Raw genomic sequence first — 496,426 nt, 5'->3', positions numbered from 1 at the left:
CATCTGGGTTCTCAAGGGACACTTCGTACTGGAAAAACTCGGCTGAGGCCATTTTAGCTCCCTTGCTGGGCACAGGTGTTGGAGTGCAAGGGCAAACACACTGACTGCAGCGCTAGGACAGCTTCAGACAGTGAGACTACCTACAGCCTGGCTAGGAGTAAGGGCAGGAAACAAAGTCTTTTCACCAAGGTGACGTGTACTCAGAGGGCAAGGTCTGAGACTCTCTTTGCCCATGGCCAGGGCAGTGGTCCTCTCAAACAGAACTGTAGAGCTTCCAAGGGATGTTACTTGCAGGAGACCTGCCAGTCAAATTGTGTTAACACAGAGAGAAGATGGTCATCAATATATCCGTCACCGACTGACCTGGAACAGATGTGATGCCAATGCTCAAGAAGTAAAGTAGCTGCTGTTTTATTTAGAAAGGAGCAAAAGTAAGTGATGGCGCCTCCTGAGTGCCTTCCTAAACTCTGTCTGGTTTCAGAATTGAGTGTTTTCAGTCCATCTTTTCTCTAATTAAAAGTAAAGACATACAAATGGTTTACTGCAAAGGTCAGAGGGGAAGGGGTGTGAATGTACAGAGCAGCTCTCACCCTGCAGAAATGCCAGTGAAATTCTCAGGGGGAAGAGGACTCGCCTGGTGTATGTCTTACAGGTGTGCTGTGGGTTCACAGTGTGTACTTGAGCGGTTCCCAAGAAGTTGCTGATGCAGTAAGCTGCTACCTCTGAGTAATGCATGCAACCTCACGTATCTTTACAGTTAACAGGAGCAAACCAAAATTACTGCAGTGGGTTTCCTCTAGTGTCAACACAGCCACTTTTTACTTCCTGCTTATCATCACTCCCAGCTGGCCCCCAGTTGCAAGCAAAGACAGATTTAGGCTGGCACTGCAAAACTGCTTGTGCCAAGTGCTTTTTCTTTAATGGGCATGTGAAACGTCATCCGTTTTAATTCAGCATTGCAGTATGGGCAAGTAAACTGATCTTATACATATACTGATAAGTTTTCATCATGGTTTTGCAAGACCAATCGAAAACCTTAGTAAAATGACAACTATATAACTGTATGTTTTGCTCAATTGTGTTGTTACACACCTTCTAGCTTTTTAAATACCAGAAGGGACCTTAACTCTGTACTCTACCCTGAATGTTAAAATGGTTTCAGCCTCGGGCTCCCCAGGGAAGTGGTCATGGCACCAAGCCTGTCAGACGGAGTTCAAGGAAGATCTGGACAATGCTCTTAGTCACATGGCTCAATTTTAGGTAGTCCTGAGAGGAGCAGGGAGTTGGACTCAACGACCCTTATGGGTCCCTTCCAGCTTGAGATATTCTATGATTGTTGTAACAGTTCCGTATTCTTTTATATTAGGTAAGCTTCCACTTCCAGTCCTACCTAGGGGAGGAGTAATTTCCCACATACCTGTTGGAGTGGTGACAGTACATTCTGTGTATGGCAGTTGATTCAGTCCCTCTTCAACCACAAGTCTGATCTGTAGAACCAAAGAGATCAGTCAGCTTAAAGAGATTTGTTATCTATGGAGATAAGATACCAAATGCTAGTTTCTACAAGTAACATTTAACAGCCTGAAGGGTCTAAAAGGGTCTCTTTAATAGCAGTTAGGGATTTAATTTAGACACTTTTTGGGGGCGATGCCTACATATTGTCCACAAATCAAATGAAGGCATTACAAAACAAAATTGGGGGAAGGGGGAGGAGGGTGTGTCATCGGCAATCATAAAACTGACTTCATTTATATCTGGCAGGCACAGGCATCCCACATCCCAGACCAATTTTTCTCAACAAATGAGTGAAGTACCAATGCAACTTCACTTTGCTGACAGAAAATACTAGTGAGAAAAAGGGAAAATTCACCCTCTCTCAGTTCCCCACCAGCTAGGCTCTGAGGTCTATTTTCACATCTGTATTTCTATGACTCAACTGCAGTGGGGCTGCCAGAATGGCCACAGAAGCTGCAGCAATGTAAACACACCACCAAGTGCCCAAAGACAAGTCAGGAGATCCAGAAATCTCTTTATCACTTTCTTCTTCTGGCACTTGCCAGCTGTGGTTACTACGGGATGGTCTGCCAAGCGCCTGTGCTTTCACACGGTACAGACAGCCCAGTTCAGCAGGCACATCTCTACTGGAGGTGCAGCTAGTAAGCCACACACCCCTCCAGCCTCAAGTGGCCAGAAAACCTCCAGCTCTCCCCTGGTGCTGGCCCTGCAGCTGTACCACAGGCAAAGTTACCAAAATGTATTCATCTCAACCCAGAATGATTGTCCATAAAAAAAATGCTCTGGGTATTAAAGATGTAGAAATTCTCTCTGCTAGTGAGCCAAAGATTCAGAGGCCAGGGCGGCTCAAGGAAAGCTACTGCCAAGCCAAAGATGAAACCTGTTAAGTAAAAGTCACTGTAGGATGGCAGAAATGAGGTGATTGCTCCTGGGACCGAGCAAGTATACTGCTCACTTCAGACGTTTCTTATTTCAGAAACAAGCCAGAGCAGACTGGAAGATTTTTTTCTGTTCTTCCATTCTGCCCTAGTTCCTAACATACAGGCAGCCTCTACTAGAAATTAGAAACAGTCCCCTAGATTTACAATCCCTCTTTGAAGATATTTTTAGTACAACAATTTTTTCCTAGAGTTGGGTTTGTGGCGGCCATATTCAGAGGTGGTGGTCAGACTAAATCAGTGAAGGGGTCAAATGGTGCAACTGACATATAACAGGAGCAAAAGACAGAAAAAGCAATTCACAGGGTAGTATTTCCACTGCAGCAAAACTGCATATGGGAAGCAGGTCCTTCTGTTGACTCATTGCATGTTTGGTGGCTCTAGGAAGCATACACAGAGAAGCCACCTCTACTACCTTCCTCCTCTTCTTCTTCCTGTCTCTCTGCAAGTGGGTTTTTGACTCAGTCACTTTAATCCTGAGACTGAAGGCACCAGTGTTCTACTGAAAGACACATCTTCTCACATAAACAAACCAAGAAATCCTTGATTTAATTTTAGGTTTCTGGGACATTTGTAGACAATTTTATTTTTTAAAGTTATTTCACCAAAGAAAGCCAACGTATGAGCCAGGTTTGGAAGAAACGCATTTTTTCTTACTGCTGTCACGTTGACAGAGTTAGCATCGCTCTACATTATCTGCCAAAAGTTTAGAGTAAACCAGTGAAGGTCTATAGTCAAATAATCTCCTTAGTTTACTAAATGTATCAATGTTTTATGCAAAGGCTGGGAAGGATTCTTCTGTAAACTTGTCAGTGTTGATAAAACATTTATTTTTGCACTATGCTTTCTGCCGCTCCCACGCTCAAGGACTATCATTTCCACCGCTTTACTTTCTGGCCCCGAGAACCAGCAGCTCTGCTTCTCTCCCAGAGAGGTGGTTGTCATTGCTTGGAAGCTAAAACAGGTATCATTATGGCCCCACATGAAGCAGGGAAGTAAAGCTTTGGTCCCAAGGTAGAAGAGTCTGACCAGAAATTAAAACCATGAATTAAAGTTATCAATAAACAAAAATAGAGTCTATTTTTAATTGGGGGGGGGGGGGGAAAGCTAAAAGGGATGTTAAATTCTAGCAGGCCTAATTAAACTGTCAAGGCTTACAGAGTTATGCTGAAGTTTTAGATTAAGCACTTAATGCTGATATACAAAATTATATGTCAACATGCTCATTTATTACAGTTCTACGTTTAAGATTTGCCCCAGAGCCTTTGCAGTAAGCAAAGGGAAATCCTGTTTGCTTCGAACCTTCATTAGTACAAGATCTGTTAGAACTGTTAGCAAAAAAACCCACCAGTTAATAGACGTCCAAGGCATTTTAGCTAACTACCACGTAAACATTTCAAGGAAATGAAAATGTTAGTGAAATCTACCTTTTCTCAGCCAATTAAGCACATTAATAAAGTCTCCTTACCACACTCAAATACCACTGAAGAAATCAGGTTTGACCAGTTCCTCAGAATCCATGAACAGAGAAATTTGGATACAGGCAACTACAGAAAGCAGGCTGACAGTACTCTCATTTAGAAGAGGTGTAATCACTAAGGAAACCAGCCAGGGTGCTGTGAGAGGTAGTGCTGCTCTGACCAGACAAAACTGGAAAAATGGGAGCCCTTTCAGAGCCCCCCCAAGAGGCATCTGTGATCCTCAGCAGTTGCATGTTACAACTCTTCTGCCTGCCTGCAGTTTGGAAAAAGGTGAAGCATTTAAATGCCAAGAAACCAGAATTCAAGTAAATTCTGGAGTGACCATTATTATCTTCCCCTGTTTGTGGGAAGACAGTAGTCTAACCGTATTTTATGTAATAGCCATGCATCACCTAATTTCCAAGATCACAGTAATTCCTAGAGGGATCCTCTAACCCATTATGTTGTAGCTTTTCTTGGAAGCTGAAGGGAAGGCAGAGTAGTGGGGCTGTCAGCCATACTTCATATCTATACAGCTCTCTGCACCTCAGGATTTCAAACCACTTTTGAAGTATGTGTTATCACCCCCCTGAAACAGAGGTAGGTGGGCAGAAAGGTGAAGTGACCTGTTCAGTGTTATGCACGGAGTTGCTGTTAGGGCTGAGAAACTAATTAATTCCTCAACATCAGACCTCCAGTCAAAGCACAAAATCTACCTTCTGCTGAAAAGCACCGCTGTACTTGTGGACTGAGGCTGTAGGTCAGTGCTGTAAATGACAAACACCTGCCTGAATCCAGGCTGGAAGTCAGTTTTGCTTGGTCCCTGCCAAAACTCTAGACGTGCAATGACCTCGACGCCCCTGGGAGATGGCTCCTCTTCCTGTTACTCGCCTGGTCTCTCAGCCCACAACACACTGGTCAGCTGGTGTGCAGCACCAGCTTAACTTCACAGAGCTGGACCTAGCTTACTGTGTACCTCCTACTGAGCAGGCCTTGGAAAAAAAAATCTCAGGTGGTCTCAGTAAAAATGCTGTGGGCTTTGTGAGCATCTCACAAGTTCTACAGCAGTCCTGCAAGGTGACATCAATTAAATGCTTCCACAGTGCCTGGGTGCTGGGCAGCACACATACAAGGGTTCAGTGTGAGCCTCTTGCACTGACAGGAGTTGCCTGCCGGTGTTTCTCAAATTGGTCTCACTACCACTTTGAGGTCTACCTGTCCAGATGTCTACTACCACAAATCATAATGATTGATCATCTCCTGTGTTACAGGCTGACTTCCCACAGCTGCTTCTCCTCCTTCACAAACACAAGACAGGTTGTCTTCATCCTCATGACTTTAACCCCACATCTTTCAGCTTCAGGATCACAGCACTGGCAGTGGCTTTCAGAAACTCCCTGCTAACCTTTACTGCCTCTATCTTCAAGCATTTCTTTTGTGTGGAACAAACCGACAGAAGTAAAAACTGTACCACCAGAAATTCATCAGCTTTAGAATCCCTCCTTAAGACCCCTTCCTATGGTGACCTTATGATATACTGCCACTAACGACTGCCAAGCTAGTAGCAAACTTAGCTTCATTCTCATTTTTAATCTGCAACAAGATGTATTTTGTTACCCTACAATCTCACGCATATGTTTCTTCTCTTCATGTATTGTATCATGCCATTAAGCTCTGTTTGCTAACTGGCTGGAAAACATAGCAAGTCTTAACTATGTTTGCACCCCACCAAGTTTAGTAGAGACCGCCTCCCACATGAAACTGTAACTGTTCTTCACCACACATAGGAATAGCATACAGAAAATGAGATAGTCCTATACATTATTTTGCATAAAATTCCTCCTACAAAATGGAAAACAGACTAGCAGGTTCCGTAGCAAACATCTGCACACCAGCAAACAGAGGCATTTCTGTGAAGAGCAGCTCCCTATCTGTACAAGTGCTGGCCAGCCAATAGAAGATGCTGCTGGTACAAGGGCCTGAATTTAAGTCACTGCCTGGAAGCTGCAGTTTTCAGCAATGAGGGGGAAAAAATCAGTGCTTCCCTCAGAATGGCACAGGACCTCCAAGTAAAGTGAGAAGGTAAGTGGGTGAGGTCCTTTGCACTAATTAATGACTATAAGGTACAGTCAAGACCATTAAGGGTTTTCCTGTCAGTATTAGAATAGCCATTGTTTATCTCTTTTTTAAAATACAGATTCGGAACACAGTGCTTCTCTTTAATTCAAAGAAGTTGGCAGGAATGAATGCTCCTTAAAGGGTGCAGCATGACGGGAACCTAATACAAGGTGAAATGAGAATGTTAACCAGAAACCCTTCCTGTGAAAGGAGTACTGGTGAGGAAGGGGCCTGACCCCAGCACTGGAGCCCTGTACCCTGCAAATGTGTGGGATTGCTGGTTTTGACCTTTGTTGGCTTCCTGAATCTTACTTGCAAATTTAAGCACGTGACGAACCTGAAACTACAAACTGCAGGAAGAACAGCACATAGCTGAGCTAATCTGTCACAGATGGTGGATGTGTCCTGGGCTGTTCCTACCCGTCCACTGAACTATAAAGGACATGTATCTATTTAAACGGTATCTGCTGAGAACTGCTCCATGGAATGAAGTTGGGGCTGTGACTTTCTGCCTGTCCGTTATAAAGTACTATTGGCAAAGGTGGCACTCCAGTCAGTCACTTGATCTACGAGTTATGAGTGATAGGATTTGTTGGCTTGGGCCTTTACTGTTCTTGGTGAATGGGAATGCAAGAAACATCCTCAAGAAGGGAAAAGCAAGGGGGAAAGTGGAAAAGCTGCAAAGATAAGAAGCACTGCAGTCACAATCTTAGGTTGTGGTCATATCTAAGCCCTGAGCAAGCCTGGATCAGGCATGGATTAAGATTGGGCTCATCACAGGAAACCTGCCTGCTTTAGCAAATGGTGCTGGTAATTGAATGATCGTGGGACTCATCTTTGCTAGAGGGGGAAAGAAAGACTTTCCTTGTTAATCAGTGTGGCTTTGCAAACAGCAAACACCCTCATGAATACAAGGAAGCGTATGTGTGGGCATGAGTGGTGTGGTTTTCTTTAAGCATGTAATTTAAATGAGATAAAGGTTGCTTTCCCAACAGTCTTTGTTCTGACTTACTAAAACGTGTGAAAACTTCAAATTGCTTTGTCCTTGCTAGTAACTACCATATGGCTAAAAACATATTCCCAGTGTGGGTGCACTGAGAGCTACTAATCTAATACATAATAAGTGCCAGGAGGCACTTCTGCATGCAAGCAATTGTTAAGATCTAGACTGTAAGAAATTGTACAGCTCTGTTCACAAGATCAAAAGTACTGTTTCAAAGTAAAACTGAATTATCTCTAGCCTCTGTGCATCTGTTTTTAAACAGTATTCTCTTATTACTATCGTGCTCTGTCCTGAAGTAGTTGTGTTTAATAACAACATGGTTTCTGGAACCCTCTGAGATGAAAGCAGACCGTAACAGAGAACAGAAGGCCCTATACAGAAAGTTGCTGTCAAACAGCAACCTTCTTTGGGCAGAAAAGTTGCTCTCGCACCACCATTACTCTATCATGAAAGACCCATTTTATGGAAGTTACAAAGAAGAATATCAAGAAGAAGAAATTCTTCACCTACCAGACGATCAGCAGAAAATACGAAGTCTCCTCTACTGGATTTCCTGAAAAAGGTAATAATTTATATTTTAAATTGGGGAGTAATTTTAAGAACATTGCTTAATTATACTATTAATTCAAGGACAATATATTCTAAAGGCAGTTCAGAGAAAAGTCTCCTACCATATACAAAATTTATCCCACAGAGATTCTGCTTCATGGGTTTCCTGCTTGGTAGCAAAGATTGAGATGCCTTGAGCTAACACAGAGGTTTGCTTCTTACTACTGGCAACGTTGCTGCGCTGTACCAGTAGCAATTAAGAGCATGAAAACAAAAGGATGATATTCTGTAGGTTTTCCATCGTACTACCATTCCTGCTCAGTTCCAAAACGCCTCACAAGCTTAGAAGTGGACCAAGCTGGTACATTCCCTACAGCTCTGAGCAAGAGACTTTTGCTCCGCCCATTCTTAAGTCAATCAGAAACCATGGGACAATGACAATGCAGTTCCCTAGCCTTGAGACCGAGTTAACACACCTGATAAGCAGGATATATATGTATCTTATCTGCAGTTCATCCATAGTGTGACTAGATTAGTGAACCTGAGACTAAAATGAGCAGGAACTAACAAGTATTCCCATTAAAACACCTCTCTGCCATTTTATTAGCCTGGGTGCAACTTTTTACTCCTGTGACTGCATGGCTTTTGGCCCATTCAGAAGACAGACTAAGCTCACTTCCTCCTACTACATACCGTGTAAATATGCCATGTTAAAAGCCTCAATTTTAAAAGCAGTTTTTAACACCTTGCTTCCCATGTCAAGGCCAACTTTCACTACACAGGAGTAGGACAAATTTCCAATTAAGGAGCCAAAGCATCAACATCGTAAGCAGGTACTTTTTAATGAAATTTTCTATTAATCACAGCAGACATACCCCTCTCTCATTTTCAAACCATGATACTCTGGATGTCTCCTTAAATACCATAAAGAGAGTTTTGCATTTAATCCCCAAGATTCTGCAACATCTTACATTTAAATGAGTGAAAGTCAAGAGGTTTGTCTGCTTATTTCCTGTGCAACTGGTAACTTAGCCACTAAAAAAACCAGTTTTAATCTTCCAGACTATGATGTTTCAGAAAATTTAGCCATATTTCATGAATGGGTGCTAAGACAAACCCAACAATGTCAAGACTGCAGTTTTGACTGCAAAGCATACATGCTTAGAGTGAATACTATGAGTTATTAATACAGATTACTAGGCTTTATATTAACTACTCTGTCCTTACAGAGAGACACAGATGTTTTTATGCACAGTTCACTGAACACCCTTAGTCAGTTATGCCTGTTTTTTTGAGGGGAGGAGGAGAACAGAAAACAACAGTGCATAAAAATGAGAGACAAATAATAGTAATACTGAAAATGACAGACCTCTTGTACACCGGCAGCTGGAAAGCTGTGACCAGATTTCAAGCCCCACACCATGTGAGAATTGCTAGGGGCCAGAAAAAAAAGCTTCTGTGAAAACACTGTAACTGTTCACCTTAAATACCAGATAGAAGCATAGAAAGTAATGATGGATGGCAGACTGGCAACTTTTCCACCTTTTTAATCAAGTAACAAGACAACATCTGAAAAAGTGAGGCATTAAAACCTGACTGTTGCAGCACACAGCTAACAATATGAACATTGTGTTAAACAATATAAATTAGTTTCATTTTGTTTCTGAAGGTATGGAAGCATGGCTGATGTACAATTAAAGTCACGTGCATGTCGTAAGAGGTGAGAAGAAATGTTTTTTGGGAACGTACCATAACACAAGCTAACTGCACGGTTTCTTCCTGCTTTAGCACTTGGTACTAGTTACAACCACTGATACGGCTGTAGGGTCTGTGGGTCATGGTCTGACATTCATTAGTAATTCCTGTTTCTCTAGTTACCTTATAGAAGAACTTCTTGAGAAACACCCAGGGTACTGTGAAGGCAAGACTGAAAAAAAGCCACTTCCCTAAACAAAATTTGTAAAAGCCCTTTATAAGAAAACTTAAGGCGCCACTGTTGCAATTAGGGGGAGATGATGTAGCTGGGAAACAGGACCATGTTCTACCTGCAGCACTTCAGTATTTAATGTACTTCAGTACTTAACTTTTTTCAGTGCCTGGGCTGGGGGGGTGGTATGTGAAAGGGATCCCAGCCTTCTTGCCTGCAGTAGTCATCTTTACTCATCACAGGCGAGTTACACACTCCTGAATCATCCTACTCTGTATAGCAGTCAGGACTTCGTGTGTCCTACTGCTTTACTGTCTTCATTTCCATATTGTTCACTCAGTTCCCTTGGGAATAAGAAGCTTTAGCAGAACACAACAGAATGATCTCGCATAACAGACACAATAACCTTTAAATACCTGTATTTAAATGATGTCTGTTGTTAAATCAGGAGTTAAAATGACACTACCAATCTGAGCTAATGAGTTTGCTTCTACAGAAACCACAGCTCTACATTACAAATTGCTGCACTACTTATTTCAGCTTCCAGATCCCTGGTTCTAATCTGTGCAGGCCAGAAATGACTTTGCGATCACACCCTCCATAGAAAGAGGCTGTAACTGTTTGTTCCCAAACGTTCAATACTTAAATGCATCAGTTAACATCCTATTAGAGGACTCAAAATTCATATCCAACACACGCACTGTAAAAGGCATCTGCCCAGCTGTTAAGGATTCACTAGATGGAAAACTGAACAAGCCTGAGGAAAAAAACAAGCGAACTCATGCACCCTCAAGTTGAGGTGATCTATCCATCTCCCTGATTCTGGCACACAGACCTTGTTCTTGTTAACTTTAATGAAGCAAAAGAAATACATGGCCATTTTAGTCTATCAGATGGCCATTACTGATTCAACCAGCTGTCTCTGAACCCACCACAGGACATGATAACCAGATGTGGTTACCACATGAAGGTAGGTTTTTCTTTTATAAACTGGACAATTATTCCAATTAAAAGGCTGTGATGTCTTTCTCTGAATCCTCTCAGGAACAAGGAAAGAGCATTCCACTTTTCTGAGCAGCTCACACAGAGTCCCCAAGGTCTTCTGCATCTGGCCTGACCATCCTTAGCTCCATGAAAGCATGCCTGATTCTAACTTGTATTGCACTGGGAGGATCTATCCCTTCCTTACTTCACAGTAACAGTTCTAAATTGACTGGTTTTTTCCCTACCTTTGTTCTGTTTCTCCCCGCCCAGTAGCTTGCCTTTTAATTTCTGCACTTTTCAGGTGATTGCTGTACCTGGAACATCCATCTTCTGCAGCATTAAGTAACCCAAATATCCTCCTTGAGTTAAGGCAGCTCTGGTGTTACCTGTTCTTTTTTTAATCCAGAAAGAAAGATTAAGTGATAGGTATCTAATTGCCCTGTAGATGACACAGCTTCTCCCTCTTCCCCAAGCAGTGAACATACCCTTTTGTCAGTTTAAATCAGATTTTTTTGACCAGTAGCTCCTCTTAGCCATATAGCTGCTTATTCACAAATACAATACTTCTAAGGAGGAGGAGTTTCTGTTAGCACTTGGTTTGAATGCTACAGTGGTCATAGAGTTGTCTTAAGGCAGATTATACCTGCCCAGGGAAAGGTTACTGCAACAGTTTCTAACCAGTGCGTTAAAATGGTTGATGGCTGGACTCAATGATCTTAAAGGTCTTTTCTAACCTAAATGATTCTATGAAAAGATCCTCTCACCTTTGCAGCTGAGCATGTTTTAGCATCTTTCTGAATGACAGGCACTAAAACAGGCCAGTCCGAGCTCTCTTATTCACTGAGATGCAGCTGACTTTCTGGGACAGAATGTAAAAATAATGTTTCCCTACTGTCCTTACCTACAAAGCCTACACCTGCCTTTCTGAGCAGGCTGTTCTCCAGTTTTCATCACTGGTTGGGAAGGGAGCTTGGAAATGACAATTACATCTCCACTGCCAGGGCAGTGTCATGCACAGAATAAAGCATGGTTTGCTATCACTGCAGCTGTTATGACTAATTCATTATTTACAAGTCTTACTCTGTACTTCCCCTTACCAAAGTCTTGTGCAATAAAGCTGATGCAACTCTAAAAAAAACCACTCTTCAAAGTTAAAATATCAGCTGCTGGTTTCTGGATAAGCTCACTATAACCAGAAACTTAATAAACATTTGCAAGAGTTCAAAACCTACTTACAACAACATAGTAATAAAAGAGCGTATCTGGGTACAGTAAATACATTGCTAGCATTCACCTAGATATCAAAACTATATGCTATTTCCTTTTCACTAACATCAAAACCTTTTATAGGCCATCACCAAGCCTAGTCTAGATTTCCTCCGTCTCTCTCTCTCTCTGCTTAGCCTACTCACAACTTCCCTTTCTGCTCTGCAGGGAAGCTGCCAGGCAGACATTCTCACCTGCAGAGATCTTTTGTGTGGTCTTGCCACAATTGCCCTCCTTACATCAAGACCGCACCACCTCTGTGTGCTTCTGCCTGCAATGAGATTATGTTTTTCCACAATGCTTTGAAGATTAAAAAAAAAAAACAGTTTAAGGTAACAAGGCTCATGTAAGCTAATAAAATTACTGTAGGTATTATCTTTGAGAGAATATGATTAGTTCTGCATAAAAATGTATTTGTATTACTAGCTACAAAGTTAAGCACTTGAGAACCAGGAAATAGCAAAACATAGACTATGCAGATCAGCAGATACGAAACAAGGGAAAGAACTCTATCTGTGCTATGCGTTAGTTTTTGCAGATGTTAACAAGCCAATGCGTTGCAGGAAGAGGTTTTATTCAGAACCTGATCACTCTGTCGATAAACTTGATTTCACACCTCTGTGCTGCTGGTGGTTCTTCCATCACAGGAGGCAAGTTGTGCTTTTAATAGATGGCGGCTACTTATGTTTGTCATATGTTGCATGCTAAATTTAATACCTTACAATATCACTTCCAAGTGCTGAACAATCAAAGCTACAAATGTGATCAGTGGAAGGTGTGGTTTCAACATCTGAGACGCTATGTAAGGCATAATAAAACATTTGGTCTTAAGTGTCTCACAGTGGATGTTCAGCAGTGGGGCACAATTTTGCATGGATTTCTGCACTTCAGCCTAAGATTTGTAAGACTGGAATAACGCTTTCGTGTCTCACAAGATATGGTGGCAGCAAGGACTCTTGGTGACACAAAGTGACAACAATGGAAAATAATGCCTTCAAAAAAGGCAGTCTCCTTTGCAGGTAATGTGCCCTAAGTAAAAATTGTCTCCTTAATACAGTCTCTCTCCCATTCCTCCCAGCCCACCATGGTCTAGTCTCTATGCTATCCCCGACTTCTTGTTCCAAAACTATTCTTTTTGCCTAATTTGTTCCAGTCCCTGCTCCTCAAACATCTGATTCCAGTTCACTTTCATTTCAGCTCATCCCACTTTTCTCCAATCTTTTTCTTATTTTTAGCTCTCTCAGGCTGCCCTTGTGATCTGTTTTCTTCTGGCCATCCTTGTCCCAAAATCCTTAACACCTGCCCACCACTCGCTAATACCGACTGCAAAGACTTAGCCCTTATGTTTTCCTTACCATGGCAGTCCCCATCTTCAGCAAACTTGTGTGATTTCCCTGCTGTTTATTCCCAAACCTAGCACCTGTCCTTTGCCAACCTTTAAACCTAGGCTGTGCTGCTATACCTGTGTTGTTGTCTTAATCCACTTCCACAAGAACGCTACAGCTCCAGTCGCTATTCCTTCAGTAGCTCACTGAACGTCTGCGAGGGGAGCGGGGCACGGGGTTGTTAACGTACTTTTAAGGCTGGTAAGGCAGCGCAACGGCGACCTCGTCAGCGCTCAACATTGTGGGAAGTTTGCACATGCTTATTTGATGTAGGGTTCAGAAACTGGTACAGGCCGGCCTGCCGCTGCGAGCAGGCGAGTTTCCTGCTAATGCGATGTGGAACATTGTGCTCACAACTACCTACAGACACTGGGAAGGGATCCCTGCCCCATCCTGCCTACCGTGCACCACAGCCAGGCAGCGGTAAGGAGACCCAGCTCCTCCCGGAGCGGTGACAATGAGCTACACCTGCCTTTCTCAAGGGTTTTACCCTCCTTTTTGTACGGGGAGAAGGGTTTTACCCTCCTTTTTGTATGTTGAGGACGATGTGGCCAGCCAGCTCCGAGCCGTCCACCGTGTGGGGGTACGCAACGCGCCCCCCCCCCCAATCAGGGAGCGCAAAAAAAAAAAAAAAAAAAAATCCCGAAGAGGTTTTTAACAGCCGCCGAATTCCCGTCTTTGTCACCGACGGCCCCGGCTACCGATGCCCCCCGTCGCGCCGCCGGCCGCTGAGGCGAGGGGCGGGCCGGGCGCAGCGGCGGCCCACACACCCCCCCCCCCCCTTCCCCTCACGGCCACACGTCAGCAGCAATGGCGGCAGCGCCCCGAACCGCCGGCGTTAAGCCCGGCACGGGGAGCACGCCCCGACGAGACACCCGCCCGCCGCACCCCGCGCTCGGCCACCCCGCTGCCGGGCTCGCCGCGCCGGGAGACCCACGGGCAGCGGTGGTCGCATCCCCTCAGGAGACTGCGCCGAGCGGGATCGGCGAAACGGCGGCTCCCTGAGGGAAAATCAACCCCCCCCCCCCTCCCGCCCCGGCACCTCAGCCGCCGCCCCGCCCCGGCTCCTCCTCAGGCCACGCTTCCCGCCGCCCCGCGGCCTCCCCGGGCCCGCCGGTCGCTCACTTGTCCCTGATGATCGTCTGGAGCTCCCGGAGCTGGTCGTTCATGGGCAGCAGCTTCAGCTGCGGCCCGATCGGCGGCGCGCCGCCCTCCCCCGCAGGGATCGTCGGTCCCACCGCCGCCGCCGCTGAAAGTCCGTTGCTGCTGCTGCTGCTGTCCGGGCTAGGGCAGCCGCTGTCCTCACCGGGCTCCGCGAAGCGGATCAACCGGGAGCCGCCGCCCGTCGCTGTCGCTGTCGCCGCCGGCGGCTGCTCGTCCTGCGGCCGCGGGCCGAGCCGCTGGTTCTGGCAGGGCATCGCCTCCATGCGCCGGGGCGCGCGCCCCCGCCGACCGTTGCCGCCACGCGCCGCGCCGGCTCCGCTTGCGCCGCCGCCGCGGGGGGGGGGGGGGGGGGGGGGGGGTGAAAAGGGGGGAGGGAACGCGCCTGCCCGCCGTCGCTCTATTGGCTGAGGGCCCCGCCGCTCAAAGCCGCGGCGGGAGGGCAGGCAGGGGAGGCGGGGCGCGGCGCGGCGGGCCTATCGGTGCTTCCCGGAGGGGTGACGTCGCGCCGCGGCAGCTTTCCCGCGCTTCGCGCCTCTCTGTCTCTGTGAGGCGATAACGGCCTGTCGGGGTCCGCCGGCGGGCAGCGCTCCGCGGGGGAGCCTCGTCCTCTGCCTCCTCCGGTTTTACGGCGAGTTTTCGGCGAAGACCCGCTGTCGGCTACAGGGCCCGCTCGGCGAGGGGGGGGCACGAAAGGTCTGCTGCAAGGTTTTTATCTCTTTGGTTGGGGTTTGATTGTTTTATGAGGGATACTGTTTTTTCAAGATAGTGGAAAGAGTAATAGGCGTAAGGTTAGTGCAGGTTCAGGGGAGAAGAAGAGGTAGGATGCGAGGAAGTCCGATTACGAAACCGTGAATCTCTCCTGAATACAAATGCCCAGTTGTCAGCTTTGTGTGCGTGTGTGTATGCAGAGACATCCCGGGTAGCTCAGAACAGGCTCTCAGCCGTGTGATACATGTCCAGTATTTCCACCCTGTCAAGCTCTTTGGATGTGCGCTACACGGAATATCCTGCGCGTGGATAAAAGAACCCTGACTTGCAGTAGCGCAGTATATTTGATGCAGCTCTGGTGCCTCTCTAATGGAGGCTTAAAAAAAAAATCACTCGACAAACACATATTGTTAAACCTCACAACACCATTCTGAGACAACTGTATTATTACGGTCTCGTCTTCGTTAAACAGGGAGAAAAGAGCCGGCTCCATATGCCTGTACGCTGTGTCAGTGATAGAAGCCGTTACATACTTCCGATAAGACCCTCAAATTGACGATGGAAAAAACACAGTTGATCATTCCGTTCATACTCTCTTTAGTACAGACCAACGCTAATTTTTTGACTAAGGTAGTTTCAAAGTTCTGAAGCAAGCCCCAACGGCATAAGAAATAAACATATTCCTCTCATGAAATACAAAGAGGAATGTTTAGTGTTCTGATGGAATATCGAAAATGACGTTCTGTCATTCACCTAACACTGCAAAAACACATCAGCAGACTGGTGGAGAGGAGGCGATTAATTCTGAAAAAGGGATTAAAAGCGCAAAATGCTAGCAGCTTAGTTTACAGATAACTAAGGGGTGGCTATAGCCCACACTGTAAACATTTAAGAAGGGTGAGAATTTATTAAAGCTGAGAGAAGGAAGGAGTGCTGGAAGTAATGGGATCCCATTAAATACGGGAAAGCTAAAGATAAATACCTGGCACGTCATTGTCGCAATGGAAATGTGATAGGATAGTTGGTATCCCCTCATTTAGGACATTTAGAATTAAAATGGCTAAGACGTGAGAAAATTACCTGCGCCAAAAAATCTAACATTACATATATGTGTATATACTTACAATATCAAATGGCCACGTGGTATTTGGTGGAAAATTTTATAATTAGTAATTTTAATATTCCATTATCATGAACTGAGCAAAAAATCAGCTTTAGAACTCCCATTTTCTGTGCTAATGCATATCATTTTAATTTTTATACACTTTTAAGGCTAATAAGGTACTTACTTAACTATATTTGATATTAATATTTTCCCTGCAAAGTTTGCCTTTACCTGCTGTTCTTTCTTTAACACCTCTCCAATGCCGCCGGTTTTATTTCCTCCCCCTACTATTTCAGTCTTCTTTCCAGTTCCAATCTTCCCTTCCTCCTTTTGATACCAGTTTATTCACATGGTGCCAGATTATTGATACCTGTACAAGGCACTGCACAAACCCTGAGAGAGACACGGAAAGAAAAAGAGGCCATATACCTACCTATAGTGGTCAGAAACATGACATCCCCTTCTCCCAGAGTGACCTAACCAGGAGAACAAAGCTCACGCTATAGACACAGAAAGCCAACAGACGAGTTTTATAAACTTACACTGTAAAGTAGCTTGCCACAAAAAAAAAAAAGAAAAAAATCCGTGTCTCTGCAGATTTAGCTGTAGAAGCAAAGGATCTCCTTGGAGACAGAAATCAATGCATGCTCCAGAGTTGGCACTCAGAAAAGATGACAGAAGTAGCTCAGTAGAAGAAATGCTGGGAATGAAATAACTTACCACAGAGGAGATTTGTGAATAGAATCCTAAAAGATATCTAAGTTGGGCTTTTTCCACACTGTTTCCCAAAGCAACATAAGATACTCTGCTGCCAATACTAAAATATTAAATGCTGAAATACTGTGGCAAACTAATATTGTACCAACTGGAGGGGTGCCCTTGGGTATATATACTCTGGGGTATGGCCACCACTCCTTCCTAGAGCTGTGCAGTTAGCAAACCAGGGCTTGAGAAGAAGGTCAGTGTACTGAACGATAGCACGTTATACCCTAACATGCTGTACAGCTATGGCGGGGATGTCTCAGCATCCCCAGCACCAAAATGAAGATAAAAAATGAAGACGCCCCTGACATATGGGGTGTTGGCGTGAAGACTAATTTGCTCATGTTGCCTCAACACTTTGAAAGCATCATCTGCCTAATGAAAGATACTGGAATTGGGTACTTAGATAGTTTTTTCATGTAAGAACGGTACATCGGGGTGTAGTGCAGAAGCACAGAAATTCCAGTGTGGAGGTATTTTATACCTCATTAAATCAAGGCATTTCAGTGGCAATAAACTGGAACTAATTTATTCTATTTATTTTAAAATAGATGAATGGGGGAATGTGTAGTCAGAATGGACAAAAAAATGACACTTGCAGCTGGATGTGAACTGTGAAATGTAGGGCAGAATGAACTGCAATAAAACGAGAGGTTTTATAAAAAGCTATAAAAATTGGTTCAAATGATTCCCATAGGTATACTAATTCACGCCTTTTGAAGCATCAGTTTTTATCACAGAATCCTCAAAGCCAAGGTAGATATCGTTCCTTATAAACCCATTCTCATCCTGAATATGTTTGATTATGACTGCATTTAATCCTGATCAAGAAATAGTAACAAGCCACATGCTTATTTATAGTCTGGTAAGAAGTAGAGCTGGCAAATTACATGCTTATATGAAACCCTCCCAAGTGGAGGGAGCATTGCTAATGGGTAAATTGCTAATGGGTTTGTGAATGCTTTCTGTTGAAATACCAGAAGAACTATTAAGAAATCCCATTTATTGTGTGGACAAGATAGTTCCAACTCTCTCCATCCAAGGAAAAAAGCATTTCTAAAGATAGGGTTGGGGTACGCTAAAGCCTTCAAAGGAAATGTTAAAATAAGTTATGAATCCAAAGTTACAAATCCCAGGAAATTCTTGGAAGAGAGAGGTCTGAATAAAAAGTTGGGGACAGCTTGGATATATATGTCCTAACTGAGGATGCCCTTTGATGAAAGCTAAATCCCAGAAAAGAGTTTCACTTCTGGATCTCAGCCACAAAACTACGACACCATCTGTCAGTGGGATAGCTGGAGGAAGAGGAGAAAAATCTCAGAGCTGACCTAAAGCATAGCTAGGTATAAGCATGTCCTTAATATAGCGCTTCATGCCTACCTCTAAATATAGTAACTGTGTTGTTAATATATGGACTTCCATATGTAGTTTCTTCCTTCATTTTTACCTTCTCTCTGTCTTGCGTTAGGAATGATTTCAAGGTATTTGGTGACCACTAAGACAGTTCCGTGGTAGGGGCATGATCTGATGGTCCTCAAGACCATCTTATTGCTCTATTTTACAGTGCCTGGTGTGACATCCAATTTTTACAAGCAGCTAAAAAAGTATGGGCATATCTCTACTAAGCTTCACAAACCACTTTTGGAGCTGGTAATAGGTGTTGATGTGGAAGAGATGTTTTTCTGTGGTTAAATTGGGTGGAAGCTCATTAGAATTCAGCAAGGCAGTGGAGATGGTGACTGCACGCTGAGGGATCGCAAGGTGTTTGTAACTATTGACACCTAGTGAAACCACAGAGGGTGTAACCTTTTACAACTAGACAGTTTCGGTATTTGTATATAAGCAATAATTGCACTAATAATGAGTTTGTCTATGCTATACAGTTAGTCTTTCTGTACTGTACTAAGAAATGACTTTCAGAGATGAAGGGCAATGCTGAAGAAAACGTTTAGAAGCTTTTTTATTGTTGTATTTGCCTGTAGAACAAATGGATTTGTCTTCCTGTCTTTTCTTAACTGTCCCCATCTCTGTCTTATCTTGCTTCCATTCTCTTTAATATATTTTCTTGTCCTCAGGGGACCAGAAGTATTAAATTTAACTATGAAGGAGGGAGTTGAGGTCTGATATACTGACATTTACTACTGGCCATGCAGCGTCAGCTGATTAACAGTTTGAATGCAGAAATTTCAGTACTTGGTTAAAAATAAGCATTCAGAGAACATGACCCCATACTATGGGGCAGCTTCTGTCACTGCCACCGGCTGCTCATCCTGCAGCTGCAGGCCGAGCCCCTAGTTCTGGCAGGGCATCATGCCTACCATTGCCGCCATGTTACAAAGAACATGACCGCCACAAAGAGAAGGAAAAGGACATGAAATTTGGAATGTCCGTTCGTCAGTTCACCCTGGAAAGAAAAGCAACACAGAACAAGTGATAGGAACAAATAAAAGCTGGAAATTCTTTGTTCCTAGAAAGAAAGATATCCTCTAAAACTCCTACTTGGAGTTCTCAAACTTGTACCCACAAAAGTCACACCTTACTATAAAAAGCAAGAAGAGACAAAGAAATGATCTGGTTCATTTCCCCTTCTGTAACCAAAGCAGAAAGAGTAGGGGTTTGCTACTAACTTTTTGTGTGTAACAGAGCCAGTAACATCCCAGCTTCCCACCTGGGCACTAGAAGCATGCCCTGTGCCCACAGGGAAGTAAGCAGGCACAAGCTCTTGAAGCCCTGTTTACGTTCTGCTGAGTTTCCTGTCCGTATATTAAAATTCTGCACCTCTTGCAATATAAGGTGTGCCAAGAAAACCTGGCCTCCATAGCTATAGCAATCAGGGAGTGTTAGAACTGAGCACAGGTGGTTTGGAAAAGTTTCAAAGCCAAGCGGGATCTTACGAGCAGAACAAACACTTATTTCCTTCTACAGCAGAAGAGTCAAATGCCAGAGATCCTCATAAGCGGACATCTACAGATAGGCTGTGGGAACCTCAAAGTAAGAAAATTACTTCTCGGCCTTTGCCCATCCCATATATGCAACCACAGAGCTCAAGGCTCTGTGCCTTTCCTAGCATAAGGAACAGTTCCCGCTAGTGTCCCATGAGCATCTCAGGAGGCATTTTATGTAAGTGATTAGCCATTAAAACAACGGACATTTAATAAATTAATGCACAGCAAAGTTAAGTTACTTAAACACAGTCATACAGAGTTAGCAGCAGAGGGGACGTAAAAAACTAGAGACAAAAGGCCAGCCTCTTACTGGAACTGTCAGTTGGCATTGCTTGCATATGAATGATAATCGATAACTGAATAAGAAGCATACTTTATTTCAGTCAACTTTTGAATTGAGAAAGGAGTCATGTGGGGATTAGAAAATGCACAAGGCTTTTTGACCTTTTTTTTTTTTTTTCTTTTCAGTAGGTATGTACAGATCAATGCCAGGATGTTATACTTTGATACCAGAGGAGAGAAGGGAGCAGATATTCTTCAAGAAATTAAGATTTTGGAAACCATCAGTTACAGTCAACAGTAGGGTAGCCACCCCAGGATCTACACTCTATGCCTTCTCTTATTTGCTCTTTCTCTTAAGTGTAAGGGACCTAATCCTTCAGACACCAATACAGAGAAAGTTGGAAAAAAAAAAAAGTGCCCGGGCAGTTCAGGAAGCAACATAGAAGAAAACTACCCACCCACAATTAATGGTTTCCTGTAATATGACTGAAATACGTAGGCGGTATTCCTGCAACCACTTTAAAAGCATCAAATGTTGACAGGTAAGAATTTCTACTTAGAAGACAATTGTTTCCATAATCAGTAGAAGTTTAGGTTTTGGGTTTTTTAAGTACAGTGATATGGCCAGACCACAGCAGCTCTATTTTGAATTGGGAAGATTAACCACATTTAAATCCAAGAGACTAACCTAACTCAAGCAGTGTTTATCCCTGTGTAACACCTCTAATTTCAGTGGTATGAGTCATGATATACACTGATGTGCACTGAAAAAGCACCAGAACATTTTTGTAAACAGAAATCCTGGGCTGTCTTTCAGTGAAGTGTGTCTTCTTATGAACGACATTTGAGTTTTCCAAACTAGGAAACTTGTGGTAAATTTCCAAAGATTCCGAGATATGTACATGCAAACACAAGAACAGGAAAAGGATATAACTTCATTGCCAGAAGCTAGCTCTACAGTTTGAAATTCCTGAAGTCTGTTAGCTTCTCGCTTTGTGCATTTCAGACATAAAATGGGGGTTAAACTCAAAAAAGGGCACAGGAAAATACCTTAGGGAAGAAATGCAGACCCTCCATTGACTGAAAACAAAAATGTAACAAGAGTGACTAAATCCCACCAGACTCATAGGATATGGAAAAGTAACCAGATTTCATGACTTACTGTCCAATACTTAATGAAATACTTGAAGACTGTTGCAGCAATATACAAGCAATACAACAAAGAATAGGCTAAGAACAGTAGAAAGAATTTGTAGTTAGAAAATCCAATGCAGTTATTCACCCTAGAGAACAAAAGCAAAGTTGAAATCAGGATATGTACAGCACACACTTGTAACACAATGAGTACTACAATTCTTTTTTGGTCTTATTAAGCCTCTTGATTATATGTATATATTTTGTCAATAAATAGCTCCCCTTAGTGGTCAAAATTAAATATAACTAAAGTCTCTTTGCTTTTCACTTGAAGACTTCCTGCTATGCCAAGTAAAAGTAAAGGACAATTCATGTTTTTGGAATCTGTTGTACAGTTGGTACCGGTGGTAATCTGTTCACAGAATTATGCCCTGCTTCTTTAAGCTAGACTCCATTTCAAGTAAAAACGACTACAGATTTTGTCATTCTATTACTATTACTAAATGCAGACAACACAAGTAGGCGTTTGAACTGTAAATACCTTGTAAAGGGTAACATATTGCTTCTCAAAGGCAGCACCTGGTACTCCACTCCTTGAAGATCAATGGAAGAGTTCAAGGCTTTTTTGTTTTCCCAAACACAAAACATGAGAGAAAAGGCATTAAAATTATTCGTACAAGAGTTACTCTGTGCATGCAGTGGCATTAGGAACGCCCTGTTGGTCGGCAGTATCATCTGGGCTGCCAGCACATGCTACTTTTGCCTGCTTGATTAGATTGAGAGAAACAAAGCTCTCTGCTTAGCTGACCTCCATTCCCCATTCTCGTGTACACCGGCAACTTCCTTGTAATTTTGGCAAGAATTTGCCTCTGCACCTCCGGCCTTTCTTCATTTTCATAGCGTTCTTTGTCAGCATAGGACATATGGTACTAGAAGCAGAAGTCATGAGAGGAGCCATTACACACGGGTAGCAGAGATTTCAAGTACAGGCAAGCTTGGAAATGTTTTTACCTCCCACTCCTTCTAATGAGCTTAATCTAACGTGAAAATGTGTTTGTTAAGAAGACAAAGAGAGATAGTAAGTGCTGGACAGCTAGAATACTATATGATACATCAACAAGAAACACAAAAGTGAAAACAACATACTGGAGTTGCTACTACTGCTGCCTTAGATTACTATTTTTCATGAATAACATTGCTAACCATGATGAGGACACTTCAGGCACTTCCCTTGTGAGCCAGAACCTCTCTCCAGCCACAGTTTTATATTTCTAAAACTGGGATTAGTTGTTATTTATAAACTTACATTCTTGTAATTAGGATCAGGTTATGACCATATATATTTGGAGTGCCACACAGACATCATCCTTGTTGTCTACTTTTGTCACAGTGAATCCCCATTTCTCTTTATCATAGTGTGTTGTTACAATTTACTGCTCAGGCATTGATCCTTGGTCCAGCACATGCCTGGAAAAAATCGGACATGCTGTGGATTCAGTATAGATTTGATCTACTCGAGGGGCAGTAAATCTAGTGACCCTGTTGAGGCTGGACACCTCTGCTATGTGCACTAGGCTAAAGAACAGCAGAGATGCGGTAGATGGTTCTGGATGTCCCACAGTCCAAACGTAGCTGCTGCTTTGGCCAAGCTGGCTGGCATCTAAAACTCCTGGATGAAGACGGCAGAGTCAAACGAGCTGGACCCTTTGTTACCAGGTGGAAACTCAAAGGTTGTTTAGCATTACCATCTTCCATGTTACGCTGTTGTCTCTGTTTGGGGCGGTCTGCGTGAAAACAGAAGGAAGTCAAGTCCCGTTTCTTGCTGATGGAGTTGTTATTTATGATTCTCATAAATTATTTCATTTCTTTAGGAAACATTAAGCTCCTTGTGCCCGGAGGCACCTTATGCTTTATGCTCGTGCTTCAAGTACAGAGGATGCTCCAGCAGTGAGCAGAGGTTACAGAGCACAGAGCTGATGAAAATGGTTGTTCTTAAAGCAGACAGGGCAGCAATGTAACACGGCCACATAGGTCTTGCCATCCCAATTGCTGCTTGGCCAATCTTCAAAAATAAATCCAACCTTAGAGAAATACATAAAGGTAAATTCATCTTGCCAGCAAGAGTGTTCTCTAAAATGAATGTTCATGAAAACACTCGCTGCCTTTGAACCTAAACAACCTTAAACTATTTTCCTGAAGCACCGACAGCTTGGTAAGTTCTGTGAGTTAGCTTGCAATTCACCTCTGCGCCAGCCTACAGAATCATTAAAGTTCAGCTCTCACCTCTTTTAAGCCCCATCTAATTATGCAACTTAACTACAGCGAGAACAAGAGTTTTGCTGACTATTGCAACGGTCCCGTCATCATGTTTTGATGTGGGGGGAGAGAAGGAAAAGGCTATTTTGTTTAAAGTTCAAGCATTTCTACGGGGCTTGACTGATGTGGAAAAGATGGAGCCCTCTCCGGTATACCTGAAGCCAAATACCTTTTTCTCGTGTGTCTTGGCTGTGCTCACATCTACCTGAACAGAAAGGTATAAATCTCGGAGTTTTTCCTACCTGTTGTTCTTCAGGACCAGTTCCTGAACTGCAAGAAACGCAGTTTCATTAATGTGCATTAACCAATGACTTTTCCGTTACCGCTGCTGTCTCCAATCAAAGAATCATTTATGGAAAACAAGGGCAGAAGGAGCAGCATGCTTTGGCAGCTTTAAGATTATGCATCCAAAGCTTTATACCCTCTCTTATATTTTTACGCTGAAGTATCATGAGATATTACCATATTTTTCATTATTATTTGTGGCACTAAATACTGCAGCACACAGTGCCAGATGGCTAATATTCAGAATAAAAATAATGCAACGCTGATCTTAGAAAGACTCGATGCGAATGTAACAGCATGTATTCTACAGCCAATACATTACTGGGCAAAAATACAAAGCGCCAGAACAGACTGAGATGAAATAACCAAAATACATGACAGATTATTTAAGAAAAAAGAACAGGAAAAACCTACCAAAATTAATAGCTGGGTTTAATAGGATTAATAATTCATATTTTTCTAGAGTACCTATCTTCAAATCAGTATTGTGCCTTTTGGCACATATTCTACTGGCCAAAATTAATTTTATATCTCTGAGTGAGGGGTTCTATCCCCCCCACCTCCATTGTCCTCTTTTCCCATTTTTAAATTTTTTTGCATTAATATCTTCCCATTAATTTTCCCTCTTTCTTCATATACTTTGGTGAAGCATTCTCCTTGTGTTCATAGCCTTCCAATACTGTTGATTGTAAATGATGATTGAGTATTGTCACTTTTCTTTATCCTCTAGCCTGACTCCTGAATTCATTTTGATTTCCACAGCTCTGGGGACACTTTCATTTATTCTGATGCCTGCCATAACTGGAATTGTCAACGTTACCATACGAAATAGAGGTTTCAGTCTCCCCTTGGCATACTGATTATCTGGCATTCAGTGTTGATTCTTTCCATTTTGTAGGAATGTTTAATAAATATAAATGTTAGTTCTATAAATAGTCTTTATGAAATTGTACTCTGCTTTTTTACAGCTGGAAGAAATAAGTACTTGTTGCTGTAAGTGAACTTCGTTAGAATGTTACAATCATATTAAACACCTTTAATGAGAAAGAACTTAAGAACTTCAATGAACTCTAGGTAAGGTATTATTTTGCCTCCGTGTGCTGGGGCTTACATTTCTTCTGCTGAGCTGCTTCTGTAAACTTTTCTCGCTGACAGCTCTGGAGCATGCATTGATTTCTGTCTCCAAGGAGATCCTTTGCTTCTACAGCTAAATCTGCAGAGACACAGATTTTTTTCTTTTTTTTTTTTGTGGCAAGCTACTTTACAGTGTAAGTTTATAAAACTCGTCTGTTGGCTTTCTGTGTCTATAGCGTGAGCTTTGTTCTCCTGGTTAGGTCACTCTGGGAGAAGGGGATGTCATGTTTCTGACCACTATAGGTAGGTATATGGCCTCTTTTTCTTTCCGTGTCTCTCTCAGGGTTTGTGCAGTGCCTTGTACAGGTATCAATAATCTGGCACCATGTGAATAAACTGGTATCAAAAGGAGGAAGGGAAGATTGGAACTGGAAAGAAGACTGAAATAGTAGGGGGAGGAAATAAAACCGGCGGCATTGGAGAGGTGTTAAAGAAAGAACAGCAGGTAAAGGCAAACTTTGCAGGGAAAATATTAATATCAAATATAGTTAAGTAAGTACCTTATTAGCCTTAAAAGTGTATAAAAATTAAAATGATATGCATTAGCACAGAAAATGGGAGTTCTAAAGCTGATTTTTTGCTCAGTTCATGATAATGGAATATTAAAATTACTAATTATAAAATTTTCCACCAAATACCACGTGGCCATTTGATATTGTAAGTATATACACATATATGTAATGTTAGATTTTTTGGCGCAGGTAATTTTCTCACGTCTTAGCCATTTTAATTCTAAATGTCCTAAATGAGGGGATACCAACTATCCTATCACATTTCCATTGCGACAATGACGTGCCAGGTATTTATCTTTAGCTTTCCCGTATTTAATGGGATCCCATTACTTCCAGCACTCCTTCCTTCTCTCAGCTTTAATAAATTCTCACCCTTCTTAAATGTTTACAGTGTGGGCTATAGCCACCCCTTAGTTATCTGTAAACTAAGCTGCTAGCATTTTGCGCTTTTAATCCCTTTTTCAGAATTAATCGCCTCCTCTCCACCAGTCTGCTGATGTGTTTTTGCAGTGTTAGGTGAATGACAGAACGTCATTTTCGATATTCCATCAGAACACTAAACATTCCTCTTTGTATTTCATGAGAGGAATATGTTTATTTCTTATGCCGTTGGGGCTTGCTTCAGAACTTTGAAACTACCTTAGTCAAAAAATTAGCGTTGGTCTGTACTAAAGAGAGTATGAACGGAATGATCAACTGTGTTTTTTCCATCGTCAATTTGAGGGTCTTATCGGAAGTATGTAACGGCTTCTATCACTGACACAGCGTACAGGCATATGGAGCCGGCTCTTTTCTCCCTGTTTAACGAAGACGAGACCGTAATAATACAGTTGTCTCAGAATGGTGTTGTGAGGTTTAACAATATGTGTTTGTCGAGTGATTTTTTTTTTAAGCCTCCATTAGAGAGGCACCAGAGCTGCATCAAATATACTGCGCTACTGCAAGTCAGGGTTCTTTTATCCACGCGCAGGATATTCCGTGTAGCGCACATCCAAAGAGCTTGACAGGGTGGAAATACTGGACACATAACACACGGCTGAGAGCCTGTGCTGCAGGTTGGATTGATCCAGAATGCACTGTATCTGCATACATACACAGTTATATATATGTAGGCTATCTCGGCAATGTATGTGGAAACATTGCAGAAGCATTTGAAATCACTCAAAAGATGGTGCAGTGTTGGCCAGCCTGTCTGTCCAGGCTATCCCAGACAAAGTGTTGCAATTATCATGTTTTGTCGTGTCAAACTTAGTGCTGAAAAGGGCATACCGAAGGAAGTGGATGTATGGAAGCCATAAGCCTAGTATTTCTGTTTATTCTTCTGAACAATGCCACTGGGCGGCACTGTTCAGACCAGGCTCTGCCAAATGGAATTATGATGAAGAATTAGATTAGTGACAGAGAAATGTCGCCTCTGTCGTTTGAAGTGAATCCTGGTCAGAAGCAAAGTTGTGCATCACAGCGCGGGGTACAGAAAGCCTTCCTCATTAAAAATCAGCTTCAAGCCAGTTGTCCTCTTGCTCTCCGTCTGTCTGTCTGCCTTTCTCCCCCGCAAATGAGCTTACAACTCTCCCCCAAGGCAAGAGCGTCAGTAGTCAAGCTTTGGTAGCTTTGAAGAAATCTTTATGTGATTAGAAATGCCACACAGAGTTATAGCTTCCTCACGGCTATGCATGCCAATCAGATAGGAGTATATAGGCCATTATAAGTGTGGTCCATGGCATACCTCTGTTATCCTAAATTGGTGTTTAATTAGGAACCATACTATTGCTGCATTATTCTGGTCTCAAAGGAACGATGGCCGAGCCGTGAGCTGTGTTAGCTGACGGAGTTCTCTGAGGTAACTCACAGCTTAACCCCGGGAAGGGTGTGGAATACAGAACTCGGTCCGTGTGGAGACGTGCCGTGCCACCAGCCGTCTAGATTACACCTCGCCCTCCGGCCAGCGCTCCCCTCACAGCTCGGCAGGCCGAGGCCTGTCTGCGCCCCAGCCGAGGAAACCGCCGGGGCAGCTGCTCCGCCGCGTCCCCCAAACCTGCCGAGGGGGACGTGCACCAGCTCGGGCCCCCTCTTCGCCTCTGACAGCGGCATGGCTGTCCAGCTGCGTGTGGAGAAAGCGTGAGATCGCTAACCGGCTCTACTGAACAGGAGAGACTTTTTGCAAAGTACCACCGTACTAATGGAGCTGCTGACCAGTACGAGCGATGCTCACCGTTGGCGTGGTTTGGCCTTGAGGAAACCCGTATTTCACCAGTCTGGTTTCTCAAAAAGGACGCCTTTACCTCTGCAGTCGGAACAAAAATCCTCTTGAGGAGGTGACAGCTCGGGAAGGGCTCGGCCGCTCCCCAGCTCGGCGGGGAAGCTCCCGTCCCCCTCAGGCCGCCATGACAGGACTGAGGGCGGGCGGGCGGCGACGGCTCTGCACGGCGGGAGCGCGCTCTCGGCGCTGCCATGGCGACGCGCCCCGCCTTTTTCCGGGGAGGCGGGGCCGGGAGCGGGGCTCCGCCCCCCTCCGCTCCTCCCCAGCGAGTCCGCCGGCGTCCCACAATCCTCTCCTCCCCGGCCTTCCCGTCATGGCGCTGCTCAGCCTGGCGGCTGCCTCCTCCCGCAAGCGGCGGCTGCTCGCCATCGCCCTGCTGCGGCCTCCCGCCGCCGCCGCCTGCGCTCACGGCTGGCTTGCGGGGAGCGGGCGGCAGCGGGCCCGCGCGGCCCCGGGGAGCGGCCAGGTGCGTTGCCGGCGGGGGGGGGGGGGGGGGGTGAGGGGCTGAGGAGGGACGCGGGGCCCCGCCATGCTGCTCCCGTGAGCTCTGAGGGGACGGCCCGGTCCGTCCTTACCTTGCCCGGTTGTCAGCGCTCGCCGGCCGGCGAGGGCCCGGGGGTGCGGGCCGGGGCCGCCGACTCTCTCCCGGAGGCCGCCCCGGCGGGGGGAGCCCCTTGCAGTGGGGCTGGGGGGTGCCGGCGTGGTGGTGGAGGCTCCACAGCGTGAGGGGAGAGCGGTGTGGGCGTGAGGGGTCAAGTCCTGGGCGAGTTTTTGGGCCCCGACAACTTGAGGCTGGAGCTCTGCCTCCGTTTGTGGTGGTGTGCGGGTGAGCGTTCCGCCTGCTCGCCGAGCGTCTTTTTGTGGACAGGCGTTAAAAGCAGTGCGGGTGGACGGGTGCTGAACATTCGTGTAGGGAGTAACTGACGCTGACAGCTAATTTTGCTCTTATGTAGGGAAAGGAAATTGGAATTGGAAACGCTTCTGTCAGCGGAGGAAGGCTGTAACGTGTTCCAGTGAATGGTTTTTTTGGTTACAAGTCAAGAATTGAGTACATATCTCAAATTGAATGAGTCCGGCTTTCAGTAATTCACATGCGTTTTTCAAAGGGCAGTGAAGGAAGTGTATCTCAAACATGGACTGAATGAACTTCCTGTAAACTCTCAGATAGCTGTTATTTCTGTTCAATAATAACCTTTTTTTCTTTCTTCCCTTCCCCCCCCCCCCCCCCCCCCCCCCGGAGTACCGCTGCTTATGACTAGCTTTTCATTGTCACTCACCTTGATTAGTTGCCCCTGACAGGGAGAATTCTGTCATGGACTACAGTCAAGTTCATATTACTTAGTAGTGGAGACAAGCAGGACTCAAGTTGTAAATTGGAGGGGGGAGTTAGTTTTGAAACTTGTGCAAGACAAGAAGCTGAGAGTTGAAGTGGATGCAGACCAAATATTTTTCCCATGTATTTATTTGGATGTGTTAAAACATATCTGGGTACTCAGTATTGTCCAGTGTTCCTGGAGACGTATTTCAGATGTTAGTGAATAAACAACAATGTTATCATGGTAATGTATAGGAGTATTAACTATAATTCTTTTTTCCTTTTGAATGTTCTTATTTTCGTGTGGGAAATGCCAATCCTTGCTGATAAGTTTTAATTGCCACATGTTGCTAAGTGTTGATTTGAGCTAGATTTTCTGAACTAGAAAGCTAAGGCTATGTCTGTAGTGTATATATATATGTATTCCTCTCTGGCCTTTTAGTTTCTAGGCGTGTCTGTGTTAGAAAGTGGTCAATTATGCATTTCTCTTTCAGTCTGGTGATTAATTTTTACTTCACTTCTGCATCAAGCTCTGTTTGGATAAAAATTAGAATTCATTAAATGCACAAGCGAGATCTTGCATTTTGTTAATTAAAAACTTTTTGCTGCGCTGTAACAAACAGGCAACATGTTTTATGTAACTGTGTTGTGCAAATTTACTTGATTATTATCTAGCAGGAGGCTCAAACTTAGTGTTCTGGAGTTTTTTGTTATAATGTCCTTCAAAATTTTGGGACTAATTGACGTGATTTTTTTTTTTAAAACATTTAGTTAAATTTGCTGACAGAGGAAAATGCACTGTCTGGTGATTTCAGTTTCCTTTTTTTTTCCCTTCTCATTTTTCAGCTAGTTCAAGAAATGTTGTGCCTGCACCAACAGAAGTCACTGTTGGAAGTTGGCGAGGCACTGCAGCAGGTTGTATTTCAGAGTGATTAGCCATTGATTTTTATAAATTAGGTAATTCAGCATTTAAAAAATCTTCCAGGAGCAAGTATGTGCATCTTATTTTAGTTTCAGTTATTTAATTGTTTTGCTATGTTTGTAGATAATGAGGACTGTAAATATTTTTAAATTGTTTTGCTATGTTTATAGATAATGAGGACTGTAAATATTTTTAATGGGCGTATTCTGAAAGCTTTTCTAGATATTAAAAAAAATTGAAGAAACACACCTGGTTTTGCATTTAAAACAACTTAAACTTGTTTGCTGTGGTCCTATGCTTCATGCTTCAGTCATCTGGGAATAAGGTTTAATGAAAGTAGTGTTTTATAGCATGTGTTCTTGTGAAAGCCTCTAGGCTACTGTGTGATGACACATCTTAGTATATGTACTTTAGAGTGTGGGAAAGCTCTTACATTTTTATTGTTATATTCTAGGTATCAAATATGGGTTAGATTTTGCACTAGCTTGTTGAATATAACCAAGGGCAGTAAATGTGAAATAAATGCCCGTGATCCTGCCTCTGAATCTCACATGGGATGGGAGACTGGCAGGGCCCAACCACTTGTGAAATCCAGATAGTTGGCTTTAATGGCATGACTTCCCTGAAGTGCTCTTAAATAGTAAGGGCCTTCCCGGGAGGGCATACTGAACGTGACCTGGTTATACCAGCAATGTGGTGCTTCTCACTGCTGTGGTAAAATCACTTTAGTGAGTAAAATCAACTGTACAACCACAGTTCTGCTTTTATTGATATAACTACACAAATAGCAGAGGTAAGTGACAGCATAGCTGTGTCAGTCAAGAGTTGGGCCTTTTACAGGCACAGGCTGGTAAATGGTATAGGCATAGCTTGACTCCTGATTAAAGGAAGGAAAAAGCTCTGGTGAAGCATGACCATAAAAGCAAAGTTACTAACCATTCTTTTCGAAGAAGATGATTTCAAACACTTGCCTGTCATCCATCCTTCTACTCTGCATCCGTGCAGTACTTGATCCCCCATCTTCATTGTTTCATGTCAGTTGTAAGCTTTTTTTAATTGTAATACAATGTCTGTGTTTTCTATGGCACTTAGTACAATGAGAATCAAATATAGTAGATTTGTTTGGGTGCTGTTGCATTACAGATCCATGTCCGTCTTCCCTCACACTTATGTTTTTCAGTAGTTTTGATTAGAGTCTTGCTTTTCTGAGTAATAAGACATGTAACATTTGTATCCTGGAAGGGAAAAACAGGTGTTATAAATATTGCAGAACTGTGATCAGACTCCATTTCTTGATATTGAGATCAGTTTGTATTTCCATTAATGTAGCTCCTTCAGTTCACCCTCCTGCAGTTGGAGTAGGCAGGTGTTCATTGTATCAAAACTTGTGTTTTAAATTTAGGATCTCTGCTGGGTAGTAATGCAGAGAATGGGCATGTTGGTTGTGGCCTGCTTGGTAAACTTTGAAAAGTAACCAAACAAAGACTGTATTTTTTTTCTAGGAAGCTTAGGGTGTTTTTGTAGAACAGTTTGCCTGCATCCAAAATAAAAACAATGACAAATTCTGTTCGATCTAAAACTTTAACAGGAGGAAAATAGCATTTGACTGAAAAGGTCCAACAGCCTTTAACTAAGGATAATTATTTTACTAGGAATCTGTATAAGTCAAGAAATACACTGAGGGGTGTCTTTCAGAGAGGGCTTTGGCAGTTGTAGAAAGCAGGGCTTTGTAAGTTATTGTAAGTGTAACGGTAAAAAAATTGAAGAGAATTTTTTTTTTTCCCTTGCATTATCTTGCCCTTCCAGCTGCCACATGATGTGATAAAGAGTGTGTTCTTCTGCATAATTTAATAACATCTGTTGCTCTAGAAGTGGTTGTAAAAGAAGTTTCAGGTATTTTCATTATTTTTTTTGTATTTTGCCTTTTATTAACCTGAAGCCTGGGTCTGTTCTGTAAAACTATACTGACGTTTGTTGTCCAGATGTCATTTCACATGTCCCTGTGTGTTGCTAAATTCTCTTCTCTAGACTTTGATGGTATAGTTGAACAGCTTGATACATGGGAACTGTTAATCAACAGTCTCTGTTAGTCAACAGTCGTTACTGACAGATACATGCTTTCATGAAGTATTTGAAATTCCTTGAATTTTCAAAATCCCTTTATAGAGGAAGTATTGCTGCTGTGCAGATCAGCAATCCCATATGTCTATAAAAATGGACATGTAATAGTACTGAAAATTGTTGTGAGGAAGGATATACAATGAAGTAGAACAGATGGAAATACGGGAACTTGATCTGAAAATCATTTGGGGAATATGGGGGGACATAGGGTAAGCAGCACTCCTGTAGAAGGGGATGCTGTGGTGTATATTGATGTTCCTGCTGTGATGCTGTGTGGGTTTTCCGTTCTGGCATTGAGACGTGTTTTACCAAAACAAGCCAAATGTGAGGGTGTATTAGTAAGATGTTATGAGGGAAACTCCTTAAGGTATCTTTTTGTTAACCTTCTTGGTTTCATTTGCTCTGGGTATGTGTACAGAGCAATTGCATGTTGGCCATTGTTAAATGTAACTGCAGTTAAGTTTATATTGTTCATATTGGTAACAGCTTAGTCTATATTTATACCAGAATGTTTTCACCTTTTCTCTCATCTTCCCCTGCTCTTTCCTATTCATCTTTTCTTTTCTTGCCTTGCAAACTCAGCAAAATTGACAGTGGGAGTTGTGTACTGCACAGGTACTTGAATCTTACCTTCAGTTATCTTTTCTGTTACAGTTAGTTTAGAAAAAACATCCCCATTAGATTAGTGCAGTACGTCTGGAATAGTACATAACACACTCAAGAGAGAAGCTTCTAAGTGTAGATTTGACCTTGCGCAAATGTGTTTAATCCCTGTTGTTTGCGTTTATAGTATTTAAACTACTACCAACAGTCATGACACTTTAGCAATATGACTTTTATGTGCAATTAGTACTAGACATCTGTTTCATCCTTTAGAGTGTATAGAATCATATCCAAAAATACGTTAAAAGAACATAATGGTGCAGAGTCAGGCATTCAAAAGTTAGGAAATGCCAGAATTAAAGTTCCCTGCATAATTTCTTAAATTCAGAAATAAGCAGGACTTGCTCCTGCTCCTTTAAAGCAATAACCTGCTACTTTTACCTGTTGCAGTAAGGTTCAAGTATGTCTTTCCTTTGTAGTCTTAAATCTATTGGGCAAGAGTTGTAGTGAGGGAGAGTGGAGTCCCAAGTCTGCCTGCAGGATGTGTGGAGAGTGACAGGGTAAGCTTGAGTCCCACTCATTTGGGCAGCTAATAATACTATGATGGCCGGAGGACTTACCAGTGAAGTAAATTGTTCACCTTGTTTAATTCTTTATTTCTTTGCTGAGCCTTGGGTTTTAGCAGGAGATTGGGAGAGGATTGAAACCTCCTGTCTTCCAGGCTCAAGACTGAAAATAAGAACAAGTTTTCCTATGTACCTTGTGCAAATCTTTTCATCTTTTTTCTGTATTCATCTCTTAACCCATGACAGTTTATAACTTCAGTCAAGTATCAGCTGATGCAGTAATTCAGACTAGATCTGCTGGTGTTTCAATAGAAGTTGGTTCTGTAATGTTTGTTTCATAAGTCAATCAGAAGAGAACTTTGCAAACTTTGGTGTCAAAGGGTGTGAATTATTAGTAAAATATTTTTATGATGTCCTATGAGTACCCTCTAGAAGAACAGTAATTAGCTTCATTCCAATAGCTGTTGGAGCATCAGTTGCGGAGTCCCATGTACTAGGAATATACAACAACAACAGAAAAAAAAAATGCATTCAGAGTTAAATACCTGAATTTCAATTCTTACAGTACTCAAGATTTTTTCTTGCAAGGCCAAGCAGGAGAGAATGGTACTGCTCAGGAGAGGTTCCAGCTGTGTTGCCTTAAGAGAAGCCAAAGCATAGTTGTGAGCAGTGGTTCGTCAGCCCCTAAACTTCTCTTTGGCCTGGTGTCTTAACAGTCTTTTATCAGCATCATGTGTTTAAAAAAGTATAAATGCTGGCATAAAGGTACTGAGGTTTTCGGTATCCTGACTGTACTCTAGGCTGTAGGAGACAGGAACTCAGTCTCGGTGGTGTGAATGTAGGACTTGCTGGTATTAAGCCTCTCACCCTGGATCATCTATCGGCTATAAATTCTAAATTGTCATAGTTTAATCCATACTTCTGAATGGCCTCTGACTGGTGAAGCAGGTAGAGTTGTATTGATGTAACTGCCTTTGCTGAATTAGAGAACACTGCTGCCTTTTGTATTGGTTGTACAACTTGATTTGGTGTTGGATTCTAGGTACTTCCTAAATGCTGCGATAGTGGATACTGCTAGGAATGCTTACTCTTCTTCTTGCATGTTGGTGGGAACTTCCATCCAAAATAACCATGCCTTTGTAATTACATTAATTTGCAGTAACTTGGGATTTGCTGAGGCATCTTGAAGTCCTCCTCTTTTTCCATTATATTTTCTGTTTATGAAACTGTCACTGTTCATATGGAGAACATAGTAGTTAAGATGGAATCCTCTGCGCTGACATGAAACTGTGAAGTTATGAGTGTATCTACAATGAAGTGCTTTATAAATGCAGCTCCTTCATTTAACGTAGGTCTTGGAAGCATAAGGGCAGTTCACCCAGGCCAGTTAGCTCTACTAAGTGCAAAATGTATAATTGTAGTGTTTATTCTTTCTCTATATGTCATGTCATATAGTGGAAGTGTTTGAAGTAAGCAGGTCCCATGTGGTGACTTGTGGGGGAATGATCTTCATTTTCTGAAAAATGACTGACTAAATGATAACTTACGGTTCAAGAACAAAGGAATGTTTAGGACAAGAGCAAAAGAATGTTTAAGGCAAGGTATGAAATATATATGACGGTGCTCTGCTTGTCAGGGTTAAAAATACCTTTTTTTATGATCAAGTTCTCCCCCCCCCCCCCCTTTTTTGACATTTGTCTTTTGCCTTGGGCTGATGAGCAGTTCTTCCGCTATTTTGCTCAGTGGTGGTGATTTTTATATACTATGAGGTATATGGTTAATATTGCAACAGAGCAGTAAAAGATTTAATATTGAATGTGTCAAGGATGATATGGCACCATCATTGCTAACCAAAAGAGGGGTCCCTGTTTTGCCACTGGGGAAGCACTGCCAGTTAGTCCATCTAAGGAAAATAAATGGTCCTCTGAAACTCTTAACGGAAAAGTAATTGCTTTCAATGTAATATGTAAAGCATGCTACAGTTGGTGCCTAGTGGTATGTCTATTAAAGATGCATTGACAGATATGTGAATATTGGGTATCTTGTGTGTCCTGCCTACCTAAAACTTCTAGTCAGCCATGCTCTAATTTCTGATAGCCCCAGTGCTTCCCAGTCAAGAGCTGTAGCTTTGATTAGCCTTGTGGTCTATGACACAAGTATGGCATGAGCTGAGCAAAGAGGAATTTAAAATGGCAGAACCTGTAAGAATAACAATTCATAATGAAAAACAGAACAAAAGAATATTTGAAAGAAGTCAGAAGACAACCTGGGAGAAAATTAAAATGAGAGGAAAGGGAAAACTTTGGGCTTTCATGGTGCAAAAGGAACGAAGTCTGATGGGAGTGGAGATTCAGAAAAGTGAAAGTTTCATTGTCCCTTAGCATTTTTAATGGTTGAGTATAATTTATTTTATAGCTGCTCCCCACCAGTTTTCTTTTTCTGTGGTCAGTTGTTAAAAACCAAAGCGATCCGCCATGTTTTCATGTTATGCTTGTTTACATAAACTAGATGAATATTCTCTGAATGTGAAGTGCATGTTCTACATGACTCCATTTTCACTTTATCTTTCCCCCCTTTTTATTCTGTAGGTTCCACCATTCTCCAAGCAAAGATCATGGCACAGTCTGGGGGGAGATTATTCAAGGCCGTTATTAGAGGCTTCAGAGGTATGTATAAATTGTTTTTCTTCCTACTTGCATGTCAGAGGAAACTCAAGCCCTTGGAGCATCTTTCAGTTTAGTCTGCAAGGTTTTTTTAATTTCACTATTTACAGTCTTGAAGTGCAGCAAGTTAAATGGCGAGTTATGTTTCTGCCTCTAGAAACGGAGATTACTTTGCTTAGAAGTTTCATGCTGTTGCACTCTCCTCAAGAAGTCTTTTTGCATCTCTAGAAACTAATGATAATACAGTAACTTACAAAGAAGAGTTCTTAAAAATGTAGGTTTTGTGTGTTGATACTTAGATTCATGTTGTCAGGCATAGAAAACATGAATGCATAGAAAGCTGTGAGTTTTTCTTGAGAGTGTAAGGCTTTATTACTTCAAAATTCTGCTTAGGTTGTGGAATATCAAGAAACTGTGGAAATGTATTCTCATCATTCTGAGTGCCAGGATGTCAGGCTCTTACTCATATGAGCTCTGCTTGACTTAACATTAATGTAAACATAAGGAAGATGCAATTTCTACTGTTCATGGAATAATTATGACACATTTCTAAGTAAGACACTTTGCTTGAATGAAGCTAGGAAATGCATTTGTCTTGTTTTTCAGGTTTTTTTAAACTATAAAAAAAATAACCTCATAGAACTGACTTAAGCAGCTAAAACCTTTTGAGGGTCATTGGGACTTCAAAGCATGAAATCTACTTAGATTGGTTTTTATAATGTTTTTCTTTAAAATAGGAAAAGTGAAATTTTGATTTGGGACACCCTGAGATCTGCTATCAAACCATATATATAAAATGAGTTTCATAGAGGGCTTTTATGTACCTTGAACCTGGAAATTGTCAACATTTTTAAACAAAATTCAGACTCTTCAAAACGCTTTAACACATCCATTGCTCGTGGCAGACACTTTGAAATTGGAGAAATGCCTAGTGGTAATGAGTTACTACTTTTTAGTATATCTACGTGCATTAATAAATTCAGAAGTTTTCTCTGTATTTATTTAGCAGGCAATCTTGGCCATATGCTAAGAGAAGTGAGCATTTGTTTTTAAAAAACAGGTTCTTTTCCTAACTGCACCTGTATATGCTGTGCATGGATTGCAGCAGGGCCTCTGGACCAGGTTAACTTGTACCTGTTGTATGGCACCAGTAGGCTGTTCTCATCCTGATAGGGAAGAGAAGCGTGAAGTGGATTTATCTATTTATTTTGCCCCCAAGTAAAGTTACTCTTTACATACACGGAAAAAGTATTATGCTTAAGTGTGTTCCACTTTATATATAAATGTGCCTGAGTATGGTTATCCTCCAAAACTTCAATTTCTTTTCTATGTTCTTTAGTCCACTTTTCAGTGTTCAGGTGTCCTTTTAACCAAAATATTTAAGGCTCTGTTATCCTTACCTTCTGGCTGCTTGGAACATGCTCTTTACTATAGTGCTAAATTTATAGTCCCTTTCTTATTATTGTTTCCTTAAGCAAGGCAAGGTTTTTAGAGAGAGGTATCATCTTTTATTAAAGCAAGCTGATACAGTTGGAGAATGAGGGAGGGAAAACAGACCAGTAGTTCTTTCTGTTGGCTTTTACATGCATGTTTCCTGAGGTTTTTGCAAATTGACTTTTCATTTTCACACAGATCCTCCCGAGGTGGCGACTGATAGAAAAGAGAATGTGTTGGCATGGTCATGCAGGTGGAGGGCTTCACACAGATCCAAAGGAAGGGGTAAAAAAATTGCTTGATTAGTATTGCTTTTTAAACAAAAAGTGTGATCAGGCTCCCCCCCCCCCCCCCCCCCCCCAAAAAAAAACCCAAACAACCCAAAAAAAACCCCAAACCCTGAAGACCCCAAGCAACAATTTGTGAAAAACTCTATTGGTAGATATGTGAATACTGTAGTGGAGTAAATGCTGTTTCATTGTCGACGAAGGCTTACTGGCCCTTAAATCACCGAAGTTTTACAATAACTGTGTTGAAGTGCTTCAATTGTTTTATTAAAAATACAACTTTAGTGTTATACACTCCTTTGAAATAGGCCGGTGTTATGTTAGATTTTTTTTCATGGAAAGTACGTCACATTGTGATTTATTATGGTTTTTTTATTCTTGTTTGTGAGTGATATTTCTCTGTGACTTGACATTCAGGATAGCAGAAATGAGCTTGTGGATACAAGGTAGTGCATCAGTTGGTAAAACTGCACTTGAAGCGTGGGGGAGGAGAGAAGTAATTAAACTACATGTATTTTTACTGGGATTTAATGTTAATGCATCTGATATATTTTGACTGTATTTATATTCAGGAAGCACGTGTTAAAATAATTATGATAGGTATGTAACGAGAAGCAGTATCTTTTATTAGACCAAATGATTACAGTTAGAAAATTAGGCAAGCTTTTGGTTAAAATGACACGGTATAAACTTTGCATGATTAAAATTGCAAAGTCAAAGCTCTTGAGTTTACGTAACTTTCCTTTTCTCACTTCCTGTGCAAACTTATTTCTGATGCTTTGTGTGTTTGCAGAATGATTCTGCATCATGATTATAACTTGTTCAAACTTGGGTGGGATCTTCTTAAAACAAGTAAAGACCATGTTGATGACAAACTGGAATTTCAGTGCAGAACCCAGGTCTTTCAGGTCCAGTTTGCTCATACTTAACTAACTGTTCTGACAATGTCTTTCCTACAGCCTCATTTGTAAAGAAACTGAAGAGTTAAACCTAGGGTTTCCTCTTAAATTTTGATCTGAGAGTTGTCCCTTCATTGAATCCAAACCTGTTTGTGCTACAGGCAGAAATCAGGAGAGACGCTACCAAAATTTATGCTTTGGTAGTAAGAGGGAATTTCATAACCTAAAGTACAACCAGCTTGTTTTAGCAAACATCTGCGATCTTTTCTGCATAAGGCAAAGGGGGAAACAGAATAATTGGACATCTTCAGTCAGTAGCACTACTGACTCTGCATATAACATTAAATTCAGACTAATTTTAAGACCCTCCTTGCAACAGGTATAGGCTCTTTCAAAGATTTCCTAGGCAAAACAGACTTTAAAGCTAGCAGACTATCATTCTCCATCTTTACCCTAATTATATATGTTATGGAATATAATTATTATGGATAGTATTTCTCCTGTAAGTGGGAGGAGGGTATTATCCCCTCTGTTGTCACTTTAGTGATCACGCATCTGTTGGGCTTAATTATTTGTTCTTGGGGTTTTTGTCCTGCTAGAATTTCTGCTCGCCTGGGTATGTTGATCAGCTGAATGTTTCCTGTTTGCTGTCATGTCATAACTTCATTTTTTCACAAATCTGTGGAAAAGACTTTTTGTATATACATAGAATGAACTCACCCTCATATGATGCAGTTGCAAATCCATTTCACAGATTCAGCTTCACAACTGACCTGTCTTCAAAAATACCACAAACAGCTGTTTATTCTGTCTTTAAAAAGCCGTTTCCTGAAATGCAGACATTTTTCAACTGAACCCGTCCTTCACATGTGATGGGCAGCTTCCAGGACAAATCTTATTTAATCATTATAGGTATTACATGTTTAATCATCATGTATTTTCTTTGGAGGTACTACTTTTCAAAGGTCTACAGTTTGGCATCATTCAAAAAGCTAAATTTCAGTGTTTTCTCTGTTCAGAAAGGAAACAAAGTTCTGTTTACCAAAACACTAGCAATGTTAAGAAATGGTGGATGTTCCTTAACATTAATACTCACTAGGAATATGTTAGCCAGAAATTTTGATGCCAGCTGATACTTTTTTAGTCTGCTAGGCAGTGTAAATATTCCAGTGGCATTCTCCATCCACCCATTACTTGCAGCTATTCCTGTATAAGCCAATCCCCCTGACTTTTTTATTCCAATAAATGGAGCTGTAATGTAGTTAATATAGGATGTTGTCAGTTAAGGCTGTTAGATCTAACTAAACAAATACCAGCTGTTAAGAATTGTCAGGTAGAAAGCAGTGAGAGCTAGCTGTAGGTAAGGTGAAATGTGTGAAGAGTGGAAAAAACAGAGTAACATTGGGTGCAAAAGCCAAGAGGCTCTCAGCAAAAATGAGGGGAAGGAAATCTGATGTTACAAGTACAGTCCTTGCACTGGGGTATACATGCATTTTTATTCAGTGCATTAAAGTACTAGCACCTAATTTACCACATGAGAATTTTTTTCTCCTAGGATTATGCTTTTTTAGGAAAACTGCAGGTGATATACACGTCAGCTATATTAACGCCTTTCTCTCTTCCAAAATTTTTTTGACAAACCAGCCTGTTCATTCTGGAAACTGACTTTGGGACTGATGTTTTAAATTGCTCCTTTTATAGAACCTTCAGGGGATACAGAACTGAATAATAAGGATAAACACAGAGTATGAAGGGCACATAACCTTCATCTCACAAGTAATTAGGAGAGAAGCTTACGCATCTGTTTTTTTACAAAATAATTTTTACTTGCAGCAGTGGCCGATGTGCTGAATACTGAAACTGCAAACAGTACTATTCTTTACCATCTTTGGGGTTTTTTGTGTATTAGTCTTTTGTACACAGAATAGACAGGAATAAAAACTGTAGTGTCTGACTTGTTGCTAAGCAGTCATATATTACTTTCTTATGGAAAGATGATAGTCACGATGGGGCCCTGATAATTAGCCTTCCCCTATCACCAGTTGCTATTTAGTTTGCTAGTCGTTGCTTGCCTTCTGTGGAGGGGTGGATAGTACCAAGACAGAAGACTAAGTACTTTTTTCCCCAAGTTTGGAAGGAAAATTCAGGCCCTAGTTTGACATTTATTTAAGCTGATAAGGCAACTGAAAAAAGAATCCTACCTCCTTCCTCACCTTGGTGTTTTGCTACATAAATCACTGTATGGTCAGATAGTGAGCTAGTGTGAAGTGATCTAGCTGAAAAATAATGTGCCCAAATAGTGGGAACACCCATTCCCTTCCCAAACAACTACTTCTGCTTCACTCACAGTAAGCTGCATATCATGGACTGAAACAATCTAAATGCCTCCTCCTATAAAAAAAAGTAAGTTTTGTTCTCAGCCATGCTTTTTCTCACGCTACTGAATTTGTACATTTATCTGACTCTTTACTGAGACAAAACCCTGCAACAAACACTGAAGAGTTTTCTGCCAGTTTCATAAACTGAATCAGTTCATCAAGGTGTTTCATGAGCTCCAGAGGAGGTGCGAGAAATGGGCTGGGACTGTACAATTGAGTGCTGCAAAGAGCGGAAAAAGCAGGGGAGGAAGCAAGCTGTTAGTGGTTTGGAGAATGACCTCGTGCAGCTGTAAGACAGCTTGTGCTAGTACAATAAAGGGGATGATACAGCTTTCGTGAGTGAGTACACAGGCAGCCAGAACTGGGTCTTTTTTCTTCATCAGCAATGACAGCTTAAATGCAAGTCAAACTACCATTTTCTTCCATTACGCTTCTGATAGCTCATCAATCTGGCATAGGCTTTATCCATAAAGTCACAGGGTCAGCCCAGTGAATGCTTTGCAGTACTCAATAATCTTGGAGATTGTGAAGAGGAATGATGACTTTCTTTTTTCCCCTCTTTAGGTATTTTAAAAGGTCCAGAACCTGGATGGGATCAGGGAGGGGGACGGACAGGAAGATGGTCAATGCTCATTCCTTTGCAGATAGTCCTCAGTATTTTGTAGTGTGTTTTAAAAACACGCTGCATTCAAAAAGAAGAAAAGGCTTTTCTTGTTTGCTCCCTGCTATGTTGGATTTATAATACTTTTCCTTCCATTCCTTCAATTTCTGTAGAAATAGGCCTTGGAAGAAAATACAAAACATTACTGCCACTTAAAAGAAGGTAAAATAAATGCATCTCTTAACCTTTTTATATACCACAGAGAATCAAAAAAGGGTCTGAGTCCATTAAACAGATTGCTCATTTTAATTCTTAATGTTGCCACTTGCATATTTAAACCATTTTCAACTTGTGTTTCTGTACAACGGTAACATTTATTTCATGGTAAACTTTGATGTAATATGTGTGCCTTTTGCATCTCCTTTGATATTTCTTCTTGTTCCTTTGCAAGGCCTTTGGCAAATGACTGACTGCCTTCTGACTTTTTCTGAACGAATTTACTTCTGTCACCGTTCAGAGCCATGAAGAAACGTAAATAGATTCCTTGTTTGGGGCCAATGTAGCTTTTTATTTATTTTTTTAATAGCTTTTCTGTGCAAAGTCTGACTAGCCAATAGCAACATATAATTAGAACTGCTCTGGTTGCACTAGTATCTTTTGCCTTAATGTGATACCGTTTTTTTAACTTCCTTTTAACCTAAAAGTGGTGATCAAAGATATTTTCCAAAAGTTTGAACTGCTATTTATGCATGTCCTTGGCTCAAATGGAAAGATTCATGTATATGCTGCAGCTGATAACCTCCATCTCCTGAATGGGTAGGACACAACAGAAACAGTTTTTCATCCTCTCTTCACTTAATCTTCCATATATCCATTTTTTAAAAGTAATGTGAAATGTGCTTATACTGTGTAATGCACCAGTACATTTGCAATTGTTGACAAAATGCAATATCTCTTACATTTTGCTTTTTTTTGAAGCTATGACTAGAAACACTGAGATTAATTTTCCAGTGCTTTTAAAAGCTTACATTTATAGGATTGGCTTCCCTGGTTGCCTCAGCAATCTTACCTTTTAACAGAACTCTAGAACTGTCCTTTCTTGCTCATTCACACTGGACCTTAACAGAGAATTTCTATTCTAATTTGTGTTATCCTCAAAGTCGAGGAGGGAGCATTTAAAGTACACAATCTAGTGAGGGAAACATTAAAATACATTGTAAAATGCCCCCTTTCTACTGACTTCCATAATGAAAAGTCATCTTTAAAAGGTGTGGGTTAACTTTTTGTTTCCCCCTGCCACACACACACACACAAAATATTGCCTGAAATGGAGAGATTAGCTGCTACTTGTTGCCCTCCCTTCAGCTTTAGATAACCTTCCTGTCTTTCAAGTTAACCCCAGGGTAGCCAACACAGAAAAACAAGTTGTTGATACTTGTGCCACATGTTACTGCATGTGCTTTTACTCTCGATTGGGTAGCATCATTTAGGCTTCTGATAATACATTAACCTTGAGAGTTTAGTGGAATCTATCTCAAGTGTAAGCAATACAGGCATTTATCCATCTGTAAAATAACCTATATTTCTGTAAAAAATAGAACAACCAAAACTACCACCAACAAAATAATTCCAAAACACCCCCCCCCCCCCCCCCCCCAAACCCCAAACTAAAACCCCTAATATTTCTCAAGAAGACTTGTTAACTGAATTTTCGTCTTGTTTAGAGCAAAATTTGAGGTTTGGAGAAGGAGAACCTATTTGAAGATTTCATTAAAAACTGATGCAATTAGCTAAGCTAACATGTGGCCATCTTCTGCCTCCTGAAGCCTGATTGCCCAACTTCAGGGTCCATTCTGTTAAATGAAGTAGTGACAGTGAAAGCTGAATTAAAGCCACTAAAATAGTTTTCTTGTGGTAGTCATAACTTCATTGGGCACCTGCTGAAGGACTACCCTTTGGGTTCCTGAAAACATGCCCTAAAAGACATGGGCAGAATAAAAAGTATTTCTCGTTTCTCTGCAAAGCTTATAAAATGACAACCAAAAAACTGTGAAAGTGATTGTTAGAAATGCTTAATTTTGTATTAATGCAATCAAATCATCTGAGCTGAAATTTATATTCAGTTCAATTTCTATATCAGCACAAGTGTTCAGTTTCAGAGGTTTGAGTTGCTATAATGCTAGTGATTTTTTTTAAATACTGTATTCTATTGTGACTCATTGAGTGTTCTCCAAACTACTTATGTTTATTGTAGACCTTTCAGACTTCCTTCTTGCCTTAGTTTTTTGTTACTTCATTAATTTTTTTATTTTTTGCATTTTCCCTCCCATTGTTTCTATGCTGTGTTAAAACAGCTTCCAAAGAAGAAATATCAAGCCCTTGCGTTTTGTACAGAAATCTTGAAGATAAAAAAGAAGGGTCAGTTTATTTGTTCTGTGAAATATTTCAGCTATGGTGAACTGTGGCTTTCTCTATATTCCATTTACAGCTAGCTATACTTGCACTCTTGAGGACATGTGAATTAAGAACAATTCATCTGTTTTAACAGTGTGTCATGGATATAAACCTAAGAACTTACAACTTGAAATTTTAATATGCAGTCCAGGTCTCAAACATTGTGAAGTGTCTGTTGCCTATCAAATAAAATACAGAAGTGATCCAAATGTATAAAATTCATGCTTATTTATCCTGTTGTTTTGCTTCCTGGGGACTCTTTATAATGCGATGCCTTTGTTTGTTCTTTCCAATAGCTGAAAGAGATAGATGCCAAAAAGATTATCAGAGCAATGTTGTCTTATGTGTGGCCCAAAGACAGACCAGACCTGCGAGCCAGAGTAGCCATATCCCTGGGGTTTTTAGCAAGTGCAAAGGTAAGAACAGATACTTCATTGTACTTTGATTGTACTATTTTTCTGGAGTTCATACAAGGAATAATTTTCTTTTTTATTATTTAAGGGCTTTTACAATCTTAAGATGTCTGTTTCCTGTATGAGGAGCATATAGTACTATAATAGCTTGGATTTTTTAACAGGGTGTGTATGCGTGTGATATGCACATGTGTGGTTGGGGACATGATGATGATGACCAGAATTTTTATTTCCATTGCTCACATTAGTTTAGTCCAGGATTTTCCATTGCCAATCAATCATTTACATCATATGCTATGGGAAATGTGAGTTAAAGGTTGCTTGTGTATCTTCTCTTGTGTGGTACTGTATCTGTCAAACAGGATTTCTTCAAGGCTCTGTGGCCATTCTCAACTCTGAACTTGAGCAGTGTGGTGGTATCTACTCCCAGCTCTTACTGTGCTATGGAAAAGGGGATTTGAGCTCCAGTCTTTTCTTGGTATTTCTCTGTGAGCTGACAGTGGAATTTCTATTGTTTCAGGGACTCCTCTGGTGTCCTAATGAGAAAGTAGTGTCTAACTTATTTTTTTATATTGAACCATGCTTTCATTCAAATTATTTTTCTTGGAGTCTTTTGATTATGAAATGGAGGGTTGCTTTTACCTTTATTTCATCTTGTGAAAGAATCTCTCATACTCCTGCCTGCAACAAAATTAGTGTTTATTCGTTCTTAGAAATAAATAGGCATGCAAAAGCTTTCTGCAGATTAATGGAAGATATAATTCAAATTTTGTGCAAACCTTGTAGAAATAGTTCAGAAGAGCATATGTTAGCTTTGTGCAAAGAATCTTTTGCTTTTGAAAAAAAAATTTGCAAAATATTGGAGTAAATTTCACTTGAGACATATGGCTCAACTGGGTTGCTTCAAAGTATGGCAATTTTACCAAACATAAAGCTAATACTAATATCTTGCTGGGGTAAGCTAAAGTAGGTACTACTTAGCAATGAGTTTTAGCACTTAAGGTAGTTGCACTAGCAACTTATTAGCATTCAGCAACGTTGCCGAGTTAGAAAAAGAGAGAATAAACAAATTTCAGCTATGTAGGTGTTAAGAGTACTTGGAAGAGAAATGTGCTCATTTATTTGAGCTGAAAAGGAAAGGCCAATCTTTTGGTCTACAGCTCTTTCTCATGAGCAATCTATCAGCTGCTAGCTGGTACTGTCTACAATAGATATTTTGGTTTGTGCTGCTGTTCAGGACATTGCTGATAATGCAGGCAATGACATGCAGAATATGGCATGTCTGTACAAGTAAACTTCCACCCTTTTTGTATGCCTGTGTGAAATATAGAGCATTACTTTCAATTACTTGAAAACTATCTGGGAAACTTATCTGCTCAAAATACAGGTGCTAGGAGCATTTTGCCTTGTATACTGTGCAGTTGCCCTCACAATAATATTTAACTGATTATATGCTTGGTTTGTTGAGGTTTTGTGATGTATATTTAAGAATAGCCCATTTATCAGATGGATATGAAAATTAGCTTCTAACTCGCTCTCTTTTTAAAGCCTCTTATTAGTAATGTTAACAGTAATCTGAAGGCAGTTTTGAAATAAGTTTTTGAAGTATTTTTTTTCTTTTTCTCTTTTGCTCTTCCCCCCACTTTCCTAATTTGTAGGGTTATATGAATATGATGGAGAATGTGAATCCAGAATCTAATCCTGCATGTGGCAGCATTGTACCTTGCTTTTAGGAAATCTGTTAATGTTTCAAGCAGCTTTCTGGGGTGGAACGAAAACGAAATTTATGGCCAGGATGCCTGACTCTTGCAAATAGCTCTGTATTTGGTATAATACAGAGCTATTATATTTCTACTGGGAGAGAGAGATGTTTCCCTCTGTCAGAAAATCAGACACTTAATTGCTCTTTGGGGAATTAACTGCATGTTTGGGTCTCTCTCAAGTGTTCTCTTAAATTTCCTGCTTCAGATTCTGTACAAGGCAGCCTGGAAGCCCTGATGTCCAGACCCGATTCCCAGAAGCAGAGCAGAAAACCTATTGAGCTTTGCCCAGGTTTTAGGAGATGCCTGTTAAAGCAGAAGTGTTTTGTGAGAGTGTTTGTTTTGGCAAACAAGGATTTCATTGGGAGAACACACAGCAAGCACTCTACAGAATATATATCGTAACTGGCTGGGGTGAAAAACTTCATGGATGTCTTCTAGCTATCCTTTGCTAACGTTCTGTGTTTTGTTCTGTTTCTGTCATAACAAAGCTGTGTTAGAACTCAAACATTTTCAAATAACTGCAATTTAACAAGCTACCCCTCATTACCTGAGCTGTGCCTGCTCCTCCTTTGTGGTGTAAATTTCCTTAATTTGCTTCATAGTTTACATGTGCTAAGTATGCATGTAGTTTTTGTGGCATAGCTGACATACAGTAGTTTGTTACAGAGCTGTAGTAAGTCTGTCATATCTTTGAGCCCTGAACATCTGCTTTTCTTCCAGAGCAAACTAAAGGTCACTTTGTCCTAGAGAAAATTAAATACAAATTAGTTTACCTGTAGATTGCCTGGACAATGTATAATCCTGTGCAGTTTCCTCATTATCCCATTTGGGAGCCCTTTGTTCTGATTGCTTATGAGGTTAATTACAATGTACTTGATAGACAACACAAGCAGTTTGTTAAAGTTTCTCTGCTATATAGTTGTGTCAGCACAAGAATGCCAGCATATCTTTCTCCTCATTGCAGTCCTAGCCCGATTTCTTTGTTCGCTATGTACTTGTCTGCATCTGAAGGATTTACATCCTTGTTACAGATTTTGTCTAAAGGCTGCTTGTTCTTAGGGATTTTGCATAGATAACTATAGGATCGTGATACCTCTTACTAGTCACCTTCTCCAATAAGAAATACTTTTGTAAGCCTTTTGGCCAGTTTCTTCTGAGTTTGACAAAAGAGTTGGGTGAGGTTTTATACCTCTGTATTTATAAAGTTAAGTTTCCAGTTAGAGGAAAAGATCCAAATGGTGACTCTCTGAGACAGAGGCTGTAGGGTGGCTTCAATTTTACTCCAAGAAGACACCAGAGGAATCACAGTGGAGAGGTAGGTTATGAAATCCTCAGCCACAGGAAAAAAATTAGGAGTTCAAACCCAGTTTGGTTTGGCTGGCTTACCCACAAAACACAAAAAAGCTGGAGATCATACCTCCCTGTCCTGCTGCTTGAGAAATGATTTGTCTCTTTAAATCTTCTGGTTCAGTAAAATTCAATTTCAAAACAAAAGCCAGTTTGTGTGCAGCTACTGAAGAGCCTGCAGTTACAATCTGTCTTGACTCTTTTTGTGGGGCCCAGTTGCCTGTCATTGAACAAATTACTGTGATTTTTGGTTCCTTTTTGTCTACACATAACCGCTAGTAGTATTGTTAGCCTTCAAAGTAAGCTGTTTGTATGGCTTTTTATGACTGGGAGCTGACAGGATGGAGTCTTCTCTAGGGCTAGTAAGGTCTTTTTTTCCTTGGAAGATTTGTTGTATTATGACACGCTTTAAATTTTTACCTTAAATATTTATAGCCTATCTAGATATGTGCGATCTGAAAAATGCAACAGGAAGACAGGTGAGAGGAGTACACAAGGCATTATCTATGTTTTCAGACACATAGATTAGCCAGCTCAGGCTCTACATATCTGGTTTTTCTTTTTCCACATTCCCTCTCCCATTTTTTGTCTTCTCCACTGGGGTATGTATAGTGAATGCTGCTTTATTTTTCTGTTTCTTCTTCTGTGGCACAAGAAGAAAAAGTGCTCCTGCTTCTGAGAAGCTGGATTAAACATATGAATATGACAAAATCACTTGTCACCTCTGCCAGCCTGTAATGGTTTTTGGCCTCTTGGTCGCAGACCAAGCATGTGTTATTCATGAGCCAGAGAAGTCTTTCAGACTATCTGCATTTCTACTGACTGCTAATTCTGTAAGTTTCAGGAGGAGAAATTGTTTGGCTAAGGAGGCAGGACAGAAGTGTTATATTGCAAATTTTGTCTGCATACAAAGATATCATGATTTATCTGATCAGTTAAGTATGTATGATCTTGGTGTTTGAACTCTTTTTGTGAGCTCAGATGGAGTTAGATAATTACAATAAACCTTTAGAAACCGTGAGGTTTTTGAGAAGTTTCAGGTGAGAAGTATTTTTAAATTGTTTTTTTTCTCTTACTGGAAAAAGTACATTTCAGATCATTATTAAATTTGGAAAAGGCATGAAGCCAGATGCTTCTTCCCTCTTTTGGATCACATATTGGAGCTTCTTCAGCAGTCTTACCTCTGCCAGGGATGGAGTTTTCTGTTTATATTTCCACAAATGGAGTTGTTGGATGAGTACATTTATATTGGTCCAGAGATAAATTCAGCCATCTTCATGTCAACATTTCTCATTGAATTATTGGCAAAAGAAGAGTTCACTGTAGACCAGTTTTATCTTGTTGGGGCTCAGCCTGTCACTAATTCATCATCTTTATTAAACAAGAAATACTGGGAAGAGCAAAATGAAAGATAAGACTGTTTGCCTTAAAAGTAGTGTAGTCCCACAAGGGAATAGAGATGATGATGCATTGTCAGCTTAAAACAGTGCAGTCATTTAAAAAAATGTTTAAACTCATTTAAGCATGATGCATTACAGTATAACGTGCTGTTAAATGTGGGCAATTGAGTTGGGATGACTTCATGCATGGGTGCTGTATTTGCTTTCCAATAAATTCAGGCAAGGATAAGCTATTAATTCAAAATTATAAATAGAGAATGTACAAGTTTATATTAAAAGGGTCTTTTTAATGGGAGTTGTTGGCAAGCTTTTGGGCATTAGGAAGAGGAGGGAAAGTTATATAGATATGTTGCATAAGACAATTGTTTTGCATGGTAGCTTTTTGTAGTGTACCTAGGTGTGCTTAAAGCTTTTTGTTCAGTCCCAGCAAATCTAGGCTACTAAAGAGATAGCTCTGAGCTTACGTAGAAGGCTGAAATTTTGTTTCCATTAATGTTAATGTGATCTCAATGACTTAACAAATTGAATACAAAAGGTGTGTTTCTAATAATGGCCTCTCATCTCTCTTGCTATAAACTTTGTAAAATTAACTTTTTTTTTTAAATTACTGGAAAGCAGGCCTGTCTTGATTGCTAATGAAATGCAATACCATGCTGCCTTGTTCTTATTCAGGCTTTACCCTCCAGGAGTCAGAACAACTGTAACCTGAGACCAGGCTTTAAATGTCATTTAAAACTCTGTTGGGTAGAAGTATATTGATGTAAAAGAAGATATTTCTGCAAAATTGTGGGCTGTTACCAGTTAAATTAATTACAAATGAAGAACTACAGTTTAAAAAATACATCTCTGTTCTTTAAATGGACTTTAAAATATATCTGTAGTTCCATTTCTAAACTACCTGTAGTGTAGCGTATTCTGCTGAAGAGTAAAATCCCTGCAGAGGGATTTGTGAGAATCTGCAGCAAATCAAGACAATCTGCATTACAATGCTCTTATTTTCTACTGAGTAATCTGTCCCAGGAAGACCTGCACTTTGTCATGTTGGTCGTCACTGTAACACACATGGTAGTATATTCATCTTTATTAAGAACAAAATGCCACCCCAAAATTGAGTTTCAGTAACTCTGAAGGGAAAGTAGGGTTTTTTGATTATAGTGGGGCGAGGAGATTTGAATTTCTGTATTGTAAAGATTCAAAATCTCTGTTAATGCATCCTCAGTTCTTTGTGGGGCTTTATGCTTAAGGTTTAAGCATGTAATGGCAGTAACCTGTTTGTCTGCTGTGTATAATTGAAGTTATCAGACATTATTGTATACTGCTGCTTTGATGGTATTTGTTGGCTTTCTGCAGATAGTGCTAACCTCGGGTCTTTTTTTTTTTTTTTTTAATGGAGATTTCCACAATTCCAATCTATTAAAAGGAGAGCTGTTGCTGAATGACTCTCAGGCTTGCACTGGATAAATTTCAGAAGAATGTATTTGAAGTAGGACCTGATCTTTCAGCTGTTTTCTTTTTTCAGGCACAAACTAACCAGTAATAATCTCACCTAGATGCTCCTCAGATCTCATGTGTCTCCTCTCAGGAGTTGTCTAGATTATGCTGTACTGAGAATTTGGTAGTCTTCACCCCCCCCCCCAGCTTAGTGTATTTCATAGGGGAGGCACAGGAGGGAAGACTTTGGTATTTTGTTTGAAAGCTCATATTGTTAAAGTAATTTGTAGTGTTTTATAGACTGTATGGAAAGTCTTTTGTGCTGCTGTGCCAAATGCTAGCTTATATGTAGATACTAAGTTAGTGTTTATAGTGATGTTGCAAATGGAAAGCATTAGTTAAATATTAAGGTAGTATTAACAGTCAGAAGAGACTACGAATAGGTTAACTTCTTTTCTTTGACTTCACTAGAGCTTTGTTTTAATACATCTTGACTGACCTGGTGTTAGCAATATGTGGGCGAGTTCTTTCTTTTGTAGTAGTAGTTCTTCATACTGAATATTGCCGGTATCACAAAGAGCAAACAATGTGTAATGATGACATAATTTAGCAGCATTGTGAGTATGCGTCATGCAGTGTCTGCTACTTGATTAGTTTCCTAGTCTTGCCACTGCTGTACTGAATACTCAGCCTCAGTTTCAGTGCCTTTGCAGTGTACAGTTTGTTTAGGATAGAAATTGATACGTAAAAGGAGCACATAAGAGAGACGAACTAACCCTGCAGTCCCAGGAGTAAAGACTTAATAGTATGGAGAATATTGTGTTTGAAATCAAAAGAGCCATCTCACCCGCACTAAGTGGTTAAGAGCTAAATATAACAGTAGAGCAATTTCAGAAAAAAGTCACACTACATAGATACATGTTTTAATGCATATGGACTAATTGGTGTTCTTATGCTTTTAGGCCATGAATATATTGGTTCCCTTCATGTTTAAATATGCAGTAGACAGCCTCAACCAGGTATCTGGAAACATACTCAACCTGGATGCTGCACCAAATACAGTGGCAACTGTGGCGACTGCTGTTCTCATTGGCTGTAAGTGGTAGTCCCAAATCTGTTGACAAGCGTTGATGTCCTTCAGTGAAGGAGTGGGATAGCTGAGCTTCTAACCTTTGCACTGCTAAGCGTCTAGGATGGTTATTTCATAGTTACTTCTGTGTTGATGTCTGTTTCCAATGTTCTGTGACCTTGCTTCTGGTATTCCAATTAAAAAATGAAATGATGCTTATAGAAACGATTCTTGATTATAAATCCTACCCTTTTTTATAACCAGCTGCAAAAGAAACTGATCTAAAATGTGTGCACAATGGTTTATAAATGGAAAAAAGCATAAAGTTTTGGACCAATTAAGTATAAATTACCTTTGAACTAAAAAAGTTGAAAATATAGAAAGGAGGCTAATGTAATTTCATGCATGAAGGGAAGTTGGAAATATAATTATTTTCATTTTGTAAACTTTTTCATCTTTTTTTAGATGGTATCTCAAGAGCTGGGGCAGCGTTATTTAATGAAGCTAGAAATGCAGTATTTGGGAAAGTAGCTCAAAATTCAATCAGAAGGATAGCAAAGAATGTTTTTCTGCACCTTCATAACCTGGATTTGGCGTTCCATCTAAGTAGGCAAACCGGAGCTCTGTCAAAAACCATTGACAGAGGAACAAGAGGCATCAGTTTTGTTCTTAGCGCTTTAGTATTTAATCTGGGACCGACAATGTTTGAAGTGGCACTAGTCAGTGGAATTCTGGTGAGTGTTATTTATTCATGAGTTGGAATTGTCTCATTTAGGAATAATACATTGATTTTTTTTTTTTACCAAAGTCTACTGAGTATTAATAATAGTAATAATTGAATTTACAAGGTGGTTGTGAAAGCAACTACTGTAAAGGAGAGCAATCCATAGTATTCAAATATTTTCACATTTAATGCCTGTCTTCAGCCAGCGGTATTTATGTAGATAGTTTTTAACGTTTTTCTTCTGAATTGTTGAAAAAATGAAATCAGAAGAGTAAACTGTGCACACAGTGTCAAATATGTCTGGGTAAATACTGAGGAAGAAGAATATGTGTGTCCAGGAATGTTGTGTCTTAGTGTGTGGAGGACAGAGGAGGGCGTGATTATTGGCTCTCTTCTGAATACTGGTCTTCTCTTATCCAGAACTTAAAAGTGAAATTTATCTTTTGGAAAATAGGCTGCTTCTTGCAGGTTTTAAGCTTAATAAGCTCAATTTTAAACTTTTTTTTTCTAAATCACGCTTACTGTCTTTGAAATCAGCATCTTTGGATATTTATATGCTAAAATCTAAATCTTGATTATGTAGCTTAGACTAAATTAAAAGCAAGAATCTTTTGTTTATTCCCCTTCTTTTTAGAAGGACTTAATCAAATTTGAATGTAACAATATGAACTAAAACCCCTGTTGATATCAGGTTAAATTTTATAACCTTTGGAAGTTGCAAATTCAAGCTGGCTGTCAGCCAACCTGCCATGATGCTTTAATTTTTCTTCTTACGGCTTTTGTCTCCTGATGTACCCTGAAGTAGAGAAAACGCTTCATAAATTGTTTTGCAAGGCCATTTATTTCTTCTTCTGCAGTCTTCAGTTTTCTTTCAAAATCCACCCAAAAGGCAGGTAAACAAATGCTTATTTGTGCTAACAGCACGAACATCAGCAACTTTTATGTTTTATAATGGCAAAAATAATTTTACAGTATTATGTTATACACTAGCTCTTGGTTATCTCCTCCAGCCTTTTTATCGATACCCTTTTCCTTGCTACTTTCCTTTTGAGTTTATGCCAGTATTTAGTCTTAAGCTGCTCAGAGCAGGGAGTGTGTTGGGAGGGTCCTTCAGAGTTCTTGTCTCGCACTAAGCTGTCATAATTTTGAGACAACAGTGAAGTTTTGAGTACTATAATGACTTTTTTTTTCCTCTTATTTAAAATATTCTAGTATTACAAATGTGGTGCAGAGTTTGCTTTAGTAACTCTGGGGACACTAGGAGCCTATGCAGCATTCACGATAGGAATTACACAGTGGAGGTAAGGCATGCCCTCAGATTCGTCAAGGTACTTAGTGTTGCCTTAGCCTGAACTCTTAACTATATTTAGCCTTCATTTTACAGGACTAAGTTTCGAATAGAAATGAACAAAGCAGATAATGATGCGGGTAATGCTGCAATTGACTCGCTACTAAATTATGAGACTGTGAAGGTAAGACCAATCTTTACTTTATTCATTTGAAGAGTACTACATGATACTGACAGAGTAGAGTGGAAGTTGTTAGTGGGCCTTGAAAAAAATCTATTTGTTAATAAAGAGCGAGAAGTTCCTTTCATGACTGAATCACCTTGACCATCGGCTTCTGCAAAATGTAAACTTAGAGTCTTGAAGAAGCTTCTCTTCACTTGATTGCAGAATTGTCTTCTGAATGTCAGCCTGCAATATATTGTCTTCTCAAATGACCATGTGTGCTGTTTTCATTACGTATTGTGGTTTGTAGCACTCCATTGCAACATTCACATGAAAGAACAGGTCTCTATTGGTTCTTCTACTGCTACTCTTAAAAAGTCCTGTGGACAACTGTGAAATTGTCTAGGCTCATGCTTATTTTATGCTGCTTTTAATAGGAGAGATAGAACTGGAAAGATAAGCAGTGAAGTTATCTGTGAAGAAAGACCTAGAAGTAGACATTGTGTGAGAAGTACTGTTCTAGAGAATTTGCCATCATCACAGTAACAAGGATGTTCTAGTCCATAGAGGACAGTAGCTTTTCATTATTTTTAGTATCTAGTGGCAGCTGGTGTTTGGTTTTGATATTAATCAGGTAGAAGTTCTGCAAGACAGACACCCAGTGTTACTAGTATATGAGTATGGTAGGGATCTCCATGATGTCTCCTTTCCCAGTGCAGAACGTGCTGGGGTTTGCTCATGGTTTTTGTTTTCACACACTAATCTTGTATCTTCTTTTCTCTTTAGTTGTTGGAAGTGTTGAAGAGGGGTTGTGTGTGTATCCGTGCATGTAGTATGTTTATACTGAATTTTATAACTAGTTAAATACACAGTCTAGTATGTTTGAGAATGTAACATTATTTTTTTGTATATCATAGTATTTCAACAATGAAAAATATGAAGCCCAACGGTATGATCAGTTCTTGAAGACCTATGAAAATGCCTCCCTGAAGACTACCTCTACGTTAGCTCTCCTGAACTTTGGACAGAGTGCTATATTTAGCATTGGCTTAACGGCCATCATGGTGCTTGCTAGCCAGGGCATTATTGCAGGTAACTCATCTGTCTTTAAGCTAAAAATGGCTCTCCTTTACCTTAATTCATCTGTAATAGAGGTGTTAATTAAAATTAACTTATGGTTGATGTGATAGTTCATTTGAGAGCTTTTGCTTGAGTTCGGGGTATTTCTGCTTCACTTCTTGGAGTACTGTTAATTCCATGATATATAAATATATATATATTAGTAACTAGTATGATTTTATTAGAAATGTTTTAAAAGTTTAGCAGTTAGAGAAAGATCCTAAGAAAATCTAACTTTGGGAAGTTTCTGTTGAAAGATTGTGAAAGACACTTAGATAAATACAAATACTTTGTGGACCTTCTACAAAGATCCTTTCTTTTTGCCCTTTTTCCTTCCCATGTTGCCAAGATTCAGAACTTTTCCCCAATGTGTATATACCAGTGTGTTTTGTCTCCAGTAGTTTTATTACTAGTGTCCTTCACTTTCCTTCCATTAATAAGGGCACATTATTAAAACAATTTTTTCCATGTTAGAGTTTTTCATCTGTATTTGTTTAATGTACTACATAAAGTAAAGCCTGCTTGTTTAGGAAGACACAGTACAAGCTTCAAATACAGTAGATGAGTGCAGTATTGGGATGAGGCTCAGCTAAAGCAAGGTGGGTTTAGAGTAAAAATAACGATGCTTTTAAACATCGTTAGCATCCAGATGTGTTTGAAGGGTAGACCTTTATATCATGTTGTCTTTCTTGCATCTGCTTTGCTCTTTTTAAGGGATGCCAGGACAGGGTAGAGTTACACTGTGAATAGATAAGTCAGTAGGTGCAGTTTGTGGCTGTCCTTAAGAAAATTTAGAATAGTCTTTAAGCAGGATGATAGAAATATGGCTTTAAATCATCTTTCTGGACCGCTTCAGCTGAACTGACCCAGCACTTACCTTTAGCTAGTATGTCATCCTGAGTTTTCCCTTGATCAGCGTATTTGATATTAAACTGCCCAGAGGTTCTCACTATATGTTTTAGCAGTTCTGTTGTATACAGTATGAAAGTCCTCTCTCTTGATCATGACAAATTCTATCATTTGGATTTGTCTGTAAATGTACTTAAGATTGTCTTTCCTTATTCTTGCTTTCATGTATTAGTTCCTCCCCTTCTAACTTATTTAGGCCCCTTTATATTTCTCTCTGTGGAATTTACAACTTTACAATCTGATGTTTTCCATGAATTTCCTGATATGCTGCTTGTCTTATTTTCCAGGTGCTATTATAATTTAAAAAAAAAAGTGAAATCCACACAAACATTGCCATTTGTTTCAGGCACCTTCCTATATAAAAATCAGATCTTCTGGGAATGCGTTTTGTTTACTATTTAAACATCTGGGTTTAAAAATGGGATAAAAGAAACTAGACTTGATTTTTTTTTTTAAAACCTTTTGGTGCTTCCTAACAAAACAACCCTTCAAGTCTCCTTATTCTCTCACATCCATTTTGTCTTAAGGCAGCCTTTCTGTTGGAGATCTAGTAATGGTGAATGGATTGCTGTTCCAGCTTTCTCTTCCTCTAAACTTCCTGGGAACAGTATACAGAGAGACAAGACAAGCACTTATAGATATGAATACCTTGTTTACACTTCTCAGTGTAGATACCAAAATTAAAGTAAGTAGTAGCTTATTTTCCTAAAGTATCTGGGTATTTAATAGGGCTGTTTTCTGGCAATGCCATCATTTCACCCTGTTTGTTACCTTCCAGGTTTAATTTCTATTCAAGAAAGAGGTGTTGTGTAAGGATGCCGTTCTGCTTCCTCTTTTAAGTGCAGTTAGTGCAATAGCAGCAGCTTTTTTCTTGCAGAACCTTTAAGTGACAGCAAAAGTTGCTTCATGGAAGCTGTGTTTATATTGAGATTTTTTTTTTTTATTTTAAGTATTCATGCCTTGTGCTTGCATTTTTATTTGTAATTAATGATGCAGAATTTATTACTGCAAAAGCAGTTGTGAAGCAGAGTGTTTACAGCAGAAATTTTTACCTCCTTTGGGCAAAAGGAGGAGCAAACCAATTTCACTTGTGTGGCGGATTATAATTATTTTCAACATATCCAAGCCAGAGTGTCTATTTGCCTTTTTCTGAGCTAGGATATGGACTGCTCAGCTTATTGAACTGCTTAAGATACTTTCTGGGCAGCATATAAAGTGGCACTCTTCTTTTAATAGGACAAAGAGCTGGCTCCACCCCTGCAGATCACACCACAGACTGCTGCCATCGCCTTTGATAATGTGCATTTTGAATACCTTGAGGGGCAGAAAGTCCTTGCTGGAGTGTCTTTTGAAGTCCCTGCAGGAAAGAAAGTGGCCATTGTAGGAGGTAGTGGGTCAGGGTGGGTAAATGGACTAAATACGCCAATCAATGATGCAGAAATTTGTTTCTTAAATGCGTTTGTTCTTGTGTTTTGCTTTTTATTATTTCTGTTGGTGACATCAGTTCTGTTTGGAGATTGTAAATGGCAAACCAAGAATGTAGTATTAGCTTCAATTCTTTTCAATTTCAGGAAAAGCACAATTGTGAGATTATTATTTCGTTTCTATGAACCTCAGAAAGGAAATATTTATGTTGCTGGACAGAACATACAAGATGTCAGTTTGGAAAGTCTGAGAAAGGCAATAGGAGTTGTACCTCAGGTATACCATCTTTCATTCTCCCCAAATAGTCCATTGTAATAGTAATTGTCAGTATTCTGGCACTGGTTCAATGAAGGCCAATCCTAGTGCAGTGGTATTGTCTAGTTCCTTTGAAAGTCACTATGCTTGTTTCCCCCCTAACCCCCTGCCAGAAATATTATGTTCTTAGGTACATCATCATATAGATCCAATTTCTGAAATGTTTTAAAGCCTCTTCATGAGAAACTGCCTCCAGCTTTAAGTGATTTAGCTTTATAGTTGATTACCACCCATAATGACTTAGCAAAATGGTAAAAGTATGCATGACATATATGTATTTAGGACACAAAATGTATTAATCCCGTTTTTGGGAAAAGAAGTTTCCCCAAATACTTTTACCTTCAGGCTTTGTAGAAAAATATAAGCTAGTCTGTATTGATTTCTTTCATGGATTGGGGACAGTTTTTAAACTATTTTCATGGTTTCTTGTTTAAAATATTCTTTCCGTCCATGTAGGATGCTGTTCTCTTCCATAACACTATCTATTACAATCTGGTCTACGGCAATATTGGTGCAACACCAGAAGAGGTGTATGCAGTAGCAAAATTGGCAGGAATCCACGATGCCATTCTTCGAATGCCAAATGGTTACAACACTCAGGTTGGTGAACGAGGACTCAAGCTCTCGGGTAGGTTCTTAAGCGCACAAGTTCTTCGTATCTCTTTTGCTACCTTCAAAGTTCAATGCATAGTCTATTCCTCAGTCTGACTTGCTTTTAGCTTATTTACGTTATAACATAATTGTAAGGCTAAATATTAATATGAAGAGCTGTACTTTAAGGCAACTGTGGTCTACAGGATATTTAAAGGAATGTATTTTCAGGGGATAGCATTAAATGAGTTCATGTGTAAGCATGTAGATGCATCTAAGTAAAAGTGGTCTTTCTCATAATCTATTTTGGTAGTGGAATGTGTGTGAATAGAATTGGGAACTTTATGTATGTGTGCTTTGCATGTGTGATGTGATATGCTTATATATATTCATAGGCATTCCAAATTTGAGTTCTTAAATCTGAACTTGTAACAGCTGAAAGTTAGGTGGTGTTTTGGTTTTGCTGTTGATAGTAAGTAAGGCAATGGGATATATTGTTGCAGTCATTTTAGACCCTGCTTGTAATGAAAGGGCCTTCATGTCTTATGTGTTTCTTACCCATGAATTGTGTGAGAAACAACGTGAAAATGGTGTCTGCATATCTGCAAGCTGTGGATTTATATTACACAACCTTGGTGCTGAAACAAAAAAAGCATGAGTTTAGGTTCTCAAAGTCCCTCTGTATTTGGGTATGCACTTTATAAAACAGCATAACTGTTCTAGACTAGAAAGATTGTATCAGGGCATTAGCCAGGCTTTGCTAGTTGTGCTAGCCTTTCAGGGTCACGCTTGCAAGAAATTCACTTTACTCCTTCTCTACACCTGCCTGTAATATTAAGATTATATACAGTTGTTCGTAGGGAAGATGATGCTTGAAAGCAAACATTCTTCCTATAGCAGAGTTATAATGTAAAATGAGGGATCACATGGAAACTGGGAAATATCCAAATAATTTCCCATGTCCTTTTTCTGGTTTTTGGGTTTTTTTTTTATTGAGGGGACATGGGATTTTAAAAATACAGAGTTTAAGTATAACTTTTTAGGTAGTAACTAGATTCCACTGGAATGCTTTCCATCTCAAATCTCTTAGGTTGAAGTTGCGTTGAGACAAAGCTAATAATCACATAAATGTAATGCTTACTAAATGTGCATTGAATGAAACAAAAATGAAATTAGTGGTTTGGTTGAAGGATATATTATTATTAGGTTATTATATTTTAAATAAGTCTTTATCTTCTTTATAGCTCTTACAGGTTTTTATTAATAGGTATTTGATTCAAGATAAAGTGGGATACTCATTTCATGAGGTTTCCCCACTTAATTCACTGATGGGTTTGGTTCCTCTCCTTGTGGATACTACGAGAAGAAGATGCATTTGCAAAGTTTATTAAAACCATTTCGTGTTGTCTTGTTCTGAAAAAGCAAAACAAGCTATAGTTTTGCTTAAAATTGCTAGCCAATACAAGCAGTGATGGGGCACAGTTTTTTGTATTGGTTTGGTATCTTTTTCTAATATAGTCTTAAAGGTGTTTAGGTAAGTGTGAGGTCATTTAAATATTTGGAGGATTTTGACAAGGTAGGTAGAGTTATACTGAATTGCGTGCAGGGACTAGTAGTGGAGAAAGTGCAGCACATGCATAACTATGGCTCTGCCTGAGGAGAGGCCATATCACTGTGGTAACATGTAGGATGTGTCTTGCTAAACAACTTCTGCTGAATACAAGGCGTTACTGTTTGGCAAACTCTAAAAACGTGTGGCAGAGCTTAATTTTCTTCCACTCTGACTCCATGTACAAGACACTATTTATTGGTAGACCGAAGAACAGGTCAGCTGTTTTCGTTCGCATGTAGGGTGGAGTGGTCGAGGGCAGACTGCTCTACTCCCTTGGGAATGAGGCATGGCCCTACAGGAGAGAGAAACTTAACGAGTTTGGAAACTTCAAGGTACTGAGTTTCCTTGAGAACGGTACTGAGATGTAGGGACCTTTGAGGGATGTGGGGCTGGTGGGGGTCCAGAGGCAGGGTCGCAGGAATGCAGCATGTTCTAGCAGAGATGCTGCCTGTTGCAAAGACAGCAAGCTACCTGTGGTATTTCTTACTGTGCAGCTGCTGAAGTCAGGAGTCCTGGTCTCTTTGAAACAGAGGATCAGAGGTTACATTCTGTATCCAGAATGTATGTGCAGGAGAAAGCATGCACATTTGCAAAAGGGGAATACAGAGAAGGTTAGAAGGGAAATAAAATATGTGCAGCACAAATCTGGGTGAGTGAGTAGAAGGTACAGAATAGGTACTGGCAGAACTGTGATAATGATGAAAGATTTCTCTTGTGCTGCCTGTCTCCCCAAACTAGTAATTTCTAGAAAGAGGATTTGACTAACAATAGATTTGAAATGTCTTGGCATTTCTAGAAGCATAAAATGGTTTGGGTTAGAAGGGACCTTCTAAAGATCATGTAGACCAACCCCCCTGCCATGAGCAGGGCATCTTTCACTAGATCAGGTTGCTCAAAGCCTTAGCCTTATGTTGGGGTTTAGATTGGATTTTAGGAAAAATTTGTTCACCAAAAGAGTTGTCAGGCATTGGAACAGGCTGCCCAGGGAGGTGGTTGAGTCACCATCCCTGGAGGTATTTAAAAGATGTGTAGATGTGACACGCAGGGACATGCTTTAGTGGTGGACTTGAATGTTAGGTTTACAGTTGGACTTGATGATCTTAAAGGTCTTTTCCAACCTAAATGATTCTATGATTCTATGTCCCATTCTAAATCTGGAGAAGTGTTTGTGGGTGTGTTGGAGTTTCCTTCTGACCTCGAGACTCCTTTAACAGAGCCTTTCTGAAAATGGGTTATGCCTTTACTCCATCCTTCATTTTGTGCTGCCGCTATGATGGTCATGAGCACCCATCTAACAGTGCTTTAACAAGTGTTTAGAAAGTGAAGGGAAGTGTGACCTTTTCCTGTTTTGTTTGTATTTAAAGGAAAAAAAAAGAGTATGTAAAATACTTCCCAGGAGAAAGACTAGATTTCTGAGTTGATAGAAAAACTGCTCAGAGTGGGCACCTCCCATTGAAGTAGCAGCTTCAGTTTCTTATTTTCAACAAATTAGATGAGTATTGGAAAACAATAGTAATAAACAAGCTCATTAATGTTTACAGTCAAGGTACAGGAGTTTTAGGCTAATGCTGTCAGAAATGTCTGCTCACCTTGGGCTTCCTTAAATTGTGCATTGAATTGATCCTAAATGCAGTTGTGTGCTCAGCTCATAGGGAATTTGATTCTGTGGGCTTTTGCTTGCAGGTGCCAGTTTGTGGGTTTAGGTTGGAATGTGGAGCTAACATGTCTACTGTATCCCATGTGCTTTTGTTAGATCAATATTTTCATTGACAATGAGAGTTGTAATGGCCAGAAATGGTTTGGTTGTTTAATGGATTGGAGATGTCAAATGCATATCTTCGAGTTCTTCAGTAGCTCTGTAAAAGCACAGCATCTGTTACTTTGAATCTCTGTAGTTTTCTGAGTAGTAGAATGGCTCCCTAAATTGTTAAAAAGGTATATATTAGGTTCATTTCTGAATCTGTTTAATATTTTTTTAAGTTGGGTGAGGCTTCTTACACTTCTAGTCTAAGAAAAACACATGGTATGGAATATCCCTTTGGCCAGTTTGGGTCAGCTGTCCTGCCTGTGTCCCCTCCCAGCTTCTTGTGCCCCTCCAGCCTTTATTGCTGGCTGGGCATGAGAAGCTGAAAAATCCTTGACTTAGTCTAGACACTACTTAGCAACAACGGAAAACATCAGTGTGTCATCAAAATTATTCTCATACTATATCCAAAACATAACATTATACCAGCTACTAGAAAGAAAATTAACTCTATCCTAGCTGAAACCAGGACACATTACTAGCAACCTTTTAAATGGTTTATTAAAGCATGTTCTCACCTGACAGGATGGAACATTAACAAGAATATGATGGTATGAAATGGAATGTTTTGAAGTCTTGAATAAAACAAAGGAGGACAGGTGCACAAATGTGAAATGTTTGCACTGCATACCACGTGTTTAGCAGGTTTTAAGTTCTCAAATGCACATGTTTTCCTGTCTGTAGAAGTTGTCCTAAGTTACTCTTGAGTAGATGTTGGCTGTAAGAATTGTGAAAGAAGGAAACTAGTCTGAAACTTGGTTACATCAGAAACCAACAGGCAGTAGGTTGCATAATGAAGGTGGTTTTCAGTACCGTATTAATTGTGTTCTGTAGTGAAATCTGCTGGTTAAAGCTGTTAGGTATGGACTCTTTAAACCTGGGCCATTATGGAGTGGAAAGTTAGATGAATTTCAGGGAGAGACCTGAAAGAAAAAATGCGTGCAAGATGCCTGAAATCAAATACAGCAGGCATGGACAGAGCATTGTTTATTTACAAGAGAAAAACAGGGGGTGTGTATGCAAAGTTATTGTATGGGACATAGCTTAGACCAGGTAAATGAGCTCATACTCCCTGATGTATAGAGTGAGTTGCTGTACATAGTAATTAGTTACCTGTATGAGGCTCTTGCCTTGTAGCATATACAAAGTAGTTCTCTGTCCTTTTCTAAAAGGATAAGCAATCTTGAATCACTTTGGATTTACCAGGGAGCAGGAACTTCTATGATATCTTATGTAACTTGTTCAGACCTTTAACAGTAGCAACTGTGATGTATATTTAAAAAAAACAAAACACCACCAAACCCAAAACAGTTATGTCTGCTGTTGAATTTAGAATATCATGATTGTAACTTCATCTATTTTTTTTTTCCCCCTCCTCTGCCTTCCCCCCACGTTCAGGAGGAGAAAAGCAAAGAGTTGCAATTGCTAGAGCAATGTTAAAGGAGCCACTTGTTTTTCTCTATGATGAAGCCACATCATCTTTAGATTCAATTACAGAAGAGGTAAATTGGGATAAAAAAATAAATAAATAAGAATGATGTAATGATGTCTGATTCTGATGCTTTTTCCTTGTTCTTTTCCTCTCAAAGAATTCTGTTCTCTTTGCCAGTTTCCTATCATATGTTTTCCTAGTGTTATTATTAAGAGATCCTATGTCTAAACCCTTTTCCTAAAGGCCAGAGCAGAGATGCCGAGTCTGTCTACCTTGAGACATAGTGAAGAATAAGAATACCAACTCCGTCTCTGGGTTTATTTTCTGTTTTACACTATTGAGGTCCCATTCACCATTAAAAGTTCATCTCTTGAAACTGTTGCAAATACCTCATGTGTCCATGAAGTGTGAAGCTTTCTGGTCCACTTTAAAAGGTGTTTAGATGATATTTACCATTCATTAAAAATGTCTTATAAATAATTGTGACATAATGCAGAACAGAAAACCTCTTGTTTGTTGTGCAGCATCTTTCTGAGATGCAAATCAGGTAGGTGTAACCTGCAGTGCTGGTATTAATTTGTATTCATTTCACAGGAAGGGCTGTGAAACATAAGAGCATTGTGACATAGCTGTCATGACACTACCACAGTAACTGCATCAGGCTTTGTAACTACATCTTTGCTTAAACACAAAACTCTCAGCACCGGCAGTAATTTCACAAACTAATGTCATCAAAAACTAGAGCTAGAGCTATGTTTGTATTCACTTACGCAGATTATTGAGCAAATTTATTGACCTGTAATCACTAAATTACTTTCATTTTCCAGATACAAAAAAATCCGAGCACAAACTGTACATCTATATAGTACAGCATTCAAATATAGTACAGCTTCCTCATTGGGCCAGAAATGTTCATAACATATACAATTCTACAGAACACTACTTGGATTATTTCTCCCTTTTGTTTTGCTGTATTTATTGCAAGAATCATAAGCAAAGCTGAAAGTTTCACAGCAGAACTGCACTTGAAAGACAGCAAATGAAAACGAGTCCTTTCCACAAAAGTATGTCTGGCAATAGAAATGCTTTCTGACAAAGGGAAGTGTTTTTCAGGAAAATAAAGTGGACACTTCACTTATTGTAGTGAGGGCACAAATTCCCAGTTAGTGCTGCTTGCATCTGAATGCCGTTTGAGAAGGTGGGAGATTGCTCACAAAGGAAGCAGTGGATAGATAGGTAGATAATTCCCAGGATTGCTTTAACTTTATGTTCCACATTGGCATGATATTGAGAGGGATTTTTTCTTTAACTTTCATTGACTGGAAAGTATTATTATTAGTTACTATTTTCACATGCCTTTACTTCTGTTTATGTTGCTTTTGTTGCATGGCTGCATAGGGAATTCTTTCCTGAAATCAAGTAACACTTCCCTTCCTTTGTCCCTTGGGTATCTGCATTTTTCTATGGATACAAGCTTTTTTTGCAGTTTGAGGACTTTATCAGAGCCACGGATATTTTGTGCTTGGGATTCTGTTTCTTCTGTAGATACTCATAGCTGATTCTTACTGTGAAGCTATAGCAGTACTGGAGATGTTTCTCAAAACTTATTTACAGTAATTTGCATATTTCCAGATAGCATTTTATTTCTCTTCATACCACCTAGGAGTGTGTAAGAGTTTGTCTCTCTTTTAATCTTGCAGAATATTCTCAGTGCCATGAGGGACATGGTGAAACACCGAACATCGGTTTTCATTGCCCACAGGTTGTCAACAGTAGTTGATGCAGATGAAATCATTGTACTCGATCAGGTGAGGTGATCGCCCTGTGATGTGTAATTTTCGCATAATGTTAGCGTTTGCTTTAGAGAGTCTGTGTGTCCTTTTGAAATATTGTACTCCCACCAAGCTACTGAAAGTTCTTTCTTTGGAAATGAACTGTGTTAGAAAATTCTAGCCCAAGCTTTGCTTTTTATATATTTCTCTTTGCAACTAACAGTTTATCAGTTGCAGAAATTTGCATGTGTGACTGTCTTGTATGTTGTATTTTTACTTCATTTGCATAGTTAATTTAATTACATGTTCTTTATAGGGATTGTGACAAATTTCACTTGATGCTCTGGGACTGGCTTACTGTTGCATGTTTTTAATCTAATTTAGATTAGGTTTCCTAATGTGTTCCCCCAATTTATGCTTCGTTCTCATTATTCAGTGAGTGTCTATTTTTCACATACATCCATTGTTTTTTTTCTGTCAATGGAAGGAGAGAGGACAGCTTGTTCTGTTTCCATGCAGATAAAACTATTGTAGGATTGTTCAATCTAATTATGTTATAAATCTGAACACCATTCTCTATTGTACCTGTAGAAAAGTGTGATTATTCCCTTTCTGTAAGCTTCTGGGGGGGGAGGGGAGGGGAGTAAAGATTCAACTTTTGATTTACTAATATCGCTATTCAGCTGTTACCTCATATTCAGTCTGTCCTGAGCCCATTTTTTTTCTCTATTACCCATATCTGGCCGTAGATTTAAAATAAACAAGTGTCCTTATAACTTCATAGCTACTCTTTTAACTGATAATGCTGAAAATACAGTGCTCTGATATGCTGATGATGAATGCAGAGATAAATTTAACATGGGTTTTTTTCAGTTGCTATTAATATGCTTGTGATCATAGGTGTTTTTAGTGACTAAAATACGCATATCTAAAAGAAAATAAATTATTCCTGCAGTACGTTACGTGATTTCGTGGGGAGTTAGAACAAAATCTTATGAAATGGTGACATTCATGACTATCTTTGCTATACAAATCTCAGCTTCATATCAATCTCAAAATGAAGTAGTGAAATAAATCACTTTGCTCTGTGGAGTTTTTGTTTGGTTTTGGTCTGCTTGTTTTTTCAGCTTTTGCTGAAAAATCATTTCCTAAGGTGTATCCTTTATGTAACTGCATGTTAAAACATCTTGCAAATGTTTTTTAATATGTTATAAGGCAATCTGTGACTTTTTGTTTTTGATGCAAGTTTTCACAGCTTACTAAGAGTGTGTTTTGTGTTGTAGTGTAACTGTTAAATTAAAAATAAAAGCACAACCTAAAACTGTAAAACAGCTAGGGTGCTCACTTTCATGAATGATGTTAGTGTAATAAAGATCGTGAATGAGTAAGGCAGCGTGGTGCATCACTTTTAGTGCCCGACTGCTTCATGAGGCATCATTGACGTTTGCTCAGCAGAAAGTTGCCTCTTGTCATCCCAGCTTGATTGATGAGCACTATGTTGGCAACCAGATAAATAAGGCTCAGTAGTGGAGATGAGACAAGATGATTGCGACTGGTTTTGCTTAGCAATGGAAATATAGCATCACAATTTCAGCACCTTTGCCTAGGTAAAATCAGAATAATTCTTGAGTGAGTAAACATTGTATTAATGATATTGATCTTAATGCTGTGAAGCTGAACAGAGAAGTTACATTTTTGATGGTTGTTCAAGAGTTATTAAAAAAGGCCATAATTCAAAAGCCTAGTCTCTACTACAATGAACTCTCTAAATTAACCGCTTGAAGTTTTTTAATAAATTCTGCAGTTATGTTGGTCAAGTGTATATTTGTTCAGATTCCACCAGCACGACTAGTAATAGAAGTGACAAGACCCAATTTTTTTCCCAGCATGTTCATCAGCAGCTGTCACAAGGAGGTAGATTTAATTGTAGATCAGAATTTAGAACTAATAAAATCCATGTAGTTGTCCGTATAATTCTGTCTTTTCCCAAAAGAAAGAATAGCTGGAGAATGAATACATTATTTTAATTTGAAGTCAGTGAATGTAAATGTGTATCTCAAAGTAAAAAGATGAGTCTGGTTTTTTGAAGAGTAGTGCTGTTTCACTGTCTGTAGGATTTGAGTTCTCCTCTCCAACTCGTCCTTCCCGTTTCCATAATGATAGTCAATAAATCATCTTTGCTCTTGAGAATAGCACAGATGAACTGAACTGCTCACTTGATTTTCATGACGGCAATTGCAATGACACAAGTTGCTGAGCACCCATCTAAAAGCACAATTTACACTAATTGTTTTTAGGATTTGATGTTTAAATGTGTTTTGCTTATCTAGTACAAATCCCTCTCTGTCTGCTCTTTTCTTCTAGCTTCTTAGTGTAAGTGTGTTTGTTACCAAGCAAAGACAAATACATGTTTGTTTTGGTACATTCATGTGACTTTTGCACAAGTAGTTTAACACCTTGCTCCTCATGTAGAGGTCTACATTTACTTTAAGTAGCTCTTCCAGGTTAGATAGTAAAACTTTCCATGTTGGTGGGTTTTAAATTTTGTCCAGATGGACAAAAGGCATCTGTGTTCCCACTTAGGCAGGTTTGAGAAGAACACAGCTCTTGTTTTCAGCTTGCAGTGTAACACACAATTCAGTGCACCACATGTTCAGTCTTTCCTTGCTGTCTCAAGCTCTTTCTCATTACTAATTGCCGTCATCTATACTGTAAAACTGTGGACCATATGTTGGCAGCATTTATATGCCTAAAGATCTGGTAATACTGATTACTGACTCTACTCTTCTTCTTTTACAGGGTAAAGTTGTGGAACGTGGTAGACATGCAGACCTCCTTGCAAGTCCTAACAATCTCTATTATGAAATGTGGCATACACAGAGCAGCAAAGTACTAAATAATCATAACAATCCAAATTGGGAAGAGAGAAATAATCGGATGTCTAAAGAGGACGAAAGGAAGAAACTAGAAGAAGAAATTATCAATAGTGTGAAAGGCTGTGGAAACTGTTCATGCTAAGTATGATCCTGGATTAATCTTCTGAACAGGTTAAAAATGCACAAGATGACAATGAAGTGCAGCTCTTGTTTTTAAGTCAGCATTCAAAAACTTCCTGGGTTTTGCAGTTTTGGGGTTTTACAGTTTCTCAGAGGGACGTAATTTCAACCAAAGTTCTATTTTTACATCGCTAGAAAACTAATATTCAGTGGCATCTGCAAGAGCTGAGCTTTTTCAAAAACTTTAAACATCTCAACTAAGAGTGTCATTTATGGCAATTTTTAGGCATTGGTAAATTCTGGTAGTCGCTTGAGGTGGATTATTAAACTGTAAACAGATTTGTGATTGATTTACGTTATTTCTCATCATTAATGGTTGATAAATATGTCATGTTTTAATTGTAATTGGGCTAATTTGAACTCATTTGCTAGTGAGGAAGATGCAATTTAAATTCTTCAGTGGTATTCTGGTTTAAAATGTTCTTCCTTCAAAAAAATAAGAAAAGCCTCAACACATTAGAGGCTTCTAGCAGCAAACTAAATATTGGAATTATCCATCTCGCCCTTCAAAAACACCTTTTATACTGGACTATCAGGAAATGTCTTGGTATTACTCTAAAAGAAAGCTAACAGTATTTTTAAAGGCTGACAAAAATCTGGAATTGACAAAATATTGTGTGACTTTACAGAAAACATACAAAATGTTGTATGTAAATATGAAGACTCGGAAGTTTCCCTTAAATGAAAAAATCGGAGTTCAGGATTCTGTATCCTGAACATCTGCTGTAGTAGTGAAAGCAGAATGCAGTCACTTTTTCTATTTCAGTCGTGGTCTTAGGGAGCAATTAAGATTCAATAAAGAGTTCCATAAATTTCTATTATGTCATTAATGTATGAGAAAATGACCTGGATAATGTTGAAAGTGTTGCTATAATAATCTCATTTCAATAGTCAGAACTTCTTCAGTGTCAGGAAACCTCGGTCTTTACAATTTGTGGGACACTGCAGGTGTATCGGGTTTGTGTGGCAAGGTTTTGGTAGCGGGGGGGCTACAGGGGTGGCTTCTGTGAGAAGCTGCCAGAAGCTTCCCCCATGTCCGACAGAGCCAATGCCAGCTGGCTCCGAGACGGACCCAGCGCCAGCCAAGGCTGATCCCATCAGCGATGGTGGTAGCCCCTCTGGGAGAACAGGTTTAAGAACGGGGGAAGAGCTGCTACACACCAGCAACTTCAGCTGGAGAGAGGAGTGAGAAGATGTGAGAGAAACAACTCTGCAGACCCCCAGGTCAGTGCAGAAGGAGGGGAGGAGGCGCTCCAGCCACTGGAGCGGAGATTCCCCTGCAGCCCATGGATGCCTGAAGGAGGCTGTGACCCTGTGGGAAGCCCACGCTGGAGCAGGCTCCTGGCAGGACCTGTGGATCCGTGGAGAGAGGAGCCCACGCTGGAGCAGGTTTGCTGACAGGACTCGTGACCCCGCGCTGGAGCCGTCTGTTCGTGAAGGACTGCAGCCTGGGGAAGGTACCGACGCTGGAGCAGTTTGTGAAGAACAGAGGCCCGTGGGAAGGACCCACGTTGGAGAAGTTCATGGAGGACTGTCTCCCGTGGGAGGGACCCCACGCTGGAGCAGGGGAAGAGTGTGAGGAGGAAGGAACGGCAGAGACAAGGTGTGATGAACTGACCACAACCCTCATTCCCCATCCCCCTGTGCCGCTGGCAGGGAGGAGAGAGGAAGATTGGGAGTGGAGTTGAGCCTGGCAAGAAGGAAGGGGTGGGGTGAAGGTGTTTTTAAGATTGGGTTTTATTTCTCATTATCCTACTCCAATTTGATTGGTAATAAATTAGACTTATTTCCCCAAGTCGAGTCTGTTTTGCCTGTGATGGTAGTTGGTGAGTGATCTCTCCCTGTCCTTATCTCGATCCATGAGCCCTTCATTATATTTCCTCTGCCCTGTCCAGCTGAGGAGGGGAGTGATAGAGCGGCTTTCGGGGGTACCTGGCGTCCAGCCAGGGTCAACCCACCACAACAGGATGGTATTTTTAGGCCTTATCTCTACAGGGAAGTTTGCCATATCTATTTATCACTAGTTATTCTGGTATAATTCTTCATCTTGAATTTAAAAATAAAAATCTTTCTCTTGGATGTTGAAAAATAACTTTTTGTTTCTGGGGAATTATACCAGTATAATTACACTGATATAATTATGTTTGTAAATCAGATGCAAGATTTCTCAGTGTGGGCACTAGGGAAGCACTGAATTTGGTGCTTCTGGAAACTTACTTGCAATAGTGTTTATTTTTTTTGTGTTATATTCTCCCCTGCAACCAAATATAGGAACAGTAACTTAAAGGCAGTGAAACCTTTGCTATCTTTTCTGCTAGTTACTCATTTTCTCTCTATTAAAATGATGGGTGAAAAAAACCCAACCTGGCATCAATCTCCAGTTTAAAATTATTTTAAAAGTATATTGAATGCAAGGACTTTTGTTTTCATCCTTGGAGTGCAGAAGCAAAGTGAAGCCTTGTTAATGTAGTGGCAGTTCAGAATTCTTCTAGCTTACAGTCTTCCTTTTATTTTCACCAATTGTCATCTTTTTTAGTTTCTGACAGCAGTGAGGTTGACTATAAAGGTGCAGTTATCTCTCAACTGCCAGAAACAGTTAGCAAAGGTTTATTAAAAAGTCTTTTTACGAGGCAGCTCCTTTCCTGTATCATGGCTAATAAAAAAACCCAAACCATGTGTCGTCCCTCCCCACTCCACAGCAGCTAGTTTTTGGAATTAAGTAATTTGTTGCATGCAGCAGATAATGTGCAAAGGCTGTAAATAGTAATATTTCAATCCTGAAGATTTTTTTTCCTTTGGCACAAGTATTAGAAATGTCACTGGTCTGAAAGATGGAGGAAAAGTTTTTTCTTGATGAACAATTTTCTGTATTGTAGGGATTAGACATCCTAGTAATTGTCTACAGAAAGCACAGAAGCTAGCATTATCCTTTAAATGTCTGAACCCAAAAGGCATTTTAATGCCAAATTTGATTGTGTTTGTGAAGGGAAGTTTTCAGATGAACAAGTGATTATACAAAGCTGATGCATTTTATCACTGGGGATGGACTTTGCAAGTACTCTTAGAGTCTTGGGTGTTATGAGTTTGGAACGAGGACCATTTTCAGATGGTACATATCAGAAATTATCAACGTTTGTTTAAATCTGTAAAGGGTATGATATAGCTATAAGGCCATTACCTATCTCTGCCATTGTTTTTGATGCCAATCAATGTGCTGCAGCTTTGCCCAACTTTTAGCAAGCTGAATGATGGGAGGTAACTCTTAACAGAGGCATTGCCTGAAAAAGGAGGCCAGTCATACAGTAGAATATTTGTTTTAAAGAATTGCAGTGAGTTTCTGGAGATGACTGAAAACTTCCTGTGTCATGATGTTGCTAGATAAGCATTCCTGACTTGTTTGTGGCTTTATTTGAATGAATGCTGTCTATGCTTGTCAGTCTGCTGCTTAGACAGAGGTTACAAAAATATACTTCACCATTGTAAATTTAGCAGCTATGCACAAGAAATGGAGAAAAGAAGGGAGAAGAAAAAAAGGCATCTGCACTAATGAGAGCAAAAAGGTTTTTCTCCCCCCATTACTTTCCCAAGTTAAATGGGAAAAACTTCCTGTAAAAGCAGAAGTCATTGCATAGCTGAAGAGTTGTAAATGAGCAGGATCCTCTGCTGCCACAGCCTCGTGCAGTTCTGTCAAACAGATGCAAGAACAAAATGCTGAGTGTTATGTTTTGCTTGTGAGCAGGCGTCTCGGAGCAGCAGTAGCAATACTTGGTGACTGCCTTGTCCGCTAGAAAGTAAAGCTGGTGCTCTCTTTGGTTGGTTGGTTTTAGTTTTATTTTAAATTTTTATTCGTATACTGTGACTCCAAAGTGTCGCCATTTCAAGTAGACGTTTAAAATGCTGAATGGGAGAGTCATGGCTTTGGAGAGGCTCTCACCGTAGTGCACTGACTCTTAAGACAGTATATATGGCACCTTTTTAAAAAGTCTTCTAGTTTCTTACAGAAAACAGATTTATTTTGGAGCTCTTTCACAGTCTCTGTGGATCTTGGTAATTCTGCTCTTCTGTAATCTGGAACACTGACTGCTTTTCTAAATAGCAGCTTTTCACATTCTGGACTTTTAGCTGGTTGTTTTTCAAAATTCAAGTCATCTACTACCATTATAAAATCTTTGTCTGCAATTTTAGAGTGGAAAAAGCCATTTAATTTTTCCCCCCCTTCCATTCTCTGTTTTTAAAGGAAATGTGTTTGTGACAAATGGACGTTAAAAAGGGGCTGCTTCTTGCAGTGTATAGTCGTCTATTAACTGTGAACTTACAGAATTTAATTCCCATGTAAAAACTTATTAGGCACAGGATGTGAAGACACAACCCACAGAATTTTGGCTGTTGTAACCTTCAAGTTAAAAAACTTCATTAGTGGTTGGTGGGGAGGTTGTTTTGTTTTTTACAAATGGATATTCATATTTGCCACTTGCAGATGATCCCTCAGTTTACTGTCAGCAGTTCTGTTATATGGGTTAGTAGTTACCTCCATCTCTGAACACTGAGATTTTATATTATGTTCAAGTTTATTTTCAGAATGGAAATGTAAAATTTACATTGTACAGTAAGAAGTTAGGTGTTCAAGAATAACAACAAAAAGCTAGTTTAAGATCATACCGTGTAAACATTCTGCTGGAAGACTTCTTACCCTGACTCCTGTTGTTCATCTGTGTATAGATAATTATAACTAAATAAAGGATTTATCTTTGTGAATAGAAATGGGTGTCCTGTCAAAATGGCTTTTCCAGCTTTGCAGCAATTTCCAGAGGAAACAGTCAGTCACTGGTACGGAATATGAATAGCAGTGATTTTAATAACAGCTATGGGAGTATGGCTCTTCCACTCAGAAGGGGAAGCTTTGAATTGGCCTTTTTAGTAAAAGCAATTGTTTGCAGTGCTTGGTAATGACAGTATGACAGTGAAGCTGATGACAAATTGGGGGGGGGGGGGTGTTAGCATAAGGCAACCAAATTCCAGATGATTGATCAGAAAGGTAAGTTCGTATAGCGTGCCTGAGTTCTGTTCCCACTCAGCTGTTATATCCCATGAATTTTCAGTGTATGGAGCTGCAAAAACTTGTGAAGAGCACTCGCATTAGATGCATCACGCTGATGAGAATGAAAATTCTTCTTAAAAGCTTGACTGTTTCTTACTTTAAAATACTGTATTTTTATAAATGTAAACTCTTAACTTGTGAGCAATAGAAGTAGATCTGGTTTAAGAATTTGCTTGAGCCCTTGATGTGACATTGTGTGTAATTACTGTCTGGATTTCTTTTTTGTGCAGCTGTTACTAGTTTCTTGTTATCAAATGAGAAAGCAGGAATATTTTTTTTTTATTTACATGTAATTTTGATAGTTCTTCTGATGTATTTCCCCCATATTGATCTGAGCTACCATAGCCACTGGCCCTGCTGTCAGTCTGTCTCAGAGCAGTTAGTTGTTGCTGAGCTCTGTGTGGTCCTGCAAAGTGCACTGTCCGCCTGGAATGAGGGAATGTGAGGTCCTGGAGCAGGCTGGGGTTTTTCCAGGTATGACTGGATGAACTTCCAGCTGTTGTTTCTAAAGGTTCATTTGCTGTATCTTTGAATCTTGTAACGATACTGTGCAGGAGTACTCCATAAACGTTGACTGACAAAAAAGTAATTTACTTTTGAGGGGAAAGAGCTGTTAGGAGTATGTGGGGGTTTTTTTTCTTCATGTGTACATATAACTTCTATTAGCGCTAATTTGGGTTGCATGTGTACATCAAGGAAAACAGTAATTACAGATCCAGCATTTTATAATCTTCACATAAATTAGGAATCATTTTGAGGTTACCATGCTCATTTAACATCCCATCTGTGTTCAAACAATGGTTGCAGAAGTGACAATTTAGTATTCTATCGATTATCTGCTGCTTCCCAGTGAAATTTTTCCAATTATGTGTATTTTGGTTAGTTGAGCATCTAAACAGTCTTCCCTACCTTCAGTCCTGACGTCTGCTGGAAATTCACAGTTTTGGCCTGCGCACAGGACGGGAGATTTGATGGCAACTGGGCGCTTTCTTATCTGCACGCTGAAGAGTTTGTCGTGTTTCTTGGAAGGACCCAGGGCATTTTTCTAAAATAATTATAATTGTATTTTTTAAGAAGTGTTGTGTGTGGCAGTACTGTGATGTACAGTTATCTTATTAATGAAATGATGATGTCATTGATGAAATGGTGAGGGTGGTAAATTGTAGATATCTGAGCATCCTGTAGAATGGATATTCAAGAATTCAGCTACTTCTTGACTTTAGTCAAGTGTATATATCTGATTTAGTGTATAAATCTGATTTCTTTTTAAGAAAATCCTCACAGGGTTAGTCCCTGAGAAATATTTTTTACCTTCTTGCGATGTGACTTTTGATCAGTTTCTGCAGATGTTGCAGCTAAACTCAGGGGAAAGACACAAGCTTTATGCAGCCTGGAAAAACAACAGAAGCCTTGAGAGACGGATCCTGCAGAGGAAGGTCTGCAGGATGAGGTTGTTCCAGTCCCCAGCTCCCTCTTGCCTCCCCCGAGGACGCTGCCAGAGCCTGCCGGGGCACCTAAAGTAAGAAACACTCTTCTATAGCTGGGCCTGGGTTGGCTGTAAAGCACCGGCCAAATGCCTTCAAGCATTGCTGTATGTTGCTATATATAGGAGGGGAAGCGTTGCTGTGTATTGTCCTGTGGATGCTTAAGAAAACAGCTTAAAAAAAACGGGTGTATGGTGTGCATCGTGGGAAAGTGCTCGTCTAGATGGACATTTGGTCAGCCCCGTTACGATCCTCTGTACGTGAAGTATTGCTAGTTACGCTGGCAAGCTGCATCATGTCCCATGAGGGTAAATAATGCTTAACTTTCTTTTGAGTCACTGGGCACTTGTGAAAGTAGGGCCGGTGGAATCTGGTTTGTGTGCATAATTAAATCTATGTATTCACAGAGCTGCCGTGCAAGTTTCCTACAGCTGTAATGTAGTCATGACCGTAGTCACCTTAGTGTTTCAGTGCAGGGTCTCTCTCAGATGAGAAGTGTCAGTTGTACTAAGTTGCACAGTGGGTTTATTAATTCAAAAAAAAAAAAAAAAGGAAAAAAAGGCATTTTTACGAGAGTCTAAGGGCAGAATTTAAAATAGCATCCCCAAAGTTGAAAGACTAACGTGACAGCTCCCCCACATTTCATTTCCAGTTTTCAGTGCTTTGTAGCCCTTTATAAAATTGTCAAGTACAGCATTTATGTCACACCAACCTAAAATGTATCTTGTAAAGCTATCAACCTTATCCTGGAGAGGAGAAAAGGAAAAGGAGAGAAGTTTTTCCTCTCCATTATGGAGAAGAAGAAACAGACTGAAACATATCAGCTTGTGTTGTGTCCTTTGAATGCACTGTAAAGGGCTCTGCAAGTGTCACCTGAAGATTTTACTGGCCTTGTCTGTACACCAACAGGCATTTGGAAAAGTGAAGGTTGAAAAGATGAAAAGTTTCCATTTTACGGTGGTTAGAGAAATTGGAATGTGAAGGTCAGTCTGTAATTGGGAGCGAACATTTCAAGTACAGTTGATGCATGAATTACAAAATGGGCTCTGCAGCTTCTAAAAAATGGAAATACATGTTCATGTATTTTCACACAAGGGTGTAAAAATCTTTATTTCTTCAGTCATTTGAAAAAATTCCTGGCTTTTGAAGAACACAGATAAAAGATTGAGCTTATTTACAGTTAAAACCAGGAAACGTTTTCTGGGGGAAATGGTGTTTGTAAAAGGTAATGAGTGACATCACTTGTTGCTGCTGTTACTTGTGAACGTGATTCAGGTAATCTAGGGTATTTGGCAGGATACAAGGGTGGGGGAAGAGCACAAGGCGAAAGTATTTTAGGCTGGAGTTGTTACTTCTGCCTTGTGCAAACTTCACATTGGTTTGTTTATTTCAAAGCCTCTATAAGGATTGTGCTGGTAATGGGGGTTTGCGTATTTGGACCTGGGATCGTAAGATTTCACCAAAAAAAGGTGCACCAGGTCAAGTCTTACGACAGTCCTATAGTCTCTGCCGGAAGGAAGCTCTAAGGAACAGCTTATTAAGTGTTGGCGTGTTAAGTAAAACGACTGAAAGGCGAAGCAGTAATATACTAGCACTAACAGGGGGAAGCTGATGTATGAAGTAGATGGATGTCTAATGTATGTGGCCAGTTCTCCCACCGGTTGTGTAGCAGGCACCACACGTATCTGTAGCATTGACAAGAGAGAGATTTGGGGCAGACTTTAGACTTTGTAATGGTTGAATCCAGACCTCTCTGCATGTATAAAGTGCACGTACGTATCTGAGAATTGTTTAAAGTGGAGACTGGGAGGAATTTGAAAAGATGAGTAACCTGAAAAATTGTGTCATGGAACACCTGAAGTTTGTCTTTGAGGGTGTGGAAGGAATCGATTCATGTCTAGTGGTGTGTGCTGTATATAGACCGTAGAGTGACTATAATGGATGTTACCAAAAATGTAATCTGCCTGAGCAAACAGTGTTTCCTAAGTTTCTCGAATAAAAATAAATTAATGACCTTAAGTTGTACAATGCACTGACTTTTTTTTTAAATCAATATTTTACAGTATTTAAATATAAATGTAAGAGGAAAAGAAATTCAGAGAGGTGAACTTGGGTTAGTGAGGGAAGGAAGATTTTCTAAATTCAATCCCTTAACTGCAAACTTGAAATGCTAATCTTGGCCTTGCATAACAGCGCCTGCTTGTCGGAGTTTTCCTTGCAGCTTTGCGTGCAAGCTGATCACTTCTCCTTAAACATTACCTTACTTTGCTTTCTCTCTGGGCTGTAATTCTCCTGTGATTCTCCCTAAACTATTTCCTGTCTATAAACTCAAAGAAACATTAGCAGCTTCTGTCTTAGGGCTGGGCTTTTCTCCCACACGTGCTGTGGAGGAGCGCTGCCTTTCGAAGGACATTACCGGCCGACCTCGGTGCGACGGGATGCTGCAGAAGGACGGCTCTTGTGCGACCTTTGGACCTCTGATGCAGTGGCCGTCTTGCAGGGAGAGGTTTGCTTTATGAAATGCTGCTTGGGGAGCTCTGCCACAGCATCTGCTTTTTCCAGTTTGGGCAGGCAAGTGGCCTGAAATAGGAGGAAGCTGATAACAACAGCCCACTCACTGCTGTCTTTTGTCCACTGTGTCTTAGGTATTGTTTGAGTTCTGCAGGCAACTAATTTTCAGTAGCATCTCTCTGTGTGATCATGTTATATAGCAGCGCTTCCAAAATGGTCGGTGATAGTTTTGCAGAGAGTGGTATGTGCACACCATTCTCGCAGTGTGGAAAGAATGATTTTGAATGTCGTGTCCACCGAAAATTAGTGTTTACCAGAACCCTTTATTTCTGCTTAGTGCTGCTGCAAAGAACATACCTGTCTGTTGAAATGTGTGCTTGAGTGCTGTATTGGCGTAATACATGGAGGCAATTGAATTCAGTCCCCGTTAGCCTTATGCTTTCTTATCAGTCCCCTGGAATTTTTGATGTTGGAAATCTCCAGCTGATCACAGAAACCTTCCTTCACCAAACATAGAATTCCATGGCTAAAATTTTACCTCCTGAATCTCAGCGTGGGCAAGATTTAGCTGTCACTAAACAAGAGGTCTCCTGTACGTGTTAGCAGCATGCAGAACATTAGGATGGGCTTTTTTTGAAAAGCTGTTGCTGTTGCCGGAGCTACACTCCCAGCAAAATTGGTGGTTGGACTTTCCATAAGGTATTAGATTCTCAAGTCACAAAATACTTTGTACCAAAAAGTGGCTGTAAGTTGCTTAAAGATTTCCAAGACTTCCTTTGTGCATTTTGTGTCCTGGGTTTGTACATTAGTTTCTGTAATTCTGTCAGACTTAGCTGGATACCTCCAGGATGCAACGGCTCTCGGCCACAATCTGGAAAGTATTTAACCATACAACAGCCTGTAACACATGCCTTCTGTACAATATGCACTGGAGCAGTGTGTTTAACACACTTTATACCTTCTCGTAGGAGATGTGTATGTAATACGCAAGTGAGTAATGCTCTCAACTCCTAATTCATACAGAAAAAGCCATCATGCCACACCATCAAGCCCTGAGTACATATATATATGTATATGTACTAAATATAAACACAGAGACCACAGTTAGCAAAAGGAGGAACAGGAGACAACTGAAGGTGGACAGCAGTATTGAAAAGATTGCCTGATATAAATAGCATAGGAGTAATTGACAGCAAGTCAAATGCAAATAACACTTGTGAAAACAAAAGGGAAATACAGAAAACTGCTATTCACTGTATGATCAGCTCCAGAAGCTGACAAAAAGTGTTTTCTGTTGATTATTTTGTGGGTTTTATTTTATTTGTATTTAAGGCCCCAAACTTTCTAGCTGTTATTTCTGGAAAGTAGTCAAGTTCTAGCGACTGAACATGCAAGTGATTCTAATAGGTGTCTATAAAAGCAAATCCTACAATGGCTGTGTTTTTAGACTTGGGTATGAACGTCCCTGTGGAAATTCATTCAGTGGGAATATAAGCTCATGTCTAATGGCAGTCTCTGATTTAGACCAAAGCTGCTTTACTGACATTTGAGCTGTCCTGGGGAGATCCTGTTCCAACCAGAAAACCGTACAGACTTTCACAGACCATAAATTCCACTGAATACATCTCTTAAGTACTTTGCTCAAAGGAACGTTAAGCTCTTTTACTAAATCTGCAAATTATAGCTATTTGACAACTTTGAGTTTACAGTCTGACAGCTCACGTCATCAGTCGGAACGCGATGAGCAGAGTAAGAGGCTGCGTTGCTTGCTGGTGACTTACAGGAATCTTGTAATAACAATCAACTAGAAAATGTTGGAAAGCTGTGACAATCTGGAAACTGTTTGTGACATCTGTTAAACCCACTTGGGTTTACTGCTATTGACTGTAGTGAGATGCGAGTGGTTTTTCATGGAAATGGAGTGGTTGTGTTCCAAAGTGGGAGGGAGCCAGAAGTCCCTCAAGGCCCCATGTTGTCCTTCAGGTGAATTTCTATATAAATGACCACGACACATCTTACCCCTTGAGCCAGATTAAAAAGAAGTTACTCAAAGGATTATTTCTCTCTCACTGCAGGAGATAATGAAGTGAAAATAGTTAGCCTATGAACTTTGCAGGGAGCAGAAGAGGAAATGAGAGGAGTCCTTGCTGTTGAGTGCTTTGACGTGACCAGTGCTGTCTGCATGGGAAGTGAACACAGACTAATGGCTTTATGGTTCAAAGCAACTTGGTAACAATTTAAAATGCAATGGGCAGTGTTAGAAGAGATGTAAACTCACAGGTGCACGAATGTCATCTAAGTGTAGGTGGCCTTGAACATGCAAGATGCGTAAGTGTGACCAATCAAGTAGAAGAGCTGTGTCTTTTGACAAGAGAAGATTCCTTGTTAGATCAGTTTGTTATGCCTTGTGACTGGAGTGTATTGTTCCTCGCAGTGGAACAAAGTTTCCTCTATGATGTATTTTGTAGGCAATATCTACTTGTTTTATTACACACTTGTCCTAAAGTCCTTGTTACTAAACCTGCTTTAAGACCTGTTAGAGTGGCGGCACAGAAACTGAAGAAAACTTTGGTTTACCAGGTAGTGGCAATGTAGCCAATTAATTCAGCCAGAGCTCTTCTTTGAAATAGGTGCAAAAAAAGAACATGGCCATAGAAAATAATGTACTTGCCAAATCGCCCAACTGTTGCCAACACAGTTTTTGAATCACAGGTTGTACGACAGAGGTGGGCAACAGCTACAAGTGTGGTAGCAAATCCGCGAAGGGAAGCCCTTGGCACTGCCGAAGCCACCTCTTGCTATTCACCCAGATGTTTACCTAGAACTGAAGAAAAGCAGTGATCAGCCTGGTTGTGGCTAACTAATATGTTTCTTTACCCATTGACTAACTACCCGCAAACAGAGGAAATTAACGAATTATTTAAAAAAACCCAACCCACCTAGGTGATAAAATTTAACTTTCTATTCTTTCCAAGAGCTTCTCCAGCACTTTGTGGTTCTTTCCTTCCCACCAGCCTTGGGGCAGGTTGGGACAGAGCATCTCTGATCCCATCTTGAATTCTGCTCCCCAGCGCAGGCTGGAATGTGAGCTTTGTGGGTCAGTCTGCAGCATATTACACCGTTGGATGTGGCGGGCTGTTTCTGAAAGTGTCAAAATTCCTATGGCTCGGTAAGGATTAGCTGAAATATCTTAGAGTGGTTCTAGAGTGGAGCCCAATGTGCTGCTAAGGTACAAGAACAGTATAATCTACAAACTAGCTAGGACTAAGTAGGGAAAAGTTTGATGTGAGTGGGGTGGGGTGACCGGAACCCTGGTGTTTTTATCTGCCGAAAACTGAACGTTGTGTGCCCAGGAAGTGCCTAAGTGAATCTTTTCAATGTGACTGAACCTTTCTGTAAGAGTTGCCGTGAGTGCAAAGTCAACATCTGCAGTCCGGCTCTTTTGTCATACGCATCTCGATACCATCTGCTTGAAGAGAAGCTGGAACAATGTAAGAAAATGGTTACACAACTGAGAATATATATTCGTCCTATAAGGAAGATCTCTAAAACCTTCCAAATGTCTAGACTTCAGTCTAGATTAGTGTCTGTGGACCTCAAAATCTTGGGACTGTCATCACAAAAGGCACTATAAAATGGTTGGAAATTGAGACCTTGCTGTAAGCCCTATAGATAATTGCCTGGCTCCTTTATGCCATATGAGGTGAGGTTACTTCACACAGGCAGCACAATTACCTACTGTACAAATGGAAAATGAAATTGCAACTTTGTGTGCGATTGTGAAGAAGGCACCCAAACTACAGGCTAACTAGCAGAACTGCTGCCCTCTTCTTTGGAAGAAAAGCTTGCATTATTCTTTCTGGAAAAAAATAGATTTTGAAGATGTTAATCTTTTTAAATGTGGCCTTTCACAGTGTCCTGTGAAAGATGATGATCTACTAAGTGTTTACACTGGTTTCTGCAGCTTTCAATCTAACAGATATAGAAGTCTCATCACCTGAGACCTCCTAGGGCTTTAGTGGGAAGCTAAAATTCAGACTGAGTTTAAACAGAGACTGAGCTGACAGCAGATACAGGGCTTAAATACAGGTTATATGATTCATTGGAGAATGAATTGAATGGTCCTGTGCTGTTAGGATAGACTAATAACTGAGTAAGTGTTTTTCCTGGTTTTGACTATTCTTATTCAAATTAGGGGCAAGAAGGAAAAAAAGTCAGTATTGCAGTCCGGGGCAGAGTAACAGTATATCTGTCAATATATCTTCTGGAAAGTAAAAAATAAAAAAAATCACTGAGAGATTAATTACAAATTTTAAAAAAAGCCTTGGTTGTAATCACCATTTAAAAAAAAAAAAAAGTCCTTTAATTTTAACTTCAGTCTTAATTTTGGAGAAGATGATGAGGGATGCAGGAAGTACATTTAATCTATGCTTAGTGTAGTGTTTCTTTGTGGTTTTGAAAGTAAACATTTTGCCTTAAGAAAGAAACTAAATTGGTTTGCACAGGTGTAAAGCTTTCCTTTTATTAATATTTAAATAAATGGGGGACTGTCACTGAACTGCAATTTAGTAGTTTTTTAATCAGTCTTTGTTGGGTTGGAAAGCATTTATTCTGTTAGGAGGCTGTAAAAAAAAGATTCATCCTTAAAATAAATTAATAAAAATCTCTTGTGAAAATGCTGAAACTGAGTGGAATGTTTCCAGAAAAATCAAGCATTATTATGATTTTTTTAAAGTGTGTGTAAAATAATCCTGTCTTCCAAAAAGAGGCTTGAAGTTGTGTGGATAGAGTTGGCATCTGCCAGAGTAGAGTCACACATAAGATAACATGATTGACCATTTTTGGCATAGGATGGTCTAAATTGGCTCATCTGTTGGCTGTCAGTCTCTTCTGAATTAGATCCAACTCTTTGTAGGCACGTTTCCATCTGGTTAAGTTTAGGACTCAAGCTGTTTAAATATATAAAAAAATAAAAAAATCTTTTGTACCAATAACACTTTCTGGAAAAAGGTTTTTGCTTATGTTCCTAATGCATTTTGAAACTATTTGGGTTTTTTTACTGGTCAAAATAACCTTCTAAAGAGTCAAAGAACATGTGCCCATGTATTATGTTAAGACCCTTGAAACATGCAAATAAAATGGAAAGAAAGTAAAATTTTTATACATACATATTTAAATTTATGTGTATATATGCATGCCTGTAATTCTATAATATACTATTCTTCTAAATTGGAAAAGTCTGCTAATATTTTAACTATATGCATTAGGAAAGTAGGATGAATGCATGCTGTTACATTCGCATTGAGTCTTTCTAAGATTGGCCTTGCATTATTTTTATTCTGAATATTAGCCATCTGGCACTGTGTGCTGCAGTATTTAGTGCCACAAATAATAATGAAAAATATGGTAATATCTCATGATACTTCAGCGTAAAAATATAAGAGAGGGTATAAAGCTTTGGACGCATAATCTTAAAGCTGCCAAAGCATGCTGCTCCCTCTGCCCTTGTTTTCCATAAATGATTCTTTGATTGGAGACAGCAGTGGTAACGGAAAAGTCATTGGTTAATGCACATTAATGAAACTGCGTTTCTTGCAGTTCAGGAACTGGTCCTGAAGAACAACAGGTAGGAAAAACTCTGAGATTTATACCTTTCTGTTCAGGTAGATGTGAGCACAGCCAAGACACATGAGAAAAAGGTATTTCACTTCAGGTATACCTGAGAGGGCTCCATCTTTTCCACATCAGTCAAGCCCCGTAGAAATGCTTGAACTTTAAACAAAATAGCCTTTTCCTTCTCTCTCCCCGTATCAAAACGTGATGACGAGACCATTGCAATAGTCAGCAAAACTCTTGTTCTCGCTGTAGTTAAGTTGCATAATTAGATGGGGCTTAAAAGAGGTGAGAGCTAAACTTTAACATTATGTAGGCTGGTGCAGAGGTGAATTGCAAGCTAACTCACAGAACTTACCAAGCTGTCGGTGCTTCAGGGAAATACTTTATGGTTGTTTAGGTTCAAAGGCAGCGAGTGTTTTCATGAACATTCATTTTAGAGAACACTCTTGCTGGCAAGATGAATTTACCTTTATGTATTTCTCTAAGGTTGGATTTATTTTTGAAGATTGGCCAAGCAGCAATTGGGATGGCAAGACCTATGTGGCCGTGTTACATTGCTGCCCTGTCTGCTTTAAGAACAACCATTTTCATCAGCTCTGTGCTCTGTAACCTCTGCTCACTGCTGGAGCATCCTCTGTACTTGAAGCACGAGCATAAAGCATAAGGTGCCTCCGGGCACAAGGAGCTTAATGTTTCCTAAAGAAATGAAATAATTTATGAGAATCATAAATAACAACTCCATCAGCAAGAAACGGGACTTGACTTCCTTCTGTTTTCACGCAGACCGCCCCAAACAGAGACAACAGCGTAACATGGAAGATGGTAATGCTAAACAACCTTTGAGTTTCCACCTGGTAACAAAGGGTCCAGCTCGTTTGACTCTGCCGTCTTCATCCAGGAGTTTTAGATGCCAGCCAGCTTGGCCAAAGCAGCAGCTACGTTTGGACTGTGGGACATCCAGAACCATCTACCGTATCTCTGCTGTTCTTTAGCCTAGTGCACGTAGCAGAGGCGTCCAGCCTCAGCTGGGTCACTAGATTTACTGCCCCTCGAGTAGATCAAATCTATACTGAATCCACAGCATGTCCGATTTTTTCCAGGCATGTGCTGGACTAAGGATCGATGCCTGAGCGGTAAATTAGGTGTGCACAGGCTGGGTGGGGCTCACTGCACGCATGCTGAAATTCTGCACAGAAATGCAGGAGCCTTCAACCAAGGGAGTCCACTCCATCTATCCGTTCTATTTCATATTCATCCGTTGGACTGCGTCCCCTCAGTGGGCTGAAGTATGTAGGAGTGCAGAAGGGGCTCTGGGACCCTGGCAGCAATATGGCATTGGGAGTTCCAGTCTGGGGGCTATCAAAAGCCAAATGTCTCAAAAGCTCTGCTGCTGCAGTTGGCCGTGCTGTCTCAGAAGCTGTTCAGCACATTGGTCCCTCTTTCCTTCGTCTCAGCTTTCTACTTGGACATATCCTGATCCTTTTCCCTGCTCCAGGTTTTGTTCTAACCTGTGCCCTGGCTCACTGCCAAATACACCAGACCATTCTTGAGCCTTTTTTGCTGTTGCTGGTTGGTTGGGGTTTTTTGTTTTTTTGGTTTTTTTTTTTTGTCCTGTCCCCCAGCACCTAATACAGTAGCCTCCCCTAAAGTGACCAGGGTTGTTAGTCCTGCCAAGGAAATGAGAGAACACAGAGCCTTCTGTCCGCAGAGCATTCATCTTGGCCAAGGCACAAATGTAAGCTTTTATTTCCTCTGTTCAGAAGCCACCAATAATGAGGGTTTTGGCCATGGAAACATGGTAAGACAAATGCACAGTTTGAACAAAGATTTACAATTTGAAGTTGAAATGTTGGGAGGAAGGTGGGGGGAAATGGAGAAATAGATCTGGACCAATTTGGGGGACCACAGGCTATTAACAGCACAGTCTTAATGTTCTGTTGGGCCATGGGAGCCTCAGAGGCTATTAACCTCCTGGAACTTTCTGACTTGGCTAAGGAGATTTTTTAGCCTCGTGAAGGAGTTGCAAGGGAGGGTTGGGTATTTTGGGGTAGAGGGCGTTGTCCAGTGGAGCAAGGAGCATATCAAGGAATGGAGAAGCCTGGAAAGCTAATCTGGGACCCTCCTCACCTTCCTTCTATAGCTCTGTCAGGCACGTTGGAAATTTGTCTTGCCCAGAGAGGTCACCAACATCTGAAACAACACCCGTCAGGGCAAAGAGAAGGTAAGGGCTAAAGAGCAGCATGGTTCTCCAGCTCTTCTTTGACAGCACACTGGAAGGGGGATGCAAAAAGACAGGAGTCTTGAGGGAGCTTTTCTGCAACCAGTGGGGTTCATAATCAACAGCTGTTTGGGGGAGGGTTGCGATGTTTTTTTGACAAAGCTCTAAGGCTTACCAGGTGTGAAACACAGGAAAGGAGAAATTCCGTATGTGGCAGTTCATGATTCCAGCTTTATTTCTTCTTCAGGAATTGCTTTGGCCTCAGTAAGAATGAATCACTGTTTGCAGGCTCAGCATTATTTCCCGCAGCATACAGTCAGCTTTGAATCGCACATCAGGACCGAGGAAGGAAGGAAGGAAGGAGGAGATAGGGTGACTCCCTCACCCACCTGAATCGCACTCCCCCCTCCCACCATGGAATGCCTCCTGTTCTGCCAGCAGTCTACATTACACTGTTCACTGTTTGTGTGCAGAAGTTGGTCCTGAAAGTCTGACAGAGTGGGGGAAGAAATCCTCTCCAGCTTTTCGCAGTAGGGTGGGATAGGAAGGTGATGTCCCCTGTTATCCTGCTGCCTTTTGCTCTGGGTTTTTAAGGTTTACAACATCTGGGTAGCTTTCTGCTTAAACCATGGTTTTCCAGGCTTGCCCAAGAGCATAGGATTTGAGATCTTTGAAAATCACATCCGTGTTGTACTTGTGCCACAGGCAAACCAGAATCCTCCTGTGAACCTCTGCCTTTCTCTCTGGTACTGTTCAGCAGAGGGGCTGTGTATGGCAGAAATGAATCAGGTCATGCAAAATGAAGGATTTAACCCTTATTGGGTATGCCTCAGTGAGGCTCGCAGGCATCAGGAAAAGAAGGAATAATCAGGAAATAGGTGCTTGGAGAACTGGAAACCACCGTGGCATTGGCCTACTGCTTTAATCCAGGTTCTGCTGTTTTAGGCTCTGACTCCCGCTTCCTAGACAGACAAGCAAGCGTAGGCTCCCAGCATCTATATGTGTCTGGGCACACGGATTTTGTGTGAAGACAGCTGGGAGGATGGGACAGATGTAAATGTCTGATCTGCTCCGTCTTACAGGTTGTAGCGAATGATTACGATGCACGTTGCAGCCGCACTGTATCGGGGAGGTCAGGAGAGCAGCAAGGGTGTGCGGCAGGGCAGAGCGAGGCGCTGGCTGGCATGGCAATCGCTCCTCGCTCGGTGTTTTGTTGATCTTCTCCTGCCAAAAGGAGTTTTCACAGCACCTTGTTCTCGCACCTGTGGGTCTCTTTATTTGACAGTCTGGAAAATTAATACCCAGCCAAGGTGGGTAGCTGCACTTCCATCATGTCAGTGCACTTTTTACATCTGTTTGTGGCAGTACATAAAAAGATCACAGTGCACAGATTGTTAATTTTTAAGATTGCCCAAGATGCTGTGCAGGATTTTATGCTGCTGATCGATTAGTATTGTGGTGGCTCTGTAACTGAAGTACCTTAAATGAGTAGCATGTGGGTAAGTGAAACTAAAGGCATTCTATTGTATCACGGCTACAAGGGTAATCTTTGAGACTTATGTTTGTGTTCTCTCTAAAAGACAGCATTTAAGTAAATACTTGGGTTGTCGTCTTCTAAACTGGATCCAGGTGCAATGCTTATTTAATTGAATGTATCTTTTCATCTCCACAACGGCTCTCCCCACGCTTACGTCTAATCTTATCTCTGTGATTATATTCTGCTGATTGCTGTAGCTGCCAGCCTCCCGGCACACAGCACTGCTGCCGTCTCCTGCCCAGAGGCACCAGGAGGGGTTGGGGAGGTCTGACGAACGTGGTGTCCATGAGCCGGTGCTTCCAGTCCTGTCATTCCTGTCATTCACGAGGTGCTTTAGCAGAGGAGCCCCCAGATTTGCTTGTGTGCCTTTGGTGGCACTTTTGAGGGTAGTAGCTTGTACGTGAGTGTGCTGGGGCAGAGGGACCAAGGGGAAAACCTCCCCCCAAGTTCATGAAATTTTGAAGGCAGTTAATGAACACCGTCCAAATGCATGTATATTTTACTGAGCGCTGTCAGGTGCACTGTCGCTGTCTCACCTGACCCAGATTAATTACTCTCAAATCTTTCAGTTCAGTAAATGATGGGGAGGGGCAAGGGGTGTGAAATAAAACGCAGCATTGTGGCAGAGATTACGACTGTGCAAAGGTATAAGGATTGAACTGTGCAACTTCTGCAGCAACATGGTGATGCTGGAGAGGAAAACTAACACAGGATAGGGCCGGGAGGTGCTGCTGCGGTGACGACTCACTCTGTGGCCTTAGTCAAATCGCTCACTGCTCGCCTCTGTTCCTACAGCAGGGCGGAACACTTCAAGCATGTGCCTTGCTGCAGTGGGAACAAATCATTTATTTGCATAGGATATATAGCATATCCCGGGTACCGCTGTTAACGAAGAACAAATGAGATTAGTTGCTTATTTTGCGGTACTGAAAGTTGATGTATAAACTGCTCCAAATTCAGAGCGCATTACATATGTTGCTATACGCTATTGCTGTTTTATTACTGCATATACACATGGGGCTCTCCAATGCCGTGAGAACAAGGACTAAAGTGCTCGGTATTTTAAAATGTTAGTCACAGTGTTACCTAATCGACTTCTTAGACTGTATGCGTTGTGTTGTCTAGGATGAAAAGGCAGCAGAATTTCGTGTAAGCTCAAGTGGTAACTTAAGACTAGGAACCTCTCTTTTAAATACCACAGTGAATGTAATTAAACCAAAAGGCTAATGCTCATCTTGCTTTTCTTCAACCGCAGTTAAAATACTCGCGTCTGGTTTGCTTTGTATTTGCTAAACAATTCTGTTGCTTCAGAAGGTAGAACAACACAACTTTCCTCCAGTCCCCAGTGGAGTAACTCTGGCCACGGTGCACGTTAGCAGCGCTGCGGGGGTCAGGGAGAAAGAGGGCTGCAATGCTAAAAGCTGTTGCGGGGGTCCTGTGAGGATGGATGTGTTCTTTAAGCTGGCAGGCTCTCTAGCTGTGTTCTTTAAGCTGGCAGGCTCTGTAGCTGCGTTCTGTAAGCTGGCAGGCTCTGTAGCTGCGTTCTGTAAGCTGGCAGGCTCTCTAGATGTAGACTCCTGCCGTGGCTGCTTCTCCTGCCCTCCTGTCCCTGCCTTCCCCTCGGGCTCCTCGGCGAGTCCTGAGCAACCTTGAGGTGAGGCAGCCTCTTCCTTTTAAGGGAGAGCTGGAGGGTGAAGCAGAGTTTCGGAAGCGGTTACGGGTGGATAAGGTGATCATGAAAATGAATCGGAAGAGCCCTCGCGACCCCTGACCCCTTCTGCCCCCCCCCTCTCCCGTTTTACACAATTAAACCGGACTGACAGACTTCAGGCGGGAACGACTCTCCCCTCAGTGCCCGGGGGGGGTGGACAGCCAACACCCCCCCACCCCCCCCGCCGGGGCCGTCTCCATTGTCAGCTCCCCGCCGGTACGGCCTGCCCTTCCCTTCCCTTCCCGGTAAGCCGAGCAGGGAAGCGGTCGAAGCACCGACCTCCCCCCGCTAGCCTTGCCTTCCTCCCGCCGCCCATCTTCCCGCCTCACAACTACCGTGACACCGGCCCCGCCGCTCCCCTCCACCACACACACACACCCCCCCCCCTCCCCTCACACACGACGCCCGCTTCTCCTCCGCGGCCGTTACCGGCACCTGCCCCCGGTCCCAGGCGGCAGGTGAGGCCGCCCCGCCCCGCTCCGCCCCGCCGCGGGGGGGGGGGGGGGGGTTGTCCGGGACCGCGTGTGTGAGGGGCCGCGGTGACGCGCCCTTTATGCCCGGTGGCGGCGCGGTGCGCGCTCCCGCCGAGCGGCGGCGGCGAGGGGGGGGGGGGGTTGTGTGTGGTGTGTGTGTGAGGGGGGGGGGGTGTAACGGGCGCCGGTCCCGCCGCTGAGGGAACAATGGCAGCGGCGGCGGCGGCGCTTCCCGGCACCTCCTGAATGGGCGCAGGCGGCCGGGGTGGGGGAGGCGGCGGCGGAGGGGCGAGGCGGGAGCCGCCCCCCCCCGTCTCTCTCCGTCCCTCCCTCCCTCCCTCCGCAGGGAACGCGGAGGCCGGCGCGGGCTGGCTGCGCGCCGCAGGGGGGGTGGGCTGGGGTGGGGTGGGGGGGGGGAAAGGGGAACGGGGGACCGGGGATCAGCCGGCCGGGAGCCGCCGTAGGCGGCGGAGCGCTGAGGGCCGGGAGCGCTGGCTCCGCCGAGGGCCCGGCGGCGGCGGCGGCGGCGGCGGCGGAGGGAGGGAGGGAGGGGGGAGGGGCGGGGGCCGGCGCGCGAGGGGAGGGAGGGAGAGGGAGGGGAGGGGGGGGAGGGGCGGGGGCCGGCGCGCGCGGGGCGGGCGCGTCCACCTGCGCGCGCCGGGGCCCCGGGCGCATGGAGCAGCGCTGAGCGCCGCAGCCACCGACCGACCGACCGACACCGACCGACCGCCGGCACCGACGACTGGCGGGCAGGGGGGGGGAACCCGCCGGCCCCGCGCGGTCGCCTCCCTCCCTCCCTCGCGGGCCCGGCGCTGAGGTGAGTCCCGCCGCGGCGGCGCTGCTTCTTCTCCCACCCCCCCCCCCCCCCCCGCTCTCCTCACACACACACACACACACACCGCGGGAGCCGCAGGGGGAGGCGGCGTGAGGCGAGCGGAGGAGGAGGAGGAGGAGGAGGAGGAGGGAGGAGGCGGCCGCCGCCGGGGCGGGAGGGGGGGGGGGGGATGCTGATGGCAGTGCCGGCCTGCGCGGCGGTGCGGGGCGCGGAGGCCTGCGGGCAAGTTACGCGGCGGCGGTGGAAGGAGCGGGGCGGCCGGTGTGTGTGTGTGTGGTGTGAGGTGAGGGGGGGGGGGGGCGGCCTGCACCGGGCAAGTTGGCGCCTCCCCCCGCGGGGCGCCGCGTTCCCCCGCCCCGGGCAGGTGCCGCGTTGGGCGGGGGCGCCGCCCCACAGGGCCCCGGGGGGGGGGGCGAGCGTGGCCGTGGCCGTGGCCCGTTCACCCACCCCCCCCGCCAAAGGCCGGCAGCGCTGCCGCCCGTCGGTGCTTCCTCCGCCTCCCCTCACGCCCCGGTGGGGTTTATTTACAGTGGCGGCTGGGGGGGGGGGGGGCTGCACTTACTTCAGCCTCGGCCAGAACAAAAAAAAAAAAAAGGGGGGGGGGGATGGGGATTTTTTTTTTATTTTTTTAACAAAAAGCCCCAACCCTGGAAGTAACTGTCATTCCGCGTATTAAACTAGAAAACTGGCTAATCAAATAAAACTGGCTCATTGTCTGAAACTCTATCCCAGCGAAAAATGCGGCTGTGAATATAATTAACCATCTGTCTAGCGAGCGGCGGAGAATTGGGTTCGTGCGGTTTTTATTCCGGTCTCTTTAATTTCTGAACCGCTTGTGCGGCCGTGCAGCGGTGGCAGCAGTAATGTGTTTTGCTTACTAAGTGTAAGATGTGACCTGTGTGTGTGCGTGGATGATGCTGAAACGGGGGGGGGGGTGCGAGGAATAATGAAATCCTCGTCTCCGAAATGAACTGTGCTGCTCACGAGCGATACGGTTTATGATATATTAACCCAAACAAGCCGTAAGGGGACCGGCGACGAAAGCAAAGGTTACGCGTTTTCTCTTGGTGATGCTATCCGGCGTTTCGCCTCCCGCTCGGAACAAGCGCAGGATGGGTGCGTATTTGGGGAATTCGTGGATGGGTGTCGCGGGTGGATGCGTGCGGCCGGAGGGGAGCCGTGCGCCTGTGCGAGCCAGGGCCTGAATGAGCGTCTTGCGTGAAAACAAAACGGCTCTGTGGTCCTTAAATCATCCCTGAGGTTTTCCCTGGCTTCTGCTCGGCGGTTTGCTCGTCCCTTCTGCCCCGCACCGGCCCCTCCGGCTGGCTTTGCCCGAAACCTCTGTGCAACCGTCAACATCCTGGTATTCAGATGTGCGTTCTTGGTGTTGGAGGTACCTGCTGTTATCGCTGGAGCAGCGTGGTAATGCGGTAACCACTGTGCCCACAGCAAAGAGTCTGCTGGAAAGTGAATCGCGTGTGTGCTTCTACACACGCTTGTGGTTGTTGGTTTTTGGGTTGGGGGTGGGGTGTTTTTTTGGTTTTTTTTTCAGTTTAGGTAAGGGAAGAATACAGAAACTAAAAAAAAACAACAGCAGTGCTCAGGCAGGTAGGATGCAATTTAAAGTCACTTCAGCTAATACCCTATGCAAGACTACATTTGTTGAGGTATGTGAACTGTGCATAAGGCAGCAGTCTTTAGTGAATCACTTTTTAAAAACAAATACTTGACAAAAGAACCAGACCTGCTAAATGGATAACAATTATGTAAGCCCATAGTAGGTTTTGATGTACGTCAAGTCTTTTAAATAAATCAACCTGTTCAGTGAATAAATCTGTTATGCACCAATGCTTTATTTTATATATATATATTTTTTTTAAAGAATAAACCTGGCTGTATATTTAAGATGTTTCTACTGAGCATGTGAATCTTGCGGCCAAGCCCCATAGCTGCCAGTGACACGAGACGAATCCGTAGGGAGGGTGGGGTGCAGGAGCACGGGGAGGAAAGGGGCACGCCGAGTAATACGATGGATATTAAAAATACACAAAGATGTGCATAAGGATTCCTAGTGATAAAATTCTCACTGATCCATGTCTTGATGGAGTATTTGCTTTGCAGTGGCAATGGCCCATACAAAGCTACATTGATTTAGCTTTCTCTGTTCGCGATGGCAGTTCTGGTGAATAATTATTTTCCCAAAAGCCCTAACTAAGGGAAGAAAGAGAGTCCCTGCTTGGCCTACACAGTAGTACAGTATCTTTGAAAGCGCGTATCCGGCTGCAAATAAAGAGAGCCAGTTCAAGTGTTACTACACTCAGCAGAAATAAAAGGGAGGCAGAAAAGGGGAGCAACCGGCCGACTTCCCCGTGCGCCTCGTCCCCCTTTCCCTCTCCGCACCTCACCCCGTGCTTTGCTTTGGGGGCCGGGGAGGGGGGATTTCTGTGGGTTTGTTTTTCCTTTTTTGTGTTTGCTGTTGCCTTTTGGAGGGGAGACTCTGGCAGCCCATTTAAATGTTGAGTTCTGAATCACGAGGAGTCTCTTTTGGATAAAAAACAAGGGGAAAATTGTGGCCAGTGGGTTTTAACTTCTGTAGCTGGTACAGGGACAGGGAGTAGGGCTGCGTGGGGCAGTGCTTTGATGGTGTCCTCTTTTTGAGGTGGTGATCCCTCGTAGATGTGTTTGTGATCGATCACGTGCGTGTCTTTTTCCCGTCTTTGGAAAGAAACATGTGAAAAGGCTCGAATGTGTCTGCAGGACCAAGAAGGACAGGAGCAAGGCTTGGGGAGAAAGTGTTCCCAAACAAAGGGGTCCGACTCAGGTTGGCATCGCGGGTGTAGGACGCAGCCATTGATACAAGGTGCAGCAGCACTTCTCAGATAATGAGCCTTTCCCATCGTAGCCAGAGTAATAACAAACCAACCGTGCTGATTTCCCCAAGCACAACAGCCAGCCGTCCCCTTAAAAGTTTATGCCCTGTCGCAAACAAAAAGCAACGTCAGGAAATAATCCTTTCCTTGGGTAGAATCCAGGGAGGAGAGCCGTGGATTCTCCAGACCTTGCCCTAGCCCTCATGTGGGGGCTGTGCAGATGCTGCCGTAGTTGGGTTTGTGTTTGGCCCTGAGAGAGGTGGGTAGTCTGAATGTTGAACACAGTAAAATTGCTATTGCTTCTCAGTAATGACAATTTTTGGTCTGCGAGGGAATTTAAAAAAAATATTCTGAGAATTGGGAGCAAAATAATTTTTATATAATCCACCTGTTACGTTCAAAGCCCTGTATTTTCACCTGGGAGAGGATTGCACTTTTTTATTTTTATGCTAGATCTTTGTGTACTTTTAGCCCCGCTTGAGTTGGCTTTATAATCATTACCTATGTATACAGTCAGGTGCTTGACGAGCCTGATTTTGTGGAAGCTGCCAGCAGTGAGTAAATGAGCCATGTGGCATAAAACCGAGCGAACCATGTTTTGCTGGTACCTTGCTCTTCCCTCCTTCCTTCCAGTTGCTTGTACGCACCCGTGGTGTCACCTGTGCAGGGGTGCGAGCTGTTCTCCTGTGGGGACCTGCCTGATTTGTTACCTCTGCGTGGTGCGAGAGGCTCGGTGGGATCTCAGCCCTTTGATTTTAGGGCTCCTGGGTGCCGTTATGATGAAACGTTAAATAATTACTGTGTGTTACATTGTTGTGTAGAAAGTGGTGAAGTTACAGATGCTGAAGATGATTAACTGTTTTAAGCATCCAGGCGTTGGGCGTGGGTTTTGCCTGAAGGATGCGCGAATTGAGGATGAGCCTTCCCGCTGTCAGTGCCATAGTGTTGGTACCATCAGTTCCCTGCCTGTGGACATGAGGGAAAATTGGTAGTATTTGGTAAAGCTGAGCTGGGGCAAAGTTTGCGGGAGGAGCTGTCAGTTCTGCAAATCAGCGTTGAACCCGCCATGTGCCTTATCCTTAGCGAAGTCGTCTTATAAACAGCAAGAGAAGGTGGCTTTAGTTCAGTAGTGCTTTGGACGGCGAGGTGGTAGTGCTGGGTAGATTTTGTTTGCAGTTCAGGGGAGTAGCATGTAATCTGTGTAATACTGCTTTTGTGTGCCTCTATTGCAAATTGATGTCTGGGGAATGACATGTAGCAAAGGCTCTAGACCAGCAGGTCTCTGATATTTTTGTAGCAATGTCTTTTTATTCAAAGCAGGTGTCATGGAGATCTTTCATCCCAGGATTTCTTTCATCCCTGGCGTTTGTTAGCTTGTGTTAAAACTTTAAATCTCGAGAATTTCTTCTGTACAGGAGGTGTTCTCATATTGCTTTTGCATGGGCTGAGCTGGATGATTATGCAGTCTCCAAACAGTGATACGTAGGAGCTGGGTCTGTGTCTGCATTGCTACGTCAGCTCTGCAAATAATACAGGGGTGTAACCCAGTGCCCTCTGGTCGCAGGAGAGGTCTGTGCCGGCTGCGTCGGAGGACGCTGCAGGGAGATCTGGGAGCGGGCAGCAATGGGGGGGTGTTGTCCATGGGCAAAGTTTTCGTCTGACCCTTAAGTATTCAGAAGGTGATTTATGCCCAGCGATGTGAGCTCATATGTGCAGTCTCGTTTGGTTTTAACAAAGCTCTGGAAACGCTTTTTACTGTAAGATGCCTGATTTGCTTAATTGATCCAAGTTCTTGTCTCGATGGTCTGCCGCGATAGAAAATTCTGTTGGCTGTTTCCTTTCACTGATCCTGTATTTCTTTTTTTTGTTTGTTTTGTTTTGTTCGTGTCGTATCTTCAGAATATGGGTAGATGTGTCACTAGAAGTTTCTGATCGGATCTTCTTGTCTAGATTTACTGCTGTTGCCCCCTGGGAGGGTAGGACTATAGGATGCTGGACCAAAAGGGCTGGCATTGCTTATGCGTGGACTCCAGTTGATTCAGTTACCAAATCACTTTTAACACTTTTCTGAATTGTCGTTATCATTACTGTGATCGTTGTCTCTGCAAATAGCTGTTGTTATCCCTAGGCATGAGACCAAGAGCATCTCTGTCCTACAAGTCCAGGAGAGCTTAAGGTCAGACTTCTGGACGTCACCTTGGATGGCGTTGCAATGCTAGTCTTCAGCGTGTCATTGAAACTGGCAGGAGTGTCAGAGGTTGCACACTTGACCTAGACACTGGTTAGTTTTTTTGCCAGTTTATCAGCTTTCTCACCTTGCCTATGTAGAGGCTCTGTTATGCGGAATGGCTCCTCGTGCGCAGGTTGCCGGTTCATGTTGTGAAGGTCATCCTTGCTGCTTTGTGGTGTTCACTGCTGTTGTCTGAAGCTGTTACGTGCTTCTCCACTAAGTCAGTTTGAGAGGGGAGTGCAGGATTTCTAAAATAAAACAAAATGGTTGAGGCAATTTCTGCCTCCCCTCTCCCCTGGGGTAAGGAGCTCCTCATGTACTAAATCCTAAGCATTGTCACTGTACCTTTCCTGGCATGCTGAAACTGGTGAGAAGGTGGCTGATGCTATGAGGCTGTTGCATTTTTAGGGCGCTCAGACTTCCAGATGGAGGTTATCAGAAAAATCAGCTCTTGTGAATCTTGCAGGACGTGGCTAGACTTTCAGGAGTGCCAGGACGTGGCTTGGTGGACTGAGACTTTCAGGAGTGCCAGGACGTGGCTTGGTGGACTGCAGGGTACCGCTCGGCGCGGAGCACTCCTGAGAAACTGCCTGGTCGTTTCATTGCCTCCGTGAGACCTGGGCGCTTTGGAGGGCTAGCGCACGAACTACCAGGTCTTTCTCAGTCCCATTCTGGGTAAGGTCTCCGCCCTGCTCAGGGGTTGCCTTTGGAGCTGCGTACTTAGAAAAAAAAAAATCAAATTCCTTTCCTCGTGCTTGGAAGGTTTTGGATTGTGAGGTATAGTGCAGTAGAACCACATGTAGAAAAGACAGGCTCTGTGGATGGATTTTCTTTCCTGTACAGTGTCCCAACGAATGACTTGAGTCTTTGATGGAGAAGAGAAGCTGAAGCCTTATGAAGGGCCTGTTTATTGGCATTAATTATTTTTTATTAGTTACAGCATCTGTAGTCCGTTGGCAGTAGAAGAGCCCAAAGTAAGAATATTAAATCTTCAGAAGTTTTTCAAAGCTTGCATTTTTCATAAGGAGCTTGTGAAGCTTCAAATCTAAAGCTTCCAAAGCTTTTTTTTCATTCTTCAGAAGTGCCACTGAAGCTCTTTTTTTAATTTTTAGTATTTTAGCTGAAACTATAAGTTTTATACATCAAAAAAAAAAAAAAAAGTTCTTTCCCATCCATTGCATTAGCCCCAATTTTCAGGTCTCTCGCTGGGTCAGCTAGATCGTCTGCAGGCATCGACTGTACTCTGTAGACCAGGTGTGTACCCTTTGCTACCAATTTGCTGTCATTTTTCTCCTCTGATTAGGGTTTTACTCTGTGGCTGGTAGCAGGCTGAAGCACATGCCGACATGAAAGGTGCGTTTGTTTGTGACCAGCCAGTTAGGACAATACTTGACCTTCACAGTTGTTGAATAACTTCAGAGAAATACTTAACTGCTTCACGGAAACAAGGGTTGTGGGTGGGAGCTTAACAAGTACAAAGTGAATCTGGTGTCTGTTTGGTTAGTTAGCAGCACTTTTTCCCTGTAGCCTGCAAGGTCATGTTTTAATACTTTGAATATGAATTTAAGGTTCATGCCAGTATTTCAGTGGCAATACAGATGGATGCTTCATCTTATTTCATATTGCTTCAGGGAATGGAGCAATTAGTACTCTTGGCCCTCTGTGAACCTTGAGGGTAAAAATGAAAATTGCCTTTTTTCAGGGTGGTCGCTGATCTCATTTGTGTGAAGACAACTGTTGGGGAGTGGGATTATTTTAGCTACAAACAGTTGTGATGTGGGGTTTTTGGGGTGGTTCTCTTTAAATGTTTTGCTTACGTTACACGAACAGGTTTACTTCATCGATAGCTGTGCCTTTAATGTGGAAGGATGGGTAGAATTTTCGGGAAGATCAAAAGGGAAAGTCTGCTGCTGACCACAATTTTTCATCTCATAATAAAGCAAACAAGCAAACCCCTGTCTTCTTGACACTGCTGGCTCTGTAGGGAGCACCACACAATAATTTCCTATGGTTTGTTTATGTCTGTATCTAAGGAAATCGACTATATCAAAATCACCTGTCCACGTAGTGGCTTGTCTTAGATTCTTTGTGTGTGCGATACGTTAATTTTGAACTTTGTTGAGGAGACATTACCAACTTGTGCAGAAATACAGCAGGTTCTGATGCAAGCAGCATGGCTAATGTATAATACTGGAATTTAGGACCATTACTAGCCCACGGTGCCTATGAGTTTATCTGAAGCAGAGGAGCCACGTGGTATTAGCCCAGCCAAGCATGGCAAATGCAGAGAAACTCATCAGCTGACACCTCCCACAGAAAAAATAATTTGTCCTAACCCAGTAACCTTCACTTACTTAATTGTCTTATTTGTCTGGTTAGCTTATCATTTGATGGAGATTTTGAGCTGCAGTAAAAACAGTTTTGTTTATTGTGCCTGTTTCTTTCTTTAATTTGTGGTAATTCCTTGCCTGCTTCTTTCTGGGTTTGAACTGGGCCTGTCCTCATCTCAGCTGTTAAAAATGCCAGCCTTTCTGAACGTGAATGGGAGGCGAGGCAATCCACTATATTTCCAAGAAGTCTCTGGTTTGAAAGGGTGAATTCTTTGATTGGCTTGATAGCTCAGTCTCAGAATTTATTGCTGTATTAGGCAATGCAAAGTTACGTTTCAGGGTTTACCTTCAGGTTATAGTTTATGTCTGTATGCAGTGTCAAGTTAATGGCTCTTACAGTTCCCCCTTTTTCTGCAGAGGGTTGTTTTAAGACCTGCTGCTTGATGATCAACAGGGTATAGTGCTGATTTTACCCTTCTGAAGCATTTCTGGTTTTGGAGGAAAGATGGCTGTTGGTTATCATGCAGAGCTGAAGGTAGCTGTTACATGGTCACTGGTGTATGGAATTACTGATTCTGATTCATGTGTTAAGCAAACCCTAGTATCCCAGTCCCTTTCTCAGTTTTTTTTTCCTACAACCTCCTTTCCTCCCTTGTTAATGACGTTTACCTTTACACCTACAGTCTGCCAGTGTGTGTGCTGGATTCCTCACTGCAAATACTAGGATGAGTGTAAGACTTCCTAAAGGTTAGTTCACGATGAATTCAGAAGCATCTTGGATTAACTTTTCACCTAGTGCAGGTAGTCTGTCAGTGGTCTGGAGGGGAAGTTCCGCAACGTGAGCAGCTTGAGACTGTGAGCAAAAACCCAAGTGCAGGCTTCACCTTGGGGGGTTCAACCCCAACCCTCTCAACGCCAATAGAAGAGCCAAGAGTAGGAATGGAGGAAGATGGCCCCTTAGGGAGGGATAGGTGTTGACCCTGGAGTAAGTGTGACATTTCAGTGTCATTGTGGGGAAAAGAAAATGCTGCTTAAATTGTGCTTTGAAGCTGTTTGCCCAGCGCGGTATGGAAGAGACTAAATCTGTGTTGCAGTCAATAAGCTTGCATGGTGGAGTCCAAACATATCAGAAATGCTTAATGATTGTGTGGTGCCTTAAACTTCATGTGAAAGCGTAGGGGTTATTTTCCCCATCATAACGTATAATAAACATAAAATATATAAAATCTGCAGCTGACAGTATCATCTATGAGTTCTCACCCTGTGTTTTGCGGGCTGCTGTTGAAACAAAAGGGGGTTTCAGGATATACAATACTGTATTCTGCTGTTTGGTCAGACCTGGGCATTTGCTGAAGGGGCATCTAAATTTGCAGGTGTCAGTAAATGAAGAGTCAAGGTGAGAACTTGATATGTACTTCACTGTTTAGTCAGTATTTCTGTTACTTTGTTAATACCTTCAGTATCCCCGCCATGTGTTTATGGGTAAAGCAATACCCTGTGGTGGTAGCTCCTAAACTTGATCTCTGTGGCTGTTTGAATCATTTCTTTCTGGGGCAATATAGGCTGCTTAAATATCAAGAGGGTAGTGGAGGGGTTGGAATGAGCATTTCCAGATCTGACAGTGGTTATGCAGGGTGCTCGTCATAGTCCTTCGCTATCAAGTGTTTTCACACACTGCTTTCTCTCTCCTTGAACAACTTCTGTGCATTGCATGGTAATGGAAGTCGAAAGAATTTGTTTGATGTTATTTATTCAAATCTGGAAAGGATGGTTGTGCAAAGACCAAAGAAAAATGGTTTTAGTCTGACAAATGCCAAGGGTTTTTGTTTTGTTTTTAAAGCCCAAAAAAACCCTTTGGGATCCTTGGCTCGGTATATAATAGCATGAAATACACCATTTCTTTCATTCTGCTCCCTAAAAATCTAATTCTTTATGCATTTAAAGTGGGAGTTGAGGCAAAAACAGAGTTTAGCTCTGTTGACCTATATTTATGAAAAGAGAAGGCTTGCTAAGTGTTGCAAGAAAATACATAGTGCTGTTTGTATACTCTGATGAAATGTATACACATACTAAAAACACTTTTGGGATTCTTCATCTTCTTACTGAATCTTTAAGCCCTTTCCAGCCAGATTCAATCCGTTTGTGCTGTTCATAGCATGTATATTCAGACTTCCCATTAATAGCCATGAAACCTCCACGAAGAGGTGCAGCGGAACAGGGAGTTTAGAATAAGCAAGGAAGAGAGGTAGTACTGAAAACTGCCCTGATCTCAAGGTTTAAAGGTGAACTTTTTTCGTTGCTTTTTTTTTTTTTTTTAAATTCAGCCTGCTTTTTATAAAAAGTGCAGTTTAATGGTTATCGTGCTGCTTATTGCATAACTGTGGCACAGATGTTATTTTTTGTAATGTTGCCTGACATGTTTAAAAGGGAAAGGGAGGAAGGGAATTTATACTCTTTGGAGATGAATATGTGGAGCCTATTAGTCTTTAAAAAGTGTGAAGAGCTTGTTAGAGCCGAAGCTGGCACATGTCTGAAAGGCTGATCTGTGAAGTGGAGCTCTTCAGATAAAGAATGAGTGTTGTATCTTCTGGAGTTTGTTGTATGTGTTACCAGATAGCCTAAAATCAGAACTCGGCGGAGTACTTGCACACTTAATGTTTAGGCAAATGCTTAAATATTTTGTGGAACTGAGACCAAATCTGAAGGTATATTTAATAAAATAAGGTGTTGTCTAAAGTTAAGTTTCACAGGATAATCAGCAATGGTGCTTAGAGTTAAGGGACGTGAAGATGAGATAAATCACTCAGCCTGGGTAGTGCTGAATGCAGCTAAACCCAAAACCTTTAAAGTTGCTTTCTTATGAAGGTTTGACTGAGGAAGGACAGTTAGAAATACACTGGGTTTCAGCAGAAGGAAAAAATTACGTGCAGGCCTACCATTTCCTGGTGGAATAGGCATGAGAACATAAAGTCACCTCCTTTTGGCATTTCTAACAACATTAGAAGTTTTAAAATAGAAATACAAACAAGTAGAGGTGAAAATGGTAAATGCTATATTTATATTTATTTATGTATAATAACAAAATGCTGGGTGTTTCAGATCAGCACAGCGTGCCTTGATTCACAAAGTATTTGTTTTATAAACGCTGGATAAAGCTGCACAACCCACCTCTCCCTGCTGTATAGAGGAGCTAACCAGCTCACAGAGAAATTAATGACCTGCTAGAAATGCAGTTGTGAAATGAACCCAAGAATCTTGATTTCCCAGCCCTCGTTTCTGTGTGTGCGCGCGGGGTAATAGTATAATTATTTGTGATAAATTGATAAGGGGGAAAGAGGAGGGAAAAGAGGGAAATGACACCTACTGTCATTGACCGTCTTTTTGAACTCTTGGGTTAAAGATGATTCAAATGATTCATTTAAAAGAACTTGCAAAAAGAACAGGTGAACAGTTATAAAAACAAACAGAAGGAAACCTAAGAGTATTTTTAACTCGTTTCTGCCTAGGGCAAAATATTTCGATTTGATTTTTATTTTGCTTTTGTTCTCCCCTTTGCCCTTCCCCCCTGCTGGATTACCTACTACTGGCAATAATGAATTAGGCAAAATAAATCCTAAATTATAGTTGTAGAAGGCAGGAGCTGCTGTGTGAGTGTAGGATTATGCACAGGCTCAGGTGTAAATTTTATGGCAGTCCTTGCGCCGGGGATTTTCTTTAGCAAGAAGCAGGGGGGCTGTGACTTTGTGCCTCAGCTCCCGCAGCCGGGCTTTCAAGGTCTTTTGTCCTTACAGCCGTGTTGGCGCTGGGTGTCGATGTTACCATCCTGGATGGGAGAGAGGGCGTCTCGCCTGCCTGCCTCACTCCATCAGAGGCAAGGCTTCCTTGGCTGGCAGGTGGACAAAGCTTCCCCAGGGTCTGGACATTTTTTCCCTTTCCAGTGTCCAGGGACACCCGTGCAATGTTTAGTGTGTGGCACTCTGAAAACATCCTCTTCTGGCTGAAAAAGAAATGGATGGAAATATTAGTCTAAAATAGAAGGTTCGTGCTGATGCAAGCTGTGTTTACTTTTGAAAATTCAGTTTATTAAACTCAAGGCTGCAGAACTCCAGGGATCAGTGATGCTGTCTGAACATCACCTTACGCACTGCACAAGCAATTTTTCAAAATTACTTTTTTAATTAAAAGTTGTATCCGTTTAATGCGAGTTAAAGGAAAGTTCACAGGCTTAGTGTTTTCTGAAACATGCTGCAGATATGGGAAAAACCTTTTTCTGCCTTTTTAAGTTTATCCAAAATAGTGAATATGCATGTGCAAAGAGAGGGGAATCTCCTTCTGGGCTTTACGTCTGAGGGATTGCAGGGTAAAGGTATTTATTGATTATCAGTCGAGCTCTGCTTCCGTTACCCTTGGAAGGAGCTGCACAGAAGCTGAATCAGAATATGAACATAAGGAAAACAAGGAGGACTTGAGGTACAGCAGAGGAAAGTCAATACAGAGCTTATTTAAATGTCAGCTGCCTGGAAGAGCTCTGCTCAAAAGCTGTAAGGAGAGATTAGGTCTAAGACATAATGCATGAGTGTGTAAGGAAGGGAGGAAAGATTGCTGAGCAAGTCAGGTGCTGTGGGGAATGCGTGCGAAAGGAATACATTAAGGAGGAGGAAGGAAGAAGAAACTGCTGACTGAAAATTACATCTGACAATTAGTTTTGAGCAACTAATTGGAGAAGCACGTGACTTTTGGACATGGGAAGACTGTGATTGTAGTTGGTGGGCGATCTGATCTGTTTTAACAGCGTTATTCATCAGCACAGTTGACAGTGATAAGCGACACTCATTACAAATCTGTTTACTACATCTATATATTGTATTTATTTCCTGAATGTATGTGCAGAGTAGAGTGTCTCTGCAAGCACAGGACTTCCGAAGTTTGAATCACATTGGCTAAATAAAGACAATAGGCCAGAGTTGTAATCATGTGGCATTGTAAATGTAAGTGGATTTACATTTTGGGGAGAACTTGAGCCAAAAAAATCACTGTTTTGTAGATGAATAGCCTTATTCTGAATTTCACAGCCATTTTTATTTTGGAAAGTTAGCCACTAATTATGTGTCGTAATAAGAAGTAGTTGTATTACAGTTGTGCCTGAAATAAAATTAGGTTGAGCACTCTCGTACAAGAAACATTATTAGAGTCAGCTTCTGAAATTCAAACCTAAACCAAGTTACACGTAGGCGTTGTTGGTGGGGTAAGGAAAACATAGAAGGGTGTCAGTTGTGGGGAAGTCTCTAGTGGAAGGCCTCTACCCTTCTGGTTCATTTGGTCCGTAGCTGAGGAGCGCTCCTGCTTCAGGCGGTGATGCTGAGCTCCAGCGTACCAGTACATTTGAGTGATACTTTCTGCTGTCTCTGGGGGGTTAGGAGGCTGTCTAATGGTGGTGAACGATGACCTCATCTGAGTTTTTCAGTCCCCCTTGGCCATATAACAGCAGTGCGGTATACCGGGTCATGAAGTCCTCAGTGTTTAGGCAGGAGTGGGGCGAAAAAGATGGGATGCACCCCACTGTGCTGTAGCCCACTGCAGCCCAGCCAAGTTTTTATTTTTTTGTCAGCCTCTTGCCTAATTTTGAATGGAGTTCAACGTCTTTATCTTCAGGGAAGGGAGTGCCTTGTGCACATGATAGCTAAAAGATCTAACAAGTCTTCAAGATCAAGACTGTAGCTGGCAGCATTGCTTCCTTGGCACAGTGAAACTTTCTAGTCTTAATCCGCTCTGTTGAAAAACCTGTGTCTTGGAACAAGTGCTTGCTCAGGACAGTAGGACCATGAACATTGGAACAAAGGAGAGCTACAAAACAAATGCTCGTTTGGATATTAGAGGTGTTTCTTTGCCATCTAGCATAAACATGTAGCAACATGTATGCTAGTATTTGTGTTATCAGTCATATGTTATGGTCTTGTTGTGCCACACTGACTGCAAACACATATTTATTAAAAAAGATCACAACCGTTGCACTTGCTTGTCTCCTGCAGAGAGGATGAGAGAACAAACAACATATGATGAGCTTTATTTGCATTGTTCAATGCTCTTCTGAGCAGAACTCATTTACACTAGAAGATGCTTTACCGTCTAGAAGGGAAGATGACCAAGCAGGCTGAGCTGGGCAGGCAAGTATTTAACAAGTAGATGGGATCTGAACCTATGCTCTGAAGCAGTGGCTTTAAGTTACTGCCTCCCTCTCTAGCTTTACCTTTTATTTTCCAAAGTGCGTTATGACAGTAGAACATGCACAGGAGGTATCACTTAGTGGTCTGAGCATGTGAGCCAACAAACTGAGTTCCAGCCCTAGCACCAGCATTGAGTTCTCTCTAGGCCATACGACAGTGCCATCATTTTTCTGTCCTGCTCACCCTACTTGATAATGGGTTTATTAATATGGATGTGTTTACTTCCCAGGAGTGTTGTGAAAATTAGTTAAGGTTTGAAAAGTGTGTTGAAGAAGTCTCTTGGTGCTGATCATTATTACAACTACTGCTTTAAAAACACTTTTCTATTTCTTTTAGCAAAAATATTACCTCTTCTGCTGGACTTCACTCTTCACATTTTTTTGCGTTGCTTGTGTGCGGTATCCCTAGGCTCTTTCAGTATACATACTTTTCTGTACAACATTATATTTTATCCCATATTTGAGATTCAGATTTTCAGTGTGTATGTTATTACACAAAATGCGAATAGGAGGCAAAAAGCCTTATGCTGATGAAACCTCATGGTTGCTGCTTTTGCGGCTGAGCAATGTCTGCGGGTCATGTATGCATTGACACATATTTGCAATGATACTCCATCGCATCTATTTAAAGAAGGTGTTTAGACCGGGAGGGATCCCTACAGCTCTTACAATGTTAGCTGCGCCTTTAGAGAGAGCTGAGAAGCAGACAGGCTAACAGGAGTATAGGGGGATGGACCTGGAGATGTGAGATGAGATCTTGAGAGAGAAATACTGCCCTTATCTCCAGTACTGAGACAAGGTGGTGACCGCAGGCGTGTTTGCTGAGGATGAATAGCTCTAATGCAACTGCAGTCGAAGCCTTTCGGACCAGCCAACTGTTAGACTCTCTCGAGTGAAGCAGACCCCGTGTGTTTCAAATTGCATACTCTTAAGTGGTGAAAAAATAAGGCAACCTTTCAAAGTTTGGCCTGTAAAACTTTCTTCCCTTTTATATGACATAGAGGAGCTATCATGCTTAATTAAAAGGTTCATGATATTCTTTAGAAGATTTCTATTCCAGTAAAAGGTGGAGAGATCTTTCTGCAGATTACTGTTGGCCAGGACTGATTTCTTGTCAAAAAATGACCTCTTTTAGCAGTTTCTTCAAAAAGCATCTGGGGAGCCAGTTGAACCTAAACCAAGAAGGGGCAGAGTTAACAACACTTTCTGTAGCGTTTAAACTAGACATTTCTTGGAGGGGATTCTTCCGCATGTTGATCTAGGTTGACTGGAGGTGGTATTGAAATCCTTGGATGTGACTGGAAGTTGGATTGAAGATGAAGGGAGAGAACAAGGAAATAAATATCACAGGGAGTGAAGAATTTACTCTTGCAGGGCAAGAAAACACTGTACCTTCTCCCTTACAACACTCACCTAAAATACCCATGTTACTTTCCCCTTGTGGACTAGTTCTGTTTTCCTTTACTTGCCTTTCTCTTCAGTAGCCAAAGCTGCATCCCCTGAAGGTTATTTGCTTCTGGTATCTGAGTTCACACAGAGAATGAGATGAAACAAGGCAACTTGGTTCTAATAGCTCTCTTCTAAGTCTGCTGCATAATGGAGATGAGCAGTACTTACATAACAATATCCTGGGATGTTAATAGATTTAATAACCCAGAAAGGTGGGAAGAGGTTCTGAATTACCTATAAAATGGCATCTAACTAATGAAGTTTACAGGAAGCTCATCTCTTTGAAGAAGAGTCAGATGGTAGGTGCAAGACTTCTGCATATACTCAGAAGAGAAAACAAAATGAAGCTGCCTGTCCTAATCGGAATAAATCTCCCATTAAAAATAAGTTCTAAGGTGCTGTTGGATTATGCCAGTTTTACGTGGGCTTCTAGTTAAACTCTTGTAAAAATGTAAACAACACAGGCTTCTTTAGATTTAATTTTTTTTTTCCAAGTGTAGATATATACCAGTCTTGGGGATTATAACTCTGTATGTGCCCAATGAAAACAATCAGTTCATTAATGCTGTTTTGTTAGACCTTGCCCCCCTCTTGCCATGGTGATAAGGGACCTTAATTAGATCCCAGAACAAATGCTAGAGAGCTTGACAAAAAAGAGAAACATGGGGAGGGGGTGGAGAAATACTGAGATGTTGTTAGCAGATATATGCAGAGAGCTGTATCCTGCAGAGGAGAGACTGTGTTTTATTGAAAACATCGGTTTTCTTTCCCGAGAATAGAGCATGTGCTGGTAGGCTGTAAGCATCTGCGGACAGTGTGTAGAATTAGTATTGGCAGCTTTATGTATGTCAGATCATGCTCCTAGGTGTGGGCACCTGTCTATCTGCCGAGGAGACCAAACGAGGAAAGCACTGGTGACAGGAGTGGTAATCATGACTTAAAAATATATTCTCAAATCTATTCTGGATGCTGGTGATGTTCCCTGATGGGAAGTGGCCAAATCATTGGGTAGATTCATATGTTCGTCTGTTAAGAAAAAAATGTCTGTGTGGGGAGGGGCGGAAAGGAAGGAGAAGGATAAGAATTCAGAAGATTTTCATGAATGCCATCGGCAGAGAGCGTGTAAATGAAAGGGGGGGAATTACGGTGGAAAGGAAGGTGGGCAAATAATGTTAGCTTAAAAAAGGAAGAGAGAGTTTTCTGCAAGGAGCAAATCTCCATGTGAATTCAAAAAAGCGAGCATGCAGAAACACAGGCATTGAAAACTATGTTGCATTTTTCAGTAAGAAATGTTAGGTTCTTCTGTTTGTTTTCTGATTATTGGGTGCTCGGGTTACACCTTCAAAACTTCCTGTACCATTGTTTGAGGTAGAATATTAACTTCAGGTTAGAATCTCAGCTTTTTATTAACTGCATTTCCAGTTTGAAAATGGATGACTATGGCTATCAGCTGTCATACCTTTGTCTCTTGTCTTAAATCTATGTGCTGCCTGTATAGTTGTACTTCACAGTTATTCCTCACTTAAATTACCTTTCAGTAAACTGAAATAAGATTATCTTCTTGAGTCTCTTATAGCAAGTGCGTTTTCCAGGTCATAAGACAGTTGTTCTCTGAGCAACTAATTTATTAAATTTACTTTTTTAAATTTATTTTTTATTTCCATGTCAGATTTTCTGTATCACAACATACACATCTTGGTGCACAGGTGAAGAAGTTTCAAGTGAAATTTATTGCATTACAAGACAACGCATGAAAGGCAACCCTGTTGTCAAGGTCTACCAGGCAGTTTAAAGTCTGGAATTGGGTATCTGTCTAGCCAAATATTTTAGAAACTTTTAAGGAATAACAAGGTGTAATTCCTGTGTTTTTAAAATATGCCTTTGGAAAGCATGCATCAAAACTGCCAACGTGCTAGTAAATATATCAAAAAGCGAATCCAGATGCCTGTACACCTATGTGTCATTTAAACGCATTATAGTAGGTACTAAAGTAAGAGTGAGAGGGGTGACTGTAGTCTGTGAGTGAGTACAAAAATGTCCATCAGCCTTGATTATGTGAGAGTAGCCTTCATATAATCTTCAGGTGCACTGAACTGAATGCATTTTGTTGAAGCAACGGGAGCAAGACTTTATCTTATTCATGGTCCAAAGAAATCATTTGACTGGTTTGGGTAATGCTGTTTAACAGGCGGTTTTGAATTTATACTCATTAGGGAATATTTTCTGTATTGGTAAATATTTTTTTGTATAAATTTTTATTTGCTGAGGCTAGAATAAGTTGTATGGAACAAAAAGATTCTGGTTCTGCCAGTTTGTGCAGATTCTTTCCAAGCTGGTTGTTTTTGGACAGGGCTTTGGTTATGAAGAATAAGAAAGCTCAAGGTATCGTGGTGTTTGTATGCCCTGCTGTGGCTGGGTGTTGCAGGGATGCAATAAGTTCATTTTAACAAAGATAACTTTGTTTTTCCTGAAATGTGTCCAGGAAGGAGAAACTGTTTGAAGTTCGCCAGGTGCATGATTTCTTATGATTTCTTATTCTTTCATGATTTCTATGTGTTTCCAATACCCCTATTCAGGATTTTCATTCAAGGTTAACAAAATCACCTATACAGTCTTGCTATCCTTTCAAAACCCTGGATTTAATTATTTTTTAATTTACCTAGAGAACATGGTGGCCTTAGATATCCAGGACTATCCAATATTAGTTTCTCTTTTGCAAGAACAGAAAACAGGCTTCTTACTGGAATTGAATGGAAACTGAGGTTGTTCAGTTTGAGTTTTCTGATTTTCCTTTGCAGGCTGAGAATAACTGGTAGAAGCTTAAACAAGTCATAATGAAGACAACACTAGGGTTATAGAGACAATTTCATGGACTCTCAATGGAAAGGAATTTCAGATGAATACATAAAGGATGACTGTAGTTTAAGTAACATTAATAAAATATAAAGGTAAATGAGGGGGCGGAGACCTGAATTTTCAAGTGGATGAGTTGAAGGAGTGAGGATGGGTCAGCAGTCGTACCACTGCCTGTCACTCGGTGGGAGTTCAGTATAAATTGGGTGGCTAGGTTTCCCTGCTCTGTAAACCTGTGGTCCACAAAATTGTTACAGGATAAACTTTACTGCAGAAAAGAAACCCATAAATTCATGCTTTTACAGATAATAGCATTGTTAGTAGTAAATAATACCATTAAAATCAGCACTTTTCAGACAGATGCTTCAGGAACGGTGAATATGAGCATCTGCCCATCTTCAGGAGTCTGGTTCCTACAGAATTTAATGGAAGGTCTCAGTGGGTCTGGAGCTGTTGTAGAAGTGACTGCTGGTGAAGTATGAGCGTGATGAAACCAGAAGAGCATGTTTGGAAGTGGTCTTTATTGTTTTTAAAGCTGCATGGATTGCTTCCATGTAGTATGTGGTTGAACATCTTGTAGTCCTGGGGGAAAAAAAGGCAGGCAGAAGACAAGCCAATTACATAATTTAATATTAAGTTGAACTTGCTTATGCTCTGTAATTTGAAAGGAATAAAATAACTATTTCCATCTTCATTGTTAGTCCATTGTAAATTAGTAAAGTTGGTGTTTTATAATGTAATATTTTTATTTTCTTTGCATTTCAAACCTGCTTTATCAGTACAAAAGGAATGTGCAGTTTTGAAAGAAATGCAGAAATCGAGGATGAGTGCACCTCGGAAATACACATTATTCATGTGATTTGTGTATGGTGTCCACTTACAGGAATGACTTTAACAGTTGGCAGGGAAAGCTTCACTGCACACTAAAACCTTTCTTTGAAAAGATTGCTTCTCTCTTGACTTGTGTTATTTCACAAAATCCATAGTTCAACTCCACTGAAATCATCCAGGCCCCTTAGCTGGGCAGTCAGTGGCAGGACACCCTGTGAGCAGGCTCGCTGCACATGCTGGTGACAGAACGTGTGGGAAGAGGTCAGGAATTCACTGACCAAGTTTGGTTGAAGTTGCTTTTGGACTGCTGGCAGGCTCCTGTCAGAGCAGGAAATGTACGGCAAGGTATTAAGTAGTGTAATTAGATGACCTAGAGGATTTAGTCCTAATGATTTTTTTTAAAAAAATAATCTGTTGTTCCTAATGGTTGTACATGTTTCTTATCTAAGAAGTTTTATGTTTGGCTTTTACTAAGTCAAAGTGTTGTAGGAGAGTTTTAAAATTACTGTTTAAAGGCCAGATTTTGAGTTAAACTCAAACCTTTGCTAATTCCCACCAGTGGATGTTTTGTCTATGTGCAGACAAATACAGAGAATAAACTGGAAGTGCCAAAATGCGAGGTGCTCTCTCTTCCCCATGGCAGCAGCTTTGCAGACAAGGACAGCAGCAGCAGCATGTGGTAGGTGTAATGGCTTACTGAAGACACCTTTGACTGAATCAGCTAAGCTGATGAAACCTCTCTTTAGTCCTTACTCTGGTTTCCACCTGCCTCAATTAATTATGGAGATGAGCTGTTACTGGTAAGTTTTATGAAACGGTGTGTGTAAACAGTATGTATTATGAAAACAGTAAAGACCTCATTTGTAGGTCTGACTGCAAAGCGGGAGAGCCCTGCTTGAGCCAGTTCCCTTCTGCGGTTCCCTGTTAACCTCTCACAACAGTGCTCCAAGAGGTAGGTTGCTCTTGGGTCTCTCCTGCATAAAAATACCAGATTTGCAGGGTAACAATATGAGACATTAAGGAGATATGATTCTTTTTCTAGCTCAAAGCAGGTGTCAATTATCTTCTCGGTAGATAGCTGGCTTCCTGTACAAGTTTCATGGTATGTAAGTATTTTGATGAAGGGTGGCTCCTCCTCCACTGCCTTCTGGTTGCAGTGAATCGTGCAATTTAGTTACAGGGGTACACTGTTATCTGTCGCACAAGAATAGGCTGTATTTGTATAACTGCTGTCAAACTGGTGCAACCGCATCCCCGCTGAGTGGTAGGTAGGGTGATGCGACTGCAAAAGCAGTGTAATAGTAATGGTGTAGCCACACCAGTAAAGATGCATGTGGAAAAAGTCCTTGGTGGCCTGACATCTGCTTTTACATTTTCTCCTGAGCTGATTATTGAAGCCTTACATTAAAAAATGAAACCCTAATTAAGGATTAAGTGGGTTGAACAGTGTATTTGCAACGAGTCTATTGAAGGTCTTGATTCGACAATTCAGGTGCATTCTCTCTCGAGAGTCTCAAAACGTATCTGAAGTATGTCCAGGAACACGACTGTAAGAGAAGGAATCAAGGGCATATGGAAATGATACACAGCTCATTTAATACCGGATCAGCAGTTCTAATCAAGAGTTAAAAGTCGCTTGCCAGATGTGTATGTTTGACCTAGATGGTCGGCGTTTGGGAGCACGTGCTGCATTTCTGGGTGAGGGTACAGCCCTGGGACTCAAAGGCCTGCTGTGAGGCTGCAGCTAACGTTTGTGTCAGGGTGGGAGGCATGACTGCTCATCTTCTGCAGCCGTCCTGCTATTCCTTTCTTCTTTCCATTCCTCCTGGGCAGAAACGTAGTCCAGCAAAGCAATTTTGGATGATAGGCTGTGCCTGAAGGGAGAGCTGGAGATGCAGGGGACATCACACTGCCATCTCAAAGAAATACAGCTCTGGTGTGGCATGATCTTTGGCGATGGTGTCTCTTGAGTATCATGGTATAGGTTTAGGCATCTGGCAAGTCAAGTGCTGCACAGGCAGCAGTGCTACTTTTAAGGAGAAGCAAAGCTAGCGGCTGTGACTATCGAAGGCTCATTGCACAGCTTAGTAAACGCAGGTCCAGCTCAAACGTTTGTCCCATTACTGGAAGAGCGTGGGTATCTCTTCGGGGTTGGGTGATCACACTGGCCTGTAATGGTCCTGGCAGGAAGGCTTGGGCACTGCCTGTCTGTTTGATTTGTCTCCCTGGCTTCCCCTGCCTTGTATCCTTTGCGTTTCTGGCACGGAGGCTGTGTCTCCAACTGCAGATGGTAATAGGGAGCAGGGATGCGTGAGCTGGCGAGGTGCTGGAAGTGACCATGTGCTGGCAGTCACTGGGGCTGAGGAGCCGAGCAAAGTCATTCACACAGAGCTCTTGCAGGACTGTTTTACTGCTTGCAGTACACTTCTACAGAATACAGTAGCCTGTAATGTTGGCGTACCATAAAATTCATTATGGTCTGGCTCTTTCATTATACAACTACCCGGAGTTTGTTGTTAGTTTAAGCAAATAACGCAGTCAAACCAGTAAGTGCACACAAATGTTCAAGAAATTAAATTAGCAAGCCAAAAGTGATGGTATGGAAGGGGGGGAGGAGGGAATAAAAAGATAAAGCTTTGTAAAAAGCTTGATTGTAAGCAATTTATAAGCAGATGTTTGGAGCATAAGTTTTTCTTTGTGTTCTCTGGAAAGTTTCTAGTTTACTCTTGCTTCTCAGTTAATGACAAAATAACAATACAACTTCCAAGTCTGTTACGAACAAACTCCCGTGCACTTTGCTTCATAAAAATTCTTTTTGCATTATGTAGAAATTTAACACAGAAACATCACATGTCTGTGTAATTGTGTACAAGTGCTAAATGCTCTTTGTATCCGTCAATTTTAGCCAGTTTCTCTGCAAAAGCAACGGCTTTGGCCCTCTTACATACTAGTGATGTTCTTTAACAAATCTTTTAATCCTTTTTTCACAGAAGGTAAAACTGAGAGAAGGAAGTTAATGGCCCAGTTGTGTGAAGGTGTTGCAGGCACTCAGCTCCCAAGAATGTCAGTGAGGGTGATGAGAATCAGGCTGCAGAGGTTAGTTAATCTAGCAAAAAAAAAAAAAAGCTCGTGTGCTCATATTGAATCATGCAATTCAACCAGGTTCCCTATATAGCTGCTTGGAGATTAACCTGTTCCTTGGAATAGGACCTGGTGGATGTTCATCCATGAATTAGTGTTGAAGTGATTTTGTTTATTGTACTTTCCATGATCAAGGAAAACCTGAAGCGGTGGTGGCTACAAGAGCCTCTGCAAACTCGTTTGTCCGGTCCACTGAAAATTGCACATACACTTACAACTTCCTTAAAATTTTCTGCAGTTGCATGCCAACTTCTGAGCTCCACTCATCAGTGCAACTAATGTTCGCTGGGGCCTCTGGGCAGCTTTGTAGCTCTCCCATCTGTGATTGCACTTGCTGGGAGTAGGTGACATGGCCAACCTGCTGTACACTGGCGTGTCCACGGAAAGCACCAAGGAAACTTGGCTGGTGCTTGAGCTGAGGTTTGCAGGAGTGCCTTACAGTAAATGAGGTGGTCATTAATCAAGGCTGGGGTTTCCTTTACTTGATGAAAGCTAATTAGGACTTATGAAAATATGCATTTTAAATGATCTAGTTAAACTGCTTAACAGTTTAGTTTAGCTGTAACTAAGGCCTAAAGTTTCGATTATTGTTGCAAGGTGGGAGAAGATGTTTCTGGTATGTAGTGGTCAGTGGTATTTTGGGGAAATGCTTAGTTACATTGCAGCTTGCCCCATGAGCCAGTGGAATGAAAAAGAATGAGGATCCCACTCTTGCCAACTTGGATGCAACAGAGATCAACCTTATCCCCAAACTCACTGGCTAAATTTGACTCAAGCCTTTCCCTTCCTCCTAAACTCCCCATTATTGTTTTAAGTACATGTATTCAGTATTCTTGATGTCTGTCCTAATGCTGCATAGCATTTCTGTAAAATATAAAATACCTTGTGACACTTGCCATTTCTTTCTACGTGTACGACCTCTGGAATAACTCCAAAGCTCTGGAAAAGAATGAGATTTTCAGTAATGGCTACAGGCAGTAAGGGCACAAATACCACTGAGTATCAGTGGGATTTATGCTCCTAAGTTGCTGTAAGTGCTTTTGAAAGTCACGCCCAAAATGTATCATTAAGAACAAGATGTGCTGCTAATGTTTTTTAAAGCAGATGTGTGGTATAAATGAACAATAAAATGTAAGGTGCTTTATAATGTTATTCTTGTGGAAGAATTGTTAAATACATAATTATTACAAACAGCTGAATTTTCGAGAGCTTTCTTGTCAGGATTGCAGTTTGGTATGCTGATATTCCTCCAGCTCTAGAGAGAAACCAAGGGACTGAGATTTCAGGGCAGAACTCCTTTACTCCGTTGTTAATCAAGAAGAAATTTCTATATATTCCTACTGAGACAAGAAAATATCCCCAGTTTCCAAGAAATGTTCTAGTACACTGATTGTTAAATGTAAATGAGACCCTGTCATTAAAATCCATAGATTCACAGTGCTAAATGACAAATTGCAGTTACCACATTGCTAAATACACCATTCTTTTATTTTAATATCTTGAAGGTTTGTTACCGCTCAGCAGTGTCTGTGAAATTTTCTGGTGTTGTCGGCTAGTGGCTTTCTCATGTCTCCAGTGGAAGTTTGTTTTCCACTGACCCTTGAATCTCCTGAACGCAGGAGAGGGGCTGTTACTCTGTGAACAGATTTCTCCTGCTTTTCTTTTCACAGTACCCAAACCATCTTTTTTTGATGTGCCACATGTTCTAAAAAGGCACCATTTTGCCCTCCTTCCTTATTGGTGCCTGACTGCATTTCAGCGTTGTATACCTATTAATGAGATTTTAATTTCTGAATTCTCTTCTGAAGAGGTGCTTATTCCTTTGGGAATTGTCTCTGGCATTTTGCCTGTGCCCGAGCTGCTGGCCCATCGAATTGCTACGTATTTATGGGGCTGTGCGCTTCTATTAGCAATTGTAGTTACATATTTAAACATACTTCACATAAGTAATTATGTTTTATGGCCTGTAGCCAAACTGACTAATTCTGCTTCCTCGAAGCTGTGGAAAAATATACGTATTTAGAGCTTGGCTAAAACTTCCCTTTAGCTACTCAATGACATTTCCCTAAGGTCAGGCTGGTTTACGTGGGCAAATAAAGGTGTTTCAACATAAGAAAATTTTGAACCAGGTTTTCCCATTTGTGTCTCTCCTCCTCTTTTTGAGCCTGTCTTTGGTGGCAGCTGCACCCAGTTACACCAGCCGAGGGGGCTTGTTTTGCGTGGACACGCTGGTTGGGTTCCTTCGCATCCTGAAATGCAAAAGACCTGTCTTAAATAAACTGCTCGGGTCTCTGCTTTTTTTAAAAATCATCACACAGCAAAGGACTGGTCTGGCTGGTTGCAGTATCACTGCAGAGAGGAAAGCTCAACACAGCCTGGCAATGTGCGTTTGCAGACAGAAAGCCAACCGTGTCCTGGGCTGCATCAAAAGAAGTGTGACCAGCAGGTCGAGGGAGGGGATTCTCTGCCTCTACTCCTCTCTGGTGAGACCCCACCTGCAGTCCTGCGTCCAGCTCTGGGACCCCCAGCGTAAGAAGGACATGGACCTGTTGGAGCGGGTCCAGAGGAGGGCCATGAGGATGATCCGAGGGCTGGAGCACCTCTCCTGTGAAGACAGGCTGAGAGAGTTGGGGTTGTTCAGGCTGGAGAAGAGAAGACTCCGGGGAGACCTTATAGCAGCCTGCCAGTACCTAAAGGGGGCTACAGGAAAGCTGGAGAGGGACTTTTTACAAGGGCACGTAGTGATAGGACAAGGGGTAATGGCTTTAAACTGAAAGAGGGTAGATTTAGGTTCAGTGTAAGGAAGTTCTTCACTGTGAGGGTGGCAAGGCACTGGAAGAGGTTTCCCAGAGAGGTTGTGGATGCTGCATCCCTGGAAGTGTTCAAGGCCAGGTCGGATGGGGCTTTGAGCAACCTGGGCTAGTGGAAGGTGTCCCTGCCCGTGGCAGGGAGGTTGGAACTAGGTGATCTTTAAGGTCTCTTCCAACCCAAACCGTTCTGTGAAATACTGACCAACTCTGGGCTCGGTTGCTCTGCTGGAATGGGTGAATTAAAATGAAGTGGTTGGATTTACAAAGGATTTCATTTATAGTTGCTGGTTTTTATTTGTAGTAGAGCCGATTACAGGCAGGCAATTGTCAAAAATAAGGAAGCACTGGGAAGAAATTTTTCCTTGTGTTGAGCTTTGTGTGGCATTGTAATCGTGCTTTGCAAGTTCTGTGTCCCCTCCGAAACATTCATTATTGACCGCTACAGGGTGTGGAAGGCAAAAAGCCCTTGCCTGGCTTATTCACCACAGTTCGGTGGGGCAGCTGAACTGGCCATGGCCCAGCATTTCTGCCCAGTGTGTGTAACTGTAATTCTGGTTTTGAGCCCCAGAATCCCGCCTGACAGCTCGTGTGTCCCTCTGCCATCATGCTAATTGCTTGGCGTTCTCTGGGTTTTAGTGCTTGGTATTCACGTGCAGAGATCTCCCTTTTCACCAGTGGGTTTAAGACATACGCCAGGTTGGAGGGGGAATTTTTTATTTATTTGTTTTTGCTAGCCTAAGTTAGGTTTAAAATGTGAAGCCATTAAACAATAAAAGCAACACACATGCCTGTAGAGGTCAATTTAACGGGTACAGCAGCACAAAAATACACAAAGGACCTATGTAACAAAACCTAATCGGCTTTAGCTTGAGGGTTACCAGAACCCACGTCTTTCAGATTGCTGCTATCAGTTACATTTCTACAGTTCAGCACTATTTATTTATTGCAATTGAAGCACAATATTTGTACCTATTAGCCTTTGAGTTTCTTTTTTAGCTCCCTCCCTATAAAGCAAGATGCAGCATTATTATTAAACTGTTCTCGGGGCTAAACGCTGTGAATGTTATTCACGTCTGTGTTTATTAATAAAGAAGGAAGAGGGAGAAGGTTTAGCTTGTCTGGTTTGCTTGACTTGCATCAAGGATAACTTTGTAAGAGAGAGAGCTTTCAATAAGTATTTGAAATTGCATAATGAAAAGGTTCTGGAAATAATTATAAAAATCAAACTGAAATCACTTTGAGAATTGTTGAGGGTTTTATTTTTTTACATTTAAATTGGCAACGAAGTGTAATGAAGACAGTCAGAAATAACCCCTGACGCCCACGCAGGGTATATATAGAGATTGTATTTACTCTGCTGTGCAAGCATCTACTGCAAGATGGCACATTAAAATGTGAACAAAACAGCACATCCACGCTCCTGGATGCCGCAGTGCTGTTACAATCTGATAAACAGTTCGAGTGTGGAGTGCATGCTGTGTGCATGTATTATCTCTCCGTTACATTCTGCGTTCTGGCATTTAGCGTCCACTATCTTTGTCTCCATGAAACGCTGCAGCCGCTCAGGACCGCAGTTCAGCGTGGGGGGGATATTCTCAGGCTGTCCTCCTTCCCCTTCGAGGGCAATTTTCCAAACGTTAGCCAAAACCAGCTGTTTTGTTCGGGAACGCTCTTAACTTCCAAACTTTCCATGTTTTGCACTTTATGTTGCTGTGTGTGACTCCATAGGTAATAGTTCAAAGGAACCCTTTTGTCACATTGATTTGCAGCTGGGGACGATGATGTTTAGGCTGCCATGGGTATCTGGCAGGGCATGGTATCTAAAATTAACGTAGCTCTTACAGGGCATTGGTTCACTCTTCAGCTGCAATATTGCAGTGGCACATTTTATTTTCTTTTAGGTTTAAGCTTTTTCTTTCCCACTACAAATTTGTTTCCAGTCCTCGTAGATATTTATATGACCTTCAGTGTGTAATCTCTTAATTCATTTTGTAGTGAATATGCAGCATATTGAGACAGGAGCTTTAGAGACTCATCTCAGAGAATATGTTAACTCTAAAAATGAAATGCATCAAATTTGGGAAGAAAAGCCCAATTGTAAGTAACCAACCTCTTCTACCCTCCCACCCCCCCCCGAACCCTCAGCTCTTACACCTCAAAAAAATGTCATATTGCCTATATTTGTATGTGATAATTTAGCATGAAAAGCATTTTGAGCGCCCTGGAATGAACGTTTTGACATTCAAGTGGATGTTTGCTTTCACATTTTCCATATTTCTGTTTACCTCTGCGAGAAATGCATTACAGAATTTTTGTGTCTGAAGTTATCAAAAAATGTTTTAAATGCTGGTAATTAATTCTCAGCTAATGATTTCAGCATGGGTTATTCTGGCTGAGAATTACAGGTAGAGGTTGAATTTGGAGTTGGAGTTTATTATGTTCCTGTCCTCCTTCCCTTTCCCCTTCCCCATTACTTTCTGAATGTTGGAGAAGAGCTGATAGAAGGATATGGGGTTTGGTTTGTTTGGCTGGTTTTGGTTTGGTTTTGGGTGCTATGGTGGGGTTGGTTTGGGGTGGGTTTTTTTGGTTTGGGTTTTGGGTTTTGGGGTTTTTTTGGGTTTGGTTGGTTTGGGTTGGTTGGGTTTTTGGGTTTTTTTTTTTTGACAATGAAAAATCAGCTTTCTGGTCACCAAAAATGCGCCATTTATCTACTGTGCATGTGGTTTTTAGGATGCAATCCTGTGGCCTCCCATTTCATGTGTTCTCGCTCTAATTAAAAGGAATGTTCCTTAAAAATGTAGGTATGGCAAAGAGGAAGAAAAAAAATGTGTGGCTAGTTGTTGGCAGCAGCTACTGTTTGCAAAGGGATGTCATCACCTTCAAAATTTGTTGTTTGTAAGAACGCTTTTTTACCTCCCAGTGTTGCGAGTAGCATTTAAAATAAGCAATACTGAGAAAAGATCATCAGAGTTCTTGTATTTTTCCAGGCTATTTTTGTGAAGATACCGGTACAAGTACATTCAAAGAGTTTTTTTCTATTTTGTATAGATTTTTCACATAGCTGCAGTAGAGAACAAAGGTTTCATATTGGAAAAAAGTATTATTTGTAAAGTCTTAGGGGGAAACTGGGACAGACAAGGTATGTAAATTAAGTTCTGACTCCTGTAAATTGTAATAGATTTTAAAAGGTGATTGGCCTTTTATTTTATAATCTTATCCAGATACTGTCCTGCAATATAAATAATAAAATTAAATTGTTATATTCTGTATGTGTTTTTCATTGATTAATGAATTCCTGATGTGGAAACTCTTGAAGAGATAAGTTCACAATAGCTTAGATGTAGACTGCGATGCCATGATGTGTTATTTACTAATTCTAGTTTGTGCTTTTGTTCTCTTTTTTTTTTTTTCTCCAGGGTATTTTTGTCTGCATTTATTAGTGCAATAGTGAAATGAATGCAGTAGTGAGCTTTCCCTTGCAGAAGAATACAGTGGGCAAGAAGTGATGTTAAGCCTACCGCAAACCTAGAAACTTACTTTGTAGCTGTAAAATAAGTAACTTTTTGGTGACAGTCACGTTCCACAGAGTGGTGCGGGGACTCTGTCCCGTCCCAGCGCTGCAGGAACGCCTGGGTAGAGTTACGTGCTCGCAAGGGTTAGCAAAGGTAAGGAAATCCGAGGGATGGCCAGGCATTGTATCTGTAGCAAGTGAAGGTTTGCAACAATAGAGGTTTCTAGATTTACCTTCGCTTAGGAATGTAATAAAAGTGCCTCTGCCTTGCCTTTGTTGGCATCTAATCTGGGGTCGGTTACAACATGCTAGGCACCACTTGGGGAGGGGAGAACAAACCAGAACAAAAAATCACCAGTGGTATTTGGGTCCAGTCTTGCATCCTCTGAGAGCACTGCAGTTTTTCACACGGACTGAAGTGTTGTGACTGCCTGTTCCCAGTCATTCCTCAAAGTTTTTACAGCTCTATTACTCTTCCCCGCCATGAGATGGAGAAGCTGAGACCAGGGGAGGTGACACCGAGGACGATGCAGCTCTGGCAGTGGGGTGCTGGGGTGGGTGGCAAAGTCTGGGGAGAGCCCTGGGTCCCCCCACCCAGCCCAGCTCACCTCTGCCTTCGCTCCTGATGGGGATTGGGTAAAGCTGGGGCAGGCGACCTGGGACTGCTGCGGTGGGGTGAGGTTTGCTGGATTTACACCAGCTTTGTCCGTTGGACTCCATCGCTTTAGAGAAAGTGAGGAAATTCGGCAGCCAAGGTGGATTTCCATCCGTGGCTCCCCTCTGTGTTGTTGCAAGCGTTTGCAGAACATATGGTATGTAAGAATCACCCGTTTCTCCGTGAGATCCCAGCAAATTCTCAGCATATCAGGGTGAGATACTTTTAGAGCGTCTCTTAACTCTTTAATCGCTGAATTTCCATCCTGGAGCGTTGCATGGAAACATATGGTTCACCCCCCACCCGGTGTTGTGGTTGTTTTTTTATGTTGCAGGTTTTTTTTCCTGTTTTGTTTTCTGTGTGTGTGGTTGGGGTTTTTTGTTTGGATTTTTTGTTGTGGGTTGCTTTTGTTTTGGTTTTTTTTTTCCTAGAGCAAGACAGAGGAAAAATACTTGATACCACCTCTAATTATTGGTCGTGTGGCCTTTTGGGAATGACATTATTTTATCTTTGCTAAGCTTTTGCCCACATTTTGAATGACAAGCCTCTCAAATGATGAATTAAGTGCAGACCAGACTCTGACCTTTCTGCATGCATTGGAGGATTTTTTTACCCCATCACTAGTGCTACCTGTCTGATTTTGAGCAGTATTTTACTCGCTCACCTCTACCTTCCTTGTACCTCTCAAAAAAATGTTTCATTTCTGTTTTTTTATTCTTGGAGACATTGCACTGAGCATAAATATTTCATGTTATATTTGCATGTCTTCCTTACCACTGGACTGCTATACTTAATAAATAAAAAGACAGAAAAATAGTTGCTACAGTTGCTTGTTACACAGAACTCAAATTTTAATGACTGATGTAAATACAGGTCTTTTCAAGTTTAAATCTGTTTTTAAAAAAAACATCACCAAGGTAGTGTTGATTACATGAAAATGGTGAAATTAAAGCGTGTTCTTAAGAGCATAAAATGGCATATAATCTGCACAATAAATGGGGGTTTTTTAAATGTTCCTGTGCCTTGAAAATAGTCAGTAGACATGTTTATGAACACTTGGATTGTTTTTTGTTTGAAGTCACTTCCTAAATTGTCTCCCACCCTACAAAGACATATGAGATCAGTGATCAACAACTGCAAAACATAATCTCATTTTTGTTTTTACAGAAGCATTAAAACCTGTGTATTATTTACACTTTCATTTGTTTTGGAAAGTAAAGTAGATCCTGAAGTAGATCCAGGGCTTTGGTTTTTCGATGCCGTGATTCAGGGTAGAACAGACCTCCAAAACAAGGATAAGCAACTTTGCTGTATTTCCATATGATTACAATGAGTGTCGTTGAGTATCTTGTTGATGGTACATCTGTCACAGCAATTAAATGCTATGGTTTCATTTCATTTTTTGACCTTCCTGCCAAAAAATGCCTTGGTCTAATTTTCAAATATTTGATAACTTCTTGTTGTCTTTTCTAAGTTTTGTTTATTTCTGCAAATGTGCTTTACTCCTTGTTATTCTAAAATAATATTTAAATATTCCAGAACTGTTGGAACCTGTGGGATTTTTCACATCTAAACCTGTGGCAGGTGCATCAAGCTAAACATACTGCTGGTACACACAGGTCCAGACCTTTTCATTGGAAACGGGATGGTGTTGGCTTTTGCCAATGGTGATTTTCACCCTTTTCTGGTGGTTAGAGAACAGGCAGTAGTGCAGCAGGGTGCTCAGGAGCTATTCTTTTCCAGATTGCTGGTTTGACAGGGCTTTTTGAATAAGGCTATGGTGTTTATGTTAACGCAACATATATAAAAATAGTTCTTCTTGCATCCCATTAGTGGTGGTGGTTTGGTGGTGTTTTTTTTTTTTTTTTTTTTTTTTGAACTACTGAAGAAAAAGATAATGCTGCCAACTGTCGTGGAGACGAGCTAGGTAGATAGTTAGTATATTTGTAATGTTCTTTTCCCTCCCCCGGCCTTCCTTTCAAAAGAGCTTTAGCATCGCTGGAGTCTGCAGCTCATTCTTAAGGATAAATTTACCCGAGACTGAAGTGCAGTTCCCTCTGAGGTGAATCAAAGCGGTTGTTACAGCTCAGTTCAGCACCGACGCTGAAGAGCGTAACCTCGGGTTGAAATTACGGGAAGCGCTGCAGATGTGGATGGGGCGATGCGCGTGCAGGACGGGACTCGGCCAGGTCACCCAAGCGTGGCAGGGTGTGTAAGGGGTGTCTGCTCCGCCATCCTCGTGTAATTCCACTTCCAAAACTCTCCCCTTGGCAGACCGACCTCTGCCAGGTTTGTGGCCCTTGACACAGCATCGCCAACTGCATTTTATCAGGCGTGGGAAATGAAAGCTAACTAAATAACTGAAAATTGCCGTAACAAATAGCTCCAGAGCACCTTGCTAATACTTCTGAGGCTGCATGAAGTAGTACTTTTTAAAAGCCTGTTTTGTGGTTTTGATACAGTCTTTGTTTGATGGAGGCACTTCACACTCTGTAACCTTCCTGCGGATGATGGCTGCGCCGCAGACTGCGGCTGTGGCCGGAGGACCTGCGGTTCGGGCAGGTCGAATGCAGACGGTGCCTGCGTGTACCCGCCCTTCCTCCCTTACGCCGCTCCCAGTGTCAGCGTCGGTATTCAAGTGATAATCTTGCCTCATTTTCACTGACTAATAATGGTGATTAACCTTTTCAATTTTGACATTATAGATAATAAATCAAGAGTATTGGTATTGCATCTGCAATGGTAAAAGTTCTTAAAGGATAACAAAACAGGTTAAAAATAGAGCATGGGCAGTATCTGCTGCCCATCTTGTAAATCAGCGCTAATTACTGTGCAGTTGGGAAAATTTTAGAATGTGCACTTCCTTGCACTGCGTGCAGGCCCAGAGTCCATATGCAGAAACAAGAAGTGATTTTGGTAATCTGTTTATAGTGTCGGACCTCTTGCTATTTCTAGATTCTCTTCCCCCCTGCTTTCAGTTTGTCAAAGGAACGAGTCCTCCAAGGATGAGAGCTTCTACAGGGTAAGGCAGCGAGGGTGGCAGTGGTAAAGAGAAGAGAAATCCAGTCTCGTCTCCTCTCCTCCATTGCTGTGCCAGATGGGACTTCCAGACCGGCACATGGTGGCTTTCTATTCCTGTCACTGTTTGGGGATGACGATGCAGCGCCTCTCCCGCAGGACACGCGAGTCTCCGTTTACGCGGTCGTTCTCTGTATCCGAGAGCAAAGGGCTAATGTGCGCAGTTTCCGCTGTTCCTGAAATGTAGATTTGTGAAGATCATCAGCTGGAATCGTGGTTTTTTAAGCATTTTGCTTTCTGGCATCGCCACCGGATCACGGATAGAAATGTGTAGCCATCAAAAGTGGCAGCTAGGAAAACAAGTTGTCACTGCCAGGCTGGATGCAGGCATCTCGCAGTCCCTTTGTATGCTCTCCTGCTTCCCATCACATCCTTGCTCCTCCCCGAGAACTTGCCCAGACAGTAACATGCCGGCTGCTCGATGTGCGACAGGTATCGTTTGCTTAGGTTTAATTTGCCATGGTGCATCAGAGTGCTGGTAGTCACATGATAGCTGGAGACCTAACTGTGGGTTCGTTCTTGGAGATATTGTTAATTAAATTTTTTATGAAGGAGCTGAGGCACACCAGCAGTGATCTCCTTTCAAGCAGAAATGTAGCAGGCAGTTCCCAAAGAGACCTCATCTGCTCTCTTCTCTATGAAAATCAATTAGTGTTATGAATGTGTGATAGCTTCTTAAAAAAATCTGTCATGATGGAGAAGTCTTTACACCTTAGAATAGTAAAGGGAAGGATGTCTCTCTTGCTCCTCCTCCCTTCCCTGCTCCCTCCCCTGCTCTGGCTGCTGAGCATGGCTGTGGGTGTCCACTTGAACTTTCTTTTTGTTCAGAGTCTTCAAGGTTTTTTTTGATTTTTTTTTTTTTTTTTTTTTTTTTTTTTAAGAAAAAACAAGCACAGAGTTGTTCTGCTTGATAAGGACAATTTGCAAATTAGGAAATCCATGCTTTGATATCTATTACTTCATCAGCAGCCCCAGGTATGGGATTGCTGGGGCAAATTCTTGTTGTGTGTTTACTAAGTAGCAGTTTTTATTTAGCGAGTGACCCAAGGTACCTGCCGTAGATGTGGCATTATCATTGATTTTGTAATGGGGCAGCCATTTGTGCTTCTACTTAAATGCTTTTTTAACTCTCTTTCTCTCTCTCTCTCTCTCTGCCGTGTAAACACTGTCTCATTGTTGACTGTGTGTTTGTTTTTTGAACTTCCTATCCAAGCTTAAATGCTGATTTTATTTCTTCCCCACACACCTTATTTCTGCCTAAGCAGAGCTACACACTAAAGAAGAAAAATATCATACTTATATGCTAAAATGCTTAATAGCTATGTAGCAGTTATAGACAAAAGATCATTTTCTCAGCATGACAGTGTTACTAGAGTAAATGACTTCAACCAATCGAAAAAGGTGATGTTTTCAGTCTATATTTTTGCCTAAGCCTTTATTTTCCATTGTTGCCAATACAATATTTGACATCTAGAATATACTTTCAGGAGATTTTTCTAAACAAAGTGTATTAAAAAAGAAAATTAGGTATTAATCTGTGAAAATATAAAAGTTGCTTTTGAAACCACCTTCCCAAAAACATGCAAATCGGAGTAGCAATTTTCCTTTTTACCTGGGATACTGAAATTTTGCCACCACTGTTCTACCTTCTTGTCACTCTTTTGTTCACTCTGTCACAGGAGTGACTTTCACCCATGCAAAATGTATGATTGCACAGGCTTTGACCTTTAAAAAATGCACTGTTGTTTCCTTCCAATCAGTCCTTACAAAATTAGCACAGATATTAGCTGCTTTGACTCTCCTTGTTCAGATCTTAAAAACAAGGCCATTATTGCTGAGGCAGGAGGGTAAACCCACCTTCTCCCTGCCTCCAAAAATAAATAGAGACATCCCAAATAAACCCCAAATATTCTTAGGCCTGCAGTTACCTTGCTGAGACCTCTTGTAGAAAGAGAGGAAGAAGGAAATTAGTTTCAAATTCATCATTTACACAGTTAATCCATCACAAGCATCCAGCCCACGGATCCGTGGAAGACTGTTGCTCTGGGGGTGGACAGCTTCCCAAACGGGAGACCGCGAGCCATGGACGTGCGGGCTCTGACAGCATCCTTCTCTCAACCGTTAGTGAAGTACCGAGGGCACTCTGGGTGCCTTGGGAATTCACGGTTCACACGGATTTGGAAGGAAAAAAAGGGGCGTTCTGGGATGCAGGCAGAAAGTGGGTATTGCTTTGTTCTGGGGCAGCCAGGAGCGGTGATGGGGAGGAGGAAGCTGGGATCACCAGCTATCCCTCTTGCTCTTCTTATCTTCACTCCAGAGCTTTTCTTCTTTTCTTCTGCCTTCTACCTCATTTTCTTCATTTTTTCTTTCCTAGTTCTTTACCTTCCCAGCTATGGCCATCAATAAAATCATATGAATAGATAGTCATTTCTGGCCAGCTTACTGGTGGTGCTGTTTCGGTTTGCTAAACACCTTCTTCTCTCCTCCAAGCTATTTTGACAAGGACTGCAAACTACTTTTTGCATATAACTTTGCACTGTGGGGTCCTGCTACTGTTTGGTCTTTAGGCACTCCCACAGATAGGTGTATAGGAATTCCTGAAATTTAATCCAGTTCAGATTCTTTTTGGTTTTTTTTTTTTTCTTTCTTCCCCCCCTGCCTTAAAGTGTTGGAGGTGCTTGAACAGTCTCAGCACCTTGCTGCAGGTGATTGGGTTCCCAGGGAAGTATTCCTCAGCCTTTCCTTATAGCTTCTTATCTGCAAAAGAGGTAAATAATTCAGGCATAAGTTAAAGGAATATCATGAGGATAAATTGTTATTTGAAAAATGTTCCTGGAAGTGTTTTAGCTGCGTGGGATCTTCCTGTTTCCAAAACTTCGGAGTCAGGATGTATGTATTTTGTGGTTTATTTAGCAAACACTTTTAAGCATGCGCTTACATGCTGCAGTGAGCCCGAGTCTAAGGAGGCAAGCTTGAGATGACTTGTGTTTTATCTCCAGGTGATGGACAAGATTTCTGCTTCCTTTGTGTTTTCTGCGGTTGAGAATGTGTCAGCTCTTAGTGTGAGAGGTGCCATCAGCGCTGCACCAGGCAGAAAAAAGCAAGTATAAGCAGCTGAATTTAAAGGGTAGAAGCTGGTTTCTAAAGGAAGCTTTTGTGGGAAGTAATAATTTTCTGTTCTTACAAAAATCCTTCCCCTCTGAATTTCATTCTGGAGCCCACCCTGGGTCTGGCAGTCTTCTGGGTTCAGCAAAGGCTTTCTGCTGTTTCATTGTTGGTGCATCAACCTCCCTGATGCTGCTAGCAAGGTGGCACTGCACTGCTCTGTATGTAGTTGCCGGTGGCAGTTTGAAGCATTTAAGATGCGACTTCGTACAGTGTGCAAACCAAACTGGTGGAGGCGGATCTAATTTTCAATTCTGGCATAGTTTTTAAACATTTACATTGAAGTAGAGTATTAATGATCCAGTGGCTGTTCCACACCAGGTTATAACGCATTTCAAAGTCCTACAGGCTACTGAATTTTGTATGTGGGCAGGTTGAGTGGATTTTTAATCGAGCTCACAGGAAAAAAAGGAGAGCATGATATGGCTTTCAGAGGGTGAGTTTATTCTGAGCTTTGTGTCCATGGAAAATAGAAACACTGTTAGCACCCTCATCTTTCAGGTGTTGTAGTAACTACAGGGTAGGACTTATACCAAGCAGTAGGCAAAGAAAGGTGTTTGCAAAGCCTGGTGTGATATTTAGTTTTACCTCTTCCTGAGGTTTATCTTTAACTGTATTTATTTGTGTGCGGAGGAAATAGTCAAGTCAAAGTATGCAAGAAGTGTTTGTGCTCTGCAGGCTCCTCTGCAGCAGGAGTGCGTATATGGATATGTTACTGAGTTCCTGTGGTTAGCTGCTTGGATGATGATAAAATATATCCTTTCCCTTATGCACAGTTGCATCATTTGAGATTGCTGGAGTTACTACTTGCCTGCAGGCTTTGAAATGATCTTAGGGAGCAGAAGGCAAGGAAGGTCTTTCGGTGTGCTGTCAACAGCCCTTGCCCTGGAATTCATTTATCACTAGCTCGGACCTGTTGTATTTACCTTGTTCAGGAGATGTTGACATGGGACCTCTGTTGTTCAGTCTGTTATGCATCTTACTGATGCCAGGCATGTTTCAGTAGTTTAGTAATATAACGCTATCTGGATTTCTTTATCCTTAAAAAACAAAACAAAAGCCTTCTTACCCAAAAAGCCCTTCAACACCTACATTAAAAGAATATGTTTTGCAAAGAGGATCTCTCAGAAATCCTTCAGTTGTACAGTGTATATTGTAACGGTTTAAACAACCCGGTATTTTGTTGATTATGTGTGTCCCTTCTGTTTGGATAGCATTTGGTAAACGGTTAGGTGTTTACACCTAGCCACTGAGCTCATCATGAATAATCCAGACCATCATCTGAATGATCCAGATCCTCCTTGTATTTCTGTCTACTCACTGCACGCCAGCCATCTTGTTTACAAAACTCAGGTATTTCAGTAACATGAGTGTAAATCCAAATCTGCCCTGCAACACTGCCGACAGAACTTGTTACCGAATCAGGCAGAGATTGACAAGACTTTTCCCGTTTGTTTTGCATCACTTGCTGCTTCCCATCAAACCAGCAAGCTGAAGGAGGCAGGGGTCCTGCAGGAAAAGAAGTATGTGATCTCTTAAAGACTGAATAGCAGTGTGTGTACACAGGGGACAGCACTGCATTGCACAAGTGGTCTCTGCTTAGATGCTGTCAGATGTGGAGTCTTTAAACTTGGACTTTTTTTTTCATGGAATTCTTCAGGGTTTTAGAAAAGGGGGGAAAAAAACCCGCTATCTTGTGGAGCTCTGTGCTATACAGCAAAAAAGATGCTGTGTTTTAATAAGAAGCTGCTCCCTTTCTTCTTTGCCTCATAGAGTATGCTCATCTCGTGTTGATTGAGCCGTAACTCTCTTGGGCACCTTTGCAAATACAGTCTTGTTTCGCGGGAATTATTCTGTGCTTCCTCTCGTCCCCATCCGCTCACCACCTTCTACATGATGTAGGCATAGGAAATGGTGCCTACCCCAGGGGCCGACCCGCTTGGGCCACAAACTACCTTGCAAGTACAAGGCACAATGTGTCTTCAGAGATACGATCCACACAGCGAGCAAGATATTCATGTTCTGTTATTTTGCAAAATCTCGAAGGTAGGATGTGCTGTTTCATGTTTTGGAAAACCAAGGCTTCCCAGTGTAAAGGTGTTTACTGTGATTTCCAAGATGTAAATGTTCATGAGATAGCTGGCTTTTAAAATGAGCCTGGATCAAAATTTCAGGCTAATGAAACCTTTCCATCCCCCTCCCCACCCCAGGCACTGGGCTTCTTCCAGCCTCCAGAGGAGCTTGGCTGCTCTGGTCTCAGCGTGTCATGCATTCAGGGCACCTTAGGTGATGGGGGGAGCGATTTGGTGAATACTGCACTTGTAAATCCCGTTGCTAGTCCCTTGCCAAGGTTTGTGGATGCATAGGAGAACGGATTAGGGAATAAAAGAGCGCTGGTGAAAATAGCTGCGGCATGATGGAAGCCCCTCATTTTGCTGACACGCAGGATGCTTAAAAACAAAGGGTAGTCCCCCCAAGTTTCAAGCATCACCATGTAATCTTTTCACTGTTGAATTGAATTGCTCCCGTGGTTTCTAATGGGAGTTGTGTGGCTAACTCCCCTGCACTGGGCTTTGATGAACAAGCAGGGGTTAATATTAAAGCAGAGCATGCTGCTTTAGAAATGGGGAAAAGTAGATGCAAATTACTGTGAATGCTAATTGTTTCTATTTGAAAATTCTTGTAGTGTTTTTCTGAAAACACTTCCATTAAGTAAGCATTAGGTGGATAGCTGAACTGTTTGCAGAAAATCTCCTCAGTCATGTGCGGAGGGGCACAGTTGCGTAAGAAGATGAAAAATGCATATGGAGCCTTCTGGTCTATTATATACACTTCTTTGGGAGCTTGTAGCTGTGTGTGTGTCACACAAGGAGAGGTTAGAGTAGACTTCAGGCATTTGTTTAAAAAGAGCAGAGGGAACAGCTTCCTAAAAAGATGGGGGAGGTCCAAAATCCTGGCGTGGGGAGGTAGTGTTGGGGTGTCTGTTATTCTGAGGCAGAGTAGGGTAGGGAAATAAGTCTCCTGTTTATATGAGACACAGGCAGGTATCCCTGCCCGAAGCAGCCTTCCCAGCAGCTGCACTGCTGGTTTTGTAGGCATCACTGAGGCTTTTTTGTGCAACGAGGGCCTGATTCCATCCTATTAAGTAAATGAGGGTCTCTTCACTGATCGCAGCATACAAGGAAAAGAGCACGGTGCTGCCAGCTCTCGGGATCAGTCATCCGGGTAGGTAGGGTCGGCAGCAGTGAAAATAGCTCTGCTGGTCACCGAATGCCGGGTTTTAATTGGATCAGAAGTTGGGTCCCATCAAATTAACTGGGAGCTGCCTTAGCCTCTTCATGCTTCCGGGCCCCCTCTCTTCCCTCCTACGTGTGCTCAGGTGAATCCGGTAATTAGATGGAAAGGGAAGCGGGGTAGATGCTTCTGTGTCATGCTTCAAACCTTTCATCTGGATTGAGCCTTGGCAGCTGTGCTGAACATATGAAAGGTAAGAGGGCAGCTGGCAAGGTTTGCTGTGAAAGAGTGGGAGGAATAAAAACATGCCTGCCTTCCCTCTGTGCTCCACTGCTGCCTGCGAGGGCAGCGCCTGTGCACGCGTGTGCACGCGTGTGTGCCTGTCTCTGCTCGCCTGCCAGCACGTGCAAATGCCCAGGGGTGCTTTTTCTGCCAAACACCACATCCAGCGCTTACCATGTTTAAGAGGCAAAGACGAGTGATGCCGTGCCTTAAAATGCAGACTTCAGGAGAGCGTCAGGCAGCAGAGACGGTTCAAGGATCAGTTCCTCTTTGCTTTAACGCTCCTCTAAAGCAACGGAGGTTGTTGCAGATTGCCGTTTCAGGGCCGTGCTGGCTTCCCAGTCCTGAGGCTCTAAATTGTGTTTCAGCTTTGGCCTTGTTCACACAAGCAAAGCTGGCAAAATGAAAAGGGGGATTTGAATGCAACTGTGTGTTTGCCTTCAGCTACATTGTGATTTAGTGGTGGGTTGGGTTTTTTTCCCTGCTGCTTGAATGTGGCCAGGGGAGAGAAGTTTCCCTCTGGAAGAGGGTGAGGGTGAACGGGAGCTTCAGCGCTGGCGCCTGACTTGTACCCCTGTGGTCGGCTGCTTGATGGGGATGGTGCAGTTCTTCGGCATCTGTGGTTAAATTAGCTGCTGCCATACACTTCGTAGGCTGGTTAGCTTAAACCATAAACAAATACTTTGTTTAAAGGAAGAATTTTGCAATCAATAACTTTTTCTTTGGTCCTCAGGTTCTTTAATCTCCCTGCCATAGTCTGAGATTAAATACATGAGAATTAGGTTTCAGGGACTGATAGTTTTGCTTGTATTTATCCTTTTGTTTGTGTTGACAGATAATCCCATTACTGCTCTTCTTAGTAGTTTATTGACTGTGATTGCTTTTATTACACATGTCTCACTTTAAAACTCCTAAGCCTATCTGAGCGCTTGATTATACCTTTGGTGCTGAACACCTACCCACCCTCCCAAGGAGTGGACAGAATGATGATGAATATTCTTGACTTTAATACTTTTAAAAAAGAAAAAGACAAAAAAAAGGGGGGGGGGGCAAAAACCATGCAGTTATGTGGTTTCAGGAAAATACTTGCTTTGACTTCAGAGGGTTTCAGATCTATTAAAAATTGACTACAAAATGGTCTGAGCTCCTGGCAGTGTGTCCATTTAGTGAACCGTGCCTTGTTCTGGGCATCGAGGGGTGTAACCCAGAGCATAAAATGGTGAAAAAGAGCTCTGGCCTGTTGGGTTGTATCTCCTTACCTCTGCAAGGATGAATTTTGGACAAGTCATGTTAGCTCACTGTCTTAGCTTTGCAGTTTGTAGGGTGGAGCTAATGATGCCATCCTCCCCGGTCCTACCGTGTGTCCGGACTGTCAGATGAAAAGCACCAGCTGAGGAGCCGGACATTATTTTTATCAATGAGCTGTGCATGTGAATATGGCTCATGCCGAGTTCAGTAGATGCTGAGATCTCTTGATCTCTGGAAGCAGACCCTTTAACTGAGCAACCTTCACGTGGTTTTGGGATTTGACATCGTATTAGCCTGAGAAAATAGTAGATCGTATCGTGTGGAGAGGGGTGTATCTCCCAGGTAACTGAGCCGCTCCAGCTTTCCACTTCTGGTTCTTTCTCACCCTGCTCCTCCCTGCCGTTTTGCTCTCCTTGGTATGAATTGTGTGTCATCCCCAGTGAGGTTTTATTTTGGCCGTTGTGGTTTTAATTCTGTACATTGGAAATACACAAATCATGCTAATGCTTTGAATTATTCCTGCAAGGGGACTGGTCACGAAGAAGACCAGCTACTGCAGCTGAACCCAACCCCAGCAGCCCGTGGCTACCACCCTGCAGCGCAGCTTTGCTCCGGGCTGCAAAGCCTTCACCACTTGGAGCTGCCACCCATCCTCCAGGGCAAGGAGGCGGCTGTTCATCCATCCGTCCCTCCAGTGGGGCTGGGACCCAAGTGCTCAGCTTTGGGTCCTTCAGCAGGACGTGAGGCTGCACCAATTTTTTGCTCCGCCGCAGAGGCTGGGGAGAGATGGTGGCTGCTCCTGCATGGCTGGCAAGCTGGATTTGGCTCATGCAGCACTAATGGTAGGGAACCTCTGTAATGTCAGCATGAGTATATAAGTGTGCCCTGCGGGATTGCAGCAGGCACCTGCTTCTCAAATTAAATTAAAATGAGGAAAAAAATGTTTTCGGTGCAAGTTTGCAAATACAGGTCAGTGGAACGTGAGTTACCGGCTTTATGGCTGAATCCTCACATGACTAAATATTGGTGACTATTGAAATGTGTTTCTGAAGAGTTTCTCCCCTTTCCCCCAGCACGAAGCAAACTGGATGGTGTTTGTTTTGTGTGGATGTGCAGGTGGTAAGTGGTGTGCCTATTCTTACAAGCCTTTCGTATGCGTGATTTTGAGCTGTGATACTGTTGTACGCTGTGAGCCTATAAAAATGGAGCTTTATTTAAACAGTATAAAAAATCCAAGATGTTGCCCTTAAATGAGTTGTAAAGCTTCCTATGGTATAAAAGCCAAAACGGTGGTTTGTCTGCAGATGGGTCCGTCGAGTGTGTGTCATCCCAGCTTTAATGCATCTCTTGTGGGAGGGGAATGCGTCCTGGACAAGCGCTCACGGAGCTCATCCTGACCAAGCATCGGCTCTGAGGACACGTGGCTGAGCCAGGTTGGGGCTGTCCTGGAGCACGGGCAGCCCAACCCCAGTGGGCAGAGGTGCCCACTGCCCACGGCACACGTATCTGTGTGGATCTTTATACTTCCCCAGTGTTTTTCCACTGTTTGAAACCGTAGAGGTGCTTGAAAGGGTGGGGTAAGTTTGTGTGAAGTGTTCAAATGCTAAAAATCTTAATTTGGCTGGTGCAGTGGGAGAGCCATGTGGAAAGGTAGGCTGTGTTTCAGTTATCTTCTGCCCTCCTGGGACCTTTCAGAAACACAAACAAGAAAAACCTGAACTTTATGTTGGTAAAACACAAGTCAGTGGAGAAGCTGCTTGCTGCGCCAGAGTTTCACTCTGTGTTAACTGCGGAGAAGTTTCTTCCCTCTGGCTGGGGTTGGTTTTGTTCTGTCAAGCCAAGCTGGAACCATGCTGAAGCTTAATTGCATCTTCTGTGAGTTTTTTTGCTCAAGATTAAACTTTATAATTAAGCATTTGAGGTGCCTTTACACACAAAATGGTGCAAAATTATCTTCCCCCTTCCAGCCTTCTGAAAGGTTAGAAGCAAATGGGTCAGAAGCAAACATCTTACTTTGGTTTTGACACATGATGCTCTGGTGTGCTGCAAACAGATAGTCATATGCTTGTCCTCCATCAGCCTTTTCTTCTTCAAATTCCATCTTTAAATACTGGTTTTTATATTAACTCATAGCCGTTCAGAAACATACTCCATCAGTTTAAACCAGCTAATTTCCTTTCTTCTTCTGTCTCCGTCAACTGATTGTTTTAAAGACATGAAGAGGAGAACTACATTTTTGCCTTAAAGTTATGTACCTGTTGTGGCTTCACCCAAAATCTAGGCTTACTGTGATTTAAAGAAATTAGCAAGTTTTTATAACTAGCCAATGCTTTTGACAGCTTTTTTTTGTATAAAGTTTATTTTCCTGGATAGTCAGTAGGGATTTTTTCAGTTGTAAAGGGCTCTTATAAATATCAAGAGTCATGAAAACCTTTATACAATTTTTTATGGATTCAGGAAAAATAAAAAACCCAGGGTTTTTACTTAAAAGGTAGTCTTGGGAAGTAGTTTTGGTTTTGGTTTTTTTATAGGAGCATTCTCAAAGTAGCCAGATTGAGACACCCAAACCTTACTGAGATGCTCACTGTTTTGCTGACGCAGCCTGAATTAGTCAAACCAGTGTGGCCTGCACCCCCAAAATATACAAATGCATCAAAATCTGTGGTGCTGCAGTGGTGCGTTGCGTAAACTGTGATGGTGCCCAGAAGCCCTTCAGGACCGGCAGTGTCGTGCCGTGCGCCGGTTCCTGCTCCAGCGGGCACTGGGCTCGGGATCTGAGACGCGGAATAAGGAAAAGGAGAAAAGAAGAGAAAAGGGAGTGGAGTTATTTAAATGGCTCTTGGATGACTTGGTTTTCAGCTAGGTTAAATTTTATTTAATTTTTTTTAACATAATAATTTTGCATTCCCTTGCTTTTCATCCCTTTGGATAATTTAATGTAAAGTTTCAGAGATTGGGTTTTCAGGAGGGTTTATAAGAAAGAGAAAGTGATGGCCACAGAGATTGTTGGCAAGAGATGTCACCTGAGGAAATAGAGCTATCACTCCATAACAGAAAGTAAGCGGCGTTTTGTATTGCATCTCTCAACAGAACATTTTTTGTTCTGTCGTTGACACTGCTCCTGAGTTTTTCACAGAAATCTTTTTCATGAGTTTTTCTATGCCACTTTTATTAAGCGTGGAGGGGATGGGATTTTCGTGGAAAGGCTGTGAGTGGACAGATGAAGATGGCATTTTGGGGGGAATGGAGTGCATTGGGATAGATGGGGTGTGACAGGAGGTGATCTTTCTTCTTCCTGAAGAATAACATGTGCGTGCTATGGGATTGGGTTTTTTGGACACACAGAGGAACTTGTATAAATGGATTATCAATCTTGTCAAAAGGTGGCTTGTTAACCATTACCAGTATATTTATTTATCTACCACTGTATTTGTCTAGAGCTTACCTAACAAAAATGTGAAGTTTCAAACACAATTTGGAGTGATTGAGCAAGAAAAAAATCCTGTTCTTATGTTTCATCTTAGCCCCATTTGCAAGTCAGCTGTAGCACAACATTCCTCCATAAAGTAGAAAAAGCATTACTTTTATGATGTGCAGTAAGCTCTGCTTATCATCCACACGATTATAATAAACCAGCAGAAATTGGTATCCTTGTGCAATCTCTGCAGATCTTTCTGTAATGCAGGGATCCCAGACTGGATCGGTGCTGTAGGACAGATGGGTGCTGAGCGCCGGGGCGTCAGCTTGTGCTGGGGGTCCTGCTGGAGGAGAGCCCACGAGCTGTACTGCTTCTGTTTGCACCACTACGGCCAAGTCAAGAGGTCCTTCTGCATAGGAAGAAACGTTTTGCTTTTGTGTTTTGGTTTGGTTTGGGTTTTTTTCCTGGATCTGGTGTTGAAAAGCTCAGCAAAGTATTGCAGTGTAGAGCCTGCTCCTTCGGGTGAAGAAGGTGGATAACGCATCGAGATAATGTCACCGGCTTGTTGAGTGGTGAAGTCTTTGGCAATCGGCATTTATCACGCTCCCTCATGCCTGCGTGCTGCCAGGCGGAGATCGTAAATTTTGTTACGCTCAGGGGCCGCCTTACTTTCAGCCATGTGTTTAAGGGCCTGCTAATGACAGCTAAGCTGGTGAGTGCCACCTGGGGCCATGGTGGGCTCTGCTGGCCTGGAGATTCATTTGCAGCTCATGCCCCTTCGTCTGGTCCCGGGGCTACAGACGTGAGGGGACATGGCCGATCTGTTGGGCTTTGCCACTAGTCAGTGTTTGAATAACCAAAACTGCTTAAACTGAGCCCCCACAGCTGTGAGGTGGCTGGGGTGCCAGTTCTGCTCAGGTCGTTGTGAACACGTAATATCAAAGAAACTCCATTTATTATATCTGTGCTACGTACAGCCCAGGATGGAGATAGCCCAGGGGGGCTGGCTATCCAGCCGTCCTTGTATAGCCTTGAACCCGAGGCACGTATCTTTCCATGGCCTTGCTGTTGTACAGGGCAAGTATACCCTTTGCTAGCAGGCTTTGCATGCTTGCTCGGGTCTCTGTTGACCAAGAATGACTTTGAATGTGCTAAGTAGAGCCTCCAAAATGTACACGTGGTCAGGGCTTTGCTCTTGGGAAGAGGCAGACCGCTCCCCAGCCCGCAGTGGAGGAGCCGGGGGGGCCGTCTCTGGCAGTCAGACCTCGCGCTGCTTTGCAGTTGCGTAAGGTGGTTGAAGAGATGCCTTGGAGAAAGTCTTGGCTTTGGTGACTTTGGCCCAGTATGAGTATCTGAAGTCTGATGATTTGATGTTGGAATTGTTTGTGTTAAAAAGCTTGAAAATGCCAGTCTTTGGCCTGTCTCTGAGTGGGAGGGCACACATCTCAGTCTGTGTCTTGTGGATCAGGAACTGCAGCTGAAAAAAGAAGAAAAAAGCATTTATGTGAATGGGAGGTGAGGACAGGGGAAGAAAGCTGTGTTATCCTTCAGACTTGTCTTATTTAAACAACCATAAACTCACTCAGACATCAAAACCCCTTTCACCTCTCAGGAATATTATCAGGGGTTGAGGGGCTTAGGAAATCATGTAGACAGTAACTCATTTAGATTAAAAAAAAAAAAAAGCCACCAATTAAATATAATTCTGATTTTTTTTTTTTAACCACTGTAACCATTAACTGCTACAGTCTCTTAAGGAAGTGAATGTCTCTACACTGCCAGGTTCCCAGTGCCTTGCCAGGGTAACTAAGTTTTTCCTCTGTTCCTAGAGGACATTCACATGCGATGATGAGGAATGGTGGCGGGGGGGATGTGATTGTGGCAGCACAAAAACTTGGCAGGGAGATTTGGGTCAAATGTAGGATCTGGAAAATTCTTCAAAAAAATTTTTGGTGGGACTTCAGTCGCGGATGTCCCCTTTCCCTACACTTTTCCACAGCCCGTGGTGCTTTGTCTGCGGCGTGGGGTGATGCCCTGCGCTGTGCTTTGGCCACTTCAGGCTGGGCAGAAGTGCTCAGCTGGAAGGAATCGCTCTCCGGGTGCAGTGGCCGGCAGTCCCGCGCTGTCTCCAAAAGCCTTTCTCACGGTGCCTGCCGCCGGGAGCATCCCCAGGAGGAGGGTTGCTCTGGGTGGGACAGTGCAAGCCCCTCTTGGGGCTGTCTGTGGCTGCAGTTCCCCAAATGCAGCCAACCTGTGCCACTGCTCCCCCTCCCCAAAGCACCACATTTTAGCACAGATTTAATTCTCCAGTTCTATGTTGTGCCTTGGCCTGTTTTCCATGTTTCTCATGCTTGACCAGTGTCACATGTTGCTGTGATGATGGTGCAGGTGCTGTAGAGACCACTTCCATGTCTCTTGTTAGAAATGGTTTGGGTTTTTTTTACTTTTTAATGCACTAATGCAGAAGGAATGTATTTTTATATTTTTAGTTGATCATATTGCATGTTGCTTCTTTTAAATTAGGCACACTGAGCATACCCCTACTTTAAAATCGGGAGCAGCAGTCAGTTTTGCATAATTTTGAAATCCTCTGGACACAAGTCACTTCAAAAAAAACCCACAACAAAACCACCAAAAACCCTACTATAAAAGTAAAATGGCAAATTGAGATACTAGACTACAAAAGTATTCTGAATAATTGGGGATTATCCTTTAATTTCTTGAATTGAGGAAGAACTAAATCTTTTCCTTTTTGTGCAAACTCTGTATTTCACCCACGATGATGATTGCTAGGACTGAGGATTAAATGCTGAGAATTTATTTAAAAAACTTTACTATGGTACCTGTGGCATGAGTGTACATGGCGCTGTATGAAATCACAGAAATGCAGGTGGGAGCTGCTTTTGATGCTGATTGGGAAGTCACAAGGAGGGCTTGGACTCCTTTGGCTGGGAGTTATCATAAACTGGCCCTGGGAAATGCTGTGGAGTAGCAGGTTCTCAGAAACGAATTTAAACTTTTTTTTGTTTTTTTTCCTTCTGAAATCTTGTGTAGCCCAGATGTATTGTGCAAGCTCAAGACGGTTTCGAGAAGCAAAGAATGGCCTATTCGGTGAACAGCCATTGATGAAAAGTGAGGTTACTTTTAATTTCTTGTACCATAAGTATTTCGTGTATTTTTCGTCCGTAATGGCATTCTGGCTCGTTATAGGAATTAAGCGCTGTGAGTTAAAATAACAAATCTGCACTATGCTTTGCTGGGTTTTAAATCAAAATGGCATTCTTTTTTCGTGAGCCCATAATCCTTTCTTTTATACAGTTTGATGCTAGCCAGCTCTTGCTTCCTGAGGCAGAACCATTAGATATAAAAAATATAATTGCTCTCTATATGAGTGCTTCTTTGTAGCCCATCCCTTTCATGTTTTGAGGCTGCAGCACTTTTATTTCTTTAAAAATATTCTATTAAGTTCTTCTGAATTGTGTATCCCAGCCTTCACAGGTAAGAGGTCAGCACTTTGTTGGGATACAGCAGAGAAGTGGAGGTTCATGGTTAGGATTTGCTTTCTGGTGTGGCAGTTCAGCTGGAAATAGTGAAATCCAGAGACAGGCGAGTATAATTATCCCATCAATGCCAGTTGGGAGTTAATTAATCTATAGTTCCCCACCTGGCATCCAAAGTGGAAACTGTTTTGGGTGAGGGAGAGAATAGTAATGGCTTATCTTGCACTTGTTTGAGTGTGAGAGGTCTGGAATACACAGATGTTGAAATATATACGTCACATTTGTTAATGTACTACAGGAGTGTTGCTTTGCCTCATTCCACACCTAAATATGTGGAGGTGTCTTATTTGTATGGACAGGTGTTTTAAAACCCCAGGTTGTCTTTTTTTCTTGCTTCTTTTCATTCTGTATCTGTAATTAAAAGCACTGCAGAGACCTGCAAAGTACACCCCCCCGCCCATCCTTCTGTCCTCTGGGGATTGCGGTGTCACTGGATGAGGAGAGGCAGAAGACGGAAAGATGTAGGAAGTTCAGCTGACCTGTTCTGGAGACCAGCAATTGCTTCTCACTTTCTGAAGGTTAGAATTACAAAAGCCCAAATACATAGACATTTCCTTTAATAATACAAACCCGTTTTCTCTAGTCTGCCAGAATTCAGAGCGTCTGGTGGTTTCCATGGAGAAGTATATTTCTTACAAGGCCCAGCTATTTTTGCAGACTATTTTGTAATGTGTTTGAACTTGCAGTCTTGTGCCATTTCTGTTCTCCTGCTCCCTGAGCAGTGCAGGGAAATACTGACAAATTCCTGTTAAGCTCTGGGAAAGGAGCAGGCCAAGGGCCTATATCATTGATGGTTTTGAGGGTCAAGACGCTGGTTTTGTGCTGTCCCCCAGTTTTATCGTATTTTGAAGGAGAGTCCCATGCGAGTGGGAGAGGTGAGGCTTCTCCTGCTTTGCACCACCAAAAGAATGCCACTAAGACCTCATGAAGCATTGCTTTGGAAAAGGTAATTTTGCTGCTGCTGTAAAGTTGAATAGCTTGTTCTGAATTTTACCTGGACTGAGTTTAAGCTGTTTTTTAATTGACAGCTAGACTTTCTCCAATTTTGTAAAAATATATAAAGTTTTGTCTAACAAACGCTATTTCTTCTTCCTTAATTGTCTAATTAGAACTTAAGCTGCGCTACTGGTGCACAGCTCCTTCACTGCTTTCTTCGTGTGGCTGCAAGAAGAGAAACCTCAGAAAGACGTGACTAGACAACATACTCTTTTTGGAGCACGTCTCCTATTGCTTCGGTGTTGTCCACTACAAGTTTAATTACTGTGTGAGAAATACTTTTCTCAAGTGGAGCCAAAATCTAGGATTTAAGCCAAAGTAAATTAACAGTTCTCAGAAAACCTGGAGTCCCAAAGCCAAGAATTTCAAGGCTTTTAGGCATCTCTCTGTTATTGGCAGGCATCTCGTGATGTCATGTGGTAGAACAAATGGACACCAAAAAGCTGAAGTCAACATTGTGCCAGTTTAGTAGGGAAGATTAAAACCAATTTAATTTAGGGAGGCCAAACTGGAAATAATGATTATACACAGAAACGGTGGGGTTATTTCATAAGCCATATCCGTTCTTTTCCATTACTGGCAGTTTTCCAACCATCATTCTTGGTTTCCTAAATTTGCACTCTAGTTTTTCTTTTTTTATATTGGGGGCAGAGGGACTGCTTATTTGTGAAGTTGTATTTGACTAATTGTATTTCCAAATGTGTTAAATGTAGTATTCTCTCTCTCTCTCTCTCTCTCTCTTTTTTTTTTTTTTTCATAAATTGCCATACTACTCAGTCCAAACATTGAATTTTGCATAAAATAACCAGCATTCAAGAACTAAGCAGGAAGGTTCTACTGGTTGATGGAGTAAGGTTGACACACACATTTTCTTCTGAAGAAAATTGATGATGCTTAATTTTACCTTGTGTGTGCAATCAGGAGGACTGTGTATGTCTAATTCAGTGCAGAGCAGGTAATAAGAGTTCCTCTTTGTGTCTGATTCTTGCAACACACAAAGCCCTCAGGAAGGGAGTTCTGGCGTGGCTCAGGCTGTGATGGTTGCTTTCTCTAAGGTTGCCTGATCAGATCCTGCAGAGCTGCTAACTTGGATGTTGTTGGGTGTCAGGGAAGCAGGAGACCTGGTTTCTACATATTTGGGAGAGCTGCTGGGAGCTGCGTGGGTCTTTTTTTGCTGTTACATTGGTAATCTTCCTGAAGGGGCCAAACGCAGCAGTCCTGGAAGCTCCCCTCTGTTGGCCCTGCTCTGGGTTGGCACCCAGACCTCAGCCAGCTCCTCCTTGCCGACCACAGTCTCGCCGACCACAGTCTCGCCGGCAGCGCAGCCCCAAGGGCAGCGAGGGGTGGGGGGCTTCTCTGCTGCCACTGAGCATCCCTTCCTCCTCCCCAGCATCTCCCGTGTCTGATTAGTTGTCACCTGCCACAGCTTTGCTGGTTAATACTTGCATTGTGTTCTGCGCTAAAGGTATACTGTGACTAAAAATGCTTCAGAGGTTATACGCGTCCGCTATGCCTCGTTGTCATCAGGCGGTAGTAGAGATGCCGAGGCTGGTTAGCGTACTTCCCTGCAACGGCCTGGGCACCATCAGAGACACCTGGCTACGTTTGATTTGTATTTCTGTGCAAGGTGTGCGGCCACTGCACGCGTCTGGCTGTGCTTCTCATTCTGTCCTTGGTCTGTGTGGCGATGTGAGCCTGGTGCGTGTGCGCATGCGTGGTCTTCTGGTAATAATAATTTAACAAAAAGGGGAATTCCGTCTCTAAACTTGTTTGTTAAAGTCTCTATCCAGTTTAAGCGCTCAAGGAAGGGAATGCTGAAAGCAAAGCAAGTCCTGCTATATCAGCTTTGTCCCCTGGGGCAGGGAGGGAGTCACCCGGCAGGTGGATGGGACGGTAGCGTGCTGTACCTGCCCTGCCTGGGCTGGCAGATGCTCCAGGTCTCGCCGCGTGGGAGAGGCCGTGGTGCTGTTCGACTTCTCCGCCAGCAGCACCTCTGCTGCCATCCCCGGCGTGTGCACACACATCAGAGCTCCACAGGTTACTGCAGCTGGTGGCCAAATGGTGTAGTGTGCTGAGAGTGAGGAGAGGAGGCACCGTGCGATACTGGAACAAAGAGAGCAGGTAGCTTTGTGTTTGGTCAAGACTAAGAAAGAAAACATTTGCTCTATTTTTTTATTTATTTATTTTTGTACAGATAAATTATTCAGTATGTGTATGTGTGTTGTCACAAAATGCCTTTGCTCATGCGGGAAAGTGAGATGGACTGAGAAGAGTCCCCATAAAGTGGACATGTGTGCCTGTATATATGTATACCTAATAACATAAAAGATGCTGCTGAAGGAGTTTGCTGGGTGTAGCTGTGACAGAATCCACAGAGGAAAGAGAAATTATGTATTACAACCAATGTGAGTGACTGAATTCCTTGTTTTGATGTTTACTGTGGGTGTCAAGGATGTATAAATGCAAACAGCACATTCATGAATTATTTTGGGTTGCTAGTAGGTTTCTGAAGAAAATAATTTGTAATGAGCTTTATTTATGCACTAGGAATAAAGATGGGATTAGGAGAATATTGAACTGTAAATGCACTGGTGATTTTTGGCTTTTGTGCATAGCACAGAGAATCTCATCATCTATCTCCGCTCTGATCTTGAATATGCAGAGCTGGCTGTGCCTTTTATGCAGCAGCTATTTTAGTTTGCAGCAGTCTGGCCCTGAGTCTATAAGGCGTGCTCGTTGCAGAGTAGGCAACGTACCTCCCTGGGCCTCTCCCTGTGGTCCTGCTGCTGGCTCTGAAGCTTTGCCGTGCTTTGTTAGCATACCGTGACCCAGATAGTTCCTTCTCTGCCTTTGTTGGTGCTCAGCTCTCTCACTAATGTTCTGGTCGCATGGCCTGATTTACCTACTTCTGGGCTGTGGATGTGGTCATGCACGTGGTTTTAGTCTCCAGCTTCTTCAAGGCTGGAAGAGATCTTGCAGGTGAGGAGGACAACTGCCGTGTGTGAAGGCTGGGCTGCAGAGGGGATTGAGCCAGAAGCTCCTGAGGCAACTCCAACACGAGGAGTCTGGTTTGGCAGGAGAAGGAGATGCCATACCTGGAGATTTTGCTTTCCAGATCTCCTGCTGGGATTAGAGTGCTGTGAAGATCCAGCAATGACTTGCCAAGGCTACCCAGAGTCTTTCACTTGCCACGTCGTTTTAAGGATGCGGTTTTTAGAGAAACAGAAAGGCTCACGTGCAGTTAGCTAGAGTGTCAAGGACAGTCTTGATGTATGTGAAGAATGTTTCTATCTGAGGTGATTTACCATATGAAAAAACTGAAAATACGTTTTAGCACCTCTAGAATAGTGTGTATCCACACGTTACGTGTGGCCAGTGTTCACACGGGGCATGGGCTAATTTGCTGAAATCTTAGCTTAGCCTGTATATAGGTCCCCATATTGGCGAGCCCTTGTTTTGCTGCGAAGGAAGGCTGAATCGAATAATCTTTGGAGTTGTGTTAGATTAAGAAGTTTGCTCTTCACTGTTTCATTTTAACAGGACTGCTGAACACCCTTCAGTGATTAGTATATTGGTGCCATGGCATGCATAGTGTTGAGAGCACTTAGAGCCGCAATCTCAATTTCACACAGGTGCAGACAGCAAATATTTTTTCTTAGCAATTTCAGGCTCATACACTTAAAAGGAATGTAGATATGTTTTTCATTTGGCTGTTTATATGCGCCATGCATACTGTTTTTGCAAGTGCTGGGGTCAGTGGCAAGCCATGTGTTTTGGGCTGATCCGTTGTATTGCTTGACATGATCTGAACCAGTTGTGTTCATATAAATCAGGTTCACTAAGGAAGCAGCTTCTTAAACTCTACCCATACCCTTGACCATTAAATGTGAGGTGTTTTGAATGAATCTGATTCAGGAGGTTTGATGTTGGTTTCTCCTGGCTGGTGTAATCTTCCCAGTTCTGATATTACCAGTGACATTCTCAGAGCAGCATGGATGTTGTTGTTGGGGTTTTTGTTGTTGCTGGGTTTTTTTTGTTGGTGGTTTGTTGTTTTTGGTTTTGGGTTTTTTTTAATGAGCTAATTCTTTAGCTTGAAGGTCTGCTTCATCTTATTTAGCCTTTTAGATTTTGCAAAACAGCCTTGCCCCCTTGTTGGGCTGCCTGGAACTGTACTTTCACTTTAATTTAGTCACCTTGAAAGGGGACTGCCAAAAACAAAGGCAGGATCCAGTGATACGGATCAGCTTACACCAAATCAGCATTGTTGCCTGAGAATATCTCTTGCAGTGAGAGAAGCTTGAAACCTGCAGGGTGTCTTTTTATGAAAAAAGCAAAATATATACTTATTTGTATGCATAGACCACCTAGGGGAGTTTCTTTTGAATTTTGCACTGTTTTAAACACTCATTGATGTGAGTGCTTATTGCAGAAGCAAGGACAAATAAGATGTACAGTAGCTGAAGGGCCATTTTTGTCTGGAGGTGCACAGGAGCGGAGTAAACAAGATTCATTAGAATAACAGGAAGGAGGAGTAACTGCGGGGACATGTCACCTGCCAGCGCAGTGGTCCAGGACCTCAGAAGTCGGAGCAGCTTTGCCTTACACCTTTTAATACATGACAGATCTGCTTCTGTAAGGTGCTTCCTGAGCTACATAGAATAGAGATTATATGTGGGGGGTAAGTATGAGTTTATAAATATTTGTGTATTTCTTTATTAGAAGATTACTATCTGATGCTCTTTGTCCTCAATCCCCTCATTGAAGTCCAGCTCTAGGATGTTACTTGCCAATCCTTTCGCAGGCAGCTAATAACAATTCCTTCTAGGCTTGGCTAACCTTCTTGATGTTGGACAGGCAGGGCAAGGCACAGTTGTCCAGCCAGTGTCTTGCTGCGTTGACTTTTGGGGTGGGGGGAATTGCTGTTTCTTTGTGATGTTTGCAAAAGCCCCTGAAACATGGTCAGAACCGAGGAAAATATTTAAATCTGGACTCTGATACATGTTATTGTAGAGAAAGTACGTACTTTATAGCTTTCGTGCAGTTTTGTGTCTCCAGTTGCGCAGTGTAAGAGTATAATTGTTTTACTCGAGTCTCGTAGGGAGGTGATGTAGAGTTACAAGAATTTCTGAAGAAGAGGTATTTGGTGTAACTTCTAGAAATGAGATGGGAGATACCTGGGGTCCTTTTAGGACCTACTAGGACCTTGGGCCACTTAATTTTATTTTGTCGGTGCTAGTGCAGTAAAATGTAAAACTTTGGCAGGTTTTTTTTATCTCAAAGGCTCACGGGGCGTTGTAGGGTTTCTGTGCCCAGCACACTGAATTGAAGCCGTCTCTAGGGTGGATTGTAACAAGCTTTTAAGACTTGAGCGGTAGCTCAAAAGTCATTTGATATATTCAAAAGCAGCAGGAGGAAATGTTAGTTCAGCAAATTATGGCCACTAATGTGGTGTGAAAAGGTCACTCTGTAACCCACCCAAATCTAACAGCACTGCTTAACAGCTTGGCAGGGATTCTGCCAAGGTAACCTGAAAGTTTTGGTAAAATTTATGAATAGCCTTTAAAAAAAAAATTGTAAGAGCTGAGAGGTTGCTGTGTGCCTAGATGCCTTCCCTAACCATGCATTTGAGTTTAGAGTTTTATTATCTTTCAGTGCAGATTTCGGCTAATGAGTTTAAGAGCAGCTGTAAGCTTTACCCGCAGGTGGAAGCCTTCCTTCCCTACGCCCTCCCCTCCTCTCTTAGGAAGTCATTCAGAGTCTCAGATTTTAAATACTTGGATTATTCTTAAAGATGGTTGAGAGCAATGCTGCCGTGGTGTGGGATGGTTTTGCTTTTACGCTGAGGGGGAGGCTTGTAGGCTGGATATATCTTTATATCAGCTAGCAGTCAGTGTTGGCATAACTTGCTTCCAGGCATTATTTCAGCCTTTTCTTCTCCCCCTCCGTGCCCTTTCCCAAGGCCCCTGTAGGGAAGATGGCCCTACAGCATTAACTCAGGCTGCTTAGCCGAAGTAGGTCCTGGGTCTGCATTCCTTGCCCTGAAGTTGTCTGGAGGAAAATGTGCTTCCAGGAGTAACGCCAAACCTTGAAGGCAGCAGCTGTTGATTCGGAGTATCCGCGGGCATACAGGGATGGGAAATGCGGCAGTGAGGTGCCAGATGTGCTGCAGCAAGGATGATCTGCTCTTGTGGCTATCAGATGCTTTAGAGGATGGTTCTTTGAATTGTTGTGAAAGGTTTGATTGTTTTTGTTGTTTTTTAAATGGCCTCAATCACCACGGTTTGTAGAATTGATTCCTTGCTGCCTTTTCCCCAGAAGGTACCATTACACGTGAATAGACCTTTCAAATTCAGCTCCATTGAAAATAATGGAATTAGTCTGTGCTGTTGTTCCCATTAAGGAAATCAATCTTGTTTTGAAAACCCCTGTGCTTTTGAGAAGAGCAGAACTTGACAGAAGGATCTACCTTTCTGCTGGGCAGAATCCCCCTGGAGACATCTGCTCTTGGTGGGCATCCCCTGATGTTCACTTTCCTGTTTGGGGGAGATTTGCTGTGATTTTGGAACTGGCATTTCCTTTAGTAGTTTTATGCTGTTGCTTTTGTTAGTTTTTCATGTTGATCTCTTTCCACTCTTCCTTTATCTTTTATGACATTTATGTTAGGTCGTGGACAAATAGTTATGTACTCCACGGTTTTATTTTTGGTAGTGCTATCCTCACTGAGCATAACTAGCAGACTGTATTTCAAAATTGTCTCCTGCTTTTCCTCTGCCAGAACTGTTAACTGCTCCTCTCTGTTCATTCAGAAGAGCTTATTACTGCTGTTGGGTCTTCGATGGCCTCTTTCCAGAGCTTCTTAGGCTTTTTAGAGCCAATTCTTTGCTTTCCCTTGTTGGACACTGAGTCGTTGGGATGTCCTCGATGATTTGTTGACTAGAGGCTGTGGATCCACGGAAGCCATGGATTTCTTCTTGACAATCCTGAGTAGTGCAATATTGTGTTGGCTGCTTTGCTTTTCCCATTTCCCTATCTGTTCTGCTATATTTTTATATATAAAAAATATACATATATAAAATAAACAAGGAAGTTTCTGTAGAAAATAAATCATTGTTGAGAGAGGGTAAAATGACACTGGATTGGCAGCTTTACAGAAGGTATGATGCCTTTGATTGATTAGTTGTCAAAGAAATGTAATGTACTAAACATGATGAAGATTAAGGATGTTAAGATGGTTAAAATTCAAGTTGCATAAGTGTTTGGTGTTAGGTTTACAGCCTCTTCCAGAATTCTAATTTTCAAAATGCAAAGTATTTGTTTTATGCTATTCCTTAGGAGCCCTCTAGATGTTTTTGTAAAATTTGAGTTCTTAAAAAAAAACACCAAAAAAACAACAAACAACAAAACGCAGTCTCAAATTATTTAGTATTCACATTTTATGAATTAGGTAGAGAGACATTATTTTTTTATGATTAATAGTGAGCTTCCGAGATGCGTTAGACACTATTTACAGAAACTAAGCACCAGAAATAATAGTAGCATTATCCTGAACCTCGTAATTACTCTCAGAGTCCGATTTTACATTGTATCTATGTTCAAGAAATAATAGCAGCATATTTTCCAGCAAAAGATTATTTAGGTATTTAGATAGATACATGTACAGCAGGAGAAAATATTGGTTAAACTAAACTGCCTTTTGAGGGGACTAGGAATTTTTTTTTTCCCCCCTTTTTCTCTTTCTTTTGTAACCACACCCTCTTCTCCCAGTGTCTCATTCCTCCGTCTAGGAGGCAGGAGTTCACAGAAACAAATACCTGGGCTTTGTATGGAATCCCTGTTGGAGTCCTCCTCAACGCTCTGCATAAGTAACCTTTCAGAGCCTTTTATTGCTCTTATCTCCCTATGGGGGGGATGCCTGGTTTGGCCTACATCCGCTCCATTTCCCCTCTTTCTAACTGCTAATAAATCCTAGTTTACTTAAGAAAGCAGAACAGAAAGGAGGAGCCTGCGGACAACCCCAGAGGTTGCTCAGTCCCCTCGGAGATCCTGCCACCGTTTGCATACTGCAGGGCGCCATCAGGTCTCCTTCTCCGGGAGAACATTCCTTACGTGGCCCCAGTGATGTGCAGAGCCAACCGTCTCGGCCCCTCTCTTCCCTTACGTGAGGCTTCACTCGCTCGCCCCCACTTTTGTGGCCAGTTCTCATCTTGCCAGTCGTCTTTCTAACAAGAGCCCTCTGTGAGCTTGCGCTGTCGACTTCCATTGCTCCTTTCCCAGGTACTCAAATAAACATCTTGCTTTCTCTTCTGGGGAGACTTCTTTCCATATCTGCACAGATATGGCAGTATCTTTCTTAATCATCTCCTTCGCCGTGATACTGAAGAGGCGAAAAAAATGAAATGCCCCAAACCTGACAACAGTTAAGCTGGTGACAAATGACTGTCATATTGACCAGTGTAGTCTGCTTGTTTCTATTCCCCTTTCCCTTAAGCAGCGATATAAAGTTGGACTGTGAGCTGTTTGAAATTATCTCTCTGTTCTGTGCCTGCATGGCACCGGTAGCTGAGACTTGCAGTCGTCACCGCCACGAGCTGCACTCGTGGGAAGACTGAGGAACACGTTTTCAGATGTGTTGGAAGGTGATGGGGACCCTCAGGCTTGTCTGGCCATGGTAATTTGTCAGCAACTGCAACCTTTGTTGAGACTTTGCTTTTGAAAACTGCCTTGTGTTAACAAAGGTGAGGTGATGAGAGCCCTTGTTTTCCTTGCAAAGACAAACTGAGAAGTTTTAGGCAAGAATTTTGTTGTTAGGCCCTGCTAATGCAACAGGGGTTCGTAACATCCACGGACACTTCTTGATGTGAAAACACACAAGGTGAACTTTAAATCTGCATTTACTGTGGCTGTATTTTGCTGTTCTCCTCTGTGTGTGGAAGGGAACGAGGCTTTTTCTGCAAAACACCCAGCAGCCCCATCTCAGGTACTTCATGTGCTGCAGACTTTATGCGCAGGGACTGACTGCATGGAGAGGGTGACCCTGGAGGAGAAGCTTGGCTGTGGGTGGAGGAGCCTGTCCACGGGTCCTGCTCCCAGCTGTGTCACCGACTGCCAGGAATCCACCTCTTTTTTCTATCTGTTGCCTTTAAAGTTTTTTTGGATGTTGATTGTCTCTTTTGCTTGTGCGGTGGACCCTAGCTGACACCAAAGCCCTTCTGCACTACCCAAGCGTGCTCTGCCCATGCGGTCAGCTGCAGTGATGGCCCTTCACCATCGTGCTGGGGCAGAATGAGCCGACTTCTGCATCTGCTACTGCTTCGGCGTGCAATTCGTAGGCAGTTCTTAGCACTGCCGTGGTGGAAGTGGCATCAGGGCAATGAAGAGCTCATCTTGCGTGTTGGTGTCTAGGCTGAGTTTGTCAAGTCCTCGTGAAGAGGAAAGGGGCTTCGTGACTTGCAAGCAGAGTGGACTTGAGATGAAAGTCACTAATCTACAATAAATGGGAAGCTCCAAGGTATCATTTTTAGAACTGCATTTCAGAGTATGGCAGCTCTGTAAACTGATTTCAGTAATGAATAATTAAAGCATAAAATACAAGAACAGTAAATATTTCATTAAAATACTAAACAGAAACTACAAAATCTGTTGAAGACAAAGGAAGCTTTATTTTTTCTTGTCTTGTGTCCACGCCCCCACCCCCCCCACCCCACCCCCTTTCTCTTTATCGTCCTACATGGAGAACCCTGGTCTGGGCAGAAGGAAGCAGGGGGAGGTGCAGCTGTCAAACCACTGTCGGAGATTAGAAATTCCTCCTTACTTATTCACCACTCTCTTCTGAATCGTCCTTCATAGATTAATTTGTGGGTATAATGATTCAGATAATATCGCATGTATTCCTTGCCTGGAAGTGTTTGTGGACCTTGTAAACACAACAGGCTGGGAAGCTTTATAGCTGTTCTATTGAGGAAAAAAATGTGTTCAAGCTCCAGCAGAAGTTATGTGTTCAATAGTAGTTAATTAGTGGCTAAAACACAGGAATATATGGAGTTGCATTGTGTATTTGCTATTAAAATTAATAAAACCTTCACAGAAAATGGCTGATTAAGAAATTGAATGATACTAGGTAGTAAATAAAAAAAAATAAAGCAAGTCCGTAGAGTAATTTTTCCCAATTCCCTGCCTTACACCCCTCCTTCCCCCCCCACCATGTTATGGACTTCTACAAAATGTAAGATTATTTAGGGTCTCTATAGTTACAAGTCAAATTAGATATTGGTCGAGGCTGTGTTTATTAATCAAGACTAGTAATTACAAAGTGCTGTTCATTTCCAAGAGGTATTCAAGCAATCCTCGCTAAAGCCCAGCAAGAATGAATAAATAATATGTATAACTGGTAGACGGAGAATGAGCATTCAAGGTTGATGAAGATCTAATTTCCATTTAAAAATGAAACCAAATCTAATCTGAGGAATTAGAAGCAATAAGAATGATGCGTTAAAGGGTACTTACAGGCAGTGTCGATCTTTCTTCTGCACTGAAGTCTCCCAGGCCCCCAGGTCAGGGGGACCTGCCTCGTACCTCATCAGATGATGGCAGAAGCAGATCTGAATGTCATTGCTGACATGGGCTCTCTGTCCATGACAACCTTCCCTGTGAGGTACTCTTCCCTAATCACTGGTTTTCTTCGATTCGAACAGAAGACCCTAAGTGATTACATAGCCATCACTCTGCCATCCCTCCCAAGGATCAGCGTGGGTAATGCGCGCTGGGCCAGGTTTCCACAAGACCAAAATCCTGAGGTTGTTTCTGATCTTTTTTTCCCATGATTATACTGAGTGTTGACCAAAGGTGTTCACTGATAATTGCTTGATTAGTCACCGTGGCTCCGATGTCAGAGGTCACTCGGGATTAAATTTAATACAAGACTTGGCTGCTGCAGCATCGTATTTTTTAAGTACTTGGATCCCTGAATGAAGCCCCAAAATCTGAGTTAAATAGAGTGCATAGAAGAGTTTAACACTGAACAAGGTGGTCATTTAAGAAAAAAAAAAAGAAAAAAAAAAAAAAAATACTAGTGAAACCAACAGAGCTGAATGTGAATGTGAAATCCTGTTGGTCTCTGACAGCTTGGGACTGGGAGCCTGTAGGACCTTCCAGAGTTGCCCAGGCAGGAGGGGACCAAGGGGACAATTCTTTTTTTATATCCAGAGGAATGAGGGGCACAGAGTTGGAGAGATGCAGAGGGAAGCTTAGGGCTCAACAGCATAGGGAAGGTGGCTGTGGGCCACTGAGTACCTGCAGATTTAGGGGGCTGCTACACATGTAGGCTTTTTGGATCAGATTTCTTGACTCGTATGCCTGAGGTCTGCCCAAGCCCTCTCCTAGGCACTAAGTCCCACTCTGTGTTCAGCCTCTTAAACTGAGCGCTTAAGTTGCTCCTTCAGAGAAGTCACAAGGGAGCTCTGAATATTGGCTGATGCTTGTCAAGCATTTGAAGATTAAATATGCTGTGTGTGTGAACAAGTTTTTGCTTTTCTTGTATTGAACTTGGATACCAAGGTGATGAGCATGGTATAAATATCTTGAGAGAGAAATGCTGAGCATAATAATTTTTATTGATCTCAAAAGCTAAAAGACCTTTCTGCAACTTTCTGCTTTTTTGGTGTCTGATTTTTTTGTCCGTATAGTAGTGCAATTATCTTTTCAGCAGAAGAATTGGGAAGAGGAGAATATAATTTTAGTAAAACTGTAATTCCTGAAATAATAGTTAATTTCTTCCAGTTGTTTGGTTTAAGGTGAAAACAAATGGTGGATAGCTTTAGGTGGGATTAACACATTGCACATGTTTTGAGCGCTCATTGGCTCTGCAGGAACAGTGGTTTACAGGCTAATGCTTTGTTTTATTTATGATAAACCTCTGCTTAGAAGATCTTTTAGAGCTTGGTTTGTTTTTTTTTTTAAAAGCTGACATTATTAAAAAAAAGCAGTCTAAAAACAATGGACCCTTATCCTTGAGATAAGCTTTTATAAATGTGGGGGTTTTTTCCCCCCCTAAACAAATAAAAAACCCTAATTGTAAAGGATTGCAGCTTTCAGATAGCACTGGTAAGTTTTAATTTGCCACTTGCTATCATTATCTGAGTCACTTCTAGGGAAGAAAATACGGAGAGTACTTCTGTTAGATATGCCACAGGAAGACTGATACTTTTCTGTTGCAGTATGGTAGCAATATCTTGAAGGGTTTATTCCTGATACATTACGAACATGTAAGCCCTTTCAGTTTAAGGTATGTGAACAGTCCTACAGTTATCAGTCCTGTTGCTGATATTTTTATTCTTTTTTTTTTTTTTAAATCTGTCACTATCTCTGAAGTGTGAACCAGTTTTTGAAATGTTTTGAACTGGCTTGACTAAATGGTCTTTTCCTTTATGCAGTCTTTTGATTAGCTGAAATATAATATTACAAAGTTATTCCCACTCTGCCATGAGAAATGGTCAGGGTTGGATTGCCTGTGAACAGTTTGGTGATGTAGCTCCACGTGGGATGGAAATACACACTTACTAAGGAGGTTCCCATTAAGTATCTTACAAATACTGATGGATGGTTTGATGCTACTCATAGAGACACTTCGTCTTGTGCCGGGAGAGCAATCGTTGAGCACCTGTGCTTGAATTCCTTTCAACACAGTTGTGTCTCAGCTCTGCCCGAGGCAAGCAAATGATGCTCCACGGCTTGACAAGGCCCTGTCCCGGAGGGATGGAGCTGGGTGAGTGAACTGACAGAGGTTCTGGTTCACAAAATGGGCTGGAATTATTAATTCTGGTAGTGGGGGTGTGAAATACAGAATTCCTGTTTCCGTGGAGGAGGAGGAGGCCACCATGCTGAGCAAGCACTTGCCCCTTCAGAGCTGGCTCCAGAAGGAACAATGCATTTTCATTTTTTTCTTCTTTTTTTTTGGTATGTGCTCAAAATATTTAAACGTTGCACGTGGGGAAAAAAACCCAAACCCACCAAAAAACACAATTTAAACATTAATTATTAGTGCTGAGAGTATTTTGAGTCATTTTTGTATTCAATCGGCTGTAATTAAATACTCAGTGAACACAAAATTAGGTCATATATTATGTAAATACGATGAGACATTCACTAGCTCTAGCAACAAATGCTTTGGAGTCCTTAAGGGTACAATCCACGATTGGACTCTTGGAGCCTAATTGGTTCTGTCTGACCCTGATTTCCTTCTCTGTCACATGCCCACCTGAATGCAGAGCAAATACGGAGGAGAGCGCAGGGTGAGACCGATGGTAGGTCATCTGCTGCCTCCAGCTGTGGCCGGCGAAGCCTCCCCCTTGCCTGATGTTCTCAGCCAGTTTGAGATGAGTTCTCCGTGGGGGAGGACTTTCTCCTTGCCCCCAGTGGACCTCTCTTCTCTGCTGTGGTCCAGCCATGTGACTTGAGTGCATCCTTTACACATGGGCAGAATGAATTTATGTGTATTAAAAAAAAAAATTAATAGATGCTTAGCCATTACGCTGAGTGAGGCTCGGAGCACTCGGCGCTGCCCAGGATCATGCCCTCCATTCTCTTAACATGTCACTTGATAACTTCTGTTTTAGCATTCATAATTACAAATGCCAAATCTGATTTTGCTCCCTTTGAGGATAGTGGGAGCACTAACAGGTCCATTATTATTAGTCAGAACAATTATGTAGCTCTTAAAGAAAGGGGAAAAAAAAATCAAACTGTTGGATTCTGCTTTCTTGTGACAGGGACTTGCCTGCTGTGGGTCCGTGCTGTGTGAAGCAGTGTTTCATGGCAGTCTGAAGTTGCTTCATCCTCATGTCCTCCACTCATTGCAGTATTTGTTCCCATCTCCAGAAGTGGCTCTCGAGGAGCACCACCATCCTCTCCTATTCCTTTCTCCCCAGCTCTCCGAGTTCTCACTTTTAAATCCAAACAGGAGCCTTTGCACGTATGAGGCACGTGGAGAAGAACAAGAGCGTGTTAGGAGGTGCTGGTGGCTGAGCAGGGAAGCAAGAAGGAAAAATTACAGGTAGCTATCTTCTTAACCTTTCCTGGTTCTCCACCACCCATTCGTTTCCCATTCTGCCCTATTTTGTTTCCTAGTGAAAGAGGCTGCAGTTCAAAGCTGACTAGGGGATGATGCATCAAATATTCTGTTTGAGTCCTTCAAGTATTAGTTTTCTAGAGCATGTGCAGTTCAGTGCTGCTTGTATTCTTCAGGTGATGGAAGAAATAGATTTTAGTCCATTGTATGTTGAGTTTTTAAGAGAGATAATATCTTCTCTAGCCTCCCTCCTTCTTCTGCACCCCTCCCCACCCCAACCAAAGCACATTTATTTTACAGAATTTCTTTCCTTAGCCCACAACTGATTCCTCATAGACCCCTGACAAAAAGCAGGGTAGGTTTAAATCAGTAAGAAGAGATCAGTCTTGTCACTGGGAGGGAGGGTAATCCATGGGTAGGTGTAGTGGGAACTGTGCTGCTCCCGAACCCTAACAATGGGGGATCAGAACTAGTCTGTAAAAGGGAAATCAATGAGCATATTACTGTAAGGGAGTTGGCATGTGATTTTTATACCTAGGTAGCTTTTTTCCTAAGTCACCATGAGATCAGCAGATACTTGCCTGTATGAGAGCTGGTCTGTGCACCTTGAATTAATATGGCTGGAGTCGCAAGGAAAGGACCGCAGCGCTGGGGCTCTCAGCAGCCGAGCACACACTGGGAAGCGGGCTTGCAGCATCAGACACTTCTCTCGCCTTGTAGCTCTGAATGGCAAATTATACAGCTGCCTCCCTTGGTTTGCCTTGCCATTGTTACCTCTGGAATTGGGATATAGTACCTGGCGTGTGCAGTCCAATATTTAGAGGCGGCTCAGCTGTGATAAACCTATGTGGACCTTTAAGGTTGGTTGATGTATTGCAAAGGTGGGCAACTTCTAGGAGCTGGTGGGTGTGATCCTGGGAATGGGATGTTAGTTACTGTTTGCTTTTGGTAATAATAACTGCTGGGAAAAAATGAGTCAGACTGGACATGGTGAAGACCTGATATTTCACTTTCAAACTTCCTTCTAGCTGGGTGGGTCAGGCTTGACTGCTTTCAGCTTCGTTCCGTCAGAAGGCATGGATTTGGCTTATCAAGCAGTGCTGGGCTTGCTAAGTGGTTGGCAGACATTATAGAAAAGCGAGATGCTATTCATGCTGCAGTGGATAAGAAGTTGGAAAGCATTGGTTTAAGATTGCAAGAGGCTGAGAGGAAAATTGAAGTCATGGAGATAACGATCGTTGGACCTAATGCTGCTCTTGCTGAGAATGCCAAAGGCCAGGTTGTAAGGCGTGCAGAAGTCCAGTTGATGATCTGGAAAATAAGTGCAGATTGAGTATGATCATCTTGGTGGGAGAATCTTGTGAATATATTGACGGAGAAGCAAAGAGATTCATGCGCTTGTTGCAGGGTGCTGGTTGAGCTGCATAAATGCTAGGTGAAATTTTTTAAGAAGTGCTTCAGTATGCTGTAAGGGCATCATGTTCATGAAATACCAAGCTACTAAGCAGTGACTTCCCGGGACAATAAATCAGTGAATATTATTAAATGACACAGTGACTTGAAACTGCTCTGTATGTTGCAACTCCAACAAAAAAAAAAATCTATGTTTTTTTCACTAAGTGTTGGGGAATCGTTCAGTCTAAAGTCTCAGGAGGTAATTTTAATGCTCTGTGACTTCTGTGTGTCATTCAGATTTGGCTTTTTCTCATATAGCCTAAAAAAAAAAAAAGTTTAAAATTGCTCTCACTGCCTTCTTATTGCCAACAGGTTATCATTTAATAAAACACTTTATATACAAATTGGTAGAGAGAGAAATCTGGACTACAGTTGGTACCTACATTTTTTTCTTTCTTTCCTTTTTTAAAGAGAAAGAATAAGATTTTAGGTTAAACTGTTTTTACCAACTGCATTATGCGCCAATAGGTAGTGAATAGATAACATCTTCTCAGTTGTACGCACAATCAGATTTTATCCTCCAGCAACAAAGATTTTGTGTGCAGCTGCTGACAGAAGATTTTATTTGCCTGACAAAGGCCTCTGTGGACAGAGAAATTTTTCCCCATCGACAAGAGTGGTCCTTCAGCACATTTTTTGACTGCCCTCCTTCAGAATTATTCCTTCTTGAAGGTCCACTGATTTCCTCCAACCCATTAAACATCCCCTATTAAAAAAAAAAAAATTATATATAATATAAAAATGACCATCCTGACCTTTTCCTCCACGTTTCTGCAGTTGTCTTGACCCGCTTTCCTCTCCCTGGGACACCAGTGATGTGTCCCACTGCCCGAGGCTGGGAGGGAGTTGGGATGGCAGATACAACGCTATTCTGGGTTGTGCCTACTTGTGGTTATACGCTTGCTTGGGGAGGGCTATAAAAAGGGGTAAGTGGATTAACCATTCATTTTTCTGTATTATGCTTTTGTGCCAGATTATGTGCCCTGATATTGGTCATTCCGTGCAAAAGTGCTGCGGGTATCGCTGTCCGGCGTGTTTGCATCAGGTTCCTTTCCTTTGCAAGAGAGCAAGGAATTGCTTCCCCTTCGTTGTTTGCAAAGGCAGTTATGCACAATAAAAGCATGTTGCGTTAATTGGTCCCATCTTCTCAGATTGCTTGGGATTTCAAACTTTGTTTTCCTAATATGAAAATGGATAGATGCTGGAAGTTTTCCTTTGGCCTGGGGCTTTCTGTAGTAGAAGAGAATTTGGAAACCAAGGATTATATTTTAGCCAAAGGATAATTTAACATAATGCAAGGTCTGACCATGTAAAAGATTTAAACCTTTCCTGATCCAGACTTCTCATGTTTTTCTTTTCCCTGAAATCCCCATAAAGTGGATGGAGTTTATTGCTTATGGGGTCTGGTCTCTGTGACACCTCTGCATGCACAACCCAGGGCCAGTTCTCGGGGGGGTGGGATGTGTGTGTCTGTGTCGGAGTAATCCTTCTCTATTTACTCCAGCATTGAAAGCAGTCAGCGGTGTCTCTGTACTGTTATTTATTAATATCTGTATCGTGGTCATGCAGGGAAAGGGGGTGCACGGGCTGTTGGACCGGCTCCTCTCCTGGCCGGGGAGATGCTTTGGGCTGCAGAAGTGTCCCTGGCATTTTCCATGAGCTGGTTGGTGAGACCCTCGCTGTTTTTTGCAGACTCGCGCTCGGCCGTGTGGGGAACTGGACAGCCTGGCAAAACAGCCGGGAGATGGAGAGGAACAGAGGAGGAAAAGGAAACAGGGCAATTATCTCAAAAAGGACAAAACGTTTGTTGTGCTAAAAATACGCAGCCACATTGCTGATACTACATTTCATGGCGGTGGCACTGAGCTATTTCAAGATGATGAATGGGAGGGGCAGCGATACTGCTTGGAGAAATACGGTGGCCAAAAGCGTGCCGAGGGTCCGTGGAGAACAGCGGACGTGGTGAACATCTGCAAGGTGGGGTCTCACTCGGCAGCGTGCTGGGGCTGTGTCACCCCAGGGAAGACAACCGTGTCTGCCTGCGGTGGGATTTCAGCAGTGGTAGTCACCCCAGGTTTTTGAGGGGCTCAGCAGATGTCGTGTCGCCAGGGAAACATGAAGAGAGTTCAAGGACATGCGGTGCACGGAGGTGCGCATCATCCCGCATCCGTGGGATGCTGCTCCTTGGCAGGCATCTGCCGAGAGCCTGTAAATTCAAAACAGAGGCATGTAGCGTGCAAGGGCTGAGCATGTAGGCTGGTGTCCAGCCTTGGAGTACTTTTTGTTTTCGAGCAGCTGTTTGCAGGACCAAAGGGGTGGTGGGGGGAACATGCCGTGTGGCTACCCACCTCCTGGCCTGCGCTTCATTGTCTGCTTCAAAAGCTTTGCTTGCCAGCAAAGTTTGCTATCTTTCTACTACGTGTGACTTGTGGTTTAACTCTTCTGCTTTTCTGTGCTGTACCAACAGGCATAGGAATGCATTTCTATGTGCCGCTTAAAATGTAGATGATCTTTTTGATTACCTGTGAGATCGCTTAGGAAATTTCCGTGCTTTGTTGTATTGCACATGCTCCTAATACATTTACAAGCAAGCCACACACTGGGACAAAACTAGGTCACGGGTAGACTTCTTACTGGACAGATGTTTAATTTTCCTAATTCACCCCCTATATTAAGTAACATAATTGTGATTTTAGGGGTAGCTGAATCTTGGTGACCATAGCTAATTTTTATTGTGGGTCCATCAGAAGGTTGAATTTTGGAGGCACAAAATGAAAGGTTTTTTTGTACATGGGAGAAAGTGGGATATTTTGTCTTTGACTCTCAGTGGGAGGTCACAGCCTTTTGTGCTGGCAGCTCTGAAACCAGCACAAACTGGGGTGATTAGCTCCCTTTTCTAATGAGTACACAAAGCTGATTGTGAATGAGCCAGTGGGTTCATTGTGCAACCTTGGCCTGCATTTAATCCTTTATGTGAGACCCCCTTTTACACAGGGACAGCAATTGGAATCCAATTTACACTGGGCTCGGCATTAAATCTCCTTACGCTGGCGATACTACTAATCAATGAAATTGAAATTCAATTGCCGTTAGGAGTCTCTTCCCTTCAGTTATGCCACTCGCTTTCAGCTACGCTGCGCGTTTTAAGAGAGATGAAGCCCTTAAGTGGGAAACACTTTGTCTTCCTAATACAAGAATAAACAATGTCTCGCTTCTTGGCAAAACACATCCGAAGTACTGTGTAACAAGCAGGAGAGATCTTAAAAGTCCATCAAGAGATGTTATGGTAATTTTGCAAGAACGACCACCTTGCTTTTAGTGAGAATTATCTAAATATGAAGATAAAAGGAAGAAGAAAGGGAGCTTGACGTGTAGAGAGACACATGAAAGGTTTTGGGAGAGGCTTTCTGTGCTGCACAGAGATATTAGCAGTTGAGTTTTCTGGCAAGCACCTTAATAGCAAGAAGAGTTTCTTCCTGTCTGGTTTTCACTTTAACAAGCAGGACTTGTTAAATCAGTTTTGGGGTGCATCAGAGATCAGTAAATGGCGAAGAGGAGACTTCATATGCATCACTTGTTTTCTTTTCAAGGAACATTGTGAATGGTGGTTAATCAGCCCCTCCCAGCAACCTTGGGAACCATGAAATTATAGTCGAAGAAACTTCCCCATGTTGCAGTTGAGGAACTGAGACACAGAGAGATGAAAACAATTTTATAGGAGCATCAGTGTTTGGGCACCCACGTGTGATGGGGAAGAATGATTTCAGAAGCGCTGAGTGCCCACCTCTAGAAACCAAGCAGCTGAAATACCTCACCTGGGGGAGTAATAAATGGGAATGCCACGAATCGTGGCTTGCTCTTGGAAATTTTGGCCGGTTGTGGCCTTTGAAAGCCAGTGCGCTTTGTGCCTTGGAACCACTTGGGTCAGGAGTCGCCCAGTTCTCATCCCCATCTATTACTCTTGCTGCCTGTAACCCCTTGAAATATTCATTCCACCTTTTATTCGTCAATGCTGTTTAATACTCCAGGCATAACGATGATCTGGAACATTTGTATTCTGTTACAGTCATTGTTTCGGGATTATCTAGAAAGCTAACACTAAGATGGAAATTAATGAGTATATATTCCCACTGTAACCAGTATGCCAGGTGTATTTATTTAAAAAACAGTGAAGTAGCCTTCCCAAAATCAGGTGGTACTTTTTACACAATTAACTGAGGTGGGTTTTTTAGTTTTTCACCTAGTTTCTGAGCTGTCGGGATGCATGTTGGCTGCTTGTCCAAGCTTTTATTTGCAGCTACAAGAGTTGGGAATCTAGCTTAGAGGGGGAAAAATGGTATTTTTTTAATACAACCAAAGGAATTTGTGAACAGAAGCATTAAGACGAATACTACAACACTTATGGTAAAAATCAGAGGAACTACCATTGCTGCTAAACTGAACAAGAGTGTAGCATTGCCTGTACTTGCGTAGCATTCTGCCTTGGTTTTGCTGTGAAAATGTGGCACTATAGAACCATGCAGGTGATCTTATGTTTATGGGACTTTTTCTGTCCTGAGGAATCTGAAACTCAAGCTGAGATGACTTCAGGGCCTCCCAGGACAGTCTGAGGGCTGTTGGGTCGGATGGCAGAGCATCACAGAATCATTTAGGTTGGAATAGACCCTTAAGATCATCAGGTCCAAGTGTAAACCTGACGCTGCCAAGTCTACCACTAAACCATGTCCTTAAGCACCACGTTTACAGCACTGGTGGGAAGAGGAGGCATTGGGAAGCAGAGCATTACTGAATTTCAGTTATTTTTTTAAAGTGGCAATTTCAAACGATGGATGGCTCTGAAAATGCAGAAGCTTTTCCTAGTGAGCAACCAAATGTACCGCAGAGAAGACAGCCCATCTTCTGAGCTGACAAATGCACTTTTGGAGGGTGATGCTTTGGGGTTCCCAGGCTGATAGATCGTGTTGGTATGTTTACATACGACCTTAATTGGTTATGTATCGGTGACCTTTCCTCTCTGGTCTGACCCTCTGTGCTGTCCAGATTGAGTTACCGCAGAGTTTTCTGAACAAGGCTAAGCTAAAAGGCCAGTGAGAAGTTACAGCTGGTACAAAACATAGCTGCCTTCCTCTTTGATGGCCACAGCTGCAGGAAATGTGTTTGACTTGATCTTCAGTGGTTCACACTTATTTCCACATACAAATAAAAAAAAAAATTAAAAAACTCCAAACCAAACACCCACGATTATTACTTTAAGCTGCAGCTCTCATTTCAGAGATGCCAGTTATCCTTCCATGAGCCACAGAGGAAGGCAGGGTTTACCTGTAATGATTGCAAGGTAATCATTGCACACGTAATAGCCACAAGCTTTAAACCACTGGGCTTTTTCAGTGGGCAAAGTCTTGACTTTGCAGTTGATTGAGTCAGGAAAAGTCTGGTTGACCTGTCAGGCAAAGCTGATCTGCTAGCCTTTAAGGTGAGGGTATTTTATTTTTATTTTTTATTTTGTACAAATACAGCAGTCTGAATTAAGGACAAATGCCCTAAAGTGTGCAACTGAGCCTGTTTAATAAGTGAAACATTTTGGGGCATTTGATTTTGTGACCTCGTTTTCGGTGAGCAGGTTGAACTCCAGCATTTTGCAGGGAGCATTATTTTGTGGAGAGAGGACATTGATCTTATTTGGCAGAAAATAAATGGATGTTTGTGTTATGACGCCTATTCAAGTACTTTCTTTTATGTATCTGCAGGATGCTCTGCCCTGAAATCAGATCTCGTCTGACTGATACATTTTAAGCAGGATGATTCTGACTCTTTCACAACTTTCAAGTGTAAATGTGTTAATGTTTTGCCCAGCACATTATTTCTAACAGGCTGAACTTTCATTGTGTTTTCGCAGTTTGGGTTTACGTTTAACTTGAGGCTTTCATAGTTATTCAATTCTTCATAATTTTTGACGCCCTGGTAGCCTCACGACTGCCCCAAGATTACAAAGAAAAAGACAAACACCCAGCCTCCCTGGCTTTATTTTCTAAAGATCTTCCTTTCTCTCCCCAACCTCCAAGCCCCCAAATCTGAGCCCCAGGGGAAAATCGGAAGTTGCTTCCTCAGACCTGTCAACTCTTGTGCTTTCAGGATGAGCCTAATGATGTTGAGCCCTATATGATTCTTTCACACTTGTCTACTTCAATCTCACACCGCAAGACAAGTAGTGGCTGTGCAGAGGGAGGGATGAAAGTCCTGCTACGGTAGAAATCTGCAAAACGTACGCGCTGGGTGTGAAGGAAATTCGGGATCAGATGCAAATCCTGTGTGTAGCATAGCTGGTTGTGGTTTTTTTTTTTTTCTTCCCTGCAGTTTAATATCATTTTTGTCTTGATGCATAGGAAATCAAATCAGGTTTTGGAGGGACACGGGGAGGGATAAGAGTGAAGAATTATGCTGTTTCCCATCTGCCTGATGTTATGTAGGTGGGAGTAAATAGCAGGATTTGACCGTGAAGGGAAGAGAATTAGTGCTGAAATTGGAACATAGGTGGCCACTAGCCTAATGTTTCAGAGATTGACCCTCTCTGCCTTTTTTAACCAATTATGAGACTGCTTGTCCTAAGGACATTTTGTGCCTGGAGGCTCCATATAAAAATACTGGGATTGCATCAACAGACTAATATAGTCCTCTCACCACTGCATGCAAACCACCACGTCCCCTGTGCTTTTTCTCATTGAAACGGGTAAGAAATGCTACCCGGGTAAATTTTGGGAGCAACTGGTGTGCAGCATTACTGGACTGCCTGGACTCTGTAGCATGAAGTCATCCCTTTTTTCTCTGTGTTTCCTTTTCAGCTTAATCTGTGAGCCATTTCCTCTACTTCTATTTTCTGGTGAGTCACAGAGGAGCAGAGAAACAGGCTAAACACAGATGGAAATGAAATAGCTGGATCACTGAGCCTGCTGCCTCAGTTTCTCTCCAGAGTGCACTCTTTGCAGAGAGTGTTTGGAAAATCATGTGTAGGTGCTACAAACACACAAAGTCACGTGGAGGCAGGGCTTGCTTGCCCCTTTGCTGTTAGACTGATTTTACACACCAGTGAAATGTAGATCAGATGTATGTTGTGTGTGAACGTGTGGCTGCCGCTTTTCTATTATTGATTGTCTTTTTGCTCCTTGTGGGTATGTACAAGCTGATTTTGTACAGGGCTCTGTTTTTGGTGTACCAGAACAATATCTGAAGCCATGTAGACAAATGCTAAGCATCTGTTCCCCTGCAAGAGTAGCTGTAGGTATGTAAGACATAGCGATGCAGATCCCTCCCATGTGCGGGACACAGATGGAGAATGTACACGTACTGAGTGACAGTCTCCACTCCAGAGGAGCAACTGGTGAATGAAATGGGTGGAAAGAAACAGGATGGGAAGACGGAAGAAAAGAGGTGGGGTATTGCACATTTTATTAAAGGATTTACTGCTTTATCCTTCCTTTTCAGTTCTAAATAGATTTAGGTCTTTTTTTACTTACAACTCATTTGTAATGGGGTCCCCTGTCAAAAACCTGGATCCTTGAGGCTCTGCTGAATTTGAACCTTTCTATGTACACGTGGAGCCTGCAGCACACCAGGTACTCGGGCATTTTTTTGGAGTCTGTTTTGCCAGCAAAGGCTGATGTCAGACCTCTGGGTAGTTAAAAAGCAAATTCAGGCAGCCCATTGTGGGGAACCTGAGAAAGTGCTGTCGCCAGCCAGGTTCTGAGTGAATGCTGGCCCTTGCCCAGCGGTCAGACGGGTGATTTACTATGTGCTTTTCCCCATTGCTATGCAGCAGGCCAGAACTGTTGTGTGGAGTTTTTTTTATTTTTTTTATTTTATTTTTTAAAAACCTCTTTTATTGGATTTGTGAGCTTTCTTTGTGGTTTGCCAAATGACCAGCATTAAAAATGACAGTCTTTGGCTGTAGGTCTAAAGGTTGTGATAGCGAATCAGAATTCCAGCGTTGGAAATTGGGCTTCGTAAGAGGCAGACATATAAATCAAGGCTGAGCTGATTAAATGTGCTCTTTCGTGAGGCTCTGTGGTGGGGCTGACGAAGTTCAGCTTCTCAGCTGAAGTTCCTGAGGGGTCAGGATGCAGCGGCAGTGAAGGAGGAAAGCATGTACTCAGGAACGGTGCTAAAGTGCTATTTGTCATCTGTGGGGGTAAAGCGGTATAATGAAGACCACGGGCAATCCAGGACGGGTGATACCAGTGACCCTGCTGAGCCTCCTGGCCAGACCACCACTCTCCTGGCTGAAAGCAGGACAAGCAAGTCCTCAAGTCAGAGGCCTTTGCGTTCAATACTGGCTTCTTGAGGTATTTTACAGCTGTACTGCAGGTGTGAACCTATGGTATTTCTGACACAGAGCCGCGACCTCGTGGTGGGACACGCGATGATGTGCAGCCCGGTCGGTTCGGGTGGGTTGTGCCAGTGTCTGTGGTCGGAGAAGCCTGGTGGACCGGCTGGCTGTAGATGTGTGTGTGGTCTGGATCCGACTCTGGTTCTCGCCCTCTGGTGTGACCTGGCGTGGCTGTGACCTGCTGTCTGAGGTGGCATCTACTCTCCTCCAGCTGCATTTCTGCCCGGGGGCTGCTCAGCACTACGGGCTTTGCCTTCGGGGCTTCACACTGCCGCCTTGCTGCAGCAGACTCTTCAACTGCAGCTTGGCTGAACGCAAGATGTAGTAGTACTTTCGAGTCAAAATGCATTATCAGTCACTCTTTTTTGTCTCTGTTTCCTCATTTCTTTTAGCAGTCGCTCGTTAGGCATTGAAAACTGCAAACGTTCTCCATTCCAAAATACTCTTTCCAGTTGGACAATGAGAACCAAATGAATTGCTGCTTCCTCTTGTAGCTGAGAGACCTCCTTAAGAGACACATCAGGCACGTATTTATGAAAACAGGGTAGAAGCAGTGAAACATGTTTAAAAATGTTTGCAATAACATGCTGTCTTGAAGACTTCCTAAAAGCTTCACCAAGGGCAGTTCTCCCCAGCCAGGGCTGTGTCATTACCCGGGCGGTGGTGGGGCACCTGAGAGGCATTTAGAGATGCGCGTCAGTCCTCGTCTCCCTATGTGTTAAAACAACATTGTGTTAGCACATACCTACACCGGTGACTGTGCTTTTGATGAATATGCACTATTCCGAACATAAAATCTAGATAAATCCCCTAGGGACGTTTTCTTTTTTGACTGCTCCAAAATCCTGTTCAAGCGCATTCAAGTTAGTCATCCAACATCTGCTTGCTTTTCATTCCTATCAGTATTCATTCAGAGGTAGACTTCTAGGGATAACCTTTGCCAGCACTTCCCTAAATACTCAGTAATATACAGGGAGCACAGGAGAGTGCTCAGATGTTTTTAATACAATCCGATGACAGCAGAATGCAGCTGCCACCTGCAGACCGGCGTTTGCAGGGGGACCCTGACATTTGGGCTGTGCCTAAAAGGTTCTCAGTGAACCCTAAAAAATGGGTTCACTAATTATTTTTTATCATTATTATTATTTTAATTTTTTTTTTCTCTTAATCCTTCATCTGCAACAGCTTGATTTTGGGGTTGGTGGCACTGGAGGAAGGGAAGGTTGGTAAGAAAGGAGGGTGGATGTGGCTAGCGCGGGAGCCGTCAGAAGCTGCGCTGGAGCTGGGTGCGGGGGGGATGCCGTGATGCCAGCCTCGCTCAGGAGCCTCTTTCATGAGTCTCAGTGCAGCAGCCATGAGAAAAAAGCTGGCTCTGTCATTATGATCATTGTTTACTCTTCCTTCTACACCTTCGCTCTTTCGGGTATCTTTTTTGAGAATTCAGCTTAAGCGGCAGACTTCCTTGCTTCATTAAAACAGTTATCCCTGTTTGCCCTGGTTAGTCACTATAAACGCGCTGTTGCATTTGATGCTAACCCGGTGCTAATCCACTACTTCTTTTAATAATATTAGAGTCATAACAAATAAATGCTCTACTTGTATAAATGGTCCTTCCATCCTGCTATGCTTTTTTGAAGATTGATTTGTAGCCTTTTGTTTCTGTCCCAGCGCAGCCCCCCTCTGGGATTCAGACAGACAGGTTTTTGTTGTCAGAAACTTGGCAAGTTTTAGTGTAAAGAACGAGGAGTTGCAGCAGGCTAGGTGGAAAGGAACACATGGGCTCTTTTTTTAGGTGGCCTATTGTTTCCAACTATGGGAAACACCTTTTCTTTAGGTGATGGTAGACATAAATTTAGAAAAAAAAAAAAAGGGAAAAACGTCTCCAAATAGTGGAGACATTTAGAGTCAAATAAAAAAACCCCTTTATTTTGCTTTGTTTGTTGATAAGTTGTTGGTGGTTTTTTTATTTTTAATTTTTTTTTTTTTTTTACCAGTTGGGTTATGTGGTGACAAAGTCAGCATACCGATTGCTGTAGCGGAAGACTGGTGCTGGAGCAATGCTTGCGGTCCTGCAGATTGCTTGTAAAGAAGGCAAAAGATGGCCAGAGCAGTTTCCCCTGTTGCACCCTGACATCTCTGTGTTTGGTGCCTGTTCTCCCTTCGATCCCAGGCTGAGTCTGATAGCAAAGAAGCCAGGTTATAACAATTCAAGCAGCAGCAAAGTGAGCACCTCTGTTTTCAGTTGATGCCCAGTAGCCATTGGCCTAACTTTTAATAGAGGGTGTGGTTTGCCCTGTGTTTCAGTGGTAGTTGTGTTGAAATTAATTCTTATTATGTGTCTTTTGTTCTTGGTCACCACCGTGATTCTTTTTTTTTTTTTTTTTTTTTTTCCACTGCAAATTAAATACAAGACGTTGTGGTGGTTTGCAATCTCAAGGGATTAATTCTGCAATTTCTAGCCTGATGTTCTTTTGTCCTGGAATGAAAATGGTCGTCTTAGGTAATGGCTATTTTTATACAACCATTTGTTCACTGAGAACTGGGTTGAGACCTCCAGTAGCGTATCATTGACTGCTAAGCAGTCATCGTGCAATTCAGATCACTTCTGGACTTGGCTACGCCGTTGTCAGAGATGGAAAAGCTGGTTAAAAAAATGACCTCATATGGTCTTACTACCCCTACTCAAGGCCCCTCTCTTTCAATTCTGTCTCTTTTTTTGTGTGCAACTCAGGAAGTCTTCATTTTAGGTGACAGGTAGAAATACCGACATACAAATAAGAAATTGTACATTGATTTTTGTTGCGAAAAAACAAAAAAAGTAAAATATTGCTGCAGTAACTTGTGGTTAGCTGGAAGGACCACAGTGCTTGGGTGCATACAAATGTCTTAGTTTTTGGAGTGATGGCAGAAGCTGGATGGTTTCCCTCCTCCAGCGGCATATTTTTTCTAGGAGGGCGTAGCATCAGGTGTTCAGGTGCAGCTCTGGGCACTGATGCTTGGATTGCACGCGTGTAGACTTAGGCTTGGACTGAATGCACTTTTGAGCTAGTGCAAACAGCCGAGATGACGAGACCCTACACTGCTCCTGGCTGCAGGTGCCTTGGTCGTGCTGGTCCAGAGTCTTCCTAAGTGATCATTTCCCCCCCCAAAGCCCCTTGAAGAATTTGAAGATGCTTCTGCATCTTATTTTCTTTGAACCCCTCTCTTCCCGACCAGGCGGTTCTGGCCAGGCGTGCCAGTGGGTCAGGAGAATCAGGGGCAAGGTGCCGGTGAGAGCTGCCAGGGCTGTGCCGGCGCTTCGGCTGCGCCGTCTTCCTCTGCCAGCGGCATGCAGGCTCCTGGTGAGGAACGGATACCGTTGTGCTTCCTAACGTAAAGTGAAATTACACATTTTTAAGTGTTCAAAACGCTTCCCAAGTATTTTTGTGGTTAATCCCCAACCCGGGGGTATTGCCTTTACCTTAGAGAAAAGGAAACTGAGGCAAAAAGACTCATTGAGTGTCAGAGGCTCATTTAGAGTCCTGACGGTTAACTGCGCAATCAATTCGGTGGACCAAGCTCCTTCTAAATTAAACTATTAAAAAGCTAATAGTGAAAATACTGAAGCAAGCCGAGAACAAAATGCAGAGTGAAAAGTAGAATACTGTAAACTATCCATATGTTTTTTAGTCCACATACAGGGCAAATGTGTAAAATTATTTCTCAGGAATTATTTTATTTAGTTAACACTATTAAATAAATGCTATCGTCACTTTATCAAGGCTTCTTTTTAATAAACCCAGCCAAACCACTTGGACATTGCCTTAGTGCTGAACTGGCTCATGGATCACTATGCTCTGAAGTTTGTATTAATCAGCGCTCTGCAGTCAGTGTATTGTTGCTTCATTAACCTACTTGTTTTTAAGTATCTCTAAATCACAAAGAGGAGAAGTCATGCTGCTAGCTGAGAAAGCAGCCCAGTTTGTAGCATCTCTCCTCACTGAATCACATTTCTGGTTAGCACTTAGGGTTTTTTTTTTTTCTCCGTTTTTCTTACCTGTGAAATTTGTGGTGTAGCCTAGAAAGACGTTTCAGTGTGTATATCCAAAATTGCAGGTGCTGTTGCTTTTAACATCCAAGCTCCCTGGGGATATTTGGTTCTGGAATACATCTATTCTCCAAGTGTTATTTCACTGCTCACAATGTCACAGCTAAGGTCTTGTTGTTCAGTAGGTAGATTTTATTTGTCAGTATGCTGTATCTTCCTAAAGAGGCAGGGAATTGCAATAAAAATGATTTATTTTATTTTTTAAGTGAATCATTACAGGAGTTGTTAAGGGACACTAATAAATGTTACTAGTAGGGAGATCGTTACAGGGTCTATAGGAGGAGAGGAGGTTGGTGTCAGATTCTACAATCTAACGGTGATTATGTGTTAATATTTCTCTGGCTAATGGTGATGTTGTTCAGTGGTTGTGTCCTGTACTTTTGTAGAAGACTTCAAGGGAGCGGAAAGGAAGAAGAGAGGGTTGTTCTTGCTGTTGATACTGAGGTTCATACATTGACAACTGCAAATCGGTGGACTCCTTTAATGGGAGAATGGACCCAATGCTCATCCTTATCACTTTAATTTTTAATGTGTCTCACTTTTATGTGGTGGCATCCAAGCATCTATTTGGACCATTAGTGTGGAGAGGACATGGGGAATCAGCTGGTGCCACTTGCGCAGACCTGTGTTGCACACCCAGATTTGGAGTTAGGACTAAGCAACTCATGAGCTGCTTTTGGTTTTCCATTATTTCTTGGAATTGCAATGTCAAGATAATAGGGAGAAGGGGATGTTTTCTGTTCCGTAGCCTCTATCAAGTATTCTGTTGGTGTCTGGCTTTTGTTGTTGTTGTCAGTGCAAGTGCTGTTGAAAACTCTATTGTTTAAACTTTGGCAACTCAGATTTAGGGCATAAGGCACCTACGTGCAATCGAACCCAAAACATGACTCATGTTGGTAATTTGTAATTGCAGGCACTGAGTGTGCAACTTGCTTTCCTTTGAAACATGGTCTATTATGCAACATGAGCTGACAAGTACATTTTTGAGCATTTTCTCTGACTACACATAAGCATCAGTTCTGAAATTTGGAGAGCTTTCTAATTGAATGATATTCTCTAGGAGAATCAAATACATATTAACAAAATTTTTTAAACATAACAAAGAATAATTGAACTTCAATAGTATCTGATTACATTTGGTGTGAGTTTCAAAAATAAATTTTTCTAACAGATTCAAATTGCAATTGCATGTCTATATTTGTATTTTTGTGCCTTGTGGAAAGTACCACATGCACTATTGGCACTGCAGTGCCTGACTTCTGGATGAAGGACTTATAAGTATGCAAAGTAAATATGGATGGTTTCAGTAAGGCGCCAGCCAAGTACAGTCATTTTTGTTGCTGCTTACCAGCCTGTCCTACCTGTTGAGAAATGGAACATAATCTGTAAACATACACTTTGGGTTTTAAAGTAATCTTCCCCAAACTCCTAAAGCACGTAAAACTTTCTGTAGATTAATATTTAGACCAAATTTATTAAACGAGTATGATTTTTCTACCATGAAATTTTTAAAATTAATTTATCAGTCTCTTGCCTTGTGCTGCTAAAAGAGACAAAAGGGAATCTGTCTCTCGCGTTTAGTTTTATTTTACAGAAATATTTTTCCATTTGTGTGAATAAATGCTGTTCTGACTTCATCACCATTTTTAGATGTTCTGCAATGCCGAACACAAAATATGAGCTGTCTTTTTTAGAAATAGTCCTCAAAACACTCTGTACTCATAAGCGATTGTCGTAACCCATTTGTACAGCTGGGTGAATGGATGCACCCAAAGCTTTTAGCTTGCCCCGGTTGAGCAGAAGCTGCCGAGCCCTGGCAGTGCCAACATCTTTCGTAGACTCAGAGAGAAGCACAAGCGCTAGATGAGCATCCAGAAGATGGACCTGGCTCCCTGGAGGCTGATACCACCGTCCTGAGCGTAGACTGGACTGTTGCTTCTTCCCTGCCAGTGTTACCCCATGGTAGGCTACGTTAGCGCGGAGATGCTAGCACACATTACTGGACACGATGGGAAACCGAGCCCTGGCTTGTGTCTTCCTCTGCTTGGATGTCCTCCCTGTCCCATTTTGCCAGGTTTTTACCTCCTCGGGTGAGATCTTGTCCCCCTGGGAAACCCATGCACAGGCGTATTGCTCAGCCGTGAGCTGCAGGGAGGAGGGAGAGGTGCTTTGAAAACCTGAATTGAGGCATTTTCTGAGTTCCCGGATGTGTTCTGTGTTTGTTTAGATAAGAACGGGGGAGAGCTTCATTTATGCTTTTTAAAGGGCAGAATGACCCCAATGCAGGAGTCCATTCTGGCTTAATGGCCCCGCTTTCCAAGTGCCCCAGATCAAACCACATGTTGCTGAGCCCCGAAGAAAGCCCTGAAGTAGTTTTGGGGTTTGTGCACTGGCAAAGTGATTGATTCATAAAACGTTCATTAACTTGTGGTTAATGCCTCAGAGGGGTTTTAACAATTTATGTGTTGCCTTTTGTTGTTGCTACTTAAAAATAAACAAGCAGCATCCCCTGCACCCCAAACCTGGTTGAATTCGGGACAGAATGCACTTAACGCTTGGGCTGTTCAGCACGGACTGCTTGCGTGGCGACTCTGTCGACTCCTCTGCTCTGCTGCACCAGCCCTTCTGAGGCAGACTGAAAACCCTGCGCCGTGGATGTGCGTGAAGCTGCAAGACACTGGGGCTTCTTTTGATATATCTGCTTTCAGAAGGCATACGCACTGATTCGTCAAAAAGGTGACAGCTCATCATTAGCCAGTTTGGTCACATATGTTACGGTGGTGAATGATGTTTGATCAAGTGAAGCCCAAGGTAAGACGTGAAGAAACACGTTGTAAAGCATGCTTTGTTAATGCAAAACATAGAGGTGGCTCCCTGGAATCTAATGCAAACATCTAATAGCTCCTATTTTATCCTCATCTTGTGAAATGTGCTAAGCTTAAGTGGAAGCAGCTGCCTCCTGCACTGAGAAAGGGAGGCAGACCCCCCTCTCTGTCCCCCCCCAGCCCCTGCATTCAATTAGCTGCTGTTTTGCCTCGGAGTGCTGCATTATGACCACTCCTACTGTCAGAGACATTAGTAAATATGCAGTACAGTAATGAATTTGTAAATAGAGAGTGGGGCTAACGAGTGTCCTCAGCTCAGGAATGCAGTGGGTATATATTAAGCCAGGTGTACGGGGGGAGCAAAAATTTAAAAAAAGGCATCTTCAGGCTGGATTTTATAATTAGGGCACATGGTGTAACTCTTTTGTTTTGCAGAAGCCAGCTTTATTAATTGATGTAGAAGGTTGCTGTGTGCTATTCATTGTTTGATTAAAATGCCTGTATAAATAATTAGGCCTCTTCTGTTTGTTTTATTTTTGCACCCAATTTACATTTTCATACAGAATAAAAATGAATTAGCAAATACATTTATTTTCCAAATTTTTTTTAACCCGTAGCTGTTCTCCCCTGGTCACCAACCCCTGCAGTAATGACATGACCTTTGTGCCGTGCTATTTCAGACCTCAGGAACTCCGTTTTCTTTGGAGAAGCCGTTGTCCTCCTCCCTCCTTTGTGTGTGTGCTGCGGGGGGCTGCGGGCGCGCGGGCGGGCTTGGAATCCCTCCGGAAAACAAAAATAAACGCGTGTATTCAGTTACTCCTGGAAACATCAGGTCAGCTCTGTATCTGGCGGTATTTTGCTGAAGAGAGGAGGTTTCAGGCAGATGCAAATTTGTGCCTGTCTACTTTCAGGGCTGTATAAGCAGGTGAAAACGCTGCTGTTTTCTGCGGCAACTGGAGAAACCGCTGTACGTCTGGAACTGAGGTTGTAAAGGACCCTTTTGAAAGTGCCAGGAACTGTGTTATTGTTGTATCAGGGACTGCCTTTCTGTGTTAATATATGAAAAATCTGCCTATCTGCAGTACCTGTGGAGCAGTCTGTAAGTCAGCAGGAAATCTTTATCCTAGGATGAAACGGCTTTGAGCTGTGAACCGGTACAGTTAATTTCTGTGCATCATTTGCTTTTTCCTTGAGAAAACTGTTGAGGGGCAATGCAAAACTCGTTCATCGTTATTCCCTCATTGCTCCCTGGACTGTGGTGGGCAGCTGTGGTCTCCCCCTGCCCCTTCGGAGCCAAGCAAAGCCGGAGGCTGCAGAGAGCATGGCAGGGAGATGGCTTACAACGACGCACTGCCACATCTGTGAAAGTGCTCTTCTTTTGGCAATGTTTGCAAAATGGCCTGAGAAGGGGAGTGGTGATGCCTACCAACCAGTGCACCTTAAAAATCTGAAAACCAACATCCTAAACCTTGATCTCCTATATTCTCCTGTTTGTAAAGACAAAAATAAGCAGTAAATTGGTGTAGACTCTTGGTTCGTTAAAAGTGGCCAAGGCATCGCACCCAAAATGCACAAAGAGCAGGCCAGGTAGAAAATGAGAACTTGGTTTTTCACTCATTTCCCCCCCAGCTTCCATCTCTCCCTGGCCCACAGGTCGCGTGAACTGTCCCACGGTGTAGGAAGAGGGTGTCAAAGGAGCTTTTCTTTGGCAGGAGACGAAGGTCCTCCCTCCTGGCAGGGCTCGGCCAGGAGCGCATGCTTCCTGAAGTTTTTTCAGGCGTGGATCGATCGGTGAGCACAGTTTAACAGCAGCTGCAACAACAAGAAGAGAGCGAGCAAGCTCCGTGCGGCTGATCCCTGGGGAGAAGTGGAGAACTGTCACCGTAATAAGAGAGACTCAGTTAGGAGTAAGTATCTCTCCCTGGGAAATGAAGAAGCAGGGACTGTCTGGCTAAGGTAGAGATATAAAGTAGTGCTCTTCATCTCTCAGCTCTCCAGCCAGGCTTTGGTGCATCCTGCATTGTTACCTTCTCGCTTTGTTGGTAATGGTGGTGGCATCTCTGTGATTGCCCCCATACAAAGAACATAACGGAGCCAGAGCCTCCTGCCCGGAGGTCTGCGGTGCCGGCGACACTAGTACGACAGCGAGTCACTTTGCGATCGCGCCGCTGTGATTTACGCCACCGTTTTGTGCCCTGGCTGTGCAGGGGCAGTGGGATGATTTGTGGCTGGAGCGGTCGCTGGCTCAGTACAGCGCATCCTTTGCCGACGTCTTTTTCTCACCTTTCCTCGTCCTTTTCAGTCCTTCTTCTCATCCTCCTTGCCTCATCCGCCCTTCTCTGGTTTGTTTTGTCCTCTGCGCGGTGGGATGTTGTCTGATTTAAACGCGACCGCGGCTGGCAGCCCTGCGACTGCACCTGGGAGAGGTGATAACTCAGTCCTTCTGCCAGGCAGGGTGGATTTCAACTGAAAAAAGAGCTTGTTGCCTTCCAGTTGAGGTTTGCGATCCGCTGCTAGTTTGCTTGCCTATGTTGTAGAATTGTAGGACACACGTGAAAAATAACAGAAACACAGACTCATAGAGCGTTGGCTGAGCTTTGCACATCTCTCCCATGCTCTAGGAGATACCACAGTATTTTCTCCTTTCCTCGTTGCTAAAAACTTGTGTTTCTTTGCTTGACTTTGCTCATTGCATACTGAGAAGTCCTTGGAGGGGTCTGTTAGCGGGACGTTAGTCAGGCTGTGAGCAGCAGAGAGCTGAGGTGCCCGGTGAGGCTCCGAGGGATCGCTGGGTTCAGGCTGCAGCCCCATCCTGCTGGGAGCCATGGTTATGAGCTGACTTCATGCTGGTGGGAAAGACTGGCAAAGTTCAAACAGTTATAACTATTATTTATTTTGGGGTCATTTTAATTTGCAATATTATTCTAGTAAAACTATGATTTGGAACAAAGATAGTATTTTTTCCCCAACCTAAATGCTGCATCCTCTACTTACTCCTTTTGCCTTCACTGCCAAACACAAGAGTAGTCAATGGGTGGAATTTTTTGCAAGAAATTCAGACTTTTCAATTTTAAAAAAAGTTGAGAACACAGCATAAAGACTGTGCATGAGTCAGTGAGCAAGTTGTAATGCTCACAGCCAAATCAAAAAGATCCCACCCTCACTTCTTCCTATCGTTTACATAAAACCAGCCGTAGGGAGTCAAGCCCAGCAGACTGTCTCTAGCAAAGCCTCGCCAAAGTGCTCAGAAAGTGTGTATAATGTCATGCCCAGTGTGATCATTTCAGGGCATATCTACTGACTGGAAGGACTGGAAGCTTGGACATCTGTGTCGAACCCCTTATTCTGCTGTTCTGCCCTGTTTGGTAAATCACTTAATTTTTGGGGTGGAAATTAAGTGAGTCGTACTTGTCTGATTTGGGGGTTGAAGGTTTAAAGTTGTGTATAGTGTATTTTAACATCCTTATGCTCAAACATTTCTATAAATACAACCTATGGTTATGTACCAGGTGCACGTCAGTTGTCATAAATATACATACTTCACATAAAATTGCACATGATGAATAAAGTGTTACAGTTTTACCATGTGTGTCGCTATTTAAAAAAACTTCCCAAATAAATAACTTTGATGGCAAAAACTTTCTTGTTTGGGCTCTCGCTAAGAGGGAGACCACCTAGAAAGTTTGAGTAAAATATTGTCGTTGCAAATTGAATAACAAGAAAACATGTATCTGTTTAAAAGAAAAATTATAATATTTTTTGCAGGGTTTTTAAGAAGTCTGAAGTATAAAACTTGAAACTTCATTATTTTCACTTAAGAATGCCTTTCAGTTTACCTTGTGCTGTAAGCAATGAACAATTTGCTGTAGCACAGTGATGTGGCACTACGTTTCAGGCTACTGGAGTACGTGGGGTAAGTCCCCCTGTTTTTAGACCAAATTACACTTTTCCTGCCTTTATATCTGAAAGTATTATGATTCTGTATTGCAGAAAAATAAGATGATGGAGGCTTGCTGTGTTGGAGATAGGGCATGAGTATTTTTAATCTCAGTGTGAGCTGCAGCACAGCATATCTGTGTAGAGTTTGGCTTGCTTTGTTTTTTAAATAAACAACATCCTTATTGCCTTAAGGAAATTTTAAATGAAAAAGCATACCTTGTCTGTCATTGCCCTCGTGACAGTAACTTGCTCGCGTTGTCCGTGTAAACGATTAGCGAGGATTGCGAGTTGCTGCCTAATGCTTCCACCCTCTTTGTGGCGTGCGTGGCTCCAGTTTGTGCTGGTGGGGTACGTGCCCGCAAACAAATATTTCATGTGGTGTCCTAGGATGATGCAAACAATTGAGGAAGAAGTCCAGGGAATTGAACAACGTGTTTCAATCCTGTTCTGTGTTGCTTTTAGAAGCTTCTGAGGCTGCCACTGTACAGGGCTTTTTTCTCTGCTCTCTAATCCAATCTATTCACATTAGAGAGGACAAACCCCAGAGAAGTTCAAATCCAGAGCTACGCTGTACAGCTTGGAGCCATTTCTAATACATAGAGTATATGTCTAATAGATGGCAGATTTCTGGGCTGGGTGTGTGTGATGCAGCTCAGTGGGAAATTGTAGGGGTAAAGAGTTGAGTTGGTTGGAAAGATGCTTGTTAATTTTATTCCATGTCATTTCAGACACGGTTCTGTGATAGTCTTCATGATCTTTAGCCATGCATTAATCTCGGCTCTGCTGAGTTTCACACCACTGCTCTTCCACCATTATAGTGCAAGGTTTCTGTGCATTCCAATTGGAAATAAATTTCTTTATTACACATTCTTTGACCTTGGCATGTTTGTAACCCTTGCGATTGTTAGAGGGGAAAAAGGAGGACTTCTGGGAATAATTGCCTTGTTTGTTCTTTATCTCTGAAGCATTGATACCTGCAGTTCTGTGCTGAGATAATTAAATCTTAGAATCACAATTGTACCAAGAGAATGTCTCTGTTTCTTCAGGCAACGTTTTATTTTTTCTGTAGGTATAAAAGTGCATTTTCCATTTGCAAACTCTGCAGTGACTTTTGGAAAATGGTTATGCTGAATGTCCAGCTGGAACTGCTTTGCTTTGAGATAGGAATTCTGTGAAATAGATGCTCAAGTCACCTTTAAAAATAATCATACAAAAACATGTGCACAAGAGAGTAGTCAGGAATCAGGTGGTGCTTCTTGGTATCCATAGTGAAAACAATTTTAGAAACCACTTCTCTCATAAATACTGCATTTTTGGGATAGCTCTTCTTGTATTCTCTATTGCCAAGTGCATTGGCATGAAAGCAGCTTTCCTCAAAAATTAATCCGTGCCTGCTGTCTTTTCCCGATGGGGTGACAAGCGCTGTTGTAAGCGGAGCTGGTGAAGCTCCATGAGAAATTTAGGGAAAAAAAATATTAAGAACTCAAAGAGAAAATGTTCAGATATTTTGAAAAAATGTGATCAAACAAAACGGCATCTTCCCATGGCAGCTTGCATTATGTCGGGTGTAAGTGGTTGCGCAACCACAGCCCAGAGCTTCGCGCTCCTCTTGCCACGCATCGGATTGCTCTGTCTGGAGAGCATCCTTGCGCAGCTCTGCTTCAGCTCTGGGCCTGGCTTCTCTTTTGTGGCTTTGCTGGCAGTCCTCTCGAGTAGGAGAGTGGAGCTGCTAGCTGGAGTCACCTTCCTCCTATTTGAACTTGCACAAAGGTTTTTTGGTGGTTTGTTGTTGTTGTTGTTTTTTTTAAATTTGCCCCCAGTGTAAGAGTAGGTTTACATAGGAGCCAGTACATTTTTTTTTATGTGTTTTCTCTCCTCTCTTCTTTCCCTAAGGATGCAGTAGGATATTCTTTCAGTGTAATTGAAGTCATTTCAACATCTTGTTTTCTAGCACCTACAATTTGTACAGAGAAACTTGGTTGTGCTGTGCAGAATATCTAGAAAAATAAAATAAAAGTGGAAAGAGTCTTGTCGGCAGCTGGGGTAGACGTCTTGTACTTGTTGTCAGGATGTAGGCCGTGTTTGCGTGGAGGCACGAGCCTGTCTGTGGGTGAGAAGCCAGCCTCGGGAGACAAAGGCTTGCTGGTGGTGTACGTGGTGTCCTCCACAGCCTGACTGTGAAGAGCGGGTACCCTTCCACAGCGGGACGCAGCCGAGTCGGGGAGAGCATCATCGAGGGATGCCTGTCCGCTTGGTGGGTACCCATGCTGAAGGTGTAGCAGACATCCCAGATCTGGTCACAGAACCCCCCTGCAAAGTCCTCCCTTACATAGGTGAAGGGTCTTGTAGTATCCTGAAATAATGCTGGAAAGAAGCACGTATATAATGTGTAACGGTGAGATGCCTTTTTGAGCTCAGTAACGTCTCAGGTGTAACCGTTGTGACTGGACATCATTCTGCGGAGGTGAAGCATTAGGCAGGGAGGGTGTCCAGAGAGGCTGTGGGACCTTCTGAAGCACGGCCGGACATCACCTCAGAGATGCTTCTGGAGTAAGGAGATGCCACCTCAGTGGCAGGGGAAAGACTGTACCGTAGCAGACGTAGCCCCAGAGTGTGTTGGGAGCTCAGTTTGCGAGCTGTGCATGAGCAAACAGGGGAATAACGCTGCGGGTTCACGTGACCCTCGAACTTCATTCCGGGTGCAACATGGGAGGAAATTAGAGCCTTTGTGGAGAGACTGATTTGACAGGCACGTGGTAGCAGAAAGCATGGTGGGGCAGAATACCTTGCAGAAAAGAGAGCGAGCAAGATATGTTTCTGTTTGCTCTCTTGGAGACAGCTAAAATCCCATCTGCTGAAGATACCTCATTATGAATCTAGAGGTCTGAAGGCGTTGTGCTGAAGGCTCTTCCAAATTAGCTCAGCTGAAAGAACCTGCCTGGACTTCAGGGCTAGAGGAAAAGCCAGGGAGCTAATTGCATTGCTTACCTGCGCAGTGTTGGCTGCAGAGATTGATGCAGTTTAACCAGGCTCATCTAACCCGCGAGCCCCCTTATGCTCAGGACAGCAACCTCTTAAGCGTCATCATCTCATGTGGTGTTACCTTCGCAGCAAAGGTAATACAGATCTATTCTCATCTCAGCATTAAGTTTACATTAGCCGAAGGATTAATGAAGGAATATGCCCTCCAAAGGCTCCCTGGGTTTTCCTGCCAACCACAGCACTTGTTTTTTGCTGGCTTTGTCTTTACGTTGGGCGATGCTTTAGTAGAATTTGAATGTTTTTAGCTGCAAATTAGCACACAGTATCATAACATAGCTACCAAAATCCTGTTCTTTTTCATAGGGACTTTCTTTGTTGTACTGTCCTCTCTCCTGTGTATATTGAGTTTCCAGTGATATTCTGTGCAGGCTGCGTTATGGGCCAGTCCTCCAGACAGGCGTGCTGTAGGGAGCAACGAGGTAGGGTTTTCAGTTGTTCTGTATCGGGTAGTAAATGCTTTGCTCCGGGAAGCTTTCACAGCTTTGCATCCGTGGTGATTGACATATCTGTGTCTGCTTTATTGCAACTTCTGGGCCGCGCTTTCCAGAGGAGAACACTGTTCCCCTTAAATTTGAAGGTGTGAAACAAGCTGCTTGGCTCAGGCTTGCTGTAAATCTGGCCTCTGCAAGCAACAAACATTGGCATTTTCACGTTGCCATCCTGCCTTGTAGTGTTTTTGGGAGGAAGAATTGATTAAAAAGTTCATGCCCTCATTGTGAGCTACCAGAGGGACTGCAGCATTCGAGCTGCTGCAGGTGAACCCAGGACTATTGCAGTGGTGCGAGGCTGAGAGCAATCCTATAGATAAACAGGCAATTCCATGGAAAACTGCAGAAGGACCTAAAATGTATTTGATCCTCTTCCTCTGCCTGAGTAAATAGGATATTGGGAGCTGGAGACGCTCATTGCCAGATTTTCAGTCGGATGCTAGAAGGGAGCCATCATGTTTGCTGAAGGATGTTCAAACCTCCCTTTGTCATGATAATGAGGCAGTGCCTGGGCAGCACACACTGCCAGCCACTGCAGTGGTTTTCTCTTGTTCTCATTCAGACTGTTTGGAGAAGGAGAGAGAGACAGGCCGCTGAACGTGCGGTTGACCCAGTCTGAAGCACATCAATAAGCTATAAACACTGTTTTGTGCAGATAGCCAGGAGGGAGCCATTAGATGACCTGTCTTGCAGATTTTTCTTCTTTTACAGTTTAACCTTTTGTTGAAGTCCCTAGGAATACAAAAAAGGGAAATAGCTTAGAGAGAAATAAGGGGGTGGTTTATGGTGTGGGACTGGGTGTCGGGGACCACAGGCTCCACGTCTGTCTGCAGCTCGGCTCAGTCCAGGAGTCTGGTTCTCAGGTTTGCAGGTTGGATGAGAACGTTGTGTCTGCCATCCTTTAGGAAGGAAAAATATATCTCATGTTATCACTGCTCTTGACTGCAGAAACACAAACCAAGGACAGCCTGGCAGTGCAGTTTGCTGATGGAAAGGTATTGCCTAGATGAGAATTGCTGCTGGAGCAGAGAGGGGAGGATTACAGTAGGCTTTCTGCGTGTGGGTCTTCCTATCAAGTTGGGTGTTTTGTTTCTGTTTTATTTTTTTTCCCTGCTCGCCACTCTGAAAGACTCTTCTTTAAAGAAAATTCCATTGTTATCCTTCAGATAACAACCCACGAGATGGGGCACAGCTACCAAGTGTCAGTCTGACTTTAATGACAGCAGTCATTAAAAGATGCTGTAGGCTTGCATCTGTCTTAATGCAATTCTTTAATTACCTTCTTTCAATATAACGTTGACTTAAGTTAGTTGGTATACTGTGTGGTAAGCAGAAGAGGAGCAATGTGTTGGTATTGAATGTTTCCTGATACGAAGACTTAATCTGACCCAGCATGATCTCTCTGGGCAAAGTCTGATTGACTTGAAGACAGTGTTTGCTTAAGAAAGGTTTGTGGCGCTGGCAGGGAGGTGTAAGAGCAGTTTGGGTTATTTAAAGCAGCATCAGTTAGACACGGTGATAAATGGCTGAAATGCATCAACTTTCATTACCTCTTCATGCACATGGTCTAACACATCTTTTTTTTCCTCTTTTGGCTGCCTTTGCAGTGTCCATTACCATTAGAGACCTGCTGTAGTTTTGGGACAACAAGTAAGGACAGGATTGGGTCCTTTAGTTTTGATCTGGTTTGGGGGAGCCATGCATATGTGCCTCTTATATATATATTTTTTTTTTACTTGGTCCAAATCCTTGTAAGGTACTTATGTGAAAGTCCACAAATGGATTTTTTATCAGTATATAAAATAAGAGGAGAAGCAGACATCAGAGATCAGAAATCGAAGTTCCCAACCCCACTCCTGGTTGGTGTGCGGCTATCTGAGCTGTACATTTATTAAGAATTTGTCCAGTTTAGTCTGGTTCTCTTGCACTGGCACGTTTACCGCATCCCTCGAGATTTAACTGTGCATCCTAATACGGCAAGAAGATTTTCATCTTAAGTTTTCTTTTTTAGGAATTTCATTCCATTTTTCATCCTAAAAGCCCCCCGTGCTGGTTTTGCTGCTTGATGTTTACACCTTTCAAACACACAGAGATATGTATCTTGTCCTACTAAGCTATGCTCTTGCTTAGAGCTGGACGTATTCAAATCTTTTGATCTTTCCTTAGAAATTTTTCCCTTCAAACCCTTAAACATTTTTGTTGTTTTCTTTATATTCTGTTCCATTTGTCAATGTCTTTCTGGTAATGAGGTGTCCAGAAGTGAATACATTATTCCATTTATGGATTAATTACATCTGTAGAGAGAGGAGACTGTAACATCCTGCTATGTGATATGTGTTTCTGTGTTTTCTGTCTCTGAAACTGAACTGTCTTTTTAGCTGCCGCATCCTTCTGCAATTTCATCTCGAGCTGCCTGCCCTCTGCCTTTCCAGGTCCCTGTGCGGATGGATGCATTCCCGACATCTCCTTCCCAGAGCATGGCTGTGTTTTGGTGATAGATCTCTTCAGCATCAGTTTTATTTTTTCCAAAGAGAATAATCTTCATATGATTTTTCCATCTTCTTTCAGATCTGGCAGGTTTGGGAGGGCCTCCTGAAGAGGACGGAGAAATTTCTTCTTTGAGTGATGTTGACAAGGTGGTCCTGAGAGGAGACAGGCACCTTTCTTAATTTAAGATGTCCCAATCAATCAAAGAAATGCTTGCTTTGTTTGTGTTTATTTTTCCTGTCAAGTCCTGCAATGCATTTCAGTGCATAGTAGGTGAAATTTAATAAACCATATTCTTTCCTCTTCCAGATTGTTAACAAATCTGTTCAGATTAAATCTAACACAGATCCATGTGATACCTTGGCAGTTTCCTCCAACTCCTTTGTTTTGTGAGTCTTTGATCAGCTTTTAGATGTATAAATACATTGAGGTTCAAATCGATGTGAATCTGTTTGGGGTCTAATTTGTGTCTCATGGAGTGGAGTGCACGGGCAGGGTCCCATGGCTCTCAGTAAGCTTTGTGTCTGGCCTTGGGAGGAAAAAAGTGTTTTCAGTTGGCCTTGAGTCTTGCAGGTGCTAAATCCTAATCCCTTCTAAAGTAGGAACTGAGGCTGCTCAGATTTTTGCAGGACTGTTGCTTTTAATTTCAGGACTGACTCTTGAAAATGCTACTGTAATCCATGTGGCATTTCCTTTCTTCTTTTCATTAAATAAATAATTTGTGCTAACAAACCAACTGTGCATAACAAGAGGTGTTCTCTGCAAATCTGTACTTCTTGCAGCTTACTGAGCTGCTATCTGCAGCAGATACTTTTTTTTTTTTCCCTTAATGTTTTTTTCCATTCTTTCGCTAGGAATAGAAGTTAATTGCATCCATCCGTTTAAGTAATTTCCAGAATTAGGTATTAGACTTATGTTTTGAAGGAATTTGCTAAATTTCCCTTTTAAAAAATAATTCTTCACAAATAACAACACTTGATTTCTTTGGTTAATTGCACAGATTGAGTGATTTGGCACATGTCTGCATTTTCCAGATACTCCCTTTTTCTCTCCTTCGGTGGTAGCTATTTTTATAAACTCGCCATCACTCTCTGATAGCGCAGGCATCTTTTCTTAATTTACTTTTGAAGACAAATTTAATAAAGGAATTCCCCTTCTTAGCCATATTTGAATCATTCTTTTTATCTTTTATTAATTCCCCTACTTCTTCTTAACCAGGTTTTCATTTGTATGTTTATAAATAAGTCCTCCTCCTTTCCTTAATCCTTTTGTCTAGCATTAACTCATACTGTATTTTATTGTTAACATTTAATTGACTCTGTAGGAATTAAATGTCCATGTGGTACTTCTTGTTTGTTCTCATCCTTTTTCACAGTAATATTCTTCTTGGTACTCCAGCTCTTAGGAAGACATACTGAATGCTTAAATGCTTAGGGGTTGGGGGGGGGGGGGGGCTTTCTCTGCTTCTTGTAGGGTTTTGAGGTTGTTTTTTGTTGTTGTTGTTCTGGCTTTGGCTTAGCACTGTTATGTTAATTGTGGTATTCTTTTGAGGTTGCCAGCTGGCACATTTTCAGCACAGGTGGAATTTATGGAATCCGTTTCATTGTCTTTATGGATGCTGGAAGTGCCTGATCTGGAAAGACACTGAGAAAGTCTTAGAGAAATGGAGCTGAAGTTTCCTCTGTGGCTTCACATTAGGAAGGAAGCAAATAGCCTTATTTACCTGAATTGACATAGTTTGTGGCCACTGGTCCCAAATTTTAGTAAGCCTGTGATGAAAAGATAAGATCCAATTGAACTCTCTAACAGATGTAATGCAAAATTATATCCTAGATAAATTCAGGCTAACTTGAAACTGTCCTTAGTCACTTAAAATGCTCTGGAATGGATTGGTCTGGGAATTTTTTTTTACTTCTCGCTATTTTTCAATCCACCTTTGGATATGCGGCAAAAGGCTACAGCCTCTTTCAGTTGATTTTTCAGTGCTGATAACTCAACACAATAATTTAGTCAACCTGATCTTCCCTGTTGAATTTCAGCTTATTGGCATTATAATTAATTTTGACATGTAACACCACCCCTCCAACTTTCACTCCCAAATCTATTAATGTGTAATGATGAAAAGTATGCTCTATGCATAATATTGTTTGGGAGTTATGGATCTTACATCCTTGTTGTCTGAGAGTAAAAGAGTATTAACGCATTAACTCCTGCTAGCTGAAGCTTGTTGATAACTGAAAACGATCTGAAGTTTCTTATTTTTTGGTGACAACTTATCTTAGTCTAAACCAGGAAGTTAGTGATGTATTTTATTAGAACTTGAGCTCAAGTATTTCAGTTCAGAGTCTTTTCACTGTACTTTCTGATGTGCTAATTATAAAATACTGGACTGCATTACATCACATCCAGCCTCACTGCTTCAATAGTATTTATAGAACTGCAGCTACTTTTGCTCGCTTTTCATCAACTTACAAAATTTGATGAAGGCCATCAGTGGCAAAAAAAGCCCCCTGCTCCCCAAAAAACCCCTTGCATGCATTTGTTACCAAGGCCATTAGCGATTACATCACTGGCATGTAGTTAGATTTCATTTTCCTTCTGTACTTAGTAAAACTCCAGAATGAATGCCCATGAGGAATTAAGCTATAAAGACTCTGGCGGAGGAAGTACGTTAAAAGCAATTAGCAGAAATTTAACAAAGTAGATGAAAATCAAATCTCGGCACTCTCAGAATTTCCGACCCGGCGCTCTGCGGTCCCGCTGGTGGTGTTTCCAGGAGGAAAACGTGGTGCTGGGGAAGGGAGAGCTGCTCTGCCGGCAGCACGCGGGGCTTTATCCTGGCTCCGGCATGTTGGGAGCGGGCAAGATCTGCAGCCCCGGGAGCCGGCGGAAATTCTGGGAAATGCATGTTTTCACAGCCAGGAGTCTTTTTGTCACTTTTGGTTTTTTACGTTACTGTCATGACAGTGTGTTTGATAGAGATGCCAATTCCTGACTGTCTTTGGTTTTGGGGTTGGTTTGTTTGTTTCTTTCCCTCCCCCCCCTCCTCTTTTCTTATTAAAGGCGAAAGAAAATGGGCAGATTGTCCTGCTTGGGGAGCAATACCGAACAGCTGGTGTGGTTTTAGATCAGAAGGGGAGAAAGCAAGAGTAAACGAGTGCTTGGAGAGAGAGCGAGCAAGCAAACATTTAGGGGAAAAACCCGTTTCACTTCATTCTGCAAACAAAATGGAAGCGTTAGCAAAAGTGGAGTGTCTGATCCGCTGAGGATTGGGGTGATGGGCTTAATGCTTTTCAAAATAACCATTTAGAGCGTGCCCTCTTCCTGGTGCGCAAGTGAAGTATCGCTCCAGCTTCAACGGTCCCTGAAAGACAGTGACGTGGAGGAGACTGTCGTTATTTCTTCTAACGGCAATATAATAGAACCCATCTATTGTTATCAGCAGATACTGAACTGGAACACTCTTTGAAAGGAAACTGAGAATGAAAAGGACCAAGATGCAGCAAAATGCTTTGGCTCTGCTAAGTTTGGTGTGTCAGTGCCTGACCGGCCCCAGGGAGGAGGATGGGGAGCTGCGCACCCTCTGCGAACCCAGAGGAGCCCTGCGGAAGGGACGGCCAAAAAACAAAACCTGCCAGCCGGGGTGGGTCCTCTCCCGTCCCCTGCCCTGGAGTGGCCGGGCTGCAGGAGATGGTGGGATTTAGGTCGCTGGGGATTAGGGGACTCGGCTGAGATGAGTGGGGGCCTGCGCCGCTGGGATTGTTCCTGAGCTGGCGTTGCGTCCCCACTCCAATGGGTGCGCTCAGTGTTAGTGGTGGGCTGAGTCCTGTCAATCTGTGACAGCTCTGAGGAAGATTGAGACCCTTGGATGGTTGTAGAGCTCCTACTGCCCAAATATTAGCGGGGAGCTGGGCACCAGGCTGCCCTGGACGTGCACAGCGGTGTGGCACTAAGGTCATTTAAGAAAGAACGGGTAGGAGGAGGGAGTTGTGGAGGCAAGGGGATGTTTTTGCACAACCTTGGAGCTTGAATGGATCGTGGTCATCCTTTGCTGTGACAGCACGTGGCACGGGTGCTGCTGCACAGTGTACGGTGCTGGGAACCTGGTCCAGCTGCAGGATGTCCCAGGAGGGCAGGAGGGGTAGCTGTGACCTGGCACTGCTACCAACGTTGCGTTTGAACTGTGCTGCAAGGCTGGCAGGTCTGGCCAAATCGGGGAGGGCTTCCAGGTGGGGTGAAGGAAGGGGCAAAGCTGGGGTTTTTTTTCCCCAGCACTCAAATGCAAAAGCTGGGAAACAAATTAACGTCTGAAGCAGGTCAGCCACTGTACACCGAGATGCTCAGAAGAGCAAGGTTGAGGCGCGTAGCCTTGTTGACAAAGCACCATCATGCTTCCTCCTAGCCTTAGTGATTGGGATCAGCTAAGGCATGGAAACGCCTCCAGGTACCATCCCTGTTGCCGAAAACAACCTGCGTCCTCTGGCAGGGGCGCAGTGGGGAGGAACCACCTCACCTCCCGCACGGCCTCAGGTTTAAACATTAATGGGGATGCAACTGCTTATCGTCCCAATTTCTGCCATGAATCCTCAAAACTCCTGCCTTCTTCCTCTGGTTTTCCTGGATTGCCAGTGAGGACTGAAGCAGGGAAGCGAATTCTTCACTTTATCTATAGCGGGGCACAAGATCTGGATATAATATGTAATCAAGTTGTCGAGTGTGCTGTCAGGCAACTCTGTGGGTTTTTCACGTTCTGCTAACCTGAAAGGGATAGTCATCTTAAATGGCTTTCTTGCCCCAAAGCTCTTCATCATAGTATCAATTAATTTTAAAGCTTGATTCCTTACATTGATAGCTATTAAAGAGCTCGCCAGCATTAAATAACAAACTCCTCCTTCTTCCTCCTCCCTCCTCCCATCCAGCCTGGCTGTTGAAGCAGCTCAGCAGTTTATTCCCGTTTTATTTGAAAACACATGGGCACAAAGGGAAGGTGAATGTTGCCCGGGATCTCAGTTTATGCAGCATAAGGGTGCTGGAGTTGCAAAGAAACCGGCAGCATCGGCAGGTCCCACACGCTTGCCAGCGCTCCTTGGTCTCTCTACAAACTTTGGAGATGAGAAATCATTTTCAAAATGATGCAAAATTTTCTCTGCAGCTGAGAAATTATTTTCAAAACCGCACCTCCTGGCAGACATCAGGGTTCTCAGCCTGGCTTGGAGCTGCTGCTGTTGAGCAGCATTGCTCCAAAAACTCCTGTATTATGCGTATTGTGAGTTTAATGTAAAGGTGTCAGGTATCTCTGAAGAGAAATTAAGAGAATGTCAAAGGTAAAACTAAACAAAAGGGCAGACACAAAAAAGCTGTAAATGAGGTGGAAATTGCAGGCAAATAGACAATAGAAGAAAGTTTAAGTAGCAATTTGTTCTCCTTTGCACAAGGAAATGCACTTCATTAAAAAAAAAAAATCTTTCAGGAAGCTGCACTTCTAAATACAGAACTAAATATACCCTGGAAAAACCGAAACTGGTTATTGTGCAGCCCCTCCGAATGTGCACACAGGAAAACAAAAGTGAATATTGATTGACAGAGTTAATCCGTTCTTAATAAATGTTTCATTTAAATATTCGTTTTTCTTATTTGCATAACTTTTTTGCTTCAGGCCATCTCTCAGTGCAGTACCTTTTCCCGGGGTCCTCATCCGTGAGCAGCGGTGGGCCAGGATCTCAAGGGTGTCCTGGGTCTGTGGCAACCAGTGGCTCCCAGAAGGGATCCTTCCCGTAAGCAAAGAAGCTGGGAAAAAGCCGTTGAGTTCTCAGTGGAAGATCATTTTCTCCTTGAAATAATAGCCCACCATTTTTCTTAAAACTTCATTTGAGATAAAAGCAACAGGACTAAAAACTCGCCAGGTGAGGGCTGCTGCTGTATGTTGAAGGTTCTTGATGATGATGATGATGATGATGATGATAGAGAGTGAGAGATGGATGCACATTGAGGCAGCATTTCCAAAGCATTTCTCACAGTTTTTCAGGAAAAAAAGGAGAGACCTTTTTTGCTGGCTGTACCAGTATGATTGTGCAAGTTATCTTCCAGTTATTAAATTCTGGAATTGGACTGGAAACCTTAGCTGGAGCCGAGGCAGTTCCTCTCTGTTCCCTGGTGGCATGCCTACCGCCTCGCTGTGGCTGGCTGCTCGAGGCATCGTGAGTTAACTCAGCGCCAACAGACATCCACCTAAATCAGTAATCGTCCAAGTGTGGCTAAGGTGGTTGCTTTTCATGCAAAGAATTGCTTGGTTAGATGAAATGCCCATCAAAACTGCAGCTGGGGGGGATTTGGAGGGTGTTAGTAATTAAGGGATGTTTGCATTTGGTTCACATGCCGGTGGGAGAAGGAGGAACAATTTCTTCCTTCCTTTTCCCCCCTTCTTAATCCCTAGCTGAGCCACACCAGGACAGGTCTCGTACACCCAGGGATGGGCTCTGGTGCCACGTGCCTGCTCACAGGCAGAGCTGGCAAAGCTGCTGGGCTCGGGAGACCTGCGCCTGCGGAGCCCGGTGGTCTCCTTCCCCAGGTGCCTGAGCCAGCAGAGCCAGCGTGGTGCTGGGACACGCTGCTTTGGCCGGCCGAGGAGAACGGAGGATTTTTCCATGTGGGTTAGGAGGATGCAAAGCCGGCAGTGCCTAGCGCCTGCCTCCACAAGCAGGTGGCGGTGGAGACTTCGAGTGCCCGCCGCAATAAAAGAGTTGGTGAGTGAAGAAGAACTTCACCCACTCTGTTTCAGGCATCTCGCAGTCGTCTCGGAGCTGGGCTTGGCCAGGGCCTTTCCAATTTTTGCATCCTGGGGGCACGGCGCGGATCTGACGCTGTCTCCCCACCAATGCCCGCGTGCGCCATTCTCTGTAAGAATTTCTTTAATCTCGCTCTTCTCAATGGGAAATTTGTGACTGCTTGCTCTTCATTGCTCCCAACTCTAAAAAAAATCACTGGGATAATGTCTGTGACATGAGGGCTTCCTCCCTGCCTCCCCTTTCCATGGCTCCAAACGTCCCTAAATGTGTCCCTGGGACAAGTCCTCATCTTTCCATGGGGATTTTGTAGAATACATTTTGTAGAGCTGGGGAATGCAGATAGACGCAAAACATTTCCGTGCAGAGCACAGAGATCTTCTTGATTTAGATGAGAAATAAGTAGCATAAACAAGGCTAACTTTTGCATTAAAAAGCAAGCCAGGGAAAATGCCAATATCCTCCCTCTAAAAGAAAACAAAATTTTAAAAAAAACCAAACTCCACCTCATCTATGTAAATACATGAGCTTGAATATCCACGATTTCTTACATGCCTGTGTAAAGCTTCAGGTGTTCTTTAAAGCTCAGATTGCTTTTTCATATGCGAATTAGTGATATGATTTCTATACTGCTTGTAAGAAATGATGTGAAATTTGTTTAAAAGATCTAATGAGTCCTGGGTTGTCTGCATCACATAACATCTCTGTGCTGCGTGGTATGCATCAGGCCCTGTTAAGTATGTCTGCATTTTTCTTCAAAAGATGCCGTAATCATCAAAGTTACTTACTATAAATGATTCTGAACGTGTGGATTTTTTTTCTTTACAGCTATATCTGCATATCCAGGATATTAAAGGGAATGTGTTTTCCTTGAAGGAGACAGTTTGTATGTTGGAGTTCTTAGGACATCTGCAGAGCCCATTTGTTTTATCTCAATTTATCTTATTTTACCCATTTGTGGTTTGTTGGGTGTTTTCTTTAAATGAAGTTTAATGCTAAAAGCAATTTCTAGAATGGGAATAATGCAAAGCTGAATCCTGAATGATGATAAATACTTCTAGGAGAAAGGGTTTCATGTTGGTTTTGCCATGAATAGCCCTTCCACACTGAGCAGGTCGGCTGGACAATGCTACCTGAGAAGCTGTGGCTAACCCAGATGCTGCCTTTTCTTCTTCTCTAGATTAAAATCCCATCTTGTTATTGATGTGAGGATAAAGAGCAGATGCATACAGTAAAATACAGCTTATTAAATCGTGGTTTTGATTGGTTAATTACTTTCTCCGCGTTAATAGAGGATCAGGGCTGCAACTGTCTTTTTCAGAATTCAGCAGGTTCTTTTCTGCTGCTGTAGAAGTGAGTCAGTACAGTTCCTGCTTTGATTTACAAAATTGGATTTTAATCTCTTTGAAACCATTATGCTAAATCAATTTTTAACATAGCAGAGCATGGAGGTACAAAGCCCCTCTTGTTCTCTAGTTGCTAACTCTTTGGATGAGTGAGCACCATATAAACAAGCCTTAAACGTCATCTATGTGGAAGAGCTTTGCCACTATGGAAATACAGTTTTGCTCTATTACGACAATTAGCTCCTGTGGTGTGGACAAAGAAAATATAGGTAAAGCTGTGTTTGCTAGTGCTACTAAGAAAGCCAGCCTTTGGTAATGCAGCAACCGTGCGGGAAAGGTGCAGCTCGAAGCGATGAGCGTACCTGCGTTAGTGGCTCCTGCTGCAGCAGGATGCAGGAGGACTCCATCGCGGTATTTGTTTTTTTGGGTTGCTCCTTAGCCCAGCTCCAGAGCTGTCAAGGCGTCAGATGAATCACCCCACTGATGTTTTGGATTTCTGGCAACAGTAGCAATTGGGCAATCATCCAAATCCAGCAGAGCACTGATAGTAGTGAATGGGAAGCTCATATGATTTCATATGGAAAGCAGGGCAGGAAGAGTTTTAAGATGACTCTGTACACACACATGACTGCATTTGTCCTTTATTATCCTCTTCCTTTCTGAAATCCATGCTATACCGCTATCTAGCTTGTAAATCAGTCTTACTGAAGGCTGGGGAGGGGACAAAACCCTTAGGAAATACTGTATGTAGATCTGAGCCACAACATTTCAGACTGCTCAAAACCTCTGGAAATTCAAGTTTTTTTAGATCCATCCTTCTTGCCTAGTGCCTGGTTTCAGATGCCAATTGCACGTCCTGTTTGTAACCCTCACCCAGTAGCTCCTGCCCCAAATGCTGCAGGGAAGAAGTTCTGGAATAGATCCTTTGTAGCCTTCATGACTTTAATTAAAAACTTGGAGCATGAGACCTTTTAGAAAACTTCACTGACACTTTTTAACAGTCCTGTTGCTGAGCCTGACCCCATCATTGTTCTACCTCTTTTCTGGAAATAACCTGGAAGATTCTGGTCTGTTTTACTTGCTTCTCAAGTGAAAAAGGGTGTGTGGCATATTATGCTTGGCCAAATTGACTTTTACAAAACCCCAAAATAAGCATAAAAGTTAATTGCAAAATAACTACAGTTATGTAGGAAGATGAAGAGAAGATAAATTTCTTGCTCCCTTAAAATGTCCTTCAGGAAAAAAAAGTCTGTTGTAAGATTTGGGCAATTTGCTACATAATAAGTCTCATTGCCTAAAAGCTGAGGATATTAGTGAAACAATGATCCAGAAATGAAGTAGTTGTGTTATCTGTATGCGATGTGGAAGGCCTACATCAGGGCTCAGTTTTACAATGTCAGTGTGCCATGCCTCTTGAGTTACGGCGTGACAGTCTGTGTTGGCTGAAAGCAGAGAGCACGCAGAAGTAAAGCATCCCTTTGCACTTTCTTTTCTCTGCCTTGCCACTGCAATTAAAAGGGATGTTGCATTAATTTTTCTCCTTGTTAACCCAGGCGGTGCCGTCATCTTGGGGGTGCTTGTGGTGCGTTCAGGGTAGATGAGAAGAAACGGTATGGTTCGAGGGGCTGGGAGAAAGGACAGCGAAGGCTAACGTCAGATGTCAGCATTCAAAACAAGACTAAAGACTTTATTTTTCTGGTGGCGAGGCTGCCAGTCTAAGTTTACAGTGTAGTACAAAGAGTGTAAAACAAGTACAAGAGTATAAAATGGAGAATATAGTCTTGAGTCATGGAAACACAGCGCTTATATTTATTTTCCCATAATGTCATTGAACTATTGAGTAGTTCCTGCAGAAGATGGTCTCTCCCATAATGTTGAGCACCCTCTGTCATGGATTTAGACCAGTTGGAGAAGACAATCCTGGCTTTGGGTCTCCATGGGACGAGACCCCAGGGTCAGAACCGTGCTCCTAATGACCAGGCTGATGACAGGAGAGCTGGTTTAGCCCACCCATGCGTGGTTCAGTGGTCGTGTTCCTAAAATACACGGCTTGCCTCCTGAAACCCTGCTGGAATGCTTTTCCTTTAGCTCAGCCTTAAACTAAGTCCTGCCAAGTCTCCCGTATTTGGCTAAGGATGTATTTGTATATCGGCGTGCGGCAGTGCAGCTGTAACGTGATGTACTGAGCAGCGTGGGGACGTTATCCTGCGAGAGATGCTCAGAGCAGGGTGGTCTCCAGGTCCAGCAGCCAGGGCACCTGGAAGAAAATAGCAGAGGAGTAAATTTAAGAGAGGGAGTCGTCAGAAGAATGGACAGGATTGGGGCAAAGAGTCTGGGAAGGGATTTTGCCTTAACAAGTGAAATTTGGGTCCAGCCAAACCGTGCTGTGGTGGTGCTGATGGTAAGCGGAGAGGGACGGTGGGTCTGTTCGATTGCCCTCCCTGTCTGTAGTATCGCACCACTGTTGCGCAATTCTGGTTTAGTTTTTATTTCTGATCATTGGGCTGTTCCTCCCTCTGCGTACTTGCTTCCTTTTGAATAGCACCGTAATTGAGGTCCTAGGGGCTTTTGCTTTGTTGAAAAAACTTGGTTCTGGTCCCCCTTTTAGGCTAAAATGGTGACTTCCACTCCCTTCCAAACGGCATTGGTTTAACTTGAGGGTGAGCACGTGAATTTGCTAATAATCTGTGATTATTCCATGCTAATCTTGCAGTTGTAGAGGATGGCTTCCGTTGACATTCAGCAGATGAGTTATTAATTATTTTCCTTTATATTGTCTGCTCTTCAGGCCAGATTTCTCAACACCTTTTGGTCTGCGTTTGTTAGCTGTACTGTTCGACACTGATTAGTTCTTTATGCTCTCTTTTCCTGGTGTAGGTAATATTGTTAAGCATCACCCCCAAAATGTCGGTTTCTTTGACTTGGGTAATGGTTTTACCAGATAAATCACCACTGTCTTGTTGTTTTGCAGGCTGTGGGATGTGCGATGCCCTTTTGAGTAGGCAGCCCGGCTCCGACTCCGGAGCAGCCCAAGCTAAATCACAGGGTAAGGCATGGCACAAAAGCTCAGGGTGACAGGCAAACAGGCGAGAAACACTGTAACCTTGCAGTATTGCTGGTGCTGGAATTAAAAAAAATATTTCAAAATGCTGCACTGAACTACTTCGTTATGAGCCAGGATCCCAAAATAACCACCTTTCAGTTGGTAAAATAAATTATAAAAGTCTTTCAGATCCAAATGTAATGGTTGGGCAAATTAATCCATTGTTGTATTGTTATAGTGCTCTAATCATATTTTTATATATCCCAGGAGTTGGAACTAAGAAGCATTTTGCTGTCATTGCAAACACAATAATAAGAATAGTCTTAACAAAGTGACGTGCACTAAGTTGACTTTCTGCAATACATTTCAGCGGAAATTACAGATGCTTTTTACATTTCATTATCATTAAGGTACAAATAACTTTCTTGTATTGAAAACGCGGCCTACTTTACCTGGTTTAATAATTATATTGAGGCTCATTATGGACACCTTGTTTGTAATTCTCGCTTTTCTTATTGAATTCTAAATGTGTTATTACAAAAGTATGTACTTTAACAGATGGAGCATATTATGGCAATGTTTAGTTCCAGTTGATCTTTTCTAAAGAACACACTGAATGATCTCAGGCTAAATAGAACCAAGTCAACATCTAGCTCGATTTTTTACTACTGGCATTTCTCAGGCTGCTTGGAGGGGAGCAGAAACCAAGAAATGCCATTGAATTGCACAGGGCAGCTGGAAGAGGTGGGATGATGAAGAACTTGTGATGAGGAAGAGGTGTGGAAGCTGCATCTCAGGCAGGGTAGACTTTTCCAAGAAAATATCTTAGTTGATGTCAAGGTTGTCTCATTTGCCAGTGGGATATTGCTTTAATGGTGTTCTTTTTTCCTCTCCAGTTTACATAATGAGATCAAGCTAATTAAACCATGTCTAGCTCAGGGAAAAGATCAAAATGTGAGCTCTTTTTATTTCTTTTTATTAAAACCTTCACCCTGTAATGGAAGATTATAGGAAGTACTTTGCTACCAGTGCATCTTGCTCATCTCTGAAAAAAATACAGCTCCTCTTTTTTACTGATACCTCCTTGCTTTTAATTGGTTTTTCTTCTAGTCGGTCATGTTTCAGGAACTTGCAAAAGATGCATGCTTGATATGGTTGGGTAGATTAGGTAGAGGACTAATAGTAAGTAGATGCAGTGAGGTGTTTCATGCAAAAGCCAGCAACAGTAGAACCTACGGAGAAGCGTCTTTTCTTGTGAAGTTGTGGAGTCGTTGCTTAGACCAGTTTATTCAACACGTTTCTTGTTACGTGTAGCTGACTGAGCATTGCCATGTAGAGACTCAGGGGTCTCCTTGGGCCTGAGAACACTTTTTTACAGCCTCCCCAGATCTGAAGATTTTTTTTCCTATCCAATTTTGCTCTCCTCAAAAAAAAAAAAAAGGCGGCAATGAAAATATAGTGATTTTTATTGCAGGTTAAATGCAAATCAGGACACTTCAAGTTGTAACTGCAGTTCCAGGTGATGTAATGTATTGTCGCTAGATGACCATCACACACCAGGGGTTGCTGTCTTGTAGAGATACTGTGATTCAGCATTGGCAATCCAGCTGCTGGTATTGGCCGGGCGGCTTCTCCGCGCTCTAAGGTCATGGGTCCGAGTCCTCCCCTGATGTGAATACCTGCGAGCGTGCGTTGGTGGCATCATCATCTTCTTGCCATTGACTGCAGCGATCGTGTGTCTAGATTATGAGAGGCTTTACAGGCTGATATTAAGGCAAAGAGCTATTGCCAATATTAATATATTACTGTATTAGATCATGCTAATTATATTTTAAGCTGAAGTGATTTCAGAAGGATTGAGAGGCAGTGAGGGCTCTCCCATGCCTTCTCCCCCTTGCAGAGGAGGCAAGGTTCAAGTATTATTTTCTCTTCCATAGGGGAGGAACAGCTGCGTCAGGGCTGGGAAGTAAGTTTATACTGATTGAGTTGAATTGCAGAGTGCCTTTTAGGTTGCATTCAAATCACGGCAATTTTGCTTCCCTCTGTGACAGAGCAAGGAGCTCTCCACTTTGATCGTTGATGTAGACTTGGAGAGAAGGGGCAAAAAAAGAGAAGGAAAGCTTTTGTTTCAGGCATGTCGCTTTTTCCCCACCTGACAGGGTGTCAGTGGTAGCTGTGCTCTGCCAGCGTTGCACACCCTGTGCAGAACCCCCCACGGAGCTGGGGGGGGATCGGGGCGTGCGGGGAGACCAGGTCGTGTCTCTTGTACGATCTTCCCGGTGCCGAGTGCTGCACTGGTAACTGTGCCGTCTCCGGATGAATAAATTGGCTCCGTGTGGAAGCAGAACTTGATCTGAAGCTAGCAGGGTGCAGCACGAGCCTCTCTTCGCCTTGGTGGGTTTTAGATGATGCCCCATAAAGAAACTGGTTGCGGAGGGCGGTGGGGGATGTTTCTGTGTAAGATCTTAAAATATATTAGGGTTAACGAAATCAGTGGAATAGGGAAGCGCTGCCTGTGATGGACAGATGGCCAAAAGCACTTGGAAGTACAAGTGGTTTTGCACCAGAAGGAGCGCCGGGGTCTGGCTGACGGATGGCGTGTGCCAGGGATGGCATGGACCAGGGATGCAGGAGGAGGGAGCGCCCTGAGCTCCCGCCCCGCCGGGACGATGCCGGTTCGCTCCACCTTGAGGTTCCCTTCCTGCTCTCGCCCCACTGTAACGGGTTCAGTCCCTTCCTTGGAGACAGCGTTTGAGCTCCCAAGTAAAATTTCTTCTTTTAAATAAAACAATCCTTGTTGTAATTAAATATATATGCGTGCTTGCTTTTCCTGTACAACTTCAGCAGCTAAAATGCACTTAATATTTTTCGCTGTATTTCAGTGGTATGAATGTACATGAAAATTACAGCAAAGGCATCATTTTTTTAACAGCTGTGTTTAGTTGAATAACAGATTTAGAAAGTGCAGACTTTAATTAATCTGTGTTTTCTGCTGGGATTTCAGCACCATCTGATTTACTTTTCATGGCTGAAAAGTGTAATTGTAGTTTTTCCCTTTAGCTGCAAGTTTATCCTCCCAAGAAATTGATTTGGTTCTTCTTTTTCTTAAAGCAAATTCAATATCAAACTAATGGTACCTGGTATTTAATACAGATAATGCACTCACTTGGACTGCTGTGGGGTGGGGGTGGAGAACAAAAATCTGTCAAACGGCGTGGTTTGCTCGGAAACGCTGCATTTCCTCCTCCCTGCCTTGCCGTATGTCGCAGCAAGCCAAGGCTGCATCAGCCACGCAGCCCCGAAGGCAGGGTTGGAAGGGCTGCATTTGCCAAATCCTGTCCTGTACACTAGGGCTGGGGGGCGGGTAGTTGACGGGAAGGTAAGGACGGGGGTTACGGGAGGAACCTCCGAGCAGGGAGGATTTTCCCTATATTTAGTGTAATTTTTTTAGTTGGAATTATGGTAGGAAGACTCTCCCTCTCTGTGCTTGCTTGTTGTGAAAATGTGTTCGTGTGAGACCGTTGCCATAACTCTTCAGATGTTGTGGCTCAAAAAAACTCTCTGCAGGAGGTGCTGGTGGATACCTGGGGTTTACGCATACAGTGGTGAAAGCGAAGTCACGGGTTGGGGAACCGTGATGATAAATTGCATTTTATCATGTGCTGTTGATCACTCATTACTCCATCTCTGTTGGGATGAAAGCGAGTGTTGCAAACACGTAGAGAGCTTCGGTGGCTCTTATTTGGGAATTTTCTTTAAAAATCAGCCCGCTGTGGAAACGTATCCTTGTCCCACCCCTACTTTTGCCCTCGGATGGAGTTCCCTAAGCTGAGGCTGAGGACTTGTGCCTGGAGCCCAGCACGGGGTGGTCAGAGTCGCTCAGTCAAGTTGCTTCTCTCAGTGTCCGCCTGCGCTGGAGAATTTGCAGGGTGACATCCTTATTGTGCAAACCCTTGTGCGAACCGGCGCTTTCGCTGGCGGCTTTCTCGTGCAAGAAGCAGAGCTGCTTAGACCCTGCGTTAATAGTGGTGTGCTTCCAGAGGTACTTGTTCTCAGCTGGGTTAGGGGGAAGGAAGTTCTTTGCAAAATAAGGGCATTACTTGCGTTCTTTGAGGAAGTCTATGTAATTTTAGTTACTGTCAGACGTACTTTTCCTCCATTTTTATTTTATTAGGTTGGTATGGGTTTTGATGTCTTAAGGGCTTTGTGTGCAAAGCCTGCAACGTCTGAAGAGAAGCAGTACATTTAGATTCAGAGTGTAATCTTAGGATGGCTGCTAATCTGAATAAGATAAAAAAAAAATCTTGATGGGTTTTAAAACTTATTTTAATTAAGGTTTTTCCTTTCATCTCGCCAAAGCCCTGAATTAGCTCCTTCATTCTCCCACAAATATGAATAGTCCCCGCTGTGTATAGACACTCTCGCACGCACAGAGCTTCAGCAGAAGGGCCAAACCCAGATTCAGAAACACATGTGCCCGAAACGCTGGGGGAATTAAAGCAGGGTTTGCGCAAAGTAAAAAAAGGCCAAACTAACCAGCTGCCTGTACGGTAAGCTGGAGGATGCTTGGATTCCCCAGCGGAGTCCTGTGCTCTCTAGCTTTCTCTGTTGAAGAGTGTAGGACCGGGGTAGCTGCTGTTACCAGCCTGTGGAGCTGCAGATTTGACACGGCAGTTTGCCGCCCTGTAGCGGCTTGTCCGTACACTTGTGCCTTTTTCGGCACCGAGCGCCCTTGGAATGGTTTTGCTCCACTGGTTTTGCTCCACGCGGTTTGCCCCCGGAGGGGCGTGGGAGACGATGCTTGGTTGGAGCTGGACACAGCAGGGACTTGGACCCAGGTCTCCCTGGCTGAGAGATGATGCCGTGAGCTGCTCCGGGTGTCTCGGGTTTACAAGACATTCCTGGTGAGATTTCTGCTAAAACTGGCTTATTCCCGCACAACATTTTGGCCTTGATGAATTAGTGTTTTTCAACGGGAATTTTTCAAATAGCTCCGGTCTGAAGCTGTCGTGCGCTTTCGTCACCGTGCGAGGTTTTGGCTCGGGCATCGTCCGATAAACGCCGGTGAGGACCCCTCGCTGGAAAGGCAGTTGGGACTGCGGGTCCCATCCACGGCAGGGCAATCCGGGGCGCAGCCATGCCTCCAGGCGCGGAATCTACGTTCCCTTCCCACAGATGCATGAGCTCCGAGAGACCATTTGGAGAGGCTGTTCGGTGGGGTGACCCGCTTGCTTGCAAAGTTTGGCCTAGGCACGGTGCCAGCCAGAAGGAAGGCTGACAAATAATCAGAAATCAAAGGAGCCACCTGCACGCCACGGGGAGCTGCTCACCGGGTGGTAAGCGAGCTTTGCCAGCGCTCATCGCCGAGCCTTGTTCTGCAGCCCCGCTTCCCAGCGCGCCGGGGGGAGGCGGCGTGGGAGGGGGTCTCTCCCTCCCCGGCCTCGCTGTGCCCTCGTTAGAGATTTTTTTGAGAGGGATGCGAGGTGAGTTCGTGGCTGGATGGATGCGCCAGGACGCTGCTTCGTCCGGGGGAGAACCAGGGGGGAAGCGTTGAGAGTGATGGGGCTGGGCTGGAGCATCTTTGGGGATGCTGATACTGCGGCAGAGGAGAGGGGACAGCCTTGCCGAGCCGAGACTGTCACTGTGAAATTCCCTCTCTGAGCGGGGAGCGCTCCTTTGGCTGCACGAACCCGTGGGCTGCGTCGCCAACAAATAGCCGGGGAGGAAAATTAGGTCTTTTTAAGAGCATTTTTATCCTCTGCTGGTTGGTAAGAATGGACCCGGCGAGCGGGAGGGAGGGAGGCAGAGGGGTGGCGTGATATGCAGATGCCTGTGTCACATGCACACACACCGGCTGCGCTCCTCGATGTGTTTTCACCCAGCTCGGAGGCTGGCAGCTCGCGATTCTTACTTCAGAGGGCAGATAGTATTTATTTTGGAGAGAGAGAGAGCGCAAACGTGAGATGAGCCGGCGCCCGTGTACGTAGTTGCTTTTTTTTTTATGTCTAAGAAAGACGTATTAAACCGCAGCCCCCCCTCCAGCCCCTAGCCGCCCCATGCCTCTAACCCCCGGTAGGATCTAGCCCAACATATCCAATTTTTGGTCCCATCAGCCTTGATAGGATTTCTTTTAAACAGCTGGCAAGGGAAATTCACTCACCAGCCATTCTTCCAAGGGTGTAACAGGGGATTCGGAGGAATCCCTGCCTTCCCCCCGATGTGCCGGCTGGAAGGGGAAGCCAGTCTCCACAAGCAAAACACTGGGAAAGGAAACTCGTGCTTGCAAAGCCAGGCCAAAAATGGAGGATTTTTATAGCATACAAATGTTACCTATAGCTATTTACACACCCTCCTCAAAGGCTATTCATACCTTCTCCCTGTTTTTGTGCTGCTGGCTGGAGAATATTCTTACAGTAGATGTTTTCAGCGGCGCGGGGATGTTCTCCAGCTGTCACCCGATTGCAGGACCGTACGTTTCCAAGGCCGCTCCTGAAAGAAGAGGGCGATTTGTGGACTGCAACCTCTGTGTTGCTTTTCATTTATCGTAGTGTAAAACGAGAAGCTGCCGTTGGAACGTGTTATTTTTCATGCTCACGTAAACAGCGGAGACCGCAGTCGTGAGTGAAGAGGTGAGGCTGAAGCACTGGAGCGCTCCTCTAATTGGGATAGTTAATGCAGTTTGTCACTTCAGTGCCTGATGAGCAGCACGATGGTACCTTTGCTCTTGTTAGAAGAGATGGTGGTGTTCACAGGGTGGATTTCATTTGCTGCTATCAGAGAAATGAGGTTGTGTTCAGCGGCCGTTGTTAACGGGTAGCATCCCTGCCCGTGATGGTGACGATGCCTGGGACGTAGCTGCTGACCGGCACGCTGCCGCCATGCTCCATCTTTGTAACGTGACGACGAGAGGGCTCTTCTTCCCTGCTACTGAACTGGAGGTGATGCTGTTTCATTTCCATCTATCCTGCTCCCGTCGTACCAGTGTCATGGCTATGAAAGCCAGGTTTGCATCTCGGATGCCAGCCGTTGCAATGAAGGGGAGAAGGGGATGAATATGCCTGATAATAAGAGTGTTAATAAAAGCAATCAATTCATATAGCTGAAGGAGGTAGCTCATTGCGTCAAGGGTCAGGAGTAAGTGTTTTCCCCATTTCCTGCATTGTGCAGTTGATCAGGAGCAGCGTCAGGTTGTTTTATTGTTTCCAGGAGCGCTGGACCCAGCCACCCTTCTGGAGGTCGCATGCTTGGCTTACTGCATCATTGATCCAGCCTGCTATAGCAAATTCTTTATTCCTCTTAAATGTGGACTTGCACTTAGAAAGCAAACAATCTTTTAACATTTCTGACACTGAAAGCGGCAAAACTAGCGGCTTTTGTCATCAGGGATGCTGTCTTTGTTGATCGCTCTGGGAATAATGGGTGAATCCAAGGGAATGTGCTATCTGACAAAGAGGGTTTGAGAGCGATTTTTTTTAAAGAAGGGGAAAAACGAAAGGGATTGCAGGTTCCTGTGCACCGGATAATTGGGGCTGGTTCCTCTGCGGTCGCTGCAGTTACATGGCACTCCGGTCACTGGGTTTGGAAGCTGAGTGTGGGTTTCCTTGATTCACACTGTAAAAAGCTTCCAGTTCGGTCTGTACTGGCCAGCATCAGTGTGCTGAGTTTGTCAGCTGCCTCTCATATGGCGGTTTTGCAGTCATGGATATTTGCTTATGACAGATAAACAAAAATAACTGCATTGTCTTTCAAAAAACGTCATGTCCCATTAAAATATCAGCATCGCGTATGAGATTGGTTTTGTTTTTAGAAATGCTGAAGTAATGGCTTTTTGCACGAGGCTTTTCCCCAGAGGAGCCTCCGGGAGCGCAGAGCGCGTTTTAGCTTGGTCTCTTGCATTTGATTTTTGCCTTCCTGCAGTTGTGGTCTCTTCTTTTACTCCCCTTTATTTAAAAGGTGTTTCAGCGATCCTGTGTGGGACATGGTGGGCCGTTACTACGACTCGTGCCGCAGGTCTGCGGTGCGGAGCGAGAGGAGCTCCTGGGTGGCTCCTGAGCGTTTCCAATGCCGACGTGGTGGCGTGGATGGGACAGCTTTGATGCCGCTTTTCGAATAGCATGAAATTGGGCAATAACGCTTGCTCCGAGTTAGCGCTTGGAGTTGTCCACCTCCTGCAGTTCAGCTGCTGAAAATGGAAATAACGACGCTACGCTATCACAGTTGAGACTGAGAGTTTTTCCTGTCCGGAGCTGAACTTTTCCAAAGTTGCCTGCAAGTTTTCTGTGCCTCGGGCTCTCGCTCCCCGTGCCCGCAGAGGCAGAGCCATCGGATGCTGCCGATGGGGGAAGTTCAGGCGCGTGTGCAATGTTTGTAAATCCTCCGCTTTTCTGTTTCCTTTACTATTGTAGTTGTCCCTTTTGCAGCGACTACAATGAGAAGACGACTTTCTTATCATTATATTTTGCAGAAAGAGCCTTCCGACTCCTCCTGAACCTGCGAATGGATTTCTCAACCTCCAGCCATCCGAGGTGTAAATGAGATAGGAGAGGGGGCTTTGCATGAATCCTATCTTCCTGCCGGCAGCCCACTGTCTGCCTGCTTAGTTTTGCATTTTCCTTCCATAGCATGGATTATTTTTCTTTTTTGCAAATGCCCACCAAATCTGTTGCTAATTATTGCCGCCGCCGAGCCGGAGCTGTTGTTTGCGTTGGGAGGTGCAGCCATTGTGCAGCACGAGGGGCAGGGACCCCCAAATTCCAAACAATCATGATTTACTGTGCAGCTTGGGCAAAGTGCATTTGTTGCCTTGGAAACAAATAGCAGCAGTGAACAACTAAATGAAATTTATGGAATCAACTTCAATAAATCTTGATGATAAATGTGCAAAAACATACACAATTTGATGAAGATCTACAGTATGCAGATGTGAAGGATGATAGTAAGTTATAGAACTACTTCGGCTACGATTTTGGACTGCCACAGTCATGTTCCTGTAATATGGGCTTTTTTGTTGTTTCTGAGGAAGCTGTCTGTTTCTTTTCATAGATATGGCATTTAATTTTAATTTCCAGGGTATCTTTTAGTTTAATTGGCATGCTGGATGATTACAGTGTGTTTTGTCTTTTGCAAATCCTGATTCATATCTAACTCAGGATAAAAATAAAATTGAGAACTGTGGCAATCTAAGGGAGCAAAAAGTGCCATGTCGCACGCCTCCAAGAAGGGTGCAAAATTTCACAAATTAATTAAAGCCTTTATGTAGGACATCTCCCTAATTCCTTGTACGAGCCTTTGTGTTTTACATGACAGGGACAGGTTAGTGATTCTGTAGTTACAGTACTGCTCTGTGGCAGATTTTTTCTCTCATGTGGAAAGGTCTCTATATTTACCTGTGCGTAGGGACAGGGTGGGGTTTTTTTGTATCACAACAAGGGATATTTTCTAAAATTGATATTTTTTGTTTCTGGTTTGACCTGTGGATCGATAAAGAGTTCAGGAATATCAGTGGACTTGTCTGGAGCCTATGTTGTAAACCTTTAACACAGCCCTCAACGCAATTTGATGTTTTTCCATTAGTTCCCTTACCTCTTCTTGTTACAGGGTCTTATTGTCACGGTTTTCTGCCGGGTCAGGAAACACGGGGAATCTTTGTTTCTTCCTTTTCTGGGGCGTTGAGCCCCAGCTTCACGCTTCAGCTGCGGTCGAGTGGGTGGCAGCCGGTGGGGGGGTTGCAGGGGGCAATATTGCTCCTTCCCCGCCTGCAGTTTCTGCGGCAGCCGCCCCATCGGTGAACTGGGACGGGGGGGTGTCCCGTCGCTGGGACCCAAACCCGAGCCCGCTCTGATGGGCAGCGGTATGGACGTTATCATCTTTAGGAAATTGCCTCCCTGTGTCTTAAGCCAATTTCTCTGCAGAGGCATCTTTTTCCCACTGTGCCTAATTGGTGCTTTGGTTTTGACGAATATCGGAGGTCTGCCAGGTGGACTGGTCATATCTTAACCTCGGGCCTCCCTTTTCCTTCTCTTCTAACCTTTTCATCTTCTTGGCTTACTCCTGGAATAAGGGATCATTTCTGAGAATAAAGACTTCATGTTAGTGCTGTCCTTGAACTATCGGCAAGTAAAACACAAGCAAGTTGTAACACAGGACCCTGCTCCTGCCTTGGTGTGTGGTTTGCTGCCGTTATTTCAGATGCACCAGTTTTTCTTTGTTCCTTGGATCTACCCAGATTCAGAGCCAAGCCCTTAAGTATCTTCCAGCCCACAAAGTCAGCGCTTCACCATGTCAGCTGTAATATGTTGTATGGATTTAGAAAATCCCTACGCATGTTAAGTAAGTATCTAGCCTGCAAATCATCTCAGGTCCGCACTGGTACTGGAGTTCACAAAGCAGCTCCGCAGAACCCAGCGCTTGCACGGAGATCATCGTGATGTATTTTAATTTATTTTACGCTAGTTGCACTCATAACCTTGGCTGGGATCAAAATTCAAGTTTCCTTTAGATCAAGGTGTGGAAGGCTGTAAACCTGAAGGGCTTCCTCCAGAAGCCCCGTGCACGTGTGATGGTTTCGAAGCTGCGCTCTGATGTTTACAGAGCACTGTAGCTCTTCCCATTAACATACAACTGTATAAGACAGGTTGAACTCCATTAGGAGCTAAATTTAGTGACTCGCTAACTTCTTTTTGATATGTTTTTGTAATTTCATTGTATTATGACACTTGGTTTTAAATTTGCATGAGTAAATGAGCCTCTCACTTAAGTCAGGTAAAAAGATTTTTCACTTATCTCCCATGAAATAAGACATTAAAAAAATAGTGAGAGTAGAAAGCAATGTATCCTTGACATATTTAGTTTACATTTTTTTCAACTGTGCTGACTGAACATTTCTAACTATTAATGATACAATAAAGCTGTTTGTACAGCTTTAACAGGCTTAATAATTTCACGTTATGAAGACATTGTGTAATTAATTTAGTATTTTGTGGGGGAAGTGTATTTTTGGAAAATATAAATTTACGTTTAATTACATTCATAATCCGAATTGTAAGTTGCAGCAAGTGAAAACTGGCCTTTTATGGTTCACCTCAAAATAGTAAAGTCCATGGACACGATAAACACTAGCAAACAACTTTAACTGGGATTTCTGTAACTTGTTTAATAAGCTTCCTGCAGAAGTGCTTAAAAATACCCGTTGGTCAGTGAAGCTTCTGCAGCTGCTTGAAGATCAGACCGCATGCCTTCATCTCTGCCGTCACAGGGAGTTCCACCAGCTTGTGTTTTACTAATGTGGATTTATGGTCTTTTTTTAAAATATATCTGAACTTTCATTCAGGATAACCTTGGCAAGACCTGAGCAACCGTGAGATCTGCACTTTAAAGGTATTTCTCCCCTCTCCTTTCCTATCTGACAAGAGGACAGAGACCACCCAAGTTCCCACCACCGGTGTGATTTGGGGGATGTGTTTGAGGGGAGGCCAGCATGGCGCTGGGGCAAAAGCATCCCTTTGTTTCGGATGAGCAATGAGCAGCAAGGAGATGGCACTGATGCTTGTTCGGTCCTGACCTGGGCTCTGGTGACGAGCTCACGTGGAGGTGAAAGTCCCTCTGTTAATTACCCGGCTTTTTGGCTCTCCCCATCTCTCTTGACGTCAGCATTTTTAATCTGTTTGTGTTATTGATTCCCCCCCCCCCCCCCCATTTCATTAATAGTGACAGATGCTTTTAATTAAAAAGAAAAGACAAAACAAAATCCCGAGTAAAACAAAAAGAGAATATTCTAATTTGGCGTGACATTATGAGGCAGAATGGCTCCTGGCATGCAAGGTACGGAAAAGGTCATCTTCCACGGCTACAGCCTTTTGCAACGGTGGAATTAAGTTCAAACTCAGGCTGGTTTTGAAGTCTTAAGTCTCTCCGGGGATTCCTTTCATAACATCTTCGAACTGGATAACACTACAGTAAATGAAATACACTGCACTGGATTAAAGGGTTATTTCCCCTGTGTGTCAAGCTGACACAGAATACCAAACCTCAGGTTGCCTCCGAGTTGTCTCTATCTGCTCATACCCTCTCTGCTTTACATAACAGCTCTTGGAGTTTTTGCAGGGAAGTTTTGCAATTATTTATTCGGCTTCACTGCTTGCTGAATACAGAACAATTTTATGCAGCAAGGAACCAAAATAAAGAAACTAAATGGGAAGAAATTTAGTGGGCTTAAAAACGTGAAGGAAGCGATGCAGGAAAGAGCGGAGCTGCCTCTTCAGGTCTATTATGCTGCTCTATAATTTATACTGAAATACAAAATATAGATCTCTGCATTGCCACTCATGTTTAGCAGCACAGAGCTTGCAATAACAACAGGGTATGATACATGCTACCGTGCTCTTATCTGACTGTACCAACAGTTAAAATTTGTTAAGGATCATTTGCAATGTGTTTTGTTGTAGAACAAATGTTCATTTTGACTTTGAACTTGGTGTATGCTGTAGCTTGTGCAGATTGCGTTTAGCACCGGGTAACCAAACCACTGCCATCTGCACGGTGCCAGGGACCACCGTGGCTGAGCTCCAGAGCACGTCCCTCTGTCTCCGCGCTGGGGAAAAGATGCGTGGCTTTAAATATTGGAGCATCGGCTCCTCCAGCTCTGTCGTTGCGTGCCACAGCCGGCCGCCCCGTGCCCGGGGTGAAGCGGCAGGGCGATGGCTTGGTCCTGGGGAAGGCACCGTCTCCGAGCTCGGGATGGCAAATTGCGGCGGGCGTGCATTGAACCCACTCCGAAACTGCAGAAATTGTCTTGGGTCTTCCTTTCCCCCACCAAAATCAGTGATTAAAGACCACTCTGAAATTATGGGGAGCCTGTAGAACACTAACTGTGCAATAACTTTTCTGACAGCGAAAAAGAAGAAAACTTATTTCTTCTCCCGCCTTGCCTCCTCCCGTTTTATTTGGTCTGAGGCGGCCCAAGGCTGGCTGGCTCATCTGGAAAACTGGAGTAAAGTGTGTATGTAATGCAAAATGCATTCTCTGTACTCCTGGTACATTTGGGGTTGGTAAAAATAGGGCACTGTGCTCCGTATGTCGGTGCGTACCTCTGGCTTCTGTTCTCTGTGTTGAATCTATCTTCTGCCTCTATCGCTCAGCATCCTCCCACACAGTGGTTTTCTCTGGGCGTACTTACGGACACCACTGGAAGAACCACCACCAACTGCTGCTCCTCTCAACCGGCCCCCCAAACCCTCTCCTGACAGCTTGTGGGATCGGCGAGGGCTGCTGCCCGCGCTGCCTGCTCTTCACGAGGATGGGGAGAGGCTGCCTTCCCTCTCCTCGGTCATGCTCTTGCTCCGCCAGGCGCATTAAAAGTTGCAGACGCGGTTTGGCTCGGTTAGCTTTCGGGATAAGGTGCGGTCTGGCTGGGACGCGCGCTGACCTTGGGCTCCGTGGAAGTTGTTCCAGGAGGAGCTGTGTGTGCTGGCAGGGGTTTCTGCTGGCGTGCTCCTCGAGGAGGTGTCTCTACAGGCATCGGGTTCCTCTGTTTCCAAGTGTTATTCACATATAAACACCCACACACATTAAAAACATGTGGGAAATGATAGTTTCGGGTTTCTGCTGTCCATGAGTAATTCAAATCAGTGGCATTTTTAGCTTTACCTCTTACTGAACAATCTGGGAGGAGAAGCAAGGGCAGGGAATTTGCATGTGCTGCTTTTCTGGGTTGGTTGGAGGTATCTGCGTGCTCCCGCGCTGCAGCCTCTAAGCCAGTCTGTGTCTTTCCAGGAGGTCTGAAATCTCTCTGGAAAAGCTGGGACATATTGAAAATATGCTCAGAGCTTTAGCACTTCCTCCAGATTATTTCTTCAAGTATTTAAAAATATATTTTATAACACTAAAATAAATGTTAATGAGTCTGCATTGCTTATGGCTAACAATAGTATTTCTATTTAAATACAGCAGCCTAGCAGGACGTTCAGCGGTGGAGGAGCTGGATGAGGAGACCTGGCTTTTTGGTTCTGACTTGGTCCTTGATGTCTTGAGCACTTTTATTCTCTTGTGCTTTACTTTCCCCATTCTGTTAAATAGCAATGAAAAGCTTCCTTGCTCTGTTAAAGCGCCGAGGATTTATCAAAGGCCACTAGGCAAGTGTTAAATACTGAGCTGGTTATAAAAAGTGTTATTTAGTATTACATTTATACCTCTTCAATGTTGGCATGTATTTTTACATACTGCTTGCGGTGACCTTTGTGCTTTTCCAACCAAATAAGGACAGTCTCCTTGACTCAGGAATTTTTTTATTTTTTTTTTTTTTCCCACTAGCAGGTGTGGCATCTTCTAAGTAATTTTGTACATATGCTTTTTTGGGGGTGCTTTCGGTGTGTGGGCTGGGTCTTACGGTGCTGGAGCTGCCAGTTGCATACAGAAGATGGAGGAGTTGTCATGAGAAAAATAATAGCGCGGAAGTCCGTTCCTTTCATCTTCGTTCTTTTTTTTCCAGTTAGTTACAATGAAATTATGTTTTAAGGATCTCAACCTGCCATGCTAAACGGACAGTGATTTGGGGAGGCGAGCGGAGGGGAAGTAGCCCAAGGCGCTTCACCTGATGAGTCGGCAGCCTTAAAGAGTCCGCACGGGAGCGGGGCACGGAGTCGGCGGGGGGAGAGGTGTAGGAGTAAATGGGATGGCAGGAATTCAACCTTGGCATTGTGTCAAAGGCACCGAGCCCTTCTCCGAGCAGCTGCGTACCCCGTGACTGCGGGAAGCCAAATGGTTTGTTTGTGTGTTTACATGGATATGTGGGTCTGTGTAGGGGAAAACCACTTAGCAGAAATTCTGCTATTAAAGCAGATGGTGGGAGATTAATCGGGTTTTTAGGGGGGTACTTGCTGGTATGGTGACCAAATTATTAATTCCTTCCTGTGCTAAGAGTCCTTTCGTCGTTACAGGGTATGGGTGAATTGTGTTTCCCGAAGCTCTCGGCTCCTTCCTTGCTTTCTCAAAAGCAGTTGAGCTGATGGAGTATTTGGGGAAGCAAAAGAGTGTTTGTCAGGTTTGCTGCTGCGGTTTTGCTACCCTTGCTCCTTCCACACCGTCCTCTGCTCAAGTCCTTTCCAGGTGCTCCCACGTAGTCTCGACCCATTTTGGTTTCACTGGCAGCCCGGTTTGGGCAGCTGCCTCGCAGCCTGCCTGCCCTCCTGCAAACCAGTGGAAGCCCTTTACTGCTGTTCAGATGCTGGTTGTTATGCTAGATTTATTTTTTTTTTCCTTCCATTTTAGAAATTGCTCTTTTTTCCCCCCCGCCGTATCATTGACAGCTGCATTCTCCTTGACGGTTGTGATATTTGTATGTGTGCATAAAAACAGTAGGAAGCATTTATGTAGGTGTCACTAATTTAATTTAATTTAATCTGATATGTATGTATAGAGAGGACTGTTCTGCACTAAAGTGCTTCTCTTTATTTTACAGTCTCCATCGTCATCAAATACAACTCCTTTCATTCTCCTCTTCCATTCACCTACCCAAAGACCAAATCTGGAAATAGTAACCAAAAGAGAAGCCCACGTCATACACAAAGCAGGGAAAGGTTGAAATAATTTAAGGGTAAGTAATTTTTTTCACCCTTATTCTAACTTGAAGCTTCATGTGTAAAGCTACAATAGTAAGTGCAAGGCTGTATAAAAAAGTAGTTAAGCATAGACACAGGTGCTTTATGTGCAAAGTGGAAAAAATGACTGAAATGCTGATTTGGTGATGAAAGGAAGGTATAGCAGCACTTTTTGTAGGTGAGAAAGTGCCCAGAAGGGCAGCGTGCTGGGAGCTTTGAATGTTGGTACTATTTCTTCTCACCCTGGTTTGATCTGCACCCATGCCTGGGTGGAAGCGGTGGTTCTGCACAGGCGCGCGGCCGTGGGCTTTGCATGGGTTTGGCTGGTCTGAAAGAGCTTTCCAGTTGAGAAGGAGCTGGGAGTTTGGTGTCTTCTGCTATTGAAGAGCTCTTTTGTCATTTCCTTCTCTTTTTTCCACTTAAAACATTACTCAGCTATGGTAGCAAGCTACGGTTGATCTGTTTGCGTGGTGCAGGATGTTTTGGCTTGCTGTTGCTTTCTGCAGTCCCCTGGGTTTTGTGGGCTCCGTGAGCTTTTCCTGGAGAGCAACCTGACGGTGCCTGCGCCAGGATTTTCCAAAGGAAAGCGTTGATGGGGGCTGGAGGAGGGACAAACCCGAACGGCAGAGCGAGGAGGGCCTCTCGGTGGAAATGTTTGCCTTAAGGCTTTTCTCTTGCTGCGAGGGTGGCAAATAAGATAGGAGACATAAAATCAGCTTTTGTGAAATTCAGAACCCTAGCTGAAGCATTAGTAATCTCCAAATGTTAGGGAATGCGTTTTCCCACCCTAGTCCCAGATCTGTGCCTGCATATATTGCATTTCCACACATGTTCTTTCATAGATGGACAGGATATGCATTCGCTTACATTTGAGAACTTAGCTTTAAACATCTGGGTTTTCTGGTTTATTGCTGCTTTTTTTTTTTTTTACCCCTGCAATGTTTGTTCATGCAAAATTCATATCTGGGAAGGGCATCTTAAATCCCTGCTTCTGAGTCAAAAAGGGAAAGTATGGAAGTGAAAAGAGAGATTGTATCATTTAAGAAATATGATTCATGAATTAATCCTCGTCTGCTACACCATCTGTGGCATGTGTTTCAATACAAAAATCCTGTTTTTATATCTCTTTAAAAAGCTTTCTTCTTGCTGGCTGCCTGAGTTTTCTGCAAAGCTAATGGGGAATTATCTTCCCTTTGGGGAGAGCGTGGTGATTTTTATTGGCAGCCTGGACAGGGGGCCCCAACCTCTGTCCGAGCTGTAGGTCGTCGAGGGGGACGCAGAGCCCCGTTTTTTCAGAGGGGTGCCAGCTCTCTGCGTAATGCCGTGAGCCTGACTTGCAGGCAAAGCCCCTACGCGACTGCTTTTTGCACTGGAAGCGTGGCTGGGTCTCCCGCCGCCGTGGCGGGGATGCCGCGAGGGATGGGCAGCGACGGGCAGGAGTTGCAGGCAGCTGTCTAGATCGTTCTGCACAGGAGTGAAAAATAAGTGGTTGTTTCTAAAAGTGGACTGGCAGGTTATTTTGTACTTGGTGCTCTGGAAAATAACGCATTGAGGTAGTCCCCGTCCTCCGTTTCCTAGTAGTGTTTTTATAATATCTTTGTAGATATAGAGAAAGGGAGGTTGCCCATCGTTACCCCAGACAGGAGCGGCTACGCTTTGTGCCTTCATGAGAAATGGCAAATGAAGGGGCACTGGTGTTTTTTGGGGGTGACTGGAAAAGGCTCTCCTTTTCCTGAGTTGATTCCTTGAATTGTTCTCCAGCTTTTTACAGGGAACAATTTTCCTTTTTAAACGTATTTCTCAGGTTTCTATTCCTTAAGCAGTACACCTGGTTTGCTGCTGGAGTTAGACCCAAGATGTCTGAGCCTTTTTCCTCCGTCACAGTCAGGGTCCCCGAGCAGGACGGCATTTTAGCACGTGCATCCACCATCAATCCCTTTCCTGGACCGGGGCACCTTGCTGCCTGGGATTGCTCCATCAGTTTTCTCCTCTGCTTCACGTGGGACACTGGTAAAAGCTCGAGTGCTCTTCTCTTTGTTCTGGAGGAGGATCCCGAGGTGCTGGAGATGGTGGATTGCCATTGCCCTTGCCACACATCTCGTGGTGGCCCCAGCCCGTGGCACGGTGATGCACCTGCGTGGCCACAGCCTCTTCTCTGCCAGTGTCACTAATGTACTGTAAGTACAGCTCCGGTGAGCTCCCAAGCACTGATAACGCTGATAGATGGAGGTTATCCAGGAACTCAGTACTGATGGTGAAATATTGCGGGTTTATTGCCTTTCCATTCATTTTGTTTTCACGCCTTTCTGCCTTCCTGACTCATTGCCGTTCGGCCTCTGCTTGCAATTTCTATTTGCTGTGGCAACACCCACTGGACAAGACGAGAGTGTTGCAAAGCACTGATGCTTGCAACTGCTCTTGGAGCTTTTTCTTTTTTTAATTGAGCATCTAAAGCCGGGATGGATGGCAGAAACGAAAACGTTAGTGATGCCTTTTGTCGGAAGCGTGAATAAAGTATTAAAATGAAGGAGAGCAGAAGAAATCCCTCTTGCGTTGCATGTGGCAGGCTGGCGTGAGGAGTTGGGCTGAAAAGGCCTGCTGCCATCCCCGTGTCCAACGTGGGCTCTGTCCCCAAAGGGCTCCCAGCTGAGACTGCCTGCCGGGACGGGGCAGCGGTGGGAGATGCTCTGCCCCATACCCAGGTGCCGAGCCTGTTTAGGCTCTTGCGTGGTCCCTAAGAAACGTTTCCTCTTTCCCCTCCATTATCACAAATCCCCTTCTGCCCGCTCATCGGGGAACCCTTGCACATGCGGGCGCTTCACGACATGAAAAGTAAACTCCACAAGCACCGAGTACCGCAATGTTGCCGTAAATAGCTGCGAGTTAAGGGAAAATAATGTTAGCAGTGGTTCAGCGAATGTTTAATCCAAACTAGAATTAGGCTGAATTACCTACTTCTGCACGGAAAATACTCGAGGGAATGCAGACCAGAATCGGCACCCAGCTTTCTGTCCATCTCACGCACACAGATATACAGACACACCTTGTCTTTCGCAACTGTTGCTAGTAACTCTGGGTAGTTTCTGGTATGCCTTTACAATATTTTGCGATTTTGTGTATTCCTTAATTGCTTCAGTTGTTTTTTTGGGTTTTTTTTAATCTGTCTTTCTAAGCTTGTTTGCCATTCTTTGTCCTGTGCTATAGTCTGGGAAGCAGAGATTGTTTCCTGGGGTCTGTTCTGCAAACCTCCACCTCGGTCAGTTGTGCCTCCTGTGCCGGCTGACGCCAGCCACTGCACAGGCAGTCACATTGCCAAGGTCTCCATAAAATGAGGGTTACAGACTTTGTACCTTGAGAAGGTCCTACGCTTACTTGTGTGGCCAGTGGTAGCATTTTGCAAAAAACTTTCAGACCCCACAAAAGCTCTGCTGGTAAAAAAGAAAGCCAACAAAACCAACAAGCAATAAAACGAACAAATTCTACCAGAAATGGGAAAAGAGAAGCAGTCCAAGCATTTTGATAAGCATATTCCATTAGCCATGGTTTTTACTTTTTATTTTAAGCTCTGATTAAAATTCAGCAGCTTTTATTTAAAGAAAAAAAAAGAAATGTTTATGCTCAGCGTAGGCCCTTATTTCCACCGCAGCGTGAGTTTGTAAACGAGGGGCTCCGGTGGATCTCCTCTGGCTTCTCCTCCCTCCCTCTGCAAGGTCCCCCCGATCAGCGAGGGTCCCTGCTCGTTAGCGGCCACGGTGGGGAGGGTGACGATGCTCGGCGGCAGGGGACACGCGATGGCATCCGGTTTCTTGCGGGAAGCTAATGAAGAGATGAGAAGCATCGATTCACCATCTATTTGTTGGGACCCCAGTTAAACAGCTGTTTGTTTCTCATAAACAATTATGCCAAGACGGAAATTGGCTTGTGTCTGTACATACTTTTTGGATGGGGAAAATTAAGCAGTAATAGCTGGAAAAATAATATGGGCTATGAGATAATAGATGCCTAAGGGATAAAATTAAACAGTGCTTTACAATGAAGGAAGAGGTTTTGGCAATAAATAGTTTGCATTTGACTTCTTTTTGTTTGCTGGAGGACTGATGTTGTTTTGGAGAGGTTGTCCTGGGATGTATTTTCTAAACAGACACAGGAAAATAGTGAAGGTCGTTTTTTTTTTTTTTTTTTAATTCCTCCCAAGTAGGTTGGTGCCAAGGCTGGGGTGCAGCTCACACCGTCTGCGCCGCCAGTGCGTTGGCTGTGATGGGGACGTGGACCCCGAAGCTTGCTTTGAGAAATGCTGCTGGTGCAGGACGATGTTTAAAAGAAAACAGCAAGGTTTACCAAAGAAAGCAGGTACAGGAGTTGTTTTAAGTGCCATAGGGAGTCCAAAAAGCTCAGGAAAGGGAGGTGGCAAGTTTGGCACCCCAAGAGGGTCCAAGCAGAGTTTATTCAGAATCTGCACGTGTGCTGCTGTTGCGGCTTGGCTGGCTTTGGTCTGCTGCAGAAGCCCCTTTGAATAATGGAGCGACAGCGGGATTTGGGTTTGTTCTGCTGTCCCCCCACTCCATGCTTTTCCAGAAGCGCTCCGTGAGCACCTTGCTAAGGGGCTGGTTTGGAAATGCCGTTTTCTCCGTTTCAGGTGGCTCGTACCGCCATCCCCTTCGACTTGTGCATAGGGGATATGCAGAGTTGGGCCAGGCAAACGCCGCGGTTGCCTCTTGGCGCCGACGGCAAACAGCCCTGCGAGCGCAGGGCTTGCTCTCGGCTGCAGATCACCGGGGCTGCCTGGGCACCATCGCGGGCAGCGCTTGGTTCCTCCTCATTATGCGGGAAATAAAAGCACAGTTCAAACAGAGCTGCAAACCCTAATCCCACCTTCCCTAGGACAGATCCGGGTACAGCAGGTCGAGATCTGAGGTCTTTGGCCCAGGCTCATCCCTGCTATCAGCTTTTAATTTCACAAACCTCGGGGAAAGCCTCCTTGCCGGGTGGGAGAATTTCCGAGGTGCGTACGGGGCTCAGGGGAGAGTCCCGAGGCGCAAAGTGCCTGCCGTCCCCATTAGCTGAAGTGGGACTCAGGGGTGCTCAGCACCTCTGCAAATGAGGCCAAACTGTCTAGTGCATTGAAAATGAAATCATTAAGTCGCTGTTGCATTAAGACTGTTTTTATTCATGGAGTGTAATGTGATTCATTTGCCCTTTTGCTCTCATGTTGAGAAGGCAGTCATCTAGTATGCATCGCTGGCTGCAGGGAGAGTTGTATTTATTTATTTTTTTTTTAAATTTTTTCGTGTGTGTGTGAGGGAGCAGACATTTTCATCAAGCACAGAGCAGCCACGGAGTTGAGACTCGCCTGTTTTCTTGGTGGTCTCAGAGACCAGTGCCTGCCGTGCTCTCGCAGCCCTGGTTGTGGGAGCGTTTAGCTCAGCCCATCTCTCCTTCTCTAAGCTTCACAGCGACCATCCTTTCTCCTGCTCCAGCCCCGCTGTGCTGGGGCAGCGCTGGAGCATCGCAGGTGCGTTACGAGAGCCCCTGCACCTCGCCCAGGGCCTGGGCTGGAGGCACGAGGGACACGCTGGCGCTGGGATAATATTGCCAAACTCCGGGGGCAACAGCATCCTTTGGTGTCCCAGTGACACCGAGCCCCCACCAGTCCCTTGCAGACAGGGAGGGTTAAGCTACTTACCAGGGAATTATAGGTGCCTCGGCACCCACAACCCTGGGCTTATGGACACGGCATGGGATCTTGCTGATACGTGGTGGGATGTGGGACGGGACCGGGCTCCGCTTGATGAACTGATTAAAAACAGGTGAAGATGATTGTGGGTCCTTGCTGCTGCGGGTCGCTCTTTGCAGTTGACTGCAGCCAAGGGAAATCATTCCTTCTTGGAGTTAAAAGAAGAAATGCCCCAAGCAAGGGAAGAGTATAGAATACAAAAGAAGAGGAAAAAAATGCCATTTTTTAAATGTTAGCATGGGGAGCATTAACTAAGTCACCAATTCCTAAAGAATGAGAATGAGTAAGCCAGTTTAGTCACTACTACTTGTTGTAGGACAGGATCGGAGCAGTTCAGCTCCACATGTCGGGTCTCCACCTGCAAAACAAGAAGTAAGAAATTCCTTTTTAGCCCTGACAATCACGGCCAGCCCTTGTCTTCCTGTCAAATTCCAAGCAGTCATGACACATGGCACGGTGACCGTCTCAAAGTCCTCAGGTGACCCTAGATTTCTAACGCTACAGGGTCATAATACATATAAAAATCAATACGGCATATTTTAGAAGCAAAAGGCAGCAGGAGGAGAGTTAACTCAATATGTTTCTTTTCTTCTTTGCCTTGTCCTCTTCTTCCCTTTTTTTTTTTTTTTTTTTTTTTTTTATCCCTCCCCCCCTACAGTCTGTAGACCAAATCCATGCTAGGAAGGACCAGCTAACCAGAGCACAGCTCAGCAGCAGAAAACAAGGTCTGAGATGCAGGCAAGGGAGAAGACTGTTCCACAGGAGGGCACGAGCTGGGCGCTTAATTTGGTGATTTTCCTACACTTTGTCGATGGGGAGGCATAAAAAGAGGGGGTCAGGTGTGGATAAAGATAAGGAGAAAGGGTTTTCAAAAGAGCTTGGAGCAGGGAGCTTTTTGGGAAGGGGAGGATTTTTGCCTCCAACGCTTTCGGTAGACAAAAGAGGAGAGGCGACTTGGAAGCGGGGAGGTAATAATGCCGACCTTCTCCGCTCTTTGTTTTCAACCAAGAAATGCACAAATCGCTGCTGATATTGCTGAGTGGTTTCCTGCTGCTTTGTGGCTTGATTTGGAGCTGCAGCCGTTCCTAGCCTGGTTCCTGACTTTGCGGTGCGGTAGCACAAAAAAAGCAAGCAAATCCTCGCTGGCGGAATCGTAATTGTTCCCTACACGGTGCCCGCCGGGAAGACTGCTTCGCCAACACCTTCACCTTGCGTCGCGCTTTAGATCCTGGATGGGTTTTGAACAGATTAATGCCTTTCGGAGAGTTCTAGAAAGGTCAAAAACAGAAAAGAGGCTCTAATAGCAGTATAGCAACCAGCTGGTTGCATTGGGTTTCATTTTACTGCCATAGTAACACCATGAGCCACAGTGTTAATACTGTGCCCACTGAATGCCATTTCCCCCCCTCTTTTTGTCAAGAGACAAGCCCATAAGAAGATGTTTTCTTCCTGAAGAATTTCTACAAGGCAGTAATAGGCTTTTTGGAGGGGACAGTCCTCGTACCCAGAGATGTAAGGTGGGTAATTTACAAGGCAATGTGCAAATGCCAAATTGTTAGGCAGAACTGCTGCTGATTTAGAAGGCAGTTAATGCTATAAATGTGCCAAGTGCCAGTAGAGTGTTTCTACAGATGGAATAACTGGAAATATTGGAGAGTTTCCAAAGGTTTAATCAAATTCAACCAGGTTTTTTTCTTTCTCTTTTTTTTTTTTTTAAAACTGCAGAATTCTCTAAGGGATGCAAGTTGAAATAGTAGATTATTCCATTGCTTTTAGTACCATGGGGGAGATTTTCGTAGATGAACATAAAGCACATACTTTCAAGCAAATGCGTAAGTGGGTATACAAATGAGGGCTGGAGCACCAATGCTCTGAAAGCCTGTGCTGGTCGAATTTAGAGGGAGCATCATCTTTAGATGCCCTGGCAAGAGGCTCCTTGGAAGCCGACTGATGGGTTTTCAGTCATGCAGCACAAAGGAAGCGAGGGGAAGGGTTTGTGAAAGTGGCAGCAGCAGTGTCACTGGTCCTGCACCGCAGTTCTGCTGGATTCGGTGGGATTCTGGGCATGAGCATCCTTTTTGTGGCTCACTGTGCGGTGCTGGGGCATGCATATGTTTCTGCACAGATGCACACCTTCCTCTAGTCTTGTTGACAGCCTTTCCAAGGCTTCTTATTTAGCCAGACCATATGTGCTTGGGCATGGAGATAGCGTGATGTGGAAAGAGCATCGCATTATCCTTGGGCTGCAAACACCAGCAGGAGCAACTCGGAGCAAATTTTGTCTGCGAGGAGATCCAGAGCTCTTGAGCTTGCATCACAGGACACGCATAATGATCGAATGCAATTTTTTTTCTCGTTTGTCAAAACCAGGTTCCATAAAGCCATTTCCCTTTGTTCTATCCCAAAATTAGCTCTCCCTGTCCATTTCTTAAATATTCATCCGAAGCATGGATGAAGGCCACCAGGGAGAGGGGACATTGTGGCATGTCTCCAGGTAAAGCTTTGCTGCTGAAGAGGTGATGTGGGACCAAGATGGGGAAGGGGTTGGAAATTATTCCATGGGGTTTCCCTTGCCATCGGTGCACAAGATGAAGAGCCCGTCCCCATTGCTGGCAACAGGATTTTGTTTCGGGATGAGGTGGCAGGGCCACGATCCCCCGAGGGTGCAGACTGCAAGGAAGGACTGTACCAGGAGCAATGCTGTGACAGTGCTGAAGCTTTTATCTTGCTGGGGGTTTTTTGTGTGATGTTTCTTCAACGCCATTTTTTTTTTTTGCAGATGGCCTGATTGGATCCGTTAATTGTCATTTATTTATTTTTTGTAAGGGAAGAAGAGTTTCCTGCTTTTCATGGAGTGTTTGGTATCGATCCTCTCGGCCTCTCTGGCGTCGGGGACCGTCTCCCTCCCAGGCATTGCCATACTCTCTGCCTACTTTCTACACAGACCCCCATGTCGCTCTATGCAGTATTTCTCACTGAATAAATTGCTACAAAGCTATTAGCCTCAATGCCACAGTCTGCTGCTCCTGCTTTCCTGCACCCACCTCCACCCTGCAATTGATCCAGCCTGCTGTCTGTTTGCTGCAGTCAAGACTGCCTACTGCTGCTGTGCACAAATTGCTTTAAAATTGAATTGTTTAAAAACGTTTTATAAACATTCCCTCCCCTTCATGATACTGTCCCTTGCGCCAGCCAGAGCTAGGAGGCTTTGCGGGATTTTAACTGGCCGAAGGATGGGGGAATACTCTTTTGTGTGGTTTGGTTTTTTGTTTTGTTTTTTTTTTTTTTAATTCAAGTCAATGTGGAAATTAAAAACTACATGATTATGGGAATCGGGTCCTTGAAGAAGCTGTTGTCTATGGATCCGTGTCCTAGATGGTGTATCCTGCTCAAACGATGCAGCGGTGTGCCTCAGCTCCTCGCCAGCTCTTGGCTTTGTGGGGACTGGGTTTCGCTCCGGGCTGCGCGCCGCCAGCCCTTTGCAGCGCTTTGTCTCGAGAGGCGTCAGGTTGATTGTTTTTCTGTTGACGTGGTTGTGGTCTAACTAGAGGCATTTCGGAGATGTAGCCCGTTGTGGTCTTCCTGGAGGCGTTTAACCGTCGTAACGTCCCGGGGTACTGACAGGTCGGCAGCAGCGTGAGGTTTGTGATGCCCTGGGTTTCAGAGCACATCCCTCCGGAGCACCCGGGGCTCGCGGGAAGGAGGCGAGCGCGGCGCTGAGCTCCACGGGGCTGAGGGAGGTGTGCTCGCCTCCGTGGGCACGGAGACGAAAGCTGCGGTGGATGCCTCTTACCCGGGGCTGCCTGGCCGCAGGAACGCATTTGAGCAAATTACACGGGAACTCTCTTTGTATCTTCTCCGTAGCTGTTTCCTGTGCAGATGCAAAAAAGCTTTTGCAAGTGCGCCAGGAAGAAGGTTTGGAAATGGGAAATAATTTTGAAGGTAGTTTTAAGTATCACCCTGGGAAAGGTGTGTTTGCACAAAAGGTGGTACAGTGCTTCCAACAGCTGGTGATGTTTCTTTGTTTCTCGTTCGTCATCCGTCCCTCCCAAACTCCTCTTCACTCCAAATACTCACACAAGAGCCCTTCTGAAGCGACATTTATCTCGAGTGCTGCTATATCAGGATTCATCAATCTTGTCATAAGATCATCCTCCCCGAATTGAGCTCTAAGGGTGGAAGAGCGACACAAGCACTCTGTTCCTCTAGGCCTGTTCTTTGGTGTTGCCAGGAGGCTGACTCTGGGGTAGGACTTGGCTGGATCTCACTTTGCAAGATGACCCACCTCAGAACCTCCCCACCGCGAAGTGGCCCAGTTCAATGTGACGATCTGTCTCCGGGAGACGCCGAGGACCCACCTAAGCAACTAGAGCAGATTTGTCCTCAGTCCCCTGAGACCCTCTTAGCCAGTTTTCAAATCCTTGTGGAAATCTGCCTGAATTCACTCTTCTTCTAGGGTTCTTCCTTCCTGCCCTTGGCCAACGGTCCTTGGTCCTGCAGTCTCTGCCTCTCTACCACCCGTTGCATCTCCTGGGGAATATCCTGGCTGTGTCTTTCTGACACTTGCAAGCCTAATCCTGTGTTACGCTGAGAGTGGTTTGAACAGGGTCCTGCAGGAGTATCTTCAGTGCCTACAGATCCTCCTTAAACTCTTCTCTAAGATCTTGTCAGCAAGAAGTGATGGTATAAAAGGGCAGTAGACATATCTGGTGTTATGAAGGCTTATTGAGTAAGCCTGTGACTTCACCCTTGTAACCTTTCTGCCCACTCTGACCTGCTCCCCCGTTGTCTGCTGATGGTAAACACAATGATGCTGCATCAAACTGAATTTAGGATTATATCATTGTGATGTCTGTATGTGTTTCTTCTTTGGGAATACATATATACATTATTGACATATAATAACGATAATATGAAGTTAGTGTGGTTGATGGGTCTTACATTGACAACCCTGAAGCTCACCCAGAGAACTTAACCCAGGTGGTGCAAATTTATTTACCAATTTTTGTTGAGACAGGACCACCTTTAAATGCAGACAGCAATTTCAGTCTCTGCTTAGGTGTTGTCATTTCTGTTGTACTGTCAAGTGGGAGGCTATCATGCTGCTGATGTCTACGGCAGGCTCAAAAACAGGCTTAGCAATAAACCATCTATCAGGAAATTCTTGGCTCGCTACTGATCTGGGTCCAGATCTGAGCTAGAAGTGAGGTGCTCCTGTCATCATGTTGTGGTCCCAGCCCTACTTCTCACCCTCAAACTCTTTCTCTGCATCTGTTTTTAAATGGTTTTACCCCAGAAGTTTTATTTCCTCTCTTCTCCCAAGAGCAAGAGTAGTAAATTTGCAGAGACAATATTGTGTATCTGTATTTTACAGTGCTGACCTTGTGTGCCACAGCTACATACCATCCCAAATCTACTTAAGTTTACGTGGTTGTGTCATCGTCCCCTTGTTGGAGAGGACATGACAGGGAATGATACAAGGTGCAAGCTGAATCCTGCTCGCCTGAGGGGCCATCTGAACTTGGGCAAATTGAGCACTCCTTGTTGAGGTTTTGGAAGACAGCATCAACAGGGGAGAGCTGGAATCCCACGATCACCCAAAATAAGATTATAAACCCAAATCTCCTCTTTTGGGGGAAGTGCCCCAAAGAACAAGGTTTTGAGGCTCTCCATCAGGTTTTCCTGTTAGAACTTACTCATTTTTCTCTGAATGCTGAAACGATCTTTGGTCCAGAGAGCAAAGACAACGTTGCAGTCTGTGTTTGCTTTTGCCAAGTACAACAACTTCAGAATATCCTGTTCTCTTGGTGCTTGTGGCCCTCTTCTGAAAGGGTGAAAGGTGGGTCTAGGTCCCTTGGTTCACATAAAGGAGTCCCTGACCATTGCTATCACCTCTTACTCCCCCAAGAACGGCACTGCAGGTCTGGTCCTTCACACGTCCATTGAGGGTCCGTAAATGATGGGTATTCTTCAGACTGAACAGAACATTTCTTTCCAGAGTAATACAGAAAATATGTAGGAGAATTACTATCTCTTCCAGTCTGTACTGCTTTTCTTTTTTTCAACTCATGGTGGTTGTTCCCCCTGCCTTACAGCTGACGGGGGGTTGGGGGGCATTGGGATGCCCCTGGGGCCAAGTTGCCCTCCTGGGATCTGCTTCTGCTCTTTGCTCCTCTCCTTCCCTTTTGCACGCCACGTGGTGCTTGTCCTGTGGCTCTTGGCCAAAGATTTTAGTATTCAGGAAGTTGGGAAGTTTGGCTGTCCTTGGTCTAATTAGTTCGTTAAGCACAGGGGAGCTCAGATCACAGTTCAAATGGCTGTAATTTGAGTGAGCTCGCGACAATGTGAGAGGATTAAGTAGCAAAATTGTGTCTATTACTTTGGCCAAAAAATAACTATTCAATTTGACTTGAATATTTAATTTTCAGAACGTAAGGGTTAGATATTAATATGGGCTTGGCAGAGAGTTCATCACTTGTAAGACTGCGCTGAGAGTTCTTCATGTGCTGAGATCAATGCTTGAAGTCAAGCACGTCTTTCTGGAAATTCTCCTCTGAACAACTAATCATAGAATGGTTTGGGTTGGAGGGACCTTAAAGATCACCTAGTTCCAACCTCCCTGCCACGGGCAGGGGCACCTTCCACTAGCCCAGGGTGCTCAAAGCCCCATCCGACCTGGCCTTGAACACTGCCAGGGATGGGGCAGCCACAGCCTCTCTGGGAAACCTCTTCCAGTGCCTCACCACCCTCACAGTGAAGAATTTCTTCCTTATATCTAATAATTGGCCTCAACAAAGAGGTGAGTGGGTAAGATTTAATTGCTTATTATTGTATGAGGTCCTTTTAAATGGCCTTCTGGTTTTAAATCCTGTGAATATCTATGAAATTTTGGAGGTGGCTTTTCTCAGAGAGGGGAACTGCAAGTGTCTGCCTCCCGTTACCCAGACTAACACCTTTGCACGAGCTGGAGGAGATCCATCTCCATGGGTGGCTTCTGCTGGCGGGGGCGGCCATGGGAAGCCCTCCCCAAATGAGCGTGGTAGAAATACAAATACCCAAATACCCAGGGGATTCAAAATAATGCAGTCTGGAGCAAAAGCCTTTGCTTTTCTCTCTCTCTCAGCCACACATGTTGGAGTCCAGGTTATAGCATGGAGTGGACTGAAATGGCCACAGCCCAGCGCGTGTGCTGCGTCCCTGCCAGCCCCGGCAAGGAAGCCCTAAGTGGCATTTACTTGCTTTTAGTGGTATTGTGCAAGGCATGGCTGAGGGAGAAAAATAATTCTTTGCCTGCCTGAGATGGGTAAATGGAGTATTTTATCTTTTTTCCTTTTTAATATTGTGTATTTACATCTATTCCAATAAGGAAAAACAATGCTAATTGGAACGTTTTAAGGGGGTTGTAGTAAATGAGAACAAACGTTACCAGGCTGAGAAATGTAAAGGGAATTTGGTCAAAATACTAGTGACAGTTTTAGTCAAAATACCTGAGTTTAGTGACTTCCAGGAGTGTTTTTAGTTAGCTTAAACTTGTTGAGTGTGGCAAGAATAAAAGGCGGTTGGTGGCTGATTTCTGCATTAGCTGAGATTGCAGAGCAGTGTGAGAGCATGGGTTGAAGGCACGGCTTTCCTGCTAGTGTCTTTTATTTTTCCGGTGAAAGAAGTCAGGTTTGAGCATCGCATAGGTAATGGATCAAAAAGACATAGTTTTGACCTTTCTCGCTCGCTGTTGCATCAATGTCTACAACCTGCGTGGGTGCGATAAGGTGTTGTATTAGCAGATCCTTGCTGGAACCAGGTCCTTCCCGTGAGAACCAGCTGGCTGCTTTCAGGGAACACCAAACTGAGCTTTTTCTGCTGCAAGTAGTCATGTTGCACTGGTGGACATGCCAAGGTACCATGCAGCTGTGGCTGCATTTTCTGGATGGATAAAGTGGTTCCTGTACAGGCACATTTAGGGCTTATAAAGCTTTTGGCTGAGAGCATGCTGTACAGAGCAAAGGGACACAGAAGCACCATAACGCTGACTCCAAACTTTGAAGTCTGGGCAGAGGTCATGTTTACTGGTATTTTTTTCATTCTGGGCTATTTCTTCAGGTCTGCCCTTTCTCTCTTCTAGCCTGAAGGCTTGTGCTCGCTTGGTTCTTGTACTGGCCACCTTTAAATCAAGCAGAGGACGATGTGTTGGCTTCTCTGGCATTTCATTTATTTCTTCTGTGTTTTCTTCTTTGCTTGAAGACCCTCAGTAGGCAAGGGGTTAACAGCATCCTCGTGGTTCTTCCAGTTACCCCATCAGGACTGTTTAAAAATTAGCTTCTCCCCACTTACAGCACTATAATTAGGATACAGGAGTTGTGGGGAATGATTTCACAAAGTGACTCGGTGTACTCGCCCATGCACCCCAGGGAGCCAGGCAATTATGCATACATAATTCTACTCTTTGAATATTTTCTCTTTCTCTGCATAATTTCTCTCTATTCATCTTTCCAGTGTCCTTCTGAGATAAACTTAGAAGTCTCAGCTTTCAGAATTTAAAAAAAGATCCTGTGCCTGCATGTGCACTATTTGCATTTAAACCAGCAGCCGTTCTCTGGGATGGAGCGGAGGGGTGAGGCCGGGGAGGAGGGCGAAGGAGCCTCCGAGAGGAAGCAGGAGAAACCCTTCGAGACAATAGTACAACCACCCTGGCTGGCGAATGATCAGAAAGAGGCAGTGAAGAGTTATTTCATTCCTGAGCTCCTAACTCATTCGGCATTTAGGCTTTGCTAGGGCAAAGCTGCTGTTTTGCCGGGGCAGATGCTTTGTAACGGTTTCTCTGGTCCCCACGGACATGGTCTTAAACCCCGTGCGACCCACTTCTCACGCACGGCGGTGAAGCAGGTCTTGGTTTCCCACCACCATCCTTGAGCCAACAAATGCGACGCGGCTCTCAGTCGCCCGTACGCAGTCAATATTTTAGCCGTGAGCTCACAGCGTTATTGCGCTTTGTATTGGGAGACTTCGGTCTTTGCTGCAAAGAGACGTCTCCGTGTTTTGTAATAGCTGCTGTAAGGAGCTGCTCTGTTTTAGGCAAGAGCCTGAATTTGAGTCCCCTCAGCTTTGCTCATCGGGGATTGCAGTTCGGGAGCCGGGATCCCGGGGTGACCCGGAGGAGCAGGCTGGGTGCTGGGCTGCGCGCTCTCCTGGCGCACACGGATGCTCAGCAGCGTTGATGCAGGAGCACCAGTGATGCTCGGCGGTTGATGCACGCCGAGGCTGCGCCCCAGAATATTACGGAGCTGACCCTTTTAGGTGCGAGTGTATTTTTGTTTCCAATATCCTGTTTATGCTGTTCTCGGTGAATTTATTGCAGCGTGATAAGCAAAACACAAAGTAACTGCCAGCATATTTCCACTGTCTTCAGAGTCAGTTTATCTTTATAAACTTGCTGTTGACGTGATGCAATTTCTCCCTGTTGCAGTGTAGCTGTATAGCAGCAAAGTTGCGATAAAAGACAACTTGTTGAAGGGATTCTTTGTCATACTCCTGAATCATCTACAATTCCCTTTTTTCCCTGGTGCCAGAAGTGTGCTGGTGCTTTGCAATTATACCTACATTTGATGGCTTTTTCTTCTTTTTTTTCCCCTCCTTTTCTCTCAGTGATTCAAGTTCCCTATTATACCCTTATTCATTCTCTCTCTCTTTTAGTTTCTTCTCCTTCTCCTTTTTTTTATTTTATCCACCACCTTCTCAAGGCACTGAAGCTGTAACTGCTTTACTGTGGTCTAAGGAAAAGCTACTGTTCTACTTCCCGAAGAAAGCTCATTGTGTGGTGCCATGAAAAAAGGTTTAAACAACACAAGGGAATAAAGGCACCACATTTCTCTGAAAGTTTTTCTTTTCTTTTCCTTTCTTTTATTTTTTATTTTTTAAGGAATAATACATAAGCTGCTAGGAAAGGGCAGAAATGTCTCCTGCTTCTCTCTAGTCATGCCTGTGAGGCTGTGAAATTCTAAGGAAACCTGCTTTTTACATAGGAGCTTGAAAGCTAGACCACCCCACCTCCAAACCTTTGCTGTTCTCTGCATTACCCCCATAAGCCTAACAAAAAATCCTAAGATTCTTCCCAAACAGCACAGAATCAAAGCTTACAAGGCAGTAGCGTAATTACTTGCTTTCTTTTCTGGTACCAGTTTATAGCAATCTTATGTAAGACACTCAAATACTTTCAAAGAGGCCTTTTTAGCAGCAAGAGCTCAGTTATTCTGCGATCAGCAGAGTTACTGGAGGCTGGCATCAGTACAAATGAGGGATGGGTTTGGATCGTGGCTGCAGTTCTACAGCAGGGACAGGCCCCAGATGTGCTGGACCCATCGCTGCTGGACTCTTCCCAGCTGCCAAGCCCCTGGTACATGCTGCACCCATCCGTACCACGTCGCTCCTGCGTACCTCCATCCCTTCCTGGTCAAAAAGGCTCTGAGACAGCATTATTATTATTATTATTATTATTATTATTATTATTATACCACCTCACTCCTGCGTACCTCCATCCCTTCCTGGTCAAAAAGACTCTGAGACAGCATTATTATTAGTAGTATTAGTATTATTATCATCATCATCATCATCATGGGAGACCTTATCATTCCCTACAACTACCCGAAAGGACGTTGTAGCGAGGTGGGGGTCGGTCTCTTCTCCCAAGGAACAAGTGATAGGATGAGAGGAAACGGCCTCAAGTTGTGCCAGGGGAGGTTTAGATTGGATATTAGGAAAAATTTCTTCACCAAAAGGGTTGTCAGGCACTGGAACAGGCTGCCCAGGGAAGCGGTGGAGTCACCATCCCTGGAGGTGTTCAAAAAACATGTAGACGTGGCACTTCAGGACATGGTTTAGTGGGCATGGTGGTGTTGGGTTGACGGTTGGACTCGATGATCTTAAAGGTCTTTTCCAACCTAAATGATTCTATTATTATCATTATTATTATTATTGTTATTGTTATTATTATTATTTTCCTTGTTGGCAGAATCTCATCCAGCTGCGTTGCTGCTACCTGGGGTGATAAGTAGCAACCCGCGTGTGTCTAGGGGTCAGTGAGTGAAGTGCAGCGCTGCCGCCTGGTTTGGCAGGTGACAATTTTTCGGCACCAGATTTTCTCCTGCGTCGGGCATCTTTATCCACAGCAGTTCCCTCCAGCGGGACTGTGCAAAAGTGTGAGCCTTGTCCTCTGCTGAACACAAAGCGCTGGGAGGGAAGAAAGGGGGAAAGAGGGAATTTTGTCAGCTCTTCCCATCAATGCTCAGCATAGCCATAATGGCATCACGCTGTTTAAATAAAAGGCATTTAAAAATGCAGTTCTCTTTTCACTACTGATGGGGTCTGATTACTGCTGGCTCTTTGCTGGACGTGGACAATGAATATCCACTGGTTCCACTTCTGGGTTTCCTTGCTTTTCCAGTGGTGTCTTTCCCACTTTTACGACTTCATACAATGCTGAGGATTTGGTGCAACTTAATTGCAGAGGAGGGAAGTTCAAACAGAACAGCTATTTTAATTGAAGCTAATAAAGAGGAAACATTTGTTTTGATCATAGCTATGTAAAACACTGTTTTTCTTAAGCCTGAAGTTGCACCTAAACCTACTTGCATTCCCCTGTGGACATTTATTCTTATTTGTATTTGTGCTTTGCTTCCCCAACAAATAGGCATGATGCAAGGGTAAGAATGTTTCTGTCTAGCAAAGACACTTTCTTGGAGTGAAATGAAAATGTTCTTGTTTTGTTTCCAGTAATACTGCAGCTAGTGATCTTTAGTTATTTTGGTAATAACACACGGAAGGAAAGTCACCTTATGTATTGGTATCCTTGGTAAATACAGTGAAATAAGCGTCAACTTTAAAGACAGTAGTAGTCTGGTTTGCAAATTAGGAAATGACGGAGAGTTTTGTGGTTTGATAATGTTAGGGAGGAAAGCTAAAGCAGATTTACAGATGTAACTGCAATCTCTCAGCCACCTCTGTTAGCTGCCCATGAATACTTCTCTTCCTTTCTCTGCACAGGAGCTACAGAACTGTTGTTAGCATCTAAACCACAGTAATTAATCTGTGCTTAGACATACTATGAAGTGAGCTGAATTTCTGTAATTTCTCCTCCTTTTCATAGCGGATTCTCCAGCAGGACACTAGAAATGCCCTCACGGAGCTGAAACACCTTCACAATGCTTTGGCTCTTCGCAGTGAAAAATAATTTTACGAAAACAGGCCCAAGCAGCCAGATGGGATGCGCGATACTAACAGGCAGAGCGCATCCTTCCGGCCACGGCATCCGTCGTACTGGTCGCCCTCTGTCCTCCTGGGGGGTTTGGAGACCTTCCCCTGCTGCCCCGAGGGCAAGCTGCGGGGTGCCCTTTGGCGGAGGAGATGCCGGCGTGTTTGGGACACAGGGACGGTGTCCGGGCTGGTGACACGCGTGCAGGTCACGTAACTGTGCCGCTCTGGCCAGGCTTGCCCAGAATTGCCGGTCTGGACTCGCAGAAGTACTTTGGATGCTGCATCTTGGCAAGCGAGGGGTGGCGACAGATGCTAACTCTTTGTTTTTCAGTTTTCACCGGTATAAATACGTTTGGGCTTTTAGAGGTTGTTATTATTAGCATCATCGTTCAAGTCTTTTCAGGGCAAAGTGCCCTCTGCCCAGGAGGGACCGTGGACCGCAGCTTCGCTCTCTGGCTTCTCGGTTGGCTCAACCCAGGATACCAGACCGCCGGCATTTTTGCTGCCTCCAAAACAGTTCTCCTCCTGCTTTTTCCTGGCAGTGCAGATTCCCAGGAGGTCGTAAGGTTGGATACAGGCAGATGCGTCCCAAGCGCACGACGCTTTTCAAATGTTTTGCGTTGCAGCGCTGGCCCACGCGTGACCCGCACGAGACAGGACTTGCTGGTTGCAGACGGAGCTCTTCCCCTGCAGCCTGCCTCGCGGAGGGAAAACCTCTTAGCACAGTTCCCGACGTGCCCACAGACACAGCCCGCCCGCTACAGCTGCCTGTATCTAGCAGATACGCAGCCGTGTGGGGTTGTAAGTGGCATAAATAGTATTTCACGATACGCTTTCATTATCTGAACTTACACGACCTATTTCTGCCGTGGTATCTCTCGGTGGGAGGTAGGAGTGTGTTATTTGTTTCATCGACTTGTTTGCTTAACTTTTAACTGGCATAGTATTTAAATAGAGCATCTCCCTGTGCATGTCTTGTCTATCTAGGCACTTGTTCCCGTTGGTGTTACTCTCCTCCTCCTCACGTTCCCCCGCCTGTGTTGTAGCACCTGTTGCATTTTGCCACAAATTAGACCGTAAAATTTTCACAGCGGGGATAATTTGCTCCTGTGTGGCTCCGAGCATTGCAGGGCTGGATCCTTCCCGGGGTCCGTGGGTACCACACGCGGCAGCAGGGATCCGGTGAGGGGAGATGGTCGCGGGCAGCTGTTCTTTTAAGCTCAGACAACGTTGTGAAATACCGTCGTCATTGGAAAAGTTGTTGCTTCGGTTCCTCAACCACCTTTTAGCCGGGGTCCGCGGCTTTAGCCTTCACGCTGGCTTTTTGCTTGGATGCTCTGGCCTGTGATGATGGTGAAACCACCGGTGCTCAGCTGCACGCGTGCGTCTGCCTCCAAACACGCGCTTGTGTTTGGTATAACGCGGCGTGGAAATCCCACTCTGTCACCCAGCGGCAGCATTCGGGTTTTGAAAAACGTGAGGTCAGTGCTTGTTAATAGACTTTTAACATCACCCGGTGCAGTCTCTCCTCCTAACAGCAGGCAGCGGTTCTGCTGCAGGGATGGCAAGACGGGAAGGACCAAGAGGCAGCGTTTCTCCCCTTGGCTTCCCACTGATTTTGGGGTGTAGAGGGATAACCTGGAGTTTGGAGAATATTGACACTGCCGCACACGTACCCTTTTACTAGAGAATGGATCAGGGAGCGATTCGTCGTAGAGGGAAGTTCGCTTCTCCGACTGCATCGTGTGAAATCTGGACACTTGATATCTAGGATATGCCAAAGGCATTCAAACCAGAGTCCTTTTTTTATCACAATACTCTTTGATTAAGATCATTATAGCAACTGGTAGCAGCACTACTGTTAAGATTGAGTTGGTATTTCTGTCTCACGGGCTGCGACTCAGTGTTCAAGCTGTCAGCCCAGATGCAATTGGGAAAAAAAAAATCAAAAATGGTTTTCGTCCATTGAGCCATTTTAGAGCTATGTTTTTAAAGGATAGATTTTTAACTTGCTGCGGAGTATTTTTATGGATGATACATGTCTACATGTCATAAGGTTCTCAAGAACATGTGACTTCCAAAAAATCTCCTGTACTTCTTCAGTTTTTCTTTAGCTTGTAGTGTGAGAAAATGCTCATGCATGTAAAAGGGACCTTTGCATAGTGAATTGATACCAAACAGAACTATTACTTGCATACTATTTTAAGTCCAATTTCATTTGCCATCCAAAACCTTCTTTTGTTTAGTTTGAACCTCTGTAAAAAGGGGGAAATAATACAATGTTTTATAGCTTTGCATTTCCAGGCAAATCAGCATCATTTAATGCAACGATGACATCACGTAGGTAAACCAGAACAGGAGCCGTAGCAACTGTGAAAGCGTGAGGATGAGCTCAGGGTAAAATACGAACAGACTGGATAAATGGTAGAAGGTAAGGAACATGGCTAATCCTTACATGCTCAGAAATCGTAAGATGCTTAAATCACGCGATTTAAAAAAAAAAAATCTTTATTTCTTTTATGTGCGTGTTGTTTTTTGAGCCTCTAGGTCGTACTTGGTTCGTATTTTCAAGTATTTCTTTGCAATCTGGTGGGCTAGATACATACTTTCGGTTTAGGTGAGATTGTCGTGTCATCGCTTGACTCCAGGAGCTCAAGCATTCGGAAAAACACCAAACAGTCAGAGCTGATCACATTGGGTGAGCTAGAAGCACTAAATTTAGATAATTTAAAATCCTTTACTTCTACAGTGCCGCTAGATTGTTAACTGAGGTGAAAAAAAAATTGAAGTACTTTGTGAGTTTCAAATTGATAGCATCCTTTTAAATCTTAGCATAAATTCAGTGGCACTTCACCTCCCTCCCACAATCAGATCTAAAGAGCGAGAGTAACGATGTCATTTTTTTTCCCAAGCCATACAAAGAACACATATCAGGGATCTATTAATGAAATATTAGCAAATCAATGCCAGGAAAAGCAACAGTAAGCTGCAAGAGAAATCTGTGCTGGTAGGCAGGGGAGTTACAGCCGTGACCTGACACGACTGAGCCAATTCAACCCAGAGATCTGGTTGCTATTGAGAGAAAATATTACTCGCTCAAAGAAAGGAGGACGAAAGCCCTTCACTACGATGGAGTTGCACCATCTGTGACACCTGCATTCAGTAATGGGCACAGTGGATAATAGGCAAAGAGATTGTACAGCAAAACATGCGTCATTTACCTTGGAATAAAGAGGTTTAATTTCTGAAAGGCTCTCGGCACATCTTGAAGTAAACGGGAGCCGAGGGCATTTGTCACCTGGCAGACTGAGACACCTAACCGGACTACTCATCCCGGCATAAATAAATCTTACCAGGGCTCGGGTTTGCTCATGGAAATTTCCTACTTGTCCGTGGGCTAACGGAGCACGGCGGATTCCTGCAGGAAACTGGCTGGACCTGGAGCATCAGTGCAGAGGCGAAAGATGGATGGGTCGCCAAAATCACGACTGTGAGCCTTTTTTTTGTCCAAGGGGATGCTGAAAAAATCCGGGTTCCTCCCAGCCCCGGTTTGCAGTGCTGTTGTTGGTGTCGTTGAGCAGCAGGTCGTCGTCATTCCCTACTAGAGATGCAGATTGAGCCCTGGGGCTCACAATCATCCTCTGCACCACCACCCTTACCCCAGTAGTTATGGCACCCAGTTCTGTGGGTCGCTTCGGGTAAGAGAGCGGTTTTGTTATCATAGGTTATTTCCTTGATGCAAACCTCTCTATTAAAGAAAAAGACCAGGAAATGTTTCGAAGATGTCTTCAGTCAACATGAACTTTGGAGATCTTCGCCCTGAGCTGTGGTTTTCAGTTACTTCCTTGCTTCTTTGGGTTTGGCTTTTTTTGCTGCGATACTTGGCAAAACCCCCCTGTAACTACATGCGTGGTGATCTGAGCTGTTCCCCTTGTTTCAGACCTCTCTCCTGTGCAAAAGTGCTTTGCTCTTTCCCATCGGACAGGCTTTGCCTCCCAGTTCAGCTTTGCAGCCAAGACGTCAGTGCAACCTTTACAGGGCTCTGGGCTGCGTTTGATTGCAGAATCATAGCGCTGCAGGATGCCTGGACGCCTGGCATCTCGTCCCATGGGATTTCTACAGCTTCCTAAACCTATTACACATAAGTGGGGTCTGTCATTTCTAGCAAGTTATTCCCAGACAAATAGCAGTGAAAATGTTTTATGGAATTAATCACTGTGAGTGGTTTAATTGCTTCTTTTCCACAGCGCTTAGTTTTTGCTGTGATAAGCCACTCCTCTGTCAAGACCTTTGTGTTTTTCAGGTGGGGGTGAACCCGAAGCAGAAGCCCTAAAACTGTCATCCATCCCATAAATCATTTTAAACCAAGGGTGAGCCAGGCTATAGCTCTCGGGGTGCTACGTCCCGCTCTGCTAGCTGCTGAAAGAGCTCTGTTTTCCCACCTGGTGTTTTGAAATATCGACAAACTTGCAAATAAACCTTTTATAAGGTAACCCAAGCCCTTCGACGCTCTGCATCCAGGCACGTGCAAGGGGCTGGCCGGTCCTGACAGCTTCTGTTCTCATTTAGGCAGTGACAGCTTCCACCTCGCCGTGCCCAGGGTAAATTGGCTCTTTTTGAAACAACTCACATTTCTTTGGGTCTAGTTTCAGCTTTGCAGCCCTAAGCTCACCACAGCCCATTTATCAGTTCCTGCTCAGAGATTTTTAGCATGCACCGGGATATCATGTCACTTTAACAAACAGGCTGAGAGACACGCCGTCCAATACCTTCTCCATTAACCTCTCCGACGTGGCAAGCCAAAAGCCATCACTTTAAATTGCTGCAGGCCTTGTCCTGCTGTGAAAGCAGCCTGTCCCCTGTGCTTTAGATATACTTCGACATGCCAATCCCCATTTTTAAGATCCAGGGTGAAAAACCAGGCTGTGCCTGCTGCATCATTCACGACGTCACCTCTTCATGGAAATGGTCAGGAACCCTCTAAGTGACTTTAAGGTGTTGCGCTGATATCTTTTCCTTAAACAAGAGCCATGGACACAGCCAGAGGACTAGTGTAAGACTTAATTTATGCATTGCTCTTAAGTTTCTTCAGTGGGTCGTCGTTCTCGTCTTTCTCGCGAAGACGTAGGCTGGCTTTTTCACAGTGCCGACTTATGTCGGTGTCTGCTAGACCACGAGGGAGATCCTCTCCCATTCTTCAATCTGGAAAAAACCTCCATTTCATCAGCAGAAAGCCTGCAGTGACAGCGGCTTGTTGTACTTGACGGCGCGGTGCTGCGGCAGCACAAGAGCAGGCGCCCGGTGCCTCTGCCCGCTCGCCTTCACTCTTCGTCCCCGCCGCGGTTTTCTTCCACGCTGGCATCCTGGGCCACGGCAAAGGTTTCGGTTGCTTCCCATCCCACCCGCGGCAGGGGCTCAGCCTGTCCCCCGCTTTCCGTGCAGCCTCCATCCCCACCAGCTCCTGCTCCCGCTGCTGCTCCCGGAGGCAGAATCGCTTATTTGCTGCAAATCAAATGCCCGCACATCATTTGCTTTAACCGAGATACCTTTGAAAGAATTTCTACAGACTGAATTTGTAATGCACGTTTGGGAGCATGTTTTTTTTCCACAGTTATTAGCCCTAATGAAATCCCAGGTCATTTTTAGGTAGCCTGTTATCTTTGTGATCCGGAGCTCTGCACTGATTTCCAGGAGTCTAAATCTTCACAATTAAATTCCTCGTTTTGGGGTGGATGAGGCGTTTCCGTGATCCCCGGGGCTCATTTCCCCTGCGCCACAGGAATAGTTTGGGTCTAAACCCCAGGCTCTTCTCCCAGACTTCCCAGCCAGCATTTACTCAATACGCTTTTTACCTCTGTCTTTGGTTTGAAAAACTTGCTGCATGGTTTGAATGCATCTTGGCTTTCGGCTCCATTTCCATGTTGGCTTTATGGTAGTAGGGATTTTGTTGTTATTTCTTTTTTTTATGCACATGTGTCTACCTGCAGCTCTCGCAGTGCTACCAAACCTCTTTCCATCAGCAAATACGTGCGTGGTCTGGAGCTTCGAATGGAGGCTGCTGTCATTGCAGGTTTCTGGTTTTGTGTAAGATCTTAGTGGCATCGCGGAGCTGTCTGAAATGGTGACGCCTTGCACTGCGTCCCTTGCTGCCTGTTCCTCATGACATGAAAATGCATGTCGAATTGAAGCTGCACCATGGAGCCGCTCAGGTCCTTATTATTACAGGCAAGTTCTAAAGAGATAAGGGCAGCCTAGGTGAATGATTCGGTGTAGATATTCTTAACTCAAAAGATAAAGATACGCTTTGGTGCATATATGCATAGGACACTGCTTTCTTCCTAGGCACCATCCCTGTCTGTTAATTTGATTTAAATGAGGTTAAATAAAACCTGCATAACGCGTTTTACTGGACTTCCATCAAATTGCTCCACAATAGCACCACTTAGGGTGCCTACAAATATGTCTTTCCACTCTCCAAGTGAAAGTAATTTATCAACAAGTGGTCCTTGTCCCTGTACCATGGAAAGTCTTTGTGAAATATACTTTTTACAGCAGGCTATGATTTGTACAACATGTTTCTCCGTTACAAATATGCCGTATTTCTTTTGTAAATGTTAAGATGCAGAAGAATGAAAAGGAAGCATGCAGTTTTGAATAATTTTTGAAGGGGAAAGCTATCCATTGTACAGGCCCTCCTTGAAATGAATAGATCTGCATTAAACGTGTTCTTGAACTTGATGATGGACTTTGATTTAATCCATTGTAGAGGATATTTCACCAGTGTAAGTGAAATGCATGGAAGGGGAGAACTGGATGATTTATCCTTCCGTATCGACCTTTGTGTTTGTCAGCCAGTGGTGAGGGTATTGTTCCCCTTCCCTTTTTAGCTGTTGTTCAGGACAGTCAGTAATTGGGACGCCCTTCAGCATATGGGAGGCAGATTCTTCTGCCTGAAGGTTTTAATCCACATCTACTGAAGAGCCATTTCCCCATCCCTCGCTGGTGAGCATCCTGCCCCTTTGCCCGAGCTCGGAGAGCACCATGCGCTGAACCCAAACAACCACGGCGTGGTTGACCCATGGCAGAGACCAGGACCAGCCTTGGGCGTGTGTCCCAGCTTGGAGTCGGAAGGACGACGTTTGGTTTATCCGAATGAAACTTTTAATTATTTTTTTTTTAAATCCTAACTGATGAGCTGGAAAATAACACACACAGAATGCACTTTTCAAAGCATGCTGCACAGCGTTGGCGTGTCTCCACGACAGAAGAGCTCTTACCTTGGAGTGGGAGTTGGTGCCCCAAGTTCTCCAGACCCTGGTAGGAGATGCTGGGATCTCACCCTGCCCGTGCAGAAGGGAGGGAGTCGGCTGTCTTCACCGCAGGGGATGGAAACCCAATCTTTCCTCACAGGCTGTTAGGAAACAGAGGAGAAGATGATGTTCCCTAAGGCTCTTTTGGTTTAGAGCTGGGGGAAGGCAGAGCTGCACAGGGCTCGAGGGCAGACGCAGGCACCCACGTGCTCGGAGCAGACTGCCAGCTTCCCCATCTTGTTGACAAGCCCCGTCTCTCCCTATCTCCGGTAAAAGGATTTAGAGGCAACTTGGCATAAGAGGAATTTTAAATCTTCTCCTTATTCTGCGTCTGTCAATGTTTTCCTTGGAGGGATACATTATTTTTCAGCTGTATGAGTGGCCTTTTCTAGGCACTGTTGACACTCGTATTTTAAAAATACAGGGCTGCGGCTCTGCACCAGTGAGTGATATGTGCCGGCAGGCGGGTGGCATCGGGCAGAAGCCTGCAGGCTGGGAAAGTCAATACCCACCGCTCGAGCACGGCTGCCGCAGAAACACTCACTTTTCTGAAAACGCGCCCCGGTGCTTAGGAAACATAAAGCAGCGTTGAAATACTAAGTGTTATTATTGTTGAATTGGTGCGAGCAGCCATCTGGAAGCTGGAACCAAATCGCTGTGGAGGGGGAAAAAATAGGGAGGCTGCAGCATCCCGATACAAGTGGGCAAGACGAAGGATCCAGAGCAGGCAACCTCAACACAGCATTCCTGGCTGTTCTCAGTTTTCTCCCTCAGCACTGATGTTATTTTTATATAGTTACATGGCTGGAGTTGCTGTGATTAGCAGAGCACTTTGCAGCGCGTTCTTCAAAATTGCCAATAAATTTGAGCTCAAAATAGACAAAAGCCCCCATGTAATCGACGGCTGCTGCCCAAAAAAAGCGCTAAATAGTTTGGAAAGTCCGAATGGGATTTGAGATACCCATATGATGTGCGGGATCCCCAAGCTCCTACCTCGCGCACCTTTTAATTGCAGATCAGAGAGTAAGGTTGTTAAGGCTAAATGAGAATAAGGCGTTGTATGGATTTTGTTAAATCCCTCAAAGATGGCCATGTCTCCTTGAGATGTGCTGCCCCTTGGGCAGCCTTTTAGCCAGGCACTGCCACGAGGGTGGTCCTCCCTTAAAGCTTTGCATGCCTTTGAGAGATGGGACGGCACGGGCAGGCGACGGAAGGGTGGGCGACAGTGGGGACACGAGGAAAACGCACCCAAGAGGAAAGCCTCGAGGTGCAGCTTTTACAAAATGCTGTGTTTGTAGCGGTTGCCTGCGTCTCTGCAGCGATGGCAGATATCCTCACGCTCACAGCGTTCCTGTAAGAGCCGGATTCCTCCTTCCAAGCCCGTTTTATTCAAGGTGAGGTTGTCGGTGGCCCCGGCACGCGCGCTGCCGGAAGGCTGTAACGCTGGGTCGCTGGGCAGAATGTGCCTTATTGGATCGCATGTCATGACTGCTTGTCTTTGAAGAGCAAGCCCTGTTGCCAGCCATGTCAGGATCTGCAGGAATTCCAACAGATTCATTTTTATCGCAGATGACGAGTTATTTGCAATCTCTTGGTTTTCCAGGGGAATTGGTATGAAACCATGAATTCATCCTTCGGTTTGCATTTCATGGGCTGCTTTTGGTTTGGTTTTGACTTTGTCACAGTCTCCTTCGTTAAGGTGTGAGGCTCAGAAATTTATCCAGAAATGAGATGGGATTTTGACCAGTTTAAAATGTTTTTTTAGCTTTACTGAAGAGAAGGGGGTTTTAAATTATTTTTAGCAGTTCCTGTGGTTTCCATCATTGCTACCAATTTAGCCAGGATACTTTGGAAACGACAATAAAGTGTCCTTGGGAGGCCGGGAGCACATCGCTGCTGACTTCTGAGAAAGTTTAAAAACAACAGATTGTTTACTTTTGAGGAAAAATGACAAAAATCATGTTTTGTGGAAAACAAAGTACTTAGCGAGGCTTTGCATTAGGCGAAGACAAATCAGCAGATTTAAAACATACAGCAAAGACAAGGTTTCCCTCCCCATTACATCGTTCCTTGCCTCACTCATATTGTGAGCACAGATTTGGATACAAATTTTTTATTTTTACTGAAGAATTGATTTCATGGCTGCCCTAAGTGAATAAAGCTGTGATGTATTAACTAATGTCAGGCTTAGGATGTTTACCTATTTATCTTTGCTGCGGCATTGCCCATAGTATTTTTTTTCCTCTGTTCTCCAAGACTCGTTAACGTTGCAAACATAACCGAGGTCCTCCTAATGAAACAATTGCAGCCGTGCAGCTCAATATGCAGAGTAACACCTCCAGCAAAAGCTGATAAATGCCTTTGTTTACGATTTTTTTTGTCCCCGCTCTGTTCGCATGGAGAAAGAATGGGGAAACATATTGACTTCCTCTTAGTTTAAAAAAAAGTTTAACAAAAAGGAAGATAATTGACGGTGGATGCTGGGTAGGGAGATGGTTGCGGGACCGGCGGAGCATCGCCGGGACAGCGGCCCGTGCGTGGCCAGGCGATGCACGGCCCCTGCAGTTGCAAGGGGACTGTGCTGAGGCTGGTGCTGAGCTGATGAAGGGTCCCCAGTCCCCAGCAGCTCCCCAGTGAGGATGCTGTGCTGGCGGGGCTGCACATCGGGCAGCTCAGCGTCCTCTGCCAGGCACCGCGTTGGATGGGGAGCGGCACTCGCTGTACCTGGAGCCCAAAGTGTCAAACGCCTTTTCCTTCCGTTCCTAAACTGCAGGAATTTACATCCCAGGAAAGAGCACTGGGCCTGGAAAAAAATGACTCCAGTCTCCGACTTGGTGGCGAGCTGGCTCTCCTGGTGCCCCCCGTAAACCAGCGCCGGGAGCGTTGGGGTCCTCTGACGTGGCGGTGAGCCGCGCGGTTATTAATGCAGGGGGAGCGTTTCGGGAGTCCCGGGCTGGTTGATTGGTGTAGCGGGGTTTGAATTCTGCAGTGAATATGACTAATAATCCATGACCTGGCTGTGATTATAGATGAAAGAAGGCTGATGAAGAGACCCTGCAGTGGCACAGAAAGGAATTAGACATTGTCTAAAGCCAGGGCAGTACCGGAGCATTTGGATTTCACATCCGAGATTCATGGGTGAATAATTCAGCACTTGAAAAAATGCTTCAGCCGCAGTGTGACATCTCCACATCTTCTTTCAGTGATATCCAAGACTTTAACTAAACATCGCTTCCCAGGGAGCTGGGGCAGCTGTCCAGATATTTTCCTCTTAAATATCAGCATTCCAGATTGTTACCTGGATACAGATGGAGATTTGGACCGATATCTTAGGAGCTGCAATCTCTCTTAATGCGGGATTTTGCCTTCAGAAATCGCCTTCAGCATTTGGCGGAACCCAAAATCTTTCCAAGCGAAAATTAAGAGACGTAGCTTTATATTTAATTGACACTTTTGTCTAATCGGGTGAACTGCTAAGGCATGCAGAGTCATGGATGGGGTTGTTTGGGAATTTTAAATAAATGAACTAGTTCTCAAAGGCAAACGTTGGCAGATTTATTAAATGTGAATAGGAAACTGGAGGAAAAGTAGAATGCGTATAAAACGGCCTTGTAAAATGGCTTGTTGTTTTATAAATGCAGGAGCCCTATAAACTAAACCAGCCGCTGTATTTTAAAACTAACTACAGTGCTATTAAATCTCTGCATTTGAATGGTAAGGTATAAGCGTCTGGAAACGTAAGCGTTAAAGTGTTCATACAACTTTAACTCTGCTTCCTCCAGCGTATACATTATAATAAGTCTTTAAATAAATGATCACATATTATTCCTCAAATAATTCATCCGTTTTCTGAATTATTAGCTAAAAATGGATGGTATCTCATAATTGTCATCAATTCAGACTCCTTATCAGGTCTTCTTTTCCCAGTGTGATAAGTGTTTTGATCATTTGCTTTTCCTACCTACCCTTATTCCCTTTTTAGTCCGAAGCATTCGCTCCTTCAGATGCACATCACGGGATGAGACTCTGAAGCTATTTTACCCGTAAAATTTGGTGGTCCAACCGTGTCAGCTATAGGAAACTACTCACTCTGTTATGAAAATATGCGTAAGTCGGTAGGTACTGTATAGTTTCTATAAGTGTAAGTCACTTTTAGATTCTTCTTGCCTGGCAGACCCAATACACCGAGGTGGTCTCTGGGAAAAAATTACGATGATGATGTATTTAAGAGCTGCTACCCGGTTGTGTAATTGAATGTTCTGAAAGCAAAAGCAAATGAACAGAAGTAACCCCAGCTTTGTACTCTGGAGCTAAAAGCAGAGACTTTCCTTTCCCAGCACAAGGAATATGCAGGAATTGCGTAAAGTTGAAAGTTTAAAAAGGAAATCATATGGAAGAGCCCATCTGCTATCAATATAGTCATCTATATGTATATAAAAAGGAAAAATCCTTATAAAACTTCAAGTAGTTCATGAATATTCAAAGGATCTGGCTAGAAACTTGGATTTAATGGCTAAGGGATTTTTGTCTTCCACATCCATGAGGAATGTCACCCATTTAGGGGGGGTTCTCTCACCTTTGCCTCTATTCTAGCAATCTGCTTTCCTTAGTTTCTCAAAGCCGATGATGGCCCACATTTTAGCATTTTATCATCGATGCAGTGAAAATATGGGAGGAACAAGCCCTTCCTCCCATTGCTCTAGCTTAATTTCTTCCTGTGCCTAAGCCAAGCACTCAGTTTGTTTGGTCTTCCTATCTGTGCTTTTATGAAAATTATGTATACTTTAGAAATTAACACTTTTTATCCTGAGTCCATGTCAGCTAATTGCTAATAAGAGACGAACGAGTTTTGCTAAGATTTCTTTTTTCCTATAAAATTTCTAATTTGAAGATATTAGAAAAGAGAAATGTTTACCCCACTAGGGTTACTGCAAACATCCTGATAAGCTTTCATATCCTCCTCTAGCACCAGCCAGCTTAATTGCCCTCTTTGGTCCAAACTTTAGTATATTACAAGTTTGTACAGAAAAAAAAATCCTCTTTTCTTTCTTCTTTTTTTAAACCTGGTGGTTAAGAGGGAGGAGAAGAGAATATTTCTGATAGGGAACCTTAAGAAGTCAAAAAAAGAGGTAATTGTAAAGTTTAGGACTGAGTCTTTTCTTCAGCATACCTCTGTGAAATCCATTTCCTCGTGCTGTTCTGGCTCCATATTAATCCAAGTCTTTACACAAAATTTTACACACCATTCTTCAGCTGAGTTATTTGATAGTACCCAGTGTGCAAGGGACTGTGAAACATCCCCTTTCTTAGTAAGCTTCTGTAATATTAATGCACTTGACCTCGGTCTCTCATATTTCCTGATTAGGTTCACAGGAGGAGTTTGCTAAGCTTTTAAGATACTGTCTTGTAGACCTATCTGTAAATACTGCGGCAGAAAGAGAATTTTGGTAATAAGTTCATTTAAATGAAGCAATTCTGCCCATCAAGAAATCTCCATCCCAAACTATTCTTTAATGGCTTTTGTTATTTTAGACTAGACTGATACATAATTAGCTTTGGAGAGGTCCTCGTGTTTTTGTAAGGTTAATACCCCAGTATCGCACTGAATTTTCAACCTTTGCAGATTTATGAGAGTTGGGGGTTTTAATCATTCCAGCCTAATTTTCTCAGAAATGCAGGCCCTTAACATTTCTGATTTATCTTAACTTTATATCCAGAGATTGAGTGAAAACTACATGTTTGGAATACAGTTGCTTTTAAGGAGAAAAGGCAAAAAGCAACGTTATGGACTGTCTTTGGCATCTTTTCTTCTCCTACCCGTAATGGCTGGCGGGTCGGCAGGCAGAGCATGGGGCAGTAGCAGCAGCAGGGACTCTGCGGGCTAACGTTAACCCCATCGAGGCAATCCCACATGCTGGCACAGCAATGCTTCCTGACAAAGCAAAAATATAAATTCTCGACTCATCTCTAAAGAAAAATGCTTTTACTGCTCTTTTCCCATTCAGTTTGGCCCGAGACTTTGCCATGGTATCTTGAACATTATTTTTGTAACTATCACGTAATGCATTAAGTGCCCTCTTAATTTTATCTGCAGTTTGTCTGCCTGCAATGAATCCTGAGTGATCTGGAGTCACACACCCAACTCGGACACAACGTGGCTGTCTGCCAGCATGACGGCCAATGCTCAGCATTGACATCTATTGATGAAGAGAGTCTATAGGACAGAAAGTTGGTGCAATCTGTCACCTACATGCTTACTGCAGCTCTCTTCGGTCCCTTCCAGTGGGAGGGAGTATCTCCTCCATGCATAATCTAATTAATCAGAGCCATTAAAACATTTCAGAGCCCTTAAAATTCAGCTGTAAACCAGTGTGGATCTCCTTGCTTATCAGTCTTTGGATAAGTGGCAGTATCTGCTTCCCCCTCCCTTGGGGGCTCGTTTAAGGACTTTCTCTCCTGGTTCTGGCTGAGGCAGGATTTTACCTCTCACACAAGCTAAAATAGACAATTGAGAGAGGAGATCCTTTGTAAAGTTGTCCAAAAGAGTCTGTTTTCTCTCCAAAGTGAAATATCTGTTTTCTTTAGTATCTCTTCTGAACAGGATTGACAACCTTTTTTAGCTTCTCTTTGGCTCGCCTGGTATTTGTTTTGGAGAATAAGTTTATTTGCTTTATGAATTTGCCCAACAGTCAATTTACCTCTAATTTCCAGTATTGGGTGATGTTTTGGGACCACTCTGCCAGGTTTTGAACCCCAGTGTTGGAAGGGCCTCAATCCTGGGCTACTCTGGTTTGGCTCTTGTTTTGCTTTTTGATATATTGCTGATGGTGGTGGTTTGTGTTCTTATGATTTGTTAATACACCTTGTTAATGAGCTACTCACTCTCTTCATGGCCTTGCCAGCCTCCCATAACAATTTATTGATTTGCTCTTAGATACTCCTGAAAATCTTTCTATATATCTTCTGCTGAGAGGCAGCATGGGGTAGCTGTGTGCTATCCCCAACTATTGGTTATATTTGAATTCCCGTCTACTGAAGTCAGGTCTGCTAGAAAATAATGAGACCAGCTGATTTATGACCTTCATGGAGCTATATAGAGTGTATCAAGTCCTAAAGTATGTGCCTGTGCCGTGGAGATGTGAGATCAGGGTTCTTCCTCTTTCAGATAAATTCAGGTCTTGCTCTTCCAAGAAATACCCCCTTTTCCTCTGTTCTTTACAGTCTTGATGTATCAAAAGCTAAGTTTAGGAAATCCTTAAAATCCTCTCTTGCCTTCCCCTCATCCCATCCCAGACAAAGATAACTTCTGCTTCTCTAAATATATTAGTAATCCTAATAAGCTGTGAAAAGAAGGAGCTAACCCTGGCTGGGTAGCTGCTGCTGTTAATTTTCTTCTGAGGTGACCTTTGGTCAGGTGGACCAGAAGTCCTCATCCAGCAGCCTGCTTGCTAAGACAGAAAGGATGTATTTAGCTCATAAAATTACAAGCCTGTCCTGGGGAGCAAGGTGGCAGCTGTACCTGTGACAGTTTTCATCACTGATATTTTTTTAATAGGCTTGTACCAATGGCTTAATACTAGGTCTGTCTGTCGTCAATTGTAAAACCGTCTTTCTTTGGATAAGGCTATTCATCTTTTTTAATAATTATAGAGATGGTTTTACTTTAGGTCATCACAGCTAAAACCAAGTTTGTATTCTTTTTCATTTTCAGGAGATGAAAATCTACCGCTCAGCTTGCCAGTGCTTTTCAAAACTATGCAGCTGGTGACACTAATTATTGCTTAATTTCCTTGCCTTTTATAAAATGAGAAAGGATGACCAAAGAGAAACCCGCGACTCTTCTTAATAGTCTTCCCTTGCTCTTGGTAGCCAGGAATCCTCTTCATGGCTCTTGACCCTAAAATCGGGTGTACTCACTGAAACCCTCATGAGTCTACCTGGGCTCCTGCATTTCCACACCCTTGTTATTCCCAGGGGAATAGTTCCCCGGTCCCACGGTGTAAATTCTTCCCACATCTGGTGAAAAGGGATATTTGTTTCTTCCTTACCCAAGTCATCAACTTTCTAACAGGTTCTTGACTGCCGTCTCCGGGGATGTGGCATTGAGCTGTGCTCATCCAAGGCCAGTGTTGCTTTTGGACTCAGACTGTCCTTTTTCCTCCCATTTTTTCAGTCTCTCTGTTCGCCGCTTTACTACTTGGACTTTCTTTTCCCCCCTCTCCCCAGTTACTGCCCCATCTCACACCCGTCCCTTGCACACCCTCAGTGTAATGATTCTCCACTCTTTTTCTTTGCATTTTGGTACTCTCATCTTTGGGGTTTAACAGCTATCCTTTCCCTAATATGGTATGGTATTATGCTGAAAGACACCGTATTTCAGACATTCCCTCATGCGTTTCAGCTTCTCAAGGATTTTAATTGCTGCCTTTTTCCTTTTATGATATACTGCTGTTCTTGATGTGTAAGAATACATTTACAGAGAAAGCTCCTTCTGTATTTTACGTGTGCTTTGTCAGGAAGGCTATAATTTTGTTCACTTCCTTCCTTTTTCCTTAAAGTTGTTTGTGACAGGTCTTGAAACACTTGCACCTTCTGTCCTCCCAGAGTAAGGTCAGAAACTGTCATTTATTTCAGAGTCGGCTCTAAAATACTCTGCTCTTAATATCGTATCTTGGGGTCTGCTGGAGTTGGGGCTCAGGCTCTGCGATAATTGTTGCATCTGCTTTCAGCTGAGGAAAAAGTGGAGGCTTGCTATGAATATTAACAAGCCATCCGTCCTTTACACCTTCTGGGAACACACTAGTTCTTAAATTGTTTCTTCTCTTCATGGTTTTTGTGTTCTTTATTTGTTCTGCAAGCTCTTTTTTTATCAACTTCATTTTTTTCCCCCGAGATTTATTCCTAATTGAAGGCTTTTATCTGTATTTATACCTAGGTTACCGAACCTATTCTCAGCTAACGTTGACTCTATCAAACCTTACCTTCTTGAAGGGTTTTAGATGTCTCACTGCTGGGATTGACCCACAAAGGCCGCCTTTGTTTTCTATTTCTCCTTCACTTGGCGTTTTCTCCCACATGCTTACCATCGTTGATAGGGAAGGTCCAAGGAGCTGCTGGGAGATACGATTTCCTCATGAGGTATTCCTGGGAAAATAATTTTGAAACCAGAACCCTTAAGTCCAACATCCCTTTCATGGACCAGAGAAGCACTTCACGATGGGCAGAGTGGGAGGATGGTTTCACATTGTACCTTTCCTTATGAACTTCACCTTTCCAAACCTCTTGGTTCTGGAAACCTCGTGTGCTCTTTGTATTTTTTTCTTGTCATGGTGCTGGGCAAAATTCAGAGACCCTGGGCCTAAATAAAAATGTAAATTCTTGGAAAAACAGGTTTACTTGGAGAGGTACTTTTAGAGACTTAGTAGTAAAATACATCCCCATCTGCTGGCAAGTGAAAATTTTTATCACTTCACCCACCAGTTACCAAATTATAGTGAAAAACCAAGGATCAAATGGAATCCCTGGAATAAAAGGGATTTGGGAATTTCAGAACCTGGTAGGAAAACAGCATCCTTCAGGTCAGCGAATGCTGAGCCCGGCATCGCTGCAGCAGCTCCTGGCGTGTGACAGCATCGCTGCCCCACCACGCTTTCTCCACGGGCAGCTCTCTATCCTGCATCCTGCCCAGGTTTTGTCAGGGCTAAAAGGCAAAAAAAGGAGGAAAAAAAAAACCAACAATCCTGAACAGAAAACCGCTTGGATATTTTCCTCCGCAGAGGTCTTGCTGCCCACCTCGGTGCGGGAGGAGGCGTGTGATGCGGTGGCCTTGCCGTAGAGAGGAGCTGTGCGCTCGGGGATGCAGCCCGGCGCGGCGAGAGAAGCGGTTCTGGCTCTTCGGGAGAGGGTTTTTTCTCCGTACCACCGATTCCTGGCAGGTGCCCCTGAACTCTGTTTTGTGCTTTTGCAGAGGAGTTAATGAAGTCCTGCAAGGGCAGGAGATGTCGCTGTTAGGAAGAGCACAGCACGTTCGGCCTCCATTTGAACCACGGATAGAGCTGAATTCTTTTCTACTATTACTCCACTGAATGTAAATATCGCAGAGACATTTACATGGTATTTCTTTTTAAGTATATAATGTTTTCATTCAAAAGTATCATAATTCTTAAAAGACCTGTCAGAGGCTCTGACATGTAATTAATTTCTCTAAAGTTCTTTTTTTGAAAGATACAACTGCATATATAGAACACCTGCGCTTATTCACAACTCTGCAGGAAAAAAAGCCACATTTTCTTCTTCACTTTCTTCCCCCACCATAAAAAGGTTTTCCTTCACTTTGGATACTCCCTCTACCCTCATGATCTACAACAAATAAAAGCACTCGGTATGTAAAAGCTGCATGTAAATAGGAACTGGCACGTTGGGTTTTGTCTGGGTGCTAGTGACCTTTTGTTTATTCAGCTTTAAGCTGAAACACTCTTGCAACTTTAATTATGGAACAGCTATCGCTAACCCATAATCTAGTCATCCATCTAATATAATTCCTGTATGTGTAGGTGGGCTTTCAGTCAGTCTACTAGGCTGATTATTTTTACCTGGTAGCTTTTTTTTTTTTTCTCCTCTGCTTGGGAAGCTTCAACAAGTATAATGCTGGTGCCCAGGAAGTATGAACGAGGAGATGTTCAACTAGCTCTGGAGACAGATATATAGATATATAGATATGTAGATATAAGTGGCCAAGCACTGGATTACGTGGCAGTCATAGCTAGCTGCCTGACTTTATCCCCTGTAAGTGCTTGCAGGGCGTCATTGCGACCATCACTGCTTCTGCTGGAAAATGCCGTGAGCCAAATCACTGCTGCTTCCCAAGGAAGAATCTGCGGAGGGTCCTCTCGGGGGGAGGAAATCTCTCCAGCAGATCCCTTGGCACAATTTCTCCTTGGGCCGGCATCTGGGGAACCAGGGCTCTCCTAGCTGGGGAGGCTGAAGGGCATGTCCTCTCCCTGTGGCACCTCTGACAGCAGCAAGGGGATGGAGCCCTTGTAAACATCCATTCGGGACAGCTGCACGCGATACGGGGGGAAACGGACATTTTCTGGCTGAGAAAGAAGCAAAGCAACTTGATGCTTTCTTTCTAGAGGACAGGCATTAGCGGATGCATTTTTCCCTCGTGGTTGCATAAATTGGTGGTGTTTCCCCTTTCGCCTTGGTAAAATTAATGTTAGTAGGAACATGCTTAAATCCAAGCTGTGCAAAAAAGTGCCAGTTTTAAGTGAACATAAGGCCCATCATTTATGTAACTGGAGATGAATGTAGAAACATGTGCAGATGTTTTAGCTTTGTAATTCAGGCGTTTCCTCCTGTGTTCTAGGTAAATAACCTGCAGCCCTCGATTTCATTTCCTATAGGGAGCGTTGCTCACGTTGCTGTTCCTTTATATGCCCTGTTGAATTTATAGGAAAAGAAATAATCTGTTTTTACTCCAGAGAACTGATGAAGGGATGTTCTACCAGGATATTGCCTCTAAATGGGGCTGGGAGCAGAGGGAGCTAGTGGGGCCTCAGCTGGGGCATCGGCTTTTGTTCTCTGACCACGTCTGCCTCCACTCCGGCAATACAAAAACTTCTTGAGTGTCATGTGGGTTTTTAAAACAGAACAAAAAAAGTGCTTTGGGTTACTTGGCCATCTGGACCGGGCTCACAAGGCAACGGGAGGTTTACAGCGGAGGGTCTGTTTGGGGTGCTGCGTTTGTATTCTCCCAGACTTGTGCACGCCATCTAGTCGCTAACAGCTTTTGTACAACCCCATTAGCACAAGCAGTGGGAAAATTGACAGGAACCGTGAGGAATGGAGAATTTTCTCAGCTGTGATGCTGAGGGTTTTTTGAGGCACTTTGCAGTCTTTCACTGACATGAGTCATAGGGCTGAAAGGGATTTCTCCAGGTCACCGAGTCCTGTGTATTGCTATCACGGGCAACTGCATCCCGTCCTTCTGTCCATTAATTTTTCCATCTCATGCTTAAAACCAGTTGGATTATTGTTTAGCTCCACTGCTTGCTTTCTGCGACTCTTCCCTTTGATCTCCTTTCTTAGCCAGTATCTTTCTCTGTCATGCCAGCTGTGATCTTAGCAGACCAATGCCCTAAAGTACGTGGTGCAATCAAGAAAAGTATTTCTGAATTCTTCCCTACGACTGAACCACCTGTGACCGTCCTCGAAGCACAGCCTGCCAAGCTGTGCTCCTGCCCTCCTCCTCCAGAGACCTGGAGTTCATCTGACTCCACGGCTTTGACCATTGACTTCCACCCGCCATCCTCTTCCTCCATCCACTCTAGCGCCAGTCAAGTTCATAAACTTCAAGCTGGTGACTGATTTTCCTCCTGTCAGTTCGTCATAATAGCATCACCCCAGTCGTGTATCTCTTCAATGGCCTGACACTGTCTGAAATCCATATTCTCTCCCTTTTATACTTCTGTCCGCAGATGGCTCTGTGTTCTGTGCTCTCCTGCTACCCGGTGTATTCTCTGTCCATCACCTTTATACCCCAGACCTCTCTCGGTTTCGTTTTTCTTCCCAGGGACCCAGCTGTTCTCCTCCTCTTTGTTATTCCTAGGCTTCTGTTTCTTCTTGTTCTGCATCGCGTCAAGCCCCTTTGTCAGCTTTTCTTTCACAGTCGCCGGTGTTTCTCCCTGTCCCTCTTGGGATCTGACCTTTCATGGTCACACCACTCCCGAAAGGTCCTCTTGTTCAGCAGGTCTCTGCAAACTTCAGATTGTCTGTCTCATTCACACTTCATCTCTCTCCGACCGTATGTGAAGATCCCCCGTCTGAACTCTTCTCAGTTCTTTCCAGTGTGTTTCTAGAGCTCCGCTCTGCTCTCCGAGTCACTGCAATCGAGGCAAATAGTTGTCCGCAGGCACATCCTCCTCGTTCTTGCATTTCATCATCTTCCTCGTCTTCTCCAGCCTTTGGATCGCATCCACTGGAAACGTCCCTTCTGCGCTTCCCTGCCCCTTAAGCGCACCCATCCCAAAATATAACAGTAGTATGTTAAAAGTCCCACCAGTTTCCCCACCTATAAACTCTTTTTCTGCCTCCATTTGCTTGGCTGGCTGCTGGCCCATTGCTTGCCTTCTCAGTCTGTTGCCCAAACGAGCCCTGGTCTCTGCTTAAAGGTTGGCCGTTGAGTGTCTGTCAGAAGTAAGGAAAGGCAGAAACCTCCCTCGCGTACCTGTTTGCAAACCGCAGTCAAACCACCGACTCCACAAACCGAAAGAGCGAGAAGCGAGCAGGCAGAGAGGCACGCAACCCACGCGTAAGACCCTGCTCCTTCCTCCTCCGGTGGAAGTCCCAGCGGTAACAGGATGATGCCTTCTTTAAAATGCTTGGGATCTTTCTTGGTGAGCTTGCTAGTGTTTTATGTCCACGTTGTTATTTTCTCTCCGGAGATGTTTTGTGTGCTGGAAGTGACGAATTTACATTATTGAAGAATTATTGTTTCTGCTTCTGTCCTATGTTTTATTCATTGCAAGCCATTACTTTTAATATGGCTGTGATTATGTTACCGGTTGAAAACAGGCCACCTGTGGCATTTTACACCAAATAGCTATAAACCAACACACCCAGGCAAAAATCAGGTCAGCAAAGCTGTACAGAGAAGATGCTCGTGCTTCTGAGCTTACAACTGTGGGTCTCAGCTTATCGTACTGATAAAACAAAGACTTGACTTGCAGGATGAAGCTTTCTGCAGCAGCGCTGCAGCAGCTCTTACCCCTCGACCTGGTTCCTCTGGGTTAAACATTGAACAGTGAGGAAGAACTCAGTAGTATTCCGATTTGGCTTATGTACTTGGGTAACTTGAAACGTTGCCGCGATTCTCCTGTGAATATAAATACTATTCAATATTTAAATGACGGTCATATTCCAAGTCCTTTCTAGGACTGAGGCTGTGTTTCTGGGCGAAAACATGGCCCGTCCTTCGGAGGACGGCAGGTTCAAACCAAACAAAAGCAGGTCCATTTCACGCAGCACAGAAGCTGCCACACGCAAGGTGCTGTGGAGGGCAGCAGTGTCAACAGGGTGAAAATAATTAGAGAAATTAATAGAATAAATTGTGGATATAATTTCTGAATGCAGAAGCCCCTCAGCTACAGGTAGTCACAAGTGAGGCGTGATGGCAGCGCCTCTCCCCTTTTACTTTGCATCTGCTGGTGACCATGCACAGATAAACCTCTCTCAGAGCATCACCTCTGCACTTCAGAAAGACGGTGGAGGTCAGAGTATGCAGAAACGTTGATGATAAGCTTCTGTACATTGAAGATGATGGTCCCATCATCCACACCGAGTGCGTTGAAGTGAGCAACAGGTTCAGATCTGTAAACGTGCATAGCCAAATGCGCCGTCCTCCAACCCTACCTGCCCACGGCTAATTGAAATGGAAGATCTTTGCACATTTCTCTCCCACCTGGCAAACCATCAGGGTGTGCAAAACACATCTACTGGGTCACAATCTATTGAAGCTCCTTACTCAACTCAGTTTTTCCTTCTCCCAGAGCTTCCTCAGGCAGCAAACAGTCTCCTCCCCAGAAATCATGCTGGCCCATGTGGGGGGCCAGTGGTGGTTCTCTGGCCGCCTAAGAAGCCTCTGGTTCTCCTGAGGCTTAAGATATTTTATTAATATTTTCATTAATTGATATTTTAAACACTTAATTTATTAATATTTATATTAATTAAGATACATTTAATAGGCAGGAGATATTATCAAGGAGGCATGAAGTTGTAGACTTACTGGAAAACGCAGAGCAGCTTTCACACTTAGAAGTTAATCTTCTTCAAGTTGCATGGAAATAACTCCCAACGACGCCTGATCTGGTGCTTTGGCATTTCGAGTCGCTCCTGTTACAAGACGTCAGCGATGCTTCAGCTGGAGCTTTTCTCAACCGCTGTGGGAGCCCGGGGTGGTGGGGAGGGTGGGGGGTGCTGGCGGGAGAGAGGGGTCTTACTGCAGCAAACCGACTCGTGTATCGAGAGCTTTGAAATACGGATTTGCATCAAAGTAAAACTCTCAGGGTTAGTTAAATATTCCTCTAAATATGCAAAGGAATTGAGTTACTGATGCTTGTTATTCTTATCTTACTCTCGGTGTCACAACATCTTTAAGTTCAGTGAAGGTTTCACTTACTAAGACGGTTGTAAAGATTTCACGTTAATTAAGAGGACTCCACTGCAAATCTGAATATGAATGAAGTTTGGCTGCTGAACCCAGGGCAGTGAATACTGTGGGAAGATCAGACATTGACAAATGTTGATTTAAAAAAACCAAACAAAACCAAACAAAAAAAAAACCTAAAACAATGCTTCAATCTAGTACCTGTTCTGTGAGAGAGAAAAAGTTGAGTTCAAGTTGCCCGAAGGAAAAAAAATAGATTCTGACTTGACTTTACAGTCAAAGAGGTGAAATTCTGTCCATCAGGAGCACTGATGGGGGTTATCCTGTGCCCGGGAACTCAGCCACATCTCTCTGTTGCACCGTCTCCCTCTCCCTAGGCAAGCGATCGTTTTAACACGGGGGGATCTTCAGTGGAAGAAGGGAGAAAATCTGGGCTCGATTCTGATCTTGGTTTTGTTGCTTCGGAGAAGTACCTTCAAGTCCAGTCAGCCTCGACTGGTGGTCGTACAACCGAGATGAAACTTCACCCATTGGCGATGGTGTGGGCGGTGGTAGGTGTCAGGGGAACGAGGCTTCCAAGGAAGGAACTCTCGTGATTAAGTGTTTTGAGTGAAGAACGAGACTAGAGATATTTTTTCCCCCAAAACTGCTTTGTTGCTGTTGTTTGAACTGGGGCGAGTCCTCTCCTTTTTATGTCTCTGCTCACCCATCTGGAGATAATAACGCTCCTCTGCCTTTGCAAAGCAGTTTTGGGCGAAGTGAAGGGTGCTGCGGAGGTGCAAAGTATCACTTCACCTTCTAAAGAAGGACTTTGGGGAAGGAAATGGTGATATATAGCATTTTAACCTTGCTGAAATACATTGGACTTGGCTTTTGGAGTGGAAAAGTGAAAATACGATAGCCTTAATAAATAGTATTTGTCCTCTTAAGCAGGGTAAGGACAGCATATGAGGTTGTGCAGGGGTTTTTTATTGTTGTTATTTTTTATTCACGGTTCCTTGAGCTGATTCTGGGAATTGTACTGACTGTGGTTATGTTTCTGGAAATGTGCAGGTTGGCCAGATGCAGTGGGGCATGGAGTGAACAGAAAGAGGTTAAATTGATGGATGACCAACAAGAGCAGGATTGTGCCTCAGAAGACCAAGAAACTATCCTGATTAATGGGGTGAAAGAAAATGGTAAGGAACTTAATTACAGTACATGAGGGAGCAGCGACAACTTGCAAGCCAACTTCTTTTCCTAATTCCTTTTGTGTATTTAATTTTAGCAGTCTGCAGGTATCTCTGCAATGTGGAGCAGTAGGGTAAATGGGTATTTTCTGCACAGATGTCGCTCCAGCTATGAATCTGTACCTTTTCAGGTCTTAACGAGTACTGCTTTTGCCCATGCATATGCATGGTTGGAAATGTTTATGTGCACATGCAGTTTGAATTATGGATTTTAGTCTGGTTTCTTAGGGAAAAAAGTCATACAAGACTACGTAGCCCCTCTGTTGGGAATCTTTCCCTCTCTTTGCAATTACTTATGAACTCACTAGCCAATCTCAGCAAAATTTGACTGAAGGATACTTAGTCCCCACAAACTGGGGAAAAATTATAGAGGAAACAAACCCGGATTGGCACCCACGGAAAGGGAAGGTGAGCTTGTGAGCTCCTTATTGCCTTTTCCGTGTGACCCGTCAGCCAGCACATGGGACCCCCCGGCCCGTAACACTGGTTCTGTGCGCGCCCCGGTGCTGCTGGGAGCCGCTACGTCGTTCCAGCTTCCATCGACATCAGTGGGGAAGGATCAGCCCCTTCCAGCAGCCTGCCCCAAATACCTAACTTTGTATCTATTTAATCGATTCCATACTTGCTTTCAATAGCAATAACTAATTAGGAGTAACAGTGCTCTGCTGCCTGAAAACTTGATTGAAATAAATATGCCTCTGAGCATTTTCTCAAGTCATTTGGCCTTTAGTCGCTAGCCACAGTAAATGCAGTGGCAGTCCAGCATTGCGGCAGAGCTTGGCATTTTCGTTCTTCACCATGGTTTTATGTTTAATTTCTCTGCTTTTTACATTTTGTATTGGCCTATAAGTGTGGAGAGAGAGAGAAAGATTTATTTATATATAAATTTGACCCTATTAGATATCAAGGATTTGGTCCTCTGACATCTTATATGTTCAAATCCTTCTGTCATCTCAAAACAAGGTGTGCAGAGGCAAATGTTGTTCTTGTTCATTACCAAAAACCTGGAGCAACTCCAGACACACAGGTGCCTGTGAGGACCCCGCAACACGTGCTGGTGGCAGGTGAAGTGTACGCTTGCGCTTGCCCCTACGACGTAATTTTGGAGGCATCTGTCAGCCCATCTCCTTCATGACTGCACATGGTAAAGCCACAGCTGCTGGAGCTGCAAGGAGACTTCCTCGCCACGGTCCCCTTGTCTGATCTAATAGGCAGTAAAATCAGTGCTTACCTGCTCAGTAAAGATGGGTGCTTTCTAGAACCTCATACCGCTTCCATGAAATTCAATTAATCAGGCTTAAAAAGCACTTTAATTAAACATTGTTGTGTAGGAGTTGCTGCTGAATCCAAAGCCGTGAGAGCCAGCAAGTAGCTCTGATGCCACCACCTCCCCGTTGATGGCACCGGGGATGGGGCTGATGCTTTTTGCCTCCTCTGACCCAAACCATATAATCCAGAGCAGCTTTGGGCCGCTGCCGTGCCCAGTTAGGGCCTGGCCTCCCTTTGGAGCTGATTGACAGCAGGATGGTTCAGTATTTTTCCGCTCAGGCTGCCCACATGCTTTTGGATGGCTGTTGAGTTAAACCGGAAAGGTGGTTTTGCTTCTCCAGCATTTTCCTTTTTAACTGTAGTCTTTTGGATTATTGTTTACTTTAGAGCATCAATTGAACGTGCACCTGATTTTAGGATGATACAAGCCCTAGAAAATCAAGTTTTGGCATTTGTATTTCACAGGAGTTAAGTTCACTTACACAAGTATAAACCTAAAGAAACACCTAGAGACAGTTTATTTTATATAATAGCATCTCTGCGTATTGAATGCAGCATGTGAGATTGAATTTCAGCTTCCTACCTCCCCCTTTTTTGAGTCTTACAGCATTCACAGACATTATTCTTTTATCCTTAAATTTTCCATGCTTCCTGTCAGCTCCAAGCTGATTTTTATTTTATTTTATATCTGAAGTGGAACTGCACTGGTTAATTTGTTTTGGTGCTTAAGGAAAAAGATACCACCTCTGCATTTCTGATCTAAAAACTGGTGGGAGGGACTCAAAAATCAGCTTTTTTTTTTTTTTTTTTAACCCTTTGTGAGGGAAGGGAAGCAGCACAGATTTCAAGCAAGTCAGTCTGGTCTTTTCCAAGCCACGCATGTTGAAGACGTTTGCAGGCATTGCATTGCACTCCCGGTTTGATTTGTGTAGTGTTTGGAAAGTTGTTTAAAGTCCTTAGAGCACTGCATGGCTCCGACTGCAGCTTGCTTGTACTGGCTTAAGACTTTACCAATCGCTCCATCCCTCAGGCCCCTGTAGCACAAAACTGCCGGGAGCTTTTGGGATGAAATTAGGGGGATTTCGACCTCCTCTAAGTTTTACGCTTGGCACGGGCAGGCAGCACTCCATCGCGTCCCGCTCCTTTTCACGTCACCCACCCGCAGGCGGGAGCCCTGCTCTGCTCGGCAGCACCAACGCGGCGGCACGGCGGGCATCTCGTCGTGCTGGTGGTTGGCATAAGTGCAGGGAGAGGCTTGCTTTTCTTATCAGTTTTGAATAAAAGCACTTGTCGCAGAGGGTCGCGGCAACTGTGTAAGTGCCAAATCGCTTCGTTTTGCGATTGCCCCGTTTCTTGCGACAGCCTGCTGCTCCAGCAGGGTTTTAAAGCGCTCGTCCCTCCTCGGAAAGCCCGCGCTGCTTCTGCTCTCGCTCCCCCCCAGACTTCAGTGGAGCCACCGGAAAGGTAAGATATGAGCCACTACAAAAGCACCGGGCTCGGCTCTGAGTCGGCAGAGGTCTCCGGCTGGTATGAATGCACACATTGGTATATGCTTTTTTAATACAGAGATATCAGAGCGTGTTCGTGGATGAAAAGGCATCGTATTTAAATTTCAAGGGTCGTATCGTCCGTTGAGCCAGAAGTCAGATAAAAGTATATTCATAACTTTATTCTGCCATGAAAGAGTGCAACGAGGTAAAAATAAAAAATCCTTACATTATTAAAAAGTCATTTTTAGAGATTAGGGAAGAATGGCAAACCCCACAATAATTCCGACAATAATTGCTTTAAACTCTGTGTTACCTTCTACTTTCCCTCGGCGTGGACAGTGACAAAAAGACTACTGGGTTTTTAAAAATAGCTGTAACTTTCTGACTCTCGAGCAGTAATGTAGTTCAGGTACATTTAAGCTGCAGACACCGCAGGGGAGATGCTTTGTTTCTTTAAGAATCTTATTTTTCCATTAATTTTTTCAATGTTAATGGGAACATTTTTATTAGGCTTGTTTTGTTTTTTAATAACCTTGTCAGATTTGAAAGGCAGTATCCAGGTAACGGTATGTATATGAGGAGGAATGAACGGATGGGTTTGGTTTTTTAAACGTACTCTGGTACCTCTTCCAGCTGGCTGCAGGGGGGGAAAGCGCTCGCCTTCCCCTTCGTTGCACATCACCACGTTAACGAGATCGAGAAGGGAAGGATCGCGCTCTCGCGGGAAGGGCGTCCGCCGCTTCCCGAAGGGGCGGTTGGGAAAAGTCACCACCAAACCCGAGGGAGAAGGGGAGTGGGGTGGCGAGCCCGAGCAGAACTGCAAGGGTTGTAAACCCTCTCTCTTCTCCTTTCTTTTCTCCCTCCCTTGTCCTTAACCCCCTCCCCAGAATCGCACGCCCTGGACGGCGATGAGAGGCCTTGCACCGCCGCCGAGGCCGCGGTCACGTTCTCAGCCTTGACGACAGCTCCGAAGGAAAACCACCCGTGCCACCGGGCGCTGCCTCCCCTGACTTCAAAGAAGCCCTGCTTGCTGAGCCCCCCGTCGCCCCTGAGGCTCACGGATGTACCCGAGCACGCCTCGGATGACTCCTCCGCCCACGCCATCTCCCTCACGTCCTGCGTGACAAAGGGCATGAGCTCCTGGTCGCTGCCGGGCGACTGCGAGAAGGCTCCCTTCACCATGATGGAGCCCGGAGGCATGTCGGCGTTGACGGGCGACTGCTTGATGCAGCCGAGCCGGACCTGTCTGGGCTGCTTTATTGAATCAAAGGACGGCATTGATGCAGAGCCGGGAATAAGCTTGAAAGTGGGGGATATAAATAGGGATTATGACACCTGTTCGGTCTCTGATATAGGGATTCACTGCATGAGCACAGGAGAAACCATGAGATACGGGGATCAACTGCTTTCAGACCAGCTTTTAAGCTTCCCTATGCATAAATCGAGGGCAGCGGACAAAAGAGATGCAGAAAAATCTGACAGTGATTCAGAGGACCCCACTCAGAAAAATTATTACGAGGGATTACTATTAGACAAATGCAATGGTGAGGAACCTTTACTAACAAATCCCAACCAGGAATGGGGCTATTTTGAATCTTTCATTAGTGAAAGTAAAATTGAGCTGCTTGACCTCTGCTCCAAAAATGAGCTTTCTGTAAATCTGTTTTCCGAGGAAGACGTGGATAATTACATGTTCGATGACGACGATTCCACCTTGGGAAGCGATGTCTGCTCCCTAAAGATTAGGTACGAATCTTTCCAGGACAACGTGCGGGAGAAGACCACCACCCTACAAGAGGATGCCCAGTTCAACTTCTTCCCCAGCGTGTTCAGCAACTGCACCAAAAGGGACAGTAGGAGCACCCTGAAAAGGGGGCCCGGCAGTGCCACCGACCCTTCTCAATTCAAATCTGAGGAAGGCATCATCTGGGGGGAGGAGGAGGAGGATGGCGAGGAAGAGGACGGCGAGGAGGAGGAGAAAGCTGCCTTAAATAAATCTTGCAACAGCACGGAGATGGTGCAGTACGTGGGCTCCAAGAGGAGCCACTTCTTGGACTCAGTGAATTCCACGGAGGACTCCGGGGAGTTCAGCGACGACAGCACTTGCACAGAGTCCTCCTACGACGTGCTGCGGGATATCAAGGACTGCAGCCGGTACCTGTCCCGGGACCACTCTGGCTCCTTCATTCAGCAGAACTATGGGTTGCGGGCGAAGAGGAAAGTGCGATACAGCGACGACTACCTGTACGACGTGGACTCCATCGAGAACGAGAAGATCCTGGACAAGAAGGAGTGGCTCCCAGACGGGCCCAAGGAAGAGGACGATGACGAGTGGTGTCCCAAGAAACGGCGAAAAGTCTCTCGCAAGGAGCCCCCCGTTATCATCAAGTACATCATCATTAACAGGTTTAAAGGGGAGAAGCATATGCTGGTGAAGCTCAGCAAAGTGGATGCCAACGAGACAACTGTTACCCTGAACGAGGAGCTGCTCAGCAAATACAAGAAGCTGGCCCCACTGAAGGGCTTCTGGCAAGAGAGGCAGCAGAGCCGGCTGGATTTGCTCAGATCGTCTCTCTACCACAAGCAGAATTTCTATCTTAACGGCTCAGATGCTTCATTCCTCCCTCACCCACGGAAGCGAAAATGCAAGCTAGCAAACAGGCACCGGATTCAAAGAATTAAAGCCATCGAGCAATCAGTGAACAAGCTGGGCTCTTGCTCCTCTGATCACAAGCAGCCTTGCAGCAGTAAAGAGGACGTGGGCCTGAAAGGGCTGCCGGCGTTAGCCATCGCCACCCCCAGCTGTGCCAACGGATTGCACGTACATGACATCACGGGCATCGCCGCCGTGAAATGCAAATCGCAGGAACGAGAGCACAAGGGGACGGAGAGGAAAGTGCTCCGCAGAATCAAATTCAAAAGTGAAGCCAGGTTGAAGTGCAAGAAGATCAAAGCTGCTACCAGTACGGCGGAGGGCTCCCCGGCGCTGGAAAACGAGGACTCTGCAGCGCGTCTGAAGGACGAAAACGTTCCTTGTGCTTCAGACAGCTCCCATCTCCCGGAGTGCCACGAGGATAAGGTTGCTAAAAATTCTCCTTTCCTACCATCCACCTCCTCTTCAGACAAGCCTCTGCCATCTGCTAATATCACCACCAATGTACCCCTGATCCCCGGAGGGTATCTGCAGACGTTGTTAGATGCTTCTGATTTGTCGAGCAACACCGGTATCTCATACTTCGCCCAGCACCCCTCCGAGCAGCAGCAGCAGCACCCGCTCCCCAGCATCGTCCCGGCGGAAAAGCCCTTCCCGGCTCTGCAGCCGGCGCAGAGCTGCGTGCTCTCCCCTCCCTCCGAGTCGGAGCTGCAGCAGTCACCTGGCCACTTGGAGATGGAGCAGAGCAGCTTTGGCAGTATGTGGCCGGCCGGCAAGGCCGCCGGCAGCAGCCGCCAGGACTTCCCCGGTGACCTGCGGGAGGCAGCCGGGCTGCCGAGCGAGTTCGGCGGCGGTGCCGCGGGCGCAGACGGCCTCCCCGCCTCTGGATACACTCAAGTCAATCTGAATAGCAGCAAATTGCTATACCAAAAAAATTACATGCCGGATAGCCAACAAGTGCAGTCTGATGATTCTTATCAGTCATGTCATTTTAATAATGGAGAGGGGCGCTTTCATTTCCAACGAGGTACACTAAGTACAGATGATGGCAGGCTCATTAGTTTTGATTCAGTGGGTTCATTGTCAGTTAGTTCTAGCAATTACAGTTCTTTAAGTTTAAAGTCTTGTGAAAAGGACGGCGAGGATGATATTAATGATGATTTCTTGGCCCACTGCAGTCCCAAGCTAGTGATCCAGCAGAGCATAGATGAAATCACCCCTTTGAAGGAGTCCACGGACCTTTTAGACATTTCCAACTTCACGCCTGATAAGTTCCGCCAGTCGTCGCTTTCGGAGATGTCCCCTCCGGACACTCCCAACCTGTCCCCACAGATAGCTGGCTCCGACACCAAGCCTCTGGGCACCCTGAAGGGCTTTCAGGAGAGCCCCCAGGCCACCCTCAACAGCTCTGAGAAGGTCAAGTGGAACTGTGGGGTCCTGCAGACCGAGGATCAGGCAGATAATGGGTTTGCTTTAAATAATCACCAGTTCCAGTTCCATATGTTCAACGATGAAGATTCTGTCAGCCTTCTCGAAAAGAGTCCATGCTTGTCAACATTTAATGAGCCATCTGGTCAAATTAGCACCAATAGCAAAGTGTCAAAATCGAAGAGGAAAAGTTCATCCAGCAAGAATGTGGGTACAAACCAAAGCTCTTCCCAGAAAGCCACCCGGAAAAAATCGCCCAAAACCAACAAAGGAACCGATAAGCCGCAAGGGAAAAACTCCAGGCAGGTGCCCAAATCCGCCAGGAAAGGGAAGAACGCGGCGGGCGTCAACGGCGAGAAGGCTCCGGCTGTTGGCGGCAGGGCGGTCAACCAGCTGAGCAACGTGGCCACCGCCACCAAGGGCCTCGCCGAGGGCGCTCAGCACTGCAGCCCGGCCGGGGTGAAATTGGGCAAGCACAACGGGCTCTCCGGAGAGTGGGGGCTGGGAAAAGAGGGGGGCACGGGCTGGTCGGAACCCAGCCTGGGCAACACCACCAGCCTCCTGGACGACGATCAGAGGGAGTTCGAGGAACCTTCCAACATCCTGTCCAACATCGCGTCGGGAATGGCCGATGTCCAGAGGTTTATGATGGCCTCCATCGAGCCCTTGTGGGGGCCCGTTGGCCACAACAGCGTTCCAGACATATTCCGGTCACCGGAGTCCAACAGCCTGAAACTGAAAACTCTAAAAATTTTGGCAGGGACGTCCCAAGAGTCGAAGAAGAAGGCGAACGGCGGCTCGCCGGGCGCGGCGAAGAACCACAAGTCAAACAACAAGGGCTCAAGCAAAAACGGCAAAGCCGCAACCTGCGACCCCGGTCGCCCCAACTGCTCCACCGGGTACACCACGGACATTCACGCTCCCTTTTTTGATAAAAACTATAGTAACCTGAGCACTTTAGGCAATAACGGACCTACCCATAAAAAACTCTACCGTCATAAATCCAGTTCGAAATCGCTGAGGGATGAGAACTGTAAAATAAAGCGGACGGACCGCGAACAGCCCCACAAGGACCCCCCCGTGACAGCTGCTTTTGAGAAACTGAGGTAATGCTGCACCAAACTGGCTGGAATGCCCCTTAACCTCCCTCCCACCTGCTAAGCCCGCTGTTCCTCAGTTTTTCCTTCCTGAAAGCAAAAGTTGCATGAAAAAAAAAGACGTTCCCCTTTTACAGTTTTGGTTGGTTTTGGTTTTGGGGTTGGTTTTTTTGTTTGTTTGGGGTTTTTTTTTAAATGCATGAAAATACTTATTACTTGCAAGCTACCTAAAAGAATGACCAATTTTCTGGCTTGGCTGGGGTTAAAAAAACTAACAAGGCTACTCTTTTCTGCTGTTTGGCTTCTTCAGTTTTTAATTACTTATTTATTGGGGAGGGGGGGGGGAAAACCAAACCATGATTACACGCTCTTTTTAATGATTTTGACGAGGAAAGACTTTTTTTTTTTGGGAACATTTTGTAAAAAATAAACCACAAAAAAAAAAGAGGTTATGCATCCAAAAGCCAAGATCTCGAAACTTAAAGGCTCTTTACTTTGCAAATGAGAACTCGTTCCTAATTGAGCTTCACGTGGCAATTTTGAGTGCTTTCTGGCCCCCTCTGCTGTTTATCTCCTAACCTGCATCATCTAAAGCTGCATCTTCTGTACCTGCCCGCCTTTAGCGCGTACGCTCCGTCGTGGTGACTCCAGACGAGCTAACTAAGATGGCATCAAATGTTTGATTTTTTCCTGCAGGGAATCAGACTCCATTCTTCTTAAAGCAGAAACAACATTTTTGGGTTTTCCTGTATTTGAAGAAGAGACTCCCTTTTCTAGAAAGACGGTTGATGTTTGTTTCTTTTTTTTTCTTTCGGTTGGGGTTTTTTTCCCGTCGGTTCCTTTTCGAAATCTGCCTTGTGGTATGTTGAAATGTAAGTGCTGAAATGAAGTTTGAAATTGTGGGAATTTTATTATTTGAAAGCAAACCTAATCTGGTATTCTCTGTGAAAGACTGTTTTAAAAGTCATACTGTTGTACAGTAGTTTATGCACTATTACCCACAACAACAAAAAATTGTGCCAAACTATGAACAAGTGACTGTATTGTATATATTTTTACTTCTCTATCAACATTGGGTTGTGAGTGTTTTCTGCAGCTATGCCTTTTGGTTTTACTAGAAACATTCCAGTTGTTAAGTACTAACCACCCCCCTTTGAAAGCACCTGTAACTCACGATGAAAATGATATTGTTCACTTATACAACTTACCAAAAGTTTTATGGACATGACTAAAAGTGTGCCAAATTTACTTACCTCATTTCATGGATTCACCCTGTGGTTTAAAGCTCATAAAGGGAAAAAAAAAAAAAAAAGAAAAAAAAAACACCAAAAAAAAAAGGAAAAAAAAAAAAGGAAAAAAAAGGGGAAAAAAAACAAAAAGAAAAAAGGAACTTTGAAACCCATGCTGGGAAATGGTAATGTCCTCTCTTTGAAACCATGAGCAGAAAAACTTAATGGTGAAATGTTGAGTTTCATTATAGGAGAGAGTTGAAACGGTGGAGGAGTTCGGAAAACCACGGACGGTAAGTTTGCCAGGAACTCAAGTGTCTGCATCTAGAGACTACAGAACAGCTGCTTTTCAAGTGTCTGTTTTCTTAAAGCAAAACCTGTAGCTGAAGATCATTTGAAATGCAAAGTTACATTGCTAATTCTTTGTATCTCAGTTTTATATATTTTATAAGAACCTGGGATAAATTCTAAAATAGTTATAAAAACAGAACTAATACGTTTCATACATTTATTGCTATTTACTTTTCCTTTGAGTAGTTTCTTAAACATTTTCGATGCAGAGCCTGTCAAAAGCGCTCTCCTATCATAGCTTTGATGTTTCCTAGATGTCTAACCTTGCGATGCCAATATAGTTTGAACTTTCAAAAGCAAAAAGTCATTAGTTTTAAATACAACTCTGAACCTTTTCTTTGATTCAGTTCGTAAGAAAAAAAAAAAAACGGAGCTATTTGTGATCTCACCGATCAGGGCCGGATCATACATGACTGGACTTTTATTAAGACAGCGTTAAGTATTGAATGCTAAATGTATTCTCAAAAGGCCTTATTTGTAACCCTACTCACCACACCCTCGCCCTCCACGAGAATAACAAACCCAACAAATATCTATTTTCCTTGTGCAACTGAGAGCCTGTGCATTTTGCTGCTGATTTCTTATGAAACCTTGATATGCAAGAGCCCTGCTAACTGGGAGCTGTTGGGAGCAGAGGGGTGCGAGGCTTGGACAAGTTTATGCAATAGAAAACGATGAGGAAGAGGAGCCTTAATAGCAGTCAGACAGATCACGTTCTCGACATGGTCGTGAGCATAGAGGTGGTGTTTCGCAGAGGACAGGACTAGACTCGGTTTTCCTTACAAGCAGGTTTTTTTCCGGCCCGTGCGCAAGGCAAAACAGCAGAATTGTTTTAAGTTAATTTAGCAAAAAAGCAGGCTGAACCCTTAAAATTGAAGTGGAGTTGCAGAGTGTCGATTTAGAATCAGAATGTTTTCAGCATTTGCAGATCTTGAGGTATAGCTCAGGCTCAGCTCTGCAATCCCAGAAAGAACAGCATGGTAACTGCATTGCATTTTATTTAACAGATGAAAGAAGGAACTCTGGAAAAATAGTAATGCTGAAAACCATCTTAGAAGTTCATTTATTCCATGAAAAAATGAAATGCTGGTGTTGCTCGGAGTGAGTCGCTCTGGGTAAGAGCGGTCCCTGGGTACCCCGCGGGTTGCCGTGGATGGGAGCGGGGTGCAGTATCCCACCCTGGCTCTGGCTGCAGGAGGGAGATCCAGAAGATGCTCAGGATTTATTTTGGAGACAAGAGCTGTGCTAGGGCTCCATCCCTGGGCGTTTGGCTTGCCTGCAGCCACCGTGCTCTCCCCTGTTTGCCCAGCAGCTGTCTTTTCTATTCGTAGGGTCATCAGATACTATAAGCTCCGGCCACTGCCGTGGTGTTGGCGTATCCCGTTTTTTCAGCATTCCTCCCGTGTGCTGCAGGATGAGGGGCTGCCGGCTCCCTTCTTTCGGATGTTGAGGCTGCCGCTTCTATGGAGACAGGTCAGGTCCAGGGCTGGGATGCGGCATGGCCCTTCTTTTTGACCCAGAACCATCATTTGAAAGCACATTTTGACTGGCCTGCACTGTGCTCGTTATGCTTAATATTATGAATATGGGACTCGTAATAAAATACCTTGTACTGAACCAGATAGCAATATTTATTGCATTTGAGAAATGTGCAATAGGGCATGAAGATAAAAGGCATAAAACGTATCGACTATTTTATTATATGTTGGAAATCCATGAATACCCAGCTAGGTGTTTCAGGACAGTGTTAATCACAAATACCAGCTGCCTTGTTGCTCTCTCCTTCAGTCCTTCTGTCGCTCCGATTTCGCTGCCGTCTTCAGTTGTCATCCCATGTCCTCCCCAAAAACCTCTGACTGGGGAGATGTTAAAGAGCCCAGATCCCTCACGGTGTGGCAGTGGCCCTTCTCTGCGTCTGAAAAAGTGATCCCTCTGCTGATTGACCCCCAAATTCAGAAATTGCCTTGAGCCAACCATTTGCCCTTCTCCTTTTGATCTTCACAGAATCATAGAAGGGTTTGGGTGGGAAGAGACCTTTAAAGGTCATCTCGTCCAACCCCCCTGCCATGAGCAGGGACAGCTTCAACTCGATCAGGTTGCTCAGAGCCCCGTCCAACCTGACCTTGAATGTTTGCAGGGATGGGGCATCCACCACCTCTCTGGGCAACCTGAGCCGGTGTTTCACCACCCTCACCGTAAAAAATTTCTTTCTTAAGTCCTTCTCTGCAGGGCTGCTCTCAATCCCTTCATCCCTCAGCCTATATTGATACCGGGGGTTGCCCTGACCCAGGTGCAGGACCTTGCACTTGGTCTTGTTGAACCTCATGAGGTTCAGATGGGCCCACTTCTCAAGCTCGTCTAGGTCCCTGTGGATAGCATCCTGTCCCTCAGGTGTGTCAACCACACCACTGAGCTTGATGACATCTGCAAATTTGCTGAGGGTGCGCTCGATCCCACTGTCTATGTCATCGATGAAGTTAGTAGATGGTCGCGGTCCCAATACGGACCCCTGAGGGACATCACTTGTCACCAGTCTCCATCTGGGCATTGAGCCATTGACCACTACTCTCTGGACATAACCGTCCAACCGATTCCTCATCCACTGAACAGTCCATCCATCAAATCCATACGTCTCCAATTTAGAGAGAAGGATGGTGTGGGGAACCATGTCAAAGGCCTTACAGAAGTCCAGATAGATGACATCCATGGCTCTTCTCTTCTCCACTCATGTAGTCACTCCATCATAGAAGGCCACTAGGTTGGTCAAGCAAGACTTGCTGTGGGTGAAGGCATGCTGGCTGTCTCAAATCACCTCCCTGTCCTCCGTGTGCCTTAGCAGAGCTTCTAGGAGGATCTGTTCCATGATCTTCCCAGGCACAGAGTTGAGGCTGATGGGCCAGTAGTTCCCAGGGTCCTCCTCTACCCTTTGTAAAAATGGGCACAACGTTTCTCTTTTTCCAGTCACCGGGGACTTCACTTGACTGCCGTGACTTTTCAAATATCATGGAGAGTGGGTTGGCAACTGCATCAGCCAATTCCCTCAGGACTCTGGGATGCATTTGGTCAAGTCCCGTAAGCTTACCTATGTTCAGGTTCCTCAGGTGGTCACGAACCTGATCTTCTCTTACAGTGGGAGGGACTTTGCTCCCCCAGTCCCTGCCTTGAGGTCCATCCACTCGAGAGGTGTGGGAAGAGAGGTTGCCAGTGAAGACTGAGGCAAAAAAGTTGTTGAGTACCTCAGCCTTCTCCTCGGCCGTTGTTACCAGTTTGCCGGTCATGTTCATCGGTGGGGTACGCTTGCTTTGATCTTCCTTTTCTGACTGACATAACCTATGGAAGCCCTTTTTATTCATTGCATCCCTCGCCAAGTTCAGCTCCAGCTGCACCTTGGCCTTCCTGGCCCCATCCCTACACGACCAGGCAGCGTCCCTGTGCTCTTCCCAGGATCCTTGTCCCTGCTTCCACTGCCTGTGCGTTCCCTTCTGGCCCTTCAGTTTGACCAGCAGGTCTCGACTCAGCTATGCCGGTCTCTTGCCTTCCTTTCCTGACTATTTACACTTGGGGATCGAGAGCTCTTGCGCTCTCTGGAAAGCGTCCTTAAAGATCTGCCAGGTCTGTTTTGCTCCCTTGACCCTGAGGGCAGTTTCTCAGGGGGTCCTATTGACTAACTCCTTAAAGAGCTGGAAGTTTGCTTTCCTAAAATTCATCTCCACCTGCCTATCACTACCTCAAGGTTTTCATCGCTTCCCACCTTCGCCTCGTTCCTTGCCATACAAGCTCACCTTTTCCACTTGCCTGTCTTGTCATTATCATCGAATTTTTATTTTTCAGGGCTCTGCTCCCAGCTGTGAGAGGACCGGGACGTCGGTCCCGTCCATCCCTGCCCACCATCCGTGCACCCCGGGGCTCCCCACGCCTCCCCACGTTGGCTCCCATCTTGGCTCATCCTCTTGCCCAGTCCCTCTGCGCTTCCAGCCTCCTCTCGCATCTTCTAGTTGGGCTCCTGGCTGTTCGGGGCAACTAATCCAAGCCATGCAAAAGACGTTTATTCTGCAGCATCCCTTAAAATGTCTTTTCTGCTCTGTCTCGTTTCACTCCTACTCTAGAGGCGTCCCGTAAGGCGCCGTATGAGAGGACCGGTGTCAGTGATGCTGCTCTCCTAAGCCGCGCTGTGCTGGCACACTGCGGTTTGGGCGACTTACAATCGGCAGTGAAATTAGGGAGCAGAAACTGGCCGCTTGCAAAGGAAGGTCATAAAATCCATCGGAGAGGAGAACAATGCGGGGCAGCTCAGCGTCAGGGAAAGGCGGCACTTGTCGCCCTCCCGCGTGAGCGCAGGTCTCTGGCGGTCCGGGGAAAGCATCACTTTCCCTGCGACGACCGCGCCGTGTGGAGGATGTCCTGCAGAAAAAAACCCTACAGCGACCTAGCGGTAGCCAGCCCACCCCCAATGGCCATAGTTTTGCTGGAGGTACTTGCATATAGAGGTTTTGTAAATAGAAAAAAATATCAGTGATGGGGATTCAAGTAATCATTTTTAAAAAAAAAAAAAAATCTTACCAGGTTTACATCTTGCTTTTCTTTTTTTAAGCATAAGAGGTTTGTTGTTTTCTTTTTTTAAAAACGGCTTGAGACTAATGTCTTGCGGACCAGATTTAGCCAGGTGTTTTGGGAGGAGGAGGAGGTCAGCAGCAGCACGCGGGGCTGTCCCTTGCTGGCGCTGCACCGTCCTGCCGAGGCCAGGTCTGCACGGAGAGAAAAAGCCAAGGCTGGCGTCAGCCCGGTGGTGGTTGCTTTGCGAAACTGTTGCTGCGCGGCTCGCTTTTTTTAAAAAGTCAGGATTGCTGTTATGTTTTTCGGCATTAGGGCTCAAATGAGCCACGAACCAAAATAAAGATGTTTTAAGCATTTTCATCCTTTACCTGCTGGACCACGTTCTTCTTTCCCTGAGGTCCCCATCTAGCAAAGCGCTTGGGTGGGCGCTCGCTCCCAGGGGCTCCTGCTCCCCAAGCGCTTTCCTGGATGGCAGCCGGCCTTTGCTGTTAAGTCACGAGAAAAACTCCCTTGAAGTCAGTGTAAGTGAGAAGAGGATCAGGTGCGTGGACTTCAGTTGGTGCAGGATCAGGCCCTCGGTCTTACTTTCTCAACTCGGTGTGTTGGACTTTGCCTATGCAGCTCCCAGGGGGTCCAGTGGAAGTTGCATGGTTCAAGCCGCTGACATCTATTTGAGAATGTGCCTCTTTATCTCTTCAGCGTGTGAAATAATGCAAAAAAAAAAAAAAAAAGAAAAAATATAAAATAAACAAAGTACAATGTCTGTGGTAGAAGCAAGGCTTTTCAAATCTGTTTCTCAGGTAAACAAGTGACACTAATGACAGTGGAGTAACAGCCATCTAAGGGAATTGGGATCTAAAGCAGGAGGATGCCCTCCATCTCGCAGGATGCTTGGGTTGCCAGACACGTTTACTGAGCCTTTGAACACTTGGTGCAAAAGGAAACAAGAAAAAAAATTGGTATTCACCACTACCCTTCGCTAGATAGACAAACGTCCATTTCGAAAGCACAAAGGGAAGACTTAAACGTAGACTAAACCACACACACACAAAAGAAAGGTACCAGTTAAACTCCTTTTGTCTCTTTACTCCCAGTGGGAAGCAGGGTAGAAATCCAAGGAGCTGCTCTGTTCCGCTGCCCGCGGCGCCGGCCGGGGCATTTCGACTGCTGCCTCCAGAGATGTGAATGTACTGCTCCTTGAGTTCCCTTCCATAGAACTAGAGGCACCTCGTTAGGAAGTTGCTCCTGTTTTATGGTGCTAAAGAAAACTTTTATCCCCCCCTTGAGCATTTAAGAACTATTAAATGGCCCTTTTTATGAATGTAACATATCCATTTCTGTTCCACATTTTACACTGCAATTTTAACATGTTTGGAAATGATTTGCCTTTTTTCTTTTAGAATAAGCTTTATAAATATTCTGTAGAGTCAATTGAAGTATAATTCTTAAGGATCACTCTAAGACGCCTACAAAATCTTGTATATTTTTAAGTGTGCCAATTTGTAAAATATTTTGTAAGTGTATATTTTTCTTAGAAAAGTGCTGTGAAGTGTTTGTATGTGTGAGGTTTCCCTTTTTTTGCACCTTCGGGTGTTAATAAAAGGATGTATACTTAAAAGTTTCTGGTTTTAAAAACCAAAATACAAAGAAAAAAATTAAACTTTTGTTGGGAATTTTGTAATAAAAAGAAATGTTGTGAAAGAGTGTAGTGATATTGTGTAAAGGAAACTGGAAAATTTGTGAGCGCTTTGCTGTTTTATAGATCCTCTTGTAAATTATTCTTGTAATATTTTGGGTTTTGTTGTTCTTGTTGCAAAGGTTTTAAATATTTGTGACTGACTCTGTATGGTGAAAACGTCATATTGTTAACTTGCTGAGTTTTGTTATATTGTTTATGGAATAAATAAAAAAATTAAAAATCTCATTTTAAGATCATGTATGAAGAAGAAATTAAAACTGCCATTTATTGAATATTAGGAATCGTTTCTTTAAACAAATCGCTACTATAGATGAGGATCAGTCTGGCCGCCCTCTCCGTGCACGCTCCTGATCCCAGCCCGTCGCCTTAATTGGGCTGATGCTCGTTACCGTGAAGCGCATTAGAGGCGGAGGCGCGGCTGCGGATGGGAAGAAGTGGGGAAAAAGTGCTGGGATCGCTTCTGCTTTAATTTTTAATTGAGAAATGGAGACTTCCTCAAATCGCCAGAGTTACCGGTTCGCCTTCCGAGGGCGCGGAGATGGGGCAGGGCAGCGCGGCCAGCCTTGCCGAGAGCGGAGGCTCTTCCCAGCCCGCCGTCCCCGGCGGAGCGGGGTCCCCGTCCCCCCAGCATCTCGGCAGTGCCGGGAAGCACATCCCCGGACCGGCCTTTTCCTGGGAAGGAGCAGGTGGGTTGCAGTGAAACGCTCCGCGGTTCTGAGCGCTGCTGGCTTCCTCTTCATTTTCTTGTGGAAAATGCTTTAAAAAATATATTTTTTAAAAAATGACCGTTCCTTTCATTAGCGCTTAATGTTGATAGGAACAATAAGGGGCGGGGGGGTTGTTAATTCCGTCTGGGGTCTTTCCAGGCTCTGCCAGCAGAACGTGGGACACAGGCACCATCTTCAGCAGCCAGATCCCGTGCCAAGGGGGTGGGAAACGATCCCCCAAAAGCAGAGCGGGTACCTCTGTGAGCTGCCAAACTTCAAAGACTGGTTTCGGGAAAGCGCTGCCTTCCCAAAATTGTGCCAGACGGGCACAGAATTTCAGTATTTCCCACCGGTCGTGCAGATCCTGATGCCGGGAGCCCGGAGCGGCGAGCGGGGCGAGCGCCGGAGCGGGTCCACCGGCTGGGGAAGGCTGATGGCAGCTCGGCTTTAGGAAGGACAAAATGCGACCTGGTGGTGGAAGAGTCTGCTCTCTGGTGAGTAAAATGAGTAGAGGGGCTGGGCCAAGCCCAAGGCCACCAGACCCATCCAGTCTGCCCTCCTACGTGGGCTCGGTCCGTGACCCGCAGACTGGAAATAGTTCTAGCTCCTTAGTGCAAGTCTTGGTTAGAAGTTTTGGGGACAGACTTTTTAGTAGGGCCTGTTGCCATAGGACAAGGGGTGATGGTTTTAAACTAAAAGAGGGTAGATTCGGACTGGATAGAAGGAAGACATTTTTTATGATGGGGGTGGTGAAACACCAGCACAGGTTGCCCAGAGAGGTGGTGGATGCCCCATCCCTGGAAACATTCAAGGTCAGGTTGAAGCTGTCCCTGCTCATTGCAGGGGGGTTGGACGAGATGACCTTTAAAGGTCCCTTCCAACCCAAACCCTTCCATGATTCTAGGAAATCGGTGCGCACGCAGTGACACCGCAGCAGCGCAAGGCAAAGGACGGCGACCCGACACAAACGCTTTCCCTGTGCGTCCCCGGCCCCTCAGGGAAGGTGCCAGCAGGAGCGAGCCGCGTTGGGGCGAGGGGCGGGCGCGAAGGCTGGTGTTTCCCTGAGCTATTATCCCCCTCGGCAGCCAGAGGGGAAATTTTTCACCTGGGTTTTCCAGACAAGCCCCAGCTCAGGGAGCTCGTGCGCTGCCGTTCTGCAGGAGAGCATTGCACAACGACTCCTAATTTCCAATAAACCCCCGTCTTCCGACGTTGCTTGCATAAAAAATGCGGCTCTAGAAAAGGTATTGAAAAGAGGGACTCAAGTAATTTCGGTTCCAGCTGTACCTTTGCAGGAAAGCCCATCAATACAGATGTTTTAATATTTGCTTCTCAAATCCCGAGGGAGCTATTTTTGATGTGCAGATTCCTCTGAAGTTTGAGCAGGATAAATGTAGCAGCCCCTGCTACAGCATTCAAGTGGGACCAAAGCTAACCAGAGCGGAGGAGTATAACCTAAATGTCATTGCCTTGGCAAAGCAAAGTACTAAAAAGAAGACAAACAGTCCAGCCGGGAAGGGTAAATTAGAGTTAAAATTACCCTCTACTTGAATTGCACAGTCTTATCTTTGTAGCATTTTAAAGGCAGAGGTTTTATCACGGCAGTGCTCCTTTAAAGGGATAAATTCCCACATTTAAAAAATGTAAAATACAGTGAAAACTACCCTATAAAATAAGGCAGCTGTTAACTGTATAAAGTCTCCATCTTTTACCCCAATAAAAGACATTTAATTAAGCAGCGGAGCCTTCATATACCTGAGAAATGCTACAGAAAGGCCCTATTAAAGTGGCTTTGTGTTTATCTAACACATTTATATTATATGCACACATAATTAAAACGCTCATAACTTCTGGATGAACCATCATCCATCTACGCGTATGGCCCAGTGACTTTTCCTTGTGAATAAAAGCAGAGTCAGATTTTAATTAGGATGTAATTTAATATCACCGGCTTCTCCGTCTTGCCGGCAGGAGCTGCTGTCTCCGGCGGGCGAAGGCAGGCTGGGGACGAACCCGTCCCGGGTAATACCAGCCTTCCCTCCGCGGTTCTTGGTTTGGTCTAACTGAAGCAGTAATCTCATTTTGCAAGTGGTTCCGTAGGACGGCTTCAGACACCTTCACCTGCGCTCAGGAGGATTTTGCCTTCACCTGTGCTCAGGAGGATTTTGCACAGCGGCTTTTCAACCTATTTAATTGCTTCATCTGGTTAATGGAAGGAGCAACAGCGAGGAGGTCAGGAGGCAAATAATGCCGCACCGCCAAGCAGCCCTCCTGCACGTATCCCGGGAAGAATTAGATTTAGAATCTATTTCCTATAGCATTTTCCATTATGAGCTTACCTCTGCTTAAAGGCTACTCCGCTGTACCTTGACTCAAAGCCACCTTAATACCCATCCTAATCACCCCAGCAGCTGTGACGCGAGAAACCGTGCCCCTCCACGCGCTGCTTTCTGCAGAGAATCCAGGCGTTTAAATGCTTGGGAAATGGGCTGCATTAAATTGCTTTTTCCTTGCTTTCTCTGCCGCTCCTGCAGCCAGCAGCGAAGCGATGCGAGGCTGCTCGGAGCGGGGAAAGGAGAGGAACGGAGATGCCGGCAGGGCGCAGGGCTGCCCACGTCCCCGAACGCTCGCAGCAAACCCCCGTGCTTCAGCAGGGCACGCTCACGAAGCGCATCCAAATCCAGGTGGGAATTCACACGCGGCATCCCGGATTGCTGGAGCGGCCCGACCGACGGCACCGAGCCGCTTCGATGGATTGGTAGCCCGGTGGTCCGCCTGTCTTTCTCACCCCCTTTAAAGATGCCGTAGGTCGATCCCGCGGGCTGGGGCGCGAGTTTCCCGGAGCGGCGTCTGGGAAGCGTTCCTGGGGCGAGGGGTCCCTCGGCATCCCCCCGCCGCCGAGGCCGGGCGGCTCAGCTGCGCAGAGACCCTGCGGCTGCCGACCCAGCGAGGGGAGACGTCCAGTTCTGCTTCGGCCAGCTGGGATTGTGGGGGGGTTTGCCTGATCAGAGCACGGAAACGGGAGAAGCTGATCAGTTATCCGAGAAAGTTGGTGGTTTTTTTTTTCTTTTTGTATCGCCAAAGCTTAGAGGCTTTTTTATTTTGAACGGTAGGGTCAGTACGGTTTAATGTATTATTATCCAGGGCGTATACCGAGAGGGGTCGGAGATTCTTTGGGTGCCACTTGCATGGGTTTGGGACTAGAAGGGTGCATTAGATGTGGTTACACACATTTTGGGAACCGCAGCTGTGCCATTTTCCAGTTGCTGGAGTACCTGCCTTGGCTAAGGGTGGACGAGCCCTCGTGCCCATGAGGGACTCATCGGGGTCTCCCTGTTCCCAGGTGGCCACACAGAAAGGGTGAGATGCCACCAGCGGGGATGCGTTGGTTGCTCCCGGGCTCGAGGTGGACCCTGACGCTATGAGCTGCAGTTCAGTATAGGCTGAGCCCTCAGACGGATTAATCTGAGAAACGCCTGACCTGGGAACCTCAGCGATAACGAGATCTCAGATACGGCTGAAATGCTCAGCGCCAAATCGCCTCAGGCACGTCTAGAAATATGGTGCCCACAGGGTTAGGCATGAATTTTCTGACAATGACACATTGGGATGGAGGCAGGTAAATTCTACTGTGGCCCTGCCAAAGTCCTTGGACACTTCAGGACATCTTTGACTTACCTTGAACTGGATGGTGAACGTTGTGATGGAAGGGAGGTTTGCTCCTCCATCTCCTGTGTCTCTAGCCAGTAACTAAACTACTGGATTATTTCTCTGTAAACATGCAAACTGCGTTGAAGCCTGTCAATACCATCAAGACAGCTCTCATGAAAAGCAACGAGTAGCCGTGAGGCTCAGACTGTTTTCACCCCATGCTGTGAAGCCGCACTACAGGCAACGCACCGAATTGTGGCCCGTGGATCTTCACGCACTGGGGAATGGCGTGGGTTGAATTACATGTGGGAGCTGAGCCTTCACTCTACTTTTCTTGCTTGGTTTTTGCTTTATAATCCATCTCTTGCTGCGGAGCATGCCTGGGGACGATTTGTGATACACTAAAACCTAAGAAGCTGGAGTGTGAGAGAAGCAGCGACAGGAAAAATAATCCAACAGCACCTAAACTTGGTTTAACTGCCTAGTGTTCTTTGCAAAAACACTTTACGTAGTGTTTGGGGATGGTGTAGATCCACTCCGAAGGGTCTTGCGCAGAGGGACGGGCACGTAAACGTCAGAGAGAGATGCTGCAGCCCCAGCTCTGCCAAGCATTTCAGTTCGTGTGCCGTGCCAGCACCTTGGTTGGATTTCTTACCTGCCGCTTCCAAAAGAAAAAAGGCTGGGTGGGCTGCGGCACCATTTGTTCTCTCTGCTGAGCCTTTCCCCGAGCTGGTAACGTCGCATCTCGAGGACTTGAAACCTTTTTTTTCCCCAAGCCTGAGCCTATGGGCTGGTGTCTGTCTCGCTAATGAAACCTTCCCTGCTGCGCCGCCAGCCCCGGCACAGCCCGGCCACCAGCCCGGGGCACGCGTGCCGCTGGCCCTCCTGGGTTCATTAGCTGAAACGAGTTAGCACAAGGTGGGAATATTCTCATAAAATTAGCTCATGCTGAAGCGTTTGCAGGCTGGAGGCCTCTAGAGGGTGTCAGGTAATGAGTTTAAATTGTGGATGTATTTTTCTGTCTTCGTGGAAGTAAGTCGATACAAAAAAACCTGGGAATTGCTTTGTGTCGGGTATTTGTAAGCGCTTCTCTTAAATATATTTCAAACTTGGAAATGACAGTGTTTCTGGGAACAAATTAGGAGGCCTGTTGCAGTGCCGTGAGAGCGCCTGCGGGCTTTGCAGCACTCCCTAATCAGCAGCACACAACGCAAACCCAGCCAGCCGTGTGCCGATGCCCGAACCGATGCAGTGCGAGGCTCCCGTTTCACCTCCGCAAAGTCACAGCCAAACTGCAGACAATGCCTTATGCCGTACGCAGGTGGCATTACACCATCCAAAGCGGGAATTGGGGTTAGGATTCATAAACTCAAATTTTACAGATTTATTCTGTGTTAAATGTGTTACACTTCCAAGCTCTGCCCACTGGTGCGATCGTTTCCCATAAGGATTTGGGGTGCTCTGGTGCTAACACCCATACGCTACAGAGTCAGGCTTTTCTGATTTTTATGATGGTTTGCTATTCTATAGTATCGTATGTTTGCAGCAAATGAAATAAAAACAAAGTCTTGGCCATTGCAAATCACAGATCCAAATTGAGAGGTTGTTTCAAATGAGCACAGTTAAGCTCCAAATTTAAAACATGGAAATAATCCTTCCCCCGCCCTTCCATAACGCTAAATTCATTAGTATGTGTGTTGCTCCTGGGTACTGGAGTGATGAAGGCCGGTAGGAAAGTATGTGATGAAACAAATAACCTTGTCTCTGGAGCTGGGTTTGGATAGCAGGCAGTAAATAAAGCCCAAAGTCACACACCGGCCATGAGATTAAAACAAAATACCAAATAGCTGCGCTTCAGCTGGGCACCATCCATTCTGGGCACTAAATAACGCTGGGACCTGAAGCAGGAATAGTGCATGCCATGGTAATTGCAACTCATAATATTCTTTTAATACCGTCTCTGGCAGGAATGAGGGATATTTGCAGAGTCTTGCTGGCGTGTTTGACTGCAGGCCAGGTCTAGCAAAGCCCAGTCTGCAGGGAAAGGACTTGACTGTGGCCTGATGATGTGTCTGTCTCCTTTTTGGCTCAGGACTGAGCTTGCCCAGGCTGCTCGTGTCCGACTGGATGCTGCCAACCCGGAGCTGGGTAAGTGCCAGACCCGCCTGTGGACTGAAGACAGTCGAGGTGAGGAGATTTGGGGGATCCAGCCCCTTTTTCCTTATCCTCTGAAAACCAAACCTGCTCTTCCTCCTTTTGCTTTCTCTTTCTGCTTTCAGCTGCTGCCTAGCCGCTGTGGTGCCAGGAGAAGAGCCAGAGCTGCCTGGCTAGTGTCCCGTGTAGCTCTGGCAGTGCCCCCGGGCCAAATGTCCCATCTCCTTGGACTCCTCTTGGAGCAGACCCAAGCTACTGGCACGGGGGTTATTGGCAGATTTTTCCGGTGGGGAGGAGGAGGTTCAGGGGCAGCAGGTCTCATCCTGGCCCCAGTGACTAAGCAAAGATACTCAACCCTGAACTTATTAAAGCTCAGCTTTAAACCCAACCTAACTTAGCTTTAACAGCAGCCAGCTGACAGACCCCTGCCCTGAAACAAGAGCCATTTCATACCAAAATCAACCATCACCTTCACCCTGTGAGCCTTTGCAGATTCAGCAGTTAACCTCGTCAGCTCGCCCCATTCAGAAACCCTGGCAGAAAGCTCAACCCTTCCCTCCCAGCCCCAGCCCTGAAGTCATCTCCAAAGCCCGTCTCTTCTCCTGTCCCATAAATTCGCCTTTCCACCGCAGCGTGCCAGCTCCAGTGCTTGGTGGAGTGGAGGAGGTCTTCTTTGTGTCTCCCACCCTCACACTCTGGTCCCAAAGTCAACACGGAGACCAAACCTGCCCCAAATCTTGACTCAAAGTGCCACCTCTCCAGCCCAGCAAGTCATGCAAAACCCAGCCAGGCAGCCAAACTGGGACCGTCCTTTCTCCAACCTGCAGCCGAGCCGTGGACGGTGCTGCTTGGGCTGCCACCGTCCCGGCACAGCTCATCGCGTTCCACTGGCCTGGCAACATCACCCCCACATGTGTTTTTTTACACCTCGTAAAATTCCAGGTACAAACAGTCAGAACAGGTGATGTGTGGTTTATGTTGATAAATGCACACAGGCTTCCCCCAACAAATTGCTGTTTTTTTGTGGGATTACACCTATAGCAGCTTTTGCTTCGCAAATACACTTTGTGTTGCAGCGAAAGCACTGGTTCAATAAAGCACTTAAACACACACTTTATCTTGAGCATGTTGGAGATTATATCCCTCTTTAGCAAAGCATTTAAGTATATGCTTAATTTAAGGATTTAATTAAGGATTTTAATTGTAGACTTCAGTATGTGCTTACCTGCTTGGCTGAATATGGGTGAGATTACTACATGCTGAAGATTTCTACATAAAGTAAATGACTAATTCTGTCTGAATGAAGATGCTACATTATTCTCGCACAAAGCAGTTAAAATATAAAGAGGAGAAAGGCAAGAGGCAGTTAACTTGATTCCTCTGGCTGAAAGTAGCATCCATGCCCAAATCTGAGTTGATTAAAATCTAATGTTAGTTATAGCCTGCAAAGTGGCATTACAGATCAACAGCAAGGGGCACCTTAAAAATGAGCCTCTAGGTCACAAGCTTTAACTATGAGAAAGGAAGGATTCGGATATCCTCTCTCTTTCATTGGAGACAGGGACCTTAAAATGTAAATGGCCACCAAATAACAGGCTGTGGGGCCATTTCTCCAATCATTAGGGGTTCTAAGCTGATTTCCTAAGGAAACAGAGCTTCTGCAATTGCATCACCAGCCTGTCTTTTGGACAATTTCCATAATTTTTGAACTCTGTGACAAATTTCACCTAATTGGGGGCGGGGGCGGATTTCAAAGATACCAAGCTCCAACAAATTTAATGCAAACAAGTGACTGGTTTTCTGTTTCTCCAGTAGCATTTGCTGTCACTGGAGACCTTTCTCTGCCCCAGTACTGGGACAGAGGTAGGACTGCTGCTGACATTTGAAGATGGATGGTGCCCACCTTGCCATGGGACTGAACCTTTGCTCCTGCATTTCCTACTCCGCTGATGTCTTACGATGCTCTGAAGCTCACATGTGCTCAGAAGACATCCGGGTCTGCAACCTTATCTGAATTATTTGTTAGGATGTTTATTGCACACCTGGAAAGCATGTATGATTTAAATACACAGTCGTGATACCACTCAGAAGTACAGGAGTCACTGTGCTTTACTGCTAAAGGCAGCAAAATGCTCTTGTCGTTTCTTTGCCTTTTTGTTTGCTGAGGGTTTTTTTGTCATTTTACTGTCCCTAGTTAAAGTTACTTCATCAGCGATGCGAGGGAAGACACGGTAGCTGTCTACAAGTATTTGGAAGGGATAAACAGAGGCAAATGTGAGAGGAGGAGCTGAGACTCAGAAGGGTTGGAGGAAATTAAGAAAAAGGAATGAGCCTAAATCCTAGCAATGTGAGAAAGGCTGTTTATCAGTGTTTCGCGGTACTCCTCACTACGTCTCCCAAAACAGTAAGTGTTGTTACATCTGTATGGTGCCAGGTCCTGGTTGTAAAGAAGTAACTGGGATGGTCAGATTCTTCCTCTTCTTTTTTGGTTTCGTTATCTTTCAAGATGCAAAATTTCCATTTTTCCCATTTCATTGAATTCCCCCACCACCATCCTCAATTCTCACCACCTTTATACCATCTAAAACCTTATTTCTGAAGCACTCCCCTCCTTCTGCCTGGACTTCTGTGTCTGCAGAGCATCTTTCTGATTTCTTCCAAGAGCAAAGGAACAACAACTGTGTATTGGGTCTGGCTGAGATGCAGTTAATTTTCCCCATAGCAGCCTTCGTAGTGCTGTGCAGTGTACTGGTAGCTAGAAAGGTGTTGATAACCCAGCAGTCTTTTGGCTACTGCTGAGCAGTGCTGGCACAGCATCAAGGCTGCCTCTCCAACAGTCCCCCCCTCCATCACCCCCCAAGGCCAGTAGGCTGGGGGGGGCAGGAGCCTGGGAAGGGGACACAGCCAGAAGAGCTGACCCAAACTGGCCAAAAGGATATTCCATACCATATGACATCTGCTCAGCAATAAAAGCTGAGGCGGGGGGGGGAGCATTCGTTATTATGACATTTGTCTGCCAGAGCAACCACTACACGTACTGAAGCCCTACATCCCGGGAGGTGGATGGACATCACCTGCTGATGGGGAGTAGAGAATAAATCTTTTGTTTTCCTTTGCTTCTGTGTGCGGCCTTTGCTTCTGGTTTATCAAACTGCCTTTATCTTGACCCACATGTTTTTTGTCATTGTATTTTCTCCTGCCTGTCCTGCTGAGAAGGGGGGGGGTGATATAGAACAGCTTGGTGGGCACCTGGCACCCAGACAAGGTCAACCCACCACAGGCCTTTTTGGCGCCAAACGCGGGACACGAGACAACAACAGTTTTGTACTAAGTGTGCTATAGCTATCGTAGTTATTAAGGGGCAAAGCTTCTCTGCGGGTCACGGAGTTTGTTGGCTGCACTGCTTATCTCTTTATTTTGCTGAGCTTGGGAACATGCTAATACAAACAATGGCTGTGTGCTTTGCCCTGGCACTGATGGCCTTACTGTGCTGGGGAAGCTATCTTGTGGAGAGGATAAAGAGCCCAGATCCCTCCTGGTGTGACATTGGCCCTTCTCTGTGTCTGAAAAAGTGATTCCTCTGCTGTTTGACCCCAAAATTTAGAAATTGCCTTCAGCCAACTATTTGCCCTCCTGCCTTTGGATCTGTGTCTCCACCTGCCTATCACTACCTCAAGGTTTTCATCGCTTCCCACCTTCGCCTTGTTCCCTGCCATACGAGCTCACCTTTTCCACTTGCCCTTCTTGTCATTATCGTCGAATTTTTATTTTTCAGGGCGCTGCTCCCAGCTGTGAGAGGACCGGGACGTCGGTCCCGTCCATCCCTGCCCACCATCCGTGCACCCCGGGGCTCCCCGCGCCTCCCCACGTTGGCTCCCATCTTGGCTCGTCCTCTTGCCCAGTCCCTCTGCGCTTCCAGCCTCCTCTCGCATCTTCTAGTTGGGCTCCTGGCTGTTCGGGGCAACTAATCCAAGCCATGCAAAAGACATTTATTCTGCAGCATCCCTTAAAATGTCTTTTCTGCTCTATCGCATTTCACTCCTACTCTAGAGGCGTCCCACTGGGCGCCGTATGACAGGACTGGTGTCCATGACGCAGTAACGCTGCTCTCCTAAGCCCCTCTTCTCTGCTCTGCAGCCACCTCTGTGTTTAAGGACATGGAGGGGGTTGTGTGCCATATGGAGTCTTCATATAGCAACAGCGATGTCTTTTTGCTGGCAGCAGTCAACAAACAAGCCAAGAAGATGTATGTTGCCCATAGCTGCTGCTTATGGACAGAGGAAAAGATGGCTCTGGCTGTGCGAAGGTACCTGAGATGGAGAGCGCAGCCTGCCACGGGTTTGCGTGCTGCCTCACAGAAATGATCGTGGTGTGCTCTGGCCAACTGGTCCTGCTGGGATGGGATGGCAGGGCTTCATGGTCAGCCCATAATTAGCTGCAGTGACCACAATTAGCTGCAGCAACACTCAGCGCAGTGGCTGAACGTGACACTTAGAAATAGCTCAAGAATGGGAGATGGGGCACTGGGTAAGAACTAATATCATAAAAACTGGTGGGAAAGAGGAAGGTTCTGCTCCTCTGGGTTGTAATGGTGTTCTTGAGGGGATCCCCACATGTTCGCAAGAAAAGCTTAAATCCAGCTCTTTGTTGGTGCTTTGCCTTCACCCTTGGGCTTTCTGCCCTGCAGCGAGTGAGCCCAGTTCAGAGGAAGAGCCGGTGTGCTGCCGTCCTGCAAGCGGCTCAGGCAGCCCTCGGAGCCCCGGCTTTGGCTTTTACCAACGCTGTGGGCTGCCCTGGAAAGGCAAAGTCTGAGTCACCAAGTGGCACTCAGGTCTGCCCTTGGGCTGCTAAAAGCTGAACAGTGCTAAAATCAAAGTCTTTTTGTGTGATACCACAAAGTATCACAAGCCCTGACCATATTTTTCTTTTAAAGTTCATATATTGAGCCATCTTAAAATGCAGAAGGGGAAGCAATTGTCATCTGCAGTGGGACCAGCCAGCAGACATACCTAGCGGGCACCCACTCAGGAGCCTTTCCTGCAGACATGCCATGCAGAGAGATAACCCAGGCAGCCAAAATGACATCGCAGGCTCTTATTGATCCCTGCCTCTGGGGGACAGAAGGACTTAAACAAACACAAGTGAGTGTCCGTGGAATATTGCATCTTGCATCTCTTTGTTTCCCACATGAAGCATAAGAAAGAGACACTTCTACCTCTTGTCTATACCTGCACCTTTTTTTTCTTTACCATCAGAATTCGTTTAGAGATCTTCTAGACTGCATGATTATGCAAGATTAGGCTTCCAGCCTTTTAATGAAGATAACAATAGGAGTAGGTGGCTCTAAAGGCAACTTCAGACAGAAAATCCACTTGCAAAGAGAAAAGTATGAGGGATGTGTTCTCTGCAGTGCAAGACATTTTATAGCTAAGTTGTGTGGCAGAAGTGTCTCAAGAATGGTGGCTGTAAGCTGGCAAAGTGGGTATGCAGGTATCAAGGAAAATAGGAAACTCAGAGCCACACTGAGTGCTCAGTCTGTCCTGCTGTCTGAAAACACAGCACAAGTTACTGCAGCAGCAAGTAGCGATCGTTTGTGCAAGTCGGTTTTGCCTATCAGAGTATCACCACTTCAGAGAGTCACTCAGCATCACTGAACGTACCTTCAGATGATGATCTAGAGCAAATAACCTGGGTAATGCTTGCCATGCCAACCTGCCTATCAGACGCCATGTGTTTCTTATCTTTCTGCACAATGCACATGTTCTATCATCTTCTTTGAGAGGAGGGGAAAGAGAAATATACAGCATTTAAAAAGTGGAAATGGTAAAGATGTCTTCAGATGTGGTACGAAAGCTGTGATGACCGGGATCCTTCATGCCTTACACTGTGCAATCCAGTGAGATCATGGAAACCTTTATTTGGAGTGCAGGGCTGTGATTGACATGCTCCTGTTTCAGTGCACTACCGGTATAGACAGAAGAAAATCTCTGCCAATTCTAAGCCGTATAAGGTACCTGACCTACAGATGAGTCAATCTAATTTTATCCTGTTGTGAGCATTGGTGCACCTGTATAATGAATAGCACATTATCACATCCTTTGCTTGACTATCTCAATATAATATGTTTAGTCTTCATAGCCTTTGGTGCATCATGTTATTTATTCTTTCATCTAATGTATTTGGAGCAACTTGCTAGCAGGATGCAGCCCTATTTATCCTTCTAAGGACAACAATAGCAGGAATAAATGTTAAACTAAAGGAAGGAATAAAAAAAAAATAGCAGCTTTATTTGTGCTACGCCGAGATGCATTTCTTGGCAGCCCCAGAGATTCAACAGTCTGGTATTTATCACGACGAAATGCAGAAATGTCTGATGATTACAGGAAGGAAAATAAAGAGACTGAGCATAAACTGCAGACTGAGAGATAAGGGCACATTTTTATGGCAGGCAGCTGCTAAAGCGGTGGTATGTCAAGTCAGCCCTGCGCTGCAGCAGAGAAGAGTGCACGGGACAGGGCAGTGAGGGGGGCAGAGCTGAAACCAGTAATAAACAGGACAGTACGCTACCAAGGAGGAGAATCAGGCAGCCTGCTTAATCACATTATTTAACACCATGAGGATTATTTTTAAGGAATTTATCCCTCCTTCATCTCCATTGCTGCAAAATGCTGGCATTGGCTATGGAGATTATTTAAAATCTTTCTTTTTGAAAGGAGCCCCTGGCACAGTGTTCAGTAAGAGGAGTCTGTCCGGCAGTGCCCGGAGCTGCGTCAGGGATTTAGCATCGGCCTGAGTCTCTTGAGGACATGGTCTGTCCCTGGCTACAAGGTGGGGTCTGGATTTGGATTTGGCCCTGGCTTGTTTGTAGGTGGGTGCTTGGCATGACCCCTCTGCAAAGCTCCCTGATGCAACGGGGATGGGTTGCACTGTTATAGACCCTCTCTATGAACAGGCTTAACACCCGCAGGGGCTTTTGGGTGTAGGGTGGAGGACAGTTTCTCTCCTGACGGGTAGGAAATTCCAATCTCAGTTGGGGTTATGATGCCAAGATTATTGAAATCGAGAGTTGAAGAATAAGCTTTATTATCGAATCTGAAAGGCCCAGGGAGCTCAGGGAGCTCCTGGTGCAAGTGAGACAGTCACTGTACAGCTTTGGTCAAGGTTGCTTGAAGTTAGGTTTAGGATTTGAGAACAGAAAGGTACAAATCTCTCAATTATTGCCAAGTCTGTAAAGTCTGCTAACCTACAGGAAACCTGCTGAAATGGAGGCTCATGTTGGTTATGGAGAACAGCTGCCGTGTTGTTGAGCAGGGAGTGATCACCAATTTAACTTCAGGGCTATGGTTATGAACCGGGCTAAGATTTCAGTTCAAAAAAGGAAATGTGCCATTGCCTGGACTGTTCCGGACATTGCACAGGCCACGTTCTTGGTTGAAGATGAAGGATAGCAATGAAATTCATTATTCTGTTACAGAGGGAGAGAAGCTCCTGGTTTTTAGCAGTTGCATCCCAGTGGTGGAAGTCCTCCATTCCCCCAAGACAAGTACAGAGCCGAAGTAACACATGATCCTTCTGTTTTGGCTTCATTTCATCCTTTTGCAGTATGGCACATTTGATGCAAGATTCAAGGGAATGATGAATTGAACTGTAGAGCTGGCATTTCCCAAGGACAATTCAATAAAGACATATGGGCATGCTGCATATGATACAGATCTTACATTCACTGTAGGGTTAACACAAGTAGTAGCATGAGTCTCTGCCCGGCAAACTCTTCTGACAGATGCTTCCCTCATCCTCTCTGCCCCAGACAAAACCACCAGCCTTTTAGGATCAATAATCTCCTCTCGTGCAGGTGAGGAGATTGCCAAATTACCCCGGTAGCCTCCAAGGCTGGAATGTAGACCCTGTCACTCAACAGTGCCAAGGGCATCAGAAGCAATTAAAGAAAAATGAGAATTGATTTGAAGAATGTAATAATCATTCATCTAGCTGGGGGAAAAAAAAGGATTTTATCATTGATATATTAGAAAGAGTAACATTTACTCTCTAATAAGCTTTATGGCACCCACAGAGGTAAGTCTGAAACCTCAAGGACTTGCACCAAAAATGATTTAATTCTAAAGAACAAGAAAACAATAATGTTGCAAATCAATCCAAGAGGCTAAGGCAGCTAGAAGTGGGCAGGGGAAGGGTTTCTGACTCCTGTCTTGGCCCAAAGTTAAGAAGCCAAGTATCTCCCCATGCCTGCCTTTCCACAGCAATTTTGCTTCCCAGCATATCATGCCCAGCTTGTTTTTGTAATCACTCTTGCAGCTACTCTTGGAAATACACAGATGTTCACCCTCTGCACTTCTCATGCGTCCTGTCCTATTGAGGCAGATGTGGTCATTGCAGGTAAACTTAAATGGGGATGGTGATCTCTGAGTACAGAGGATAGAAAACCAAAGATGAGTAACAAAGCAAGGTGGTTTTGAGGGAGAAACTGAAAACTGCCATAGCCTGTAAGTATCTCTGCTTGTGCTTTGGTGGCTGCCCTTGGACAGGCAGTTTTGTCACTCTGTGCTCAGCTTCTCGTTGCTCTAACAAGGGACAAGGAGCTTCATTGATCTTTGTAAAGCATTCAGTAAGCACCACATTTTTCTTTCATGTTCTGGATGTCCCTGCTATAGAACACATACATCAAACCCTGCCCGTAATGGAGTAATTAAACAGCACTGCTAAAGGGATGTCATAGGATAGGACTGATTACAGCTCACCCAGAAATGTCTTTCCAAGTCTCAGCCCCTTTGACGTGATTCTCCCCCCTTTCTCTGAATTTCTTCCTGCATTAATTTCAGCCGGTCCTGGGATTATTTGAAAAAGGGCCTTGGGGGACTTGTTCAAAGGCACTGCCACCACAGACGACTTTGCTTTCTGAACTGAAGCATTTCACTCCTATCTGTCTGGACATATGAGCTGCTCAGCACTGCTTCATTAGGCAAGTTATTTTTAAATTCCCAGAAAGAGCAAAACATTGAGAGACGAATTAGCATTTGCTGTTCAAACAGCTGCAAAAAAGAGTAGGCAGAAACCCACGCCGGGTCCCCCCTGCTAGCCCTGTGATTAACCGGACTGCAGTACCCAAAGTCACTGACATACGCTCAAGCTGTACATGAGATGTTAGAAATCACGCCCGAAGATAAGGATTGGTGAGTGACCATCAAAACTGTGTTTTGGATGTAAATAAGAGGGTGACTATCAACACTGAATCAGAAAATGTCTTTGAAAGATTTCTCTTCCCTCCAACCCCATCCTGTGTTTCCCACTTTCTCTTTCCCCCGTTTTTCTCTTAAGGACTTTGACGCTTAAAAAACCCCTCCATTCTAGTTTCTCAACACAAATGAATGAAAAGATAAAGCCTGCCCAGGGTCCTTGCTTCCCCTGAACAATAACTAAAACCCAGCGGGCACCCAATACTTTAAAATGCCAAGGGACAGCAATAAAGCTGATGTTATTTGGTGTTATTCTCGCCTGCTAACATGTTTAAGTTTCCATGTGGCTAATACTGCTCTTACAGCACAGAGTTAAAGCAAAAGGCATGGCAATAAAACTGTTAGAGGCACGTTTTGGTAGCTGTCTTTTTGCAAACGCTGATTGCCCTGCGGCTTGTGCTGCTCAGGGCAGCTCTGGCTCACACTGATTAAGTTACGCAGGTGAAACTAAGGGTTGGAAAGCTGTAGCTCTTACAGATATGGCCTAAACCTGAAAAGGGAGGAGAGATGACTCAAAATGGCCTTTTCACCTAACTGGGAGCACTTGCGTATTGCAGTTAAGGCTGCCTGTGCCTGCCTGCTTCACCTCTTCCCTTCGCCCCTGCCTGCAGTCATAGTGTTTCTGTATTTACTCAGAAGAAATCTAGCAGGAGCTGTTCTAATAACCTGCTCCCAATTCCAGCCTAATAAAGGCTGACGGATTCCTCTGAATTAATTCTTGTTCAAACCAGAGTGTTTCCTTTGGAAAAAAAAAAAATCTCATTAAGTATTTCCAGTGATTCTTCAGTGACAGGCACTCTGCCATAGTCGGCAAATTGTGGGTGGACTGTTTCAGTGGACAACTTTCCCCACTGCTAAAAACAGACAGCAACCTATTCTGATGGTCAGCTACCAAACACCACTTTGCCAGATAAAGAACCCTTTAGTGTTAAATCTGCCACATGCCTTCCTAGAGACTGCATTTAAAATCTCCCTTAACCTTTTATTTCTTAATAAACTGTGTTCCTTGGGTGTTTTCTAATTGAAGGTGTGTTTTCCAGCCCTCGGGAAAGTCTTCCTGGAGCCCACAACACAGGTAATAAAACCTCCCTTGTCTTCCTTGGTGTCTCCCTTTTTGGTTCTATGGAAGCATTAGCTCCTCTTGGCAGAGCATCTCATTAGGACCTCATGTTCAGCTGATTATTCCTCTTCTGAATCACTGTTTTCTATGACTTTGTCACCCACCCTGTAGTCCAGCTGCTGCTCTACTCTTAGCCTGATGACTTTACATCTGGTGGCACTGAAAAACATGTTGTTTACTTAAGCTCAGCTCATTAAGTGATCCAGATGAGGTTTGGTAGCAGCGACCTGCCCCTAACTTCTGTGCACCTGCAGATCACCAGTAATGATTTTCTACTTTCTTGTGGGTCACTGATCACACATTAAGTGGTGTGGGGTCAAGAACTGGTAGGAAGGGAGCTGTGCCTGGTTCAGTGATGCTTCTGCTTACAATTACACTTGGAGACCTTTCAGTTAGTTTTCAGTCCAATTAATATTTGTCATATTGACTTACATCATTCCTCTTAATCAAAATATTGTGAAAGAGAAGATCAGATGTGTTACTAACTGAAGGTTTATTCTATCAGCGCTACTGCTTTAAACCATGACATTAAGGAAAGTATCTGGTTAACTTGACAAAGCCTACTTTTCATAATGTCACAGTATCTTCTTGAAATGATTTATTAGTGAGGCCTCTTACCTACATTACTCTGCATTATTTTGCTTGGCATTGCTGCCAGCGTGACAGAGATGCACCACGTTTGCTCCAGTAAAGGCCATACTTCCCCCATCCCCAGATGGGCTCAGCCTTTAACTGAGTCTTTTGCAGGGCCCTGCTTCGTTGCAAAATGGGATATCCCTACCATCACTTTTGCAGGCAGGCTTGTGCTTGTTTGTGACCGCTACAACAGGGCACAAGTATGAAGGAGTGAGATTTGAAAAGGGAAACTGCGGAGTCAGCATAATGAGAAGTGGTAGGCAGTTTCTGGTTGTTGAATGAGCATGAATTAAACATTTTGGAAACCTGTAAGCGACTTCCTTTCAAAAATGTGCACCAGCACTTCTCTATGGCAAAGTTTTACCCAAACCTGCCAGCTGTTACTCCTTCTTAGGTATCCTTGATCACAGAATGTCAAGTAATATGTTTCATTAACTTTTTAGGAGACACATAGCTGCAACAGATTTCATCTGGCCTCTTCTCTAGCAGCTGTTAACGGAGAGGGGCCAGGCCAACTGTCCGTCCTTGTTTGTCGCTAACTACTTCTGCTCAGAGGCAGGTCTCCAAATAAACCCTGCTCAGCGGTGGTAGAGTCGCTGTCATTTTGCCCAGTGCTGCAGAAACCTTTGTATCTGTGACGTAAAGTCCTGGGGCTCCATGTTTTGTACCGTGGTGTCTCTGGGCAGAGCTCGAAGATGTTCTCCCAACCCCATACGTTTGTTTTGACGTTTCCAGCTCTCGCCTTCGAGAGATTAGCGCTGGTGTGTGGCAACACTAATACTCAGGAGCTAAGTAACACCAAGTAGACTCGTTTTTCTGTCTAACCAGAGAAAAAAGGAAAATAGCTTCAAGTGTTTTTAACACTTAGAACAGAGAAAAAAAAAATCTTCTTTTTAGAACTCTCCACCAATGCAGTGTTGGGACTGTCTATTTAATTGTAGCATCTTGCAATTGTGCCGTTTCTTAGCATGTAACAATATGTTGTTGGGTTTTTTTGCTGCTCCTTTTGAGGCGAGGCAATGGAACAAGGTTTACGAGACTGCTGTAGATCAATCCGCATAGGAAAAATTCTGATACAGAGCGACGAGGAGACTCAAAGAGCGAAAGTGTACTATGCTAAGTTTCCACCAGACATTTACAGAAGAAAGGTTCTTCTTATGTACCCAATACTTAAGTAAGTGCCTTTCATCATCATGTACAGTTAGACTCATCTGGACAGTGAGTGCACTGAATTGAAAGGAAAATTTCCAGATTTCAGGGGCTTTGATTAGTTTTATTTATCAGCCTGTGCCAGAATACATATTAGTCAGCCTGCACCAGCATGAATGCAGAGCAAATCATTTGGGCGTGCCTGCATTTGTGAAAAAGGTTGAAGCATTAAGACTTTACAAATTCAATTTTTAAAATTTTTCCATGAGAAAATACTCAAACAGTATTTTTTTCATGCTATTAAAAGACATTTTTTGGATTAATATTATAATCCTAGAAGTAAATTACTTCAAATACAGTTAATACTTCCAAAACAACCCGCTATAATCTGGTAAGCATGGTAAGGAATTTGTCAGGATGAAGTAACTTTTCCAGTCTAAGATTTAATTCTGGTTCTAGACATGGAGCTCTTGATTGCCATTTTACTATTTTAGATGAGCTTTTTTGCCTCACGGCTTTAATAAAATCCACCGACTCCAGTGCTTAAAACCTGGCAGAGTTGGCTGTCTCAGAGTGGAGTTGAAGTTCCTTCATCAGGCGACCAGAGTTTTCTACAATTAATCCATGCAGAGATGGTAGTTTTCCAGTGGGAAAGGACAGTCTCATCATTCAGTCACACCCCAGTGTTAACACGGATAGTCTCGGATGGACTAGGGCAAGTTCTTCAACCAGGGGAAAAGAAGAAAAAAAAAATCTCACTTTTTCCCCTTTCAGGTACTGGTAATACTGTCATTGAGGCTGTCAAAGTTCTTGTAGAACATGGCGTACAACCAAGTGTCATTATCCTGCTAAGCCTATTCTCCACACCGCACGGTAAGTTGAAGCCTTTGCCCTCTCTCAAAAGGAGCCAAATCGACCATCCAGGAATTCCCAGAGATCACCATTTTAACTACAGAAGTTCATCCTCCTGTTGCACCAACACACTTTGGACAGAAGTATTTTGGAACAGACTGACACACTTGGAACAAACAGATATGACTATATGAGGGTTTTTTTCTACATTTTATTATTGTTGAGTTGGTTGAGGGCATGTTTAAAAATCTTTTTGGCCAAAGGGGGAAATACTTGACTTAGATTAGATCTGGTCAGTTACTGCCTGAACACCAAATCGGGTACAGTAACAAAGCAGTCTGTCGTTACAAAGTCAAGCATCTCAGTGTTGGGTTGTATAAATTGCTACACTCTGTTTTAACTTATTTATTCTTCTATAGCCTGAATTTTTGGAGTGCAACTGGATTTACAGCACCTAACTGACAATAAACATCATGAGAGAAATCTTTTGGGCCTTTTCCACAATGCATCATAGAGATCTATCCTATAGATTGCACCAGTGAAAGTGGAAACGGATTTTACCCCTTAAAGAGGTATTTGCATGTTAAAAAAAATCTACCACACATTCAGCTGAATACTTCATCTCTTTCGTTACCCGCAGCAGTGACTACAGCCAGCCTGAAGAATTTCTGTTTTCCAGTGCATTTACCTAGTGTGTTTGACAGAACTTTACGCATCCTGCATTTATCATGTTCTTTGTATGCAACTTTCTTTCAGAAGCTAAGGAAAAAAAGTCAACTTAAAAAGTAAATAGCAGCCCAGCTTTAAAACCACAGGTAGCAGTGGGTGCACTCAAACTACTGCTTTTACGCTGCCCAGCTCTCTAGTTAACAGCCTTTTTAAAGGCCAAAAATACTAACTGGAAAAGCTGTATCCTCCTTAGTAGGCCATCTGCAATTACGTTTGTGGCATCAGCTGCAATAACGCACTGAGCAAAAAGGTCTCAGCAGCAGTATTTTGAGAAACACTAAGTTTCCCCACAGGGATCTGACTGTTCATTTACATGCTGCCTTGAAGAACACGGGCACATGAAGTCTTCAGCAAACGCCGCACTGACGCCGTACTCCTGGACACCCACCTTCCACTGCAGCTTTCTGCACTCAGCTTTAATCCTGGGATGCAGAGGAACCTGCCCGACTATTCTGTGGCACTGGAATGCAGCATGAGCGGTACCAATGCAGGCGTAGCGTAAGGATATCTCCCTTAAGTAAGCAGAGGAGAACAAAATGGAGCTTGTTCAGTCACTCAGACACGGGGTTTTTCCACATTGTGTTCCGCCTCATTTTTACACAGCTTTTGTATTTCTTTCACGTTCTGAAGCTTCACATTCTTTCACATTCTGAAGCTTTCAAAAATATGACATGTGAATATTGATTTGAAGTGCTTCTGAAGCTATCAGACTATTTATTGTTTCTACCTGGACAAGAGTTTGTTATAACCAAGTGAGGCTGAGCTGCTTTTAAGGAAAGGGAAAAATCGGCCATACCTAATTACAGGAAAAGTTACTGAATAAGAGCCTTTAAAAGCTGTTTCTAAACCTGAGCTGGATAGCTGCGTTATCGTAAAGATATCCGTTTCAGTAATAATTAGCAGACAATATCTACCTAACGAACAGCGCTGCAGCTAGACAGCAGGCAGGGATCCTGCCTGCAGATCTTGTAGGCAGCTCTTCTGCTGCTGCTGCTGCTGCTTGGCAGAGAAACGACACTGGAAGGATGACATGGCTGGAAACAGAACCAAATCCAGAGAGGATACAAGAACCTGGTCAGAAAACTCCTGTAAATCCACACGGCTTCAGACACAGCTCTGATACTCCTGTCTTAACAGGTATCCTCTCTTCAGCTGTCAGAACGAAACAGAAAGTCACCAAATCATCCTCCTGTTTTTATAGACAAGGAATTTAGAGTTTCAAAAGGCACCAATAGCACCTCTGTTGGTGCTAAATTCCTATACGTTTCCTATTGTGTTTAGCTGCCATCTTCCTCTCAAGATCCCCCTCCAGAACAGATTTTGCCAGAAATGAGGTGATTAATTCTACTGCCATCTTTCATCAAACACAGCTTAAGGCCCACCATGAGATTTACATTAGAAATGCGGGTTTAGATTGATAGGACTGAGGTGCTGGAGCGTGTTCAGGGAAGAGCAACGAAGCTGGTGAAGGGCCTGGAGCACAAGTCCTGTGAGGAGCGGCTGAGGGAACTGGGGTTGTTTAGCCTGGAGAAAAGGCGGCTGAGGGGAGACCTTATCGCTCTCTACAACCACCTGAAAGGAGGCTGTAGTGAGGTGGGGTCGGTCTCTTCTCCCAAGTAACAAATGATAGGACAAGAGGAAACAACCTCAAGTTGTGCCAGGGGTTGTTTAGATTGGATGTTAGGAAAAATTTCTTCACCAAAAGGGTTATCAAGCACTGGAACAGGCTATCTAGGGAAGTGGTGGAGTTACCATCCCTGGAGGTGTTTAAAAGACATGTAGATGTGGCACTTAGGGACAGGTTTAGTGGGACTTGGCAGTGGTAGGTTAATGGTTGGACTGGATCTTAAAGGCCTTTCCCAACCTAAATGATTCTATGATTCTGCCTGCTCCCCAAACAGGCTGGGAATTTAAAAGCTCAGATGCGGAGGGATGGTACCTGAGTACATAAGTACTCCTGAGAGCACAGCCCTGCCAGACAAACCAGACCAAGATCACAATTTAGCAAATTACTGAACACTATTAAAGATGGCTCTTAAAGGTGCAAAATTCTTCTCCAGCTCTTTAAAACTCTAGCATGCCAGACCTGCCAATTTAAAAATAACCAGCTGGGATAACCTCCTGAGGTAATGTTTGAATGGAAAATACTTTGTTGTGTAAGACATAAAGATGGGCTTCTCTCCCCCCCAGAAGAGAAGGGACCCTCCATCCACCTGCCTAACGAAGGAGAGGGACTGTCGCCATTGTGGTACAGCAACATAGGCGGAGTACTCAGATGGAGAAAAGAGCAAACTTACGACTGTTAGGAATCGTTATATTCTTAGGTTTCCTCTCAAGTTTGTTCTGGCCTGGTACATTAGTGTAAATTGGCTTCATTTGCCTGCTCACTACCTGGCTCTGCTGATACTTTGAGTATATAAGGATTTGAGTTTGGCGGGTCCTTTTTTATTTTTTTTCTTCAGGTTTAGAAGCTCCCCAGAGATTCAGATTTTTCTCACCTCACTGCTTTTGGATTATTACTTATCTATATTGTGAATAAATTATTTTAATATCTTTTTAGAAGAAAAAACACCAACATTTTTCTCATCTATCACTGCACACCAAATAACCAGCTTTTAAGACCATGGGGGATTTAAAGCAAATTTATTTACCCTCATTGAAGGAAACGACATTAAACTTACCATGGAAAAGTATTGTAATTCTCCTTCGCTATACATACCTTAGCAAATTGAAAACACTTAAGTATGAATTATGCCATGCTTTTGCTACAGATTTTGGATTTTTTTCCCTATACTGCAAAGTTCTGTATGCAAATATATTTTCCCCTACAAGCTCTTTGAAATACACTGCTACACTGATCCTGATTTTTTCAAAGCTGTTAAGGAGATATGTGTGCACAGACCATTAATTGCTATTAATGTCAAGTGGATACTGAAATCCACTAAGTGGTTCTGAAAAATCAGCGCTTATTCTGCACCTGATCGACCCTGTGAGGGCATTTGCAAATAAACACCAAATCACACCAAGGGAGGTACTTTTCCTTAGCTGTTTGCCCTGGACCTCAGCTACAAGTTTTTACCACTGAAGGCAGGCATGAATCAGCAGAACCCAGCTGCCATCTCTCTACACTGCTGGATGTTCATCTCCCAGCAAACTGGCAAATATCTACCTGAAGAGTCTGAACTCATCCACAGAGGTAAAAAATAACATGTTTTATTCCTCTGTTGCTTGCCATTTGATGATCTTCAAGACTTTCGGTAAGATTAATCAATTAAAAGTATTTTATTGAGGGGGAAAGAAAGAGACAAACAAACAAAATTAATTGTCAGATGCCATAAAATACCGAAAGGCTGCTCCAGGAGCATAAACCATCATCTTATCCCTCTGTTCAAATAGTAGAATATGCTCCACCTCCCATTTGCTCAAAAATTCCTAATATTTTGCTGCTTAGGTTACTGGTGTATAACAAAGCCACTTTTATCCTGCTCTGACCTTGTCTGGAATTCAGAAAAGGTAGGGAGAAAAGACAGGATTCACTCTCATGCATAAATCACTATGTCACAGTCACATTGCCTCCTATTTCTTCAGTTCTTTGAGGTCTGCCATTGGAGCACTCTGATGGACATCCTGCTGATTTACTAATTGCCAATACTCACACTCGGTGGCTTATCAATTGTCAGCATAAGGCTTTCCATGATAAAGTGGATCAATTATGTGCTGATCATCTGCTCCCTGAATTATCGATGTTTGACAAAGGAATGAATTTTTTGCCTGCTTCAGAAATGTCTGCCAAAAATGAAAGTGTACATACATACTCAGCCACAGGATTTCTCTCATCGGAGGATACAGTTTCTCCAACTACCGGAATCTGTCAGAGGTAGGAGCACTGTCTGCATAAAAATCCATTTGTCTGGATCTGGAATAAGGCAACTTTTCCCAATGACAAATATTGTGGTTCATTAGAACTGCAAAATTGCTTTGTGACGTTAAATTTACTCTTCCTAATTTTTCTTTTTTTTTAAATTTTACTCACATAGTCAAACCACAGCAGTTAGGTCATGGTTTGACCCTATTGTTAATCCAGTTGTAATGCAGGATGTATACTGCAGCAATGATGCAAAGGGCTGATCTGATTTAAAGTCACTCTCCCAACTCCAATTTGCTTTTAAAAACGTAACAGGTTAACCTTCTGCAAGAAAGTTTTACGCTGGATTAGGTATCACCTCTCTGTCACTCCAACTATATGCCATATCGTCCGTCCTTCTGCAGCTGGAAAAAATTCTGTGCTTTATGTGCTGGTTATTTAAAAAAAAAATATAGTTGGGAACCTACATCTGCTCCAGTCAAAACTGGGACTGCTTCTGTTCTCCATTACTAATGATTTTAGCATCACAGCCTTCAGTTCAGTGAGTTTCTAACCCACTTCCTTTTCTGGTCCCATGCTGTGGCAACTAACACTGATGAGAAATATGCCCTGTACCTGAGCCCTCCATTCCCTCTAGCATGAACACTGTAGCTGCCTTTGAGTTCTCAAGTCTGAAGGGGGGGAATTTAAACTGTGAATACATAAAACCACTTCATTTACATTAGAGGCTGGCCTTGTATCTTTCTACACATGTAAGTTTCAACAACATTTAAATGCAACTCACCCCTAAACTGGACAGTAATCTCACTATTATTGTAACAAACTGCCTAAAGGAGAAACAAAGGTGTCTTGCGGACTTCCTGAAACCATGTAAATCCTCAGAGATATATTTTTTTTCTCTATGTATGGAATCTTGCTTGAAAATGAAGATGACTTCCTTGCAAGTTAGCCTTTTCTGGCATTAAAATGGGATCTTTCAAAACTTTGTGGGAATCCCTTCCGTTTTCTACAGGAGACAAGTCTGCAGAGGCTTAACCTTTCCCTCTCCTTAAACTAGCACAGATACTCAGTATGGCACAACCCCCCTTGGGTTCAAAACTGAGACTGTAGTTTTTTCTCTCCTAACTATTTCTTTTCAGCCACAGTTTCCTTTCCACTATGTCTTATTGATGCCTGATTTCACCTCTCTGCCAGAATGCCACGAGGGAGATGGACTGACCCTGGAGGTAACGCAGCTGTCATTTATAGCTTCAGTGGTGAGAGGGGAAAACCTGCAGAAAAATATAACCTACAAACAGGCCTCACAGAACATTGCAACGCCAGCGTTCAACTAATTAAGGCTCATACTGAAAAACAGGAATACCTTGGCTTTTATATAGCGTGACAGTTGTCTTTAATACGCAACACCTGGTTAGGCAGCAGAGAAAACCTGGTGTGAGAGGAGAAACCCTGCCAAGGTTGGAGGATGAGGGGAGTGTATGTCCCCACTGCCAGCCACCAGTACTCACTGCCAGTTTTCAACGTGGCTTTTGGAAACGTTGCCCACCGTCGGCCTTGAGCGCTGGCACCTCTGTCCGGCACACACCCTGAGGTGACACCAAGCGGCCCCCACACTGACAGGCCTAGCTCTCACGGGGACACGGGCCCTACTGCCGCTGCACCCTAACGCCACCACAGCCCGGGCACTGCTGAGCCCCGGGACCCTCCGCCTCCCCCCGGGGACAGCGGGAGGCTGAGGGGTGGCCGTGAAAGCCGCCGACAGCCCCCTCGGCTCCATGCCACCCGGCCACAGACCCCCGGCCTTTGCCCCTCTTCAAAATGGCGGCGCCCCCTCGGCGCTGGGGCCGCTCTAGCCGCGCGGTCCTCCACGCTCCTCTCTTCGGGCCGCGCTCCCCCCGTCCCCACCCCGCAGAGGGGGTGGCGGCGCCTGCGCAGAGGCGCCTGCGCCTTCACTTCCGTTTGTCGGCGGCCGCTTCCGGGCCCCCCGTTCCTTGGTAACAATGGAGCAGAAAATGGCCGCCTGAGAGGGGAGGGAGGGAGACGCTGCGGCTGTTTGGGGACGGACGGAGCGAGGCGACCCGGGACCGAGCCCGCTGAGGAGCGGGGAGAGCAGAGGACCGAGAGCTGGGGAGGCGGCGGCGGCGGGCGGTGAGTATCGAGGCGGGAGGCGAACTCTCAAAATGGCCCGAAGAAGGGAGAGGCCCAGGCCCAGGGGAGGCGGCGGCTGCGGCCCTCGCCCGGGGCCGGGGGCGGCCGGGGGACCGCGGGGCCCCTCTGCCCCTGCTCTGGGTCCCCGCCGTGCGGACTGCGGGGTCCCGGGAAGGGCAGGGCGGCTCCTGGCTCCGCGGGGCTCGGGAGGCCGAAGCCGCCCCGCGGCAGAGGCGGAGCGGGGTGCCGTGTTGGAGCTGGGGGCGGTGATGGCGGTCTGCGCGCGGGTGTGCCCGGGGCACTGCCGAGGGATCCTCGGCCCCCGTCTCTCCCCGGATGGGCCAGGCTCTGTCACCCCAGGGACTTTTACTTCTTTCTCCCGGGGCGTGTGGCAGGGCCTCCCGCTGAAGCGGGGCGAACCTGTTCCTCCATTTGGAGCTGGAGGACGGTTTGCGCCCCCCCCCCCTCCCCCCCCCCCCCATCTCAAGGAGGGCTGCAGGGCCTCTCACTCTCTAGATTGGGCTGGAGGAGGAATTAAAACTAGCTCCTTTTTGGAGGGGTGGAGTGTGGGGGTGAATTACAGCCGCTATCTTGGGCCTCGCCATACTGTTTAGTGCCTACTTAGGGAATCGCAGCTCTTCAGGGCCGTGTTTTCAGTCTGTTTGTCCCGTGAGTTGAGACAAGAAGCCCTGTTGTGGGAGACGGGCGAGAGGAACTCTCCCCGTGTCTGTGTAAGGGTCTTGATCAACCTGTGACTTGTTAAAACCTGTGATGTTTGCTGTTCCTATGCTGTTAGTTTCTCTCCAGTTAATCACATCATCTTTGCTCTGTCACCATCGTTTCCTGTGCAAGTTCTTCCTTCCCTTTTTAAGACTGTTTGTTGACGTTTAAGGTTTCTGTTTACTGTGTTTCAAAACCACGGTCAAGTACAGTAGATGTATGTATTACTTTACCTTCAGTGATCTGCTTTAATGGAGGAGCAATATCACATTGTATATAGTAGTATGTATATAGTGTGGCTATTAAGGGTTGTTATGTGTCTTAATTTTAGTTTGTAGTAGAAGGAGCCTGACAAAAGGTTTCACAGCAAAAAATATAGATTTTTTTTCATAATAGTTTTGTTTATTTCATCATTTTTCAGGAGGATAGAGCCTTTATACAGAGACGCTTGTAAACAAGAATTCAGACTCAGTTGTATCCAATAGCACCATCACACATCTGATTTATTTTCCCTGTCCATATTGGCAGCACTGGTTAATTTCAGATTGGAAATCGTTGTCAAAATGCTAAAGAAGCTCTGACACCAATTTGTCCCTGAATTTTAATTGCAGTGACTTGTTGAGTCTTTTTTTAAAAAAATAAACAGTTGGCTGCTTCTTGTGCAGTTAATTATCTTAATTGAGAGTCAGGTGCTTAGTTTTGTTGTAGTGGTCAACTAGCAGTTAAACTGACTGTATACCCTCTACAGGTTTACCATTTTGGAATTAAAAGAATTATAGCTTGGAATTATGTCTTGCCTGCTCCTGACAAGGGAAGAACACACCACACATTATAAAATTAAGGGCTTCTTGTTATGTTAGACCACTAAAGCATAACAACTGCAGTGTTCTCTTCATCAGCAATTCTGACTACATAAATGTTTGTCACTGAAATAACCACACCAGCATTTTTCAAGCATGTAGTGGTTGTCATCTGTATCATATTTATTTTCCATATTACTGAATTCATAGACATGGTGTACTGGAAAACAGTGTTACAAGTGTCTGGTCTCTACTATATTTCTTTTTTTTGTGTGTGTGTAGTGGTATTTTTAGGGGAATGGATAATGTGATCCTTAAATGGAAATGTTTTCAAAGCACCTATATATTAATATACCTGCTTAGCTTGTTCCTCTTTTTCCTCTGGGAATGTGTCAAAATAAATTTCTTGATCTTAGTAGAATGCTTCTAGTTGCAGTGGAGGTGGTGTACTTTTTTTTACAGCCATAACATAATGTTACAACTTCATATACTTAAGTCTAAAGATTGCATTTAAGTCCAGTTTAATATAGCTTAACACATTACTACTGTTCTGAATTTTTTTGTAGAGAACTCAGTTTCCATGTATTAAAACATTTGAATCTAAACAAGAGTATTTGGTATTTATCCAAGTTTTTGTGACTTAATCTCTGTCTTGACGAAAGCTTATCAGCTCTTGCGCTTGCAAAAATTAATCTCGAAGCGATAAAACCAGATGCGAACATCTCCGTCCTCGAGATACTTTTGTGAAGGTCTTGCACATCTCAAAAACCAACAACAATACTTCTAAACAGTCTACTGGTGTAATAACTTAGTCAGGACTTTTGTGTGGTGAGTAGCAATAGCCAGAAGCATAACAGAGACTCTGTTTTGCTTTTGCACAGGTTGCTGGCTGCAGTTAAGATCATAAGAAACACAGAAGCCTGTGCCTCCTTCAAACTGTTCAGGTTTATATTAATGAGGTACTTGTTAGTAACTTTTTGCTGATGTGCAGGGTTGAAGCTCAGCTTTTTACTCAAGGAGGTCTGCAGAGTTGTACGGTGTCATGAAACCATCTAATGATAATTGAATATGTAGGAAAAGTCAGCATATGTTTTCTCTTAATTTAGTAACTTAAAAATATTTTGCTTGGAGCACTCTTAATTTCAATATGTAAGATGTATGTGCATGTAGTCTTGTTAAAATGCTTGAGCTTGCCTGCCTTGGTGTAACATCAGAAAAGGAATTCTAGTCTTACAGATACCTATTTAAATTCAAATGAATTTTACTTAATTTTCCACTTCTGTATTTGTTAGGCACTAGACATCAACAGCAACAAAAATCCATGTATCGAAATTTCTGCGTGGGTTGTGGTTGTAGTGATTGTCATTGTTTTATTGGCCTTTTACTTTCAGTAGTAGCTGTATTAGCAGCAGTTTTGTGGAGACAGTGAGATTTGGTGGTAAATTTAAAGACAAGTTTTTCTTTTTTAATTGAAATTCAGGGAGTTCTGATTGGCTTAGTGCTCTCACTAACCAGAAGTTCTGTTTCTTCAGAAATCAAAACACTACGTGATGGTCATAATGTAGTTTTGTGGGTACAACTTCCTTGGATGTCAATCCTGTTTATACTGCTGTCTTTCAATGTCAACACTGGTGACTTGTGTGCAGCATTACTTCTTCCTTTGAGCTTCAGAGTGGGCCTTCTGCTTGCTGACCTAGCCAGAAGCTCATTTCTGGGGGAAAGGAGCATCCTTTCATGAGACTCCAGTGCTGTAAACTTGTTACACCTTGTATATGCTAAGCTTTCTCTTCTGTGATGTCATCTGAATTTGAGGGTAAAAGGTAGTACTATCTTAATTTCATTTTCAACTTGTACGTGAAAAGTGTTGTTTTAGTAAGTACAGATGATAAAATGTGAAGCCCTGGGTTTTGGCAGTTCGTACTGCATTTTATTTTCAGAGCTCCATCTCCGTTCCACATGCTCTCAGTATCCTGGAATTGCTAAGCTCTACCCTTTCATATGGAAGATAACATTGGAAAACTAGGTCTCTTTGAGTTGGGCATTTTTACAGCAAGATGGCTACGCTGCCTTAGATACTGTAGGACTGTTGGAGACTGCTGGGATTCTGTACCCTGATTTCTTCCTTCACTTTGACTTCTCAGGAGCTGATAATACATCTAAGAGAGTTTCTCTTCATCTCAACAGTTAGTTCTGTTGAAATGGTTTCCTCTCTTTTTTATTCTGTTGAATTATCTGCAACTGTTCTGAAAAAGTATTAATCTGCTTTCTGTTGTTTAAAATGTATGTTCAGAATGACATCTTGTTTTACAGCCTTTGCTTTGAAACATACCGGGGTAGTGAAATAGCTGAATTGATCTTTAACACTCCTTGTTAAGCTGGCATTTAAATTTTACAGCAGTTTAGACAGAACACTTCATAGAAGACAAAATTTTCTTCCAGCTTTCCAAAAGTGGTACATGTTCCATGATATTTTTTGAGGCAAAGAGGACATAGGGAGTTCTTAAGTGTTTAAAATTTGTGGTAAGTTTAGTAGAAATCTAGTAAGAGCGTAGATCTGTTCGTCATCAGAGTGTCAACAGAAAACAAGAATAGCAGGGGGGGAAAAAAGAGTCTGTCCAAAATTCATGATGCAACTTTGAAAACTAGAAAAGGTTGTTACCATTTCTAAGATGTAGATGAGTGAATTGTACCTATGCTATCAAAGCCTTCAATGTGATCACAAGAGGAAACTTATGAACCTGCACAAGAAAAAAGCGACAACAAAACTTGGCATAATGAAGCTCTATGTGTAATGCAAATAGATAGCTGTTTCATTTCACTGTTTTATGGTATCTTTTTCCTTTAATGATAGGATTCACTGACAGGTTTTGCTTATGCTTTTGAGCTTGCAGACTTGAATGATGAAATATTTAAGATGAAAATGCAGTTTCTGTTATGTCTTATTTTCTGCTAGTTTTGAGAAATTGGATACTGACTGGCATGGAAACTATTTTTTCAACTTTTAATTCTTCTAGGAAAATCTAGTCGTTGGGAGGTGTGGTGGGTCAGATGAATACTGCACGTGAATTTGGTTCTGTTTGCACTTAAAGAACCCAGGGTAACAGAACTGCCTGTTCTAGCTGCTGTTCCTGTGTCATTTGAGAAATGGAATTGGAGAGACTGCTGGCTGGGGCTGGTCATGCCAAACGGAATGGTATGTTAGAGCTGCTGAAGTCAGAGTTCATGGAAAGCGCTTTGAACAGACAGCTGTGTTGTACTTCTGCTGTAGAGCTAAAATGTCTTTGAGGTATGTTCAGTGAAAGCAGGGTAGGAAAAAGTAGTTAATCTGTGTAACAACACAAACCAGAAAATAAGTATTTCTGGCTTCCGCTACCAAATGTCTTCTTTTAGTCAAAGGGTTTGATGATTTCTGCAGACTGGAAGTAAGCAAGGTGCTCTACCAGTTGAAGTACCTAATTAAGATGAGGTTATGAATCATAAATGAGAAATTAGCCTTCTGCTGAGCACATCTATGAAACACTTACTCATATTGCCATCATCTTTTTTGTTTATACAGAGGTATTAATTATGTTGCTGGGACATGAGGTAATTCAGGAAACATTCCTAACATACAGGGCACTACAAATTCTCATGTAAAGTTGAAATATGGGTAACACCTAGATGGGGGGGAATTTTAGAGGAAATCTTTGTTGCACAGCTAGCTCCTGAGCATCTGAGTTGTTTCTGCAGTTTATTTCAGTGCCTTTCTCCTGCTAAAATTTGAGACTTGCCCCATAACTTTAAGGTATTGCTTTTTCATTTGACCCTGCAAATGAGTGATTTCTGAGTTTGTCAAATCTTCTAAGTTTTACCTAGTTTAATGAGAGTTCTAATGTTTTATGTATTTTTTTTTTAATTTTAAAAATGGGGAATGCAGGCTAAGGTAGTGTCTTGGTATTCAATACAGATAACTAATGTCAGGAAATATTACACATTTTTGAAAGAGGAAGAGCTAGTGATTTATCACTGTGCCTTATAGTCCCTTAATACTTTTGGGGTAAGAGTTCTGTAGTCCATAAGTGCTAAGCATTATGGGGATACACAGTGTTACTGTTCAAGGTAAATGGACTACACAAGTATTTTATCGCTGCTTGCTGTCCCACTAGATTGTTTTTAAGCAGTAAATTCCTGACTGATGGGATGTAGTTTACATATGACTTGGCATAAAGGAAAATGTAAAATATTTCTTGCACTGTGAGAATGATAACATTGTATTATTGAAAGAACATCTAGTACTCCTAAATTGTTCCTATCCAAAAGAGCATAATATTACTTTCTCTTGAATAAAAGAATGTAACAAACAATACCTTTTGTGGGCTTACTGTTTTTGCTCCTGCAGTCTCTAGCAGCAGTGGAGAGACAGCTAGTCATTTGTGCTCTGAAATCTCTGAGATTGTTGAAGTGTAACTGCAGGGAAGGTACTTTGCTGACTTGTGGAAGGATGGGAACACCAATTAAGAATCCACTGTAGTTAATGTGTCTGGATATTCAGCTGCTGAAGAATATTTTCCTTAATTTCTTTTCTCTTTTTTTTAAAGGAGAAAATAATGTATTCTAGCTATGATTCTGTTGTTTTGTGCAACCTTTAGGTGATTCCCCCCACCCTGTTTTCTCATAAAGAGATTTTCATTGCTGGATATCTCAGCTGAAGTTGGCAATAATCAAGAGATCTGAACTTCATGCTCATAGATGTGACCTTCCCCACCCTTTGTCAACTCAGTGCTGACGAGGGAGGACACTGAAGAAGGAAATTCTGGACCTTTTAACTTGGATAAGAACAGACTCTTTGAGTTGAACTAAACCACTGGAAGAAAGAGAAACAGAGTTGAAGCATACCTGCTTATTAGATAATCAAATGTTGGTTATTTTGTTGTAACTTAATAGTATACCTGTTGGTTTTCCCTTGTCAGGTTTCCCCATGTTATACCTGTTGGTTTTCCCTTGTCAGGTTTCCCCATGTTACTGTAGTCAGCTTCCTTAAGCCATTATTAATCTTCTGCAGTGTATGAGCTGAGAGCAGAATTCTGAATGAGGGACAGGTTTTCAGGTTATTTCTGCAACACTCTACCACCCTGAAATAGGAGTGAGGTAACATAGTAACTGCCACCGTGGTGTGCTGCTTTTGGCTGGGATAGAGTTAATTTTCTTCATAGTAGCTAGTATGGGGCTGTGTTTTGGATTTGTGCTGAAAACAGTGTTGATAATGCAGAGATGTTGTAGTTATTGCTGAGCAGTGCTTACGCAGAGCCAAGGCCTTTTCTGCTCCTCGCCCCACCCCACCAAGTGAGGAGGCTGGGGGGGGCACAAGAAGTTGGGGGGGGGGAACACAGCTGGGACAGCTGACCCTGACTGACCGAGGGGATGTTCCATGCTCAGGGTATAAAGCTGAGGGAAGAAGAAGGAAGGGGCAGACGTTCGGAGAGATAGCGTTTTGTCTTCTCAAGTAACCGTTAGGTGTGATGGAGCCCTGCTTTCCTGGAGATGACTGAAGCCCTGCCTGCCGATGGGAAGTGGTGAATGAATACCTTGTTTTGCTTTGCTCGTGCATGCAGCTTTTGCTTTACTTGTTAACCTGTCTTTATCTCAACCCATGAGTTTTCTCGCTTTTACCCTTCTGGTTCTCTCCCCCATCCCAACCTGGGGGGAGTGAGCGAACAGCTGTGTGGCGCTTAGTTGCTGGCTGGGGTTAAATCTACGCGTGGAAGTCCTGTTGTACAGCCTGGTGGGACCTATGGAGTCGTGCTGAGGCAGTAGTAGCCTAAATATTCTAGTAAGTTCAGTCTGGTAACATAGTGCTCTGCAGTGGTGTGGGAGGTGAAGCTTAAAATGGGTGATGTGGACAATGAGCTGAGTGGACAGTGAAGAGATAGAAAGTAACATAAGCCTTGGGGTAGAAATCCTATTTTCCATTTACTGGTTATGATATCAGAACTCTAGTTTGAAGAGTATTGTCCCATTTGCTGTCAAGAGTAAAGTAGGGAGAATGTGTTGATGTGCATTTATGTGTTTCTTTGCCATCTGTATTTCCATCAATGTAAACATCCCATATAGGTATATAGCATTTCTAGGACATTGAAGCTAAACAGCGTGAAACTGGGGTACAGTGGTCTAGTGTAATCTGTTACAGTAGCTTGCAATTGGAAAATACAGCCAAGTTTGTCACTGGTAGAAATAGCCCTAATGTAAATTAAGTTCTTAATTCAAGATCCCACCTCTGAGGCTTTTTTCTTAGCAATAGCATCTTTTCAGTCTTGACAAATAGCTGATTTTATGGTTTAGGAGGGAAGATATGAGATGACGGAGGAGAAAAGAGGAGCAAAACCTGGAAATAAGTAAAACTGACTTTGACTTATTCCGAGCATTACCTAAAGGATCACCTACTGAAGTGTACATCAACCTGTTGGTAAAGAAGAGATTCTGCTGTCTGTATGTCTCCCCACTCTCCCCGCCCCGTCCCCAACTTGTTCTGACTCTCCCTTTTTCCCTGACCAAGAACAGTGCCCCTTCATCTTCTGAAATGGAATGGGCAAATGTTGAATCAAACAGGCATTTTATAGCTAAGGTGCCTGCAAGCACTGGAATTTGCAGTTAAAAGGGAAATTCCAAAGCATAAGCAGTAAACAGATGTCATGCTTTGTGTGCATAGTGCGGTTTCCTTTTCTAAAAGCTGTTGTACAATTAGTCTAATGCTTACAGATATGTTAATATTGGCATTTTTATGAAGACATTCTATGTGTTTTAAAGTCAGTAAATACCAATCTGGCAGTCATTTGGGGGAAAATATTTTACAAAACTTTGTGCTGCTCCTGTCCCTTAGCATCTTACTACATTCCCTTATTTTCTTAATCTTATTGTCAACTTTGTTCCATTGTTGCCCTAAAAAAGGGAGTGCTAGTTAGAGTTTTGGTGTGTATCCCCAGAGAACTAATGCATCTTTCCAGGTTTTATTTTGGATGCAAGTCTCTCGTTCTACTTGAGGCTTTATTCAGATGTTTCTTTTAAAAGTAGCTGTCTTTGTATTTCTGGTATCTTCTCTAGAATGAATATGTATTTAAGTGAAGTTACTTGGAATCATAATTCTGCTACAGAAAGCTTGTAAAAAAGTTGTTTGAGTTTCAAGCAAGCTATGTTCTCATTAGAAATATGTGTCCAAGATTTGAAGGACATACAGATTTTGTAACTGAGCCCAGTCAGAGTTGAACATACCTGCTGAAACCATTGCGCAACTTTCACTGTGAATGGGTTCATTTATCGGTGTATTTGACAGCACATCACATGCAGGCTTCAGAAGGGCCATGCAGTCTCTAGATTGCACCAGAGATTTAGCAATGCAGAGAATGCTGATAGGCTTGCATTTGAGATGGTAGTAAACTTAGTGATTGCTGGTGCTTACTGATAAATAGGTGAAAAATAAGCCTAATTTCTTTGGTAAAGTGGCAGAAATTCACAGAACCAAATAATACCAGTAGCCTTGCATACTGCATTACTGAATGGCAGCAAGTCATTTGTGCCTTAATATGACTAACTTAAAAACAAGTTCTACTGCGTCAGAATTCAAGACAAAGAGGGTTGGAGTAGCTATTTTATAATTTGCAAGTCTGCAGTAATGGGATGTCCTATCCTGTGGAGTTTTTCTGCTGTTACACACTGAGGTTGTCAGCGCACTTTAATTTTCACAATAGCAGCTGAAATAAACTACCGCTGGAGATCATGCAGTGCTGCTCTTCTGTGGAGAAGCACTAATGTAAACTGTGGGCAGTCTTGACTTGACAGCTGTGCTGACAAACCAAAAAAAGATGCTTTTTGCACTAGACAGATGTCTAAGTGTTGGAAATTTTCCAGTGAGAAGCAGAAAAGCTTTATTCTTCCAGTATTTTCATGTCACATGAAGTATGGTTTAAATGAAAGGAATGTTTTCTGATGGGGAATGTTATTGCAGAGCTTTTTAGCATGCAGAGGATTAGCTTGCTAATCACCTCTGAGTAACTAGATTCTACCAGTTGTACAGGAAAATTCTTGATGTTGTGAATAGCAAGGCGTAGTGATTAAGGAAACTAGTTATTATTTTAACTTCATTTGATATATTTGCATGGCACAACTAGTGCCAGAATGTCTTCTGCATTTGCATGTATTTTATTATAATATTATCAGATATGGACATGGCATTCATCGATAATTTTTTTGATACGCACATTGTCAAGGATAGCATCCAAATGAAAAAATATGAGGAGAAGATTATTTTTAAAAATAAGTGATATAGAAGAAAGCTCTTTATAGCAGAAGTTATACCTGGTATACACAGTGGAGTTTTGTCCTGGAAATTTTAGTCATCAACATCAGTAATTCAGTAAATGCTGAAACTTGCCAGCAAATTCTTCTCTTGACATAAAACTATAAAGTTGATTTTACAAACCCTTTTCCTGTTCTGAGGAAATGAATAGCTGCTTTTTTTTATTTTTTTTGCACACGTAGTGCTCCATAGCGTCTTCAGTCTTCTATATTTGAATTCTTCATAACCCCTTCATTCTGTTAAAATTCACTTGGATGGTGAAGAGGGTGTTTCTTGTAGCAGGCAGGCAGAAGTGATGAACATATAATCCCATGCTCTTTTAGAGTTAGCGAGCATGATCAAGGATGGCTTATGCCTTGTACTACACTGTTGTATGGTACTGTAAGTCATGCTTTGTGAGGCAATGCAGTATTAGGAATATTTTATGCTAAAAACCAGATAGTCATGGGCATCTAGTCAACTATGTGAATGTGAAGATGGGCTAAGGGTTATGGCTGATGATATTCCATGTGTTCATACTTGCTGCTTTATTGAGTATTTGATAATGATGGGCATAGGTTTTGTTTGAACTTCTTGAAGAGGTTTGTGCTTTGAGAATGATTTCACTTTTGATCCCTGTGGTTATGCACCTCATCTTAACTGAAGCTTCGTTAGCAAACTACTTCCGCGCTAGCCCACAAACTCTCCCCTCTTCTCCCCCCACCCCCCCCAAATTTAAGGATAACAATGAAGAATGTAGTACAGGTTAAACATGCCTAAATTTCATGCCATATTTCACTATGCTGGATGAAGGGTTTGTTTTCTCCTTTTTAGGTACTCTCCCACTCATCAAGATGGAAAGCTCAGATTCTAGTGATAAAGGAAATATTGATCAATCAGAAGCACAACGTCAGAGTCAGCTAGATCGATTAGATCGAGAAGAAGCTTTCTACCAGTTTGTAAACAACCTGAGTGAAGAGGACTACAGGCTTATGAGAGATAACAATTTGCTAGGAACACCAGGTAGGTAATGTTTGGGTATGTACATCTTACTAGAATTGCTTGTAGGTGATTTGTGTCATTTTCTGTTCTCCTGAAACTGTTTCATCCATTTAGTTTGTGTGCTGCAGTTGTGTTCCATGGTAGGAAGTAGCTTCTTGCTAAATTGTGCGTACTTAAATTTGACCAGTCCCCTGACTAGTGGAGAGGTAGTTAGGATGAGGTGGATTCATCAGATACCAAAGTCTATACAACTTGGTGGCAACACCCAGAGTTGACCCTGTTCCAGTTATGGACCCTTAGACTTTTTTGATCAAAAAGTAATCTCCCTTAAGCATCTGTGTGAAAATTTTGTGCTGGTGAGGTTAAGAGTTTGTAACTAGGGTAAGTAGTCTGGTGCGAGATTCTGCATGGGCATTTTTATGTCAGTTTTCAATTGACTTATTACTTTAAATTGACACTTTATAGGATGATACCTAATTCAAACCAGTTCTAATTTAAAACATGACTTAAACTAATATAAACCTTTTTTCATGCTTGTGAAGGTGTTACCTTAAATATGTTACTCTAGACAGCCATTTAATTGGTATAGGATGATGAAAATTGCTGATCAGTTGTAGAGGTTACAGAACAAGAAGGCACATCTGCCTTGAATACATTGAAACTGTTGGATCTTTCAGCTTCAGGAAAACTTAGACTGGTGCTGAAGTATCTGAACCTCCCTTTAGCAACCTGTTTGGCGGTCTTGTTATGGCAGGATTTAATTAGAAAAAAAAAGCAGTGGCTTGTACCTTCTTTAGAAGCTTTTGATAATGCTTGCCATACATATGATTTGGAAATATTTTTGGAAAATTTTGCTTATTTTCTAAGGTGAAATTACTGAAGAAGAGTTGCTGAGAAGGCTACACCAAGTTAAAGAAGGTCCGCCACAGCAAAACAGTGATGAGAATAGAGGTATATACAGTATTTGTGAAAACTCTTAACTTTAGCACCCCATACGGACCTTAACTTGAGTGCAGGAGTGGAACAAAGTTAAGCCTAGGCAGGTGCAAGGTGAGCTTTGCTTCAAAACTAAGTGAGCGTTATATCTGCTGCAGAGGTCAGTTTGGGACAGATTTCACTCATAATGCATCTGTTACTTACATCAAGATAAAGTTTCATTTAGGGTTCTTTTTTTTTTTTTTAATTGAAGATTGCCTTCCTGTCTGCTCCCTTCTGGGATGCTTTTTGGCAATCCTTTTTTTATTCACTGTTCTTCCCTTCTGAAGATGCTGTATTGCTTTCATTATCACCCTTCCATAGAGATTGGTGGAGAATGCTTGGAGCTTACCACTAGGGTTAATTCTTTAGTGTGACAGATTTGCTATAAAGCTATTCTTCAAGTGAAGGGTCAGGACAAACTTAGTTCTCTATTTAGCAGTCGATAGATCACTTAATTGTTTGGAAAGGAAAACACAGAATATTGATGTGTTATGACACCTGAAATGTGGCTTTCCATTTACTTACAATAAACAACCTGTGTTATTTTGATGACTTGTTTTCTATGTGATGGCTGCAGCCTATCTGTACATCTTAGAAAAATGTCCACTCCTGCTCCATTAAGAGAGCGCTGGTAGATACGAGTTGTGATGCTACGTGTGAAACCACAATAGCACTTGATAGGATTAAGCACTTCTAAATTGTCACTTGTTAAACTAAGCAATTATGTTCTTGGAAAAGATCACTCCAAAATTAGCTCAGTACTCTAATTTTGGTAGTTCCCTGTCTTTTTCGCAGGTGCAGAGTCCGCAGAAGATGTTTCAAATGGAGATTCTATAATAGACTGGCTTAATTCAGTCCGACAGACTGGAAATACAACACGAAGTGGGCAACGAGGAAACCAGTCTTGGAGAGCAGTGAGCCGGACTAACCCAAATAGTGGTGACTTCAGGTTCAGTTTGGAAATAAATGTCAACCGTAATAATGGGAACACAAATCCAGAAACTGAGAATGAGCCATCTGTAGAGCCTTCCAGTGGGGAGGATTTGGAGAACAGCCAAAGTGACTCTGAAATTCCAAGGTCTGAATCACCATCTGTAAGGCAGCCTGGATCAGAAAGGAGCACTTCGGAGGAGCTAACAGCTGAGGAAGCTTCCCCTCCTAGAGGGCAGAGGAGAGCGAGAAGTAGGAGTCCAGAACAGCGGAGAACACGGGCTAGGACTGATAGAAGTAGGTCACCTATTAATCCAGTGAGTGAGACTCCTCGCAGGTCTCATCTCAATACATCATCTCAAACACTTGACCACTCCTCAGTGAATGAAGCTGAGGGAAGTTCTAGAACTAGGCAGCATGTGACATTAAGGCAGCATACAGTGGGGACTGAGATGCCAAGTGAAAATGCAGTTCTGTTTTCGACCCCTGAAGCAAGACCTGTTCCTCAAGCAGCAGGTTCTTCAGAAACTAACGGCACCAGTGAGTCCGCAACTCCTGGGCAGAGGCCTCCTACCATAGTACTTGATCTTCAGGTGAGAAGAGTTCGTCCAGGGGAATATCGGCAAAGAGACAGCATAGCCAACAGAACTCGGTCCAGGTCCCAGACACCTAACAACACAGTCACTTACGAAAGTGAACGGGGAGGGTTTAGGCGCACGTTTTCACGTTCAGAACGGGCTGGAGTGAGAACTTACGTCAGTACCATTAGGATTCCTATCCGTAGGATCTTAAACACAGGCTTGAGTGAGACTACATCAGTTGCTATTCAGACTATGCTAAGGCAGATAATGACAGGCTTTGGAGAGCTGAGTTACTTTATGTATAGTGATAGTGATGCAGATCCTAGTGGCCCAACTCCAAATCAGAACGTGGATGCTTCTGAGCCACAGAACGGAGGTGGTGGTACTTCAAGCAATGAAAGTACAGATGCTAGCTCAGGGGAGGTGTATGAAGGTGGTAATGAAGGTGGTTCAACATCTGGTGCCAGACGGGAAGGTCGGAATACGAGGGGATCGGTCACATTTGAAGAAAGTGGTTCTCTACCATTCCTTAGCCTAGCACAATTTTTCCTACTAAATGAAGATGATGATGACCAACCAAGAGGACTCACCAAAGAACAAATTGACAACCTAGCGATGAGGAATTTTGGTGAGAGCGATGCTCTGAAAACCTGTAGTGTGTGTATTACAGAGTACACAGAAGGCAACAAGCTCCGTAAATTGCCTTGTTCGCACGAGTATCATGTCCACTGCATTGATCGCTGGTTATCAGAAAATTCCACTTGTCCTATTTGTCGCAGAGCAGTCTTAGCTTCTGGTAACAGAGAGAGTGTTGTCTAAATGAGATCTGAATTTATGGCCAAGCAGCTAGTGTGATAGTGATGGGCAAAGAAGTCACTTCCTTTATGGCCACTTTTTGAGTGGTACCTCAATGTATAGTAATGACTTGGAGTGAATATTCCCTCATGAAAGCATTTTCTCTGAATTCAAGCTTTTAAAATTGGGAAATTTCTTTAATTAGGGCTTTCAAGATGTAGTCAGTTTGGGTGTTAAATTTCACTTGTCCAAAGACATCTACCCACTTAAAAATATTTTTTTCTTTGTGAAGCGTATTAAGTTCTTCCCCCCACCCAGCCCCTGCCATTCCAGTCCAATAACCATTTTGTTCTCAAGATTGTGCTTATGAGGAGTTCTTTGAGAAGTCATCCCAGCTAAATGTACATGAGTCGTAGAGGAATTTTTGCAAGAAATCCAACTATCTGAAAAAATATGAACTTAATTGCACACTTGAACATACTTTTAATTTTCATACTGGGTTAATATTGGACATGTCTCTGTAAATAACACTAATGTTAGCCCTTTCCCCATCACTATGGCACGCTGTAGGATGAGCTGTTAGCTTAATTGGGATATTTATCTTGTTGTGGAAATATAAGAATTGCCTATGCTTGTTTAAATAAAAAAAAAAATCTGTTTTAAAATTGTAAAGCTTTTTTGTAGAAGCTCAGTACTTTTCCAATGCACTGTTGTACTAACGCATTAAGAATTAAAATTGTACCATGCTTAGAAATCAAGAATGCTTTTCATACAAAACCCACCACACAGAGAGCAAACTAAATACGAGAGCTGCTTTTGTAACTGTGTACCTGTCAAGAGCAGTGCATATCTGTACTATTTATGTGAACAGCTACTGTAATATAAAAACAGTTGAATTAGACATCTTAATTGCATTAAAAAAACGGAAATTAAATGTTATAATTGCGGTGTTTTGGCTCAGTAATGCCACCAAAAGAGATGATAAAAATTAGAAACTGTTCTAATGGCTGGTTATTTCTTGGTGTGGTTGCTAATATGTAATAATACAAAGCGGTATGTACCAGTTCATTCAGTGAGGTTTATGCCCAATTTTCTATCAATTTTTACTTTCAATTTTTGAGGCAACTCTGTGAAACTATTACTATTCAGCAGATAAGTATTGACAAGTGTTTTGTTTTTCTTCCCTACCAGCTTCAGCTATATTAGTAACCTCTGGATCTGTTGAGTGAACTTGCTGATATATCCAGTGTTGGTAGCCTGTGACTGAAGTGCCGCAGAAAAATAACTTAAGTATTAACCAAGTAACAGATTATTAGAGTGTTAGGTTAAATTTAAAATTATAATTGATTATACACTTAAATGTGTAGCCAATTCTAAGAATAATGTTAAAAAAAAACTCAACAAACTCTTTGTACTCCTATTGGACAGATTAAAATGAGTTGAATTTACTTCTAAAATTATGTGCGTGGCATATTAAAGTTGAGAATTGGAGAATGTAGCTCAACTCTCATCAGTTTCAGGGGAAGACATCCCTCCCCCTCAATGACCTGTTCTTTGTTTTATTCTCTGATTTTTTTTTTTTTTCTCCTAGCTTACATGTGCAACAGAGAAAGCAATATTTATTTGAACTCCGGGGCAGTAGTTATGAAGGGATATGAACTGCTCTTGCTGGCTATATGGGCAATGTTGCTTGTTCCTCAGATGACAAAACCAAAGCTGGCCTATCTCTTTCTCCTAATTAAAACACATTTTTGGTGTTTTATAGTGGTGGTTGCATAAACTATAGTCTCTGCTCTAAGCCATTTTAACATCTCATCAGCTAGTTAAGGATTCCGCAATGTCCCAAAATTCCAGGTTTTTTTCTACATGTGCATTTTGTGGCATTTGGTTCAGTGGGAAACGCTGACTGGCTATTGAGCTTGCTTTCCTCTTGGTGGGACGCACCATTGTGGCAGAGGGAATACGTGTATTCTTTCTCAACAGAAGAGTAAATAAGCTCATGTTTTTAAATTTTTCCCTCTGACATGCATCACTGTAAAATTGGAAGTTAGCTATTAATTTCAGGTGCTGGACTCTCTATGCCAAAATTTCCTCAACAAAATAACATTTCTGAATTTCTTCCAGTAGCATTCACACAGCAAATACGTACTCTCAGTTGCAGTTTCCAGTAGCTTTACTGACTTACTGGAGCATAGAATTAGAAGGAAAAAACCCCTCTCTATGCGAGTACCATGTTAGATTTCAAAAGTCTGATGTACATCTCTGAGGACTAAAGCTGGTGACCAGAAAGAAAGGAGCCCACTAGTGCTGATTAATGTGAAGCACGGCCATGATACGTGTCATTCAACATAGCTTTCTTTTAATGTTCTGAGTTTCCAGTAACTGTTCATATTGGTAGAATCAACTTTACAGTTTTGTTATAGCTTAATAGTGGCATGCCTTAACATTTTGTCTTTCTGTAACAATAGCAACTAATAAAATGTTGGAGGTTTCCCAAATGGTACCAAGAACAAATAATTTAACATCAGTTCAGGGGACCTTGAATGTTCTCAATGTTTTATATGCCTTTCCTGACGCTGAGCATGCTAAAGGTGCTGGGGGCTTGTTGTCTGACATCTGGAGGAGTTGGCAGAAATTAAATTGCTGATACAGCAAAGACCTCTTTATGTAGCTGAGTCATCTGTCAGCCGCTGTGGTAATTCAATTTCTATTCTTTTGTAGTTAGATCGGGGTTAGGAAAAGCCAATATTAACACTTCAGTTGCTAACAAAATATGAAAGACACTTATTTTAAGAAGGTTCACAGTTAGCCTAATTTACATTTTATGAATCATTTTGGTATTGAGCATTTGTACTTATTGCTTCCCTCAGTTTATGCTTTCTTGGTATTGCAGGATGTATTACACTTGGTATTACACTTAACTCATGCTTGTAGCCATATGAAGGGTTGAAATGGCTAGTTTTGTCCTTTTCCAAGGCCTGATAGTGCAGAAGTGCTGAGTCTGAAGAGGCTGAGACAGCCTTGTTGCATCAGCTGCCTGGTTCACAGTGCCACCGTGTGGGAGCCTCTCTCCGCCTTCCTTCAGAGCCAGGAGAAGTCTGTCTCCTTGCTTGGAGCACTGTGGTTTCTTTTGCATTGAAGCTCTTGCTTTATTTTTGAAGGAGGTTCCTTGTTATCGCCTGCCTCAGTAGTTATCGTGGTGGTTTTTTCAAACTGCAAACCATCCAAGCTCCTGCTGTGAATATCTTAACCTGGTGTGTGAGCTTAATTCCTTTCTGGCAGGACAGACCTGTACCCACAGGACCTCCATACACAGCAATTAAAGCAGTCACAAGGCCAAAACTTAGAAGAACGCACAGTATTTTTTTGTTTAAGAGTGTGTTTGATAGTTGAACTCGGATTGTGAACCTACAGAGAGTTGTGGGTGCTTACCTTTTTTTTTAATTGGGGGCTTTATCCATTAAAAGACTGTGAAGAGTTATTCCTGGGGTTTGTTAGATTTCACTTTCACGTGCACTTTTTTATTTCTTCAAACAAGATGGGTTTTTGCAAAGAACTTGTAGGCAGTTAATTGACTCATTTTAAAAATTATTTGATTAGTGTAGGTACTGCATGCATAGAAATTACTCATTAAAAGTTTAAAGACATTTTGTAAGAGGTATTGATGTGCAGGCGCAGCAGCTGCACTGGCATGGTACCGTACCAGTTTTGAAGGAGCCCTAATTGTCCATTGTGTCAACTTACAAACGAATGGATTTCCCACCAAAGTTGGCACAATGGACCATATAATGACTGTCATTCCAGTTTCCTGTCACTTGTCTGGATTATGCAAATGTAGAGAGTCCAAAGAACACTTTCCCTGGTATATCTGCAGTCGATGTTTATCTTGAAATGGTTGCCTACACAAAGAGGAGGTTCCCAGTAGTCTCGTAATAATGAGTGTCTAATGTGAAGGTGAGAAAAGAAGCGCAGTTAAGGCTGACCATCGGTCTCTGACTTTCAGCAGTGCGATGCGGGGTTTTCTGAATCTCCCAGTGTGATCTTCACTGTCACACTGCAATACAAAGCTTCATCCTGTCGGCTTAGCTGCAGCCTTATTTTTAGTTTGGGATGCTTTTCATTAACATGTACATTCGTGTAACTGTCTGACGTCTCGGTTTTCTCACCGGTCATCCTTGCTCCTACCGCGGGGCTCGCATTGCCTGAGTAAGGGTATGTAAGCAAGTGTGGAGCTGATGAGGTACACGGTCGTTACGGAAATGTCTGCCTGCTCCTCTGCCGTCTTCCAGGAGGAGGTGCTTTGGATGAGGGTTGGCTTGGAGCCACGTTAAGGGAATTTATAACATGCAGAAATATTTCCAACCCTTACGTACACTAGGCTTTTTGTTTGTTTGTCCTACTAGGGAGGGAGGAAGGAGGGTGAAGAGACAGAATCAATGGTAACTTACCCAAAGTACATACCAGTTGTGCTGTGTTAAAAAAGAAGTTTGCATCTGTTATACCAGGGCTTCCCAACCTCTTTTTCATGAGGTATCTCTTTTTTTTTTTTTTTTCTTCTTATGGGGAAACATACCATTGAATTTGCTTTGATTGTTTTATTTGGTTTTGTTCCCTTAAGCTAAAATACCTGAGACTCCTTCCTGAATTTCACTATCTGCTAGTAAGGCTGTTGGTTGGGAAGCCCTGAATTCAACTGAGAATGTAACAGTTTTCTTTTTTTTTTTTTTTTTTTTCCTCTTGTACAGTGCTTTACATCTGTTTATACTGGACTTGTTTAATACAAAATGGTACTCTGAGGTCATTGGACAACAGTTTGACCAGATTTGATAGCTAACATTTAGGAGGAGTTTGTTCCCTATGTAAGATGTCATAATGCAAATTTAAATAGACTCAATAAAATGCATGAAGTGTTCATTTTGTGCTTGATCATCACTCCTTGGGTTTATTCTTTGCACAGTGGGAATGCGCTGGAGTAAATGATGGTGGATGTGGTAGGAATTTATTTCCTCTGTACGCCTTTTCCCTTGAGGCTGGGCAGAAAGGAAAAAGCCGGAATGGTATAGTGTTAACTTCTCGGAAGAATTTATTGCACCTTAGTATGTAAAACTGAAGCAATAAATCTCACTACATCCCAGACTTCTGTAAATCTGTCAGTGGATAATGTGGGATACCAAAGCAGTGTCTGCAAGTTGTCTTTCAGGTAGCAGCCGTGACTTTTACAGGTGCCCATCAGTACCAGGGTCCAGTGGTCGGGGCTGAGTCTCCCTAGAAGTACGCTTTGCAGTGTTCAGCGGCTTTCGTGAGAAGCTCTCACATATGGCTAAAAGCTTCGTCCTAAAATTAGTAGCTGATGTACGTGCAAATAGTTGAGTGGGAAGGAAATTTTTTAGGGCGTGGGAAGCTATCTTTATTATCAGTGCTTCCCCTCACCTCAACTCCGTTCCTCGAGTAGGAAGTGGGAGCCGCTCCCCGAGAGGGGTGTGCTGACGTCGAAACAAAAGAAGGGGTAGGAAGGTGACGTATAGCTCGAAAACACGCAGCACCCAGTGTTTTGAGTGCCACGGCAGTGGGTGGCAGTATCGCAGCTGGGCTGATGCTTGACAGCACTGTGAGTGATGCTCTTGTTGGGTTAGGAGGAAAGTCGTGGGCTTCTCCAGGGATGCGCCGAGTCGGGATTCTGCTCCAACTTCACTCTTCATGGGGAGAGCTCTTGGATAAGGATGGGGTTTTTTTCCCCATTCCCACATGCTTCGTCTTGAACTCCATGGTCTGTCTTGCTCTGCAAGTGTACAGTTCAACCTGAAATTGAGTCTTTAACATAGGCGTTAACTTTTATTTCAGTGACTTCATTTGTGAAGTGGTTCCCACGCTTTCTGTACCAGGAGCTCTTTGTCAGGTTGCCGGCTCCAGCCCCGCATCTCCCCGTAGGAAGTCATTCGGTTTGGGTAGCCGTGTATTTGTTCCTTAAAAACTGTCAATCAACCCCCAAATTGCTTAAATCGTCCAAACCAGCCTTGGAGCACGTGCGTGGCTGACTTCATCCCTATGTTTGTTTTCGTTAATATTTTCAAGGTCTTTGTTCTGGCCTGTAAAACTTTATATAACCTTGTTCCTGCCTCTCGGTGCTTAAACCCCGTAACCTTTTGCATTGTCCTGCTCTTCCCTTCAGGGTCTATTCCTGTGGCAGATCCAGAACTTCACAGGGGAATGTGTTTGGCCGCTTTGCTGGTCCTGCTGCTGGGTGGGAGGAGAAAGGTTGTGTTTGGCAAACCTGGCCATCCCAGAGCGACGGGGGTGCAGGAATAACCATGCATTAGAGGGCTTCTCACCTCCCAAAGGGCTCTGCTGACCACTCCTGAGACTTTGGAAATAGAGAAGTGGGGAGAAAAGCAAAGGCTGGCGGCTGCTCGCTTGCCCTTCCCAGCTGCTTCAAGTGTGATTGAACCTGTTTCGGGGCTTTTAACATAATGAATCTAAACTCAGCTCTGTTGTGGCTCCCTAAACCCTTACAATAAAGTTATATAGGGAAAACTAAACCCACTTTTTAGTCTTAAACTGGAGGGGCATTGTCTCTGACGCTAATGAGATGCTGGTGCTGCATGCTCCAACTGTTCCTCTGAATAAATCCCCTGTTAAGCCAAGCATGTGAAAATCCAGGCATCAAGTCCCCTCAACAATGACTTCATAAAATAGGAGTCATCCCATATTTGCTGAGGGTTTCTTGAGTTTCGGCACCCTATGCCAGCAGGGTCCTGGGTTTTCAAGGAAAAAGCTTCCGAAGCAGCATCCTTGCGATAGCATCCCGGGAACCTGGACGGGGGTTCCCCACGGCTCCGGCAGCCGGCACAGCGCTGCCTTGTGCAGCATTAGGAGAGGAGCCGGCCGGGCTCCTCGTTGCCAGCAGAGATGATTAGTTTTGCACTGGTTTGATTTCTCAGGGTGGATTTGCAGAATGCGATTTCTCCAGGCTGAAAGTTTGAGGCCAGTGGTTTTTTTGCTCTGGAGCAGCAGCTTTGCTCATGGTCATGGGTCCTGTACGAAATGCCATAAAGCACAAAGTGCCTGGCTTGGTTTCTTGGCTGTAATACCCACTCCAGTCTTTCCACCCCAGACCGAAACCCCATGTTTTGCCCTGCGTCTGCAAAGCCAGACCTTGCCTGCAGGCTGGCGGGTGGTTTTGCTGGTACTGGAGGGTGTTATGGGTGTGAAAGCACTTAAAACGAAGCTGTTTCAGGAGCCCAGAGGGTTCATCTCCTGACCCCAGAGCGGGGCTCTGTGCCAAGATACGAACGGAGGTGGGACTGCTGCACGCCTGCCCCGAGCACCGCTCGCTGCCGGCCGAGGGGAAGGCAGCTCCGGGCAGGTGAAAGGCAAGAAAATAAGCAGTGGAGGAAAGAGTTTAATCTCTGTAGGTACTGCTGACTTCTAAATTAAATAAAACCTAAATAAACTTGGAAATTACTCGGTCTTTGCTGCTGGCGCCTTTGGGATGATCTGTCTTTAATTTGTAAAGATGGATCGAAATAAACTGAAATACTTGGGGGAGAGGGGGGAGGCTGGGAAATGCCCCTGAAGGCTGATTGCTGTCGGCTGGCGTCCGGGCAGTGCTGCTCGTCCATCTTCCCTGCACGCACGGTGTGGCCAGGAGGGAAAGGCGAGGGGTGGGAAATGATGGAAAGGGATGAAGGACAGAGGAGGGGAAGGGAAAGCAAGGAAGGGTAAAAAAAGAAAAGGCTTTTGAACTGTGCTCGTCTGAGTGGGACTGGTAAAAACATCAACACAGGTGGAAGAAGAATACGGGTGGGAGCAAAACTGCGGGGATCCTCAGGGTCTGGTTGTGAGGCCGCAGAGCAGGTCCAGAAGAAGAAACCGGGGGACGGGGGTCCTGGGGGGCCGAGCGGGAGGGCGGCAGGCGCCCCTGGGGGTGATGTGGTGTTGGCCACGTACGCTGGGGCCGGTCCAGCCTGAACAACGCTCCAGATGAGACGGCAACAAATTTATAACCGTGAAAATCCCGATCCTGGGCGGAAGAGGTGCATGCCAGAACAATAGCTGGAGCCCGCCAGGGCGGCGGGGGGGGGACACAGAGGGGGCCCCGCTCGCACCCCACCCCGCAGGAGGGGCTGTTTACACAACCCTGCCGAAAAAGCCCCCGAACGCTCCTTGTGTTTCCAATGCGGGATCGAGCAGGGCTGCAGGTGATTGGGAGAGACTTGTTTAGCGCAGCTCTTGTGCCAAAAATTAAAAAAAAAAAAAAAAAAGAGATTAAAAAAAAAAAAGCATACCCCGAAGCCTCGGCCAGGATAAAGCATGCACAAGCGAACGGGTCCAAAAGCAATCAGTGCTTCTTGCAGCCCAACGTCTTTCTCCGTTCCCGCACCGGTGGGGTGGGCTCGGGCTCCCTCCCGCCGCAGGGGTGCTGCGTGTTGGTGTCGGTGGGTCGTTCCCCGCCACCGGGACCACGGGGAACCTCGTCTTTCCCCTCCCTCCCAGCCACACACACCTTCTTGCTCTCTTTTTCCCCTCTTCTCCTTCTTCCCCCCGCCCCGTGCTGTGTATGCTTTAGGTGTAAGCATATATATATTTTTTTTCTCCCTTGCTTTGCCCTGCTGCCAGTATTAAGCGGTTTCCCGTATTGCATTTTAAAAAAAGCCCCTACAACCCAACCCGAAGGAAAGCGAGCGCATCCTGAGCTGACCCCAGTGCTCACCCCCATCCCAGCTGCACTCTCCGTGTTCTCCCTTCCCCTTGGGAGACACATCCTGGTACCCGGGCATGGGTGTTGGGCACCCCGTTCCGGGCACAGGGGGTCCCACGACACCCCGGCTCGATGCCCTCCCGCAGCTGCCGGAACAACAGCGGGAGCCGAGCGTGGGTGCGGCTGAACACCTTGGGAAGGGATCTTTTCCAAATTATTGCTTTAAATAACGACAGCAAAGCAACAGCTCTAGGAAAGATTTGCATTTAGAGGCAGAGATGATTAAAAAAAAAAAAAAAAAAAAAAGGAGCGCTCCTGCCACTCATCGGTGCATCCTTCAAGTCCTTCAAAGGCACTTGCAGATGGGGTTTTTTTTGGGGGGTTGGGTGGGTTTTTTTTGTTGTTTAAGGATTATAATATTTAAGTCCTGCAAAAAGAAAACAGATGGTGAAGAAGACAATGAAAGAAAACAAGCCCGGCACGGAGCCCATGGGGAGAGGAGCGGAGGAGCGGCTGGGCACAGCACGCGCCTGCGGCCTCCAAAGTCCCAGTAACCACTTGCAGGTGGTCAGCCTCACCCAACGGCAGCGTGTGCACATACAGACATATGTGTGTGTGTGTGTATACACGCACAAATTAAAAAAATACACTAAATGTAACTACAGATCTGATATACGCCATTAGCGCATATATAGCTCTAAAACATGTAATTTATAACTATTAAACTAATACAAAACATTGACATGTGGTTCATATTTAATACAGAAAAACGTGTAAATTTTGCATTTTGTAAGTACAAACATAAACTATTATATATAATCAGCTTGTTTCAATCCATGATATTTCAATTTTAATATATGAATAAATAAATACTTAACACCTACTGTGTTATAGTAATGACTACAGGCTTTTCTGTTGTTTGGTCTTTGCTAGTTTGCAGCCTTTCTATTGAAAAACTCAGGGTTTTGCTCTGATCCAAAATACTTTTTCTCCCACTTTTTCAACTTTCCATGTCTCTGGGCCAGATCCGGCAGCCTGGCAGAGCAGGGGGAGGCGGCTGCTGCTCCGTGCCCTGGGCTCAGCCAGCAGCGGGGCTCAGCGGGGATTCCCAGTGGGCACGTGCACAAACACACCTACAGAGATAGAGAGATATATATATATATATGTATTTATTTATTTATATGGAGCTGTGATGAGCTGATGCTCCTGGGGGTGGGCTGGGAGCAGCCGGGCAGGGGCTCTCCCCCCACCTCTCTGGGTGTCCCCATGAGTGTGCAGCCCATTTTTATCAAACACCCCAGTCCCCCCCCCCCAAGATTTGCAGCCACCCCCAAGAAGATCGTTGTAATTTTAGGCTGGCATTGGGGTTTTTGCTACCTGTAAATGAAGCTCCGTGTGTTCACACGGTGCTTTCTGCTCCCAGGAATGGGCTGCGGCGTTTCCTCTCCTTGCTCTGTCCCTGCATGCACGACACGAAGTCCTCCGGAAGAGCTCGTTGCCGTAGTCTCATTCCCTTTGAAGCTCTATTTACCATCACTTATCTCCTGGTGGTGGTTTTTTTTTTTTAAATGCTATTTGCAGTAAATATCCCTGACTTGAAAAAGGGTTGAGATGCACATTAAAAAAAAAAAAAAAAAAAAAAAAAAAAAAGCCTGAGCTATATAAAACTAATGCATATGTCAGCTTTCATCTAATGTCAATTAAAGCACCTAGCATAAACAAGTCATTAATATAAAACCCTTGATAAAAGCCTTGCTTTCAGTGTCTCAGCCACTGTAACCTCACTTATGAATAATCATCTTCAGTCTTTCCCACCCTCAACCTTCCCATAATTGCTCTTATTGACAAAAAAGATTAGCTCTCCCATGACCAGCACTAATATCCGGGAGGCCTCACCGTGCCCCCAAACCACTGCCAAAAGGAAGAAATACTACTACTCATAATAATTTTTAAAAGCGCTGGTGCTCTCCCTGTGCGAGAACCCGCTGAAGATGCTGGCTGATGAAAGCCAGACCCAAAGCTGTGCCCAGAGGAAACCCATGAGGGTCACTGGGGGCTCACCCTGAGCACTGACACCAGCGTGGGCACCAAGATGCTCTCAGGGATTTCTTTCTTTATTATTTTTAGTTTTCGATGCCTCGGGTGGGACAAGGACCATCCTCCACCCGACACCACCTCCAGCTTCTACCCTCCTGCACCGCATCAGGACCCTCTTCTCCCCCATTAGGTACCAAGACCTCAGCACAGTTTTCCTTCCAGGTGTGTGAAAGACTTGACAAAAAATAATTCCCATGTTAAACTGCCACCTCTCCAGCCCCTTTTCTTTTGATATCCTGGGCAGGTGCCGGGCGGACAGTTGGCAGCAGCCGGGAAAGCTGCTGGGGGACCAATGCCCGCGACCGGCCAGGGGGAGAGGAAACCTGGTGAGACACAGGCATGGACCCTTTTTTCTTTTTAAACTGGTTTTATTCTACACAATTTTTTTAAACAACATTCATAAAACATTAATTACAAAAATGTGCTAATATGGAGTAGGTTTGTTGTTTGGGTTTTTTTTGTAGACCAACAATCAGAAATTCACATTTTGAAAGGATAGTCATACTTTTAAGACACACATTCAAATACTTTACTTCCAGATACAAAATTTTAAGGGAATATAAACCGCTTACAAGGAGCAGATGTCAAAAAAAAAAAAAGAATAATTTTAGACTTCAGGTCAGACTTCGGCATCGAATTGAGCGGCTGCTTTCAGGCCACTGGCGCTGCTGGTGTGCCCAGCAGCCCCGGGCACCTCACAGGACCTGGTCCGGAGCCGTGCACGGCTCCTGCTGAGCCAGAGCTGGGAGCACAGTGGAAAAAAAATGGGATTGCAAAGCTACCGACGGTGCTTGCAGCCTTTTACTGAGTCTTTTAGTGGGTACAGACACCACGAGGGCGAGCGTTACCAGCACATTGCGGAGCAAAGCAATGCATCCCACCCCCAAAAAGCCTGGGCAGGATTTTTTTCAACAGTCATGGAATGCCGACTGCCACGGCTCCAGACAGCAGCAGGGCTGGAGAAAGGCACGGCATCGGGATCCACTAACCGGGGGGTGATGGCAGCAGGCTTGGAGGTCCTGCTTTAAAAACAAGCTGTCTCATGAGTTACCCAAAATGGCCCAAATTTTAGCCTCTGCCCCAGTGCTCTTACGTGGAGTCGGCTCCAAAATCCATCCATCTGAAAGCAAATATTTGGCTTCATCCTGCTGGATTTCAGGGCAGGGGAGGGAGAGCGGGATATTTCCTAATTGACCTCAGCCTCCCCCAAAAAGTCCTGTCTCCGGCTTTAATGGGTTCACATGGCTGAAACAGGATATGCTGGGAAAGTTCAGGCCTCGAGAAGTCGTGTTCTTTCCCAAAATGTTTTGATTGAATGCACTCGGCAGCCAAAAACCCAACTGCATTCAGGCAATCTGGCCATCACCAACCAGAAGCAGAGCGTCAACACCACGCAAAAACCTGCTCCAGAAAACAACTCGTCTTACACGCCGTGATTAAAAATGTACAAAAAAAAAAAAGCTTCGTTCCTTAGTAAAATAGACACTAAATCTTGCCTCTAATGCTACAGTTAAGAGCTACGCTTGCCTTGCCGGTCAGAAGTGGATGTAGGGTGAACGTTGGGAAATATGTTACAAAAAAGAGGAGAAACTTTGGAGGTACAAAACCTCCTTCCAAAGCCATGTTTTGCAGAAAACGGGAGGGACTGTGTCTTTCTTCTCCTGCCTTGCCTCTGTCAGGAGTGGGGACCCTCGCCCCACGCCTGCGATCGGCGGTGCCGGCGTTTTGCCGCCACGGTGCCACGGTCGCGGTGGGAAGAGTTGACGCGGGGGCACTCGCAGCCTCCGTCCTTGGTGGGAGCACTAAGGGCGTTGCGACATTTGCAAAACTAAAACAACAAAACAGCGCCTGAAAGGGCTTGTTGTGCAGGATGAGCCCGCCAAAGCCCCGCGATAACCTCGGTGTCACCGGGACTAAAGTCCGCGGCGCCGCTGTGCCAAGCTGATAAAGCTCCCGGAGCGATGCTCGCCCCCCGGCCATGGGGTAGGTCACCCCTGCAGCCGTCCCTGGGGCTCAGCCGCAAAGCCCCCTCGGCAGCTCCATCCATCCCCATGTCTGCTTTCCTTCCGAGGGCTCTCGAAAAGAAGCTAAATATAGCTTTTTTTCGGTTCGTTGCTTGCCGGTGAAGCCCCTCTACGGTGGCAGCTCCATCCCCACCGGTGTTACGTAGAGGATGTTGGAGTATTTAAGGAGCACTTGTCAATCATGTCATTCTCCCCAAAGGTTACGAGGGCGGCTGAGACTTAAACAAGCCTGCAAAAGCTGCCCGAGTGCGGGTTTTTGCGGCAGAAAGGCAGCGGCTCCAGCGGCAGGAGGGGGCTGCTCGGCTTGCCATGGCAAAGGAGCCAGGGCTTTCAAAGTAGTTCTAGTTTTCTGCTTCCAGCTGGAAAAGGAGAAGCAAACTCCGCCAGCATGAAAATTATTGAAGCTAAAATAACCAAGGTAACCCCCAAACAAAACTGTTGGGTACAGAGGCACGTGAAAGCCGGGTAACAGTTTGCAGTGAAGGGTGGAGGGACGGCAAGGCTCTCGGCTGGATCTGTCCTCCTCTGCGTCCAGAGGATTTGGTCCAAGTTCACCTTTATGCAGGTTGTTACTCTGAGGACTGCGTGGCCACATACAGACGCAGATGTCAGCCAGGGTTAAAATTCACCCTAAGCCTCCCGAGATGCTAAACGGGAGTGATCTGAGCAAGCATAGACGAGATCCTCAGCACCGAATCAGACTGCTCAGAGCAAATCGCTCTTAGCACCAACGTACCGACGCCAAAAGAGACCCGCTATCGCCGTGCAAAATGCTCCTGCGGCACAGTCCTGCATGGAAGGGCAGGAATGTCCTTGCCCAGCTGCAGGCTACCTCCCTCTCCCAAATTCTCCGGACCAGGCAGCGCAGCCCGGAGGGTTACGAAACTCCTCGACTGCTGGCGGAGCCAAACTGGAAGCCCCAAAGCACCACGATGGTGGGAGGCAGAGCCAAAATGTCTTGAAACTGGGGGTCTCCCAACCCCACGGTACCGCAGCAGACCTGCAAAAGCCCTCAAGCTTTGATGGCAATTAGGATGTGGCCTTCCCATAGCTCCCACAGCAGGGAAATGTTAGGAAACCTCAACCCCAGCCACCGAGTGGCCAGAATTTGTTAAATTTAAGCTGTGCAACTTAGAAACGTGTATTTCCCTGGCCACAGGACCTCAGGGCAGGGCACGCTGTAACGCAGCAACTCCGGCAGATGGTTCCAGCTTTGTTTCACAACTCGAAAAAGCTCTAAGCCATGAATCATGGCACTTCCCGGGTAGCTCCCGCAGCCGCTGCCCTGCCAGCCTTCCCATCACCAGGGCAGCCCCAAAAGGCTGAAAACACAATCTCCCCTCCGAGCCCTTCCAGCTCGGCTGTCCCGCTCCATCCCTCAGCCAGAGCGAGAGGAGTTAAACCCAGCGCCTCACTCCTCTGCAGCAGCAAAAAAAAAAAAAAAAAAAAAAGAAGAAAAGACAACAACTCCTTTTTGAACACCCTCAAGCTAAAGATTTAGAAAAGCAGCCCCAGCCAGGCCCCGAGCAGGGCGCTGCTGGGACACGTCCCGCGCTTGCTGTACACTTACATAAGGCTACGCGCACGCCTGCAGCTCTCCAAACACCCCGGGCACGGAGCAAAGCTGCTCCCTTCCCGCTCCCTTCCACCCTTTTCCCACCCGAGGGACTTGACCCACTCCCGTGCCTTCACTGGTTCCCAAAAACGCCTGAGCCTGGAGTGTCGGGCTCCACCTTCCCCTCCCGGAGCAAGAGAGCAGGGCAGGAATCACAGCCCGGCACTTGCAGGGGTTTTTTTTAATTAGAAAACTGAGTAAAAGGTAGTTTTTGCTGTGAACGCTGTCTCCCATTAAGCCCTCGCCCACCCAGAGGAGGACATGGATGTGCTGGGCTAGGACGAGCAGATCCTCAGGGGAAGAAACAGGAGGGGTTTTAGGATGAAGCTTTTTGCAACAGGTAGGGACCTATTTGGCATCACAGCACTGGACTACAACAGGTTAAAAGGACGTTTTGGAGACCAGTGCAATTTCTCCTTGTTTATAGATGCTCAGGTCGCCACAATCCCACCTCTCACATGCCGCAAGTCTGCAAAAATTCTTGCAAGCTGCCCGATACTCAAGGGACAGACTCAAGGGACAGACTAGACGCACAGCAGCAGCGTTGAGCTGACAAACAAACCCCCAATACTCCCCTTCATGTTGACAGACTGCTCCAACCTTTGCCCTTCCTGTTCCCATCTGTGTTTGCAGACGAGGCGAACCTCTCCTTGCTGTTGCTCAAACACGCCTTCCCCGCTGCAGAATTTGCCCTCTTCTTGACCAAGGGCAGGATCTTGACCAGACAAAGATGCCGAGAGTGGTTTTGGGAGCCTGGTACCAGACATTGCTCCGGGAGAGGATGAGAGGTGGATTCCTTCGACCAAACTTGGATGGTCCATGAATGCACCTCGTCACTCGAAATCTCCTAGAGGGTCGATAATAAGAGCTGTGGGCAAAGACCAAACTTTAGGGGGGGTGAACGTGGGTACCAGCATCCCTCCTGGGAAGAGCGCTGGCTCCCGGCTGACACAGAGCTGGTCTGATGCCGCCGCAGCGTTAAGCACCCATTGCGCCGAATGCAGGCTCCTCCCGGGGCAAAGACCTTTGCAGGCAGGTGGAGCATTTAAGGCAAGTGGAAATCTGTAGAAGTTTGGGATTTGAAGCATAAATCGCTTTATAAGCCAGAGAGGTTTTACCGCAACAAAGTCTCACGCAAAGCTGCGTGGTCCTCGGTGGGCTCTGCCGTGCAGCCGCTCGCTCAGGCCAGACGTGGGTTGGAGGCAGCTCTGCTTGTCCTCTTGTTGCTCTGAAGAAGCTACTTCTTGAATTTAAATCCCTCGTAAGCTCTCCTTCGGTCACATTAAGGTCAAAAATGCGATTTAAAGAACTTCATCGAACTCCGATGTGAATAAAAACCCCAAAACTCACCAAAGGAGTTACAGAGTTACGAGGCAATGTATTTCGTTCCTTCAGCTGTCAGATGGCTTTGGAGATGCCCCACTGCCAACGCTCCCACCTGGAAAACATCACTTTAATGCCCTGCCCTAGGCTAAGCCTGGCAGATCCCACCGCAGCCGGAGCAAGGTGTTCGGCTCCCACCACGCACGGGTGTACGCGTGCCCTGCCTGCCGACGCGGCTCCTGCTGCCTCCCGTGGCTTCCTAAACCAAGCTTTGGGTCGGCAGAGCCGTAGCAGACGATGCAATACGGGCAAGGAAGGGTAATAACAGTCACAGGAAAGCGTATCGAAGAAAGAGACAAACGGACATCTCGTTTTATAGTCATAAACAGACATGTCACAACACACCAGTTAAATTTTCAGCTCGTACGGGGACAGAAGGGCTACAAGACCACAAGACCTTATAATGCGTTAGCCAACGTGGAATAAAAACAGGGCCAGAGGGGCATGCAGGATCCTGAGCCTATATACAAAGGTCCCGCCGCTGCCCGCGGGAGGGGTCCTCCACTGAAACCAAGTTTCCACAGCAAAGATTTGTCTTGGTGTTACAAACCCCGACACTCGCCCAGGGACCGAGGGATGATTCCCATGGCACACGTCCCTCTTTAGGCTTATCTTTTTTTTTTTTTTAATGGCAAGTGAATAAAATGAAAATCCAACGCAGGATGGTTTTGCAGCCAGGATAAATGCGAGCTTTGTTTCTTGCTCTCTCCTGGGATTATTATTCCCAGGAAAAGGTACCCCGGTCCCAGCCGGTACCTCGTTCATATGGGGACCCACCGGGGCAGGAGGACTTCCCTTGCTCTGTACCACACTCGTTAAGCGATGCCTGGAGATGACGAATTTCTACGCAAGGCTGAGCTCTGCCTTTGCTCTGTGTGGTGGGTACCCAGGGGCTCTACTATTTTCTTGAGCTCTCTCCCTCTCCCCCCGGGGACGGCACTGACCCCGCACCGGCTCTGCACAGCAACACACGGGCTACGAGTTAAATGCTGCCAGGGCTTTTAAACCCTTTGGAAACACCGGGCTTCCCCTGCCAATACTGACTTATGGTTATTGCTGCATAATACACAACCGGCCCCCAAAAAAGAGCGGTGGCACCTTGCGCCCCGAGCCGGCTGCATCCCCGCATCCGCGGGTGCCCCGAGCCGGCCGCATCCCCGCATCCCTGGGCGCAGGGAAGCGACCTGCTGGCACGGAGCGAACCCGTGGCACGTGGGGCTCTGTCCCGACCCTGCGTGCCTCGGCACTTCCGAAGTCCCCGTCTCGGCGGCTTGCCCACGGTTTTTCGCCTTGCAGAGCCAGCCGCCGTGGGCTGCGCTGGGAGCTGCCCCTCTCTTTTGCACCTTAAAAGCCCGATCAGTCTCTGGGTGGGAAAACAGAGGCGGAAAGCGGCCGAGGGACCTGCTGGTCTTGTCCATGCGTCTTTAAGGCATATTTTGCAGGAAGGGGGTGCTCCCGCGCGGCTCTGTTCCGCGAGGGCGGCAGGACCGGAGCTGGCCGAGCTCCCCGTCGTCCCAGCTGCAGCTCCCTGGGTGTGTGGGAGAGCAGCGAAAAAGGAGGAGAGAAGAAGATTAAAGCGGGACTCGCCGACCATTTATTTGGTTTGTGCATCGGACTGAAGCAGCGTTTCCTCCTTCAGATCTGCTGGCTCCAAATCAGCCTCTGGTGCTGGACGGGAAGGGGGCTGTCTCGCTTGGACGTGACACCAGAGGAGAAGGATGGACACCTGCAAGGTTCAACAAGCTCCATCTGTGGCCTGCTTTAAAAAGGCATTTATTCGCTGTAAACCTCTGCCGTGACGTATAGAAAACTGGGGCGAGGAGCGGGAGATCGATCAAGTTTGAATCCTGGTGAGAGTTCTCCTTAGAAAAATGGTTAGAGGGGGGGAAAAAACCAAAGGTGGCTTTGAAATCAAAAAATCAAAACCGTCCCGAAAAAGAGCATTTCTGCTAGTTAAAAGCCTTTAACTAGAAGAACTTTTTGTGGGTTTGGTTTTTTTTTTTTCCTTTACAAACATAGTGCATCTGCGATCATTGAGAATTAACGGTCCGTCTAGAAAAGGGCCTGTGCTTGGGCTATGGAGAGGCTGCTGGTGGCGACAGTGAGTGTCGGCGAGCGGAGGCGTTACATGTGTGCTTCGGAGGCAGGACAGCCCGGCAGCAGCTCCCCGTTCACCACCGCCTCCGAGACCAGCATCTTGTCTTTGCCAGAATCCAGCCGCTGCTTCTTCAGCATCCTCTGATGGACCAGAGGGACGACGGCGAGCACCAAGCCGCCGATGATGGGGGGGACTCCGGCAAAATAAAAGGCTGCATCGTAATTCTCAAAATAGTCATTGAGGTATCCTGAAAGAGAAAGAAGAACAACAGCGGTTATAGCCACGTCAGTCTAATGACTGTCTTGTCTCCTCCCTCGAGTGAGAGCTGCAGCTCGCTTCAACCACCAGATTTGGGGAGATTTGGGTTTATAAACCAATCTTTTTTTCCATTGCATTCCTAGGAGTTATTATGCCCTGGATTAAAGGATGTGCACAGCCAACATTGGGTAGCAAGGAAGCCAAGAAGGAAAGCCTCAGCCATCTAACCAGAACAGGACACAACCCAAACGCAAGCTGAGACAGTGTTAAACAACCAAACTTTTCAGGTGGCTCTTCCTAGCACCTTGCTGGCCAGGAGGTAATAGGAAAAGCAGACAGGAGCTGTTCCTCTGCAGGCTGCCTCCACCTGGAAGCCCTGCTTTGCTTACGGATATTTTATCTACATGGGGATGTCAGCTGAAAAATACACGCTGCCAGTTACAAACAATAACCAACCACTTAAAAACCAATGAGGTTCAGCAAGCTCTGACACAGCCAGGCAGCCTCGGAGGATAACCCATTGCCATTTATTGGCACTGGAAAATCCCTCTGAGTTTTCTTCTACGTAGACACTTGCCTGGGGATCACGTCCATCAAATGAGCCCCTTCACCCAGCCCTGTGCCCAGCCAGCCCGATGCAGGGGTCCTGCAGCAGCACCCTAACAGTGAGACATCTGCAAACCCCACGTTCCTTCACGAGGGCGCTAAACTGAATTTTGCTGCCAGAAGCAGAAAGATCAGAGGCGTTACTACAGCTTTAGCTTAGCGATTGCTGATGCAGATGTTCTGCTGTTCAAGGGCCAGCTTTGACAAAGTGCTCGCTGTTAAAGACGTTGTGGTTATTACTACGCTTAAACACATACCCAAGTCTTGGGAGGACAGAGCTGCGGCTGTCTCCATCTCTAACTTTGATTCAACAGTCCAGGGGCTGTACTTAGCAATTAGCAATCAGTCCCCAGATATCTAAAAGGATTTCTAGAAAACTGACATTTGCCAATTTTTAGCTTCAAACAGAAAGCAGTTAATGTGCTCTTGAGTCACTCTCACTGTTCCCCCGCTGGACACCTTTCATCAGCCCAGAGAAAGGCCCTGAGATGCTACGGGACGTAGCATGGAGTGATGCTACAGCCGTACTTCAACGCCCATGCGACACGCTAAGCCAGAAAATTCAAAACTGTATGTCTGGTCTCACGCCAAAATATCACCACGGGTGAAAGCCGCTACAAGCATCTGCTCCCTCTCGGCAGCTGGGTCCGGGTCCGGCACCGCGGTGCTACCAACCTGCTATCGGCGTACCCGCCGTCATGGGCACAGCCATCAGCCCCATGAGGTACCCTATGGCCTGGGACGCCTGCATGGGCCCCACCAGCTCGAAGGCGATGGGGGCCATGATGGTGGTGAAGAAGCCGTCGCAAAGGCCGAGGAAGAGGCAGATGACGATGACGCCCTCGAACCCTCGGCACTGGGGGATCATCATGCACAGGATGCCCAACAGCACAAAGGACACAACCTGGGGAGACAAAAGCAGACATGGATGCAATGATCTTGAAGGTCTTTTCCAACCTAAATGATTCTACGTCATTGGGGTGCAGCATGAGTGGGGATGGGCAGCAGGAAGTGTCACGAAGGTGACGCTGAACAGGTCAACGACATCGCCTCCTCTGGACCCAGCAGTGCCATCCATCCTCTCAGAGAGGCCCTTAAGAATAACCTTTTAAGAAGCTTTAGGTAGGATTATCTGCTGGATTAGCTGCTAGATTTCAGCGGTTCGTTTTTCAAAAACTACAAGAAGGGGAGAGGGTGTCCAGCAGTTTGGGAAGAGTTGGGACCACAGAGTTTGATTGCTGAACGGACACCAAGACCTCAGGTCAAGTGTGTAACTTCTCTGTATACCTTTCTCTCATAACTTTTCTCCCCTAACAGCAGACAGGGGTGTTAGGTAATGGTCGGTAAAGGATTTGCAATCTGTGGTTGATAGTTACTAAGCAGAGCGTCAATACGGATGTAGAGATGCTATCCCCTGACCCGCAGTGGTTGGCCAGCAGCGATGCGGAGGGTCAGACACAACGTACCTGCAGATAAATCTTCTTCAGCCCGGGAATGCAATCACCAATGCGGCCTGAAACCAAGCGCCCCAGCCCTGACATGGCTCCGAGGCAAACCAGGAGGATCCAGTCCTTTTTGGTTTCTTGAAATCGCTTCTCCACATATTTTACCTAGGATGGAGGGAAGGATACAAAGACGTGAATCCTCAGTAAGTTAATCCTTCTCATATCCCAGAAACGGACGAGACTTCCCGCAGAGGGCTCGTGCCTTTGGGGGTGGTTGTGTGACCCTCGTGTCTGCACCACGCTGACCTGCACACGCCATCTCTGCCCACCCCAAACCCAACAGCCCCCTCCTCTCTCCTGCTACCGATGCTTGTCCTTGGGAGCTGCGGGAAGCGACAGCTCTGCCCACCCTGGCACAGAGGACACACAGGAGCATTAAAAAGCTGTCTTCTCCCATCACTATTCCTATTTACAGGACGCGCCTGCAGCAGTTTCTTAGCTTTGAGGCTTTTGATGGCTCTGTCCTTACTGCCCATCTCCACCTTCCCACCTCCTCCTCGCTTGCACAGAGGAGCCCTTTCACTCCGGGCAATGGGACCTCCCTCCCCTTCCAGTCCCAGCCTAGGCTCTTACCAGGTTCATGTAAGGTACGAGGTATCCCAGGACAGCAGTAGCGATCCCAAAAGCCCAAATCCGATAGGTCTTTCTCCGGAAAACCCTCAAGTTGAAATACTTGCGCGTCTGGGACCAGCACTGCTGCCGCACGCTCCGGCTGCCCAACTTGTCCTGCCCATCTTGCTGAGAGTCACAAGAAGGTGGCAAGATGGGCCGATAGGTCAGGGACAAGAATATCTGGATGAGCATTAAGGCACTGAGTACTTGGAAAGTATGCGCCAGCCCAATAGCCTTCCCAACCATCTTCAGGAAGAAGGGGAGCGGCACGGAGATGAGGCAGCTGCCGCCGGCCACGATGCCGTTGGCCAAGCCGAGGCGGCGCTTGAAGTAGTGACCAAGGATGACCAGCGAGGGCTGGAAGGCGAAGGAGCTGCCGCAGCCGAAGAGGATCCCGTACGTGAAATAACGAACTTCCAGAGACCTAGTGAGAAAAAAATACACATCGAGGTGGTTACGTTACGCAGAGGTAAGGAAGCCTTCTCCCCCGCGGTCCTGCAAAACCTGGAGTCAAAACCCAGGTCTCACATACCACAGGTGCTACACAGACAGTCTGACCTCGAGGAGCTTATTGCTTAGCCAAAGCAAGGATTATCCTCATTTCACAGCTGGCATGTTAAATCTTCGGGAAAATGAAGTCTAGCTGGGGAGTGCTTTCTGCAAAGAGGAGAAGGCAGCAGCCAACCTCTCCTCCTTGGGAAGTTCACCTAACTTGAATGGTTTTTAAATTACAGCAAGCAAGATTTTCTAAGGTAGGCAAGGTGGATTATTTTTAGCTAGAAATCCATTTTTTTTCCACTGCAAGGACTAATTGAAAACATTCTGCACCCAGTGTTTGAAAGCAGAAGGCACCAACCCTGCTGGTTATTAGGCACTTAGGAAGGAAACATTGCATTTCTGCCAGGCTCCAGGCTGGTTAATTAAGTTCTTCTTCTTTAAGCTCCTCTGGGAGCTTCAATTAGACAATTAATAGGTCTCGTTTGTACCTTACATTGGTGGCTGCACTCGAGGAGGAAGCAAAGTGGCTGCTCTACAGAACAGGTGGAAAGTCCTGAGAGCCCTTGGAAGGAGCCGTTCCCCAATTGCCAGCCCCGTTTTCCCAAAAGAAACAGCTGAGAAAGGAGCCTAAAGTTAGGCGGTGCAAATAACCCATTGTGTTTCTCTCCAGATGAAGGATTTTTTTCTTCATCCCCGTGCAATACATTCAGCTGCAAAAGTCTGCCACGAAATACTGCATGGGAGGAGAATGCAATGGAAACATTTGGGCAGCTCACCGGGCAAGCGATGCTGCAAAAACGGGGTCTTTACTCCAACACTCAGAACGACTCATGTGAAATACTGAGTGCTGCTCATGAAGCAAGTGAGAAGACAGCAGCCCAGATCTAACGGAGCAGTTTGAACTTGAGAAAACGTTTACAAGCACATCATTTCTTCCATTACACGCTCCTCTCTTTAGCTAGCCAAGCAGAAAGCAGAACATGTTTGCTGTACCCAACGGCTCAAAGACAAATGACTGTCATGAAAGGCAATTTCCAGCTTCTCCAGAATGAAGCCACATCAGAAATCCCCTCCGTAGGAGCCAGGCAAGCAGCTGGGCTACGCAGGCTGTCTCCGACCTCCCACGCACCAGCCGCGGCCATCTCGGCTGGGTCACACCAGCTTGGGTACTGCAGCTAAGCTGACGTGTTGGATAAGTGGAGACAAATGCCGCGGCTCCCATCTGCTCCCTGTTGACGCTAAGACACCCCCACAAGAGCAGGGGCTCCTTTCGACCATGCTTCTTAGCCAGGATTTCCCACCCCGCTCCCTGGGAATCAGCCAGCTGCTCTCCGGTGGGAAGGGTGGCATCGTCTCCCTTGGATAACGAGGTCTCCCGTGGATAATGACATCTCCTGGGCCAAGGAGGTCTCCCTCCAACGGCCGCCTCTCACTTACAGCTCACGACGGGAACGGCCCTCGTTCAGCCCCGCTGGCAGAGGTTTGGGGGATTTCTCGCTGCAGGAGAAACCGGGCAGAAATTGCGGAGGGGCAGGAGAGGCAGATGAAAAGGGATTCAAACCCCACCACGAAATGCTTAACGGTGCAGAAGGGGAGGGCATTGGGGGGCATATGAAGACAGCCCTGCTGAACTGGCCATCATTTCCCATTCCTCACACTAAAACATCCTCCTTAAAACCGGAGGGAAGGTGAAGTCTTAACACAACTGGGATTTCTCTCTTCTTGAGGGCGCATAAGATCTGTGGTGGCTCGAGGTGATTACGAGTGCAGGAGACACTCCGGTGCAAGGTGGCAAAGCGAGGAAAACCCTCACCTTGGCCCCATCCAAAAATCTTCAGCCTTCCCCAGAGCTCTGCTTTTCAACTTATTTTGTTTATTTACTGGTTTTTGTACAAAGTTCCCAATATTTTGAGAGTGGGAGGCACTGAGCGTGAGCTGGGCGCTGAGGTCCTGCCGTGCAGGCTCGGTGGCTGAGTGGGTTTTTGGATCGGCTCGGTGCAGTGCTGGGAACCGCTGCTCCTCTGTTTGGACAAAGCAAACGCATTTTAGAGAAACCAGGAGATAAAGGGTGGATTAGCCTTGATCCAGCCCTGCTGAGCCCACCAAACCCAGGCTGCGTCTCCCTTTACGGCAGCAGCTCCCTTTGCACCGGTGCATGTAGCCCAGCCGGCGCTGGGTGGGTCATCTCCAGCTGCGGCTGCAAGGAGCTGGCAAGGGGGACCAAAAAAAAAAAAACCAACCAAAAAAAAAAAACCAAAAACCCAACCCCCTTCTCCATTGTTCTGGGTGAGCAGGAGCCACTAGCTCCGAATTTCGGGACCAGCTCTCGCCATCCAGATGGAGCGCTGCCAAATCCCGCAGCCCCGCTGCTCTTCTTCTGGCTCCGGCTCGGCTGTGCCGAAGGCAGATTCCCTCACTGCGGTCCAGCTGCAAAGGGGCTTCTTTCTCCCTTAAAAGGCAGCCAAAGGAATGTGAACCGAGAGTGAGAAGGCAGGAAATGGGGATTTCAGCTCTGGAGCTCTCCTGGAAATAATATTCTTCTCTGCCTGTACTGTTTTGTTGTTTTTTTTTTTAAGCCCAACACAACAAACCACTGGCAGAGATGTGGTCCCAAGAACTCTTTGCACGAACATTTTACAACAGGGGGGAGAAAATAAAAGTCCAAGCTTTGCTGATGAGCAGGAAAGCAAGATTACATGGGAAGTGCCTGCGATCTGCGCTGCCAGGAGCCTGGGCATACCTTCCCTCAGGACCGACCGTGCTTTCTCCGATTACTACTATCTTTTGAAATACAAAGGGGTGGCATCTGCGGAGGAAGTCGCAGAGGGTGGTTCCTTCCACGCCGCTGCCCGTGCTGCTGCCCGAGATGGTTTTAGCATCCCAAGTCCCCCGGCTGCAACTGGCCCCAGTTCCTAGGGCTTTGCTGGGAGGCTCAGAAGCTGCTTCCCCCCTCCCAGCGTTAAGGGGGGGGCTCCTGCAGCTGGGGACCCATCACACGGCACGTATCCACAAGGAACCAGGGTTGGGATGAGCACAAGGGTCTCGTTGCCCAAGGTAAAAAGGAGCTGGTATCCCGCTGCCCCGCACGGGCAGGGTGGGCAGGGAAAAGCACAGCGCAGGCAAGTCGCCCTCTGGGAAACGAGCGTGCGTTTGCTTTAAAAGAAACCCACTTCTTGAAGCATTTTAATTAAAACAATACTGATTTTAACTGAAATCCAACCCCAAGCGATGTTTTTATTCAGAAAAACTGGGGCAAATGATGTTTTGGAGGGTGCTTCCATGGTGCCTTTGAGACTCCATTTAACAAGTGCCGCATAAAGGACCCCAGAGGTGACCTCTTTTTGCTCCCATAAAGATGCAAATGTCTTGGGTTGGAGAGACTCTCACATCGACTCAGGTTTACCTGCCATCCTAACGCCCATGGGCAAGCCCCTGCCAGCAGAAATTCATGGCATGGGATCAGCCGTGGAAAACGAGGAGCAGCCATCGCCCCGTGCTGCCGCAAATGCCCGAGCTGCCGCGGGAACAGCACAAACTGGTCCAAACCCCATCTGCGTCCTCATCCCCGTCTGCCTGGCATGGAAACTCCCTCTTGCCAGGTGTAACCCATCAAATATTATTTTAAGCATTAATTTACTTTCAGTACCAAATGTGAAATCGGTTGCAAAGGAGACGGGTTTTGTCCACGAGCATCTCTTTGGAGCTGCCCGCAAGAGGCACGCCAACTTCTGCCTGCCTGTTTTAAAGATCAAATGAAGGACCTGAGGGCTGAAATCCCATAAAACAAAGTCCCTCACTCAGGTAAAATTCACTCTCTTGTTATATAAGGACAAAAGAGCAACGCGGTTCAATTTGGAGAGAAACAGGCTGTGCGCACTTAGGCTGCATATGGGCTGTAGGGGTGCCAGGAGACCTCTCATCTGGATGGAAATGACCTGCTTTGCCCCAAAAGGCAGCAGCAATGTGTAGGCGGGGGGGGTTGAAGGGAACGGGGAGGAAGAGGAGCTCGTCGAGGAGCTGGACGGCCCCTCCCCAGCCTTACTTCGTGAAGGAGCTGGAGAGGAGTCCGATGAAGGCGATGGCAGCTCCCGAGGCTGCCGTGGTCCTGCAGCCGATCCGGTCGGTGAAGATGCTGACGATGGGAGAGCAGAAAAAAATCATGCCCATGGCCAAGGAGCCGACCCATGCTAGGGAAAGAGAGAAGAAAGGAGATGGTCAGGGTGGGACATCAAACGGGGGCCAGGAGGGGAACAACCAGGGACCGACTCCAGCTTTGAAGGTGGTCTCGGCAGAGACCCATCACACCGTTAATTAACAGTGTGGCTCATAAATAACACGGTTACCACCCGTGCTGCCCGCTGGTGTCACGGCCGGGGCACAACCTGCAGCGTCTCGCTGTTTGCCCATGCAATGGAGGCACGGCCAGGTTTTATGTCCCTCCTAGGGAAGGCACCGAGCTTTTAACGCTTTTTTCTAATGGCCCTTGCTGGGCAGGTAATGACGTCTCCACTGATGTCGCTTCCATAGGGGACATCTCCATGGCCAAAAGCCCCCCGAGCTCCTCAGAGCCCTCTGCTCCCTGGCTTTGGCTAGGAAGAGTTTCATACCCTGAGTTATAGCTCTGTGTCTCCGGGTACCACGCTCATCCCTCACTGCTCCCCACTCCCCAGAGCCAGGACTGCCTCACCTCCCCCTCGCCCCACATCCAGTGGGGATTTCTCGTTGCAGCTGAGCTGATGGGAGACGCGCGGTTTGTGCCAGGTTAGGTTACATCCCTGGCCCTGCCAGGCGATGCCCAAGCGGGACCGTGATCTCACGTCTCCTTCTGACCCACCTCTGGAGAAAACCACTGTCTGGCTGTCTTTTTTCAGAAATTTTTATTATTCGCAGATTATTTCAGCCCACCATCTTCTCCCTGCCCTCTACCTTCTCTCTTTAATGGTTTCTGTGACTATTTTGGGGAGGAAAGGCAGGCTTTCAAGAAAAGCCATGTGGTAAGGAAAGAAATTCTCAGTCTACTAGCTCTGAGGAGAAGCAAGAAGTCCCGTTGGTGGGGCGCAGGGCAGGGCAGGACAGACGGACAAGGAGCCCCCAGCCCTACCCAGCACCCAAGTGGAGGGACCTCCTGGAGCATCTCCCAGCTTCAGGCGCTGGCTCTGGGCTGCTGACCGCGATCTGCCCCGCACAGACCCCAGGACATGTGCTCCTTGCTTTTTTTATTCCTTTTTTTTGTGTTGGGTTTTTTTTGTATCCAAACCAAGCGCTCTGCAAACCCTTTTAGCACAGCCCCGCACAATAACAACCCGTCTTTCAAGAGCCGTGAGATTTTCAGAAAATAGCCAGGTTCCTATTAAAAGCAAATCCCAGCCACATAACAGCCTCTCCAACCTCTGCCTTTCAAAAAGGACCACACAAAGAAGCCCTCGCTAGCCTGGGAAGAACTGACCCTTCCAAATCAATTATAAGTTTGCAAGGACCCAATTTACTCCGAAGTCTTCCTTAATAAATGCAGAGCGGAGCAGTAAAAAGAAAAGCAAGGGCTGCGCGGGAACCTCGTGGGACTCGCCAGGCTCTCGTCTCGACACCAGGCGAAATGCAAAAGGGTGAGGGAGAGGACCCCCCTCTCCGGCTGATTTTCTTGGTTATAAACACAAGGCACAGTGTAATGAAAGTCCTTCTAATAGGATTAGGTGGCACGGCTCCAAAGAGCCGTCCAAAACAACTCCAAGAGGGGGTGAGGGGTGGGAGCAAAGCCAAGATGGGAAAGGCTCGTTAAATTGGATAATATACTTCCAGAAATGTTCCTTCTACTCCAGCCAAGGCAGTAAAACGTTAGATGGCCCCGTCATGTTTGAAGTTTGTTATTTTTGGAAATTACTTTAAGAAACGCGGAAATAAAAGCATAAAGCAAAGTATTAAATTTAAAGGGCCAGATTCTGATCTTAATAACCCGGAGATTTACATGCAAATAAGCAGTATCAATCTCTGGCCCCAAAAATGCACACTCACCTGCAGAGATCAAAGCAAACCCGGGGTGAGAGGCTCAGCAACGGGCGCTTAAAAGCTCCTCCAGCTTTGGGTTTGTAAAAAGGAGATATCGCTCAATTAAAATCGGTAAACACAAAAAAAGAGTCCCGTGGCAAATTGCTCTACCTTAGAGAAAGGGCTTACCACAAGCAATGAATAAAAATAGGCTTGGGGAAGAACATCAAGTTAAAATTAGTAAGAACAATAGCCTCACTTCCAGAGCGGGGTTTTGTCTTCCCAGCGCTTCCCAGCGAAGCCCCGGGAAGCCGGGAGGGCTGGGCGAGCTCCAGCGCTGGAAAGAAACCTCGGCAAAATCTGGGGGCAGGAGAAAGCTGCCTCGGTCCCGGCTCCGGTCCTGGCGTGATTCACACCAAAATAGCCCCCGGAGAGCAGGTTGCACAATTTACCCCCCTGTTTTATCCCCAGCACGATGGTGGTGATCTCCTTTCACCCGGGTCAGGGCAAGGCGAGAGGAAAGCCACGGCAGAAAACCACGGGTTGGGAAAAAAACAGGGTTCAGGTGAAGCGTAGCCCCAAACTTGCCCCTCCGGACACGGAACCAGACTCCCTGGATCCGGTCCAGGGGATGGAGGGTTTATTTTTGGCAATCTGTGTAACGCGGTATTGAAGGTTCTCCTAGCCTTTCCTGGACATGAAGGGCAGAGGCAGCCATTCCTCCGGTGGAAACCAGACAGGGCTTAGCCAGCCTGAGTCAGGGCTTCCCTTCGGCAGCTCCTCCGATGCTGGAGACGTTACGACTTGATTTAAAGCCCACAGGAAAAAAAAAAAAAAAGAGGCGGGGGGGGGGGGGAATCTTTGCTTCTGATTTCCACGGGGTTTGGATGAGATGGTTAATTCCTAGCCCAGCCACACCTCACAACCCTCTGCGGCTGATAACCTGGGCGAGATATCGAAACACACAAAGACAAGCCCCCACAAGAGGCACGAAGCCTTATCAGCGGCGCAGTGCGATCAAGCAGATCCTAAAAGAAACGATGGACCGAATCCAGCTGAGGACAGGGCTGGAAGGAGCTCAAGAGCTGCGCAGAACTTGGACAGGAGTCGGGTTAAGACGTGATTGAGCCTCAAGGTGCCGTGAGTCCAACCACCTCCCGGGAGCACCAGCTGAAGGAGCTGGGTTTGGAGCTGCCCGGCTGGGTGCTGCGAGGGGACCTGGCTGGCGTTGGCCAAGAAAGCCCCTCTCCGAGGGATGCCTTTACAGAAACACCAAATACTTCAGAAACCGCTTATTTAGTTTTTTTTAAAAAAAAAAAAAGGGGGGGGGTGTTAAAGCACTCTCCTTTTGCAAGGGGGAGCGGAGATGACTTCTGATTTGGGGGCCGGCAATATTAGGAGGTGGCTCAATGCATGCTGTCCCCCCCCGATAGCCACCTCTCCGCTGACCCTGCCTGGCACTGCCAGTTACGCCGAGACCAACCACGTCCGTGCCACCCTGCTCCCACCCGCAGCCCCTCCTGAAGGCAATAAAACAGCAGCCGGGGAGCCGTGACCCCCGCGGGGTGCACGTACCCCACTCTTCACCGCTTGCTCCGGCAGGGACGGCAGCGGAGTGGGGGGCAGCAGCAGCCCGAGCTGCCACCCAGCCCAGGCCACCCGCAGCCCCGGCTCCCTCCAAAGCTGACGGGACCTTGCTGGTGGTGGTCCTGGGGATGCTCTGGGGTATGGGAAGAGCCCAGCATGGGGCTGGAGCCCCTTTGCTGGAGCAGAGAGGTTGACCAAGGAGAGCATCCCACCAGCAGCCCACCCGCAACGTGATCACGCAGAGTCAAGCTCCAGCTAAAGCTCCACAAATTGCTCCTCCCCACCTCGATTTAACAAAGACAGCCAAACTGTCGGCCCGTGGTAGGTCCAAAGCGACGTGGCCTTCAACACGACAGGAGAACGCAGTGGCTGAAGATCTCCAGGGAGCGTAGATGTGGGTAACACGGCCAAGCCGAGCTGTCCTCCCCAGCGCCGCTCACTCTGGGCTCGAGACGGAGTAAAAACCGGGGAGGTGACCCATTCGCCCACCAGCCCAACGTCATCAAGCTGTGCCCATGACGGAGGAGCTCCGGGACCACGTATGCCTTTGCCACCAGCTCCTCCTCCTGCCAGCGGGTGACAACGCCAGTGGGGACCCTGCGGCAGCGGAGGACTGGCACGTGGGGGTCAGGACCTGCGCTGGGGCTGGCGATGCCGAGGGGCCAGGGAGGGCTGCGAGCACCACGTCCCCACGTTCACGGCAGCAAGAGGTGGGCAGGGACCCCAGGGTCGGTCCGGGTGGGTGCCACATGCCAGACACCAGAGCAGCTTTCTTTCCAGCAAAGCCATCCCAAAAGGATGAAAAGCTCCTTCCTTGCCGGTATTTTCCCGAGCAGAAAAAGGTTTCTGGGCACGGCGGAGCAGAGCAAGGTGGGCGCAGGAAGGCGAGAAACAACAGGGGAAAACATCACCACGGGGAGACGCAGATCCGAACCCCCCCGGTATTTAGCTATTGTTCCAAAAAACATCATTAAAAAATCGTACTGCGTAGTATTTGTTCCTTTAAAAATGAATCTCCAGGGAGAGAGAAGGAAGGGATGTCGCTCTCAGACGTGCTTCCCCGCTGACCCAAATACCCCGGGCTGGAGGGATCAAGGGCCAGGAGGTGAGCTCAGATCCGCCGCTGGAGGAAGTGTCTTCCCTCGCTTCCCGCGGCTTCTCCCGCTTGCGCCGCGCGGCCGGGACAGGGCGGCCGCCGGCGGGTACGGGGACATGCTGCCGAGGGTCACCTTCCCCGGGCCGGAGAAAAAGTAGTTTCTTGACTGGTGTTTTCTGGGGACGGGGAAGCTGTGCCGGCACGACAAACCTCATCGCACATCTCCGAAGCCTGTCCCGGCCCTACCTGGCTCCCTTTTTGGGTGGCCTGGGAGGCCAAGCAACCTGGTGGCCCTGGCCAGGCAGTCGCCACGGGGGAGCGGACAGCTGTAACCCCCCGCTCTGCGGAGCTGACGCGTGCCGCCCCCAGCACATCTGCAGCGAGAATGAAGCAGCTGTTTTATCCTGTGCCCTTAAAAAGCAATTTGCGTCATCGTCTCGCTCGCTCAAAGCAAAGCCCCATGTGCTCAACACCCCCCGCGGAGCGAGCCCATCCCAGGGAGGGCTGGTCAAGGCTTAAATAAAGGCAGACGCAAAGTCACATCTGAGGAGGCCACCGCGATGCACGGCAGGAAGGGAAACTAAGCGAGAGAGCCCCAAACCGAAGCTGAGGAGCCCCAAACCGAAGCTGAGGAGCAGCCGGGCTCCTCTGGACGGGAGGTGGTGGTGGTGGGGCGGCGCGGTGGCAGCCACCGTGCATCACGTGCAGCTAAAAGCCAGATAAACTCATTAATTGTATAGCAAGCCCTGCTTGGTACCATACCCTAAAGCTTCAGAACAAAGTCCTCCTTTATCAGGTTTGGCTGCCTTCTCCCCGCCTCCCTTCTTTTGAAAACAATTCCATCACAGCCTGAAAATGGGAATAAATGGAATTACTCAGAGGAATTAATCAAGGCCAGGTCGGAGTAAAGACCCTTTCAGTGTCCTGTTCGTGGTGGTATTAGGACAGACTAAGGAAAAATGTGAATATTGTAGGAGAAGTGGCAGCTACCGTCACCAAGGCATGGTCCCGTGACCATGGATAACGCAACAGCTTCTCAGAGACCAGACCCAGCAAGCGTCCATCCAGTCTTTGCCATAGGAGACTTTTAAAAAAATCAATTTTTAACTGGTTCAGGAGCACAGGGCACTGGAGCAGAGCAGGCTGGGAATGTACTTTGCTTTTAAAAACCCACCACATCTCCCCTGATCGGGCCTCTCTGCCTTCCCTCGCTCTCAAGGATGCAGGGAACTTTTAAGAGACGATGTGCAGGCCACCTCCTGTAACCACTAAGTGACAGATATCAGCTTATGTGAGAGAAAAGTCCCAATATTAGCTGCCCTGTGGCCACATTAAGTAGAGATGGAGACAAATCTGTGGTTTCGCTTGGCAAGCAGCAGGCGCAGAGTGTTTGCCTGAGGTTCATGAGCTGAACGTCTTGGACAAACTCAGCCCCAGCCACATTTTGCATCGTTTCATTCCAAAACCATAGAATTCGACCCCGGCTAGAGCAATATGGTGTTTGAGCTCGTGTCTGAGCCGCATCACGTCCTCCCCGTCTGCAGCCTGGCTCCTGCTTGGCCTCGGAGGCTCCAGAGCCGGTCCAGAAATGCAAATTCTAGTGAAATCCATCCAAAAGCAACAAGGCAGCATGTGCTCTGCAGCTGAAACCCACCATGTGCCTAGGCTGGATTTTTCTCTCCAGCCCTTCCCATTCCAGGCCAGGAAGGTTTTTCTTCTCCGTGTTGCCTTCTGGCTTACAATTTTTGGGAGATGATTCACCTACCGCACACTGAAGTTACCCAATAAATAGGAGCTACGGTCGCAGCAACTTCATCTCAACACAGGCTCCCACCCACCACGTCCCATCCCGACGTCTTTCCATGACCTACACCCTTGGGGAGGCGGGGGACCTTGTTACTCCAATCTCTCCTGATGTTGGGTGACTCCAAGGGATGCGGGTTTGGACCAAGTTTACCGGTGTCGCATCTCCCCGGGTGAGAGCCCAGCGCTGCACGCCCGGAGGGCAGCTCTTGGGGTTCAACTGCTGTTGGGCAAAACCAGTGCCCTCACGCAGCTCCTGCCTGCGTGAACTGGCAGAGCCTCTTCAGTACCGGGGGGGGGGAAAAGCAGGTCCCGAGGGCGAGCATCCCCTCCTTCAACTGCGCTGTCAAACACCTCACCAGCCCCTGGCTGCGTTTTAATCCAGCAATTTCATGAAAAACAGAAAAGTTCCATTTTAATTGGTGAAAATTCCCTCCTCCCACCCACGGAGCGCCAATCTGTAATTAGCCTTTCATGTAAAACGATGTTTATTCCTGACAGAGTTTATCTTGGCACAAACACGCGCTCTGAAATGTGCACACATTTGAAGACTCAAACCCTGCATTTAATTCTCTATCTGCTTGTTAATCCTCATTGTTCCCAAGCCCCTTTTCAAAACACACCCACGGGGAGAAGAAAGTATTTTTATATATATATATAAAAAACCCTCTTCCAGTGTCAGGAACACCAGCAGCGAGCGCAGCCCTGCAGGCACCGGCCCGGGGTCCGGCTGCCCCGACAGCTCCCAGCACTCGCCCAAACACACGGTACCAAACCCAGGAGTCCTTCTTCTTGATTTTTTCCATTTTTTTTAAAATATAATTTTTCTTCCCAGCTGTGATGCCCCTTGGATATCCCCCCTGCAATGCAGCGCACTCGCCCGAAGGACGGGAGCCCCTCTTTTTATTTGGCAGCTCTGCAGCAGGAGGGTGGGGAAAACACGGTGGGGAAACCACCAATAGCCCCCAGCCCCATTTTGGAGAACCCACCCTCAGCAAGGCAAGCAGATGCGGACCAGACCCTAAGTTTCATGATTCCTGGGCTTAATCTGGAGTGATCTGGGATTTACACGCACGTGGCACGCAGCGGCCACATCTCCTAGCGTAGCAGCTCGGGGCTGGACCAGCAGCCCCCAGGGACCCCCCAGTTGGGACTGGGTGACCAAAGCAGACCAAGTCCTTCCTCCCCATCCAGCCCCGAGCGCAGACGGCAGCACGGGGCCCATCGGGGCGAGCGGTGAGAGCGGGGGGCTCCCGAGGGGCTGCCAGCAGCCGCTCCAGGTTGCCCCGCTCTGGGTGACCACATTGGTTCCAACGGGGCAATACACACAATATTCACCTTCTAAAATGAAAGGGAGAGCAACAGGTCACGGTCAGAGTTAGGGTTTGGATTAGGGTTAGGGTCAAGGTCAGGGTCAGGATTAGGGTCTGAGTCAGGATTAGGATTTGGGTTAGGGCCAGGGTTAGGGTTTGGATTTGGGTCAGGGTTATGGTCAGGGTCAGGGTTAGGGATTCTGGCTCTCCCCAGCCCAATGCGCCCTGGCAGGTTGGAGTTTCCTCCAGGCCCCATGTGCTGGCTCCTCATCCCCTGTTTTGGGGGAAACAGTTCGTTCTTATTGCCGAAGCCAGGCAGGTCCCAGAGCCGATGGCAATGATTAACTCCGGTGGGATGGTGTGGGTCAGCCGTGGCCCCGGGTGCCAGGTGCTGCACGTCTGAAAAAGCCTTTGGAAAAGCCGTGACCTGACCAAACTTCACTGGGCTTTGACTACGATTAACCTCCTCCAGTCACTTGTACAAGCGCGTGAACAGGTCAGCACTCGTGCCCCGCCACGGCCATCCTCCCGTCCCCAACAGGGCGGTGGTGACACCCTTCCTCCTCCCCCAGCCCCAAAACATGTCATCTCTGAATCCCCACCGTGGCCGCTTCTTGTAACTGGCAGACTCGTACTGGTAACCAGTTCCTGCAGCACACAGACAGCTGGGAGGACACTGCAGCTGGGGGACGGGGGTGGTGGAGCTTCAGGAATTCACCCCACCACCTCACCTCCCTTGGGAGACCCCCAGCACCAGGAGACCGCTCTGCAAGACTTGTTCATCCATCCAAGGCAAAAACATCACGTTCGCAAACAGGGCAGGGAGGATGCAAAGGGGTGGGCGCCTGCGAGGACACGAGCAGCGCGAGGGGCAGCCTGCCAGCCCGTCCCAGCCTGGCACCAGCACCAGGACCGGGCCAGCAGCACCGGGACACACGGCCGGCCAGCGCCGGCCACCGCTTCCCACCTTGGGACCCAGAGGAGCACTGCTGCTTTTGGGGGGACACCTGAAACCCCAAAAGGGCAGGAGGGTGACTCTGGGGGCACCTCATCCCCTGGCCCACGCTTACCTGCACCCCAGCACCCAGCCGGCCGTCCCACACACGTGGCTGTTACGGCATTTCCCTGGCTCGGAGCAGCTCGGCCGGCTTTGTGCTATGCTGCCGGGATGCAGAGGTCGTGGCTCCCGGCCAGCACACGTCAAGAGCAGACGGCAAAGCAGTGCCGTGGCTCACGGACGGGGCCGAGGGGGCGATGCCAACAGGGCTTTTTACGCCAAGGTCAGCGGTTCATCTCCCAGCCCGGCACAGCATCCGCGTGCATCCCTACGGGTGCCTGTGCCCAGCGCAAACCCACCACCGCAGCCGGCATCGCATCTCCAGCTACACGGTGATATCACACCCCAGGCACGGCTGCAGGACCCCCAAAATTCCCGACGTTACTCCGGATTGAAAGTACCTGGGGCACCCCAACCCCCCGATGCCTCAGGGAGAAGACGGGACGGCTCCCTGCCCCTGACGGGAGGCAGGTTGGGTGCTCCTCCCGAAACGCGGCCGGTGGCCCGAGACTGCTCCATCCCTTGTGAAATCACCGGGCGCTTTCTGTCTCCTCTCCTCGCCTCTGGCAAAACCCGCCTGGGCTGTGTTTGGGAACCCTTCGCCTTCTGCGGGGAGGCTGGGGTGAGAAAGGATGCTTTTTTCCAAGCTGGAAGAGACAGAAAAGTTTCCTTCTTTGCCAAATTTCTCCCAAGCCATCTTCTGTTTCCCATTAACGGCGAGAAGAAACCCTCTGGCTGGGGTCCGCGCTCCTCCCACTGCAACTCCCACGGGCACTTGTCAACATCCCAGTAAAAAAAGGAGAATTAAACCCACCCAACCTGGCTGGCCGTGACGCAAGGACCCCCAGAGCGAGGACCGGCGGCGGGTGGAAAACAACCCCCCTGCTCTGCTTTTACATCTCTGCCACGGAAACTTTTCAACTCCAGTTGCTGGCAGGAGCCGGGCTGATCCCAGCTGAATTCCTTCCACTTACCAGCAAATAAATAGCAGTTAAATAGAGGGAAAAACACCCTTTTTTCAAAGGGAAAACAAAGAGGCCGGGGAACATAAATGGAGGCGAAATGTTGGGCTGGTCACAGACTCATGAAGATCTTTTTTCCCTCCTGGTTGGGTACTTGACAGCCTTCCCTTTCAGTTAATTAAGGGATACTCAGAAAGAAAAATATTTCCAGCCCTTTGCCAGCCCTGACCATTAAGGGGACAGTCACAGCGTGCTTGAGACCAAACCCAGGAGCCCTGGCCACAGCTCCTCCACCCAGCCCAGACACTTAAAACCCCATTTTTCAGACAAATAGGTGCCGTTGCAGGACATCTGTGGTCTCCTCCCAGCCCTGGCAGACTTCTGCCCAGCCTCTTCTCCAAATCCTCCGGTGATGGGCATCTCCAACCTTCCCCTAGACAAAGGCTGGTCTTCTTGCACTCCAAGTACTTCTCCCAACCGACACCTTCCTTGCTGCAAAATTTCAAAGCGTCACTTTGCAACCTGTCCTTCACCGGACGGAGGGAACAGCTTATTACCTTTTTTTGCGACTTTTTAAGGAGCTGAAGGCAGCGATGCACCTTCCCTCCTCTAGCAGGAACAACCCCAGCCCGGGCTTCAGCGCCGCACATCGTTCCCCCTCCTCTCCTCCACATCTCCCAGTCGGCCCAAGCCTTTCCCAGCGTGTGGTGCTCAGCAGAGCCCACCAGAGCCCCCTCCAAGCTCCGGGGGGAAAAAAAACCGCTGCGGCAACCTCAGCCTGAGCCCCAGCTGGGACAAGCACCCCGAGACGGAGAGCGCTGGGGCGCAGCGATGCCTCCCCTACGGCACTCGAGCGGAGCCGCCCGCCCGAATATTATCAAAATATTTCAGTTATGTTACTTATTTGCTTACACCCAACAAGGCCCCAGTTTCCCCGAAGACAAAGTCCGCTCAATACCCGACTCTATACGGGGCTAGAAATATGAAAGGGAAAATCAATGCAGCAGCGCTTTTTGAAGGGAGGCCCCTCTCCAGGCTGCACCAGTCGGCTTTTAAGTGGTTTTGCCCTCGAGCTTTGTTCACAAAGGAGATGATAACACCTTCCTACAACGGCCTCTTCCATCGGGGCTCTTCCACCACACCGGCAGTTCCCTGAGCCCAAACCCTCCCGCGGCGTGAGGAACAGCGCAAGGTGATGACTGACCGCACTGAGGGATCCACTGGGGAGTCTCTTCCCTTGAGCAAGTATCTTTAAAAATCAAAATAAAGGAAGAAAAGCTGTTTGGAAGCAGGTTGAGCAGAGCCCTTGAGCGGGCAGACAGCCAGGGCAACATCCCGGGCTGCCCCGGCCGTGGCTGTGCGGCAAAACGGCTCCACGGTGGAAGATCTGGGCTCTTCTCCTGATGGCCATCGGGAAATCATTTCCTTCGCCGGTGCTGGAGAGCTTACCCTGGGTCTCCGGCACGGAGACACTAACGCCTTTGGATAGTGCTCCTGAAGCCTATTGGTGGGGAAAAAAATCCCCAAACTTGTGTATCATCATTAAACCAAACACCCAGAGGCCAGAAAAGGGGTAAAATATCCATGTAATTTTAATCTCTTGGAGTTTCCTTACTTTAAAGCACACATTTGGAACAACTGGATGCCTCAGAAAAATAGACCATGCTGTAATTAAGCAAATCCGGTAGCTAAAGGAAACTGAAGAACAGCAATATTTTTTTTTTTTTTTTTCCCCCAACAAGAAACAGGTTATACCCCTTTGCCAATGGGCTGTTACTTTTGGCTGACCTGCTCTCATTTGAAAGTTTTTCAGACGCCGGGTGGCTTCGGCAGCCGCCCCGCGGTGCGGGGAAGGGCCAGCCCTGCCCTTTGATGCTCCAGGCGGGTGGAGAAAAGCCACGGCCGAGGCGTCGGGGTTTCCTGCGCGGGACGGTACCCAGCCCCGTGTTTCCCATTAGCATCTCAGGAACCCAGCCCCGAGCCCTCCAGCTCCTGCCGACGCACCTTGAACGGGGATCCATAATACATCTACACACACATATACATATATGTGCATACCTATATGCCTGCGTGCATCTATGTATACACACACATATACATATATATTAAAAAAGCAACCTCCGGAGGGCTTTAGCCCACATGACGGCTGCAGGCAAAGCCGCGCCGTGGCTTCCTCGGAGCCACGCAATATTTAACGAGACCGAGGGGAATCGGGGACAGCCCGTACCATTTAAAGTGCCTCGGCAGCAAAGTGCTTCGAAGGCCAGTGAAACATTAATGCGCTTCCCCGGAGAAATGCCTTCGCTTTTTGCTGCATCAAGGGCTTTGAAATTGGAATAAATAACAGGGTGGGTTAATGAAGGTTTCTATCAGTTACTGGGTTAGTTTTGGTCCTCCTGCAATTCAGGTTTAAAAACCATACATCCCACCTCCATGGCCAGGGAGCCTCCTCTTCCTCTCCATGGAAATATTGCATTTTGGGGTAGGAGAGGCATCAAAATTACCCTGTTCCCAGAGGTGCCAGGTGTGGGATTGCCGTAGGCAACACCCGCCGCACTCCCCGGGCTTGTTTTCAAGCACCTGAGCTCCAATTTCTCCCATGAAACCCATCCATGCCCAGAGGCAAAGGGAAGAGCAGGGGCCAAGCAGCTTCAGCAGCGTAGAGCTGAAGCCTCCCGGGATTTGGGGGTAAGGAGGGATGCGAGGTGCCACAGGCAGCCCCGAGACGCAAAGCCCCGAGCGCGGGGTGGATCTAACCCCACCGCTGGTCCCAGGACCGGACCGTGGAGATCCGCCGGAGGACACCAGCCCACCAGCCGCTCCGTGACAGCGCTGGGGACGATCTGTTTACCAAAACACCATCATGTCGCTCAACCTCTGCAACGACCCTGACATGGGGCTCTCCCTTCCCAAGCCCTGCCTGGGAAGCCTGAGCTGGTGCCCGCGCGTGGCGGTGGCATTACGGATGAGCGGAGCGGGGCAGGGGTGCCGAACGTCACCACGGGGCCAAGTGTCTGTGCCGTGGCAAGACAAGGGTAAATCTGCACCCCGGGGTCCGCAGCCAGGCAGCGGAGCGGAGGCAGCCCGCAGATTGTCTTCCCCGGGCGGGAAGGGCTCCCGAATCCCAACCGCGACAGCCGAAGTCGCGGCAAAATGTCAAGCCCTTTCTGCTGGCCCAGGACCAGCTCTGAACTGGGGCTGCCTTGGGACTGGAACGGTAAATGCAGCCGAGCCGCGCTCCCCGGCCGCAGCTGAGCAGCAGCAACCGCAGGCAACCTGAAGCTGAAATTCCACTCCACCCCCCCCAAAAAAAAAAAATCTGTGCTGCAGCACTGACCGAGGGCAAACGCACTAAGGCAGCAGAAAGCACGGGATGCAGATCCCCTTTGACCTGGCCACGAAGCTTCAGTGCGTTGAGGAGCCAGGAGGTGCACGGAGGTGTAAGGGAAAGAGGTGATGGAGATGCTGCCCCCCCCCAAGTCGGGGCTTACGGGGGTCCCGCGCTGCCGCCAGTCCCACCGGGCACCGAGACGGCGGCTGTGGGCTTCGACGTTTGCAGAGCCGGGGAGAGGCTCGCTTCTGTCTCGATTGCTAATGAGACTAATACCAGCTGCTTCTCGCTTAACCAGTCTGACCATCGGGCTGAGCCAAAACTGATTCATTCAGGAGAAAATGGAAAAGGAGATCGACTCGTCACCAGTCCTGACTAATGGGGAAACCAGCCAACAACCTGCCGCTTGCACACCGGCCCCGGCATCCTGCTTTTTCAGCTCTTCATCATCTTCCCAAATTCAAATGCTCGGACAAAGCCTGAGCTTTGCCCCAGCATAGCCGGGTGATAAAAGAAAGGGCTATCCGCTGCAAAAAGTGTCAGCCTGTGGCCACGGGGCCAACAGCCCCCGGCCATGCCTGACATTTTGCAAGAGCTAATTCCTGCTTCGGAAGCAGAGGAAACATTAAACCCCACAAAGACGTTGCTTTTTGTGCTGCCCTGCCTGGCATCATCTTCCCAACAGCTTTTGGGGGGTTTGTTTTTTCCTCCTTCCCTCTTCATCCTGCGATAAAAATCTAAGAAACCGCCTTCACTGAGGAGAAAAACTCTCCGCCACCCTGCCGTAAAGACTGCTTTCTGCTTTTTTCTGCGGTGTGTGGTGTTTTATGAGACCAGCGGGGCACAAACCAAGGCAGGGGGAGGCTGCAGATGGGGTGGCTGGAAAACCTGGGGATGGAGGGATTTTGTCCCAAGGGAGGGAAACAAGCTCGGAAATCCAGATTGGGGCTAATCTTATCTCCAGGTGTAGTTTAGGATGGGCCAGCGAGGGTTAACAGCCAGGCACAGAGGTCAAATCAGGACCTGAAGTACCTCCACTGCTGGGCTGTTTGGTTCACGCTTTGGTTGATGAACTGAAGCAGGGCAGAGTTCAACAGCTTTAAAAAAAAAAAAAAAAAAAATCTGCCATGATTTCTTAGCTTTGGGCAACACATTTGATTTTATATGAAACTCCCTTAATGAAGGCCCTCTCCCAAAATGCAGATCCCAAGGGCCAGGCTCTCCCAGCTAAAAGCCTGTGGCACCATCCCTTGTTCCCAGACGTCCTGAGTTTTTATCACCCTACCCTGCAGACATCAGGACAAAGACGGCAAAACTTCAGCTCTTGGTGAGAAACCCGCCCCGCACCAGTATCGGTCTCGAAAATCCCCATTTTCAAGGCAGAAAATCCCCAGCGAGGCCAGTCTGGGCAGGGAAATGCCCCAAATCCCAACGCCAGGAGCGCACAGCCACCTCGACGGCCGCAGGGTTCCATGGGGACAGTGGAAAACCGGGACCCTGTGGGTCGGGGACAAGCAGAGCTCCGGGTATCGGGGCCGATGCCCCGCTCACTTCCCCCACACCAGCCCCAGCAAGCTGGGAAAAAGTTGCCAAATATGAAATTATCCTTTGCCCATCTCGGCGCAGGGGCACCGGTCGAGCATTTTACACAGGACACCAAGAGCAGAAAAGCCTATTGCCAGGGTTTTCGGATGCACACCCGGCTCTCCCTCCCGAGGGCACCCGGCTACCCAGCGTTAGCCCGCTGCCCGCATGCAGCAGCGAACATGCACCCCGTACCCTGCCAAGCAGGACAGGAAAAACCTGCAAGGGATGGAAACCGCATTCCCAAGGTGCAAGGGAAAAGGCGTCCAGAAAGTGGTCGCCAACACCCCTGTGGGTCCTCACCCTTTCCCCTCCCAGGCTGGTTTCTCACCGACGGCGGGTGAGCTTTCCCTGGCATCGGGGAGGTCGGCACGGCTTTTATTTGATGCTGAATTTCCCCGCCGGCAAGGGACGCGGTGGGGTACAGACAGGAGGAGCCCCGCAAAGACCTCACACCTCCAGCAGCGCCCAGGCCCCGCCGAGTTTATTTTGAAAAAAGAAAAAAAAAAAAAAAACAAACCAACAACCAAAACCCCAACACCGCCAATATTCACCCCTTGGCAACGTCCTATCTCAGTAACGCTCTCGCTATTATTATACTCTGCAATTAAGCGATAAAGCTATAATTGCCTTATCTGATGGAGCCAGGCACGGCAGCGAGGCAGGAGCTGGCCTCTGCAGCCCCGTCCCGCTGGCAGGGACCGGTTGGGTTACGGGGCGGACGGCATCACGCCAAGCATTTGAAAGCCACCCTCCTGTTTGGCAGACAAGACGGACAGACAGGACCCCACTGGGGAAACACCGGGGGGGGCTTCCTCGCCCCGAACCTGGGTCAGCAGCATCACCCCCGTGCCTGCCCGTACCCCGCTTCCATCCCCGCAGACCGCCAGTGGTACCCAGGGAAGGCACCGGTGGCCTCTGCCACCTTCCGACCGGGAGACGGGCAGCTCTGGCCGGGATGGAAGCACGTGGAAAAATAGGGGCAGCTTTTTAATCCACTCTTCCTGGGGGAAGGTAGAAGCAGATGGTTGAGGGACCAAAGTGCAAACCCACGTCACCGGCTGCTCCCCACATCCCTGCGTCAGCATCCCGGGAGCAACCGGCGGCCGGGAGAGCCCGCCAGCGGCCGGAGTGCTTTGAGAGCAGCCCTTCGGTACGAGATTCGGCACGCTCGGCCGTACCGGGGCACTGGTTTTAGAGGAGGGGACCCCAGTTCCCCAGCCCGGCGTCTCGGCGTGCCGAGCAAAGCCGCACCCGGCAGCTCTCGGGCCGTAAGTCCAGCGCGGTATTTTCACCCACACGTTTGTCGCTTCTGAAAGAGCTCTGATGGGCTACGGCATCCTTTCCAACAAGATCAGCCCTGACCTGATTTGGGTTTTTTTAAGTTTGGTGTCCCCTGAATCCTGACTCTTGCCATTTTTGTCAAGTCTTTTGGTATTTGACCACAGCGCCGCTCCCGACCCCGCGAGCTTTCGGACGAGCAGTATTCCGGGGCCTTAGGAAAGAAAAACAAAGCCCTCCAAAATCCAGCCCGCGTGACCGTTCCCAAATACGCCCCAATCCGCCCAGCCAGCGAAGCTGCCCACTCCCCGCACCCCCAGCCCAGCCCAGAGGCCACGGTGAGGGGCGTCGGGGCCGTGCCGTGCCCGCGCCCCCCTCCCAGGGCGAGCGGGCTCCCGCCCGGGTGCAGCCACAAGAAAGGCCGATGCAAATCGCATCGTTAGCATTCTTTCCGTTTTAATAACCCAAGGTGTTACCAGCAACAGTGTTACTGATTTTTATCTCCGCAGTGCCTTTTAAGAGCTCCAATTTGTTTTTCTTGGAGATCTCATTTTGTTTTATTAAAGCTGACACCGAAGAGGGAAAGGAGACATTCTGGGCCCAGAACAAAAATATCCCGTTTAAATACCCCGTATTATTTTCTTGGAAACGCTTCTCCTTTGACTTTAATTAAGCTCTCCCTGGGCTCGCGAGCTTGGCGTGCTTGGCTTTCAGGCGAGTTTAATCCCAGACAAGCTCCCCCCACCCCCAGTGCTCCCCGCTTCCATCGCTTACACAAACCTTAAGAAATAAACGGCGTTTTGCTAAAATACATGGATTAATAGCTGGCCCGCCATCAAGAACGTCTTGACGTTGCCTCTTCGCCACCGCTCGGCCACGGAGCAAGCGCGCGTCCCCGGCTGCCCCGCTCGCTTCGCCGACAGACCCAAAAAGCAGCTTTTCTCTCTTTTTTTTATTCTTCTCTGCCATTGCAATGCTGGGTACGGAATGGGGAGATCCACCTCCAGTGCCTGAGCGTGCCCCAGAGCTGCCCCGGCTCTCAGAGGTGGCAAACTCACCCACCAGCCCGGCTCCAGGGGCCGCGGTGCCGCTGCTGCGCCTTGTGCAATCGCGCCGGGTGCTGCCGTAATATCAATAATTACCCCCCATGGTAGAAACACTTTAGGATGATTGCAAAGTTAAACACTCCAAAAGTTGGGAAATCCCAGGAGGGAGCTTGTCTGGGCATCATCTGGTGCATACCCATTATGTAATTACCGTCAATCTTTAATCACAGATGATTTTTTTTTCCATCGGACCCGATTCAGAGGGTGCACAGGAGGCACAAGCCCCACTTAAGGAGCTGCCATTAGATTTGATTTCCACCTCGGCGGGCTCCAGCTTTATTAAGCGAGCTCCCGCTGCTTCGCGCGGGGCTTGTACAAACCCTCCGGCCGAAACGCCTGACTCCTTGGCAAGCGCCAACACACCCGCTCGCGCAACATCCCCCCGAGAGGGAAGGATTTCATCTCCCTTTTACGCGCGAGATCTGCGGGCGGACAGATTAAGGCCAAGAGCTTGAAACAAAAGCTTTGTTTTGGTGCCTGATGCGAGATGGCCAAGAAAGGGGCTTTTGGGGATGCCGCTGGGTAGGGACGGGGACGGGGACGGGGTTGTGTGGCCCCGGGGGTCCCCGTCCCAGCTGGTCCCCAGGGATGGGGTGATGGGTGGGAGCTCAAAGCAGGTTCCTTCGCTGCAGGCGCTGCGGGAGGGTTGTTTCTCCTCCCCAAGAAGGGCTCCGGTGTTTGCCCGGGGCAAACCCCAACAAGTCAGCCCATGCAGCACGCGGGGCTTCCCCGTCCCGGGAAGGTCGGCTGCCGGTCCTGCTCTCTGCATTAGGGAAAGCAAGCTAAAAACCATCACCGCGCTGCTAAATCCAAACCCAGAGCCAAAAAAAACCCCCAAAGACTGGGAGAAACAGGGGCCGGTGAGCTCGCCTCCTCCACCGTAGGGTTCTGCGGACCAGATGCTCGCAAAGCCACGCCGCCGGCAGCGCCGACCCCAAAATACCGTCTCCATCTCTCGCCGAGGTGCCCGCACGGGGACGCAGCGCCGGGAGCTTCTATTACAACAGCGTGGTGCGACGCTCCTCTGTGCGTGCCCTGCGGGATGCAGGGATGTAGGTACGGGATATCTCCGGGCTGGAGCTCCCCTGGGGCGTGCAAAGCAGAGGTGCAAAGGGCCGATAGGGACAAGCTGCCAGCAAGCCACCGCCATCCTCTCACTGGTCCCATACGAGCCCAGGAGTTGCCGGGAGCACCCCGAATGCTCCTTGCATGGAGGGCAGCGGGCGGCGCGGCACGGCACGGCTGCCAGGCGTGCCCAAGACGAGTCCCAGCGAAGCAACTCGCCACGGGCACAGGGCTGTGACCTGGCAGCCGTTCCCGAGGGCTTTCCCCCCTGCCCCACTCCGGCTCTCCAGGGATGAGCTGGGAGCAGGGGAGAAGCTCTCGCATCAGGTAATATTGTAGGGATCTACAAATAAAAGGGCAAGGGAGGAAAAAAACCAAAATAAAAAAGCCTGAAAATGCGCTAATGGAACCCAGGGCTGTGCCACCCTCCACGGCTGCACCCCTGCCCCGCGGGGATGCGCTTGACGGAGGACGAAGGCAGCGGCAGGAGCGTTGCTGCCCGCGGTGCGCGCCGCGGGCGGGCAGCGGTGCAGGCAGGGTGCTGCGGGCAGCCCCGCACGCTGCCTGCCCCGGCAGCTGGCAGGACCTGTTGTACGAGGTGCCTGGGACGGCTCGCGCCTGCGAGCGAGCGTGTTGCAGCAATTCCCAGCGCGCGTCATGTGGGTTTTGCAACCGCCCCAACAACTGTCTCGGGGTGGATGAACGGAAAAAGAGCCCGGAGTGAACCGAGCTCCCCAGCGCCCACGGCGGGCACGGGCAACGCCCCGGCGCGGGAGCCGGGCAGGGCCCCCGGGTGATGCCCAGCCTGGCGCACGTCCCTCCACCGGGCCTTTTTCCACAGGGATAAATGCCAAAAGGCAGCATCTCCTTCCCTTGCGATAGGGAACAATCTATCCTTCGAGGAAGAGGAAGGGAAAACCCAACAAATCCCAGCTGGAATGGGCGCCGCAGCATTTTTGCACGCGTGTTATATCGGCGTACAGGGGGGGTACCCAGTCCCCTTGCCCCTCATTGCCAGAGCAGGTATGGTGATGCCATGGACACATGGGCTCGTGGTTGCAGAAAGCTGGGGAAAAGCAATTCCCCAGGGAAACCACTGGCTGCAAGACGTGGGTGCATGGTCAGTGTCCCTGTCAGGAAATGCTGGCATCCTCCTCGGTGCCCTGCCTGGCTCGTAGGAAACCCCTGAGGGGTCATCATCCCAAAAAAAAGTGAGCGGGAGAGACCGAGGTATTTGGTGACGTGCCAGAAAATTCCCTATGGCACCCGGACGCCAGCCAAAAGTGGGCAAAACTCCAACTACTGAGCCGGGGTGAAGCCTCAGCTGTTTCCAGCAAGGGGGGATTGCTTTGGGAGCTCACGTGGGGAGCGGCGGGCGAGAGCGAGCGCGCGTGGCACCGACCCAAACGCCGCCGCGGTCCCCGTCAGCCCGCGCATCGCTTCGCCCAGCCGCACTGTCACTCCACGGCTGGCACGCACGCCGCGCTGCTTTGGCAGAGGTCCCAAGGAGTCACCGGGATAAAAAAGCAAAAGGTTACCCAGGCCCTATATCGAGACGGTGCCGACTGATCCAAATCCCCCCGGGTGCAGCGGGTACCGGTGCCCTCATCCCCCCGGGATTAGCTTCCTGTTAGCACGGCAGGAGCAGGGCTTGTTTATGGCCACCCATGCCCCCAGCGGGAATTTCTCCCCACGCACTGCAGGACACAAAACCAGCCTTGGGATGGTGGAAACCCGGGTTATTCCTCCTTCCCCAAACAGCCCTACAAACCCCACGGGGAATCCGGCAGCCCCGGCTCCACGTCCACCCAACCCGGCAGTCTCCCATCACGCCACCGGATTTTTGGGAAGACGACTTCTCCCACCGCTCGCCCAGCACACAGGGGGATGGGGTGCCTGACGGTGCCGCCCCGCAAGCGGGAATGAACCCCGTGAACAGAACGTGCCGTAACACCCGGGATAACGTGTCCGTAACACCCAGGATAACGTGTCCTTAACACCCGGGATAAGGCGGGAGGGAGGCAGAGGAGCTGCCGGGGGGACACGAGGCAGGATGCCGGTGACAACACCCACGCGAGCTATGCGCAGCCGGCCCGACGGGCACCACCAGCGAGGTCAGCGGCGCCTTCTGGCTACGGGGTTTCGCCCAACCTGATGGGTTAGCTCTATTTTAAGGTGCTGGATGTCAACCGCCCCAACTGATGGTCGGCTTCCAGCTGCTGGGGGTTTTTAAGGGGATTAAAGGGTGACTTGTCAAACTCCCAGATTTCTCCCCAAAAGGGGAAACGAAACTGCTGCTTTGCTGCTGACCCCCCCCTCCCCAGCCCCGCGGCGTTGCACCGCATCGTACCCCATCGTCCCTCCCGGCCCCGCACCCTGCAGCATCCGCCCCCCGATCCCTCCTCCTCCTCCTCCGAGCCCAGTCTCGAAACCCGGCGCCTTCAAAGTTTAAACTACGATCAAATCCCCGCAAGGTGGGCCGGTTTGTTTTGTTGTAACTGAAAGGACTAAAAAAAAAAAACAAAAAACCAAACCCCAAACCAACGGCACAACCCCATGTGCTGCTTCTTCATATACCGCAGCAAGGTCACGGGGGCTGCCACCACTCGAGGACGACGGCCGCTGGAAAATACAACCGAGACTGGAGCATCTCCTTGGCTGGCTAGTGGAGGACACTTAAAAACAAATTAAAACCCACTAAAACGGCAAGTGTGCTGGCTGAGAGGACCCCTGCATTCTTTAAAAACTAGAACCTGCCTTAGAAACAGTGCTCTGGCCTCCTAATAACCTTAATTGCTCCCGACAGGCCCCAAGAACCGGGTGTAATGACATGACTGCGTTTTGTTTGCTTTTCAGGCTGCTTTATCTCACACGGCAGCTTGCGCTCAGCTCAAGTGACGAAAATCCAGTTCCTCTGAAATTTGCCCCCATTCCCCCGCGGTCACAAGCTCCAGCTCCCAAAATGGTGGGAGCTGAGGTGGGGAAGAGCCCGGCGCTGGCACACCGGCATCCCACTGCGGGAAACCCCCAGTAAAGCTGGGAAAGCTCCGTGCTGCCCTTTGCACTTCCCAGCTAGCAGGGCTGGGTGATAAAAGGCTTTTTTATGGCTTTTTTTGCCAGATTTACATCCCCATCCAGGCTATGCAAATATTGTTCATGACAGCGCATCCCTCCGTGGGGTTAGGAAATGCGGAGGAGGGCTGGAAACCCCAATGGATGTGGGGAAAACCCCAGGAATGCCGAGGTCCAGAGCGCCCTCGGCCAACGCATCTGTGAAACGAGGCCAGCGCAGCTCCCTGGCAATTAATAAAAGCACCAAATCCTGCGGATTTGGGTAAGACGGTAACAACCACAGTATCACCTTCAGGAGATGGAAGCCTCCCAAGCACCAGCACTGGGCAATAACACCCATCACAGGTCTCGGATCTATCACCAGTTGATAATTTGTATTTAAGAGTGTCGGTAAGAGTGCCCTCACCCTTCCCAAAGCCCAAACCTAACACCTGGGGTAGATGTCTTCCATTCTTGCAGGCTAAATAAAGTGCAGTTTCGTGGCAGCCGCCCCTATTTGGCCTCACCCGGGCCATGGAGTATTGCTGAAATTGAGTTGGGACCATTTCCAAGAATTACCTCTTGCGATTTACACTCTCCTTGGGGTTTCCCTTCTCGGGTCCTAGTGCTCCAGCCACACTCACCTGCCCTGGGACTCTTCCTCAGCCCAGAGAGGGGTCCATGGCTTCTCCTCCCCATCTTTCACTATGACTATTAGCACTGAAATCCTTTATTTTCTCCAAGAAACAAACTCACTCTTCCTTACCAAGCCTCTGTTACGATGCTGGAGTAAAAATAGCCTTTTCCAGCTAAGCTCACCTGTCCTAAGGATGTGAAATCAGTGCTCACGAAGAAATTCCCCACCAAAACAGAAGGGAATTCAGGTATAAATATGACATCATCTCTGCCTCGGCTGACATCATCTCTGCCTTGGCCTCGTGGGCACAATGAGATACGATAAGCCAAGGGCTATGGTCCATGCACCGGCCCGGCTTCCCCGGGCACGGGGCGCTCCGGCAGCCTCTGCTCCGCAGCTGGGGCTGGACTAAAGGGGGGGACACTGCTCCCCAAGTTCCCGCACGCAGACCAGAGGATGCTGCCGGACACACGGACAAACTTGGAGGAGCTGCGGCCAAACCAGACCAGCTCCTCAGGCCATCCCTCTGAGTGCTTGCAACTCCCGTTTCCAGCAACCGAAACATTAAATATTAAGCAAAGGGAGTTAATCTATACCTGGGATATTGACACAAAGCGGAGGAGGGAAGAAGAAAAAGATAAATAAACTTTAAAAAAAAAAAAAATCAATGTGCCTCTCCAGGCTGCCCCAACAGCGCTTGCCAGACCACCAAGCATGGCAGCAAGGATGCGTTCGGAGGAAGAAGACGGACCGAGAAGTGCCACCCTCCCGGCCCTCCCCGGGTAGCCAGAGCACCCCGCCGGGACCCTCGGGTGCCTTGGGTGCAAGCGGGACCTCCTCAGCTGAGGGCAGAGCCCTGGCCGGGGACCGGTTCACCTCTCCGGAGGTTGGGAGAGCATCCAAGCAGCGGAAGAGCAGACATCGATTTAAGAGGGTCAATGCTCAGTTAACGCTTACCAGGACCGTTCTGCCACTCAAATCGGCTTTTGGAGCTGGGGAAGACGAGCGTGCCGAGATGGCTCATCTGTCCCTGGGCTCAGCGTCAGCTTGCACCCGGCAGGGCCGGCACCGGAGCGGCCGTGCCCCGCGGATCCCTTGGCACCAGAGCGAGCCTTGTACAACCGGAGGGAAACGCTACCATTCATCGCCCAGCAAATGCTTTCAAGCATCACTCAACACCTCTCCAGCAGAGGAGACTGATTTTCTTTTTCCTGGCTGAGTGCTCACATGTATATTATTTTTTTTAATTCCAGTCTCAGCGTTCCCCCCCAGCCCTCCGCTCCCCCCGAAAGAAAACAAACCCGAAAGCACAGAGTGTGCCTTGTAAAAGTCCCGGCTCTGGTGTCCCGCCGCGAAGGGGCACGCGGTGGTCCCAGCAGCCAGCCCGCCTCAGCCCGGCGCTGCTTGTTGACATACGCGGCGCAGTATATTTCTTTAAACAAAGGAGCCTATGCATTCAATGCATTGTTGCGAGAGGGTTTGTTTTCAAAGCCTGACCCCAAATCTGAACTCCGCGGATCCTGCGTTTCTCAAGATCAAACGCGAGAAAACGTGACCAATGCAAACAAGAAATAAACCTTGATAATTATAGCCGTGTGCTGGGGCGGCTATTGTTTAGTGCACACTAGTACCCGCTTTAGCATAAACATAACCCTATTTTTAAAGGGATGCCTGACCGGTTTACAACATTTCTCCCCATTTTGCCTCCAAACCCCCTCTTCGACAGAAACCCACCTTCCTGAGAACGGAGAGGAGATTTAAGAGCAGAGCCAAAAGGCCGTGCCGAATGCCGGTGTCGGAGCCGGGAGTGGGTCCTCATCCCCCCGACCTGCTCCCGGTTGGCGGGGGACACGGGGGACCCCACGATCCGGCTATTGCTTGCAGCCGGCAGGAGCAGACCGACGTCAGAGGACAAACAGACAGCACCGGTCTTTTCAGGAAGGCCATATCACTTAGCGCTTGGAAAGGAGCTCCAATATTTTCCTGATTATGTTTGCACGCAAACGAGCGCCGCGGGGAAATTATGCAACCCGGCGCGGGGAGGGGTGGGAGCGAGGGACGAAGGGCTGGAGGGGAGCCCCACGCTGCGCCCCGCCGCCCTCGGCCCCAGACGACGCGGCTGCAGCCCCCGAGGTGCCGCGTTCCCCGCGGCAGAGGGGCTCCATCGCGGCCCCCTCGCCCCTCCGCCGCCGCCGGAGCCCCTGCACCGCGACCTCCCGGCGCGGAGGCAGCACTCAGCCGGCGTGTCGCGCAGCGCAGGGGTTATTAACGGCCTCTTCATTAAGCGCCCGGACCAAAATGCATATATTCGTCAGCCAGGCAATTTAATTACCGAGCCCGGGTTCACCTCGCACACCCACACGCCTTTCTTTTTCGAGGCCTCTGTGCGGTCGTAGCCATAAATAAATAGATCGCAGGAGCAAGAGGCAGATGCTGACTCCTACAACCTCCGTCTTGGGCACGGAGCCTTTAAACCACCAGAACTTGCAGTATTTAATTTCTTTTGTTACCGCTTCTACCTTTAGAGCTCTGCCTTAGGCTTTCTAGATACAATCACAGGGAGCAGGAAACAGAGAGCTACGAGATGAGCTTCCTAGCAATCACACGCAGGCTCATACAGCCCATCAATCACCCTAATTACAACCGGCCACACGTCCACAGCTCTCTGTGGCACTCCGTTACTGCCCGTAATTACACCATCGCATCCTTTCTCCAGCAACAGTATCACGGAGTTAATTTGTGATCTGTAGATGCGGTGTATCTCGTAATGCGTTTCATCCTGGCGCGCTCAGCGCCGTGATCGCCGGTCACGCGTCACCTGAGCGGAGGGAACTCGGGCAACACTTGTCCCCAAAATAAGAGTTTAAGGTCCTCACCCACCCCCCAGCACTGCCTCTCTCCGCAGCACGCTCCCACTTCGGTTTCTGACTGCTGCCCACATCCCATCCGGAGTCAGGACACCACCACCAGCAGGTTCCCTCAACGTCAAGTGCTTGTCCCTATCTGCCAGATAAAAGCAAGGTGGGCCACGGGTGTCCACCGCGGGGATGGATACGGCCTTCTCGGGGAGGATACCAAGACCTGGGACAAGGCTGGGCCTCCCGAAACCAGTGTCCGTCACGGACCCGCCGGGATGTCACCCCGGCAGGCTGGCGTCCCTCTGCCAAGTCTACTTGGAGAGCGGGGTCTTTGCAGCGAGAAACGTCCCTTTTCTCCGTGCTAACGCTACACGGTCTTGATCCCGGCTGAGCCTGTAGGTCCTACCAAAACACACAACCGGGTGCAGATTGCGGGTCTTGCTATTAACGGACGTTACCCGCTGGAGACCCCGCGCCGCCCTCGGTGGGACGGTGCAGGTGGCACTGCCAGACCTGCCCTCCGTAGGGTTCCCACCGCACGGGTACGACCCGGAGGCAGCGTTTCGGCGAGGCAGATGCTCTCCCGCAGCCACCCCCGAGCGCGATCCGGCAGATGAGGCAGAGAGCTTGAAAAACCCGTAACAAACCGAGCATAATAACAAAAAATAAAGGGGGCGGCTCACAGGCACCGGCTGATTCACCAGCGTTGCCCTCCTTACTCCAAAACGCACCGGGCGGGACAAGGCGAGGGCATGCTTTTCAGCTGAATTACTTTTAATTGAGTACACAGGAGCTTAGAAACACATGATGCCGTCGCCGATAAATATAGCCACGGCTACGAGGATGGAGGGGGCAGGGAGCCATCGCGCTTCGACGCATCCGAGCAGGAGCTTCCAGCCCCGCCGCCTCCTCGGGGTGTTCGGGGAGGCTGAGCCGGCCGAGCCGCCCCCCCCGGCTCCGTTCCCCCCCCCCCTCCCCGGTTCGGCGGGGCTGCCAGCTCCGCTTCTGGGAAGCCCCGGGCGGCCACCCGGACCCCCGCTCCCCCCTCGCCCGGGCCGGGAAGGAAGCGGAGAGCCCGTACCTGTTTTAAACTCCAAGGCGGGGTCCTTCTCCCCCTCTCCCAGGTCGCTCTGCAGCATCATGTAGAGGATCCCGAAGGAGTTGTGGATGCCGAAGATGGAGCCGTTGCACCAAGCGGCGGCGAAGACCACCACCCACCCGAAGCCGCCTTCGGGGGGCTGGAAAGGCGCGGCGGCTCCGCTCGCTCCCCGCTCGGCCCCGGTGCCGCTCCCGGTGCCGGTCCCGGTGCCCGGCTCGCCTTCCCCCGCCGCCGCCGGCCCCTTCTCTCCGCGCTGCGCCATCGCGGCCGCGCTCCGGCCGCCGCCCGCCGCCCGACTGCCCCGCAGCCGGTCCCACATGCCCGCCGCCCCCCCCCCCGGCCGGCCCCCCCGCCCGCCCCCTCCTGCCGCAGCCTCACTCCCCGCCTCCCCCCCTCCTCCTCCTCCTCCTCCATCCTCCTCCTCCTCCATCTCGGCCCCCAGCTCCCTACCTGCGGCCCGCACCCCCCCCCACCTCCCTTAACCCCCCCCTTCTCCTCCCCGGCCGCCCACGGGCGGCGTTTCCCCGACGCCCACCCCCTTCGCCGATCGCCCCCGGGGGCTTAAAGGCGGCCCCGGGACCGGCCCCGGCCCCGCATCGCCCGCCGGGCCGCCGCCGCCGCCGCATCCTACGGCGGGCACGGCCCCGGGGCGGGCCGCCGCCGGGACCGCCCCCCGCGGGGCCCGGCCGGGCCGAGGGAGACACCGGCTGCCCCCCCCACCCCCCCCCCGGTCCGGTTCGGGGGAGTCCCGGGTCTCCCCCCCCCCCGCCCCCAGCCCCGTTCCCCGGCTGCGGGAGCATCCCGCGGGGGGACCGCCCGGTGGGGAAGCGCTGAGGATTTGGGGGGGGGGACACGAAGGGGGGTCCTCGATGGCCGCGGTGCCTCCCGTGTGCCCCCGCCGAGGACGATGGAGCAGCGGGAGAGGGCCGAGCGGGTGGCAAACCGCAGCCCCGGCGAGGGGACGAGCTTCATTTCACAGTGGGGGGGGGGGGGAATTTTGGGGGGGCTCGCCGGCATCCCCCACCCCAAAAAGTTTCGGGGGCGTTTTTGGAATACGTCACCCGGGGAGGTTTCTTGGTGCCGGGCGCTCGATCCCCGCTGCGGGCTGTTCCCCGGGTCACCGGGGTGCTGGGGTTCAGCGAGCGGGGCCATCCGAACCCGCGGGGAGCTGCTCTCTCGCCTCCCCCTCGTTTCGCGATGAGCTCTGCCTTTTCTTTCAATAAATAATTACAAACCCACCAATATATTAAAGCCCGTCTTTTCACACGCCGAAGGTATTTACGCTTTAATAGATGCCAAGTCTGAGTTATTATTCTTTCTTTACCCTAATGGCTGTGTCAGTGTCAGATGCCTATCGGAGTAAAATAATACATCCCAACCTCACGCTGCTCTTTCTTTACCTTCAGGGGTATTAATTACAAGCGCCTGGCGAGGCAGCGGGGCAGGGTGCGGAGCCGGCAGGGAGCCGGCAGGCAGGCCGACACCGTCTCCCCGCTTCTCCCCGCCGCCGGAGAACAGCACCCGGCCACGGGCCGGGAACGCGTTTGCCTACGTGCTACGGCTCGCCGGGTTTGGCGAAGACCCTCTGGGACATCGCTCCGGCCAGAAAAACCTCTCCTCGGCCTGCCCGCCCGCTCCGAGGACCTCTCCATCGCCATCCGCTTCCTCTCCCACCCGAGGGACGAGGGGCAGCGGGATTCTCCCCGGCTTCGAGCAGCCTGCCCGCGCGGCGGCCAGACGCGAGCCGGAGGGGCGCGAGGGTGGGCGACGCGGCCTTCTGCCCTCGCCTTTCCGCTTGGCCGCCGCGCCGATCGATGGCCCCAAATCCCCTTTAGCCGGCGGGGTGCCCGGCGGTAACGCCACGCTGGGGTCAGCCTCGCTGCTGGAGGAACTGCATTTTTTATTTCCCTTCCTCTCTGGTAGAGTCTCCTCCCCGGATCCCCGTCTCCGCAGCGAGGCCGGATTAGGCTTGGGAGGTTTGGGAGCATCTTCCACTGCCCTCTGCCGACACGGGGAGCCGCAGCGATGAATTTTAATAACCATTTTTCCATAGGGCCGGCTGAGGTTGCTTGGCCTGCTGAGATTATTTTGTTAAACCCTGGCGGTCTGGTTTGGGCTACCCCGGGGGGGGGTGCGCGGGGGAGCTGCCCCCCCAAAATGCTAATTCCCCGCAGCAGCAGAGCTGGGGCTGGATTAAAAAGAGCAGATGGAGAGGTGGGAGAGCCCTTTGCCGTAGCACACGCCGTCTCACCGAGACTTGTCCCCTCCGGAGCTGCAGAAGGCTCTCGTGGAGTGGGAAGCGGGGGGTTAATATTGCCGTGGACCTTGAGCCAGGCACAAAACCCACTGAGCAGCGTCTCTCCTGATGTTGGCTGCACCGCGTCTTGACGGAGCATTTTCTGGCGCCGGCTGTGCCGGGCGTCACTGTGCCTTTCTGGGCTGGGCTGAACACCACCAGTTGGAACTGGGGGGTAAAATTAGGGGGGGGGGGGGTTAATGGGGGAGGTAAAGGGTTGGTCTGGGTGAGCTAGCGGAGGTTTCAACCAGGAGGGAGCTGCAGCCTGGAAAGTTCTGGCAGCGTCAGGCAGAAACGGCTCTGCCTGCTGGTATAAGATCAGCTTTTATTTAGATTGGAGCATCGGACCCAGAGGGTTTGCAGCTCTGTAACCACAAGCCGAACGAAAGACTGCGAGAAAAAACAGATAAAGCTGCTCTTCCCTGGTTGCACTCGATGATAAAATACCCTTCTGCGGCCGCAGCACGGCTTTCCTCAAACCCCCAGCCTGCCGGCTCGGTGAGGGACACGGGGATGGCTGCGGCCGAGCCGGGCTCTCCGGGAGCCACGGCTGCCATCCCTGGAGAGCTGGCAGGCAGCACCTCGTGTCACGGCCGACGGGCCTCCGGTTGCCCGGGCAAAGCATGGCTGTCAGCAGCTTGTTGCTTGTCTCCGAAACTTGGTGCCAGCGCCTCTGCCAAAGGGATTGGCAGCTACAAAACGTGTGCGTTTGGTTTTGCAGAAGGGGAGGAGTGACCGAATGGAAATATCTTATGCAAACACCTTGGGAAGCGTCGCGGCAGGATGTGGCCTCAGAGGAGAATACGAATTCCTGGCGGCTCTGCAACCTGGCTTTGTTTTGGTGGGCGTTGCGCAGCGGCGTGGGGACACACGAGGCCGTCCTGAGGACAAAAAGTCGCTGACGACGTCTGCTGCTTGGCCGAAAGTGCCGGGAAAACAGCTCCAGTAGCGAGCAGCTCCCGGCAGAGACATTTGCATGCTGGGCACAAGCCTTTCCCGTCATTAGCAACACGTTTCTCTTTAGATTTCAGCCGTAGTTAAGACAGCTGTTACATCTGGCCTGACAGAGGCACCAAATACATCGTCCCAGAGGAATAAACAACTCAGGAGCAGCCTGAAGGGACACGGCAGCGGTCACCCACTGGCAGGGATGCTGGGACACGGGGTCCAGCACCCAAACCTTGTCACGGTGAGGAGACAGCGAGAGTTCCAGGGCTCGCAGTGCTGCCGGCGCTGCCTTCAAAGGAGGGCAACCCCGACGGCAGGCAGCGGGGCCGCGGGCAGCACTACGGGGCTGCCGCCTGTTACACCCGACCAAGGCAAAACGCACGCTGTGGCATCCTTTCTCCGCCTGACCTTCCCAATGTTCGGGATCAAAATCTTAGAGGTGGCATTTTCCGCCTCGTTAGCGAGATTAAAGTCGATTCTGCTTGGTTTGGCTGGAAAATGAGGCAACCCAAAAGTGCTGGTGTGAGCAGAGGGATTTCGGGGCACGATGCGCCGTCCAGCTCCGCGTTTGGCTTCGTTTTGGGGGTGGAAATGGCAGCACCGTGTTCACTCCAGCGGCTGCAGGCTGGGTGGGGAATGTGGTCCGGCTCAGCCATGCTCCTGCCCCACCTGATTTACCACGCGGTTGAGCAAAACCACTATTTCTGGCCCAAACGGAGCAATGGGATGGATCTATGTTGTATTAAAGGGCTTCTGGAGCAGTTTAGCTGCCTGCTCGCCTTCGCCGCCCAGGTGAAGAGGTGTGAAGGCACTTTCTGAGAGCGCTTCACTGGTTTTGAGTCTTTCCTTTAAAATAGAAACTACGAGGGCATGTTCCTGCAGAGAAGTGGAAGCTCCTGGCCGGAGCCACCAACCCCAACCACCGTCCAGCTGCCAGCGGCCGCCCCGGCTCTGCCGTGTAACCCCGCGGGACCTCGGCGAGAGGTGCCAGAGATGCTCTGCTGACGGGAAGAGCTCAAGCCGGCGCACAAAGGAGGCAAGGATCCAGCTGTAAATTAATATTTTATAGAACACCAAGAAAAATCAGAGAGGCTAATTACAGCGATAATCATCGCGGCCTGGAGGCATTTCCATGGAAGTCAGGAATTACCCAGGATTACCTCACCCCTTGCAGCAGCCTGCGCGGGAGGTGAGCGTGTGCGGCGGCGGTGGCGCGGCACCCGGCACCTTTTCCTGCGCCGGCTGGGGGTCTGCGACCCAAACCGAAGAGCAGCCGGGTTTTGGCAGCCTCCCGGCATCCGACTCCAGACGCACGGCGCTTGGTTTGCCGAGTTGAGTGGGATGGAGGTTGGAGTCGCGGGGTTTTTGGCTGGTGCTTACCCCGGCACCGCTGTGCCAGCCCGTGCCTGTTTGTCCCCAGTGCCACTGATGCGGGAGCCGTCGTCGACTCCAAGTAGGTTAAAAGCCCGAGGTGTTCAGGGCATCGCTAGCAGAGAAGTTTGTGGATGTGCCCCCAGGATAAGCTGTTCCCATGGTACGTTAATTAGTGGTGGTAACTGGTAATTGCATAGTTTATCCGGGGACAGAGTAAATTCCCCATCAGCTCCTCAATTTGGAGGCTGGGGGGCACATCCCAGATCCTGCACGGCACGAGGTTGGCCCCACGCTGTTTGCGGCAAGCCGGGAGCATCTCCAAGAGCTGCGTGGCCAGGAGGGCTGCCTGCTCCTGCCCCATGGCCCGGAGCAAAGCCAGGGCAAACATCTCCAGGGTGAGCAGCTCCTGGAGCAGAGGAGCATCAGCGCAGCTGGTTTGTGCAGCTGAGCTGGAGCAGGAGGGCACTGCCGGTCTAAGACCCAACCTGCAAGTGGGAAAGGAAAAAAACTTGGGTAAAAACCCCACGCCTGCTGCGCAGAGCCGGGGAGAGCCTGGGCAGAGGCTGCCTGCACCCTGCCTGAACGCAGTGGCAGCACCCCTGGTACTGGCAGAGACACCAGGCACAAAGCATCCCCTCCCACAGCTCCGGGGTGGGCACAGAAAGAGAAGTTCCTCACCTGTAAAGTCGGTAAAGAGGCAGAGAAGAGCTGCAAGGACCTTCCGTCGACAGACCGTCTGCCAAAATGTCCCCTAGCACGTGGCCTGGCCACCACCTGAGGCTGCGGTGAGACAGCACAGGTCCCCTCCCCGCGCACAGAAGCGGAGCTGATGCTCCCCGGCTCTCCATCCACCTGCGCCAGGAGCACCGTGCTGCCTTTCTCCGCCCGTCCCCGCAGCGTGTGGACCAGATGGCCGAGCTGCATGGGGCACCCCGGGCACGCTGCCCGCTCGCTTGCCTGTCCCCTCCGAGCTCAGGCGTGCACAGGGGCTGTGAGCACCCTCGCCTGGGCGGGTGGGAGGTGGTCCAGGGGCTCCTGGGGCTGAGGCCCGAGGTGGTTGTGACACCCATCGGATTTGCTCCTGGCAGTTTGCGGGTTCGTGACGCGCTCACCCGCTCCTGCCAGCAACAAAGAGCCCCGGAGCTGCTTCTAGCAAGGGCTGGATGTCACCGACGGCTGCGGGCAGGGTCGGGCAGCTCTTGGGCAGAGGGGCTGCTCGCACCTCGCGGCCGAAGGCGAGCCCCCCGAATCCCTGTCCTTGGACGAGGTGGTGCCGACGCAGGCTGCGCCAGTCCTGGGAGGAGCATCAGCATGTCTCGCCCCGACCGGCTGCACTTCTGGCCCTGTTCAGGTCAGGGAAAACTTTTCCTTCTTTTTTTTTTTTTTGAGATGAAAACACCTCCGGTAGCACCAGCTCATGCAGCAGCACAGGGCCAGCACAGCCCACCAAGGAATTCCAGGCTGAAGCCGAAGCAGCCGGCCTGAGCGGCCAAGCTGTCCCGGCCGCTGGAGGAAGGTCCCTGCGGACGCCCGCAGGTGGGGTTGGCACCAGGGTGCAGCAGCTGGGGCTGGCGCAGGCTGCAGACCTGCCCGAGCACCTCCGGGCACATCGAAGCTGCCCTTACGCTGCTGCCTGCAAAAGAGACGGGCACTGGGACGAGACAAAACCTTGTGCCAGACCCCTCCGTCCAGCCTAGTGGGTTAGCAGGAGATAGCGGCTGTCCCTTGTGGGATGCACCGGCCGTGCGTCCGTTCTTGTTTTCTCTTCTCGACGAGGACGGGGAGCGGTCGCAGCAGCGTCAGGGCTGGGGTGCAGCAGCCTGATGTGCTGGGGAACGGGGGAGCTTAGCCCCGCTGCCTCCCCAGTGCTCGCTGCCGTGCCTTCCTTAGAAACAGGGCTTAATCCAGCCCTGGAGCACTCGGTTAAAAAAAAAAAAAAAATCAAAGCGTGAGTCATCCCACTCCAAACCTCAAACCATGTCACAGATCATCCCTCGCTCTGCTGAAGTTCTCCCTCTTTCCCCACATGCCTCAGTGGAAGGGGAAAGGGGAAGCAAACGCGATTTCCCACATCCCAGCTCCTCGCACAGCTAAAAAACCGGTCTCGCCTGGCTCACTCTGCCCTCTAGTAGCAGCTGGATTTACAGCAATGTGTGCATTTTCTGTGCCATGCCTTGCCCTGGTGCACTGCCAGCCTCCAGCCCTCAGCTGCCCCTTGGGTGCCCCGGCTGGGCAGGGACGCGGCCGTGGGGGTGGGAAGGGGTAGAGGGACACCAGAACCTGCCCTGGCTCCGCTGGCATCCCTGGCATGGAGGCGCAGCCGGCACGGGCAGAGCCGTACCATTTTCCCACAGTCCTAACCCCTGAGCGAGTCGTTTATGTCCTTCCTTGGCCGGCCTGGAAAATCCCTGCCGGTCACTGGGGCTGGAGCGGGGACAGAGCCCGGGCAAGGGGTTTGCGTGGGCTGGAGTGGCCCGAGAAGGGCAGAGCCCTGTGGGGGGGTCGTTTCTGGACACCCAGGCTTGGGTTCTGTTAGCTCCAGCTGAAGGCTTTGACCTGGTCTGAGGCCAAGGGGCACCCATGGGCTGTGGGAAGAGGAAGAAGGGGGGTGTTGACCTCCAGCCCCGCTGCCGGAGACCCCCAAACGGTGAGACGAAGCCCTCGCGAGCGTTCGCGCCAAATGGCACCTCAGCGCGGTCCAGCGCCGGCGCTGGGGCACGACCAAGGAGAGGACCGAAAAATCCTGGGGCAATGCCAGTCGGTAGTGGTGGCGAGCTGGGGAGGACGGAGGTTTGCTTGCTCCGGTTCTTGGGCTCAGCTACCGACCGGATCATCGCCCTCGTGCCAGTACCGCGGGGAGACCCAAGGGTATATCACAGGGCGCAGCGAAAACACCGCGGTGCCCAAACCGGAGGAGAAGGCGATGCCCGAACCGTTCCCCTTCGTACCGGAGCATCCTTTCACCTCCTCAATCTTGCCAACCGAAGGATTTCCCTCGCGGTTTGCGGCGAGCCCGGGTTGCGAAAGTATGGAAAATTCGGTGTTTATTGAAAAAAAAAAAAAAAATTGATAAGGGAGGGAGCTGGGGGTCCGCACGGTCGGGCCCCGCGTACCGGGGCTGACCGTGCGGAGCGGGGCGGAGCGGGGCGGAGGCGGTGGCGGGGGGGGCGGGGGGGGGGCACATGCGCCGTGCGCGCACTGCGGAGCGGCGCGGAGCGGCGCGGAGAAGCGCGGAGCGGGGACGGCGGCGGCCGCGGCCCTGCGCAACCCGGGGGGGGCCGCCGCCGAGAAAGAGACACCCCCCCCCCCCGGCCAAAGCCGCCGTCCCGTTCCCCCCCCCCCCAAAAAAAAAAAAAAGCCGGCGGAGGTGAGCGGGGGAGGGATGCGGGAATGACGCGGTACGGGGAAAGGGGGGGGGGGGTGTCTTCCCGCTTTCCCCCCCCCCCAAAATGCAAGCTCACACTTGGGGGGGGTCGCACACCATCGCGGGGGGGCGGGGAGGTGCTTTGCAGCCTTTTTATTGGGGTCCCCCCTAAGGGGGGGAGCATCCTTGCAGGTTGGGGAGCCCCCACCGCTCTGCATCCTTGCATGGAGGGGGGGTCCTGCATGGAGGGGGGGGTCTGCATGGAGGGAGGGTCTTGCATGGAGGGGGGGGGTCCTCCACCACTTTGCTTCCCTGCGTTGGGGGGGGGTCCGGGCTGCTTTGCACCCCTGGATTGCAGGGGTGTCCCCTATAGCTTTGCATTCGTGCATGGGAGGGGGGGGGGGAGTCCGTGTCGCTTTGCATCCTTGGGGGGGTCCTCCTCACTTTGCACCTATTCATCGGGGGGGGGGGTCCTCCACCGTTTTACACCTTTGCGTGTTGAAGGGAGGGAGTCAGGCTGCTTTGCACCTTTTTATCGGGGGGGGGGGGGGTGTCCCCAAAGCACTTTGCACATTTGCATCGCGGTGCTCAGGGCCTCTGCATCCTTGCACGGGGGGGGGGGGGGGGGGGCGTTCTGGTAAGGTGGGATCCTAGCAGCTTTACAACCTTGCAAGGGAGGGGGGGTCAGGCCCCTTTGCATGGCAGGGGGGGTGCTGTCACTTTGCATTCCGGCATGGAGAGGGGGGTACCTGGCTGCTTTGCACCCTTTGCGTTGAGGGGCGGGGGGGCGGGGGGGGGGGAGCATCACTTTACATCCTTGCATCTTGGGGAGGGAGGATCCACCACCGCTTTTCGTTTTTACATCATTGTGGACGACGAGCTGGGGCCGCGGTCGCCTGTGCAGGGAGAGGCACCTATAGCCAGCGTAGGGCAGGGCTCATCACCCCCTGGCTGGGGAATGGGGGGGGCAAGGGGGGGGGGCTGCGACCTGGTGTGAGGCTGGGGAAGCGGAGGGGACAGGAGCCCGGTGGCACCTGCCACGCATGGCCCCCCCCACCCAGCCCAGGGCCCTCCCTGGGGTTTGGACCCCCCCCCCCCAGTAACCCCCCAGTCCAGGGGACCCCCCCAAGCAGGCTGCAGGCAGAGACTCTCCCCCCCACCAAGGGAGCAGAGCCTGGGCCTCCATGCTCGGTGATTCAGCTACTTGCAGGGAGCTTTAATTTTATCGCTTCAAACTCGAGTTCTTGCTGCCTCGTGGTGGTGTCAGCGTGATAAAATACCTATGGATTAAGATGCTTTTTAGCGTAGTTTGTGGCTGCTTTGTCTGCGGCTGCCTGGCATACAGCAGCCAGCTGCCGGATACGCTGCCGGACACGAGCCGGAGGAGGGGAGCGCAGGACCTGGATGGATGGGCAGATTGGCAATGGCAGAATTAATAATTCATCTTCAAAACTTCAGTGTGCCAAGGCACACCCCTCATTTGCTGCATCTCATTGCCTGGATCTTAGAGAGAGGTTGCCGGTTTCATTTTTTTAAAAAAAGGTATTTTGATGGCATTGCTGTATCTCAGTAGCATCCTCTATAACGGTGATTAGGGGAGGCTGAAGACAGCGTCAGTCCGGCAAAACTTCTTCTGGCAGCTAGAAGGTTAATGTGCACCGTGCTCTTCTGTCGCAAACGCAGAGCACGCTAAGGGCTCTTACACATAACGCCTGCGATGCAACTTAGACCCCAAATGTCCGCTCCTTTCCCAAGGAGCTGAAGCCCACAGAGAAAACTCGAGATGAAGCATATTTTGCTTTGAGCTGTCATCTCCCTTGGCCCAGTTCTGAACCAAAGATGCTCATCCTCCATTTTATGGTGGATGACAAATCAGCTGCGGATGCCAAGATCTTGACAAGTTACGAACAACAGCCCTCAAGCCAAAAGTGTTAAAATAAAAAAAAAAAGGCAAGAACGTTTTTTTGCAGAGCTGCTCATCCAAAAAGCCACCCTCCGAGCTGCACCCCAGGAACGAAAGCCGCGGCGTTTCGCACGTCTCGGTGAGCGGAGGGCACGCAACCAGCTCCCAGGCGGGACCTGCCCTCGCTCCCCCAGATCCCACCGGGATTTTTGCAGGGCTGCACGTACAGCGCCGGCAGGCGAAGGAGCGCTGGCGGCCTGGGAAGGGACCACCCGGGGAACACGGCACAGCCCCGGCAGGGAACCGCAGCTGAGCTGGCTGGGAGCGCTCTGTGGCTGGAGATGCTGGTCCTGCGGCTCTTCCCAAAGGCAGCGAGCGCCGGGTTTCCAGAAAGACCCTTGCTGCTCACCGAGGGTTTCCCGGGTTTATCAAAGCGCCTTCTATATCGGGGGAGAATAAGGCTGGTTTGTTCAGCAGCGTCCTGCTCGCACAAACCGCCAGCGAGCGAGAGAGATCCTTCTGTTAATGAGCTGAGCACAAAAGGGAAAAAAATGTCATTGAAGATTTTCCTTTGGTGATAAAGAGTCATTAAAAACAACACATGATTCCCGGGCCAGCGGGGATCTTTTCCAGCCAAAACAGAGCCTGGATCTGTGCTGCCGTTCCCACCGCCCCATCCCGACTCCTCTGAAGATCAAGGCAGGCATCTCCGCTCCCAGGCAGTCCTAGCGCAGGAGCCACGCACGGAGCGGCGTCATTTCATTCACACCTGGGTTTCACCCCTTTCTCCCTTTGGCATTAGAGTATCAGGGCGTTGTGTTTGCATGGATTTAGTTCGTATCCGAAGCAGAGATAAAGCCAAAAGCCGGTGGTGGGTCTGTCCCGGGGCTGGCAGCAGCTTCTGAGATGGGAAGGACCCGACGAAGTGGCCCTCAGCTCCCTGACCAGCGCCGGGGGACAGCGAGGGCTCCCCATTTCTGAGAAATCAAACAACAGAACCAAACCCCACATCAGCTAAAACCCAAGGAAAACAACTGCCTGAAAACCCGCTTGCCCATTTGGTGTTTGCTAGTTGTGTACCTGTAAAGAACCATTTAGATAAAAAACATTAAGGAGCCTGTTAGGACGAGCTTTTTATACTAACCCCAAGGTAGCGAGGCGGTTGCATTTATGGCATCCTCCTAAGCAGGCTGTTTGGTGAAGGTTGGTGTTGCAGAGCCCAGCCTTCAGAGGCGTTTGTGATTTAGAGGCAATTTAGTCAAGTGCTGTTCCTAGAGCTGAAACATTTTGCAGTAGAGGGGGGGGGAGAAAAAAAAATACTGTGGCATTTACTAATAAAACTCTTTAGGAGTATTTTTAGCTGTGATTTAGCGTTATGTTGCACTTTGCTGTGAAGTGTTCGTTCGCTGAAGCCTCCTGGCAGTTGCTAGCCGTGGTAGAGCTGCCTTTGGCTGAGTTAGCAGAGGAGGAGAGCTGCAGATGGACCGGAGGAGAGGTGCGGGCAGCACTCCCAGCCGGAGCGGGCGATGTGCCTTCCCGGTGGGGCACAGGTCACCGATTCAGCCCCAACCCAGGAGGGATGCAGCTCTGCCCCAGGGCCAGCCAGGCGTCCGGCTCCCTCCTCCCTTTGGCCGGAGGGCCTGACCCTTTCCCTGCAGTTGCAGCTCAGCTTCAATCCGTTCTTGGCCGACAGCAAACGTTCCTCCGTGCCACCCAGGATCAGGGCTGAGACCTCTCAACTCATTTCACATGTGCTGTGGGAATAGCGAGTCCACAGCCCTGGCTTCCAGCCTCCCCCGAGGCGATAGCCTGCAGATGGGGGACCAGAAACAGCATCCCACCTCCTGGGGCTTTTCAGTCCCCAAGGCATTTTGCCACCTGATGCTCTGCCATGGGATGTGCTAACCCTTCTCGCTCGGGATGGGGCTGGGGTGCTTTCCGTGGCCCCAGACCCTTTGTAAAGCCAGACTCCTTCTGGATGCAGAGGTCTCAAGGAGGGGGCAGGCGGTGGCATTGCCTCTCCCGTGCCCATCAGCCTCAGTGCAATCATGAGAGTTTACTCTCGCTGAAGATCTGCCTTCTGGTTTATTTTAAGCAAGGGGAATGCTTGAGATCCAGCCGGTTTTAATATATTTAATTAACCTTTGGACAATAGCTCTGGAGTGATTATCAGCTTCACACAAAGCAATGACATTTGTCATGCTGGTAGTGTTCACAGTCATTTGGGCTAGCAACAAATTAAAAAGTGGTTGCAGATGTATTTCGCAAATTAGAGCAACGAGTCCTTGCAGTGCAGATCACGCTCCATTTTGTGGGAAGTAAATCAGCAGATCTGGTCCAGCTCTAGCAAGCGGGTTTCTCCGCATTGCAAAGAGCCACCTGCACAGTTTTTGCTGGTTGATTTTTTTTCTGAGACACCAAAGCTTCAGCCCCTACAGGCTATAGACTCTGCTTTCCCTCCCAAGGCTGTTCATGGCCCACATCGGCCAGACATCTGAGGTTAAGAAGAAGTTTGGGGCCACCGGAGCCAGAGGTTGCCCCTCAACCCTTAGGTAGCTGCTGGTGGCCCTGTCTGTCCTCTGCAGATTTGTCCTGTTGCTCCTTGAACTCTCCCGCACCGATTTCCAGCATGCTCTGTGGCACAGCTCCACAAATCAACAGCTCGAAAGCCTGCTGCTTTTGCAGCTACCACTTATTTCTGTCCGCTCAGAAATATTGCACGCCCCAGGGATCCTTCCCAGCCCTCTCCTGTACCAGGTCTGTCCTGCCAAACTCTACAGGACAAGCTCCTTCAGGCACGTACAAGCCCAGCTGAGTGTCACCTCCGCCTCTTGTCCTTCTCCTGACTCCAGAGTCAGGGTTTTTTCCACTCCTTTCAATATTTGAGGACTGCCTTGTGTCTCCTTCTCCCTCCTGCCCCCACAGCCCTTCCCCACCTCGCCGTTCCCAGGGTGCCTGCACCGAAACACAGGTTGCTGTCCTGAACAGGCATTGCGAGATCTGGCACTTCTTATTCTTTCGATATTCATTGGTAAACTTTTTTGTCTTTTGCTCAAGGATAATAGATTTTCAATATACCACTTTGGTTTTTTGCAGTACTCTGGCTCCTGGCATCCGACCAAAGCTTTTGCTCCCTTGCAAAAGCCTCCGGTTCCTGGCAGCGTCTGCTCCTCGGGGCTCAGCGGGGCCCTGGGGAACCCAATTTGGGTAAGAGCTTTGATTGCAAGAACCGAGCAAACGGGCTGTCCCCGAGGCTTGGCCCAGAACTGAGCTTAGCTGCAGGGGCTGACCCAAACTCCCAGTCTTTAGGTGTTTGGCGTGGCTGTGCTCACTGCACACTTACACCCGTTGTCCCCAAATCCAAGCTCAGGGTTTGTCTGGGCCGTCTGACACGCGGTGAATTAGGTTTCCTTGGCCGCCTTGTACAGGCTCGGCTGCTGCTTCACACGCCGTCCAGCCGACTGGGTGCCGTGCTTCAATACCGTCACACAAGGTAGTGAAGACACCTCGATGGCTGATTTGTTTTTGCAAGCTGGCGGCGTGCGACACGGCCATCCTTCCCAGCCCAGCTCTGCTCACCTCTGCCATGGCTCCATCCCAGTCCGGGTTTCTTCTGCAGGGAGCACCCAGCCATAGAAAATGAACCCCAAATTTGCCTTCTCTCCCACCTTGGCTGGGTGAAGGAGAGTGGCGGCAGAGGGACTTCTTCCTCTCCTCTCTCATGCAATATGAAGCAGGGCACTGGGGCTGAGACTGCAGGTATCCAGCACTTGCCAAACCAAACGTTTTTCTTGGAATTAGCCAGCACGTGAGAAATATGCTGTCACCCAGCCTGTCCCTCCTTGCAGGGCCATCCAGAGCATGCATGATCCTTCAGACCCCTTCGGACCCTGCCGCAGGAATCCAGCTTGGCTTTGCAAGTCGCAGCTCGATGCCCTGCCCAGTGGGAGAGGGCGAGTGGGTTTGGGGGTGCAGTGGAGGAGGTGAGGAGTTACGTACATGAAAAGCGACTGCAAAGAATATAAGGAGCAATGGCTGGACACAAAACTCCATTTTTCCGACCCTCTTACGAAACAAGAGCTGCTTTTCTGCCCCCGACAGACCCCAAGGACTTAAGCTGCCAGATGTGATGGCTGCCAAGCTGAAGGCTGACATCTGGAAGGAGCCAGCTGTAGGCGTCACCTGTGAGCCAGCAGCTGCAAACCACACTGCCAGCCTGGTCTGCAGGGACCAGGGGCTGGCAGTCGTGGTCTGGGACAGCACGTATTCTCCAGCGTCGTCTGGGAAAGCAGGGGCTGCTCTTCAGTAGCACCAGCAGCTCTGGGATTTGGGATGCTGCGGTCAATTTGCTGATTGCTCCTTGGGAGGAATCAGCTTCTTAGGGCAGAAGATAAAGCTTGTTTCTGGTCTCATCGCCTCCCCTGCCTGGGCATCTCAGCCGATCTTTGCTCGGGCAGCAGCGAGCTGGACACGGTTCCCTTCCGAGCTCCTTTGCTTGGTTTGGAAAGCAGGTGGGAGGCTGCATCTCTGCAAGCTGATGCCCAACTTGGGTAGGATCCAGCAGGCATCGGGGTGGATTTGTGGCCGTGGGGAACGCCAACACCAAGGCTCGTTGCAGGCTGGAGAGGGCTGCGAGGCAGCCCGCAGTCCCATGCTCTGGCTGCTCCGAGCCACCCTCCGCCAGACAGAACAACGGCGGGGAACTGGGCTGAGCAGCCCGATGCATCTCCCAGAGCACAGGCAGCTCAGGGGGGTCCGTGCCGCTGCTCCGATGGGGTGTCGAGGAGCTTTGGCAGATGCATTACGGAAACTGCAAAGTGCTACCTGGAAAAGCAGCTACGTGTCGCGGAGAAGTGAGTGCTTTCCAGTTACCATCAGCAGCAGTGAGTCTCTCCTTGGCCTGTCACTGCTGCCTTTTGCCTGCGATGCTTCCCAATACAGCAAGACTTAGAGTTATCGACTCTTTCAGCAGCTGGGGAGAGCAGACGAGTGATGGGAGAGCCCCCGCAGCGTGCCTGTACCGTGGCAGCAGCTCCCGGGAAGCCCCCGGCCAGTCCCACTCCTCCTGCCTTCCACCTCCAGGAAATTCCTGCCGAGTTTGTGGCTCCCATTTTCTTCCTCCTGCAGCCTGACGCCAGCGTTATCCCACCGAGGGCTCCTTGCTTCCACTCGGGAGACAACAAAACCTCATGGATTTTAGTCCATGTAAGCAATACCAGAATCTGGCTGAATTTCCCGGACCCAGCAGAGGAGATGCTCACCCTACAACAACACCCTGTAGAAGTACAGAGAAATGGGAAGGCTCAGGTCATTGTGAGAAGTTTGGCTGGTTGAGGTTGTACCTCTGAGTCCCGCGCCAATGGAGCGGTCAGCACCTAAAGAAACTGGGGCCATTGCATCAGAAAGCGGCGAACCTTGCTGAGGGTGGTTGGAAAAGCCCATATAACCACCTAAACCTGAGTGGAGCTTCGAAGACGAAGCATCACGGGGGCTTGTACCGTTATCCCAAAGCAGCTGAAGGGTGGGATCGGAGGGGCCGTGCTGAGCCGGGCAGGGCAGCGCTGCCGACCGCGGCTGGGGTCTCCCCGCAGCCTCGGAGCCGTCGGCTGCATCTCCTAACGCTCCCTCACCTAGAGAGGAAAGAAAGACCCGAAGCCTCAAGGGCTGGCACATCACCTGAGCCGCAGTCGGAGGGGAGGGCAGGAGCAGGGCAGGAGGAGAAGAGCTCATCCCCACCTACAAGCAGCCATCACCGGTGACGATAGACACGCGTATCCCAAGGGAGGACTCTAGGAACGCCTTTTCACGCCCTCCGTGCCAGAGCAGGCATTTCACAACCCCTGAGCAGGGTCAAACACCTTCCACCAAACCTGGAGCAGCCCAGCAAGGTGGAAAACCCTTCCAGATGTCCGACCTGAGCACGGACACCAAGGCCGGCCGTCCCACCTGCCCTGGATCAAGTCTCCCCCCCAGCAGCCCTGATGTAACCCCCCAGCTGCTCCCAGCCAGGCTCTGCTCTTGCAGCACAAGGACAAGGTCGCCGCAGCGCGCGTTAAGCGAGCGCTGCGAGCAAGGCACTGCCCCGGCTTCGCCGCCTCTGCCCTTGCCGGGGTGCAGCGGGGCCAGCGGCCGCAAGGGGAAGGCGAGTGGGAGCCCAGGGTGACCCCAGTGTAGAGGCTCACCATCACGCCCGCCCGGGGCCAGCGAACTGCAGGCAGAGCAGGCAGCGGGGTCCGCTGGCAGCCCCAGATGCCCCCAGAATCAAGCGACCAGGAGGCAGAAACCAAAGCGGACAGGGACAAAGACAAGGCTGCGACGCAGGTCCAAAGCCAGCCCTGAAGATCGGGCCAAACCCAGGACTTGCCCCCGGTGCCAGCATCCACCCAAGGGACCTACCTGGGGCAGGAGATGCTCGCAGGGGTGAGGTCCAGCAGGACACGGCCAGGAGCATCCTTCAAGGCAGGACTGGTACCCCCAGCTGAGCTCAAATAACCTCCCGGGCCCATGGGTGGGGTGTAGGTCCCAGGTGAGGCTGCTTAGGGCCGTCAAGGGCTGGTAGTACCCGCGGGAAGATGGCAATTTGGCCCCGCAGCTGCCCAGATGTGGCTTTACTGGCTGCATGGCAATGCCCAGCTGGGCTGTACTGGGGGTGCCACAGCAGTCGCTGCCGAGCCTGGTGCACGCTGTGCGTTGGCGATGGCCCGCGGTGCTGAGCACTGAGGTGGGGTCCGGTATGGCGATACGTATGGAAGAAATCATGAATTGCTCTTGGCCTAACTCTGTCCATGTTAGGGCTTCTCCCTCGTGCACCAGGGAGTCACCTCCGTGCCTGGCAGATCCCTGCTCCTGCCCTTTCCTGAAGGTCTGAGGACCTGCCACCAAAATCACCCCCTCCAAGGCTTGGAAATTACCCAAAATATCAGCACGAGCAGGAGCAGCGCTGGGCATCACTGAGCATCCCTTTGCTGGGGCACAGGCCAAGCTGCCAGCGCTCAGGATTTGTGCGCAGCCTCTTGGTAGGTGTCAGCAAGACGTGCCCGTGAGGACAGAAATTAAGCTGGTGTCGCGTGTAGCCCATCCTCACCCAAAGCGGTTTGGTCTCCTGAGACGGGACAGGCCTTGAGTTGGCGGGTTTTAGGTCAGAAGTTGGGTTTTCAACCCAGAAGTCCGAGGTTTGGTGCCGCTGGCGCACGAGGGATGCGGTTACAGCAGGTTGAGATGGCACTTGTCGCGGGAGGGGATGGCAGGGCTCTCTAATCCCTGCGTTCCTGTTAGCAGCCGTTAATCAGGGAGGTTAAAAAACAGCTTCTCCCGTGGCTCGGCCAAAGTTGCCTGTCCCAGCTACCCTAGCCTAAAAATGTGTGCCTAACTCCTCCTTGGTTTCTTCTGCAAGCTCTGAGTCTTGTTAGGGCTTTTGGGGGGCAAATTAAAGGGATCTTTCTCCTCCAGGGACGATCTCCCATGGCATGGTCTCAAATGCTGTTATCAGACCACGTACCCACCTTCTGCCCCTCTTCAAGTCTGCCCCTGCTGGGAAGAGTTTCAGACCTCAAATCCTTTTTTTTCTTCATTCTCCTCTGGGGTCCCCACGGGGGATGGAGGAGCGGGTGGCCGTGATTCCTCCCGGGCCCCCTGCATGGGGACAAAAAGCCCTGGGTGCCGGTGGCCGTGTCCCAGGCGGCTGCTGAGAATGGCTCTTTGTTCCCTGTTTCTAATTGCTGGGCCGAAGCAGCTTGTTAACCGCTCTGCCCCGTGCTCTCCCATCCCTGCAGCCGCTGCTTGGGGGGAAACCCCCCATGGGGGCATGCCGGGGCTCAGCCTCTGGGTGCGCATTTTGGGGTGACACGTAAAACCAGCTCAAAGCGAGCTTGGGGTGAAGCTGCCGGTGTTACTCATCTCTTTATGCAGCCCGGGGAGGGTTCAGGGGTTGCCTGGAAAGGAGGGTTGTACGTGGCCAGAGCAGACATCCATCAGCAGACATCCAGACGCTCCCCTGCAAACTCCGTCACAGTTTTCTCAGCCGAAAAACAGCCAGCTGGCAGAAACCTCTAAGGCTTTCTGGGAGCCAGGGACGGTACCAGCCCCGCCATCCATGTTCAGTGACTTTGGGAAGCGCCGGAGGACACGCAATTTGCTCTGAGCCCAAAGCATCCCACAACCCTACGGAGGGTTCAGGGCTGGGGTCCTTCCCACGGCACCCCGACTGCCCCGGGGCAGAGCGCAGCCCAGCCATTCACCCCCGTACGTAGAGATCTAGGAGCACAATCAGCCCTTTGGGAAGCTCGATATGAATGATTTAGAAACAATTTTTGGGCTCTTTCATGGAGGGAGCTTGAATTTGCATTTGAAAACTGCGGAGGAGCTGGCGGGGGGACGGGAGCACTGGCCGGGTGCTATCAATGGGAAACTGTTCTGTCTAACGCTCCTGGGGCCAAAAAATGTGAACTCTGCAGATTTCTGGCTCCGTTCATGGTCAGAATTGCTGGCTCTGTTGTCGATGCCCGGCTGCTTCGCTCCCAGCTATTAATGGCTCTGCTCGGAAACTAGTTTTCCTTTGCTGCCAAAGCCGACTGGGGTTTTGTGAAAGATGGGGTGGATGGGGGTTGCCCGGGATGTGAAACGGGGGGATTCAGCTCGCCGTATTCGGGAGCTGGGAAGGCTGTTCGTGCTCTCCGGTCCTTTATCAGCCCGGGATCCAATTCACAGCAATTTCAATGCTAAAGTCATCAGTTTGCCTTTGCATTGGGAGCGGAGCTGAGGCCCGACGCACTCGTGTCACGTAAGACCCCCCTTGCGCAAGCCTGTGGAGTCACCGCCTGCTTTGTGCCTGCCCGTGTCCCAGCCCCAGGCTGCAGCGCCCCGGGAGACACCACCGTGGTTAATAAATGCTCCTTTTTTTTTTTTTTTCTCCTTTCTCAGCCTGTTTCACACCACTGACCCTTCGCGTCAGCGGCGTAACCCGCCCCCAGCGCTCCCCCCTCCACCCCGCCGTGCCCGTCCTTCGTCCTTCCTCGCCGGCTCCCACGGGGGCTCTCGCTGGAGATGAGGCCGTTGGGTGCGAGCATCTCCCTACGTCTCCTTGAGCCCCGTGGAAAACGAACCATCCCCAGTTCAGGCGCAGACGGCGGCAGCGCGGGGGGCACGCAGGGATGCTGGGGGGGGCCACGCAGGGATGCTGCGGAGCGTAGGGGCGAGCTGGCCGCGGCAGCTTGCCTCGGCGTAGTGCATGCACAAATAAAACCCCGGAGAGCTTTGCACTGAGCTGGAAATAATGGCATTACAAGCGCTTGCTCGCTTCTGGCTGCTGTTTGGGTTGGATGAGGCTTTTCGGGGTCGGCTGAAGGGCTGCAGCACGTGGGGGTTTGCTCCTGGTTTGAGCGCAGCTCCGGGAAGGTAAGTGGGAAAGGCTCCCCGGGCACAGTGGCTTGTCAGCGGAGCACGAGATAGGGACAGGGCCCTCGTGGTCCTCACCTCCATCCTGGCATCCCCATACTTGGCGGCATCCAGAGGTTTGCACCCTCAGAGCATCCCCTGCGTGGAAAAGCCCTGGTGCCGCCGTGCGGGCTGCATCCGCCGTATCCCGCGTGGGAGGGACGAGTCCCCTGGGCAGAGAGCAGAGGGAACGGGGAGAAAAAGTAGGTAACTGACAAAAGCTGTGTGTTTTCTTTTTTTTCTTTCTTCTTTGCCCAGGAGAGGCGTGAGGGCTCGCCGGCAGCATGCCGCTGGTGAAGAGGAATATCGAGCCCCGGCATCTATGCCGGGGGGCTCTTCCTGAGGGGGTGACGAGTGAGCTGGAATGTGTCACCAACAGCACGCTGGCTGCCATCATCAAGCAACTGGGCAGCCTCAGTAAGTCACAGCGCAGTGAGCCCAGCGTGGGATGGGGACGGGGTGGTGGGATGCTGGCGGGACGCTTGCTCCGGTTCCAGTGACAGAGAAACGGGGGCTACATGAGAGCCCTGCAGGCCGCAGCCACCCCTAATTTCATGGGAATTATCCAGCTAATAAAAAAGGGAGGGTGCTCACGGCCGAGCCCAAAGTGGGGACTTGGTAGCAGCTTTAAGACCCATTTTCCTCCCGTAGCCGGTCTGTGCAGTGGGGGACGGAAAGCCTTTGCAAGCCCCTTACTTCTCAACTTGGCCAGAAGTAGGAAGGTCAGATGAAGATTAAAAAAACCCAACCTATTCTTTTTAACCTTGGAGTTTATGTGAAAGAGAGGTCTATATAAAAGGTCTAAATCCTCAGCTGTCTTCCCGCCCTGGGACTGCTTTCGGCAGAAAAGGGGAGGATGAGAGCATTAATAGGGGCAACCTATTTCGCTGCTGAATATCAACTTAAAATAGAGAGAAGCACAGGCTCTTCAGGGCTCCTCCTCTTTTTCCCCCTCCAGAACTAGATTCTTCTCTAAAATAGTCCCAGAAAAATAAACCTTGTATTTAGGGAGCTGCTGGAAGAACAGCAGCCAGCGTGAGCAGCACCCATGGGTGCTCAGGCCATGGCTACCTTGTCCAGGAGAAAAGGAATCAAATACAAACGGCTGAGCAGATATTAAAAGCACCTTGATCTCAGGAGCTGTTTGGAGGAAACCCCAAGGAGCTGGGGTGCTTGTACTGGGATGGGTGCTGGGCTACGATGGGTGCTGTAGCCTGCCAGGTGCCCTGCTCAGCCCTGTGATAATAACAGCCCTAATAAAGCGCTATCGTAGCGATGCACTGAGTGCTGCAGGAAAATAACTGCTAAAGAGAAACAAATTGCAGCTTCTCCCTGCTGTAGCACTCTCCCCGCTCCCCTGCTTTCGGTTTTCCACCTTCAGGGCTGGGTTTCCCCAGGTCATGTTGTGTGATGGTAGTTTTTTGGCTGCATCTGTCCTGGTAGATCCAAAAGCTTCTTGGGGCACAGACGACGACGGTTCATTGCCTCCTGCGGGTACCGCTCTCGCTGAAAAGGATGCTTGTGCACAGAGGAGGGGGCAGGAGAAAATTGGGTCGTTTGTGCACCCCATCTCTCCATGCAGCACTTTGCCAGGCCTAGGGGAGGATGAGGCTCAACTCCCCAAAAACCAAGGCTGGGGAGAGAGCCCCACGGAGCTGGCGGGGAGGCGTGGGGGTCCAGGGGACGGGCTGGGAGAGGGCTGCCACCCTTGCCGTGACAGGCGCGCCTTGCCCTCTGCCAGGCAGGCACGCGGAGGACATCTTCGGCGAGCTGTTCAATGAAGCCAACAGTTTCTACATGCGGATGAACTCGTTGCAGGAGAGGGTCGACCTGCTGGTCATCAAGGTGACGCAGCTGGACTCCACTGTGGAGGAAGGTGAGGGGCTGGGGCTGTTTTGGGGTGACGGCCAGGCGCGAGTGGGTGGGAGATGCGTGCTCGGGGCTGGACCACCCGCTGCGCCCGGTTCGGGAGGCTGAGGTCACCCCTGCATCCCATCTTCTTCCCGTGCCCCCAGTTTCGCTGCAGGACATCAACATGCGGAAAGCCTTCAAGAGCTCCACGGTGCAGAACCAGCAGGTCGTGTCTCGCAACTCCATCCCCAACCCGGTGATGGAGATGTACCAGCGCTGCGACAAGCCCCCGCCGCTCAACATCCTCACGCCCTACAGGTAGGGCGGCCGGCGCATCGCTCCTTGGGGGGACCGAGGGGGTCCTGGAGGGTCCTGGGGGGGCCCTTTCCAGGAGAGGCATCGGGGATGCACCCCATTTGCTGCTTGGTGGGGGCTGAGAGGCAGTTTTCTCCAGTTGCTGTGCCACCATCCTCATTGTGTAGGGTGCTTGGGACGAGTGAGCCCACGCAGTGGTACAGCAGGTAGTGACCGCCCTGTTGGACACGTTCGTGGTGGGGCAACAGTTTATGGCCACGATCGTACCGAACGACCCTGTGCAGGGGAAGGGGGGGTCTTCTCCTGTGGCTGATAACCCCTTCTCCTCCCTCCCCACCCCCGCAGAGACGACAAAAAGGACGGCCTCAAGTTCTACACCGACCCCTCCTACTTCTTCAACTTATGGAAAGAGAAAATGTTGCAGGCAACAGAAGATAAGAGAAAGGAGAAGCGCAGGCAGAAGGTAACGGGCAGGCAGGGGACACAGGGTGCTCCCCCCCCATTTGTGGTGGGTGCATCTCACGGGGCTGGGTGATGCTCCCTGGGTACCGCTCACGGTCCAGAGGAGCCGGGTTGGAGATGGAGCCGCAGCTTGTGTGTGCCCCCAGGAGCAGCGGCTGGTGGAGGATTCCACCCGGGAGGTGAAGAAAGTGAGGAAAGCCCGCAACCGGCGCCTGGAGTGGAACATGATGGCGTATGATAAAGAGTTCCGACCCGATAACAGGTTCTCACCATCCCCCTATCACATGGCATCATCGGAAGGATCACTGTCCCCAGATAATAGGCAGGTTTTACCTCCTACGCGTTTAGCTCACTGGCTCTCCTTTGCTTTTCTCTTCTTCTCCATCTTTGGGGGGATGTGCTGCCCAGAGTAGGGTTGGGGTGATAAGCCATAAATCCGTGGTAGCTTCATGGACAGCTCGTGCCCCCAGGGTCGCATCCTGGACCTCAGCAGCAGCCTTGGTGTTGGGACACAGTCGGAGCACTTTCCATTTAGCAGCTAAGGGAAGAGACTGGCTCAGCTCTGTTGGCGTCCACCTCCCCGCCACTATCTCTCCGCTTTCTTGTCCATCTGTATTTTTGTGGCCATTTTTTGTTTTGTTGTCTCAACCCCCAAATACCCCCAAACCCGTGTCCCCCTGGCCCGCCCACCCAGCCATCCCCCCTCCCAGGAGTACGACCGTTGGGTTTTCCTGTGCCGTAGATCTTACGCGTCGGACGCGGCCGACCACTCGTACCCGGCGAGCCCCAACCACCCCGCACAGCTGCTGGCCCCGGCGTCCCACCTGGCCCCGGCGGAGCACAAGGAGGGGGTGCTGGCGGCCGCCCCCCCCCAGGAGCACGTCTACCGCCCAGCGCCGGCAGCGGGCAGCCGGCAGAACAGCCTCAACCGCCTCCAGCAGCCCCACGCGCCGCAGCCGCCCGAGGCCATCCTCAATGGGCCAAGACCTCACTTAGTCAAGGATTACGGGTAGGGCTTCAGCCTGCCTCTTCTCTCCTGCTGGAGGGATGCCCAGGGGAAGGGGGGCTTGGTGGGGCTCTGACTCCCCCCATTTCTGGGCTGATGGAGCGTGGAGAGCCGCCGTGGTCCGAAAGTGCCGGTGAGACAGGAGGACAAATCAGTCAGGAGCACTTTTGGGGTAATCTCATCCCAGATGAGGGGACAAGGTGGATGGAGGGGACCGTTTTCCCCTGGGCTGTTGGCTGCCTTCCCACCACCACATGCCCCATAGCCCATCTCACCGGCAGAACCCCCCCCACCTCCGTGACCGTGGGACAGAGCTTACGCAGGGGTCCAGAGCAAACCAACCCACAGCTGAGACGGTTGGGTGCCTGGGATGGGTGCTGGGTGCCCGGGATGGGTGCTGGGTGCCCAGATGAGTGATGGGTGCCTGGGATGGGTGCTGGGTGCCCAGGTTGGGTGCTGGGTGCTGTCGTTTCTCATGCCGCTGACGTGACTTTGCCCTCCCATCGCAGCCCACAGCCGGTGCCGATGGCAGAGTACTTCGTGCCACCCGCCCCGCCGCCCCCGCCGCCCGTCATCCCCTCCGCGCAGACCGCCTTCGACAGCCCCATTTCGGCTCCCCCCGCCCTGGCCCCCGGCTCGGCCGCCCCCCCCTCCTACGCACCCTCACCGCCCCCCGCACCCCCCGGCCCCTACTCCGCTTCCCCACCTCAAGCCGGCCCCATGGGACCCCCGGTGGCACCCCCACCGCCACCGCCGGGACCCCCCGCCGTTGCCGCCTCGCCGGCACACTCGGCGTCGCCGCCGGCCCCCGCTGTGGAGCCTCGGAAGCCGCAGATCCCGCTGATGCCCATGAGCGATGCCCGGAGCGACCTGCTGGCAGCCATCCGCAGGGGTGAGCGGCAGCGGGAAGGAGGGGGGGGACGGGTCCCCAGCACTGCCACCGCGGTGGCAAAATACCTCTTGGCGTAGAGTTGGGTGCCATGGGCTTCGTTGAGTGCAAGATGAGCCCCGGGTGGCCAGGTGATGGGTGAAGATGGTGGCAGCCAGGTGGGAACTGGGGAGGGAAAGAAATGCAATGGGAGGGAGGTGGGGGAAACCCGTTGCCGGAGGTGGGCTGGAGCCCCGCGGGGGTGACGCAGCTCTTGTGCTCGTGGCCTCCTTGCAGGCTGTAGCAAACGACGTGCCTGAAGGTCTCTCGCATTTCCCCTCCTGCAGATCTCCAGATCGAATGGCAGATTTAACTTTTGAGAAGGTTCAACCTCTTCAGGTTGAATGGAAGGAGAGGAAGAGCTTTATTCTATTATATAGCTTTATAATTGCACACATCTCGTTATTATCTCATATAGCTTTCTATTTGTGTGCATCCCCCTGCAAGGGAGCTGCAGCCACTCAATACATTTAACTGGGGGGATGCCGCACACTGGGTGCACCCATGGGTGCTGGACACATTGCCCCTAAAACCTTCCCCCCCCCTTTCCTACCGCAGGAATCCAACTCCGGAAAGTCCAGGAGCAGTGGGAACAAGAGGCCAAAAAAGAGCCCGTGGGCAATGACGTGGCGACGATCCTGTCCCGCCGGATCGCGGTGGAGTACAGCGAGTCCGACGACGACTCCGAGCTGGACGATAACGAGTGGTCGGACTGAGGGGCCCCGGGGCTGGGCTGGCGCGGAGCTCCCCGGCTCCGTCCCAGGTGTGTATAGGCGCCTTCCCCAGCGTCGATGCCAACAAGCGCGGGCGGCCCCGCTCATTCAGGAGCTTTGCTTTTACACTATGTCAAAAACCCTTTGGGCAGCAGCAGCACTGGTAGGATACACCTCGGAGGCAGTGAGACCAGAAATTAGCAGCACCTTCACGTTTAACGACTTCCAAAATGCTCTGGAGGCAGGTTAATAGGATTACTCCAGATTTACACCCGGAGCGGGACCAGAGACTGGCCCTGAGCGTGCTTTGCTGGAGAAGGGAAACCCAGAGGCTGTAGTGCTTTTTCACCTAAATGTTAAGCACGTTAACGGAAAGCTCCTGGAGAAGCAGCCTGTTTGCACAGCTGGTGCCACGGCGGGCGCGCAGGGACGGCTGGGCACCGGGTTTGGGGATGCTCTGCTGCCTGCATTCGTAGAATCAGGCAGCTCCAAAGGTTATGTGTGGGCAGGAGCCTCCTTCCCCATAGAGCGATGCACCACGTTTTACGGCAGTCGCGTAGGGATGGTCACCGTTGTGCTGGTGCTCCCTGGAGAAGACCGAGGCGTTGGTGACCTGAGCCCGTTTCCGTCCTTAGGACCAGTTTTTCTGGGAGAAAAGGGTGAAGGCAAGGCTTGTGAAGCTGGCGGGGAGACACAGCACTTGTCTAGGCTTTGAAAGGTGCAATGCGTGCTGTCCTCAGGGGGGAAAGGGGCTGCTGGCAAGGGAGCAGAGGTGTCCAGGGAGCTTCCCCAAGCCCAACTCCCCCTGGCCTTAGCACCACATCATTTCAGTGTTATTTGAAAGAAAAAATTAATTAGACAAACTGCTGCTTTTAAGTAAACTCTCAACTTGCACTTTGCAGCCCCACAAACTGCGCCCGTACAATTGAGATCAACTCAGACCCGGGCACTAATTTCCCCCGGCCTGATCCTGCCCCGTCCCTTACCTTACCCCACAGGCAGGCACTGACGGGGGAGCCTGGAGAACTGGGCCCCCACCACAGTGCTCAAAATACCAGTTTGCTTGTCAAAATAGAGCGTGATTCATCAAAGGCTTTTGATGTAGCTACAAAGGGAGGAGGCAGGGGAGGGCAGAGCACAGGGGTGGGGAATACTGAACATATCACAATCAGGAGTAAAAGCCTGCAGAGAGCTGGGAGAGGTTCCCCACCAGCAGAAAATGAGCCAGGACCAGCCATGGACTTGCCTGACATGATGTTGCAAAGTTGTCCCTTGTGTTCCCGTGTACCGCGAGTCCCTGGATGGGGGAAAACTGAGTCCCCACATTGCATCTCTTCTGGGGAGAAGCTGGGCTCTGAGCCCACCTCCCCAGCTCTCCCGGTAGCCATGTAGGTGATGGCTACAAAAGTAGTATTTTGGCTATCTCGAAGCGACCAGAGCTGTAAAGGAGGTGGGAGCATATGGCTGGGACCAAAAGGCTCGAAGGCTGATCCTTAAATTCACCCTGAGAAATGCTAGTGTTGAACGATGCCCCGAGCCTCTGCTCCTTTTCCCCCTGGTGAGAAACCCTTTGTGGTGGGATGCGATGAACCCCCTGCCCAGCTGCTGAGAAATATCCCCGGAGCCCTCCCGTCTCTTGACCGACACAAAATGGTCTCTTGTCCCTTGGACACGACACCTCCTGCATCTCCACATCTGGGCTGCGAGCTGTGGTGTTGAGTGGGGGGCTCGAACAGAGGAGCAGCATGGATGTGGGAGAGGGCAAGGGTGGGTGGGGAAGGGTTTGAGGGGCTGCCCTGCCATGGGCCACGTCCCTGCGTTTGGCTCCCCTTTCCTTAGGGAAAGCTCCCCTTGACTTCAGCAGGGCTGACTGTCAGAGCAGGAATTGCCAATAAAATCCTCAGATTTAACCCCAGAATTCCCCATCTCAGCAGCGCTGATGCTGTTTAACCCGCTCAGGCACTCGTCCCGCTCTGCCTGTCAAGGGACAGCCTCTCCCAACGCGAGGAAGACCCAGCAGTATGGGATTTGCCATATGGATCAATCCCAGTTCCCACGTCAGCCTGCTGGGAAGCTGATAGGGAGGCTCCGTGCCTCTCGTTTCACCCAACTCCTGCTGCAGGCAGGCAGGGCAGGGCAGAGCAGGCAGGGCAAGCAAGAAGCAGCAGAGCAATAGGACACATGGAATAGCTCATCCGCAACCCCTGAGGAAACAGCGTTGACCAAAGGAGGCAGGGAGACGTGGTGTACTGCAGGTGACCAGGAAATTCCTGATGCTCGGTGCTCACCGAGAGCTCTCCTTTCCGATGCGGACCCTCTGAGATGCAGGGAACCGGCTGCGAAAGCTTTTGGCCAAAGCCTGGCATCTCCGCCCAGGCAGAGAGCCACCCACGACGGGCATTCCTTGGCAAGGCAGCCGGCGTTTGGTCTGGAGCAAGTTCAGAAGAAAGTCTTGTCAAAATTCAGAGCAACATTTAAGCAGTCACCTGGTAGAACTTATTGTGGAGTGTTATTAATATAGACGCGATCACCGTACTGTTTGTATGTGAAGAGAAATGGGGTTTATCTGGATAATTTAGAAAGAGTCATAAGCCTTTGTGAGAGAGGGGGCTGTCGGAGGTGCTGTTACCTGTTACGGTGGTTGAAGGGCTGCAGAGTCGGCTGCGGGGACCCAGCTGGGGCTCGGGCAGAGCCGGGGAGTCCCACCAGCACGTGGCGGCAGGGAAGGGGCTATGGGACACGTGGGGCTGGCTCGTCCCTCGGGTCTGTGACTGTCCCAGTTCTGCAAGGCTGAGCTGATCCTGCTGGGAACTGGAGAGGAGCAGAGTGCCGCTAGAAGGCTGGGTCCCTTCTTTCCGTGTACTAGTTGCTTAGTGCGTATCGCATGAAACTGTGATAATTCCGGTAGGACACCATCGGTGTGTGGCAGGTCAGGACTCTCCCTGTAGCCTCCCACTTCCCTGTCACCTCACAGCAACTTTGCTATGCTTGGGATTGGCAGCAGTCAGTCAACCCGTGCTACTATCAGGATCGATGCCTTTGCATGGCAAAGCGCTCGACAATCACATAACTCAAGCCTTGCCTGCCCTGTGGACAAGCCACATCTGCAGAGCGGATGCACAGCTGGGAGCCTCAGGGGTGCAGGTACCAAGGCTCACCCCCATTTCCTCGCACCTTTACGTTCTTACACCACTCTCTCCCCTTCGGCCATCCTAGCACATCCTCCCTCTTTATATTCTGCTTAAGGAAATTCCCAGCCCCTGATAACACAAGCCCATTTCACGCACTCAACTCCAACGCAAGTCGGCAGGACCATAACCTCCCAGCGTTGCCCATTGCTCGAAGACATCACGATCCAGCTCTTCCAGGGATCTCAACTGCCTCAGCTCCACTGAAGCTGTCTCGATACCAGGGATGGGGCTGATCCACAGGTCGCCTCTCCCCAGTGAGATGTCTACATCAGAGCTCATTGCTCAGGTTTCTCGTGTAGCTGGTGGAGGAGTAACCTGTATAGTCAGTGCGGGCTGTAGACACCCATTTCTGGTCTGATCGTGGCAGACCTTGCTCTTCCTAACTCTCTTTCGAGGCAGGCAAGCCCATGGTGGCACCGAGAGCCCCAATCTCATGACACAGCCATTCCTGCAAGGCCAGCTCCGCTGGCAGGCCAACATCCTCAGTGCCTTTGCTTGAGGGACTCAGCCACGTTTGAGGTCGACCATCTTTATTTTAGGTGCATTCATCTATTTTTTTACCCAGGTGACCTATGAAATCCGACACAAGTGACACTAACTCCTTGGTTGGGCTGGGCTGGGTTAGCTCTGCTGGAATTGGTTGTGCCATACTAATTAACACTGGCTGTCTGACCCATATGCTGCGTACTCAATATTTTGTACATATGTGCCAATTTCCATATACTCTTCCAAAAGTAGGCCAGTTACACAACCTGAAATGCTCAAATCCTCATGTGGGCCGATATAAAAGTGAATATTTAAATATTTTATCTAGCTTGGCAACCATTAAAAATACAATCCAGGTCACAGATGATTGAATTTCTCCTCTCTCAAGTGTACCAGAAGTGGGCTGAGGAGATTCTCCTGTACGTTAAGGTATCATGTTCCATGTTAAAATATAGCAGTGGCATTTCATTGCCAACAGATAATCGCAGAGTGCCAAACATTTAACAAGCCCAACCAATCTCCTGAGAGATCCTCTTTCTATTTTATCTGCTTTCTCCTACTCGCCAGTTTACGGGCATAGATTAAAAATAATAAATAAGGCTGCCAACAGGGGGAAGTATATCCTGCGTGTGTACAAATGAATTGGGCCAGAGTCAGTGGAAGAGTAAATAAGCCAGCTTGGTTCTGCTTAGAGATATTAGTGGAAGGCTATAGTTCTTCAGGTCCATCAGGAACCTCTTAGGACACCTCTGATTCATCTGAAAAGGGACATTATGGGGACCACCGTGCCCATGGTACACCAGTCATTGCCTGTGAGGGCTACGTCAGGCGTGAAGTCTGGTCTCGCTTAAGTTTCATGAAAGTTGGTGGAAGTCTGGCAGCGTTCATGTTGAGTGTTGCACCCTCAGGTGTCTCCTTGATTTTGAGTGAGCTTTGGAGCTGGCTGTTGACACTGGTGGCTCTTAGAGGATCAGTGTCCTGAAGGAAGAAGGGATTGGGTAGTTTCTAACTTTCCACCCTGGGCAGAGACCTAGGGAGGAGCAAGCATCACATCCTACGAGACCTCCTGCTTTTGCAGCTATTTTATCCCAGGAAGGTTTTATTCTGGTGACAAACATAAGGCTGAACGCAGCTTCTCCAGAGAGAGCTCCCTTCATGTAAGAGCCCTCAAATTTCCTCCCACCAATTTTTCCATCTCTATCTCCTTTTCAAGACACCCAAGAGCCTGAACAGAAGCTTTGCAGACTCCCCTGGGAACAGAGCCTGAATTAACACCTCAGCTTGAACGATAACTGGAAGTTTCACTTGGAGGGAGGCAGGTCGTAGCACTGGAGGTAGTATTTTGGAGGGTGCTTTCCGGAGGTGCTTGGCTGGCAGGAGCACCATGCCGTTTCCTTGTGGATGGACCATGGAGGGCCATGAGAAGTGCTCCCCATCGTGGGATGCTGGCAGGGGGAGCGTAGGCTGTTCCTTTCACCACAGTTCCTATTTTCCTGTAGTAGTAGTTGTTGTTATTTAGAGGTAAGGATTTTTCAGGTGGCATGTCACTTTACAGATAAAAAATACAAGTAAGGGCAAGGACTCTGTCCTGAGGAGTTTACAGTTTACAGCAAAGACCATATAACCTGCACTGCACTTTAGAAGACTCAAATGCTCACTCACCCATGAATTTACCCTCAACTGGTCAGCAGCACCTCGAGGACTGTTGTCCCTTCCTTCGGTGACCCCACGACCAGCACCACGACCGCATCCCCCCCGCTGAAGCCAGCGGTGAGGCTCTCCTGCCCCTCCGCTATCCCCACGCAGAAGTGCCTCAGCAAAGTACGGGAGTGCCAGGACATGCTGGTTTTGTCTCCGAATAGGTCGCCGTGCCCTTGGGGTGGGTCTTTCCCAGTCCCCAGACAGCTGTGCTCCTCTGGGATGACCACACGCGTGGTAAGAAACATGCCCAGGTGCACTCTTGCGGCTACCTGCCGACACTTAGAGCTGCCCGTGCAATTCATGCGATGGCCTCTAAGTTCATAGAAATTGTCCTCCCACAGGCACTTATACCCAAGCCTAGACTTTGAAGTATTTCAGTCTTTGAGAGTCAAAGGTTGGGAGTGGTTTTTTGTGACTCTGATCTTCCTTTAACAAACCCCAGGTTGTCGAGGATCACTCTCTCAAGCTCCACTTTCTCCAGGTGAGAATTGTGCCTGCATTTTTCTAGGGGACGGAAGGAAAAAACCACAGTCGAGAACTTCAGCGAGGGGTTTGCCCCAAAGCCTTCAATACCGTGCCCACAGGCAGGGTGGGAGGAGGACACTACGATGTTCCAAAGGAGAACACCATCCTGGTGTTGTCACTAGGGCTCTTGCTGCAGGAAATCCCCAGGCAAGACCTGGATGGGGCATGCTTGTCCTCGGTGTCCCCTGAAGGCAATGTTGATTTGACATTATCAATACTAAGGTCTGTCTTACATTGGTACAGGGCCCTGAGGCCACAGACATCTCCGTGGCACACGACGGTAGATCACCGATGCTTTGCCCTCCCATGGGCATCTCTCCTAATGGAGATCTTCCCCTAGGTGCCACCTTCCAGAGCAGCAGCCAGAGGTCCCTCTGTAGTCTTTTGCTTTTAGGAGGCTTAAATCTGCCGTTGGCTATTGTGTCTGGGGGCTTGTGAACCCAAGTGTGTGCCTTTCCCCGCACACCTCTCCCACAGCAGCAATGCCAGGGGACTGGGTTGGCCCTGGGGGACTTTCAGCCCAGCAGTAGTTCTAGCACTTAGCTGTGTAGAAAGTATTAAGAACGCAGAGAGGAGGGAACAAAATAGAAAGAAAATAGCCTGGCATTTTAGGTTGGTTACACTCCCACTGCTCCGAACAGGAAAAACCTCAGGTAGGTAAAACCCTGTGCAAAGCCACAAAAGGCAGCGAGGAGAATAGACCTGTTCTCCATGCATGTGTTGGACTAAAGCGCAAGGCACGGGATCGAGTTGTGGCAGAAAGGAGTTGAATCAGATCTCAGGGAAAGCTTTCTCAAAGTAAGGATGGAGAAACCCTGAAACAGGTCGCAGAGGCTCTACCATGGGAAGGCTTTGAGAAGCAGGGAGGCAAACATCAGAGGAGCACTGTCTGTGACCCTGCGTTGGGCCAGGAGATGGTGGAGGTGCTCGCTGGGCAGCTCTTCAAACCTGGCATGTTTGTAGTTCTGCCTCATCCCCTCCTTCAGGCTTGCAGCACCACTACTTGTGGATCCATCCTGGCAGGTTACAGCCCCGAAGCATTGCCCATCAGCCAGGGCAGCCTGCTTGTGTTCTCCCTTATCTTTATTGGCCCTTTTCTGATCTTGGCGTTGACCCTCAAACACAATAAAGATAAAACATACTGCAGAATAAAGACCTGAGAGGGAAGGATGTGAACTAACTGCAGAAAACCAGGCTGCACAGCTGTTACTGCTGTATTTCAATAGTTAGAAGGCAGCAGCTCCAGCAACCTGCTCCTCCAGACCATTCACAGACCACAGACTATAAACCATGCTGGTACATTAAGGTGAACAATTTAAAAGTTACCCTTTGACTTTGGGTAACTCAGTTGAGGAATCTAAAACCAAACAACACCCCCCACCCCAAATAAAACCCAAACAACTGACACGTGATTTCCAGAAGGAAAACGTGTTCTGTCACCTTCCCCTGGACCTTGAGGGAAACTCAGACCCAGCGTTGTTTCCCAGCTAGCCACCAAAAAATGGAGCTATTATCACCATAACCGCTTTCAAAAACCAGCATTTAAGAACAGAGCAAGCAGCACACCAGCCCACAGTACAACAAGGAGGTACCACCGTAGGACGTGCTTTTGTCCCTGATGGCCCCACCCCAGCTCCAGTGTTTCAAATCCCATTGATTTTCACCTGTTACTGGTGCTTGCGGATGCCTGATGCTTCAGCTGGGAACACTTACTCCCTAGAAAGTCACTTCTTGCTATGAAAAAAACAAGCAACCATAAAGATCTTGCATTAGAAACGAAGTAGGCTCTGAGCTCGATGTACGTTGAGGAGTTGTTGACATCCCACTGGCAGCGGGCGCATCTTTGGCACAGTCCTGCCAGGTCTCCCAAAATCATACTGTTATGAGCATCAACCATCACCCTTACCAAAATTATTTTTATACTGGGATGTTTCAGGTCTACCCTTAGTTCTGACCAGTTTTCCACAAATGGGGCCTCTCTTTGTGGTGCCTTTCATCTCAGATCAGAGCAGATTAAAAAAGGAAAAAGAGAGAAAATACCCACCAGAAAGAAACCTTTTTCTCCAAAATGCATTTTAGGAGCATTTCGGGGCTGATGGCTCCTCACCTTAATAGACTTCCTTCATTTTGGGGGCTGCTCGACTTGCCCGGGGCAATCCGACACAGGATATCCCCGGCGTGAGTTTGGGTTGATGCTAAAGCGTTGCTGGTGCTTTCGTCCCCTCCGCTTTCGGCTGTGCCGTGCCACGCGCGGGGCTCGGCTTCGGTGTTCCCGTCGGGAGAGCAGCGAGGCCGCAGCAGCGGGGCAGCTCCTTACTGACACAAGTGCCTTTTCTGGAGGTCCCTGTTGTATCGCCGAGGAGCACGGGGCTTCACGGGGCTTCGCGGGGCTGAGGGTGGGCTCGTCGAGCTGGGGAAGGACAGAACGTCTCCAAGCATTTCTGATGCTCAGCCTGTCCTCACCTGGGTGGAAACCTGGACCTGCCCAGACCCCGAGGTATCCGCTGGGATTCCTCCTTCTTTGCGCACGGGCTGTTACCCCCGCGGCTGCGCAAGGGGGAGTTTTGGGAGCAGCTTTTACTCCGATCTTGGCCAACCCAAGGGAAACGTGCTCCGGCAGCCGCACGTCGCCGGGTGCACGTGCAAACGTTGCACCTTTGGCAAGGGGACGGTCCCCGAGACGACACGGTGGGCGTGCAGGGAGGGGACAAATCCTGTCACCGCTTCGCTGTGGGACATGCACACGCTGGTGGCTTTGCTCCAGGGTACGTGCATTGCTGCCGCTGTGGGACAAGCATTCGGGCTGGAGACCCTTCCTCCTCCTCCTCCTCCTCCTCCTGCCCCAGCCCAGGGCTGTCGGAGCAATGCCAGCTGCTGCGGCAGGGCAGGAGCCATCTCGCTGCCAGGTTTCCATCGCCTTCGGAGTGAGTAGGAGCACAAGCACCTCCTGGTGAGGCCAAGCGCTGCAGGAGCATTATTTTGGGGGGCATTGAAGGCAGGCGAGGATCATGGATCATCTCCTGTGCCCCGCACCCGGCAGCCTGGGGATCAAGGCTAGCCCAGGCTGGGCTGGGAGCACCTCAGACACCCCAAAAACCCTTCTGCACTACCCAAACTCAGCAGCTACAAGCTAGGGAGACCTCCCAGAGCACTGGGGCAACCGATCCTCCTAAAATAGAGCACCTGTGAGCGGCCAGCTTGAGCCGAGCATTTTAAAAGCAATTTTTTCCCCCTTTTGGCACCGGCTGATCATACGTACAGCCTGGAGCCAGGGCTGGGGCCGGTCCTTATGGAGGTTGGCTCCAGCTCTGCAGGGGTGGCACGGTGGGGACAGAGAGGTGCCAGCCTGGTGGCACCTTGCGGTTGGCTTCCCGGAGTGCTCAAGGCTCATTCTTTTAATACCGGCAGAAGTATTACCTGTATTTCCTTCGACTTGCCGTTTGATAGAAGCAGCTGACAGGAGATGGGCATCTCTCCCATGGGAGGGTCACCCATTACAGGCCATAACTTGATTTCCATTATTATATAGTTGACATTAAAAAAGAAGGAGATGTTCACTGTCTAATGGGGTCTTTTAGCCATGTGCACTTAGTCAATAGGTGAGTAGATGTTGCTGCTTGTATCTATCTACCGTACCCAGTTGCTACGTGTGAACAAGTGTATTTCTCCCCAGTGTTGTGGGTTCTGCCTGTCGTGACACGATGATGGAAAGGTAGGGACTACGTCGGTCGCAACACGAGCTTTCTTCTGTACAGTGTAGAGAGGAAACCTGGAATGATCTGAAGCACCGCTTGTAACTACATTTGTTCAAAAAATGTCATCTTAATCCCAAACTGTTGACACTTTATGCATGTGCTAATTAAAAAAAAAAAAATAATAAAGATTTTAAGAGGTTAAAGTAGATTTGGGTTTGGCTTTTTGTCAGCTTGCCCTTGCTGGCTGCCTTTGCTGTGAGTTATCAGCTCTGTGATACTCCCTTCTCTATTAGAGGCCAGGGCACAGAAGAAGCAGCAGAAAGCTGTGATCTCTCTATAACCCTTCTTTTGGAGAAACCAGTTCTCAAAGATCAATTCATTCCCATGGGTATTTAATCCCTGACCGCCTGGCTAATCAGAGGGCAGAGGATGGCTTGCTGATGGAAAAGTCTCCATCCTCGTGCTTGGAGGTTCCGAGCGGCAGGAGCCGTTCCTTCCCAACCCCTACAATCAATGTCTCCAGCAGTTCTTATCCTCGACCAGCCCATCGCGATCCAAGTGGAAACACAGACCCCGGGCGAGGGAAAGCAGAAACCTGTACTAGACTCGCTTCAGCTGAAATAAAAACACAGACACGCACAGGATGGCACATACCTGGGACAGGAGCCCAGATCTTCAAATGTTTTAATTTTAACCCCCCCTCCCCCTATTTTTGGATATCCGCTTGACAAATCACTTTAACAGTTTTATTTACAGTAATAAAAATAAATTACTCTTACAGATGAATGTATAATATTATACACAATAGAGATACAGTGCAATAACAGCATTGATTTGTTTTCACTCATTCATAAAGTGCATTGAAGGGGCTTGATTTAACCATAATTGAATGATAACTGTACATTTTTCTTTGAGATCAACTTTCCCGGTCAAGTTAAAAGGCTAATGAAAACACTTACATCAAAATAAGTTGCTGTTTTAATTGGTCTGCAATGGCCTTTTCCTGGGAAGCAGATAGGACGGGAGGCAGGATTGGGAACGGGGACGATGGACTCCTGCTCTGCCCGTCTGCGCTGCCGAAGTTGACTCTGAGGGACGCTGCCCGAAGCCTGGCCAGGCTGATCTGGGTTTCAGAGCCTCAGGAGGGCAACTGCAGGGCCACGCTGGTGACCGCAGAGCAGGATCTGGCCCTGGGCCACCCCAGTCTGACTGAGTCTCTCGCTGAGCTTTGCCACCAGAAACTCATCCCTCCCTCCAAGCTAGAGGAGTCGCTCTCTAGGGAGGATGCTCTTTATCCTGCCTGGGGCCTGACTCTGACCTACTCACACGGGACATTAGACAAGAGCCCGGTCCTCGTCCTTCTCTACGTGGTGTAAAGGAAAGGCAAGGCAGAGCCAAGAGGCCAGGCTGCAGCGGACTCGAAAGGACGCCTGCCTTGCCAGCAGCCACCAGCGCTATGTCTCATCCTTAGCCAGATACTGCCCAGTTGGAAAAGAGCTTTTCCTGGGACAAGCCAGATGTTTTCCAGCTCCCAGATCCTGCAATAAGGTCATAAACCCGTGCTTGTGATTTCAGTGTCTATTGATACGATGTGCCATCAGACATCCAGCCTCCTGCCAGCTGCAGCGTGCTCAAATTGTGAAGGAATGACCTTGGTTTAGACACAATTACGTTTGACGTCGAGCAGAATTTGTGAAGGCAACGGTTACCCTTGAAGCTGGAGACAATTTATTCACATCCTTCGAAGTCAGGGACAAAAGAGCTTTGGACCACCCCTTCTGATTTGGGTCTTCTCTACTGAAAATCCATTTTTATCTCTATAATGCTCTGTATTGCAGAGTTTTCCAATGGGAATAGGAAAGCTCTGTTCCCGGGGTTGCAGGGATAGCGGGAAGGGCGGCTCTCGGGGGATTTTGCAGTCAGCAACTGCATCGTTGACAGAAAAGGTACAAATGGTACAAACGAAGCCATCAGCTGTACGGCAGCATGACCGCCTCACCGAGAGAAAAGGTTGCGCGCGAATGAAAGGAGTTACAAGGAAATACCATGTGCATTCAACAATTATTCCTGACAATTAAAAGTGAACTGTTAATTAACTGTTAACAATTACGTGAGCTGTCGATGCTGGTCAGTACACACCAATACAAGTGATTACCAAGATCAATGGCTTTTTAAAGACCTCCCCACCCCAAATTTGATCCTTCTACAAGAAAGAGGTACTTCATCACCTACTGAGAACAGTAATGGTTTCTTGGGTTTTCATTCAAAATTCAATTAAAACTCTTTGAGACGAAAAAATTGTGGCTGCCACATCAGAACTGAGATCCTTGAGACATTTACTGCTGGTTACTGAAAAGAAGTTGGCTAAAAAGAGATGTTTTCACTGCTCAAAGTCCCAAACTGAACAAAATGGAAAGGGAAAAAAAAACCTAAGCAACTTTGTTGGTAGAGTCTCTGCATTTTATTAGCTTGTTTTTGAATTTCTCAGTTGAAACACGCTGGGACAGGGACAAGGGCTTGTTGTAAATGCACAAGCTCACACCCACCCCTAGCACATCTCCATGAAACTCGGGGCATTTGTGCAGCTGTGGTTACGTCCCGTCCAACGGTGTCCCTGGCCTTTTCACAGCATATTTGAGGAATGTTTTCTCTTCCTTTCTCCTCCTCACCCTTTCCTCATCCCCTCAACTAAAACCAGCCAACCACCGACACAGAAAGCATTTCATACCCATATTCTGCTTGCCACCAGCTCATGGTAGACAAGCCAAAGGCAAGCAGAAACCTGTAAATAAATCGACCAAATAAGCAGCAGATTCATTTCCCTGGCTATGCTGATCTCTGTCATAGGCTCAGGGTTGGTTAGATACCTCGTATAATTGCTCAGGACCAATTTTCTGTTGCTGTAGATCTAGGCCAGCTCCTGTAGGGTCCAGAAGTGACATAAGTGTAAGCAGGGCCAGGCTCTGGCCTTTCATCTTTTATCAAAAGCTATTTGCAAAGCTCAGTTTTTGAAGGTACAATAGCAAAATCTGGGCTGTTCGCCAGGGCAAGGACACGGAGGTCTTCGCAACTAAATGCCAACCAGCCCTCTCCAAGCAGGTCCTGTTTCCACCTGGAGTGGCCACAGAGGCTCTGTGGAAATCGAAGGACACCTGAAAATTTCCACCAGCTAAAGACCTTGTGCTTTGCAGAACTACCACTGTCCCCTTGTACCTCATCTGAAAAGCACAATAATTAAATCAATGGCTTTTATAGACCTCAACTTTTCTAATGACTTGTGACATAGGAATCCCAGTCGGAGGAGTTTTACCAAGACATTCAATCCCAGAAAATGGAGAACAATGGGCAGTACTCTGGTTCCTCTGTGTCCTTCTCATGATGCCCAGGACCTAGACAGGGGCTGCTTGGCTCTTTTCACCATGTTTGCAGATGGTTTTGATTCTCAGCAAATCCACAGAGGAGGATTCACTGTGCTGGAAAACGCTTTCTGTTTTCCAGTGCTCCGCTTATAGTTGGTGCCCCATCCACGTGTGACACCATCACATTCATGGGAGCTGCTCCTTCTTTATGGCACCACAACCTCATCCAAAGTCAGGCCCTATATTCTGTACTAAACACATCCCAAACCAGCACTGAAGGACACCAGGGCATTCCCATCCTGCACACAGCTACTAACTTGGTAAGTATTTAAGGTTTTAAGTTAGCTCTCCTGATGTCCAACATAAGGAGGCTCCAACATCCAACGTCCTCACCGAAGTCCAACATTGTCACTCAAAACTTTTTCCAGTAAAATATTTTCTTTAGGAAAAAAACAACTCTCCACAGCATAGGTGCCGTAAAATGGTCAGAGATGCGTGGCAGGTGGACTCATACCTGGTTATTTTCTTCCTCACTTCTCCTTGTTTTCCCCTCTTTCCACTCATGAAAAAGGAGAGGGAAAACAGCAAAGTAAAGAACACCTATAAAAATACATATTTTTTTTTAGTGGAAAGATTGCAAAAATGCCAATTTATCAAAATGTTCTTTAGAGGAGATTTCTTGAGACTTTTCCTGAAGCCTATCAAGTGTTTTTAACAGCTTCCACGGCTGCCTTTAACAGTCTCCAAGAGAGAGATCCCAGACCATCTCTTGAAAAAAATTGGATCGGCATTTTATACTACACCCGAGCATGCAATATACTCGCGCAACATCTTGATACAGACTGTGAGTTGGATTAGTGCAGCAGAATGGAAGTCTCCTTAGTGCAAAGACCAGAATTTAGGCAGCAGAGTTTGCCTGGGACAAAGTTGCTGTAAATGTGTCTGGGCGAGTACCAAGCATTTCAGTGAGGACATCTCCACCGCCCCTGGAACTTAGCTGTCTGGTAGGGGCCGTATCCTCAGCTGTAGCTCCTCATAGCCCAAATCTTTCTCCTACTGCTGTGGAGGGCCACAGGGGAAAATTATTTTCCACTGACCCTTGTATGCCTTTGTCAAAGCTTATCAATGGATCCTTCGAACTGTGACGAGGTTCAAGTATACAATTAAGCTCTGAAAAGAACCTTGTTAAAACCAAAATCTTCAGCAATAGGGAACTGACTGGAAAGCACAGAAAAATGCCACTTTTTTCATGTCAAGGTTTCTCTAGGGCTGATTAGTTAATACTATATTTAATTTAAAGATACAAAATGAGCTGTCCAGAGAAACAAATACTGTCTTCTAAATAGGGTTGTATAAAAACGTTTCAAAATGTTCACAATGTTCCAAAAATGGTTTAAACTAACTCTGTCTTGAGTTTTCAAACTGAGGAACTGCAGGGACCTGGCTGCACTTACAGAAACCAGAAGAAATAAAATGAGCAGAGAAAAGTGTTCTTATATATATGACTCTTTCTTTTATATATATATATATTTACTGTTAAACATTTGCTGATTCAACATTGTGCCTACTGCCCATTGCCAAAGGTATTCAAAAGAGAAAAGAAATGAAAAAAAAACCCAACAAAAAACCCAAGAGAGACTGGCCACCTTTCAAAGGCAGACAATAAGTCCAAGCCCCAGGCACACTTTGGACACTCATAGCTTTCTCATGTGCACTTAGCTCTGAGGAGCGAGAAATTCATTGCCCAGATCCAGAGAGAAAATACAATTGTGTCTGTACCCAGCCATAAAGCGGCTTCGTACCCACCACAGCCTCACAAAGCACGAACATTTCTGTCTGCCACGAAACCACGGCGTACCCATGCTGTGGTTTGGTGGCGGGGGTGTCGATAGGAACCATCGTCTGTTTGGTGCAGCAGAACCTAGCTCCTGCTTTGAAGAGGGGCATTTTGGGGGCTGGAGATGACAGCATCTTTCTCTAAAGGAGAGCAACATGTTTGGGACGCCAGGCTCAGCTGGCCGGGGGGGGGGATTCCTGCTGCAACCACTGAGCTCTTCACCTGCCAGGCCCCAAAGCAGCGCCCACCACCTCTGCCCTGAGCCACCCTCGACGTTTCACCCCAAGCTCTGCCATCTCTCTGAAGGTTGCCTGGTTTCTCGCTTGCTTTTTAGGTGAATGCCCTATTCCACTCCGCGGCCAAAAGAAAGCACAAGCTAAAGGACACTTCATCATGGCCTCACTAACACCACAAAGCACACGATACAGCAGAGGGGGGTGAGGGTACCCTAGCTTCTCTAATGAAGCAAGTCAAACTGGTAGCATCCAGAATAAGACGTGTGATGGCAGAGGCTCCCCTCTAGGGGACCCCAGCAAGCCCGGACCCGTCTTTGGCTGAAATTCCACCCCCCCCCCGGAAAGGCTCAGTGTGGAAGCGAGCGCAAGCCGGGGGAGCGCATCACTCCAGGCCCCCAAACCGGGCAGGAGAGCCCTTCCTCGGCCTCCCCCGAGCCTCGGGGGACACGGTGAGCCCCCACCCTGCCCGCCGTCACCATTTTAAAAATTTTTTCTCTTTTTTTTTCTTTTGGGGGGGGGGTATATGTATTCCCCGGCTACCCCCATCCCTGCGACAGCCCAAACCGACAGCCATACCCTAAAGTGCCTTTCGCCCCGCAACTTCTCTAAGTGCTTCGCAAACAGAGAGGCATCGTGTCCGTCCCCCCCCCCCCAAAAAAGGTCCCCTCCACCCCCGCCCCCCCAAGCTCCCTGCGCTCCTCCGGGCCGCCCCCCCCCCCCCGCCCCGAGCCGGAGCTGTCCGCCCCGGCGGTGCTGAACGCCGCCACCCCCTCCCCGGCCCCCCCCCGGATTATTGCATAGCATTGCGAGACCTGATTTTAGGGGGGTGGGCGCCCCGCACAACAACCCCACGCGTGGGGACCAGCCCCGCCGTGAGGGGACCCGACCCCCGACCCCCCCACACCCTGTGGGACTTGCCCCCCGGGGGGGGTGGAAGCCACCCGGCCAGGGCGGGCAAGCCCGCTGCTTCCCTGGCTCCTTACCCCGAGAGGAGACAAACGCCATCGTACGGAGAAATTTTTTTTTTCTTTTTTTTTTTTTGTGTGTTTTGTGTTTTTAAATAAAAAATAAAATGTGTAAGAAAATAACATTTCTAAAGGAAACCATTCTCATCCTACTCTCTCTCTTTCTTTCCCCCTTCTTTTTCCCTTTCCCTTTTTTTCTCTTTTTTTGGCCGCCTTTTCATGGAAGGAGATGTGCTGGCCGGGGGGGGCAGGGGGGGAGCGGGGTTCCCCCCGGTAGGAAACAATAACGACAGAGGGGAACAAGGAGGAGAGCGAGGGAGCGCGTCGGGCTCCGCGCCCGGTCCTCACACGTCGCTGGATGTCCTTGGTCTGGAGGAGAAGGTGGAAGGGACGCACCCGCAGCAGGCCAGCCAGAGCGACTTCTGGATGTCGGGGTTCCTGAAGGCGTAAATGATGGGGTTGATGAGGGAGTTGCAGGTGGCGGGCAGCGCCAGGGAGTAGGTGTAGACGGCGGGGTAGCTGGAGTCGGCCACCAAGGAGTAGATGGCGAAGGGGATCCAGCACAGGGCGAAGGTGCCGAGGATGAGCGAGAGGGTGGAGAGCCCTTTGCGGGTGGAGGTGGCCTGCGCCGTGGCGATGAACTGGTGCTGCACGGCGATCTGCTGAGCGTGCCGGAAGGCGATCTTGCAGATCTGCAGGTAGAGCTGCATCATGAGGGCGAAGAGGAGCAGGAAGGTGACGGCCAGCACCGCCGCGTTGTCCTTGGTGACGGGCCGCAGGATGCTGCAGGCGCTCTGGTCCCGCAGGCAGTTCCAGCCCAGCAGGGGCAGGAGCCCCACGCCGAGGCACAGCACCCACATCAGCAGCACCATGGCGCAGGTGAAGCCCAGCGTGCGCTCGCTGTGGTAGGTGAGGGCGTTGTACAGCGACAGGTAGCGGTCCACCGTGATGGCCAGCAGGCTGCAGACCGAGGCGGAGAAGGCGGCCAGCAGCAGCCCCGCCGCCCCCAGCTCCGCCGCCTCGCTGGGCGGCCGCAGCAGGTACCGCACGGCGAAGTTGGCCACCAGCCCCAGCCCGGCCAGCAGATCGGCCAGGGCCAGGCTGCCGATCAGCAGGAACATGGGCGCCCGCAGGCTCGGCGTGTAGAACAGCACGGCCAGCACCAGCGCGTTCTCCCCCGCCACCGCCGTCCCCGTGGCGCACAGCGCGATGTCCCAGGGGCTCACGGCCCCCCCGGCCCCGGCCCCGGCCCCGGCCCCGGCCCCGACCCCGCCGCCGCCGCCGCCGCCGCCGCCGCCGCCGCCGCCGCCGCCGCCGCCGCCCGGCGCCGCCGTCCCCGGCCCGCCCGCCGCCGCCGACGGCCAGGCGCTGGGCTCCGAGGCGTTGCCGAGCCCCGGGAGCCGCTGCTGCTGCGGCTGCGGCTGCCACGGTTCCCCCATGGCGGCGGGGCCGTGCAGCATCGCTGGGGAGAGAGGGGGAGAGGGATGCCGTCAGCGGGCGGCCGGCACCGGCACCGGGGACCCCCGCGCCGAGCCCCGCGCCGAGCCCGGGGACCCCCGCGCCGAGCCCCGCACCGAGCCCCGGGACCCCCGCGCCGAGCCCGGGACCCCCGCGCCGAGCCCCGCACCGAGCCCCGGGACCCCCGCGCCGAGCCCGGGACCCCCGCGCCGAGCCCCGCACCGAGCCCCGGGACCCCCGCAGCGAACCCGGGGACCCCCGCACCGAGCCCGGGCCCCTCGCACCGAGCCCTGCACCCCCGCACCGAGCCCCGCGCCGAGCCGGGGCCCCTCGCACCGAGCCCTGCACCCCCGCACCGAGCCCCGCACCGAGCCCCGGGACCCCCGCGCCGAGCCTGGGACCCCCGCGCCGAGCCCCGCACCGAGCCCCGGGACCACCGCAGCGAACCCGGGGACCCCCGCACCGAGCCCCGCACCGAGCCCCGCACCGGGCCGCCCCCGCCCGCCGCAGGGCGCATCCCCGTCCTCCTCCCCCCAGCCCGACTGCGGCTTCCCCGGGGAGTAACACACACACACACACACACACAACCCTCCGCCCCCCCACACCTCGACCCGGGGTCCCGTCCGCCCCAAGCACCCCTCGCCCGGGGGGGGGGGGGGGGGAAGCCTCGCCGCTAGCTCCCGCTCCTCCCGACGGGCTGAGGCCGAACACAACTCAGCGCTCCGCTGGCGGCAGCAGCCTCCATGCGCTCTGCCCCGCACCCGGCCCGGCCCCGCGCAGGATCCGCAGCCGCTGCGCACCCCCCCTCCGCACCCCCCCCCCTTCGCTGCCCCGTCCTCCTCCCTTCCCCGGGGCACGGCTACCTTTTGCAGCCTATTTATAGCGCAAAACGCCCTCCTCCCCCCTCCCACCCACCCCCCCCCCCGCAGCCCTTTCTTTTTTGCGTGCAGCGAGTAAAAATAAATACTATTAATAGGCCAGCCCTTGCATGTATGCGGAGCCGCTGATGAAACGAGAAGGCAGCGGCAAGGGACAGCCTGCGTTAACTTTCTCCTTTCTCCCTCCCTTCCCTTCCTTTGGAAAAGACTGGTGCAGGATGCTCCGCAAACAGCTGCAAGATCCTGCCCTGCTCGGCACGCTCCCCCTTTGCAGAGTAAATCCGTGTCGTCGTCCCCCACACACACACACACACACCCCGAGCCGGGCAGCCGAGGTGTGAAGGTCAGGGGGGGTCTGCCTGCAGCCCGCTGCCTGCCGCTGGCCCCCAGCATCGCCCCTTCCCGCATGCAGCCCAGCCCGGGGGGCAGCCGCCACCGCCGGGGGTTGTTGTTTTACCTGGCTTTAATGCTTGAGGATCAGCTTGCTTCCCCCCGTTTTTATTTTTTTCCTTCCCAGTCCTTCCAGTCCTTGGTGTTAAGCCTCATTCCTCGGTGAGCATTGCTAATAACGTTGGCAGATAGCTGGCATCGACTTGCACTTAATATTCCTGCCCCATTGGATCTGCTGATAAATCTCAACTCTGACGTCAAAGTCTTCACTTATATTCATGATCCAAGTCTGTGAATCAGAGCCGCTGTGATCAGAATAACAACAAGGCTGGCTCCCTGCTCCACATCCACGTCCACACCCGCAGGCACGAGGGGGTGCGCGCACCCATGCACGCACCCATGCAACGCACCCATGCAACGCACCCGCGCACGCGCCCGCCCCGCCGTTCATTCATGAGCTCTCCCGCCGCCCCGACGCACCTCCCCAAGGTCGGGGCCCTCCGTACCTGCGTCGTTTTGCGGATGCAGCTTGGGTGCCGGCCAGGCCCCGGCGGCTCGCAAAGGCGGCCGGGCAAGGTTTATTTTTACCGCTTGTGCCGAGGGACGCGGCGGATCTGAAGGGGGGGGGGGGTGATCCTGCGTGGCGTGGCTCGGCTGCCCCGCTCTTCAAGGACAACGCTCAGGGACAGCAGCACCGGTCCCTTGGCACCCCCAGGAACCGGCGGCCGGGGGTGCTCGGGGGGGGCCTCTGCAACCAGGCTGGGGCAGATGCATCCCCCCGCACGGGAGACATCACACCCCAGAGCCTTCGCCCCGCACGGGCTTCCCTCCGGCCGGAGTAAAAGCTGGGATGAGGAGGATCAACACCTGGGGGCTTCGCGTGAGCTGCTCGGCCCGGCACCCACCCTCCTGCGTGGGGAGACCTGCCCGAGGACGGTGGGTGCGGGGGTCTGTCCCCCGCACCGCGGCACCCACCCACCCACCCCCAAGGCTTCCTTCCTGACTTATTTGGGAAAGGATCAGCCTGGAAAGGAACAAATCCCAAAGACACAATTATTTTTCCGGCCACAAATGGCTCCGTGATTCAGCTTGGGAGCAGGATCTTCAAAGCAGGGATGCTCAGCTCCCGGATCCGCAATATTTCAGCTACACCTTCTCCCCCCTTTCCTACTGGTTTCATAACGCTCCAGCTTTACTCTTTCATTCCCTTCTCTCTTCCAGGCTGTAGCTAGGCAGTGCAGCGAGCTCGATGCCGGGAAGGATTTCCAGCTCCCGATGCGCAAAGACACTTAGGTGAATATCGGTGGGTTTTGGCTGAACCCAATCGCCCCAGTTAGGAGCATCTGGGTTCTTAATCAGGCCGAGCCCCATCCCAGGGGACTGGAATCGTCATCTACCTGGGGCTGCCGGCCGCGTGACTGAGCGCCGTTGTGCGCCGAGTGACATGAGCAGCATGGAAAGGGGCGGAGGAAATCTGAGCGAAGAGCTGAATGAATTCGCTCCCGCTCCCAGTAATTACGCACCGCCGGGGAAAGGGGAGGCGGGTGAGGAGCTTTGATTGACTCCCCTCGGCGGCTGCCTCGGCCGGCAGGTGGGCGCGGAAGACGAGCTTGGATCGAGCCGTGGCGGCAGAAGGGGCTGTGACGGCCCGTGCGAGGTGCTCTGCGGGGACGCAGCCCACCCAGGGCCCCTGAGATGAGTGCGGGCGGCCTCAGCCCCGCCAGGCTGACGGGCCACGAGCAGCCGCAGGTCTGTGCAGGGACGGTCCTGCTGTCACCAAACGGATCTGCCAGGGGCTGCCAAATCCCCTACGTGGTGGAAAGGAGGCTGCTGCAGCTCCGGGCCCCCAGGTCCAGCCTGTGCAACCCTCCAGTAAGTCCCCTAAGACACCCAGTTGCCCCAGCGTGGTCCTCGGATCATCTCATCTGTAGCTGCCTCTTGCACAGACACGCACACCCCAACAGGTCCCAGCTGACCCCAAACCCTGCGGCTTGGGACCTCCCGCTCCCTCCAGCACCCAACCCCTCCTGCAGTCTCGCTCGCTTGGACACTCTCAAACACCCGGGTCTCTCGGTTGATCCCCAGTCCCCACAGTGGCTCTGGTAATCCCAAACCACCCTGCTGCCTCCCTTCCCCACCTTCAGCTCCTCCCCTCAACATCCCACCCCAAGTCTGGCACAATCGCAGGATGCTTCTCCTACATCCCACAGCGAGTACCGGTCCCCGGCAGGTATTATCCCCCTCCTCTCGAGAAGTCCCCTCTTTCCGTGCGCTCATCGCAACGGGCTTCTCGCCCAGCAATCGGGGCTGCTTGCCCTCCTGCGAGAGCCCGGGGCTGGCCGGTGGACACCGTGTCCCCAGGGAGGGTCTCCCCTCCGGCTGACAACATGGGCTGAAGAGGTCTCAGGGCTGCGCCAACACATCTCTGGCTCCTCTCCCTTCGGTCCCATACCGAGGAGGACATAGACCATCCGATGCGCCGTCCACGCAACCGGGTGCCGGATTATTTCCCTGTTAGCTGGGGGTTCGTTTCAGGATGCCCCTAGAGCCTCTCAGCGGTGATTCGGCAGCTGTACACGGGCCGGCACATCTGTCTGTCTGTCTGAAAGGGGAAATTGTCTGTGCTGGGGCAACCAGCGGCGTCATAGTTTCCTTAAGGCACTGGTGACAAAAAGGACATTATCTGGCCATTTTTAAACCAAGGCACGCCGCCTCCAGAGCTGCCCCAAATGCAAGTGGCGTTGCATCTGGGAGGATGCGCTACTGCACATCATGTTTGTAGTATTTGAGCATCTGCCTTTCGTAGTCGCATATAATGTTCTGAGCTCCCTGGGTATCTGCAAGAACATTTTGACATTATATTAAGTGTGCTTTATCTATAGTCAAATTACAGTCTCAGTAGTGAGGAGTAAAAATCAAAGCTAGTCAAAGTCACCAGCAAAAGCTGTAATTACACAGTGAGAGGCCACCAGCCTCACCTGGGAATGCCGCTCAGCAAGGAGAAGGCTTTCCCTTGCCGTTTCCCATCTTCGTTTCTCATCTTCCTCCTTGGCTTTTGGCCCTTGGGAGGAAGCTCAGTGCTAAATACCGCACACGGTCCTCCCCCAGCACGTATCCTGCCTTTGAAACTGGGCTTTTTTGGTTAAAAAACAAGTGGCTGCCTGGCACGCAGGAGATGGACTTGGGAGCCGCTGAATTTCTATCCCTGTCTCTGATTTGCTTCACTGCAGCTGTTTCTATAGGCAGGTCTTTGCGGAGCTAATCAACGCCTGGGTGGGTTACGGGTGGCAATCACTAACGACCTGGTCGTCCAAGGCAGAGCCCACCGGTAATCAAAGTCTGCACAAGGGCTGCTGTTTAACAGACATAACGGGTGGTACAGAGCTCACCAAAAGGAACAACTACGACGCCAATAATCTGCAAAAGCGGACAGACCTGCAGCATTTTCGCCACTGCGTGTTGGTTTTGCAAACAGCAACCAAAAATGCCCTGAAAACCACAGGTGACTGAGCTGGTGGGCAGCTGGGTTTGGTTCCCCTGGGCTACACGGCGAGCCCCGAGCCATCGCCGATGGCTGGTGATGCCGGGAGGCTTTGCCGGCGCTGCCCCGGCTCCACGGCCGTGCAGGGAGCCTGTCTGGGCATCCTCTGTTATCCATCACGGGCTGTAATAAAACCACACCTGGGACATGTTTGATAAAATAGATGTGATGCAATTCTCCATCATTTTTTTCTCTAAAAGCATTAAAATCGGCTTTATTTCTTTTCTTTGGGGAAATGTCACTACCTCTCTGTATCACATGAGCTTTTCCCACCCTAGCTCCCGCTCCTGCCAAAGCATCCCACGGCCGAGCTGGCAAACCCGTGAGCTCATTGCCTTGAGACCCCCTAAGACAGGCGTGCAAAGCCGCACCGCTGGAAATTCATCCCCGTATTTATACCGGCATCTTATCCGCAGCGAGCGGACACAGCCTTATTTCAGCGCCTCTGTTGTTCCCTATTACTCCAACGGCGCTTGAAGAGCTATAAGAAGGAAAAGCGTGGCTATAATTAGCAGTGCTGACTAATCAGGGTGGCAAACAAGCTCGCTGCGCCCGCCAGCCTCCCCAAAACGGGGCCGTCGGGGGCTGCGCGCTGCTGGAGAGCGCGTGAAGTCCTACATTCAAAGGCTTTGCATAATCTTTGCGAATACGGGGTGGAAATGAGGCCATTTTCTCGCCGCTGCCGCTGCTGGAGACTTCTCCCGGCGCTGCTTCGGCTGCCGGGCTCCAGCCTCCCAGCCCGGCAGGAGGAAGGACCGGGGCTCAGTGATGGGTTTGGGGCTTGAGGTGCCGCTGTCAAAGCCAGGCAGAGGAGGAGGTGGAGGCAGGCAGGAGTCCGGCTTGTAAAATCACCTGGCTTTGTCGAAAACCAGTTGATTTGGCTGAAAAATCTCTTACGGGTAGCTGGAAGGGGCCTGTTCAAGGGCCCGGCTTGCAGAAGTGACTTCTGCCATCCTGCCTGCAACAGTTCCGACCCTTCTTTTTACCTCTCAGAGAGCCACCCCTGCCCGAGGACAGCCTGCAGCCCTGCATCCCGCTGGCACCAGCGCGGGGACGGGACCCCACTGGTGCGTGCACGGGGACAGGACCCAAACGGCACGTGCACGGGGGACAGGACCCCCAGGCTGGATGAGCGGGGACGATGCCAAGCCGTGCCAGGAGGGAAGGAGCAGCCCAGCGCAATTCAAAGTCTTGTTCTGACTTCTCCTGACTCCCACCAAACAGCCAGGCCAAACCACGGGGAGGATTTTTCCTCCTTCCTTCAGCGGTACCATTCCCACTCGAATGATTTCGCTCCAAGTCCTTAAGCTCCACCGCTTGCCTGAGCCAGAGGAACACGTTTTGAAGCACCTTTGCTGGCACGCGCCGTGTCGCCATATGGCAGCTCGGCTCTGGCGAGCAGGGTTTCTGGGGCAAGGTGGTTTTTTCTGAAATAAAGGACTTTTGCACCATGTTTTCCTCCTTCTCCCAGGCTGTATCATCTGGTGCTCTGGCTGGTTACCTCATCAGGAGTGACTGTGCTTCCCCTGTGCTGCCATTCATCAAGCTATAGGGAGCACTGGGAGCGTGCAGGAGGCGAGGCAAAATATTAAGGCGAATGATTGTGATAATTAATAATTAACAATAACCTAATTGACCTGACGTGGCACAGAGGTAGGGAAGGTTTTCTGTGGCTTTGGAAGGGGCAAAATAAGAAAGATTCTCTGAAAAAAAATAAAATCTGGAGTCTTTTCGCAGCTGAGCACAGGGCAGCCTTCCCTGCCTGCTGGTCTCCCGGCCGCCTGCTGCCACCAACGTGAGCTTTCCAAAACCAGGCTTGGAGCGAGCCGCTCCGGACGAGCTGGGTTGCTGCACCCGCACTGGGACCACCGTAACACTTGAGCCCCAGCAGAGACGTAGGTCTGAGGACCGGGAAGGTCCCAGGTCCTTGCGGAAAAGCCATCGGCTGCCCTGGAGCCGGCGATACATCAGCGCTGAAAGAAATCGGCAGCCATCGCGTGCCGGCGGGGGTGGATTTGTTGCTCCATTGCAAGCGCTAAACCCCAATGCTGATCCCTCCCGACGTGCCAGCATGGAGCGGGGGGGTGTTAGGCAGCCCACCCAGCGGGGAAAAGCCCCCCGCGGCAACACTCAAAGGACCTCCAGCCTCCCTAGTTCCTTTCCCGCTGGGCAGGAAGGACGTCGGGTTTCATAAAACCCGGGGAACAAGTTCTCAGCTTTGAAGTCGAGTAAAAGGCAGCTTCGACACCCCCTCGCCCAAGCACAGCCGGTCTTCTCTATTTATTGATTTTAACTCTGGCTTTTGACATTTAAACAGGATCCTACGTGGAGTCACGGCGCCGGGCTCCCCTCCGAGCATCTCCCGAGCACAGGCACATTCCCTGGAATTAGGCTGGGGACCACATTACCTGGATCCAGAGACCTGGTCTGAAATATGGGGTGGGCTAGGACTTTGTCAGAAAAAGGTCACAGCTGCTTGCTGGTAAATGGAATAATTCATATAAAGCAAGTGTTTGGCTCAGAAAATAATCAGCTTGAGTTAGGGAGAGTTATAACCGGGTAAAGCCAAGTGCCAGGAGCCGACAGGGGCAGCTCCCATGTGAGATGCTGCCTGTCCCTGCCCTCCCGCTGCCCTCCCTGCCCAGCCCAGCAGGATGGGGCCCAAACAGAACTAAAAATGCCCAGCTGCCCCTAAAATTCTCGGTAACAGAAACAACACGGAAAAAGCAGGTTTCAGCCCCCTGCACCCGACGGGCTCGGTTGCTCCCCCAGCTCAGGGCACAGGCATGAAGTCCTCACCTCATCAATTATGCAGGTGATGCTATTTCTGCCTATGAATAATTTAGTAGGAGCAGTGAGGGCTCCCTGACTTTCCCTGGGCACGGGGCAGCGTTTGCAGGCAGCATCGCTGCCGGCACCGGGCTTGCCGGCAACCTGGGTCTCATCCCAACTTTCAACCTGAGCCATACACATCTGGATTTTGGGTGTACGGAGGCATTTTTCCCCTCTGGGTATTGTGTTTTCTCCTTTGGCACCACTGCCCAGAGCTGTGTCTCAATTTCCCCAGGCTAAAAGAGACATTTCCAGGAGCGCAAACACCCAGCCGGAGCGGAGAGCTGCTAAATATACTGGGAATCTTCCTTCTCCATCCTCCAGGCTGGGGTTTAAAACAGGAAAGTCCTCTGTTCTGAAAGGATTTCCCTCTGCCCTGCAGACTTTACGCCAGAGCTGTGCCATGCCTCTCTCCTCAGCGATGCTGGAGGTCGCTTGGCTGAGGAACATCATCCCCCGAGACTCCCACAGTGGAATTTATGGCAGAAAGGCACTTGGCAGAGAGGGTGAGAAAACTAGCAGTGGGGAAAGACCCTCCAAATACTTTAAACCCGCCAAATTTGAAGGGACCGGCGAGGTCTTGGTTGGAGTTTCTGGGAGCAGAGCAGCGGTTTCCCTGGCGTGTGCAGAAGAACGATGCACGACCTGGGCAGAAACACGATGCGTGGCACGGACAGAAGCAGGGTGCGCGGCACAGGTCATGCCTGGCCCCAGGGACGTGTCACCCCGTGCCCAACTGAGGTCCCACACGCCGCAGGGAGCGCTGGCATCGGCACCGGCCAGCTGCCCACCGCGGATCCGGCCTCCCACCGCCGGCGGAGAGCCCATGGAGGATTTACACTTGGCAGAGCAGAGACTTGTTTGCGTCTGGTCTGCCTTTATTTACCACCTGGGAGTCCCCAAGCAGGGCGAGGGCGGTGGGACAGATGGGGAGGATGAGACACGGGACTGCACCTTCCCATCCAGTTTTAAGCTATTTCTCTCTTTTTTCTTTTTTTTTTAATGTTTTTTTCTCCCCAAAGGTCAGCGCTCTTGTCAGAGCTAGAAGTCACAATCATGTTCCCTGATACCAGTGTAATCGTGTGTGATGAGTCACTTGTTTAACGGGAAGAGGCTGCTGGTTGCTATAGGGATGGCAGCAGAGGGGAGAGGATCCCTTCATTACCCTAATCACCGCTTGTGACGGAGAAAACACAACCCCAAACAATTCCAGGCCCAAATCCCCTTCACTCTAACTTTTTGACACAGTTGGATATGCTGGCCCCAGCTGCAGGGATACCCAGGCAGGTCCCTAAGCCTGGGACAGGCTGGAATTTGGGGACATCCAGGGCTGGGAGGTGGCGGGGACCAGGGAGGGATACGGATGAGCACGATGCTCGACGTCGGGCTTGGGTACCATGGGGAAACTGGGAGCTGCAGGGGGTGCAGTGGCTTTGGGGTGATGGAAGGAGGCACCAACGAGCTCCCCACCACCAGCTGGTTAAATACCCATAAATACCCATCCCTCCTTAAGCTGTTTCTCTATGTCCTAGGAAAAAATGTGGCTCCTGGGAATGCCGGGGCTGATCCCTTTGTAATGCAGCCGGTGCCTTGATTTGCAAAGGTGAGACGCTGGCAGTGCTGGGGGAGTTGTGGCTCTTTGTCACCTTTGGAAATGAGGCCACCGGGTCACCAAGCCCAGCCGCCGAGGTCGCCGGGACCCATCTCCTCCCGGCTCGGTGTTTGCCAGCCTTTCTCCCCACTGGGTTTCATCCCCGTGGGGCATCCCTTCACCTTCTTCTCTTCTGTGCCAGACTGGGGGATTTATTCACCAATTCGGTCCTGGAGGAGGCTCCCGGTCACTTCTACAGGGGACCCAGGGGGGGAATTCTGCCAGTTCCATCCCTGCAGACCCCCACTGCTGTCGGTAACCCCCCACCATCTACACGATGCTCGGCAGAGGCACTGCTTTCCCCCGGGACACCCCCTGCTTTCCCAGCTCTTCATTAGGGAACCGTTAATTACGACCATAACGTTCATCGATGCTGTCTCACCACAACGCTCTCGTTTTGTGTAAATGGGCTATATTTAGCTCTGCCGCTCCTGCCGGGGATGCAGCTTGCTGGCTCGCACTTTTTTGTCCAGATCAGGAGAATTTGGTGCTTCTTGGTGGTGGGGAGGGGAGAAGGGAGAAACCTCTAACCTTCAGCTGTGGTCTCCAAAAAGGTTCATACTTGTTCCCTCCGGCATGAACGGGGTTTGAAGAGCTCCTTAATGGGCTCTCAGCAGCGCTGGGTTTCAGAAAGGAGCGTCCTTTCCCCTTCACAAATCCCACCATGAAAAATAAAAGTGGGAAAAATAAAAGGAGGATGTCACCGGGGGAGACCCAAACCTCCTGGGTACCGGTTGGTCTGTCACCGCTTTGGTAGGCAGTGCTCGAGGCACTGCAGAAAAGCACATTTTTTGGGTGCTCTGATGCCACGGTTGCATCGACAGCAGTGGGAAGGCTGTCTCCCACCATCTCTGTGCTCTCCGAGCAGCTGTGGCCCCATCAAGCCCGACCCTGCAAGCTCCCCAAGCGTTTTGGGAATTATTCATGCTGGCAACACCATGCCCTTGGAGGGGGAATTACTGGACCATCGCCCCCTCGGCTCCATCGGCTGCTTGGCACAAGCCTTGTGTGTCCCATGGCTTTCCTCCACGCAAGAAAACCTCTAACACAGCTGGTCCCAGAGCAGCTCCGGGCCCATCAGGGGGAGCGGCTGTTGCCGGAGGAGATGCAATGGGGAAAAAAAATGCATTTGGGAAAGCGATGGCCCCACGGGCATAGCGACGTGGCTCTGCACTTGGAGCCCTCCAGCCCTGCCTGCCCGACCCATCTCACCCCTGGGTGCAACCCAAGCACCAGCGCAGGCACCCACATTTCGCTGCCATCCTCAGCGTGTCAATCCACGGCGGTGCTGGCTCTGGCTTTGGGCAGAGACCCCAAAATGCTGTGGGGGCTTGCTGGGGCCCCCAGCCTCACCGGGTCCCACCGTGCTGCTTCCCAGGCGGTGGCTCTCAGCCTCGCTGTTTGCAAACAGGCTGGTGGGGACGGCAGCATGTGCTGAGCTGCAGCACGACTCATGCGCGGCTCGGTGGCTCGGGGACCCCGTGATGCTGCTGGTGCCATGGGGCTGCCAGCGCCTGGGAGCAGGGATGGATGCTGCTCCGCTTCCTCGGGGGCTCAGCGGGGACCTGGGTCCGGCTGTCCTTGCCCACGATGCCCAGCCCGGGCATGACCGCTCCACGTGGGGGGGACACCCGTCCCACCTGCACCAAGTGATGGGGGTACGAGGGGCAAACCTGGGACATCTCCTTTGCTCGGGAGACACCCCTTTCCTCCCACATTTGCTGCCTCTGACCCAGCAGAGACAACCAGGAGGTATTAAGGAGGCAGGAAGAGGCTCAGCTGGTGTCACGGCTGTGCAGCAGCCCGGAGCCCACGATTTATTTATTTCCAGGCACAGTTTACACGGGTGAAAACTGCTGCAGAGATGACAGCAGAGAGCGAGGGCTGGGGGGCAAGCTGCAGAGCCGCAGGCAGCAGCACCGGGCACCCCGCAGCACCCAGCACCCAGCACCGGTGGGGTTTGTCCTCGTGAAACTCACACCGGGCGTTGCAGGGTGGCCACGTCCCAGAGCAGCTACCTGCTGTCTCAACTGCAGAAACCAGCGTCAAGGTCATTTTTATGTTTTAGACGTGCCTTAGTGCTACACACAACCCCCCTGCAATGTTTCCAGGTGCTTCGGGGAGGAGGATGCGGGTGAATTCCCTTAACTCAGCGTGTTGCGGTGCTGCTCCTGCGCCTGTGCTGCTCCTCTGCAGACCCCGCCGTCCCCAGGGCCAGGAGGGCTGCTGCGGCTGAAACTGCCCCGGAGAGCCCAAAACTCTGTCCTTTGGGAAGGGGTCAGCAGTTCCCCATCTGCTTCATGGGGTGTCTGTCCCCAGATCTGCCTTGTTGGGTGCCTGAGTTCCCCTAAATCCTGCTCTGTTGGGTCCCTGCATTCCAAATCCTGCCTCATTGAGTCTCTGCCCCCCCCAAATCCCACCTTCTTGAGTCCAAACCCCCAGATCCTGCCTCAGCGAGTCCCTGACCCTCAAATCCTGTCTCACTGGGTCCCTGCACCTCAAGGTCCATGACCCCAGCAGGAACAGCCATGCCCACCACTCCCCCATCCAGCAGGGAGGGGGAAATGCTATATGGGCATGCAACTAAATGATCATTATAGCCTGGTGTGTAATTAAATCTGATCCAAAATCCCCAAGCTTGGGATAATCTGGGGCCGGGCGGTTATTTCAGCGAGGAAAAAAAAATCCCTCTGCTTTCCCCATCAGGTGTTTCTTGAGACACACAAGAGGGAAAATAGCTTCTTTAAATAGCCGAGCACAGGAGGTGGAAGCAGGAGGCAACCGCGCTCCCGCAGCTGGAACTGCAGCTCTGAAGGTCGGCTCCGCACACAGCCTGCGCCGGCTTCACGCCGGGATACCGCGGGCGAGCGAGCAGAAGGCTATTTTTAGCTGCTTGGCTTTTTAAGAAAACAAAACCCCATCCAGGAAAAACACCGCTGATACATTGGGAAAAATAAACTGAGCTCCAATCCCAGCCCTTGGGAGCATCCCCGCACCCTCCTGCGCTCACAGGCGCTGCGCTGGGGTTGGGAACCGGACCTCCAGCCCTGGCTCTCTGCAAATTTAGAGAAATAAAGAGGATTTTACCCCTAGGCACAGGCTCTTTGGATTGCCTTGTCTCTGTTTAACTGGAATTAGAGGTGAATGCTTTTACCAGGGTCAGAGCTGCTACTTGGCGCACAGACCGGGTGCTAGATGGATGCTGCGGCGTTAACGCGTGCCTCGGCTAAAACCTTGAGCGAGTGTGGAAGGGGAGGGTAGAAGCAGACGGCAGCGAGGGTTCGTTTGTGAAGCACCCACGAAAAGTGGGGCCAAGGCTGCCCCGTGAGCCCAAGGCAAGGCAGGAGCCCCACCATGGCAGCCTGGCTCAGCCCTTTGGGGTTGTTTCAGATTTGGAGCCGTCCCTCGCGGGCTGGACGCCCACCCGGCACCTCGGGTCCATCTCCGTGCCAGGCTGGCAGCCGTGAGCACCTTCCTCCTTGCCCCTGTACTTACACGACCAGGTAAAACCAGGGGTCTATTTTTTTCCCCCTGAATTATAGTATTTTCATCCTCGAAACCTTTCAAGGCGAGCGTGACCCTGGCACCCACAGCAGCACACGGAGGGTGCCGCAGTCCCGGTGCCAAGTCCTCGCCTTCCCCACGTCCTGCAGTGGGATGGGTGCTGGTCCCTGGCCCCTGCCAGCCATGGGGCACAGGAGGAAGCATCTTAGGAGAAATGTCCCCAAAACAGGGTGGTTTGGCTACTCCAGATGCCCCGGTAAAGGACAAAACCCTGATGGGGGAGCAGGGCTGTATCTGGGCAAGGCAACCCACTCAGCAGGATAAATAAAAGAGTTAATACACAACCAGAGCCGGCTGGACATCCCTCAGCCAGACCATCCGGCTCATCCCTCCATCTACTGCTCCCGACTCGCCAGCAGTTCCGTGGCGGCCGCCGACAGCTTTTGAGAACCCTGAGTAACACTGCAGCCAGGGCAACAGGAGAAAAAGAAAATGCCCGGCTTCTCCCAGCACCCGAGGAAGAGGCGATGCCGCTCGAGCGGTGCCAGGGAAAGCAGCGGCTGACGGTGCCGACCCGGGGAGCGCTGGCTGCTGGGGGGGCAAGCGGTGGTTTGAAGCCATCAAAGACGTACAAGTCGAAGGGAGACCTCCCTAAACGCTTCCCACCAGGCTTGGAGGAAAATCAGGGTGGAAATGGATGGGATGAAACACAAAGCAAGACGGTGTTAATCATCCCTAAACCTACAGCGGAGAGATGGAGAAGGGATCTGCAGGTCAGGAGAGTGGCTGCTTGGTGATTTGGGGGCATCCCAGCCACTCACATGAACGCTCGGAGGAGAGCCGGCTCCCTCCCAGCAAGATTCGCCAGCCCGGCATGTTATTTTTTTCAGTGCTGAGATATAATTAGTGCCAGTTCTTCAGGAGCTGTCACTCACCATCACGCAACGTTTGCTTTTCTTAGGAATATGACTAACTGGCAAATGATTAAACATGCTCGGGGAAGGAGGAGGGGGAAATGAATTTTTTTTTCCTCCCTGGGAAGAAAAAAAAAGCCCAACAACTTCAGGAGCCACTTTGCAGTCCCATAGAGCCGAATAAACCTTGACAGGGCTCGAGGAGGGATGCGTGAACCACCCGTCAGTCACACCGGGCAGCCCACAGCTCCTCCCAGCACAAGGATGCTCGGAGCCACGGCCGGCGTGGTGGGAGTCACTGAGATGCTCGTAACCACCGCTGCTCTGCAGGGATGCGACCACAGCAAAAAGTCAAGCCGCCTTCCTGCCAACCTCCTGGTTTTCCCTTCCCCTTTTCCCCATCACTCGCACCTACACACAGTGCTGCAGAGGATGCTCTCGGCGGCGCTCCCTCCCAGCGGAGCCCTTTTAACACAGCGGGTTTCTCGAAGCTCATCTCCTCGCCACTGTTGCTTCGAGGAAGGATCCGTCTCCCGGGGGGGACCGAAGGCAGCACCGCTCTAATTACTGCCCTTTAGCTGCGACCCGCAGCCCGCGCTGCAACCGAGAGCCCAGCTGTGGCCTCCGGAGAGCCCGAAATTGGATCCCGCTCTTTCAGATGGGTTATTTCGGAGAGGTTTTATGTTTTGTTGGAAGATATTTTTAGAAGAGGATAATGCGGTTGCCAGCTCTCACGGGAATTCTGTCCCCAAGTCACGGCTGTTGAAACACTTGGCTCAAACTGTGGAGAAACAGCGTGGAGAAGCTGGTTTTCCCAAATCCAGTAACCTCCTCCTGTTGGGGGACGAATGGGAAGCTTTGGCAAAACCAAAGCTTGGCCTGTCTGCTGGGTCTGAGGCTCAAGAAGCTGAGAGGCCCCAAAAATTTAAACCTAGGTTTATATTCAGCTTTATATCACCCATGAGAAACCAGGCAAATACAGGTAAAATCTCCATTCAACTCTTCACTTCACTGTCTGTACCTTAGGGATAAGTTAATGAAAATACTTCCATTTTGCTCTATCTGGTGACTTCCCACATCCTTTAATGCCCCTTCTTGGCCTGAAGACTCGCTCTCTGATCCTCACCTCCCTGCGCTTGTCCCCACATTTCAGGGGACACCCCGAGTGCCTGGCAGGAGGCTTTGAAAGGTGCCAGCGAGTGCCCTTGGCACAGGGGCAGGGAGGTGTCGGGGCCGTTCCTCCATCCACATCGGGAGCAGGTACCAGCGTGGTTTGGCTCTTCTATGCTGAAGTGATGGCAAAGAATTTTAAAGGAATAAACTGGATTTTTTCCAAACTCGTAGCCTTTTGCTTGAAGAAATATTGTGACTCAAAATCTGAAAATGAACAGTTTAACTTTAAAAAAAAAAAAATTAAAAATGAGGACTTGGAAAGGATTGCCAAGAATAACACTTTTCCCCCATCACCACCACGTGCTCTGTCATGTAATTCGTTGCGTCCTTGCCAGGGAAGAGCTGGGGGTTTGCTGGCACGAGGGTGGAAGCAAAGGGACCCGGAGGAGTTTCATAACAGAGCAATCTTGGCATGGAGGTATTTTACCTTGGCTTGTCCAGGTGACCGGGAAGGGGGCCTGCAGGTGTGGCTTGGACTTGAAAAAACACACGACAACTTGATGGTGCCACAACTGCAACCAAACATCCACCCACACGTGTTTTGATGCCCATGGACCGTCCACGATGCAGAGACGTGCTGCTGAGACCAGATTTTCCACCTGCCACAGCCCCCCCGAACACGCAGGGTCCCCACGACCTGCGAAGATACTGCTGCAGACCTGATGCTTTCCATACATCGAGCATACTTCAAATTGCCCATTGCCAAGAGAAAAAGGAACAACGGACCCAAATTGTAGGGGACGCAAACGAGTCAAGACAAGGAGGTCTCGCAAGGTCTGAAATCTGTGCTGACATCAACATGAGGTTCCTGGCCAAATACATCTTTCCTGCCGGCTTTGATGGGGCTCTATCACACAAGGACCTCCGAGATACCAACCCTCTGCCCCCCACTGCCTCTGGCACAAACGGCCCCGCACAGCAGAGCTTCCAGATGGGGTTTCCCTTCCTTTGGGCCATCCCTTCCCTCCCTCCGTTTCTTCATGGCACAGTCCCTGCTTTCTGCTTTACAGCGCTGCAGTGACTTGTTGCAGTAGATGCAGGCTGCTTCTCACCGAAGGGAACGAACGAGTGCTAATTAGGATACTTAATTACAAAGTTATTCAGCTCCTGCTGAAAACTGCCCGCTATTTTCTTTTGTGTCTACACCTAGGGGTAGACAGAAGAAATAGCTTCAGCTGCGTGTGACCTTATCTTCATCCATGGCCGTGGTCCGGTGGTCAGTAGCAGGCGGAGGTTCACTCTAGCTGGTCAGCTGGAGCTCCTGTTAGCTTGTCCCTTCTAAGTCCCAGCCTTAAAGCCAAGTAAGTGTCTCTTTCCACCTCTATATTCCTCCACCAATATATTTTGCTAAAGCAGCTACGCTCCAGATGAAAACCATCTTGAAAAGGAAACGAACTCCGGGTAGATCTGGGGACATTCCCAACTCCAGACGCAGCTCTCAGCCCCCATCCTTGCCCTTCTCCCCTTCCTTTGCAGCCTTTCTCTAATTCTACACTGCCTGTGACTTGGGAAATCACCAGGGAAAACCCAGCTGGGACTATCTGAATTTTTTTTACACAAATCGCAGCGTAACCTCTGCCTCCACCGCATGCCCCAGCTTTGGTGCAGCTCCCTGGGGCTGGATCCAGGTGCAGAGGACGCTCCTCAGCAGCATGGCACCAAAAGCATTTTGCCCTCAATAAATCTGGGCCAACGTATCTAGAGTAAGACTTTGGGGGCCCTGATATTTTAAGGCCTTCATAAATCCTTTCTTAGCTTTGCCCTTCAGGTCCAACTCTTCCTCTTGGGGTTTCTAAGCTGCCCTCTGTTTCAAGGCCCCTGGGCTTCACTCCCCATCCAAACCGACACTGGCTCGTGGGTCCAGTCCCCACCACGCCGCGTGGGTCTCAGAGAGCATCTGCTCCCACGCCCATTACCTCCCACGTTCCAGATCCACCTCCCCAGACAAACACACCCTGCCATGGCACGAGGTGCCCTGACGAAGGGACGAGTTACCAACCACGGCTGCTGGAGACTCTTCGTTTTCCTCCAGAACCGGCACGTTCCACATCAAGGCAGCGCAGCGGCCTCATGCTCTCCCTGGCCCGAGTGGCAGCTCACTCTTCATCTTTGGGAGGCAGCTAACACACCGGCCTCCGAACGGTATTCTGCAATTCTGCTGCTCCCTGCATCACCCCTTTCCTTTCGGGGACCGTGGCAGGAAAAGGGGCTGCCCATCTCTCACCTCCTAAATGCCTTGTCCCACCTCTCTAGGCCCAGCTGATCTCATTACACTTTCTTTTCAAGAAAAAGCTTTGCAGGAGGTAACCAATTATCCTACAACAAGGTCCTGAAGTCAGATTTTCATCTTATGCATCTTTTAGTAGTTTCTGGACAAAAATCCAGAAGATTGTACTGTTCCTGATAAAAATGAAGGGGAAAAACAGTTAAGTACTTCAATGCCAATAACCACTACAGTCGTTTCTGTGTTTGTTATTTGTATTAAGGAGCTTTTAAAACAACTGACAACCGCTGAAGGTGCTCATTATTAGCAACTCAAATTACATGCTGCCACTACGTAACTCATCTCTCCTTCCCTTTCAGGGCTTTCTCCCTCAGTGCAGCGCAGACACAGGGCACACACTGCAACAGGTTCATACAAGCAACAACAGCCTGATGGGGAGGCAGGAGCTCAGGGTCCAACGCTGCTGCAGGCTCTGTTGTACATACAGAATACATACATACATACTCTCTCTAGCAGCGAGATCCTCGCCCTGGCCTAGAGCTGCTTGGTTTTCTGCTTTAACACAAAAGGAGCTCCCCAGATGCGACAGAGCCAGCACGCATCCCCTCCAAACGCGCCGACACAAAGGCGAGTTAGTCAAAATGAACAGCCAGATGGTAGAAAGGATCAAACCATTTTCTTTTGCAAAGAATTGTCTTCAGAATAGAAGGACAAGACGACCCTCACGCTATCCCACCCATGCCGCTTCATTTTTAACCTTGCGGACTCTGAACTATCGGTTAGAGACATCTAATCCCATTCGGCTGCTGCTTTCAGGAACCAGACAAAGCAGGCTGGCTGGGGAGGTGGAAACAAATTCTGTAGATAGGACTGATTTTGCAGGAGCAGGAGGGAAGCAGACAGAAGTAGCCTGAAGGTTAATTAGTGCAACAACAGCAAATGCTAGCAGGACTTTACATGTTGAGAATTAATTATGTTTCGGGGGATTGTTTCCTTTTGGTAAATGCCGAGGACTACAATGGGAAGGTTTTACTTGTCTCAGGGGCCTTTGTTAGTCTATTTTCTTTCTTGTACCAATCAAATACGATTTGTTTTAAACATATCCTAAATTGAGCTGGCATGGTGACTTTAAAAGCTCCTGCTGGTAACTAGAACATGCCAAGCACAAACACCACTTCATAAACAACCTCTGTTTCTGAAGTCTTTAGGGCAGAGCCTCTCCACAAACAAACTGTAGGATCTGCTGAATTAGAAGAAAAATAGCAACACAGGGTGCATTTCGCTTCAGCTGCTGGTTAGCGGAGACCCATAACAACCACGGGATGGTCTTCACCCTCACTCCAGTGCTAGGTTCTGGAGAAGACCTGAAGTGACAAGACCAGCCCCCAAATCCTAGTATCAGTCCTGCCTTACTGGTACTTAAAGCTAAAACCACATTCCTTTTAGATGTTCTGATTTTGGTTGTTTGCCCTCAACAAAATTAATTCTGGGCAATACTCTTTCTAAAGTGACTGAAAGTCAAACTCACATTCACTAGAGTTAAAATTAGCTCCATTTATTTATTGCTGATGTGTGACCCAGCAGGACAAGAACCAGACAGTATTTTGGATTTAAAATGTGTTTTTACAGAGCAGCTGTCATTTTCAAATCTCATTTCCTTCTATTGCGTTCTGACCTAGTCCCATGAATTCCTACTCACAGGAGCAGCCTTTGATCAAATTTTCCCCATATAAAAGCGAACTCCAGCAAACCACACAGAAATGAAGACCTGTCCTCCAATGAACCTGGAAAGCTCCAAGCATATGGTACTATTTTTGCTTTTAAATATCTCTGTTCCAGATCAGTCAGATAATATTTGCAACAGTGTCTTACGGAGTCCGACAGCAAGGGGTGAAAGAGGGAGAAGGAAAAAGGCAATCACAGGGAAAGGCAAGGGCAGAGCTACAGGGGATGATGAAGAGATTAAGGAATACCAGCGGTGGGATGGGTGTCAGGGGAAAAGGCCCTGGGTAACCTCTCCTCGGTTTACCAGCACATCAGTTATAATCTATGACACTGAATTACTAATTTCTCTTGGTTTAAACCGCTTATGCACAGGTTATATGCATGCAAATACAGCGGGGCTGCAATCCCTCAGCCAGCAGGGAGGGAGGAGTTAAGGAGAGAGAGCAACTAACAGTTACTTTTCTTTCTGCCTCAGAATGAAATTCAAGGAAAAGCATTTGGGCCATGTGGATTTGATCATACATGACCTTTATTGGAGACAGGTGGGGTCATTTATTATACAGAAGTAACATCACACCATTCTCTTCCAATTTAATTCCTTTTAGTCTCCTTATAAATCTGTAGCAAAAGTGCACTTTTAACAGTTTTTAATCTATAGTATATATCTTTCAATATTATCTCTCAAGTCAGGTATTTTATTTGTAAAAATGTATCACCAGATATACAAAATACATGTCTAGTGTACTACATTAATTTTTTGTATTTACTGTTTAGATTATTTTTAACTCAGTGCTCTCTTTTTCATTTTTTGCAAGACTTAGTGATGACAGTCTTCTGGTAGAGCCACCAGGAGAGGACTCACAGCTTGTGTGTGAAGACAAGGGGAGAAGACTCTTAGCCAGGAACAATTTTCACACAATAGGAACAGGATGACAAGAACGTTTGCTGTTATTGAATATGTCTCTTAAAATGACAGTACTCTGTATAATAAAAAATAATTAAAAAACCCAATGTCCATATTTTATCTTCTGGAAGAGGAGATGTACCAGGAGAATGGAACCTATACCCAGTTGGAATACAATGGTAATGATTAATTTGCATTTTGAAGACAGGAGTTAATTGCTAACATTACGATTCTGGTCATGATAAGAAGAAACAGATACATACAGCCACCACAAGAAACTGTTTGTGAAATGCTGTTTTCCTGAGGACAATATTTTGGTAAAATATTTGATATCCTGTACAAGCCACAGAATTGCATAAGTTAAATGTCCTCAAGAACAACAATCACCGGTATATACCATGAACGGCTGTGCTGGGAACAATCACACAGAGGACAGCTCTCGTGTTACCTAACAAGATGAAGGAAGGAAAATATTCATTTCCACCGGTAGTTTAGAGCCAGCTGCAACAAGCTTTGGCACGGCAACAGGACTTTTCAAAAAGAAAATTACAGAAGATTTTCTGAGATTTCTTACAAACTTCCTTAGTCTTTTCTTTCTAGTTATCCTTGAGATTATAATATATACACATGTAACGGATAATTACTTAATTTCAGTCTTCAAAAGACTAACAATTTCCCCTGTTAAGCAAGGCCTATAGAGGTAAAACAGATCAGAAGCATTTTCAGGGGGTGTTATGATTCCCAGATCTATACAAACATTACCAACAGATGATGAGGAACACTTAGCAAGGTAATGTCTGGGTTGGTTGGTTTGTTTTCCTTCTTACACGTTCATTATTTTTGAAGACTAAGAACAACTGGATTAGTTACATAAATAATGCTTCCCTTGGTTAACCTTCACAATTAGTGCTGTTTCTGTGTATTAGCATAGATTCAAAATGCTAGTTGCATCAGTTTACTATGTATTCAATGAAATGTTGAACAGATCCTGTTTCAGAATGAGGGCACTTTTGGTTTATGCAATAGCTCCAAGAAATGCTGTAACTACAAACTTTCTACAGCAACTGGTTGCCAGACATATTCCTCAAAAGGTAACTGCTTTTCTGCTCCCCTTAAATCTGCAGCAATGTGGCTTTGAGTCAAAACTTCTGCTTCAAAAGAAAAACGCACAACAGACTAGGCTGAATATGGATAAAGTTCTATACCTTCTGAAGAAGAAACAGAACAATAAAAATAAAATTAAGCAGTGCTGTTAGTGTTATCTAAAACCAAGATAATGCATAATGGGGAAATTTACAATGCTGCAGAGAGAGTTTTTGTCTGGGTTTTTTGTTGTGGTTTTTTTTTTTTTTTTTTTATAAAAATTACAGACTTGACATTTCCAATATGTCTTAGCTTTGTACTGCTTCTCAAGTCTGAGTCACCAAAAATATCCAGCAACCAGCTGCTGTTCATATCCTAAAATACGCCTTCAGCTGACACTGAATATTGAAATCATTCTGCTAAAATACAGAAAAACGACGATGGTAGAAACCAAGGTATAGCCTCAGGCCAACATTAAATGGTAAAAATTCTACAATGCTACTTTTAAATCTCTTCTTCAGTTCATGAACAAATAAGCAGCCAGGTTTCAAGTAGAGGTAACACAGATTTTGGAAGATAGCACGTAAAAAAAGCCCAGAAAGAAAACTGGAACAAAAGCTCTTCTTGTTACGGCAGTCAGCACTAATCCTCCACGAAATGGCAGGGAGAAACCTTTATTCACCCTGCTGGATCTGTCCTGGTCCTACAGCAACAATGAGGAACTGCTTCTGCTGTCACAAATATGTTCCATTTGGACATATCTTGATCCCTTTTTTCTTTTATTTGTATACATGTATCTTTTGTCTTAGTCTCTTGACTGGTAGAAGAGGATATATCCAGATTCTGAGTTTTTTGAAATGTCTGATGTTAACCCATAGAATTCTTCGATGGCCTGGGCATCAATTTTCTGAAAATTAATGAGAATCATAGTTAGCCTCATTCAAAACACCACCCTAAGAAACCCTCTCCCAGATAAAGCATTATTTTCAGTTCTTGGAGGTGATTGTGGAAAGCCATGTAGTATTAATACAGCAATATTTCAGTATCATTGAATCCAACCAAATACAACAAAACATTTTTTCCACTTAATACCTTATTCACTATGGAAAAAAAAGAAATCAAGATGAAATAATAAACCTTTCAGAAGTGGTGCACTCTTAAGCTGGACTATAAAAAAAGGGATCCATGAAAATGTATCCTTGAAAGAGTACATGACATTTTTATATTTGCTTTCTCATTCAGACTGGTGTTACCTTTCCTGACTATAGGTTTGTAATGTAAATGACAAAAAGCAGTCACTGATCAGCAAAGAAGATTTTTGTACAGTTGGGAGTACGGAAGGACCACCTTCAGCAGATTTAACATTCAGCTAAAATAATTTCAGATTTTAAAGTTCTTGTGACCCTCTTACGTAGAGAAGTCCTGCAAGTCCTACTGGTAATTATACCATGAAATCTGTTGATCTCATCTGATTATGATCTTCTGGTCTTATGAGAGCTTTCCTTCCTTTGGATTTGCTGGTACAATGCCTACTGCAATATTAACACAAGGTTTGTATTTTAAGAGAAAGAAATTATTTGCCATATTAATAGAATTAAATGGTCTGCTTATATTTCAAGTTGTGAAATATGTGCAGAAAAGCAAATTTTCATTTTACACTCCAACCAGCAAGGCCTGAAGGGCATATTAAAGGGCTTTTAAAGATGCAAGTTCTACAGCCTTGATCCCGCTTCTGAGAACAACTGGCTTCACATTACTGAATTTGATTCTGCAGTCAGTGGAGAGCAAGCATAGAGACCAAAACACTGAAATAAAATACTCCCTGAAAAACGACCTGTGCTGCTCAGCACTCCACTGTGGTTTAGTATTTTAAAATACCTCTAGGACTCTGGATCCACAGAGATGAGAGGCTGAAGCAGCTAGAATTTGTTGTGGAGGACCAAAGGGAGACTAGCCTAAAGTTTCCCTTTATTCCCCAAGGAATAAAGTTTAGGAAGCAAAGAAATGTTCAGAATACAAGAGGCTCTGGGTTGAACAGCTGCTTTGATCACGAGAGGGAGTAGCAGAGACCAACTTTTGCTTACATCTTAAAAGAAAGGGATCACGCTATGACTCCATCAAGGAGCCTCTTGAGCTACAGAATCTATTTGGCAGTGTGCTAAATCATGGCTCAGTGAACAGACTTCAGCATCACCAGCAAACACAAAAGCATTGGTTTCTCTAAGTGACACTGCCAAACAACCTGCAAGTTTAGGCCACCCTTTTCCCAGCCTTTTTGAAGCACAAGAAAAACAGACATATAGTCAGTAAGTTTCCAGAAGATACATCAACCGCAGGACTGAGCTGCAGAAATTCTCCCTTGAATATTTGAATAGCTTTGTTAAACCCTTTCTGTTAAAAAATAAATAAATAAAATGGGGGGGAACCAAACAGATGTTTTGTCTTTCTCTCTTCTCCATTCAAGGACTTCAGAGAAGCTGAAATACCGTACAGAGGGTTTTTGCATTTCCACACAATTTATTAACATAATGTCTACTACAAACTGTTAGATACTCATTTTAACAGAAAAATAGCAAAAGAACATTCTTCAGTCCTTGTAATATATTTAGCAGACAACTCAAACATGTTTTATTTTAAGTGCCAACTAACTTGCCATGCAATCAAGTCTATTTGCACTACTCATTTTGAATGCAACTCAAACATTTGATATAGATTAATTCATCCTACAGATATTTATAGTTTTATCATGGCAAAACTGACTTCCTTCTTTAATTTCACTATCCACAGAAAACACAGTGGAACTGGAAGAGGATTATATAGCCTCTATTCTTCCCATCCTTAGTTGACCACATATATTGTGGACAGCAAAGTTTTACCCAGTTGCAGCTTCAGAGTAACAACCAGTTGATGGTTTCACAACTACTTTTAGGATTCTGCAGCCGCACCTGGCATTAAGAAAATTTTTCCTGTTAACTGAGCTTAAATGTCCTTTGCTTATTTCCAGACAACTATTCTGGTTCCCCAAACAAAATCCTTTTCTTGCATACCATTCATAGCATTCAGCTGAATGCTGCAAATCTCCAAACAAATATTTAAGCGAAGACATACAATCATTCTCCCCCTTTTCTCAATTTGGAGAAGGCCCTGGATGGACACTTCTCCATCTCTATTTCACATAAACATTGTCACTGTGATGTATCACTCTAATCATGATCTAATAGCCAGAGATCACTTACTCAGGTTTCTCAATTAATTTTGCTTGGTGCAGTAACCCATTTGGACTGATCTGCCTCCTGGATTTGATGCAGTTGCTTTTCACATATGCTGTGGTATGTTTGATTATCATCTATCTTCAATTTAATTGAAAGTTGGCCTTCCAACCACATCCAAATAGATAAATAAATATGATTTCACCACTTCTGACATTTAGTGGGTAATAAGGATAAACTACTTCCGATTGACAGTTTGGAGCTATTAATTCATATCACTTGCCAAAAATGCAACAAAGCTTTTTAACTGTATTTAAGGGGAAAAAGCTTTCTCCTGTGTTCTCTTTCAGTTGTGCTATCTGTATACAGGTACACGGGCTTTGGACTCATCTTCTGAAGTCTGCTGACTAATACCTGTTTTGTTATGTAGCCAGTTCACACCTAGAATGTTAAGTTTCCAAAGCTTAAACAAAAAAGAAAAAAAAAATCTGCTTTCAGGTTCTCTCTGAAGAGTAGAAGGCTCCTGTGGTTAACCCTCAAACCAGAAACTTATGTTGAATTCATGCTTTAGGGGATTTGAGGCTTTGGGGTTTTTTTGCCACTCCATTTTTGAGGACAGCCTCTGTAATGTCATACACAGCAACAGATTTCCTGTAGTGTCACCTTATGGCCAATCACAAGCAGTTTGAAAATAGTACTTGGTCAAGTTCAGAGTAGGTATTTAAACCTCTTTAGGCAGCAGATGGAACTGACAAAAGTGGTTGCGGCTTTACTTCACTTTTTCAGTGAATAGCCTACAGCACTAGTAAGGAACTAATTCTCAAGAGCTGATGACTAAGCAGGGAGAGAGAACAGATGAGTAAAACTGCAGCTACTTCTTCCAGCAGCCTGTAGCATCAGGAAAGAAAGAGCTGCCTCCACTATCCTGTTCTCCTCGATGACCGCATCACCAGAAATTCAGGTGAGTTCTAGAAGGTTGAGGAAAAAGAAAGGATGGCACTTCCTAGACAGATGAAGGTGAGAGGTAAGCTTCGCACACTTAGAAGGCAGGAGCAGCTACAATGGATAGTCAGTAAAGAGATCCTCTGGGAAAAACCCAGAAGGAATCCTTATGCTACACTTTCCAAAGAAGGTCAAGGAGCAACTGTTCATCAGAAAAGGCCAATGATCTCAAACGACTCATGCAAAACTCATGTGCAATTTTTCATGCCCTCCACTGGTAGGAAAAACAAAGCCTACATTTCACAGAAAACAAACGACACATGCAAATGCCAGCCAGGGAGAATCTTCTAGCAGGAAATGGAATCTTAAACTTCCAGATCCGCAGCTGGCGCAGAGGTAGTGCTACAGGACAGGGCTACGTTGCTAATCCTAATCAAGACAGTGAAATCTCAAAGAACTATGGAAAGACAAAAAGTAGACATTTCAGATCAAAGAGCTTTATTTTTACAGCATTTTAGATAAACTCTGTAAAAGAGATGAACTTAAAAAAAGAAAGCCATGATTAAAGTTAGAAAAGCAACTTAAAGGAAAAAAAAAACAACCAACCCTCCAGGAGAAAGGAACTACATTCTAGCTTACTTGTGACAGCTCCTTGAATTTATTGCCCAGTAACAGACAGCACATATTTAAAAGCTATGTTTTGGCACATCTACAAAAGTGCCAACAGTGTTTGCAGATGAAAAGAAATTCTGTTTTGACCTAAAAGCTAAGATACAACAGAGAAGTGACTGATAGAAAACAAATATAGAACAACAAGATGGTTACTTTACATCTACTTTTAAAATGTAAAGTTTACTTCCTGGATGGAAAAGACAGTGAATACTTGCATTTAAAAATACTGAAGTGAACACTATTTCCAAAATTAGCTGACACAATTATGTACTTCATCCATGACAGAAGCAGAGGAAAATAACCCTCAAAATATAATAATGGGAGAAAGGCAACTGTTCATAGTCATACAAGCTATCCAAATCACCAGGAAATCAGCCCTGATGCTCAAAGCTAAGCAAAGATTTAAACAAACAAAAAAAAAAAAAAACAAAAAAAGAAAAAAAGAGAATGTACTACATCATCTTTATTTCAACAAAATCAAGGATTTTGCTGTACCTATTTAGACACTTAGCATCAGGCTTTAATCATGGGATCTCAGCAGCAAACAGTACATTTTCATCTTTATGAAAAGCAGTTCTACTGTGGTATTTGTTCTATGGTTTGATATTTGCTTAATAATTATGTGAAATACATGGATATATAAATATTTTGGATATTAGTCTTCACAGATATGTTAGTAAAGGAAGGAAAGCAAGGAAAAATTTGCTTGAGCAGACTGTTTAAACATTATTGCAAATAGCCCAAACATCTTCGTATACTCTCAGGACCTTATTACAGTCTCCCAAATCTTTTTTTACAGTTTTTCTACACTTCAATTTGTTGGGGAAAACTGCCTACAAAAAAAGGTTAGAAGCTCTTACATGCAGTGCTGAAATGCAACTAGCACAAAGCAAGTTAACAACAAAAAGGAGCCCAAAAGGTGGGCTGAAACAAGAGCATTTCAGGTCTTGAATAAGATAATTGTGGTATTTCAGCCTGAACAGGTGCACGACACCCCATGTCTGAGGTGTCAATACAGTCTTCGTGTTCGTTTGCCCTTCTCCATACTACTTCTATAACAAAGATGCACAAAAATGCTGAAGTTTACTTTTGAAATGTCCAGAACTATTCTGTGCACAGGTTTTGCTGAAATACTTTCATGGGTGCAAAAGCTAATCCCAGACACAAAAACAGAGCTGGGGAGTGAAGCTGTCTACACTTCTTTTCACCATGTAATAGCATACCTACCTCTACAATGTCATCATCAAACAGCAACCAAAAGCCATGGCTCTTCACAATGGTGATATAATGTCCACGATTTGGACCACTGCCAGAAAAAAAGGATTGAAGACTTATTACTCTTGTGCTACAAAGGTAGGACCACTGGTCTTCCCGGGTGATTTTAGCTATTACTGGCAGAGTTAGATTTCCTGGCTCTTAATGATGTCTAATACTACTCATAACACTGTTTAGGTTCTTGGACTTTGCCAAATTGCTCAAATTAAAATTTCTCTTTGCTACTTACCAAATATGATATATTCAAAATACACTATTTTGTAAACATTTCATATAGTCATTCATATATTTCAAAAAACAAAATTAAAAGCCAGTTATTTCAAACATTGTTTTGTTGCATTCACACTGCTGAGTATTTTGACCACTGTTCAAAAATTTTAATAACTGTCTGAAATATTTTATTTGCACAGGAGATATTTTTTTAATTCTTAGTGTGGTTTAGCCCACAGCTGACTGCAGACAGGCTTTCTGTGATTGCTGTTCCTGCTTTTCTGGTGGCAGTTTCCCAGTCTGATTCTACCTCCTACATCCTGAATGCTTACCTTGAAGGGAAGGGACAACAAAATGACCTAAATCAAAGGAAGATGGATCTGCAGAGTAAAGGCAGGCAGACTGCCCTGAAAAGGCAGTGGTTTGAGATAATAAGCTATATGGATGGAAAACTAAGAGCTATCAATCTACTAACCTCGAATTCTGAAAGAACAGTCCAGGGACACAGTCGGGGGGATGGGGAGGGTAGAATTCCACCCTCCCCACAGCTTTACTTTTTACTTAGAATCTATACAAGGCTTTAAAATGACCTATATTCACATTAGTTTTAGGCAAAAGAAAGTACTTCTCTAGTCCTTCCAGAATCATTCATATACTTAAACACATTACCTGCCACAGAATGAAACTTCTTTGTTTAGGGCAACTAAATGAAAAGTAAAACTATAAGGGCAAAATATTTAAAACAAGTTCTGAGAAATCAAATATTTAGAAAATATACTTTATCTCAAGCCTTTGGTAAGTTTCTAGTAAGAACTGAAACCAGAAGAGTCACAGGACTCCTAAAAGCCCCATATATGACAAAGGGTTTGAGAAGAAAAAACAAAGCCATTTAATACATCTGAATTATTAATCACCATTGTTAAAACAGACAAGTATAGTTACAGGTATAGCAAATTAAGAATCTACATAAGAAAACGTGTAGGATGAGATCTTAAAATGATAAAAATAAATAAAAAATAGCACAACTGTACCACAGCAGAAATCACCTAGAATTATATGTAGTTTATACTAAATCTATGTAATATTAGTGTGTTGATTATATTGTCTTGCTACTCACAAAGATGTTTCAAAACATTTATGTGCTGTAATAACTTACTACTTTAAAACTCTCACTTCCAGAAGGTAGTTATAAATATTTTTTTCCCTTCCATGACTGCTTTTTTCCTAAAAGTGCTTAAAAAATTTCATCTTTGCTTTTAGAAACAGAATTAAAGCCACTACAACAAAAAAAATTTAATAAAAAGAATAAGGGTATTTTTAAAAATCAGCAGTACACAGCTTATTCCACATGGTGGCACCAGCTTCTAAAAAAATTTCAATGGTTTAGCAAGTAGTAACATGAGAACTGTAACTTAATTCTGTTTTAGTAAGTGTTTTCCCAATATTTGTTTTTATTTCACTTAACTTTCCTGGAAAGTAGGGTTGGGGGTGGGCATTGTTGTTTTTGTCTTTTTTAAAGACTGGTCCTACTTTGCTACAGCTCAAAGAAAAAACTTGTTTGAATTGCCACCGTATTTGAAAGGTGATAAAGAGTAAACCTTACACTGTGTACTCAGAAATCAAAATTTAAAACAGTAAAAAAGTAGTAAAAAAAGACTGAAACACTTTTAAAAAAAATATTTTGAGACAACTAGCTCTGATGCTGCTTAGCTTGCTCCCATATTGTCAGCCACTGTACTGTTATAATATGGCATATGGACAACAGACTCCTTTTATATTTCAAGGAAAGGCATTTAAGGTCCAAAGAACAAAACCAACATACCTGCCACAGTGAACAACTACAGCCACAAGGTCATACATTCTGTCAGGATTTGTAGCATCTCCTGAAGTGTTAAAGAGCCGGAGCTCCAAGGGAAAGACTACACGGTAGGAGAGTTTGGTGTATCGATGCAGCTGGTCCATGTATTTGAACCTTTTTAAGTGCAGAGCTAGAATCATGGGCAACTTTTTCACTCTCATTCTGAACCACAAAAATATGTTAAACAAAGAACAAGGTATTAGCAGATCACCTGACACAAAGCTTTGTTCAAGAACAGTTTCAATATGAAGAAGCTTCTTAAAAGGCATCTAAAATGTTGATGAAGACTTTCAAAAGGCTGCTTTTCTCATGTATATTCCAGTGAGAACAGGCAATATTTATTCTGAAATATTAACTACACAACTGACATCTGAATGCAGGACAACTGTCTATGTTGAAAACATCAATTTTTCATCACATCAATGGGAAGAAAAAGATGGAATAAATCTGTCTTGCTGCTCTGGCTGTGACCAAGTATGAGGCGAGAAATAAGATTTTTGTATATAGAATTCATAGTGAAAGCAGATGGGATGGTGTTCAGTGGCTTTAAGCTGATTAATGCTAACTGGGGAAAATGCGAATGTCTGGAAGCACCAGATATAAGCTCTTCTGGGAGGAATACAAAATTAATCTCTTAATTTCTCTCTGATAAGGTTGCCACAAAGTTACTTGGTCTCTCCAGTTTTCCTTACTCCCTTCCCCACCAAACACAGACCTAAACAGTCTTATATTTTCTTTTTACTGAATTCACAAGGCATATTTTTCCAACAGCTGCCTATTTTAAGAGAACATTTACATTAGCCTGAATATTTGAACCTTACCTCTTCTGTGCTTCCTGTTTACTGCGGCACTGCTCACAATAGTATTTATATTCACTGCATAGAGTTTCAGTATTACTAAATCCTCTGTGGGTAGAAATGAAGGAAAAGTCAGATAAGCAGGGATATTCAGTCAGACCATCCAGTTAAAAGTTACTGCTAATAATGCTGAAAAAACACAGAGTACACAAGGAAGATGAAATCCCTCTTATTCACATCACTCATACCTCCCAAAACACATTTTAGGTGTATTTGTCCCAGTCTTGGGATGTAGTATCAATGTTCTGCTGGAAAAATCTGGAAATTAAGTATTAACTGCATACTTTCTGGGCAGGAGTCAAACATGATAGGTAGTAAACAGCAATAAGGTGATTGTGTTTTGTTTCCAGAGGTAGCCACTCCATGTTTTCTTTGGTGGCAGACGTTAAATGTTAAGACCTATAGCCATTAGCCATTGACTCGCCAAAGTCTGGATTATCTTTCAGCTCCTAGCAATTATACATCCATTATCAGCTATTAAAAAGCCAGATGCTCTATGCAACTTGCAGTATCCTAGCAGCTGATAAGCCTTGGATCTAGCAGTCAAATACATAGAGCAAATTTTCATCAGCAAAAAAACCACATTGGACCACAAACATCAGGACCAGACAACTGAAATGCAACAACAATATTAAAATAAACAAGGATTTATTATGAAACCAAACATACGACGTTCAGTTTTGATAAAACCTATGTTGTAACAAATTAAAATCCCCATAAAAGAAAGTGAAAATCAATCTTACGTACCACTATGAAATCATTGTACTCATTAACTACTAAAAACCACTAAGAAACTAACAGCTTCAAAAACCCATGAGAAAGATAAAGCAAAGAGCACTCTGAACAGTATGTATTTTACAATAAGTCAAAGCCTAAAACTATTGCACAATAGAGCAACTAAGCTAGGCTCTTTCCTTCTGACCAAGGGCAGGTATTTTTTCCATTCCCAATATTTTCTTCATTTACCTTAGACAGTGTGTAATTGATGTATTTTGTTCCACATCAACCGATAGATCCAGAAAGTCCTCATCTTTGCTACTAACCTTGAAAAAAAAATGAAATATTTCATAACAGTTTAGAACTGACAGATTTCTTTTAACCATTTCTGGAATGGTGCAATGTCCTCGTTGCAAGTAGAGAGCTTTGTGATAAAAAATAAAAATACACACAAACAGGGGCCCTTTCTTGAGGTAAACTATAACTGAAGAAATAATCTGATGTGTTGTTACAATCCAGACAGGAATATTAAAAAACAAAACAAAACAAAACAAAAACTACCCCCACTTCCCCCCCCAAAAAAAAAATCCAAAACCAAAAGCCAGAAGAAAACAAACCCAAAAACCTTTCTTGCAAAACATCTCTCCCCCTTGAGACTTCAAGACACATCTGCTTACTTCACTGGAAAAACCAAGTTTTTAACCACTCAGAGCGCTCCGAGCTGAAGAAGCTTTAACCGTATTCCACTTTGCTTTGTAGACTGATACAGCTTTCTGCTGCATTTCAGAGTTTAACAGTAAATACTTATAGGAAATGCAGAAACAGGCAGATGGGTTTTCAATTAAATGGGTTAGCAGTTAGGAAAACCATCTTCCCATTTGTGGAACAGTCACATTTAATTTCAATTTCTTGAGACAGAATCTTATTAATGTCATTTTTAGAGCTTCTATTCACCACATAGCCATAATTTTAGATTTAAAACGCCAAGAACAGTCATTCCAGTTGTAATCACTTCTCTTTTTTTCTTTTCCCACCTGGGTTTTCATTTTTTTAGAAATATTAGATCAGACACAGCACATGTCTAACTACAAATTCCTGGTGTGAAGGTGGTGTGGTTCTTCTAATTCTAGACTTTGTGGAACTTCTTTTGCTCTCAAATAGAGTGGCTATGGACCAGCACCAAGAAGCACAGACTTCCAGTTCAAGAAATTCAGTTAGTTAATCCCAGACTTAAATAAATAGTGAGCAACTCTCATGTAGAAACACAACATAAACTATCAATCACTGACACAGGAAATAACATGAAGACAAAAAGGCAGCTTATATCAGCCAGGTGCAGACTGCCTTGATGGAAACAGGGAGGAGGAACAGAAAAACACTACGCTTTTTCTGAGAAACATACCTTAATGAGTATTGGTTTGAACATAGAGGTGATACAGTCATAAAATAGGCTATGCTCCATATTTTAATAGAGAGAGTGCAATTTCATCTATCCTAATAAATGAAAAAGTGTGCTTAGTATTAGGGAAAGTGATCCAGAACCTGTGAAAAATCTAAGAGGTTTTGTTTTGTTTTAAACGTACAGCCTCACAGTTAAGACATCTGGTTTCATTGGTTAGTGTTCCTTGGAAGATTTCATGGACCCACGTCAGATCAGTCTTGTCTCCTTCTTCGCTCTCAATGCTGCCATTCTGGAGTTTGCCATTCTGCTTCTCCTGCTTTTTCTCTTCTTGCAGTAAGTCAGCAATAGTGTTAAGTAGGTAGTTTAGGAATTCATGTGCATCCTGCTGCATATAGTTATCAAATAATTCTGGAAAGGAAGAGATCAAGGAGAATGAAAGAATACAGATACTACATAATATCAAGTTACTATGCTTTTAGCAATCAGTGCCTGCCCTTCCCCCTTCTCTACCCTATTATACAATTGTGGGTTACACTGTTAAGAGTCTTTGAAGAATTGTACTTTGTTGTTCTCACAGTGGATGTAAGGTTACCCTCACCTATTCCTCGGGTTGCAAGAAACAGGCAGTTGAAAAATAACATAAAGGAAACTTAGTTCGGGCATTTCTTGGAACTGAAGAAAACCACGGTTGGTTTGGGGGTTTTGTTGTTGTTGTTGTGTTGTTTTTTTCTTTGTGAAGGGAGGGAAATAAAGAAATTCAGATGTGTTGCCTTGGGCCATTAGTTCATTAAGTCCAGCATCAAGGGGCAAAAATCCCCTACTATAAGTTTGTTATCTTTTCAAGTTCAAGCAGAGATGATAAATCAACATACAGAACTTTTCCTCACAAAGTAGCCCTGGGAAATAACCACCAGCTCTCATCACAAGCAATTTATCTTACCGCAAATGTAAGAAAGCAGGCTAAGAGTGGTTAAGTCTCCTTAGAGAGTTCAACTTTGACCAACTCCATGATGCCTGTTTAGCCCATGACAATTTCTAGCAACGACCTGAAGTGTGCTGACTTGTAGCAGACCTCTACAGAACACAATGCCAATGTGGAATAACTGGAGTACTGAGACTTGTGTACATGCTCTGTACCTGGTCTAAGCAAGTACAGAAACAAAGATACCTAGATAATCCTCTTACGACACAGCACAGTTCTGATATAATCTCTGTTCCTATGCTACAGAGGTGGTGAAATTCACACCACAAGCAGGAGTTGAAAAATCTTCCAGAAATCTGTTAAAACTTGATAATTTGGACTCACTCAAAAAGGAAGTTATGTTTATGTTTTATGTGCTTAAATCTCCAATGCTTAAATCTGCATTAAAATTTCATTTATTCATTTACCATTTTCTTTCCTCAATCGGGAAATAAACTTCTTGGGTGGGATGACTCCCACCTTCTTCTTTTGTGTAGCAATACTGTTGAAGAGATCAGAGAGGCATGTCAGGAGGCTTTCCTTCTTTCGAGGCTGCACTTTGTATGCCAAAACTTTTTCCCGAAATGGACGACAAAAATAAAGTGCCTGTAAGACTGAGTTGCAGTAGCAGGTATTGCCGAACTGGTTAAAACAGAACAAAAGGAAAACAAATGTTTTCATATTAGGTCTGTTAGAAAGTAATATCATGAAGAGATTGCTCATTAAGAATGTCACATAGTACAAAATGGAAAAATTGTCTGTCAGAGTTCATTTACTGGGGAAATACTAGTAGGCATGGTGTAAAAGACTCATCCCTGTATCACCACACCTGGTAACAGCAAGAAAAGGAAGAAAAGACAACAGTCACAGTGATACTGGGCACAAAAAAAAAAAAAAAAAAAAAAGGCAGGAAACCACTGACAAAAAAAAATCCAATTGAGGGGTCATCACAAAATCAAAACTTCTGGAAACACAGCATGCTACTAATCCTGATAGAGGACATCCTGCTGATACTGATGTGGAGGGGTGCCAATGATACAGCAGAACAGAGGGACAAAAATACAGAAAAAGGAAGAGACAGCATCCATCAGCATCACTGAGTCTCAACTGTATTATAGTAAGAAGAGCTCAGTGCATGAACTTACATGTTAGATTTGCCTGTGTCAGATACACAAAGTACTTTTTAGAGATAGTTAGCAAGGTACATGTTAAATATTTCCTGTTTATAATGAAATATTATGAGAAGTACATGATGCAGGCAAATTCAAAGAGCAGCTGTTTTACATCTGCCCTATCTGAAGGCAGTGTCACTTTAGAGAAAGGAGGACAGCGCTAACAACTTCCAGAGGCAGTGTTCCACATTGCTTAACAAGAAAAAAAACTCAAGACTGCTGAGATATTAGCATATCATCCACAAGAAATACACCATGGGGTTTTTTTGAGTTGTTTCTTTGCAATTTATTGTGCAACTGTATCGTACAATGCTGTTGCTTAAAAAAAGTGAAACAAGTTCTGGGTTTGTCAGTCCCCAGATATTCTGGTAGCGAGCTTCTGCATCTCAAGAGCATTGAGAGCAAAATACTTTAAATAAACAAAACAAGCATACAAATCTGACTATGGAACACAGACTATTTTGTTAAGTGATACTCAGAGAATATGGCCGCTACTGTTCACCCAAATTTGGTGTGATCACTGTAACAGAATGATTTCAAGTTAATAATCAGTTTGCTGACTGAAACAGAAATTCAACAGTTTAATTCATATAGCTAAAAAGGTTACAGCAGTATGGTTACATTAACATTAATTTATACCACATGCAAACAACACGGAACAACAGTTAAAACTTATTGACATGAGGAAAACAAATATGCAAGCTAAACAAACATGTGAATTAGGATAGAACCTAATTCATATGCTTGTTAGTGACTCAGGAAAACAAATAAGCATCATGCTAACTAAATCTGAATACAAGACAACTACCAAAAGTCTGATTAAATATTGTTTTCAGATGAGGTATCTAACATATTTGTTTGTAATACTGCCAGAAAATTAAGAGACAGAAGAAACTAGAAATTAGCCATCTTAAAAAAAAATAAAAATGGAAGGTATGGTGCATCTTAAGTCAAAAAAGTTTACAAAGCAAGTAGTTAATGAGATTTCAGGACCGTATTCATGGAGAAATCGTGTTAAAAATCATGAAGTCAACCGGTTATACATGTCCTGCTTTGATGCTACCCACACAGAGAGAAATTATTAGAACCAAACTAAATGGGAGAGTTAAAAGGAGTTAAAGAATTAAAATACCTTTGCAGTAGTCAAAGCGATACATAAAGTGAAAAATTCACTTTATGGCATGCTTTAGGTTTTAAAAATGTCCTTGTAAACTCTCATTGTTTGCTACCACCTTTACATAAAGTAACGTGGAAGAACTTTTATTCCTGAAATCATTATCTTGCATGTTAGCATTTTAGATATTTTACTGCATGCCAAGTATTTTACAAAAAGACCATGTGACGCATTTTATTTCAGCAATTCTAACTCTTTTTCCTGATAGAACAAAATCCTTCCAACTTTGAGCAATTCAGGGCCTTGGGAAACTTCTGAATATCTCAATTATTGATTACGCTTCTCTGTATTAGAGAGTTCTCCAGAAATAAACAATATTACATAGCAGTGTCACACTTTTAAACTGCAATCGGTTTGCATTTAGAAGTACGAAGCAGTCAGATCTTTCCAACCATGACCTTAACTTTGCTAGAAATTCTGCCTGAAAAAAAACCCAAAAAACCAAAACCAAAACCAACAGAGGGCTCTAACCATTTGTCTTTGACAGAACCCCAAAACCCAGGTTGGCAAGGCAGTTCTCAATGGGCTGATGAATATTTCCAAACATGGAGCGACATGCACAGATCAAATATACAAACAGTGTATAAAGTCTAATGTGACCTAAAACACAGATGAAAACCAGGTAAAAACACATGGGGTTTTAAATTTTTTTGTCATGGTTTCTCTGGTATAAATAAATATTTTAAATAGACACCAAAACATAGGAGTTTTTACTTAAAAGTGACTGTGTTTAGAGTCAACATTACCTAACTTCATAAGAACTTGTAAAATTTTACACTTTCAATGCAAAAATAAAGTTTGATGGCTTATTTTAAGATAAAAGTTTCTTAAAATGAAAACTGAAATTAAATTCTGGAATGAAAACATTGTTTCATCCCTCTTGCACTTCAGTTTAACATTACACGTGATCTATTTTAACAGGCTGTCAGAAGGAGCAGTCAGACCCTTCTCCCATACGTTGCTAAAGCCACTGCAGAGCAGTTTGATCACAGGCAAGCTGGTTCAGCTCACTGATCCAAAGAGAAAATAACTATTAAAAAAAAAAAAAAAGTAAAGCCTCCATTGTCTGTGACTTCAACACCTGATTCTATGTGCAGTGCAACCACACACTTACTAGTATTGATGCTGAAGCCATGAAACTGCCCTCTTTAAAGCGCTCCAATTAACTTCAAATCATGAAAGAACTAGAAATAACTTAGGAAAAAGCTTTGCAGAACAACAGCATGAAAACAATTATACTAAAGAAACTGGTTGCAAGGAATAGAGCACAACAGTATTAGTCATATTTTGTCCTTCAAAACAGAGAATGGATGTAGTTATAATAATTCTGGTTATTTTTAGAATGCTATTTTTCCTCTTCACGCTATTCATCACGCTGCTATTTATGTTACAATTGGAGATGCCTTCCATTTTTCTCATTATGGTGCAAACCTCAGCAGCTTTGGAATGGCCATTAACACCATACTTAAGGAATATAACTCAGTGTGTTTAGATAGTTTGGTGCCTGAGAACACAAACTGCTAGAAACCCACACAGAAGTCAATTAAATGAGTTTGTAACGAGCTGCAACAAATAACACTTTAGTAGCTATGTTAACTTTATTTGGTGCATCAAAAGATAGATCATCTTTCAATTTTCAACAAAATGTACCTAGATGACCAGCAAACAGAAGTATACTTATGTTTCTAGTGAGTTTTGCCAAAATTATATTTTCACATCATAAATATGATGCCACAGAACCACAGTTTCTATTAACTAACTTCCTATATCTATTGGTAAAAGATGTCACAGGTGCAACAGCTGCCTTTCTCCTCCAGAAGCACTGGCAAGATCAACATCAACACTCCATTCTCTCCATAGTTAATCTAGGTAGACAATCCTTATTGCCCAACAGATCCCAGTTAAGTCAGACCTATACAACTGACAGATACAAAAAGATACATCTTTTTAGAAGGATTCACTGTTACACCAGGCTGTCAAAAAATAAAAAAAGGAGTATTACCACATCTAAGAAAATTATCAACCACATCAATGTCATTCATCCCCTGGCCATGTCCTCCCATACAAGAACTTCCACTAATCCCACAAGTAATGTTTTTAGAAAAGTAACACACTTTCCTTTTAAAACCGCAAGGCTCCTACACCCTGCAGCATCAGTATAAAATCAAATCTCTCTTCTCTAGAAGAGCATATGAGCAATGTACACACTTTATTAGTTAACGTCCTTTCCAGCTAAACATTAAAATCATATAATTAGAAACATACCTGAGTAGGAAGGTTTCTCTCAAAGGCTTTATAATAAATACACTTATTTTTCTGTATTGAAGATGAAATTTATATCTTGGTTAATAACAAGGCATAGCACCATATTGCAGAATGTCTTAAGATCCCACCTTAAGTTAGAAGTGTTCATAGATAAAGATCTAACAGACAATCCTGTTAAATTCAAAATTAGGACAGGAATTAAAAACCAGCATTTCAACCACAGAAAATTCACTTACATTGACCAAGCCAAAATAATGCTCATTCACAGGGAACTGTTCAGGACCAATCTCTTTCTCCAAAGCAGAGGCATTGGCGCCCTACGAAGAAACAGTATGTTTATGTTAGGGAAAAAAACCCACTTCCTAAAAAAATCCAACAGAATTCATAATACTCCTATAAAAACAAAGCAGCTAAGAAAATAAGTTATTTCCATTGAGAATTAGCATCTCATGTTTCCTATGTTCTTAAAAATGAAATCAATATGATGCTCTATTATTATAAAAGGTACTATGGTTTCACTTAAAAACTCAACTTCTTCAGCCCAAGTTAGAGCTGTCTGATTGAACAGAAGGGTTTTTTGCATTTGAATTTCTTTGAAAGTTAACAAGAAATTTGTCCTCACTTAAGACTTCAGGTTAGTCACAGTGACCTAGAAACACCAATTTAAATTTAGCCAAGAATGCATTGTAAAAATAAAGAAACTTGTAACACACAGAGAACTTCTAAACCTAGAGGACAGAAACCATATGGGCTATAAATCCCATGAAAGAAAAAAACATCTTTTTGGGATGTGGACTGCACAAAAGGTTTGATGTGGCTGTTTATTATTTGCATCTCATATAAAGAATTCTTGAAAAAAATCTTGCTTTCCCTGACACTTTACATTAGAAATACTACAACTTTCTAACTTACTTTCTGGAAAGTACTATGGACAAGTAAAACATGATTACAAAACCCAAGAAGAATGGAAAGAAGAATTTTATCAGACATTCCTCAAACTCGGATCACCTAAAAGTGCTTTGGCTTTGCTACCCTCAATTTAAGGGCCATGTATCAAACTTACAGTGCATTTTGATACATCCTTGAGTCTCCAGCAATATAATGAGCATAGAACATCCTATTTTATATACAACTGAAAAATAGCACTACACATCTATATGGTCTTACTTGTCACACAAAACAAGAACTAAAGCACACCAAAATTCTAGCTTCAATTTTAACTTTGTCCCCTTCAAATTCAAAGTGGTTTATGCATCTCTTTCCATTTCCCCCCCTTTTTTTAATCCACCAGTACCTTATAGCTGAGCTCCCACTTGGGATTTGGTACCTTCCCTCATACCACTCCATCTTGTTCTCTAGTGTTTCTTGCTGATCTTCCAACAGTCCTTAGCTGCATCTGTGCTGTTATCCAAGGAGTTACCATCATTCAGTGCAGAATCCAAGCACTCTGGATTCTTGACTTCTGTTTTAAATATCCAGCTCACTCCACCTATAACCTTCTGCGAACAGTAAACAGCAATCCCTCTGCACAGGTGAGCCATCTCAAAACACCTCAGAAAAGCACTGAACAAACAAAAACTACAGTCCAGCAAAATTCAATTCATCTATTTCCCTGAAGCTAGTAACGTTTTTTAATTGCTGAGCACTTATTTCAATCATTTCCCTTAGCATTTTGCTTTAATATAAACCACAGACAAGTGGAGACTGTATAGACAGTTCCATCTAGATTGTCTTCAGCAAAGAAATAACTTAAAATTTTCTAAGAAACAGGAAAGAAACCAAGAAATAATTTAGTTAAACAGGAGGAATGGAAACTCTGTAGTTGGATCTCCCACATCAGATTTACAGTGAATTACATATATCAAAAAAGACAGAAAATGAGGAAGGCTCAAAATTGGGTACTATAAAAAAAACACAAAAACATTCACTAGGTGCTGACAGATTTACAAGCAAGACTCTCTGCAAGCAGCAATTACACAGACATTTTTTGAGGCATCAGTGCCAGTTCAAGCAGCTCCTCTCATTTGTTTCCCTACGTCCATTCCCTGCCTCCAAGTACCTCTCTTTCCCTCCACTACCTCCCCTCAAAAAACCCAAACCAAACCTAGACATAAGAATAGCTATCTGCAAAGAAGAACTGCTGATACAGCTCTCTCCAAATGCTACTTCAGCTCTTCACTTGTATTGTTCTGATCAACACTGACTTTGGGTAATAGCGTAATAGGAGATTATAACCTATGTGCTATGTAAATGCACAAGAAGAGATGATGCTGGTTTTGAAAAATTTTCGGTCTTGAAATCAGAACTGACTGCTAAGTGAGGTTCCTTTACTCTTACATTCTGCATGTTTCAAAATTAAGGAAGGGATATATGTAAAATCTGCAAGCTTGTGAAGTTCAGTTTAAATTTCTCTCAACAGTCTTCTCACCTCCTCCATGACCTCCAATATAGTATTAGAGAAACGCTGGCAAAACAGACTACTAAAGCACGTACCACAACTTACAGATCTAGTGAAACTAGGCAACCTGAATACTCCAGTCTGTAAAGCAACATATGGAATAAATATCTGAACAAAGAAATAAAAGCATAAGGATTGTAATTTTTAATAAGACTATGCTATAAAGAATTTAATAACCTACCATAAACCAGTGTTGCAATTCAACTAAACCACCAACCTGTATTCCACATGTATCTACCCATTTAATCTAACAGGTTACATGTGCCTTTTTTTCAAATGGTTCCATGTATCTACTGCCAAAACTTCGTAAATTTGGGTAAGTTAACTGCAGGGGGAGATAAAAAAATTAAGGTTTCCTTAATAAATGCTAAAGTTAATCAGTCACAGAAGCTAAATTAACCTTACATTTAGCTGCAATGTTTCTGAAGTTTCTTGTCAGAGAACATTTTAAATTAGCATACCAAAATCATAAAAAAAACCCCAGGACTCAACGTAATTGTGGGAGGGATCAAAATCACAAACTAGTCATAAATAGTTCTGAAGATGCAAACTTGCAAACTAAATATGTAACATACTGAAGAAGCTCTAGAAAACGCACATGCCTAGCATACCATGATAAAATAACTACATTGCACAGTATAGAGTGATTTATCACGGAAGTCAATGTCCAGGAGAACTATACTACACAAGGCAACGAGTACGCAGGGAAAAAAAAAGCACTTTATGGTGACAGCACAAGTTGGCCTTGGTCAAGTTTCAGGATGGAAATACATGACATGTTTGTGAGTAAGGCTGCATAATTAGAGTCAAAGTTCAGCTACTCACAATCCGTGATCTTTGCAACTAAATTTGCAAATAGCAAATTAACCAACTGGAGACCAAATCTAGTGTAGCACGAACTGTGTCATGCTGTAATGAAGCCTAATAAGCAGCTTTGTTTTCAGGCTGATAAGTATTATACACATTTTCCCACCACCACTAATAGAATTTTTCCATCTGGATAAATACTTCTGCCTCAGATCACGGAAGTATTTGCTCATAAGAAACAATACACACTTTGTAATTTTGTAAACATACAAGTCACATTTCTCATCTAGAAAAAATAAAATCTAACCCAAGTGGCAAGTGTCCTAAGAACGAAAATTTATATTTGATTATTTGGGGAATCAAAAGAGATGCATCTCTTGTAGGGTGCCACAGACAAACTATTCTGTATCTTACAGTACTTTACACATCCAAAACCATAAGAAAATCAATACTGTTTTGCTAAACTATGACACACATTGGGAGCAATAAAAAATGACAAGAAAAAAAATTACTAATACATACCAATTGAGTTTGCTTGGCATACAAAAGCTAAGCAAATAACATACACTAAAGTACAGCTAAATATAAAGCTTAATGCATGAGATTATTATTGACTTCTCATTGCTAGCGCAAGACAAATAAATACATCTTATAAACCCCAGAAGTACATCCTTGAGACTTCTAGGAGGCCCAAGAAAATGTTCTCAAGCAACTGCTCTGCTACTCCAGTTCAGGAAGAGATGATAAAACTTTCTGTAGACAGTTCTGTGAGCAGGAACAAAACACAAATTTATACAGTCAACACATAATTACCCGACAAAGAAAACATCCCCCTAGTTTAACTAAAGTTGTAATACTGTTTTACTTATATAATTGGACTCTCGGAGAGATGCGAATTTAACACTTCCATATTGGTGGGGGAGGTGACAACTAAAGTTTCAGCAACTTGTAATCAGGATTTATAATTTTCTAGAAATTACTGTGACTTAAAATGTTGTCTCAGAGGTTGGTTGCACTTTTCAAGAGCCCCCCTATTCTGTTCACACCCCCACTAGCAGAACTGACTTTGAATCTAGAGAGCGAGCAAGCTTAGCTCAGTGAGTTTGTGCAGATTAGTCAAACAGAAAAATGGAAAGCTGCTTGGCCCATCTGAACTATCACCATCTTAGCAGTTCAGAATAATAGATACAGCTAACAACGGCCAAGATGACCCCAAGAGACCAATATTAAAATATTTTCTGTCATAGCTGCAGTAATTTTACTTTATGCATATTAGCTAATTAAAAAAGGGACCTACCCAAGAACATTTGTGCTCACTGATTTCCATCAGAAAAGACAAAGAACACCCTTTAAAAAAAAAAAACTCATATACTAAATTTTAAAGCATCAAACAAAAGCACAGGGAACTGTTAATATTCAAGTTTTCCTTCATTTTTCATACCAACTCAGTGAGGGACATCTCACCAACATTAGATATGTATGAGATACAGGGAAGATAGGATTAATTGAGTAAAACTAATATTTACCCAAAGAACACCAAAAGGTCTCTAAGGCAGGTTTTGTTGAGTTTGGTAAAGCAAAAAGGGATGGTAAAATAAAAAGGGATGTGAAAGACCAGTTTCAAAAACTCTTACCTGAGGTAGCTGTCTAACCAAGTCATCACAGATGAAATGATCCCACAGTATAGCTGAAATTTTAACTGAATAACCCATCGAAACCAGAATAGAGATCTATCAAGTCTTCAAACTTGTAAGCTGTGAGTCCTATTTGCTCCGTAGCGAAGACTTAAAGATTTATTTCCAGTTCAACACACCATGCAAGTGGAAAAAAAACAGTAGCAGGCTTCTATTTCTTAGCCAGATTACACTGCTGTCATTGCATCACCACAATGAGCTAAGAAAGAAGTATGCTTAGGCATTACGGTCTCTTACAAACTCTAGAGTTTACAACCACTCCTGCAAAGAAAATTGGTATTTTCCCTGGTCTAGATCTAACTGATTTCAGAAACTGGAAATGTATCAACAGTTTCCAGGGTCTTAAATACTTCTATGCCCTTAAACTTATTTAAATTTGTAATTATTCTTACAGACAAATGGCTTCTAGATTGCATTCACTTATCTGACAAGAATCATAAGAAGAAATTATTGTTGGAAGATGAAGTTATCACTTTTCTATTCACTATACATAAGTAGCTTTATGGTAGAAATTACAATAAGGTCCAGAACTTAAGAGTTCTTCTGAAGCTATTGATGAACAGAAGGAACAGCTGGGAGTGATTAATAACGACTGCACAGCTCAGAACATGAACTATGGTCAACTGATGAGAGAAATCCATGTCTGGCATCCACACAGTTCTTGCCTCAAGTTATAACTTTTTCCCCTTTTTAGTACTATAAATTTTACTAAGTTTCAGTGAAGTCCTAATCCTCCACAAAACTTGGCTGAGAATAAGCTGACTATTATTAAAGATGAACCAACGTTAACAGTCAAAATTTTTTATCCTGAACTAACACTTTCACACTTCGAAGGAATTCACACTTCCATTTATAAGTATCTACTTTTTGCTGCTATGAAGGTAACTTTGCAGACGTGGGAATGGTTATAAAAGCAATGTCCTACTATCCTGATAAGCACACAAGCAGACCGTATGAGCATGAAGCAGCTGCTGCTGTAGCTTCAGTAAGAAAAGGATCAAAATTAGCACAACACTGGGTCAGTATCCTTGCTGTTATTCAGAGCTCTTGTCAAAAATAATCAGGTCAATGCTGTACTGCTGCTTGAGCAAACAGTGAGCAGAGAGGTACTGAAGCTATGAAACGAGGTGGGGAAAAAAAACCACAAAGCAGACAATGGGAAAGGGTTATGAGTGGGAAGACCCCACCGTCCTCTTTGCAACAGCCTTGAGATTTGGTGAGGAGAAGCAGAGTAGTTTATGGCATTTACCGTTGCTAAACTGCAATTTTAAGACAGCACACAAGGAGGGCTCAGGCAGCTGTCCTGCACATTTTGGAGGGTGCTGGTTTCATAGCTGCTTTGACCGAATGCGGCAGGAGCATCTCACATTAGCACAATCCACTAGCTATTAGCAATTGGGTGTATTTTCTGAACTGTAGAGGTGGATGTGTGACATTTATGGGATAGGCTGGAAGAGTGAAAGAAGTACAGTAAGAAAACAAGAAGAAACTATCATGAAAGAAGAGGGATAGTAAATGAAGATGCAAAAAAATAAAACCATTAAAATAGTCATTGAAGGTGGCTACAGTGCAAGCAGCATTTATGACATGCTCTAATTATACAGCGTTTTGAAATTATGCAGGAAAATCCATGCAACAGCAAATTGTCAATGGTTTTAGAACCATTCTATAACCACTCATTACCAGTTCAACATAATGGGACAAAATACTAAATATTTGTCTGGTTTCTTAGAAGGACATGGAAATGTAGATACCTAAACAGACAGAACACCTGTCAAACAAATGCTACTAGAGTTTTTCAAATGTGAACAAGGATGAAGCAGTTGCTTAAAGTACAGGAAAAGGAAGTAAGTAGAACCGTGAAGCCCTTCTCATCTTTTCAAAAAAGACAACAATAAACTTGCAGTTTGTTTCTTTTTTTGATACTAATGATCCTGACAAAATCTACAAGAAGTCTGAGCAAGTCATTGCTGTGCTTATTTTGGGGCACTCCACCATTTTAGATGCTCCATTTACAGTTCATTTGTAGACAGCAGATTTTCAGAAGAGAACTCTTAAAATCTGGATGTGTATGTATTACTGCTTCTGAAGTTCCAGAAAAATTCCTATCTGTACATCGTATAATGTTTAAACTGTAGTTTCCTATGCTTGCCTATATAGTTCAGCTGCTTTAGCCCTAATCTCATCACCAGATTACTTCTAATGAGCTAGAGAGAATCAGTTAATTTAAAACACTCTCCATATGGTCCATGGAAATTTGAAGACACAGCCTTTCTTCAAGGATAAATTACTATTTTTTTAAGCTCAGTGCAAAGTATTAACTTCCACAATATATGCATTTTACACAAGCCTTTTATCCTTCTCCCATTGCAATTAATATCATTCAGGTCAAATGAAGTAATTAAAGCACTGCAACTTAGGATATCCCTAAACTTTTATTACAGCTGCATGCACACCCAGAAGCTGCATAGCAAGGTTGGTATAACAGCCTGTTGAAATAAAAATCCCCTATGATATACTAGCTTGGGCTCAACACCGTACTAACTCAGCTTTTGGATTGGAACCAGCTTATTCCCACTGAGTGCATGGCACGCACCTGCCTGCAAAAGACATTTCCCTTAAAGAAAGACAAAAAGGGGAAAGATACCTAGGAGATATTTCCGTGTCCAGAACACATCTGGTACACGAGTCTTGCTTAAGTCTCTAATTATTCATTTGACTCTTTCTTTTCAACTAATTAGAGTAGGGCATGATTTAGCATTTGAAAAAAGCTGGGAAGCAGCTTTCAAGTTGTGTAGAAAGGCTCCAAGGGCAGCCTTTAAGATTAGAAAAGCTGGTTAAATATACTGCATGACTGAAGAATGATTTTTAAAGAGTGAACAAACCAACCAAAACAAAACAAAAAGGGGGGGAGGAGAACAAGTAGGCCAAGCCAGAGCTACCTAAAACCTTTCAGGAGAGAAATCTGAATGAGATGATGCATTTCATAAAGTCTGCCTGCACTTACTTTGCTGTATTAGCCACGATAATAGCTCCAGCTTCAGGACTATTAAAACTACCATGTGGGGGACTGCAGAAAGGAGCAGAACTGGGGTTGTATTTCTGAAAGTTTACAGAACATACTGTCATGATTTTCTAAACACAGAATTAGATGTTGCTTCCCCATCTTTTAAAACTCCTTGGCTGTGCAGCACTGAAGTCAGATAAAAAGAATTATCAGCTCAGCTATCACTCACTATGATTTAGTGTTTGAAATTATCCCTTTTCATGCATCTAGGAAGGCTGCCACTCTAGGCATAACAAATTATGGTAAATTGAACTTTGGATTCCACCACTTTGCATGCTTATGCAGGCAAAACAAACTGATAATCTTGAAAGGAGCAGGTGTGTAACAGTGTCACAGACCTTCCAAGACTCACACTTTCAAATACTACAGAATCTTCTTAATCGTTTGGTGCACATAGGAAAGGCTGGCCTTGCCCACTCTTCAACAGGGAATAAAGCTTACTGAGCACTGTGGCTACTACCAATATCACAGAGAGACCACAGTGAAATTAGAAAGTGCTGTATTTCAAACTAAGTTTACTACTATGAAGTGTTTAAAACCTGAAGTCCTAGAGTGTTTTTAAATAAATTAATACAGAATGCTTTGTAAACTGTTTCACATAAATGTTTATTCAATTAGGAGCTGGTCTTGCAAGGTCCACAAGATCTATGCCTCACAGAGCTAAAGCAAGTCATATACACTTGTAAAATTCTGTAATTTTATGCTCTTTAAAATTACACAGTAAAGCTAGGCTTCCATAAAAAGAACATACGGAAAGAACGCTGCATTAAGGGTAGGAAGTACAGAAAATACTGCTTAAGAGTCTTGACCTTTGTATTGCGGTACTGTAAGCAACCTATTTCCCCCTTCTTAGCCACTGTCTCTGAGATTACAGAAGTGTTCACAGCTAGTTCATCCACCTGAGAAGAGCTCCGCAAGATTCCTCCTGACCTTGGGTTTCTCTCAAATGACCTAGTAACACAGTAAGAGTAGATGTCTTGCTAGTACAGCTTTCAGATATTTCACAGCTTTTTGGCCCTCTAGAAGAACAAACACAAACAGATCTACAGGTGTACTCAAGGCCCAGTATTTACCAGTGTTGTTCTTTTGTCAGTTGGTAATAAGATTTTATCATGATCTTCACACACCAAACTGTGGAGGAACAATAGTGTAAAGAGTGAGGAAGTAGATGCTGATGGAAGGCAAAACATAACACTACAGATTTATGAATAGGTTCTAACTTCAGACATTACACATGTACAGGTTAAATAGGCACAGAGGTATGGCAGTAAAAATCAGACACAGGGCCCATCAAGGGATCCAAATGTGTATATATTCACAAGTTGGTGCACAAGAGGTCAAGTGGATGAATCATAGAATGGTTTGGGTGGGAAGAGACCTTTAAAGGTCATCTAGTCCAACCCCCCTGCCATAAGCAGGGACAGGTTCAACTAGACTAGGTTGCTCAGAGCCCCATCCAACCTGACCTTGAATGTTTCCAGGGATGGGGCATCCACCACCTCTCTGGGCAACCTGTGCCAGTGTTTCACCACCCCCATCATAAAAAATGTCTTCCTTCTATCCAGTCTGAATCTATCCTCTTTTAGTTTAAAACCACTACCCTTTGTCCCTTCACAACAAGCCCTACTAAAAACTTTGTCCCCATCTTTCTTATCAGCCCCCTTTAAGTATTTACTAGGAAAGGAGCTGAAAATATAAAATATGACATAAGAAACAAAACGTAATGATCTACAGTGCAGCCCTTTATTTTGGCAACAAGTCTAGGAATCTCCCAAACTGACATCTGTAAGAGCAAATACTGAAAGCCATTTATTTTTTAATAGGAACAAGATACTAAGTGATGTGCATATAAACACAGATTAATTCAAGGTATTAAAAGCATTTGCTCTAAATCCTGATTAAAGAACAAAACAAGAAAGATTCAATAATACAGAGCACCTCTTGAACTACCTACACCTTGTTATTTTAACATCTTTTCCCAGGTATTCATGCCTCATTTGTAAATTGTAACAGTCTGTAGTAGAGGTCCTCTAGTATAATTAATATCTAATTTCAACTAATGAACCATATACTGCCCATAGTTTCCTCAGTACTCCATGGCACAACACAGCTAGGATCTCTCATTTTCCCAGGGACAGTGAAGTCACGAAATCTTAAAGTTTATAGACAGTCTGGGATCAAAACAGACACGAGAACATCAGAAAAACTCATCCACGTGGTAGTTCAGGACCCCTGTAAAATCTTAAAAATAATTCAAAGGAAATCTGTGTACTATCCACCCGAGCTGGTTGTTAACTGCAGGCCGGCTGGCTGCTTTGCATAGGCTTACATCTCCAAACTGCTTACATCTTCAAACTGCTACATGTCCAAAATCTGGAGAATGCATCAATAACCACCCATCACACACACAGTATTGGAGTACAAACAGCACGCAGAGAAACCTTGCACAAAGTGACCTACTAACTGGTTTGCAATGGGTTACACACGGTTTTTTCCCCTAAAACAAAGCAGGTTATTCTCAGGCTGGGTTTTAAGTGCAAAGATGAATATTTGTTTCCTTCAGCTTAAGAAGTCAATCAAAAAGCAGAGCACTGCTGGAAACAGAAGTCTGCTTAGCTAGCTCTACTTTTATCCTCCCTTCTTTCCACTTCCTTAGTGATACCTTCCCAGCTATAAATGCTATTTCTCCAACAAAGCTAAAACAAAATTCTACAAATATAGGTGAAACAGCAGTAAGGCAAACATTATACATCAGTGACATGAAAGCCCTGCTTGAACTGAATGGTGTAAATTATTCAGGTGGCAAATGGAAATGTATTACTTACAAATGATTCAGTCATCTCTTCTCTAGTACTGAAGTTAATAATTATATCCACACTGTACTGATTCAGATGAGTAGAATAAGACTACCACCAATTTGTATACTGGATTTGAGTTCTTCAGGCACGTCTTACTGGTTTAGCAAACAATTAGACATGAATCCAGGGGAACTGTCCCTAACTAGCCTACCAAGAAACACCAATATTTCTGCTAAGTTTACTACAGACTTCACAAAATTAGCTTTCAGAAAGGAACAGGTCAGATCTATGCTTCACACCTTGCTCCACTCTAGTGTTCTGTTTTGCTTCTCCAACCAAAAAAAAGAAGTTATTGTCAATGCAACAAACTCCTGACTTAAAAACTCAGTTCTACAACTGACTGTCTCAGGCCCCCTGGAGTGCATCAGGTATATTCTGGATTAGATGATGCAGTCAGACCATGGAAATTCAGCCCTCCTTGCTCGCTCTCCTCAGCCAAAAGAGGATTCGCATCTGTTCATGACCACGCGTATACCACAGAACTACAAAGATATCACTTTTAAATATTTTTTAAACAGGAGCTAGGCATTTTTCATGAAGGGTAACAAAATGCCTCAGTAGTGCTTTCTATTTCGCTCTCCCAGTTAATTTTGCAGTTGCTTGCAAAAAGAAAACAAAAACTCCTAGAGTCCCTGGTAAAGGTAAGCGCTAGGAAACAAAATTTAGTCAAAGGGACACAGGAGAGAACCAGAGCTCTAGTTAGTAGCTCTTGGCTATGGACGTGTCTTGCCATATGGTGTCAGCAGCCTTACCAAGCAATGAATCATATTCAAATGAACAAGTATTTTCCTATGAGTTTCCAACCTTCGCAATGCTGTAGTTGCCACATGAATGTTATGCAATCGCTGAAAAAGGGACGGTGCTCACATAAAGGAAATGCAATGATCATGAGGCACAGGAGAGCTGATCCACACTACAAAAACCTCAAGTTATTTTAGGGAGGGGGATATGGTTAAAGTTATAACTACATTACTGTCTACTAACGAGATCAGGCATTGAATTTAATTTTTAAAGAGATATTGCAAGAGTGGAGTGTCTGGGATGGAAAGTCAGAAACAGCACTCCCTGTGATGCTGATTGACTGAGGTGTCTGAGAATGTCATAAACCCATGTTTCAGCTTTCCAGCCTGAGGCACAGATGATGACTAGAAGTGCTGGTAAAAACTGCATATTTTACTAAAAAGATGCAAAGTACTGTACATTCACTACATATTAGCATAATCCTGAAGAAGGTAGTTTCTCAAAGGGACTTTGTTAATGTAATTAAAAGTTTTTATAAAGAAGGCTTAGGTTCTTCACATTTGCATTATGACAAAGCAAACAGTATTTTTACTTACTAGACATTAATTGAAGTAGATGCAAATAACCTGATTCAATTTTAAAATATAGCACCCAGATCTTAATTTTCCTGGGCTAGCTGAAGAAAAAAATAGTGAGATTGACAGTAAGTTTAGCCAAGTTATATATGCACCTAGAACACTGATGCTGAAAAAATCTATAGTATTTCTTTAAACAGCTGTATAGGAAATTTGGAAGCAAGTTTCATACAATTATTTAGTGCTAGTAGCGCTGCTCAACATTTACTGCAGAGAAATGAAGCAGTAAGTTCTCCACTTGAAAACAGTAAGGAGAACCTGCTTCCCCAAAGCTGCAATATTGTAAAAACGCTCCTCTTGAAAAAAAACACAGTACTTCAGAAGGGACATTAGTAGGCTACAAGTATCTGCTTAGCTTTCTTCTACCACCCCAACCAAAATCAAAGCAAGTGCAGGAGCAGAAATGAATCTAATCTTGAGTACATATAGCCAAAGTCTCTAAAAACAAATCACAAACACTGGAATTGCTGTACTCAGGTTTGGCTACATACTCCTAGGAAAATGCATTGCCTTACATTTGCCCTCTTAATCTGAGGCTCAGTCAGCTGATCTCAGGAATGCATCCAAAATACTATATGGGATTGAGTCAATCACTTGCCTCTGGGGTGCAGAACTCCACAACGAAGTCATGATTCAGCCATCTCTCATGACCTTAATTTCACCTGTGTTTGTGATAGGCAATTAAAAATAAAAATTACGCTGAAAAAAAAACCCCTAGTGAGATTAATGAAGTATTAAGTATTGCAGAAGACTTCCCAGAACTTCAAACTTTAAGAACAGGTATCCCTTGCCACAAATTAAAAATAAAATAAAATTAACGTCTCTTGTTAAGAATATTACTATGAAACTCCAGACACTCAGCTTTGTACAGCACTACTGTGATTCAGTTCAACTGGATCTCAAGTTAATCAAAACTGGTAGTCAGTACCTACATGGAAAAGAAACAGAAAAACCCTGCATGCTTTACACACACGTGAAATCAGTCTCAGCAAGTCAGTATGCAAAAGCCCCTTTTGACACTGCAGCCTACTCTCTAGTTTGCTACTGTTTCAAATGAGATCTAAAACTGAAGTTTGACTACTTGAAGCAATTACGATGTGGGACTATGAAAAACAAAATACTAAAACGGAATACCCTCAGCCTGATTCCAACTTGGATTTTGGCAATTCAAACCCCTGCCACAGTCTATACTGATTAAACTCCTTACAGTAAGAATCTGTGAAATGTTTAGATAGCATATCATTAACAAGATGCAATATTTTATTATGAGTCAGCTGTGTTTTAGTGCTAGACAAACCACTTGCTGGCCTCTATTTACGCAGCAATGTAAGTTCATTAAAAATTCTGCATAATCATGCAATTATCAGTCTCCCTCTTGCTAGATTTTCACTGGCAATATGGATGGTACCCTGTTAAGTGCATTCATGTGAAATGATTACAGAGCTTTTATAAACTAGTATAACAACCTTTAAATTGAGCCTAGTTATCACAACAAATGACTGTGATCCGAGCCAGAAAACGAACTGATGTTCAATAATTCCTCTCTCTCTGAAGGAAGGCATCCACCTGCCCCACACATATTTCTGCAAACAGGCCGGCAGCTGACACACCCACTAGAAGCGAGCGAGTTCTCATTTCTGCGAAGGGCTCCGTGCTCCCCCGGCCACCTTTCCCCACCCGGAATTAGGGCCTAATCACCCCCAAACCCTCAAAACAGCGGCGCTGAGCAGCCAGGCCGGCTCTCCCCGCTCAGCCTGGCTCCAGCTATTACCACGTCCCTCGCCCCTTCCCTGCCACAACCCCCCCGCAGCGGCCCACCACCCCTCCCGGCCCCTCACCGGCCCCCGCCGCCGCCGCCGTCCCCGCCGAGGCCGCCCCGCTCCCGGCTGCGGCCCGGCCGGGGTTTTTTTTTGGGGGGGGGGCAGCGGGGTCCCCCGCCACCTCCCACAGACACCCCCCCTACCCGGCCAGGCGGCGGTACCTCCCATAAACCCTGTCTTTTGGGTTTGTTGTTTTTTTTTTTTTTTTTTAATTACTTTGACAAATTCTCATTGCGCCCGGCCGCGGCGGGGCCCTCCTCAGCCTCCTCGGCGCGGGGCCGGGGTGGCCGTTCCCGCCGCCGGGGGCCGGCAACGGGACACCTCGCCGGTGAGCCCCCGCCGCCCTCCGGCCCCCGGTAAAGCGGCGTTCGGCCGGTCGCGGCTCTCACCATGGTACAGATGGAGGCGAGTCTCCGGACCGTCATCAGTATTTCCATCCGCCCGACGCGGCCCCGCGCCCCGCGGCCGCCCCCGCTGCCGCCGGCGCCATGTTGGGACGCAGCCGCCCAACTGACAGCGGCAGCCGGAGCCGCAGGTGGCGCAGCAGCCAAACGGGGCCGGGCGCCGGCGGTGCTGCGCCCAAACGGCGCCGGCTTGCGCGACGCGACGCGGCCCGAGGGGTTCCCTCGTCTTTCAGTCCCCCCCTCTCCGCGACCTTCCTCCTTCCCCGCTCATCTCTCTTCGACCCCGGGTGGTCGGAGCCTGCGAGGCCCCTCTCGCTCCAGGGGCCGGGAGAGCGGCGCGGCGCCTCCCTCGGGGTCACCGAAACGGTGAGGGGAGCCGGAGGCGCTTCAATTCCCTCGGCCCGGGGAGGGAGATGGAGGCCCCGGTGGGATGGAGGCTGCACGTGTCACCGGCAAAACTGGTGGAAGGCGCCATCCCCACAGGGATGGAGCTGGGGGACGTCGCCGAACCCCCCAGCAAGGGAAACCACAGCCATCCCAGAGCACCGAAACGCCTCGAAGGTGCGTGCTGAAACTCTGCCTCTCCCGAGACTCTTTTCAGTCCTCGTCAGCGCCCGCAAACCAAACGGGTTTTTACGACGATGCCTGGCGCGATGACGGAGTCGGACAGTGGTTTCGCACCACGTAATCCTTTGCTGTTCTGCACTGCGCGTTCCCGTTCCAGCAAAATGACAAAAAGGGCTCTTTCAGAGCACAGCGCTACGAATGACAACAGTGTCTATTGTAAACCCGGGAGGAAAAGGAGTGAAAAATGTTGCCGAGTCGCCATGTAGCACTTCACACAGTGCGTACCAAAAGCAAATACATACCAGAGGAAAACATCCCTCAGGAAGCCAGGGATGGGTAGAAACGTTTGTCATCTGGCTGATTAAGATCTACAGAACTGTGTCAAACCTGGAAGGAGCCTGGCTGATATTTCATATTAACTACAAATCGAGTGCTGTTGAAAAGTGCTGAATAAGGTGGCTGGAAGCCCTCTGTTCATGCTGTGCGTGAAGCACACCGTCAGCGGTAATAGGACTGTTTCCACACGCCGCCCCTTACTCCAGCCCTGACCTTGTGGGAATATCTGCGGGGAAGGGAGGACAGTTCAGTTTCCAAAGCACAAACTTTTTTATGAGGCCAAGATGTTTCCATTCTATTTGAGTAGCTCGCCTGCAGCGATGTTCTCTTATACACATTGTACTTCCCACGTCATCTACTACAGGGTCCCAAGGGAGAGTATTTGGCAACCTAAAAAAAAAAAAAATCCTTACAAAATATGCCAGAAGTGAAAAAGGACACGTGCTCCTTACAGGGTTTCCATGAACAGCTATGCAACAAAATTAGGGACAGGAAATACAGAAATAGTGGAATCTGTACAGTCTTTAACCAAATTGAACTATATATTTAAATGATCGCCTCCCTTACATCCCAAAATAGAATCAAGTATGATTTATCACAGCTGTCGCAACAGCATCTGAGGACAGTTCCTTCCCCTTTGGCCTCAGGATCAGAACAACTTTGTGCTGGGTACAATTACGGTGCTAAAATGGCAGTCTTGTCCCCAAGATCCTCACCATCTTCTGAGGTGACTGCTAAAGCACACAGCCGCATTTTTAACACATTTTACCCATGATCAGGGTCCGTGCAAGGTGAAACCCCAAGCATACAGAGAAAGGCTGGCTCCTCGTGCACATCACATTCAATTCTGTTCCTTTCTTATCTCCTGCAAAGATGCTTTTTATTTGCCTTTCCCAACTATGAGGGTATTTAGTTACTGGGAGCAAAAAGGTGGTTAAAACACTACTTTTGTTTAGTGCAGTGTGAGAACTGGCCTTTGGGCCCCAAGTTTGCAACAAAGAACAAAGACAGTCAGACAAAGCTGCAAAGATCAATCTGTTGTTGTTTGGAATACATTCAGGAGCAGGGGACGTGTACACGAGCTGCCAGCTACAAGTTTTATCACAGCATCTGCCAAAGCAACCGGCATTTCCCCAGCACCACATTTAGCATTTCTGCTCAGAAATGAGCTGTACTTCTCCAGCCGTGTCGCCATAATGTCAATATACCGTACAAAAACATCTGAGAGAGACTGAAGGCAAATGTGACCGTTTCAAATAGACTTTTAGAAGAAAGATCATTTTTGCCAGTGCTAGGCAGAAGGGGAAAGAGTGACAACAATTGCCATTTCGCCAACATGCTAGGGTCTTAGCAAGATTGCTCTGGCTCTGCTCATCTGTTACTCCTTTTGTAAAATGCATGAGGAATAATTATATCCAGTCTTAAAAGCAATTTGACATCCTCATATGCAAAGCACTATGGTAATAGCAAATATTTTTATTTTTAGAATGCTTCATCTCTAAAGATGTGTAGGAGTGCCAACAACAATAAAAATAGAAAATCTTATTAAAACTGTAGCCAAAAGCAACATAGACCAATAAATAAATCTGTAAAAAATTTGGTATGGAAATAACATAATCTCTGTGCAGCATGCAAAGGCACATATCTTTGCATGGAGCAACCCAAGGAGTGGTTAGTGAAATCTCCAGAATCATCCAAATGTTTCCAAAGTTGCTCTGAGTTTTGCAAACATTCTCCCTCTAATTTAAGCTATTGTTTTTCCAAGAGAATTTAAATTTAAGACACGGTTTTCTTAGCTAAATATAAGTCCATTGTGCACAAACAATGAAAATCTCTTTTAAAAACAATTCTTGTTCTACATGCCAAGGGTTATACAATCTCAAATAGTGTGAATCCTTCTGCATGGTTTCACTCAGTGAAAAGGCTATTCTGACAATCTAGAAAATCAGATAAGGATCAGATTTGAAAACCTCTGGCTTTGATTCTATATCTTACTCAAATTCTTTTAGGATTAGAGCCTAAAAGTTATGATTTGGGGGGGGGGGGGGTTGGAGCTTAAGAATAGATTTGAAAACTTTCAGAGAATGTGCTGCACTAAACCCCATTCTCTCTGGACAGAGATTTCTGCACACAGTGGAAATAAGCTTTGGTTAGAAGCACAGGAAGCCTGGGCTAGCGCATAAGAAATTTAGATTGAACCATATTAGCAAAGGAACTAGAAATCGATTGGTCTGCTTCCAAGATGCAGTCTAAAACTGCTTTCACGTTTGTTTTCAGCAACCAGAAGCCATCACAGCTGCCAAAAGAAGCAGTTCAACATTTCCTCTACCATTGGTCTTTCATTCCTGCCCCCACGCATCTCCTCTCTTGTGTCAGCACCAGCATCCGTACAAGCACATGGTAAACAGCTTTTCCAGTCTTTCCTCATACAGCAGCTGCTCCATGCCCATGATCATTTTTGGTGCACTGCACTGTGCCTTCGCAGACCCCACTGTGTTTTTTGAGATGCAGAGAACTGCATGCCGCACTGGTGATGGGGATGCTCTGAGGGTTTATGTAAGCAGCAAAATGCTACCCTTTGTTTCCTTCTCCATTCCCCTCCCAAGGATACCCAACATTTTCTTGGCATTTTTTTCTGCTGTTGCACACTGAGCTGATGAGCGTGAACTGCCAGTGATGACTCTTAAGATCTCTTTCCTAATTTATGAGTGCCATGTCCAAGTTCAGCATCATTTAAGCACAGTTTATATTCTTTTTCTTTAGACGTATTACCTTACATTTATCTGGACTAAAGCTCACCTGTTGACTTTATGTGCACTCGCTCACTTTTGTGAAATCCTTCTGGAGTTCCTCAGCACTGGCACAACATTTGATTACCCAAAAGGAGTTCAACTTTTGTTTCTGTTGATTGTGTTGCCTCTCTTTTGGAGCAAGCCAGCAGATCTGTATTCTTCTAGGAATATCTTTGCTTATATAGAATATTCTCCACGATCTTGCTTAACTTATCTGGCTTTTTTTCCTGAGCTGAAACTCTTCTGGCCACCTAGAAGCTGATAGACATAGTACTGTTTGTTTTTACAGGAGGACTATTGTGATGAATACTTTTATATTACTCACTAACATATGCTTTTAATAGCAAATGGTAACAAAGGTCCCAGCATCCTACACTTAGAGAGGCAGACAGTTACATACTTATGCTAGCTAATCCCCAAATTTATAACGTGTCCAGCTCAGTAACACATTTCAAAGTGCCCTCTTAATTGACCACAAGATTTTGAGCATTTTCCTACTCCTCCTCTCATTTTGCCTGTTCTTACAAAACTTGGGTGAGATTAAAGCACCCTGGTAATGAAATTTCCTGGAAAAGATTTTTCAGTGTTTGGGTGTTTGCAAAAATCTGGAAGCAAATTTACACAGGAAGATTTGAAAACCATTCACATAGGAGCCATGTCCCAAAAGACACATGATCTGGCAGCTCTCTCCCAGTACCATGAGCTGGGTAGCCCTCCAGACATTTTATTCCACCTCTTCATCAGCTGACTGTCATGATGGTCAAAGCAGTAACACTTGGTGCTGACACAGCAACTCTGCACAAATACTGCTTCAAAAATAGTTTTTAGAGGGGAAACAGAGTCTTAGAAAAGTGACACATCCATAAATCTTCTGAATCTTACACTTATTTCACCAGACTGCTGTGCACCAAAGCTGGATTTTTCTAAAGCCAGTTCACACTCAGCGCATCCTCTGTGATGCTGGCGTGGAAATTGAGATCATTTGACAACCTGGCCCCCAGTGCTTTGGGAAGGGGCAGTAATCTAGAGACCTGACCTGATTTCCCATCCTCTGGTGCTAGCTCGCAACCGTACCCCTGTCCTCTGAAACCTGCTGGGGAGAACTCGTGTATGCTGTGACTGAGAGCAGTGGGGTAAAAGCAGCTGGGCAGAAAAAGTCTTTTGGTGGCTGCAGCCTCTACGTAATGAGCCGTGCCTACCTTCTGCCTGCTAGGAGCGTACAGAAGACAGGAAAAATCTGCATCCTCAGGTCTCCATGATCTGTGGGTGGATTAGCTTGCGGTGCCACTTTCTGTTAATATCCATGTCTCCCACACTGTGTGACAGAGTACATGTCTCAGAAGTATGCTGCCTGCACCAGGCTTGCCTCTTGCCACTGCTGCCTAAAGCTGCTCCTTGCAGACCTCTTTTGAGAAGTTTTTCAAAGATGAATGCTCTGACTATATTTTCTGTAGCTTAATTTACATCTGTTTTATATTATTTGCAGTTTTGCTTTATCTGGGTCATTCCCTCCCCACCACTCTTCCCTTTTTCTTCCTTCCCCATTATCCTTGATAACTGGGAGTTGATTGTAGCTAGTGTACGGTTACATGCTGTCATCCCAACAGACCTTGCAGCCGCCAGCTGTCTTAAAACTACACTGAATTTTCCTGTAGAAGTCATTCTTTCTTCATTCCCTCTGTCTGGCTTGCCCCACTGAAGGATACCAAGTCCTTCCTCAGCCTTCCCAAGTCTGTCACCAGCCCTAAATTCACTTTTCCATGTTTGGAGAAACTGCAGTGTCCCAACCCAATGCTAACCCACATTCCAGCAGGCCATTAGGACTAACAACATGAATAAACCAGCTGATCAAATGTATCCTGGAGGACACAGATGTGAGCTAGTATTTTGGAATAACCCACAGCTGCCTGAAATCGGGGGGGGGGGGGGGGGGGGAAATGTGTTTGTTTTACTGAAGAGGAGTGTCCCATCAGCTTCTGCACTCTGAAGGGGCCCAACTGCAGGACACAATAGGACAGGGAGAACAACAGAGCATGGAGTTGGAGCCAATTGAAAATGCAAAGAAGTTAGACAGGCAGAACAGGATTATTCAAAGTGGAATTAGAGCCGAGCATGAGGGTGACTGTATCTCGCTGAAAACGCTACCGTGATGACTGTAAAACAGAAGAATCTCGTTTTAGCAAAGAGCCAAGGGACAGCACATAAAACAGGCAGCAGGGAAAGATAAAGCAGCGAGTGAACGAGCGAGGGAGCGTGGTTGATGGAGGCACACGCTCAGTGCCCGGCTGGAGGAATGTCATGGTTTCACTTGTGATTGGCTGGGGAATGGAGGAGTCAGTTTTCACGGGGGCTGATCAAAAAGTTCCCTTTTGCTTTCCAAAGTTGCTGTCTGAGCAAAGGCATCGGGAAGAGGAGGCCAGTCGCTCTAACATTCCTCAGGAAAGCTACTTAAATGAAATGAGAAGGCTTCTCTATCCAAGGATATACAGCCAAGAAGAGACGCCGAGAAGCTGTTTTCCTTCTTTTCTCCCCCAACTCCTACTGGAGTTGAACAGCTCTCACTTCTGGCATGCGTCTCATCCCTCAGGATACTATGTCACAGTATTCTACTAACTTTCTCTTGCTCCCCATACCAGAGTATCCTGTATTAGACTGCGTGCCCAACAAAATCATCAAGCTCGTGGTACTGGGTGGCAGTAGCGTTGGCAAGACAGGTAAGTCCACAGGTGTAGTTCCATGCTTTTTCTTGCTGCTGTACTTACGAGCTCATTTGCAGCTCAGATAGACCCAGGGCTGTGAAAACTCTTAACTGTTGCAGCTTGAATGTTTTAAGTTACCTTTTTTTTTTTGAAAATGCACTGAATGATTTGTGAGGCAGATTTGCTGTAGGTCTGTGTGAGCAGCCAATGTGAGGTGGCCGTTGAGAGGAGGGGGCACTGTGTTGGGAGCTCCGTACTCACAAATTATTCTACCTGGTCTTGTGCAAATTATTTAACCGTGTCTAAATTTCCACACCCCAAAAACGGGACTAGTAGTTTTTATTCTCCTGTTGTAAATATTTTATGCTCTGCAGAAAAATAACAGCGTACAGGATGTGTCTTCCTGTATTATTCTCCAAAGGAGAGGAGAAGAAAAGAGGGTAAAGTGAGCATTATTGCTTTTGAATATATCGTTCATGATTTCAGAAATTATTAAGGCCAGATCTGTTTTACTACATCTGAGGTTCCACAGGACTCATTAAAATGTTTGATTGTTTTGGATTTGAAGCAGCCACATTTTCATATTACTTTTAAGTAGTTTGTTGAGGATAGCTGCACAGTCAATTTCATTTAAGGGTACTAAAGAGGTGACCCAGTACCCACTGTGAGAAAAATTATTATTTTAAATGAAATCTATGATAGACTTCTTTGCAGAATAAACCCTTTTATTTAGCTATTAAGTAAGTGATTTTACAAATGATTAGCAATCTGCTGAGATGAACACACTACAGGAATATAAGTTACTGTTGCCACAATGGGATTTTAAGTGTTATAAAGTGATCAAGAAAAAGGAAGATGTTCTAATCCAACAGCGTAAGAAAGCACCCCAGGTTAAGGTGAATAAGAAGGCCCAGGGTGCTGCAGCACGACTCGTGTGCAGAGCACATGCAGTTTGTTTGCTGGATGTGATTAGGTATCACTAATGGGTTTCATGAGGATGACTGAGGATTTTTAAGGCTGGGAAGAACCATTAAATCCATCAGCCTCACTTCTTCTATGACACTGAGGTCTTAAATGTGGTATTGGGATTAGTTTCAGTTACTGGCTTGTTACTCTTTTTCTAAATTATTTCAAACCAAAGGTCAGACTGTTATAGCTGCGATCACAACAAACAAGCCTCCATATCCTACACTGAATAGCCACATTGAATCTAAGGAATAATTTCCAATACAAGTTACGAAAAACTCTGCATTAGGTATCACAGCCTGGCCCCAGATCTTTTTCTATGAGTGTTGAGAGAAGCATTTGCAGAATAATGTGTGAGCAATTCAAAGATTAGCTTGGTTTCATATTATACTAACTCTTCCAGTAAGATATTACAGGTGTTCTGCAAAGATTGATTTTGGTTCACATTAAAGACCTATATTTTTTTCATTGCTTTACAGCCCTGGTTGTGCGCTTTCTCACAAAGAGATTTATTGGAGACTATGAAGCCAACACTGGTGAGTCTGCTTTCTACTGCAGTACTGCAGATAGCTTGAAAAGAAATCTGCTGTATTTTGTGACTGGTGCATATTACAGGAAAGCCAAGCAGTGTTAGATGTCCATAAGGTGCATATTTTCAGTTAATAGCCTCAAGCTATGAAAGCAATAAATCAAAGGCTTGTTATTTATGATCCTTTTAGCTATTTTTTTTCCAACTTGATGGAAAAGCATCAGAGTAAAAGGTTTGCTTGGGGACATACCTATACTAAAATGCAGACTCAAGGAACAACTTGCATATCGACTAAACCACGGAAACCCAATGCTGTTCTCTCTGCAACCCCAGGGAAGCCAGAGGAATTCCAAAGTGCATAAGAGGCAGTTGAGAAATTTTTCTGTGTACTCCCTTTTTTCAGTAGCTTTTATGACAAGGAAAACTTCCAAATTGAAGTCTTCTTTCCATAAGATCAGCAAAGTGACCATGCAAACTGCTTCTGCTGCATTTCTTGTTTAATCCTGACACCTCAGAGGATGTGTTCATGTGAACTGTTTAATTCACAGCCTCTGTTCCAAGAAACTGCCAACTGTATTGGCCAGTGCTGTAGAAAGGATCTACGTACACCATGCTCATACCTACTAGCACATCCCACACGTAGGCCATCTCACAGTTTTGGGGTGAAGGAGGACAGGATTCAAAGCAGTGATTTCTTCACTTTGGAGATGCATGCTGAGTTTAGAATGATGAGTTAGGAAAGGAGATGGCAGCACAAGACACCTTTGATCTCTGCCTGTCTGATGAAATACAATCTGAAAGCTCCTCCTTACAGCTCCCTCTCACTGACCCTAAGTAACCTTGATGGTTGGCTGCACTATTTCTCTTTCTTTTCCTTCATCTTTTCTATAGGAGACTGTACATCAAGTTAGACTTCTGAGCTTTGCAATGGATTGCTGCCAGAGACATTGCTGAGAACCACATGCTTTTCTCGTTAAGCTAGCAGCCCAACAGCCATGCTGTAGAGGAAATAAATATGCCAGAAATAAGAAACAGGTGGCAGTGTATTTGTGATCATTCAACCATGCTTATCCTTCAGTTGGGTATAAGGCAGAGCACAGTCAGTGTCTGGAAGTACCTGCTCTTTTTTCTGCAATGGATTACAGAGTAGGAATAATATGTTGTCTGGTCTTGGTTCTGGGGTGCGGTATCTTCCCATAAAACAGGACCATCTTTTCAGCTTTAAATCTGATCTGTTTTCAAAAAAAAAAAAAAATCGCAGAAGGGCTAGATCACCTCACAGAGTCAGTATTAAAACATAATAAAATAATGTTGGATTCGGATGCAGCAAACTCTGCCATCCTAAATTTCCTTATATTGGAAATGTTTCTATGAGCTCACACTCTTCCACTGGAATAAACACACTTGTTTCCTTGAACCAAAGATGATTTTCAGAAGTGATGGCATTATTGTCACTAACTGACCTCCCTGTTAATCTGAATTCCTTACTCTCCAATAGATGGGATTTCTCTGTGTTTGAGATGAAGTATGCTGTTTTAGATGCAGCAGTGACAATTGTATTTGGACAAGATGGAAAGGCTGTACGCAACAGCTGTGGATATAGCATTTCTTCACATATACATGTGACTTGTATTAAGTTCTAAAGAAAAATTATGATGGCATCAATCTCTGAAGCTGTCCTTATCACAGCCATGGATAGTTCGTAAGATCAAAACTTAAGTTTTCATTGTCACTTAACCTGCACTCCAGTAACAAAATAAAGTTCTAGCCCAGAACAGCGATGGTTTTATTAGAGCTGGATCAGTCCTAGATGGTTTGAACTAGCACTTGGCCCTGAATACATGTCATTCAGATTAACCAGAAGTCAGATTCAAAGTGCCCAGTCTTTGGGGATTTCAACCAAACTCTGACTGCTAAGGTCACACAAATCCCAAAGAGCACCTGAATGATTTGTATACAGTCACTTATTGTGTGCCCAAAACTAGAATACTTTCCTTTTTAAAAAACTTTCAGAAAAATGCAATAGGAAACAGCTCAGTCCTTTTACAGACAACACATGGATATCTTGGTTTGAGATTAAAAATATATGCAGTCCACGTTTTAAAAAGTTAACAATATGGATTGAAAACCTGAATGGGATTTATGTGCCCACTTTGACTATTTGATTCAGTACAAAGCACCACCTTTCCCAGATACCATCCTAGGTATACATTCAAAACATCTGACCACATAGCAAATACAACAAATACAAAACCACTTTACTTAAGTAAACAGCCACACAACAATTCTGGTGCTATTTACTTTTCTGTAAGCAGCTACATATCATGAGCCTCAAAAATCTGGATTTCAATGGTTCCATTTTGCCTTTATATACTCTTTCTTCTTTGTTACAGTCACTGACTCTAATGATTTTACTTTTCCACCAGGTGCTTTGTATTCAAGAAAGTTCACCATAGATGGGGAACAGATCTCTCTACAGGTGCAGGATACTCCCTTTGTTTCATTGGAGGTAAAACATCTGCTCAGTGCATTGGTACTTTACAACACAGTTATTGTCTCGTTTGTTGCCAGCACTTCCATCTGTAAGTAACTCCATTTATCAGCAGAAAAATACCTGGGCTCAAACCCAAATGAAGACTAATGGGGGTACCTTAAAGCCCCACCAAAATGAGCCCTTGAAGAGGTTAAATCAGGCTCCTTTAAGAGTAAGTCAAAATTAAAACAAATCTATTTTAAACACATTACTGTACCCCAAGCCTAAATAGCAGTAAAATCGTAATCTGGCTTGCTCCTGCCAACTCCTTGATTGTTTTATTTCCTGTCAAATGATTTCTGTGCCTGCATGGCAGAAAACTCACCTGCCTAAAGGCCCAGATGGCTCAGCTTAGACCTTTCTACACACCCAGAATCTCTCTTCTCTAGAAAGGTGGGAACAGGCCTCACAGCAGTTGTTATTTCCAACTGCGGTGCTTTTCAGTGGTTTCCTGACTTTTTTTTTATTCATTCCTTATTTTTAAGGTGTTAGCATTTATCTACACCCCTCTTTCTATCAGTTTTAGATATTCTAGATTTAATATTTGACTAGGAACCTGTTTCTAGAAATATTTTTTCAAGCAGGACCTAAGATTAAGATCTTTTTTTGAGGATCTGCTTCACATGCAGAACAAGAGGACGAAAATAGTGTCAAAGCAGCAGGATATGTAATGAAATTTGTTTTTACATGAATGGTAGAAATCCCATTAGAGTAATAATTCCTATAGAATAGCTGAGATTTCATGATAAAATTAGGTATCCAGTTGTCACCATCAAACCTAAAATTCTAGGTTTGGCCTTAACCTCAGTCTAAGCTCAGACTTGGCCAAATACATGTCTGGATGGGAACACCACCTTGTCTCATCCTCTTTCAGGCTAGCCCTGGACAGCTTTATATAGCTTGTTTTGTCTGCACGGACCCATGTGTGCATGGGTTCATTTCTGTGCTGTAAAACTGTTCTATCCTGAGTTTACAGTACAGGATAAGCAAAGCTCCCACAGCCTCAGTTTCTGTTTCCATTTTCTCTGTTGACTGGAAGTAGATTTAAGCAGAAAGCTTTGACAGGGTTCCACACTCTCTGCTGCTGCTGGGGGTGCACAGAGCAGAGGAGAGGACCCCTCGTTTACTCTGGACACTAAAAAGCAAACAAAAGCTGCTATGGAAGTCCTCCAAATATTCAAGTGGGACTTAACAGTACAAAGGCCCTATGCCAGCTTGCTTAGAGAGGACCTGCAAAGAGAAGCTGTGGGTGGTGATTAGGCACAATTGGGACTGCCTGATAAACACTTAACAAAGGGAATCCCCTCTCTGTTCTATCCCATGGAGAAAGAAGGGAGTGAAAGAATTTAATTCCCTCTTTCACACCAGATATATGTTTATTTTCCGGTTTCTCTGTTTTAATTAAGACTGTGACCTATAGTTCTGTGACTGTAGTCAGAGCCCCACAAAATTTAGTAATGCCAGCAGCTGAGGTTTCTTAGTCAGAAACGATTTTAATTCAGTTAGGAAGGAGTTTCATTTTCTTTGTCCCAGTCAAAGGTCTGCACTGTTTCAACAGTTCCCAGAGACACACTTATCTTAGCCTGTATCTGTTTGCCTCAAATGATGTATATGAAATAATTTGAAGGGACTGTTTCTGAACAGGACTTGTTAAGACTGAGAGAATAGGTTGGATTTCCTGTTAAAATCCTTAAGGAAGAGAGTTTCTTGCACTCTGCAGGCTGAGTACAGTGTTTGGGGAGGAAGTCATGTGGAATCACTCAGGATTCTAGCCACACCGGAAATTTTAATGTTTAAGAGAGAAACAGAAGCAAACAGATAACTGGTTTTGTTAGGTGATTCATTGCTGCTTGGTCTATACATGGCAAATGACTGTGTGTTTCAAAATTCATCCTGGAGCAGAGATTTCCATTTAAAAAGTAGCCCATTAGCCTTTGATTTTCCTGAATAAAGCATTCCGTTGGGGATTATCCATCCATCTCACTACTGGGTGGGCCTAGCTGGAGTAACTGAGAATTTCTGCTCATTAGGGCTCTCTGAATGTACACTTTCTCCAAAAACATTTTCAAACGCTTGCCAGAGCAATTAGTTCTTTTTCCCTATGAAAGGAGTTTGCTGGTGAAAAGAGGCTAGCAGGACATGGAGGGTGGCTAATTATCTACAGATTGGCTACAACCCAGACACCAACAGTGCAAATTGCCCTTCTTCCCACAGTCTGCCCTGTTCTGGCTTGAGTTCACACTCATTAACCTTTTAAACAAGGCTGTTAGTGAGGATCCCTCTTCGTTCCATGTGCAACTCTGTTGGGTTTTGGGGTTTGAGGGTTTTGGGGAGAGGCAGGCATGATAAGAGCATCTGTTAAACAATTTAACTGCTAACAGGATTTAGCATTACTGGGAGCTGGCAAGGGCAAAGAACTACTAGGTATGATGAGTCAGTGTCTCTATTGGCAATATTGAAATATTTACAAAGGGCAGTTAGTTAGCAGAACTCCTGTTGAAAGTTGTAAGCCTAATTTATACTCTGAAACTTCAGAAATTCTGCTTCCTTCTTCTCACAGCAGAGCCTTGTTGGTACTCCTTTTTTTACTGTCTGATCTACCATAAAACAACTGATCAGTTTTACTCATTCTTTTCCACCTCTGCTTCCTGAAGTTAGGCTTTATAATTCATATTTAGGAGTCTAAATAAAAGTAATCTGTTTTGGGAGATTGCTGAGCACACGAAAATTCTGTTAAAGTCAATGTGAATGGCAAATATATATTCTATAGATAATAGAACATATGTTCTAACAGTCTTACTGAAGTTGATGAAGATTTCTTTAATAGAATTTAGCAATAATAATAAAAGTTTGGGCTCTGTATTCATGATGTTGAACTCCCCCTAAAATACACAAAAGCCTCTAATTCCTACCAACTTCATCAAGAGCTGAATCCTGAATGTGCTTAGCGCCTTGTTGGATATGAAAGAAATTACAAAGTTCCAGAAAGCCTGTAATATTGACAGGAATGTCAGTTCTTACAAACCAAGCACACTGGCAATAACTGCAGCAGTGATCTCCCTATCTGGTTGGGTTACACGCCAGCACAGATAACAAAGAGTAGAGGATTAGCTGAAAATAGCTTCATCTTGAAAAGTGAGCTGATCTCTTTTCAAGCCCCACAGTATTGTATTCAGTTTTATATTCCCAATGCTGGTGATTGTTATGGCTGGCTGAGTAGGAGTGGTGATGAACTGAACAAACGTGTGAACATCAAAACAATAATATAAGCCCATTGCTGCTCTACAAATGAGCAATGAGATTTCACTTCATTTTCAGTTCTAGTAATTGGTTATTTATAACAAATTGCTTTTTTGAAGTAACTTTGCTTTTGACTGTCTGGAGACCTACATGGAGAAAAACCTGTCAGGCTTCACCAAACAGAGTTAGTGAGAACCCCTGTCCACGGAGACATTTAATACAGAATTGGAAAAAGCCCCTAAAAAAACACCTTGGGGGACAACTGTTCACTTGCAGTAGCGTGACTAGCCTGCTGAATTTTATAATGCTCTTACCGTGCCCATCACAATTTTATCCATAATAAAAACATGGGTTTCTGTCACACTGTTTTAGTACAACAGAATACAGAACAAACTTTTCAATATCAGTATTTTGGCTGTTCTCTTATTTTCAACCAACTTGCCTTGACCCCTCTCCAGTCCACATTATTGCTTACCTGTAATATGTTACTGACACAGTGGAAATTTCTCCTATCCCTGGTACGTTCCCCGGCAGTCAGAGAGGTTTCTGCCTGTACATGTAACAGTCACACATTAAAACAAAGCTCCAAAGAGCTAACAGTGCTGTATAACTGTTTGCTCTGTCTGCTCCCTGTTCTCAGTTTGCTAATCTCACACCTCTTGGTTTTGATGGCAGGATGACACTGACAGCATATGCTGCCAAGAGCAGATAAACCGTTCAATCTACTGGGCAGATGGCTTCGTTTTTGTTTACTCCATCACAGACTATGAGAGCTATCGAGTCATACGTCCCCTACACCAGCACATCCGCAAGATTCACCCGAATGCTAACATTCCCCTGCTTCTGATGGCAAACAAAGGAGACCTCCTGCGAGCCAGGCAGGTGTCCTCCAAAGAAGGACTCCAGCTGGCCAGTGAACTGGGAGGTACTTACTATGAAGTCTCAGCCCGGGAGAACTGTGAGGGAGTGCATGAAGCCTTCCAGCAGCTTTGCCAGGAGGTCAGCAGGATGATTGGGAGCTGCAATGGAGAGAAACGAAGAGGCCTCCATCTTGTCCGACCCAAGTCACCAAATATGCAAGACTTAAAGAGACGTTTGAAACAGGCTCTGACTTCCAAAGGGAAATCTGCCACTACACTTTGATGTAGCCGACAGAAATCATTTTCCACAGTCCTGAAAAAAAGGCTAGGAAATAAGCTGGTAGTAAGGGGCATTGCTGAAATTCAGCAATCGGGTTGTGTGAGAGGCTCTTTTGTTTGGTCTTTACATCTTTCTTAAAAATCTCATGCTCATTCAGCAAAGGAACTTACAGAATTTGCTCTTTGGGGCAAGAATTTAGAAACTGTGATTTAAAAAATAGATTGTCCCAAATGATTTCCTTTTTGAAAGGGACACAGTCAAATAGTTTAGGCTGAAATTGTGGATTTTATTAATAAAAATAATTAAATGCTACTTTTAAGAGAAGTGACTTCTCTTGGGGATGGCTGTATTCCCAAACATAGGCAATAAGCTACAACAAGACATAAGAAGAGTGACGTGAACTATAATGAGCAAGCAAAATTTACCAGATTTGCTTAGTCACAAGACTGGAAAATAAAGGCAAAAAGTAAAGGAAGAGCATAAGTAGTGAAAAGTAGTAATTGGAAGCTTTTAAATTGCAGTTTAGAAAGTGTTCTTGGCAACTTGGGGACAGATTTATTCATATGCAAGCTTTAGCCTTACAGTGTCTCTTTAAAGGGAGATTTTTTAAAAAAAAATCACTATTTTTTCAGATTATTTTTCTTTAAATGCATATTGACTGTTTCTGAAAGTGATTATATGGGCAAAATACATACTTGTAGCAGCATTTTGTAGTCAGTTTCTCAATGGCGTACGTCTACTTTTTCTGTAGGTTTTCTACATGGCAATGAGAGAAGAACAAATAGAGCAGCATGGTTTAAAATCTGCAAAAAAAATGGACTGTATTGATCAAGAGCAAGGAGGTGACCTAAAACTATTAAACCTTTTTTTTCCAAACTAGTTAGATTTCAAGTTCAAGATACTGTTTTAAAGAAACAAGGCCTTCACATAAAGTGTATTTAATTCATTAGATCTTTTTTTGAAGAAGAAGAAAAGGTTTTATGATGCCTGAAATTTCTGGCTTTGGGAATTCATTGTTTTGTTATTTGCCTTAAGACCAGACTTTAGTCAATACCTCACAATGCATCCAAATCACCAGTCTATCAATACATATTTCACTGGCAGCATCTCACTGCATTCTGTCTCAGCATGTACAAAGGGATTTGAAGCTGTATCCTGTGAGCTGGCCTGTTTTATGGTAGCAATAACAACAACATGAAGCATCTATCATTCTATTCTCAATGAGAGCGGAAAGAAACTGGGCTGGACCATGTAAAAGTCATGATGCAACAATCTTTTCTTTAAACAGACCATATGAGCAATTCACAGGACCATGAAATGAAGTAAAGCTCAATGATTTACACTCAGGAACACAGAAGGGAAAACCCTAGTTTGACGGATGTAGAAAACTACTCCCAGCTGCAGTTTCAGCTGGCAATACTGAGTTAATCAACCTTTTACTCATTATGAGCAGCAAAAATGTAAATTGAGTCTGATGAATATTTATATAGCTCAGGGCTTGAAAATGTATTTTATATTTTTCTTGTCCCTATATTAGACAACCCTAGTCATGATTTTCCTTATTACCTGGATTCACTCTATCTACAGTTCACTTTCTGTTTTATTTATTGTTTTCCACAGCTGGTCATCTAAGAATATCTTGGGTTCTGATTAATTTAAAATTCTTTTATTCACACAAAAGAAGTGCACCTTTTTTAAAAATCAGATTCAAGTGGTAGTAGGAGGGGAAAAGGAAAGTTAGATCATCCAGACAGAGACTCAAACAATGTCAGAGGATTTCTACTTTAGCTTATGGTTAATTAACAATTCTATGTTGGAGCAGTGTCATTATTCATGGCGGGCACTTTGGTATGGTGTTTATTAGCACAGAATTTCAATATTTTAAATTACTAATAGCATAGCTCAAATATCAAATCTAAAGATTCAGTAATGTGAAATAGAGCAAACAGTCTGCAAGAGACACGCAAACTGACAATTGTTTACACTGGAAAAATGATCATCAATTTTGAATAATAATTAAATATTTTACCATCCCAGCACTGTATAACAAGGGCTAAATTTGCTGAAGGCAATTTGCTGACAACATTTGTTTTCCTAAGAGCCTAAGAGAATTAGGTGCTCTAGCTTATTAAATTTGTTTGTAACTTACTCTTTCAGCTCTAATCCTTTCTTATTTGGGAAGAAAGTTCAACAAATTTCAAACCTGTCAATGTTTTATTTTCAATAGTGATTAATAAAAACATGCAAGGTCTTTCCTGAGTAGTGTATAAAATGACTCCTTTACATCTCACATCTTTAAATGTTCCTTATTCGTACTAGACTAAAAATATTTTTTTTCCCTTTTATAATACACCCTGCTTTGGAAGTATACACAAGTATTCCTACATTTGTACACCTACGTAAGTAAGTATTCCCACATTCCTGCAGCACCAGTGGAGAAAAAAAAGTCTACATTTTAGCTAAAGCCAAAATATATTGAAACATTTAAGTCTTCTCCTAAATACTAACATGTGGCAAACATTTATTCTGCTACAGAAACTTGAGGATAGTATTTCCTTTGTTCATTGACCAGCAATACAAATCCTGTAATAGCTTTGATACTGGTTTTAAGCCAGGACATACCATCTACAGAAGACAATGGAGCTCAGCATTTTTATTAGCAGTGCAGTACTTAAGCACCGGAACACACCACTGTGCCACTGAAGCTAAGCAAGGCTGAGGAAGAAGAATGGTAGTATGAAAAGTAGGGAGAAGAGAACGCTATAGAATTAAGTGCCTAAAAATAATCATGTAAAATATCAAAGATTAGTCATGTAGAACCTGATCCTGAATTAGAATCTTCAGGCTGCCAGGGAAAAACATGTATTCTACTGAAGGTTTAAAACTAAGCCTCTAGAGAGAAGGTACTTGACATAAAGTCAAGAGAGGAACGGAAAAAAGGATATGAGAGTGGGGGTTTCTTTTTGGGTAGCAAGTCAAATTCTCTTCTCAGTTATATTGGTTAAGTCCAGATTAACTTCACTGGAAGCAATATCAACAGCAACGAGCTGTAGAATTCACTTCTTTCTTTCTTTCTTTCCTGCCTTCTTTCTTTTTTTTTTTTTCTATCCCTCTTCATTCTCCTGAGCAGTTTAAATCTTGTGCACCATCTGGTTTTCAAGATGGTTTACAGCTGGGTTTACTTGGGCACAAAGCAGTTGAGTGATTTGCCCCAAGGTTACACAGCTGAGCAAGTACTTGAGAGGAACTCAAAAACTGTGTCCTTTGTAATTAATTCCCAACTCTTTACAACAACTACCAGACCATACCACCTCCCTCAAGGTATGCACAAAGCACAGTGAGTTGTATTACAGTGAGAATGTAATTAAAAGTTGGAAAAAGTTACTTAAATTACAAGCTATGTTAGGAACTGACTGAGCAAAGCATTACTGACATGCTAGCACTGTGCACAATTATAGTAATACCAAGACTGGCTTATGAGTTATTGAAGATATTTGTAAATGGTTATTTTTTGCAGTATTTCTGTCAGTTGCAGTTCTCACACGTTTCCAGTGGTTCCCCATGGAAATACAGTGTGACTTGGGAGACAGGAAAATCAGGCTCCATTTTTAACTTATTCTGTGACTTGCTTGATGATCTTGGGCAGATCTCTTAATCAAAGTTACTGTGTCCGTAAGTAAGAGGAAGACTATTGAGACATATTTGCCATGCGCTTTAGCATCCACAGGAGAGAATCAACATGAGAAATAAAGGAATTGCCTGTATTTGCAGTAGGGATGGCTTAAATCTTAACATCTGAATTCACATCTTGATTCCGGATTCCTTAGACTCAGAGTTGTTTGAATCCCACATTTACCCTTGAAACATAGGAACAAAATGGAAAATTCAGATCTTGATTTCAAAGAACAGCTCAGACAAATATTTGTATCCACAGTACCTAGCTACTCACAGGATTTATGTCAGGTGTACAAATGAAAGAGTAACTTTCTGAGCCATCAAAAGAAACTTAGTCTGTACCAGAAAATGGTTGTCTAATTGTTTTACAAGGCAAACTGGAAGGCTGCCAATTTATTGTTACTGCTGGATTTCCCTCTGCCCGGTGGCAAGCTAGAAGACTTTGGGTCAAAATCACACTGACTCTGCTAGAACTGCAGCTATGTTTGCAGAGCCAGCACATGACCCTGAAGCAGCAGAACATAATGACATACTTGCTAGTATTTAGTTGTTCATGTGTTTTCAGAATTCTTATGAGTTGTCCCTGTCTCCTCTGAGGCTAGCACAGGAAAGCCATGCAATTAAAAGTTAAAAAAGATCTCCAGTTTCACTCTAAAAACCTCAAAAGCAGGGGCAATGGTGCTAGAAAAGACAATCCAACCTGTCACCTCTGGAGACAAAGCAAGACTCTTCCTTTGATAATTTTTGACTCTTGCTCTCATTGTCTCTGCCCTTCCTTGTTGCCCTCCATTCATGCCTTTGTTCTCATTTAATTTAGCAAGCAAAAACTTCTGCAATTGTTCTTCCTTAGGTTTAGAAATATATTTTTTGCTGTTTAGTTTAAAAATTTATTTCCAAATATTTTAACTCCCCACATGGTTTATAGCAGAAGAGTGTCTACTTAGCTTTTTGACCTTATTTACCTAAAGCATTTTAAAGCACATCTAAATGAAGTCAGTACAACTCTGTATTTAGACAAACCTTTGAATTCATGCCATTTCTCCCCAAGTGCTCTCACTGGCTTAGCTCAGTATTTCCTTCCCTTGTTTTGTGCTTACAATGTTGAGCTCGTTTGTATTGCATAGTCATTGCTTACTTAAACCTGTTTAGTTCTTGCAAAGTTTTGCTGCTCTTCTCTGAAATCTCTTTGGTTTAACCAAGCAAGTTCTCTAAGCAGCTGTGCAAGTGGTAGATGAGCTCAGAACAGCTGGTGATTTTCTGCTCTGTCAAATTTTTGCCCATTATTGAAGATTTTGGAATAAACAGGAGCACGGAGAGCAATGCAGCAAACCCAGTTCTAGTCTCCCTTCATCTGTCAACCTCCTTTGGTGACAATAATTTTATCCATCATGAATTGGACAAAGTTTATCCTAAATGATAGTGTTTCAGCCCGGGTTCCTACAGATGGAAAAAACACCAAATACGAAGCAGAGAGATGAGTTGATAGGCTCTGTAAGCCCTCGGATCCAATTCATTCAGGAGCTGTCATACCAATCTTCTTTTCTTTAGAAGATACATTTTTTACATTTTCCTTTTTATCCAAATGGGTTTCAAGATACAGCCTCTGGATCTCGTCACATAGACACTTACTGTCTCCTCTGTAGCAGGTCAGGGGAAGCTGCACATTTTCTAAATATGATGGGTGAAAGTATGCATGCCTTGTGCTGTTATTATGGATGATTGTGGAGACTGTTCCTAAGGATAATGTTTTTCTTCTTTCTGGGCAATAATGCAGAACGTTAGCAATCAGTAACTGGTCATTTTGAAAATATATTAGTTTTGTTTGCTGAATCTGGAGACACACCGTACCTTCTCTGCTGGTCAGAAAGCTCACTAGATAAGCAGGGGTTGGGCTTTTTCTGATGTAGCCTTTGAACTCTCACAGAGAGATTTGAATTATGTCACTTTTTGACTGTGATCCAGGTTTCCAGATGCTTGCAGGAGCCACCACTCTTCACAGTATTCTGCATTGTATTTGACTTCAAAACTCTTTATATTTTCCTATGCCATGATGAAAAAGCAAAATAACTTTGGTATATCACACTGAAGTGCCACAGCCTATTCTCTTGCCTCCCTATTTTTGATGAAGATCGTGGGTGTCTGAGCTGGTTTTACATTTGTTGGGGTCTAGAACTCATACTCACACTCTAAAAGCAAAAGTGTTTATTATTTCAAATGAACAGGACTCTTCATTATTTAACTAGCAGAACAAGATACACTGTCATACACCTCAGCAGTTCTGTGACTGTCAGTAAAGAGCAGTGGGATAGGGGAAGAAGAGAGAGGCATAAAATCTTTAAATTATGCTCCTGTGTGCATTTGATTTTCAGTACGAAAGACTGACTCTCCCTCAAGAACTGGGAAAGCTAATAGGCTGGTGGCAGTGCTGAATATAGAGAAAGTGGTGATGGCAATTCTGGCTCAACAGTCTGTGCTCCAATCCCTCCATTTGGGTATGGTGGGGGAAGTCAGCATTTGTGAGAAGAACCTCCCAAGTGTACAACAAGGGGTTACTGGGAAACCATGAGTTCTCTGAGGCAGAACCAAAATGATGTTTCTGTGAACTACGCATCTAGAGGTGTTCTGCTGAAATGGAAAACCAGAATCCAGGCCTTGGAGAGCCATTAGCATTTCCCATCCACATCCTTTCATAACAGTGGTGAAAACCCCATGCCTTCATCACATTCCAGCCCACGTGATTACATTATGCTTATGTCAAAGTCGCTTCTCCTAAAGGACTACAGTAGTATTGCTGGTCTCAGTGTAGATACTGGTATAGCTCCAGCAATGAACGGAGGGTTTGAGTTGCCAGTCTCATCCACCCTTTTAACTGCCAAGACCACCTATGAAGTCCAGAGTCCAAGAGTTAGTACCAAATACCAAATATATCTGACTAGTGTTCATCAGTCTGTGCTAGAGAGCACTAACTGGCTCTCAGGAGAGCCATAATCTGCCAAAAGAGCAGCTTTTAAAACCCAGAATACATATTTGTGTCAGGACTGTGAAATGATATATTTTATATCTAAGTGCTATTCTACTAGCATTATTTATTAGGCAGCTTTAAAGAAAGCAAGAAGTTTTGTTTCTAAATCCTGAGTGCTAATCATTGACATTCCTTATTTTATCTATTTTTGTATCTTTAATTTTAGCCATTTGCACTTATGAACCTTGCACTGGGGAACGAAGCGAAACAAATGGAGCCAAAGGTTCATCTCTTTGTGTTTGGCAATGCACATTTTCCCCACACTACAAATGCATCTCAACACTGGAAGAACCAAGAATCATGAATAGGGCTGAGAGAATACATTCGGTTTGCAAAGCCCAGACACCCCTCAATCCCTGTGCTGTGGCTACTGGTAGGAGCCACTGGTAAGACAAGAATATACATCTAAAAAGCATCAGTGCTCACAACCTATTTACACATGGTTTGCAAGGAGCTTTAAAACCAAGGCTTCACAGGATAAGAGGAGAAGGCTGTCAAAGGGTTAAATGTTTCCTGCCTTTAATCTAGAATCACGTAATGTGGAATGAATGTTTCAGCTCAAACTGTTTCCTCACTCTGACAGTTTCATGGTGTGAGGTCAAAATGTGGGAGAGATGGGGAGAGAAGAGGGGGAGCATGGAGTGGTGAGCTAGTAAAGTCAGAGAAACAGACACCCAGAGAAATAAAAAGGATGGTTTCTCAAGCGGCTTCAACCCAGCTGGAAGGGCTGTGGTGGAGCCATAGGCAAAGTGTGTATGACTTTAAGGACTTCCTGCTCCGGGCTGCCTCTGCTTCTCCCATGTGTGCGTGCTTCTGCTCTGGGCACAGTTCCCACGCTACATTGCAAAACGCGCCTTGAGTTTCTCACAGTATCTCTGCCCAGACACAAACTGCAGCTTCAGTCCTTCCTGCACCCTGCAAATTCAGGAGGTGGGACTCCTTTGGGGGTACTGCTTGCTATATTTATTTTTCCTGCTTGTGTGGGTCTTTTCCTGTGCTACCAGATCTCTTTTGTACACCAAAGGGCTTTACCCAATGCGGCAAACTTCAGTTTAAAACTAATCAAATTTCAAATTAATTTGATTTTTCAAACCAACCTGATCTCAGATCACTTCTTGCACAAAGAGAGACGGGCCTGGTTTGATTTCATTTGCAGGCCTTCCTACAAGGACAAAGTAATCACTTATTCATGACTATCACAATGTCAAAATATATTTCTACAGATCAGTGCATCACATGTTTGTCTGTTTTCCTTGTAGTTTTCACCTCGTCTGCCATGGGCAAAAGTTTCCATTTGGGCAATTTTTACTTATTTAATTCCTTGCCAATTAACATAAACGTCTAATCACGGATACAGGAATTGAAAAAAAACAGAAAACATAAACAATTACACCAACACTTAAGTAAACACATTTCGTTACCCCTCCTGCTTAAGCCAAACACAACAGTCTTGACCTCCCTGTTTTCACCCTGGGTTACAGCCAGTCCCCCCCAGTTCCTTGCTTCTCTTTCTTAAACACATCTGAGCAAAGGCACCACGTGCTCCTTAGGCGGGCCGATGTTTTGGCATGCAATGGGGTTTTGCGTGTGTGTCAGAGCTGGCGGTGGCAGGCACATGGCACTTCATGGTCATCTCCCCCATGGGTTACCTCTGCAGCCCCTGGCGTGCACTAACTGGGTGCTTACACATCAGCGCAGTAAACCCTACAATTTATGACCAATACACTTCTCCCAAGTAGCAAAGATAAGGACACCCCCCTCCCCAAATTATGGCAGTAACACAAAGATTTGGTAGATCAGCCTACTGCTGAGAATAGTAAATTCTGCATCTTCCCACCAAATGATAACAAACGTCTGAAGGGAATCAGCTGACAAATCCTCTTGCTCAACACCACTCGCCCCTAAGCTGCCTGAAAAAAACAAACTCCTTTCATGGCAGGAAATCCTCAGGCCAGTTTGTCACCAGGATTCAGAAAGATTTAAATAACAGAGCTGCTAACAGTAGATTTTGACTGGTGAATGATACAGCCAGAAAAGCTGGTCAGCGAGAATTTCAGTGGGCTGATAGGTACAAATCCTATTTTAAGGCTATCGGGCAAATGTGGTTTCTAATGCTTTCAGGATAAAGATGCAGGCTCCTCCAAGGAGGAGGACTCTAGAACTCTTTTTAGGAGTTCTACATGAAAATAATTTCTTATGATTTAGGAAAAGGTCAAACTCCTGCCCACAGCTCCAAACATTTTATTGCTGGAATGGGCCACATGAAAATTCCCTAGGTTAGACCTACCAGTTTTCAGCATACAGTTTCAGCCTTCGAACTGAACTGAGAGATCCTAACTTAAGTCCCTTTTTTAATGCTACTATGTGTATTTTGGAACATCCTTTGTGGGACAGTAGCAGTTCCTCCAGTCCCATATCTTCACACACCCTGTCTCTTGGGCATGTTTTCCTGCTAGTGCAAGACATAATGTAATCTAAGGGACCAAGACCACTGCAGGGTGTTGCTCAGGTTGTCCCACCCCTATGCTTCAGTTCCAATAAAATTAAAATGATACTTCCTTCCTTTGTAAAGTGTTTTGAGATCTATTGATTAGAACTCCTGTGGGTAAGCCAGGTGTCATACTGTTTTCAATATTCTATTGCTGCTCCCTTGTGTGGAGAAGAGCTGATGGTTTGTTATTAATAGAGCAGGAAGTGGGGATTAAACTTTGCTCTCTAATTACAAACAAAAGCTACAAGAGCTCTGTAGCTTCTGGGTAAACCTAGGAATGAACAACTGTTTCTAAGGAAAGTGAATCCCAGAAGTAGAAACCCAGATTGATGTCTCACAGGGAGCTGAATTAAAACAAGGTCAGGCTTGGCAGCCTGCCTCCTCTTCACCTTGTGAATATTCTCCAAGGGACGGATCTGGAACATAACTGTTTTGACACAGGGTTTCCTGTTGCAAATGCTCAGTGCAGGCTCCACATCAAGCAGCTGGGATTTTTTTTTATATGTGCCTAAGCCACATTTTCAAGTGGTGTAAATTGCCATAGCACCATGAGAGTCTTGTGGATCAAAAGAAATCCAGCTGTCAGTTTTTATTAGCTGAGGATTCAACCCAGCCTAAAAATCACCCACAGCAAAAACCATTTCTGAGGCTAGGAAGGTAGTTGCACATATGCAGGCAAAGTAGGGCGGCCATCTTTTCAAAGCCCAGGTTATCTCTGCAGTCGCAGAGGAAGCTTTGCAAACATAGCCTTTGTGTCTGATGGTTGTCTCCATTAAGTCACATGGAAAAAGTTTTGAGAGTTGTGTAAACAAAAGCTCTGCATGTTTAGTGGCCCTCTGAGTTGCTTTAAACTCCTCATGCATATTTTGCATTCACTTTCCAGGAATAGCCCAGTGAGATTCATCCTGGCACAACAGTTCCCAGTGACTATGTTTGATGTCTTCAGGATATCAATTACCCTGTTGTGCAGCATCAGACTACTACAATGCATGTGGGAGTCCTGATCCACCTGTGGGCTACCGGACTATCATAAAACAAGTATGATATTACAACAACAACCAAATAGATTATTTATAGATGGACCAGTAACTTCTAGCACGGTACAGAAGGTCGTGAGCTACCACTGGCCATGGTGGTACATCCAGATAGCACAGCAATTGCCTCTGCAGCCATGCCAGGCCCAGACCTGAAAGCAGCATAGCTCTGTTAGCACAAAGGAGCATTCTAGCTAATAATCCCCGCTTAACTGCAAAAATGTAGCACTATGCTAACACAGCCCTGCTGCTTCCAGTTTTGGAGCTGGTTTAGTCGGCGTTAACTGAGGACTCACTGCCCCACACTCTATTGTGTGATGTGGACATGCCCTTAGAGTTATACAGCTGGGTATTTGTTCTGGAAATGCTTGTATGCTCACCCACTCAGCACAGAAACAATGCAATGTGATTTTTTTTTTCTAAGTGGTCATAATTAACAAAGCACAGCCCATATAATCACACAGCACTGCTCAACATCATTGGAGAAATACACAGAAAAAGAATTACCTCCCCACTGCTTTTGAATAGCACAAAAAAGTAAATAATCTTACCACAAGAATTCAGTGAGCAAAACAAAGCCTAAATTCATCAGCAGTATCATCTCTCTGCTTTTAAAGTTCAAGCAGTGTTTAATAAATGCTCTGTAGTATGAGCAGCCTTTACAATTGCTGCACACTTACTGTACTGTGAATTGGAGATGTGACAGACACAGTGTTCTGTAAACATCTAAGCTCACCAAAGCATGTTCATTTATTATAACATGAGTGGTGGCAGTAGCTATGCCACTGCAGTGCATGCCCAGAAATCCAAGTCTAAGAAAGAGCTATCACATAAAAATAAACAGGACTCTCTCGTCCAGTTATTTAGCAGGGCATAAAAGCAATTAAAGAGATACTGAGGAAACCAGTCATGGAAAATTTAGGTCATACCATTTAAATCCAGTTTTATGGTTATGTTCCTTCTTTAGTGTGTTTCCCTCCCTATGCTTTACTGTTGTTTCTAATGATGATGGCAGCTACATAAGCATCAAGATCTTTGAGTGCTCTTCTGACTATCAATGCCCAATTTACCTTTCAATGTTCCAGTAAGTCCATATGCCCCAATAAAGATACCATCACTACCTGTAAAGTAAGGAGCAGGAAATAACATGAACTATAAGGAGCCACTCAGCCTAGGCCCAGTATGTGAGTTTTATGAAGTCCAAAAATTTTAAAAACAAAACAGAAATTTAGTACCAGCATATTTCAAGCAAATATAGAGCAAAAAAAGAGCCTTGCGCTGTAAACCTGTTTTTCTATTACTAGTACTTTTGTATGCATGATTTTTCATTTGATTTCAGTGGATCAGCCTGTTGAATAACTTTTTTGCCTCAAAATTCTGGTCTCTTTTAAAGAAGATACTTTAATCTCAATTTTAAGAAGCAGGGAAAAGGAACTTGAATATTGTCTAGCGCTATAGCTGTGGTTCCCAGATCACTCATGGTTTACAAGGCCATGATAAAAGACATGCAGTTGTCCTGCAGAACCACACTGTCTTTTTCAAATTTTCTACTGAAAATGCTGGACAGGTGCATGGCAATCTGCAGTCATTTCTTTATGGCTAACAGCACTCTATAGCTCCACAATTCCACTGGGAATTGGTAGTCTCGGCTAGATTAGGTTTTAAAGGAAGGATAACAGCAAGTTATTTTTGCATTCTACTAAGCCAGTTAATAGATTATGTAATAAATGATTATTCTCAGTTCTTCATTTGTACCTCATTTCTTTAACATCATCTCTACATGCTCTGTGGAGGCAGTTATGTGTCATGGAAAACTCAGTTTTAAATTGTACCACTTCTGAGTGACAGAAGGGCTGTGTGGAGGGGTATGCTTTATACCAGACTTTAGGGACAATATTTTCCACTACCAAAGTCCCAAACTATGTGCTTTAGCTGCCCCCACACAGGCATCCAAATAAGCATCTGGGGATTTAATGAAAGAGGATGGCTATTCATCAGATGTCCATGGACATATAATTCATCTAGGATATATGGACATCAGTGTAGAATTTGGCAAAATATCAGCTGGGAAATTAGTAGTTAAACCACAGAAAACAAGGCTTGGTTTAAGGATTTTGCTGTAGATAAAGAACTATTTAAAAGAGAAATGATAACAGAATGGACCAAAAAGGATTGGACTGGTATGGGCCAAATACTAGAATTTCTGAAGAATCAGACATGGAACGAACCTTCTTAAATATTTTTATGAATGACCCTGGCACAAACTGGCAGAACATGCAAGTAAAACTTGCTGATGATGTAAAGCTGGGAGGCAGCATCAATATACAGGAGGATCAGAGTGCCCTACAGGAAGAATGGCATTCCTCTGGGGAATTGAATCATAGTAATAGGATGCAAGAGCAAATGCCTAAGGACTGAAAACAATAATTTCTCCTCTAATCAGTCAGAAGCAACACAGGAAGAGAAAGGCTGAAGTATATTACAGTAGCATGTATGGATATCAATGTGTTGCAGCTCTGAAACAGGAAATGTGATCTGAGGATGTGTCCCGGCAAAATAAATACAGCAAAGGCTGGGCATATCAGTGGTAATGTACATGGCTGCCTGAGACCTTCCCCTGAGTACTGCACACAGCCCTGGTCACCTATATTCATTATAGGACAGGTGCAGGCAGAGGAATTACTGAGGATGGGAAACCTGTCATACCAGAGAAGGCTGAAGCTGTGGTTATATTTTTATATCTCTGGCCTCCAAAGATCCTGGAGCAGGTTACAAATGTGTTTTCATGTCCACGTGGCATAGCACATTGCACACAGAAATATTAACTCAGATGTGAATGGATGTTTGGTGGTAGGACTATATATAGAGTTCCTGTGCCCCCGCTGGAGCCTCCATCTTCTTGTTCTTGCCCCCCAGGCTGCTTCTCTCCATCATGCTGACACAAACATTTCTGCAGTCACCTGGGAATGGAGTCAGAAAATTGATCCACCCAAAGAGCAGTTGCAGCAACAATAAAAAGGTCATTTTTCAAGATCAAGTTTCTAGACAGTCAAATACGTCTGGACTTCTTTGAAATCTGAGATTTGCTCAGTCAATGGTGACTTGGGAATCTCAGTGAAATTGTGTTTTTTCATTGTAGAGGCAGGCCTTCACAAAGGCACCCTATGTGCACTTGCGGAAAGTATGCTGAGAAGAGACGAAGTTACTCGCTACACACACATTAGAGCAGTTAGGAAAAAATCGTTAGCTAAGAAACATTACTGAGCAGAAAGTGGCCATGAATTCCTAGTAGTCTGAGAATGAGAAGCTGGTTTCTATCCGTGGGAGCAGGTGAAGTTCTGGAAGAGCCTTCCAGTGGGAAACAAACACTTTAACTGGTTTTAAGAGGAGGTTTGCCCCCTTAGGGACTGTACAAGACAGCTTTGCAACAGTTGGAAGTGACCAAGGAGGTCCCTTCCAGTGACCTGGCACATACCGAGCCAAAAGTTAAGTACTCTCCTCCAACAATCTTTGTCACAGAATACAGTAAAATGTGTAGCAAAGCACACCACATTTCTCTACACAAATAAAAAATCTTGGCCATTTCTTTTCACTCTGTACCTTTGCAACACAGTGCAAATTTCACCACTATTGTTTATCAGCACTTTTAACTCAAATATCTCAAGACAGATCAACCACACAATATGCAAGACAGAACAACAAGGCTTGAGAGACTTTCTTCTTGGAAGGAACAAATCCTATAGTAAGTGGGAGAAGGGCATATCATAATCTTTTGTGCTGAACTGTTGCACCACATTCAACCCCATAGCATCCTTCACTTTAATATCAAAGTTTTCCATCCTAGGCAGATTGACTGCAAGGGTTTTAAATACCGAGAAAAGAGGAGCTGGCCACTACGACTAAAAAGAAATGGTTGTAATAAGGATGACTGATCCTAAACAGAGAAAAATTCGATTCAAAATGATAGATGAGGAATAAAACAGAATTTTCTTCTGCACCACCCTGAAGCTGCAGCATGAAGTTGGGATGATGCAGAGGTTTCCTTTAGTGCATGCCTATCCGAGAAGCATGGCCATGGTCTGGGTGCATGTCACAAGTGCTGGGGCCCCAAGGAATTCCCACTGTCCACAAACCTGCAATGACACCTACTGGTAACCAATCAAAGATGTTCCTGCTCACAAACATTGTGAGCCTGCTTGCTTCCAACTTAAAAGAGATTTATTTTTATATCCCAGCTTTCCATCATCAAGGTTCACCACAGTGGGTTTGTACATGCTAGTGCAGGAAGCTGGGCTCTGTTTAGCCCGGCTTATTTGCAAACCACTGATTTACCATTTCTGTCTTCTGTTCTGTTCTGAATAACCCATGAAGGAATACGTCAGTGTGTGCACCTAATGTGTGTGGGCATTGGGACCTCATCACTCCTCTCACGTCGGGCCATGTCAATCAGGTTTGTATGGCATGGACCTTTCATGGACCACTCCTATACTTCCACACTAACAGTTCTGTTATCCTACAGGCCAGGAGTTGCCCTTAAACTGCAGTCCTCAGCACCCGGCACCTAATCAACTGCTCTCTGAAGGCGTTGGAAGGTGACCCTTTTTATCTGCAGTTGTCAGCGATAACACCTAGAAGATCACTCATGAACTGCTGAAATGAAGTAAGCATGACTTGAAATAAAATAGTCCCACTGCAGACAGCAAGGGAAATCAATGGTATTTGATAAACTCTTGTTTTAGAATTTGACAGTGGAAAGTTTCAGAGCCAGTGATAGTACATTTCCTTCAAAACCCTTGGTTTCCCCACCTTAAAATGAAGACTTTGACAAAATATATCCACCAAATCTGTGGAGGACTGATGGTATGCTAAGCACTTCACAACCCAAGGGAAGGCAGGAGACATGACCAAACTGTGAAAAGTCTCGATCCTCAGCTCAGAGTTAGCATTAGGCTTTCTAATTTCGAAGAAATAACATGGAAAGAAAGGGAGTAGTGAGGAGGGAGAAACTGCATATATTCTGCAAGCTGGATGGGTTTTACTATGTATTCTGTCAGTCTGCTGGAACACTGCAGAATGATTAACACTTGTTCAGGGTGCCATAAATTACAGGAAAAATACAAGCAAAGTAATTAGATTCAGGAATCCCACGTGAGAATTTCTTAGTGAATTCCTCAGATTTGTCCCAAATTTTAAATTGTCTCCTTTGTCTTCTTCTAACATATTTCTGGGTGTCACTACAGCTATGCATAAATAATGAAAGTTCCCTAAATTATTTCTAAGATTGTAACAGTTGATTGAAATTATTCATTGGCGTTAAAGAAAATCCACAGCAAGACTGTTCTCTATTTGTAAATAAGTGAAAGGCTGGACAGAAGGATTATCTGTTGGCATCTCTGAAGAGTACACAGCCTAGATTAATCTCATTAACTTTGAATATCTACAGAGTAGACATAAATATCTGAGAGCTAGTTTTCCAGCTTCTCTCTATAACTAAGAGAAACGAACACTTGAAGGGCATACTTTGTCTCATCCTAGACATCTGGAAATATCTCTGCCAGGGTGAGATGAATTGTGCCTCAGGGAAGAACCTATTTTTCCCCTTATATGGAGACACCATATATATCAACCTTATACAATAGATATAAAAACCATGTATAAAAGATCCTATAAGGAGAGTCTGGACAACTATATGGTGTGGCAAATACCTGGCAAATATCTAGTGTGGAGAGATTAACTCCCTCCCCTCATGTTAAGAGAGACACCTTCTTGCAACAGCCTCTGCTGTACATGGCATGAACTTCTACTGCAAAGGCATAATGAGAGGCCTTGTTAATTCCTTTTATGAACAGATTACAATTCTTTAATTAAATTTTCAACTGAATTAGGTATTGCATTGTGATATCTTATGATCACATTAGCCCACATATTTTAAGGCTTACCTTTTACCTCTTTGATTAACACAAATGGGACAAATAACACCCATAAAAACAGCTGGTCCAAGACTGGGCACCCAAAGCCCCCAGTGTCTCTTACAGTGGCACAAAACCGCTCCGCCAAGGGTGTACCAATGAGCTGTCATAGTGGCAGTGCTAGTGCCTGACGAGGGGTACAACTACTGCAGCCCATTTTGTTTACATCATATTTGTCTTATTTTTCTATCAAATCACCCCATGGCTAAGGGTTTCTCTTGTTTGAGACATCAGGGGCAAAGTCAGCTGCAGGTGTAACTTCCTACAGCAGTTCCTACAAGTTTTCCCTTGCATTAAGCATACTGTTTCTGGGAGCTATATAACTAGAATCACTGAGGGGCAATTCCTACCCAGCATAGAAAGCCATCACAGACTGCAGAGCATCATTGGAGCCCTTAATTTGGGCATAAGTAGCATTTTGCTCATCCAAAACTTTCTATGGTAAAATAACACATAGAACACACTATCTTTTTATGTGCCTCCAGGAAACAATTTAGCTTCCAAATGGACTAGTTTGTCCATGGTTATAACAAACAGAGAGCTAATATAGTATTTACTTAATTTGGCAAATTTCAAAATCTTCCTTTAATTAGAGCTAAATACAGTCTGTTCTTGAAATTCATTTATTTATACAACTTGGCGTCCCCACTGATATAATCAAATGAGAACTCTGCTTGCAAATATGTTTTTCCTCCTGCATTTAGAGCTCATGGCATTCCACAACACTTTGAGGCCAAAGTCTGTGACTTAAGAGAACCAATTCTTTGGCAGGAGTCACTTCTTGTGAAAATATTTTTGGCCCAGAATGGCAAGACTTATGTAGCTCCCCACAGTTCCCTATCACTAAAATACCACAAGCTATTATGGAATGAAAAGGAGTCACAAGACTAAGCCAATGTCCTCTAGATCACTGAAAATCTGAGAAGCTGATCAAATTTAAGAGTCTGTCCTAAGAAAAGATGGATTTCTTTTTTCCCCAAAATTACATTATCATTAAAACTTGTCTAGCCACATAAGACGGTAGCATCTTGAAGGGTGAAAGAATAATGCTACCCGTTACCTCACCTGCATGAATTGCCAGAATTCAAATTCTTGTTTTCACAGCAACAGTTAGCTTGAAAACCAGCAGACACCATCAAAAAACACTTGAGATACACAGCATGATTTGATTAGCTGTACAGAAAGACTGGATTAGCAGCCCGACTGAATTAGCAGTTGATGAGCTATTACAACTTGAGCTGCTGCATCCCCACTGTGTGTAGCACTTGAGCTTGAATTCCCCTCTCCAGTAGTCTAGCTGGTGCAAGCTTAAAGAACCAATTACTTTGGACTACAGCTTAATGTGGGGACAGGGTGTGGGTTAGTATTACAGCCAGCTCAGGTACCTGCACAAGCCACTACTGTCACATCAGGGATCACTGGATAAATGTGAATGAAAACAGAGTATGACAGGGAGCTAGCTGTGTCAGGGAGCTGAAAAGATAGTGGGGTTTAGTCCTAATGTCACTTCAATAAGAGTTGAAGATCTTGAAAAGTTTTTTCCAGAGATCTACTAGATGTGAATTTAGTGTTCTCAGGGTTCAGGAGACATATCCTTCACACAAAACTCATCAGGACAAATGCTGTCAAAGAGTGAAAGCACCTGGGAGAAGGAATAATTCAGTTCTTCATAAAACTACTGCAGAGGTGTTTCTCTTTGCATCAGTTCCTGAAGGAAGTAAGAAGAGGGATGTTGAGTTACCATCCCTGTGCATAACTGGGATAACCAGGAGATGCTAATCTCATTAATTTACACATGGTACCAGCATTCTCACACATACACAAAGGCTGCAGGGAAAATGACTATGTTTCTTATTGCATAATGCCCCGGAGTGTGGCAGGCACCTCCAAAGAAACTCTGTGAAAAGTCTTATTAGAGGCAATACAGCAAAGCATCCAGAGGCACACTACAGAAACAAACAAGGAAAGGCTTGGAACTTATTCAGGAGAACCGGACATTACTTGGCAAAGGCCAGTACTTCACATAGTACAGCATGTGCCTCCAACCCTTTTCAGGTATTTTTTCCCCTCAAGCTCCAAACCTGAGCATTATTCTTTTGCTTTGCTGTAGACAGAAGGATGGTGTCTCTGGGTGCTGCCATATACAAAGATATGCAGTTTCTGGACTTTCTCTGGGTGCAAAACTTGACACAGAAAAACCTAACATGCAAAAGTCCCCTTTCCTCCACCTTTTGTAATCATGTACACCTCTATAAAGAAGGCAAAACAAATTAAATTTCACCAATACAGCATTGTGGCATTTTCAGCCTTTTAGCGATAAAGGTAGCAACAGAAAGTTTTGGAAAACAGAGACTCAAAGCTGCTGGATGCAATTAATCTGTTTTCATTTGCTACTTCAGGTTTTATTAATATAACAGAAAAAGAATCCTGGGATCAGAGCTGAATCAAACACTTCACACCAAGAAGATGCAGAATTTTTTTCTAAAATCTTGTTATTTTCTAACATACAATAGAAACCAAATGTCTCCATCAGGATTAGGCCATAAGCCACCCACAAAAAATAAGCATTGCCAAATATAAACTGTCCCAATTCATTTTTTTTTTCTGTTGGCAAACAAAACACCATCAGCTTGTTTACACAGAACAGTAACCAGCTTTGCAATTAAGTAAGGCAAAATTCAGCAACTGATTTGCATTATTTTCTATGCAAATGGAGCATTTATCGAGCAAGCAGAAAGGTAGGGACAGCCAATTCTCTTCAAGGAACAACTCACGGCAGGTTAAATTGCATTGCTCGTTGATATATGAAGAGGAACCACAATAAAAGAGCAACGCAGTATGAAGGGCCAACCATTTCTATTTTACTCTGAGAAGCTATTAGTATGAATTAGAAACTGTTAGTCACTGCAATGTGTGGGTGCACAACACAGAGAATAATCAAGATAACTTTCAGTGAGAGCTTTTCTAAATCCATAAACAAATTTATTAAGAAGTTAGCTCCTTACCCAACACTGGAACTACAGTGCAAAGAATAACTGCTTTGCATTTAATTGACCCTGATACCACCCCTGGGCAAAGCACAGTGACTTATTCTCTTTTTAAGCTGCTACCTGCTGAAGCCAGGGTTTGTCTTGATCCCTGTCTTATAATACACCAAGCACAGTGTTGGTGTTCATATAATAGTGAATGATGGTTAAAATCCCAGAAAATTACTATAAATATGGGGGGAAACCCATTTGACATCAGGACAACTCAGTATTCCATCAAAAGTAGATCAGCCAATATGGGAAATGACAGCTCAGGGTCAAAGTCTCTTTACTTTTGAACATTTCCAAATGTGATGCATTGGGACTTAGCTTATTATGGAGAGATTTAAGCTGCAGGCTAAGATCTAAGCACAGTTTTATGTTTGGATCAAACTGTTGGATTAGAAGTGTTTCAATTATTTCTAGCCATCTTTTCATAAAGACTCAGTTCTGTGGGTATTTGTTCTGTGTATTTTTATGCCGAATCAGGACCAATTTAAGATTATGACCCATAGCTAGGCTTTGCGGATCTGCATATTAAGGGCGTATTGCTATGCTTGTATGTTTGTTCACCCGATTTAAAAAAATCCAACATTAAGTAAATCAACATGGTGTTAAGAAAATTTCAGTTTCAAAAGATGAGATCATGTAACTTTAACTTTTCTGTCTGTTATTTAGTGGGTAGGCAGAATTCTTGCAGTTGTGCTTTTCGACAACCTTCATATATTTAGTCAGAAATCTTTGTTTCTGGAATCTTTCTGTGTTGTCATGGAAATTATCACCATGTCCCTAAGACTAGGATAACGATTTTATGACAAATTACAGGAGATAGGGAAGGAGAATATTTTGGCATAAGACAATACTTACAAGGAAAAAAAATTCACACAACATTTTTGCACCCTTAAAAGGCATCCAATTAAAGATTACTCTCTAATCTCTACCCGTTCTTTATAAGTAGGCAAGTACAAAATCTGCAATCTGCAGATTTTTTTTTTTTTTTTTGCAGGATTCAATATAGAGCAGCCCATGCAGTCCAGGGAAGATTGGCCAGGCCATCTCAGGCTGCTTCCAACCATTCGTCCTAAGCATCATACACCAAAATCTAAGAACAAAGCATACCAGAACATAAAGATCTCATTAAGATTTCTGACCATTTTAATATCCGAATCTTGCAGACTATGTCTGTCATAGACACCCTGTGCAATCACTAGGTCTCTAAACCTTTATAAAATTGTTTCTACATGAAAATCATCTGAACGGTACCCAACACAGATTTTTAACAACAGGGGAAACTCTTACGACATAAGGAAAGGGATGTGGAAACTGATTTTAGTAAAGGAGAGAAAGATGCTTTCCTCCCTATTGCTGTATTACAAACTTTGCAGATGTGTCCAAGGCATCTGGCAAGCAAAGAAGAAAGACCTTCTAGAATGCAGACACCTGTTGTTCCAGGCTGTATTCTAAGCCATATATACTGCCCTGCTAGCTCTAAAGAACCAAATGCAGGATTCATTAAAGGTGCATTTTCTCAAGGAGGGTGATTCCCCTTCTATGAAGGAACCATGTTCACATGCAACTTCCAAAGCAGAAGGATTTGGCCAGGCATAAAAATTTTTGTCGTGCCATAGTAAGTTAGATAAATAGATCATTTGGGCTGAGAATGGTTTTCAGGGGATCATTTTGAGTTGCCAGATCTAAAGCTGGTTTCTGCTACTCCACAAATCAGGCAAGCTCCAGAAGTCAGAGCACAAAGAGAGCTGAAAGCCAGCTTTGCCTTCACCAGGCCTATCAGATATGAGAACCAACAGATTGCTCACAATAAGATTAAAGCCCAGATACTAAACAATCTATCTCAAAAAAACTTCAACCCTGCCACCTTTCATGGTTACCTGGCCTCACTGACTAGAATGCTAAAGAATGCAAAATTTCTGGTACTTTCCATTTAGGGCATAACTAATTGATCTACAAACAAAATTAGCAGTTCTGCAGCTGTCTAGAAAATAAAACTACTTAAGATGATTCATATAAACAGAATTGATATTTCTGATATTTTTAAAGTGAGAAACAAACAGAAAATTAAACAAAAAAATGTCTGGAATTCTTTTTTTGTTGTCTTTTTTTTTTCTTCAGAGACGTTGATTATTTTGGTTTTCAGACTATTTTTTAAAATTAATTTTAACTTTTTTTAAAATTTATTTTGCAGATAGCATAACACAGCAGTACATGGAATCAAAGTAAAGGTATTTCAACCTTTTGCTGGTTGCGTATAGCCAGAGCACAACTTTGTGTTATATGCACTGGAACAGGCTGCCCAGAGAAGTGGTGGAGTCACCATTCTTGGAGGTATTTAAAAGACATGTAGATGTGGTGCTTAGAGGCACGGTTTAGTGGTGGACTTGGTAGTGTTAGGTTTTATGGTTGGACTCGATGATCTTAAGGGTCTTTTCCTATCTAAATTATTCTATGATTCTATGTCTAAGCTGCTTTTAGTCCAGCTCTTGGAAAACCTATAAACAGACTCTATGAATGAGATCCTGGAGAAAAAAAGCTCTTAGTAATGAATTTAAAATAGTTTTATTGTTGTTTTTTCTAATACTGATATTCAAAACTGTAACTACTGCCAAGAATTTGGAGTTTCAAAATTTGATTTTCCTTGCTACTTTCTAATTAGAAAAAGCACTTCTTTCATTTACGAAAGGAAAGATTTTTTTACATTAAAAGAGATTTGGCAAAGTGAGATGGTCCTAAAATAAAACAAAAAATCCCAGGTCCTTTGAGTTTCTCCTTTCAACATGATTTAATGTGGTCAAGTAGCAATTTCAACCATTTACCAGTAGAGGGCAGACGCTGACAATAGTTTGAGGACACAGCCCTAAAGCCACAGCAAGCTTTTGGTTAATTAAAGTGCTTAAGCTGAGAAAAGGAGTAGGATGCATTTTAAGTCCATCGCTTACTGATGTGTAAGTATGATAAAAGCTCTCCAAACGGCAATCATTGCAGCTGACATAAAAGAAGGAAGCTCACCACTGAGGGACGAAACCTCCTACTTGCAAAACAAAACAAATCCCTTATTTTCTTCCTGTCGGACAGTAACTAATTTCAGTCCAATTATTTATTTCAAAAGATTAAAGAAACTTCCATGTCTGAAAACCACACAGAAAAGTGGTTCAACACAAAACACCCTAGCCCTGGTAATGGTGCCAGCTCCAAAGAAGCTGCAACGTTGGGGTTAGGATGGCTTTGAAGATTCGAATGGCTGGTTAAAGGCCTGCACAGAAGGACCAGGGAAAGACAAACAAGCCTCAAAGGCACAAGACACCCCCCCCTCCCACCCCAGACCTGATAGCATCCTTTAGCCACTTCAAAAGAGCGCAGGTCTGTTTGATATTCACTTTTCCTCCTTGAATTTGGGAACATGTAAACAGAGAGCTGGGCCAGCAGCCTTGAGCTGAATGCAGGATCTGCAGAGGGAAGTAGGAGGGGTCGGTGGCACAGCTGGCCTGGCCTGGCTGTTGTCAAACGGGAAGGCCTATCTGGTGCTGGCCCCTGTAGATCAAACAAAAGATACAGCCCCTTTGAGAATATATGACTATATAGATTTGGGAACTTCCTGGCCTGGCACAAGGTTACTGTATAGGATTTCATGCCAGACCTCCTTTGCTAGCTGTCGGGATTTTGTTGCAATTCTTGAGAGTTGTCCAGTTTCTCTGAATGACCCCACTCCTGGAATTTGCTGTGCATATATACAGTCCTCAGTCTTCATAATGAGTAAACTTTAAACAGCTGAAGAAGAAAAACCAAAAACTGTAACCCTAAAGGATGGAAATCGAGGAAGAAAGCAAGAATAATGCAGTGTTTATTATTTTTAGGTTAGTGAGAATTTTATGAACCATCTCATAGTTGGGTGCCTGACTCATGATACTTAAAAGCTGGAGGATGTCAAACCTATAATTATTTACTACTGGAAAATCAAAGAGAAACACCAATTTTCATAAACCTCAAGCTTCAGAGCATAAGCCAATCTCTGCTTGCATGGAGAGCCTCTTTTTGAAGTAGGTTATTTTAGAAAGGCTCTTTATGGAAATTCCTCTGAAACACCCTGTCCTGACATCTGCTGGAGATGGCAAACAAGAGTAAATGAGCCACTGGTCAGATAGGTTAGCAGTTCCTCGCATTAAGGAGCCTGCCGACCAAAATATGTGGTCAGCAAAACATGTGAATAATTCCTCAACAGGCTCACTGAAGCCACTCGTGTCAATCCTCTGTTGTCACCACTTTTGTTGCTACTCTGTTAGAAAATAAGAGGGGAAAAAACATACTTTGCCTGAGCTTCTGTGTGTTGATATTTCTCGCCAGAGCCCTTCCACCAAGAGAAATTTCTCATCACGCTACCAACTCTCTCCACAGCCCTCACTCAGACTGCCCGCCTGCCTTTAAAGTACCTTTCTACAGGTCCCACAGAACTTTTGCAACAGTTCTTGCTCTGCAAAACAAATTCCTGTTGTCCTCCCATGCTTGCTCTGCTCTCCAATCAGATCCCACCTCCTTCCTTGTCCCTTAAAATTGGGGTCACTTTGCCCATTTCCTGATATTGACATTGCAGAGCAGGGCTTGTAAATCCCATCACTGCTACCAAAAAGACTCCAGGGACCAAAAAGCTAAGGAAAAAGCATCTTTGGTTAGTGAAGTTTTTCCCTTCCCCAAATTTTCAAAATTCAGGTGCGGTGAGCTTCCAGGCTCATCTCTGAATGCAGTCACTTGTGCTAACAGGGCTCTCCAGCAAAGCAATGGAGAAGGACAGAAACAAGAGATCTAAAGGCTCCTGACTGTATGCTCTCAGGCTTCTTCCCTTTGCTTTATCAGGGTGCCTTACATTAAAAGGAATCTTGCAGTTTAAAGGTCGTGTCAGTTTGCAGCTGGCTATGAAAGGCTCACCATGAAAATACTTCAACAGTGAGTGAGTGACTGGGTGGAGATGGCCTATGCACAGCCCCTCTGCAGCTATTGTTTGGTGTTTTGTCTGAATAGGTTTGGAAGCCTCTTCCATGAAGAGCTGATCTTTTCTCCTCCTCTGCTACTTACTTCTCCCACTTTCATGTTTTGTACTTCAGAGCTCTGCTGCTTTGCTAGCCAGGGTCAGCACAAGGTCATGACTTGTGACATGAGGTTAATGTAGTTGTTAAGTAACAACATGAGTCTTTTCAATGGCATGAATATTCCACCCCACCCTCTCCCAGACATTACACGCGCTTTCTGTCTCCTGGCTGAAGCCTCAGCTGAACACTTGTTAATGTAAGGGCAATCATGCGAGTCTCTTGGACAATATGCAATGCAGTTATACATATTTCAATTACCACATACCTGGCAAAATAAGCTATTTAATATGTAGCATTGAAAGATTTCCAATCACTTTAAGAAGTTGGGCAAATATTGTGACTGCCTGTTGATAGCTGAAAATGAATGATAAATATTGACTGTACTGTTGACACTACATCGTGAACAAGAACAGAAAAGTGCAGGTTGATCCAAATCCCCAAATTTGCTGAACATCTGCAGTGTTCATTTATTTTAAGGGGGGATGCATATGCTTAGGAAACAGCTTAGGTGATCTTGGATGAGACTTTTAGAGATGGAGAGGTGAAAATCATGGAATTGTATTTCAAGTTTGCAAATTTTTGCAGGCAAAGCACTTTGATGTGAGGGTTGTCTTTGGGAGGATAAGAAGAAAAAGGGAGATGAAAGAAGGTTTTAGAAAGTGTCAAGCCAAGATGCACCAAATTTTTTTTCTACCATCTTCTGACAAACAGCTAACAAATGCATTATTGGACAAATACCTTAACAGATATTTCCCATTTCTATTTTCTGTACTTCAGATGAACGTACTCCATGTAGTCTGTGGTTGTCCAACATAAATGACAGCAGGATACTGGATCAGATATTAGCATCATAATATGGTACAAGGCCCCTGTTTGATAACCACATGCAAGTGTGAAAGGGGCAATAGTTAGGGCTGGAGAAGAGAAATCCTACCAACTGTCTGCTTTGCTAATGACACAGCTTTGTCTGTGTCTCTGAATTCTGAAAGGGGTCTCAGAATAGCTATTTACCTACCTTCCTTAATCTGATGGGAACCTTTTGATCTCAGCTGGATCTGACCACTCAGTTTACAAAGTACAACTAAAGACAGATAAAGCCTCTTGAAAACAAATCATTCCAATCAGAAGACCCTAGAAAAGAAGCCCAATGATCTTAAGTAAAAAACCTGCAACTTTAATGGCTAAGATTTTGAATCCAAGATCACCTCTGAAAGAAGAAAGGGGCTGAGACAAGCTATACTTGATGTCTAGTTCTAAATATGAATCAGAGCAGCAAGGCAAAGCAAACCAATCAGTACAACTTCCCTCCAAGAAAGAGAAACTAAAATCCAAATCTATTAGTTTAGCAGACTTCTCTATCTGCAATAATCACACAGCTGCAGACTTGCAAACTCTTAATACTGTGTCAGATTTGTAAACGACCAGGTATTTCACACCTAGATTTTGCAGTTTGACAGAGCTATCAGGAAAAAAAAGCAGATCTCATTTCTCCATAAAAGTAGATGTCAAAGCATTTTGAAATTGTTATTATTGTCAGAATTAGAAATACAGTGCAATTTTGGGCTGCAGTATAGATTGCAAAGTGTTCTTGGCTTAGTGTTCACAGCCAATACTAACCAGTAGAAACACAGACATGCAGAATTGAATTCCTCTTTGTTGCAAGTCCCTCTGGAGGGTGCTGTACTCAAGAACTGCTGTCTCATAAGGTGACACATCCCAGCAGGGCCATGCTAGTCATCAGAGATCCCCCAGATGTCAAGGAGAGGAAAGGAAATCAAGCTGTTTTGTTTTGCTCTTCAGTTCAGTTGTTACCCAATTGATGGGTGCAGTGGTGAAGCTATGGAATGAGTCCCAAAGGACAGACACCTTATCGAGCACTGCCTTGCTTTTGTTTCAGACTTCCAAAGGACTATTTGAGATAAACACAGAAAAGAAATACATTAATTTGCTATTTTGTGTACAGACTAAAGTGTTATTTCAGAATCTCTTCTGTGTTGCTTGCTTAGTGATAGCTTTATTGTTCTAGATGGGTCTGATGTTTTACGGAATCTAGAGGTACCAGGTTTTGCTTTAGACAATTGTCACTAAAGTAGCTTTAAAAGCAACTGTCATTTTTTTTACGTGGGTTTCTATGAACTTATAACAGCTGTCCAGTTATACAGCAGCCTACAAAACATCTGTGAGAGGCCCCAGAGAAGGCAGTTGGTTCCTATATGCCACAGATGCATAGGCAGCAGGCGAGTTAAACACAGCAGGACAATTAGGGGCCCGATGGAACTTGGGCTTTTCTTTCCTAAAGATGTAGTGAACTGTTTATGGTCAGGACCAGATATGGGGCAAACTAAAGCCAGCAGAATATCTGTCTCTTTCTCCCTTGCCCTGCAGGGGATTTCTAATCTTGACTTGCAGCTACTCCTTTCTTCCAGCTATGCTAACTTTCCATTCAAGAAAAGACTCACCAAAAGGCTCAGATCCCAGGGTGCCCTCTCTGAATTCCAGCTAAGAGTGACTAAACAGGGCCTGGATCCACCAGCCAAATATTACCTCTAGCCCATGACAATTTTTTCTTACAGTCTTTTCTCCAGAAGAGAGATTCTTCTTTGCTATTTACTTGGTAAAAAATAAGACAATGCTCACACACATCTCCCCCCTTATATTTCTGTTGCCAGTTTCTTCCTCAAGACTCTCACTGTTGATCTGTGATCCCTGCAAACTATCAGCGTTGCATGTAACATGCATGGTATCAAGTGTATCAGTACTTAAAAACAAATGATAATATGTTTTGTTGAAGTGCTGATTGTTGGGGAAAATATTAATGTCAAGGATCTAAACATGAAACAGGGAAAGAAATTACTTACAATGGCCTATGTACACCACACTGATCTAAAAAAAAATAAAAATTTAGGTAGAATAGTAAAACTTACTCAAGTACAAAAATGCCTCCGGAGGCACATCTATCCCTAACAGTGTTCTGTGTCTGAACACTGATATTATTTTGAATGGCATCTTTCATAATGTAGTAAGTTGTCATCAAACTTTTGAACTAATGCAATAAAATACTTTTTTATAATGAGGAGAAATGAAGAAAGAAATAGCTTTTCATCATGAATACTTTAAGTAAATTTTTTTTTTATGAAATACATTTCCAAAATTAATATATTGAGATAAGGATAACTGGGTAATGTACTATGCATTAATACAACCAGACTGAAGAGCTATAGGACAGAACCTAGTACAAAAACATGCCAGCAGAGGGTACTCATACTTTGAACATCCCAGCGCCAGTGTGCACTGCAATGCTCTTGAGGGCTGGAGGGATAGCACTGGAGGACAGTAGGGGGCCTTCAAGAATAAGCAAGTACTAAAGTGAATGAAAGAATGCCCATAGCTGCTTACCACTCTCCTGTCACTAAAGAGCTTCATTAGGAGCAGCAGTGAGTAATGTAGCAAGAAAAAGAACATAAATCAAACTTCGAAAATGTTGCCAAAGACAGTGATTTATAGGTTGTTTCCAAAAAGCTGCTCTTTAACCCTCAGTCTTCTAGGACAAGCAGAAGGTCATAACTACCACAAAACAGCCAGATTGATGAAACTATGGTAAATGTATTTGTTATACTTTTGTAGCTAAAATGTTACAGCTAAGGGAATACAAATCCAAGTGTAAGTAATATTATCGGTGTATACATGCTCATACCAGTACAGGATCGGAAAATAAACAACAGAATATAAGCACACTTTACCTGGGTATGCTTGTATGCATTAATGGACATGAAAAAAACCACAAATCTCTTTGCTGAAGCAGTGACACCACTATGAAACCTGGGTTTTGAGCAGGGCACATTCTCCATGAGACCCTAGCTTCCACCACAAGGGTAGATAGTGAGCTAGGAGTAGCCAGGATATTCAGCAAAAAGACAGCCCAAAAAGTCAGCCATTCCTCAGGGAAAAGGGAAATTAAGCACTGAGATTTTTTTTTTATTATAAAGGCAGCTTGAGAGCAGAGAGCAATAAGAAAAGTTCATGCTTCAACTATAACATGATCTATACCTTTAAGACCAACTTGGACATCAGCTGCCATATTTAGAGTAATCTCATCTTAATTTGTTGTAGTCTGACCACACATAGTAAGAGCTTGAGGACTCTTTTTCTAACTTAGCTTGGTGTCATATAAGGACAGGTATCTAACCTGCTCCTTAACTTACTACCCAGACTTACTTGCAATGTTGTTTTAGTCAAGCAGAGAACATACCTGTTGCAGAGGTATGGCGGTACTGAATAATTCAGCAAATTCTGTTTTAAAAGTAGCTGACCTTTGTTGAACATCCAGTACTGGAAAGAAGAGCAGGAAAGTATATTAGTATTTTTGTTTGTGCATAGACGACTAACCATAATTAATATAGCTGTGCCTTTTAAAATTTTATTATTATCTTATTCAAACAAAAATACTACTTGGCTTCCTCCTCCCCACCTTTTTTTTCGCTTTGGATTGCAAAAACATGACAGATACACACTGCTCTGTGCTAAGATACATGGAAGCAACATCCTGATACCAAGAATCCCCAGAAAAAGTAGTTTCCTTATGATGTATTTACAAGATAGCCTTTTAGAAGCAAAATTTCATAACCAATATTTAATAATACAAAATTACTCAGTACCAAGTTGCCTTTTACCTTGTTTTGAACCCTAAACACCAAATTAACTGCTACTGTAACATCACTACTGCAACTTAGAGTCACATCAGAGATAAATATAGCATACCTGTCTTTGACTGGGGGCCTTATCTGGCAAACTCTTCCAAAAATTCCACATATAAGGCCTCCTCTCCCCAGCAGCAAATTAAATGATTCAGGAAACCTTCTTTTTTGTAGAAAGCAAAATGATTGCTGGACCAATTTTCACAATTATCAAAAGAATAAAGAAATACACAAGCTGATGTAAATAAGAATAAAAGCAGCCCCTTGAGTTCTGTTAAACACAGACTTTCCTTGTAGTGCTATAGTGACTAAACTTCTACATGCCTCAGTTTCTAAATTGGTAATATGAATTGTAAACTGAGAGACTGCCAGGAGGCAAATCTGCAAATTAATATCTGCAAACTGCTTTTTGATGATTAGGTAAAAAGAAATTAAGAAGGACCAAGTATTGTGACTAAAGAAGGCAAACTTGCTAGTGGACTCATCAGCAGAGGGGAACCTCCATAGAAGATGAGGAATGTAGTTAGACCAGAAATCAAAAGATGTCATGCAAGCTGCAAAACCAAAAGAAAAGCATCTTCAACCACAGGAGAGAATTGCTGTATCCATGAGATGGAGCAGCCAGTTGAAAATTTTGTTTCTGGTAATTCACTTTTTGAGATATATTTCAGTCCTACAGTTGAAGAAATTCTTCTTAACTAGCTAAACCCTGGTATACAGATAAATAATTTGGATGTCCCTCACTCAAGAAGGGATGCAGCATTTATGGTCTTGGCTTTTTTTTTTTTTTTTTTTTTTAATTTACAAGGTTCATTACTTTGACCATTGAATCTGCTGAAACATGTAAAAAGGATAGTACTAGAAGGGAGCTCTGATTTCTGGTCTTGATAGTTGAATAGATTTACTATCAATTTCCTTCATATCAAAAAACACACTAGGATACATACCAGACGATATTCCCAGAGCATCTGGTTCTTAAATACATCTTCTTTGAGAAGAACCAACAGTGCAGCTATTGCATTTCTTATAAATTCAGAGCAGGGCTCCAGATTTGGAACAAAAGAGAATGTTAAAGTGGGCTATGACCAAAGGAGCAGTTTTAATTTGAGTGCAAGGTATGTACTTCAATGAGTATTACATGATAGATCTGTGTTCCGTTTCACCTGACGTCTCTTGAGTTTTTATTAAAGTTATTAAGGGTATTTCTTGAGTACAGGCAGCAAGATTTGTCTTACTGTATGCACTAATGAAGCTAATTCAGGAGAGAAGGACTAATACCATCAATTGGCATGGAACAGCCTCCTTTCAGAGTTAGGTCCATCATAGGAACATGGTGGCCAAACACAAATGAAAGCTCTTCCAGTGAAAGTCTATTTAAAATACCTGACTGCAGTTACAGACATTGTATTTCCTAAAGTAACTGCTTCATATCAAAGTCATATTCCTTAATTTTTCTGGTAAAAATATTTTTACTTTCAGTATTTTGAAGGTTATACAAGTATGGATGACCGAGCTGGAGGGAGTCATGCCTTACCCAAAACTCTTTTATTATGTTCAGATTGCAGAGTCCTAATAACTTGAGCCAAGCAACTTATTCATAGTGAAAAAACCTGATTTAGTAGCGCTTTTGCTAACATTCTGTGGAAGACGTGTGTTTTCTTATGTTAACTCACCACTGGAATGTATTTAACAAGGTCCTTCTTCCTAAGTCATGCATAGCTTAAATTCAAGGCAGGCTGCTAAAACTGGTCAGAACAGTCTCTCAGGGCTGCTTACATTGTTTGACAAGATGAACCTATAAAATACAAGTCAATATTGTTGTGTACAGAAACAGAAAAAAGTTGGTTTCTGGACACGATGACTTGAGTGTTCAGGGTGAGAACTGGCTGGAAGAGAATTAGTATTGGACTATTCTGTGTTACATGTTGTACCTTTTTTTTACTGAACTTACCACTGTCTCCTGCATCAGAATTCAGCTTAATGGGGAAGCACAACAGAGGACTTCCATTATGGCAAAGGTTCATAATTATGGTCAAGAAACTCATGTACTACATCCATGAAAACGCTGAAAAAATCTGAGGCACCTGGTCCAGAATTTAAGGTGGCAACTGTGCAGGATTACCTTTCTCCAGAAAATAGTCTAAAGTACATGGTACAGAAGTATGTAGGACTTAACAACTGCGTGTGCCAAAACCCAGCCTGGTAACAGTTCCAAGTTGTGGCAGAATTATTTTTTAAAAAGTACAGTATTCCTAGGAAAGGTTTATTCTATTTTCACAGCTGTATTATTGTTGTGACATTTCAGATTTCTATTCTAGAGTTCACCTAAAAATTGAGAAGTGATCTACAAGTACAAAGATTATGGAAAGCCCTATAGTCAGGGTTGCAGTGTCCTTTCCAAGCTAGCATCTGGGTCACAACCCCCGAAATTGTGTGTGCTGACCATAAGCTCTCCCTTCTCACATTATTTCCAGTGGCATTGCAACAAGCAGAAGAAAACAGCTAGAGTTACAGGTCCCCTGGGACGGTCTGCAGAGTTCCTAACTGTCAGCTAAAAAAATGTAACCTCATGATTTGGATATGGAGTAGCTTGGTCTAGGAATGTGAGAAATAACTCATACCAGATGCCACAATGGCATTTTCAGAAAAGTCCGATTAATGGTATAATTGTACTTTAAGCAGCTATATTGCTTATTTCTCTGATCTCTTTCTCAGTGCTGTAGCAGAATGAATTCTTGTGGATTAGCTTGTTAATAGGTAATCCTATTTAGTGGGTATCTTTGCTGCAAGGCAGTCTTGGCTTCCCACCCATTCAGTTAGGAATGTTTATATTTAGCTATTTTGTGGAAACAGAGATCCAGCTGCAGCACATAGCAATTACTTTGGATGGATCTTGTTTTTCCTCAGGACATGTCTTTTTCTTGGTGTAGACTGAACAGTCTCACTGGAAATATGTCACTTTGCCTGAACGGAGTTTTGAAGAACAAGTATGTTTAAATAGTATGGGTCCAGATCTGTGTTAGATCTTGATGAGACTTGCAGCCATCCCACATTCTTCTTTTCAGTCCTTTTGGGTGTATATTGCTGTTATTAAAAATTGATTGTTGTAAATACCAAAGGTGTTTTAGGGCAATTTTAGTAACTAAAAGCTCCAGGGAGAAAAAAATGCTAAAGTGGCTCAGTACATTTTGCCTCTCTAACATCCTGATGTTGAGATGCTTTTTCACTCTCTTGTAGGATGGTGCTGTATACTATTAAACAGATGAACACTGAGTCTCATCTTCCCTTCCAGAAGTGGCTGCAAATCAGGCAACAATGCAGTAATCCCTATGGAGATATTGTCTACATACATATTTAAATTGCTTTGGCATCTGCTGTGCTGAACTGCTTGCAGCAAGCTGTTGGTAGAGAACTGATGAATGTAACCTGCCAGTCTTTATGAGTTTTAGGATCTTCATTTTTATTCTTTAACATTCTTTGTGTAGCTATCAAAGTACATTGTCTCACTGATGATGGCTAGTTTGACACACAGGACTCAATGCAGTAATATCTTGAATCCAGGTGTAGGTTGCATCTGTATGGCTGGATGAAATACAACCAAAACCAGACATTTTGAAAGATACTGCTCTTGAAAAATATTTGAAAGATGATGTGGTGGCATGAACCAAGGGGATCTCTGGTTTAGTTTCCCAAATGTAGATGTATTCCTAGCAAAGAACATCATATGGCCAAGCAGAATACAAACAGCCTTTGTCCTAGAAGTAACCTTGCTGAAGCAGCCAGCACACCTTTTAAGACTGGAAGCAGACTGGCCCTATGGTTATCCAAACAGTACCCACTAGCAGACAATTCAAAATGAAAGATGATTGAAATACCCAAATTCATATCTACTGAGTATTTTACACTTATGCTGGAGAAATAAAGTCCTCTGTCTATGATCTTGAAATAATTAACGAGCAAGACCTGAACAAACTCCAGAAATAGTTCTGGTTCCATAACCCAGACGTACTCATTGCTGCTGTTACTGTGGCAGGGAGTTTACACACACTAGGAGTAGTGCTGCAGACTTCCTGTGACTCTTACTTCTCCAGGAAGACCGCAGCAAGCTGCTGCAGTCTCACTTGGGACTTTAAGGGGAAGAGTTTCCTGTTAGGGACAGGATAATACCTCTTGACATACACAGCCTTTTCCTCTGACCCAACTGTCCAAGAAGCAGTGTTCATAAACACAGATGGCAGAAAGTCATCGTTTGTTTTTAAACAGTTAACAGAACAAAAGTGGCTAGAGGTCAAATTCTAAACCCTGCAGAAACACATTGTTTAGTTAATACTCTATATCAGACAGCAGCAGTACCTCCCAGGCACAGAATTATACAGAGAATATTCCTGAATTGGATCAAGTCTACTTAGTATCTGTTATCAGTTTTAACTAAGAGACCAGTGTTGCAATTACAGGCTATAAAGTAAACCGAACATCATATTTGCTTTATAAAAATAATTGCTAGAAACTGGATGGTACCTTATCTCTTTTCTTCTAGAAGTTAATAAGGGAGGGGAGTCAAGGCATTTGGGCTCAGCATCACAGAAGATCAAATCCAATCCTGTAAAATAATAATGGAAAATTCAGTGGGACCTAAAACTGGCCTAATGAAATGTTATTTTATCTATCGTTACAATATCTTTCTTGATAGGTGTTGTATTTCTGAAGTCTTATTTAAAATACTGCAACAGAAGCATTCTGATAAAAAGAAATCTGTGTTGCTTACAAAGCAGCTGCAACATTTCAACAGTATCATTTAAAAATTATGAAATAGCCATCAATATTATTCACAACAGCAAATCAGGAAAGCAATTTGCTTCATGTACCTTCTTTTTTTTTCTTATATTATCACATCTGCTCCACTGCAAAAAGCCAGATGGGTTATTCTACTCCTAAAAAAAGCCAGATGCCCTCTTGATATCTGCCAACACACACTTTTCTATAAGCAGAGAATCAGT

General features: G+C 45.6%; 9 protein-coding genes and 1 pseudogene across 18 annotated transcripts in view; 6 read left to right on the top strand and 4 right to left on the bottom strand.

The window, feature by feature from the left end:
- UPRT (uracil phosphoribosyltransferase homolog) overlaps window positions 1-14,633 on the bottom strand; it is an 18,079-nt gene extending 3,446 nt beyond the window's left edge. The window contains exons 1-3 of the mRNA XM_075054251.1: window positions 14,271-14,633; window positions 7,545-7,587; window positions 1,418-1,487 (exon numbers count right to left, since the gene is read on the bottom strand). Of these exons, the coding sequence (XP_074910352.1) occupies window positions 1,418-1,487; window positions 7,545-7,587; window positions 14,271-14,572 (415 nt within the window). The 5' untranslated portion in view covers window positions 14,573-14,633. The remainder of the gene's footprint in view (window positions 1-1,417; window positions 1,488-7,544; window positions 7,588-14,270) is intronic.
- Window positions 14,634-28,038: 13,405 nt separating this feature from the next.
- ABCB7 (ATP binding cassette subfamily B member 7) lies at window positions 28,039-68,444 on the top strand. Of its 3 annotated transcripts, XM_075054264.1 has the most exons (16): window positions 28,039-28,218; window positions 35,868-35,945; window positions 37,575-37,661; window positions 44,292-44,411; window positions 51,312-51,444; window positions 51,884-52,152; window positions 53,355-53,443; window positions 53,527-53,614; window positions 54,511-54,685; window positions 56,149-56,306; window positions 56,858-57,021; window positions 57,193-57,322; window positions 57,818-57,989; window positions 62,767-62,870; window positions 64,501-64,608; window positions 67,372-68,444. In XM_075054264.1, the coding sequence occupies exons 1-16, from the start codon at window positions 28,066-28,068 to the stop codon at window positions 67,588-67,590; spliced, it is 2,247 nt and encodes a 748-aa protein (XP_074910365.1). In that variant the 5' UTR covers window positions 28,039-28,065; the 3' UTR covers window positions 67,591-68,444. The 3 variants fall into 3 exon arrangements, with proteins under 3 accessions (XP_074910365.1, XP_074910367.1, XP_074910366.1); XM_075054266.1 differs by lacking the exons at window positions 28,039-28,218; window positions 35,868-35,945; window positions 37,575-37,661 and adding an exon at window positions 41,732-41,763; XM_075054265.1 differs by lacking the exons at window positions 28,039-28,218; window positions 35,868-35,945; window positions 37,575-37,661 and adding an exon at window positions 43,404-43,959.
- Window positions 68,445-88,955: 20,511 nt separating this feature from the next.
- NEXMIF (neurite extension and migration factor) lies at window positions 88,956-260,899 on the top strand. The gene is given in 6 exon segments (XM_075054122.1): window positions 88,956-89,093; window positions 204,386-204,520; window positions 246,031-246,155; window positions 249,853-254,152; window positions 254,840-254,942; window positions 254,944-260,899. Coding segments are annotated over 4 exon segments (4,548 nt in total). The 5' UTR covers window positions 88,956-89,093; window positions 204,386-204,520; window positions 246,031-246,079; the 3' UTR covers window positions 255,013-260,899.
- Window positions 260,900-262,514: 1,615 nt separating this feature from the next.
- LOC142043391 (uncharacterized) lies at window positions 262,515-281,658 on the top strand (annotated as a pseudogene).
- A 6,407-nt stretch (window positions 281,659-288,065) lies between these two features.
- Window positions 288,066-307,266, top strand: RLIM (ring finger protein, LIM domain interacting). 4 transcript variants are annotated; one of them, XM_075054222.1, is made up of 5 exons: window positions 294,173-295,567; window positions 296,077-296,200; window positions 298,901-299,089; window positions 299,936-300,019; window positions 300,842-307,266. In XM_075054222.1, exons 3-5 carry the CDS (start codon window positions 298,921-298,923, stop codon window positions 302,374-302,376), a joined length of 1,788 nt encoding a protein of 595 aa, XP_074910323.1. In that variant the 5' UTR covers window positions 294,173-295,567; window positions 296,077-296,200; window positions 298,901-298,920; the 3' UTR covers window positions 302,377-307,266. The 4 variants fall into 4 exon arrangements, with proteins under 4 accessions (XP_074910322.1, XP_074910326.1, XP_074910323.1 ...); XM_075054221.1 differs by lacking the exons at window positions 294,173-295,567; window positions 296,077-296,200 and adding an exon at window positions 288,066-288,238; XM_075054225.1 differs by lacking the exons at window positions 294,173-295,567; window positions 296,077-296,200 and adding an exon at window positions 290,651-290,717.
- A 6,228-nt stretch (window positions 307,267-313,494) lies between these two features.
- Window positions 313,495-353,904, bottom strand: SLC16A2 (solute carrier family 16 member 2). The gene is made up of 6 exons (XM_075054226.1): window positions 353,541-353,904; window positions 327,789-327,933; window positions 323,210-323,672; window positions 322,598-322,741; window positions 321,807-322,035; window positions 313,495-320,514 (listed from the first exon to the last, which is right to left on the bottom strand). The coding sequence occupies exons 1-6, from the start codon at window positions 353,875-353,877 to the stop codon at window positions 320,294-320,296; spliced, it is 1,539 nt and encodes a 512-aa protein (XP_074910327.1). The 5' UTR covers window positions 353,878-353,904; the 3' UTR covers window positions 313,495-320,293.
- A 19,255-nt stretch (window positions 353,905-373,159) lies between these two features.
- LOC142043179 (actin-binding protein WASF3-like) lies at window positions 373,160-378,153 on the top strand. The gene is made up of 8 exons (XM_075054037.1): window positions 373,160-373,292; window positions 374,617-374,751; window positions 374,891-375,044; window positions 375,387-375,504; window positions 375,650-375,825; window positions 376,246-376,512; window positions 377,019-377,401; window positions 377,996-378,153. The coding sequence occupies exons 1-8, from the start codon at window positions 373,160-373,162 to the stop codon at window positions 378,151-378,153; spliced, it is 1,524 nt and encodes a 507-aa protein (XP_074910138.1).
- Window positions 378,154-394,228: 16,075 nt separating this feature from the next.
- LOC142043181 (G-protein coupled receptor 12-like) lies at window positions 394,229-396,345 on the bottom strand. Its single transcript, XM_075054042.1, has 2 exons — window positions 396,209-396,345; window positions 394,229-395,607 (listed from the first exon to the last, which is right to left on the bottom strand). The coding sequence occupies exon 2, from the start codon at window positions 395,603-395,605 to the stop codon at window positions 394,490-394,492; it is 1,116 nt and encodes a 371-aa protein (XP_074910143.1). The 5' UTR covers window positions 395,606-395,607; window positions 396,209-396,345; the 3' UTR covers window positions 394,229-394,489.
- Window positions 396,346-414,022: 17,677 nt separating this feature from the next.
- On the bottom strand, window positions 414,023-447,756 carry LOC142043341 (ubiquitin carboxyl-terminal hydrolase 12-like). 5 transcript variants are annotated; one of them, XM_075054413.1, is made up of 9 exons: window positions 447,606-447,756; window positions 433,373-433,453; window positions 428,954-429,167; window positions 427,746-427,972; window positions 426,412-426,488; window positions 425,410-425,493; window positions 424,553-424,750; window positions 422,473-422,551; window positions 414,023-417,329 (listed from the first exon to the last, which is right to left on the bottom strand). In XM_075054413.1, exons 1-9 carry the CDS (start codon window positions 447,651-447,653, stop codon window positions 417,228-417,230), a joined length of 1,110 nt encoding a protein of 369 aa, XP_074910514.1. In that variant the 5' UTR covers window positions 447,654-447,756; the 3' UTR covers window positions 414,023-417,227. The 5 variants fall into 5 exon arrangements, with proteins under 5 accessions (XP_074910514.1, XP_074910515.1, XP_074910519.1 ...); XM_075054414.1 differs by having other exon boundaries at window positions 428,954-429,027; window positions 447,606-447,739; XM_075054418.1 differs by lacking the exon at window positions 447,606-447,756 and adding an exon at window positions 438,036-440,076.
- Window positions 447,757-453,288: 5,532 nt separating this feature from the next.
- LOC142043204 (ras-like protein family member 11A-like) lies at window positions 453,289-464,692 on the top strand. The gene is made up of 4 exons (XM_075054079.1): window positions 453,289-454,029; window positions 455,460-455,516; window positions 457,936-458,018; window positions 461,958-464,692. Exons 1-4 carry the CDS (start codon window positions 453,885-453,887, stop codon window positions 462,423-462,425), a joined length of 753 nt encoding a protein of 250 aa, XP_074910180.1. The 5' UTR covers window positions 453,289-453,884; the 3' UTR covers window positions 462,426-464,692.
- Window positions 464,693-496,426: the final 31,734 nt, after the last annotated feature.

Source organism: Buteo buteo, chromosome 22 (assembly GCF_964188355.1).
Source record: "Buteo buteo chromosome 22, bButBut1.hap1.1, whole genome shotgun sequence".
Lineage (NCBI taxonomy): Eukaryota > Metazoa > Chordata > Aves > Accipitriformes > Accipitridae > Buteo > Buteo buteo.
This window is presented reverse-complemented; position numbering and strand designations above follow the sequence as displayed.

What these genes read in the sequence shown, in the direction of transcription:
- LOC142043179 (XM_075054037.1), top strand. Translation starts at nt 373,160, where the DNA reads ATGCCGCTGGTGAAGAGGAATATCGAGCCCCGGCATCTATGCCGGGGG. An exon ending in GGACTCCACTGTGGAGGAAG is followed by an intron (nt 374,752 to 374,890) that starts GTGAGGGGCTGG and finishes CCGTGCCCCCAG; the next exon opens with TTTCGCTGCAGGACATCAAC. An exon ending in AGGAGAAGCGCAGGCAGAAG is followed by an intron (nt 375,505 to 375,649) that starts GTAACGGGCAGG and finishes GTGTGCCCCCAG; the next exon opens with GAGCAGCGGCTGGTGGAGGA.
- LOC142043204 (XM_075054079.1), top strand. Translation starts at nt 453,885, where the DNA reads ATGCGTCTCATCCCTCAGGATACTATGTCACAGTATTCTACTAACTTT. An exon ending in CAGTAGCGTTGGCAAGACAG is followed by an intron (nt 454,030 to 455,459) that starts GTAAGTCCACAG and finishes ATTGCTTTACAG; the next exon opens with CCCTGGTTGTGCGCTTTCTC. An exon ending in AGACTATGAAGCCAACACTG is followed by an intron (nt 455,517 to 457,935) that starts GTGAGTCTGCTT and finishes CTTTTCCACCAG; the next exon opens with GTGCTTTGTATTCAAGAAAG.
- LOC142043341 (XM_075054418.1), bottom strand. Translation starts at nt 438,113, where the DNA reads ATGGGTTATTCAGTTAAAATTTCAGCTATACTGTGGGATCATTTCATC. An exon ending in GATGTCTTAACTGTGAGGCT is followed by an intron (nt 426,489 to 427,745) that starts GTACGTTTAAAA and finishes TTTTTTTTCAAG; the next exon opens with GTTAGTAGCAAAGATGAGGA. An exon ending in TTGATGATGACATTGTAGAG is followed by an intron (nt 417,330 to 422,472) that starts GTAGGTATGCTA and finishes ATTAATTTTCAG; the next exon opens with AAAATTGATGCCCAGGCCAT.
- ABCB7 (XM_075054264.1), top strand. Translation starts at nt 28,066, where the DNA reads ATGGCGCTGCTCAGCCTGGCGGCTGCCTCCTCCCGCAAGCGGCGGCTG. An exon ending in GTGTAGATACCAAAATTAAA is followed by an intron (nt 56,307 to 56,857) that starts GTAAGTAGTAGC and finishes TTCTTTTAATAG; the next exon opens with GACAAAGAGCTGGCTCCACC. An exon ending in GTAGGAGGTAGTGGGTCAGG is followed by an intron (nt 57,022 to 57,192) that starts GTGGGTAAATGG and finishes TTTCAATTTCAG; the next exon opens with GAAAAGCACAATTGTGAGAT.
- SLC16A2 (XM_075054226.1), bottom strand. Translation starts at nt 353,877, where the DNA reads ATGTGGGACCGGCTGCGGGGCAGTCGGGCGGCGGGCGGCGGCCGGAGC. An exon ending in TGAAGAAGATTTATCTGCAG is followed by an intron (nt 322,036 to 322,597) that starts GTACGTTGTGTC and finishes TTGTCTCCCCAG; the next exon opens with GTTGTGTCCTTTGTGCTGTT. An exon ending in GGCGGGTACGCCGATAGCAG is followed by an intron (nt 320,515 to 321,806) that starts GTTGGTAGCACC and finishes TTTCTCTTTCAG; the next exon opens with GATACCTCAATGACTATTTT.
- RLIM (XM_075054221.1), top strand. Translation starts at nt 298,921, where the DNA reads ATGGAAAGCTCAGATTCTAGTGATAAAGGAAATATTGATCAATCAGAA. An exon ending in CAATTTGCTAGGAACACCAG is followed by an intron (nt 299,090 to 299,935) that starts GTAGGTAATGTT and finishes TTATTTTCTAAG; the next exon opens with GTGAAATTACTGAAGAAGAG. An exon ending in AAACAGTGATGAGAATAGAG is followed by an intron (nt 300,020 to 300,841) that starts GTATATACAGTA and finishes TCTTTTTCGCAG; the next exon opens with GTGCAGAGTCCGCAGAAGAT.
- LOC142043181 (XM_075054042.1), bottom strand. Translation starts at nt 395,605, where the DNA reads ATGCTGCACGGCCCCGCCGCCATGGGGGAACCGTGGCAGCCGCAGCCG.